The following is a 483,425-nucleotide window of genomic DNA, read 5'->3' on the forward strand; positions in this document are numbered from 1 at the left end:
CACATTCAATTCAGCGTAACACACACTCTCCTCTTTTATCCGAGAAAAAAAAAGTTAATTCCTAAATTATATGGGTCTGGAGTAATCTAAGCTTGAAATGGGGGTGGATGTACAAAAAGCTAATTCTGCTTTTTGTACTACTGAAGGCCTAGAAGTGACATGCACAGCCTGCCTACTACCTCACCAAGACAAGTTTTTTGACATACACACATTTTTTTTTGACATACAATCAGGGAGGCAGAAAAAACATTGCCAGAGGTCTAACCGTCGCTTGATTTGCACCCCCTCACAAGAAAAACCAAAACCTGAACAAATTCAGAAATCACACTCCATGTCATGCTTTTCAATTCCCGAATAAATTTGGGAATGGCAGTAACTGAGTTAATAGGAGCCCATCTCAGCTTACTATGGCCAAAAGTTTAGGCGCAATTATTGTTTTTCTAATCATTACACGTTTGTTTAAAAAATATAAAAAATAGGCAGTTCTTGGCCAACTTCAACATTTCATTTGATCCATGAAACTATTTGAGCGACGATTGGGCCACTATGAGTGACCAAGAAAGACCACAGTCCCTCTCGCTGTGCAATCATGACTACTTGAGAGTCTACCTTGTCTGGCGGCGATCTTAAAAAAGGTGCTGCAACGTGTTGAATTGCCAAGCAGCCGAATTGAGCGGTCGAACGCTAACCCCGCCGACCGAGAAAGGATCTATTTTCTGTGGGCGTCTCCGGGCCAACTTCAAAGTCTGCTTTGAAGTCGCAGGGTGGAGATCCACGTGTCGTGTCGACGCTCTTTTGTTAGCTAATGCGCTATGCCGCAAACAGGGCAGAGGCTGAGAAAAATGCCAGAAAAAGAATCAAAGCCTTGGAGTGAGCTGGATCGCGGCTCAAACGGGCACATGAACGGAAAATACCGTTGACGATCTAAAAAGTGGGTATGGAAAGACGGTTTGCAATTGTCAAGTAGTTTTATTTTTCCCGTTTTGATGAAAATGACATTGAATGACCCTGAGCCTTGAGCATGAAGCATAATTAAGCTTAATGAGAGCCCATCCGCTATTCTGTTTGTCAGCAAAGTCCTGCTGATCCGATTTTGACCCAAACATCAATTGTGCACGCGCAAGCTTTCAATTCCTAATTGGATCTGCCCACCTCAGTGTTTGCAATCAAGAAATATTGAAAAAAAATACATTTATGATTATCTCAGCCCATTTAATTAATGAGCGGGATGTATCACGGCGTAGGATAATCAGCCAGGTTATAGTGATCTTCAAGTCATTCGAATGGCAATAACGAGAAGACATGGCTGCAAGCGTTGACGTAGTGGTCTGATAAAGTTAGCCTCGCTCTTATTTGGATCTTATGGCTGTCTGAATTTTCTCCTGGCGCCAACGGAAGGAGTGACAAAAGCAGAATTTCACACCAGGCAGGATTTGACATTCAGAAAACAAATAAACAGTTGAGCAGTGTCAACCCTAGGCCTTCAGTAGTGCTATGTCTGAATCAATCCACCACTGCGGCTGTAAAAACTGATGAGGTTTACTACAAGTCAACCAGAGGGTACCATGAGCCAGGAAATAAACTGTCCTACCTTTCTTAATGATGCCCATCTTTTCTTGAAAAGTCCGTCTTGAAAATGGCTTTAACAGTAATTCTGCAACCAAATTCATGTTCTTCTCCTCAGCCATTTTGGATTAACAAAACCGCTATTACATCAACACAACTGTATATTTGCTTATGCTACTCGTGTGCTAGATCTGGTCAGTATGCACTTTTCACAAGCGGCTCGTGACAGAAGTAGTTTGTGCAAACTATGATTAGCTACTGACTAGCCAAACATATATCGCAAACTATGATTGACTAGTGACGAACCAATCATAGTTTGCGAAAACTGACATTTAGCATCACCTTCAAGAAGGCGTTGGTACCCCGTTTTTGGTTCCAACTCAAAATCTGATTGGTTAAAGCAACATTTTGATCGACACATTGGATGCGACAGGGCCTGCAGAACTGATTGGGAAGGCGAGATTTCTCACCCTGGTAACAAAATGGTGGCTGAAATGTGATTGTTTAAAGGCTTAAATAAGAAAACACACATCTGGAAGCAGCATAAGAGTTGAAAAGTAATGAAAAGATGCTGAAAGACAATTTGGGATTACAGTAAAGTCTCGTTATATCGATATTCAAGGGAATCCAAAAAAATATCGATATAACCGGGACTATCGATATATCCGACCCTGTTTGCATGTAATTTTCTCCGTGCGTGCATAGAAATAGTATCGATATAACCGGGACTATCGATATATCCGATATCGATATAATGAGACTTTACTGTATTTCATAAGAATTCATGAATAAACTATAATTCACATTAGTTTGTGATTCAGATATTTTTAGGCCAGCAGAGAAAACCACATCTATATAAATCAATATGTATTGTATTGTATTGTAAATCCTCCACATGGAGAAAAACAGCAGCCCCATATGATGATATCAGGGTCAATTATCGTATGGGTGACTGAATATCAAAAAGTAGACTCAACACGGGCTACAGACCCGAATATACGGGTAAGAATAAAAAAAGGAAGATATTGTAACCGGCAGGGTTAATCTCACCCAGGTGTACAAGGTTGCAAGCTTCTAGTCATTGTGAACGTCCTGCGGGAAGTCTACTTCCCGCTGCGCGCTACTATGCTTTTCCGTTGAGCGAGCCCTGCATCAGTCCTCATCAGCTTAGCCTTGTTCCCACTGTGCGTCTCTTTCAATTTTTTTTTTTTTCGCCGAGCGACCAACAAGGACCTGACACAATAGCGCCATTCCATCCGTGATCCCGGGTTGCCATTCAACCGATTGCACTTCGACGTAAAAGCAGCTCTAGTGCACTTTGTAGCTTTTTAACAAATCTGCATTTTCATTTTTTTTTTTGTATTATTGAGAGGTACGGTTGGGAATGTTGAAATGCCAAGGATTCAACTGCAAGAGAGAGACTTTGATGCCAAATGATGTTATTTTGCATTGAAATTGTTTCGATTGTTGGCGCATCAAGTAAAAGCAAATTGTTTGCTAATGTCTTCAATGTTCATCAAGCGCAGAAGTATAATCAGTCTCCTTTGGTGAAAGACTAGAAATGTCACAAAATAATGACTTGTGAAAGGCTTTCATCAGAGCATTTGTTCAAATTTTGACCCTTTTAGCGACAGTGGTCGTTACAGTGGACAGCCTGTCATGTTAGCATCTAACAAGTTATCATTATTGGTCCATGAAATGGTTCAGTTTAAAATGGATCTTGGCAAATTTATTAAAATAGTCAATTTGTTTGATAGTGGATGAATTCAAACCCCAACTGTCAATCAAATACCACTGCTAAGACTTCAAATTTGTATGCTACTTTTTTAAAGCAATATTCTTATGCCCACACACGCCTCTGACTGATATGTGTTAATGTTGCTCAGTTCGGCCGACGAATTACTGTCAAGGAGTTTGAACTCTGTGACACTGCAGATTTCACTCACCATCGCTCTGGATTTTGACGTTGTAATTTCTGCTTCAGTTTTCAGTTAATGAGTACGATGAGGATGGTGTCTGTCGATAAAACAAAAAAAAAGTCAACATGTCTGGCCGTAAACCTCTGCTGTACGTAAATTGTGACTTGAGAGCCAGAGAAATAAAATCCGTCACCTTATTAGCAGCGTATTAACCGAAAATTGATTTTCACCTCAGATAAAATGTCAGAGGAAATTACTTGCGAGCCACAAGAAAAAAACAATTTGTTAGATGTCTCGATACAATATAACAAAACAATTCATGTGTCTTGCTAAATTAAATGGAAGGCTATTTGTAGAAGGTCGTCAAATTCATATATAAATGCCACCATGTCAGTCATTCCTCCACTCCCGACTGATAAATTATCTTGCTGGGTGTAGTTTGGATGTCCTCTACATGGTTGCTTCCTCTAAAATTGAAAATATAATGAAGATAATAGAATCGTAGCTAACATTGAAAAATCGAAATTGTGTTTCCATTCCAGGCCAGAGTTAGTTATATTTACCTTCTATTAGCTCGTGTTTAAAAATGCAGTAGAAATAAGTGAAAACAGATTGAATCTAAAATGTACAGTGATACCTTGGCTTACGATTTTAATTGGTTCCGAGAAAGTGTGGGTAAGGCGAAAAGTGTGTATTCCAAACATTAATTTCCCATAGGAAACCATTAGAATGAGAATAATCCATTCCCAGGTCCCCATAAAACATAATTTTGGTGCTATGTTATTGTAATTGACTGTAATGGATAATAAAGTCGTTTTATTTACCTTTGTATTGGTGGTTGATGGCTTGATGGAATGGAGTGGGAGGAGGTGGGATGGAAAGTCACATTCCATAAGGCCTAGGAAGGAGGATTAGCCGATCTTTCATAGGCTTATGCCCAGGGACAGACTTCTCTTCCTGTGTAATGAAAGTCCGGTTTGCCATCTTTTTCCAAAAAGGCCGCTTTCATCAGCATTAAACACTTGATGAAGAACGTAGCTTTCTTCTTCCACCATCTTGAGGAGTAATTCCTTTTAAGCTTTGGCTGCCCTATCGTCAGAACTGGCTGCCTCACCATGACGAATTACACTATGAATCCCTGTACGACGCTTAAAGTTATCGAACCATCCGTGGCTAGCCTTGAAATTATCAATGGATGCCGAACACATTCTGCATCGCTAGCTTCTGGATAACTAGCAAGGTAGCTTATGGCTAGCTTGCTGCTAGCTTACTCGCAAGTCTTCCGAGGAATGATAGTGGATGCTCCAAATAAGCTAAACGAGAGAGGGAAAGTTGTGTATCTAAGTGTTTTTCATGCTTTCATTTTTGATTTACTTATAATTACCCGTGGATTTTGCTTCAAAGGATAAGCCAATCTCTTGAATTGGATTTCTGGATGGAGTAGCTTTGCCTCAAGATTGCTGGTCTATGCAGCTGCCTTCACACCAATTTTCCCCATCCTCCTCTCGAGCTGAACACCCCCTACCGAAACCTTCATCTTGTGCCACTCTTGGATTAGCATATCAGAAATGTTCCTCGAGGGGGAAAGAAACAAAAGATAAAAATAATAGGATGGAGGGGGCAAAAGTTTGAGGCGTTACATTCACTTTTGATGTGGTTGTCATGGAAACAGCACTCTGTCCGTGGCGGTGGCAGTGGCGGCATTAGGGCGTGACTGACGCATCTCTCAACCAAATGATGGGCCTGAAACCGCTGCTGTCTCACTCGGTGCATGAACATAAGCCGGCACTGCCATAGAAGGCAACAATCGCCCCTCCGGAAGAAGCCCTGAAGAAATCGCCTTTTGAAACTCGGACAATGGTTTTGCAGCTTCCAAGCAATTAATAGGGCCATAATACACCACTTACCGCAGCACTTTGTTGTCCTCTTTATCGCTTCGTGTCGCTGGAAATTGGAATCTCAAGTCATTTTGGTGGCAGCGGTATATTTTAATTCCTGCATATTGCTGAGGGTGAGACCTGGTTAAATTAAACAATAGCTTCTTCCTTAAAATATGTACTATTCTGTGTAGGTCAGAGTACAGCCCATATTGTATCTCCACAAACCTCAGTGAATTGATTAATTGGATTGGTTTGGTTCAACTGACCACACATTCAAGAAAATGCTAGGACACATTCATCCAACAACATAATCCATTGATGCAACTAGGTCATCTAGTCATAGCTTGTTCAAGCTAAAGACCAGTGCTGGCTATACATGTCAGTTAAGAATATTGAAATTAAATAATATCAATGCTATCATTGCAAAACAGAATGTCCTTTGAACTCAGAGGTTTCGTTCCTAGTTTACTTTTTTTCACAATGAACCCTCATTCATCCATCCATCCATTTTGCAGACCGCTTTATCTTCACCAGGGTCACGGGGGTTGCTGGAGCCTAACCCAACCGTCTTCGGTCACTAGGTGGGGGACACCCTGAATTAGTTGCTAGCCAATTGCAGGGCAGTTAGAAGCAAACAACCATTCGCACCCACACTCACGCCAACGGAATGTTTTTGGAATGTGAAACTAGACGACACAGAGCATGCAAAACGCCACACAGGAAAGCCGGACCTAGTCTGTAAATTTCCCAAATGTGGGACTATTAAAGGCTTTCTGATTCTGAACTCACAACCTCTGCACTGTGGAGCCAGCATGCTAACGACTCGACTACCGGGCTGCCCTACCCTTATTCATTCGACACAGTACATTAATAAGTCTTCAGCTCTGAGCCACATTTTAAATGACCATTTTCCAAACTTTATGACCTCTTGTATACTGCGGAAATTAATTATAATGCCCCATTTCATAACTCAGCGTTTTACATGTCTGTACAACGAGCTTTCCCTGACCAGATGTTAGGGTGGCTAATGAATGACATGAAAGAATGCAAAGTCACATCTGGATCAGCCTCTCCGAGGAGTGTTGTTCTCTCTTCGAGCTCGGTGACCTCTGACCCGGGAAGTCTAATTAGGCTGCTCATGTTAAAAAAAATAAAAGTGGGAGAAATGCAGCACCACAATCATGCAGATTAGGAATGTACCCTCAGTGGCTTTTTCGCACAATCAGTCAAGGTCTCCCGCTGTGTCCTACAGTCAAGCACGTGAAATCTGCGGTCTTTGCATCTTTCGACAGTCATCTTTTTTTTTAGACAGTAATCAAAAACTTGAAAGAGAATTTAGACCCAGGCAAAGTATTTCAAGTTCTTCCCAAAATGTTCCCAGAGGTAATCTACTCATGACAGCTCACATCAGCTGGGACCTTCACGAACCTTTGAGTAAAGACTCTGTGGCAATAATAACCAAATTGATTGACATTTTACCGTTGGTAATAATATGCCTACAAGTTAGGCATGGAAATGACTTTATCATCATATAATAACAGTGCTTTAATAGCTGTCAGGATACTGTGTGAAGGATAATATCTTTGTTTTCCATCTTTGAATGCTGACAGAGCCCTATCCCATAATTTAGGGAGAGGGGGGTTATTTGATGTATGATTAATGGCCACAACTGTTGAAATCCCAGTTGTTGTTTTTGTGTATGTCAAAAAACTTGTCTTGGTGAGGTAGTAGGAAGGCTGTGCATGTCACTTCTAGGCCTTCAGTAGTGCTACATTACATTGTGGGACGATTAAAGGCTTTCTGATTCTGATTACTTTTCCCCTGTTTCGCTGCTTACAGACGTGTGTTTTCGTATTTCAGCATTCAACCAATCCCATTTCAGCCATCATTTGTTACCAGGGTCAGAAATCTACCTGGACGCCTTCACAATCAGTTCTGCGGGCCCCGTCGTATTAAATGTGTCGATCAAACAGTTGCTTTAACCAATCAGATTTCGAGTTAGCAACTCAAAACGAGTACCAATGGCTTCTTGAAGGCGCTGGTAAATGTCAGAGTCTTCACAAACTATGATTGGCTAGTCACCAGCCCAGGCGTGTCAAAATCCGGTCCTCGGGGGCCGCCGTCCTACATGTTTTCCAAGTCTCCCTGTTGCAACGTACCTGATTCAGGGGAACACGCTCAATGGACATAGCCGATTCTTATGATCAGATCATTAGCAAGCTCTGCGGAAGTCTGACATGAGCCCATTCCCTTAAATCAGGTGCGTTGCAATAGGGAGACTTGGAAAACATGTAGGATGGCAGCCCTCGAGGACCAGAGTTTGACACCCCTGCACTAGCCAATCATAGTGCCTAGCCAACCCTAGTTTGCGAAAACTGCTTTGATCACAAGCCACTAATGACAAGAACATACTAGCACCCTGTAGCGGTAGCGAGCTACATAAACCAATATATTGCTGTGTTGATTTGTTAACAGTTTTGTCAACCCAAAATGGCTGAAGGAGGAGAAGAAATACATTTGGTTGGAAATTTACTGTTCCAAGACGGACTTTTCAAGAAAAATGGACATCATGAAGAAAGGTCGGTTAGTAATTGTACCCTCTAGTGGACTTGTAGTAAATCAAACCACCCTTGTTTCAGTCTGGATTGATTCAGACATAGCACTACTGAAGGCCTAGCGATTTAAACCAGCGACCGCCACTGCATTTCAGGGGAACAAATTTAATCGCTGACGTTGTAGTGGTTCTCTCGTTCTATCAGTTTGTAGTTTCGAGGGATATTTGTTTCAAAATATCCTGTGTGACATTATGACTTTTTTTTGTCGCAACACCTTAATTAAAAGGCTTCAAAGCACTAAACAAACATTATCACGGCTAGAGTCCTTCGTGTGTTTAAAGCAGACTCCTGGCGGTGCACTTAGAGGCGATCTGTCAGCGGAATAAAGCAGGTTTTGACAGAACACAATGTATCATGGGCTCCTCTGGTCTTTTGTGTGATATTCAAGCGTGTGATGCATGTGTTCCTCACAGTCTGTGACATGATTGTGTGCGAGCTGACTTCAGATAGATAATGATGTCTCTCTGCTTTTCAGTTTTAGCGCACGGCAGAAAGGCTTTTTTTCACCCTCCCCGTTCTCTCCTTGAATGTCTCATTCACACACTGAATTAAAAAAAAAGTATTTTCTTGCTTGCTGTTTTTCTACTTTCTTTTTGAATGGTAGTGTGGGACAATTAGACAAGGCCAAACAGTGTTTTGATGTCTGCGCTCTCTCTCTCTCGCAACGAAACAGGCAATTATGATTGAGATGTACAAAGCGCAACGTGATCACATGTCGATGCGGTTGCGTGTTTGGACACACAAATGCAACCTTTTTGTTTCTTTCCAACCTGACAAAAGATGACAATGTAGGATGTACGTACTTTTCTCACAATGCTTGGAGCCTTTGGGACACCATGTCGCCTTGAAGTATGTTGACGCGTTTTTAGCATTTGGATTGGATTGGATGTACCGTCTCGCGGTGGAGAAATTTACATTTTACAGCAGTAAAGTTATGAAAGGAAGAGGAAAGGAAAGAAAGAAGTAGAATAACAAAATACAGGAGCTGCTGGAAAGGCAGCCACTCTCGCGGCGCCATCTTGAAATCAAAAGAACATAAAAAATTAAATAACAAATATGACAACTCTTGACTTTTGTGATATGGTGGAAACATTTGCAAACTTTGCATTTATAATACTGATATACAATATTATAATAATTATGATGATGATTAATATTATTATTATTTAATGTTAACTCATTCACTGCCATTCCAGAATGTATTCGGGAATTGAAAATGTTTTTTTTTTTTTTCAGTTTTTTTCCATGCTTGGTTGCCGATAAAGCGCTGGCCATGGCCTGTGGCATTTTTTTTCTTTTCCACAAGGGGCCAGAATTCGCCTTTTGTCCATGTTAGCCCTTTGTTACAACTTCAGCTGTTGGTAAAGTGCTATGTTAACCAATATGCATGCATTGCATAGTATGTGGGACAGCCGCGCTCATTTCAAGCTCAGATAACTCCAGACCAATATAACTTGGGAATTAACTCTATTTCTGATGAAAGAAAAGAGTGTAAGGTTTCTCATGCTGAATTGAATGTTTATGTAGTCCTAAAACTCAATATTGTGTGGGTCCTGGAATTTGAGTGACAATGACAAAAATTCTGGCACTGGAGTGGACACATTTTATTCAGAATACAGGAAGCGTGTAGGGTTAATTTTGGGCTTTTCATCCATGTAATTTGGAAAATAAATGGCACATTTCATTGGTGGATGTGTCAAATGTAAGCTTGTCTGGTTGATGGGCATTGAGTTGGGACCTAACAACAGTGCTTGACAGCAAAACCATTTTGAGAGATTTCAATTATCTGTCATTTAGGCTGCGGAACGGAGGCAAGACCTGCTTGAAAGACACATTGAGAGCTTCACCTGGCAGCGAAATGAGAAAGCCAAGATGATTTGCATTCTGTGCCCGGGCTGTTAACTTGTCATCAGGGCAAACGTGACGATGGAGTGAAAATAAACATCTCCATGCTTCACTCTCTCCAGTTGAAATTCAATTTATTTTTTCTTTAAAAACATCCATGATTGCCATGCTCGCCTTTTTGCGCTCTTGTTTTTCGCACAGGACTAACCCAATTTAATTCATTCACTGCCAGACGTGCAAAATGTGTCCATTCCAGTGCTAGGGTTTTAGTCATTTTCACTCAAATTGCAGGACCCACAGAATATTAAGTTTTACAACTACATAAACATTCAATTCAGTGTAAGAAACCTTAGATTGGCTTGTTTAATCAGAAAAAAAGAGTTAATTCCTAAATTATATGGGTCTGGTGTTATCTGAGCTTGAAATGAAGGCAGCTGTCCAAAATACAATGCAATACAGACATATTGGTTTATATAGCGCTTTAACAATAGCTGAAGCTGTAACAAAGCGCTAACATGGACAAAAGGTGAATGCTGCCTCCTTGTGGAAAAGAAAAAAATGCCAGAGGCCATGTCCTGCGCTTTATCAGCACCCAAACAAGAAAAAACAAAACCCTAACAAATTCGGGAATGGTGCTCTACATCATATTTTAAATTCCTGAATAAATTTGTGAAGAAGTAGAAGTCAATGAGTTAATTTATGACTCATTTTCAAAGTGCAATCTTATTGGCAAACATTTAGATCACATTTACATTAAGTTTGTGAATGGAATCTAATGAATACACAAACTTTTTCTGTTGATTATCTACATGCTGAAATAATTACGTATATTGCTTGAATATTGAGAAGGCTTGAAATGGTGTTCCAAATCATGCTACATTTTCGCTAACTTTTACCAAATAGCCCAAATAAACAGTTGATCCTCTGGTTGCGATTAACAAGCAATTTCTCAGAGCTGGGCGTTTTTTTTATTTTTTTTTTTGATACTGCGCTATTCCAGCGATCTGACTGGTCAGCAAAACATACCTCACCACCAAATATCGAGTCAGCTTTTTCCAAGTTAAAGAGAATTCTTTTCTTCCATGAGATAAGCATTTTCTTGACTCCATAGCTAAAGAGCTCGACAACCCACAGCTCCATAGATAAGGCCGATAGGATCTCTGTTCACTCCGAAAGATAGATTGCATGGCTTGTAGACACAGGTCTTAACAATCGTATTAGCCAAGAGTCTCAGTGCTTCTAAGCTGTGAGCGCCCCACTCCACTTTGCAAAAATCCGCCAATAACTGCAATTTATTACTAAAGAACATTGGTTTGTCTCATTGGTATGTTAGGTGGAATTCAAGTCTTAGAAATAAGATACTTGTGTTTGTTCACAAACCCGATTTTAAGTCTCTCCCCCCATCATCCACATGTGTATATATATATATATATATATATACAGTAAAGTCTCGTTATATCGGTATCGGATATATCGATAGTTCCGGTAATATCGATACTATTTCTATGCACGCACGGACAAAATTACATGCAAACAGGGTCGGATATATCGATAGTCCCGGTTATATCGATATTTTTTCGGACTCCCTTGAATATCGATATAACGAGACTTTACTGTATATCACGTTCATCCTGTCTACTTTCTATCTATTTAAACGAGATTCTTTTCTTACAGACAGTGTATTTTAGGTGTTCGATTACCTGACATGTTTCGGCGTATACTTCCGAGTGTCCACTCTGACGAAGGCGAAAGTATACGCCGAAACATGTCAGGTAATCGAACACCTAAAATACACTGTCTGTAAGAAAATAATCTGGTTTAAGGCTTATTTAGTTGAAAATTATATTTTATTGAGACCTGGGAAGGGATTATTCTCATTTTAATGGTTTCCTATGGGAAATTATTTTTCGGGATACACACTTTTCACCTTACACACTGTCTGGGAACCAATTAAGTGCGTAAACCAAGGTTCCACTGTATATGAAATTTTCCCCACAGAAGTTTTTGAGGTGAGATTCAACCGTGGGACCGTTCAACAGTGAGGAAGATCCACTGACACTGCGCTGGAAGTATAACCATAAAATGTCAATTCTGAGTGTTGTTAAAGTAGAAAGTGGCTCTGACGGACATGCACAAATCATCAAAAAGTTATTGGTTCCGACGCGGAGGAACACACATATACACACACACACACACACGCAGTTGATAACATAGCGGCCATTATCATCAAAACGTCTATGATGGTTTCCGAATGAGAGCGCATTTACGCAGCTCATTTATCTTGGGCTGTCCAATCTCTCCGACAGAAGTCGATACGCGCACATTCCCCAAACGACGATAAGGCTTACGGATTTAACTTTGCATTGCTATCATCTCTCAATTCCCCGTCAGCAACTGACTGATTTGGTTTTGTGTCTCTACAAGTGACGTTGCATGCCAAATGCTTCAATTGGTACAACTGTTTAAAAACTTGTTGGGAATGGTGTCAACTTGATGCAGCAAAAATCTACATTTCCAGATTTTTTTAAAAGCTGTCAAGCACTAAATAAAATCCTGACAAATCCACCTTAACTGCACGTTTAAAAGGATCTGATTTCAAAAAATTGCTATATTTTGCCATAAACAACCGGCTGCTTTTGGTCCGAACAATCTTTATGCGCCTCCTTCCATGTCGCCTTTACATTTTTTTTTAAAATTTCCTTTTTCATTTTTTTGGGTCACATGTTTGAAGCCTTATTTGCAAATCCGACATAGTTTCCATGAAATCGTGTCAACCTGAGATGTAAGCGTTATTATGCTCAAGACAATCTGGTTTCTAGGAAATTCTTCTTCTGTGGAACGAGATTGAAATAACCCTGCGTAATTCAAGAAGCCGTACTTATTGCACGTCTGATGTGGTTGGAAAGCAGCTATGTGAATCGATACATTTTCCAGTATTGTGGGTTACAGCAAATGATACTTTAAAGGACAACCGACACCATTTTTTGTTTCCTAAATGACATCAGAAAAGCATTTTATAGCATCTAAAATACCCAAAACAAGCAGGCTGATATTTTTAGTCCAATGCAAAACAATAATAAAAATTAGTTAATGTCCTAAAACTACTTCAAAATGACCTCGGAGATGCCGAGTTTCAGATGGTCCCGCCCCACTGCGGCTGACTGAGCTTCGTTCATATGCACCATGCACTATTTCTTTTTGTATTATAGTGCCCCATGTGGCCAATGATAGAACTACAGATGGAGAAGCTCAATATCTATTGAATTCTGTTCGTGGTTTAATTATTGATAGCCTATTAACTCATTCACTGCTATTCACGATTTTTTGGGGGAATTGAAAATATAACGTAGAATGCTATTCCCGAATTTGTTCGGGTTTTGTTTTTTTTTCACGCTGGAATGCCGATAAAGCGCTGGCTAGACCTTTTGGAAATGTTTTTTCCCCTTCCAAAAGGGGGCAGCATTTCCATTTTTTCCACGTTAGCACTTTGTTCCAGCTTCAATTGCTGTTAAAGCGCTATATAATCATCTAGAAGTGCTTCATGTCACAAAGAGGGTACAGAAAGTGCTGAAAAATGAATGACTCGCTGTGTCTTTATGTTGTCATATTATTTGTTCGTTGTTTTGTTTGTTTTTTATTTTATGTTACTTCCCGGTTGAGTGTACGTTGGCGCATGTGGCTGCCGCTGCTCGCCCGCAGAAAAAATATCCTTTGACTGTAAAATGTCCTTGAGAGTTTTGAAAGGCGCTTATAAATGAAATGTATTATTATTACATAAACCAATATGTGTGTATTGCATTGTATTTTGGACAGCTGCCCCATTTCAATTTCATATAACTCCAGACCAATATAATTTAGGAATTAACTTTTTTTTCAGATGAAAGAAGAAAGTCGAAGGTTTCTTACGCTGAATTGAATGTTTATGTAGTCCTAAAACTCAATATTCTTTAGGTCCTGGAATTCGAATGACAATGACAAAAACCCTGGCACTGGAGTGGACACATTTTTGCACATGTCTGGCAGTGAATGAGTTAAAGTATGTCAGAACTGCCTGCTTGACAAAATAGAGTCCTATTTTATATTGAAGAAAAAAAACAATACAAATATTTTCTGGGGACGAGGAGGTATGCTTGAACAAGGAGGAAAATGAAATCAGTAATCTAAGGTAAATAAACGATTTATGTGTCACTATAAAACACCGGAATAGAGAGCTACAGAAAGATTATTGTGGTAAATGAGAAATATCAGAGCACACCTGATGATCGCTTACAACACAGCGTTTTGTGAATCATTGAACTAGATCATGTCAGATGCTACCAGAATCCTTTAGAATTGTACAATATATTAAAAAAATGTTTTTAAACAAGAGACCAATGGCAGAAATAACATGTATTTGGTACACAAAGTGAATACCAGCCCTAAAAACAAAATAACAGCGTAGACCAGTACAGCTAGTTAGCTAATGGTGTCAATAGCAACTAGCTAGCGTGTTTTTCCCTCAACAGGGAAACCACTTACAATTTTCATAGTTTACAGACACCATTTATCAATCCAAGGCGTCACAGGAAGAGAAATGAAAAGAATTGTTGCTCTTGGAAATCACAATTTTGTGCCTTGGGGCCAAAACAAGCTAATTTGCCATGACTTCCAAATCTATCTTGGCATGTATTTGGCTACCTGAAGAAGCCAGGTAAAAATCTGTGTGGCATCACGCAAACAAACATCCATCAGCACAGACAGCCTGCCAATCTCAGCTCCAGTGTGACACGGGCGTTAATTGGCCTGACATGGGGGACAGGGGGGGATGATGGAGGGGAGAATCTGCTATCTGAGCAGCCGAGCGCTGGGTTGCTGATTGACATGGCTTGGACTCTCGTAAGACCTGACCCAACAAAGCCGAAGCTTATCTACTTCCTTGACAAAGTTCCTGCAGCACGCACCGAGACTCCAGAACGGCGACAAGGAGGTTTGTGCGCATGCATGATTAGACGGCCAATTAAGGATTTGTTTTCCGATACTCTCTCAACGTCACATTTTGCCTTGGGTGGTCTCTGAGGCCGAGCACTTTCAACAACAACAAAAAATCCGCAATGTGAGCAACAACGAGGAAATACTTGTACACTTGATAACTACAGTAAAGTCTCATTATATCGATATCGGTTATATCGATAGTACTGCTTATTACGATACTATTTCTATGAACTCAAGGAGAAAATTACATGCCCGCAGGATCGGATATATCGATAGTCCGGTTATATCGATGTTTTTTCCGACTCCCTAGAATATCGATATAACGAGACTTTACTGTATTTAGTATGTCAAAAATAACTTTGCCAATAACTTTCATAACTTTGCTGCTGTGAAATGTAAATTTCTCCACTGCGAGACTAATAAAGGCAAATCCAGTCGAATCTAATCCAATCCAATAAAATCCAGCGTCACCATATAAGCTTTACTTGAGTATACGTCATTTCTACAGACAACCATTGGCAGATCACCTGCAAAGCCTTCTCTGCTGGCCTAAAAATATCTGAATCACAGACAAATGTTGATTGTATTTTGTCCATGAATTCTTCTGAAATAATTCCAAATTGTCTTTCAGCTTCCTTTCATTACTTTTTGCGCAGCTTCCAGACCCGTGTTTTCATACTTAAGCATTTTAACCAATCACATTTCAGCCATCATTTGTTACCAGTGTCAGAAATCTAAATGGACACCTTCACAATCAGCTCGTCGGGCCCTGTCATATCAAATGTGTTGATCAAACTGTTGCTCTAACCAATCAGATTTCGAGTTGGCAACCAAAAAGGGGTACCAACACCTTCTTGAAGGCGCTGGTCAATGTCAGTTTTGGCAAACTATGATTGGCTAGTCATGAGCCAATAATAGTTTGCGAAAACTGCTTTGTTCACAAGCCACTAGAGACAAAAGCATACTGGCCAGAGCTAGCACACTGTATCAGTTGCGAGCTTCATAAGCAAATATATTGTGTTGATTTAATCGCGGTTTCATCACCCCACATTGGCTGAAGGAGAAGAAGAAATGGATTTGGTTCGAGATTTACTGTTTTAGCCATTTTCAAGACGGACTTATCAAGAAAAAATGGACATTAAGAAAGGTCAACCAGTTATTTCCTGGCTAAGGGTACCCTGGAGTGGATTTCTCGTAAGCCATGCAACACCTTTTTTCAGTCTGGATTGATTCAAACATAGCACTACTGAAGGCCTAGCGTTGAAATCCACGTCTCACCACTGCAGACAACATATGTTGATGTGGACTCGTTAAATCCACTAATGGGTTCAACAAATATAAAGATCCCCGGCACGTGTAAAGCAATTATCACATTTCGAGACTTTTCGTCTTGCCTGCTCCATCGAAGTCTACATTGCGATGTCTAAACATAAATGGAAGATTTCATCCTCACTGCCTATGACAGCTAGCCTGTTCTCCGCTGAACAATGTCGCCATTATAATTTCAGACTCCAGGCTCAAGCTTGTAAACCTTTTAGTTCCTATTTCCTGTGACATTAAACATCTTGTATGCCTGATCTGGGAGACTGGGTTGAAATCGAGCCTAATCCTGCCTGCCAGTTGGACCGGACAAACTGAGAAATGCGACACCAGTCAATCACTGAGAAAGCTAAACCCAATAAGGAATGTTTTGCTTTCATGGCGAGTGTCAATATATTGCGCTGCTAGAAGGGAGCGTCGTATAGCACAAATCGTCCTTATTAGCTGGGTCGGCATATTGTGCAGCTTTGACGAACTCATTCACTGCTATTCACAAATTTATTCGGGAATTAAAAATATGACATACAGCGCCATTCCCGAATTACTGGCAATATTTTTTTCCCTTCCACATGGGGGAAGTATTTCCCTTTCTTCCCCATGTTAACGCTTTGTTCCAGCTTCAACTGTTGTTAACACGCTATATAAACCAATACATGTATGTATTGCATTGTATTTTGGACAGCCGCCCTCATTTCAAGCTCGCTAACTCCAGACTCATTTAATTTTGGAATTAACATTTTTTTTCTGATGAAAGAAGAAAAGTTTTCTTACGCTGCATTGAATGTTTATGTAGTCCTAAACCTCAATATTCTGTGGGTCATGGAATGCGAGCGACAATGACAAAAACCCTGACACTAGAGTGGACATATTTTTGCACATCGTCTGGCAGTGAATGAGTTAAAGAAAATAAATAATGCATTCAAAAAATACGAAAAGCAAAAAAAAAAAAAAATCATGATCTGCACTAAAATCTAGCACGTTAGATCACACCAAGATCACACCATGCACAATAATCGGACATTTCTAGTGTTTTCTTCCATAGAGCAGTAAAGTCTCGTTATATCGATATCGGATATATCGATAGTCCCGGTTATATCGATACTATTTCTATGCACGCACGGAGAAAATTACATGCAAACGGGGTCGGATATATCGATAGTCCCGGTTATATCGATATTTTTTCGGACTCCCTTGAATATCGATATAACGAGACTTTACTGTATTTATTAATGGTGGGTATCGTTTTTGCTTATTTGAATGTTGCTGTGCCGATGACCATTTTGTGTTTGGGAGCCTTTTACGAGCGAGTTGCTTGTTCTGTAGCCACAAAAGGACATAAGTCTTCTTGTGCCGGTCCCAAGCCCGGATTAATACAGAGGGTTGTGTCAGAAAGGGCATCCGACGTAAAAGCTTGGCCAAAACAAACATGCGGATCAAACCTCTAAAGATGGAGGACACTGATTTGCTGTGGCGAGCCCTTGAAGGAAAAAGCCCAAAGGAAAAGAAGAAGACTTATTTATTTATTTATTTAGATACAGTAAAGTCTCGTTATATCGATATTCAAGGGAGTCCGAAAAAATATCGATATAACCGGGACTATCGATATATCCGATATCGATATAACGAGACTTTACTGTACTTGGTATGTTTTTTTTTATCACTCATTCAAATTTAGCACTGTTGTGATTTGGACACAAATAGCCCATAACAAAATACGCTTGCATTTTGAATGTATGGAAATCTCTTGGTAAAACATGATTTGATGAATAAAGTCATCTTAAACTACAATAACTCAAATTGAAACCATGTTGGCTTATCCAACCCCCCACCCCTTGTCTTGTTTTTTCAGAGAAGAGCTCCATGGCAGACAAAACAATTCCAATTCAGATGAGAGAACATCAACGTTAAGATGGCCTCATCTTCACCGCAGTGTAGCATAGCTTATTTCTAGTTGAGCTTTTCCGCCCCCTCCTAACCCAACCCAGTGTCAAAGGTCGCCTGTTAAGTTATGATTGTTGGGACTGCAGAGTATGCAGAGCCGGAGTTTGGGTGCGAGGCATGTCTCACTCACCCTTCAGCTGTCGTAGATCTCCCCCCCCCCCCCTTGAGAGCAGGCCCCTGTTGACTGACAGGTGTTAGTAATGACTGGAGTTCAGAGGTCTCACCAAACGCAGCTGGTTCGCAGCCTCTGGTTCGCAGGTCTCCTTGAGAATTCCAGCGTTGAGCGAAAGCTTTGCTTCTGAACAACTGGTGTTAATTAATATAATCATTTCGGGTGTTTTTTTTTCTTCGTCTGTTTTTACACTTCTAGCGACAGCACTGGCTAATTTTCACATTCTTGGCATTCACTGCCGTGGATGTTTATATCAGTGAACTGGAATCCAATCATTGACCGCAATGGAAAAATTTGTTTGTCAAGTATGGTTTGAAACAAGTGGAAAGAGGGTTTACTCAGCTTGGCTGTGAAATCAGGTTTGTCAATTACAATTGTACATAACCTGTGTCAAAGTCAAGGCCCGGGGGCCAAATGTGGCCCACCATATCATTTTATTCGGCCCGCGAAAGCAAATCAAGCTTGTCAAGTGCCATGATGCCTGCTAAAGTCCGAACCAACATTTCAAATTGTCCCATGTAAACCCCAATACCAGTCATTATTTTTTATTTCAAATTTGAAAACTAGTTATTGATTAATTTGTTGTGTACTCTATATGTAATACAGTGTAGAGAGGATTAAACATACTAATGGCTTTCCCCAAATTCATAACAGCCCCTGGAGAGAAAACTGGAACTACAAAGTGGTACAACTACAAGTTTGATGCCGTTGTAAATCAGAATCAGAATCAGAATCATCTTTATTGCCAAGTATGTAGAACACACAAGGAATTTGTTTCCGGTAGAACACGCTGCACTAGTATCGTCGTCAAAAAAACTGCTAAGTGGCACTATACAGTTCCATTTTGGCTACTGTTGAAGAGTTCAAAGAGTTAATGGCTTGGGGGAAGAAGCTGTTTAAATGGCGACGTACCATCCTTTTGCTTTTGAGTTCAGCACCGCTTTTCAGTTTATCTCATTCAATGCCATTCACAAATTTATTCGGGAATTGAAAATATGACATAGAGCGCCATTGTCGAATTTGTTCGGGTTTTGTTTTGGTGGCGATAAAGCGCTGGCCATGGTCTCTGGCAATGTTTTTCCCTTCCAAAAGGGGGCAGCATTTCCTTTTTCCCATGTTAGCGGTTTGTTCCCTCTTCAGCTGTTGTTAAAGCACTATATAAACCAATAAGTATGTATTGCATTGCAATTATTATTAATTGTTTTGACTTTTGATGGAGTTTTTTCCTCAAAGAAAACAAAGAAACTCCAATTTTAAGCGACAATCTGTACACATTCAGACACATCTTGAAATCTTATCATCAGATGAATTCAACCACTCTTCCGTCCGCCAAGTGCCATTTTTTGGAGCATGCATCCCGCTCACCTACAATACCCAAGTGGGGCACTTCAAAATCAAGCGAGAGAAGCAATCCTACCACTGGAGGAGGAAGGGGGGGCCCTCATTAAGGCGTCGCGCACTCGAGAAAGTGAGCGATCAGCCTGCCGGCGCTCAGTGGCTGACGGCAGCTGCGTTTACTTGCCTTGGCGGTGGCGGCGGCGCTGGTGGAGATGCTAAGCAGAGAAGACAGTAGAAAGTGGAAAATAGGCTTGGGAATGGGATGGAGACTTCCAAAAAGGGAATTGCTTATCATTTGGCATTCCTCAACTCCTTTCATCACTTTTGATCATTCCTCGCATGTGGGAAGGAAAGGGAATAAGGAGGAGGAGTCAGGTTTCTGATGCCGATCTTATTTTCCCCCCATGGAAGCTTAAAAGCAACCTTAGATAGGAGTTTTCATTATACAGTGAGACCTCAACTTACGAACTTAATTGGTTCCCAGACAGAGTGTGTAAGGCGAAAAGTGTGTATCTCAAAAACAAATTTCCCCTAGGAAACCATTAAAATGAGAATAATTCGTTCCCGGGTTTCCATAAAATATAATTTTCAACTAAATAAGCCTTACAACTACACACGACAAACCTTATTCTATGTATAATAAATGTGTTATTGTATTGTAATCAAAGAAATACACTGAATTGTATCATAAAGTCACTTTATTTACATTTGTGATGGTCATTTGTGGCTTGATGTAATGGCGTTGGAGGTCGAAGGTCAGACAGAATTGCTGTTTGGAAAGAGAGGCGCATTACATGAGGACTGTAATTAAAAAAATAAACTGTGCTGTAAAATAAAGTTTTATTTGCCTTTTTGATGGTCGTTGATGGCTTATGGAAGGAGAGTCACCTTCCATAAGGACTGTTGGTAACTTAACCTCTGGTGCTGTTCGGTCGTGTGCTTCCGCCAAAGATCACTCCGCCAGCCGTGGTGGGTGTGTATTATGAAAATAGTGCTTATTATAAGGTTTAATTTTCATAAATTTGACGTTTGTAAGACGAAAAGTTTGTAAGTTAAGGTGTTTGTAAGTTGAGGTCTCACTGTAGTTTGATCTGATTCCTCGGCATTGACCAGTTGGAAAATTGCGCCCTCCTACTTATGAGTATGCCACAACATACCTGCCATCTTATACATTTTGCTCTAATTTTTAATGCTTTTTCATCATTTCAAATAATGCACAGCGTACTACAACTTTTATAGGGGGGGAAAAACAATTAAATCATGAATGGATCTTCCAAAGACCATTTTAACTCAAACCCAGTTCGTCTCAACTGCTGGTAGCCAACGACAACCGCTACTATTGTCACGGCAAACCAGCAAAGTAATCCTCAATTATTTTTTAATCACTGCGTAAGGTCAGATTGAAAAACGATAGCAAACAACCAAAAAACAAAATAACAAATAATGTGCACTTTCTGCATCCTCTTTGTTGAATGAAGCAGTTCTAGATGAAAGAGCAGCGGATCAATGCATCCTTTTCACCAATGGATGTCATGGTGAAATGTGCAGGTCTGATACAAGCTAATTGTTCAAAGCAAACATGAAGCTGTAGCATCCATTGACGAAAAGAAATTGTCTCACATCTCCTGTCCCACGTAAATCTGCTTCAATTCCAAGCCGCGACAGTTCCACATATGTGTCGGCTAATGCTAGTAGCTAATTAGCAAAGATGGCGCCATTAAACAAATGAGTGACCTCATTTTTTTTGGTCGGACAGTCCCGACCGTCTTCTCTGAGCCAGCTAAAATTTAACCGAAAGATAATGACAAAGATAAGATATTTTTGTTTGATGAGATGCAGTTTTAGGTACAGTAAAGTCTCGTTATATCGATATCGGATATATCGATAGTCCCGGTTATATCGATACTATTTCTATGCACGCACGGAGAAAATTACATGCAAACAGGGTCGGATATATCGATAGTCCCGGTTATATCGATATTTTTTCGGACTCCCTTGAATATCGATATAACGAGACTTTACTGTATTTTTTTTCAATGTTTTTTTTGTCACTCAATTTTAGTATTAATGTCTTTTTTTCAGTTTCGTTATCTTATTCTTTTTTTTTTATTATTACACTGGCCTTGTCTCTGGCTGTTGACTTTCAATGCTCAAACACTCGACAAATAGGCACACCGGCGTCGAGAATCAAAACCGGCAATCAGGTGGGAACAAAAGAAGAAAACATTTGATTTAAAATGCACAAAACATTTCCCCAGACCTTTCAGTTAATTGCAACGTCGCTTTGAGTGAATGGAGCGAAGAAAGCAAGAACTAGAAATTAACCATGATTGGTGCCTCTCAAGAAGAAGAAAAAAAATCAGCAATGATCACACAGACGTATTATTTGCCGATTAATACACCCATTCATTTTCCCTTCGTTGTCGAGTTCTTTGACGTAGCTGTCAGCAAGAGAGCAAGAGACAGACAGCATTCAAAAGACTTCAAACGACAACGATACAAGCCACCGTTGTGTCTACCGCAACCGACTTTTCTGAACGTTGGCTCTCTCTCTCTCCCCCGAGAGCCACTTAGTGTGTCCTCTGTGCAGCCCCTTGTGTGATATACTTCACTATATTCACCACCGCGCCGCCCCCCTAGCACTACAACCACAAACTTCACATACGATGATACCTCATCTTTAGCTAGTCTTGGCGATGCCACGGTAGCTGGTGGACTAGTCTTCGGCGGTCGAACAACGCCACTATGGCTGGCGGACTAGTTTTCGTAAACCCCTTTCTTTGAGTGCGGACATGGTTTGTTATCGAGTAGAGTACTTTCGCTATTATGGGACCAAAAAAGATCCTACTACAGCCAAGATGAATCTGAAGTGGACACAAAAGAAAATTACGGTCGAGCAGAAGAAGATAATCGAAAAACACAAACGAGGACGACCATTGCTACGTGGGGCTAATATGTATTTCTTTAATTTAAAACAGATTATTTTTTTACAGACAGTGTATTTTAGATGTTCAATTACCTGACATGTTTTGGCATGTTTCCTGACATGTAATTCTTTAATTACAATCCAATAGCACATTTATTATACATAAAATAAGGTATATTTTGTGTAGTTTTAAGGCGTAATTTGTAGGAAATTATTTTATGGGGACTGGTGAATGGATTCTTTTTATTTTAATGGTTTCTTATGGGAAATAAATGTTTGGAAGAAGAACTTTTCACCTTACACACAGTTTCTGGGAACCAATTAAGTTCGTAAGATGAGGTATCACTGTACCTTCAACACTGGTAGAAGGAAAAGCTCAAATTCGAGTTAGAAAATAAGTGTTAATTCCTAAATTATATTGGTCTGGAGTTATCTGAGCTTGAAATGTGGGTCGCTGTACAAAATATGATACGATACATATTGATTTACATTAAATAGAGCTTTAACTCTTTCACTTCCCTCTGGATGGAATTTTTGCTAACTAATGACGTGGGAGGCCAGATTTGGCCCCTGGGCCTTGGCTTTAACACCCGTCAAACTTTCATTGGGCCTTTTAATGACATATTATCCCCCTCATTCCGCTGAATAACAATCCCCCTCCCCAGATTGAGGGTTTGCATTTCCCTTGTTCATTAGTCAAGTCAGTGATGGGCCGCGTTGAATTCAGGACGTAGCGCCGCTTATTAATCAAGACGTCACGTTTCACATCTCTCTTAACCGATGCCAACGTCTAATCTTTTTCTCAGAAAGACATATTCAACTGGCTCAAATGAGATTTCCAATCTCGATGGAATTTCATCTGATTTAATTGTGACACGTAGCTATCGAAAACCATTTAAAAAAACAGTTTTCAAGCTTTACAGAAAGGCAATATCAGGATTGAAATGAAATAAGACGTCAGCAGCAGCAGTAGCGCTCGCAATGGCACTAACGCCTCAAGGAGTTTTGTTTCTGAAGGTAGAAAAAAAACATTGGGGTTACATGAAGGACACTGGCCACATTCCACACACACACACACACACACACACACACACACACACACAACACACACACTCTCTTGAGTGCCCCACCCATCGGCGAAAACCCCCCGCAGAGTGTAATCCCGCACAGAGCCACTCTCGGCTCTACCCCCGCCATGGATTCCTGTAAAAATCAATGAAATATTTTCCCACCAAAATGAGGAGGAACAATGGCTGAAATCGGCATGTCAAGGTCTTCCTAATGAGGGAGTTGCCTGCAAAAGGGGGCTCCTGCACTTCACGTCTTGCGGAGCAAATGAGACGGGGCAGGAGAAAAGATGGGCAGATTGATAGGCGGCGAAGGTCAAACACTTCCCACTCGACTGCTGCCATTTTGATTTTTTTTTTTATATCAACTTTATAACTTGACCTTGACTGGCAACCAAGGACAGAATTCCTACAAACTTTTGCTTCGGTTATTTTTCGTCCGTGACGTGCATTGATGTGGAAAAACAAACCCGTGTAAAGAAATGTCACATTGAATTATCGATCGGCCATGACTGTACTCTGTGACTGTAAAGTGACCTTGAGAGTTTTGAAAGGTGCTTATAAATGAAATGTAATAATATTATTATTATGACTGGATCTATTAGCTAGCTAGTTAGCTTTATATCTATTTGAGTTACTTCCAGGTTGAGTGAATGCCGGCGCGTGTGGCTGCTGCCACTCACCCACAGAATAAAAAACTTATCCTGTGACTGTAAATGACCTTGAGAGTTTTGAAAAGTGCTTATAAACTTATTTTAACTGGTTATAATTTAAAAAAAACAATAATGCACACTTCAGATGACGTTTCCCACAGAGTGTTGGAAGAAGCAATTCTCACAAAGTTAAAAGCAGCATCCAGCAAACCAAAAATCAGAATAAAACCTTAACCAATCCGCACGCAGTCATACCTAGATTTACATAAATAAGTTTTCTCTGTATTTGACAGTTGTTTACTTTGCATGAACTCATTCACTGCGAGACGATGTGCCACTCCAGTGCCAGGGTTTTTGTCATTTTCACTCAAATTGCTGGACCCACAGAATACTGAGTTTTAGGACTACATAGACATTCAAGAAACCTTAGACTCTCTTCTTTCATCTGAGAAAAAGAGTTAATTCCTAAATTACATGGGGGACAGACTGGGGGACGGATTATTCTCATTTTAATGGTTTCCTATGGGAAATTATTTTTTGGGATACACACTTTTCGCCTTACACTCTGTCTGTGAACCCATTAAGTTCGTAAGTTCTGAGAATGAGCACGAACACGTACGGCCAAACACTCACCCTGAATTCAACAACACGTTGGAAGTTCAGTGAAACTTTTTCAGTCAGGTTATGCCTCTGCACTACAAGGAACATTTAACTCTAGTTTTTTTTTTCTTCCCCCGTGGCTTTAGGTTCACCACGCTCACCCACCGTCCTTTGTTCAGTATTGCCTTTTAAGTTTCCCACTCCCACACTTCTGGCCCGCACTACTCAATGCATTGCTCTTTCTCTCTCTGCCTCACATGCCTTCTCCGCAGGAGATCCCCCGCTGTGCGCCAATCCCATTCTCATAGGTGATTGCTCAGGGAATATTGATTAAGGCAAAGATTTACTGAAGAAAAAGTCACTTTTGAAAACTTGCCGGGGATGTGGAGGGGGTAGAGGATAAGAGGATGGGGTGGCTTGCAGGCACACACTAGCGCATGCTAGCGAACTGATTCTCCCAAGTCTAATTGTTGTGATTAGTGATAAACGCGGCCAATTAAAAATAATGAATCAGGGAAGAATGCTATCAAGAACATTATCACATCAATTGCAACATAGACGTGTTGCTTTTGTAGGGGGGCGGGGCCTTTGCAAGTACAGTGAGACCTCAATTTACGAACTTAATTGACAGACAGAGTGTGTAACGTGAAAAGTGTGTATCGCAAAAAAAAAATTCCCATAGGAAACCATTAAAATGGGAATAATCCGTCCCCGGGTTTCCATAAAATATACTTTTCAACTAATATTCAGTCACTTGTAATGAAAGAAATACACTGCATTGTATCATAAAGTCGCTTTACATTTGTGATGGTCATTTATGGCTTGATGGAATGGCGTTGGAGGTCAAAGGTCAAAGGGAATTGCTGTTTGGAAAAAGAGGCGCATTACATGACGACTGTAATTAAAGAAATGTGCTGTAAAATAAAGTTTTATTTACCTTTTTGATGGTCGTTGATGGCTTATGGAAGGAGAGTCACCTTCTATAAGGACTGTTGGTAACTTAACCTCTGGTGCTGTTCGGTCATGTGCTTCCGCTGAAGATCACTCCGCCAACCGTTGTGGGTATGTATTATGAAAATAGTGCTTATTACAAGGTTTAATTTTCATAAATTTGACGTTTGTAAGGCAAAAGTTTGTAAGTTGAGGTGTTTGTAAGTTGAGGTCTCACTGTACAGTGATACCTTCGCTTATGAACGCTTTAGCTCACAAACTTTTCGCCTTACGAACATTAAATTCGCGAGCATATAATCTTGGCAGACGACTGGTTTTCGGCGGACGAACCAAACCACACGGAGCACCACGGTGGCTGGCTGACTAGTTTTCGTCAACTTCTTTCTTTGAGTGCAGATGAGGTTTGTTATCGAGTGGAGTACTTGCTATTATGGGACTGAAAAAGACCCCACCACAGGCTTGTGTTAAACCGAAGAGGACACAAAATTTAAACAAATGTATTGATTTGGATTAATGAAAAGCAGCTAGCAGGGGACAGTGCGAGTGAGGGTATTATCGCTGTGAAAGCAGTTTTAAGGCTTATTTCATAGAAAATTATGTTTTATGGGTACCTGGGAACGGATTATTCTCATTTTAAGGGCTTCTTATGGGAAATAAATGTTTGGAAGACAAACTTTTCACCTTACACACATTTTCATGGAACCAATTAAGTTTGTAAGCTGAGGTTTCACTGTATAAAAAAAAAACAGATGCGTCGGACCATGAGATGATGGACTTGTTTAGTCAAGGCGTTTATTAGGTGCATTTTAGTACAACAGTTTTCCCGAAAGTTACAGCTTACAAACTCTTGGACGTGTACTTTTGTCACAATTTTACAAGTGTCAGCTAAATAGAAACGGACCAATAAAGGGAGACGTCATACGCATACGATGTACCAGTGCCCATAGAAATGTCTGTACATAATAAGGCTCACACACACACACACACGCGCGCATATATTATTGACCACGCATACTCAAATGTACAAATGTTCACATTTTCATTCACGGTGTACCATAGAATGGCGTGAGACTGCCCTCGGTGACTTAGGTGCCCGTGCTCTTGCCTGTGTTGCGTGTAAAGAGTGTATCAAGCCTCTCTGGCGCCTGAAAGAAAAGATCAAAAAGAGAAAGTTCCATTTTAGGGCATGATACAGTTGGTACCTCAACTCAGACTTGGAAATGACAAGTGTGAAATCGGGAACTGAGAACGGGTCACTTTAACAACTTTTTTTTCAGCATCGCAAAGAAAAAAAGAGCTCTTTTTTCCTATTCGGTGGTGACATCATGAACGCCATTTGGAAGGGGGCTTGGAGAGAGACAGGCCGACCCAGTCTTTGATCGTGACAGAGGCCAACAGAGGGAATGGCGAAAACAGAATTATAGTGTTTGCATAATAAGACTCAACTCATTCACAAGCTCTCGTGACGACAAAAGCAAACAAAACAAACAAACAAACAAACTTAAAAAACTAACTCTTTCTTGGTGTTTCGCATTCAGTGGTGACGTCAGTGGACGACATATGTAAAGGGTGCTGAGGGAGAGGGAGGCCGACCCAGTCTTTGCTTTTACCACCCCAAGTGTCATTTTCAGTTTGATAGTGACAAAGGCAAACAGAGGAAATGGCGAAAACAGAATTAAAGCATTTGCATAATAAGACTCGTTTCATTCACAGGCTCTCGTGACGACAAAAGCAAACAGTTGAGACTGAGCCCAAATGGGGGTGTTAATACAGTCTAATTGAATCCCATTGCAGGTATCTGTGCCAATCTTAAATGGCATTTGGAGACACGCTTTTGGTTTGTAATGACGTACAATGATATTTTGGCTTCCGAACACTTTTCGCCTTACGAACATTAAAATCGCGAGAATAAAATCTTGGCATAGGAACTAGTTTTCAGCGGATGAACACCAAACCACACGCTTGAACGCCACGGTGGCTGGCGGACTAGTTTTCCACATCCTCTTTGAGTGCAGACGTGGTTTGCTATCGAGTAGAATACTTTTGCTATTATGGGACCGAAAAAGACCCCACCACAGGCTAGTGAAAATTACGGTCGAGCAGAAGAAGATCATCAAAAAAACACGAACGAGGTGTGCGTTTGTGTGTCTTAGCGTCCAAGTACCAGTATGCTAAATCGACCATTGCTACATGTGGCTAAGGGTGTTTCTGTGTTGTCTAAGCAACGGTCTCAGGCAATAGAAGAGGTTGAAAAACTTCTGTTGATTTGGATTCACGAAAAGCAGCTAGCAGGGGACAGTGTGAGTGTGAGAGGTATTATCGCCGAAACAGCACTGCAACTGCACTTGGATATCATCAAGAGGCAACTGCATCAACGACGATCACAAAGGTAAATAAAACGACTTCATTATACTGTACAGTTTATTTCTTTAGTTACAATACAATAGCACATGTATTATACATAAAATAAGGTATATTAGGTGTAGTTTTTAAGGCTTAATTAGTAGAAAATTATGTTTTATGGGGACCTGGGAACGGATTATTCTAATTTTAATGGTTTCTTACGGGAAATAAATGTTTGGCAGATGAACTTTTCGCCTTACAGACACTTTCTGGGAACCAATTGAGTTTGTAAGCTGAGGTATCACTGTATTTTGTCACTGTCGAGCAGAAATCCTGTATGACCAAATATGGTACATTTACTACAAATAAAACAGCTGGATTTTGAAGGATGAGCAAATAGATGGATTCTCTTGATCCCATACGAAGGATAAAATAATCCCTTTTCCCACACAATTTTGTGTGTTCTTCTATAAAATAGTTCTTGTCAATTGGAAGAAGCCTTTATCCACCAGACATCATTGGGTAAATGCAGATATTTTTTGGAGGAATGTTTGAATATGTCTATTGAGATCTTCAGTCAAACACAATCCATTCCAGGACGTTGGACGACCTCTGATTATGTTTTGACTTTGACGAAAAAGAATCATTTTGGACTGTTACCCTAAAATAATGACATCCCAACAAACATTGAAATAATGTCGCACAGCAAGTATTCATCAAAAACAAGGCAGACTTTACTCCTGTTATAACATAAAGCTGTTTGAACGTTAACACTGCGATGGAGTACGTAAACACATCCATAGATTATTTTGTTAGATCATTCAAAAACACTGCCAATCCGATTCTGGCAACTGCGATGACTTTGAGTGTCATGTATGCATGACATCAAAAGCCTTTTTGTGCTCATGCAAATGTAAACTCCACTGTTCCGCTGTCAGAATGGCATCGGGCATCTGTTGGCAAACGTCAACCCAGATGCTCACTTTGACTCCATAGAGATGCAAAACTGATTCATTCTTGATTTGGAGCGCAGTTATGCTTTTCAAACTTGATCTGCTCCAGCTGGCACAGTCATGAATGACAGTAAAGCTTTTTTATTTGTTTTGTTTTTGTGTCATGATTTTTTTATTTTTGTCCAGGTCAAAGAAGAGTCAGCTGTTTCTCAATTTAGGTTAAATGCTATCAAGGCTACTGTATTATAGTGAATGAAAGCTAACAAAATAACACAAACTAAAAAAACAAACAAAAAAAAAAACAACAGGGATGAGAATCCGTTCTGTGACTCATTTTAAGCGTCAGTAAGAGATAAATGTTAAAGTACAATACAGTAAAGTCTCGTTATATCGATATTCAAGGGAGTCCGAAAAAATATCGATATAACCGGGACTATCGATATATCCGACCCTGTTTGCATGTAATTTTCTCCGTGTGTGCATAGAAATAGTATCGATATAACCGGGACTATCGATATATCCGATATCGATATAACGAGACTTTACTGTATTTGTTTATGAGTACTCGTACTCGAGTCTTGGTGAGTAGTGGAAAAGTGAATACAATCATATTGGTATTGGATAGAAAACATATTTGTCTTGGAAAGTAATAAAACTAATCAAAAACTAAAGCAGAGCATTTTGGGATAAAAAAAAAATACAAACCTACTTTAACTCATTCACTGCCAGATATGTACAAAAATGTCCACTCGTGTCAGGGTTTTTGTCATTTTCACTCCAATTGCAGGACCCATAGTATATTGAGTTTTAGGACTACATAAACATTTAAGGCAGCGTAAGAAACTGCAGACTCTCTTTTGTCATAAGAAAAAAAGAATTAATTCCTAAATTACCTTATTTATCCGAGTATAACGCACACTCGTGTATAACGCGCAGCCATAATTTTCAATTAAAAATGGTATAAAAATTGGGTTCACTTTTTCTCGGCTCAGACCAAGCATTGTGATAAAAATCATTTATTGACAATGTAAACACTGAATCGAAACTCTGGATATTGGTAATTGTGCAAAACAGCAATGCTTAACTCACATTTCAGTGTGGGCGAAGGAAAGGAAATGAAGCATAGCTAAAGAAATGGTAACCAACAAAAAAACCCAACAACAACAAAAAAAAAGAATACGCGTGATCCGGGTTTTTCCGAGAATTAAAACTGAAGGGTGAGAATAGCCATGGCAACGCTGCCCCCTCCTGGAAGGGATGAAGCATTAACTATATTTGAGATTTTTTTTTCACAGGCCTCGTTTATAACGCGCACCCAAACTTTGAGTTCTTTTTTTAAGGAGAAAAATTTGCGCTTTATACTCGAATAAATACGCTATATCCGTCTGGAGTTATCTGAAGTTGAAATGCGGCGACTGCACTACAGTAAAGTCTCGTTATATCGATATTCAAGGGAGTCCGAAAAAATATCATATACAATCGATATATCCGACCCTGACATATAGTATCGATATAACCGGGACTATCGATATATCCGATATCGATATAACGAGACTTTACTGTACAATACAATACAGACATATTCATTTATATAGCGCCGAAGCTGGAAAAAAAAAGCGCTGACATGGACAAAAGGCAAAAGCTGCCTGATCGTGGAAGGAAAAAAAAAAACATTGCCAGAGGTCTGACCAGCACTCCGCAAGAAAAACCAAAACCCGAAGAAATTCGGGAATGGCGGTCCACGTCATATTTTCAATTAGAGAATAATTTCGGCAATGGCAGTGAATGAGTTAAAAATGAACTTCAAAATAAGTGCATGATAACGATCAATCGGGAAATTAAAAAAAATAAAAGTCGCAAAACATGATTTTTTTGTGAGTCCGGACAAATCAGTCAAAATGCATACAAAAAGCTGTCAGTAACGAATGGGTTAAATGGTGATTGGCTAACACTTACCAGAAATGTAGCGCAGGCAAAAATCAGGTATCACCGTTCTTCCTCACTAGCGGATGGATGGCTGCGCTTCTAACAAGCACAAGGAATAAAAACAGAAAACTGTACAAAAGTAAGTGCTCACCAGCAAGAGTACATCCACATTAAACACCATCTCCCATAAAATGTTTTTTTTTTAAACTCCTACACAGCAATTTTCATATCGCTCTACAATACCAATGCTTCACATTTTTTTTTTCCTCTCATATCCGTTCCGCCAAGGTTGAGTCATTTCCACCTGGAGCTAAAAGATGTCCAATCCACAAAGTCCGTCCATAAAAATGGATGCAGGGCATCTCGGGAAGCTACACATTGCATGTGTCCAACCAGTCTTTTTTGCCTAAAATGCAAGCAGAGAGTCCTGTACATACACAATCATCAGCATCACCTTCAATATGAAGATCTATTATGAAAAGATATAATTATATTTAGCAAGAGATAAACATATTTATATTCTCTGACCGCGGGCTCCCACCCACGAATCTACAGGTAGTGTTAAAGGCAAGACCGGGTCGTCTTGCTGCGCGAGGGAGGGGTTAAAAGATCCAAAAAAAATAACAATAAAATGGAAGCTAAAAGATGACGCGAGCAGTTGAACTGTACATCCCTGTATTCTTCTCTTCCTAATTACTCCTATTGATTACTTTAGTACTCTATCATTGAACTCTGGCCAGGTCAAGGCATCTTCATTGCACAGGAATTTCAAAATAAAACCACAGATCACAAATTGTTTCTATAATAGTCCGGATTAACAGAGGTACAACAAGTAATCCCGAATACTGGCGAGGAATTCCCGCATTTGGTCAAAACCACCACAGTTTTTTTTTTCCCTCCCCTTGTGTGTCAAACGTGGACCCTGAACTGCTCCGTGTGGATTTTTCTAAGCGTGGAAGTGTAGACCCTGGTCTCCTCGTGTGGATCAGATTAAGACAACGGTCTCGACCCTGCCGCGTTTCGACGGATCGGGAGTCATTCGAGGGCCGCCGTTGCTGATCTTGATGGTGGTCCTCTGAATGCTGCCCGCTCCGTTGCACGGCGCCCCCTGTTGTCATGCCATGGCGGTGGGTGACTGGCTCATCTGCACCCTCATGGACTGGATGTTGCTCAGGATCTTCTTTTGGTGTCCGGCTAAGGTCACACCTATTCGCAGCAAGTCCCTGGTGGCAGCAGAGGGTAAAACAAATAAATGAATAAATAAATAAACCAATCAATAAATGAATGAATAAATAAATAAAGAGAAATCTATACATAAACACGTAAACAAATTCATAAATACACCAATAAATAAATACACACATGGAAATCTATACATAAGCACATAAATAAATAAACAAAGAAATAAACAACTAATACATAACAAATAAGCACACAAATCAAAAAATAATAAATACAAAAACACAAACAAACATGTACAAATAAATAAACACACAAATAAATAAATAATACATAATAAACAAATAAATTAATACATAAACACACAAATACATAAATAAGCAAACAGATAAAATAAATGCATAAATACAAAAACAAAGAAATAAACAAATAAACACAAATAAATAAACACATGTATTAAAAAAATACTAAAAATAATACATGATAAATAAACAAACAAATAAATAATTACGCAAACACAAATAAAAAATAAATAAATACAATAACACAAACAAACATGTACAAATAAATAAAGACACACACAAAAAATAATAAAAAATAAATAATACCTAATAAACAAATTAATAAATAAACACACACAAATAAATAAACAAGCAAACCTAAAAAATAAATGCGTAAATACAAAAACACAAAGAAATAAACAATTAAACACACACATTAAAAATACTAAAAATAATACATGATAAATAAACAAAAAAATAAATAACTAAGCAAACACAATACATAAATAAATAAATACATAAATATGTACATAGAAATCTATAAATAAACACATAAATAAATAGACAAATACAATTTAAATAATCCTCAATAAATAATTAAATAGACACACAAATTAATAAATAAATATAAAAACACAAATAAATAAACTAACAAGCAGAAATAAATAAACACATAAATAAATAAATAAATAAATAAACCATGCATAATAAATTGGATTGGATTTGCCTTTATTAGTCTCACAGTGAAGAATGAAGAAACAAATAAATAAACATAAATAAATAAGCAAACAAATAAAAGTCAATAAATAAATACCTAAATACAAAAACACAAAGAAATAAACAAATACATAAATAAATACATAAACACATAAATAAACACACAAATAAATAAATGAACACATAACACAATAAACAAATAAGTAATGAAGCAAATGCAAACTAAATAAATAAATACTAAATAAAGTATACATTTCTTTTGACTGAATCTGTATTCGACGTGTCTTTTTAATGCATTTATAGTTTGTTGAAACAAAGTGACTGACATCTATTTTGCTGCATTTTCGAGTGTCTCATTCAGCATGTTGGCTGGGTGGGTGGGGGGAGGAGGGGGTTAGATTAATGCTAAAAATAGGCGCACTTGACTTGAGTGAGCCCCTCAAGTGTCACATGGGCTTAGAAAACGCTCATCAAACTCACTCTGAGGTCATTTGAGCCACCAGCTGCAGGGACGTGAAGCCCGAGTTGAGGAAGTTGTCTCGGTATTGGCTCATCTTGATGGCACTGAGCCAGTCTTCCACAGAGCTGAAGGTGTTGAAGTCGGGTATGGATCTGTCTAACAGTGGCTGAGAAGGCCTGCAGCGTAACCAAACAAAGAATAGATCTCATGCTATTTATGTTCACGATACACGGTGGGTTTCGATTTTGGGTTGTACCATCCATTCACACTGTTTGGAAACATTTTTTTTTTCTTCTTCTTCACAAGGATTTTCAAATACTATTTTGGCATAGGAGTGGTTAAATACATGTGTTGCTACACCATTTGTGTTCATAAGTCACTAAACACAAAACATTGGTGAGAACATTAGAGGTAATCAGGCCGAACAAAAGAAGTAATCAGATATTAGCTATCAATTAGCTAGGTAGCGAGCTAGCTGTTAGCTGTCCAGCTGGCTGGCTGTCAGGTGTAAGGTGAAAAGTGTGTATCCCAAAAAATAATTTCCTATAGGAAACCATTAAAATGAGAATAAACTGTTACCAGGTCCCCATAAAAGACAATTTTCTACTTTCTAATTTTTTCTAATTTCTATGCTAAACTACCCACAATATACCTTATTTTATGTATACTCAATGTGCTATGGTATTATAATTAAAGAAATAAACTGTACAGTATAATAAAGTGGTTTTATTTACCTTTGTGATGGTCATTGATGGCTTGATGGAATGGAGTGGCGGGTTTCATCAGCATTAAACACTTGATGAGGAACGTAGCCTTCTTTCGCCATCTTGAGGAATGATCCCTTGTAGGTGCTTTCTCTCTGATAATTTTATCTAGTTCCTCGTCAATTGTGTTCTGTTTGATAGCTTTTTGCATCAAGTGTACAGATGGCTTGTGCGGGTTGGTTGTGGAACCTGATTGATGGGATATTTAACCTTGCAGTCTACAATCTGCTTTTGAACTATCAAAGTTGAAACTCTCTCACTGTCGTCTGCCTGTCTTTTTAATATTTAAACCACTCGCCCTCACTGCTGCGTTCCTGACCAATCACGTGGCTTTAACCGAAGACTGGAGGCGGGGAATAGAGGACAAAAACAGTTGGCTGCCATTTTGATGTTCGAAGAACGGGCTCGTTCGCGAACGACACATCACTCATTGAGGCAGCGCCGTGTACGAAAAAAGTTCGTATGCCAAGGTAAAATTTTCATAGATTTAACGTTCGTCAACCAAAAAGTTCATAAGCCAAGGGTTTCGTAAACCAAGGTATCACTGTATTACTCTTATTATTATTAGTTTCAGGGAGTAGTCCACTTTCCCCTTGCAACCTTAGATCAGGGACCTATCAGAGCAGAGGTCTGGCACTTCCACTACTGTCCATTAGGGATATAGATAGCGTTACCAGCACAACTTTAGTTCATTGACGAAGCTTTTCGGATGAGTAGCGAAACAATCAGAAACTAAAGAAGTACAGATGACCACTCCTGTACTACTGAGAGCTCACACAGATGTGTACAGTTGATGCTGATCTATGGCGTCCCCCCAATGCGTATTAAGCTTGTGCAAATCACTACCAGAATTAGAATAATTTTGATCGGCCTTGGTATGTCGAAACAGAAAGGGGAATTTCGCTCCATTCGTAAAGCCTACATTGGTATAATCAATAATAAGCAACTATGATTAGAACAGATGAGTATGTTTAGTGAAGAATGTGGCAAAGTCAACACTGGGAGTGGATTTAAACTAAGGGAGTGAGCAACCAACTCCAGAATCAACAGAGAGAATTAAAAATGCTGGCGGTGCATCACTCGCACGACCATCGCGGAAGAGTCAGGTGTGATGCAAACACCAGCAACGGTTTCATGCGGACGACGTGTGCGCATACATGTAAACAACCGGAAGGCATGATGATGTGGATAACTCCATTTTTTTCAATTCTCTACTCACACCGCGGGGATGTTGGCGACCGCTTTGAGACTGGCCGGGTTACGGATCATCTTATCCAAAGTGCTGACGATGTCTGCGAAGCGAGGCCGGACGTTGCGGTCTTTCTGCCAACAGTCCAGCATGAGTTGGTGCAGTGCGCTGGGGCAGTCCATCGGCGGTGGCAGACGGTAGTCCTGCTCGATGGCGTTAATCACCTACGGGACATGTTGGAGATGGATTGGTTTTATCTGCGTTTATATTGAGGGAATTTATAATGACTTGCAACTAGCATTTATAACTACAGTAAAGTCTCGTTATATCGATATCGGATATATCGATAGTGCCGGTTATATCGATACTATTTCTATGCACGCACGGAGAAAATTACATGCAAACAGGGTCGGATATATCGATAGTCCCGGTTATATCGATATTTTTTCGGACTCCCTTGAATATCGATATAACGAGACTTTACTGTAATTGCACTTTGGCTTGTCCAATCCCGACAACGGTCCTGTTCTGATCTGACATGCACAGTACACTATCTTAGCAATATACTGCAGTTGAGACAAAATATCCTGAAATATGATATTATGGATACATATAAAAAATTGATTAAATGGTATGCAGGCATACTGCAAGTGCACGGGAGCTTGATTTATGATTTTAATTCAATCCAATGCAATTCATTTGTTAAATCTGGTTCAATGGAATTAACTTTTAACTCATTCACTGCAAGATGATGTGCAAAAATGTGTCCACTCCAGTGCCAGGGTTTTTGTCATTGTCACTCAAATTTTAGGACTCACAGAATATTGAGTTTTAGGACTACATAAACATTCAACTTGGCATCAGAAACCTTAATCGGTCTTCTTTCATCAGAATAAAAGTGTTAATTCCTAAATTATATGGCTCTGGAGTTATCTGAGCTTGAAATGGGGGCTGCTGTACAAAATACAATAAAATATATATTGATTTACGCTCCTGATTTGTACACTCTCTCAGAATATACAGCAAAATACTGCAGTTGAGACAAAATATCGCAAAATATGATACTACAGATACATATTGAATATTTATTAAGTATGCATGCATAAGTGCATGGCAGCTTGATTTATGATTTTAATTTAATCCAATGCAATCCATTTGTTAAATCCGGTTCAATGGAATTAACTTTTAACTCATTCACTGCAAGATGATGTGCAAAAATGTGTCCACTCCAGTGCCAGGGTTATTGTCATTGTCACTCAAATTTTAGGACTCACAGAATATTGAGTTTTAGGACTACATAAACACTCAATTTGGCATAAGAAACCTTAATCGATCTTCTTTCATCAGAATAAAAGTGTTAATTCCTAAATTATATGGGTCTGGAGTTATCTGAGCTTGAAATGGGGGCCACTGTACAAAATACAATAAAATACATATTGTTTCATGTAACGCTTTAACTCATTCACTGCCAGATGATGTGCAAAAATGTGTCCACTCCAGTGCCAGGGTTTTTGTCATTTTCACTTAAATTGCAGGACTCACAGAATATTGACTTTTAGGATGACATAAACATTCAAATGAGCATAAGACTGACTGCATAAGACCTTAGACTGTCTTCTTTCATTTGGAAAAAAAAAAGAGTTAATTCCTAAAAATGGATCTGGAGTTATATGAGCTTGAAATGGGGGTGACTGTAGAAAATACAATGCAATACATACATACTGGTTTATTTCGTGCTTTAACAACAGCTGACGTTGGAACAAAGCGCTAACATGGACAAAAGGCAAATGCTGCCCCCTCGTGGAAGGGAAAAAATATTTCCAGAGGCCATGGCCAGCGCTTTATCGGCACCCAAGCATGAAAATTATTATTATTATTATTATTATTATTATTATTATTATATACTTTGCTTTTTAGCGCTTTTTCACAGCTTCAACTGTTGTTAAAGCGCTACATAAATCAATATAATGCATTGTATTTTGTACAGCTGCCCCCATTTCAAGCTCATATAATTCTACACCCATATAACTTAGGAATTCACTCTATTTTTCTGACGAAAAAAGAAAGTCTAAGATTTCTTACACTGAATTAAATGTGCATGTAGTCCGAACACTCAATATTCTGTGGGTCCTGCAATTTGAGTGAAAATGACAAAAACCCTGGCACTGGAGTGGAAACACATTTTTGCACATCATCTGCCAGTGAATGAGCTAATGTTTGCATATTGAGACACCTGCCTACCTTAACCAATGCTGCCTTTATTTAGCGATCACTTTTTTTTACAATTTCTGATTGTGATGATAATGATGAGCACTTACATCCTGATTGGACATGTCCCAGTAGGGCCTCTCTCCAAATGACATCACTTCCCACATGACAATGCCATAACTCCACACGTCGCTGGCGGACGTGAACTTCCTGTAGGCGATGGCCTCCGGCGCGGTCCACCTCACAGGGATTTTTCCGCCCTGAACAAAAGAACAAAAATAAGAGAAACAGCTCACTCCTCACAACTTGTCATTTGCAATATTTTTTTTCAGCGCTCAGATGGATGAAAAGGCTTCTTCAGCCGTCATCTGTACTTCTTTGAAGGTGTCGGACGTTTCGCTTCTCATCCAAGAGGATTCGTCAGTGAACTAAAATTTTGCTGGTAGCTCTGGGCCTATACATAGATATATCCCTACTTTCCAGAGGTGGTGGTGCCAGACCTCTGCTATGATAGGTCCCTGCTCTAAGGTTGGGGAGAACAGAGGACTATTCCCTAACAATACATTATAAAAATGAAAATTAAGATAAAGAGAAATACATTGGGGAGACTAAACAAATGTTCCAAAATAGACTTAATCAACATCGCAGGGATAATACTAGTGAACCTCAATGTGCTGTACATATGCACCTAAAAGCTAGCAACCACGCATTTGACGACAATGAGGTTAAAATCTTAGCGAAAGAAAATAGATGGTTAAAAAGGGGAGTAAAAGAAGCTATTTTTATTAAACAGCAAAACCCTTCACTAAATCGCAATGGTGGTTTGAGCTATAATTTGGATTGTGCTTACAACACACTTCTGAGATCGTTACCATCTAGGCTTAGTTATGCTGATGAGGTGATACCAGAGCAAATGAATAAAAAGGTAAACGCGCCACGTGCGTGGGAGATCGCCATTGGTGTCCAATTCACGGCCTGGGGGCCAAATCTGGGCCACTACATCATTTTATTCGGCCCGCAAAAGCAAATAAACCGTGCAAAATTCCATCTTGCTCGCTAAAGTCCCAACTAAAAATGCAAATTGTCGCAATGCAAACCACAATAACAGTCATTATTTTGAAAACTAGTTATTCATCATTTTTTATGTGCACCCTATATGTAATATAGCTATATAGCGAACTATCTATTCAGTATATAGCTGGCTGGCTATCTAGCTAGGTATCTGTTGGCTAGCTAGCTAGCTTTCTATCTATTTGAGTCACTTCCGGGATGAGTGAACGCTGGCGCATGTGGCTGTCGCTGCTTACCCACAGAAAAACTGTATCCTCTGACTGAAAAGTGACCTTGAGAGTTTCGAAAGCCGCTTAGAAATGAAATGGATTATTATTATGACTGTCATTATGATAATCAGGCCGGTCATAATCAATCAGGAAAGAAGTAATCAGTGTAGCTTCAGGGAATAGTCCTCTATCTAGTCCTCTACCAGCAAAATTTTACTTCGCTGATGAAGCCTCTTGGATGAGAAGCGAACGTCCGACACCTTCAAAGAAGTACAGATGACGGCTGAAGAAACCTTTTCACCGATGGACCACTCCTGTCCGACTGAGATGAGTTTTGTCTCAATGTCTCAAATTTAAGACAGTCTTATTTTTCCTCACGCGCAGTATCTGGTATCAGCGAAGACAATGTAGGTCAAAAACAATGAGGCGAGCATCCAATTTCATTTTTTTTTACCTGTGTTTGAACATATCTCGAGTAGCCTCTAAAGTTGAGTCTTGCCTTGTTTACTTTTTTTTTGTGACAAGTCACAGCTCATCAAAACGCTGACTTAATTGGAGTCCTTTAGACTTTTTCCTTCGTTCACCCTCATCCTGCTTTCCATCCACGCATCAATTGGACATTTAGGAGGGGGCGGGGGGGTAGATTCACCAATCGTTTTAGAAAAGGCTCCCGACAGCGTTTGCCCTTCACGCATCGACCCGATGACGTCTTCCCGCCCGCCGTTTGAATTAAAGGAGATTGGCATGGGCTCCCCCGCTTAATATATCAACTGTGTCTGCTTGTAATTGGACTACCTGAGCCTCCAGTGAAGCCTTGCGCTATTTTTTTTACATTTTTTATTGAAACTGACAGCTGCTTGTCCAATTTCCCCAAATAGGCATGTAGGGGCATTGATAGTTTTTGTGTAAACAGGCAGACTGTCAAGCTGCGTATCTTGAGCCCACCACTGCTTTAATAATGCCAATTAGCCCAATCTGAGAATTCACAGATAAGCCACAGTTGGATACGGACACATAGGAAAAACAAAACGGCCTGAGCGAGGAGGGGGGTGGGGTGGGGGTTGGTTGGGGGGGATGAATGCACACAATGAATAGTAATTTGAAGAATTTCCAGCCACGGTTTGTCATGCTGGTGAGAAAAGTAATCTTCAAATGTGTGATCACGCTGCTTGCTTGAACGTACATTCTTGTCAATGGGAGTGCACAGAGGTGTTGAAAAGGAGAGGGGGGGGGGGTGGCATTTACTGAGGACATTGATTTCTTTGAGGCGTTGACTTTTAAAGGGGTTACACTGTAAACAGAAAGTCACTCGAGGTAAAATATTTCGTTTTCACATATATTCTAAACCACAGGTGTCAAAGGCAAGGCTTGGGGGCCAAATCTGGCCCACCACATCATTTTATTTGGCCCGTGAAATCTAATCACATTTTTGAAATTCCATGATGCTTGATCAAGTCTTAACCTAAATTGGCGTATGTAAACCACAATAACATTATTTACTTATATACATTACATTATATACTTTGCCTTCAAATTTGAAAACTAGTTATTCGTTAATTTGTTGCGCACTCTACATGTGATATGTGGAGGGGATTAAATATTCCTGAATTTCTTTGTTTTGTTTTGTTTTTGCGGGGGTGCTGATAAAGTGCTGGTAAGACCTCTGGCAATGTTTTTTTCCTTCCACCGGGGGCAGCATTTTCCTTTTTTCCATGTTAGCGCTTTGTTACAGCTTCGGCTGTTGTTAAAACGCTATATAAATCAATATGTATGTAAAAAAATGGACTCTTGTACTGTAAATATGTGTTGATGCAATACAGCTACATATATCAATATACATTTTCTTTGATACTTGCACTATGTACAGTTTTTTTTATGAAGCATTTTTGCACATTTATACATCTCAGTTTTCTGAAAAAAAAAAAAAGAAACTCGGAATCCATCTTTTTTTTTTTCAATTTGCAATTCCCGTCCCCTATTTCCTCCACTCCTGCAATTCAGTAATCCATTTCCCAACAATGCACCCTTCAAATGGATTTGAGCACATTTATTTGCCGATGAAGAAAAAACAAACTCCATCAACATCTTTTTAATGAAATCCTGAGAGCAACGATCACTCCTGGATGTTTGGCCCAAAGCAAGCACGGAATGGCAAGATGCTTTTGTAGAGGGGGGGGAGAGTGACAGGAAGATGAAAAATGGAAGAAGAAAAAGGGGGTGAGAAAAAAAAAGAGTCATGGGGGGAGATGTTGGCTTTCTGAGCCACCCGCGGGAATTTCTGGCAAAGGACGGGCGCTAGTCTTTTAACACTTCTATGGTGGAGTCATGCGCAGTTGCAAAATAAAAGCTTTTTGTTGTCATCGTAGACATGCTTGACAGCATGTTGCTATGTGGGCTCGATTCGCCCAAGAATTCTTGAAATATCCTCCTCATGGCTGGCCCGAAGGTGTGTAATACAGGGCGACCCAAAAAGATGCGTACCCATGAAAATGTCAATTGTGGCTTTGATTAAAAAGCTATTTATTGAGGTATTTCAAATGACAACCACACATTGTCACGGTTTGCAAGGTGGTGATGCCGGTTGTGGATCCCAAAATAAGCAGGCAGGAGGGAGCAGCAGATTGTATTTGAGAAATTGTATTAAAATAAAGTCAGCAGGAACTAAATCTAAAACATCAAAAATCATCCAAACAGAAAAATACATAGTATCAAAGAAAACCAAGAGTCTGCCAAGATTAAAGAAACTTGCCAGGTGCAGAAAACACATGCACAGCATACAATGCAATGAATGCACTGCACAATGCAATGACCCGACACCCAATGGTCGTGCCGGGAGTCCTTTTGACTGCCACTGATTGGAACGACCAACACCAGCGCGGCTGCAGGCAGGGCCGACAGCGCCACCCGTTGGTCCCCAACCAGATCATGACACAGATTATTATGTTTATGGAAGACTATTCACCAGAGTTTCAGCTATTTCTGTCAATCTTTAGTCAATGTATGGCTTTCCTAAGATGTGTTCGAAATGTCCACCATTTCGTTGCAAGCAAACCTGTACTCGTCTAACAAAGATGTCAATCACTTTTACACACTCCTATTTGGGGAGGGTGACCCAAAAAGATGCGTCCTAAGCAATGTTTTCTCCCAAAAAAGGAGCGTGTAAAAGTGCTTGACAAATTGGTCACACGAGTTCAGGTTTGCTTGCAACGAAATGGTGGACATTTGGAACACATCTTAGGAAACCCATTAATTGACTAAAAATTGACAGAAAAAAAAAATAATAATAATATAATAATAATAATAATAATAATAATAATAATAATACTATTAAAGCGCTTATAATTTCATTTATAAGCGCTTTTCAAAACTCCCAAGGACACAGGATAAGTTTTTCTGTGGGTGAGCAGCAGCAGCCACACACGCCAGCGTTCACTCAAACCAGTCACAGAAAGCTAACTATCCAGATAATAGATGGCTAATAGCTAGCTTGCTAGCCAGTGAGATATCTAATAGATAGCTCGGTAGAAAGCTCGGTAGAAATAGCTGAAATTATGGTGAATGATCTTCCATAAACTGAATAATGTGTGGTTATAATTTGAAATAAAGAGCTTTTTAATCAAAGCCACAATTGAAATGTTCATGGGTACGCATCTTTTTGGGTCACCCGAACACAAAATGAAGAAGAAAAAAAAGAAGAAAAAAAAACTAGATAAATAATGTGCACTTCACACTGCGCCTCCCCAAGATTAATCTGAGCGAAAATGATTGACAGCCCAATAAACTCTATTATTATACTTGAGAAAATATCTTCCAGATGACCGCTATGCGGTCACACAGTGGAAATATCTATTTGCTTTTATTTCTCAGTAGGCGAAACTCAATTCCTGTTGATGAAAAGTAGACGTTTTTACATTGATTCTTTTTTTTTTTAAACACCCTCAGCCTTCACAGCTCATTATGAGAGGCGGCAAACGTTTTGCCAGGATTAACATTTGTCGTAGAAAATCAGATGGGAACTTGACCTTCCATCCCGAGTAAGTTATTCTGTGTTGATATAACCACATGAAAAGTATACATAACACGTGGACGAATGAATATAAGCTTGAACATGCGGGACTGAAGGATCTTGTCAAATCTTCTCAGATGATTTGACTTGTTTTACAAATTGCACAAGTTGAGAGGCATATAATACATTTCTTGAAGCTTGAAGTATAAACTGAATATTCTGATGTGCTTGAATTAGATCCTATTGGCGTCTCCGTTTTAATACAAGGTGACCAGTCTAATTTGAGCGATTCCGCGTTCATCATAGACCGACCTTGGCCTCATAATTCATTTACAGCACGTTGAAAATAGGCGGAGACGTTCTTGTAAATTTCCAAACTGGAGCACAGTATTAACTCATTTGTGAATTTATTCGGGAATTGAAAATATGACGTAGAACGCCATTCCCAAATTTGTTCGGGTTTTGGTTTTTCATGCTTGGGTGCCGATAAAGCGCTGGCCAGATCTCTGGAAATTGTTTTTTTTCCCTTCCACAAGGGGGCAGCATTTCCCTTTTCCATTTCCATGTTAGATCTTTGTTCAAGCTTCAGCTGTTGTTAAAGTTATGTATGTATGTATTGCACTGTATTTTGGACAGCCGCCCTCATTTCAAGCTCAAATAACGCCAGACCCATATAATTTAGGAATTAACAATTTTTTTCTGATGAAAGTAGAGAGTCTAAAGTTTCTTATGCTGCATTGAATGTTTATGTAGTCCTAAAACTCAATATTCTGAATCAGATCACCTTTATTTGTCCAACAATAGGGACATTCTGTGGATTTTGGAATTCAAGTGACAATGACAAAAACCCTGGCACTGGAGTGGCCAGTGAAAGATTTAATGGACTTGATTTTTTTTGATGACACACGTATTTCATCCCTCCCACCATCCATTTTTTGATCCTCATATGGGTCTCAATGAAGCTGGAGTCTATCCCAGCCGTCTTTGGGCTGGAGGTGGGGGACACCCTGAACCGCTTGCTGCCCAATCGCAGGGCAACACATATTTTAGAACAATTTGATTCTGATTTAAATAATATATGAGAACTGTGATGCAAAATAGCGAGCAGCCAAGTGACAGAAAACAGCAACACATTTCGCAAAGAAGTGGAGCGGAGACGCCAAGAATGTCAATCGGGTTGCGGAGATTTGACGGACGAGAACGTGTGTGACCTCGCCTTTCAACCTCTCTCAGCCTCAATGACACAACTAAACATGGCAACAGGAAAATGCATCAAGGAAGAGCACAGCACAGCACAGTATTCACAAACATACGCAAATATACATTCACTGAGCAACGTTAACGGAATGTGAATGGCGGGTGGGCGTTTTTTCCACATCATCAGCTGAGTCAGTGGAAAGAAAACAGCAAGCAATCAAAAGATTAGGAGGACTTATACATTGCCACCACTTCCAATAAAAAGACTGTGTTGAAAAGTGTGAGTTTTTTTGTTTTTTTTACAGAGGAGCTTAGAACGGATTTTTCTCATTTCCATTCATTGCAGGGGGGAACAATGATTTGAGATACAGCGGTACCTCGGTTTACGAACCCCTTGGCTTACGGAGTTTTCGGTTTACGAACGTTACATTTATGAACATTTTACCTTGGCATACAAACTTTTTTCGTACACTTCTTTTCTTTTTGGCTTTTCCCTTCAAGGGGTCGCCACAGCAAATCAATGTCCTCCATCTTTAGAGGTTTGATCTGCATGTTTGTTTTGGACAAGCTTTTACGTCGGATGCCCTTCCTGACACAACCCTCTTTATTTATCCGGGCTTGGGACCGGCACAAGAAGAATTTGTATTTTTAATGCTTAGAAAATTATAAAGTCGAAAATTACAGTAAAGTCTCATTATATCGATATCGGTTATATCGATAGTACTGCTTATTACGATACTACAGTAAAGTCTCGTTATATCGATATCGGATATATCGATAGTCCCGGTTATATCGATACTATTTCTATGCACGCACGGAGAAAATTACATGCAAACAGGGTCGGATATATCGATAGTCCCGGTTATATCGATATTTTTTCGGACTCCCTTGAATATCGATATAACGAGACTTTACTGTATTTCTATGAACGCAAGGAGAAAATTTACATGCCGCAGGATCGGATATATCGATAGTCCGGTTATATCGATATTTTTTCCGACTCCGGAGAATATCGATATAACGAGACGTTACTGTATGTTCTATGGGGACCTGGGAACGGATTATTCTCATTTTAATGGTTTCCTATAGGAAATTAATTTTTGGGATACACACTTTTCACCTTACACACTGTCTGGGAACCAATTAAGTTCGTAAGCCAAAGTATCACTGTATTCTCATTTCCAGTCATTGCAGGGGGGGGAACAATGATTTGAGAAACAAACATTCGAAAGGATGACTAGTACAAAAGAAATTTATGAGTTGTGTGCTTTGGCACAATCAGTATCGTCTACGGTTTTATGAGCCAAATGCCTCCTGATTTCGGTGAGCATTCTGCAGAGCGCTGAGGGCAAACCCCCTCCTTTGGATGTGAAAACCCTGCAGCATTGCCTCCACGTGAACTCGTGTCCACATTAAACACGCTGACCAGCGGGTTCTCCTCACCATACATCGCAGCGCAGAGCATGCACCGTAATTGCTTTGCCAACAACTTGCAAAGAAGAATCCGAACCGCAGTGTCTGGAAACTGGTGATTAATTTGTCAGGGGAGGAGGTCGACTGCAATGTAAATCACGGCATGTTAGCGCAATTTAATTTTCTCCCCATTCCCTCGGCCTCGTCCGCGGGCGGCAGCCTCGCTCGCTGATTGGTTGGCGACAGGTCATAGCTGAGCAGGTCATGGAGGGAAGAGGAGCGTGGAGAGTTTAATTATGCTCAAGAGCCATGCGGCTGTGAGGTGCAATCCCCCCAACATCCCCTGAAGCATGTTTGCACGTTCACCTTAAACACGTTAGCGGAAGGATGAGGATGAAGAGGACGTCCTATCTGCACAATGTACAGTGACCGTGCAAGAGCCGGGGGCCACCTCAAAGGTTTCTTGAGAACTCAGCACAATGAGAACGATGAAAGGAGGATGAGAGCGGGTTTGAACAAGGAGGTCTACAAATATATTTTTAGATTAATTTTCCAGTCCTCAGTGGGAAAAAGGTTCAAAAGATTTCTTAAAAAAAAAATCTTTATAAATACGAATAAATAAATAAACTTAAAATTATATATATATATATATATATATATATATATATATATATATATATATATATATATATATATATATATATATATATATATATGTATTTTTTTATTTATATTTAATTTATTTATTTATTTTTGTTATTTTCTTAGAAGAAATCTTTTTTGAAGAAATCTCCAGGCGCCGACTCACCGGGCTATTACCTGCATGCTTTTGATCTCAGCTTTTTTGCATGTGTCAAAATACATCAAAAGGTAATCCTAAAATAGCCCCCCTTTATAGCACAAGGTATTAATATTCATATTCGCCCATAATATATACAGAATTACCACCAAAGTACCAATATACTGTATAATCGCGATGGAAAGAATACATCATTTGCATTAACAGTCCCTGAGGCAAATTAAGGAAAGGTACAACTTCTGAAAAGTATTCAGAGAAATTGGTCATCAAAAACAAATGCTTGCTGGAGAGGAATCAATGAAGCCAAAGGTATGTTATAAGAAGCGTTATCACAAAAATGTATTTAAAATACAAACGACAAAAATGTTTTTCCCCTCCAAGTAATCCCAGGTGAGCAAATTCCCCAAGCCTTTTCTTCCGTGCCTACGAACAGCTGAAAAGATTCTTTTGAGATTTTGCCATTTTGATGCCATCAGCATCTTCAAAATCAGTCCCCTTAAAAACTCCTTTGAGCTGGGGAAACAGGGGGGAAAAATGACCCTGAGCCAGGTCAGGTGAGTCCATAAAGTGCAGATGCTCATAGCACCATGAACTGGCGTGTTAGATTGTACTTTGTCTTTGAATACGCAATCATCTGACCCACATTGAAGAGCAAAACGTTTATTTGATTTTGGGTTTGAAACCAGTCCTGGAACTGTTATAGCAGACATCGTACGTCCAACTGCCAGAGATGATTCAATCTCATTTTCCGATACTTCTAGTTTTGGATCTCATTAGACTCTGAGGGTATATCCAATGATGTGGTCAGTGAGTTTCTAAGGTTTGTACAAATCGTGTCATCACCTCTGATTAAATATCGGTCAAGGCAAGCTTGTTGGCACTTAAATCTAAAAGCAGCTTAAATGAGGTCAAAACTGATGAAGAAAACACCTGGTCTTGCACACCATCGCCGACTCTGTATCGCCACACACACCTTTTTACCAAACACGGAGACAGAGTGCGTGCCTGGCATATCCGAATGCGTGTTAGATGAGGTAAAAGGAGAGGCAAGTCGATGACTGCTGATAATTACAGATCGTTGGTGTGGAGGAGTTAATGAGGAGCCAATGCCTCCCATGATGCCCGGGTACTAATGAACGATGAGTAAAAGAGAAAGGCGGGAGGAAGGCGGTCAGGCGGAAGAGATGGGAGCTGTCAGTTGGTGAGGGCGCCATGCCCTTTTTGGTTTCCTTGCACTTTGGGCATGTCAACCGGAGATGAGCCTTCCCAAAGGAGACTTGTCTCCACAGTAATGAAGATGTGACAGAAGGAGAACCAAGGCACTGTGACGATAGAAAGAGGACCCGATGATGATGAAGAGAAGATACGCGAGAAAGGTTGTTCGCTTCTTCAAATGGAAAGCCGTCAGATACACTCAGAACTGATTTGACTGACGTGATGTTAACGGAGGATAATGGAAGCGACGGATGGACCTACCAAAGAGCTGGTGTAACTGGGATCGGAGGTGTCCTCCTGAAGGTAGCGTGACAGACCAAAGTCGGACACTTTACACACTAGGTTGCTGTTCACCAGAATGTTCCGCGCAGCCAAATCCCGGTGCACGTAGTTCATCTCCGAGAGATATTTCATGCCGGCCGAGATTCCACGCATCATTCCCACCAATTGGATGACTGTGAACTGACCGTCGTTCTGCTGCAAAACAAAAAGAGAGACATGGAACCGATTGCGTCACACGGATATCAGAATGACATGGTCGCGCTTGTCCTGATCGTGAAATTCTTTTCCGTTCTTGCGCAAATTTATTTATTCAACAAAAATGGTGCAAGTCTGGATCAGTTCTCTTTTGTGCGCGTGGTTCTGAGCAGCCATGCACCCTGTGTGAATACTCAAAGGCGCTTTGAACATGGCAACAAATACCAGGGTGAAATAAATCGATGGAAACAGGTCGGAAGTGGCGGTTAGCAAAGCCAGCTTCAAAGAGCCCCTTAAAGCCCACCTGAGATCAAAGCGGCACGACGCTGTCAACCGTGAAAAAAACCTAGGTGAGTTGAATTTTGATTATGTTTCTTAATATAAAACAAAGCGTCACAAGTCCAATCATATTTTCAGGGAGTAACGATAGTAATTTGAAAATGGGGTTTTCTGGGGAAGGGGGGAACTGATGCATTAAACAGCATGTTCTGGATCATCTCTTGGTTTCCGACCAATGGAATGTTCCTGGAACACATACCCAGGGAAGGCTTTCAGGGCAGGGTATCTTACCCAGCTGCCCGAGCCACCTCATTTGGCTGCTTTTCAAAATAGAGGTTGGCATAAATACTGTTTTCAGGCTACAATTGAGCGGTACTCTGTGAAATAGATGGTCCAATGCATGTAACGACTCACATGTACACCAAAGATGGAACAAAGTGTCCACAGTCAGAGTCTGTATGAGAAATTCATGTAAGAATCTCCGCTAATTGGGCCTTTGAGGCGCTGGTTTGAACAGATGGAGTTGTGCGGAAAAGTGGGGGCATTACTACCAACGTTGCGAGCCAAATTTGTCAGACAGACATTTTGTTTTCATACGCATGGTGTGGAAGAAATCTCTTTTATGGGAGTCATTCATTTTTTTTTACATGCATTTGGTCTGACTGCGACAGTTCATGAATGATGATCATCAAATTATGACTACCATTTAACAGCTTCCCTTGAAACAGTCGCTCACCCTGAGGAAAGAATCGAGGGCTCCGTTCTCCATAAACTCCGTGACGATCATGACCGGTCGACTTTTTGTGACGACTCCCTCCAGGCGGATGATGTTAGGGTGGTCAAACTGACCCATGATGGAGGCCTCAGATAAGAAGTCACGCCTCTGCTTCTCGACGTAGCCCGCCTTCAGCGTCTTGATGGCGACAAAGATCTCTCGCTTGCTGGGCAGCTTGAGACGACCCTTGTACACTTCCCCAAATTCACCTGAGAAGATGACGTTGATATTATCGCGAAGCAGTTCTTGACTTTCCATCTTCTCTGGTATCTTTAGCAGTCCTATTTTTACCTCAATAAAAGCAATCATGTGGCATTACAAGGCTATACAGACTCTGCGGGTAAAAGAAACATCTCACATCAAAGTAAACCGGAACTGTTTATGCGAGAGAAAACAAAGACACCAGACATAATTACAATCCACTCATGAATGGGTGGCTGGTACTTTGAAATGAAGTATAATGACAAAAGCAGAGGACATGCGGGACAAGACTAATTTCTAATGCAATTACGGTACATCCCATAGTAGCCGGCCTTTGTTCAGGTCAAGTCCACGTGACACCCTGATTGGCTGACTCTGCTCCCCTGACTAATTTGTGTGCGATGAGCGAGATGTAAACATCATGACAAAGACAAAAGAGGCGGAGTGATGATACCTGCGCCAATGACCTCCTCGATTTTAACCGTCGAGACATCAATCTCCTTGGCAAACTCGTGGACGGCTTCGTTGGGGTCTTCGTACGTGAAGGGGTCGATGTAGATCTTCATCCCTGGGGAGCCTGAGAAGTGGGTCGGGCAGCCCAGTGGCGAGGGGCAGTTAGACATGTCGGCTCGCAAAGAGAGTTCTAGAACAACCAAAGGTGTCCAGTGAGAAGAAACCACATCTGTGTTTTTTGTTTTCTCATTTGGTTGATGTGTTTTGCTAATGGCTGATGAATAGGATTGACCCAGAGGTTGTAACTTCGATCACGCGGTGACACATAAGTACTTCCAATCACTGCAAGCTTTTAACGCTATTAATGAGGACGTCTAAACTTGACGTATGAGTCTTCTTAAAATAGTAAAAAGGTTTCTGCAGGATCGAAACAGTTGACATCTGACGCATGAAGGAGGATGGGTGGAAGGTCAAGCAGGCAGTTTGAGTTCCATGTCAAGATAAAAACAAAATGTCAATGAGTGAAGTCTGAGGTTGGAAACGGAAAGACAGACTGTCGTAGAGTGGAACCATTAATGTAGAACACAATTAACAACGGGATGGCGGTCAATTTGGATATGGTTGGATTTTTCTTTCAACCAAATAGATATCAACCCATATTTATTTTGAAATTTGTTCTGTGTCCCTGTTCATTCTCCTTCATCGAGGATCAACAATATATGCCCGCACATACCGTTATATGTTGTGTTCAAATATCCTTTGCTTAAAGGATTAGAACTCAGCGACGGTGCTGTATGCGCTGCCATCTGTCGTGTTTTGTGATGATTGTTAGTGTTATGCTAAACTGACTGATCACAAGCAAAGCTGCGCGGTTGTTGACAGAAGACTTCAACTGGCAGTGACAATTAATAGTTCGAAGAATTGTTGATTGTCTGTCAAAGGCCTTTTGAGATGGCTAACTGAACATGACTTGCTAGATACAGTGATACCTCAGCTTACGAACGCCTTAGCACACAAACTTCTCACCCTACAAACATTAAATTCACAAGAATATAATCTTCGCATACGACGAACCAAACCACATAGCGCCACGTTGGCTGGCGGACTAGTTTTTGGCAGATGAACACCAAACCACCCGGTAGAACAGGACCATGGTGGCTAGCGGACTAGTTTTCCACACCCCCTTTGAGTTTGTTATTGAGTGGATACTTTTGCTTTTTTGGGACCGAAAAAGACCCCACCACAGGCTAGTGTTAAGCTGAAGAGGACACAAAAGAAAATTACAGTCGAGCAGAAAAAGGAGATAATCAAAAAACACGAATGAGGTGTGCGTTTGTGTGACTTAGCGTCCAAGTCCCAGTACGCTAAGTCGACCATTGCTCCGTGTGGCTAATGGTGTTTCTGTGTTGTCTAAGCAATGGTCTCAGGCAATAGAAGAGATTGAAAAACTTCTGTTGATTTGAAGTAACGAAAAGCAGCTAGCAGGGGACAGTGTAAGTGAGGGTATTATCGCCAAGAAAGCAAGGCATCTTTTTGTTTGTTACAACTCCAGCGTTTGTTGGATATTTTCTACTTTTCTGACCTAAGGGATCTTTGACTTCAGAGGTTTTCCTCTGTGAGTAATCAGAATCAGAATCAGAATCAGCATCAGAATCCGAATCAGAATCAGTATGTATAGCACCCAAGGAATTTGTCTCCGGTAGAACACGCTGCACTAGTATCATCATAAAAAAATGCAGAGTAACTAGACAGTTATATTTGGGAGTCTGTCTAGATAGTTAATGGCAACAGGGGAAGAAGCTGTTTAAATGACTGCTGGATTTGGTGCGCATGGATCGGTAGCACCTGCCTGAGGGTTTCTCCGCGCCCTTGTTTTGATTCTTGCAGTTTGCAAGTCACCGGGAGTGGGTAGGACAGTGCCAATTATTTTTTCCCGCTGTCCTAACTGTCCACTGAAGTCGGATTTTGTCCATTTTTGTGGTGGTAAAATGAGATAGCGCCAACGGTGAATACCTTGATGAGTAACAACCCCGGTGCATTGCAGTATCTCAACTCTTTTAGAGCAAGAACCAATTTTGCCTACAGCTTTCTCTCCCCAACAGCTCATAAAGAGATAAAAAAACGCTGCAGTATCAACTTGCGCTAATGCCACCGGGCAATAGGTAAGCTCAGAACTGCTACATTCCCTCCGCGTTGACAAAACGGAGGGGGCCTGGCTGCTGAAAAGAACTTGTAAACACATTCAATATATTCAATCCACTCCGCTCCATGACGGACATAACCGTAAATAAGCTGATGTCAAAACATCATTTCGACAGCGGTGCTTGAAGGCAGACCTCTTTGGCGGTGTAGGAAAAAAAAAAAAAACCTTGGCGGGCATGATTGGAATAAACCCATCTCCATCAAGTCAATTTGTGGCGTTTTTTTTTTCATTTGCATAACGCACGCGGCGATGGAAGGGTCCCAAGAGGTAGCGAGAGGATAAGGTCTGCTCTTGGAAGGATCAAGGCAGCTCACCTCCATCTTCACTTAAAGCTGATTCTGGTTAGGGCTCTAATTGCCTTGAACCATGTCTGTGTGAACCTAATTGCTCATTAGAGATTCCATTCAGATTACATTCAAGGTAATCCATTAGAGAGTTTATAGCTCGGCATTCCATAAAAAAAGGGTTTCGTTTATAGGTGTTGCCAAGCTACTGCAGCACGGCTGGTAAAGACTCGATATATCAACTTGGATGATGGTTCTATTTCCAGAAACATATGGGACCACAATCAAATCAGCAGTCTACCACAAATGCATGCATGTCCTTGTGCACATACATTATTTTCCAGTTCCCATTTCTAACACCACTTTCATCAATTATTTAAAAGCCAACAGTATGTAACTCCCCGCACGGTGTGATCCGGACTCATCTTTTTATGGCCATTTCGGAGAAGAAACAGCTTTCTGCTTTAATATTTCACAAGTCCTTCATCTGGGTGTGCGAAGCAAATGTATCCAAACCGCCGTCCTATTTTTACCCTGCCTTGAAAGCAACAGATCTTTCCACATAAAAATGACTTCAATGGACAGCTCGTCTAAATTAAATGGCTGTATAAAATGGCAAAATAGCAAAAATTACACCCGCTCAGGATTTATTGACTTCACTTTTTAATAATGCATTGAGTTGAAAAGGGCTGTGAATTACTGTTAACTGCAGTGCACTCGAGCATTTTACTTTCACAAAGTGAATTTTGTATAAAAAATGCATGATACAATTAATGGCCTAAACATTCGCACACTTGTACCAATTAACGAGCTCCTCACAATCAGAATTGATGATACTTACCTACATTAGGTTGTGCAGAGGGGCCCAAAATACTTGAAGCACTAACCCAGATTCTTAGCTAGCTGGCAAACACATAGCCATACAGTTAGCTAGCTAAGATAAGTCAGATAATTAAGATAAGTACCTTCAAATCCCATCTCATAACCCACCTATTTAAAATGGCATTTTCTGTGTAACTTTATCTCTTGTTTCTATCTATAATTGTATTATATTTATTATTGTATCTGTTTTTTTCTGTGCTTGTCTGTGACTGTAAAGTGTCCTTGAGAGCTTTGAAATGTGCTTGAAAATAAAATGCATTATTATTATTATTATTATTATTATTATTATTATTATTATTATTATTACTACTGTTATTATGATAAGATAAGTAAGATACGTAGGTAGGATAGCTAAGATAGCTAAGATGGTGTCTGAGGTATGACAGTCAGACACTGGGGACAGAGACTCGGAACCAGAAAGATTGTCCCTACTGCCGGCCGGAAACGTAGTCATCCATGACATACGTCTGGATTCTGCGCCCCTTTGCCAAGCTATTTATTGAGAGTATATGCAAATTAAAGTGATACATGAGTAAAACATAGTTTTCTTGATTATAATACCATTCCTCTGGACCTTCTAAGCACCAACAGCTGTAATCAATAAAATATTGTCTTTTAATTGGTTGTCTTCAAAGAACTAATAAATTTGTAACCTGGCAAATGAGCTCCTTCCTATGAGGGAATTCCAAGGTCAGATCTTCTAGATGAAGGTAACAGTTTAACTAGGCTGTGTCTGTTTCACTCAGATTTACTGTGGCCATCTGCGCCTTGACTGTGGGTCTATTGTTTGGCTGGCCAGCTAAGCACAGGACTTTTAAACATGATAACTTCTTATTCACCAAATAACTAAGATAGCTAAGATAGGAAAACTAGTTAAGATAGCTAAGGTGGCTAGGTAGCTAAGACAGTTAAAATAAGTAAGATTAGTAAAATAAGTAATTTAGCTAAGATAGCTAATATGGCTAGCTAGATAGATAGATAGTTAGATACTGTTGCTAGCTAGATAGCTAGCTCGAAGCAGTGATGTCTTGTTCACCCATTTCATTCCACATTTTGATAATTAGCTGATAAGAGGTGGACATGTGGAGAATCACAATGTAAAATATTCAGACACAGTGTGTCGGCTTCGTACTTAAGACACTGCGGGCGTTTGAGGCCCATCAAGCAAATCAGCTGTTACTCTCCTCGGCCGCGCAAATGCACCCGACTAATCTGAATGATTTGATATCTTTCTTTGATTTTTTTTTTCTAGCCTCATTGCTAAACTTTCGGTCCAAGCAGCAGTTTCCTATTTTGACATGTTAACGAGGCTGATATTGAGGACACATCACGGAACGTATGTGGCAACAGCTGGAAAAGAAGGCTCAATACAAAGCGGGGACATTTTCCAAAATTTCACTCGAAACAATAGCTTTCGCGGCTGCTTTTTATTGTTCGCACTGAATACTGTAATTACTAAACTGTCAGTCCCATCTTAGGGGAGAGTGACAGACAACAATGCATTCTGGGATGGGTGGGGTGCGGGGGAAGGGAGAACTGTATTGTTGAAAACAATTTGAATAGGATCTCTTATCTGTAAACTGACACGTTAGATGATTGACGACTTTGATTCATCTACTTTCTTCATGGAATTTCTGTTTCAGCTTTTTTGGCCCGTGGTACCGATAATGAGTCCTGCCTGGCTGTAGCAGTGAGACAAAGTCTTGAGTTGGAAACACTGCTCCGTCAGGCTCGACAAAGCTCAATCCCCTCGAGTGAGCCCTCGTACTGACAGCGAGGTCGACAGCAGACTATTTATTGGAGCCACAAAACTGTTTGGTGCTTTTCTTTTCTTTTTGGTGTGCGTTTGAAGCTGTGTATATCCTCCAGGCTCCAGCCCAGTCAGAATTAGGGGAGCGCTTGCTACACAACATACTCCTGAGGCTGCTAAAGAAGCATGGCCTGCCACAGGAGGTGCTGCAACATTTCTACACGGCTGTCATCGAATCCATCCTGTGTTCTTCCATCACCGTTTGGTTCGGGGTCGCCACAAAAATGGCCAAAATCCGACTTCAACGGACAGTTAGGACGTCGGAAAATGACTTGTACACTGCAATAATCCAAACTAGGGCGTGGAAAATCCTACTGGACCCTCCGCACCCTGGCCACCACCTTTTCCAGCTACTCCCCTCAGGCAGGTGCTACCGATCCATGCGCACCAAATCCAGCAGACATTTAAACAGCTTCTTCCTCCAAGCCATTAACTCTTTGAACAGTAGCCCAAATGGAACTGTATAGTGCCACTTTGCAATTTTTTGATGATGATTTTAAGTGCAGGGTGTTCTACCGGAAACACATTCCTTGTGTGTTCTACATACATGATGAAAAGGTTTCTTCAGCCGTCATCTGTACTTCTTTGAAGGTGTCGACACCTGGATCACTCCTGTATGACTGAGAGCTTACACAGACGTATTCTACATAGTTGGCAATGAAGATGATTCTGTTCTGTTCTGTACTCACAGCAATAGTAAAACCTTGAGAGATGTCTGTCCACATCATTGCCGCAAAGAACGGAGAATGAATTTTACAACAGTTGGCTGCTTTTTCCCAATGTCTCCCTCATATTTTTTTTCAGTACAATCAATCAGAACGTTGAAATGACAACAAATGAGTCACGTCTATCATATAATGATGCATGACAATGTAGATGAACTACAAAATGCCTTTACTGGACAAACTGGGCGTGAATTCCAGGAACACTGAAAAAAAAAAACGAAAATGTAAAATATGTGGATGGATGAAAAATGAGGAATTGTTTTGAAAAGTGGTGCAATCTTTGTCATGGGAATGCTGAAGTGAAGTAGCTGAATATTGTGGAATTCTAAATGGGAATGTGAATCTGTTTTGTTGATGGTGACATGGGGAATGAATTGAAAAATTCCGGGGTAAAATAAAAAATATATATACCGTATTTCCCGGTGTATAAGGGACACCGGAGTATAAGGCCACATGTAGCAACGGTAGACTTAGCATACTAGTAGTGGTAGTGGCTAAGTCACACAAACGCACACCTCGTTCGTGTTTCTCGATGATCTCCTTCTTCTGCTCGACGGTAATTTTGTTTTGTGTCCTTTTTGGCTGAATACTAGCCTGTGATTGGGTCTTTTTCGGTCCCATAAGAGCAAAAGTATCCTTGATATCAAACCACGTGTGCACTCAAAGAAAGGTGTGATGAAAACTAGTCCGCCAGCCACTGTGGCGCTCCATGTAGTTTGGTTCGTTTGCCGAAAACTAGTTAGTATGCCAAGATTACGTTCTCGCGAATTTAATGTTCGTAAGGCAAAAAGTTCGTAAGCTAAAGCGTAACCTGATGCATCACTGGTTAAGGCAGACCACATTATAAGGCGCTACAGTAGAGCCTGTAATTACGCAATACCTGTTCTACTTGGGGGGAATGCTTAAAGTAGTTGCCAGACCTGTTGTACCTCAATATTCCATCACGTATAAGGCACAGGATAATCTCTTGGAGAAAATCAAGACTTTTGGGTCCGCCTTATACACCGGAAAAGATGATAATACATTGTAAGAAAACTATTAATTGTTGCAAAGAGGCAAATAGAAACCCAGAAGGAGTGAACTTTGTGTTCATATTTAATAATAGAAACAATTGGAAATGTACTCTGAGGAGTGGGATGAGACCCTTGGAGCCAATTAGACACATTTACGATAATAAAGGGTCATATTAGATTTGGTGAAGGGTTATATGGTGGGCTTACCTCGTCCCGTACTATAATGTTGCAGCTTGTCACTGTAGACTGCCTCCTTGGTGTAGGCCCTTTTCCTAACACATTCATAAGGAACAGATAAATGATGAACACATGACAAGAGCTGTAAACAAGAGTACCGCAAATACCGCATCATAAAATACAGTGATACCTTGCTTTACGAACTTAATTGGTTCGTACAGGGTGTGTAAGGAGAAAAGTGTGCATCCCAAAAAATAATTTGGCGTAGGAAACTATTAACATGAGAATAATCCGTTACCAGGTCCCCATAAAACTAATTTTCTACTAAATAAGCCTCACTGCTGCGTTCTTGACCAATCACATGGCTTTAACCGAAGACTGGGGGCGGGGAATAGAGGACAAAACAGTCATCCACCGTTTTCTTGTTAGGAGAACGGGCTAATTTCTGACTGACACATCACTCATTGTGGCAGCTCCGGGTGTATCCCGAAAAATAGTTTGTATGCCAAGGTAAAAGTTTTAGAAATGTAACGTTCGTGAACCGAAAAGAGGTATCACTGTCCAGCCACAATGGAATTATTTGCAGTGCGATGGATAAAGAAGGTCCGTCATGGTAAATTAACATTTGAATTTTAATTAGATCTCGATTAGGGATCACTTTGCTTTTCATGCGATACATCAAAAGAATCTTTTGTGAAGGCTCAAAGTAGAGCGCGGCTCATCAGAAAATGTCACCTTCAAATATCTAAAAGCAAGGGCGCCTTAGCGATGTGGCGGAGTGACCGGCTAATGTCAAATTAAATCAGCTCGACTTCACTAACAAGGCAGAAGTGGCGACAGTTTAACTTCTCTGTGAAACGATGACCGGATGGTGGAATATGCCTACTTGCATTGATGCAATATAACAAGCTCATTTAGGTGATTTTATGTACCGGGTACTTACCAGGGGATTTGATTACCAATGTGACTTCAGGCAAATATGGATTAAATTGAGAAACAAAAAGCTAAACTTGACATTATTGATATTTTAATGCTAAGCGAATCCACATTGTATTATCAGATGGTTGGCGGTGATATGTCATGAGGATGACATTATTTGTGATACATTTAAAGGACAACCGACACCTCCGGACAAGTTGTGTCCATAATTTGTAAAATCACTTCAAATGACTTCTACTGAGCGCATTTTATGAAGATTACACCGCATATAGCTATATTTTACGTTTTAAGACTCGCGCTGAATATTCAGGAAGTCTTGTTTTTGAGTTGATGACGATGCCTGACGTGAGGTCACGTCAAAAACGCCCCTGAGCGAGAAAGCGACACACAATGCATTTTGGGTACATTGTTTGGTCTGAAAACATCGTGTTAATCCGTATTGATGGCGAAATTAGAAGGAAAGACACATAAATAACGTAATGGTGAATCGTTGTATGTCGCACCAACACTACCAATTGCGGTAACACCATAAACGTGGAAACAAATTCTCAGCAGACAAATCTGCCCATTTCCAATGGAGCTTGTCCGCCATCTTGTGCATTTTCTGGGCACTACATTGGAGTTGATACGGAAGGACTTCTTTAATCGATTGCAAACATTTACACTTTCCTCTTCAGAACTATTTGAATCATATTCATAACTGGATGAGTAAGAAGAAAGCATCTTCTCCAAATCTGAAGACATTGTTTTGATTCTAGAGCAAGGCAAGACGTCCTGGCGTGACATCACGAACAAGGGGGCGGGACCTTCTGAAACTTGCCATTTCCGACGTCATTTTGAAGCAGTTTTGGGACACTTTAAGTCATTTTTATTGGTGTTTTGCATTTGACTAAAAATATCAGCCTGCGTGTTTTGGGCATTTTAGATGCTATAAAACGTTTTTCTGATATCAGTTAAAAAACAAAAAAGTGATGTCGGTTGTCCTTTAAGTTGACACGAGCATTCCCCTCCATTTGCTTCAATACTGTAGGGGAACAAAATGGTGCGGGGTAAAAAATAGCATAAACAAAGGAGGACATGTTGGCTCGGATGTTATTATAAAATGGAGGTACAAAAATGTTTTTGCTTGAAGGAAATTGTAGTTACCTGCTACACACGATGGAGATGGCAACCAGTGAAACAATGAAGACTACTCCGGCGGCCGCTGACCCGGCAATTAGAGGAAGTTGCTCCCTCAGCTCTGATTTGAAGTCTTCTAAATTAAAAAAAAATAGTCCTTGTTGACAACATTTCATTATAGAAAACATTTTTTTTTTGTGCTTTCAGCCATTGATATTTGAACACAAATGGCAGGGCAAAACACATTGACAGACAGAATGCTCATCGGGACTATTGAGTTTGAGGACTACATGCACATTAAATTCTGTTTAAAAAACCTTAGACTCTCTTTTTTCATCAGAAAAGAGAAGAAAGAGTTAATTCCTAAGTTAAATGGGACTGGAGTTATATGAGCTTGAAATGGGGGCGGCTGTACAAAAAACAATATGATACATATTGATCTATATAGCGCTTTAACAACACCTGAAGCTGTAACAAAGCGCTAAGATGGACAAAAGGCAAATGGTGCCCCCTCGTGGAAGGGGAAAAACATTGCCAGAGGTCTGGCCAGTGCTTTATCGGAACCCCTTGCAAGAAAAACCAAAACCCGAACAAATTTGGGGAACGCATTTTTAGTTTTATTTATTTATCTATGTTTTTTTTAGTGGCTGCAGACATGCTAAGGTTATTGCTGACAAAACAAATCAAATGGACTGACTTTAGCACACGATTATTGGGAAAAAATGCCTCTTTTGCGCGTACGGAATGTCTGACGGATAAAGAAAACATACAGATGTCTCAGCGGAGAGGCGCCGACTGAAATCCGGCGAGCTTCGGCAGGGCTGAGTGACAAGTTGTGTTTGATAAACTGAGACCGAGTGACACAGAAAGAGAGGCGGCCAGTACAAAAATAAATAAATCAATGAAAGACTGACAAGAAAGCCTTCATCTTTCAATATCGGCGCACCTGTAAAAGAAACAACACTTTGGAATGCTGTTTCATCAGGTTTATGCCAGGTGGCCATTGTCATAACAACCAATGAATTATTTACATTCAAGGACAACCGACGCCTTCAGACAAGTTGTGTCCATAATTTGTAAAATCACTTCAAATAACTTCTACTGAGCGTAAAGATTCCACGACAAATATCTATATTTTACGTTTTAAGACTCACGCTAAATATTCAGGAAGTCTTGTTTTCGAGTTGATGACACGATGCCTGATGTGACGTCACTGAAGGAACGCCCGTGACCGAGAAAGTGACACACAATGCATTTTGGGTACTTTGTTTGGTCGGAAAACTTTGCGTTGATGGCGAAATTAGAAGTAAAACACATAAATAACGCAACGGTGAATCATTGTGTGTTGCACCAAGACTACTATTTGATACTAGTTGACACAAATTCCCAGCAGACAAATCAGCCCATTTCCAACGAAGCTTGGGCGCCATCTTGTGCCTTTTCTGGGACGCTACATTGGAGTCCTGACGGCTCGAATTGATACGGGAGGACTTCTTTAATAGATTGCAAACATTTTTGCTCTCCTCTTCAGAACTATTTGAATCATATTCATAACTGGATGAGTATTGGATTGGATTTGCCTTTATCAGTCTGATTCTACGGCAAGGCAAGACGTCCTGGCGTGACGTCACGAACAAGAGGGCGGGACCTTCTGAAACTGAGCATCTCCGAGGTCATTTTGAAGTAGTTTTGGGACACTATAACTCATTTTTATTGGTGTTTTTCATTTGACTAAAAATATCAGCCTGCGTGTTTTGGGTGTTTTAGATGCTGTAAAACGTTTTTCTGATCTCAGTTAGGAAACAAAAAAATGGTGTCGGTTGTCCTTTAAATGAGCAATAATTGTGATTTTTTTTTCACAATTGTGATTTTTTTTTTGCTTAGTCATATCTAACAGATTAGATTTATTTTCAAACCCACACTGGTGAAGGAAGAAAAAAAGTCAGGGGATAAGATGGAGGCAAACCAGCGTTAATGGCAGCAGGTGGAGCCTACGGGCGCGAGCATCGGCAGCTCGCTGCTGCTAAGTGCTCTGACAAATATCGCGCGGTGGCAGCGCGCCAATAAATGAAAAAAGAACAGCGAGCGTAAAATGTGTGCCTTTGTTTTTTATTTCTTTTTGGGGGAACATTTGTAAACACTTGGAGGGAGACTGAGACTTTAGCCGCTAAGCTTATTGCGTTGCAATAACTTTTTCCTTCACCATCATCACGTTTATAAATGTAATACTTAAAGCCAAATGCTGGAATGAGGATAAAACGCCCAGACGGTTGGGTTTTGTTTTTCTTTTGTGCTACCACATAGCATCCACGCAAAGAAAACTAAAGCTATCTATTCGCTAGGTATTAGCTATCTATTCGCTAGCTATTAGCTATCTATTCGCTAGCTAGCTAGCTTGCTATCTATTTGAGTTACTTCCGGGTTGAGTGAATGCTGGCACGTGTAGCTGCTCACTCACAGGAAAACTTATTCTTTGACTGAAAAGTGACCCTGAGTTTTGAAAGGCGCTTATCACTGAAATGTATTATTATTATTATTATTATTATTATTATTATTATTATTATTATACGGTAATACAATTACACTCTAAATATACTGTATTTTTTTTTTCAACTTTATGTTAGTTCCGGGTTGAGGGAACGCTGGCACGTGTGGCTGCCACTGCTCACCCGTAGAAACAATATTCTGTGACTGTAAAGTGTCCTTTAGAGTTTTGGAAGGCACTTATAAATTAAACATATAATAATAATAATAATAATAATAATAATAATAATTAAATAAATATTAATTATATTAATAATAATATTAAAAAATTATTATTATAAAAATGCCAATATTCAAAGCTGTCACAACACACTATCATAAAGCTATCACGACATCCTAGCATAAAGCTATCATGACACAATAGCATAAATTTATCACGACACACTAGCATAAAGCTATCACAACACACTATCATAAATCTATCACGACACACTAGCTAGCATAAGCCTTTCCGTCACGCTATTTCTCAACACGTTTTCTCACTGGCTTCCTCATGACTACACACACACAGGACACGACAAACAAAGAAGCAGGGGGGTGACTTTGATTTGCGTTAAGCGAAAAATAATAAGCTGCTTGGTTGGTTCAGAGTCCTTTTGTGCTTTTTTTGAACCGTTGTGATCCACCCTGCACTCAAAACACCCTTTTCCATCTTCTGTTACTGACTACTTGTCGCAAGCTTAAAAAAAACTAGCTTGAGGTTAGCAAAAATTCTTTCGTTGACATTGTATTCTACATTTTTTTACACCAACTGATGAACCTGTCACGTCAGGGTGTCGTAGCATGTTCAAAGCTACATATTAGTGATGAAAATGATGCTACAATTGAATAAGCTGTTACGTCAGGGTGTTGTAGCATGTTCAAAGCTACGCATTAGCGCTGTTAATGATGCTAAATTTTGGTTCTGTATGCATATGAAAGGCGGAATCATTGGCAGAAGACAGAAAATAGGAGGTAATTGGGTCAAAAGCTTAAAAATCTAGCTTGATGTGAGCAAAAATTATTTAGTTGACATTGTATTCATCATTTTTTTACACCAAGTGAAGAACCTGTTACCTCAGTGTGTTGTAGCATGTTCAAAGCTACACATTAGGGATGACAATGATGCTAATTTTTGGTTCTGTATGCATATAAAAAGCGGAAATAATGTCAGAATACAGAAAATAGGAGGTAATTGTGTCGGAAGCTTAAAAATCCGAGTTTAATGTTAGCAAAAATTCTTTAGTTGACATTGTATTCCTCATTTTTTACACCAACTGAAGAGGCTGTTACATCAGGGTGTTGTAGCATGTTCAAAGCTACATATTAGCAATGACAATGATGCTAATTTTTGGTTCTGTATGTATATGAAAGGCGGAATTAATGGCATAAGACAGAAAATAGGAGGTAATTGTGTCACGGCAAAGCAAGATCAATGCGGCATTTGAGGCTTTAGCTTTGTGGCTTAGCTATGACACGCTGTTAACCTGCTTTTCCGAATCTTTCATTTGGTGACGGATGCTAACTTTCGACTTGACAATAGCACTTTCATTTCTCATTTCACAACTCATGTCATGGGTTCTTGTAAATCTCCGGCACCTTCCCTCGCTCCTTTTTTCTCTGTTAAAACCCCCACTTGTGCCCCCCCCCCAAAAAAAAAAAACAAAATCTCATTAACTACTAATCACTGCACTCTGACGCTGGAATGATTGGGTGAAAAAAACCAATTAGCTTAGCATTGTGGATCAAGCACAGTTAGCTGCACAAACAAAAGACATTCTGCTTTCGACATTAAGTCCACACACACACACACACACACACACACACACACACACACACACACACGCACACACACACACGCACACACACACACACACACACACACATACCCTTGAAGGGAATTAATTTTGCTGTGGAAACAGAAGTGCAATTGAACACGAGTCTCCACATCAATCTCACCAACTAATAACACTGCAATAACAAATCCCAGTGTTGGTGTGAGAGAGAGTCAGTGGGGGTCGTTCTAGGCTTGTAGGTTCTTACCATCTGTGAGAGTTTGGAAGCACATCTTGCTGCTGTATTTGCCAAAACCAGCAACGGTCCGCGCCCGCACCTGAACCACATACACGGTACCAGAGCGCAGGCCCTCCACACGCACTGTGTTGGTTTGGCTCCGCAGCATGGTGGAGTTGATCTCCGCGTGGTCCTGAAAGCGGGAATGTTCGCACAGGTTAGTGAACAAAACACTACACAAAGAATGGAAAGGTAAAAAAACAAACAATATAAATATACAGTAAAGTCTCGTTATATCGATATCGGATATATCGATAGTCCCGGTTATATCGATATTATTTCTATGCACACACGGAGAAAATTACATGCAAACAGGGTTGGATATATCGATAGTCCCGGTTATATCGATATTTTTTCGGACTCCCTTGAATATCGATATAACGAGACTTTACTGTATATTAAAAAAAACATTAACTCATTCACTGCCAGAAAATGTGCAAAAATTTGTCCACTCCAGTGCCAGGGTTTTTGTCATTGTCACCCGAATTCCAGGACCTACAGAATAATTGAGTTTTAGAACTACATACACATTCAATACAGCGTAAGAAACCTGTAAGAGATAATTCCTAAGTTATATGGGTCTGGAGTTATCTGAGATTGAAATGGGGGGTGACTATCCAAATACAATACAATTCATACATATTGTTTTATATAGAGTTTTAACTCATTCACTGTCAGATAATGTGAAAAAAACGTGTCCGCTCCAGTGCCAGGGTTTTTGTCATTGTCACTTGAATTTCACGACCCACAGAATATTGAGCTTTAGGACTACATAAACATTCAACGCAACTATCAACGTAAGAATAATAATAATGATACATTTTATTTCTAAGCGCCTTTCAAAACTCTCAAGGACACTTTACAGTCACGGAATCAGCAACTGTGGTCCTCACTCCTTATCTGGAGTTATCCAGCCCTCACAAAACATTTGAAACAGGAATGTGTGTGTGTGTGTGTGTGTCTGAATGTGTTGTGTGCATGTGTGTGTCTTTGTGTAATCCCCATTTGACTGGCAGCATGAAAGAGCCCTTCCAAGCTGGTCCGCCCACAAGGGATGCTCCCCCATTGGATGTTTGCCATCTGTCGGGTCACCTGTTTTCCACCCAAAAAAAAAAAAATCAACAGATGGAGGACCGCGGTTTCTGAGAACTGGAGAGTTCGGAGCGAGCTAATTTGACCTCACCGAGCGGTCGCTTTGCACTCCGTTCAGCGCCATAAGGTCCTAGAGACTGTTTGCCTTACTTCGCTTGGGAGGATGTTGTCTGTCACGTTTATGCACATCTGGTCGTGAATGAGTTCATCAATAAATACATAAATAAATATCTAAACAAATAAATAAGTAAGAATGAGTGGCTGTGTCTTTGTGTTGTCATACTATTTGTTTTTTTTTTTGTTCTTTTGACTTCAAGATGGCGCCACGAGACTGGTTGCCTTTCCAGCAGCTCCTGTAATTTGTTTTTCTACTTCTTCCTTTCCTTTCATCACTTTGCTGCTGTGAAACATCAATTTCTAAGTAAGTAAGTAAGTAAGTAAGCAAGTAAGTAAGTAAGTAAGTTAGTTAGTCGCAAATAAATAAATAAATAAATAAATAAATAAATAAATAAACACGAATGATTAAGAATGAGTGACTCACTGTGTCGTTCATATTATTTTTTTGTTCTTTTGATTTCAAGATGGCGCCGCGAGAGTGGCCGCCTTTCAAGCAGCTCCTGTATTTTATTTTTCTACTTCTTCCTTTCCTTTCCTCTTCGTTTCATCACTTTGCTGCTCTGAAATGTCAATTTCTCCACTGCGAGACTAATAAAGGATAATCGAATTCAATCCAATCTTATAAATAAATAAATAAATAAATAAAAAATAAGTGAGCTCGTGTTGAACAACTAATTATCTACTACCTGGCATCTTGGAAACCCATAAAAGGATTGTCAGTGGTCAAATTTGGAGACAATCCATTGGAGTTACTGTGACTCCATTGTTATCTTTTGGCAGAGATGATCCAAGAGTTGCTGTTTTCTTGGCCACAACATTCCAATTTGGTGACTTTGGATGAGCCAATCGTGAGTGCAAAAACTTTCCACTATTTATTTATTATTTTTTTTCAACAAGAAATTATTGTCTACAAACCTGGAACGGCATTGTAATTAACTTGGAGTGTGTGTGCATGTGTGTGTGTGTGTGTGTGTGTGTGCTTTACCAAAATGCCAACCACGCAAAATGGACAGCATGGCCACTTGGCTCAAATACATGCATGGTGGGGTACCATGTGTCCTCCTCACAGGCTCACACATGGACTCACACTCACAATTAGCAAGGGGTAGGGGTAGTGCAGTATTCTGGATGGATCGAGTTGATTTTAACGAATAAATAAATGTATAAAAAGGTCAATGAAACAATAAAATACAGTGAAGCCTTGTTTATGTGTCGTATTTGTTCAAATACTCTCCAGATAGTAGCTGAAAATCTGACTTTGGGATAAATAAATTGTAAATCTCACACATTTGGACCCGTTCAAATTCTACACATTGTAAACATGTTTGTAAACACACGAAGAATTGCAAGTGAAACTGTATGTAATGCGGTCCATGTATGTGTTTCCTATGTTCACCCAAAGAAACAAAGCAGGTGGTGTAACGTCGACCAGTTCTGTGGTCAGTTGCATTTCTGCCTCAAGCCTCTTCAGAGATAAGAAATGGCTGAAAGTTCTCACACGCAGATTGCAGATCGGCTGTATAACAAGCAATGCGGGGGTAATAACATTTAGATTCAGGGTGTGCATGGTTCCTTTGCACCCAAAATAATCCCATTACAATAGAGGACCAAAACAAGCCGGCTGCCATTTTCTTGTTCTCGAATGACACAACACTCATTGTGGCAGCTTTGTGTGTATCCCAAAAAATAGTTTGTATGCCAAGGTAAAATGTTCATAAATTTAACATTCGTAATGCGAAAAGTTCGTAAGCCAAGGGGTTCGTAAACCGAGGCATCACTGTATTTATATCCATTTTGTCATTTGGAATAATAATGAATACTTACTTACTCCCAGTCCACATTACCGCGATAAATGAGGGATTACTGTAATTGTGATTAACTACTCATGATTGGGAAAACAGCTGTATTTTTATTGCACCATTTTTCAACAAACAAGAACATCAAATGATACTTGAAAACATATAAAGGAACATTTTAGAATCAATGCTAAGAATAGAAACATGATTATTCTCCCGATCTGATACCAATCATCACACAAGCCCTTAGCCATGGCTCTCCGCCTTGCCAATGTTTACTGTAGTTTCTTCTCAATGTGACTCCCTTTCATCGGCCCACCAAGTGACTTTAGGCTTCTGCTCTACGCTTGTTATTGAGGGAGCTTAATGAAGACTTAATAACATGTTGGGGGCCCCCCTGGAGGTGGGTTGATGACTGGTTTTATGAGAGAACATGCTTTTATTAGATGTGCAGCAGATTCCACGCTTTAAATGTAAATGTCGCCAATGATCAGGTTCATTTAATTGCGGTGGCCAAAATTGCGATCTCAATTAACTTATTCACTGCCAGACATGTGTAAAAATCTGTCCACTCCAGTGCAAGTGTTTTGTCATTGCCACTCGAATTCCAAGACCCACAAAATATTGATTTTTAGGAGGTGAAAGTAAACAAAATAACGTATTTTCTGGTGTATAAAGGCACAGCGGAGTATAAGGCGCACCCCCAATGAATGCTGCATTCAGAGTAAAAGTCTGCCAAGATGAAACAAACACATGCACAGCATACAATTACATACAATGCATACAATGACCCGACGCCGAATGGTCGTGCCGGGAGTCCTTTTGACTGCCACTGATTGTAACGACCAGCACCTGCGAGGCTGCAGGCAGGGCTGACAGCGCCAACTGTTGGTCGCCAACCAGATCATGATAGTAGAGGCTAGGGTTACCCACTACCTTTTCTACAGGGGGGAATGGAGTTGGTGGCTCCTGACACTATTATTTCACATATAAGGCGCACCTGCGTAAAAAGGTCATCTTTTGAAGAAAATCAAGGCCTTTGGGTGCGCCTTATTCACCGGAAAAAAAACGATAGCTATTTGTAAATGTGGGTAAAACTTCATACGGCTCAGTTTACTTTGTCTATTTTTTGTCTCCTTTAGCAGCAACTTTACGCGGACGACAATACCCTGCAGTCTATTCGCCTGGAGACTGACAACTTAGTAGCGCGGCGGTGTGGGGGGAGTAGTTATGAAGGAAGAAGAAAGAAAAACAGGCAATGCGATTTTTATTTGAAATCTAAAGTCATCACTAGGACACCTTCCATGCCTCTGCTAATGCGCCGCGAGCTAGTGGGGTCGAGTTGGATTTTTTTTTCCTTTGAGGAGCTGATTTATTGTATGAAAGTCTAAAGTGACATTTCAGAGTTGTGGGGATCTACTGAATGTGGTACCACCACACAGGGGAAAACTATTTCTTACTATTAAATGTCACATACAGGAGTGCTGCTAAAATCCACAATGAACTTAATGCTAACTCTCTTAGTTTCTCTTTCTTATGCACACGCACACGCACACACACACACACACGTTTTTGCACATAGTGGGGACGAGGTGAAAAAATACCTTTATGAAACTCATAAAAATTTTATTTTAGTACACACATTTTTTGACCCTGTGCACACTCAGGAATCACTTGCAAATGGCATATTTCTTGTTTTTAATTTTCCAGGATTTTGGCAGCCTTGTGGGGACTTCACAAATCACACACACACACACACACACACACACACACACACACACACACACACACACACACACACACACACACACACACACACACACACGCGGTTATTCAGCTGTAGCCTTAATAGAGGGCCTGACCTCTGCGACGACGAGTTATTTCTCCCCTGCCCAAATTCTCAAGAAAATAAGAGTGCACAAGTTGGCAAGATGGGGGAACAAGTGTAATATTTCATTCTTTTTTTTTTTTTGCCCCACCAACTTTTAATTTGAACTTCCTGAAAGCACTTGCTGCCAACTTGCATCATGTGGCTTGAGAAGGTGAGAGGAGCCTTCGGGCGTATTTGTAATTTGCACCTCAATTTGCATGCCGATTATTTGCAGCGCTTAGCTTGTTTTCCGGGAGTTCCTGGAAGCCATTTAAACAGAATGTACTGACTTCTTTCAGATACCCATGCCAATACTTTGCCATTATATCTCACCATTACTTCTTAATATGGACGTCACCTTACAATGAATTCATTTCACAATCTTTCACAAATGTCCCCCCAAAAAAACAATTCATAACAAGACAGAAAATGATGGAATACGCGGCGAGATGACTTTTCCGCAAGGTTGAGGATTACTTGACTGTGCAAAGCCTGCTGGGACACTCACGCCCAGATTTCAATAAATAAATAACGTTCAGAGCTGACGGATGCATGAAATAGAAGCAGCGTGTAGAAGACTCTTTTTATTAGAGTATATCCTTTTACGATTTCATTATCCGGGAGATTAGTAACTCGGGGGAAAGGGGTGGTGGCAGGCTGCTCGAATTTTGCATGGGTGTGTGTTTATAGATATTGCAAAAATCTTCCCTCTGTAAATACCTCATCGTCAGTAAGAGGCCACATTGAGAATCGAAACAAGGGCGCGGAAAAATCCTAGTGGACCCTCCGCACCCTGCCCACCACCTTTTTCAGCTACCGATCCATGCGCACCAACTCCAGCAGACATTTAAACAGCTTCTTCCCCTGTCACCATTAACTCTCTAACCAGTAACTCAAATACAACTGTATAGTGCTTCTTTACAATTTTTTTTTATGATGCTACTCGTGCAGCGTGTTCTACCGGAGACACATTCCTTGTATGTTCTACATAATTAACAATGAAGATTATTCTGATTCTGATCATCGATATTCACCAGGATGATTTATCAGAACCAGATATCATAATTTATCAGAGCTCCTTCATCTGGCTCGTCTGGAACGTAGCAAGATGCGACAAACACACGTCGACGTAGCTCACCTTAGCAGTTCGGTTCCAGCTCAGACCGTATGTCAAGCATCGAAAACATTTTCAGTGGAGTGTGTTCACCTGAATTATCCCAGCGCAATTAGCCACTCTGTCCTTAGCGATTCCCTAATTTGCGATTACGCCGTGCTCATCTGTTGGCGTGCCGACGTGCTATGCAAATATCAATAGGATTAGCTTTCATTGGTATTCATGAACTAATAAGAGGTGGTATAATTGTTATTTACATGACACTAAGCTGTCTGTAAGATAAGCTTTCTCAAGTCCTTGGCGATTGGAATCCGTTTCATGAACAAAGCTAAACAAGACGGTGACGGATAAAGATATCATAAATATGAGTTACAGATATGGATCCATGAAGCTTGACTAATATTTTTTGTAATATATAATATACACTGTCGTTTATATATTGTATGGATTTCGATCTATGATACCGTAAGCAGAGATGAGCCATGGTTCACCAAATGTCGTAAAAGGCAAAAGTGCATGACCAACATGGCACTGCCTATCGATCCGTTTTAGAGGGACAAACAAGGGGCCCTGAAAGAAGAGAATCCGGAGCCTCTGATCTCTTGCTATCGTTCTATCCAAGGCCTTGGAAAATTACTATCCAGGTCAATATTGAAGCAGCGTAGGCTCCGAGGGGTTGGGCTGGCGACTTAATAAAGCAGACACATTGTGCGAGAGCAGACAGATCGATGCGATTCACCCCTCAGATCCAATGCATTTCCACAGCGAGGGGGAAGGTCGGTGCACCGTGAGCGCAGGTCAACCCATTTGCTTCATCCGAAACGGGAATCCAAGGGGACTGATTACGCAAACACAATGAAAACATTGTCAACCCGGTTAGCCTCCTGGATTTCCGGTTCGGTTTTTGGTATCGTGTGTCAAAACGGATATTTTATTTGACATGCCCCGGCGGTTCAGATTCAAAAGATCGGGCAGATAAAAATAGTGCTAAATATTTAAAACGAAGACTGAGTTTAAGGATAACTCCATTTTGATTATCATACCTATGACTACTGTACCCTATGAAGACTTAAGAATGGAACGACGACTACAACATTGCGATGGAAAGGCAACAGAGCTTTCGGAATGTCGGGACTGAAGTAATTTTCGGTGGACATGGGAAGGTGCATGACTGCTGGGTTCATGACATGTGACCCCCCCATCCCCCCCCCCCCCCCGAATCGAATTCATTCAATCAGTTAAAACGAATCGCTTACCTTCTCATGGTAACGTAGCTCATAGTCCAGAATGATACCGTTGGGTTGTTCTGGCTGCGGCCACGACAATGTGAAGCTATTCATGGTGGAGCTGATCTGATGCATGATGGGAACAATGGAAGGAGCTGTAAGAAAACGCACACACAGACGCATATCTTTGAGTGTCTCGATCAACTTGCATGCGCTCGGCCAACAATCTGATTTTGGACGATATATGACTCTTAAATGTAATTGAACACAACATGATTTAAATCAATAGGAAGTACTGTAGACCTTCTTTTACAAACAATCTCAGATGCAATCAGCCTACTTTAATTGTCCGCTAATCACATGGTCACTATGTTGGGGTTTAGGATTACGCGTCCAAGGCAGCATGCCATTGACATTGGAGCCGCTAAAAAGTGAGGTAGTAACGGAACAATGAACTCACGATCATATCACAAATGAGCATAGCAACAGCCAAGGCAGCAAAGCGATTGCTTCTTAGTCCGTTTGAGAAATTAATTAGCAAGCAAATTCTCAAAATGATACGCTGGTTTGGTTTTTGCGACGACACTGGCTTGTCAGTTGGAATCTTAAGGGTATTGCTTTTCTATATGATAATAATTTAGATGACTCTAGTTCCTCTGTAGTTTTTTTTATATAGTCTTTCATATTTAAGAATAGTTGTTATTGCTCAGAGGACCACCGTTTAGGGTATCAGTTTAGGATGCCTACCTAGATAAGGTACTCTGGGGACAACACAGTGGGAGGAAGCCCTTGGAAAGATGTCGTACACTGAAGCTATGTCCTTGAGGTGGCCTGGGAACATCTTGGGATCTTCCCAGACGATTTGGACAAATTGGCTGAAGGGAGCAAAGTCTGGCTTTTTCGGCTTACTTTGCTGCCTCTACGACTCCATCCAGGATAAGTGAAAGAAAATGTATGGAAGGATGGTGTTAATTTTAGCCCATGACTGTCCCATTTTGCAACCTTTCTTGCTTTTTTTTGGTCAAGCCGCAGACGTACTGTAATCTTAAATGACTTGACTTCATCCAATTGCCTCAATAATCACAGGTAGTCGGCCATTTTCTGTTCCTTCCAAATATTTTGTTCTTTACCCGTACGACTCTTCTTTGAAGCATGAACTCCTCAGCTGGGGCTGTTATGTTGGAACAGGAAGTAGAATTGTGTGCGTTTTCAAAACTTTAAAGTGGAAAGTATATGTCCGACTAGGACAGACGGTAGGTGTTAAGGTTCAATAAAAACCTGCCCAAAGTAACTTGCACAAAGACTTATCATCAACCCAGGGGAAGTTAAGGCCAAAACTTGAGGGTTTGTAACCCCCAACCCCCTTCCCCCCGCTCCCTTTCCAGAAGAGGTGCCATGTGCCAAGGCAGAATGAATTACCCCATCGTTATCTCTCGGGAGACATTCACACGTGTGACATTTACAGATTCGGTGCTTCCTTGTCACCACTGACAGAAGCATCAAGGAAGTTGAATAACCTAGACCCATCTGCGTATGAGGGGATGAAAAAATAATACATTTCCCGGGTGCTGAAAACAAGATTTGTTTTGCATCTATTGGGTGTGTTTTTGTGTGAGTTAGGTGGACTGTCTGGTTTCTAAATGTCACCGACTTGCCAAGAGAGGACTGGGGTCTTGGAGTTTTTCGATCACAAAATATTGAAAGAGAGCTTGGGTCTAATCTTTATGAATAGAGATTAAACATAAACATTCAAATAAATATTTTGAGGACTAAGATTTTTTTTAATCACATCTACGATGTCTTGAGCACCATGAGAGAGCATGACTTGACGCTAATCGAAATGTGTTTTCAAAGCAGCAAAACAAACTTCATCAGCAACCCCAAGTTGGAAACAGACAAGTAGGTTTGATTAAAAAAAACGAAACCGCAGTGGCTCACATTGAGATGAGGAATCGCTTCTCTCCACTGCAGGCATTGAAAAAAAAAAAAACATAAAAATAAGGACTCCATGAGCGCCTGCTCTACATTTTCCTGCCATCATTCACTTGGCTCTTGGCCTGCTCACTGCTGAAGCCCCATCATTTCTCCACCTGGCCTCAACTTGTTCTGTACTCAAAAGCCTGCAAATGGCATCCTGTTTCAATTTAATACCCCTCTTTATCTTGTTCCTGAGTAGTTTCTTTCGCATCTCTTATTTCTATTTGAGTCTTATGGAGCCTCAGTCTCAGGCGTTCTGTAAAAGAACAAACCCTGAAACAAATAAACTGGTTATTCATGTGGCTTCTTTCCCTTCATGCCAAGTTTGATTTGAATTAGATGGCCTATTATTTGGCTTTAATAGTGGTTGAATGTCTCTAAACTGGAGTGATTGATAACGAGTATGTAAACAAACATTGGGTTTCGATTGATCCCGTCGCTGCAAAGCGATTCATTGGCAACCGACTACCCTCGGCTCTACCCTTAATCCCACCCTGGACAGAGAGTGTGAAGATTGAGCGTCACCTCGCAACCTTCTCCGGCAGGCTTCATGCTCCAGTAAGCCGGCCAGGTTAGGTAGCACTCTCTGGGCCACGTTATCAATTTACAGGCACATGCTGGTCCTAACAGAACATATGGGAGGGAGTGTGGGGAAGATGCACACCACATCAAATCCCTGCAGTGGGAAAAGTAGCATTTGGGAATGCATTTCTCGTAAATATTTTTTATATGCATGTGCTCATTCGCAAAAACAAAACAAAACATGATGGGGAAACTAACTGGGCTTACCCGATTGGTTTCGACTGGAACTTTCCCACATGTTGTCAACCACAAACATCAATTTATTGTTTTCACAAGACATCATCTTGAACTCATAAATTGTGTCACAATAGGAGTCCACTCGGGTTCCTTCGGGGAAGAATTCCATTGTAATGTAACCCATATGACAAATTGTTGGACTTCTATGTGTTCTACTTTCTTCTCTCCAAATTTTGCTGCTGTATATTGCACTTTTTCATAATGAGAAATATAGAGGTTTTCTTATCTTAATTCATGAATTTGCTCTTGTAACCAGCATGATGGTTCAGTTCAGTTTGGTCGGGGATGTGTCAAAGGTTCCAACATATTTGACCAATAAACCCAAACTTTCAGAATGCGTCTGTTGGGCTTAACTTTGCAAGGGTGGCGTTTGTCTGAGAAGTGTCACAAGTGAATCGAATCCAGTCACACAAACAAAAATTAACTCATTCACGACCATTCCCAAATTTATTTGGGAAGTGAAAAGCATGACGTGGAGCGCCATTCCTGAATTTGTTCGAGTTTTGTTTTTTTTTCTTGCTGGGGGTGCCGATAAAGTGCTGGTCAGACATCTGACAATGTTTTTCCCTTCCACGAGGAGGTAGCATTTGCAGTTTGTCCAAGTTAGTGTTTTGTTAGTGCTTTGTTACAGCTTCAGCTGTTGTTAAAACGCTATATGAATCAATATGTATATATTGTATTTTGTACAGCACACCATTTCAAGCTCAAATAACTCCAGACCGACATAATTTAGGAATTAACTCTTTTTTTATGATGAAAGAAAATAATCTTGTTTTTTTTACGCTGAGTTGAATGTTTATGCAGTCCTAAAACTCAATATTCTGTAGGTCCTGCAATTTGAGTGAATATGACAAAAACCCTGGCATTGGAGTGGACACATTTTTGCACACGTCCAGCAGTGAATGAGTTCATGTAAAGTAAACAACTGTCAAACACAGAGAAAACTCAAAACTTTTTTGATGTAAATCTGGGTATGACTGCGTGCGGATTGGTTAAGGTTTTATTCTGATTTTTGGTTTGCTGGATGCTGCTTTTAACTTTGTGAGAAGTGCTTCTACCAACACTCTGTGGGAGACATCATCTGAAGTGTGCATTATTGTTTTTTTTAAATTATAACCAGTTAAAATAAGTTTATCGATAAAACTCTCAAGGTCACAGGATACGTTTTTTTTTGTGTGGGTGAGCAGCGGCAGCCAGACGCGCCGGCGTTCACTCAACCCCGAAGTAACTCAAATAGATAGCAATCAAGCTAGCTAGCGAATAGATCGCTAATAGCTAGTGAATAGATAGCTAATAGCCAGCGAATAGATAGCTAATAGCTAGCGAATAGATAATTCATAGCCAGTGAATAGCTAGCTACTAACCAGCGAATATGTCTGTGTAAGCTCTCAGTCGTACAGGAGTGGTCCATCGATGAAAAAGTTTCTTCAGCTGTCATCTGTACTTCTTAGAAGAAGTACAGATAACCAACGAATATATAGCTACTAGCTAGCAAAAAAAAATCGCTATTGGCTAGCGAATAGATACAGAGATTCAATTGAATTTGTTAAAAAAAATGACGTAGAATGAAATGGTCAGTCAGAGAAGGAAAGTCACATTTCACCCAAATTTGGATTTTAAAGTACATATTGTATCTGCAGAAGTGTCCAATTGTAGAAAGAGTTAGCTTTTTTTAATGAAATTTTAAGAATTCAAAAAAATGGTGTTGCTAACTATCTTGTCCTTGTGTCCTATTTGGGGGGGAAAAGAAAAGCCAATATGTCTGGATGAGGTTCAGTTTCACCCTAATGACGCCCCATTGTCGCCCCCAAGTGTGTCCCCCGCTGTCACCCGGGGACAGTGACGCTGACAATGATTGGTGACTGTGTCCCATCCCCACACCCACAACCCTTTTCTCCTCCATTGCTACGGTGCTCTACTTTTATCTGGCCCAACTTGCTGCCCCTGGCTTTTAATACGGAGCTTGGCTCGCCATTAATCAAAGTCAGAGTCTTTCACTGTCTGCCTGTGACAGAGGGAGGCAGAGAGAATTAAATGAGAAGAGTTCAAATGGAGTGAAGAAAGACTGAAATATTTATAGAATTGTCTAAGAAGACCCAGAAAGAGTGGATCATTAATTTCACGGTGTTGCTGTCATTTTATTAGAATTGATATTTTTCAATGAAGCGTCATTACGTCAAACCGTCCTGTAACTGTAAGGCGATACAGATACCGTTCGTCATTGCTGATAAAGGTTTTACTATACTACTGATGGAGAATAAGAAGTTATCATACTTAAATACCCCATGCTTAGCTGGCCAACCAAACAATAGGCCAATAGTCAAGGTGCAGATGGCCACAGTAAATCTGAGTGAAACAGACACAGCCCAGTTAAACTGCCATCTTCATCTAGGAGATCTGGCCTTGGACAGAATTTAGGACTTGAAACTCCCTCACAGGAAGAGCCTATTAGGCAGGTTACAAATGTATCAGTTCATGGAAAAGACAATCAATTAAAATATCTGTTTTATTGCTTACAGCTATTCGTGCTTAGAACTCAAGAGGTGTGGTCTTCTCATCAATAAAAGTATGTTTTACTATTGTATCACTTAAATTTGCATATGCTCTCAATAAATAGCTTGTCAGAGGGCTGCAGAATTTAGCCGTCTGTCATGAATGGCCACGTCTCCTGCCGGCAGTAAAAGACAATCTTTCTGGGTTCGAGTCTTGTCCACAGTGTCCGATCGAACATCTCTGACAACTACACTCCGATACCCCAAGACTGATACTTGCTGTGCAGAAGCTATGTCAGCCATATGGCGCTAAATAATGGCAAATTACGCTCTGCAAAACGGAGGATTCTGGCACTCTACATAATCCGTTCGGGCACTAGCGGCGCCCCCAGGCGGCTGCCCCGCAATCCTTCTGACAAACACGTTTAAGGCCCCCGTCGTTTCCAAAACACTGGTCGACATCAGCAAGCATGTGGTGTACGGAAACAGAGTGCAGATCACTTCCATGCGTCATTTTATTTATTTTTAAAGATTAGCCTTAATGGACACGGTTCGACTTGCTTTTCCAATGGCCGTGGATGGAGTGTTTACATCGTTGGCAGAGAAGCTCTTCAGATACAAGAGCCATAGAAGGGATTACTGTGCCCGAGCTATGCTTGGCATCTTTGGTGAGAAGGATGCTGGCGCACAATGTAGGTCATGGATGATGCAGGGGTTTGTGGAGAGAGAAGTATTGAGTGTGCCCCAAAAAAGAGAAAAGATGCGAATTGTGGACTGTGTAAAGGAGGGAAAATATGCATTGCATTACAGCCTGTGGTGTAAAAATGATGGCATTTTAAGTATTGCTGTAGGTTGAATTCTGTTTCTGTTTTTTTTTTCAGTTTTTACAGACAATACATTTGTCTGGAGCAACTCGCAATTTATGGAGTGTCAGGTCTTTAACTCATTCACTCATTTATTCGGGAATTGAAAAACATGACGTGGAGCGCCTTTCCCGAATTTGTTCGGGTTTGGTTTTTCTTGCAGGGGCTGCCAATAAAGCGCTGGTCAGACCTCTGGGAATGTTTTTCTCTTCTACGAGGGGGTAGCAATAGCCTTTTGTCCATGTTAGCATTTTGTTACAGCTTCGGCTGTTGTTAAAGTGCTATATAAATCAATAGGTATGTATTGCATTGTATTTTGTACAGCCGCACCCATTTCAAGATCAGATAACCCCAGACTCATACTTAGGAGTTAACTAAATTTTTGCCGCAGACCACATTGTAGTAATGGTTTCCTCTTGAGAACCGTTATGAATTTGGGAAAATCATTAGAATGTTTCATCTTCTTCACATATCACATACAGAACACACAACAAATTAATAAATAACTCATTTACAAATCAAAAGAATAATGACTGTTATTGTAGTTTACATGGGACAACTTGCAATTTTGGTTCGGACTTTCGCTAGCGTCAGAGCACTTGACATGCTTGATTTGCTTTCGCGGACCGAATAAAATGATGAGGCTGGCCAGATTTGGCCCCCGGGACTTGACTTTGACACCTGTGCCCTACAGTAATAGCATCAATAAAAATACAGTAAAGTCTCGTTATATCGATATCGGATATATCGATAGTCCCGGTTATATCGATACTATTTCTATGCACGCACGAAGAAAATTACATGCAAACAGGGTCGGATATATCGATAGTCCCGGTTATATCGATATTTTTTCGGACTCCCTTGAATATCGATATAACGAGACTTTACTGTACTTGAATGGTGAGGACTGCTGGTTCAACTTGTCTTTTTTCCTGGCTAACATTGAGGTTTTATAATATTTAGTAAATAGTCCGATCGACTTTAATGCAGAATGTTAACACACCACTTCATTTGAACCTTGTCAGGGAGAGCGGTGAACAGAGTGGTACAGCAGTGAACAGTTTAACAGGATGCCGGAAAGGGTTAAGAAGAATTTGCTTGGCACTTATAGAGAAGGCCGAAATTTTGAAAGAAAAAGAAAAATAGATCGCCTCAGGCAGTCGGAATACAAGTATTTGCCCTTGCAAATTGATCTGGCGACGCATTCATCTGGCAATGCAACAAAACAAAATGGCGTGTTTTGTCGATTTTGTGGAGTTGGTTGTTAATCAACACCTCGGGCGACGGAGTCAAAATTAAGTTCACAACTTGCCAGCAATCAACTAAAGCTGCCGTCGAACCAGTTTGGAGTCGAAACAAGAACAGTGTGATGTCAGTGTAGGGTCAGTCGATTTACAGTACATCCAGGAACACCCTCATAAATACCGAGGTAGAATTTTATTGCTCAATCCAATACAGTAGTTACTTGTTTATCGCAGTGGTTATGTACTTGACCTCCTCGATGGCCAAAACCCACAAAAAATAGTGACCTGCACATTTCATCCATCCATTTTCTGATCCGCTCTACACTCACAAGTGTCACAGGGGATACTGGAAGACCGTTACATCCAACCAGTCTTCGGGTATGACGCAGGGGATACTCTGAACCAGTTTCTAGCCAATCACAGGGCACACAAGGACAATTTGGAGTGTTCAATCAGCCTGCAATGCGTGTTTTTGGAACGCGGGAGGAAAACGGACAACCCGGAGAAAACCCACACAGGCACGGGGATGTTATTTTCACTGTAGTATCTGCATGAATGCCTGTCAGGGCCTGACCTATTGATGAGTGACGTGGGAGTGCTCAAATGTGACTGTAGAGGCTAGCAAACACGTACTGAATGACTCGGCGTCAGTTGTAGCCGTCAACAGATTGTGCCTGAATGTAAACAAACTTAATCGGCATCTGTTTTATTTATTTCTTTATTTTAATCATTTATTCGAAAAAGTGAGCCTCGGCCAACAGGTGGAAGGATTCCGATTTGTTTTTAAATTGTAGTCATCGGTTGAATGAATGAATGTTGATGTTGAACGTGTACGGAGTTGTGTCAGGCAGTTCTTTTTGAAATTTGGGGAATTTTGTGAGATTGTTAAGGGAATTTGCTATACGAATACATTGTATACATCGTTTTATTTACTTTGACCAATAATTATAATAGATTTAATTTATAAGCGCCTTTCAAAACACTCAAGGAAACTTTACAGTAATAGATAGCTAATAACCAGCGAACAGATAGCTAATAGCTAGCGAATAGATAACTAATAGACAATAAATAGTTAGCTACTAGCCAACCCGGAAGTAACTCAAATAGATAGAAAAAGAGCTAGCTAGCCAACTGATAGTTAATAACTAGCTAGCTGGATAGCTGGCCAGCCAGCTATATCACTATATATCAAATACATAGCTAGCTAGCTAGCTGAGCATCTATTGTTCACTTGTTTGGTATTCTAGGGACAGGAAGCCATAAATCCATAACTGTGCTAACCAGTATTAGCATGTAGCCACGCTGAGCAAACAGCTGCTGCTATAAGCAATGAGACTATAACAACAATAGTTGCAAGACATGTTGTGGCTCAATGACTTCACTAATACTAATACTAATACTAATACTAATACTAATACTAATACTAATACTAATACTAATACTACTACCACTACTACTACTAATAATAATATGCAAATACTGTATATAGATAGGTGGATAAATATATGGATGGATGGCTTGATAGCTAGCTCAATAGCTAGCTCGATAGCTAGCTTCCTAGCTAGCTCGATAGCTGGCTCAATAGCTAGCTCGATAGCTGGCTCAATAGCTAGCTTGATAGATCCATAGATCGATGGACAGATGGATATGTTCTTTTTGGTTTGTATTCATATTTACGTTTACTACGTATATTGAGTTTCCCGGCAATGTTAGCTATGGAAAGGTACATTTCCCCCATGTTTCTCTTGCCAAAGTGATTCCATTTTTCTCATTCCGGACAAGAAAAAAAAATGGACATGTGACATGAGCAATTTTAATGGACTGCTATGACATGCGACAGAGCGTGACAGGACAACGTAGCAAAGTGAGTCCCCGGCCAACTTCAACAGCAAATACCTATGTGTTGACATCACTTCATACAACAACTGGGAATCATCTTTCACCTCACTGCAACTCCACGTTACCATGAAAGCCATATATTTGTTCCCTTTCAACTGCATGTTCCAAACCAACAGGAGCATGAAACAGCCCCAGCAGGAAACGAAAGCTAACGTTTTTGACACGTGCACAAACAATGGAAGAAGGTACAGAATGAAAATAGGCTCAAGGTCAATTTGAATGCTCGGATTAAGATAAACGGTTTTCCGGACATCACGACTGAAAATCAAAGCTATCCGTAAACTTATAATCAGATGTCCTATAGCTGGCTTACATAAAAGCGATGACCACAGATGAAGCTACACAACGGGTAAAGGCGAACTATGTAGTTCAATGTGTCGGCCCTGCTAAAATAAATAAATAAATACATACATAAATAAATAAATAAATAAATAAAGGCTGCTTGAAAAGTCACATATGTGAGCGCTCAGTTCAAAACACACGAAAGCATGAAACAAAAAGTTTTTCTGGATCGTTTGGAATTTAGCCGTGTCTGTGGAATTGAGGCCAGTGACAGGACAGTCGGCAGGTTTCGATGACAGCGTTGCGCTTCAAAAAAAAGTCTAATTAAGCAAAAGACCCAAAGAAAACAACAAAGCTTCGTGCAGATGTGAGTCTCAAAGGGAGAAAGAGATAAGAGCATTTCGAAATGTCGTTAGCCTTGTTAAAAAGCTTCAATGCCTTGAATAAAACTGGGAACTGGGACAAGGGCTATCGTTGAGTGGTTGGAAAGAAACCACAAAGGAAAGGAATGATGGCGTCTGTCAAAAAAATTGTGAAAATATCAACTTTCAAATCCTTTCTTTTGATTTGGATGAGGGAGCTTATAGTACTACAACCAGCTAGCATTTTGCTTCAATCTACCAGCTATGTAAAAATCCCTTTGGCACCGCGGTCAGCCGTTTTGAGACACTGAAAAAAACCCAACAAAACCCTGTTTTCAATTCGTCTGTGTTGGCTCTGAGTAATACAGGACTGGTCCATCTGTGAAAATGTTTCTTCAGCCGTCATCTGTACTTCTATAAAGGTGACGCATCCGAAAAGCTTCATCAGCTAACTCAAATTGTGCTGGCAACTCTGGCCCGAAATATATATCCCAAATGGACAGAGATGGTGGTGCCCGACCTCTAGATAGGTCCCTGCTCTAAAGTTGGGGGGAGCAGTGGACTACTCGCTGAAGCTAATCAGATTAGCTCGGTGAAAATATACAGTGATACCATGGCTTACGAACTGAATTGGTTCCCAGACAGAGTGTGTAAGGTGAAAAGTGTGTATCCCAAAAATTAATTTCTCATAGGAAACGCTTAAAATGAGGATAATCCGTTCCCAGGTCCCCATAAAACATATATTTTTTTTACTTTCTAATTTTCTAAGCCTTAAAACCACACAAAATATAATAATACATTTTATTTCAAGCGCCTTTCAAAACACCCAAGGACACTTTACAATAAAAACAATAGAACACAGCACATAACAATAAAACCATAAGTAAAATGATAAATAATAAAATAGCAGAGAGAATTAGACATTGAAAGCAATTTTAAACAAATGGGTTTTGAGATGAGCCTTGAAAATAGGGAGGGAGTCAATATTACGGATGTTGGGTGGGAGTGAATTCCAGAGTTTGGGAGCAGAGCGGCTGAAAGCTCTGCATCCCATCGTGGTGAGACGGGCAGAGGGCACATAGAGGTGAAGGGAGGATGAGGATCTGAGGGACCGAGAGGGAACAGAGATTTGAAGCAGGTCAGAAAGATAGGGAGGAGCAAGGTTATGGATGGCTTTGAAAGTAAACAGAAGTATTTTGAATTCGATACGATGTTTAACCGGTAGCCAGTGGAGTTGCTGGAGTACAGGGGTGATGTGGTGAAAGGAGGGGGTTTTGGTGATGATCCGGGCTGAAGAATTTTGGACGAGTTGGAGTTTATGGAGAAATTTCTGATTGACACCGAAGAGAAGTGCGTTGCAATAATCGATGCGGGAGGTGACAAGACTGTGGATAAGGATAGCAGCGGAGTGAGGGGTGAGCGAGGGACGGAGACGGTTAATATTACGGAGGTGGAAATAAGCAGACCGAGTAATGTTATTAATATGGGAGTGAAAGGAAAGTGAGCTATCGAGGATGACACCCAGACTCTTGACCTGAGGGGAGGGGGACACGGTAGAACTGTCAATGGTGAGGGAGAAACTGTTAGTTTTGTGGAGGGTGGATTTGGTACCGACAAGAAGAAGTTCAGTTTTTTCACTGTTGAGCTTGAGAAAGTTATGGGAAAGCCAGGATTTAATTTCTGAGAGGCAACATGAGAGGGATGAAGGTGGAAGAGAAGCGTCGGGTTTGCTGGAGAGGTAGAGTTGGGTGTCATCCGCGAAGCAGATTCCGATTTGTTTTTAAATTGTAGTCATCGGTTGAATGAATGAATGTTGATGTTGAACGTGTACGGAACAGATAGCTAATTGCTAGTGGATAGATAACTAATAGCCAATAAATAGTTAGCTACTAGCCAACCCGGAAGTAACTCAAATAGATATAAAAAGAGCTAGCTAGCCAACTGATAGTTAATAACTAGCTAGCTGGATAGCTAGCCAGCCAGCTATATCACTATATATCAAATAGCTAGCTAGCTAGATAGCTGACCATCTATTGTTCACTTGTTTGGTATTCTAGGGACAGGAAGCCATAAATCCATAACTGTGCGAACCAGTATTAGCATGTAGCCACGCTGAGCAAACAGCTGCTGGTATAAGCAATGAGACTATAACAACAATAGTTGCAAGACATGTTGTGGCTCAATGACTTCACTAATACTAATACTAATACTAATACTAATACTAATACTAATACTAATACTAATACTAATACTAATACTAATACTACTACCACTACTACTAATAATAATAATATGCAAATACTGTATATAGATAGGTGGATAAATATATGGATGGATGGCTTGATAGCTAGCTCAATAGCTAGCTCGATAGCTAGCTTCCTAGCTAGCTCGATAGCTGGCTCAATAGCTAGCTCGATAGCTGGCTCAATAGCTAGCTTGATAGATCCATAGATAGATGGACAGATGGATATGTTCTTTTTGTTTTGTATTCATAATTACGTATATTGAGTTTCCCGGCAATGTTAGCTATGAAAAGGTACATTTCCCCCATGTTTCTGGTGCCAAAGTGATTCCATTTTTGTCATTCCGGACAAGAAAAAAAAATGGACATGTGACATGAGCAATTTTAATGGACTGCTATGACATGCGACAGAGCGTGACAGGACAACGTAGCAAAGTGAGTCCCCGGCCAACTTCAACAGCAAATACCTATGTGTTGACATCACTTCATACAACAACTGGGAATCATCTTTCACCTCACTGCAACTCCACGTTACCATGAAAGACATATATTTGTGCCCTTTCAACTGCATGTTCCAAGCCAACAGGAGCATGAAACAGCCCCAGCAGGAAACAAAATATTACATTTTTGACACGTGAACAAACAATGGAAGAAGGTACAGAATGAAAATAGGCTGAAGGTCAATTTGAATGCTCGGATTAAGATAAACCGTCAACGTACGGTTTTCCGGACATCACGACTGAAAATCAAAGCTATCCGTAAACTTATAATCAGATGTCCTATAGCTGGCTTACATAAAAGCGATGACCACAGATGAAGCTACACAACGGGTAAAGGCGAACTATGTAGTTCAATGTGTCGGCCCTGCTTAATAAATAAATAAATAAATAAAGGCTGCTTGAAAAGTCACATATGTGAGCGCTCAGTTTAATTCAAAACACACGAAAGCATGAAACAAAAAGTTTTTCTGGATCGTTTGGAATTTAGCCGTGTGGAATTGAGGCCAGTGACAGGACAGTCGGCAGGTTTCGATGACAGCGTTGCGCTTCAAAAAAAAAGTCTAATTAAGCAAAAGACCCAAAGAAAACAACAAAGCTTCGTGCAGATGTGAGTCTCAAAGGGAGAAAGAGATAAGAGCATTTCGAAATGTCGTTAGCCTTGTTAAAAAGCTTCAATGCCTTGAATAAAACTGGGAACTGGGACAAGGGCTATCGTTGAGTGGTTGGAAAGAAACCACAAAGGAAAGGAATGATGGTGTCTGTCAAAAAAATTGTGAAAATATCAACTTTCAAATCCTTTCTTTTGATTTGGATGAGGGAGCTTATAGTACTACAACCAGCTAGCATTTTGCTTCAATCTACCAGCTATGTAAAAATCCCTTTGGCACAGCGGTCAGCCGTTTTGAGACACTGAAAAAAAACCAACAAAACCATGTTTTCAATTCGTCTGTGTTGGCTCTCAGTAATACAGGACTGGTCCATCTGTGAAAATGTTTCTTCAGCCGTCATCTGTACTTCTATAAAGGTGACGCATCCGAAAAGCTTCATCAGCTAACTCAAATTGTGCTGGTAACTCTGGCCCGAAATATATATCCCAAATGGACAGAGATGGTGGTGCCCGACCTCTAGATAGGTCCCTGCTCTAAAGTTGGGGGGAGCAGTGGACTACTCGCTGAAGCTAATCAGATTAGCTCGGTGAAAATATACAGGGATACCTTGGCTTACGAACTTAATTGGTTCCCAGACAGAGTGTGTAAGGTGAAAAGTGTGTATCCCAAAAATTAATTTCTCATAGGAAACGCTTAAAATGAGGATAATCCGTTCCCAGGTCCCCATTAAACATATATTTTTTTTACTTTCTAATTTTCTAAGCCTTAAAACCACACAAAATATACCGTATTTTATGTATAATAAATGTGTTATGGTATTATAATTAAAGAACTAAACTGTACCTTATAATAAAGTCATTTTATTTACCTTTGCGATGGTCGTTGATGGCTTGATGGAATGTAGTGGCCGGTTTAATCAGCATTAAACACTTGACGAGGAACGTAGCCTTCTTCTTTCACCATCTCGAGAAATGAATCCTTGTCGGTGCTTTTTCTGTGATAATCTTACCTTGTTCCTCATCATATGTGTTCTGTTTAGCTGGGTTGATGGCGTTTTGCATCAAGTGTACAGATGGCTTGTGCGGGTTATTTGTGGAGCCTGATTGAAAGGATATTTTAACCTTGCAGTCTACACTCTGCCTTTGAACTATCAAAGTTGAAACTCTCTCACTGTCGTCTGTCTGTCTCTTTAATGTTTAAACCACGTTTAAACCAGTCACGCACACAATCACGTGACTTTAACCGAAGACTGGGGGCGGGGAGGAGAGGAATAAAAACAGTCGGCTGCCATTTTGTTGTTAGAAGAACGGAGTCGTTCGCGAAAGACACATCATTCATTGAGGCAACTCCGTGTACCAAAAATTTTGTATGCCAAGGTAAAGTTCGTATGCCAAGGTAAAATTTTCATACATTAAACGTTTGTAAACGAAACGTTCGTAAACCATGGGGTTTATAAACCGAGGTATCCCTGTACAGTATATTTACCAGCACAACTTTATTTAGCTGACGAAGCTCTTCGGATGAGGAGCGAAAGGTCCGACATCTTCAAAGAAGTACAGCTCACGGCTGAAGAAGCCTTTTCATCCTGTTCTCAATGGAAATTTCTCCCACGCCGTTTTGAAACGACATTTTACCCCCCACACTCGCCCCGCAAGATACAAGGCAGCAAATGTTTACCAAAGACATCCACCACAAAGTCAATGATGTACTACGGCTAACTCGTCCCCATGTTCATCGCTCATCACGTCCGTGTCACTGCAACCACTTACCGGCCTGGTTGGTGGTGATGTCTATCGACACATGCTGAGACGGGTAGGGGCTCTTATTGCTGACGCCGTTGACGGCTTGTATCTCGAAGCTGTAGAGGGTGTGCGCCAGCAGGTTGCTGATGAACACCCTGGTCTCCGTCAGACCCAGTTGACGAGGGACAAATTCCACATTGTCGTCACAGTGGGAGCAGGCGCGCCGATCGGCTTGGCATTTTTTGCACAAGATGTTGTAAACCACGTCGCCTCGGCCTCCTGTCTCCCTCGGAGAATGCCATTCCAGGATTACGGAGGTTTCGTTCACGATGGATATGACATTCCTTGGGCTGGATGGGACACCTGTAGAGACACATGGCATATGTAAGCTAAAAGCTGAACGAAGCCTGGATTTGTAATAATAATAATAATAATAATAATAATAATAATAATAATAATAATAATAATAATAATAATAAATAAGAAGAATATAATAATAATAATAATAATAATAATAATACATTTCATTTCTAAGCGTCTTTCAAAGTGGGTGAGCAGCGGCAGCCGCACGCGCCAGCGTTCACTCAACCCGGAAGTAACTCAAATAAATGGAAAGTTAGCTAGCTAATAGATAGCTAAACAGCTATATACCTAACAGGAAGTAATAATAATAATAATAATAATAATAATAATAATAATAATAATAATAATAATAATAATAATTTTTTTCCTTCAGATACATTAGGAGTATAAATTGCATAAATTTTACTTCATTGATGTAGTAATAATAATAATAATAATATGGAACTGCTTCATGTCATCACAAAGAGGGTACAGCAAGTCCTGAAGAATGAATGTCTCTCTGTGTCTTTGTTTTGTCATATTGTCTCTATGCTGTCATATTATTTGTTATTTAGTTTTTTGTTTTTTTTATTTTGACTTCAAGACGGCGCCGCGAGAGTGGCTGCCTTTCCAGCAGCTCATGTATTTTGTTTTTCTACTTTCATTCCTTTCATCACTTTGCTGCTGTGAAATGTAAATTTCTCCACTGTGAGACTAATAAAGGCATATCCAATCCAATCCAATAATAATAATAATATATTTCATTTTAAGGGGCCCTCTCAAAGCTCTCAAGGACACTTTACAGTCACAGACTTAGTCAGTGTAATGTGTTGTTGGCAACAGCCACTTTTTCCCCCTCTATTTCTTCAGTGCTATTGGAATGCTAATTTATTCCTCTCACACCCAGGGGGGATCATACAGCGAAACGTTTGTGCCTATCAAACATTGGTTATTTAGCAAAATGCAGTGTTGCATGGAGTATTCTTATCCAAGTGGCTCTGGAGATTCACGCTACCATTCACTCCCCAGGAGGGAAAAAAACTCCAAAATTATATTCATGGGAAAATCACAGAACGATAAAACAAAGTGCTTTGCTTGAGCGGCGCATTCAGATTCGGCTGCTTCAAAAACAGACTGGCGTGGAGTACGGTTCTTTAGGATTTCAAATGATGCCATAGAGTCTTGGCTGTGCGTGAGACTCCCTCCAGACTCTGGGTGATATCTTGGCCCTGAGATAGCACGCATGACCATCGACACAGAGCTGCACAGCGCCAAAGCTGCTTAGAGGTTCAGTAAGGGTTCCCCGGAGACCGGATTTGAAAGCGGTTTATACCTTGTGAAGTCTGACCTTTATTTTGAAATAAGTTGAACGAACCTACTTCTAACATACATAGTGGTTGAAGGTATATCAACTACAGTGGCACCTCTACTTACAAAATCAATTAGTTCTGGAAGATATTTCTTCACAGGAAAATGTTGTAAGTAGAGTCACATTTTCCATGTAAATACACTAATCCGTTCCAAGTCCTCCCTAAATTCAGAGATACATCTTTTCTGAAGCTTAAAAATATGTCAAAAAATGTAACATAAACATGCTACAATTGATGAGAATGAGAATAGTGCACAATGTAAAACACAAAGAATAGAGTAAAGCATAAAAATGAGGTTAGTTTAAATTTTAACTGCATCTTTATTGGTTTTTGCCTTCTTTATTTCTCTCCCAGAAATGTTTTCGTCTAGCGCAGTAGTTCTTCATCTTGTTCGAGGCACCAGACCTCAACAGATTCATATGCTCATTCATCGAACCCTTCTTTCAATGACTGTGCCCACTAACTGCTGACTACAGACTAGATTGAGGGGTGGACCTTTGCGGCGGAGAATCCACCAAACCCCTGAGACCGACTCACCGAACCCCAAGGGTCTGATTGAACACAGTTTAAGAAGCACTGGTCTAGCGTTTTGTAAAGAACTGATCCAAGGACGCTTGTTTTGTTGGCTTTTAACAATCATTCGAAAACAGAAGAGTGAACAATCGTCGGACCTGTGAACAATTCATGTTAAACTATCAGAATGCCTCTTGGTTCAAGAGGCAAATGACGAGAGCACTGATATCTAAACATTGTGCGATTGTCATCTGGACCTGGAACCAATTGTGTCCTCGGCTCAGACCGCCCCTGCAATGCAACGTTGGTGACAGGAAGACCACAACCCTATTTGTGTGATTACTACGGTCTGGCTGAAAGGACATCTTCACATACCTCCTGAAATAGATCATAATTGGCTTTTGTATGTGGAAGACTGCAATCGGCCAGATCTTTGAAAAAGTTTCACTCTGCGTTTATGCTATTGACACGGTTACATATGTGTCTGAAAGACACATGGAATTGACATCTGTCCATTTGGTACAGGCACATGACATGAACATGCCTGAGCTAGTGTGTTGTCATGTTCCGTTTCCATCTGCATGATTAATATACCCGTTGGAAACATAACTGTGACTTATGTCATCCATTCCACAGGGCGATACAGACCCTCTCACCCTGTTGTCCTGGATCCAGCTGAACTACATGTGTCGGAATGATGTTGGAAATCAGATGTGACTGCCACTTATCCAGCGATTTGCAGGCCATTAGGACGGTGAGTCCATGGCAGTTTTAATTGGCCGTAGGATTTAATTTGTAGGGAATGTTCCTTGCGGGCTCTCAGCTGGTCTTCATTTGGCCATGTCAGTCACAATTGTTTATGCACAGAGACACACTTCTTTCATTCAAACCAGTATTCCAAGGGAGGGGTATCATCATATCCAGGCGAGCTTTAATTTAATCATTAAATCAGACGGACCAGTGCAACCAGTAAGTTCAGACGCTCCAGGGCAGAGAGTGGGTGTAGTACAGTGGAAATGTTTTTTTTTTCTTTTTTTCGTCCGGGTAATTAGATTATGCGCAAAAGGCAGTTTTTCTCCCCCCATGAAAACGCTGATTTTGCATTTTTGCAACTTGTGGGGTTACTTGCAGACTTGACTTGTCCAGATGTGTTCATGGTTGTTAATCTATTTGCTGACTAGCAAACTTCCCAGGGTGTACTCTGTCTTTCTCCTAATTTCATTAATTTACTCCAGGGTCGAAGCTTTGGTTGCGGATAAATCAGTGGTTCTTATTCTTGTTGGAGTCACCGAACCCCACCAGTTTCATATGTTCATTCACTGAACCCTTCTTTCAATGACTGTGACCACTAACTTCAGACTACAGGCTAGATTGAAGGGTGTACCTCTGCGGTGGAGGATCCATCCAACCCCTGAGACCGACTCAACGAACCCTTAGGGTTCGATCGAACCAAGTTTAAAACCCGTTGGGGTATATCTTAAGATATTATACACAATCGGTAATTGCGTCCATTTTACGTTTGGATTGAAATTATAAATTTCAGGCTGAGTTACTGTGAAAATACAAATCTTCCGGACCTGTGCCACAATAAGAAAAGGGTCTTGCGAGTTCTCTGCAAGATCTGGTGTGTTACAAGCTGTCTTCATGATGGGGAAAAACAGATTTCAAAGACCCCATGTCAAAAATAACCCACTTTTAAATGGTTTGTTTTTGTGTTGCTGAAACAGGCCTGAAAGAGTCACAAAAGGTCTCCACTTGCGGATGGATCCCTATCACTCGCCGGAGTCGCCCGAAAGGAGTGCTGAACATTTTGTGTGGGTTCGTGAGAGCTGAAAATACAGCGTCTGATGAGGAGTAATATTTCGTGGGGGTGTGCGAGACAGAGATGGAGGCGTTGGTGGCCTGCTGACACTCAGCACTTAAGCTCACCAGCCACCACATCATCTTTACCTGTGCAACAGAAAGAGGTTTGGGTTCTGGATATTTTGTTTTTCTTTTTTTGGAAAAGCTGATAGGTACAGATGAGGTAACTTTGCCTCCCGTCTTTTCCTTGTGGGCCCTTCTTTGAAAATCCTTGTATTGCTTTTTTTTTTCTTGTGGCACAGTGCTTGATTTCTGCATCTATTCTCCCTTATGCCCAATCAGTATTAGTTCTAATGTCGGTCTCACCTTAGCGTCCACTCATTTTGTCACACCTCCTATTACTCACATATTGAAGGGGAAAATATAAATTAAAAAAGATCAATCCACAGGCCCACTGAAAATGTTTACTCGATGACACCATTCTCACATTTTCTATTTTCCAAATCGAGGCGTGGGCAGGGAGGATTAAGTCTGACGAGAGCATCCAAGTTAGCTGCGAGGAAGTGGTTGTTGTGTGTGAGACACAAGACTCTTCGGGCTAAACAGCAAAAGATGGCAGACTGGGATGGTGAAGAGATGAGATCCCTTGGCCTGTCCCTAGGGAAGCAGGATGAATGGGAACGTGGGGTGGGGGGGCGATGGCATGAAGCTCCACGCTGACAGAGCCAGACGCCGGACTATCCATCAGTGAGCTAATCAGAGCGATCTGGAGCACACAGGAAGACCAGGTCCTCTGATGCTGTCCTGCAAAAAAAAGCGCAAGAGCGTCTCCTGCCATGGACGGCCTGATTTTCGCTACGCCATTGGTCTTATCAGGTCTGACTGCGATGAGGTGATTCCGACGAGGAGGATCTCAATGCCTCCCCCTGTTGAGACTGAAAAAAGCCGGAGCATCAAGCAAATGATCTCTTTTGTCGTCAGAGAAGCGGTGTAGATGCTGTAGCAAGAGGATCGTTCGACCGAAGTTGGATGAGGAATCGTAGCCATCGTTTTCGTTATCAAAGAGGCAGTTGACATTTTAAAGCATTCATCCCACGAGTCCCTCCTCACCAAATTCACTGAAATGATGACTGATGACTGTGAAATGAGTATTTGATTGTTCTTTTAACTTGGGTTCGTTTTTTATAACAGAACACTATCAAGGAAATGTCTTCTCTTTGAGTTTGGTAACATCAGCTCAACAGTCTAAGCCAGTAGATAGACTACTCCATCCAAGCGCAAAGCAACATTGAAACGAATACCAGATAAAGGTGAAGGAGCAAAGGATTATTGAATCCCTACATTAGCAATCTACGGATGTTAGTTCCTGATGACGAAAAACCAAATATGGTGCAAATTTCGTCTTGCCAGAGCGCATCAGTCCCATGATTTGTTAGCAACGGTCTGGACGTGGGATAAATTCAGTGACACAACCCACCCACCTATTATCCCATCAGGTTGGTTTATGGGCGCACTGGCCATGAATCAACATGTCTACACAAAAGGCAACATCAAGTAACACGACACTGCCTAGCTAATAATAATCTATAAAATCTACCAGAAGAGCAAGTGTGATCTTGGAGTGGCGCCGATTAATGAACAAATAAGACACATTTAAAGTAATTAAATGATTATGTGGACTTGAAAAGAGCAAGAAAAGCCACAGTGAGAAATCCGAACAAATTAGACTGCAATAAACTCCACTTGGGACCTCTTGGAAAGATAGCTCGGCAGAGCTGAGGCCCTTAAGGTACAGGCAGATGGCGTATCCGATGGAGCTACCACTAATTCACCAGAGCGGTGTTGTGTGCCGTGCCAAGGGAGGCCAGACACGATAAGAGAAACTCCAAAGCCTAAAGGTGTGGATGAATTCATTGGGGAGCAGTCAGAATAGCCAAGCAGACAGCTGTGCTGCAGTGGGGCTCCTCCACAGCCTCAAGGCATTTATTTTAAGAGATTTAAAATAGAAAAAAAAGCATGTTTTTATGCCCATTAGATTCACTTGTAGATAGCAATTACAAAAAAATCACATTAGCATTGACTATCATCAAAAATAACTTCAAAATGTTGAAATCGTACAATTAACCTACTGCGAGACGAGAAGCAGAGAGGTAAATACAGTTTTTCCAGTTATCAGAGTGCTCTGCACTGTGTGTGTATGAGTGGCAACAAGGACATCAGGAAGTCTAAGGAGTCCGATTTATTTATTTATTTTTAACTGTAATAAGTCAACAAATGAGACTGTGAGAGGCTTTATCGGATTGCAGACAGACGAGGACGATTTTGCTTCACGACATCTGCCTGAGTCATTAGGACTTGAGGGGGATGATTGCAGACAGATAGAAAAACGAAAAAAAAAACAAAAAAAACTGTGACCTCACTTAACTCAAGCGAGTGCCGAAACCTTGGTGACATATATTTAGTGAATTCAACCGAGATCATTTAGCTCGTCAGTTGAAAGTACTTTGTTTCAACACGACTGGAGGGAGGAAAAAAATAAGAAAAATATGCCTCTCAAATTGTGTAAAATGGAGTTTGACCTGATTACAGGAGGATGGCTAACTTGTGTCACGTGGCTAACAGGTATCACATGGCTAGCTTGTGTCACGCAGGCTAATGTGTGGCACGCGGCTAACTTTTGTCGCTTCAGTTCAATAACAACTGAAAGTATGTGATTCATGTTTTGCTTTTTTGTTAATTTCGGGGGCTTTGATTGGCATTCTTGGAAAAATTATTAAACAGCTAACACGCTTGTGCCCGTTAGCGCTAATTTGACTGCAGTATTTACAACGGAAAGCCGTCACTTTGCGAGCAGTTAGTAGACAAGATACAGGACGGCAAACTTGTGTCATACGGCTAACTTGCGTCACGCGGCTAACCTGTGTCACACGGCTAATTTGTGACACGCAGGCTAACGTGTGGCACGCGGCTAACTTTTGTCGCCTAAGTCCAATAACAACTGAAGGTATGTTATTCATGTTTTGCTTTTTGAAAAATGTTGGCACTTTGAATGACATTCTCGAAATGTTATGAAGCAGGGAAGAGCCTAGTTCCTGTTAGCGCTAATTTGACTGTATTCTTTACACGGAAAGCTGTCACTTTGCTAGCAGTGAGAGGACAAGCTACATGATAGCTAACTTGTGTCACGCAGGCTAAATTGTGGCACGCAGCAAACATTTGTCACATCAGTTCAATAACAACTCAAAGTATGTACACATGTTTTCCTTTTTTTTTAATTTTGGGGGCTTTGATTTGCATTCTTGGCAAATTTATTAAACAGCTAAGAGCCTGTTAGCGCTGATTTGACTTTAGTCGTTAAAACGGAAAGCCGTCACTTTGCTAGCAATGAGAAGACAAGATACAGGACGGCTAACTTGTGTCACACGGCTAACTTATGCCACGCGGCAAACCTGTGTCACACAGCTAACTTGTGTCACACAGGCTAACGTGCGGCACTTTGCTAGCAGTGAGAAGATACAAGTAAGGCATGTATGGCTATGATATGTTTTTCTGTTTAATTAAAAATAAAATAAAAATAAAAATGTTTTGTGATATTTTGATCCTTTGACAGATTATTATATCATTCCATTACGTTGACAAAAAAAAAAAACAGCCTCCTAGAGAGGGAAAAAAAAAATCACGGTTGGAGGATTCACTCGATTTAGGTCAACGGGAGCAACACATCAACTTCCATGACGTTATGTTATATTTATGTTCAAACTAAAGTGCTACGGATGCATACGTGCCGTTACAGGCTGCACACTGTCAGAACGTTTACGTCATGTCGCGTACTCACTGGTGCAGGGTTGGTCTGGCTGATCAGCGTCACCACGGTAGTAACCATTGCGACAGACGCAAATGGTGGCGGCCTCGGCGGTCGAGCGGCTGCTGGGAGGGCACTGAAGACACAAACCGCGACCCTGTGTTGACTTGAAGGTACCCGGTGGGCATGCTGGGAAAAAAAAAAAAAACACACACACACAAACATTAGCCTGAATGAAAATAGACCGAGACATGACAGGAAACCAGATTGAAAGTAAGTGAATTCTGTGGATTGAGTTATGCATAAATCTTGACAGTCCATGTTTTCTGCCACTTACAGTCTCTTATCATTCTCTGAGCATTCCCGAGAGATTTAGAAAAGGAAAAAAAAACATTCTTATGAGTCAGGCTAAATCTGGTATTTTGTTTGAATTTGACAACAATCCGGTCACTTTTGTGGCGAGTAAGTGGAATAAAATATTCAATGTAATTTTCCTGTGAGCACAGAAATGTTTTTTTTATGCTGTCCATTCCGAGAACAGACAAATATAAATTGACAACGCGATGCATGTTTTAAAGCCTGGCCATAGTTTTTTTTCTCTTTAGACAGAAAAAAATCAATAGACTGCACATAAAACACAGAGAAACCAAGCTGACAGCTAGCAGTCATTATTTTTGACTTCAGATTTGAAAACTAGTTATTAATTAATTTGTTATGTGATCTATATGTAATATCAGAAGGGGATAAACAATATAATGGCCCCTGAGAGGAAACCATAACTACAATGTGGCCCTCAACAAAAAATGAATTTGACACCCCTGTTCAAAGATAACCCAGATTTTTTTTATATACAGTAAAGTCTCGTTATATCGGATATATCGATAGTCCCGGTTATATCGATACTATTTCTATGCACGCACGGAGAAAATTACATGCAAACAGGGTCGGATATATCGATAGTCCCGGTTATATCGATATTTTTTCGGACTCCCTTGAATATCGATATAACGAGACTTTACTGTAATTACAGTGATACCTCGGTTTACGAACTCCTTGGATTATGAACCTTTCGGTTTATGAACGTTAAATTTATGAAAATTTTACCTTGGCATACAAACTATTTTTCGGGATACACACGGAGATGCCACAATGAGTGAAGTGACGTTCGCGAACGAGCCCGTTCTCCTAACCAGAAAATGGCAGCCGGCTTGTTTTGGTCCTCTATTCCCAGCTCCCAGTCTTTGGTTAAAGCCACGTGATTGGTCAAGAACGCAGCAGTTAGGGGAGGTTGTTTAAACATTAAAGAGACAGGCAGACGACAGGTGATAAAATGGATAGGAAATAGTGAAATTTGGACTTGTTTCAACTTTGATAGTTCAAAGGCAGAGTGTAGACTGGAAGGTTAAAATATGCAGTCAATCAGGCTGCACAAATAACCCTCACAAGCCATTTGTACACTTGATGCAAAAAGCTATCAACCCAGCTAAACAGAACACAATTGATGAGGAAATAGGTCAAATTATCGCAGAAAAAGTATCTACAAGGGATCATTCCTCAAGATGGTGAAAGAAGAAGGCTACGTTCCTCATTATGTTAATATGTTTAATGCTGATGAAACCGGCCACTCCATTCCATCAAGCCATCAACGACCATCACAAAGGTAAATAAAACCACTTTATTATACAGTACAGTTTATTTCTTTAATTATAATACCATAGCACATTTATTATACATAAAATAAGGTCTATTTTGTGTCGTTTTAAGGCCTAGAAAATTAGAAAGTAGAAAAGTATGTTTTATGGGAACCTAGGAATGGATTATTCTCATCTTAATGGTTTCCTATGGGAAATTAATTTTTGGGATACACACTTTTCGCCTTACACACTCTGTCTGGGAACCAATTAAGTTCGTAAGCCAAGGTATCACTATTTTTTTCAATAGTCAATCGCAAAAAAGAAGGCAAAGTCCAGAAGCCAAAAAAAAATAGCAAAGTGAGGTAGTCACTGTTTCCTAATCAGATTTGTATCGACTTGCAGCAGTGACATTGCTTTGTTTGCACAATGACTATTAGATTATGAGCAGTCTCCCGTGGGACGAGTGTCCGTTCCGGTGGCGGCCCTGTTGTCAGTCAGCCGTGGTGGTTTTAAAGAACGCATTAGGCCTTAACTCTAAAAAGGCCACAGTAGAGGACAAAGATTATTGTGGATGATATGTGCGCGGGAATGGAGCTAATAACCTCATTTGTTTACCTTCGCATCCCAAAAGAATGCAAAGCGGTTGAGGGGGCAAAGCACAGATGGATTTACCGACTGTAATAACGGCGATAAATGTTTCATGCTTAACGCCGCCTTTCTGATGGTGGAGGACGAAAAACCTCCTGAGGGGGATTGTCAAAAAAATAAATAATATGCATCTCACGTCTTGCTGACCTGCTAACCCTCACGTTCCGCGAATTTGCAACATTGATGACTTAACAAATTAAAGCTTTAATAACGCCTACAAGGGGACCCGCCTGCGATGAAAGAAAGGAGCGTCAGCGCAAAGCATTGATACATATCCACGTGGAACGGTCGCGGCATGGAATTGAAGCGGATGATGACATGACAAATTACAGTTTTAATACCGCATACAAGATGACCCGCTAGCTATGAAAGGAAGGAGTGTATGTGGAAGTATCGCGGTTTGGAATTGAAGCGGATGATGACATGACAAATTAAAGTTTTAATACCACATACAAGATGACCCGCTAGCTATGCAAGGAAGGAGTGTATGTGGAACTGTTGCGGTTTGGAATTGAAGTGGATTTACGTCGGACAGGAAATGTTCAACATCTCTTTTTTTTTTTAATGGATGCAACAGGTTCGTCGTGTTTGCTTTCAACATTTAGCTTGTAGCAGGCGTGCACATTTCACCATGATGTCAGTAATCCACTGGTGAAAATGATGTTTTGATTCTCTCCTCTTTCCATCTAGAAAGTGCTTCAGATTGACTGACTGTGTTGTGTGTTTTGTGTTGTTGTTTTGACTTCAAGATGGCGCCGCGAGAGAGGCTGCCTTTATAGCAGCTCCTGTATTTTGTTTTTCTACTTCTTCCTTTCCTTTCCTCTTACTTTCATCCCTTTGCTGCTGTGAAATGTAAATTTTTCCACTGCGATACTAATAAAAGCTAATCCAATCCAACCCAATAACAAATACATAAATAGATAAATAAATAACTACATAAATAAAAATAATTAAGAATGAGTGATTCTCATTGTCTTTGTGTTGTCATATTATTTGTTTTTTTTTGTTCTTTTGACTTCAGGATGGCGCAGAGAGAGTGGCTGCCTTTCCAGCAGGTTCTGTATTTTATTTTTCTACTTCTTACTTTCCTTTCCTCTTCCTTTCATCACTTTTGCTGATGTGATATGTAAATTTCTCCACGACGATACTAATAAATAGCTTTCCAACGTCGGCCATCTTTACATGCAGCCGCCAGACAAACCGGCGGGTGGCCGAATGACTGGCCTGACGTCTCGTCATAAAACGCAGCCTCAAACCCAGTCGCCCCTACCATAAAAAACGCATGCCTATCGACCACGCGAGGACAAGATCCCAACAACTACAAACGGCTTAGGAAACAACCCCAGGAGCCATGAGGCAGATTAAAGCCGCGTTTCACAAGCAGCAAAACAAACTGTAATGCCGCGATTGCACTCTCTGGCTATCTTTGGACCATGAATAAATATGTTGCATTGTATAGCAGCGTTTTTTTTTTTTTTGCAGGGAAGCAATATAAACGGCAGCCTAGTTTCCCTACGTCTGTAATTAGATCAGATTTCACCTGACGTGTCTCCTAATGCAAAGATATTGAGACTGTTAAAACTATGGCAATGCGGGGGAGGGAAAAGAAAAAGAGCTGCCATCGCAATAACTTGAATTAGTATCAGGCATGACGAGTTGATCAAATGCTTTTTGTGAAATTGGAAGAAAACAAATACAGTGATACCTCTAACTTAATTGGTTCCCAGAAAGTGTGTGTCAGGCGAAAAGTTTGTCTGCCAAACATTGATTTCCCATCATAAACCATTAAAAATTAGAATAATCCGTTCCCAGGCCCCCATAAAACATACTTTTCTATGAAATAAGCCTTAAAAGTACATAAAATGTACCTTATTTTATGTATAATAAATATGGTATTGTATTGTAATTAAAGAAATAAACTGTACTATACAATAAAGTCATTTTATTTACCTTTGTGATGGTCATTGATGTAGTTGCCTATTGATGATATCCGAGTTAAGTTGCAGTGCTTTCTCTGCGATAATACCCTCAGTTACACTGTCCTCTGCTAGATGCTTTTCGTTCATCCAAATCAACAGAAGTTTTTCAACCTCTTTTATTGCCTGAGACTGTTGCTTAGACAACACAGAAAAACTCTTAGCCACAAGTAGCAATGGTCGATTTAGCATGCTGGTACTGGGACACTAAGTCACACAAACGCACACCTCGTTCGTGTTTTTTGATGATCTCCTTCTTCTGATCGACCGTAATTTTCTTTTGTGTCTTCTTCGGCTTAACACTACCCTGTGGTGGGGTCGTTTTCGGTGCAAGAGTACTCCATTCAATAACAAACTACGTCTGCACTCATAGGAAGAGGTGTGTGGTTTGATTCATACACCAAAAACTAGTTTGTATGCCAAGATTATATTCTCTCAAATTTAATGTTCGTAAAGCGAAAAGTTCGGGAGCTAAAGCTGTTCGTAAGCTGGGGTATCACTGTAGATGGCGAGACATTGTTTTCTCTGTTTAAGCGTTTCAACATCAGGATTCCAATATGTGTCATACGAGCGAGGCCCCCCCATTTCCTGATTGATACACAACACGTTTCAATTCATTTCATGCCTGATCGCTGATCTGCTTCACAGTCGCGTATTTAAGAGAGAGAATGAGAATGTGATACAGTTTGTTAACAAATCCACTGAGGTTTCTTTTCATTTGAAAGTCATCCACCATTATTTTTGATCGGGTGACTGAATATTTGGAGTCCGAAGAGGCCAAAGAGTTTTTGTTCTGTATGGACTCGTCACTCAGCGGCTGTGTTGGTTTTCAGACACAGGAGGAGGATAGAACATTAGATCAACAAGCAATTAGTCTCCCCTGCGGGAGAATAACCCACAATTGAACTGGCTGCATCCAGAAACACAACATTCCTCTCTTTCAAGTGGTCTCCAAAGACATTACCCCCGCCCCCCACAAAGCCTCAGCACTGTTCTCTCCTCCTTTTCTTTCTCAATTCGCCGCTTCCTCCTCCTTTTTACAGTCCCACCGGCAAGGTATTGTTTTCGGTGCTCTTCCACCTTCCTCCTTTCCTTACTTTTTTTGGGTCGCCAATGATTGACAGGTTTGCTTCACCGTTAGGTCAACCAGACTTTTTTTTTTCTTTACGGCTAGCAAGAGAGTTTGCCTTTTCTGCAGTTTTTCAATGACTTCTCCAGGACATTTTATTTTGAAAACCAAAAAAAAAAAAAATGTTTTGGAGCCACAGACTGCTCAACAAAAATGGTCAGATAAACCATCAGGGCACTGTCCATAAAAGCGAACAATTAAAAAATAAAATAAAATAAAATAAAAACTATTCCTTAAAAAAACAAATACATTTAATAAATAAATAAATAAATACCTAGTAAACAAACACACAAACAAGTACACAGAAAAATAAATAAATGAATAACTGGACATGTAAATACAAATAAATAAATAAACAAATACATAAATACATAAATAAATATGCACATACATAAATACATACCAAATAAACAAATAGACAAATAAACAAACACACAAACAAATACACATAAAATAAATACATTAATAACTGAATAAGTAACTAGCTAACATGCTAGCTGGATAACTAGCTAAACAAACAAACAAATAAATAAATAAATACATAAATAAATAAATAAATACCGTGCAGTACAGCACGGAAGACCAACTGTTGATTTCTCAAATCAAATAAAGCGCTGGTCAGACCTTTAGCAATATTTTTCCCTTCCATGAGGGGCAGCATTTGCCATTTGTCCATGTTAGCGCTTTGTTACAGCTACAGATGTAGTTAAAGCGTTATATAAATCAATATGTATGTATTGTATTTTGTACAGCCATCCCCATTTCAAGCTCAGATAACTCCAGAACCATATTACTTAACATTTTTTTCTGATGAGAGAAGAGAGTCTTAGGTTTCTAACGCTGTACTGAATGTTTATGTAGTGCTAAAACTCAATATTCTGTGGGTCCTGCAATTTGAGTGAAAATGACAAAAACTCGTTGGGCAGTGAATGAGTTAAAATGGCATCTGTTATGTCCCAGCTGGTACCATCCTGGACTTGAGATCCAGGTTGTTTGCATTTCTCCCTCTCCAATGATTCATTGATTGGCCGAGATATGTTCTACATAACAGCATGAGCAATAAATGTCGGGGGGTCTCGCAGCTTGCTTCTATAATAGCCGCCGTGCGAAGCCGAGCGTTAGGTTCCAGAGGTTGGACTGTACCACATTCTCGCCAAGCGTATAATGAAGTGCACACTGCGGGCCATGCATCATACATGGTGGCACAGTGGCACCGTGTCACATTGCCCGCGTGCGTTCGCAATGCGCCGTTGCAAAACGCATACGGGCCATAAGAATTAGAATTAATTGGAGCCGTGGGATTTATAGGTCGAGCGGAATAAGAATTACATTAGGCTGTCATAGAGGAATAAGCGAGCGCATGGAGGATAAAATGAAAAATTGCAGTAGAGAGTCGGGGGGGGCAGCCAGTGAAAAGGATTATGAACAAGATGGCTTCGGAAATGGCTTTCCTACTCAACCCAATCAAGGTGAAAGTACGCGGAGTTTACTCTCGTCTTACTTTTTGGTGTGGCGCGGCTTTAAAAATAAATATATATATATATATATATATATATATATATATATATATATATATATATATATATATATATATATATATATATACAGTAAAGTCTCGTTATATCGATATTCAAGGGAGTCCGAAAAAATATCGATATAACCGGGACTATCGATATATCCGACCCTGTTTGCATGTAATTTTCTCCGTGCGTGCATAGAAATAGTATCGATATAACCGGGACTATCGATATATCCGATATCGATATAACGAGACTTTACTGTATGTATATATATATATATATATATATATATATATATATATATATATATATATATATATATATATATACAGTAAAGTCTCGTTATAAAACTTAATAATTACCTCTTTTTTCTGATGAAAGAAGAAAGTCTCCGATTTCTTAGGCTGCATTGAATGTTTATGCAGTCCTAAAACTCAATATTCTGTGGCTCCTGCAATTGGAGTGAAAATGACAAAAACCCTGGCACATTTTTACACATCAGTGAATGAGTGAATTAAAGTACGATTTTAAATTTTGGAACATGCTATGTCTTAATAAAAGTGCCTAACTCAGAAAGGGGCAAGAGTTGGAAGATAGCGTCACTGACCCCTAAAGTACAACCCTTGCCCCCCCACCTGTTACACTCTTAACCCTGGCTCTCATTTATCACATGGGGTGGACTTTAGAAACTTTGCAGTCACACGTTGACCTTCTTATAGACACATACACACTCATTCGGGTGTGCTTACGATTAGGTTAAGACCCCGGTTGACCCCTAGTTGACTTTTCGTGACTGTGTCACAGGATGTGACAGCTCCACTGCTCGAATCACGGGAGATTTTCCCCATCATTATTTCGCAGATCAAAGAAGGGATGTGGGTCCCATGTTGTCGCAAAGCTGCGGATCTCCTAAAAACAAAAGCCCAACGAACGGTCGTGCCCATTGGTATTCCGTCTTCCCCTTCATCTGTCACTGTTCATTATGCTGCCACGATCCACGATAATGAGATGCTTCTCCAGCCCAGGTGTTCATTTTCTCTTCAAGGTCATTGAATGGCATGATATATTTCTTGAAGACAAAGGCCAGGTTCCAAACAAAGGTTTGTCAGTAAGTATGCAAAAACGCCTGCAGGGTTTTTTTAAGTAGCCGCTTTTCAGGTTGAGGTTAAAAAAAGTAAACAAAACATGTCAAATGAATTGCTAACATAAGTCAAGCGGGTCTAATGAAGGACACTTCATCTTAAACCGAACTAACTTCTCACGAAAGCCATGTGTGTTTTCTTTTTCAAGCATTCAGGGTTCACGGCGGTGACATCGTTTGCCAAGTCTGGTCTATGTCAGTCTCTTTGACCCTCAGTCGTCACCTGCTAATCTCTTACAGAGGAAAGAAGAAAGAAAGCAGGGCTGAGAGATGTTATCAGCAAGAAAAGGATGAGTGAAAGAGCACAGAATGTCCATCTCCTTTTTTTAATGCTCAAGGGTTCCTCCCATAAATCACTCCCCCTGATCATTAATCATCCATCCATTCTGGCGGTGTCACGACCCCATCGTCCACACTCAAACTAGCATCTGCGACGGATTCACACAAACAACCGCTCAGTGCTCGTCACCAAGCTAGATCTCGATTACCCGTCCATCCTCAAAGTTCCCTACTTGTATGTAATATGGCGATATATAAAGTTCCGGAGACAGTGAAGAAACATCGTTAAAATCCTGTGAAAACTCAAAGGTACCGTCCAATTAGGCTTCAGACTGTGCTGAAGTGCCTTTATGGTTTTTCTTGGATAAAAGAGGCGTTATATCACAAGTGTAAGGCGGCAAATGAGAGGAAACAGGTAGGTCACTGGAAATCTTTGATTTTATGGATCTTACGTGACTTTACATTTAGCTATTTATTGCTTCCTTGCTCATTAAAGGACAACCGAAACCATTTTGTTGTTTCCTAACTGACATCAGAAAAAATGTGATTCGTCCAGTTTTAAAGTGAATTGGGGGAGGGTTGAATTGATCATTTTTTGATCATAAATGATTGAATTAGCATCATCTATTAGCCCTTAAAGGACGACCAACACCATTTTTTTGTTTCCTAACTGACATCAGAAAAACGTTTCATAGCATCTAAAATACCCAAAATACGCAGGCTGATATTTTTAGTAAAATGCAAAACACCGATAAAAATGACTTAAAGTATCCCAAAACTGCTTCAAAATGACCTCAGAAATGGCGAGTTTCAGAAGGTCCCGCCCCCTTGTTCGTGACGTGATGCCAAGACGTCTTGCCTTGCTCTAATATCAAAACAATGGCTTCAGATTAGGAGAAGATGCTTTCTTGTTACTCATCCAGTTATGAATATGATTCAAATAGTTCTGAAGAGGAATGTTTGCAATCGATTAAAGAAGTCCTTCCGTATCAATTGGAGGCATCAGGACTCCAATGTAGCGTCCCAGAAAATGCACAAGGTAGCGCACCAGCTCCATTGGAAATGGGCAGATTTGTCTGCTGAGAATTTCTGTCTACTTTTATGGTGTTACCGCAATTGGTAGTGTTGGTGCGACACACAACGATTCACCATCGCATTATTTATGTTTTTTTCCTTCTAATTTCGCCATCAACACGAAGTTTTCAGACCAAACAAAGTACCCAAAATGCATTGTGTGTCGCTTTCTCGGTCAGGGGCGTTCCAGACGTGATATCACCAACTCGAAAACAAGACTTCCTGAATATTCAGCGTGAGTCTCAAAATGTAAAATATAGCTATATGCGGTTGAATCTTTGTAAAATACGCTCAGTAGAAGTCATTTGAAGTGATTTTACAAATTATGGACACAACTTGTCCGAAGGCGTCGGTTGTCCTTTAAGAGAGAACAATATGTTGACTGAAGTCCATGGAGGCCAGTACAGACAGAGAACAATCAGAGACAAGGTCCACGACAGGAAATACAGATTAAATCTTCTAATTTGGCTCAGGATCTCTGCCTACTAATGATCGCACCAAGCAGGTGTCCGTCCGGTGGACACTGAAGACCACCAAAAATTAAGATCTGAATGTGTATGTGTGTGCACATGCACCAAATGAGGACGGCATTCAGCAGACAGCAAACGCCTCATGGGCAGACAGTTGCCATGGTAACCTCACAGCCAGCGTTCTTTTTGTACCACACAATCCCCCTTTTGAAGACGCAAGAGGCAAACGACATGACCAGAAGACTTTGGAAGGATGCCTTTCACCAAAAAGTGCATTCACTAGTTGTGCACCCTGCGTCTTGGTGCGCCCGTAGCGGCAGCATGATAACAATCGAGGGCGGTATATAATCTCTCGGGCTGTACACAGAACTCATCATCACCCGGTGTTGTGATGGTACTATCTCGTCTTGGCACACTGGCTCAGGTCAGTTTTATTAACAGGGGAGATGCAGCAATACAAGGGAGACAGCATATCTTGCATATAAAAGGACAGAAGGTTGGTCAGAGAGTAACCGTTGAAGGAGGAGGAGGGAGAGAGGCAGATTTCCAAGGTGTGATTGGTATTCAGGGACACAACACGGCGACAAACTGGTCCTGGTTGGCAGAAACAACCGCCTTGAATGACAAGTTGTGTCCATAATTTGTAAAATCACTTCAAATGACTTCTACTGAGCGTATTATACAAAGATTCCACAACATATAGCTATATTTTATTTTATAGCTTATAGCTATAGTTTTAACACTTGCGCTGAATATTCAGGAAGTCTTATTTTCGAGTTGGTGACGATTCCTGACGTGACATCACGTCAGGAACGCCCCTGACCGAGAAAGCGACACACAATGCATTTTGGGTACTTTGTTTGGTCTGAAAACTTCATGTTGATCCGTGTTGATGGTGAAATTAGAAGGAAAACATAAATCACGCGATGGTGAATAGTTGTGTGTTGCACCAAGACCACTATTTGATACTAGTTGACACAAATTCCCAGCAGACAAAACAGCCTATTTCCAACAGAGCTTGGGCGCCATCTTGTGCATTTTCTGGGATGCTACATTGGAGTCCTGATGGCTCAAATTGATACGGAAGGACTTCTTTAATCGATTGCAAACATTTATGCTTTCCTCTTCAGAACTATTTGAATCATATTCACAACTGGATGAGTAACAAGAACATCATCGCTAATCGCTAATTCATCGCTAATCGCTAACTCATCGCTAAGCACTAACTCATTCCTAATTGCTAGTTTATCGTTTATCGCTAATCGCTAGATTATCATTCATCACTAATAACTAGCTCATCGCTAATTGCTAAGTCATGCTAATCGCTAGCTCGCCGCTAATCACTCTATTTGTAAAGTGATTCAGTTATTTGTCCAGTTTTAAAGTGATTATGTTATTTTTTCAGTTTGAAAAATGTGACTTTACTGGGCAATGTGATTTTATTCGTGGTTGTGCCCTCATGCAACCCTGTGATTTCATGAAATTTATCAGCCACCTGTACTTATATCTATTTTTGTCATTTGGGCAGAAAGAGGACAATGTCCTCACTTGACTTAGAAAGTAGCTTTGCTGAATCAATGCGGCACTGGAGGATTTTCATTTGACATTTACTTTCAATTTAGACAGGAATTCTGCCAACGTTTTGTCCCTCTTGTTCACTAAACATGAACAAACCATGGCTCATTGTTAAAAACTGTTTGGGAGGAGCTGTGGCAAATCTTAAAAACAGCCAAAACTAACCACATTGAAGACCTGCTAATGAGGCCGGTGAAGGAGAACGTGCGCAACTAAACGTCAGTAGAGAACAATGACACACTCCGGAAAAACAAAAGTCCTTTCACTGTTTACCAACCGTAATTTGATTCCTAATTGAGCGGATGTAATTCGCTGTTTACAGAAAAAAAAATCTGGCAAACATCAACACCCATGGTGGCATCACACAGCTGAGTGCCGTTTATTTCTGCCTCCAGTCATCGAATAGGGTGCTAGTACGGGTCCATAGGAGAGTTTTTTTTTTTCCCATCAGACAACACAACCGCTGTGACGTAGCTTCGACCGTTAATCCACTTGTTAGGGAGCGCACGAGCCGATGCAATCAAGCACAATCCGGTGGGCCGCGGAGTGAGGGAGGTTTGGGCATCTCTCGTGGTTGCTGCAGTTTTACAGGTGTAAAAATACTTGTTTTTCATTAATGGTTTCTTATGGGAAATAAATGTTTCGAAGATGAAATTTTTGCCTTACACACACTTTCTGGGAACCAATTAAATTTGTAAGCTGAGTTATCACCGTACTACATTCGAAACAATTATGGGGCAATTGAAATCATGTCAATCCTTCTGTTGGGTAGATGATGAGAGAATTCATGATGGGATGGTTCAACCATTCTAGTATTTTTAACAGTTCATTTCAGTTCATTTCGGATTATTCTCATTTTAATGGTTTCCTATGGGAAATTAATTTTTGGGATACAAACTTTTTGCCTTACACACACTGTGTGGGAACCAATTAAGTTCGTAAGCCAATGTATCACTGTATGCTTTTTTTTTAACACATGCACAATGTATAGTTCTTGATGAAACATTTTTGCACAGTCCTCTGACATTTCTATTATGCTCAGAATACTTTGATTTTATCTTTTTACCACCCACCCTCTTTCAAATTGCTACTGTAGACTGAAAATTTCTTCATTGTGGGACTATTAAAGGCTTTCTCATTCTGATTGTGATTCCCCAGATATTTTCCTTCAATATTACGGTTGATGTAGTTTGCCCGTCAGCCATTTCGAGTTGTGAACAGTCACCGTAATCATCCACGATTACGCCCGGGAGTGCGTTTTGGTTGCCGTGCACAAAGACAGATGTGTTCATGAAAAATTCCGTTCCATCTCATGACTGAGCAGAGACTGACGCCACTGGTTGGTATGCAACGCACCTGCAACGCAAAGCCATCCAAAGGTTAGCGGAAAGCGCGCCTTATTTATATTCATGTCAGAGTCGACATCACAACGACCTCTTCATAACCTTATCAGAAAGCTCTCTCTCTTTCTGCTCCTCCTCGAGGAAAAACAGAGACGCACCCTAACATTTCGACGGAGTTGCGCGTGTGTTTGTACATCCACGCTTACCCAAGCTGTCCAAATCTGGACAGCGCCGACCTTACTTATCCTGAAGTTTCGGTCAATATGCCTGCAGCGATGACAATGGCAGACACGTTTGTTTTGGAATAAAATAAAATACATAAAATAAAACACATTGGGGACAACTTTCTCCATCATCGTCCTCCCTTGGCGAACAGTTAAGTTGGGAATATTGATGGAGGAAACAGATAAAACAGTTGCCAAACAAAACTAGCCAAAGATTACAGACGTTCCCCAATTTGCGACCGAGATACATACAGAGCGGTCGTTCGTAAAGTGAATTTGTTCGTAAGTTGCTTCAGTGCTATATTTTGTATCGAATGTATGATGACGTCAAACACTGAACGGGTAAGTATAAAACACAGACGCTCTGACAGTCATACGTTAAATTCACACCGACTGTAGTACAACAACCTATCATTGGGTCTTCAGCAATCCATGACTGAATGACGTGCCAGCAGCCGTTACTGTTTGTTATGCATCATGTCCTCCTGAAGCGTAAACTGGGAAGAGGGATTTCCTCCCTGCCCACATACTATACGCAGTCAATCCCAATCGAGCTCGGCTGGAAAAAGGCACACAATACAAAATCTAATTTACAGCATCTCTGTCCAAACAGACCCGCATAAATGTTCGTATGTACCGTTATTTGTAACTTGAATGTTCGTAAGTTGGGGGGCGTCTGTACCATAGTTTTCCGCATATAAGTCCGCGCAGCATTACGGGGTGCAAAGAATAAAAGCTAAAATAGTGGCTGCAGTTGTATTATGCATCCTGTCGATGGAGACACACTCAAGGGAATACAATACAATACAGCTTTAAAATACACCTAAGAAATCACAAAAGTGATCTATCAAAGGCACATGTGCTTTTGAAAATATGGAGTTGCTTTTAGGTTCAAAATTGAGGCTATTCCAACACTTGCAAAACCCAACATCATCACCCTCTGTGAAACTCCAAGCATTACGCATTAGATGTGTCAATTAATCTCCAGTAACAGAGTGGAAAAAGTGATCCAATTCTCTGTCCTCCAAAGTAATTTTTAATCACTTCATTGATTGAATTACATCATCTTTAGCGAGTTGTAGTGTGAATTTGCTCTGCATTCATTTGATTATTTCATCACGAGTTCTTCCCTGCTTTACGGCGCCATGTTTGTCTTTTGTTTTAAAGGCCATGCAAAATTAGATTTAGTAGACGATGCTTTGAGGCTATGAACAGCCTGTGTATGTGTGTTTCTATGTGTGTGTGTGTGTGTCACTGTTAGCACTTCTCATTAAGTGTCATGACATTGTGGACCTTTTGAAAAACATTGACACCTTGTTCAGCTGGGAATTGGTAAGAACAATTTGACATGACGGTGCTTAGACGACGGATTAACTAAACTAATTTATAGATGACATCAAAACAGCTTATATATATATATATATATATATATATATATATATATATATATATATATATATATATATATATATATATATATATATATAGAGAGAGAGAGAGAGAGAGAGAGAGAGAGAGAGAAACAAACTGGCAGACCGATAGAGAGACCTACAGAGAGACCTAGAGATAGGCCTATCGAGCGAGCTAGAGAGAGAGAGGGAGACAGAAGGAGAGCGGCCAAGAGAGCGCCAAGAGAGATACCTAGAAACAGACCGAGAGAGAGACCGAGAGGGCGACCTAGAAAGAGATTTCGAGAGAGACCTAGAGACTTAGAGAGAGGCCTAGGAGGGAGGGAGAGAAAGACAAAGACATACAGACAGACATAGAGAGAGAGCGATAGACTGGCAGACCGAGAGAGAGAGCGGTAGACTGGCAGACCGAGAGAGAAACCTCGACAGAGAGACCTAGAGAGAGAGGGAGACAGAAAGAGAGAGACCAAGAGAGAGACCTAGAAAGAGACCGAGAGAGAGACCTAGAGAGAGACCGAGAGAGCGACCGAGAGAGACTTAGTGAGAGAAAGAGAGATACTTAGAGAGAGAGAGAGAGAGAGAGAGAGAGAGAGAGAGAGAGAGAGAGAGAGAGAGAGAGAGAGAGAGAGAGAGAGAGAGAGAGAGAGAGAGACAGAGAGAGAGACAGACAGACAGACAGACAGACAGACAGACAGACAGACAGACAGACAGACAGACAGAGAGAGAGAGCTACTGTCTGGTCCCCCCAAAAAATAACTTGAAGTCACGAATTTGTAAAATAACCACATTTGCTTACCACGTGCTAACTAGCTATACAGCTCGCAAATGTAGCATGAGTTCGAATCCTCTGGTGTGAAGAATGACCTTATGACATCTCACACTATGTGGCAAGAAGAACAAAAAGTGTCACATGCCAGTCATTGCTGTGATCGCAAAGCATCAGTACGCAGTCACTACCATGTATCACCACAACAACAAAAAAAAATGGACGACAAACAGTCCGTCCATCTGCTCCGAAAGATTGTCATACTTTGTTTATTGTGTGTGAAAGGCTGAAATTCCAAAATGTCTTTTCGGACACTGTTTCTCTCCTTCCTTCTTGTTCACTGTCCCGGAACACGTCAATCCAGTGTGAAAGCAATTGGCTCTCAGATCAAATCAATAGCGGGCGAGGGGCCGCAAGCCAAGGGGAACATCTCTGGCCTGTGCTCAACTGCAATCCATTTGAAACCATTCATTCAATGATGGAAATACAAAGAGGAGACGCACTGGACCGCACAGGTGCGTTAACTTCTTTGGTGTGTTAACGTGTTATATAGCGTCAGAGGTTTGTGTGTTTGGATGTGCGCGCAAGACTGCCTTTGTCTTTGTGTGGAATTTTGTGTGTGTTTGTGTGTGGCTGTGTGTGTTCGCGTGGATGTGTGTGTTTGTGTGTATGTGTGCGTGTGTGTGCGCGAGTGTGAATGTGTATTTATATGTGCGTGCAAGACCGCCTTTGTCTGTGTGGTCCCCGTAATTGATTATCCGAAAAGTGGTCCCCAAAAAAAACATGAAAACACGTATGTGTGTGTGTGTCAGTGTATTTCTGTGTGTGTGCCTGTGTATTTCTACGTGCGTGCAAGACTACTTTTGTCTTTGCATGGAATTGTGTGTGTGTGTGTGTGTGTGTGTGTGCGTGTGTGTGTGTGTATGCGTGCATGTCTATGTATGTATGTATATGTGTGTGTATTTGTATGTGCGTGCAAGACTGCCGTCGTCTTTGCGTGGAATTGTGTGTGTAGGTGTGTGTGTGAATGTGTGTATATGTGTGTGTATTCATGTGTGCATTTGTATTTGCGTGCAAGACTGCCTTTGTCTTTGTGTGGAATTGTGTGTATGCGTGTATGCGTGTGTGTGTAAATATGTGTATGTGTGGATATGTGTGTAAATGTGTTTATGCATGTGTGTGTGTGTGTGTGTGTGTGTGTGTGTGTGTGTGTGTGTGTGTGTGTGTGTGTGTGTGTGTGTGTGTGTGTGCATGAAAAACTGCCTTTGTCTTTGTGTGGAATTGTGTGTATGTGTGCGAGCGTCTGTGTGTGTTCGTTTGTGGGTGCTAGACTGCCTATGCCTTTGTGTGGAATTGTGTGTGTGTATGTGTGTATGTGTGTGTGTGTGCGTGTGGATTTGTGTGTATTTGTATGTACGTGCATGACTGACTGCCTTTGTCTTTGTGTGGAATTGTGTATGTGTATAATGCGTGTGTGCGTAGAAGTGTGTGCGTGCGTGTGTGTGTGTGCGCGCACGTGTTTGTATGTGCATGCAAGGCTGACTTTGTCATTGTGTGAAATTGTATGTGTGTGTGTGTGTTTTGTGTGTGTATAGATGGCATGATTTATTTCCAGGCCATCTGTAGTAAAGCGGGTATGGCATTTAATCTGGGACCTCAGTGACGGTGCCAACGGCGAGGGAAAGAAAAAAAAAATCACTGCTAATCCAATATGTCCTGCCCAGAGTGTGTGTGCTCATATACGCTGTTTGTTTGTGTGTACAGTGCGTACAGAGTGTGTACAGACAGTATCAATGCATGGGCAGGTTTCACGTCGGGGATCAAACGAGATCCGATTACTAAAATGCGTTTTGGAGAATGAATCATTTTCATATTTTTTGTCGATGTTGTCACACTGATATTTGAAAGGCAGAAGTCGCTATTTTTTGTCATGGCAGATGTTTTTCATTGGTGTACAACTGCACTAGTGACATTCCAGAAGCAGATTTAGCGATCAAATAAGGAGAAAAATATTGAAAACATCACTCAATACTATCAAGGAGAGTTGTACGTTATGACAAAACCAACCATATTTAGATTGGATTGGATGTATGTTTATTCGTCTCGCAGTGGAGAAATTTACATTTCACAGCAGCAGCAAAGTTATGAAAAGAAGAAGTAGAAAACCAAATACAGGAGCTGCTGGAAATACAGTAAAGTCTCGTTATAACGATATCGGATATATCGATAGTCCCGGTTATATCGATACTATTTCTATGCACGCACGGGGAAAATTACATGCAAACAGGGTCGGATATATCGATAGTCCCGGTTATATCGATATTTTTTCGGACTCCCTTGAGTATCGATATAACGAGACTTTACTGTATTTAAAGGACATTTTTTTCGTTTCCTAACTGACATCAGAAAATAGTTTTATAGCATCTAAAATACCCAAAACACGCAGGCTGATATTTTTAGTCAAATGCAAAACACCAATAAAAATGACTTAAAGTGTCCCAAAACTACTTCAAAATGACCTCAGAAATGGCACATTTCAGAAGGTCCCGCCCCCTTGTTCGTGATGTCACGCCAGGACATCTTGCCTTGTTCTAGAATCAAAACAATGGCGTCAGATTCGGAGAAGATACTTTCTTGTTACTCATCCAGTTATGAATATGATTCAAATAGTTCTGAAGAGGAAAGCATACATGTTTGGAATCGATTCAAGAAGTCCTTCCGTATCATTTTGAGGTGTCTGGACTCCAATGTAGCTCCCAGAAAATGCAGAAGTTGGCGCACAAGCTCCGTTGTAAATGGGCTGATTTGTCTGCTGGGAATTTGTGTCAACTAGTATCAAATAGTAGTCTTTGTGCAACACACAACGATTCACTATCGCGTCATTTATGTGTTTTCCTTCTAATTTCGCCACCAACACGGATCAACACGATATTTTCAGACCAAACAAAGTACCCAAAATGCATTGTGTGTCGCTTTCTCGGTCAGGGGCGTTCCTGACGTGATGTCACGTCAGGAATCGTCACCAACTCGAAAACAAGACTTCCTGAATATTCAGCGTGAGTCTAAAAAACGTAAAATATAGCTATATGCCGTGGAATCTTTGTAAAATCCGCTCAGTGGAAGTCATTTGACGTGATTTTACAAATTATGGACACAAGTTGTCCGGAGGCGTCGGTTGTCCTTTAACATATTGTGAAATAAATTCTTCAACAGTGATTTATTTTTCTATTTTTTACTACATGCACACATTGTTAGCTTCAAGCGACACACAACCTTACATGCACCCAACATTATTATCCCACAGCTGATAAACTCCGGCAATAAAAATAAAAGCACAGCAGAATTTGCGCCACACACTTCAAGATGGCCATACGGCAGATGAGTGCTTTTTGGGCATGGGAAAAGATCATCACACGCTTTCTTCAGACCTCCTAGACGGAAGCTTTCTGTTGCGCCAGGACCTCATCGTGTCCAGACGGTTACTATTGACAACTTGTCGTATCCTACGGTGAACATTTAGCATCCCGCTAGTTTCTGAGGATGATCCAGAATATTGCATAACTGGTAAAGAAGAAATATTCAATTTTGACAATAAGCTACGCAAACTGTCTCTCTGTATCTCTCGCTACTCATGCTACGTTTTATAGCTGTATGGCTAGTTAGCTAGTGCTAAGCAAATGTGGTCGTTTTACAAAATGTGACTTCAAGTCCTTTTTTGGGGGAACAGACAGTCCTCTGTCTCTCTCTTTCTCTCCCGCTACTCATGCCACCTTTGCTAGTTGTATAGATAGTTAGCTAGTGGGAAGCAAATGTGGACGTTTTACAAAATGTGACTTCAAGTTCGTTTTTGGGGGAACAGACAGTCCTCTCTCTGTCTCGCTACTCATGCTACCTTTGCGAGCTGTATAGCGAGTTAGCTAGTGGTAAGCAAATGTGGTCATTTTACAAAATGTGACTTCAAATTATTTTTGGGGTGAACAGACAGTCCTCTCTCTGTCTCTATCGGTCTCGCGACTCATGTTACCTTCGCTAGCTGTATAGCAAGTTAGCTAGGGCTAAGCAAATGTGGTCGTTTTACAAAATGTGACTTCAAGTTATTTTTGGGGGGAACAGACAGTCCTCTCTCTGTCTCTATCGGTCTCGCGACTCATGCTACCTTCGCTAGCTGTATAGCCAGTTAGCTAGGGCTAAGGTATTTTTTGGGGGGGGCAGACAGTCCTCTCTCTGACTCTCTCTGTCTCTCTCTCTGTCTCTCTCTCGCTACTCATGCTACCTTTGCTAGCTCTATAGCTAGTTAGCTAGTGGTAAGCAAATGTGGTCGTTTTACAAAATGTGACTTCAAGTTATTTTTGGGGGGAACAGACAGTCCTCTGTCTGTCTGTCTGTCTGTCTGTCTCGGTGACTTTGTGTCTCTCCGTCTATGTCTCTGTGGCTTGGTCTCTGTCTCTGTCGGTCTCAGTCTGTCTGTGTTTCTCTCTCTCTCTCTCTCTCTATGCCATACATGTCAAACATTCCCCGTGTCACATTTGTGTACCACAGGGCGTTATGTTATGCACAACATGGTCTCACTGTCCAATCACCTGTCCTCTCAACACAATAAGGCCTTCTCTATGGAGCAATAAGGAAGGAACAGGGGGCTTAGAGGCCAAGGATGTGCCCTTTTGTCCCACTTGGGCCCCTCTCTCAAATGATTTCCACAATTGGGGAGGGGCGGGCGGGGGAGGGGGGGGGGGTCAGGTACAATCCAGTTGAAGAGTTTGTAAAGACGAGGAACCATACGGGCAAGAATGGGAGCCAGCACGGTGGACATGTATGAGAGCCACAAGAGCCAGTAAGAGGGCCCCTAACCCAAAATGCTCACAGAGGCATTTCCTTGTTCTTATTCAAATAGCATTAGTGGGGGTAAAAGTCCCATTGACTGCACAAGATCAATATACATTTGGTTAAGAGTTCTATTGTGCCATTTCGTCTGTGACTGTTCTACTAGTTCCACAAAAGGACTAGAATGAAAACAAATGAGTGGAAAAATAGAATTTATAACTCATTCATTGCCAGACGATGTGCAAAAATGTGTGCACTTCAGTGCCAGGGTTTTTGTAATTTTCATTGAAACTGCAGGACCCTTAGAATATTGAGTTTTAGGGTGATAAACATTCAATGCAGTATAAGAAACCTTAGACTCTCTTCTTTCATTTGAAAAAAAACACGTTTTTGTCAAGCTTATTTGGTTCTAGAGTTATATGAAAGAAAAACCTCCTACATTAAAATCAAAAGCTATTTCATGTTTCATCTGTGTATTCCTATTTCCTTTGTCTTTCTCATATTAGTTAACAACATTATAGTACAGTGATACCTTGGCTTACAAACTTAATTGGTTCCCAGACAGTGTTTAAGGCGAAAACTGCGTATCCCAAAAAATAATTTCCTATAGGAAACCATTAAAATGAGAATAATCCGTTCCCAGGTCCCCATAAAACATACTTTTCTACTTTCTAATTTTCTAAGCCTTAAAACTACACAAAATATACCTTATTTTATGTATAATAAATGTGCTATGGTATTATAATTAAAGAAATAAACTGTACTATACAATAAAGTTGTTTTATTTACCTTTGTGACGGTCGTTGATAGCTTGATGGAATGGATGGCTTTTTGCATAAAGTGTCTCAAGGAGCTCTGGGTTGTACATCTTGCAAGTTGTAATATTGCAACAGCAGCAGATGCAAGCAGACACACTAGAAACATCATCAATAGCTGGTTCCCTTGCTTGTCTTTTCATTTCAAATTGAACTGATGGCCAGTGCGGGTTATTTGTGGAGCCTGATTGATGGGATATTTTAACCTTGGAGTCCACACTCAGCCTTTGATCTATCAAAGTTGAAACGAGTCCAAATGTCACTGTTTTCTATGCATTTTGTTACTGTCTCTCTGGCGTCTGCCTGGCTCTTTAATGTTTAAACCACCTCCACTCACTGCTGCGTTCTTGACCAATCACGTGGCTTTAACCGTTGACTGGGGGCGGGGAATTGAGGACAAAAATAGTCGGCTGCCATTTTGTTGTTAGAACGGGCTCGTTCGCGAATGACACATCACTCATTGTGGCAGCTCCGTGTGTATCCCGAAAAATAGTTTGTATGCCAAGGTAACATTTTCATAAATTTAACATTCGTAAACCGAAGTTTGTCAGCCAAGGGCTTCGTAAACCGAGGTATCACTGGATATAGTTTTACTTCAATTAAGTAATTAATTGACTAACCCAGTTACATTTTGACCCGATCACGAGTAACCGTCTCAAATTACTTTTCCAAAGTAATGCTCCCAACACTGCGGCTTTATGCCTGCTTTTCCCGGTGTTTATACCAAATAGCGTGTCTCCACTCGGAAAACAGGCGAGATGCTATCTTAATGCTGGGCAAGTGAAACTACGAGGCTATAGGCCAGTCGGCATCTGCACAATGGCAAGCTTTCCAAAGAGAATCATATCTGATTATGCAGAGTGCGAATGGAGGCAAAAGCTGACAAACAAATGAATTTTGCTGCGTCGAGAATGTTCTCTGGGGGAAGCTGCATGCACGGCGATACAGCTTTTGTGTCGGAGCCGACACCAAGCATAATAAGACCCTTTGGGGAACCAAGCCAACTGAGCGATAGGGACACAAAAGCGTGCATACTCATGCACTCTGTTTCACTGTATCTCTCTCGCTCCTTTTAAATTGTCATATCTTCTTTGTAAAATGACCTTTAACAATGTTGCCGACAATGTTTGTCCTCGACTTCCAACCACTGTCATGTTCGCCTCTCTCACTATGGGTTTGTAGTCACCATCCTACAAACACTTTCAGAAACCATCCCATTTTTAAACTCATTCAAAGCCATTCCCGAATTGGTTTGGGTTTTGTTTTTTTTTCTTGCGAGGGGTATTGATAAAGCAATGGTCAGACCTCTGCTAATGTTTTTCCCTTCCACAAATGGCCAGCATTTCCGTTTTTGTCCATGTTAGGACTTTGTTACAGCTCCAGCTGTTGTTAAAGCACTATACAAACCAATATGTATGTATTGTATTTCATCTGTGTAAGCTCTTAGTCGTACAGGAGTGGACCATCGATCAGCCGTCATCTGTACTTCTTTGAAGGTGTCGGACGTTTCACTTCTTATCCAAGAGGCTTCGTCAGCGAACTAAAATCTTTTGCTGGTAGTTTTGGCCCTATATACAGTAAAGTCTCGTTATATCGATATTCAAGGGAGTCCGAAAAAATATCGATATAACCGGGACTATTGATATATCCGACCCTGTTTGCATGTAATTTTCTCCGTGCATGCATAGAAATAGTATCGATATAACCGGGACTATCGATATATCCGATATCGATATAACGAGACTTTACTGTATATCCCGACTGTCCAGACGTAGCGGTGCCAGACTTTTCTATGATTGGTCCCTGCTCTCAGGTTGGGGGGAGCAGAGGACTACTCGCTGCGGCTACACTGATTACTTCTGTTGTCCTGAATGATTGCTTCTATTGTCCTGCCCGAGTATGGGGTCTAAGACTGGCCTGATTGCCCCATTTGAGCTGGTATCACCTCATGAGCATAACTAAGCCTATGTTTCCTTAGAGGTCAGTTGTAGGAATGATCCAAATTTAATATAGGGCAAAAACTACCAGCAAAAGATTTTAGTTTGCTGACAAAGCCTCTTGGATAAGAAGCGAAATGTCCGACACCTTCAAATATGTATTGTATTGTATTTTATACAGCTGCCCCCATTTCAAGCTCAGATAACTCCAGACCCATATACCTCGTTCGCGAACGAGCCCTACCTAGTCTGCCAGTGAATGAATTAAAGCTCACTTTTATAAAATTGAAGAGATGTTTTTTGTAATTAATTTCAGTTCTGGAAATGACTTTTCATGTCTAGTGACTGAAAAAAAGAAATGAAGTGTGGTTCATCCGTCTGTAACAGGATTTGCAGTCTATCAAGGCGATTGACTAACATGTTTATTAACAGCGTTAAGATTTCAAGTCCATGCTGTCCGGGATGTCCTTGAAATGGTATCGTGATATTTTATAGACTACTGCAGAGTGTATTTAGTGCAAATACAATTTGTTTCAAATGATTACACAAATGATGTTTATCATTCCTTTTTTTTTTCAAAAATAGTTGACGCAAATGACACAATTTGAGTACAAATGAGTACAATTTGAATGTTTTTCAATACATCTCCCATTCCATTGCCGTTTATGAAATGGGAATCACAGCTTATAATACACTACAATACATATTGATTTATATAGCGCTTTAACAACAACTTTTAAGATGTACCTTAATTGTGAAACGGATTGAAACCTGCCTCTAATGAAAAGTTGAATCTGGACATGCCATGCGTTGGCAAAGAAACAAAGAAACAAAGAAATACAGAAACAAAGAAACAAACAAATAAATAAATGAAATAAATAAATACATCGGTACATCAGTAAATACGTAAATATGTAAATACGCAAATACAGTAAAGTCTCGTTATATCGATATTCAAGGGAGTCCGAAAAAATATCGATATAACCGGGACTATCGATATATCCGACCCTGTTTGCATGTAATTTTCTCCGTGCGTGCATAAAAATAGTATCAATATAACCGGGACTATCGATATATCCGATATCGATATAACGAGACTTTACTGTACATAAATAGACAAATACATAAATAAATAAACACACAAATAAACAAAAAACATCAATAGATAGATAAATAGATAAATAAATGAATAAACAAATAAATGAATCCATGAATAAATGAATAGATACATAGATAGATATGTAAATAAATAAATCGACATATAGATAAATGAACAAATAAATACATCAGTAAATGAGTAAATCAGTAAATAGGTAAATACGTAAATATGTAAATAAGTAAATACGTAAACAGACAAATAAATAAATAAATACACAAACAAAAAAAACATCAATAGATAGATAAATAGATAAATAAATGAATAAAGAAATGAATGAATCCATGAATAAATGAATGGATACATAGATAGATATGTAAATAAATAAATAGATATACAGTAAAGTCTCATTATATCGATGACATGCAAACAGGGTCGGATATATCGATAGTGCCGGTTATATCGATATTTTTTCGGACTCCCTTGAATATCGATATAACGAGACTTTACTGTATAGATAAATGAACAAATAAATACATCAGTACATCAGTAAATCAGTAAATACGGAAATAGACAAATACATAAAAAAACATAAATAGATAAATAAATGAATAAACAAATAAATGAATAAATAGATATTAAAATAAATAAATAAACAAACAGACAAACACAATAAACAAACAAACAAATAAATAAATAAATAAATAAATTTAAACAAATCCCGAGTGTGCTATAGCTATCCTATGCGCAACGCATAATGAATTGAATTTGGATTCAGAAATTGCGATTCAATCTCGTTTATACAGCCTTCATTAAATTCCTGACAGCATGTCACTCAATTCTTCATTTTAATGATATAAGTCGAAGCTTGTTAAAAAAAAACAACAACAACCGGATACATTTTATTGGGATCGGATATGTTGCGCAATTATGCAGAATTCAAATTGAGCCTCGCTTCATTTAAGCCACTCCAAAGTGAGTTTGCCTTTTTGATGTCGGATTTAATTAGCAGAGCCAGGAGGGATCAGATCACATTTTGATTAGCTGTCAGTATCGTATTTGGACATTCAACTTAATTAAGGTTGATCCTGTGGTTCTTTTGGCACAAATTAGAGCTCATGTTGTGAAAAATGAGAACCTGAGTGACAAAAACATTCTTGGGGAAGTCAGGTCTTCTTTTGACAATATTCTCACAGGCACCAATGGAAGAAAAATATCAAATGCTCACACATACGGGAATTATTCAGCCATGACGGACGGCCACGTGACACTCGGGATGGAAGAGATCAATAATTTGTCAACCGAATTGCACTTTGAAAGCCGTCACTCAAACACTACAAACACCTTATCTTACAAACTTTTAGTCTTACAAACGTCAAATTTCTGAAAATTAAACCTTATACTAAGCACTATTTTCATAATACACGCCCACCACGGCTGGCGGAGTGATCTTCGGCGGAAGCACACGACCGACCGAACAGCACTAGAGGTTAAGTTACCAACAGTCCTTATGGAAGGTGACTCACCTCCCAGAAGCCATCAACGACCATCAAAAAGGTAAATAAAACTTTATTTTACAGCACAGTTTATTTCTTTAATTACAGTCCTCATGTAATGCGCCTCTCTTTCCAAACAGCAATTCCCTTTGACCTCCAGCGCCGTTCCATCAAGCCATAAATGATGTAAATAAAGTGACTTTATGATACAATGCAGTGTATTTCTTTCATTACAATACAATAGCACATTTATTATACATAGAATACGGTATGTTGTGTGTAGTTTTAAGGCTTATTTAGTTGAAAAGTATATTTTATGGAAACCCGGGAACGGATTATTCCCATTTTAATGGTTTCCTATGGGAATTTTTTTTTAGATACGCACTTTTCGCCTTACACACTCTGTCTGGGAACCAATTAAGTTCGTAAGTTGAGGTCTCACTGTATCTTCTTCTGGAAGCTACTACATTGAAGCCCCCCCCCCTCCCATTATTGCCTCGGTGAAAACATGCAATTCCACTCACACAATAGCAAAACTCAGATTACGGCGGTCGTCTCACTGATCTGCGGTTGTGTTTGATACAACCCTGCCCAAGTTAGGCAAAGCCGAAACGGTTTTGGGGGAATTTCACGGTGTGGTGAAGCAGATGACAGATGCGTCGTTTTTACAGCGTGCAATGTTAAATGGTGGTCGACTCGCCAAGTAATCAATCGAAATCCAAGCGTGATGTCGTTTGCTTCATTCATTCGCAGACGGGCACCGTCGTGAACATGATGAGGCGATAAAATCAGACATGCAAAGTCCGGATGGAGTTGATTATGTTTGGGTCATGCTTTTTTTTTCTCCTCTGTGTTTTATGACTCTTATTAGAGTTAATGGTGTTTGCTTATTGCTGAACTCTCCACGGCGGCTAAGCAAATTTAGTCTGCCCATCAAATGGAACTGTCATCCGCACCCGCTCGATAAGCATTGAAAGCACACACTTGAAAGCTTCCTGACATTGGAACTGTGAAGAAAAATTGTTATGAACTCATTCGCTGCCATTCCCGAATTTATTTAGGAATTGAAAATATAACGTTGAGCGTCATTCCCAAATTTGTTCGGGTTTAGTTTTTTTTTTCTTTCTTGCAGGGAGTGCCGATAAAGCGCCGGTCAGACCTCTAGCAATGTTTTTTTTCCATTCCACGAGGGAGCAGCATTTGTCTTTTGTCCATGTTAGCGGTTTGGTACAGCTTCAGCTGTTGTTAAAGCGCTATATAAATCAATATATATTATATTGTATTTTGTCCAGCTGCCCCTATTTCAAGCTTGGATAACTATATAATTAACACATTTGCTGCTATTCCCGAATTTATTCAGGAATTGAAAAATATGAGGAGGAGGGCCATTCCCGATTGTTTTCGTTTTTTTTTTCTTTCTTGCGGGTGGTGCCGATAAAGCGCTTGCTAGACTTCTGGCAATGTTTTTTTCCTTCCACCAGGGGGCAGCATTTAACCTTTTTGTCCATGTTAATGTTTCAGCTGTTGTTAAAGCGCTATATAAATCCATAAGTATGTATGATATTGGATTTTGTACAGCTCCCCCATTTCAAGCTCAGATAACTCCAGATCCATACAACTTAGGAATTAACTATTTTTTTCTGATTAAAGAAGAGAGTCTAAGGTTTCTTAAGCTGAATTTAATGTGAATGTAGTCCAAACGCTCAATATTCTGTGGGTCCTGGAATTTGAGTGACAATGACAAAAACCCTGGCACTGGATTGGACACGTTTGCAGATCGTGTGGCAGTCAATGAGTTAATAATTTATTTTCATTCTAGTCCTTGTGTACAACTAGGAGAGAAGTCAGAGACGGAATGGCACAATAGAACTCTTAACCAAATGTATATTGATCTTGTGCTCAATATTCTGTGGGTCCTGAAATTTTAGTGATGATGACAAGAACCCTGGCGCTGGAGTGGACGCATTTTTGCAAATGGTTTGGCATAAAAAAAAAAGTGGGTGTAAATAATATTGTGGGGTGTATTTGGTTAAATCAGGTTAAGTCCTGCACTAAAAGGGAAATGCTGATTTGAATTAAGCGTGTGATTCTATTTAATCTTCGAATTGTGTGAGAGTTTGTGCAGGAAGGTGTTTTTGGAGCACTGGGTCTTCCTCAAAATCCAGCTCAATAGAAATCTACACACAGGAAGTGAAAAGTCACCCTTGTTGAAAGACTTTCCACGATTATAGAGTGCATCTGTGGGAATTTCTTCATCCATTCATCCTAAAAGTCCATTGTTGAGGTCAGAGGTCACCAATATTGGACCTTACAAGAGCGAGCCCGCCTCACAATTGCTCTTGGAGTTCAATGGAGCTTACTTTGTACTTTCTCAAACTGCTCCCATAAAGTTGGAAGCCGAATCGTAAAGTGATGATTTGAAGGCTCTCGTCCAGTGATTTCCAAACTGTCGCACAAAAAAAAAAGAATAATTCATTAAAATAAAGAAATAATAGCGCTAGATTTGGTCTCGCTCCACCAGACCGACTTTCATTGCATTTAGCTCAGCGGATGTGACAAAAAGGGTTATTGGACTGACTATAATTGCAATTCAATTCTAATTAAGACTCTCAATCCGGGAGTTAAACAACACAACGTTGAGGTGCCCGCATTCCTCTCTGCGCTGCTTAGCTCCAAGAACAAAAGGGGCGAAAGACAATTTCCGAGGACTTGAAATGTGACCTCACTGCCATCAAACTAAATAAGCCTTGAAGTCTTACCAGACAACAGAAAGTATTGATGAGGACTGTTAAACAGTTAAAGGACAAGCAACACCATTTTGTTTTAGTTTCCTAACTGACATTAAAAAAACATTTTATAGCATCTAAAATACCCAAAACACGCAGGCTGATATTTTTAGTCAAATGCAAAACACCAATAAAAATGAGTTAAAGTGTTCCAAAACTACTTCAAAATGACTTGAGTTTCAGAAGGTCCCGCCCCCTTGTGTGTGACATCACGCCAGGACGTCTTGCCTTGCTCTAGAATCAAAACAATGGCTTCAGATTCGGAGAAGATGCTTTGTTGTTACTCATCCAGTGATTAATATGATTCAAATAGTTCTGAAGAGGAAAGCATAAATGTTCGCAATCGATTAAAGAAGTCCTCCTGTATGAATTCGAGCCATCAGGACTCCAATGTAGCGTCCCAGAAAAACAAACAGACTGTACTAACTGTTAATGACTTTTATTGTGGTTTACATGGGACAATTTGACATTTTGGTTCGGACTTCAGCAAGCATCATGGAATTTCACAAGTTTGATTTGCTTTTGCGGGCCGAATAAAATGATATGACGGGCCAGATTTGGCCCCCGGGCCTTGACTTTGACACTGGTATGTTAGCCAAACGACATAAGCATTAAGTCATTCCTTGTGTTATGAGTAAAGGATAAACTGATGCGTATTCCATGCGTTATTGACCTTTGGGTAAGTACTTTGCAGCTACCTCTCCCCCCTTTGCATTATTTCATTTTGTCTTTGTTGGATCCTTAATTATACAGTCATAACGTGAAAGCACAACGGCGCCAAGTTGATTGATGGAGGTCACGGATGGACTGAGAGGGTGACGGCGAGCCCCCTCGTCGCAGTGGGCTTTTGTGTTTCACCAATGAGGGCGGCGTGGGCACATTAAGCAGAGTTGCAGCCATCTGCCGAGTGCCAGGGGTCTTTTGTGTCTCGCCGTGTCCCCTATGCCTCGCAACTTTCACACCCGGGGAGGGGTGCTGGAGAGCAAAAGAGGGCATCCGAGGTAAAAAAATGGAGAGAGGAGGGGTAAATTGGAAAGGTAGGGTCAACAAGGAGTTTGGTTGAAAAAGGTTTTGTTCGCATTTATGAGCGCAAACACACACGAGAACAAAAATAATGATAAAAAGTACAGTGATACCTCAGTTTACGAACCCCTTGGCTTACGAACTTTTCAGTTTACGAATATTGATATTACGAATTTATGAAAATGTTACCTTGGCATATAAACTAATTTTTGGGATACACACGGAGCTGCCACAATGAGTGATGCGTCGTTCGCGAACGAGGCCGTTCTCCTCTCCAGCCGACTTGGATTTATCCTCTATTATCCGCCCCCAGTCTTCGGTTAAAGCCACACGATTGGTCAAGAACGCAGCAGTTGGGGGGGGGGGGGTGTTTCAACAAAGAGACAGGCAGACAACAGAGAGAGTGACAAAATAGATAGAAAACCATGACGTTTGCACTCATTTCAACTTTGATAGTTCAAAGGCAGAGTGTAGACTGCAAGGTTAAAATATCCCATCAATCAGGCTTCACAAATAACCCGCGCAAGCCATCTGCTAAACACAACACAATTGATGAGGAACTAGGTAAAATGATCACAGAGAAAGCACCTCCAAGGGATCATTCCCCAAGATGGTGAAAGAAGAAGGCTACGTTCCTCATCAAGTGTTTAATGCTGATGAAACCGGCCACTCCATTCCATCAAGCCATCAACGACCATCACAAAGGTAAATAAAACGACTTTATTACACAGTACAGTTTATTTCTTTAATTATAATACCATAGCACATTTATTATACATAAAATAAGGTCTATTTTGTGTCGTTTTAAGGCTTAGAAAATTAGAAAGTAGAAAAGTATGTTTTATGGGGACCTGGGAACGGATTATTCTCATTTTAATGGTTTCCTATGGGAAATTAATTTTTGGGATACACACTTTCGCCTGACACACTGTCTGGGAAGCATTTAAGTTCGTAAACTAAGGTATCACTGTAAAAAAAAAAGGTATCCCAGCTACCAAATTTGTCTCCTTTAAAGGAAACACAAAGCAAACAGCACCGACGATGAAAATTATACAAACAAAAACAGGAGTGTGTGTCCCTTCACACGGGTGACAATAAGCACTGTATGTGGTGGCTTTTTCTTTTATATTGTAAGAGAGAAAAAAATCTGCAGTATCCCCCCCTCACATCATTAGCAGCTAGCGTCCTTTACTATGGGAGCAGCGCATCTGTGTTTGGGGGACCATTACAGACACTGTTTGGGCCAGCAATTCAAAGACATCTTTGTTTGGGTCACACTCTTTCACCAGTGCTCTCTGCCTTCCCCCTATTCAAACTATTGACAGCCATGGAAACCACAAGTTTTGCCCTCGCCGCTCTTTTTGTACACAAAAAAAAAGCGGCAAATTAACAGAGGGGGGGAAAAACACTCGGCGAGGCGCAGTGCCACGAAGGGGTTTGATGAGGATGAAAATGTCAAGCCTGTGTGCTGTGGCCTTTGCGGTCACTGGAGCTGAACTCCATCGCGGAGGGAATTCCAAAAAAACATTCATTCAAGTGAAGACCTGCCATTTTCTTTTGGTGTGAATATGAGTGGGAATGCTTCAGTCTTCCAACCTAAAACTTGCTGGTTTTCTCTACCCTGCGATTGGCTGGTGACCAGTCCAGGGTGAGTCTTCTCTGGTGGACCCATCACACCAATGAGGACATCCGTGAAAGAAAAAAAGGACAATTAACTCATTCAACGACGTGCAAAAATGTGTCCACTCCAGTGCCAGGTTTTTTTTTGGTCATTTTCACTCAAATTGCAGGACCCAGAGAAAGTTGAGTTTTAGGACTACATAAACATTCAGTTCAGTGTACGAAACCTTAAACTTTCTTCTTTCATCAGAAAAAAAAAAAAATTATTCCTAAGTTATATGGGTCTAAAGTTATCTGATCTTGAAATGGGGGCGGCTGTAGAAAATACAATATAATACAATACATACTGATTTATATAGCGCTGAAGCTGTAACAAAGCGCTAACATGGACAAAAAGTAAAATGATGCCTTCTAGTGGAAGGGAAAAACAATGCTAGAAGTCTGACCAGCGCTCTATCGGCACCCCCCACGCAAGAAAAACCAAAACCCGAACAGATTTGGGAATGGCAGTGAATGAGTTAATTATTTAGGGAAAACAACACCTCACAGAAATATTGAAGCAAATGCCATGCATAGTCCGCCATGATGTCTCTGATCCACTGGTAAAAAGGACGCTTTGATATTATTCTCTCATCTAGAACTGCTTCATGTCACAAAGAGGGTACATCAAGTGCCGAAGAATGAATGACTCTTTGTGTCTTTGTGTTGTCATATGATTTGTTTGTTGCTATTATTACATCTATTACTACTTCTATTACTACTATTATCATTACTAGTATTATTACTATTATTATTACTACTACTACTATTTTTACTACTATTACTATTATTACTGCTATTATTACTGCTATTACTACTACTATTACTACTATTATCATTACTAGTATTATTACTACTACTACTATTATCACTATTATTACTGCTATTATTACTGCTATTATTACTGCTATTACTACTATTATTATTACTAGTATTATTACTACTACTACTATTTTACTACTGCTATTACTACTACTATTACTACTAGTATTATTACTACTACTATTTTACTACTACTATTATTACTATTAATACTATTATTACTGCTATTATTACTGCTATTACTACTACTATTACTACTATTATTATTACTAGTATTATTACTATTATTATTACTACTACTACTATTTTTACTACGATTATTACTATTATTATTGCTATTATTACTGCTATTACTAATACCATTACTACTACCATTACTACTAATATATCTACTATTACTACTACTACTACTATTATTATTACTATTATGACTACAATTACTATTATTATCATTATTATTATTATTATTATTATTATCATCATCATTATTATCATTATTATCATTATTATCATATTTATTATTATTGGCAATTATTGCTGCCTGGTCATCCAAGAACGGGATTGCTCTATTTCTTCTCAAGGTCCCCCCCCCCCCCCATAAATCGTGTTTCCTCTGAGTCGTTCCTTGATTGGGTGGCGTCGAACCCAGAGGATTTGGTTGATTTCTGGGAAGCTCTTGGAGCTCTTGTTTTGTCATTCTTCGCTTGACATGTGATTTGATTTTTCTTTGGGTGTAAGTGCCGTATTTTTTCCTACATCGTACAAGAGAAGAAAGAACAAAATGGAAGCTTTACCCTTCACCATAATAGTAGTTAATTTCTCGGTTAGCATAAGCTCAGGAAGTGTCAGGTAGCAACGTAATTAGGCTTCTTCAAGGTGACTTGCTTGCTGTGTTGGTCGGAACACAGGATGCTTCTGTTCAAAGTCAACTCAGTGAAGTTGACAAGGCCAAATGGGCTGCAATTGCTTCTAATCGTTCAGTGGGATTTTGGAAGCCCCCAACTGCCAGGCTCCTTACAATCAGGAAACACATATTAGGAAGTAATCACAGCCTCGCTCGAGTGGACACGGACAAAGACAAACTTTAACACACTAATCAGGCGCTTGTATAAAAAGATCTTTTCACAGATGATATATCATCATTACACCTATCTTATTTTGTTTTAAAATGCTCAATTTAACGCAGATGACTTGCAAGCCATATATGTCCGTGAAAACCAAACCAGTGGGAAGATATATTTAGATATATTGGGGTTTTCCATTGTTAGGCTAAGGGGGTTAGCAATGTGATAAATGATCTCGAATCACATATTAAAGTAAAAACGCAAGAAGGCAATTGTGAATCTTTTTTTTTTAAGTATACCCACAATGTGTTTCTGTGCGCGAGTGTGCAGGCGTGCTCTTGCCCCCGCCATTAGCTAGCTAGGAGTAAGGTGGGCATCATAAATCGGCACTTAGCCCAGAGGAGCGCGCTTGCTCAATGGGCTGTGAATCTCCCGCTGCCATTTTCAGCCAGCAGAATGTAAAATAAAGTTATTTGAATATTGGTAATATTTACTTGCCGCCATGCCAAAAGCCCACCGAAGCCGAACGGGTTGGAGAGGAAATAATCGTGTATTACCATTGCTCTGTCGGCTTGTCACCGTACTGTGATAGAGAATTGAAAAAGTCAATAAATATAAACCCAGGATATAATATTGGCCTTTTGATGGCTTGCTGGTTGTATGGATCCTGTTATGAAGAAAATGATATTCACAAAAAAAATATCAAGTCTACCGAATGTGATCTCACAATAAAAAATCAATAATAAATAAACACAGACAGACAGACATGCATACATACATATGTAAATACATAAATACATATTGACATAAATATGAATAAATACATTAATTAATCTGAATGAATAAATAAGTAAATAAATAAATAAATAAATACGCCAATAAAAAATATTAAATACATAATTAAACATAAGCTATATAGTGTAAATAAATATGTATTGTATTGTCTAAACTAACAAATAAATACATACATACATACATACATACATACATACATACATACATACTATGTATATATGAATAAATAGCTACATAAATACGAATAAATAAATACACAAATAAATCTGAATAAACTCCTAAATAAATAAATAAATAGGTCAAACAAATACATAATTAAATACATAAGCTATATACAGTAAATCAATATGTATTGTATCAACTAAAACTAATTGTAAATAAATAAATAAATAAATAAATAAATAGAGACAGGCGGGGGTGTGGGTTGTAAAAGGGTCCATAAATATGTTGGCCATACGCTTTGCTTAAGTATGAAATTCAAAATGGCAAAATGGAGTGCACTTCTCAAAGGTTACCGTTCTGCATATTCATTGAAAACAGTTATGTAAGCCCGAAAATATCCTGTAGTGATATACTGGAGACTTTTCCGATGACTCACACTGGATGTAAAAGCCATAAATCAAATGTAGAAATTCATTTTACAAGATGCAATTATTTTATGCATTTTTTTAATGCACGAATGGGCTCAGCTTTAGGCTTTTTTTTCTCTCCATCTTAAAGGACAACCAACGTCTCCGGACAAGTTGTGTCCATAATTACTAATAATACTGATCTCATTTTAAAAAGATTCCACCGCATATAGCTATATTTAACGTTTTAAGACTCGCACTGAATATTCAGGAAGTCTTGTTTTTGAGTTGGTGACGAGTCCGTAAGTGACGTCACTAAAGGACCGCCCTTCACCGTAAAAAAGATGCATTGTAGCGGTCCTTCCATCACGTCAATGTATTTTGCTGTACCTGTTTGGTCTGGGGACCTCCTGTTGCACTCAAAAGCCGCCAGGAGGCCAGAAGATGGCGTCCAAGCGCCATATAAGGAATTTATCAGCCTGTGGAAACGGAGGTGGCCACAGGAGGTCGCCATTTTGTGCCTCTTTTTCGTTGAGACATCTCCCCTCGATGTTGCCTCATACTGGCACTGAATAAATTATTTAATCGATTGCAAATATTTATGCTTTCCACTTCAGAACTATTTGAATCATATTCGTAACTGGATGTTCAACAAGAAAGCATATTCTCCGAATCTGAAGCCATTGTTTTGATTCTGCAGCAATGCAAGACGTCTTGGTGTGACGTCACGAACTGGGGGCGGGACTTTCTAACAATGCCCAATTCGCAGCTCAATTTTTTTTTAAGTAATTTTTATTGGTGTTTTGCATTTGACTAAAAATATCCTACATCGTGTTTTGGGTATTTTAGATGCTATAAAACGTTTTTCTGATGTCAGAGACACCTTACAGGAAAATAATTCTTATACTCCAGTATTCGCACACCGGTTAAACACAACTTACACGCATTTGACACACGAACACAAAATGATTTATTTGGGATATTGTCCCATTCGATTTACCAGGGAAATGATCAAATATTTAGCAGATTGCTTACATGGCCCAAAGGGACAATGTGGCAAAGAAAAGGAGTGGGTGGGTTGCCTAAATTGGTTTGTGTGAGAGCAGCGGGAGCTAGTAATTAGGATGGCACGCTGGTATCATCGTTACTGAGCAACAACAACAACATGGTCTGTCTGCCTGACTCGCAGCAGGACACACACACACACCTATCATGCAGACACCTTGCTACCTGCCACTAATTACAACATATACATTAGCAAAACTGAACTTAGCAACAGGGGCCCAACACACACGCCAGGGACAGTCATGCCTATACTGAATCTTTCTTCTTAATAAAATTAATTAATGCATTAAAAAGTAAAATACACATATTTGTAACATGTTTTTTTCAAAATAGGAACATGGAACTCAGAAAGTTAATTTGGACAATTTGTGTCTCTTTATTTCATACTTGCCAGTTGGAATTGTGCTGCTGTACTGGCTTCACCACTGGGGGCAGTATAACAAAAACATTGATAATAAAATGAAGGAAAAAAAAAGAAAGAAGAATGACAGAATCAATCCATGTGTATCCAATGCGACTATTTAATTCATGAAAAATATAAATCAGCAATAACAGAAAAAAATACAATAAATTGTAAAAAAAATTCAACTTTAGCTGACGTCTAATTGCCCATTTGTCTATCAATCACATACAGATATTTATTTATGTATACATGTATCTATTTAATTATTTATGTATTTATGTATTTATTTATTTATTTATTTATTTATGTATTATGCATGTGTTTATGTATTAATAATAATAATAATAATAATACATTTCATTTATAAGCGCCTTTCAAAACTCTCAAGGACACTTTACAGTCACAGGATATTTTTTCTGCGCGTGAGCAGCGGCAGCCACACGCGCCAGCGTTCATGTATTTATTTATTCATTTGTTTTTATTTTATTTATTTTATGCATTTTATTTGTTTTAGGTATTGATTTATTGTATTTATTTTATTTAATTATTATGTGTTTATTCATTCATGTATTCATGTATTTATGTATTTATTCATTCTACTTATTAAGTTATACATGTATGTATTTATTTCAGGTCCCCTTCATCAAGGATCCCTTTGCACGCTGAGCAGAGGAGAAGAAAAAAAAAAAAGAGAGAGCTCAAAGCAAATGGTTTTTCCCTCCCACATATTCACCAGAATTCCTCATTTCCTTGGTAAGAGAATCAGAAAGAGGACAGAGTAAAACTTAACACAGCAGGGAGTCTACTTGCTGAAGGTGCTTAACGAAGGGCGGCAAGGGGATTGTGGGTATAAGTGAAGAAAAAAACATATAGTGTACAGTTCAGCCATCTTTTTGTAAGATGAATGTTTTCATTTCGGGGCCTTAAGGGGGGGGGGGTATACACTGTATACAGTACACTGCATGAAGTGCTTGTTTGTGCTTGTGGTGTTTACACCATCTCCCCCCCCCCCCCCTGCTGACACAAGCCACAGCAAGCTCTCCGCCCAAATATCTTACTTGCCAATTACTGTGCTTTCATAAAGGTGAGTTGTACAGAGTTGGTAGAAAAAGCCGCGATAAGTGAACCGCTTATGTGTCATGTTCATTTTATGCAATCAAAGCTAAAAAAATGATGATAAAGTCATGACAAATAATTATTTAAGATGCTTTGCATTACTCCTTAGCTTAAAGGACAACTGACGTCTCCGGTTGTGTCCATAATTTGTAAAATGGCTTCAAATGACTTCCACTGAGCGCATTTTACCAAGATTCCACCGCATATAGCTATATTTTAAGACTCGTGCTGAATATTCCGGAAGTCTTGTTTTTGAGTTGGTGACGAGTCATCACGTTACGTCACTGAAGGAATGCCCCTGACCGAAAAAAAAAGACACATTGTAGCAGTCCTTCCATCACGTCAATGTATTTTGCTGTACTTGTATGGTCTGAAAACCTCGTGTTGCACCAAAAAGCCGCCAGAAGAGGGCAACCAAGCTACATGGAAGGAATTTATCAGCCTCTGGAAAAGGGCTGATTAATTCCTCAGAGGAGCTTGGACGCCATTTTCTGCCTCTTTTTGGGTGACACATTTCCCCCCAATGTTGCCTCAAAATGGCACGGAATAAATTCTTTAATCGATTGCAAACATGTATGCTTTCCTCTTCAGAACTATTTGAATCATATTCATAACTGGATGAGTAACAAGAAAGCATCTTCTCCGAATCTGAAGCCATTGTTTTGATTCTCCAGCAAGGCAAGACGGGACCTTCTGAAACTGGCCACTTCCAGGTTCTTTTTCTTTGCAGATTTTGGACACTTTAAGTCATTTTTATTGGTGTTTTGCATTGGACTAAAAATATCATACTGCGTGTTTTGGGTATTTTAGATGCTATAAAACGTTTTTCTGATGTCAGTTAGGAAACAAAAAAGTGATGTCGGTTGTCCCTTTAAGGTTGTTGACTTCATAATAACACACCCCCACTACAAACTTTGACCATAATAATTCATAGATTGATAAATGACCAATTTCTTGCCAGGTCCTGTCATTACCAATTATATATATTTTTGTTCAGTATGTAATATTTATATGTATCTTGTTCAGCCTTCCTATGAGATCTGATTGTAGAAAAAAAAATCGTTCAAATTATTCATCAGTGTAAAAAAAAAAATCGTCCCTAAAATTATGACAAACAAAAAATAATTCATTAACATGCATCTGCAAACATTTCCCGTGTGTATGTTTACTATCGGCATGGCCATACAAACTGATTTGTGTATTTGTGGCATTTTCATATCTGTCTATCGATCATAGCAGATGTGCATCAATCAATGTTATCTGAGCAGCACACGCTCCAGCGGAGCGCCAGAGGCAAGCCAATCTATAATCCACCATTCTATGACGTGCCTTGAGCTACCGGCATCCTCACAGCAGTCTTCGGAAAACTGTTTTCTTTGTTTACATGTATGTAAGTATGTCAGTGTAGGAGCATAGCTACAACATACGCGGATGATGAAAGCAAAGAAACCGCACGGTGTTTTCAGTACAGAATTTACATAAACGTCTTGATTTTAATGACTAATACAAATTGTAGCCGTGAAATTAATACGTGTTTAGAACGAACAGGCTCAATCTACCGGCTAGAGTGAAATCCAAATGTCGTAAATTTAAGAAATTAGTGGCTGTAGTAAATTAACTGTGGATGAGCCAATTGAGAATTATAAACCTTTTTTTCTTCAAATAAATAAATAGGTAAATGAATAAATAAATACACAAATAAATAAATAAATAAAAAGTTAAAAAAAAACAAATGAATACATAATTATTGTATTAAATACAATAATAATAAATAAACAAGTAAAATTATTCAAAGAAAATAAATAAATAATAATAATAATAATACTACATTTAATTTCAAGCGCCTTTCAAAACACCCATATAAAATAAAAAAATAAAATAAATGAATAAATAAATAAATAAATAAATAAAAATTAAAAAAAACAAATGAATACATACATTATTATTTTATTAAATACAATAATAATAAATAAACAAGTAAAATTATTCAAAGAAAATAAATAAATAAATAATACATTTAATTTCATGTGCCTTTCAAAACACCCAAATAAAATAGAAAATAAAATAAAATAAAATAAATCAATAAATCAATGAATCAATAAATCAATAAATCAAAAAATAAACCAATAAATAAATAAATAAATAAATAAATGTTTCTATTTCCAGTACTCACTAAGTGGATTGGACCATTGAAATTTTTGTTGAGCTCATCTCACTATTTTAAAAATGCATTTTAAATACGATTGTTATTGTTGTTGTTGTACCACCATCCAATTACAGCTGTCCATGCTCACAGTGTTACCAGTAAAATGATTGCGATTATATATACATATATATCCCCAAAATAAAATAAATAAATACATACATAAATTTAACATCCGACAATGTGTCTCATGTAACCACGACATCTGCTTCCGGCCATTTGACCAGAGTGAGCAAAATTGTGGCTACCGTGAATGCAAGTGCTGTTAAAATTAACTAGGAAAGCAGATCAGAGTAGAAGAAGAAAACTAGTTGGTCTGATCAACGGCATCTGAGAAAGTATGTTTTTGAATTTCCATCGTACGGTCATGATGACATTTCAAAACAACACATGCAATGGAGGTCGTCATGCAAGTCGATGCAATTGAAAATATGACTTACCTCGACACACGTTGCCGTTGTCCGGTTCGAATCCCGCCTTGCAAGTGCAGCTGCCGATGGGAACCATCCACTCCCCGTCTCCATTACAGTAGAGCTTTATCGGAACGTCCACTTCCTCCGAGTTTGAAATGCAAATCCCCCTGGCAATGACCAGGGAAGTGCTTTCAGCGCCTGTCATCGTCTCCGGAAACATCGCAAAGTTCTCGACCACGCTCGGGCACTTTTTATAAAACACTCTGACGGACAGCAAAGACATGCAGGCGCCGTAATCCTGGAAGGCTAAATAGAAGCCGTTTTTGGAGAGGGGCCCAAAACTACGGACTTCTGTGTTGACCTTCATGAGGCGTCCTCCGAAATCCACTTGTGAGAAGCTCTCATCAGCGGCTATGGTGTCCACCTTGAGGTAGGGCGCCTCCATCCAGAAAGCAGTTCCTTTGGTGGCAATGACGGCGTCTGATTCGTAGTAGTAAAGGTTGAACGTTTCTTTGCAGGAGCCCGGAACGTTTGGGATGGAGCTGCAATCGCGCACGGTGAAGCGGATCTCCACGTAGATGCGCTGTGCTCCTCTGCGATCGATGAAGGTGGTGAGGAGCCAGTTGTTCTGACTGGGCTCAAAGACGTTACACACCTGGTAGGTCCTGATGGTGTTCAGGTTCTCGTCGTAGCCACTCACCTCTTCCCACTGGGGACAAAAAATACACAGCATATTGGGTTACTGTCGTCATGTTTGTGTGTCAGTTTTGAACAATGAAATTTTGAACAGCAAGTGGAAATAGAAATGAGTAAATATATAAGCAAACAAATAAATGAATAAATAAATGAAACAAATACATACAAATAAATAAATAAATAAATAAATAGACACAACTAAATAAACAAACAAATGAACAAATGAACAAACAAATAAATGAATAAATAAATACAACAAATACATAAATCATAACTAATTAAATTAGTACATAAATAAAACGAATACATACATAATAACTAACTAAATAGATAATTACATAAATACATATTTAAATACATAAATACATACATAACTAACTAACTAAATAAATAACGAAATAACGAACTAAATAAATACATAAATAAATAGATACATGTATGAACTCATAAATAAATACAAACTAATGACTAAATAAAACAAATACATAAATAATAAATGAATAGATACATGTAAAACTAATAAATACATGCACTAACAAATAAATAAATAAATAAAATACATAAATAATAACTAAATAACTAAATACACAAATAAATAAATAGATACATGTATAAACTAATAAATAAATAAATAGTTACATGTTTAAACTAATAAGTAAATACATAAACTAATAAATAAAAACAAATACATAATTAATAACTAAATAAATAAATAGATGAATTGATAAATTAATAAACAAATAAATAAATACACAATAATAAATAACTAAATACATAAATACAAAAAATGCAAAATCCTGCAAAATTGTGAATCGTCTGTAATAATAATAATAATAATAATAATAATAATAATAATAATAATACATTTTATTTCTAAGCGCCTTTCGTAATATTGATCAGATAAAAATAATCCACAATACAGCCAAGCCACATAAAATGATACTCTTGTCACAATATCAGATTTTGATAACTCCATCGTAAAACCACCCTAAGGAAAAAAATAATGCATTCCAATGGATGGAGGTAGAGAAAAAAAAGTAACGCTGCTGGGGTGATAAACGAGTTCACAGAATTCTGAGGTGCAAATTAAGACCCCCCCCCCCCCAAACCCCCTTCCAAGTGCTACTCCCTCTGAGCCCCCGCTGCTTTCAAGTCTTTCCCCCTTCCCTTTTCCTCTCACTGTAATGACCATTCATCAGCGTTACAGGAACCTGTCCCTTTCAGCACTGCCTGTTCATTAATATAAGCGGCCCCCGGCCTCCTCTGCAACCCCGAGGAGGGGGTCTTCACCACCTCTCGTCTAGCCAAATGACCACCATCTTTCACCACGGGAGAGGAACCCGAGGCGTCTGCGATAGTGCCCATCTTCATTCTGTCCACAAAGTCATTGTTCCGTGAAATAATGAACGAGACAGATAGTTGCTGTCCTCATTGTGTCAACAGCTATGGATAAAATATTAGTCATCATTTTCCAAAGTGGATTCAAATTTAGCAATGGCATTTCCTCCATTTTTTTTGGAGGGGGATTCCAGTGCTGCTTATCTGGCCGTGTTTGGACTCTGAAATTTTGTTTTTGACTTGTACGAGAATATTTGTATCAAATAACACTGTATACTTGATCAAGGCATTATACAACACAAGTACAGACTTATTCTGCTTGCATATATATCTTATACACACTCAAGGTGTATATTTATGTGTTTTCCTTCTAATTTCGCCATCAACACGGATCAACGCAACGTTTTCAGACCAAACAAAGTACCCAAAATGCATTGTGTGTCGCGTTTCAGACGTGACGTCACGTCAGGCATCGTCATCAACTCGAAAACAAGACTTCCTGAATATTCAGCGTGGAATCATTGTATAATACGCCCAGTTGTAGTCATTTGAAGTGATTTTACAAATTATGGACACAGTTGTCGGGAGGCGTCTGTTGTCCTTTAATGACGAAAACAGAAATGAAAATATCTCCAAATTGTATTTAACAATTTTTGTGTTTCCTGTACAAACTTTCTTGTATGCCGTAAACATTTAAAAATGTGCAAAAAAAATCACACAGAATACAGCGAAATACGGCCGGTTGACAGGTATGGTAAGATATATGTTGTTACGATCAAGTTGGACACCCTGCAGGCAGAATACTTGGATTTTACCATATATGACTGCCAACAATTGTGAGTCATTATGGAAGTTAAAGGACAACCGACACCTCCGAAAGAAATTGTGTCCATAATTTGTAAAATCACTTCAAATGACTTCTACTGAGCGCATTTTACAAAGATTCCACCGCATATAGCTATCTTGTTTTTGAGTTGATGACGATCCTGACGTGACGTCACATTCGGAACGCCCCTGACCGGCAAAGCGAGACCCAATGCATTTTGGGCACGTTTTTTCGTCTGAAAACACCGTGTTGGTCGCAGAATTAGATGGAAAACTACATAAATAACGCGATGGTAAATCGTTGTGTGTCGCACCAAGACTACCTATTGTGGTAAAATGAATAAAGAAGGTATTAAGTTGACACAAATGCCCAGCAGACAAATCAGCCCATTTCCAACGGAGCTTGGGCGCCATCTTGTGCGTTTTCTGGAACGCTACATTGGAGTCCAGATGGCTCAAATTGATACGGAAGGACTTCTTTAATCGATCGCAAACATTTATGCTTTCCACTTCAGAACTACAGTAAAGTCTCGGTATATCGATATCGGATATATCGATAGTCCCGGTTATATCGATACTATTTCTATGCACGCACGAAGAAAATTACATGCAAACAGGGTCGGATATTTGATAGTCCCGGTTATATCGATATTTTTTCGGACTCCCTTGAATATCGATATAACGAGACTTTACTGTATTTGAATCATATTCATAACTGGATGAGTAACAAGAAAGCATCTTCTCCGAATCTTAACTCTCTGAAGCCATTGTTTTGATTCTGGAGCAAGGCAGTGTGTGACCAATAGTGACGTCACGAACAAGGGGGCGGGACTTTGGGAATCTGCCCAGTTGCGAGCTCATTTTGTGGCAGTTTTGGGACACCAAGTCATTTTGATTGATGTTTTGCATTTGACTAAAAATATCAGCCTGCGTGTTTTGGGTATTTTAGATACTAAAAAACGTTTTTTCTGATGTCAGTTAGGGAACAAAAAAATCGTGTTGGTTGTCAAAAAAATGGTGTTGGTTGTTGTTAAGGCTTGTATAAGTAACCTGTATTGGTTTTTTACTGACATTTCATAAAAAAAATTATAACATATATGCTCGGTAAAGATATGTATATGTATAACTGGAAAGAATACTACTAAAATGTTCGGACATAGTGTTGTTTATAACTTGAATGTTTGTAAGTAGGGGAGCATCTGAATACACATAACCGAACCCTGGGTGTCCTTCTACTGTTGAAGATGAGAAGAACGGTCAGGGAGGCTGGCAAAAAGGCCAACAGCAACAGTGAAGGAGGTGTAAGAATGTCGAGCAAACTACCGGCCTTTTAGTTGACCATTCCGTGTGCGGAGACTTTTTATATCCGTTGTATACACAAAGACAGGCCTTGACTCGCCACTCAAATTCAGACAGTTTACATAAAAAACACACAAAAACAGCAATCGGGTCTGTCGTGAGCCTGAGTACCATCGCCTGATCCTCAATGAAGTCACACCACCTTGTGGTTTTCACATTCATCAACGTCAACGCTCGGACATATTGACGTAGAACGGAGTATGATCCCTTTCAGCTTAAAGAGGGGGAAAGGTCTTAACAAGACAACATTAGAGTTGAGACATCGAATCAGAAAGTGTCGTAAAAATGAAATCAATACATATCCTTTGTCATCTCTCGAGCAGTCAAAAACTGATCTCAGAGGAAATCGTTGTTGAAAGTACCACACGGCATCGATTGCCGATATCTGCCAGTTTATGACAAGATGGCTGAGGTTGAATGTTAAAGTTAGGGGTTGTTCATTGTTAATTCTGTCGCCGATCTAGAACTGCTTCATGTAACAAAGAGGGTACAGAAAGTGCCTAAGAATGAGTGACTCTCTGCATCTTTGTGTTGTCATATTATTTGTTATTCAGGTTTTTTTTTGTTCTTTTGACTTTAAGATGGCGCCGTGAGAGTGGCTGCCTTTCCAGCAGTCCCTGTATTGTGTTATTCTACTTCTTTCTTTCCTTTCATAACTTTGCTGCTGTGAAAGGTACATTTCTCCATAGTGAGACTAATAATAATAATAATAATAATAAAAAATACCTTTATAAGCGCCTTTCAAAACTCTCAAGGTCACTTTACAGTCACATGATACGTTTTTCTGTGCGTGATCAGCGGCAGCCACACACGCCAGCGTTCACTCAACCCGGAAGTAACTCAAATAGATAGAAAGTTAACTAGCTAATAGATAGCAACTACACAGCCAGATAGCTATATAGCTAATAGATAGCCAGCTAGATAGCCAGGTAGATTTCTACAAGATAGCAAATCGCTAGCTAGCGAGCTATCAAGATAGCTCTCTAGCTACATAGATAGATAGATAAAAGATAAATAAAAAGCAAGATGGCAACTTTGTGCTTTTCATGTTGCAGTCGATGACCTGAGAGTCAGAGCAGCAGTTATTTATTTTTAAAATAAACATTTAACTACTAACGTGCATGTTTTTTGTGTTGTGTCACATTATTTATTTAGTTATTTTTTGTTGTGTTGACTTCAAGATGGCGCCGCGAGAGAGGCTGCCTTTACAGCAGCTCCTGTATTTTGTTTTTCTACTTCGTTCTTTCCTTTCCTCTTACTTTTATCACTTTGCCATACTGTCAAATGTAAATTTCTTCACAGCGAGACTAATGATAAATCCAATCCAATCACAGTTTTGACTATCACGACTAAAGCTGCTAAAATGTCAAATTCTCATCCATACCGGACCTCAAACTGTTTTGGTGCAAACTGGGCGTTAGTACTTGATCACTTGCTAATGCAAAAATGCAACCTAATTCCCATTTGGCCATACAAGGGAAACAATGGAACACCTTCAGGTGAGATTCCCACTGCCATATTTGTAAAGACCAAGGTCCCTGAAGGACAGTGAATTACAGGTGAACACGTGAAACCAAGGTAGGGGATTTCACAGCCCGCTGAAAGATACTCTTTGTGTTTGCAGCGTTCACCGCTGTCTATCTTGAGGCTTTTCAGAACATGGCAGACTAATTTGGTTGTTTGCGTTTCAACCTTTTTGGGTCATACCCGAGAAGTCATCATAGCACTTTAAGAAAGAGCCATCTTGTTTTGATTGCAAAGATACGCCTCATTGACTTAAGTTTCCTCCCATTGTCATCGTCTTTTCTAAGTGTGCACAACGCTTGCGCAGACAAGCACGCCGCGGCCTGTAAAATATGCAGCGGCATGATTGCTATTATCATTTCTGATCAGCTCAGGTATTAAACCAGGCTTGCTGTCAGCCTGGTTGCATTGGAATGATTATTTTGTAGGGGCAACGGAGGCCTAGTTCCACCGGGCCGAGTGTGATGGATGGAAAGGAAATGGCGGTGTCTTGAAAAATCCCCAGTCCCGCCCGATAGCAGCCACTCCATAATTACAGTCTCACACTTTGATGAGGCTCAAATTGAACTGGGGCCCATCTGTCTGTCGGCGTAAAGGCAGAAGTCATGGAAAACTCGTTTCTAACCACAAAGATCAATACATTCAGGTTTAAAAGACTCTCAGGTCTACTGTTTTACTTTACGAAAGACTCCATCAATTGAAAGTCCGAATGTGTGGGGACCAAGTCAAAAAGAAGTTCACATTGAGTAACATTTTACTTCAAGATGGTGCTGCGAGAGTGGCCGCCTTTACAGCAGCTACTGTATTTGTTTTATTCTACTTCTTCCTTTCCTTTCCTCTTACTTTCATAACTTTGTTTCCACTCATAACTAAACTTTACAAAGACAAATTCCCGCTCCACAGGCAAAACTCGCTATCGATGAATTCATTGGCAAAAATATGTGTAACCAGGTGCTACTTTCCAGAACTCATCGGGTGGGTTTCCAAGCGTGTTGAGAAGTCACTGTCCCATATGAGTGATGGATACCAATTCTGGTCATTCATTCTTTGAGCTAATTTGTAATTGGGACGTTGTCGTATGTCACAGTTTCCGTACTGTTCGTTTGTTCACTTGTAGCCCTCGGGAAATCAATCAAATCATCTTACCACATTGAAATGAATGGAAATAACACTAATGCGTTCCAGCCGCACAAAAAAACAAACAAAAAAAAAAAAAAAAAAAAAAAATCGGGAAATGAAAGATTGTATCTGGAAAAACTTAAAAGTCGGGATCACACACATCTTACAACACTATCGTCGTTATGCAGATAGGAATTGCAGGCACAAAAAAAAAAAATCACTGTTTAACTGGACCTTTATTGCAAGTCGTCTGCGACATTGATATCTTCAAATGGGAAACGGAAGCACGGGAGAAAACAACAACAATAAGCTAAACTAAGCTAAACTAAGTTAAGATAAGATAAGATAAAATAAGATAAGATAAAATAATATAAGAAAGCTAAAATATGATAATCTAAAATAAATTAAAATAAACCAAAATAAACTAAGACAAGATAAACTAAGACGAGACAAGACAAGACAAGACAAGACAAGATAAGATAAGATAAGATAAGATAAGATAAAAAAAGCCTTTAACAGTCCCACAATGGGGAAATTTGCAAAACAGGGCTAAAGGGACTGGGAAAAATATCAAAGTGAGATTAGTTTTTCAAATTTAGACAGACCACCCATCTAGCTGTTTGTAACCTCTACATCCCATTTAGGAACAGACCACAAAGGTTGTGTTAGCAGGTGACGGAATAAGAAAAGAAAAAAAATTGTGTCTATTATCCTACGTGTATAAATGTGTATTTTGCGCAGAGCATGACCCTTGACAACGACATCCTCTAGATCTTGAGGAAGGGGTTGTTTGTATGCCAGTGGATGCATGCGTACAAATAGGTGAACAGCTTTGACCTAGACAAGCTGCGCTAAGAGAAAATGGACAGAAATATAAACGAGTGTTATGAAGTTGAACGTGGAAAGTGGAGAGATAATTCATACAATGTGTTTCATTCATCCCCGGGCTATATTCATCCAAAATATTTTGGACATGTTAATCACGGTGATGAAAATCCCGGTTGGAAAGACGTCAATATTTGAAAGGAGCAAAGTCGAACAATGTGGAACAGAGCGTTGAGTCCTCGTGCCAACGATACGGTGTTGACATTGTACATAGCGGTGGGCGACGCTGCGAAGGCGATTGGAAAATCTGTTCTTTGCACAAATGTTTTGACAAAAAAAAAAAAAAAAAAACAATACAGACATCCAAACATTTCCAGATCCGAGTGCTTTCATTTTCCAAGACTATCTAACAAATTTCATCTCGGTGGCGAGCAGAGACGACTGTGTCGGCGCTCGGGGCAATTTGAAGCGCCTATCTACGGCGCACTCAATAACCGCGAAGGCGAAATGAAAGTGATCTCCCACTGGTGTGACAACGACAGGGTTATATTTGTGTGAGCACGTACAATTTCCTTTTAACTTGAGCGCAACCCCGAAGAGATGAAGATGTAGCAGGGTCTGAAGTTTCGTGTCTTGAACAAAGTACTGTATGGCCGTTTGACAGCGCTGCGTGTCATGTCGCCGAGATGACGACGACGGCTAATATTTCATTCAAAGAACAGCATCATGAAACACTATATCCATTTTTTTTTTCCACAAACACACCTGACTCGAAAGGATGGTAAAAGAATTTCCCTTTCAAATTGCTGATGTGGACTGCAAATTTCGTCATTGTGGGACGAATAGAGGTTTTCTGATTTTGATTCTGATTCTGAATTGACACATGATAATTTAGATCACTCACGTTGCAAATGGGCTCCCGATTTGAATTAAGGCCAGGGCCCAAACCGATTCAATGGCCAGCTGATTTTAAAATACATCACGCCAAAGATAATAACTTTACGAAGGTACTCCCCTAAATGTGCCATTTTTGGGCGGATTTTCGGACTAAAAAAGTTAATCAAATAAAAAAGAAAAATTGTCAGTCATACATTACCTGTTGTTCAAATGATTAAGGGAAACAAAAATATGAAATAAATAAAAAAATCAATATCTTTTTTTTTTTTCAAAACCTGCAAATTAATTGGCTCTCTGGAATTTTGTGCCAAATATTAGCATTAGCCTTAAAAATGCCTTTACAATAAATTGGCCACCTGATAGCAGTGTATCAGATGGCGATGGTTAAAACTCCTTCATAAAATGCAATCTCATATCATATCATATCATATCATATCATATCATATATCATACCATATCTCACATCACATCACATAATTATATTATATTATATTATATTATATTATATTATATTATATTATATTACAGTAAAGTCTTGTTATATCGATATCGGATATATCGATAGTCCCGGTTATATCGATACTATTTCTATGCACGCACGGAGAAAATTACATGCAAACAGGGTCGGATATATCGATAGTCCCGGTTATATCGATATTTTTTCGGACTCCCTTGAAGATCGATATAACGAGACTTTACTGTATATTATATTATATTATATTATATTATATTATATTATATTATATTATCAATTTTCTATTCCGCTTATCCTCAAAAGGATCTCTGGATGGTGACGGCGCTTAACCCAGTCATCTTCAGGCAGAAGGCAGGGACACCCTGAACCGGTTGCCAGCCAATCACATCTAATATGTATTATATTAGATAATGTTATATTATATATTTTGCAAATCATTATTCACCAAGCTACTGCTTGTATAGCGAGTGAAGTTGACCGTCACCAGACGGTGATTGCATCTCCAATTTTTGCTCGTATCGAGAAAAACAAACTCGTGAAATCGCGTCACTTGTATCTCAAGGTGTCTCCCCCATCAAGCTTCTCGATTTCTCCCCGGTTGCAGTATTTTCCACTCATCCTACTCTATATTCCTCCTCTGTGCATTTAAACCGCAGTCTGTCAACGGGATGAATAATTGAGGCGTATGGAGTATGGTCAGCAGATGGCGAGATAGCTGTTACGAAGCCTCTCGGTGGGCTGCAGGAAGTGCACACACCTGTCCAGTTCAAACCCGCAGGAGCTTGGCTGGAACGTTGCAAAAGAGCTGCGAGAGTCCTGCCCCCTCCAGGGCAGGTGCAGGCAAGCATTACCAACCACATGTGGGCCACATGCAAGAGAGCATGAATAATAGGGAACATGCCAAGAATAGCAGATGTGGGGTCTTTTTTTTTCGCACCCCCATCCCACCTGTTCTTCTTCACCTGCTACAAGCGAGAACGTTCCAAAAATGTTATCTTTCCGGTGCACGTTGCCATTTCGCGTTTATTTTCAGCCCCCTCCTCCCGTGTTTATCCTGGGCATGCATCGAACTGCTCACTTTGGCCGTCCGAGGGGCCTTAACAAGCACAACAACTGGCCCCAGTTTGGACACGCCTGAAAGCAACCTCCGCCTCCATCGGAGCAGCCGCTGCCAACCCTTTGACCCCGTTCCCACCCCCAAAGCGCCAACCCCCCAGTCCCAAAAGCCCGACTCGGGCCACGACCCGGTGAGTCACATGAGTTAACCCCGGCTTACGTCCGCTCATACGCACACATGGACGGCTGAGCGTTTGGAGGGCTGCCGCGAGCAAAATTGATCTTCAGCACACTCCCCTACCCTGGTTTTATTTTCTCCTCTCTCCCACTCGTACCACCCCATTTAATTCCACCCCCCCCCCTAATCCCGTCTATCTTTTTCCAGATGAAAGCAATGTTAGCTTTTATTTAAACCATTCGAGGATGGTGTAAAAGAAATGCAGATGACTGACTTGCGTTTTTGGCTTGTTTGCTTGTCAGAAAGCCAAGTTGCTTTTATTTTTCTCGGGTGCTTTGCTTTCACGGAACGGTTGCGCTTTCGTCGAAGGAATTTTCAGAGAGAGTGTGCGACATGAAGATAGAAGAGCTTCAATATGGCTGCGTACAAAATCTCTTTGAAGCAAATAAAAGCTCTGAACATTCAAGTATCTTTTCTCGATTACTAGCCTGTTTCTTGTTAATGCCTACTTAAATTACATTCGGCAGTTTTTTTTTTCTTTTTGGAAAACAAGGGAAAATTGTAATGCCTGGAGCGCTGAAAATGCATTAAACTTTGGCTCTCTCAAGCATATTGAATCTTGCTGTTTTTTTTTTTTTTTCTCTTGCACTGAAAAATAAGTACCATTGAAAATGTGACTCAAAGTGGTGTACTAACAAGAAAGATCACAACAAATTATTGTGTGATTGAAAAGGAGCAAAGCAACAAAAATTACTTCACTCGGACAATATAAATACAAGTAACAGCCGACTTATGACCAACTCGACTTACGACCACCCGTTCTTACGACCACGACCTCCAGACAATCAATTATGTGATGGCACCAGAGGGGGGAAGTTTGCTAGTCATTTAGCCTATGAGTCTCTATTCAACATTTTGAATGGATTTCAATTTATGACCATTTTGACTTACGACCTTGGTCATAAGTCAGATGTTACCTGTATATATATATATATATATATATATATATATATATATATATATATATATATATTTTTTATATATATGTATTTTTTTTTCCCTGATAAATTTAATGGGAATCATTCAAACGCACTGCCATATCTGAAAACTGTCTATGATGCAGTTGTTCTAAAAAACATTTGGCTATTTTGAAGAATTTGTTTGCAGGATGAGGCTCATGAATGAGCAAATCAATTTCCCCTGAACTTTGTGCTACAATGATTTTTTTTACATACAGTCACATTGGCAAAAAGAGGATTCACAAATAAACATAGTGCTAATTTCCACACATTTCTGTGAAACAGGAAGTAACCTGCTAACAAACTTCTATTTTCTTCGTCATAGTATTATTTATCTATTCACTTATCTATTTATTTGTATATTTATTCATTTACTTATTATGTATTAATTAATTAATTTATTTATTTATTATCTATTTTATAATTGATTTTTATCTTTTTTTTTATTTTGGTTCATGCTAGCTTGAAGTTTCTCCGAGAATACTGTGCAGACGGATAATTTTCGTCAGAGCTGGCCATTATCTTAAAAACTAAACTAAACTCAGTGTTAAGAAAGTATATTTACTGGACCAACAATGGAAATATTACATTATGTTGTGGCTGACCCAACACTTAGCAAGGTTAGCACCCGCCATATTTAGCTTATTGTATTCCCTGTTAGCCATACACATTGAAGTTATGTATCTTATATATGTATTAATATCCACTTAAAATATAGAACACATACACAGAAGACAATAATGAGCACTACTTTTAATGGACTGGTCCCTACCCCGTTGAATGGAACAGCTTTCAAAGGAATGATAACCATTTAGCAGCGCGTTGTTCTTCCTAATGTGTAATGTGAGTACTTTTAAGACTTGGGATGATGGGTAACTCTTTTTGTGCGAGTACGTGAGCCTTTACGGCACAGCTTCCCAAGTCAGGTTCAACCAGTAAGCGGGTTATTCCCCTTACAGCAGATCTCTACTCGTCTGAAGTCTTGCAACAAGTGTGCAGCTTAATAACAAGGCTCAACACGGACAAGAGGCTTTGGTCGTCCGTAGGCTGCCTGAACACAACAGTCTTCATCGAAAGATAGGGATAGCGGGATCCATGCGACTCTTTTGGCTTAACAAGCCACCGTAGCCATAGCATCGTGGCGAATATTAGCCCGGAGTGAATTTAATTAGACCGGATGCTTCATCTTTTGTTTAGCCATGGTGCTGCCTGCCAAGATACGTGCGGTTTATCGCATGTATTTGCCAGAGCTGTTTGTTAATTTTGTACAAAGATGTCACACAACCTGTATTCAATAAAATATCATTCACATCCAAAATGATTTTGCAGCTAGAGTAACAGCACAAATGTTACTCAAGGGGAGGTTGTAACACGTCTGTGTTGTACAGCAGTGGTCCATCGATGAAAAGGTTTCTTTAGCCATCATCTGTAATTATTTGAAAGTGTCTGATGTTTCGCTTCTAATCCGCGAAGCTTTGTCAGCGAACTAAAATTTGCTAGTATTTCTGTCCAGAGAACTAACATTTGCTGGTAGCTGTGGCCAGAGCTACCAACAAACTTTAGTTTTCTGACAAAGCTTCTCGGATGAGAAGCGAAACGTCCGACACCTTCAAAGAAGTACAGATGACAGCTGATGAAATCTTTTCATCGAGAGAGATTGTAGCATACTAGTGAAATACTTTACGTCAACATGAATTGGTATGAAAGCTTGGTTAAAAAATAGAACGACTGAGACAAAAATGTGTATTGCTAAGGCAGCGTTTTGAATCAACAAATCAGGTAATATGAAGGAAAATGGACTCCCCAACATTTAACTAGTCCACAGTTTTGTTTAAGAGCCACAAAGGCTTTTTTAATACCCTTGTAAAATGATTCACAAAGACCTAGAGACCAGGAAAATGTGGGAAATAACCATCGGATGCCGTTTTTTGATAATATTCAATCCTCAGCTTGGGTTGTGAAGCATATCAATGCATTATTGAATCAAAGTAGCCGGAACGAGACCTTAACATTTTCTGCCGGTAAATTAGTGTAATCGTGCGATTATACTGCCATGTATTTTCAACACGAAAGAAAAATGACATTTTCCCGAGGACTTGGCACTTGCGACTTAATTCCCACATCTTTCATGTTCCTGAAATGAACAAAGTTGAAAGTAGTTGCCTTAGAGTCTGAAGAAAATCAGATTTTTTCTATCCTTTTTAGCTCAACTCACTTTCACCTTAATACCTCCACTTCCCTGCATAAACGTGCGATTACAGTATCATTACAGTACCCATTTACTGGGGACTTAGGTTCAGTGTTCCGGGTCTTTTTGCGGTCATTAAGTCATTATGAGCCAGGATACGGGAAAATAATACCCATTATACCCTGACTACTACTTTACTCTAAAGTCTTCCCGAGGCCTTTCTTCCGGTCGATTTGCTTGTCAGCTTGTGAATTTGCACGGGGCATTGTTGCGAGATCCTCCATCATATGATCATCGTCCAAAATGAAAAAGTGGGAGGGGAAAAAAACAAAAAGACTCACCCCAGAGTTTGGATACGCGGTCCAGCCCAGTTCAGCAGTGGCCACTCGAGTGTCCATCACAGTTTCTGCAGCAAACAGATAAAAACATAAGGTTGCGATGAGGAGTTAGCAGAAAAGAAGTATTTTGAAATATCATCCGACTGAGATGTACTGCATTCAGACCTCAGCGATCACTTGATAGGATCATTCGTGAACCGAGAACAGACTGATGTTTCACTTCGATTCATTCATCTCGGGAAGACTTCTTGTAGGTTCAAGACCTGCCGCGGAGGTTTTACTGAAGATGTGTGACTGTGCTACACGGGTCATGCCTCGAATGTCAGGGATCCGTTTGAGGAAGGTTTTAGTGCACAGGGGGGGGACTCTGTCACTGGCCTTATTTTAGTTACAGTCTGCCGTCACGACATATAAAGAAGTCAAGAATAACGGATGGATTATTAAACTATTGTTTAAAGGACAACCGACACCATTTTTTTGTTTCCGAACTGACATCAGACAACTGACAACCCAAAACACGCAGGCTGATATTTTTAGTCAAATGCAAAACACCAATAAAAATGACTGAAAGTGTCCCAAAACTACTTCAAAATGACCCCGGAAATTGCGTTTCAGAAGGTCCCGTCCCCTTGTTCGTGACGTCACGCCAGGACGTCTTTGCCTTGCTCTAGAATCAAAACAATGGCTTCAGATTCGGAGAAGATGCTTTCTTGTTACTCATCCAGTTATGAATACGATTCAAATAGTTCTGAAGAGGAAAGCATAAATGTTTGCAATCGATTAAAGACGTCCTCCCGTATCAATTCGAGCCGTCAGGAATCCAATGTAGCGTCCCAGAAAATGCACAAGATGGCGCCCAAGCTCCATTGGAAATGGGCTGATTTGTCTGCTGGGAATTTGTGTCAACTACAATCAAATAGTAGTCTTGGTGCAACATACAATTCACCATCACGTTATTTATTTGTTTTCCTTCTAATTTCGCCATCAACACGGATCAATATGAAGTTTTCAGACCAAACAAAGTACCCAAAATGCATCGTGTGTCGCTTTCTCGGTCAGGGGCGTTCCAGACGTGACGTCACATCAGGCATCATCACCAACTCGAAAACAAGACTTCCTGAATATTCAGTGCGAGTCTTAAAACGTAAAATATAACTATATGCGGTGGAATCTTTGTAAAATACGCTCAGTAGAAGTCATTTGAAGTGATTTTACAAATTATCGACACAACTTGTCCGGTGGCGTTGGTTGTCCTTTAAGGAAATTGGGGGATGGAAGCTGGGCGTGAAAGAAAGTGAAAAGTGGTCTCTGATAGGAATTATCTTGGGCTAATTGGTTTCATGTCTGAAAGCAGCTTCACCGAGTAAGTCGGGATGGAACGTGCTAGTTGCTATCACTTGCTTTTATATTTTTTTAACGCCGCGTATACTTGATATCAGGATGACAGGTTATTTCAAAAGCTCCATTTGGAATTATTTCCATGGCGCTTTGAGGATGGCGTATCTATTTTTTTTTTTTTTTTTTAAGGCGAGATCTGTGAGGGGTACGCTTCCGGGAGTGGAAGAAGGTAAAAAAGATGGGCGCTAAAGGGTTGGAACGTCTTCTTGAAAGCGAGGCTGAGAGTCTGCAGCTTGCAATTCATCTCCCTCATCAACAACACGTGTGGGTGGTGCTAGCCAACTGTTTGCTGTTGCTAAATGGAACGCGTCCAAGTCAGCAACACTCTGATATCATTGCGGATGATTGCCTTGATTTTTTTTCACCTTTATGTCTCCAAAACTAACACATTACATTTGTGAGTTGGTTGTGAAAAGAGCAAAAAAAAGTCAAATATATCCTGTTCCACTTTAAAAAAAAATATTGGACGCTTTAGCACAGAATAGCCTAAGCTAAATTATGAGCCCATAAATGACTTTATAATGGCCAACATGTCCATCACTTTAAATATGTGAGTGAAGGGATCCAGAGGGGATTGTGAATTACTCTTCTTCTTTTTTTAGGGTGTACACAATGCCAAAAGAGCAGACATTAATCAATACTGAGCCAGTAAACGTCTCCTGTGACTTGCAAGACTGATTTATCGACTATGTGTCACAGAGGAAGCGGTTCAAAAGGGAAGCTGCAGTTTATAACTTTTGCTACAGTTTTATACCGGTTAAATTCTCTCTCCTCGGGGTGTCTGTCTTGCGAGTCACAGCAAAAGACATCCTTCCTTTCTTGTTAAACATTAAACCCTTTGATACTCTTCTCAGGCACAGTGAACTGATTTTATTTTCTTTTTTGTTGCTGTTTGGGAATGGGATAGGTCTCTTCCTGTAATTGTGACACACTGAAGACAGTAACAATGCCTGAAAAACCAAAGTGAGTTATCTTTATAAAGCGCACTCCTAATGAATGCTGTATTTTGAAACTTTTTCCATATATAAGGCACACTAGAGTATAAGGCACACCCCCAATGAACGCCATATTTTCCAACTGTTTCCATATATAAGGCGCACCGGAGTATCAGGTAGCTTGCCAATGAATGATGTATTTTCCAACTTTATATATCTATAAGCTATTAGCTGTTAGCATGGTGCCGGTTGTCCTTTAAGATGAGCATCGCCTTCTCTTGTTTCAACAGCCTCAACCCTGCCAGGCCTCGCGGCAGACTTGCCGTCAGCTGGGGAGGTAGAAGCCGCCGAAGCATCACACCGGCTAATGTAGCACAAGCCTGCCAACACGTTCTCAGGGGAAATCACAAGAGATTTAGTCAAATCAAACGGGCTTTTTGCTAAGGCCATCCTCCATTTCCTTTTGGAGGCGAATGGCGGAGGAGGGAAAGCACCGGATGGTTGTTCAAGGTACAGACAAAGGGGTCAAACGCTCATGGAAACGGTCGCTGAACTTTGTCTTGTGACCAAATGTCTTCTTTTGACACCAGGAGGAGAGTAAATGGGGTCTACTAAGTGGTTATTAGCAATGAGGCGGCACTCTTACACCTGACAACTGGCCTTTAAAAAATTGGGACAATGTCCTTCCTTCTGTTAACAAGAGCGCCTTACATGACCCGTCTTGTGGACTGTTAATTATGAGTTGAATTTTCAAAGTCGGGTTTATTTAAAAAAAAAACGTACAAACATTTGAGTGACGACAAAATGGTACATAGTTGTTGTACAACAGTAGGTGTGAATTTATTTTAGGACTGTAAGAGCGTCTGTGTTTTATGCTTCCCTGTTCATTGTTTGACTTAAATATACTGTACATTGCATCAGCAATTTACGACCAAATTCACCTTACGAACGACCACTCAAAATGTATCTCATTCATAAGTTGGGGAGCGTCTGTAGGTCATATGTGTTGAGACAAATCATCCGATGACAGTTACAATCCTATTTACTGTATTTTAAATGAGCCCATCTGTGACGTGCTCCTTTGGCTTGAATAAAGACGCACCCCAGTTTACGAATATTCGAGTTACGAGAAAATGGTACATAGTCGTTGTACTCCAGTCGGTGTGAATTTATTTTCCGACTGTTTGAGCGTCTGTGTTTTATACTTCCCCGTTCAGTGTTTGACTTAAACATACATTCCAGACAAAATATAGCACTGAAAACAACCTATGACCAAATTCACCTTACGAATGACCGCTTGAAACATATCTCTTTCATAAGGTGGGGAGTGTCTGTAGGTCATATAACGCGTTGAAACAATAAATCATCTGACGGTAGCTACAATCCTATTTACTGTGTTTTATGAGTGGATAGGGGCGGTCCGGTAGTCAAGTGGTTAGCACAACACAGTGCAGAGGTCGCCGATTCGCGTCCCGATCCGGCCTCCCAGTGTGGAGTTTGCATGTTCTCCCCGGGCCCGCGTGGGTTTTCTCCGGGTCCTCCGGTTTCATCCCACACTCCAAAAATATGCATGACAGGCAGATACACCACTCCAAATTGTCCCGAGGTGTGAGTCTGATAGTGACTGTTGTACGTCTTTGTGTGCCCTGCGATTGGCTGGCAACCAATTCAGGGTGTCCCCCGCCTCGTGCCTGAAGACAGCCGAGATAGGCTACAGCACCCCCCGTGACCATACTGAGAAATAAGCGGTAGAATGGTTGTTCAATCATGTCTCAAAGCAATTGGATGAACCCATAATGAGTTTGCTGATTTGGCCAATCAGTTAATCCATTTCACACAAAGAAAGTCTCACATTTTCAGTCAGATGTACGAGGAAGTCAAAGTAGCACACATTCGCACACGATTAATGTAACCTAAAAAAACCACGGCCCCTTACGTTTCAAGGGTAGCACCCGATTCCCGCATCTTTGCCATGTCAGCGAGTCACAGTCAATCCAAAACCGCCAGGTGGGGGAAAAAAATTGTTCTGCATGAAAAGTATGAATAAAGAAAGCTGAAGGCTGACTTCACAACCACAAGTCATAAATCTATAGGAAAACAATAGCTTGTAGGTGTCTGACTTGTCGTTTTTTGATGGATTTGAGCAGTTACAAGGCTGTCGCGATGTTGCAGAATATTAGTTTCTACAAATCATGTGACAGATTCGGTTTTCGCTCGTCAAAACAACGGGCCAACGCATGATCAAGACCGGATCCTGGAAACCAATGCACCTAACTTGAGACGGCACAGATATTCCTCATTAGGGACTCTTGATGGATCAATAGCAAATGGCGGTCTGGTTCTACGCAGAGTTGGGACGGGCGGGGGGGCATGATAGAGCGAGGGAGACTGCATTAAACATTGATGGGGACCCTGTGGTAGCAATCGATAAGCCAGTGCTCTCTTTGCACAATTACACGTCAGCAAGCAGCCGCGTGATTCATCACATGATTAAACATGGATAATGTTTGGACCTGAAATCTTCACGGTGGGAGGAAGAGACGGACGCACTGTTCGCACTCTTTGAGCTTCCACGTACGGCTTTTATGGTTTGCAAATGGCCATGGTAACGTGGCTTTGGAATTCAAGCCTTTGTGGCCTCGGATGCATGATTACGCAACTGCCCGGTCGATAGAACATGTGCTGAAAGCGTCTCTCTGAAGGCTCTTCAGTCAATAAGGCGGACAATTCTCCACAGATTTCCCTTCTCATCCCAGAACACATATTTTCCATTGATCTATGCTTTACCACGTACACCCAGATTCGTAGCCCACCTACCCCCATGCCATCCCAGCCCCCCTTTCCCCTCTTCCCAGCATTCAAGGATGTTGCCGCACTTTGCAATTCAATGAGACAATCACATCCAGCTGCTGAACGCTAAGCTTAGAGGACCCTCACTTTGTGATTGGCGCAACAAACTGAAATAAGATCTTTAGGGCCTTGAGGACGAATATTTCAGAAGGGATGTATCCTTTCTTAGATGTGGAGTCAAGATGGGAGAGAGAAAGAAAAACGGTGAAAAACCAGGAGAATTCAACGTGCCTGAAATGAGCACTTAACAGGCGATGAAGCCCCGTGGTGGCTTAGTGTGCTGAGCCGGGCATCTTAATACTAGGCTGAAAACAAAGTGGCCAACATGCATGACTGAAAGCTGCTGCGTCTCCCAAAACTAATCAGCCGACCACTCAAGGGAATTTTCCAAATTAAAAAAAAAAGTGTAAGAGAGAGCGAGTGAGAGAAAGAGCATTTCTGACAGCAATGGCAGAACAAATTATGACAATTAAAAAGGTGATTTAGGCAAATCTTTTTACTTGACCAATTATTTGCTGAGTACTTGTGTTTCAACATAATCAGCAAAATAGAGTGCATTATTTTCCAAATACTTTCAGTCTTGGTCGAAAGAAGTGCCATTCAAATGGCACCATTCAAAATCTGAATGATGCCATTTTCACAATAATAATAATAATACTAATAATAATACATTTAATTTACAAGCACCTTTCAAAATACCCAAGCGCACTTTACAATTAAAAGAACAATAAACACCATGAAAAATAAAACCACAGATAAAATAATACATCATAAAAAAGCTGATTAAACTAAAGTGTGATTGCAATTTTAAACAGATTGGTTTTGAGGTAGGATTTGAAAGTGGGAAGAGAGTCAATATTATGGATGTTTTTCTGAGTCAAAACTTTGAAAAACAGCACAATGAATTGTATATGCACTGTCAAAGTCCACACATCACACCTTGAGAATTAATATCATGCAAAAAAAAGCTACTATCTGGAGATTTTAGCAATGTTAAGAAGCTAATTAATCGACAAAACCACCCAAAATGTGGCGTTTTAGGCCATTAGCATTCCTGCTAATTTCTATCTCTCCAAAAGCTATCTCACCCTAAGAATGAATATCATACAAAAAAAGCTACTCTTTGGCGATCTTAGCCATGTTAAGAAGCTAATTCGCAGACAAAACCACCCAAAATGTACTGTTTTAGGCCATTAGAATTATTGCTATTTTCTACCTCTCCAAAAGCTAGCCGCTCCAAATCCTAGAAAACAAAATGGTTGATGACAGACCATTGAGCAAATGTGTGTGTGGTCATCATTTCTTAAATGACCCTACCCCTAACCCCATTAGCATTCCTGCTAATTTCTACCTCTCCAAAAGCTAGTTACTCCCAATTCAAGAAAACAAAAGGGTTGTTGACAGACCATTCAACTAATGCATGTGTGGTCATCATTTCTTAAAGCCTGCTTGGCGCACCTTAAAACCATTACAAAAACGGATTGGCTCTGAGATTAAACCTTGAGATAAAAGTGGCAGGCACAATTACTGGAGAGGCATGAGCTGTATGCCTGCCCAACTGCTAGCTCAATTGGGACTTAATATTAGCATGAATGCATTAACGTTGCTCTCAGGGTAAAATAGACATTAACATGGCCATGGATGAAGAGTATAATGATAACTCTGTTTACGAACGCTTTAGCTAACGAACTTTTTGCCTTACGAATGTTAAATTCGCGAGAATATAACCTTGGCATACAAACTATTTTTCGGGAAATACACGGAGCGCCACAATGAGCGATGTGTCGTTCGGGAACCAGCCTGTTCTCTGACGTGAACAAACAGAGCTGAGCTGGAAATGGCAGCTGAGTTTTTTTGTTCTCTATTCCCCGCCCCCAGTCTTTGGTTAAAGCTGCACGTGATTGGTCAAGAACTGTGGTAGAGCAGGGAGGAGACACCCGCAGCAGTGATGGGCTGGGGGGGGGGGGGGTTACAGAAACACAGGGCTGCACATGAAAATACATAGGCAGACGACAGAGAGACAGTGAGAAAATGGACACAAAACACAATTTGGACTCGTATCAACTTGATTGACAGTTCAAAGGCAGAGGTTAGACTGCAAGGGTAAAATATCCCATCAATCAGGTTCCACAAATAACCCACACAAGCCATCTGTACAATTTGATAAAGTATATTTTGTGTAGTTTTAAGGCTTATTTAGTAGAAAATTATGTTTTATGGGGACCTGGGAACGGATTATTCTCATTTTAATGGTTTCCTATGGAAAATTAATGTTTGGAATACACACTTTTCGTCTTACACACCAATTACGTTTTCAAGCCAAGGTATCACTGTACATCAATGACGTATATAACTCCACAATATGTCTTACTTTGTATTTATTTTTTTCAGAATTATTTACATCCCTCAAACTGCGTGTGGCTATTTACGCTAGCGTGAGTAAAAAGCTAATTTGCATAGAGTCAGTCGATTTCACTACCAAATATCTGCATATGACTTCATTGAAATACGCATGAATACCATTGCGGCATCCAAGACACATTCTGCTCGGTATCTAACTTAGTCATGCATTTCACCATTCACGCGTGTGATGTGGATTAGACGTGATTTGTTTGTTCTATTTTTAACAGTTAGCATCACGCAAAAGGTATGCGGCGTTCGGTGAATTTGGCCCCGAATTGGAAATGCTGGATTTAAAAATAACAACAACAAAAAAAAAAAGAAATACATATGTTATTTTTAACTCAACATTTTGAAGAGTATACCTAACATGCTTCAAAAGTAAAAGTGCAGCGTCCATATTGTGGCTTCTTTCCAAATACAGCTCTTTATTGTATTAAAGTATCACGGTTGGGAGCTGGTTCCTGGGGAATAAAGGAGGTGATGGTTCTCATTTCTGAGCGGCTGTTTGAAAGAATCTCAGCTTAAGATTTATTTCATTTATTGCGCCACGCTGAGACCATGTCACTCATCCCGATGTCTTAAAATAGAAGATTCGGGACAACAGAAATACATCTGAGAAATATGTTAGCTTTCACATCTCCCTCAAGATATGGCGATGACAACGTGGCTGATTTGAAAATTGAACAGAAAGTAATCTGCCATCCTCCGAGAAAACAAGTGATGTCACATGGATGCAAGTATTGTAACTGCTCGGGGTTAGCTGGCTGTGGCGTTGTGAAAAAAATAATCGTTTTGAACAAGAAGAAAGGCCACTGAACAAAAAAGACAAAAAGCGGGAAGGTGCCGAGAGATCGGTGGCAGATGTTATGAAAATTAATATACAGTGATACTTTGGCTTACAAACTTAATTGGTTCCCAGACAGTGTGGAAGGTGAAAAGTGTGTATCCCAAAAATTAATTTCCCACAGGAAACCATAAAAATCAGGATAATACGTTCCCAGCTCACCATAAAACACAATTTTCTCCTAAATAAGCATTAAAACTACACCAAATATACCTTATTTTATGTATAATAAATGGGCTATGGTATTAGAATTAAAGAAATAAACTACTATATAATAAAGTGGTTTTATTTACCTTTGTGATGGTCGATGGCTTGTTGGAATGGATTGGCCGGTTTCATCAGCATTAAACACTTGATGAGGAACCTAACCTTCTTCTTTCACCATCTTGAGAAATGATCCCTTGGAGGTGCTTTCTCTGCGATAATTTGACCGAGTTCCTCATCAATTGTGTTCTGTTTAGCTGGGTTGATAGCTTTTTGCATCAAGTGTACATATGGCTTGTGCGGGTTATTTGTGGAGCCTGATTGATGGGATATTTTAACCTTCCAGTCTACACTCTGCTTTTGAACTATCAAAGTTAAACGAGTCCAAATGTCACTGTTTTCTATCCATTTTCTCACCATTTCACTTTTGTTTTTTTTTTTTTCACTTTTGTTTTTTGTTTCAAGCTCTGTCATCGCCCTTTTGTGTGTGTGTGTTTTCTCACTCTATGTCGTCTGCCTGTCTCTTTAATGTTTACCCCGCCCCCCACTGCTGCGTTGTTGACCAATCACGTGGCTTTAACCAAAGACGCCATTTTGTTTTTGGGAGAACAGCCTCACTCGCTCTCTGTCTATTACCCTCACCCTAATCAAACTGGAAGTAATTCAAATAGATCGCAAGCTAGCTATCGAATACATAGCAAGCTAGCGAATAGATAGCTAATAACTAGCGAATAGACAGCTATTAGCCACTGAATAGATAGCTAATAGCTAATGAAATGTATTATTATTATGATTATTCTTATGATGATGATGATTATTATTATTATCATCATCATTATTATCAGTATTATCATGATTGAACTGGGTGTTAAATGCTCCATTGCTAGTCAAGCACAGTTGGCCATTATATTATCTTCAAATGTTGTGCTAATATTGTATCAGGAATTGATCTTTCATTCCCATTCCTTGCTAAAGCGCCGTCGTGAATGATGTGTCAGCTTGTGTGACTCAAATCAGCTGTTTGATTCATTTGACATTTGTGTTACACGTCCAGTATTGATAACAATTCATTATTCATTTCGGAGTCGTCAATCACTCGTGCGGCAATTGCAAGCCATCAAAACAGAACACAAGCACGACAAGCGTCTCATCTGCGCGTTTTTCTTTTAGTCCCCTCGCCTGGTCAAGGAAGATGGTAAAGCACCTCATTTGCATTCATTAACATTACATTAGCAGAAGGAGTGATCTTTGGAAAGCAAGCTGCCGGAGAGTGTCATTTTTAATTCATCATATCTTCAACGCCTACCCTTCTGGCACCCCCTTTTACCTTCACTCTTTCCTTCTCCCTCCCTCCCTCACTCGCTCTTTCATTCATCCACCCTTCTCTCCTCTTAATCTCGGTGTCACTTTATTTTACCTTTTCAATGCATGTTTCCTCAATTTCCTTTTATCAAAGACCTTCAGAGTTCAACACCTGATTTTTTTTTTTTTGGTCTTCTTCCTTCCATTATTTTTTCTTATCTAATATAATATGCCATGAACTCATCCACTGTCAGACAAATGCAAAAATGTGTCCAAGACAGTGCCAGGGTTTTTGTCATTGTCAGTCGAATTCCAGGACCAACAGAATATTGAGTTTTAAGCCAGCCAGCTAGATAGCTATATAGCCAATATATAGCTATCTAGCTATCCACAGGTGTCAAAGTCAAGGCCCGCGGGCCAAATCCGGCCCGCCACATCATTTTTTTCGGCCCGCGAAAGCAAATCAAACTTGTTAAATTCCATGATGATTGCTAAAATCTGAGCCAAAATTTCATATTTTTGGATGTCAACCACAATAAAAGTCATTATTCTTCACTTCAGATTTGAAAACGAGTTATTCATTAATTTGCTGTGTGTGCTCTATATGTAATATTTGAAGGAATTTAAACATTCTAATGGGTTCCCCAAATTCATAATGGCCCTCGAGAGGAAACCATAACTACAATGTGGCCCGCGGCAAAAAATGACTTTGACACCCCTGTTATAAGCGCCTTTCAAAACTCTCAAGAACATAGCTAATAGATAGCTAGCTTGATACCTAGCCAGTTAGATAGCTATATCGCTAATAGATAACTAGATAGCTAATAGATAGCAAATAGCTAGCTCGGTAGCCAGCTCGATTTATCTTTCGGATCGTGAAAAGCGGATGAATATTGCATCACCGTGTGTACAATAGAAAAAAAAAACTTCTGATGGTCATCTGTGTAATGTTACGCATGTGAAGTAAATTCCGCACCTTATTGCAGGAAGATGTTGTTTATTTCCCTATCCCCCTTTTGCTATAGAAGAGAACATATACACAGCATGCGTGTGTGTGTTCACATATGGCCATACACATTGTCTGGAACGTGCCACACGTACTGTTTTCGCAAGCAGCTCAAGGCTTGCGCTGCGCCCGAGTGCTAATAAACACGCAATATCCTGCTGGGCAAATGTTAAACGTAACATTGTTATGAGTTGTAGTAGAAACAAGAGAGAAGTTTTTTTTCCCTGTATATATTCAAATAGCTTGCATGCATAATATCACAAATGAACCGGTTTTGAGTTCAGCATTGCTGTCCACGCTTAGCCTATTTACAGTGTTGTTCTGATCATGTGATCTAAATTCGGGGGGCTTGTCACATCATTTTCAGTTATTGTTTGTTCGATTTATTTATTTTATTAAGAGCGACGGTAAGAAATTGCAACAGTCTCTACTGAAAAAGTACGGATTGGCAAATGGTCCCCACACCCCAAGTCGTGATTCAAATGAAGTTTCATGGCTAAGTGCTTGTTCCCGTTCAAGGTAGTGGTCCTAAATGTAACTTTTGCTGAAATGTATAAGCTTTCTGTATATTAAAAAAAAAAAAAAAAAAAAAACACACATTCAAACTATTTCAGTGCAAGAGCAAAGGAGATATAGAACAGCTGATGAATCCGATATTAAACCTCACTGTAAGGAGAGAAGATTCCGGTTTGGCAAACAGAAAATAAATAAATAAATAAATAAATAAATAAATACTGGAGTAAAAATAAATATACCAAATAAATACATAAATAAACACAAACGAATGAATAAAGAGGAAAACAATAAAATACTAAATTAAAAACATAAATAAATAAATACAAAAAAGCAAATGAATGAATAAATGTACAAATAAATAGAAAAACAATAAAATATTAAATCAAAAACAAACACATAAATAAATAAATATTGGATAAATAAATAAATACATACATACAGTAAAGTCTCGTTATATCGATATTCAAGGGAGTCCGAAAAAATATCGATATAACCGGGACTATCGATATATCCGACCCTGTTTGCATGTAATTTTCTCCGTGCGTGCATAGAAATAGTATCGATATAACCGGGACTATCGATATATCCGATATCGATATAACGAGACTTTACTGTACATAAATACTGGAGTAAAAATAAATATACAAAATAAATGCATAAATAAATAAACACAAATGAATGAATAAATGTATAAATAAATAGAAAAACAATACAATATTAAATCAAAAACAAACACATACATAAATAAATGAATAAATAAATAAATAAATAAATAAATAAATAGATAATATGTTTCTAGCTTCCTCCAACCATCACAATTGTCATTACTTCTTGCCGCGTCTGCCTGCTTTCAAGAAACCTGGCAATTTGCTGTTCCAAAATGAGGCAATTACAATTCTTAATAAGGGCGCTCACCTCACAAAATGGCTTTTAGCGAAGAGGGAGACCTCCTCCCATAACATGCTTGGAAGGTTGAGGGGGCGGGACAACAACATTTTGGCTGCCTTCCCAGTCAACCAACCACACCCACCTTGTCTCATTGCAACTGTTGTGCGCACCCACTCGCAGAAATGTGATCGCTTTAATGACACCAAGAAACAAACTCCCCCGTGGATGCCTACAAGTGCATGTATTGATGCGAAACATAATGACTTGGTTACTATTACTTTCGAGCTGAATGTCTGTGTCAAAAAGGAATCTCCTGCTTCCACCAAACTGGAGGAAATGCAACACGATGCTCCGAGGGCCATCGTTAAAGTGGCGTTGGGATTTAGTCTTTCCCTAAAGCAATATATCGCCAGGATGGGAAGTGAATTGACTGAAGTCTTTTTTTTTTAACTCGTACAGTGATACCTCGGTTTACGAACCCCTTGCCTTACAAACTTTTCGGTTTATGAACGTTAAATTTATTCAAATTTTACCTTGGCATACAAACTATTTTTCAGGATACACACGGAGCTGCCACAACGAGTGATGTGTCGTTCCCGAACGAGCCTGTTCTTCTCACAACAAAATGGCAGCCGACTGTTTTTGTCCTCTATTCCCCACCCCCAGTCTCTGCATCCATATCTAGAAGTGAATACAGATGGACTGACACGTCGGAGCAGCTGGGTTTTAAAGGGTGTCGTGCGTGGACATATAGAGATTCTATCCGCACGCTCGTGTGAGCGTCAGCATTTTAGGACTTTGTTTCATGCTTTTATGGAGCGTTTTTTTTTTTTCTCCTGCTTGCGTGTCTGCGTTTGAGGGAACTGTGGTTTTTTTTTGTGTCTTTTCTTGAGTTCATGAATATTGCAAGTGCCTCGGAAGAACAGAATGTGTCGTCACACGTCGAGGTAGAAGAAAAGGAGTGGAGGTTTTGTGTGAGGTTACACAGTTTAAAATCGGGTGTTACTTCCATCCTAAAACGCCTCTCAGGTGATTTTCCCACATGACGCAGTTTCACAAAGAGAGCGATGTAATGTATTTATTTGATCTTTTTTATGTTTTAATAAATATGGTACCGTACTTGCACTTCATTATTATTCACATACTTTTTTTTCATTACATAATTTTCCTCTTTCAATGCTGTCTTCAAAATGTACAGGCACTGCCCTACTTATGAACATTCAAGTTACGAACAATGGTACACACGAACATTTTTGTAGTAACATATGTAGTATTTTCTCCAGTAGTACATGTACGTATCTTTATAGAGCAGATATTTTATTAAATGTTTATTTTTCAGGACTAACGAATACAGGTTACTTATCCAAGTCTTATACATACTTATTTAAATGTTAAACATACTTACATAAGTCTTAAACATACTTTCCATACAAAACACAGCACTGAAGCGACTTATGAACAAATTCAACTTACGAATGACCGTTCGGAACGTATCGCGTTCATAAGTTTTTCCTCTCTTTATGCTGTCTTCAAATTGTACAGGCGCTGCCGTACTTACGAATATTCAAGTTACAAACAACGGTACATACGGACATGTTTGTAGTAATATATGTAGTATTCTCTCCAGTTGTACATTTACATATCTTTATCGAGCATATATTTTATTAAATGTTTATTTTTCAGTACAAACCAATACAGGTTACTTATATAAGCCTGAAACATACTAATATAAGTCTTAAACATACTTTCCATACAAAACACAGCACTGAAGCGACTTATGAACAAATTCAACTTACGAACGACCGTTCGGAACGTATCGCGTTCATAAGTTTTTCCTCTCTTTATGCTGTCTTCAAATTGTACAGGCGCTGCCGTACTTACGAATATTCAAGTTACAAACAACGGTACATACGGACATATTTGTAGTAATATATGTAGTATTCTCTCCAGTTGTACATTTACATATCTTTATCGAGCATATATTTTATTAAATGTTTATTTTTCAGTACAAACCAATACAGGTTACTTATATAAGCCTGAAACATACTAATATAAGTCTTAAACATACTTTCCATACAAAACACAGCACTGAAGCGACTTATGAACAAATTCAACTTACGAACGACCGTTCGGAACGTATCGCGTTCAGAAGTTTTTCCTCTCTTTATGCTGTCTTCAAATTGTACAGGCGCTGCCCTACTTACGAATATTCAAGTTACAAACAACAGTACATACGAACATGTTTGTAGTAAGATATGTAGTATTCCCTCCAGTGGTACATGTACATATCGTTATAGAGCATATATTTTATTAAAGGTTTATTTTCCAGGACAAACGAATACAGGTTATAGGAGAGTGCCTGTATTTATGATTTCTGAAACTTAACATGGATGCTCTTGAATCCCCGTTGTACATTTTTCTCGACAATTACTTTATACGGCAGGGGCAAAACTGCCTCGCTGCTCTCGGATTTTGGGATTTCAATCGCAATTCTGGTGTTCCAATATGGAATTTGTAGGTTTTTTTCTCTCCACGTAATCCAGTTTACTTCATCCTACCCAGGACCTTATTTCAGATAAGGACTAAAGGAAGAAAAAAAAAAGAAGAAAAAAAAGGACGGATAGGACTGAGTCATCGATTTTGCCTGACGTTGGCGCCATCGGCATCGCGGGTTCAGCACCAACGAGATAATGGCCGCCCGTCATCAAATAGGACGTGGAATTGACTGCCCCACCCAATCCAAGGGCGCAGCTAGATTTGCACCCAGTCAGATGAAATAAACTATAGCTCCAATGGACCCATCGTGAAGATACTCGCGCAGGAAAATGGATGGGTGGCTTTAACAGCTTATTTTCTCCCCGAAATGCAATAAACTAATCGAAAAGTAGTTTAGTGGCCGCAAATATCAGCCAGCCGCAGCCATTCTCATTAACACAATGCTGTTAGCCATGTCTGAAACCCAGACAGGGAGAGCTTTAGAGGTGTAATGTCCTGCCCTCCCTTTATTTTATCCCTGCTTGGAAAAGTACAACCTTAACCCCCCCCAAACCACTGGAGCTGAATTTCAATAAAAGTCAAATTATCGCCCTCGCTCGTGGGGACCGGGGCAAAAGGCTTTCAATTCGATGGCACATAGAAGATGGTTTAACAGTCATACGAAGGTGTGAAGAAATCAAGCGAGAGTCTCTGCAGTGAGAGGCCTCAGCCATTTGGAGACTGTTACGAGTGTTATTCAATTTAGCCGTGATGTCCCTTGACCATTGCAGCGAGAGCCATCCAGGTAATTGATGCCTAAGTTTGGGTAGCTCTAGCCACGTGTTCGATACAACTGGGACATAGCTCGGAAAAGCTAAAGTGAAGGTGTGATATCATCATGTAAACGCGAGCGAGATGTTCTGCTAGGCTTCACCAAATAAGTCCAAATGGCTTTAACGGTTTCAAAAAAGGGATCATGAGAAGTGGAATACAATGGTATATACTACTTATAAAGTGAATATGTACTCGAAGACATTGGTTAATGAGGATATTTTGGAAGTCGAGACACGTTTTCCATGTGAATGCTCTAATCCGTTCCGAGTCGCCCAAAATTTAGACATAAATGTTTAACTCATTCACTGCCAAATGATGTGCAAAAATGTGTCACTCCAGTGTCAGGTTTTTGTCATTTTCACTCAAATTGAAGGAGCCACAGAAGATTGAGTTTTAGTATGACATAAACATTCAATTCAGCGTAAGAAACCTTAGACCAGGGGTGTCAAAGTCGTTTTTTTTGCCGCAGACCACATTGTAGTTACGGTTTCCTCTCGAGGCCTGTTATGAATTTGGGGAAACCATTAGAATGTTTCATCCCGTCCACATATTACATACAGAACGCACAACAAATTAATGAATAACTAGTTTTCAAATCTGAAGTCAAGAATAATTACTAATTTACACGCCGAAACATGTCAGGTAATTGAACACCTAAAATACCACTGTCTGTAAGAAAATAATCTGTTGCAAATTAGATAATAAGGAGACATTATGAATTTAACACAAATAATAATGACTGTTATTGTAGTTTACATGGTACAATTTGAAATTTTGGTTCGGACTTTAGCAAGCATCGTGGAATTTCACAAGTTTGATTTGCTTTTGCGGGCCGAATAAAATGATGTGGTGGGCCGGATTTGGCCCCAGGGCCTTGCCTTTGACACCTGTGCCTTAGACTCTCTTCTTTCATCAGAAAAAAACGAGTTAATTCCTAAGTTATATGGGTCTGGAGTTATCTGGGCTTGAAATCGGCCGGCTGTAAAAAATACAATACTATACATAAATATTAATTTATATAGCGCTTTAACAACAGCTGAAGCTGGAACAAAGCGCTAACATGGACAACAGGCAAATGGTGCACCCTTGTGAAAGGTAAAAACATTGCTAGATGTCTGACCAGCACTTTATCGGCACCCCCCGCAATGAAAAACCAAAACCCGAACAAATTCGGGAATGGCGCTCCACGTCCCAATTTTCAATTCCCGTATAAATTCGGGAATGGCAAGCAAATGAGTTAATAAAGTTTCTGGGGGATTCACAATTACGGAAAACGTAGCCAATGAGATGCCAGAATGATGCTTGGTAACAAATATGTTGCGTTTAGGAAACTCAGTGTCGTGACTAGCGAACCATACTGTAGTTTAACCTTTGGTGTCTTGAATTTTCTTTTCATCACAACAGAACAATACTTTCCTATTCAGGCAGTTTGTAACTTCAAAACTTTGTATGAAGAAAAGTTCATAAGTAGAGGTACCAGGATACATCCCAACGGACAGGAGAAAATATAGTCAGGACGACCGCCCAGACTCAAGTCATCGGTGATTGTAGTCGGACTTTTGAACACAGAACTGGCCTTTCACTGTCTGCTAAAAAAAACTGCAGTTCTTTACTCTTCGTGAAAGACAAACATCAAATCGACTACTTTCTGGGCCTTCAGATTTAGAGAAGTCTATATTTTTGTACAGAGGCTTTGTTTTTTGTTTTGTTTTCTTCCTTCAGGGCTTTGCTGGAGTATGTATGATGCATCGAGGGAAGAGAGGTAAAAAAACGAGTCCTCGAGATTTGTGAGATTGTTCTCTGATAAGCATCCATAGATCTAAAAGCAAGGGAATGAAACAGATGGAAGAAAAAAATAGCGTTTTACCTTGGGGAAAAGAAGGTGAGCAAAAGGCCTTTGTGAGTGTAGTTGTTACTCTGCATTGGAAAACAATGAATGATTTCCAGGGAATTGCAAACAAAAGGGCTGATTCTTTCAGCTCCATTGAGAGCTTGGCGTTTGAATTCCCTCCATTTGATGTTCTCGTCTAATTTCAAGCAATGACCTGCCGGCAATTTGCTTTTTTTCGGGCATTTAATCAGTACTTTTAATGTCTACTGTCACTCATCTTGTAATCCGCCGCTTTGAATGCAAGGCCGTTCGCTCGGTGCGACTCTTCCGGGATGGCGAAATGTCAATTCATAAACACATGCGCTACGTTTTGCCATTGCGCATCATGTGGCCTGTTTGGATCTCGTGCCTCACGAAAACCCATGTTGCCTTGTGGCAAAGGCTTTTGGCGGCAAAAGGTCACAATGGTCCAATGATGAAAAGGTTTCTTCAGCCCTTATCTGTACTTCTTTGAATGTGTCGGACGTTTCGCTCCTCATCCGAAAAGCTTCGTCAGCGAACTAGTGTTGTGCCGGTCACTCTAGCTCTATATTTATCCCTAATGTACAGATTTGGCGGTGCCCGAACTCAGCTTTGATAGGTCCCTGCTCTAAATTTGGGGAAGGTAATCTGATTACTTCTTTTGTCGGTCTGATTATGCATCTATGACTGGCCCTGATTGCCCCATTCACTCTGGTATCAACTCATCAGCATGACTAAGCCTACATGGTAACAATCTAATTAGTCTGTTGTAGGCATATCCAAATTAAACCTCAAACCATTATGCATTAGGATTTAGTGAAGGGTTTTGCTGTTTTACAAAAACTGCTATTTTACTCCCCTTACAAACCATCTATTTTCTTTAGCTAAGATTTTAACCTCGCCGACGACAGTGAAGTTCAATTTGGATGTAATCCACTGCTCCCCCCAAACTTTGAGCAGGGACCTATTAAAGCAGAGGTCAGGCACCGCCACTTTTGTCCATTACGGATATATTATAAGGGCAGAGCGACCAGCACAACTTTAGTTCGCTGAGGAAGCTTTTCGGATGAGGAGTGAAACGTCCGACACCTTCAAAGAAGTACAGACGACGGCTGAAGAAACCTTTTCATCGATGGACCACTCCTGTACGACTGAGAGCTCACAAAGACGTAATGGTCCAGTGACATGAGAATAGACATAACCATCGGTTACCCATCCTGTCAAAAACATACTCTGCCTGTTTTTCGGAACGCCCAATTTTTTTTGCGACGCGATTTGGGTGCATCAACGGGTGAACGTATACATGAAAACAAGGTCGCGCTGCCTGTTAAAAATATTCCTGCAAACGGCAAGCGGTGGAAAACACCCATACGTGGCTTTTACTCGTCAGACCTGCCATTTGAGGTGATTGGTTGATGGGCTGTGAGGGAGTCCTTTCCCGGAGACAAGGTGGCATGCTCAACAAAGCACAGCCACTGCCGGCAAGTGCTGGCACTTTGCTTTTAAAACGCACCTGCACTTTCTTCCGCACATGTAAACACGGCGCATCTGTAAAAGCCGCTCCGGGCCGTTAAATAATTTCTCCATTTGGTGTCAATGGGTTAGAAAGGAAGTAGGTGTCTGTCCAGGGCGAATGTGTGGGAGTGTGGGTTTCTAGAGGGGGTGTAAATAGCTCTGGCTGAGAGACAAGAGGTGTGCAGGTGTTTGGACAGAACACCACTTCATGTTGCAGATGAAATATGAAATGGCAGCAGGGATGAAATTCAATTTTAGAGATTGGAGGGTAGGGGGTGCAATACTGTTAGTGGTGGTACAGGTGCCAAAGCGCTAAAACAAACAAGGACAACAGAGTTGTATTTATTTTTTTGCTCCTATCATTTCCCTTGTTGAAGCTTGACAATATAACATTAAATCATCAAGGCGGTTGTTACGTACACTGACTTGTAATAAAGCCTTTGAAAATTGAAGCGCTTGTTAATCTAATATTTATTGTTGTAGTTTGTCATCGTTCAAAACTGTGCTGAGATACAGAATCATTTTCGAACTTGTCATATCGGATGTCTACCGGCCCCGTTGGACCAGCTAGCCTTGTATCGTTAACTGCGTTAGCATTTTCCTTGTGACAGTTTAGATTTTATTTAAACAATTGTGAAGACGACTTGGCTGATCGGATATCTTGTGGTCAATGTTTTTGGGAAAGCCGTTGCAGACCATGATAAAGAGTGAGAGTTTTGAACAGTCGACATGCTAACTACATGCTAACTTACATATTAGCATCTGAAACTTGAAACAGTGCAAGTCAATCAGACAGCCGAGAAAAGTGTTATTGTGCTAGCCGTTTCAATCTTAGGTTAGCTTAAAAAAAATTCTCGGCATCCCTTGACACTTGAGTATGAAATGTAGCTTATTTGCCGGCACACAGGTGATGATTATTGATTTGGAAGTAACTCCACAGTCTGTTTAGCCATACATGTAACCAGTCAAGCTGCTCCTAGCTAGCTGCTAAAGTAGCACAGAGCATCCCTTGACCTTTGAGTATGCTTTAGGTGATGCGCTCAAGTCTAGCAAAGTTTTTTGGGACCGTCTCAGTGTTAGTGCTTCTTTCTTTGAGTAGCTGTCTTGGCGTTGTGTTCTTCCATTTGTAATTTGGATTTCTTTTAGCATTAGGATTAGCTGAAAAAACCCTGCCTTGGAGAACCCTGGCTAAAACTTGTTGAAACACTTTGAAAACAAGTTAAAATTACAATTATTATGTTTTCAAATTGTGTAACTATGACGTACAGATTTTAGAACATTAACTCCACATGCTGTATATAGAGCACGTAATATCTTTGGTTATTAACTCAAACCAATATTTTACATAGCTTGCAGCATAGCACAACAGTAGCAAGAGCAGCTTTAAGACGTTACGGTTAAGTGCTTTCGTCCACACCGAGCAAGCCTAACTCTTGTTTTATGATGTCTTTGTTATCTTCCGTTTTGCCATTATTAAAGTAGATGGCGATTGGGATAACTCCTAGACATTGCGACACCCATTTCCTCGTCCCCTGTGGTACAGTTAGCCCAGGTGTCGTATGACAGCTCGCTCCGCATAATGAGCCCGACAGACCAAAACAAATTCAGGTACATGGCAGAGATGCGTGAAGGAAGAGATAAGGGACCATGGTGCTCTAAGATGTATGGCTATACAGTGAGTGTGGTGGCATGCTGGTTAAACAGTGAAAGTCATGTCATGGATGTGTTCACCTTTGCATCCGTATCACGATAGCCGCCAGTTCTGGATTGACTATTTGAATCATCAGAATCATCTTTATTGCCAAGTACAGTAAAGTCTCGTTATATCGATATTCAAGGGAGTCCGAAAAAATATCGATATAACCGGGACTATCGATATATCCGACCCTGTTTGCATGTAATTTTCTCCGTGCGTGCATAGAAATAGTATCGATATAACCGGGACTATCAATATATCCGATATCGATATAACGAGACTTTACTGCATGTAGAACACACTAGGAATTTGTCTCCAGTAGAACACGCTGTACTAGTATCATCATAAGAAGAATTGAGGCACTATACAGTAAATAATAAAAGAGATAGCCAATGCAGAGATGCATATACATTCTACTGTAGTGGTGTAGTGGTGATATTTTTATAGTTTCTCCTGATGGGTATTTTTCAACTAGCATAACTTTTTCCCCACATTTAAAAATTAACTCATTCATTGTCACACGACGTGCAAAAATGTTTTTTGTCATTTTCACTCAAATTGCAGGACCCACAAAATACAGGTAACATCCGACTTACGACCGAGTTCCGTTCCAAGTCAATGGTAAACACATTTTAGCATATTTCCCCTAAGTCGGCGTGACAGCGAGGAGATGAAGACACGCACGCCCACGGCGAGACAGGAAAATCATGAAGTGGAGTGGCACGTGGACGGCGGTACAAAAGGTGTTTTGGCAGCTGTGCGCAAAGGCACATCAAACATTTATTGGCAAATAGGAGTCGCACGCAAAAGAGGGCGAGACACGCAGACGCGGGCAGTTTGATGACAGACGAGGCATCAAAAAATAATAATAATACAAACCTTCCGGAGATGTCTCACTGAGCTAATTGAATGTGATGATCTAGGCAGCAGCTTCTCATTTATCACCACCAGGACAATCAAGTAAAATGGTGGTTATTTTATTTTAGCTTGCTTTGTTGTTGCTTTTTTTGCTCTTTTTTTATTCCAACACAGCAGGAGGATACTGTGCGCAAACAAAATCACTTTCCACTGATGCAAAGCTTGAAAAACAAAAAAGACTGCTGTATAATCTATATATTTTTTTTGCTATTTGTGCACCTGCTCTTCCTGGACTCAAAAATATAAACAACACTTTGAGGATTTTTTTTTGTTTTGCATATTAGTGATTGACTTGCGGGTTGAGTGAACGCTGGCGCGTGTGGCTACCGCTGCTCACCCGCAGAAAAAATATCATGTGACTGTAAAGTGTCCTTGAGTTTTGAAAGGCGCTTATAAATGAAATGTATTATTATTATTATTATTATTATTATTATTACAATTATTATTAGAATTAATATAATTATTATCATTATCATTAACTCATTCCCTGGGAAACGATGTGCAAAAATGTATCCACTCCAGTGCCAGGGCTTTTGTCATTTTCATTTAAATTGCAGGACTCACATGATACTGTATAGAGTTTTAGGACAACAAACATTTTATTAACTTTTTTTAAACCAAAAATGCATTTTATTTATTATTATAGCTGTAAAAATATAAAATAAAATAAAATAAAATAATAATAATAACAATACATTTCATTTATAAGCCCCTTTCAAATCTTTCATGGTAACTTTACAGTCACAGGATAAGTGTTTTATGTGGGAGAGCAGCGGCAGCCACACGCGCCAGCCAGGAAGTAACTCAAATCGATAGAAAGCTAGCTAGCTAGCTAATAGACACATACATATTGATTTAGATGGCGCTTTAACAACTGCAGAAGCTGAAACAAAGCACTAAAATGGACAAAGGGAAAATGCTGCCCCCTTGTGGAAGGGCAAAAACATTACCAGAGGTCTGACCAGTGATTTATCGGCACCCCCGCAAGAAAAAGAGGGGGGGGTGATGTTGTAACTAGCGATTCACCAGTAGAGATATTTGAACTTGAAACAGACAGATAGCGCAGTGGTAGGCAGACAAGTTGAAATACTCACTCCCCGGGGGGTGACAAACCAAGTTGACCTTCTCTGCCTGAGTCCATTGTTGTAACGCATAACTATACACAAACGACAACACCGAGGGAGGTGGGGTTCTAAATAACAAGCAGGCTGCTGGATCCTTGTGTTTGCATTCCTCGCGTGTCACAAAGCAGGTAGGTATGTAAAGGGTCTGTACGCTGACAGCACGATTGTTATGGCAAACAAAAGCAGATAGCATGACGAGTCAACCTAACCCCCCTCCACCACCCGCCATGTTTACACTGGCAGAGACTATTTGCCTTACATCTCAGAAATGGCATGGAGCAACCTTTATCTTCCCGGAAGATAATAGATTGCCAACACAAAAACTATTTGCCTTTGGTTGGCCCCCTCGTTACATTCTATTACCATCAAACCCACACGTAGCTAGCTGACACACACACACACACACACACACGTTCCTGTTTCAACGCTTTTGTGAATTTAGTCTAACTACAAAACAGTCGTGAGGACCACCCTTTCTGATAAGTTCAGAGAACTTGTGTTACATTTGTACACTAGATGTCTCCCGAACTGCATTTCCCACTTAAACTTCTTTAAAAAAAACAAATCAATTAAAAAAACAAAAATCAATTAAAATGGACTTGAAACTGAAATAACAGCAGGAGTGGGGACTGTGAATGGGTGCATTCAAAGTTCTCACTCCTGCAGTGAATTTGGTTAAAATATTGTTTTACTTTTCTTATGTTTTTGTTTGCACATTTATTCGCTTAGGGTTGGAAAATAGCTTTGCTGCGCTGGAGGCAAGTTAATACTGACTTTTTTCTAGCATGCGGTATGATGGACGTATCATGCTCAATGAAACACACTCTTTCACACACACACTCTTTCACACACACACACACACACACACACACACACACACACACACACACACACACACACACACACACACACACACACACACACACACACACACACACACACACACACATGCACACACACGTTCCTGTTTCAACGCTTTTGTGAATTTAGTCTAACTACAAAACAGTCGTGAGGACCACCCTTTCTGATAAGTTTAGAGAACTTGTGTTACATTTGTACACTAGATGTCTCCCTAACTGCATTTCGCACGTAAACTTCTTTAAAAAAAAAACAAATCAATTAAAAAAACAAAAATCCATTAAAATGGACTTGAAACTGAAATAACAGCAGGAGTGGGGACTGTGAATGGGTGCATTCAAAGTTCTCACTCCTGCAGTGAATTTGGTTAAAATATTGTTTTACTTTTCTTATATTTTTGTTTGCACATTTATTCGCTTAGGGTTGGAAAATAGCTTTGCTGCGCTGGAGGCAAGTTAATACTGACTTTTTTCTAGCATGCGGCATGATGGACGTATCATGCTCAATGAAACACACTCTTTCACACACACACACACACACACACACACACACACACACACACACACACACACACACACACACACACACACACACACACACACACACACACACACACACACACACACACACACACACACACACACACACACACACACACACACACACACACACACACTTCTGTCAACACTCTGCGAGGCAGTGGTGTTTAATTCATCCCAGCCTGTTCTCAGTCACACATGGCCATTGAAGCAGTCGGCGGCAGAGCCTCGCCGCTAGATTAACCTTTGCTCTACACACAGATCTGTTTTTCCGCGAGGCCGACGCTGGGAGGGGGGGGGGCTCGACTGGCAGATAGTAAGTCATTGTCAGAACACTGTCAGCGGCCGGCCGGGGCATTAGTGGCTTTTTTTGAAGAGAGCCACTGTTGACGTGGGCAGGTTGCCAAGAGAGAAGGAAAACAGGCCCGTCGCACCTCGGCGGCACTTAACCTGACCTCTTCTCCCCAGGATGTGGACACAGGGCGGAGGTTTGTGAGCGCCTGACACTCCCTCACCGCCCCCCCCCCCCCCCTTCTCCCTCATGTGCACATGCCGCAAAGAGGTGATGAATCCCAATGAAGGAGAAAGAAAAACATAATTGAATCGTCCCATTTTTTTGTGCGGTTTCCCATCAGTGCACATTGTGTGATCCTGTTTTCCTTGCACAAACTCCGCCCCTTCTACCTACAACCCCTGAGGTCTATGTTACGCTCATCAGAGGAAAAAGGTTGCTTGTCAAACTAGATGTAAGAAAGAAAAAAAAAACATCCACCGGCACTCAACAGGCTCAGTTCAAACACGAATATGTATCGTCCGATGATTCTTTGGGAATTGCAAGGACGAACATTTCCGTCAACTGTTGATGGAGAACAAGGGAAATCAACCCAAGAAAAAGACAAAGACAAAGATACAGTAAAGTCTCGTTATATCGATATTCAAGGGATTCCGAAAAAATATCGATATAACCAGGACTATCAATATATCCGACCCTGTTTGCATGTAATTTTCTCCGTGCGTGCATAGAAATAGTATCGATATAACCGGGACTATCGATATATCCGATATCGATATAACGAGACTTTACTGTATTTATGGAGAATATTTCACACACACACACACACACACACACACACACACACACACACACACACACACACACACACACACACATTCTGATTGTTTTGCTTTTCTACTTTCTTTCATAACTTTGCTGCTGTGAAATGTAAATTTCTCCACTGCGAGACTAATAAAGGCAAATCCAATCCAACATGAATCACTGAGAACCATCAAAAAAAAAAACAACAAAAAAAGATGACATTAAAATTGACAATGAAATAAAATGAAAGCAAGAGAGCTCCTAAAAAAATATGGCTCACAGAAATAACATTTTACATTCATAAAAGTAACTCAAATCATTCAATTTCAAGTTTTTTTGAGTTTTCAATGTTCATTAAAAATACAGTAAAGTCTCGTTATATCGATATTCAAGGGAGTCCGAAAAAATATCGATATAACCGGGATTATCGATATATCCGACCCTGTTTGCATGTAATTTTCTCTGTGCGTGCATAGAAATAGTATCGATATAACCGGGACTATCGATATATCCGATATCAATATAACGAGACTTTACTGTATTCTAGTGTTGACGTGCGGAAGGTCAAACGATCGTTTGGGAACTCCACTTTGGTTAATATTTTTTTATAATCACGGCTTTCATACACAATACGTATTCATATTGCAATTGACAAACACTGCATAAATATAATTGTAAAAAAAAAAATCAAACTAAATCGAAAACAAATAAAATTCATCTGGAGAAAAAGCATCAACACCTAAAAAATAAACATATTAAATGTAGAAATGTATTAACATAATGATAAACGATAAACAATAATCGCTAACCGCAAATCGCAAACCGCTAATCGCTAACCGACACAACTTGTCCGGAGGTGTCGGTTGTCCTTTCAGTCAATATAATTGCCGTGGCTCAGATCTTCAAGAATCCGGATGCTAACTTGTGCTCTAAAAGTGGCTGACATTGCAGGGCAAAAATAAGACATAATAAGATAAATAAATAAATAAATTCATGTTTGACTAAGGTGATGATAAAACATTGGCCTGCTTTGTGTAAGTACACAATAGACAACATTTCCTGCAACGGTCAAGGGCCAATGAACATTCCACTTCCACCCGTCCCTTGATCCACCGCGTTAACACCATGTAATTCACGAGAGAGGAGAAAGATGGAGGAACAAAGTAGGAAGAGCGGTTGCAGAAGCTTTGTACCTCATTGTGCTGCTTGAATAGCACGGAAAGGCAAGATAGCGCTTAACAAAAGTAAAACAGGAAAAGGCTACTGGTGTTCTTTTCAACGGGCCTGATCTGCTCTTGTTCTCTCTGCCCTCCCCCGCCATACGCCCTGACCCGGTGTTACCCTTATAGTCTTTTTATAAGCAGTTGAACTCGCACAGTGATAACTTGGTTTAAGAACTTAATTGGTTCCCAGACAGAGATTGTAAGGTGAAAAGTGTGTATCCCAAAAAAATAATTTCCCATAGGAAACCATTAAAATAAAAATAATCTGTTCCCATGTCCCAATAAAACATAATTGTCTACTTTCTAATTTTCTAAGCCTTAAAACTAGAGAAAATATACAGTAAAGTCTCGTTATATCGATATCGGATATATCGATAGTCCCGGTTATATCGATATTTTTTCGAACTCCCTTGAATATCGATATAACGAGACTTTACTGTACTTTATTTTATGTCTAATAAATGTGATATGGTATAATAAATGAAGAAATAAACTGTGCTGTATAATAAAGTCATTTTATTTATCTTGGTAATGGTCGTTGATGGCTTGATGGAATGGAGTGGCCGGTTTCCTCAGCATTAAACACTTGATGAGGAACGTAACCTTCTTCTTTCACCATTGTGAGGAATGATCCCTTGGAGGTTCTTTCGCTGCGATAATTTTACCTTATTCCTCATCAATTGTGTTCTGTCTAGCTGGGTTGATAGCTTTTTGCATCAAGTGTACAGATGGCTTGTGCGGGTTGTTTGTGGAGCCTGATTGATGGCATATTTTAACCTTGCAGTCTCCACTCTGCCTTTGAACTATCAAAGTTGAAACTCTCTCACTGTCGTCTGCCTGTATCTTTAATGTTTAATACAACCCCCTTCACTGCTGAGTTCTTGACCAATCACGTGGCTTTAATCAAAGACTGGGGGCGGGGAATAGAGGACGAAAACAGTCGGCTGCCATTTTGTTGTTCGAAGAACGGCCTCGTTCGCAAATGACATCACTCATTGAGGCAGCCCCGTGTACGAAAAAAAGTTTGTATGACAAGATAAAGTTCGTATGCCAAGGTAAAATTTTCAGAAATGTAACGTTCGTCAACCAAAAAGTTCATCGGTTCATCAAAAGGAGGATTTAATTTGGCACAAATAATCGCTTATCTGAATTCACTCTTACAAAATTCTACCAATCTTCCGAAAGACGCTGTTTTCACTTCCCTCTTCCATGTTTCTCCTTTTCAATGGTTAATCTCCATCTTTCAAACCAAATAGGAAGAAACAGATTAGAGCCGGGAGGGTGCTGGGGGGTGACGTGAGGGGTGTCTCATGCAAAATTGCAGCCCTGACAATGAACGTCGACTCTGATTATTTCTGATAATACCACACACGTGGGCAGCGGATGTAGTCAGCGCACGGCCGCCGTGCTGCGGGGGTGTCGGATGTGTGCGACTGCTACGCTGCATCACAGTATAATTTAGCGTGACCGCTCCATCAGAGGTTCCTCTAATCCCATTTAAATTAACAATCTGTAACCCACTCACACTCTCTTTTTACACGCCTGCGCCACTGCATTTTTTAAACACCAGAGAACCAAAAAAAAAACATGTTTTCAGAATACAAATTCGTTCAAGGCAAACTAAATCTTTGAATCCCTTACACCCAAATGTTGATTAGCAGATCCTGTCTTCAGTACACACACACACAGATGGAAACAGACACTCCAAAGGTGTCAAAAACCTTTTTTGTTCCGGGTCAATGCAAAATCTCAACATTATTTACAGACGCTCCCCAATTTATGAATATTCGATTTCTGAAAAACGGTACATACGAACATTTTTGCGGTTATGTCAAAAAATGTCTCTATCTCTATTTTTGGTTTTCAAAATCTATCTATATCTATATACAGGTAACATCCGAGTTCCGACCGGGTTCCGTTCCGACAAAACCGTCGTAAATCAAACGGCCGTAAATCGAAAAGCATTCAAAATGGCTGACACGAGGATCACGTCATCATAGCAAATGACGACACGCTGGCATCTCCTACACGACAGGATAGTATACGATGTCAATCTGATGTTTTTAAGCAACATTTTCTATTGAATACTATTATCTACCAAAATGTTGACAGTTCATTCATAAATCAAATAACTTTTAGTGTCATTTTAATCATTTTATATTTCGTATTATCGATCTTTATTAATGTGTCGGACTACACACTCTCTGCTGACCCAAATCCGCACGGCTTCCCGCGCATGCGAGCTTTCCAAAAATGGTTCTCCCTGCTAACGGAGAAGCCAGAAGAGGTCACCTGTCTCAAAGAGGCGGCGTTTGCGTCGCGGCGATCCCACCCGCTCCACCTCGGCGTCAATGGACACCCCTCCCTCCCCCCGATTGTCACATTCGGATTGACAGCTGGGGGCGGGGCCACGCCTCCCCGCATCGAGCACTTCCTTCTTCAGGACAGTGGGTACCAAAACGGGAAGCTGTGAACTTGTATTTGTACTTTGTATTTGTATTATTTTTGTACTTTCATCACTTTGCTGCTGTGAAATGTACATTTCTCCACTGTGAGACTAATAAAGGCATATCCAATCCAATCCAATTACCCTGGACATTCTATATCTTCGTCCAAGACCATTCTCCCCCCCCCCACATCCCATAATCCTTTCGGGATTGTCCCGTTTCTGCAACACCGTGTGCAAGTTGCTTCTCACCATTGTCGGGTTTCCCATTGCCCCCCCCCCCCAAGTACGGGTGGTCATAACTCGCGCCGGTCGTAAATCGGATGTTACCTGTATCTACATCGATCTAAATCTATATCTATCTATATATAGATCTATCTATATCTATATCTTATTTTACACAAAAAAAGCGATAGCAAGATAGCTAGCTAGTTGGCTAGCTAGCAAATAGATAGCTATAATGTCTATTTCCCTTGGCAAGTTCCGTTCAAAGCATCTCTGTAGCTTTTGGAAGTGGCGGATGTGCTGGCACGCCAAATCTGGTCACTTGAATTTACATCCTCGTCTAACTTGCTCCATTTCTCTTCCTCTGATTACACCGCTTCCCTTTCTTCATCTGTTACATTTGAGGTCAGGCCGACAGAGACACATGTACACATCCAGGAATGGATGCCTCATTTTGCCATCGTTAACAACCGCAGGCATGGCGAGCAGCTGACGGAACAATCTGATCAAACATGACAACCCACCAGGGTGCTTTCAATCGACTCTTCGGGTTAAGCGACGATAGCGACGTTAGCATCTCCGCGAATGTAAAAAGAAAGGATACGATATGACTGAACGATGTCAAGGAATGAAAAGATAAAAGAGCAACTCCACATCAACCCGAGGATATTACGGAGTTGTTTTTCGCGCTCATCAGGGTTGTTTGTGAACGTCGGGATAACAGAGTTGTGTCACTTGAATATACATGAGATGGAAATTGTAAAACAAACAAGCTAGCAAATAAACAAGGAAACAAACAAAAAAAAAAAGCGTACACTTGACTTTGCATTGAGATGTGCGGTGTCTATTCAGTCAGAATAATTGCTCGAACGAATCTTTGATTCGTTACTCTGAATGTTGCCCCTGAAGAATTCTGGGGACTTTGTACAACATCTGTGATCAGCAACAGTCGCATTGATGTGCTTGAATTAGCATGAAAAGTCCCACTTACGAACAGCGATGAACTCATATTACTCATATTACATATCACATTTTTCCTGATGAAAGAAGAGAGTCTAAGGTTTCTTACACTGAATTGAATGTTTATGTAGTCCTAAAACTCAATATTCTGTGGATCCTGCAATTAATCGGAATGGAAAAGTTAATTCTTAAATTATATGAGTCTGGAGTTATGTGAGCTTGAAATGGGGGCGGCTGTCCAAAATACAATGCAATACATACATATTGGTTTGTATAGCGCTGAAGCTGTAACAAAGCGCTAACATGGAAAAAAAGGAAATTATGTCCATTTGTGGAAGAGGAAAAACATTGCCAGAGGTCTGGCCAGTGCTTCATCAGCACTCAAGCAAAAAAAAAAAAAAAAAAAAAAAAGAACAAATTCTCTCCACATCATATTTTCAATCCCCAAATAAATTCGCCAATGGCAGTGAATGAGAATTTTGGACAGTCACCCTCATTTCAAGCTCATATAACTCCAGTCCAAATATAATTTAGGAATGTACTCTTTCATTATGATGAAAGAAGAGCATCTGAGACACAGGTGTCAAAGCCAAGGCCACCAAATCCGGCCCGCTACATCATTTTTTTGGTCCCCGAAAGCAAATCAAACTTGTAAAATTCCATGATGCTTACTAAAATCATAACCACATAACCACAACCACATAACCCCATATTTTTGGATGTAAACCACAATAACAGTCATTATTCATGACTTCAGATTCGAAAACTAGTTATTCCTTATTTTTGCGCGCTCTATATGTAATATGTGGAGGGGATTAAACATTCTAATGGTTTTCCTAATTTCATAATGGCCCTCGAGAGGAAACCATACCTACAACGTGGCCCGCTGCAAAAAATGACTTTGACACCCCTGATCTAAGGTTTTTAACGCGGTATTGAATGTTTATGTAGTCCTAAAACTCATTATTCTGTGGGTCCTGGAATTCAAGTGACAATGACAAAAACCTTGGCACTGGAGTGGACACATTTTTGTACATGTCTAGCAATGAATAAGTTAATAAATAATAATAATACATTTCATTTTAAGCGCCTTTCAAAGCTCGCAAGGAAACTTTGCAGTCACAGACAAGCATAGGTACTATATAAATAAATACAATCACAAATAGAATACAATAAATCAAATATAGTTATAACTAGAATCTATAATGACTTATTGATGCTTGTTTGAAATTTTAGTTCGGACTTTAGCAAGTATCATGGAAATTCACAGGTTTGATTTGCTTTTGCGGGCCGGATAAAATGATGCGGCGGACCAGATTTGGCCCCCGGGCCTTGACTTTGACACCAGTGATGTAAAGGAAGGGCCCCAAAAGATTGCAATGTAACCAAATGTTTCTTTTTTCTTCTTCTGGGGGGGGTGTATTTACTTACGCGGCTGGTCTTATGGGGAGGGGGTGAGGGTGCTTTATGAAACGGCGTGAGGTGAGTGGGATGTAAGAGAGAACGGATGTGGAAGCAATGAAGCTCAAACTAAATGGGCCAGCGAAGAAAAAAAATGAGGCAAGGCAGACAGGGGAACTCATTAGCTTCTCTTTAATAAAGCGTTAGCCACTGGGGGAACCTTTCTTTCATCTCGACAGTCTCACACACACACACACACACACACACACACACACACACACACACACACACACACACACACACACACACACACACACACACACACACACACACACACACACACACACACACTGTATATTATACAGTACATGGAATATTATTACATTAAAGTGAGCCACACTATGATGTAAATCTTTCCTCCCCCTTGTTAATGCAATGTATCCAATCCTGTCAATCATTCCAACAAAGCACTAATTGGGGAATGATGATGATTAATGTATGTGCATGTTGAATACAAACCATTTTTTTTTTGTTGCTGAGCAAGTCAAGATGATACAATATGTTACAAAATACGATAAATCTGTTACGGGTGTCGGATTTCGCTTGTTTATTTCTGGGATAATGGAAATGAAAAAAAAATGCATGAACATTACTTGGTCCATCTGGTGGCTGGAAGTTTTGCTAATCATTAATCTTTGGTCAATGCGGGCAAAAAAACAAATATACTTTACAGCAAAACTAATTGCTCATTTTCCAAGCTGACTCCTTTTTGGCTTGTATTGAAAACTAGCTGTGATATACAGTACAAGTCCGCGGAATATCCTACTGGAGCCTCCGCACCCTGCCCACCACCTTTTCCAGCGCACCAAATCCGGCAGACATTTCAACAGCTTCTTCCCCTGTCCCCATTAACTCTCTAAACAGTAACCCAAATCTAAGTGTATAGTACCTTTTTTAATGATGATACTAATGCAGCATGTTCTGGTTTGGTTTGGAATTGAAGCGGATTTATGTGGGACAGGAGATAATAATAACAATAATAATAATAATAATAAGAATAATAATAATAATAATAATGAATTTCATTCATAAGCGCCTTTCAAAACTCGAGGACACTTGACAGTTACAGGATATCTTTTTTTCTTTGGGTGAGCAGCGGCAGCCACACGCGCCAGCGTTCACTCAAACTTGAAGTAACTCAAATAGATAGAAAGCTAACTAGCTATATATATATATATATATATATATATATATATATATACTGTGTGTGTGTGATGTGAGGCAATCTGTTTTCGTCAATGGATGCTACAGCTTCGTGTTTGCTTTCAACACTTAGCTTGTAGCAGACGTGCACATTCAACCATGACATCTCTGATCCACTGGTAAAAAGGAAGCTTATTCCCCCATCGCCATCAACTCTCTAAATGGTAGCCCAAATTTAACTTTATACTCCCTCTTTGCAATTTTTTTTATGATACAGTAAAGTCTCGTTATATCGATATCGGATATATCGATAGTCCTGGTTATATCGATACTATTTCTATGCACGCACGGAGAAAATTACATGCAAACAGGGTCGGATATATCGATAGTCCCGGTTATATCGATATTTTTTCGGACTCCCTTGAATATCGATATAACAAGACTTTACTGTACTAGTGCAGTGTATTCTACTGGAGACAAATTCCTTGTGTGTTCAACATACTTGATCAATAAAGATGATAAGATGACACGCATTACAGATTTTGAAAAAAAAAAATTGCAAAATATCAGACCGCAAAATGGCTGCAAGATGGCCGCAAGATGGTTGCTATACTCCCATTTTCTCACACCTGAGGACATTTTTTTTGCTGTTGTTTCTCAAAAACAGGTGCGCGTGACATCTTTTCCCATACGACACAGCATCCATCAAGTGGATTTTCCATTTCATCATTACCATGCGCACAATCGCTCATTGAATTCTGATACAATTTGAGTTATGGCCAGCAAAACACATTAACATTTAAGACGCATTAGCATAGCTAAAAGGGAACCGGCTTAACACTGATTACAAGTCACCGTGTGCATTTAGATGCAGCTCAGCTTCATTGTCACATTCTGACACACATATACACACACGCACCTCTCACCGCTGAAGCAGTGCAACCCCCTGCTGTGAAGCAGGTGCCGTGATATGGCGCTTCCCGACCACGACGCACGCTGACAGACATGCGTGCGAGCAGACGCAAACACAAGATCACGCATGTAAGTGCATGTCTTCAAAAGCAGAGCCGTGAAGCCGAGGTGACAGGTCTCTCTGGTTTCGAGCCATCTTCAGCAAATGTATCGCTAATTGCTATTCCCCCCACCGACAGAGAGCAGCGTGAAGTCAACACGGGAGCCCAGATGGAACCCAATATGGCGCCAGGGAGCGTATGAGTGGATTATGGGGGAAGAAGTAGTACTGAACGACTTGAAGCTGGGGGTGGAATGATGATTCTAAAATCTGATTTTAACTCATTCACTGCCATTCGCGAATTTATTCGGGAACTGAAAATATATACGCCATTCCGAAGTTGTTCACGTTTTTTTTTTTTTATGCTTGGATGCCGATAAAGCGGTAGCCAGAACTCTGCCAATGTTTTTCCCTTCCAGAAATGGGCATATTTCCTTTTTTACATGTTAGCGCTTTGTTACAGCTTCAGAGCTATCGAAACCAATATGTATGTATTGCATTCAATTTTGGACAGCCGCCTCCATTTCAAGTTCACATAACTCCAGACCCATATAATTTAAGAATTAACTCTTTTTTTCTGATTAATTGCAGGATCCACAGAATATTGACTTTTAGGACTACATAAACATTCCATTCAGCGTAAGAAACATTAGACTCTCTTCTTTCATCAGAAAAAAAGAGTTAATTCCTAAATTATATGGGTCTAGAGTTATCTGAGCTTGAAATGGGGGGTGACTGTACAAAATACAATTATGTATTGATTTATAATAATAATCATAATAATAATAATACTAATAATACATTTCATTTATAAGCGCCTTTCAAAACTCTCAAGGACACTTTACAGTCACAGGATATTTTTTTCTGCGGGTTAGCAGCGGCAGCCAGACGCGCCAGCGTTCACTCAACCCGTAAGTAACTTAAATAGATAGAAATCTAGCTAGCTAGCCAATAGATAGCTATGTAGATATCCATTTAATCATCGGGCGGTTCTACTCACAAGTCATTACTTGACAATGAGCTTAAAGATCAGGAATAACAATTGTTATTTAAACTCCCGCCCATCCAAGAAACTACAAGTTAGCCAATAAACAGAAAGCCTATCTCACAATACTATCTAGCTGGCTACCTAGAAAGCTATCTATTTGCTATCTATTTTCTGTCTATTAGCTATCTGTCTAGCTAGATGGCTATCTGGTGTCTATCTATTAGCTAGCTAGCTAGCTATCTATCTATTTGAGTTATTCCGGGTTGAGTGAACGCTGGCGTGTGTGGCTGCCGCTGCTCACCCACAGAAATAACTGAGCCTGTGACTGTAAATTGACCTTGAGAGTTTTAAAATGTGCTTAGAAATCAAATGTATTATTATTATTATTATTAATGAGACAGCTATTAAAAACAGCAGAAGCTGTAACAAAGCGCTAACATGGACAAAAGGCAAATGCTGCTCCCTTGTGGAAGGAAAAACATTGTCAGAGGTTTGACCAGCGCTTTATCAGTACCCCCCCCCAAAAAAAAAAAAAATCTGGAATGGAGCCTCTACGTCATGCTTTTCAATTCCCGAAGACCATTGAATGCGTTCAGTCATCATAATGAATTCAATAATTAGCAACCCAAGCTAATTTACTCGCTGGTGAAGAAATTAGTGAAAATTTTAAAAAAAATGAAAAAAGGCAAATGACAGTCCTGCGGTTATCCAAGGCGATGACCGCCTAGTTGCGCGCAGGTCATTGCGGGCCGTGTTCAAAGCTAAGCGGCCACAGTTGGCGGACTCCTCATTAGCACTGAATTGTAAGCAGATACGAGTCTGTCCTCCTTTGCTGGCTTTTGTCCTCCCTCAAAGGCATCCTAATCCGCGTCCTCCTTCCTGCCTTGAACGTAATGAAGGGCACATCGTAGAGGGTGCAAGACCGATTTAAAGGACAACCGACGTCACATTTTTGTTTCTTAAAGGAAAACCGACGTCTCCGGACAAGTTGTGTCCATAATTTGTAAAATGGCTTCAAATGACTTCTACTGAGCATATTTTATAAAGATTCCACCGCATGTAGCTTTTTTACGTTTTAAGACTCACTCTGAATATTCAGGAAGTCTTGTTTTTGAGTTGGTGACGAGTCCGTACGTGACGTCACGAAACAACCCCCCCCTGACCGAAAAAAGACACATTGTAGCAGTCCTTCCATCACGTCAATGTATTTTGCTGTACATGTTTGGTCTGAGAACCGTGTTGCACTCAAAAGCTGCCAGAAGAGGGCATCCAAGCTCCATATAAGGAATTTATCAGCCTGTGGGTGCCATTTTGTTTGTTTGTCTTTTTTTTTTGGAGAGTTTCCCCCAATGTTGCCTCACATATAATTCTTTAATCGATTGCAAACATGTATGCTTTCCTCTTCAGAACTATTTGAATCATATTCATAACTGGAAGTGTAGCAAGAAAGCATATTCTCCGAATCTGAAGTCATTGTTTTGATTCACAAGCAATGCATGACGTTTTGGCGTGACGTCACGAACTGGGGGCGGGACTTTCTAAAAATGCGATCTCCACCCCTCCCAAGAAATTGCCTTGTTTATACCCAATCCTGATTTATACTTGTTGGACCTCAAAAAGGGAGACGATCCCCCGCTATGTAATTGGGCGGCATATGTACACACTTGCAGCTGTGACTCTTTTCGAGACACAAATGAGCCCCCACCACCCCAAACCCAACCCCACACCCACACACACACACCCACACACACACACACACACACACACACACACACAAATTGCTGCGGATTTTTGTACAGAGGAAATGAGCAGAGACAGACCGAAGGGCCTGCACCCTGAGGCCTGTGTCATTATTAATGAGTAATTGCCTTCTAAGCCCCACCCCTCCCCCCTCAAACACCCCCAGATCCAGGACATGTGGGCATAATTCACCATTCACCTGGCCATCTCCTCAACAAAAAATATCATCTCTTCATAACTGCGATGGATCGGAAGCAAAAGTGGATCGAGCGTTGTGAAATTATCCCGGTATGTATGGGAATGCGTGAGGCGTAATCGTCGAGTGCCCACTCGCTGCAAAATGCATTGCTTTAGCGCAAGAACTTTTCATTTCTTTCTTTTTTTATTCATTTATTTGAACCTTCATAACACCGTAGCCAATAACCGCCAGGCCTGCTGTCCACTTCTCGAGGCGGATAAGAGGGTGTTCGGTTTTGGAGGTAATTAACTATTGATTTTAAGTCGAGTGATGATGGCGAAATGAGTGCCAGCATTTTGATTTGTTAGCAGTCGCTAGGCTAACACCTAGAAAGTGCAACAGATCTGCCCCCCTCAAAAAAAAAAAAAAAAAACTTTTGTTGCCGACAAAAATAAATGAATAAATACACGATTAAATCAATCAATCAATAAATAAATAATAACGTAAAATAATAAAATAATAAAATAAAATATTAAAACAAAAAACATTATTAAACCATCAAATTATACAATAATAAAATTGTACAATAATAATAATAATAATAATGAAAATAAAATAATAGAAATAAAAATAACAATATCATCAAAATAATAATAATAATTAAAATAATACAATACAGTGCTGACAGGACAGTTAGGTTAGCTAGAAAGAAAATTGATCTTGCACCATCCCATGATACAATCAATCATAAAAATAAATAAACAAATACACAAATAAACAAATAAATACATAAATAATGAAATAAAATAACAAAATAATAAAGTAAAATAATAAGAATAAAGTAAAATAATAAATTAAAATAATAAAATAAAATATTAAAACAAATAAAATTATTAAACCATCAAATTATACAATAATAAAATTACACTAATAATAATAATAATAATAATGAAAATAATAACAATAACAACAAAATAATACAATTAATAATAATTAAAATAGGATAATACAATACAATACAGTGTTGACACGACAGTTAGGTTCGCGCGAAAGAAAATTGATCCTCTTGCACCATTCCATGATACAATCAATCATAAAAATAAATAAACAAATAAATAAATAAATAAATGAAATAAAATAACAAAATAATAAAGTAAAATAATAACATAAAATATTCAAACAAATAAAATTATTAAACTATCAAATTATACAATAATAAAATTGTACACTAATAATAATAATAAATAATAATAATAATAATAATAATAATAATAATAATAAAATGAAATAATAAAAATAAAAATAACAACAACAACAACATAATAATTAAAATAATACAATACAGTGTTGACAGGACAGTTAGGTTAGCTAGAAAGAAAATTGATCTTCTTGCACCATCCCATGATACAATCAATCATAAAAATAAATATATAATAAGATACCTGCAAGTGGCTCTAGAATGAGCAAAATGGAGTTTGTAAAAAAAATAGTCGATAGATAAAAAGAGATAATACAGTTCCAGGAAGGGCGGCTAAATAAAATTGAGTACTTTATACGATATTGATCGCAAGCAGCTTAACGGAGAGCATCCATGGCTCTTAGCATCGAGACACACTTGACGAACAATTAGAAGCAAAATCTGATAAGGACTTCTCCTCGTGACTCTTGACGTGATATGCAGCTTTTCCCGCATAAAATAAAACAGGCTAACTGGTCTACATCTAACAAGATGGGTCATTGTGGCGTCCAATCATTAGCGCTGGTGTTTGCTAGCAAGCGCATTTCCCATTGAATGGAATTGAAGGCATGTACTTTTTTTGTTGTTGTTTTGTGTCTGTTTGCGTTGTGCTCCCGTGGGTTTACCGGGAAACAGATGACTTGCACAGTTTGAGACTATACTCCACCCCCAACACAGTGCCCCTCGCTCCTGTGCAGCAATATGTCTCGGCGGTTGGTGATTGGGTTGATCGGGATTTAGACTCTATACGCACACTCTGAGACAGTTGATAAAGTGGGAGCAAATTGAAGGAAGGCGAGTGAAACCTGATGGCATCGCTACGACCAATTTCGAGACATCGGAAAACCTCAAGTCGGCCAAAAAGTGCTGATTGTATGACTAGTACAGTCAAATATAGGTTTTCGAACGTCTCGGTTCTCAACCATTTCGGTTGTCAACCAAAAATTGTGTTTTTTTTTAATGCCTTGGTTTACAACCGAAAATCATTTTTTTTGACCCGCACCCGAATGCACCACTCCCATCCGCTTCCTTATGTTACTTTCTTGTGTTCATTTGGCAATTTGCATATTCAGCACGGCAGCCAATCAGAAGCCAGTTTCGTGCTTCGGACTATACCGTGACTGTAAAGTGTACTTGAAAGTTTTGAAAGGCGCTTAGAAAGAGGAGTCCACGTGGCTTCTAGCGGTTTGCTTGTAGCTTTTTGCTTTATTGAATAAAACAAACGTTTGATTTGAAATACAGTAAAGTCTTGTTATATCGATATTCAAGGGAGTCCGAAAAATATCGATATAACCGGGACTATCGATATATCCGACCCTGTTTGCGTGTAATTTTCTCCGTGCGTGCATAGAAATGGTATCGATATAACCGGGACTATCGATATATCCGATATCAATATAACGAGACTTTACTGTAAATCTTTTTCTTGAAGAAGTTGTCGGCCACCCGGGCCGAGACGTTTTGAAAGTTGTATGCCCGACGTAAAAGTTGTACGCCCCGGGCCTCCAGGCAGACGTTATTTCAAACACTGCCTATACTGCAGATTATTAATCATTATTATTATTTTGAGGATTTTGCACCATTTCTAGTTATTTGTGCACTCATTTGATTTGACTATTCAACATCTGGGTACTAAATCCCAGCATATGGCCCGTGTATTTGCCAACATTTGAAGACACTGACCCCTGAAAAAGAATCAAACTGTACTGCTTTGATCATAAAGCACTTGAGTAAGCACAGTGCGCCTATACCGCTGTCACGCTCCCTTCTGTCCCTTGAAATGTGCACGCGGTAACCATAAACAGATTGTTAAAAATGAAAATCAATGAAAATGCACGCGCACACACACACACACACACACACACACACACACACACACACACACACACACACACACACACACACACACACACACACACACACACACACACACACACACACACACACACAACTAGCATCCACCATCTGGTCTTTCCAAAGGGGCTCAGATATCTCTTGGGTAAAATGAGCTGGAAGGGGTCCCGTATGTATGTGTGTGTATGCATGCAACGTTTTTTAAAATGGTGCACAAACCACCAGGGTGACTGAGAAGTTACAGTTCACGCCAAATGCTGCAGTATTAAAAAAAAAAAAAGTGAAAAATGATATTGTGATGAAACCAATCTGCACTCATGCCATTAGCGCAAACTCCCTCCACCCGCATAAGAGGGGAGTACCTGTACTTTTACACAACGGGCAACACATTTAGAGAGCGGCAGGTACACAGGAAGCAAGGCAGGGGTCGGCGCAGTAGCTTTGCCACAGTCAGCGAGGCCGCCTGAGTACAGGCGGAACACTGGCGGTCTTTTCACAAGAAGGTTCCCATTACGGATTGAGGCCATGTCGGCTGCCCCTGCTTCACCGTAATAGCAGGCAACTAACTGGACGTGATGCACACAGCGGTACAAAGCGGGAGGAAAATGGAATTCTGCATGAGGTGGTCTCAGCAGAACAAATAAATGTGTCTTTTGAGTGATACCACCTGAATCCAAAAGAGCAGTTCAATGAGATGCTGAACTTCATTTTTTTTAAACAGGTGAAAAAAAGAATGAGTGATTCAATCATTGTTGATTTTATTTCAGTTAATGAGTATGCTAACTAAGAAACCGCTAAACATTTTCTATAAACCATGTGGAAGGAAGTTATGGGCGTTAAAACAAAAAAGCCCCGGCTTCCATGTTTTTTTTGACAGATAATATGCACAAATGTGTCCATTCCCGTGCCAGGGTTTTTGTCATTGTCACTTGAATTCCAGGACCAATAGAATATTAAGTTTTAGGACATTCAGTACAGCATTAGAAACCTTTGACACTCTTCTTTCATCAGAAAAAAAAGGAGTTAATTAATGAATTATATGGGTCTGGAGTTATCTGACTTTGAAATGAAGGTGGCTGTCCAAAATCCAATGCAATACATGCGTATTGGTTTATATAGCGCTTGAACAAGAGGTGAAGCTGGAACAAAGCTCTAACATGAAAAAAAGGGAAATACTGCTCCCTTGTGGAAAAAAAAAAAAACATTGCCAGAGGCCAAAGCCAGCGGCTTATCGGCACCCAAGCATGAAAAAATAAAACCTGAACAAATATGTCATATTTTCAATTCCCAAATAAATGTATGAATCGCAGAGAATGAGTTAACATTCGTAACACATCCCGATTATACCCAAGTTTCCCAAAACGGCAAGAAAGAAATAGTGAATTCCTAATTTCTATGAATCTGGAGTTATCCGAGCTTGAAATGGGGGTGGCTGTACAAAAAAACAAATGCTGCCCCCTGGTGGAAGGGAAAAAACATTGCCAGGGGTCTGACCAGCACTTTATCGGCACCCCCCCCCCCACCCCCAAAACAAAAGCAAAACCCGAACAAATTTGGGAATGGTGCTCCACGTCATATTTTCTATTCCTGAATAAATTCGGGAATGCAGTGAATGAGTAAAAGAACAAACTTAACAAAACGGGTATTGTTAGAAAGGGGATTCCACAGGGATCCCAAATCTGCTCACTTCACCTTTTGCTGATTTGACCTTGTGGGTCATGTGACCATGTTTGTCATGAAATATATCTCATACATAAAACGTTCCGAAAAAACGGATGTACCGGTTGCGGCTCATTAGCTTCGAACTTAGCTTAGCCATTGATCTCGGGTAAGAGGGTTCCCATAATTATACAGTCTTGCTCAATTTATCCTTGTTTGCCCAACACGCATTTGGCCTTTTTTGAAACTCCACGATCCCCGGTGTCCTCCCATCGCCCCTTGTCTGACTTTCCACAGCCAGTCTAGCGTTACACCATACCCCCCCCCCCCTACAAACCTTTGGTTCCAGGCCGTTAAATGGGCAGGTTTATTTAAGCCTAATTGGTTTAAGGCCAAACAGAAACAAGCAAGGGAGAATTACGACCATGTCAGGCGAGAACCACACACCATTGAGTGAGTCTGAGCAGGAGGGAGATATGGGGGTTGTGGAGTTAGGGGGGGGGGGAGAAAAGGGGTTGAAGAAATTGCGGGTGACTGAGTAGGACCAAACACATAAGGGAGAGGCACCAACGAGACCAATACGGAAAATACACCCCTGGAATTAAATTTTTCATCACATTTTTTTCTATAAAAGCCACCCAATAATGATTGTACTGACGCTCCCCAACTTGCCAACGAATTCACCTTACCCGTTTCCGCAGGCTGATTAATTCCTTACATGGAGCTTTGGCGCCCTCTTCTGCCTCTTTTTGGTCCTACACGACGTTTTCAGACCAAAGTACAGCAAAATGCATTGACGTGATGGAAGGACTGCAACAATGTGTCCTTTTTTTCGGTCAGGGGCGTTGCTTCCGTGACGTAACGTACGGACTCATCACCAACTCAAAAACAAGACTTCCGTAATATTCAGTGCGAGTCTTAAAATGTAAAACATAGCTATATGCGGTGGACTCTTTGTAAAATACGCTCAGTAGAAGTCATTTGAAGACATTTTACAAATTATGGACACAACTTTAAGGCTTGTAGAAGTAACCTGTATTGGAAAAATAAACATTTAATAAAATATATGATCTATAAAGATATGTACATGGACAACTGGAGAGAAATGGATCAGGTACCTGAATTCGTCTCGCAGTGGAGAAATGTACATTTCACAGCAGCAAAAATTATGAAAGGAAGAGGACAGGAAAGAAAGAAGTAGAAAGGAGCTGCTAGAAAGGCAGCCACTCTCGCGGTGCCATCTTGAAGTAAAAAAATGTTCGTATGTACCATTGTTTGTAACTCGAATGTCAGTAAGTAAGAGAGGCATCTGTCATCAATATTAATTTACATTCTCAAAGTGAAATTTGAAAAATGTGTGCATGGTAGTTAATTAAAAGTCCAATATATGAGTGGAAGTGATCATATCACGTTTCAATGTTACACCCACATGCAAATGAAGGAACACATGCACACATTAAAAAAAAGGAGAGGAGAAAAAAAAGATGAAAAGAGCAACAGATTTGAGTTCAGATCAGATTTGAACCTGCCTATGGAACAAGCTCATTTCAATTAATGACCCAAAACAGATGAAATAGCTTTCATCCTTGTTACCGGGGTAACCCTGGGACCCCCGTCCCTTCCCATCTGTTTCCCTACCTCACCGTCTTTTCAAGTAGACAACACACAACCCACCCACCCACCCACCCCCCTTTTTTTTTTTTTTTTGCTGAGCCTGCACGGACATAAAAAGCAAAACCGACCCGATGCTTCCTGAACAACATGCAAAGTTGCCCAACGGAGGCACGGAAGCCGCAGTGGACCGAATTACACAGTTGGGATCCGATCAGTATTTGTTTTGCTGCATGATACATTTTAATCTGGACTTCAAAAATGGAAGAGCAAGTGCACGATAAAATTGAAAAGAGATACTGTGGTGGTCAGAGTGTCCCAATGGATGCCGGGGAGGAAATGAAAAACACATTGGAGAGGACACATTAGCTTCTTATGGCAACACTATATGGCTTCCTGCGCAGATAAGAGTGTGCGGGTGTGTGAGAAATAAAAGAGGGTGGCCGAAATACAACCACAGTCGAATGTTACAATAGAGAGCGGCAATGGGGAACATGCGGCCTGTGAGCTTTTTATGGCCATTTCAGAGCATTTCAAAAACCCTAACATAAAAACCTTAAAGGACAACCGACGCCTCCGGACAAGTTGTGTCCATAATTTGTAACATCACTTCAAATGACTTCTACTGAGCGTATTTTAAAAATATTCCACCACATATAGCTATATTTTACGTTTTAAGACTTGCGCTGAATATTCAGGAAGTCTTGTTTTAGAGTTGATGACACGATGCCTGATGTGACGTCACTGAAGGAACGCCCCTGACCAAGAAAGCGACACACAATGCATTTTGGGTACTTTGTTTAGTCTGAAAACGTCGTGTTGATCCGTGTTGATGACGAAATTAGGAAGGAAAAAACATAGATAACGTGATGGTGAATCGTTGTGTTTGCACCAAGACTACTATTTGATACTAGTTGACACAAATTACCAGCAGACGAATCAGCACATTTCCAACGGAGCTTTGGCACCATCTTGTGCATTTTCTGGGTGCCTCATTGGAGTCCAGAGGCCCAAAATGAGACGGAAGGACTTCTTTAATTGATTGCAAACATTTATGCTTTCCTCTTCAGAACTCTTTGAATCATATTCATAACTGGATGAGTAACAAGAAAGCATCTTCTCTGAATCTGAAGCATTGGTTTTATTCTCAAGACGTCCTGGCGTGACGTCACGGACAAGTGGGCGGGACCTTCAGAAACTGAAACTTTCTGAAGTCATTTTGAAAGAGTTTTGGGGCACTTTAAGTCATTTTTATTAGTGTTTTTTAGCATTTGACTAAAAATATCATACTGCATGTTTTGAGTATTTTAGATGCTATAAAATTTTTCGGATGTCAGTTAGGAAACAAAAAAAATGGTGTCAGTCGTCCTTTAAACAAAACTTGAGAGCATCACAAACCACACATCAAAATATGTCCCACATCTTTTGATTGGAGAGACCCACACCCCTAAAATGGATCCCATTTGTCTTCTGTGTTGCATTGATCGAGAGTGAGGGTGCACCTCAAGTAGGTCATAGCCAATCATCAAGCACACATTGATTAACATTACAAGCTAACATTCACAACTATGTACAATTTGGAATGTCATATGAACTAAATATGAATTAGCGAGATCACGCAAATCATACAAAGGATTTAAACTGAATTTTGGGGAAGGTGTGCTATCCACTTGGCCACTGTAGTGTTCTATTCATGAAAAAATGAAATCAAATGAAATTAAAAGGCCCAACTAATCTATTTCATGCATTTTTTCCAACTATTTGAGTATGGATAAGACATTTCAATGAAAGTTTCATCAATGATAAATTGTGGTGCATTCACGTTTTAAAAAAAACATACCAGACATTTTTTAACGGAAAAGCTGGTCATCCCTAGCAGGTGATTTCCCCAAAGAGACAAACAAAACTACAGAGTGGGTAAAACGCAGGTGTTAAAGCACATAAAAATGCATTTCAACCAAACATCTATCATGAAGCAGTAATAATCCACGTGGATGACATCCCAGCATCTCCTTCGTTAAAGTGCAGCAGCGAGCATTAAAAAAAAACATTATCAAAGTGTGCAATAAAAGTGCAGCATCTCCACTGACAGGATTAATGTAAACATCTGTTTCTTTGTTTGTTTTTCCTTACCTTCCATTGCTGAACAGGTGACGAGCATCACGCCAAAGAGCGCAATCAAATCCACTCTCATGGCAAAATGTTGACTCTCCGCAGCTTGTCCACCCAAATTGCCAACAACTCCCGTGGGGTGCGCCTTCGAGGAATCCTTTCTTGAACAACAGCGGGTACTCCAGCAGATAGCCACCGTGTCGGGAGTCACATTTCAAGGCGTTGTAAAATCAAAGTATGTCGGCGTGAACAAGTGTTTCAGGTTGAGCAGCAGCCGGCAGCGAGTGAGGGGAAAGTGGGGTGAGGGACACGCGAGGAGGTGAGCGGAGACCCCACATTGCCTACTCAAAGCGCTGCTCTTGGCTTCTGTAGCCAATCAAAAGCGACGACCGGGAACCCGACGCCCAATCAGAAGTATGGCACCGCCCATCCCGGGGCTGTCAAAATACCAAACTTCTTCGAGCCACTCGAAGGCGTTTCCGTTAAACCAAAAGGAAGTAGCAGCCTCAAGTGGATATTTTTTGCTACTACAACCACTAATCACTTCTCCGAATCTATTTATTAATACTAAAAAGTCTTTAGTCGCACTTCAACACATTACAACCATTTTGTATTTTTATTTATAATCGTTAAAATACCATAACGTTGTAGGCACAAGTTTTTTTTAACTACTAAAAATAGAAGGAATGAAACAGTAGTTGTTGTTAGTTGTATTAAGTTCATCCTGTCTACTTGATATCTAATTTAATTTAATAGCAACACCAGCTGAAAATGGCGCGTCACAACAACATCCGTGACACTCTGACGAAGGCGGAAGTAGACGCCGAAACATGTCAGGTATTTGAACATCGACAATACACTGTCTGTAAGATAAGAATCTGTTTTAAATTGAAACGCTTGGGTTTGTATGCAATACAGTATGTTGATGTGAAGGGAGCTATCAATATAAATTAAGCTCAGGTTATTATTATTATTATTATTATTATTATTATTATTTATTATTATTATTATTATTATTGTTGTGGTGTTGTTGTTGTTGGTAGTAGTAGTAGTAGTGGTGGTGGTAGTAGAAGTAGTAGTAGTAGTAGTAGCAGTAGTACGAGTAATAGTAGTAGTAGTAGTAGTAATTTAACTGGAGTAATTCCCCAGCTAATAAAAAATACGACAATGGAGGCCATCTTTCATGCTTTGACATCCAGTGGTTCTTTACAGGTACAAGACCAGCTTTTTTGAAGGAGGAAAAATGTGCCTTTTGTCTTTTATCCGTGTTGTCAAGCACGCATGAATTGATTTATTTTCCTCTATGTTTATATATTTGCTATCTATTAGTTATCTATCTGGCTATCTATCTATTAGCTATATAGCTGGATAGCTATCTAGCTAGCTTGCTATTTTCGATATAGGTATCTAAGTAGTTATCTAGCTAGCTATCTAACTTGTCTTGTGACTGTAAGGTGACCTAGAGAGTTTTATATGGGGAGTACTAAAAAGATCGGATAATAGGAGTGGCACGTTTTGTGTGGTACAGTCCTGTACAAATGAGTGAATATTGGAACCCAGTGGCCTTGACTGTGTTAAAAATTATTAATTCTGTTGGAGTGTGGGATGATGGAGTAAGGGGGGGAGTACACGGTAGATAGTATTTTATTTTCACTTCACAAGGACTGTATAATGTTTTCACCCACCATTTCCACCTTGTTTTACAGATTTCCAATTATGAAGTCGCCCACTTACTCCAGCATAAATTTCCTATATTCCCAGAATGCTTCTTAATAGCTTTGGTAAATTAAACCGCTCCTCCAAATGATATTAAACAGCCACTGAACATTATTTGCACCTTTTCGCAGCCACCCCTTTTTTTACAGGCAGGCACTGTAGAGATGGTGTATTTAATTGTTTTTATTTTCTCTCCCTGCAGGGACAGAGTGCCAAGGTACCTAGAGATACTTTTTATTTCCCAAAAGTATACCTTCAATATATTTACATTATACAGTGGTACCTCGGTTTACGAACCCCTTGGCTTACGAACTTTTCGGTTTACGAACCTTACATTTATGAAAATTTTACCTTGGCATATTGGAGTGTAGACTGCAAGGTTAAAATATTCCATCAATCAGGCTCCACAAACAACCCGCACAAGCCATCTGTACACTTGATGCAAAAAGCTATGAACCCAGCTAAACAGAACACAATTGATGAGGAACTAGATACAATTATCACAGAGACAGCACCTATAAGCGTTCATTCCTCAAGATGGTGAAAGAAGGTTGCACTACACCAAATTATTTGCACTTTTTTTTCACTTTCCCTCCATCAGTGTATCATGATGATATTGTGTTTTGTGCAACATGACAGATCACAGCTTGGTCTCTTTGTTCTGTTTTTGACATTGGCCCGTGATAGCCATCTGGCCTTATTTTGTCCGAAACCAGTAGTCATCATGACAACCCCGTGTCATCGCCAACAGGAGCAGCGCACAGCAATCTGTTCCTGTTTGCTGTCCACACCCCAGGGGGGCGAAGAGGAAGGAAGAGCACGCAGAAGGTAAGAACAATAACGCCATTTCCGTTCACGCAATCTCATGTAAGACACAGACAGATGTGCGTTCACAATAACATAAATAGTTCAGTTTGTAGCTCACTCAAATATGCACGTACAGTACATAGACTTGGTGAGCTGCTCGGTTTTAATTTCTTCTGGGACGGATTCAGGAAAAAAACGGAAAAAAAAAACAAGGACGTTTATTAAAAATGGGAATTTGTCGACTCCAATGTGATTATATGTTGTATTTGTGTTTATTCACCCCCGGCATCCTTGGGTTTATTACACTCTTGACCTTAAACAGGCAGTCATTCCTCTTCTTCTGCATGACTGCCACTCATTGACCTTTAGTTTGGCGTGTCTTTGAGTTGCAGTCAATGACAGGAAATATAAATGTAGCTGAATAAGTGCCGTTGTGATGTGCCTTAAAGTGTAGCCCAAAATGTTCATTCTAAGATTGTCAGGATTTATAAGGTGGTGATGCTGGACCCCAAAAATGGAGGCAGGAAGAAGGAGCAGGGTGTATTTGACAAATTGTATAAAATAAAGTAGGCAGGAGCAAAATCTCAAACAACAAAGTCATCAGAACAAAAATATCCAAAGTAGCAAACAAACTCATGAGTCAAACATGATAAGACGAAACAAACCTGAGTGAAGCCAAATAATGACCTGAACTTGAATGGTTTTTGCCGGGAGTTCTTTTAACTGCCACTGATTAAAATGAGCAACACTTATTATTATTATTATTATTATTATTATTATTATTATAATATTAATAATAATAATAATAATAATACATTTCATTTCTAAGTGCCTTTCAAAACTCTTAAGGTCACTTTACAGTCACAGGATATTTTTTTCTGTGGGTGAGCAGCGGCAGCCACACGCGCCAGCGTTCATTCAACTGACAAATAAATAGCTAGACAGCCAATAGATAGCTAGCTAGATCGCTACCTAGCGATATTGCTAATAGATAGCTATCTAATGATAATAATAATAATAATAATAATAATAAATTTCATTTATAAGCGTCTTTTTTTCTTTTTTTGTTGTTGAAATATTAGCATTTCCCAGTTCCAATTGTGCCCAAACCACGCAAGAATGCTTTGATACAAGAATGCACTACTGTTCCAAACCTGTTGGGATGCATGCCTTGGTTTTTATTAGGCATTGACTTCATCAATCTTCACAAGACTGGCCACTGGCCATTGACAGTATGAGTAGAGAGCCAAGGATGAATACAGATTTGCTATGGACCCTTGTTACTCAAATAGAAGGTCAGAACTCAGCAGTGCGTCGTGTCTTGCGGTTTTTTTTTGGGTCACAGCTCAAGAGAGGCTCCAGGAAATAAATTCATTACAGTGGATGTGTGGAGCATATTTTAAATATTCCTAACCTAGCATGAGACCGGGCTGTTCAAACATGAACATTCCACCCTCCCTCCCCCATTTGTTTGTAATGGAAAAGATATGTACAAGTGATTGTCCAAGCTGTGGGACATTTAAAATATTGTAAAAAACATAGGCTTATGAATTTTACTTGGCGATCATCATAATCCATCGATTGTGAACTATAAATTTTGTTGGAATGTATTCAGTTTCTGACATTAATAAGTTGATATAGGTAGCTAGATAGCTAGCTTGCTATGTATCTAGCTATAGATGACTATCTATCTAGCTATATATAGCTATCTATCTACAGATAGATAGCAATCTAGCTATGGATAGCTATCTAGCTATAGATAGCTATCTATCTATAGCTAGATAGCTAGCTATCTATAGCTAGTTATCTAGCGAGAGATAGATAGCTATCTTGCTATAGATTGCTATCTATCTAGCTATCTATAGCTATCTAGCTATCGATAGATATCTAGCTATTGATAGCTATCGATAGATATCAATGGCTATCCAGCTATAGATAGCTCCCTAGCTATAAATAGCTCCCTAGCTATAGATAGCTCCTTAGCTATAGATAGCTCCCTAGCTATAGATAGCTACCGAGCTATAGTTAGCTATGGAGCTATCGATAGCTATCGATAGCTATCTAGCTATCGATATCTAGCTACAGATGACTATCGATAGCTATCTAGCTATCGATAGCCATCGAGCTATAGTTAGCCATCTAGCTATAGATAGCCATCTAGCTATAGATAGCCATCTAGCTATAGATAGCCATCTAGCTATAGATAGATGTCTAGCTATAGATAGCTATCTATCTGATGTGACGCCGATAAATACTCCGTCATTCGCTATCATCACACATGAGGTTAATTAGGGGTCTTGTCGCTTCACCAGCAGCACCAATGAATAAATAAAGAAAACATTACCATTAACTGTATGGCCTGGTGCTCTTTTTTTCAATTTAGGCGTGCGCCTCCTTCAAACAAAAGGCTTCGACCATGTCAACATTGTTATCATGAGTGGGCCCACCAGAAAGTTTCATAAAGTACATTTTGGAGGTGGACTCGTTAATGAGGAGAAACAAAGCCAAAGCTGACAGCTCATCACTAGCTGCAGACTCCGAGTGACAGGCCATCCCACTCTGTCATCTCCTTGATGCTTTCACAGGGACACTGTGACAAAAACATTCCTCTTTACTGCTCCCCCAACCGCTACCCCTCCCTGTAAAGCTCACATCGACATTGTGAAGCTTTTGCAGCCTTGAGCATATGTAATACACACGGCTCATATACTGTCGGTCAGATCTATTCTGCCTTTGTCTGCCATTTACTGATGTCCTGTCATAAACGGACAGAGCAGCGTCCAACATTTTGGAAATACAGTGATACCTCTGTTTACGAACCCCTTGGCTTATGAACTTTTCGGTTTACGAACGTTACATTTATGAAAATTTTATCTTGGCCTACGTACTATTTTTCGGGATACACGCGGAGTTGCCACAATGTGTCATTCGCGAACGAGCCCGTTCTCCTAAAAAGAAAATGGTGGCCGACTGTTTTGTCCTCTATTCACCGCCCCCAGTCTTCGGTTAAAGCCATGTGATTGGTCAAGAACACAGCAGTGAGGGGGTGGGGGTTACAGACAGCGAGAGAGTGAGGCCGTTCTCCAAAAAACAAAATGGCGTCTTCGGTTAAAGCCACATGATTGGTCAAGAACGCAGCGTGGGGAGTGGGGGGGGGGGGGGTTAAACATTAAAGAGACAGGCAGACGACAGAGACAGAGTGAGAAAACACACACACACACACACACACACACACAAAAGGGAGACGACAGAGCTTGAAACAAAAAAAAACAAAAGTGAAATGGTGAGAAACTGGATAAAAAACAGTGAAATTTGGACTCGTTTCAACTTTAATAGTTCAAAAGTGTAGACTGGTATGTTAAAATATCCCATCAATCAGGCTCCACAAATAACCCGCACGAGCCATGTGTACACTTGATGCAAAAAGCTATCAACCTAGCTAAACAGAACAATTGATGAGGAACTAGATACATTTATAACAGAGAAACCGATAAGGTATCATTCCTCAAGATGGTGAAAGAAGAAGGCTACGTTCCTCATCAAGTGTTTAATGCTCACTCCATTCCATCAAGCCATCAACGACCATCACAAAGGTAAATAAAATGACTTTAAGTTACAGTACAGTTTATTTCTTTATGATAATACCATAGCACATTTATTACACACAAAAGAAGGTATATTTTGGGTAGTTTTAAGGCTTAGAAAATTAGAAAGTAGAAACATACGTTTTATGAGGACCTGTGAACGGATTATTCTCATTTTAATGGTTTCCTATGTGAAATTATTTTTTGGGATACACACTTTTCACCTGACACACTCTGTCTGGGAACCAATTAAGTTCGTAAGCCAAGGTATTACTGTATTTATGACAAGGATAATGATCTTCATTCAACCACAGGAGCAAAACAAATGGCTGGACCTTCTGATATTAACACTGACCTTTTGTAGGCAACTGCAATCCTGGATCAGCAAATCAATAGGTGATACTTAGAGTGTAATCGGTCCCTTGGACGCTCACACATCCTAAATGTCACAAACACACATTGCCATTACGCACACATAAATAGCAAGTACCATGAATTGCTCTTCAATATTAAAAAAAAAAATATGAAAGAACAACGCGGAACAGGAGTGAATTCACCATGAACTGCTTGACAGCCAACCACAAACACAACAATTCAGGTTCACACCCAGGGACAATTTAAATCACCCATTAAACTGCGCTCATGATTTTGTAATGTGGAAAGAAAGAAGAATACCCAGAGGAACCCACACAAGCATGTTATCTAGCAACACTGAGATGTGAAGAACCGACATAAAATGATAGCACTTGATTCAAATACCTAATAGTTCGTTATAAATTATTTTTGGGGAAAAACGAATCAACGTAATAATTGATAATTTAGACTGCAAATCAATAGGTGGACTCAGAAGTCAATAAAATAAGCAACCATTACAACAAAAAAACGCCTGCAGTTTTTAATGTTGGCTTTTTGTGTGACCACAGCGCCCCCTAGAGCTTATGATTTATAAATGCAGTCCATTTTTTTTTTACAATTTATGGGTGGGCAACTTCAATCAGATGCACGATAAAAATAAACTCAATAAATAAATAGGAGTAAAAAACGAGCAAATAAATAAATGAATAAACCAACTAAATACATACATACATACATAAATAAAATAGCGAAGACAAGTTCATGTTTGTCTTTTTTAAATTTCAAATGTGAATCGAAATAATTCACTGCTGAAAAAAACACTATCAAAATGCCTACACGCGAAACATCCTCTTGTATAAAAATTCCCATTAAAAATGAATTTTATCCTTGTTTTCACACCCAAAAATTAAAGGAAGTAAAAACAAAAAAGTAAAAAACTCCGTATAAGAATTTTATAATTTACGACCAAATGTTTTTTCGGGCATGTCATTCAAATTAATATGCATGTTAACGCACCTGTTTTCAGAAGGAAGTCAGATTGTTTCCGTACACGTCATCTCTTTTCCGCAAACGTCATCTCCGTCAGTCGATGAACACAAACATGAGGCCTGAACTGTATTACTCGATTAATTCCGCTAGATGGCAGTGCAGGCATTTGCAACCCGTGAACACATCAGTGTTGCTTTGATACGGGAGAAGGAGATAATTACGCTTCCTTCCCTCGAACGATATCATTAAAATACATGTATACCGTATTAATTTATTCGGTTCTTGTTTTGAATTACTCTGAATCAAATCAAACATTGAACAGTTTTAAAGACAGTATATGATGCATCAAGATTAAAATTAATACAAACTACTTTTTTAATTGCTGCATTAATTATAATTAATGATCAATAAAGATAAATTACATTATAATCATCTGGCCTATCCGAATATTTTAAAAATCACATATTGGCAATATGTGATTTTTAAAACCAATACGATATTGCCCCTGAAGACCGCCGCTATGAAAGCAACAGCACACACAACCCCCGCAGACACACACCAACACATTTGCATACACACACAGACATACACGTTGAAAATCTTAGAATGTTTATAATTGACCATTTTAGATACAACAGCAAAACAAGACATCTGCATTGTTTTTTTGTTTTTTCCAACCTCTTTACTTCTTCTCTCCACTGATCTCACATTAAAACCGAAAGGTAAATAGAACAAAAAAAAAAGCCAAACATGTCGATGTTTTTCTTCCCTCCAAATGGTGTTTTTTTGCAACGCGTCACTTCAATGAAGGTTGAAGCACAGTTACTGATTGAAGATCAGCTTTAAAGCACAAACCATGCTCTCGTTTAATTCTCATCAATATAGACATCTCTCTAGGCCACTCTAATGTGCATACGCTCATCCTCAAATCAATAAGTCATCTTTGTGCAGACAAACCGACACATGTTGGCCTTCTAAAAAAGTGCAGGTTTTCATAAGAAAAAAAGATGGGCGACTTTGAGTAGAATAAAAAGGCGAAAAGGAGGCAAAGAGAAGCGGGTGAGGAACGTGAGCGCTCACGCTGTGAAATCGCTCGTGTAAAGACTTGAATTGGAATGTCGCCATCATAGCTAGAATCGCCTGTCGTTCAAAATAGACACAAAATGTGTAATTTCACATCGTCATCCTGATTAATCTCAAGTGCTGCTGCTGCTGCAAAAAAACGTATCTTCTTTCATTTTTTTCCTTTAGAAAATGTCTGTTTTGTAATTGATTTAATGTCAAACTTGACCCCATCAAAAGTGACAAAGGCAATCGAAGGCAGAAGTCATTGAACGCCTCAAACACACAAACGATCACGTGTGACAACTTCCCACTTTTCAGAGCTACAATTCAAAAATGTGCTTGTAAAACTCGGACAAAAAAAATCTCGACGTCTTGACATGGATTTGCAGTATTATAGACACATGTGCTATTTTTTTTAATCATTGTCATTGTTTGAAGAAAACAAAACGCGTTTGTTTCGATCACTTCTTTGTTATGACAATGCCTCTTCCGCTTAAAAAATGCATGTGAGGTGCATGTGTGGTTTTGAGCCACTTGGGGGCACCAGCGTCATGTTCCTACACTGAATAATAATAATAATAATAATAATAATAAAGGCATAAAAAAGGCATTTAACAGTATTAAGCCTTTTTTTCTTGATCAATTCTTAAATATTTTGCGACCAGTCCAGGGTGTATCTCGTCTCTGGAGAAGGCCCAAAAAGATATGGGGGACAAATCCGTGAAATTGAGTAATAATAATAATAATAATAATAATAATAATAATAATAATTCTAAGCGCCTTTCAAAACTCTCAAGGTCACTTTACAGTCAAAGGATCAGTTTTCCTGTGAGTGAGCAGCGGCAGCCACATGCGCCAGCGTTCACTCAACACGGAATAACTCAAATAGATAGAAAGTTAGCTAGCTAGCTAGTAGATAACTAATAGATAGCTCGCAAGCTAGTTAGGTAAGTAATCGATAGCAAATAGATAGCAAATATACAGCTAGCTAGGTAGCCAGCCAGATAGCCAGCTAGGTAGCCATCTAGATAGCTAGCTTTATAGCGCCAGCGTTCACTCAACACTGAATATCTCAGATAGAAAGTTAGCTAGCTAGCTAATAGATAACTAATAGATAGCTAGCTAGTTAGGTAATAGATAGCAAATAGATAGCTAGCTAGGTAGCCAGCCAGATAGCCAGCTAGATAGATCAAATGAGCAACATGGTGTCAACAGACCGAGAAGGACATCATCCATGAAAATTGGAAAATTAAGAGTCTCGTTCGACACTGTGGTTAATGATAAGACAGGAATAATACATCTATGAAAAGGTGGTGAAGACCATTTGAGACAGAATGTTAAAAGGTGAAAATAAACAGTCAACATCTACTTGCAAGAAGCATTGTGACAACAAAGAAATAATTCAAGAGAAATACGTTTTTTTTTTTTTTTGTTTGTTTAGGTTTTGTTATTGTGGATCGTCCCCGTGAGCTACTCAGGCAATGGTGCACTGAAAGAAATAAAAACAAAAGAAACATCCATCTTGTGTCTCCCACATTTCAGGATCGCATACCATCAAGACATTAAATGCAGACCCACCGCCCCAATTGGAAATACAGTGATACCTTGGCTTACAAATTTAATTGGTTCCGAGAAAGTGTGTGTGAGGCGAAAAGTGTGTCTTCCAAACACTAATTTCCCACAGGAAACAATTAAAATGAGAATAATCCGTTCCCGTGTCCCCATAAAACATAATAATAATTTTATACTACATAAGCCTTAAAAATACACAAAATAGACCTTATTTTATGTAGAATTAATGTGCTATTGTATTGCAATTAAAGAAATAAACAGTACAGTATAATAAAGTAATTTTATTTAACTTGTCCATTATGATAGGCATACATGTACTCTACTGCCCCCGGGTGGTCATTATCTGGAATAGAAAATGGCTGAATTTCACACAATGACCAAGTCAAATTATTTTGTGAAGAAATGTAGGGAGATGCCCATTTCACAGTAAGATCAGAGCATTGTCATTTAATGGTGAATATAGTTTTGCTCTTTTGAATGTTGCTGTGCCGATGGCCATTTTGTGTTTGGGAGCCTTTTACTGAGCATCTTCATCTTTAAGTTCTTCCACCAAAAATTAGTCCACCAGCCATTGTGGCGCTCCGTGTGTGTCCCGAAAAATAGTTTGTATGCCAAGATTATATTCTCGCGAATTTAACGTTCGTAAGGTGAAAAGTTCGTTAGCTAAAGTGTTCGTAAGCCAAGGTATCACTGTGCACTTGCTTGCATATGTTGTCCATTTGCTGACAAAGTGTTTTGGTGCAAGGGAACTATGTAGAAGATAGTTGAGGAGCTTCATTTGGGGAAAATGACCTATGTTGACGTGACTGGAGGAGTTTCATTTACGCAAAAATAATGCTTCGGCATCATCTCGGCACCAATACAAGACTGTAAAGTGAGTTGAGGAGGTTCTTTGAAAGCCAATACGGTTGTTGATGAAATAACTCTTTCACTGCCAGACTTGCAAAAATGTGTCCACTCCATTGCCAGGGTTTTTGTCATTTTCACCCAAATTTCAGGACCCACAGAATATTGACTTTTAGGACTACATAAACATACGATGCAGCGTAAAAAAAACCTTTGACAGTTTTCTTTCATCAGAAAAAAAGAGTTAAGTCCGAAATTATATGGGTCTGGAATTATCTGAGCTTGAAATGGGGGCGGTTGTGAAGTTATATTGAGCACCAACAGGTCTCGCAACTACTGTCAGCAGCCACCGACTGCACCCCCCTTGTAGAAGAAGTATTGCATAACCCTAACCTCAATTATTTATAATGAGGTGTGTCTTATATTTGGAAAACTTTTGTGAACTTGTGTATTATATTTGGAAAATTATTTCATTCATTGAAGGTGTGCTTTATAGTCCGGTGCGCCTTATATATGGGAACAGGTGAAAGGTTGAAAATACACCATTCAATGGGGGTACGCCTTACACTCCGGTGCACATTATACAGCGGAAAATATGGTATATATTATATTTAGAAAACTTTTTTCATTCATTGAAGGTGCGCTTTATAATCTGGTGAACCTTATATATGGAACAAGTTTGAAAATACACCATTCAATGGGGGTAAACCGTATACTCCGGTATACCTTATATACCGGGAAATATGGTATAAGGCATGAAAAGTTTTTTTTCAGCCGTCATCTGTAATTCTTCGAAGGTGTTGGACGTTTTCCTACTCATCCGACAAGCTTTGTCAGCGCACTAAAATTGTGCTGGTAACTAAATATATCCCTAATGGACAGAGTTGGTGGTGCCAGTCGTCTGCTCTGATAAATCCCTGCTCTAAATTGGAGGAAGCCGTGGATTACTCCCTGAAGTTAATCTGATTACTTCTTTTGTTCTGCTTGATTACTGCTAATGTTCTATTAGAACGTTAAAGGACAACCGACGTTAAAGGACAACCGACGACAAGTTGTGTCCATAATTTGTAAAATGGCTTCAAATGACTTCTACTGAGCGTATTTTACAAAGATTCCACCGCATATAGCTATATTTTACGTTTTAAGACTCGCGCTGAATATTCCGGAAGTCTTGTTTTTGAGTTGGTGACGAGTCCGTACGTGACGTCACTAAAGGAACGCCCCCTGACCGAAAAAAAGACACATTGTAGCAGTCCTTCCATCACGTCAATGTATTTTGCTGTATTGTTTGGTCTGAAAACCTTGTGTTGCACCCAAAAGCCGCCAGAAGAGGGTGTCCAAGCTCCATATAAGGAATTTATCAGCCTGTGGAAACGGAGGTGGCCACAGGAGGTCGCCATTTTGTGCCTCTTTTCTGGTGATCGTTTCTCCCCAATGTTGCCTCAAAATGGCATGGAATAAATTATTTAATCGATTGCAAACATGTATGTTTTCCTCTTCAGAACTATTTGAATCATATTCATAACTGGAGGTGTAACAAGAAAGCATATTCTCTGAATCTGAAGCCATTGTTTTGATTCTCAAGCAATGCAAGACGTCTTGGCGTGATGTCACAAACTGGGGGCGGGACTTTCTGAAAATGCCCAATTCGCAGCTCAATTTTTTTGCAGATTTTGGACACTTTAAGTCATTTTTATTGGTGTTTTGCATTTGAATAAAAATATCATACTGCGTGTTTTGGGTATTTTAGATGCTATAAAACGTTTTTTCTGATGTCAGTTAAGAAACAAAAAAGTCACGTTGGTTGTCCTTTAAGGGGCTGATTAAACCAGTCTGGGGTATATGGTCAGTTTTCCACAAATAAATAAGATCGTCAAATCACTAAGTGCCATAAAAGATTCACTAAAAAAAATGGATTAATGAGAGCGTCTTCCTCTCCTTATGAAGTGTTAGCGTTACACTTTTAGAGACACATTGGTACACTCTGATTACCCCACGCACCAGAAATATTAAAACACGATCAGCTCTAACAGTGTCATATTATAGCAGGAGATGATAGACAAGAGCGCATTTTTTGAATATTTGTAATTCCTTTTTTCCCCTCTCTCTTCTCATCCAAACCCAAAAGAAAGTCCATCCAAGTTCTTAACGCAAAGTGACGTTTTGGCAGAATAACGAACACCCGAACCTCTGGTTTCCTCCCTCACCTTTTTTTCAACCCTCACAAAAGCCCAAACCCAGTCCCAAACCTCAGTCCCAGCTGGCCGCTCTCCTCGCTGGCAATTATCGCAACCGTAGCAGCAAAAGGAGCAGCGAAAGGAGATAAGTGACGACGCTGGGAAGGTTCTGACTGACTGAGGCTTTCACCACCTTCTTGTTTTCGGGAGGGTAAGGGTACACGGGCCGCTGCGTGACGGGGACGACGAGGCGGGGTCCTCGGGAACACGCTTCGTCGGTGCAAATGGCTCCGCTGCCCGAACCGCTGGAATCGTCGCCTACGAAGATAACATGGGAGAATCAGCTAGTTACAACATGGAAACAGCTGTCATCCAGAAAGCACGGCGACTTCACTCGGATATCAAAAGGCAACTATATCAACGACCATCACAAAGGTAAATAAAACGAATTTATTATATACAGTAAAGTGTCATTATATCGATATTCGCGGGAGTCCGAAAAAATATCGATATAACCGGGACTATCGATATATCCGACCCTGCGTGCATGTAATTTTCTCCTTGCGTTCATAGAAATAGTATCGTAATAAGCGGTACTATCGATATAACCGATATCGATATAACGAGACTTTACTGTAGTAGTTTATTTCTTTAATTATAATACAACATCAATAACAACAATAATAATAATAATAATTATTATTATTATTATACATTTCATGTATAAGTGCCTTTCAAAAATCTAAAGTTCACTTTACAGTCACAGGAGAAGTTTTTCCTGCGGGTGAGCAGTGGCAACCACACACGCCAGCGTTCACTCAACCCGGAAGTAACTCAAATATATAGAAAGCTAGCTAGTCAGCCAATCGATAGCCAACAGATACCCAGCTAGATAGCCAGCCAGCTAGATAGCGAATAGCTAGCTAGCCAGCCAGATAGCTAGCTAGCCAGCTAGAGCTAATAGATAACAAATAGCTCGCAAATGCTGTCTGTTAAGCTGCAGTTACACCACCTTGTGTCACATGGACATGTGCCGTGCCGTACTTTTAATATAGATAAGGAAACATAAAAAAACTTCAGAGTAATACAAATGTTATGAAAATGTGACAGCTGGAGCGAAAAATTATTTTAAAAATGGGGGCACTGTTTCTTACTTCTTATATCCACACATATATTGTAAGATTAGTACAGGAAAATGTTCTTGTTTTAAAAAAAAGTAGAACAAATTCAATAATAATAATAATAATTATTATTATTATTATACATTTCACTTATAAGCGCCTTTCAAAACTCTCAAGGTCACTTTACAGTCACAGGATAAGTTTTTCTGTGGGTGAGCAGCGGCAGTCACACGCACCAGCGTTCACTCAACCTGGAATAACTGAAATAGATAGAAAACTAAGTAACTAGCTCACAGATAGCTAATGGCTACTACAGTATTGCATGTAAAATAAGGTATATTTTGTGTAGTTTTAAGGCTCATATAGTAGAAAATTGTGTTTTATGGGGATCCGGAAACGGATTATTCTCATTGTAATGGTTTCCTATGGGAAATTAATGTTTGGAAGACACACTTTTCGCCTTACACACACTTTCTGGGAACCAATTACGTTCATAAGCTGAGGTATCACTGTATACTATTTTCTCAAAATAAAACAGGTTTAAACATGTCTAAAAATGTACACGATGAGGAATATTTGACACGTGTGAATCGACCGCAACAAGCGTGAGGACAAATGCGGTGTTGAATAAGCATATTATGTTCCGATTATTGGTATGTGCAGCGCGGTTGTACACGTCTACGAAATGACTCCATGTACAAACTGAACACGCTGAGTAAAGATTGGATTTGACATCAATCCTGGAGCTTTTCTGACATACCTCCTATAGTCAACCCCTTTACTGCATTTGTCAATTTGACAGGTTTATGATATTTTCTGCCAAAACTTCGAAAGGTTCATGAGGTATAATTTACTTCATCCACAAAGGGATACATTGCGGTCGTCACTGACCAGGCATTTTTCGACTTATTTTCATCCAGGCAGATTTTTTTTAAAGTACAGTGAGACCTCAACTTACAAACACCTTAACTTACACACTTTTCGTCTTACAAACGTCAAATTTATGAAAATTAAACCTTATAATAAGCACCATTTTCATAATACACACCCACCACGGCTGGCGGAGTGATCTTCGGCGGAAGCACACGACCGAACAGCACCAGAGGTTAAGTTATGGAAGGTGACTCTCCTTCCATAAGCAATCAACGACCATCAAAAAGGTAAATAAAACTTTATTTTACAGCACAGTTTATTTCTTTAATTACAGTCGTCATGTAATGCGCCTCTCTTTCCAAACAGCAATTCCCTTTGATCTTCGACCTCCAACGCCATTCCATCAAGCCATAAATGACCATCACAAATGTAAATAAAGTGACTTTATGATACAATTCAGTGTATTTCTTTCATTACAATACAATAACACATTTATTATACATAGAATAAGGTATATTTTGTGTAGTTTTAAGGCTTAGAAAATTAGAAAGTAGAAACATACGTTTTATGAGGACCTGGGAACGGATTATTCTCATTTTAATGGTTTCCTACGTGAAATACATTTTTGAGATACACACTTTTCGCCTTACACACTCTGTCGGGGAACCAATTAAGTTTGTAAGTTGAGGTCTCACTGTATCCTGAGACTGCGGATAACATTGTCAGTTTGCTCCTAAGTGCAGCTTTCGTAGCACTAAGTTGAATGTTGGACGCAGTTTGTACTCACTGGTGTCCTGGAAGTCGACGTCGTTGCCGTTGAGAGCATTTTTCAGGCGGTGCGTCATGATCTTGAGCTGCATTATCTGTTGCCTTATTGCCATGTCAGGCTTGGTGATGTCGATTTCTACTTCGGGGTTGTTGATCTGGCTCGCCAGGCCGTCGCCGATGACTTCCGGGAGGTACCTGGCACATGTGGATGTGTGTTTTTACGGAGCGAATGCGTGGTCGCGGAATACAAAAAAAAAGGCACAAAAGGAGTGTGTTCATGTGTGCTTTTAATGTCATTAACTCACTTGCTGCCATTGATTAATTTATTCGGGAATTTTTTTCGTGCGGGGTGTGCCGATAACGCACTGGTCAAACCTCTAGCGATTTTTCCCTACCACAAGGGGGCAGCATTTGCCTTTTGTCCATGTTAGCGCTTTGTTCCAGCTTCAGCTGTTGTTAAAGTGCTATATAAATCATTATGGTATGTATTGTATTGTATTTTGTATAGCTGCCCCCATTTCAAGCTCACATAACTCCAGATCCATATAACTTGGAATTAACGTTTTTTTCTGATGAAAGAAGAGAATTTAAGGTTTCTACGCTGCATCAAATGTTTATGTAGTCCTAAAACTCAACATTCTGTGGGTCCTGGAATTCGGGTGACACTGACAAAAACCCTGGCACTGGAGTATTAACTATCTAGCTATCTATCTAATCGCAATCTATTAGCCATTTATTAGCTAGGTGGATAGCTTTCAATCTATTAGTTATTCTGGGTTGAGCGAACGCTGGCGCATGTGGCTGCCGCTGCTCACCCACAGAAAAAAACTTATCCTGTGACTGTAAAGTGACCTTGAAAGTTTTGAAAGGCGCTTATAAATGAAATGGATTATTATTATTATTATTATTATTATTATTGTTATTGTTGTTATTATTGTCATTATTATTGTTATTATTATTATTATTATTATTATTATTATGTAAATTTCTCCACTGTGAGACTAATAAAGGCATATCCAATCCAATCCAATCCAATTATTATCATTGTTGTTATTGTTATGGTTATTATTATTATCATTGTTGTTATTGTTGGCATTATTATTATTATTATTATTATTATTATTATTATTATTATTATTATTTTGTTACAATTATTGTTGTTGTTATTATTATTATTATTATTATTATTATTATTATTATTATTATTAGGCTAAAGTGTCTTTAACTCATTGAAAAGTGTGTCACTTTCAATTTGAACAGGTTGAAAGTTTTGCGAAATCTTAAAATGAGTCCATTTCAACAAAAAAGCGACATCATGTCACCGTCCTCTCTTACCTGGCGCGGGTCATTCCGTTCCAGCACCGATCTTCAGCGCCTGTACCCGTCGCAACTCGGTCGCTGCACAACATTCTCGGCAGAGAAATCCAATATGGCTGCATATCCCTCAGTCTCATGGTTACATCAGACACCTGGAGGACAGTAAGGACATTTTTTTTAGGGTTTTACTTTGTCCCCAAATTCCCATCCCGGCGTTCCATTGAAACAAAAGGTCGGCAACAAGTCTCGTCCTCTAAGTGACTAACCGAGTCATGTGCTTTATTCATCCAGCCAAACTGTCATTCCCGTCGAATGACCTCATGAATGGAAAGGTGAAACGAGCATTAAAAGGATTTTATTGTCTGTGCTTAGCAGTTTTTTTGCTCCATAAAACATCCCGTGATATTAAGCTAGACTCTGTCTTCAGAGGGTAATCCGTGTTCATATTTTTTTTTTCAGCTCACCAGACGGCCAAGTCTATTCGCGCTGCTCGCCGACCTCTCCTCGACCGTAACCTCTTCTTTCCTCGGGAATGCGTCCACTTCTGTCGCGCCCGTTGTTTTTTCTCGGAGTGGCCCGCACGCCAGAATGATCTGTGATGAGACGTGGTTAAGAGAAAAAAATAATAATTATGGAATCGATTAAAAGGTTTCTTCAGCCGTCATCTGTACTTCTTTGAAGGTGTCGGCCGTTTCGCTTCTCATGCGAGAAGCTTTGTCAGAAAAATAAAATTTGCTGGTAGCTCTGGCCCTATATACAGTGATACCCCGGCTTACGAATGCTTTAGGTCACGAATTTTTCACCTTACGAAAATTAAATTCATTAGAATATAATGTTGGCATACAAACCAGTGGCTGGCGGACTAGTTTTCCACAATCACTTTCTTTGCCTGCAGACATAGTTTGTTATCAAGTGGAGTACTTTTGGTATTACTGGACCGAAAAAGACCCCCATCACAGGCTAGTGTTAAGCCGAAGAGGACACAAAACAAAATTACGGTCGAGAAGAAGAATGAGATCAACAAAAAAAACAAATGAGGTGTTATGCTAAGTCGACCATTGCTACGTGTGACTAAGGGTGTTTCTGTGTTGTCTAAGCAACGGTCTCAGGCAATAGAAGAGGTTGAAAAACTTTTGTTGATTTGGATTAATGAGAAGCAGCTAGCATAGGACAGTGTGAGTGAGGGTATCATCGCCGAGAAAGCACAGCAGCTTTACTTGGATAGCAACTACATCAACGACCATCAAAAAGGTAAATAAAAAGACTTTATTATACAGTACAGTTTATTTCTTTAATTACAATCCAATATCACATTTATTATACAAAAACTAAGGTATATTTTGTGTAGTTTTAAGGCTTATTTTGTAGAAAATTATGTTTTATGGGGACCTGGGAACGGATTACTCTCATTTTTAATGGTTTCTTATGGGAAATAAATGTTTGGCAGACAAACCTTTTGTCTTACACACACTTTCTGGGAACCAATTAAGTTCATAAGCTGAGGTGTAACTATATATATATATATATGGACCACACCTGTACGACTGAGAGCTTACACAGACATATTAATTATGGAATATATTTTGTGCATTGTCCCTTGTCTGTGTTAGCAATACCAAACCGAAACCAACTTTATTTGTGTGCCTATCAGTGAATAGTCCCAAAAATACCGCAGCACACAAAGCATCCGAGCTACGAATCAAAATAACTGTCCCGTCTTATTTGCATGATCCCATGAGTCCATCAGATGACAGTTAAGAAATAAAAGATCCCCACGGTGGTGATCTAAACGGAGCCCCGAGACGACTGTAAGACTGCAATCAATCTGTCATCCGGTTTGGCCCTCTTTGGTTTCGCCTGTGGCATTTGAACTTTTTGCACATCGCTACAAATTAATAATCCTGTTTTAAGCCTCCAGGCTAGCCTGTCCCCTAAATCCAACTCAACAGAGATTGAACTGTCACTCGAGGAAATATGGTGTTAAAACAGAGGGGTGCTAATGACTTTCAGATACATGAACACACCCGCAACCCCGTATGTCTCTGCGGTTTGCTTTTAGGAAACAAAAACAACATATGTTGTCGTCTTGAAGACGTTAGCTGATGTAACCGGGAAGTTATCGACCGTAAACGGGAGGTCACGCTCATTAATATCAATTTTAGATTGTTCAATCAGCCTTGCCATGCATGTGGGAGGAAACCGGAGTACCCGGGGAAAACCTACGCGGGCCCAGGGAGAACAAGCAAACTCCACACAGGAAGGCGGGATCGGGTCTCGGAGGTCGGCATGCTAACCAATTGACGACCAGGATTGTAAAAAAATGGGTGAGTGAATCTTTTTTACTTGGGTGTACGTCACAACCAGAAGCAAATACCTGGAAATAATAATAATCAAAATAATAATAAACAAAAAAAACTAAAATAATGAGCCTGTCATAAAAGAGAAATAATTTCATTTGATTCTGTATGAGTTTCAATATTGTGCTTTTTTTGCAGAGGATAAAGAATATACACACTTTTTTGTCTCCATCTTGATTTGTGTCCAAATAATATCCAAATGCTTAAAGGACAACCGACGTCTCCGGACAAGTTGTGTCCATAATTTGTAAAATGGCTTCAAATGACTTCTACTGAGCGTCTTTTTATAAGATTCCACCGCATATAGCTATATTTTACGTTTTAAGACTTGCGCTGAATATTTAGGAAGTCTTGTTTTTGAGTTGGTGACGAGTCCGTATGTGAGGTCACTAAAGGAACGCCCCACACCGAAAAAAAGACACATTGTAGCAGTCCTTCCATCACGTCAATGTATTTTGCTGTATTGTTTGGTCTGAAAACCTTGTGTTGCACCCAAAAGCCGCCAGAAGAGGGTGTTCAAGCTCCATATAAGGAATTTATCAGCCTGTGGAAACGGAGGTGGCCACAGGAGGTCGCTATTTTGTGCCTCTTTTTCGTTGAGACATCTCCCCTCAATGTGCCTCAAAATGGCACGGAATAAATTATTTAATCGATTGCAAACATGTATGCTTTCCTCTTCAGAACAATTTGAATCATATCAATCAACATCAACTGGATGTGTAACAAGAAAGCATATTCTCCCAATCTGAAGCCATTGTTTTGATTCTGCAGCAATGCAAGACATATTGGCGTGACGTCACGAACTGGGGGCGGGACTTTCTGAAAATGCCCAATTCGCAGCTTAATTTTTTGCAGATTTTGGACACTTTAAGTCATTTTTATTGGTGTTTTGCATTTGAATAAAAATATCATACTGCTTGTTTTGGGTATTTTAGATGCTATAAAACGTTTTTGTGATGTCAGTTAAGAAACAAAGAAGTGACGTCGGTTGTCCTTTAAAGCCATATAATACAATCAAAGAATGGTATTTGTTAGCCTGGCTATGGCGTTTCCCACTATATGTTAAACCCACTATATGTTTATCCCTGAAAAATGTTCTGACCTTGCTGTTGGTGCCCTCCATATTATCCACCATGGTCATCATGGCGTCCGAGATGCGATAAGGAAGGGAGAGAATCACAACATCCAAACCAGATGGGCCATCGAAACGATCGGACACCTGCATCATCGTTTCTACAAAGACACGCAACATATTTCATGCTTTATCAATTTGTTGACTGCGCTCGAATATACGCGTTTTGTCATCTAACCTGCCAAATGACGCCACTCGGTGTCGAGGTCCGCCTGGTTGGCCAGACAGCCCTTCAAGACGTTGCTGCAGTAGTTGACGCAAGGTCTGGCAGAGGCCATACCTCGGCAGTGTGGACAATAATTCATCCTCATAATCGCTCGCATGCATTCCTGGCTCAGCGGCACCTGGGGAGGACATCAGAAACATTGGAAGAAGTTGCATTTGAGTGTGTGTTTGTGAGTGTGTGTTTGTGTGCGTTTGTGTGCCTTTGTGTGTGTGTGTGTGTTTGTGTGTGTGTTTGTGCGTGTCGGTGTGTGTCTGTGTTTGTGTGTTATGTGTGTTATGTGCGTTTGTGTGCATGTGTTTGTGCGTGTGTTTGCGTGTGTTTGTGTGGGTGTTTGTGCGTGTCGGATTGTGTTTGTGCGTGTTTGTGTGTTATGTGCGTTTGTGTGTGTTTGTGTGTTATGTGCGTTTGTGTGTGTTTGTGTGTTATGTGCGTTTGTGTGCATGTGTTTGTGTGGGTGTTTGTGTGTGTCAGTGTGTGTCTGTGTTTCTGTATTTGTGTATTCATGTATTTATTTGACCATTGTGATTAGATCTTAGTAAAAATCAGATCATAAATGTGATCAGAAAGTGAATGGATAGATAGAGTCATTTTATATTATCTGTCATCCAATATAACTAACATCATTCTCATATGTCAGATCATTCTCATCTCCATTTCACGTCCGGATCCCTTTGGATTATAGATCTTCTCAAAAATTGATATTCATTGCAAATAATCTTCTGCGATAAGCGTTGTGAGAACAACAACATAAAACGCTAACAAATAAGCATAACTTGAAGCATAAAATAGCAACAAACACGTAGCAGTAGAACACAAGTAGTGGGAGATTATCACTTTTGATGACCTTCATAACTTTACAGCGCATTTTCATTTGGCAGTTTCCATGACGACAACTTTGTTGGAAGACTTTTTTTTTTATTGGTTCCACGGGTGATGATAAAGGCGCTGACATTCATACAAGTACGCTCAGGCCCTCACTCGATCCTTTTTTTATCCCGCAAGGCTGCGCCCTCTGGAAAGGGGCCTTCGTGCGTGAAAAAGTGAAACTGGGTTAAGACCAGTAAGCTTTGCTCACAAGGGCGTACAGCTATGCATGCAAAAGCTTCACGAGTGAGTGTGTGAGACGTAAAGAAGCGGGAGAAGGAAACATGCAGCCAGCCCGGTTATACATACAAAGCTTCCCTCTTATGCTGATACGTAGGCCATCTTGATATAAAATATAGATATATACAGTGCTGTACGATCATCCTGAACTCTATTTTTTTGTTATTTCTCATTAGACAAGACCTCACTTCAACCCTTTCTAGTTGTTTGTTTTTGCAATTACGACATTACGTCACTTTATGTACGTCACTTCCTCACTTTACATACGTCACTACCTCACTTTCCATACGACACTACCTCACTTTACATACAGAAATTACATGTATTGTCTGTTGTCAATTGTATGTCTTTTTTAGCCACGTTATAAGTGCCTTGCATGTCTTGCACGCTGGGTCCGAGAGGACATTAATTTCATCTGTGCTGTATGTCATGCATATTAGCATATTTGACAATAAAGCTGACTTTGACTTTGACTTTGACTTTGATACCTCGGTTTACGAACCCCTTGGCTTACAAACTTTTAGGTTTACGAACGTTAAATTTATGAACATTTTATCCTGGCATACGAACTTTTTTCGGGATACACACAGAGCGCCACAATGAGTGATGTGTCGTTCACGAACGAGCCCGTTCTCCGAACAACAAAATGGCAGCCGACTGTTTTTGTCCTCTATTCCCCGCCCCCAGTCTTCGGTTAAAGCCACGTTATTAGTCAAGAACGGAGCAGTCAGGTGGTGAGTGTTACAGACAGAGAGAGACAGAGAGTGAAAAATAGGGGAAAAAAAGCACACTAAGACTATATGATGCAAAGTAAATTTGGGGATATGGTTGAATGAGTGACATAGAAAAGCAATAACCACATTCCCAGGTTTAATCTAGAGTCAGATGAGACATGAGTCATATCCTCACTCAAAAAAAAAAAAAAACTCTTCCCTCACATCCTTGCTTTGCCACTCATTACCCAGGGATGAGTCAGACAAATACTTTTTTTTTCCTCAGAAAGATTGCATAGAAGGGAAAGGAAGATGGGAAAGTTTGTCAGTAACATTGGTGGGGGGTGGGGAGAAAAAAAAAGGATGATGCAGAATGCTTGAGCAGCTATAAAAGTTTGACCATAAAGAATTGGCAGCGGAGTTAAAGGCTTGAAAGTTTGGGGTTTGATGGTATTTCAAGAGGAGACGTTCCTTAATCTGGTTTCCTCACTCATAAATATTCACGATGGGAAATTTGGGATATAGAGGGGGAAAAAGTGTTAATTGGAGATTGACTGTAATTTCCATGAAACACTATGAAGGAGAGGAGCAACTATGGGACAAAGCTAACAATTCCGACATTAGACTCAACTAAAGTATTAAACATATCAATGTTTAATTTGAACATTTACAGCGCTATTGTGCCAGGAGGGTGCAATATAATACATGAGAACGCCAAAATGTGTCCACTCCAATGCCAGGGTTTTTGTCATTTATTTCCAATAGGAAACCATCAAAAATGAGAATACAGTAAAGTCTCGTTATATCGATATTCAAGGGAGTCCGAAAAAATATCGATATAACCGGGACTATCGATATATCCGACCCTGTTTGCATGTAATTTTCTCCGTGCGTGCATAGAAATAGTATCGATATAACCGGGACTATCGATATATCCGATATCGATATAACGAGACTTTATTGTAAATCGTTCCCAGGTCCCCATAAAACATAAGTTTCTACTAAATAAGCCTTAAAACTACACAAAATATACCTTATTTTATGTATAATAAATGTGCTATTGTATTGTAATTAAAGAAAAAACCTTTATGGTATAATAAAGTCATTTTATTGACCTTTGTAATGGTAGTTCAATCAGTGTTTGTCGATGGTAGTTCAGTCAATGGATGACGAACTTCCAGGTTGCCTCTTGATAATATCCGAGTGAGGTTGCCGTGCTTTCTCGGCGATAATACCCTCACTCACAATGTCCCCTGCTAGCTGCTTTTCGTTGATCCAAATCAACAGAAGTTTTTCAACCTCTTCTATTGCCTGAGACCGTTGCGTAGACAACACAGAAACACCCTCAGCCACACGTAGCAATGGTCGACTTAGCATAGTGGTAGTGGGACGCTAAGTCACACAAATGCACACCTCGTTCGTGTTTCTCGATGATCTCCTTCTTCTGCTCGACCGTAATTTTGTTTTGTGTCCCATAATAGCTAAGTACTCCACTCGATAACAAACCACGTCTGCACTCAAAGAGAGGGAGTGTGGAAATCTAGTCCGCCAGCGACCGTGGCGCTGTTCGACCGTGTGGTTTGGTGTTCTTCCGCCGAAAACTAGTCCACCAGCCACCGTGGCGCTCCGTCTGGTTTGGTTCGTTTGCCGAAAACTAGTTTGTATGCCAAAATTATATTCTCACGAATTTAAAGTTCGTAAGCTAAAGCGTTCGTAAACTGAGGTATCACGGTATTAAAAAACAAAAAAAAAACAATTCATAGAGAGTGCATGTTTGGTGAAACGCTGCTTTTTTTCCGTGCCAGTGCAATGCTCGCTGTGCTTGCTTGCCAATTTGGAGGAAGGGTCTACACTACACCATGCTGGGTGTTCCAGCAAAGCAGGGTCTTGGCGCAGGGGGGACCACCGGTGAACATGATTGGGCGCAGGGAGAAAAAATAAGGAGCTTCGTGCACAGAAATAATTTAAGACACCAGCGGTTTTCACCATTCCGATCTGTATTTAATCAGACTCGCCACTCGTATTGTCTGTTTCCACATCACGGGCAGTAGAGTGACAATGCTCTACTTTAGCATGCATCGCTGGGATTATACGTCACCCTCTTCCGAATAGAAAATGGTGCCATGTCAACACGGGGTGAGTGTGAGTGTGCAACATTTAAAGGGGAATGAGAGAAGGCGCTTTGATGTGTGCTAAGTGAAGTCAGCTGGATGTGGTGCAGCACAGCCCGCCCACGGTGAACCGCTGGCCTCCGCCGGTCTACAAAATGGCCAACCGTCATTAACCTACCATTTGCACTTTCATTTTGATGGTCTTTGTTGAAATCACTTTTGTATTAAAAATAGTGTACCCCAGGGATCCCTACTTAGCCCTGTTTTATTTCGCATTCATGACTTTCAAATTATAATTTTCACGTTTGTCAGCATTCACCGTGGCAATGATGGATGTTCACATTCTCCAGTGCACCATCAGCATCATATTGTAATTCTTATTTGATGGTAAATTTAACTCCAGAATGAGAAATACCTTTTTTGACACACATTCTGCTTCTAAACAACCTGTCCTTAGGTACCGTATTTTCTGGTGTATAAGGCGCATCGGAGTAGAAGGCGCACCTTCAATGAATGAAAAAGGTTTTCCAAATACAGTAAAGTCTCGTTATATCGATATTCAAGGGAGTCCGAAAAAATATCGATATAACCGGGACTATCGATATATCCGACCCTGTTTGCATGTAATTTTCTCCGTGCGTGCATAGAAAGAGTATCGATATAACCGGGACTATCGATATATCCGATATCGATATAACGAGACTTTACTGTACAGGTAACGTCCGACTTACGTCGCGTTCCGACCAAACGGTCGTAAGTCAAAATGGTTGTATGTTGAAATACATTCAAAATGTTGAATAGAGACTCGGAGACTAAATGACTCGCAAACCCTGGCGCCATCACACGGTCGATTGCTGTTCGAGAGTGAGATGCTGGCTGGCTGGCCAAAATTGTCGAACACGTTGCCGGCCTGCTAGCGCGTTGCGGTGCCAGGCGTAGAATTAAAATTTTAAAAAAGGGGTCTGGAGGTCGTGGTCATAAGTACGGGTAAGTCGGATGTTACCTGTATATGAATATACAGTAAGTACTCTCTCATAAGGAATTCTGTGAAACGGAAATTCCTTAATCCGGAAAAAAAAAATCTTGTTTAAATTAACTTATTGATCACAAAGACCTACAACAGAAATTCTGATATCCAGAACACGGAATTCCAATCCATGCAAAATTGTGGAATTTCATGCTTGAGATATGGGAAAAAAGTTGTCCGTTCCGCCATTTTTTTTTCCATTGTCAAGTTCAAAGTCAAAGTCAAAGTCAGCTTTATTGTCAAATATGCTAATAGTTAAGTGCTAATAGAAAAGTTGCACCGTGGTTCAAGTTCAACCCCTAGTTTGCGCTTGATCAAACCTACCATATTATCCAGTGTATAAGGCGCACCTTCAATGAATGAAAAAAAAAAAATAAATCCAAATATAATATATACCGTATTTATTCAAGTATAACGCGCACACATGTATAACGCGCACCCCTAATTTTCAATTAAAAATCGGTATAAAATTGTTTTTCACTTTTTCTCTGCTATCATGATATCAATTAAAAGATGAAGAACACTGAAGCGAGACTCTAAATATTGGGAATTGTGCAAAACAGCAATGCTTAACTCACGTTTCAGTGTGGGTGAGGCAAGGAAAGGAAATAAAGCGTATTTATTTAAGTATGTCAAGTATTTGCGCGTAATACTTGAATACGGTACATATACAAGGCAGACCACATTATAAGGTGCTACAATAGATGCTGTTATGCACTTCATCTACAGGAGAGGGGGAAATGGAGTCGGTGGCTACTGAGAGTAGTTGCGAGACCTGTTGTGGCTCAATATTACTTCACATATAAGGTTGCATCTGCATATAAGGGTCATTTATCAAAGAAAATCAAAGCTTTTGGGTGCATCTAATACACTGGAAAATACGGTAACCTGCAGCACGAGCCCATCTAGAGATACACAGTCCTTGCGTTGCCAAACAGTAGCGCCACAAGCAACGCTAATATATCCCCCCCCTCCCCTCACTGTACTTTGGTTCTCAGGCCATCATATATCATCAAATAAAGAGCTGTATAATTCACCGCTGCCGCTGCATCTGTTTTCTTACATGACACGGATAGTCCTCAAGAGGCCAGCACTCTTGACCCCCCCCCCCCCCCCCTAGACCGACTGGAGATATTTTTCACCCATGCATCAATACCGACCTCCCGTTCTAAGAGTCCGAATGATTTCCCCGTCTCACTCGGATCTTATCCATACTCCTTTTCCTTCCTCCATTGCTTATACTATTCCCCGTGGGACATATTAACCCTGCCCCCACGGACCCGGCAGACAATTTTTTATCCAGGGAGTTGACATTAAGTGGTGTTGCGGGGGTTGACTCACTGAGCCGAGGGGCCATATTTCATAAAGCCGCTCGCTCGAACCAACATTGATCTGGAAGAGTAACACCAAATGTATATGAGTGCACATCCTTCTTGCTAATGAGCCATCCTTCGTTTTGAGGGTTGTGTTGCAAAAAGTAGCTTTTGACATGTCCACATATCAATGTTGGAGCTGATGACGTGTCTATAAATAGACACATAGCACATCTATTTGTGTAGGTTATTTCAAGCAAGGATTCCCAGCCTTTTTTTTTTACGACACAGCTCAGTGGGAGTCAGTCAGGGAGATGTACGATCCAGATATTCTAGTAATCTAATATCCTAGTCTGGCAAGGTCCAACAAATTTCCACCTAAACGTTGTCGAGAAACACAGATAATTATAACAATCCATTTCATTTCTAAGCGCCTTTCAAAACTCTCAAGGTCACAGGGTGTGTTTTTCTGTGGGTGAGCAGCGCAGGCAACATGCGCCAGCGTTCACTCAACCCCGAAGTAACTCAAATAGATAGAAAGCTAACTAGCTAGCTAATGGGGGGCTAATAAATAGCTAATAGATAGCCAGATAGCCAACAGCTAGACTGCTTACAGCCAGACAGCTAATAGCTAGCCAGCTAGCTAATGGATAGCTCATAAATAACTAATAGATAGCCAGACAGCCAAGAGCCAGCCAGCTAGACAGCTAATAGCTAGCCAGCTAGCTAATGGATAGCTAATAGATAGCCAAATAGCCAACATGGCCCTTTCCTACGAAATTCCGACTAAATATAGACTCATATATTCAATAAAATCCATTTATCAAGCAACAGGCATACTGTATCTATTTGCCATATACAGATTATATTTTGACCTGAAACTCAAAATAGGATCACTGTTCTGGGCTTTTGTGTGTGTGTGTGTGTGTGTGTGTGTGTGTGTGTGTGTGTGTGTGTGTGTGTGTGTGTGTGTGTGTGTGTGTGCGTGTGTATCTGTGTGAGTGTGAGTGTATGTCAACCAAAAAAAAAAAAAAAGTACAATGATATTTAACCAAATCCGTAACAGGGGTGAGGACTATGAATGCACCTATTCAGAGTCCTCACTCTTACTTTTTTCACAGTTTCAAATCCACTTTTCATTGCTTTGTTTTTTTTTAAGAAGTTGAAGTGGGAAACACAGTTAGTGTTCAAATATAACATTAGTTCTTCTCGAAACTTATCAGAAAGGGTCATGCACACCCCTTATCTGGAGTTACACGGACCTCACAAAGACGTTCAAACAGGATTGTGTGTGTGCCTGTGTGTGTGTTTATGTATGTGTGTATGAGTGCGTGCGTGAATGCATGTGTGTGTATGTGTGTCAAACACATTTTAATTGGAACGAACTGCATCGAACTGAATCTACATCTACGACTATAGTCCAACATTGTGACAGTACCGTTAGCTAAAGATGCTACATCAACTAGGATGTCATAGCAGGTATGGCCTCCTCAAAAAATGTCTTAAAATAATTTTTTATGAGTTTCAAAAATATGAAATTGGGTTCCTACAGGGCAAATCTTTCGCACACCCAGTCCCCACCAAGTCGTAAAAACATTTAGGTGTGTGTATGTTTGTATAACTAGTCTTGTGAGGACCTCTAACATTTTATACCATACGTAGTGAGGACATTTTTGACAAGTAAGGACCTTTAAGCCGGTCCTCACAAGTTTTTCATTCTAAAGGTTTCTGGAGGGTCTATATATGCAACTGTTAAAGTTTCTGAGAGGTCCTTGCAAATTCACCTAAAATTATTTTTTGGTGTGTATTTTCATTTCACTTGGATACACTTTTTACTCACTGTGTGTGTTTATATATATGTATGTGCGTGGTTAATGAGAGGAAAAAGTTCTTACCACAAAAAGTAAAACGATATTTTAACCAAATTCACCACAGGAGTGAGGACTTTGAATGCACCCACTCAGAAACCTCACTCCTGCTGTTATTTCAGTTTCAAGTCCACTTTTTATTTCTTTATTTTTAAAGAAGTTGAAGTGGGAAATGGGTTTACATTTAGTCTTCAAATGTAACAGCTGGTAAATAGTGAAAAGTTGGGTATAATTGGCGGTCAAATGTAATTTTCTAAAAAACATTAGCAAAAGAAAATTGTAAAAAAAAAAATAATAATAATAAATTTCATTTTTAAGCGCCTTTCAAAACTCTCAAGGACACTTTCCCAAACAAATAAACCCCAAATACTCAACCAGCCAAGACTTTTACTGTGTGCACCCTTTTCACTCAAAGATCATTCCTAAATCTGTGTCCGTCCATCTCAGCGATGTGACAAGATAGCGGTTAGACATCATGATTCTTGCACAGGTGTGCCTTAAATTTGTCCACAATCCAAGGCCACTCAATGTGCATTGACTGCCAAATTCCCTGAAATGCCTTCAGAGACCGCTCATGGTAGAGAAATAAACCTTTTTTTATGAATAATTCATGGGTGACAGCTCTGGAGGGTATTCTGCAGTCAGCATGCACATTTCAGACTACTTTTTTTTTGTTTTCATGCTATTTAGACTTTCGAAAGGTTAACCTTATTTTTGCTAACTTCGGAAACTGTAACATTGAGTTTTTGTCAGACTCAGACACAATTGAGGCACGGTCAACATACAACCAATTGAGTGTCAAGGTAATTTACACCAGTGCAGTAATAATGCAACTTGCTAACCAGCTACCGAGCTATGCACCTAAGTAACTCGCTACACCGAACAAATTGCAGGATTGACAACTCTTAACTAACTGTTAACTAGCGACTTAGCTATGTAAACGCAAACTACCAATTAATTCCCTAGCTATAAGATGTAAAAACTCTGCTCAGCTACTAACATTTAACTTTTTTTTGATACTAATTTAACTTATTCACTGCCAGACGATGAGAAAAATGGGTCCACTCCAGTACCAGGGTTTTTGTATTTTCACTCCATTTGCAGGACCCACATAATATTGAGTTTTAGGACTACATGAAAATTCAATGCAGCGCTAGAAACGTTAGACTCTCTTCTTTTATCAGAAAAAAAAGAGTTAACTCCTAAATTATATGAGTCTGGAGTTATCTGTGGTTGAAATGGGGGCAGCTGTCCAAAATACAATGCAATACATACATAATGGTTTCTATAGCTCTAACATGGAAAAAAAGGAAATTCTACTCCCTTGTGGAGTAGAAAAACAATGCTCGAGGCCATGGTCAGCGCTTTATCAGGCCCCAAGCATGAAAAAAACAAAACCCAAAAGAATTCAGGAACGGCGCTGGATGTCATATTTTCAATTCCCGAATAAATTTGTGAATGACAGTGAATGAGTTAATAAGCATTTAGTTTTGCAACACCTGCAAGGTTAGCTCAGCTAATAAAAAGTGCTCACTCGCACAGATTTAAGACCGATTGCTCAACTCAGACATGGTCCTGATCAAGGAAAAGCAGTTAAAAAAGAGGATAAAACAACAAAATGAATGAAATGGGAGAGTTTTGTGGCCCTGTTCAGGTCTCTAGCGAGAGTCTATGGAGCGAATGTGATTGTATTGCGGAGTGATAAAAATGGACGCCGCAACGCATAAATGTACACAGTATCAACTGCAGTAAAGATTTGACATCAGTAAAAGGTTTATAGGGCTTGTAATCATTTTCACCAACAGCAATAAAAAGGTGGGAGGCACGTTCGGAAAAAAAATGGACAAAAACAACGATAGAAGTTTCTATTTTGAATCTGTGAAGGCACAAAGTATTCAGAGTAGATGAAGGCAATGAGGAAATAGAGTACAGTGATACCACAGTATACAAATATAATTGGTTCCCAGAAAGTGTGTGTAAGGCGAAAAGTTCATCTGCCAAATTTATTCCCCATAAGAAACAATTAAAAATGAGAATAATCCGTTCCCATATCCCCATAAAACATAATTTTCAACTAATTAAGCCTTAAAACTACACAAAATATACATATTTTATGTATAATAAATGTGCCATTCCATCAAGCCATCAACGACCATCATAAATGTAAATAAAAGGACTTTATTATACAGTACAGTTTATTTCTTTAATTACAATACAATATTGTAACTAAAGAAATAAATTGTACTGAATAATAAAGTCGTTTTATTTACCTTTGTGATGGTCGTTTATGTAGTCGCCTATTGTTGATATCCAAGTGAAGTTGCCGTGCTTTCTCTGCGATAATACCCTCACTCACAGTGTCCCCTGCTAGCTGCTTTTCCTTAATCCAAATAAACAGAAGTTTTTCAACATCTTCTATTTCCTGAGACCGTTGCTTAGACAACACAGAAACATCCTTAGCCACACGTAGCAATGGTCGACTTAGCATACTGGTACTGAGACGCTAAGTCACACAAACGCACTCCTCGTTCATGTTTTTCGATGATCTACCACCTTCTTCTGCTCGACCGTAATTTTCTTTTGTGTCCTCTTCGGTTTAACACTAGCCTGCGGTGGGGTCTGTTTCGGTCCCATAATTGCAAAACTACTCCACTCGATAGCAAACCACGTCTGTACTCAAAGGGGGTATGGAAAACTAGTCCGCCAGCCACTGTGGCGCTGTGTGGTTTGGTTCGTCCGCCGAAAACTAGTTTGTATGCCAAGATTATATTCTTGTGAATTTAATGTTCGTAAAGCGAATAGTTCGTGAGCTAAAGTGTTCGTAAGCCAAGGTATCACTGTTTTAGTATTATTATTAGTAGTATTTAGGCAAGGATGAAGATATTACCTGAGACACCCGCCGGACGACCTCTCCGCTGACTACCAAACCCTGAACAAAGGACCGGGCAGCCACAAACGTGCGGGTGACCTTCATCTTGAGGTCACCGGGCACCTCTCCGAAAGGATGAAGTGTCTCAAGCTGTTTCGAGACACACTCCAGGTAATCATCCCCTGGAATCAACACAATCAATCAGGGTCACTATAAATAACAGGTGTCAAAGTCAAAGCCCGAGGGCCAAATCTGGCCCATCACATCATTTTATTCGGCCCGTATGTATTTTATTTTGTACAGCCGCCCCCATTTCAAGCTCAGATAACCCCAAACCCATAAACTTGGGAATTAACTTTTTTTTCTGATAAAAGAAGAGACTCTAAAGTTTGAAACGCTGAATTGAATGTTTATGTCCTAAAACGTCATATTCTGTGGGTCCCGCAATTTGAGTGAAAATGATAAACACCCTGTCACTGGAGTGGACACATTTTTGCACATTGTCTGCCAGTGAATGAGCTAATTCTGAAATGAAAACAGCCTAATTCGAGCTTTAACAGGAATTAATTCACTCGTTAGTGACTGCACAAATTCATGTATTGTATTTACCGATGGAATACTGCTTGTTTGCATGGAAGAAAAGTCTCTCCAGAAGCATTGCCCAAAATTCATTGAGAGCTTCTTCCAGGTTGAGGCTGGAGCCACGGTAGTAGTGCCTCAAATCCGTGTAGAGCTCGTTGAACACCGGGGAATTCTGGGAGTAGAAAGACCTCCAGGTGGTCATGAAGGTCTCCTCAAGTGTGGCGGCTGAGTTGTTCAGCAACTCCAGAAAATAACCTGAGAACATACAGGAGGAAAGTTGTATGTTGTAATTATTCAGAAGTATTCTGAGGAAGAAACATGATGTCATACTACGCATATAATACTAGCATTTAATCTTTTTTTTTGTCTGTTCCCATACATGGGAAAATGTGTCCATATGTACTCGGCCTTGGGATATTCACGGCACTTACATAACATGTTAAAATGCTAAACTGTTCCTGGCCCATCTGCATGGGATGATCTAATGTAATCTTATGAAACCGGCCCCTCCATTCCATCAAGCCATAAACGACCATCATAAAGGTAAATAAAACGACTTTATATAGTACAGTTTATTTCTTTAATTATAATACCATAGCACATTTATTATACATAAAACAAGGTCTATTTTGTGTTGTTTTAAGGCTTAGAAAATTATGTTTTATGAGGACCTGGGAACGGATTATTCTCATTTTAATGGTTTCCTATGGGACATTAATTTTTGGGATACACACTTTTCGCCGTACACACTTGTCTGGGACCAATTACGTTCGTAAGGCAAGGTATCACTGTATTATAAAGTATTTATGAGGTTCAAAAGCACTGAAGGGGCGGGAGGATGTAAGGGTGATACCTTGAAATGCCCTATAACCCTGCCAGATCCTCAATCAGCTTCAGGAAATCAGCAAGAGGCATTTCTGCCTTTTATATGAATGCGAGCCAGCCGCCATATGACGGGACTAACCTCCTTGCAGGCAACAGAAGAGAAGCATATGCGTTTGCTCAAATATAAGCGAGCGACTTCAAAAGTGACAGTTTAGCTTTTAATCCCCACTTGAACGGATTCCTGCTGTGTCCTGTCAGGCAATCTGCCTATCGTCATTTTTTTATACAGTATATATGAAATGTACAACAAATTCCCTCAAAATGGCGGTGTTAAGTCTCATAGACGCCCAACCCCAATTGGAATATTTATTACTTAAATTAAAAAAATAAACATATTCCACACCTCAAATTCATTTTCAGTATGTAGAAAGTATAAAAGATAACTATGACCCAAAAGCAAAATAAATAAATAAATAGCCCGCAAGTTAAATAGAATGCTAACGTTAGCATTAGCACATGACTTGTGAGGCAATTGCCAACAAAGTCCCGGGAAGAATTTCATTGGATACAGGTCTATTCCACACCTCAAATTCATATTCACAATCAGTATGGAGAAAGTATAAAAGAAAACTGTGACCCAAAAACAAAAAGAAATGCCAGTGAGTTAAATAGCATGCTAACGCTAACATTAGCACACAATTTGTCATGCATTTGTAAAGTCTTGCCAACAAAGTCCCGGAAATAATTTCATTTGATACATATCTATTCCACACCTCAAATTCATATTCACAATCAGTTTGGAGAAAGTGTAAAACATAATTGTGACCTAGAAACCAAACAAAAATAGCCAGTGAGTAAAATAGCATGCTAACGCTAGCATTAGCACACAACTTGTGAGGCATTCGTAAAGTCTTGCCAACAAAGTCCCGAAAATAATTTCACCTGAAAACCCATGTTTAAACTTGCCTTCATGGTCTAGTTTAATCTGCTATTTTATTATTTATCATTTGATTCATGGTTTTATTGTTTTATGTATTGTTGTTTTTATTGTAGAGTGTCATTGGGTGTTCAGAAAGGCACTTTTAAGTTAAATGTATTATTATTATTATTACAGTAAAGTCTCGTTATATCGATATCGGATATATCGATAGTCCCGGTTATATCGATACTATTTCTATGCACGCACGGAGAAAATTACATGCAAACAGGGTCGGATATATCGATAGTCCCGGTTATATCGATATTTTTTCGGACTCCCTTGAATATCGATATAACGAGACTTTACTGTATTATTATTATTATTTGATACAGGTCTATTCCACACCTCAAATTCATTTTCACAATCACTTTGGAGAAAGTATAAAACATAATTGTGACCCCCAAAAAAAACAATATCCACCAAGTTAAATAGCATGCTAACGCTAGCATTAGCACTCAAACTTGTGAGGTATTTGTAAAGTCTTGCCAACAAAGTGCCGAAAAGACTTTCATTTGATACAGGGAACATTTTTATGTTGAATATTCTTCATGTTAGAAACAGAAAGCGCGTCTTGGTTAAAACGGAAGTAGAATGTCCATGTTATCATCACCCTTGAAAACGAATGAATAATGATTGCCATTAAAATGACACAAAGGGCCTGTCAAAAGTGTGCTCGAATATGTTTTTTATGTGCAGTCGATGACCTTTCCTCATCCTTGTGTTAGTGGCCCGGTACTTTTCCGGGAGGGCTGCCCCCCCCCTCACTCCCCTGCCTCAAAATTCATCAATAGCTTCCACACTTGCTTTCTGCTGTCTCTCGCAGAAGTATATTGATGCTAACGTTAGCATTGGGCTTGTCAAAGTGCCACTGTTTGTTGCTGACGAAGCTTTTTTGGATGAGGAGCGTCCGACACCATCAAAGGTTTCATTGACGGACCACTCCTTTACGACTGAGAACTTACAGACGCAAACCATAGTAGCCTCACACCAATATGTCACTTTGCTGATATAACATCGGAATATCCATTTCCCCAAAAATGAAACGCTGGCTTGGATTCAAACATTTTTGTTCTACACACGGGGCATGTTTTCTCAATACATTCTGCTTTGCGAACATCAAATTATATAGCATTGGTTTTGTTCTTGTCGGGGCCCGATCTAACGCTCTTGACATCGTTTTTCTGGCGATTGGCACTTCCATCTGTGCAAAAGCAGTAAAAGGTAAAATAAACACAGCAGACATAAGCAAACATTGCTGGTCTGGACACATTGAATGCACAGATGACGATTTCGGCGCCATTACACACACAATGTCACCCTCCATCAAGAACAACACTGAAGGACGTTTGCATGGCTTTGGATTCAATGAAAATATCTACATTAAATATTATTATATTAAATATTCATCCGCCATGGCGACTTGTGGATTTATTTCAGTTGAACGTTTCATATCGCGCTCATTGTTTCCATATTTATTTATTTATGTATTTACGATTTTATGTATTTATGTATTAATGTATTTATGTATTAATGTATTTATGTATGTATTAATGTATTTATTTGTGTATGTATTTGTGTATGTGTGTATGTATGTATTTATTTATTTATTTATTTGTGTATTTATGTGTGTATTTTTTACTCTATATCTGTTTATTAATTTATCTATGTATTTATCTATTTATGTATCTGGTTATTAATGTATCTATTTATTTCTGTATTTATTGTTTTATGTATTTATTTCTGTCTTATCTAGCTATCTATTAGCCATCTAGCTAGCTATCTATTAGCTATGTCCTTGAGAGTTTTGAAATGCGCTATAAATACAATGTATTATTATTATTATTATTATTATTATTCGCTATCTATTAGCTAATTAGCTTTCGACCTATTTGAGTTACTTCCGGGTTGAGTGAACTCTGGCGCATTTGGCTGCCACTGCTCACCCATAGAAAAACTTATCCTGTGACTGTGAAGTGACATTGAGACTTTTGAAAGGCAATTATCAATGCATATTATTATTATTATTATTATTATTATTATTATTATTATTATCATTATAAAGCGGTTAGCATATCACATATTGTATCTGTGTATCATTTATCAACAAGATTTCCTGTAGAAGTCTTCCGGTTCCTTCTTCGTGTTGGTACATGCTCCATTTAACACAAACTTTTGCTTCATTTATATTCATTCAGTCCCTCAGCAACGTTCTCCACCACCCATTGTCTTTGTCTTCTCTTCCTCATCTAACACCCCACTGTTTGCTTCAGTCTCCATCATGTCACCCACTTCACTCATCATGCTATGGCATCATGTTATCCATCACGACGAGAGTAATGAGTTTAAGACTAATGAGCCACGGGTATGATTTAGGCGATGGAAATTGTGATTTGCATGAAGATAAACTGTGCTAATCAAGTGCCGCAGGGGCTTTAGGGTAACGTTCAGGTGTGACCTTGAATGTGTGAAGAATGCAGGCGGAGGTATGGCCCGATTGTGGTTAGAAAAAAATTATCCAATCAAAATTGACACGATCAGCTATGGCTCTTTAGTGGACAAGGAATCATCCGGTGGTGACTTGAAATAGGTGTGATCCAGTTTATGAGTTCTCCAAGACACAAGCTGTCATTTATTATTATTATTATGTCCTTGAGAGTTTTGAAAGGCGCTTATAAATGAAATGTATTATTATTATTATTATTATATGTATTTTTATGTCTCCAACAGTTGTGACAGATCTATACAAAAAGCTGAATTGTACTATTATTATTATTATAATATGTATTTTTATGTCTCCAACAGGCGTGACAGATCTGTACAAAAAAGCGGAATTGTACTATTATTATTATTATATGTATTTTTATGTCTCCAACAGTTGTGACAGATCTATACAAAAAACGGAATTGTACTATTATTATTATTTATTATTATTATTATTATATGTATTTTTATGTCTCCAACAGGCGTGACAGATCTGTACAAAAAAGCGGAATTGTACTACTATTATTATTATTATTATTATTATATGTATTTTTATGTATCCAACAGTTGTGACAGATCTATACAAAAAACGGAATTGTACTATTATTATTATTTATTATTATTATTATATGTATTTTTATGTCTCCAACAGACGTGACAGATCTATATAAAAAAGCGGAATTGTACTATTATTATTATCATCATTATTATTATTATTATTATTATTAGAGGTCTTTTTACATCTTCAACAGCTGTGACATATCTATAAAAAACAGCTGAGTTGTACTATTATCATTAATAATATTAATACTATATTATTAATAAATGTACATCCAATAATAATAATAATTATTATTATTATTATTATTATTATTATTATTATTATTATTATTATTACTATTATTATTATAGGTCTTTTTACGTCTCCAACAGATGTGACATCTATAAAAAACAGCTGAATTGTACTATTATCATTAATAATAATAATACTATTAAGAAAGGTACATCCAATAATAATAATAATAATAATAATAATAATAATAATAATAATAATAATTCATAATAACAATAATAATAATAATAATAATAATAATAATAATAATAATAATAATAGGCCATTCATTGAAGGTATGCCTTAAACTGCAAAGGGCCTTATAATGCGGAAAATACGGTGCATACTGTGCGACATGCCTCAAGGTAAGCTGTTAGAATGATCTGTTTGAGAATCCATTTATGAGCAAAAATGTGATTATTGCGTACAATTCAAACCCTATTCAACAATTTTTGGAATTCACTGCAAGAAATTTCAAGCTTAGTATTGAAATGAGAACCCAATAAAGAGTGAATAGGAAGCAGTTTTTTTAAATAGGCCTACATAACTATTATTTCGCCATTTAGTGAATAGGCTTCCCAGGGTAAAAAAACAAAATAAAAATGGCGCCAGACAAGAAAAACAAACTTGAAAAAAAAAAGCATTCCCATTCACAAAGGCATCGCAAAAGGAAACACTAAGATCCATTTTGTGAAAACAGTCATTAGTAACTCGACAGCACCGTCATAAATCTTCCTTTGACGGAGGTCATGAAGTCATTTCATAGTTATCGAAGCATTTAAGAGAGCCGCTTGATTCGTTGAACTTTACTGTAATTATTATTCTTTTCTTTGCGGTATTGTGGGAAATCCATTTGTTTACTTGCACCGCAAACTCCCATTGCGAGTGACGGTGCGGGTGAGCTCTATGACACACAGCATAGTCATGACGCTAGTGCTTACGATGCACTCCAGCTGTCAGATAGGCATTTGACCAGGTTTTGGTCCCGGTTTTTCTCCTCTTTTGGTATTATTGCGAAACTTTAATAACATTAATGTGACCGTAGAACTGAAATAGGTAGAGAACGCTGTTAACCGAGACGTGATTGTCCATGAACCGACAGCGCGGTTTATCATTTCAGATTCAAAGTCGCTGTAATGTGCCGTGATGTGTGATTCGTATCGGCGTTTCGTTGAAGGCTAATGTTTGTCAAAAAGGGAATTTAAAGGACAACCGACACGATTTTTTGTTGTTTCCCAAATGACATCAGAAAAACGTTTTATAGTATCTAAAATACCCAAAACACACAAGCTGATATTTTTAGTCAAATGCAAAAAAAGTCAAAGTCAGCTTTATTGTCAAATATGCTAATATGCATGACATACAGCACAGATGAAATTACTGTCCTCTCGGACTTTACTGACCTCCAATGACTTTAACAAACATAATAAACATGAAAATGCCAATTTGCCGGGACAAAACACAAGTAAAAATGAGTTAAAGTGTCTTGGAACGACTTCAAAATGACCTTGCAGATGCCGAGTTTCAGAAGGTCCCGCCCCCTTGTTCGTGACGTCACGCCAGGACGACTTGCCATGCTATATAATCAAAACAATGGCTTCAGATTTGGAGAAGATGCGTTCTTGTTACTCATTCAGTTATGAATAAGATTCAAATAGTTCTGAAGAGGAAAGCATAAATGTTTGCAATCGAAAAGAAGTCCTTCCGTATCATTTTGAGGCTATATCAAGCTATATGCTGTGGAATCTTCGTAAAATACGCTCAGGAGAAGTCATTTGAAGTGATTTTACAAATTATGGACACAACTTGGCCGGAGGCGTCGGTTGCCCTTGAAATGACAATGGGCAAAATATCGTAAAAACCAGCAAAAGACAGCACTACCAGCAAAAGACTTCAGTTCGCTGACGACGCATCTTGGATAAGAAGCGAAACATCCAATACCTTCAAAGAAGTACAGATGACGGCTGAAGAAACCTTTTCATCGATGGATCCGTCCTGTATGACAGAGCTTACACAGACGTTGTAATTAAAAAATAAATAAAAAAATAATAAAAAAACGGCCACATGAGATGCACCCAGTACAAACTAATAAGATCAACCAGAGTAAATGCAGTTAAACGCTTCTTGAACACCGATGCTAATAGCCAAAGCAAAGCAACCGTAAACAAAAACAACCATCGTAAACACGGCGTTAAATGAATAACTCTGAACATGATTGAATTTGTAAAGGTGAAATCGTTGCTACGTTTCTTATTTTGGATCTCTTCAGATGGTGGAGGTGTCCCTAACGTCGTGCCAAGCAAGAGTACACAAACAAAAAAAAAAAACCTGCCTGCCTTGCAGATGCCAGTAATGTTTCCATTGGGTTTTGTCACCACCTGCTTGGTTTCTCGACTCCGTCTGTTTTGCACACCTGGCTGCCATCCACCATTTTTCTATCCCATCACTCACGGTGTCCTCTTTGACCTTCCTTCTTTGTCCTTTCAATTTAGAAGCCATGGTTTTGTTTAGTTGTTTTTTTAATCAACATTTTCTTGTCCTATCAATTTGCATTCCCATCTGTTTAGCGTAAGGGTCAGTAACCCATGGCTCGGGAGCCATTTATGGCTCTTTTGATAATTGCATCTAGCTTGCCAATAAAACTAAATACATATTCTGGCTTTTACGCTACTCATTTCCTGTTTGGGCTGCAGTTGGCGGAAAGCGCAATTTTGATTGGATGATATTGACCTAGGTTGGCGGAAAGCGCAATTTTGATTGGGTGATACTGGCCGTTCATGTTGAAATAGGTAAACGCCCCCTTTTGAATAAGCCCTTTGAGTAAAAAACATGACGAGTATTATAATTTCAGGTTGAATGGACACAAAGATTCGCCTTTGTGGAGAGAAAAGATTCTGATTCTAATTTGCAATGAAACTATATACCATTGATGAAACAGTCGAATGTCAGTGGCACTGTGACAAGCCCAATGCTAATGTTAGCATCAACATACTTCTACGAGAGACAGCAGAAAGCAAGAGTGGAAGCTAATGAGCCGTGTTAAGGGTAGCTAGCAGTAACTTCCCATATGGACCCGGCAAGTTGACTTTCATTCCGATCGTTTGGCTGGATTTTTACCAATTGTGAGGAATGGAAAACCATTCATGTTAATGGTGAGCTTACAAACTTAATTGGTTCCCAGAAAGTGTGTCAGGCAAAAAAATGTGACTTCCAAACATTAGTTCCCCATAGGAAACCATTAAAATTAGAATAATCCGTTTCCATGTCCCCTTAAAACGTAATTTTCTACTAAATAAGCCTTAAAAGTACACAAAATACAGTAAAGTCTCGTTATATCGATATTCAAGGGAGTCCGAAAAAATATCGATATAACCGGGACTATCGATATATCCGATCCTGTTTGCATGTAATTTTCTCCGTGCGTGCATAGAAATAGTATCGATATAACCGGGACTATCGATATATCCGATATCGATATAACGAGACTTTACTGTATACCTTATTGTATGTATAATAAACATGCTATTGTATTGTAATTAAAAACATAAGCTGTACAGTGTAATAAAGTTGTTTTATTTACCTTTGTGATGTTTGTTGATGTAGTTGCCTCTTGATGATATCCGAGTGAAGTTGCCGTGCTTTCTCAATGATAATACCCTCTCATACTGTCCCCTGCTAGCTACTTTTCGTTATTATATATTATACAGAAGCTTTTCAACCTCTTCTATTGCCCGAGACTGTTGCTTAGACAACACAGAAACACCGTTAGTCACACGTAGCAATGGTCGACTTAGCATACTGGTACTGGGAAGCTAAGTCACACAAACGTACCCCTTGTTCGTGTTTTTTGATGATCTCATTCTTGTGCTCAACCGTAATTTTGTTATGTGTCCGCTTCGGCTGAACACTAGCCTGTGGTGGGGTCTTTTTTGGTACCAAAATAGCAAAAGGATCCACTCGATAGCAAACCACGCATGCCCCGTAGGCAAGAAAGTAGTCCGGAAACCACAGTAGCGCTGTTCGGACGTGTGGTTTGGTGTTCTTCCGCCGAAAACTAGTCCGCCAGCCATTGTGGCGCTCTGTGTGTTTCCTGAAAGCGAGTTCATATGTCAAGACTATATTCTCGCGAATTTAAGGCATAAGGCGAAATGTTCGTTAGCTAAAGCGTTTGTAAGCCGAGGTATCACTGTATTTTAAATACTACATTCTGACATTTTGTTGAAAAATGCCCGCGCGTGCGTGCGTGCGGATTGCTCTCACTGAAAAACATTTCTAAATATTTTACTTTTATGGCTCTCTTTGTCAAAAAGGTTCCCGACCCTTGGTTTAGCGCTTTCCCGTCAACCTCATTCCCTGCGCCTCCTCTTTTAACCCCCCTTTGTTCAATCCCTTGCCTGCATTGTTACGCCGATTTTAAATGTGTCAAGCGTAAAGCCCAACGCAAACTTCAACAACAAAAAAAAGCAAAAAGACCATCTCAACTCAACAGTCCCAGGCAGTCAAATTACAACCTGACAAACAAATAAAAGCCACATCAGCGCGCTCACATATAGAGTGCATATATTTGCGAGACCCAGATCCTCCATGTGTGCATGCTGGTCCTCTAATCTGTGGTCTGGTGGCTTGCTTGGGACCTTTTCCAGAGTCAGTGGACCAAAAAAAGGTCTACGTTGCCTGAGCGGGAGCAGCAACACCCTACACTTAGTCACATGGCGTTAGCTAGTCCACACCCTGCTAAACATAGCCAGATGTGTCAGCACTGCTAGCGTGCTATATTGTCACTGTTGCAGTCATTTGGACACAAGGGGAAGTGGTTGGAAGAAAATGTAACCCCCTCTTCTTGTTGTAAATGTACTTATAAAAACATTTTTTTTTACATGACCAATGAAGGATAGCCACATTCAAAAATGCTAACATCTGGTTATTATTTGAATAAATAGCGTGCCCCAAATGTCACCAAAAATGTCCTTTCTTCTGTTTTGTTTCAAGTATCATTCAGAACGATGTGAAGTCATGAACATTTGACAGCTTAGGCGTAGCGATATGTCATTCCCATTGCCTGTGGTTTGCCGAATAACATGAGCACCAGCTTTGCAAAACTGCCACATGGCAGGAACGTTTTCAGACTGTCGTCGAGCACCAATTTCAGAGGCTTATAGCCGCCATATTGCCACGAAGCTTCAGCCGATTTCAATGGGGATTAAGAACTTTTAATTAAGACATGATTAAAGTATATTTTATATACACTTATACACTGTAGGTTCCAGTGTATAAGGCGCACCCAAAATATTTTTTTTCATGAGGTGACCCTTCGCTTTACACGAAGGTGCGCCTTATATGTGAAGTAAGGTCTTGCAACTAGTGTCAGCAGCCACCGACTCTATTGTAGCGACCAGTGACGTGCAGTCAGTGGAGGCAGGTGAGGCAGTGCCTCACCTGTCATCATGGAAAGCTGTCATGGAAATATCAAATGAAAAAATAAATTAAACAGTTAGATGTATTTAGTGATTTGTACATTAAAGTTCTTGTCCATTTAACTTCACCGTTTTAGGATTTTTTTTCAAAATCGCTGAATTTACCGTTCAAATACTAAGTAGTCACTGGTAGCGACGTATGTGTTGTGCATTATATTCGGAAAACTGTTATATATTTATACAATATATTTGGAAAACTTTTGTCATTCATTGAGGTACGCCTTAAACTCCGGTGTGCCTTATATATGGAAAAAGTTTGAAAATACACAATTCACTGGAGGTGCGCCTCATACTCCGGTGCACCTTATACACCGGGAAATACGGTAATATTGGAAATTGTGTAATATAAACGCTATCGATAAAACGTCCAAAACAAAAGTCTGAGCTCGAATGAAAAACCGGCTGATAATTAGCATATATTTTAGCTGTTAGCATTCTTTACATTTGGTGCGCCTTATACAACGGAAAATATGGTCATTGCAAAGGCGAAACTCTGAAATGCAGATGTCAATTGATAAAGGGGAAACTAGAACACAAATATCCCGAGAGCTATCTATTAGCTAGCTAGCTAGCTTTCTATCTATTGTAATTACTTCCGGGTTGAGTGAACGCTGGGGCGGTTGGCTGCCGCTGCTCACCCACAGAAACACTGATCCTGTGACCGTAAAGTGACCTTGAGAGTTTTTAAAGGCGCTTATAAATGAAATTGTCATGATCTGGTTGGCGACCAACGGGGGGCGCTGTCGGCCCCGCCTGCACCTGCACAGGTGCTGGTCGTCCCGATCAAATTGGCGACCAGCGGGTAGCGACGTCAGCCCTGCCGGCAGCCTCGCAGGTGCTGGTCGTTATAATCAATGACACTTAAAAAGACACCTGGCACGATCATCCGGTGCCGATTCATTGTTTGTTTGCTGCTTGGTTGCAGCATGCATTGTGTACGTGTTTGTTTAACCTTGGCGGACTTTTACACTTGGTTTTCTGTTGCTACTTTGTATTTTTTCCATTCAGATCATTTTGATGTTTTACATTTTGTTCCTGCTGACTTTATTTTAATACAATTTGTCAAACAACCTCCTGCTCCCTCCTGCCTGCTTTTTGGGATCCGAACCCGCCATCACCACCTCGCAAAACCGTGACAGAATGAATCGGCCAACCATCGGATCCCGCAGGTACATCGGACCCGTCTCATTTCCACCCTGTGCCTGGCAATGCTACGTCCACGTTAGCGCAAGCCTCGTCGAGTTTGAATTGCGTCACTCGACGAGCCGCAACGTCCACGTAAACGTCCGGCCGAGACCTCCTTCCAGGTGGCCGTCCAGGGTGACCCTGGGTGACTGGCATTGCACGCCCACGTCCAGCCACGCTGTCGTCGTGCATGACGGATTGAGTCTCATCCACGACGAGCCGTGCAACGTCCGCGTCAATGTCAGTCCGAGACCCCACTCACCGCTGGATCCCGGAGCGGCTCTGGACCCGTCTCGTTCCCCCGGAGCCGGGCAGTTCACGCCCACGTCGGCGTCCGGCCGAGACCTGGTCCCATACGGCCGTACGGGGTGCCATTCTGCGCCTGGCAGTCGACGTCCACGCAGAGCCATGCGCCGTCGCGTGAACGTGCGAGAGGGATCGCACTCACGCCCACGACGATCCGTGCCGCGTCTTCGTCCACCCCGGGCCGAGTCCCGTTCCCATCGGGCCGCCGCCCGTCGTATGCGGGAGAGGCCGCGGTTGCCCTCTCCACCGACCGTTCCCTGGCGAGTGGACCTTTTGGGAGACTGTTGGGACTTCTGGAAGCAGCCCCTTGAAGGGGGGGTACTGTCATGATCTGGTTGGCGACCAACGGGGGGCGCTGTCGGCCCCGCCTGCACCTGCACAGGTGCTGGTCGTCCCGATCAAATTGGCGACCAGCGGGTAGCGACGTCAGCCCTGCCGGCAGCCTCGCAGGTGCTGGTCGTTACAATCAATGACACTTAAAAAGACACCTGGCACGATCATCCGGTGCCGATTCATTGTTTGTTTGCTGCTTGGTTGCAGCATGCATTGTGTACGTGTTTGTTTAACCTTGGCGGACTTTTACACTTGGTTTTCTGTTGCTACTTTGTATTTTTTCCATTCAGATCATTTTGATGTTTTACATTTTGTTCCTGCTGACTTTATTTTAATACAATTTGTCAAACAACCTCCTGCTCCCTCCTGCCTGCTTTTTGGGATCCGAACCCGCCATCACCACCTCGCAAAACCGTGACAGAAATGTACTGTTGTTGTTGTTATTATTATTGATTATTGTGAAGATTATGATGATCATGATGATGATGATGATGATCAGAATCAGGAACAATACTAGGGAGTGTGTGACCGAGGCTGCTATGAATATTATGATGATTAATAATAATAATAATAACAATCGTTATAATTATTTAATTATTATTATTATTATTATTATTATTATTATTAATCATGTTTCATTGACATGGTCCTTTTGTTGCATTTTTGAACTAGCATTCAAATGAACACAGCTATGTCCAAATAACTTCATGATGAAGCAACTAGAGGAAATTCTCTTCATACTTTCTGAAGTAAAATCATCAAATGTTTACAGAACGAAGTCGAGCAACGCCGAATAATATTTAGGTGTCGTCAGTATTGTTTACTGGCTTTTGTTTTGCTAAATGAGGTGTTTGTTCCCCCCAAAAAATCCAAAGGTCAAGAAGCGCTGTATGAAACGCAGTAACTGTGGAATTTTGCGCATGTGTGTATTTTGGCCCTTCAATGGTATTCCTTTGGCACAGCAGTATCGGCAGCCGCAGTGGACAGACGCGGAAAAAGTCAACAAACGCCATTCCGCTACTAATCATGACCATGCCAGAAGGTCAGGAGCCTAATCTGAAAGATATATCGTCAACCCCTTGGCCAGGAGGAGAACTGGTCCAGCTCCAGAGGAGATCTCTGTCATATTAAACACTGGATTGTTTGCAATATGAAATCATGGATGATGCCGACACGAATCCTTCACAGCTTTTTGGAAATCCGTGACGATAACATATTTAATAATAATAATACATTTCATTTATAAGCGCTTTTCAAAACTCTCAAGGTCACATTACAGTCACAGGATATGTTTTTCTGTGGGTGAGCAGCGGGAGCTACATGCTAGCTAATAGATAGTTAATACATAGCTAGCTAGATAGCGAATACATAGTCAGCTGGATAGCCAGCGAGCCAGCTAATAAATAGCAAATAGCTAGCGAGATAGATAGCCAGATAGCTAGCTAGATAGACAGACAACTGGAAAGCTAGATAAATAAAAAGCATTGAAGAATGTAAGCCGTGGCTACGGCTAGCTGTCGTGGTGACAGCACAGAATAAGCCAAGAAAAAGTTACATTTAATGCCACTTGTAATATACTGCTTGGTTTCATATTGTCATGAGTAATTGCTGCTTCTATGTCGGCACAAATGGTGCAGTTTTGGTTGTAATATTGAAATGATTACTTCTGATGTGAATTTGCCCCACTGTTAGTTATGTATGTAACAGTGGGATGGAAAATGGCGAACAGCTCGCTCACAGACACATTTTACGAAATAAATAACTGTGTGCTAATTTCACACTCAATGGGTGGCTAGCCATTCAAGGGAAGCGCTATTTTATTATAAACAATATAAAGTCCATTTTACATTGTGTGTTTCCTTCCAAGTAATCACAATGTCAGATTTTTTTTGTGTGAGCTGAGTTATTATACTTAAAAAGAGGGGTGTTCATTTTGAATGCAGTTAAAAAGATGTTGGCTGCGTTGTGGGTGTGAACATTGCCGACGTGTTTCCCGGCCTTCATAAGAAAAAAAAAAACTATGCTTAAAAGGAACATTTCCACTTGCTATATAGTCAGGTAGTTTGACAGAAGTTAGCTTATTAGCCACATAATGTAGCTAGGTGACTCGATAGTTCCTTAACTCATTCACTGCCATTCCAGAATGTATTCCGGAATTGAAAAGCAAGATGTGGAGCGCCATTCACGAATTTGTTCGGGTTTTGTTTTTTTCTTGCTGGGGGATGCCGATAAAGCGCTGGTCAGACCTCTGGCAATGTTTTTCCCTCCCACGAGGAGTCAACATTTGCCTTTTGTATAGCCGCCCCCATTTGAAGCTCAGATAACTCCGGACACATCCAATTTAGGAATTAACCCTTTTCTTCTGATGAAAGAAGTCCATATTAGCACTTTGTTGTAGATTCAACTGTTGTTAAAGCACTATATAAACCAATATGTATGTATTGCATTGTATTTTAGACAGCGGCCCCCACTTCAATCATAGATAACTTCAGACCCATCTAACTTGGGAATTAACTTTTTTTTCTGATGAAAGAAGAGTCTTGGATTTCTTACGCTGCATTTATGGATTGGATTGGATTGGATATGCCTTTATTAGTCTCACAGTGGAGAAATTTACATTTCACAGCAGCAAAGTGATGAAAGGAATGAAAGTAGAAAAACGAAATGTAGTCCTAAAACTCAATATTTCCGCGGTCCTGCAATTAAATGGCAAAAACTCTGGCACTGGAGTAGACACATTTTTGCACATCATCTGGCAGCGAATGAGATAAGACACAGGTAGCATGTTGTGTTTGCGCCGTTGTGGGTGTGAACACAGCCGACTGACTTCATGGTCAATGAAAGTGCCTCCACCATTGCCTTTTAACCCATCATAGGAGAGGTGGGCACAGTCTTTGACTTGTTTAAGGGGATCCACGTGTGAAAAGTAGGTTTGCAAAAAAATTAGAAGCACACCCTCACTTGTTTTGATGTGACAATGACACGGGATGATTGATGAGCTTTCGTACGCTCGATGTCATCCTAATAAAAACCGGACGATCATTTAATCTTAACCCTGACCACATAACAATAAAGCATCTTCAACCGTGGTCATACATTGGCTTTGTTGTGTTTGTTGACACAGAATTAAGAACCTCACCGTCAAAGGCCTTATACTGTCCTGCGAGGGAGACCTGCAAGGAGCGTCCGGCGTCTTTAAGGAGTCCCTCTACCTCTCTTCGGCTCAGCACGGCTAGGTTGTCCTCCATGTCGCTGGTACAGCAGGTGTAACCCTGAGGACAGATGCGCAGGTGCTCCCCTGGTGGGTTGAGAAAGAGTATAAGGGAGGATGGGAAAGAAGGAGAAAGGGAAGGAGAAAGGCGTGAGTAAATCTGGCTCTGTCATTGATGTCAACTTTCCGCTACTTTATAATCAACCGTCGAGCCAGCAAGGACATGACAGGTTAATCTGCAGTGGCTATGTTGGCAGTGGGCTCACTCGTCACTCGATGACCTGGCAAAGTGCAGACATAACCCTGGCAGCCGACAACTGTACTAAAAATGCTCACAATCAAACAGTGTACGTGAGCGAGTGCAAACACGGGCTGTCAAAGTTTGTCTGTAGGCTTACAAAGTCACGCTGCTTCGTATGTCGGAAGAAAAAGCGTGTCGAACTCCAATTGCACTTCAATGAGGCGAGGCCTTTTTTGACGGATAAAACGTGTGGGTGGCGTTCATTTACATATTAAGCGATGTTGTTCTTGATTTCATATTTCAAGCACATGTTCTCGGTGCTACACATGCACATTCTAATGGGATTGGGATCTCTTTCCTGAGCTACAAGAGCGAAGTTTGGGGCGGTTTAAAAAATGCATATGCATCTAGCTAGCTATCCATCGATCTATGCAACCAACCAAATACCCAAACACCAAAAACCACCCAACCCGCCTACCTCCCTCCCTCCGTCCATCCCTCCCTCCATCCCTACCTAATAATAATAATAATACAGTCTCGTTATATCGATATTGGATATATCGATAGTCCCGGTTATATCGATACTATTTCTATGCACGCACGGAGAAAATTACATGCAAACAGGGTCGGATATATCGATAGTCCCGGTTATATCGATATTTTTTCGGACTCCCTTGGATATCGATATAACGAGACTTTACTGTACATACATACCAGTGTTTGAAATAACATCTGCCCGGAGGCCGGGGGTGTGAATTTTATACTCCTGACGTGTGTACACATCAATTATGTGTCTGCAAAGTTGCCCTAACTATCCCTTAAGTGTCTCATCCGGGCCAAATTTGAATTGTAGCAATTAAAGGCAATTTCAGCACCTTGAAATGCAAAAACCAAAATAGAGTGTAAGGTGACATTGGCACCCTTCTCAACTGGGTATGCTGTGACTCTCACCCACATACCCGCCTGTGGAGAACATTATGGATGTTGGAGAGGTGTCTGTGTGTGTGAGAGAGAGAGAGAGAGAGAGAGAGAGAGAGAGAGAGAGAGAGAGAGAGAGAGAGAGTCTGAGAGAGAGACTCAAAGAGAGAGAGAAAGAGAGAGAGAGAGACGGGGAGAGACAGTAAAGAGTCAGACAGAGAGAGTCAGAGGGAGAGTCAGAGAGAGAAAGAGACTCAGAGAGAAAGAGAGAGTCAGTGTCAGAGAGAGAGAGACAGGGAACGAGAGAGTCAGAGTCAGAGAAAGAGTCTCTGAGAGAAAGAGAGATTAAGTGTCAGCGATAGACAGAGAAAGAGAGGGAGAGAGAAAGTCAGAGAGAGTCAGAGAGAGAGGGAGAGAATCAGAGAACTCGAGAGAGTCAGAGCGACAGAGAGTCAGAGAAAGAGTGAGTCAGAGAGAGTCAGAGTAAGAGAGAGAGTGAGAGAAAAAGTCAGAGTCAGAGTGAAAGAGACAGAGACAAAGACTCAGAGAGGGTCAGAGAGGGTCAGAGAGAGGGTCAGAGAGGGGGTCACAGAGAGAAAGTCCGATATAGAGTCAGCAAGAGAGAGACAGTGACTCACAGAGAGAGAGAGAGAGAGAGAGAGAGAGAGAGAGAGAGAGAGAGACACAGAGAGACAGCGACAGAGAAAGAGACAGTGAGAGAGAGAGAGAGAGAGAGAGAAACATCCTCAGGGAGGATAAATAGTGGAGATGGGATCACAAAGAAGCAGGCTGGAAAACAGCATGAGAAAAACAGGGGAATAAAAAAAGCAAAGAGATTTATGTTGAAATAATATATATTCTGCTTAGAGGTCAGCTACAATCAGTCAGCTCCTTGGGTGCTTCTTTATACGCCTGCACCCTGTGTATGCGTGAATGTGTATGTGTCCTGTAACACTTCCACACAGTCCAACCTGCTCACCGCGTGTCATTTGAAAGGACGTGCAGAAAATATGCACATATACATATACACACACTGGCTGTATTAATGTCAAGTCTCTATAAATAAAACTCAGCATGATTGTTTTCCAGAAAAAAAAAATGTTGCAGGTGCAAACATGAGCAAGGGCATTTATACACACACACATAGACACACAGACACACACACACACACACACACACACACACACACACACACACACACACACAGAGAGATGCAACACAAGCCTGACAGCTAGAAAAAGGTCGGCTGCAACAGAGCATAACAGTTCTAAGAGGCTCATGATACAAACATGGCCGACTCTATAAACCTCACTTTGTTTGTGGCTGTCAGTTTACATCTATTTAGGTGAAAGCATTTCAAACAAAAGGCAGAAGGAACATGCGCACAGAGACCAAACGTGTTTTCTGATTGGACGCATCGAACGTAAGCATAACAAACAGCCGTCTGTAAAAAAAAAAACACTTCCAACTCAAAACACTCTAGAAATTGAATTATAATCACTAATATAAACAAATATTTAATGTGCCCAGCTGAAGTCTCGTGCCAAACGCTAACTGTGACCACGGGTGGAGCTTTCTTTCTTTTCAGACTTGTGTACATGTGCATAGTTATAAAGCATATGGAGGTTGGCTGCATTGTGGGTGTGAACAATGTTGACTTGGTAGTTTGCGTTTACATATCTAGGTCGCTATTTAACAGTTCGTTAAAAGTAGCCAATCCTGGAATTTGGTGTAGCGAGTTAGTTAGGTGCATAGCTCGGTAGCTGGTGAGCAAGTTGGTAACCTAGGTAACTTTTAGCTACCTCAGTAGCTAGGAGTTTGTTATTATTTCTGTAACTGGTTAGCAAGTTGGTAACATAAGTAAATTGTTAGCCAGCTCAGTAGCTAGCAGTTTGTTATTATTTTGGTAACTGGTTTGCAAGTTGGTAACATATGTAACTTGTTAGCTAGCTTAATAGCTAGCAGTTTGTTTTTATTTCAGCATCTGGTTAGCAAGTTTGTAACATGTAACTCTTTAGCTAGCTCAGTTGAGGGCAGTTTGTTATTATTTCGGTAGCTGGTTAGCAAGTTGGTAACATATGTAACTTGTTAGTTAGCTCAGTAGCTAGCAGTTTGTTATTATTTCGGTAGCTGGTTAGCAAGTTGGTAACATACATGTAGGTAACTTGTTAGCTAGCTTAATAGCTAGCAGTTTGTTTATATTTCAGTAGCTGGTTAGCACGTTGGTAACATATGTAACTTGTTAGATAGCAGTTAGTTATTATTTCTGTAACTGGTTAGCAAGTTGGTAACATAAGTAAATTGTTAGCCAGCTCAGTAGCTAGCAGTTTGTTATTATTTTGGTAACTGGTTTGCAAGTTGGTAACATATGTAACTTGTTAGCTAGCTTAATAGCTAGCAGTTTGTTTTTATTTCAGCATCTGGTTAGCAAGTTTGTAACATGTAACTCTTTAGCTAGCTCAGTTGAGGGCAGTTTGTTATTATTTCGGTAGCTGGTTAGCAAGTTGGTAACATATGTAACTTGTTAGTTAGCTCAGTAGCTAGCAGTTTGTTATTATTTCGGTAGCTGGTTAGCAAGTTGGTAACATACATGTAGGTAACTTGTTAGCTAGCTTAATAGCTAGCAGTTTGTTTATATTTCAGTAGCTGGTTAGCACGTTGGTAACATATGTAACTTGTTATATAGCAGTTAGTTATTATTTCTGTAACTGGTTAGCAAGTTGGTAACATAAGTAAATTGTTAGCCAGCTCAGTAGCTAGCAGTTTGTTATTATTTTGGTAACTGGTTTGCAAGTTGGTAACATATGTAACTTGTTAGCTAGCTTAATAGCTAGCAGTTTGTTTTTATTTCAGCATCTGGTTAGCAAGTTTGTAACATGTAACTCTTTAGCTAGCTCAGTAGAAGGCAGTTTGTTATTATTTCGGTAGCTGGTTAGCAAGTTGGTAACATATGTAACTTGTTAGTTAGCTCAGTAGCTAGCAGTTTGTTATTATTTCGGTAGCTGGTTAGCAAGTTGGTCACAGGTAACTTGTAAGGTAGTTTAGTAGCTAGTGGTTTGTTATTATTTCGGTAACTGGTTAGCAAGTTGGTAAAATACGTAACTTGTTAGCTGGCTCGGTTACTACCAGTTTGTTATTATTTCCAATTGTCACCATATTCTGCAATGACTGACCAAGTCAGGTTGTGATTTATTAGCTTACGAGGAGAAATAGAGAGACAGAGAGACTGTCTCTCTGAGAGAAAGGTTGTCAATTGTTTTAATTGGTTGTTTTAAAGCTTTTGTTGAATATGAGACATTTGCGTAATACTTTCACAAGAAAATTAGTGCAGCTGTTTATGATTTTTTGATTTGGTATCTGAAAATGGATCCAGTTTGTCTGAGCAGCAATTGTTATGATGGTACAAGATGAAGTGAACAACATTAAGATGCGGTACTGTTTTGAATTAACATTTCCTTTGGATGTTTGGGCTTTTAACGCCAGATGTGAAGAGACAACCACAAGCTTGCTTTCATTACATATTAGAAATCTGCTTCTCATACATTAGAGATTGGCCTGTTTTTTTTGCCATTTCCTGTCTTTATTGCTTCTAAATCATCCCCGCAGCCTGAATAAACATCATTGCAGGCGTGATGGATGGGCAAAACATGCTCATAACACAAACGCTCGCATCCTGCATACAAATTGGAGGACACCGAACCGCACACGAATAACCAACTCCAAATTCAATGAGCTATTCAAATATATTTAAATCAATAGGGTTGCTGTTCCGCTTTCATCAACCTCCCGCCGTCAGGCCAATCAGCACGGAGGCAGCAAGCCAATCAGTTGCCTCAACAGTACCATGAGTGTGCGCGCGTGATGATTTAATAAAGATTTTTATTTGAAGCCCAGAGCTGCGTCAGGGTACTCTTTTCCTTCTTTCTTTTAACACGCTCAAATGCCAAACGGAGAACAGTTGCTTACCCATCCGCTTATCGGTGTTCAGCAGGGTGGAATGCTCCGATTAGTGGGATGCATACTTGCAGACAACCGACACTATTTTTTTGTTTCCTAACTGACATCAGAAAAATGTTTTATCGCATCAAAAATACCCAAAACACGCAGGCTGATATTTTTAGTCAAATGAAAAACACCAATAAAAATGACTTAAAGTGTCCCAAAACTGCCACAAAATGAGCTCGGAACTGGTGAGATTCAGAAAGTCCCGCCCCCATCTTCGTGACGTCACGCCAGGATACTCCTTCACAAACTGCCTTGCTCCAGAATCAAAAATGTGGCTTCAGAGAGTTCAGATTCGGAGATGCTTTCTTGTTACTCATCCTGTTATGAATACAGTGATTGGTTCCCAGACAGAGTGTGTAAGACGAAAAGTGTGCATCCCAAAAATCAATTTCCCATAGGAAACCATTAAAATGAGAATAATCCGTTTCCAGGTCTTCAAAAAACATTTCAACTAAATAAACCTCCAAACTACACACAATATACATTATTTTAGTTTGCATGCCAAGGTAAAATTGTCATAAATTTAACATCCGTAAACCGAAAAGTTCGTAAGCCAAGGGGTTCGTAAACAGAGGTATGACTGTATGATTCAAATAGTTCTGAAGAGGAAAGCATAAATGTTGGCAATCGATTAAAGAAGTCCTTCCGTATCAATTCGAGCCATCTGGACTCCGTGACATCACTTTGGGCAACGTCATCAACTCGAAAAGAAGACTTCCTGAATATTCAGCGCGAGTCTTAAAACGTAAAATACGTATAGCTATATGTGGTGCAATCTTTGTAAAAATGCCCTCAGTAGAAGTCATTTCAAGTCACTTTACAAATTCTGGATGCAACTTGTCCAGGAGTGTCGGTTGTCCTTTAAGAGATAACAGCATACAAGTCGAAATAAAAGCGGCACAGGAAATGAACAATACCACTTTTCATCTTATGTCGGTGCATAAATTTCCAGTTTTGCGCATACGGTTGGAACGATTTGTCATTTATTGTTTGAAGCGTCTTTGTGTTCATGTCTGAATTGCACTTTGCATGAATTTACGGTTGGTTTAAAGTGCTCTAAAAATACATTTATTTCTGTTGAGTTGTGACCTGCACTACTGCAAGCGGCATGATTTTACAGGTAAGATACCCGGCGCCAAGTTAAGAGGGTTCAAACAGATTTATTTGGACTATGACATTATCATCGCCAATTTAAATATATTTCTACACAATGTTGTTTTGGTGCTATTTATGACGACTATCCTTGGAAGATACAACATTTTCAAGTTATGAAACGCCTCAACTGGAAAATATTGCCTCTTATGACAAAAAAAATCTCAAGACACGAAAGGTAAAGATACAATATGGCGCAGGGGTCAAAGTCAAGACCCGGGGGCCAAATCTGGGCCGCCACGTTATTTTATTTGGCCCGTGAAAGAAAATCAGACTTGTGAAATTTCATGATGCATGCTAAAGACCAAACTAAAATAAGGCACTTTCGATGAAAAGCCTATAGAAGTATGTTAACATCCAATCAGATAGCTAGCTAGCTAGCTACCTTTCTATCTATTTGAGTTTGGTGGGCATCGCAATTGACACAAAATGAAATGTATTATTGTTGTTTTAATATCAACTATCTATTAGCTAGCTAGCTAGCTTCCTATCTATTTGAGTTACTTCCTGGTTGAGTGAACGCTGGCGCTTCTGGTAGCCGCTGCTCACCCACAGAAGAAAACTTATCCTGTGACTGTAAAGTGACCTTGAGAGTTTTGAAAGGTACTTAAAAATTAAATGTATTATTATTACACAATTTCAAATTGTCCCATGTAAACCACATTAAGTCATTATTTTGGACTTCAAATTTGAAAACTAGTTATTCATTAACTCATTCACGGCCAGACGTGCAAAAACATGTCCATTCCAGTGCCAGGGTTTTTGTCATTGTCACTCAAATTCCCGGGCCCCAGGGAATATTGAGCTTTAGGACTACATAAAAATTCAATACAGCAATAGAAACCTTCTTTCACCAGAAAAGTGTTCATTTCTAAATGATATGGTTCTGGAGTTATATGAGCTTGAAATGAGGGCGGCTATAAAAAATACAACACAATGCATACATAACAGTCATTATTTTGGAAAACTAGTTACAGATTTCGGTTTTTTTGACAACGATACTAGTGCAGCGTGTTCTACCGGAAACAAATTCCTTGTGTGTTCTACATACTTGGCAATAAAGATGATTCTGATTCTGATTCTGATACCATAAATAAATAAATACTAGCTAGCTATTAAAAGATAAATTCAATAGTTTGAATGGATTTTGACTTACGACCATTATGACTTACGACCGTTTGGTCGGAACTGAACTTGGTCGTAAGTCAGGTGTTACCTGTATTTGTTAATTTGTTGTTTTTTTTCTGGATGTAATATGTGGAGATGAAACATTCAAATGGCTTCCCTAAATTCATAATAGGAGGAAATGGTAACTACAACGTGGCCTGCGGCAAAAAATGACTTCAACACCCTTGCAATATGGGCTACTGCTCACAGCTCTGACTTTCCTGAACGCAACATACCTATCGCTGCAAGGCCATTATTCATTGTTTAAATCTGTCCCCAAAAACCATAAAATCTTGTATGTCATACAGGGAAGTGACCCGGGCTGCCAGACCCACAAGCTCACAGAAATAGCTTCCTCATGGCAGAGAAGGTCGAGGAAATACAGCATGGGAGTTAAGACATTGGGATCAGCAGACCAGTTGACCTTTTGACCGCTTAATCGAACCAATCACACGTTATTATATCCCATTGGGATACATTAAATTTATGGACAATCCTCGACTGCACCCACTGATGCAGCACTTCTATGTGCAGATCACGGTCAAAATTGGGACTAAAGTCTCATGTGCTGACGTGTAAATCTTAAAGGACAACCGACGTCTCCGGACAAGTTCTGTCCATAATTTGTAAAATGGCTTCAAATGACTTCTAATGAGCGTATTTTACAAAGATTCCACCGCATATAGCTATATTTTACGTTTTAAGACTCGCGCTGAATATTCAGGAAGTCTTGTTTTCGAGTTGGTGACGAGTCCGTACGTGACGTCACTGAAGGAACGCCCCTGACCGAAAAGAAAAAAAAAAACACATTGTCGCAGTCCTTCCATCACGTCAATTTATTTTGCTGTACTTGTTTGGTCTGAAAACCTCATGTTGCACCAAAAAGCCGCCAGAAGAGGGCGACCAAGCTCCATGGAAGGAATTTATCAGCATGTGGAAATTCCCCACAGGAGCTTGGACGCCATTTTCTGCCTCTTTTTGGGTGATACATTTCCCCCCAATGTTGCCTCAAAATGGCACGGAATAAATTCTTTAATTGATTGCAAACATGTATGTTTTCCTCTTCAAAACTATTTGAATAATATTCATAACTGGATGTGTAACAAGAAAGCATAACCTCCGAATCTGAAGCCATTGTTTTGATTCTCCAGCAATGCAAGACGTCTTGGCATGACGTCACGAACTGGGGGCGGGACTTCCTGAAAATGCCCAATTCGCAGCTCAATTTTTTGCAGATTTTGGACACTAAGTCATTTTTATTGGTGTTTTGCATTGGAAATAAAAATATCATACTGCATGTTTTGGGTATTTTAGATGCTATAAAACGTTTTTTCTGATGTCAGTTAGGAAACAAAAAACTGATGTCGGTTGTTCTTTAAGTCTATTTCCAGGACACTGGGAATTAGGGTGACTTTCATCCCGGACTGGTTGCCAACCATTCATGAGTCTCTCACATTCACAGTGAGTGATTCAGTGGAGGGTCGCCAACCATGCATTTGGAACGAAGACACTTACTGCAATTATATAACAAAGGCGGACAACGTTTGACCAGTTACCTAACCAGATGTGAATAGACTGTCTCGATGGTCGATCCCATGAGAAAATGACTTTGACAGTAATGTGTACTTTATTTTTTCACTCAAACTTTAATGGCTCGGATCATTTAATATTATATGACCAAAATGGGCATTAGAGACTGATTCCAGTAGGCTAGGGAGCAGCAGAAGTTACTCTGATGATGTGTCAGCGTCGAATACGACAGATATAAAAAAAAGAGAGAAAATGGAAAATAGTTGTTATCGCTAGAAGCCGCAAGGAATAAAAATAAGCCCACTGGGATTTACCATTAACGTTCATTGGTTTTCTACGTTGAACTTGAAAGTAACTTTAACCATCATGTAATAGGGACTTGGGAGGATAAGCAAAAAAAGAAACACAAACGACGTCTACTGGCATTTGTTTAATTACCCACGGCAATAAATGTAGAACAGATGTTGTGATATCGGAATTCAAAGCAAATGTGACGGTGTCAGTGTTAACGAGGAAATGGATTTGACATGGAAATGTGTCATGTTACACACATTACATGTATGTATAGAACATGTCTGGTGCAAAGACAGGGTGTAGGAACAAGCCTGGGTACATAAAACATCTATCTATCTATCTATCTATCTATCTATCTATCTATCTATCTATCTATCTATCTATCTATCTATCTATCTATCTATCAGTTAGACAGCGAGCTAGATAGCTACACAGCTAAAAAGGTAGAGACTGATTGATATATACACACACATATTTGTGTGTGTTCAAATATTTGACATTATGTTTTGCTTCAGTAAGCTAACGTCCCCCTAATTGAAAAAAAAAATTCAATCAAGTGTGATTCTGCTAGATTCCACCCAGTCGTCACAATTCTATATCAATAACTCACACAATAATATTGAGAATGTGTTTCTTAAAATCTACCTCGGAAGAAAAACAGGGTGATTATTGAGGGCATTTTTCCCCTTTGCTGTATTCTACAATAAGTATGACCTAAAAAGGTCTGAATTTTAATCTAAAGGTTTATCCCTAATGATTGCAAGCCATGGCATTATTACATGCGGTTTGAGAAATCACAATGCACTTTCCCATAGGAAAATCAAAACATGACTGGTCGTTTAAAAATATGCTTTCAACCAGTCTTTCAAAATTGAATGCTTACAAATTATCCTATCAATCAACACCAAACGAACTCTCTACAGACACAAAGAGGCCTGGCTCACACATTTTGACAACCACTTCATTTATTACCTTGTTATGATTGACGGAAACGCAAGAATCAAAAACTTCCACCTGACCTCTACCAACCGTATTCAGCACTTGAACATGGAGGCCCCAATCTGACTCACATCAATCTGATAAAATGAAATAGCTGTCAAGATACTTGATCATTTTCTTCCCAAGGTTAAGCAACGCACCTGAATCTTAAATTCGCAATATTTGTGTTGCTGTGCAAAAAAAGGGGGCTGGCGTTTATGGGTGACAAAACGGATGAAGAAAGGTTATACAGTGATACCTCAGCTTACGATCACTTTAGCGAACGAACTTTACGTCATATGAACGTTAAATTCACGAGAATATAATCTTGTTATAAGAACTCGTTTTCGGAAAAAGAACCAAACTACATCGCGCCACGGTGGCTGGCGGACTAGTTTTCTGCAGATAAACACCAAACCACACGGTCAAACAGCGCCATGGTGGCTGGCGGACGAGTTTTGAGTGCAGATACTGGAGGGCTCCGTATGCAGATGTGGTTTGCTCTCGAGTGGAGTACTTTTGCTATTAAAAAGACACCACCACAGACGAGTGTTAAGCCAAAGAGAACACAAAAGAAAAATTACGGTCGAGCAGAAGAAGGAGATCATCAAAAAACACGAACGAGGTGTGCGTTTGTGTGACTTAGGGTCCTAGTACCAGTATGCTAAGTCGACCATTACTACGTGTGGCTATAGGTGTTTCTATGTTGTTTAATCAACGGTCTAAGGCAATAGAAGAGGTTGAAAAACATCTGTTGATTTGGATTTGGACAAAAAGCAGCTTGCAGGGGACAGCGTGTGAGGGTATTATCGCCAAGAAAGCACGGCAACTTCACTCTGATATCATCAAGACGAAACTACATCAACGACCATCACAAAGGTAAATAAAATGACTTTATTATACAATACAGTTCATTTATTTAATTACAATACAATAGCACATTTATTATACAGAAAATAAGGTATATTTTGTGTAGTTTTTATGGCTTATTTAGCAGAAATTTATGTTTTATGGGGACCTGGGAACGGATTATTTTCATTTTATTGGTTTCTGATGGGAAATAAATGTTTGGCAGACAAAATTTCACTTTACACACATTTTCTGGGAACCAATTACATTCGTACGCTGAGGTATCACTGTACTGTGATTTTTTTTTTTTTTTTTTTTTTTTTTTAGAAACACGCTTGACTGACTGCTCTGATAAGCACGCGGGCATGTCGACTTTTCTTTCTCTCTCAAGTACTTAGTGTGGTTCTCTTGTCCAGTTTTATCACTTGGACACGGCAAGCAAACACACCTTGACGGTGTTTACGAGCGCCCAGCTGCTCTCAATGGTGGAAACCACCTGTCAGACTCACTGAGCATGTCTGATCGCTACGTACGTAAGCAATCCCACTCGATGGCCGTTATTTATTTAGTCCACTGTTGTTTTTATCTCCCCAATTTTAAACATGTTCGCATTGCTGAAAATTCATTTGATGCAAATTTACTGTCTTAGTTCCACCATTCTCCCGAAAGTTGGAGACTTGTTCTAACTTGAGTTTATCCATGTGTCATTTCACTGAATCATGTGTTGAGGTGGAAAAACCACTGCTAAGTCATTTGAAGGGAGGAGGAAAGAAAAAAAATGAGTAAAATGTCAAAGAAAGGGAGCAGCTTTTGAACGGGTTGACCTCATTTCGGAGTTTAGAGGACTGGGCGTGTTTTTTTGCTGCATTTGTGTAAGATGGGTTGTCCACTTGTGAGCTACCGAAACTTTTTTGATGGAAGGCATCAACAGTTGACACACAAGTCCTGTCACGTAGAAGAGAAATTCTCAACTCTCAGCTCAACTGTATTTATCGCAAGTATGTCAAACTCATTTTTTTATATCGATGAAAAGGTTTTTTCAGCCGTCATCTGTACTTCTTTGAAGGTGTCAGACGTTTAGATTCGTATCCAAGATGCTTCTTCAGCGAACTAAAGTCTTGCTGGTAGCTTCCCTACTTCCCAGACGATCGTTTAGACTCTAATATGGTGGTGTGAAGTTAGTTCGTACAACAGAATGCTTAGGCAACATAGGCTTAGTTATGCTGATGAGGTGATGCCAGTGCAAATAGGGCAATCAGGCCAGTCGTCAGTCAGGACAATAGAAGTCATCAGTGGAGCTGCGCGGAGTAGTCCTCTGCTCTCCCTCAACCTGAGAGCAGGGACCAATCATAGCAGAGTCCGGCACTGCCACGTCTGGACAGTAGGGATATATATAGGGCCGAAACTAGCAGCAAGACTTTAGCTCGCTTAACACAATAACAGTCATTATTTTAAATGGTAGTTACAGACGTTTCCCTACTTATGAACATTCCAGTTACGAACAACGGTACATATGAACATTTTTGTAGTAACATATGAAGTATTCTCTCCAGTTGTACATGTGCATATCTTTATAGAGCATATATTTTAATAAATGTTTATTTTTCAGTACAAACTAATACAGGTTACTTATACAAGGCTTAAACATACATTCCATACAAAATATCACACTGAAGCAACTTACGAACGAATTCACCTTACGAACGACTGTTCGGAACGTATCTCGTTCGAAAGTTGGGGATGTGCCAGGGTATATGTCATCTTCACTTCAATTGCAGGACCCACGGAAGATTGAGTTTCATGACTACAAAAACATTCAATGCAGCGTAAGAAACATTACACTTCTTCAATCAGAAAAAAAAGTTTATTTTTAGCTTACTAGAGTGCCCGCCTACTGCCCGACGATAGCTGGGATAGGTTCAAAAACACCCGTAACCCCTTGTGAGGATACGAGGATTTGAAAACGGATGGATGTTGAAGGACCCCTTTTCCAAAGCAATTAACAATTCCGTAATGGCCCATTTAATTAAATCACGGCACAAAAACACATCGTACGGTGATCACGAGTAAACCTCCTTTTTTCCTCACGCAAATAAATGAAGCTTTGTTTTAAAATGGAGACTCTTGCTGCATAATGAAAGTCCTCTGCGCCGTCCTATTATTGAATCCCGTTTGATGTCTCTTTTGCTGTTTTCACAGCAAGAGACTTAAAAGTTAAAACTTCAATCAATCCGAGCTTGAGTCTACATCGCAGTGTTATATATTGGATTTGCTCTGACCAGAGAGAATTTAAAAGCAACTTTCTCTAGTAGCAGAAGAACGTACAGCCAGGTCTTTGGAACTAAGTTTAGTCATCCTTCAACCATCCCGCCGCCGCCTCCTCACAATGCCCCCTGGCCAGGAATCTGGGCTCCTAAGGAAACAGATCCATACACGCCAGAACCTCAATCATCACGCTAGTTTATTGTTTGTGGGCGGGTGTGACAGTGGGGCATTTTATTTTTAAAGTTTTAGATAAATCTAGATGTTTTTGTTTCTTTTTCATGGCACCACACTCATAACTTTGTCACACCCGCTGTTTGATGATTAATTAACAATCCTGTGGGGAGTCACAACACACACGTGGGTATCACGGAGAACGACTGGGATCACATGACCGGATTCAGGTTTTTTTTTCCGGGTAGATACTTTACTTGAACGATGGCGCGTGTGGCTGCCACTGCTCACCTGAAGAAAAAATATTACGTGACTGTAAAGTGTCCTTGAGAGTTTTGCCAGGAAGGTTTACAGAAGTTAGCATGTTAGCCACACAATGTACATAGGTAACGCGATAGTTCCTTAACTCATTCAATGCCATTCCCGAATTTATTCTGGAATTTTAAATACAGTGAAGTCTCGTTATATCGATATTCAAGGGAGTCCGAAAAAATATCGATATAACCGGGACTATCGATATATCCGACCCTGTTTGCATGTAATTTTCTCTGTGCGTGCATAGAAATAGTATCGATATAACCGGGACTATCGATATATCCGATATCGATATAACGAGACTTTACTGTATGACGTAGAGCGCTATTCCCGACTTTATTCGGGTTTAGTTTTTTTGTTGCATGGGGGTGCCGATAAAGCGCTGTTCAGACCTCTGGCACTGTTTTTCCCTCCCATGAGGGGGCAGCATTTGCCTTTTGTACAGCCATATTACTCCAGATCCATATAATTTAGGAATTAACTATATTTTTCTGATAAAAGAAGAGAGTCTAAGGTTTCTTACGCTGCATTGAATATTGATGTAATCCTAAAACTCAATATTCTGTGTGTCCTGGAATTCCAGTGAAAATGACAAGAACCCTGGCACTGGAGTGGATTCATTTTGGCAATGAATGAGTTCATCACCACCACTGAAAAAAAGGGTTGTGCATGATGTCCTTTTGTAATTCTGTAAACACCATTTTCTCAATCTAGGTTCACAACCCAGTGAGTCACATCAAAAGTCAGATCTGAAAACAGTCGTGACACAAAGAAAAGCATCGCAATGCCAAAAACGTCAGCAATGCCAAGCTGTCTTTTCTGAAGTCAGGTTAGGACAGGCTCATACTTTCTCGCCATTCTTCGTCAGTGCAAGTCAGCAGAGTGTGTTGTCAGTACACAAATACGTCAGTGATATACAGACAGACAAAAAGGCAAAATGGCTAACAAAAGAGGCAGTATTTTTCGGGGGGAAAGATAGGGACGAAGACAAAACAAACATCCCAGTTTTGGTCAATCTTAGGAGGATATCATGTCATTGTTCTCTGCGGGTCACCAAGATCGCTCATGTCGCAAACGTCATCTCCGACACTGGCGACAACAGTGTGGGCATTGAGCAGTGACCAGCGAGAAGGCCCAAAAGCACCAGCTTTGTGGAAAAAATAAGAAATCGTTGTGGGAAGTTAGACGGCCTTTCAGGATGTTTGCGGTGCGCCGGAATCATGATGTCAGAATTCCACTGTTACATCAGATAAAAGAAATGTTCGATCTAATTTAGAAAATGAATTGTAAATGTATTCAACAATTCCATTTGACGGATTAGTACCCCATGTCCTTTTGGACTCCTCCAGAGGCGAGATACACCCTGGACTGGTAGCAAAATACTGAAAAAAAAATAGGTTCAAAACTGTTGAATGCCTTTGTGCTGTTCAAAAAGACTCTGCTAGCTTAATGCTAACATTAATGAACATCTGTGGTTCTGGTTGGGGACTTTGATTTTTTCATTCAATTTGACTGATTTGTAGCCGATGTGTTTTTGGGCCTTCTCCAGAGGCGAGATAGACACCTGGACTGATAGCAAAATATTTAAGAATTTAGAAAAAAATAGTTTCAATACTGTTGAATCCCTTTGTGCGTTTCAAAAAGACTCTGCTACCTTAATGCTAACACTAACGAACATCTGTTATGACTGTGGTTCTGGTTGGGGACTTTGATGTTTGAGTAAGTATCTAACTAGCTAGTTACCGAGCTGGCTACCTCGCTAGCTATCTATTAGCTGGCTAGGTAGCTAGCTAGTTGAGCCAAAGATAGTGACTGTGGGCACCAGGTAGCAAGCACCTCCATCCACAACATAACTAGCAAGTTCTAAAAAAAGTGATTGGGCACTTTCAATGTCAACAATGTTAGCTATCTATTAGCTAGATAGCTAGTTTTCTATCTATTTGAGTTACAGTAAAGTCTCGTTATATCGATATCGGTTATATCGATAGTACCGCTTATTACGATACTATTTCTATGACCGCAAGGAGAAAATTACATGCGCGCAGGGTCGGATATATTGATAGTCCCGGTTATATCGATATTTTTCGGACTCCCTAGAATATCGATATAACGAGACTTTACTGTATTTCCAGGTTGAGTGAACGCTGGCGTGTATGGTTGCCGCTGCTCACCCAGAGAAAAACGTATCCTGTGACTGTAAAGTGACCTTGAGAGTTTTGATAGGCGCTTATAAATGAAATGTATGATCATAATTATTAGTCCATTTGACGGATGTGTCCCCCATATCTTTTTTGGGCTTCTCCAGAGGCGAGATACACCCAGGACTGGTCGCAAACTATTTAAGAATTCATCCCACAAAATAGGCTTAATACTGTTGAATGCCTTTGTGCGGTTTATAAAGACCCTGCTATGTCAATGCTAACACTAATGACCATCTGTTATGACTGGGGTTCTCCATTTTGTCTATAAAGGGTTGGGCACGGTCTCTCAGTATTTAAACGCAGCTAAACACGGGTTGCTCAGTGACACGTCAGAACATGAAGCTTCTCATGTCTTTACGCTTCCAGCTTTGCTCTTTGTCGTTTTTGTGTCGAGAACTACTTTTACTTTTCCACTGCGCTATATCTTTGTTGCTGGTAGGCTATTTATATCAAAAACGGAGGCCGTTGTCACCCTTTACTATTTAACTGTTATCTTCAAACAATGAGTGGAACATTCATTTCAGACAACTAGCGTCAAATGCTAGCAGAGCATTTTACACCTTGTATAAATATTAGCCTTTATCCGGCCGTTTGTGGATGAAAAATCTGTTGTTAAGCCTTTTTGTGACACGCCGAAGGGGTTTGCAATCTAACAGCTAGTCCAACTGCCCATACAGGGCAGGCTTTATGGTAGCATTTGGACAGGTCAACGTACCAAATACGCGAAGGAATGTTTCTGTTTTTTTTCGCTCGGTGTGCCTCCATCTAATCCTTCTTTCAATCCCGGCATGAATGAGGCCTTTTCAGAGGTTCTTCTTTGACACAGGCAACGACTCTTACACACACACACACACAAAAAGAAGAAAAATCTGCTCTCCTGAACTAGGAAGTTTTTTTTGCGCTTGTGCCGAGCGTTTTCCTCTGTGTTTACGTATACATTGACTTCAAGACTTTAGATGTTATTTTTTCTTCTGTCATTTGCAAGGTGATTTTATGGTTCCTATCCGCCGCCTTTATCCTAAGATTTTGTTAGACACGCCTGTGCTTTTTCAGATGAAAACAATTCTATTTTAGACTCCTCTCCGTGTCAATGAGACTTTGAATTTTTCTGTCTTTACATGTTTGACTCTTCATTCTTGCCAACCACCCACCTGCAATGAAGCATCTCACTTCCTGATATGGAGTTTGTCATCATTCAAAAAAAAAAAAAACACAAGCCCACCCCTCCTTTTGAATTATTAATATGACTTGTGAAAAGCTTTGTGTCTGTTTCACTGCACTGGATTAGGATTTTTGAGTGCACCCCGCCGGCTTCTTGCTGTGGAAAAGAAATGTAATTATCAGATGTAGCCAGCCGTGTGCTTCTTAATTGAAAGCTAAAATAGCAAATTATCTAGTAAGGTTGGAAATTAAACAGGAGCGTGTTGTATCACAGCTCATCTTTCTAACATAATAAACGGAATGTCCTTTCCGAGGTCGGTGTCCTAGTGCAAAAAGGGGGAAAAAAATGAAAAGTTTCATGAATGGCAAGGATGTGGTAATGGGACCGGGACAAAGCTTTTCGCTCACTGGAAAAAGTCATTAGGAAGTGCTGGCTTGAACTGAAAGCCTCGATGGTTTCTTGTCTCTGAGGGGAGTTAAGGCCTGAGAGAAGCAGGGAGGGAGCGTAAATCGGAGGCCACTGGGAGACGGACGGGCCACCATCTTTGTATTTCTCCCTCGCTATCTAGCTAGATAGATAGCCACCTAACATTTGTTTTAAACAGCTCAAATGTGTCATGAAGCATCTTTGTATTTCTCCCTAGCTAGCTAGTGAGCTAACGAGCTAATTAGCCAGCTACCATTTCTTTCAACAGCTATAAGGTGTCATAAAGCGTGTTTATGTATTTCCCGTAGCTAGCTAGTGAGCTAGCGAGTTAGCTACCTAGCTAGCTAGCCAGCAAACATTTCTTTTAAACAGCTCAAAGGTGTCATGAAGCGTCTTTTTGTATTCCTAGCCAGCTAGCTCGGGAGTACATTATATTTTTACAATAGGAAGCTAAGTTGGCTAGCCAGCGAGTAAAGCAATATTAATTGGCATTAATTTGCGAACATTTCTTTGAAACAGTTCAAAGGTGTCATGAAGTGTCTTTTTATAATCTCCCTAGCTAGCTGGCGAACTAGCTAGCCTGCTAACATATCTTTTAAACAACTCTAAGGTGTCATAAGGCGTCTTATTGTATTTCTACTAGCTAGCTAGCGAGCTAACGAGCTAGCTAGCCTGCTAACATATCTTTTAAACAACTCTAAGGTGTCATGAAGCGTCTTTTTGTATTCCTAGCCAGCTAGCTAGGGAGCACCGTATAAGTTTACAATATGGAGCTAGTTGGCTCGCCAGCTACCAACGCAATTAGTAATTGCCAGCTAACATTTCTTTTAAACAGTTCAAAGGTGTCATAAGGCGTCTTATTGTATTTCTACTAGCTAGCTAACGAGCTAGCCTGCTAACATATCTTTTAAACAACTCTAAGGTGTCATGAAGCGTCTTTTTGTATTCCTAGCCAGCCAGCTAGAGAGTACCATATAAGTTTACAATATGGAGCTAGTTGGCTCGCCAGCTACCAACGCAATATTAGTAATTGCCAGCGAACATTTTTTTTAAACAGCTCAAAGGTGTCATGATGTGTCTTTTTGTATTCCGAGCCAGCTAGCTAGAGAGTACAGTATATATTTACAATATGGCGTTAGTTGGCTAGCCATCTAACAACGCAATATTAATTTTCCCGTTCGTCACTCTAAATTGCCAGTGTAGATCGATGAAAAAAAAAAAAAGAAGAGCACATTTACGTGCTGCAATATGGTGGTTAGAAATGACAGAAGTGAAGTACATAAATATTTAGGCGGATATGCTGAGGAAAAAAAAAAGTCCTTGACATATGGTGATTGAGTCTGCTATCCAATTGGAAGGTCATTCCAAAAGTGGAAGGAAGCCTGGCAACAGGCTAAAACAAGTGTGATAAATCATCTCTCTATTTATTTTGGCAGAGCCTCCCTAAAATTGCCAGTAGATCCTTTTCTCCATTCACTCAGCTCATTCAAAATGTCGTTGCCAATAATGTGACGATATTTGACGCCAAAGTCCTGACGCAGCATCAGCCACAATATTTAAACGCTACTGTACAGTGATACCTTGGCTTACGAACTTAAGTGGTTCACAGACAGAGTGTGTAAGGCGAAAAGTGTCTCTCCCAAAAATTAATTTCCAATAGGAAACCATTAAAATGAGAATAATCCGTTCCCAGGTCCCCATAAAACATAATTTTTTACTTTTTCATTTTCTAAGGCATAAAACTACACAAAATGTAATTTATTTCATGTATAATGAATGTGCTATGGTATTATAATATAAAGAAATAAACTGTACACCTTGGAAGTTGTGATATTGCAACAGCAACAAATGCAAGCAGACAGTAGAAACATCATTATTAGCTGGTTCCCTTCATTTTCTTTTCATTTCAAATTGAACTGATGGCTAGTGCGGGTTATTTGTCAAGCCACATTGATGGGAATTTTAACCTTGCAGTCTACACTCTGCCTTTGATCTATCAAAGTTGAAACGAGCCCAAATTTCACAGTTTTCTATCCATTTTGTCATTCTCTCTGTCATTTGCCTGTCTCTTTAATGTTTAAACCACCTCCCCTCACTGCTGCGTTCTTGACCAATCACGTGGCTTTAACCGACAACTGGGGGTGGGGAATAGAGGACCAAAACAAGCCAGCTGCCATTTTCTTTTAGGAGAACAGGCTCATTCAAGGGCAAATCACTCATTGTGGCAGCTCCGTGTGTATCCCGAAAAATAGTTCGTATGCCAAGGTAAAATTTTCATAAATTTAATGTTCGGAAACCGAAAACTTTGTAAGCCAAGGGGTTCGTAAACCGAGGTATCACTGTAATTTCCCCAGCCGGCAAAGTTAATTTGCTGCCACCTGCCTCCCCCCTCCCAACCCTCCGCCAGCTGTATGGAGGAGTTATAAAAAATGATGTGAAAGATTGTTGGACTTGAATACGTGACTCAAGGCCACCACTCCTCTGACTTCACGTAGCCTGACAAAGCCCATCATTGTGCGCCCGCTTTCCGACCAAATGCCCACCCACACCCAAATGTGCTCACCAGCACTAATCATCAAACAAACAAAAAAACACTGTTAATTAACTTTAGATCTATCAACAAGCATGTAGTCAAGCCAAAGCGGGCGGGTTCGATCATGCCCTACTTTGTGGCGAGATGAAGGAAAAAAAAGGACACCACCACAACTCGCGGTTGTTTTCACAGATTGACATTCGAAGACGAAGAAGGGCGGTGGGTCTACTTTTATCTCAAGCGTGCGCCCTACTGCGTCTGTGCAACAGGTGTGCTGTGTTTATACAAGTTCTGGAGCCTTTGTGTGCAATAAGCTTTCGACAGGCCCTGACTGGGGATATTTCTGTGGGTCTGTCAACTCCCTGAAGTTGCACCAAAACAAAGAAAATGCTACAGTTTTGAAATACTTTGAATACTTGTACTAATATATAATATAATATAACTATAACTAATAATAATACTAATACTTGAAATACGTCAGCTTACGAATTTAGTTGGTTCCCAGAAAGTGTGTGTAAGGCGAAAAGTTCATCTGCCAAGTATTTATTTCCCATAGGAAACCATTAAAAATGAGAATAATCGGTTCCCAGGTCCCCATAAAACCTAATTGTCTACGAAATAAGCCTCAAAACTACACAAAATATACCTTATTTTATGTATAATAAATGTCCTATTAATATTTTTTAATTAAAGAAATAAACTGTACTATATAATAATGTCGTTTTATTTACCTTTGTGATGGTAGTTGTCAATGGGTGACAAACTTCCAGGTTGCCTCTTGATGATATTAAGTTAAGATTATTATATAAATTAACGTGCTTTCTCGCCGATAATATCCTCACTCACAATGTCCCCTGCTTATCAGCGTAGTTTTGTGTTGAGTGCTTTAATTTGTTAAAACTCAAATATTGTACAGTGATACCTCAACTTAATTGGTTCCCAGGAAGTGTGTGTAAGGTGAAAAGTGTGTCTACCAAACATTAATTTCCCATAGGAAACCATTACAAATGAGAATAATCCGTTCCCAGGTCGCCATAAAACATAATTTTCTCCCAAATAAGCCTTAAAACTACACAAAATATACATTATATTATGTATAATAAATGTGCTGTTGTATCGTAATTAAAGAAATAAACTGTAGTGTATAATAAAGTCGTTTTATTTACCTTTGTGTTGGTCATTAATGTAGTTGCCTCTTGATGATATCCGAGTGAAGTCGCCGTGCTTTCTCTGTGATAATACCCTCACTCACAATGTCCCCTGCTAGCTGCTTTTTATTAATCCAAATCAACAGAAGTTTTTCAACCTCTTCTATTGCCGGAGACCGTTGCTTAGACAACACGGAAACAGCCTTAGCCGTACGTAGCAATGGTCGATTTAGCATACTGCTACCGGGACGATAGTCACACAAACCTGCCGGTGGTGGGGTAAAAGTATCATTGATAACAAACCATGTCTGCACTCAAGGAAAGAGGTGATAAAAACTAGTCCGTTAGCCACCATGGCGCTGTTTAAATGTGTGGTTTGGTTTGTTTGTGGAAAACTAGTTCGTCTGCCAAGATTATATTCTCGTGAATGTAATGTTTGTAAAGCAAAAAGTTCGTATACTAAAGTGTTCGTAAACTGACGTATCTCTGTATGTCGAAAGCTTTTTGATAAATATTTTACGAAACTCTCTCTAAGGAGGTTGTAGCAGAAATGACTAATTTATTTTTTAGGCTGATGTAAAATGTAATAAACTGTTTAGATGTCACATTCTCTGGTGTATTCATGATTTGTACCCCTAATATGAGCAATTATTGATCCAACATTTTTAGTGGGTTTGTCATTACTCATGTTTGTTCACTTTGCCCAGCAGGGCTTGCTCCCTATCCCTGGAAAATAGCGAATGTCATTTGAACTAAAGATGGTATTAACATATAAGTGGACTAATTTTGCGCTCATTCTCAAATGAGCCATTTTGGCCCTGTTATTAATGATGAAAGTGTAATATGGGGACCATAAAAATATGTTCACCTAATTACCCGACTGCTCTGCTGGGCTTGTGTTTATCATCTGTGAAACTGCCCTTCCAAACTACAAAAAAAAAAGGCTTTCAGTTCATGATCTCTGGAACTCGTTATGACAAGCAAAAACTATTAAAAAAAATACCTAACAACAACAATAATAATAATAATACCAATAATAATACCAATAATAATAACTAACAATAACTAACAATAATAATAATAATAATAATAATAATAATAATAATAATAATAATAACAATAAAAATAATAACAATAATAACAATCATAATAATATAACAACACTAACACTAACACAATAATAACAACAATAAGACTAACACTAATAATAATAATAATAATAATAATAATAATAATAATAATAATAATAATAATAATAATACCACTACAATGATTAATAAAATAAAATAATAAAATAATAATAAACAATAATAATAATAATAATAGCTAACAATAATAAAAACAATAACTAACAATAATAATAATAACAATAATAACACTAACAACACTAACACTAATAATAATAATAATAATAATAATAATAATAAATTTAATTTACAAGTGCCTTTCAAATCACCCAAATACACTTTACAATTAAAAGAACAATAAACACCAGAACAATAAAACCCTAAATAAAATGATAAATAATCCAAAATAGAGCTTCTCAGGAGTAAAAACTGACCCACATTACATCTAAATATGCCATCACATGAGTATAGAAGTAGAATTCAGTGTTTCCACAGTAACAGCCTGTAAAAAAACAAAAAAACATGGCCCATAATGAGGGTTTTGTTTTTGCAAGTGTTCCGTTTTGTTGTTGTTGTTGTTGTTTTTCCCGGAAGCTCATAACAGATGGCCTTTGCCTAATTTATCACTGCAGGTTACGGCATTACCGCTGAAATGTTTGCACTCATTTTAGTTCGGAAAATATGATGTTGAGCGCCATTCCCGAATGTGTTAATGTTTTGTTTTTTCTTGTTTGGGTGCAGATAAAGCACTGGCTGTGGCCTCTGGATATGTTATTCCCTTCTACATTTCCCTTTTTTCCATATTAGCGCTTTGTTCCAGCTCCAGCTTCATTGTTAAAGTGCTACATAAACCAATACATATGTATTGCATTGTATTTAGGACAGACGCCCTCATATCAAACTCATAACTCCAGACCCTATAACTTAGGAATTAACCCTTTTTTTTACTGATGAAAGAAGGGAGTCTAAGGTTTCTTACGCCCCATCGAATCTTTTTGTAGTCTTGAAACTCAATCTTCTGCAATTGAAGTGAAAATGACAAAAACCCTGGCATCATCTGGCAGTGAATGAGTTAATGAATACAGACGCTCCCCAATATACGAACACGATGTGTTCCGAACAGTCGTTCGTAAGGTGAATTAGTATGTAAGTTGCTTCAGTGCTATATTTTGTATGGAATGTACAGTAAAGTTTCGTTATATCGATATCGGATATATCGATAGTCCCGGTTATATCGATACTATTTCTATGCACGCACAGAGAAAATTACATGCAAACAGGGTCGGATATATCGATAGTCCCGGTTATATCGATATTTTTTCGGACTCCCTTGAATATCGATATAACGAGACTTTACTGTATGTTTAAGGCTTTTATAATTATGTTTAAAGTTTATATAAGCATGTTTAAGGCTTGTATAAGTCACCTGTAATGGTTTGTACTTAAAAATAAACATTTAATAACATGCTGTACAAAGATATGTAAATGTACAAATGGAAGGAATACTATATCTGTTACGACAAAAATGTTCGTTTTAGTCAAATTTTGACTTCCGTTCAAAAACATACAGGGAATAATACAAAAGGCTGTATTTTTTTTACTTCAGGGCCACTGGCAATGTCATCTGCTTTTATTTCCCCACACTGTCCGTCAACTCAGAATGAAGTATTTTTTTAACAATTATGTGAAGTTGAGCCACAATCTATGAAGCGCTACACTGAAGAGGGCAATATTATTTGTTCAATCTGACATCGCCATGGAAACCTCGGTTGGGTATATTCAGAATATTTCATTCCTAAGAAATCAATATTGAGTGAGGAACACAAAAAAAAACTAATCAAATACATTTGTGAATTGTGATTTTGTTTTCATTCATGGGAAAATACGGCGAATGTCGAACAAGAAAAAAAATATATATTTGGCACCAAGGTATAATTGCCAGCTAACATTTCTTTTAAACAGTTCAAAGGTGTCTTGAATCGTCTTTTTGTCTTTCTCCCTAGCTAGATAGCGAGCTGACGACCTAGCTATCCTGCTAACATATCTTTTAAACAGCTCAAAGGGGTCATGAGGTGTCTTTTTGGTATTTCTAGCCAGCTAGTACAGTACATGTTTACAATATGGAGCAAGTTAGCTAGCAGGCGAGCAACGCAATATTACTTTTAAAGCTAACATTTCTTTTAAACAGCTCAAAGGTGTCATGAAGCGTCTTTATGTATTTCTCCCTTGCTAGGTAGCAAGATAGCAAGCTGGCTAGCCAGCTAACAATTCTTTTAAACAGCTCAAAGGTGTCATGAGGTGTCTTTTTGGTATTCTTAGCCAGCTAGTACAGTATATGTTAACAATATGGAGCTAGTTGGCTAGCCCGCTCGCAATTCAATATTAATTACCAGCTAACATTACCTTTAAAAAGCTCAAAGGTGTCATGAGGCGTCTTTTTGTATTTCTGTCGAGCTAGCTGGTGAGCTAGCTAGCCAGCTAACAATTTTTTAAACAGCTCAAAGGTGTCATGAGGTGTCTTTTTGTATTCCTGGCCAGCTAGTAAGTATATGTTTACAATATGGAGTTAGTTGGCTAGCAGACTAGCAACACAATATTAATTGTGTATATGTTTACAATATGGAGTTAGTTGGCTAGCCCACTAGCAACTCAATATTAATTGCCAGCTAACATTACCTTTAATCAGCTCAAAGGTGTCATGAAGCATCTTCTAGCTAGCTAGTGAGCTTGCTAGCCAGCCAACAATTTTTTAAACAGCTCAAAGGTGTCATGAGGTGTATTTTTGGTATTCGGATCCAGCTAGCTAGGGAGTACAGTATATATTTACAATATGGAGCTAGTTGTCTAGCCAGCTAGCCAGCCAAAATGGAACTGTATAGTGCCACTTAGCAGTTTTTTTTTTTTTTTTTGACGACGATACTAGTGCAGCGTGTTCTACCGGAAACAAATTCCTTGTGTGTTCTACATACTTGGCAATAAAGATAAAGATGATTCTGAGCTAGCAACGCAATATTAATTGTCCTATTTTTCACTCTAAATTGCCAGTGTAGACCCATGAAAAAAAAAGAGAAGAGCACAATTCGGTGCTGCAGTAGAGCTTGGGTGTTTTTTGCCGCAGCGTCAGAGAACAACATCAAAGTCTGCTTTGGCCTAGAAATAGAGGAAAACAGAGGAGGAAGGATAGGATACAACAAAGATCATACCCCCGCCACCCCCCTTTGAGAATTACTACTTCAAAAAACTAAAACTAAAACAATACTAAAAACATAACATGAATGAAAGAAAAAGCACCTTCACTCTCGGGACGGGATTTTTTTTAATTTTTATTTTTTTAAGAGTCTTATTGTGGCAGCGTCTTGGCTTTCCTTACAAAAATGCTAATAATCACTGCGGGGATGGTTCGCCAGTTCACCGGGGAAAAATGCGTGCATCCACAAAATCACCTTGTCTGTGACTGAGGCCTTTACAAGTGCTGCGGGCTCTTTGAACTACAAAGGCATACTCTGTTAGAAAAATAAATAAATACACAATAAAAAAACTCATATTCTTTGACAAAATGAGACAAAAAAAACATCTCCAGAAGCACACAAATCGGTGACCTTTTGGATGATCTATTCTTGGAAATAATAATTAAAAAAAAATACTATACAGTGATACCTCAGTTTACGAACGCTTTTAGCTTATGAACTTTTCGCCTTATTAACATTAAATTCGCGAGAATATAATCTTGGCATGCGAACTAGTTTTCGGGAAAACGCACGAAGCGCCACAATGGCTGGCGGACTTGTTTTCGGCGGAAGAACACCAAACAACATGGCCTTTTTTACAGGCCCATTTGAAGCTCTGATAACTCCAGACCCATTTAACTTAGAACATAACTCTTTTTCCAATGAATAATAATAATAATAATAATAATAATAATACATTTCATTTATAAGCGCCTTTCAAAACTCTCACGGTCACTCTCCAGTCACAAGATATTTTTTTTTTCTGTGGGTGAGCAGAGGCAGCCACACGTGCCAGTGTTCACTCAACCCGGAATATGTATGTATGTATTTTGAATTCTATTTATAGTGTTGTGTGCGTGTTTGTGTTGTTTTACGTTTTGCGCCTATAGAATTGCATGGAATGGATTATAAATGTAACCGAGAAGAACATTCACCACTCTAGCAGAAAAAAAAAAACCACTCGAGTCGAAGAACATTCACCTGTCAGGTTGCAATCCCGCCCGGCATGGAGGTTTCGCTATTGTTACCTTTTTTTTTTACAAAAGCACTTTACTGTCTCTCCAACGGGGCAAGCGGATGGTTATTGTGTTTGGCAGCTCAGCGGCTCTTATACGGCTAAATGACACACTGCGGTCGTTCCAAGTGGGGCTCGCTTGCCCTGAGCCTCCCCTACGTTTTTGCAAATAGCCCACCTCCCTCTTGAGAACACAGTGGCTAATGCACAATTGCATTGCTATAAATACCCCCGCTGAACACGTTCGCAGTGGTAGTGTTAGATGTGATTATTATTTTATTTCCACCTACTGCGAGAAGGGTTTTTGTGGTCTACGGATGTCCATCAGCAAACTGGAGCACAGTGAGAAGACTAAAATAAATAAATAAATAAATAAATAAATAAATCACATCTCCAATCTCCACTTGAAAATAAAATGAATGTGATTGCTATTCCTTTTCTAATTTTTCATTAAAGGACAACCGACGTCTCCGGACAAGTCCATAATTTGTAAAATGGCTTCAAATGACTTCTAATGACCGTATTTTACAAAGATTCCAATGCATATAGCTATATTTTACGTTTTAAGACTTGTGCTGAATATTCCGGAAGTCTTGTTTTTGAGTTGGTGACGAGTCCGTACGTGACGTCACTGAAGCAGTCCTTCCATCACGTCACTGCTTGTTTTTTTTTTTTTTATTATTTACATTGCCTGTTAACCATTCAAGAGCATAGCCCACCTTTCGGCACATTTCAACTGGAATAAGCTCCAGTTACTCGCAACCGTACAAGGACAAGCACTAATGAATGTGAAATCAGGCCCAGAGTGATTTGAATCCAAGCAGCATACTTAGCGGCATAAACACAACCATAAACATTCATTGATGTACGGCTTGAGAAACCGGAGCCAAATGCATGAACCACTCGCCATCCTTAACATCAACACAGTGAAAGCCGCTCAGACCATTTATCCCGACTGTCTGAAAACAACAAAAAAATAAATAAACAAAAACAAAACAGATGAGCAGCTGTGCTTTATCAAGGACACAAAAGCCAACACAGATGAGGTGAGCCTGGCAAGGAAACTAAAGAAATGTACAGTGATACCTGAGCTTACGAAGTTAATTGCTTCCCAGAAAGCGTAAGGCGAAAAAGTGTGTCTTCCAAACATTAATTTCCCATAGGAAACCATTAAGAATTAGAATAATCCGTTTCCAGCTCCCCATAAAACATAAGTTTCTACTAAATAAGCCATAACACTACACAAAATATACCTTATAAGGCGTCGGGCATCTATACTCTGCAACAGATCTGACATGTGAACCCATCTACAGCCCCAAAAAAAATCAAACGAAAATAAAAACATTGCAGCATACTTGCCGTCCCCCCATCAATAGCTTTCATGTGCATGTAACGTGAAGTTATTGACCAACATCCACGTCAGATGCAAACACATAGCCTTATTTTATTAAAAATGAGTTAAAGTGTCCCAAAACTACTTCAAAATGACCCCCGAAATGGCGAGTTTCATAAGGTCCCGCCTCCTTTTTCGTGACGTCACCCCAGCACGTCTGGCCTTGCTCTAGAATCAAAACAATGGCTTCAGATTCGGAGAAGATGCTTTCTTGTTACTCATCCAGTTATGAAAATGATTTAAATAGTTCTGAAGAGGAAAGCATAAAAGTTTGCAATCGATTAAAGAAGTCCTCCCGTATAAATTCGAGCCATCAGGACTCCAATATAGCGTCCCAGAAAATGCACAAGATGGCAATGGGCACAAGTTGGAAATGGGCTGATTTGTCTGCTGGGAGTTTGTGTCAACTAGTATCACATAGTAGTCTTGGTGCAACATGCAACGATTCACCATCGCGTTATATGTGTTTTCCTTCTAATTTTGCCATCAACATGGTTCAAGTTTTTACGAAGTTTTCAGACCAAACAAAGTACCCAAAATGCATTATGTGTCACCAACTCAAAAACAAGACTTCCTGCATATTCAGCGCGAGTCAGGGCTACATGCGTTCGCTCAGTATGTGACATCACAACTGTCAGGGCGTCGTCACCAACTCAAAAGAAAAGACTTCCTGCATAAAATGACAAGGGCGAAAAAGTCTTAATCTCACATTCAATCCAACATATACAGAAACAGAAAGTTGGTATTTTGATAAAAATGATAAACTCCTTTCAACCACAAACTGACTCATAATTAAAGTAGCGATTTTACCAACTTCATGCCCTCTCACTCTTTTTTTTAAAGCGGCTGAAAGATAGCAAAAGCAATGAAAGATTTACACCAAAGGCTTTTAGTAAAAACCACATTATGGTTCCAGAGAAGCACGCTCTCACACAAAAAAAAAATTAGCAGATGATACCACAGGCTAAAAATCACTGCGATAAAGTCGTCAGGTGACAGGTGAATGAACACGCACATTGATACTGGGACTTATCAATAACCAGAAATGGATTTCACTACTTAAAATATGCTCTTGGTTGCAGTTGTAGATCAAAAGAGAAAACAAAAACAGTGCACACGCAAGCACGTGCATTTAAATGTCCACACAGTCTAACGGGCAAAGCAAACACATTAAAAAGCACGCAAAGATGCGAGCAGCCATGCGCTAAGCTTAAGTTGAGGGAGTTCATTTGGAAGATGTCAAATATTTATGAGAGAGGACGACTATGCCGGGAAGGAAGATGAGGAAGAAGTAAACGCCAGCACTCCGAGACAAATGAAACCAAGCGGAGCGGTGGAAGTTGTCCTGCCTTCTGACTGAGCGAAGGAGGGACGGATGGTGGAGGTGGGAGGTGGGGGTTGAAATCTAAATATGTCAGTGTCATTTCGAGTTCATTAGCTCGCCACTTGCCATCACCCATGCTAGGGGGAGGGGGGTGCATATAAAAGACGTAACGACTTGTTACACGGGTTTTCGGCATGTAAAATAAAGTAGCTACACAAGGGAATTGACCGTGCATCTGGGAACCTTTGAACATCACTTCATCTTGGTATCATGTCGATACATTCAAGGAGCTCTGAATCAGTCGGCGTCTATCCACCAACATGGCCACCTGTGCCACGATTTAATACTGCTGTTATTTGGTCTAATGACTTTTTGTCACCAAATTGTCAGTTACTGACAGGTACTATAGTCAGATTCTTTCATTTTAAGCAGCTAGCTAAAATAAAACCTCTCATGAGCACCTTGAAGTAGTAATTCAAGCCTTTGTCACATCTGGTCTCGATGACGGTGATGCACTTTACTTTGGAGTCAGACGATCTTCCGTGAAGTGCCTCCAGCTGGTCCAGAATGCTGCTGCTCGCCTCTTGACTGATACTTGTAAGAGGGAGCACATAACTGCTACTATGGCATTGCTTCACTGGCGCCCTATACATTTCAAAGTTGTTTTCAAATATTTAAATGACCTCTCTGAGCTCATCTACCCCCTACACATCTTCCCGGCGCCTCAGGTCTGCTGAAAAAAAAATCTAAACAGATGCTCAGAAGGGATGTAGCTTTTTCCGTTATTGGTCCCACTCTGTGGAATAACCTGCCATGGAACATTCGGCAAGCACCCTCACTGCCCATCTTTAAAACCCGGCTCAAAACTCACTTCTACTCTTCAGAACTGAAGATGTTGAGGTTTTCTGTGGGAGTGACCAGCTTGGATAGGATGAGGAACGAGTATATCAGAGGGACAACTAATACTACAGGTTTTGAAGAAAAACTCAGAGAGGCCAGACTGAGATGGTTAGGACTTGGCCAGGGGAGAGAGAGTGACTATATCAAGAGAAGGATGGTGAGCCTGGAACTGCCAGAGACCAAAGGTCTCAGAGGTGTTTATGGATGATGTCAAAGAGGACATGAAGGTCACTGGTGTGAGACAAGAGGTTGCACAAAACAGGGTTAGGTGAAGGACACATATCTGCTATGGCGACCTCTGAAAGGAACCCCCAAAGGATAAGAAGAAGACTCAAATTGTTTTGACCAGACAAAAAATGCAATTATTTTTGAGGGTTCCAAGAGTTCAGCAAGACAATTTTCCTTTTGCACAACTTTGATTTTTTTATTTTATGGGGAAAAATGTTTCTTATTTTGTGCAAAACTGACCAATAGTTAGAAAAACTGTCAATGACAATACATTTATTTGCGTTTCATGCCGGATCAGCGGAAACTAGATGACGACCGCAACTACTGCAACCACCTATCATGAGGTTTCTTGCTGATCTGGTATAATCACTGCCGACCAGACCAGGATGGATCCACCAGAGAAGAAAGGAAACAGAAAGAAAATGGATGGATGGGTGAAATGAAAAATGAAAGGCATTGGGACTGATGAGACAGCAAAGCAACAAACCAGATGAGACCAACTGCGAGTGTGGAAAAATGAGTGTTGGGTAATGAAAACACATATTTTACCAGAAAAACCGGATAACCATGACAATAATTGCATAAAATTATAAGTCTATGAGTTAATCTTCTTCCAAGACCTTCGCAATAGTCCACCTCTTGCCCACTCTTCCATCATCTACGTCTAAGGTCCTAAAATGTAGCGCTGGTCAAGCCCAAAAAGCAAACCGCGACCGGGAATTTTTGTGAGGCAGACACAAATGATGTCAGCATCAAAGCAAGATCTTCCGATCTAATGACGCAAAAAATGTGCTGAAGACAGCGTGGCGGAGGCAAATTGGCAAGAGAACGGGACACCGAAGGAAAGTGGAAGACATCTTGTCCAAAATATGGCAACTAATGCTTGAGTCATGAGGAGGACTCGTACAGAGGAGAAGCAGTGAGCTAAGGGATTACGATGAAAGTGCACTAAAACGCAGTTAAGTGTCTGTTTGGTTTCCAGCAAGTCAATAAAAACGACACTTGGGTTTTCGACGGAAATACTAAGCAAGTGTGGGAGACTTTGGAAGGGGGTAGGGGGGGGAAGGATTCCCACAGAAAGATCAAGAAAATAATACATTTATTCAAGAATTTTATTCTGTCAAAACATATTGCTTTAATCTTGGGGGGATTTAAAAAGACAGATTGAAATTGATGATGTGATATTGTAAACATTCGCCGTCACATTGCAAAAAAAAATATTCAAAGCTGCTGGGGTCGTTTGGGGAGAATTTCTCACCAAAGAAGAAAACGGCGAAAACAAGTTAAATGATCTATCTATAGATATATCTATATACCTAATACGTATATCTTTTGATAGATCTATATCTAATACATAGCTCTGTAGTTAGCTAGCTCGATAGCTAGCTCGATAGCTAGCTTGATACTGTAGCTCGATAGCTAGCTTAATACTGTAGCTAGCTATATACTGTAGCTAGCTAGATAGATAGCTCGATGCTGTAGCTAGCTATATACTGTAGCTAGATAGATACTGTAGCAAGATAGATGCTGTAGCTATATAGCGAGATAGATAGCTAGATAAATATATATCAATATACCAAATACATATATTTTTCGAATGATCTATCCATCGAATATAGATCTCGATAGCTAGCTAGCTAGTTCGATAGCTAGCTAGCTTATTAGCTAGCTATCTCGATAGATATCTCAATAGCTAGCTTGATAGCTAGCTCGATATTGTAGGTAGCTAGATATTGCACCTAGCTAGTTAGCTCGACAGCTAGATACTGTAGCCAGCTGGATACTGTAGCTAGCAAGACACTGTAGATTGCTCGATACTGTAGCTAGATAGCTAGCTAGCTAGATATCAATATACCTAATACATATATGTTTTGATAGAGCTATCTAAAACATATCTCTATAGATAGGTAGCTAGCTAGTTCGATAGCTATCTAGCTTGATAACTAGTTTGATTGCTAGCTAGCTAAATAGCTAGCCTGATAGCTAGCTCGATAGCTAGCTTAATACTGTAGTTAGCTAGATACTGCAGCAAGTTAGATAGCGTGATAGCTAGATACTGTAGCTAGCTAGATATTTTAAATAGATAGATAGATAGATAGATAGATAGATAGATAGATAGATAGATAGATAGATAGATAGATAGATAGATAGATAGATAGATAGATAGATAGATAGATAGATAGATAGATAGATAGATAGATAGATAGATAGATAATCTACCGACACACAAAGCCTTCTTTTTTCCACTCTATGTTGCAAAATCTTGCTCCTCACGTGACACGAAGAGCATTTCAATTCATTTTAACGCGCAAAATTGATTTCCTTGACAGTTACATGGTCGGCCACACAATAAATTGAATTTGGAAGTCTAAGTGTCCGTCTAAAACTTTGTTCCAGCTCTGTAATAAATGTGCACTGTTAGCACACTGGTGATCCTTCCGATTGCACTGAAGCAAACTGTACTGGGGCGTCGCCCTAGAGGAGCTGTCAGCAGCGGGGAGGGGGGCCCTCGCCGTGTGGGAGTAAGCGTTGCAACTGGAAACATGCAGCTGCTTTGCCAGCGATGATGGAACCTGATGTTGACACCTCAGGGGGGGTGAAAGCGGGAGACAAAGAACATATTCACAACTCCCGCCGCACCTGCCGCGTTGGCCTCACACACAAACCTAATGAATTCCACCTACCGTGAGAATTACAGTGATACCTTGGTTTACAAACTTAATTGGTTCCCAGACAGAGTGTGTAAGGTGAAAAGTGTGTATCACAAAAAAATTAATTTCCCATAGGAAACCATTAAAATGAGAATAATCCGTTCCCAGGACCCCATAAAACACAATTTTGTACTTTGTACTTAATTTTCTAAGCCTTAAGACTACATAAAATATACCTTATTTTATGCATAATAAATGTGCTATTGTATTATAATAAAATAAATTAACTGTACTGTATAATAAAGTGGTTTTATTTACTAATTTAAAACAGATTCTTATTTTACAGACAGTGTATTATAGTCCACGAAGGCGGAAGTAGCTCCTGTGTTTTGCTTTTCTACTTTCATTTATTTCATAACTTTGCTGCTGTGAAATGTATATTTCTCCGCTGCGACACTAATAAAGGCAAATCCAATCCAATCCAATCACGTGGCTTTAACCGACGACTGGGGGCAGGGAATAGAGGACCAAAACAAGCCGGCTGCCATTTTCTTGTTAGGAGAACCGGCTCGTTTGCGAACGACACATCACTCATTGTGGCAGCTCCGTGTGTATCCCGAAAAATAGTTCGTATGCCAAGGTAAAATGTTCATAAATTTAACGTTCGTAAATTGATAAATATGTAAGCCAAGGGGTTCGTAAACCGAGGTATCACTGTATACATATCGATGGGATGCTTTAATAGCAAAGTGTGAGAAAAAAAATTATACAGGGATGTGAGCAGCGATATCTCAATCTTTATTAAATTGGCGCTGTGTGAACCAGACATCAGGAACTGAAGACATTTCACTGATTGGTTCGCCGATCAGATGCCATCTTGCTGTTATCGGGTAGCTATCAGAGGCACGCTCGCTTCAGGATACGGATAAAAGTTGGTGAAGAGAGGAGATAGTGGTGAATATAAAGAGATGGGAAAAAATGATATCAGGAAGCAATCGGTGAAATGCATTCGACATCTGCCTTGTTTTTGATGTCTGGCTCATATCATCACCAGACAATGTCAATGCATTGATGATATTTCCTATCAAATAAATGGATCTGAGCCAGAGACAAATACGGCGCATGTGCAGAGGTTACCGTAGATTTCTTAAGATTACAAATTGTTTCCCCCACGGGGAAGAAAGGAAACAGAAATGATCTGTTTCGTTGTTATCAGATTTTTTTTTTTTTACATGGACATTTTATGGAAATTTTTAGATGCTATAAGACACACATTCGAACTGCAGAATATGAAGACTGTTGGCATCCACTCAGTAGGAAACAAATGATAGTCTGTCTTTGCAAAGGATAAATAATTTATCCCTGCAAGAATGAATGACTCTGTCTGTCTGTCTGTCTTTGTGTTAAAGATAACCAACGTCACCTTAATGTTTTTTAACTGACACCAGAAAAAAAAATCGTTTTATAGCATCTAAAATACCCAAAACACGCAGTATGATATTTTTAGTCAAATGCAAAACACCAATAAAAATGAAAGTGTCCAAAATCTGCAAAAAATTGAGCTGCGAATTGGGCATTTTCAGAAAGTCCCGCCCCCAGTTTGTGACGTCACGCCAAGACGTCTTGCATTGCTTGTGAATCAAAACAATGGCTTCAGATTCGGAGAATATGCTTTCTTGTTACACATCCAGTTATGAATATGATTCAAATAGTTCTGAAGAGGAAAGCATACATGTTTGCAATCGATTAAAGAATACAGTTGTGCCATTTTGAGGCAACATTTGGGGAAAATCTCTCACCCAAAAAAAGAGGCACAAAATGGCGACCTCCTGTGGCCACCTCAGTTTCCACAGGCTGATAAATTCCTTATATGGCGCTTGGATGCCCTCTTCTGGCCTTCTGGCGTGATGGAAGGACTGCTACAATGTGTTTTTTTTCTTTTCGGTCAGGGGCATTCCTTCAGTGACGTCACGTACGGACTCGTCACCAACTCAAAAACAAGACTTCCTGAATATTCAGCGTGAGTCTTAAAACGTAAAATATCGTTATATGCGGTGGAATCTTTGTAAAATATGCTCAGTAGAAGTCATTTGAAGCCATTTTACAAATTATGGACACAACTTGTGTGAAGACGTCGGTTGTCCTTTAATAAATAATAATAATAATAATAAATTTAATTTCAAGCGCCCTTCAGAACACCCAAGGAAACTTTACAATAAAAACAAAGCACAAAACAATAAAAACATAAATAAAATGATAAATATGAAATAGCTGATTGAATTAGACCATTAATGCAATTTTAAACAGATGGGTTTTGAGGTGGGATTTTAAAGTAGTGAGGGAGTCAATATTACAGATGTTGGGTGGAAGTGAATTCCAGAGTTTGGGAGCACAGCCGGTGAAGGCTCTGCACCCCATCGTGGTGAGACGGGCAGAGGGCACATAAAGTTATCATATTATTTGTTATTTAGTTTTTTTTTTTGGGTTCGTTTCACCTCAAAATGGCGCCGCGAGAGTGGCTGCCCGTATTTTGTTTTCTACTTCTTTCTTTCCTTTCCTGTGCCTTTCATTACTGCTACTGTGAAATGTACATTTCTCCACTGTGAGAATAATAAAGGTAAATCAAATCCAAGTACCTTGATTGGGTCTGTCTATATAAATTGCAGCACCATTTGTGTTAAAAAAAAAGTCAACTCATTGTATGTTTGCATTTAGCTAGCGGAGGCTTTGAGGTTGCTTCAGATACACAATGTGTAGTTCTGACATTATCACCAGGGACAATTCTACGTGCTATGGTTGAACAGTGAGTTGAGTTACCTACCGTCGCACAATCCTCGTATCTCAAGTTTGTTCGCACAGGTCAAACATTGGCCATTTGGATTGTATCTAAAAAAACTGTTGAGTCATTCGTACCTCACAATGCCACTGTAAATATTTTGCTACTTCTCATACGGTGACTTTTAGCAAGTTCTTCCTTCGGGTTCATAATAAGGGACTTCACACCGAGTCTCTTGGCCAAAGACATCATCAGTTAGGCTTGGCAAATAATGACTAATACACTGCGTCAAAATTTGCTATCACGTCTTCAGGGAAGATCTCGAAGTCATTTTGCCTTCAGGATAGAAAAAAAGTGCTTTCCGGAATGTCGTGGAAAATAAAGCACTTTTTGGCTTGTTCCAAATACAGTCATACCTCAGCTTACGAATGCTTTAGCTTATGAACTTTTCACCTTACGAACATTAAATTCGCGAGAATATAATCTTGGCATACAAACTACTTTTTGGCAAACTAACCAAACCACACGGAGCGCCACGGTGGCTGGCGGACTAGTTTTCGGCAGAGGAACACCAAAACACACGGTCGAACAGCACCACAGTGGCTGGCAGACCAGTTTTCCACACCCACTTTCTTTGAGTGCAAACGTGGTTTGTTATCGAGTGGAGTGCTTTTGCTCTTATGGGACCGAAAAAGACCCCACCACAGGCTAGTGTTCAGCCGAAGAGGACACAAAACAAAATTATGGTCGAGCAGAACACGAACGAGGTGTACGTTTGTGTGACTTAGGGCCCCAGTACCAGTATGCTAAGTCAACCATTGCTACATGTGGCTAAGGTTGTTTCTGTGTTGTCTAAGCAACGGTCTCATGAAATACAAAAACTTCTGTTGATTTGGCTTAACGAAAAGCAGCTAGCAGGGGACATTGTCAGTGAGCTTATCATCACTGAGAAAGCACGGCAACTTCACTCGGATATCATCAATAGTCAACCTGGAAGTTCGTCAACCATTGACAACTACCATCATAAAGGTAAATAAAACAACTTTATTAAACAGTGCAGTTTATTTATTTAATTACAATACAATAGCACATTTATTATACATAACATAAGGTATATTTTGTGTCGTTTTTAGGCTTATTTAGTAGGAAATTGTGTTTTATGGGCCCCTGGGAACAGATTATTCTCATTTTTAATGGTTTCTTATGGGAAATAAATGTTTGGCAGACGAACTTTTTGCCTTATACACACTTTCTGGGAACCATATAAGTTCGTAAAATGAGTATCATTGTAACCTCATGAAAAAATTTAAGATGCAACAAATTATCAAACAGTGTCATCGATTGTGCGGTTGTCATAGTGACAAACTCGGGCTTCAGTGACCATGAACAGAAAGTTCATTGCACAACTGCGTAGCTTTGAGTTTCTTTGGGGTGTGTCGGCCTGCAGAAGTCACACTGTGTTTTAACACAGCATTGGGGCGGTGAATGTTGGGTCAACAACAGGTCCGTAAGCAGCGGGAATCACCAACCGCACAAGTTGGTGTGACGTTCGGGTCGTAAAACAAAAGCCGACATCACAGTCTATTGAGGCCGAGCAGTACACGAAGGCTAAATTGGGCCGTAGGTTCAAATCCCAGTGAAACTCATTAGGAGTTTCAATTCGGACTAAAGTACCAATGGGTTCCATATGATTTGAAGGAGGAAGGCAGAAATTCTGATCTCATGTGTTGACGAATGTTTTACTGGACAGAGAGAATTGTGAATATAGCTCAGGGGGAACTCCACTCCAAATATCCGCACCCGAGATTCCAGGATGACAATGAGAACTTTGAGGCATACGTCTCAACTCATAAATCACAATACATTTTTAGTTTTCCCCAATTAAGTGGTTACGACTCATGACCGTAAAGCTAGCTATCTATTCGCTATGTCCTTGAGAGGTTTGATCGGCGCTTATAAATACAATGAATTATTATTAGCAGCTATTAGCTAGCTAGTGGAATGTGCTAAGTAGTAGAATGTAAAGCTAGCTAGATATTAGCTATGCCCTTGAGTTTTAATCAACGCTTATAAATACAATTAATTATTATTAGTAGCTATCTATTAGCTAGCGAGTGGAATGTGCTAATTAGTACCGCTGCTCACCCACAGAAAAACGTATCTTGTGACTGGAAAGCGACCTTAAGAGTTTTGAAAGGCGCTTATAAATGAAATGTATTATTATTATTATTATTATTATTATTATTATTATCAAAAGTGTGATGTGATTTTCTCCAGGTCCACGAGAGGGTAGCGTTAGCAAGGAAACAAGGCCTGCAAGAAAACCTTGGTGTCACCATATCGAAATCAGATTGGTCAAAGCAACAGTTTCATCGACACTTATTTGATGCTACAGGGCCTTCAGAATTGATTGTGAGGACCTCCAGGTCGATTTCTAACCCTGGTAACAAATAACGGCTAGAATGTGATTGGTTAAATACTTAAATACGAAAACACACATCTGGTAGCAGTGCATCATGGGAAAAGCAATGAAAGGAAGCTGAAAGACAATTTGGAATTCAATGACAAAATAGAATGAACATCAGTTTGTGAGTCAGATATTTTTTGGCCAGCACAGAAGGCCTCACAGGACCTGACGGTCACATCACTGCATTTCATTAATATCCTGATGGGACAAACTCAAGAGCACTACTCCAAACTACTCAAAACAGTGATAGCCGTATGAATAATAATTCACAGCCAACTACAAATATTTAATTAAATAAATACAAAACATTGGCACTCCCTTATCAACGCATATGCAGCACTTCCTTGATCAGCGTCCCGTTTGAGCCTCTCGACATCAGTCGAGCGGCCATGAGCAGGAGCGGAGAGGGACGCCAAACGACGGCTTTCATGGCACATTTCCTGTGGTGTGGAAGCGTGACAAATGAACAGCAAACATGTGGCGCGCATTTGGAGGCGAAAGAAAGACAGGGCCCGAGACACGGACTCGATGTGGTTATGATTTAGCCTTTGTGTTCTTATTTTTAGCGTAAAATCATCATGCATGTAGACCTTGCATCAACAGTTTTGCTCTCCACAAATGAGTCACTTGAATTATTTGATTATTTTCTATATTTATGTTGTGCATGGGAAAAGCTGGGAATTGGCGACTGTTTGGTCAAACATCGACGCTGATATATAATTCTTTGCTTAAAAATAACACAACTAAAAGAGCATGCAATGGAGGACAGGCCCCCCAAAAAAATTTGGGGGGGAAAAACAGAATTTAATGTCGATTGATTCTGTTTCACCTCAGTCCTGCAGGCTACAACATTGGAAATTAGCTACCGTAAATGAATTTCTAAAAATTACAATGTCCGCCTCTCTCCGACGCTAACTCTCTATCTCTGACTCTCTCTGACTCTCTGTCACTGACACTCTGTCCCTGACACCCTGTCCCTGACTCTCTTTCTGACTCTCTCTGTCTGACTCTCTCTGTCTGACTCTCTCTGTCTGACTCTCTATGACTCTCTCTCTCTGACTCTCCGACACTCTGTCCCTGACACTCTGTCCCTGACACTCTGTCCCTGACTCTCCCTCTCTGACTCTCTATGACTCTCTAACTCTCTCTCTCACTGACTCACTCTGTCCCGACACTCTGACCCCGACACTCTCTCCCCGGCTCTCTCTCTCTCTGACTCTCTCTCTGACTCTCTCTGACTTTGTCTCTCTGACTCTCTCTTTGACTCTCACTCTGACTTTCGGACTGTAACTCTCTGACTCTCTCTGTGACTCTCTCTCAGACTTGCTCTTAGACTCTCTCTTCCCCCATCCCTCTCTTACACTTTCTCTCTCTCTCTATCCCCTCCCTTTCTTACTCTCTCTCTCTTTCTCCCCCCCTTCTCCCTGTCCCACTTTCTCTCTCTGACTCTCTCTCCCCCTCCCTCTTTCTACCACAGTGAAGTCAATGTGCAGCTCCGAGCAGGGGTTCTGAGCAACAATCTCGCACAGCACTTACAGATGACATTTCAGAGTACAGAGCAGCACACTGTCAGCCTCTGGCAACCGGCAATCAACAACAACAAAAATGCAGCACAGGGATGCCCGCACTGGCGCAAAACGTTACCAGCTCCGTCTGCACATGTCTCCAACAGCTCCCCTATGCCTCTTTCCTCTTTTTTTTCTAACGAGAAATCAAGATTTTGACTCTTATCTCATTTAAAGTGCACAACAGAGGAGAAAATTTAAGTTGAGGAGCATTCATCACTGACGAGAAAGATAAGTTGTGGTAATGGTAATTATCCGCCGGGACGAGGTGGAAAAAGAAAAATCAATCATCAGCCTTTTTCAGAAAACAATGACAAGGAAGCCGTGTCCACGACTAATTGCGCTCTACTGAGAAATTGAACAGATCACTCATTTTCATGACCTTTGTTTCTCCATCGCAGATTTATTCCCTCACTTCATTAAACCTTGCTCTAACATAATGATTTAACTCAAATTGATCATGCTTCATAAGATAACATACGTATGATTTCCTCTGTGAATTCAATTAATAGCACATTTATTATACATAAAAAGGTATATTTTTTGTAGTTTTAAGGCTGAGAAAATTATGTTTCATGGGGACCTGGGAACGGATTATTCTCATTTTAATGGTTTCCGATGGGAAATTAATTTTTGGGATACACACTTTACGCCTTACACACTCTGTCTGGGAATCAATTAAATTCGTAAGCCAAGGTATCACTGTATAAAAATACACATAGTTATCAGCATAAAAATTAGTCCAGTACAATCAATCTATCGGCAGGCTTTTTTTTCTTGTCACATTTTTTTTTACAGTGCCGCCAAGGGATATTTTTTGTGTGGTGGCGGTCTGAAGTGAGGTAACACACACGAGCTAGGTGACCTTGAGTGCAGCTTGGGCAAAACATGTGCCTGATCAAGCACCGGTGTCACAGCGGGGGAACATCCTCAGCCAAATGTCAGGGATCAGCCTCAATATTCCGGTGGCTCATAATTGGGAAGCATAAAGTGGAAGCTTTCATGTTTTTAACCAAGGTGTTTAATATGCCAGACTAGAAGCCACTCTAAAGCGGTTATTTATGTGCTCCAGACTAGTGAAGGAGACACAGGGAGGAAAAACAGTCAAAGCTGCTTTTTCTCTGCCTTTGCCACTTGACTATCTCACCTGGACTTCAGTCGAGCTCCATATCATTGATTTAGGGAAAGGAGTTTTTTTTTTCTTTAATGCATTATGGATTACACACATTTGGAGGGAACAAAGGCATGAAGGAAGAGCATGGCCATTCATTATTTCACTACAGTCCTGCCATTAAATTCAAAATCTCAGGTTACTACTTGGTCCTTTTGCACCTTTTGATGTATGGTGACATGAAACGTCTAATTACAAGGCCACCAAAGTCTTCACACTCTTAAAGTTTACAATCTTGTAAAACAAGACTGGACTGTGGTACTTACTGGCTTCTACTGGGTATGTTTTCAAAAGGTCACAAACGAATTTGAGAATTCTAAAATCAGTGTCTGAAACTCATGACAAAAAGTTAGCGGACACCAGGGCAGACAACTCTGAAAAGTTGCCTGCCCGGCCATAAAGTTGCCTGCCCCATTTTTCACAGCTTGAAACACAATAAGACGAGTAAACTAACATAAATGAACGTTCGTTTGGCAATTTGCATATTCGGCACGGTAGCCAATCAGAAGCCTGTTTCGTGCTTCGGACTACACCGTGACTGTAAAGTGTACTTGAAAGTTTTGAAAGGCGCTAAGAAAGAGGAGTCCGCGTGGCTTGTAGCAGTTTGCTTGTAGCAGTTTGCTTGTAGCGGTTTGCTTTATTGAATGAAACAAACGTTTCATTTGAAAGAAGTTGTCGGTCACCCGGGCCGAGATGTTTTGAAAGGTGTACGCCCGACGTAAAAGTTGTACGTCCCAGGCCTCTGGGCGGACGTTATTTCAAACACTGCTAAAAGTGATATTATTTTGAGAATAGGAACCTCAAAATGAGGAATTGTAATTCAAAAGCTACTAGAACGCATTCACAGATTTTAATATTTCGCTGGATGACTGCAAATTAGCCTCAAGATCCCTCGACTAATCTGTTCACGGGACTCCACCCTGACTGCTTGCCAGGCAATCATAAGCAATAATGAAGATGATGAGGCAACCATTCACACACATGAACATCATCACTGAGTGGGAACTGATCTTACACTGTCAGGCACGTAAATCACGACACAAATGGTGTCCAAACTACCACCCGGGGACCATTTGCAGGCACGCAATACTTTTTAAAAAATATTTTGATGACCCTCAATGTTGTTTAAAACGGAAAAAAATAAACGTACTGAGTGTGCACTCACAGCTGACAACGGGGTGCATTAAAGCAACCAAACCAGCGGACTGTCAGAAGAGAATTGTTCTTGAACATACATTATTCATTGGCTTGTCAGTGTCCGGGATACTTTCAAATGACAGCTTTTGAACATACCATACAGCATCACATTTATTTTTTTAGACCCTATAAAATGACTAAAATAACAAACCCTACAGAGTACCTTGGAGCTTCATGATCTGAACATCTATCTCTCCAGAAAGCAACATTTTTATATAGACACACATGCACTGTCTCTGACTCTGCCGTCTTTCCTGTCAGTGCATGTTCTCCATTGTACTTCCCAGACCTCAAACTATGCAACGATACATACATATATACAGTGATACCTCGGCTTACGAACGCTTTAGCTAACGACTTTATCAGAATCAGAATCAGAATCAGAATCATCTTTATTGCCAAGTATGTAGGACACACAAGGAATTTGTTTCCGGTAGAACACGCTGCACTAGTATCGTTGTCAAAAAAACTGCTAAGTGGCACTATACAGTTCCATTTTGGCTACTGTTGAAAGAGTTCAAAGAGTTAATGGCTTGGGGGAAGAAGCTGTTTAAATGTCTGCTGGATTTGGTGCGCATGGATCGGTAGCGCCTGCCTGAGGGGAGTAGCTGGAAAAGGTGGTGGGCAGGGTGCGGAGGGTCCAGTAGGATTTTCCGCGCCCTAGTTTGGATTCTTGCAGTGTGCAAGTCCTCGAGAGTGGGTAGGGCGGTGCCAATGATTTTTTCCGCCGTCCTAACTGTCCGTTGAAGTCGGATTTTTTTTCCGAACATTAAATTTGTGAGAATATAATCTTGGCATACGAACTAGCTTTCGGGAAACACACGGAGCGCCACAATGGCTGGCGGACTAATTTTCGGCAGAAGAACAGCAAACCACACGGCCGAACAGCGCCACCGGGGCTGCCGGACTACTTTTCCACACACCCTTTCTTGAGTTCAGACGTGGTTTGCGATCAAGTGGAGTACTTTTGGCATTAGGGGACCAAAAAAGACCACACGACAGGCTAGTGTTCAGCCGAAGAGGACACAAAACAAAATTACGGTGGAGCAGAAGAAGGAGAGCATCGAGTAAGACAAACGAGGTGTGCGTTTGTGTGACTTAGCGTCCCAGTACCAGTATGCTAAGTCGACCATTGCTACATGTGGCTAAGAGTGTTTATGAGTTGTCCAAGCAACGGTCTCACACATTAGAAGAGTTTGAAAAACTTCTGTTGATTTGGATTAACGAAAAGCAGCTAACAGGGGACAGTGTGTGAGGGTATTATCGCCGAGAAGGCACGGGAACTTCACTCGGATATCATCAAGAGGCAACTACATCAACGATCATCACAAAGGTAAATAAAACAACTTTATTATACTGTACAGTTTATTTCTTTGATTACAATAAAAAAGCACATTTATTATCCATAAAATAAGGGATATTTTGTGTCATTTTAAGGCTTATATAGTAGAAAATTATGTTTTATGGGGACCTGGAAACGGATTATTCTTATTTTTAATGGTTTCCTATGGGAAATGAATGTTTGGAAGACACATTTTTCACCTTCCACACACTTTCTGGGAACCAATTAAGTTAGTAAACTGAGTTATCACTCTATATCTGTGCTTTTGTGTTTGATACATGTGAAAGGCATGCATCAAATTCCAAATGACCCACACGTGCAATCTTCTAAGCACGATACAGCAATGAGTAAAACGGTTCTGTCACAGCTCACACTCAAGTGACCGGCTGCTCATTTATAATAAGCAGCAGCAATTCCCAGTCGCCAGACTGTTGCGTGTGTGCGTGTAGCACCACCACAGAGTCCACAATGAAGCAAACGGTTGTTTCCAAGCATAGCGTCAAAAGTATTTCTGATTAGCTCATTCACTGCCAGGCGAAGTGCAAAAACATGTCCACTCAAGTACCAAGGTTTTTGTCAAATTGCAGGACCCGCACAATATTGAGTTTTAGGACTGAATAAACATTCTATACAGCGTTAGAAACCTTAGACTGTCTTCTTTCATCAGAAAAAAAGTTAATTCCTAAATTATACAAGTCTGGAGTTATCTGACCTCGAAATGGGGGCGGCTGTACAAAATACAATTTAACAAAAGTTAAACAAAGCCCTAACATGTACAAAAGGCAAATTCTGACCCCTCGTGGAAGGGAAAACTCATTACCAGAGGTCTGACCAGTGCTTTATCGGCATCCCCGCAAGAAAAGACAAAACCCGAATAAATTCGGGAATCGCGGTGAAGGAGTTAGCTATGCAAGGGGAAAAAAAATCCTCTTAACGTGTGTGTGCTGAGTGGAGTTAAGCTTCGTTTTGCATCGCCACAAGCAAAAAAAAAATTGTAAACAAACAAAATACATCCTCGGCATGAATTGACCATGGCTGTCAGATCATCACGACGTGTATGTTTAAAGCAATTAAATGGAGAATAAAGACCAATATGATGAAACATGTGTGAGTAAAACTGCAATAGATTGTGACAAGCATACTGAAAGAGAGAACTCGGTTGTTTGAAAACTAATAGGATTGTTTTGCGACTGTTAGAACGTGAATGGAATTATACAAGGATGTCAAACTCTTTTTTTTTGCCGCAAGCCACATTGTAGTTACCTCTCGGGGGCCGTTTAATGAATTTGGGAAAGCCATTAGAATCTTTAATCCCCTCCACATATTACATATAGGGCTAACAATAAATTAATGAATAAATAGTTTTCAGTCAAAAATAATGACTGTTATTGTGGTTTACATGGGACGATTTGACTTTTTGTTGGGACTTAAGCAAGCATCATGGAATTTTACAAGTTTGATTTGCTTTTGCGGGCCTAATAAAATGATGTGGTGGGCCACATTTGCCCCCCGGGCCTTGATTTTGACACCACCGATGAATAGATAATCTACAGTATTTGACTTTAGTATTTCGTATCACAGGTGTCACATGTATACGTCTCCTAGTGTGTGTCAAATTAAAAATGAAATTGAAATGATATTCTACAATAAGTACAATAATTACAAGCCAATTTTGAACAAAAGTACACGAGTGTGTTTGTTTTTGTTTCAGTTTTCGAAGTAATCATCTCGTCAACACGTGGTGCATTCAAGGACCGAGGAAATTGTCGGAAGTGTTCACTTTCAACTCACCAGATATTTCGGACTGGGGGATCCCGTCCATGGAGAAACCTTTGCCGCTATAAAAGTGCCTTATTTCCGAACAACTCCTGGCTTTGCTGCCGCCTTTGTCCCCGCAAACTGTGGCCGTGAGAGAACACAGCACCAAAGCTGCCACGATGAAGGAATCCATCCTGGCAAAATGTCAATTCACTCAGTCAAGTGCAAAAAAGACAATAAAAACAATAAAAAATACAATGATCGAAGGGGGAAAAAAAGAATCCAATTAAGCAAATTTAAAAAAAGATGATCGTCTCAAGGTGCGTTCAATAATCTCCCAGCTGTTGAAGTGGCTGCACACGTCCGGTCCAAAATAAAAAATAAAAAAAGATAAAACCGTGTCACGCCGTGGGCTAAAAACGACTCTCCACTTTGTTGGCTCCTTTTAAGAAGACGAGAGTGACAACGAGGTGTAGAATCAAATAAGTCAGCCAAGTCAGAAATAGTCCAGCGTGGAGCTTGTCGATTACCGCCTGTGTTTGCGCAGCCTCGTGCACGACGCGTCTGAACCGGCAATTAAGGACTAACCGGGAGTGTTGACGAAAAAAAAAAAGAAAACACAAGGAGAGAGAGAGGGAAGGAGGCGTTTCGACGGGGTCTGATCCGAACTGGGGTAGTGCGCACAGTTAACGCTTTTCTCTCTGTGGGATGATTCAAATGCTCTGACGTTCTGTGGGAAGACAAGCTGCAGCACATTGGGTGACTGAATGCAACTGGGCGGACAAAACCCAAATCAAAATAAAATATATCACAAAAAAAACATGCATTGAAGACTAAATTGTCCAAAGTGCGAATGTAGGGTACCAACTCAAGTTAGCTGCAGTAATATTAGTCGTTTTTTTTCACAGAAGATAAAAATATCTGTCTATGAGAAATATATTGCCTGTCAACATGTCACTGTGCTATTTCTGTTTAAATATCAAATATAAAACCACCTCATAGACTTATGTAGATTCTATTTGTTAGCCTATGTCGTTTCCTATTATGACTTAGCAAACAGTCTGAGTCAAAGTTGTTTTTGGATCAAATACAGTGGTGGATCATTAAAGCCCGTAAAGCCTTCTCTGCTGGCCTAAAATATCTGAATGACGAACTGATGTTAATTATATTTTACCCATGAATTCTTATTAAATAATTCCAAATTGTATTTCAACTTCATTTCATTACTTTTACCCTGTTACATTGCTTCCAGACGTGTGTTTTCGTATTTAAGCATTGAACCAATCACATTTCAGCCATCATTTGTTACCAGTGTATACCTGGACACTTTCGCAATCAGTTCTGCGGGCCCTGTCGCATCAAATGTGTCAATCTCAGTGTTGCTCGAACCAATCAGATTTTGAGTTAGCAACGCAAAAGGGGTACCGACGTCTTCTTGAAGGCGCTAGTCAATGTCAGATTTAATGACTAGCCATTCATAGTTTACGAAAACTACTCTGATCACAAGGCGCTAGTGACAAGAATATACTGGCCACAGCTAGCACACCGTATCGGTAGTAAGCTGCATAAGCAAATATATTATATATAATTGCAGTTTTGTCAACCCAAAATGGCCGAAGGAGGAAAAGGAGGAAAATACATAAATGGATTTGGTTGGAGATGTACTGTACCATTTTCAAGACGGACTTTACAAGAATAAATGGACATCATAATGAAAGGTCGCTCAGTTATTTCCTGGCTCATGGTACCCTCTAGTGGACTTGTAGGTAATCACACCACACATTTTTTTAATCTGGGACATAGTACTACTGAAGGCCGATCAATGAAAACCACGGTCTGCCACTGATCAAATATACAACATTTAATTTGCATTGTTTTAAGATCGGTTTGACATCAGATTTCGACTGGGAGTGTCGACGTTGACTTTTTATTTCGTCGCAATGTGAGTGAAGGTCAATCAGGTGTGCGGGGTGCGAGTCACCAACTGTAATTGATCTGCGTTTTCCTGTTAAGTCACGTTTGGCCATGTTGAGCTTTGTGTCAATCATATGGAACAACATACACTGAGAAACAAACTTTCCATCTTTCTTTGAGCTGGTGTCGAAAGTTCCTGAACAAACTGTATTCCAATATACGTACTGTTGTTACAAAGAAGGTGCCATATTATGGGATTTCAGGAGCCTTCATTGCTATTCAAAGAAACATCTGTCACTTTACAGCAGGCCGAGGCTGAGTGCATCTCTAATGGTGCAAGAATGTTTACGACACGTTCTGACATCTTCATTTGGATTCCGCCAGATGTCTCAGGTGAAATCAGGGCGTGGCTCATCACAACCGTCCCCGCCCCCGCATCTCCATCTCGCCAGCAGAACGGGTCAGCGCCAAGCTCTTTTCCTCCCACTGCACGGCCACATCACTCCTCGCCGTTCGATTTAACGGCCGGCGAGTTTCGGCTTGCCTTTCACCTGTCACCTGCTAGTCCTCTGGAGTTTCCCCGACTGTGGATTTTGCTTGACACTGTTCACCTTTTGCTAATATGTTTCATCTTGTGTGCTTATCCTGTGTGCCAACCACCTGTGCTTTCATGTTGGCATCGTACAAAAGCACCAGTCAGTTTCTTCATGACAGGCCGGAGCTATTGTGCCAGGCAGTATGCATCAGCGAACCAGAATTATTTTTTTTAGTATGAGATTTTTGTGAATGTTATGCAGTTAAACAAAAAGGAAAAATAAAACAAGGCAACATTTTAGGCTAGTGGTTAGCTGGTCTGTCTCAAATGTGTGTTTGACTCGAATTTGAATCTTTACTCTGGCCTTCCAGTGTGCTATTTGCATTTTTTTTCACAATGTGCGTGTTTTCTTTGGATAATTTTGACCTCCTCCCATGACCAAAACTATGGACATTAGCTTCATCCATCCATTTTCAGAAGCTTATCCAGCATTGGGTTATCTGAAGTAGGGAATCACAGACTTCCTTCTACCCAGTCTCTTCGTACATTTCTCCCAGCGGTTGATCCTGATGTGTTCCTAGACCAGATGGGATTCTCAGCAGGAAGACATCCCTAAACAGATGCCTCGGCCAACTCATGTGGCCCATTTCGATGCGTTGCAGCAGTAGCTCTAGTCTGAACATCTCCCATATGACCAAGCTACTCAATTTATCGCTGTCAGGTATCCAGAAGGTTCCAAACAGTATCAAACACAAAAAGGTCTACAAATAATGACACTGCACAACAAGGCTGGAATAATGCAAAGAAGATCAAAAAAGTAAAAACAACATGGAGATCAAATCGTGGTTACTCTAAAACACACTGAGGTCCTTAAATTGTCCGGATAATTGTGATGCCAGACAGCTGCGTAGCAGGAAAACCGGGGACCAGCCACCTGCTAGTCACTAACAAAATGTTAGATGCAAGCAATCAAACCATAAATCTACAGACTAATGCAGAGTCTGAATTATTTAACTTGATTCTTCAACCCCCCTGTGGTTTGCCACAAGTTCCATTCTTCCCCCACTTGTGAACAAAATCCCCAAAAGCGGTATTTGAACTCCACTAAAAGAAGCAATCATGGCAAATTCGAACCCTCACTGCGAAAGAATCCATTTTCCACTTTCAATCCCAGCAAAGGTCTGACGTTGATCCTGCAAGGACCAAACAGTCATAATCAGGGAGTCAGATTCTGGAATCTTGTACAGGACTCCCTGAGTGGCACTCTCGATCATTTTCCCCAAATAACTAGTAGAGTGTTTGGGACACTCCATGGTCATGTCAAGGGTGTCGAGCAGATTCTGGCGAGGACAACAAAAGAAATGTGACTTTTTTTCCAGCATCAATTGAAAATGTTGTATCTTACCGGGGAAACTAAAGACTTTGATACACAAGGAGTTGGACTACACCCTCCATGGAACCATCACGCCTCTCAGTGAATCCAGAACCACCATTCCCCATGTCTATGTGATTCTGCATCCCTGAAAAAGTCATCCAGTCATGGGGGCTTGAGACCAAAGACCTTTTCAACCACCTCTTTAGACCCCAGAGATAGAGATCTGCCTTCTCATTGCAAGCAACGTCAGCGGAATGGAGTCCTTCAAGATATTCTCCTACAAACTCACAACGTCCTTAGCGCAGTCCAGTCGTGAGCATCCGTTTCCTCAGTCGTACACAATGTTGATGGTACGCTCCTTATCTCTCCTGTGGGCAAGAATTTCCGTCAAGCCCTCAGCAAGTTGTTATCCGTGGCCCCCAGTGACCTCCTCCCACGCCTGAGTTTTATCCTCGGTGACCACCAAAGCTGAATTACGCTTAGCCTGCTGGTACCCATCAGTTGTCTCCGGAGTCCCACAGGCCCCCCCTCCCCCCAAAAAAGTCCGGGAGGACTCCTTTAGCTTGACAGCATCTCTCACCATCGGTTGTTTGGTTCACTGAAGACTCAATTGCCCACTGGTGTGAACGTGAGTGTGAGAAATTGTTTGTTTGCTTCTAGCCCAAAGGCTGCTGGGATGTGTTCCAACTCACTTGCAACTGTATTGAGCATAAGTGGCATAGAAATTAAATAATTAAACAAGGAAGTAAATAAATAAATAAATAAATAAATAAATAAATAAATAAATAAATTGATGTAGCTACATACATAAATGAATGATGTAGATACATAAATTAAACAATGAATAAATAAACACAATAATAAATAATTACATTAATAAACAAATAAACAAACGCATCCAGTAGATACACAAATGAATGACTGCATGAATAAACAAACAAACAAATAAATAACTAAGTAAATAAATAAATACGTACTTAAATACATAGACACATAAATAAACAAAAAAATACATAGATACTGTACATAAATAAATGAATGAGTAAATAAATAAATAAATAAATAAATAAATAAATAAATATGCAAAGAAATAAACCAATAAATCAATAAAGAAAGAAAATACATAGATAAAATGATACATAAAGGAATGAATAAATAAATATAGATAGATAGATAGATAGATAGATAGATAGATAGATAGATAGATAGATAGATAGATAGATAGATAGATAGATAGATAGATAGATAGATAGATAGATAGATAGATAGATAGATAGATAGATAGATAGATAGATAGATAGATAGATAGATAGATAAATACGCATTTTGGGCATGTCGGCGACTGTGTGAAATGAAAACAGACTCTGTGATGATCTCACGTGTGTGGGAGAGGCTTTTTATGGATTGTCGGTCGACGGACACGCCGGCACGCATTATCGCTCTGACACCTGAAGATGCTCAGTTGTTGCCGAAAATAAGCCTCAAAGCGATGAGGATTTATGTTTCTTTTTTTTTTCCCCCCAACTGCAAAAACACAAATTTGGAAACTGCAATGCTTTGATTAAAATTCATTGCACCAATCATGTTAGTTTATTTTTTTCATGTTTGTATATGTATGCATGCATGTAAAATGGTGTTATATTGGTGCCGTGAGTATGTGTGCACTTGCACATGTGGTCATATTTCAACAGTGGAGAAACTGGTCCTCCACTGTCTGCTATGAAGATCTGTTTAATTAACGCTCAGCAGCGGAGCAACCATGTTTTCGTCTCATTGAAGTTTTATTGAACCTGACCATGAAAGGCTTCCTAATGAGGACCAGGAAGCCAAGAGAAGCTAGGAAGACCAGCGAAAAAAAAAGTGAGCAGTTAACCCAAAGGCGGCAAGGAGAATAAAAAAATGACGTGATGTGTCTGTTGGGAAGCATCAAGTCATGTTGTGTCCTTCTGCTTGTGTGCCAATTACAATATTTCACAACATGACCTACATTTGAAAGTGTTGCAATAACATCTCAGTCACCTTGCGAAATAATTTTAAAAAAAGGTCAAACCTCCAGACTTGCTCAGAATGTTCATGTGAAGGTTGTTGACGTGGTGCGCTGATCTCCTCTTTGTTTGACATTTCTGGAGGTGTGACACAGAACTAAAGAGAAACCTATTGATGAAAAACAAATAAACGGTGAAAAGGACACAAAGTGAACACTTGAAATGATGACTGAGACCAAACAACACTCAAGGTGGGTGAGCACCTGATTGAAAACAAAGTGAATTCACGGTTGCAAATGTTGGCAAAACCTTCTCCGGATTTTCAGCAAGTTTTACTCATTTATTTATTTTGTCACAAGTAAACATGGCCTAGGACTGAAAAGAACAATGTGTTACTGAATTGTGGAGATATCGTTTTACATTTTTCTGGGCAGCGGGAAACCTTGAATGTGTTCCATTTTGAAATTAAGCAAACAGTGATTCGAGAAAAGAAAGGTTTACTTACTGTATATTTTGAATATTAATGAGAGGCCAGGATTTTGGGAGTAGAACATCAACTGAAATAGCATCTATCTATCTATCTATCTATCTATCTATCTATCTATCTATCTATCTATCTATCTATCTATCTATCTATCTATCACGAATATAATGTATCCATCCACCAATCCATCCACCTATCTATCCACCTATATAATGTTTCCATCCACCTATCTCTCCACCTATCCACTGTATCCACCCACCTATCTACTGCATCCATCCACCGATCTACTGCATCCATCCACCTATCCACTGTCTCTATCCACCTATCCACCTATCCACTGTATCTACCTACCCTTCCACCTACCTCCCCATCCACCTACCTATCCTTCCACCTACCTACCCATCTACCTACCGAGCCTTCCACCTACCTACCTATCCATCCACGTACCTACCTACCCATTCATCAACCTACCTACCCATCCATCCACCTACATACCTATCTATCCACCCACCTATCCACCTATCCATCCATCCATCCTTCCATGCATCCATCCATCCATCCATACATCCAGCTAGCTATCGATCGAGCTAGCTACCTAGCTAAGAAGCTAGCTATCAATTGATCTGGATAGCTAGCTAACTCGGTACCTATAAATGAAGGAACGTGTTAACCTTAAAATTCCAAGTCCAAGTTGAGTCATGAATAGTGGCCTACGTTTATGAAGAGGATTTGAATAAGATGAGCACAGAGGGCTAACAACAGACACAAGGATTAACAAAATGGAGTGATAAATGTGTCACAATTGAGAAATCCGAGTTTTGTTGTGTCAAACTCCTGTTTTGAATTACTTTGGGATGGATTGGGAATCAATAGAACCTCCCACTCATGTTTTTCCCCCCCTACACTGCACAGTCATCTTGCAAGGCTTCAAAATAGCACGGCTAGAAAACCACACCCGATTGAACGCATCAAAAACGCTAGAAACAAAAAAAAAAAAACAACATACAATAACAATGTTGCAAAGCGAGACTCACCTATACCAATTTTATTTCAGGAGACTGCATTCTTCACTAGTCTAATCATGATATTCTGATTTATGTATTTTTTCTTGCTAAACCACAAAATTACAAACACACACCCACCGTAAATAATATATCCATGTTTTGCGACAAACATTCACTACACTAGCACTAATTTTAACACTGCAGTCGTAGATAAGTGAATACGACAACGGTGATCTGGGCCGATAATAATAGAAGACGAAAATAAGAGCGAGAGAGATTGGGGAAGTTGGAATGACACCCAAGGGATCAGCGGAACAGTCACAGTCGCACTCATTCATCTCGAGGATACAAGTAAGTAGCACGGCTACGTCTTGACAAATAGAGCGAGTCTGACGGAGAATTGAACATGACATGATGACCAGTCTTGTGTGACTGGCATCATCCAAATAGACGACAGACACGCACAGGTATTCTTTTTCGTGATGGGAATTGATTTGTGAGGAATGAAGCATATTCGACTCAGTGCAGAGGTGTAGGGTTTGATTCTGGCACTGGCTTTCCTGTGGGTTTTCTCCAGGTAGGCCGGTTTGTTCATACCTGTCAACCTGCGAGACACCGTGACTTTACTAAAGGCTCAATTTTTCCTGACTGACTGAGAAAAAAAAAACATACTATGTAAATGTACTATTTCAATGCACAATTTTATGAACAAAATTTCACATGTAAACATGAATACTTTTAACAAGTTACAACTGTCATATTTTACTGTGGGCCACATTATAGTTACGGTTTCCTCTCAGTAGGCCATTATGAATTTGGGGAAGCAGTTATAATGTTTAATCACATATTACACATAGATTTGTGATGTGTGATGTGTTATATGTAATATAATATGTGATTATATTACATATAATCGCATATTACATATAGCGCGCACAACAAATGAATGAAAAACTACATTTCGAATTTGAAGTAAAAAATAATGACTGTAATTTTGGTTTACATGGGACAATTTGAAATTTTGGTTCGGATTTTAGCAAGCATTATGGAAATGTTACGTTTGATTTGCTTTCGCGGGCCGACTAAAATGATGTGGCGGGCCAGATTTGGCCCCCGGGCCTTGACTTTGACACCGGTGTTGTAGAACATTGTGTTGTTTTTTTCTGTGGACAAATTGAATATGTCCACAGCAAAAAAAAAGAATTTGAATTTGTTCTCACGATGTATTATGTTCATAAAAAAAGCTGAACGATATTACGGTGAAAAAAAAACATAGTAAAATGTTTTATTTAACTGATTTCAAAATAAAATTCCACTTGACCGGAACTTTTATTTCTTCGAAACTTTTCACATGATCTTGTTTTCTCAATGGTTGACGAGTAGCGATATTTGTTATAATTAAATTACTGCTAATATTTAATGCCAAAAACGCAATTGAAAATGTCTCAAAAATATATTTAACAATTTTTGCGTTTCCCTTACAAACTTTCTTGTATGCCGTACACATTTAAAAATGTGCAAAAATATTACAGAATACACCAAAATATGGCCGGTTGTCAGTTATTAGTTCCTACTTTCCCCCCAAGCCCACCAAAAAACAGCATGTTAGGTGAATGCAACACTACAAACTGTCTCTAGGTGTGACGGTTAACGCATTTGGTTGTAAAAAAAGCGCCAAAATTCACCTGAGACGACAATCCATGACAGCTTATTAGTGTCCGTCTACAGTTTACGGCGAGCGGAGCTTTGTTGGAAAATGTTTATGACAAGGGAGCACGAATGCGACGACGTTGACTGTGGATTAGACACGTGTCAAGAAGATGAGGTGTGGACTTGGCTGACCCAGTGAGACAGAAGCGCTGATGTGAACTGCCATTTAAAATAGACCAGACAGACAGCTGAGCAGCTGTGACCTCACGTCACCCCCCAACTCTCACTTACACTCGCTGACAGTATGCTTGCCATGCGTACACCACAAAAGTACTCACACTTGGGACTTGAACACCCTGTAAAGTTAAACCAGCAATTTTCTTTCAATTTTTAACTGCAAAAATATAACATGGTTGATGAAAATGTGACAACACAGACTCGTGTAGTAGCTACTAAATTTCGGAGATATAGCATTAGTTTGTTTTATGACCATTTAACGTATCCAAATTTTATTTTGTTTTTATTCAAAATGGGGTCCAGTGATGCACTCAGGTTTTCTAACGCAAACGTGAATAGCTTAGTTTTAACAGCTTGGTTGATTTGTACACCGCCAGCATGCAGTTAGCAAGATAGCTAGCCATGTGCACACCACAAGTGTCAAAAGTACTCACACTTTGGAGTTGAAGACCTTGTAAAGTTAAACCATATATATTTTTTAATGTTTTAACTGTAAAAATATAACATGGTTGATGAAAATGTGACAACACGAAGACTCGTGTAGTAGCTACTAAGGTATAGCAGAGCTACTAAATTTCGGAGGTATAGCATTAGTTTGTTTTCTCACCATTTAGCATATGCAGATTTTATATTATTTTGTTTTTTCTAAATGGGGTCCAGTGATCCACTTGGGTTTTCTAACGCAAACGTGAATAGCTTAGTTTTAACAGCTTGGTTGATTTGTACAACAACAGCATGTGGTTAGCAAGATAGCTAACTATACTTCCACGAGTTAAAAAATATGTGTCTCTGGGTTTAATAAAAGGATTGACTCTTGCATATGTGTGTCTTTGTTTGCGGACGGGAAGCCATTGGCTAAATTGCAAGCAAATGGTTGTACAAAACTGTAAACAATGGTTTAATTTGATTTTTTTTTTTTTTTTTTGAAGCCTAATTATATATAGCTGCCATTCATCTGGATTCACATAATGCACATGTAGCCAGAACATCAAATTGAGTATAGCAATGCAGTATGTGTATTTTGTTACTTACCACTACTGATTTACACTGACACACACAATCACGGGGCATTATGCGTTTCAGCCTGCAACATATTTTACATCCAGTAAACATTAGAGAAAAATATGACAATGTTAATAAAAAACACATTGCTTTAGAATTTTTCATTGTGGGTTCAATTCCATTTCTAGCAAGGACAAAGCACAATATGCTTAGCATGGGTCACTTTTTGCTATCGTGTGCAGACTGCCATGGCTTGAAACAAACCCCAAGGGATCAAATGCAGACTGCATACTCGTGGAAGTCTACAAGTCAGGGACCGGTTGGATGAAATCACTATTGGGGAAGATATTCGGAGAAGCGTGCGGCCACCGTCTACTCAGCCAGGAAAGTGTCATTAGTTATTTGCGTTGATAGGCTGATGATAAAAACAGTGTGGGTGTGATGGAAGCTTAAAGTGCCTCTGTCGCCTGAAGTGGTGCCATCAAATTCTTTTCTTTATACTGATGATGGGAAAAAAAACACCCAACGTGGACTGTTCTAAATCTGCACTCAGCAATAAATGAACCTGAAACTGCAATTCCAGGACATAGGTTTATCTCTAATTTCTTTGGAATTGAAAACCATTTTCCGTATAGGGATGAAAGATAATACAAATACAGTGATACCTCGGTTTACGAATCCCTTGGCTTACGAACTTTTTGGTTTAACATTACATTTATGAAAATTTTACCTTATGAACTTTATTCATACACGGAGCTGCCTCAATGAGTGATGTGTCGTTCGCGAACGAGCCCGTTCTTCCCACAACAAAATGGCAGCCGACTGTTTTTTATCCTCTATTCCCCGCCCCCAGTCTTCGGTTAAAGCCACGTGATTGGTCAAAAACGCAGCAGTGAGGGAGGTGGTTTAAACATTAAAGAGACAGGCAGACGACAGTGAGAGAGTTTCAACTTTGATAGTTCAAAGGCAGAGTCTAGACTGCAAGGTTAAAATATCCCATGAATTAGGCCCGCATAAGCCATCTGTACACTTGATGCAAAAAGCTATCAACTCAGCTAAACAGAACACAATTGATGAGTAACTAGATCCAATTATCACAGAGAAAGCACCTACAAGGGATCATTCCACAAGATGGTGAAAGAAGGTGACGTTCCTCATCAAGTGTTTAATGCTGATGAAACCGGCCACTCCATTCCATCAAGCCACCAACGACCATCACAAAGGCAAATAAAAAAACTTTATTATATAGTACAGTGTATTTCTTTAATTATAATACCATAGCACAATTATTATACATTTAATAAGGTATATTTTGTGTAGTGTTAAGGCTTAGAAAATTACAAAGTAGAAAATTATGTCTTATGGGGACCTGGGAATAGATTTTTCTCATTGTAATGGTTTCCTATGGAAAATAAATTTTTGGGATACACACTTTTCGCCTTACACACTCTGTCTAGGAACCAATTAAGTTCGTAAGCCAAGGTATCACTGTAATTGTATTAACTATTCCCAACAGTATATTCTCTGTAGGGCCTTTGAAATAAATTGCGCTGACCCATGTAGAGTAAGTTAAACTAGATGAATCCTTGAGTGCTTCTGTACAGATTTCAAATTTGTCTCACGGCGCCAGTGAGCCGGTCGACAATCATGTCAGCATTTTCCCATTCACTGATTGGTTATTCAGTGCAGGAGAAGTTCTATGAGCAATGTTGCATATGTTAATCAAATTGATCAAAATCTATAATGGGTAAAAGTATTCTATTTAGATGTGGTACTTTTTTGTCATATTACTTTTGAGAAATATGGATTCTGCACATTCCCAAGTTATACATACTGTAAAAAATGTATTTTATGTTTTATTAATAGTTTCTAAAATTACGATGCGGTGGTGTTAAGAGGTGGATAAAACTGTTTCGGGGAACAGAGAAGACGCAGCTGCCAAACGCACAGCTACTGGTGTTAGGTAACAGCTGAACATTCTTTTCGGCCATAAAAGTGGACACACTATGACTGAATATGTTGGGTCTAAAAAAATCATAATCATAATCATAATAAAGTAAAAAAGGTTCAACACAAAATCAAATGTGAGGCTACATTTAGCAGCTAGCCAATCGTTTTAAATAGGTAGCTGGCTAATAGCTAATATTAGCTGATTAGCATTAATATGTTTAAGATGGGCAAAAATGTGTCCACTCCAGTGCCACTGGCGAAAAGGACGCTTTGATCTTCTCTTCTTTCATCTAGAATTGCTTCATGTACCAAAGAGGGTCCAGAAAGTGCTGAGGTATGAATGACTCTCTGTGTCTGTGTGTTGTCATATTATTTGTTATTCAGTTTTTTTTCTTGTTCTTTTGACTTCAAGATGGCGCCGCGAGAGTGGCTGCCAGTAGCTCCTGTATTGTTTTTCTACTTCTTTCTTTCCTTTCATCTTCCTCTCAAAATTTTGCTGCTGGGAAATGTAAATTTCTTCACAGCGAGACTAATAAAGTTAGCTGTATATTAGCTAGCTGGCCTTCTATTTGAGTTACGTCCGAGTTGAGTGAAGGCCTAGCTAGCTATCTGTTAGCTATCTATTCCTCTCAAAACTTTGTTGCTGTGAAATGTAAATTTCCCCACAGCGACACTAATAAAGGTAGCTGTATATTAGCTAGCTAGCTTTCTATTTGATATATTCCGGGTTGAGTGAACGCTGGCGTGTGTGGCTGCTGCTGCTCACCCACAGAAAAACCGATCCGGTGACTGTAAGGTGACCTTGAGAGTTTTGAAAGGCGCTTACAAATTAAATGTATTATTATTATTTTAAATCCAACCCAATCGAGTCCGATTCAAAGTGGTGCCTGGTACTAGCATAGCATCCCTTTGCTGAAGCACAGGATTTTGTCGAGTTGGCTCATCAAATAAATTAGCAGTAAAAAATAAGAAGACTCAAAGCAATTAAATATGTACATTTATCCACATGCGACAATATATGGTGGAGGGTGATCTGCGGGAGACGAGGAAACAATTAAATACGGGTGAATCGGACAGGATTTGACACATTTTTGACTAGCAAATGGCCACAAAGCTCTTACGTGTCAAGTGTCATTGACTCCATCTTACAAAATGTATTTGCATAGACATAAAATGAAAGACATTCTCTCCATTTTTCCCCTCTATCATAGAGAGTGGAATCACAGAGCAGCAAAAAAAGCCGAAATGTCAGCTCCGGCTTTAATGACGGTATTAGCGTCGATATTGACATCACACGTGCTTCACTTTCCGAACAACAGCGGCGGCAACATCTGCACAAGAATGCAAGCAAGATAGGAGGCATTGTAAAAAAAAAAGGAGAGCAGCTTGCTTGTTCGATCTCTTCTGCGCAGAGACAAATACGGATTTGACTTGTAATCTATTGGATTTGTGAGGAACGTTCGGTATTAGGATGGGCGGGAGGGGGGGCATTGCTGTTATCAGGAAAGAAAAACATTTCTGGCATTAGAACGAGACACACAATGAAGTCATTAAGAAAGGGCCAGTACAACGTCTGACACCATGCTGAATCCGGGAATAGACGAAGCAAACATTTAACTCATTCACTGCCATTGCCGAATTTATTCGGGAATTGAAAATATGACATAGAGCGCCATTTGTTCGGGTTTTAGTTCTTCTTGCGAGGGTGCTGATAAAACACTGCTCAGACCTCTGGCAATGTTTGTTTTCCCTTCCAAGAGGGGGCAGCATTTGCCTTTTATGTTATTCCCTGGTGTTTTCTACTATCATTGTGACTGCTTTATTTTCTGTGTATGATAATAATAATAATAATAATAATAATAATAATAATAATAATAATACAGTAAAGTCTCGTTATATCGATATTGGATATATCGATAGTCCCGGTTATGTCGATACTATTTCTATGCACGCACGGAGAAAATTACATGCAAACAGGGTCGGATATATCGATAGTCCCGGTTATATCGATATTTTTTCGGACTCCCTTGAATATCGATATAACGAGACTTTACTGTAATAATAATAATAATAATAATACATTTCATCTATAAGCGCCTTTCAAAACTAAGTTTTTATGTGGGTGAGAAGCGGCAGCCACACGCGCCAGCGTTCACTGAACCTGGAAGTACCCGGTACCTCAAATAGATAGACAGCTAGCTAGCTACTAGACAGCTAATATTAAAAAAACTAATAATACATTTCATTTTGTGTCAATTGTGATGCCCACCGAACGAACTCAAATAGATAGAAAGCTAGCTAACTAGCTAGCTCATAGATAGCCACTAAACAGCCAGTGTTCACTGAACCTGGAAGTACCCGGTACCTCAAATGGATAGAAAGCTAGCTAGCTATCTACTAGATAACTAATATAAAAAAATAATAATACATTTCATTTTGTGTCAATTGTGATTCCCACCGAACTCAAATAGATAGAAAGCTAGCTAACTAGCTAGCTAATAGATAGCCAATAGATAGACAGCTAGCTATATAACTAATAGTTAGCTCGATAGATAGCCAGCTAAGATAAATAGCCTGCGAGCTAGATAGCCAGCTAGATAGATAGACGAAACACATTTAAAGGGATTAAAAGAAAATAAAAACAAACCACACTAAATCAAACGTGAAATTCCATGATACTCCTAACCAAAATTTTATATTTTTGGATGTAAACCACAATAACAGTCATTATTCTTGACTACATATATGAAAACTAGTTATTCATTAATTTGTTGTGCGCTCTATATGTAATATGTGGAGGGGATTAAACTTTCTAACGTCTTCCCCAAATTCATAATGGCCCTTGAGAGGAAACCATAACTACAATGTGGCCCGCGGCACAAACATGACCTTGACTAATGTTTCTGATATTGAATTCTATGTTTATGGAGTCCTAAAAGTCAATATTTTGTGGGTCCTGGAATTTCAGTGAAAATGACAAAAACCCTGGCACTGGAGTGGACGCATTTTTACACAGTGTCTGGCAGTGAATGAGTTAAAAAGGTATCAGAACATTTTTGGGGTGAAAGTGCACTGCATGGTTCATAACGATTCAATGTTTTTTTTTTTTTTTTCTTTCTAACTTTTTCTCAATAATGTACGCGCATGCCTGGGCAACAACAATGTCTGACTTTTTGTTCCTTGGACATCTAGCGTTCTGGAACTCATGAAATAGTGAAAAGCAACATTGGTGTATCCCGGCCGCATTGGTGATTCGATGACCGTCGGGAAATAAGGGCACGAAAAATGGGAAAAAAATATTTTGGACACGATCCTGCTCATCGTAACAATTTGAACAACATGCGTTTCCATAAGCCAACACACCACAGAAGATGCACGCTAAACAATCATCAAATCAAAGGCCACACCGGCTTGCTTTGCACCTTTTTTTTTTAAACACTGCTTTCTGTTTTTTGCATAGAAATCACAGATGAGCGCAATCCTTTTAAACAGCTCATAAAGCTCCATTAGCCACAAAGAGCTTGAACGCTGAATCCGAGTATTATATTCTGTCAGATCATTCCACCGCCAAAAACGGACTTACTATAAACACAAAGTTGCATGTGCGCGAGGGCGCTCACCTGCGCACAAGTTCACATTCTAATCCGAGCCAAGATACACAATCGTTAAAGGACAACCGACGCCCCCCGGACAAGTTGTGTCCATACTTTGTAAAATCACTTCAAATGACTTCTACTGAGCGTATCTTACAAAGATTCCACCTCATATAGCTCTATTTTACGTTTTAAGACTCATGCTGAATATTTAGGAAGTCTTGTTTTCGATTTGATGACGATGCCTGACGTGACGTCACGTCTGGAACGCCCCTGACTGAGAAAGCGACACGCAATGCATTTTGGGTACTTTGTTTGGTCTGAAAACATCGTGTTGACCCGTGTTGATGGCGAAATTAGAAAACATTAACGCAATGGTGAATCGTTGTGTTGTACCAAGACTACTATTTGATACTAGTTGACACAAATTCCCAGCACACAAATCAGCCCATTTGCAACGGAGCTTGGGCGCCATCTTGTGCATTTTGTGGGCGCGACACTAGAGTCCAGATGCCTCAAAATGAGACGGAAGGACTTCTTTAATCGATTGCAAACATTTATGCTTTCCTCCTCAGAACTATTTGAATCATAGTGATGACAACTGAAGCCACTGTTTTCAGTCTAGAGCAAGGCAAGACCTTTTGGTGTCATGTCACCTACAAGGGGGTGGGACCTTCTGAAACTCGGCATCTCCGAGGTCATTTTGAAGTAGTTTTTGGACACTTTGACTCATTTTAATTGTTTTTTTTTACATTTGACTAAAATATCAGCCTGCGTGTTTTGGGTATTTTAGATGCTATGAAACATTTTTTCTGATGTCAGTTAGGAAACAAAAAAATGGTGTCGGTTGTCCTCCAAAGGAGATCAAATCCATCGTTCCTCGTCGGATGCCTGGAACTGATTTCTCAATCTAGCATGCATTCCGTCACCCTCAAACAGGAAATATGTTTTCAAATGAATTCTCCTTGCAAGAAGATGATGCAGTGGTTTGCGATGGCAAAATGAAAGGTGGACAAAAAAAAAGAAAAAAAGTGAATGCAAATTGGCAAAAGTGTAAGCATCTGGATACAGTCCTCACAAAAATTCCAAAGGATGCGTCTTTAAGAGCGAACGGAAGCGAGTCTCGGCCATTTCAGAGACGGCAAAGCCCAGAGAGGAAGCAGCGGGGGGGATTTTGTGTGTTTACGCGAATCGCTTTTAGCAAACACACACGGCGGAGTTCATCAACAAGACGATCTCGCTGAGTTGAATGGTCGCCTGGAGGTTGTCGTCTTTTCCACTTCCGTCATCCAACAAGATGAAAAGTGATGTGTGTGTTGAATGTTAAAGTCAGTTTTTATTTTTTTATTTTTTTGTCGGTATTAGAATAAAGTCCACTGTGAGCAAAGTGCAGCGAGGAGCAGTGCGAGGCTGCAAGGTCCTGGCCAGCTGTTCGATGGGGAACCACCTATGACTCGCACTGACGGGGGCTTGGCTGGATTCAGTTTTGGAATAATCACTTCGGATCCAACTTCACTGGAGCTCTTTGTGTGTACTGTCGGTAGAAAAAGTGAGGGAAAAAGAAATAGATGATTATTCATTTGGAATGATTTAGATGAGGAATGGGGAAAGTACCAATATCAGTTTTATCAGGTTTCAAAATGCCAAAGAGGCTACCAATATCAAAGATAATCAAACACAATCAAACACAAAGTACAGTAAAGTCTCGTTATATCGATATTCTCGGGAGTCGGAAAAAATATTGATATAACCGGACTATCGATATATCCGATCCAGCGGCATGTAAATTTTCTCCTTGCGTTCATAGAAATTGTATCGCAATAAGCAGTACTATCGATATAACAAGACTTTACTGTATGTCCTACTCGGCAGTTGATGGTGCTATGACGACAGTCTGAGACATTGGTGAATTATGATCTAAATCAAGTCATTTTTTGTGCAGACCTGAGGCGTCGGGAAGGTGTGTAGGGGTGGATGAGCTCGGAGATGAGGCTTAGCAAATTAGAAAGTAGAAAATTATGTTTTATGGGGACCTGGGATCGGATTCTTCTCATTTTAATGGTTTCCTATGGGAAATTATTTTTTGGGATACACACTTTTTGCCTGACACACTGTCTGGGAACCAATTAAGTTCGTAAGCCAAGCTATTGCTGTACTAAGATCTGAAAAATAGCTCTAAAATGTATCGCGATCTAGTAAAGGGATGCCAGAGTAGGAGTGATATGCTCCCTCTTACGAGCATCAGTCAATAGGCGAGCAGCAGCATTTTGAACCAACTGGAGACGCTTCATGGAGGATTGGCTGACTCCAAAGTAAAGCACATTACAGTAATCGAGCCGAGGTGTGACAAAGGCAAGAATTACTGCTTCAAGGTGGTCACGGGAAAGGAGAGGTTTTATTTTCGCCAGCTGCCTAACATGGAAGAAGCTGGATTTAAGAACACCAATTTGTCGGCCATGTTTAAAATCACGGTCCAGTTTAGGACCCGAGTTTGACACTGTTGACTTCAGATAAGAAACTAGTGACAACAGTGTCACTTCTGTCCTCTTTTCATTGAAGTTCAATTCAAGTTTTGAAGCCATTAGAATGTTTGATCCCCTACACATATTACATATAGAATGCACAACAAATGAATGTACAACCAGTTTTGAAATTTGAAGTAAAAAATACTGACTGTTATTGTGTAAGAATTTGACATTTTGGTTGGGACTTTAGCAAGCATCGTGGAATTTCACAAGTTTTATTTGCCTTCGCAGGACGAATAGAATCATGTGGCGGGCCAGATTTGGCCACCGGGTCTTAACTTTGACACCTGTTATCTAAATCATGTTAAATGAAATTTTATATATCAAAAATACAAAGTCCGAAAAGGGTGAATAGCATGTTTTTCTTCCAGTTCTAAGGTTCTAGTATGGAATGGTTGTCTGTTGAAAAGATACGATTGACTGGTTCGTTGACGCATTTTGTGTTAGCATTAAGCTAACGGATTGAAAAGTTGGGTGGTTGTTTCAAATCCTTTGTTTCATTTTCTAATTTTACGGTAAACTATGTCACGCTAATTTATGAGGCATCAAAGGTCGTTATTAGGATCAATGTCGGAGTATATATATATCGTTCTTCTCTGCCAAAATTCACCAATCATACCTTCACAGATCTTGCTTTCAGGCGCTAAAAACAGGAACAGCCTTCCCCCAAAAGGTGTTTCCTGACATCAGCAGCATAGAGTTGAGCTAAGTTCACCAATCCAAATAAAGACTCAACTCCTGACTGATCAATTGCTTGACTTGCAGGTTGTCCCGGTCAATAGCAAAAAACACAGATTCATCACCAACGCCAAACAAGGCTGAGCAAACATTGCATAATCCTTTGAAAGGGGAGGAACGCATAACAAGGAGTGGCGATCCCCAAAGGATTTGGGAGGAAAAACAAGCAGAGAACAGATAAATGATTGCAATGCTTTGTGTCGGGCTTGGGGAGGGTTTGAGGGTCAACAACTGTTTTAAAAGAGTCTAATCTGCCACTGTTGGGAAAATGAGGTCAAGTATTTCATCTGATCCCACTCAAAGCGAATGAGTCACCTCTTACAAGATGGACGCCGTGGTGAAGTCAATTGACTGCGACCTTCCAAGAGCGCGGTTGTGACGTTTTGAAATCCCACCTTGCCAAATGTTATGACTTGATGCTGAGACTACCATGAAGCAACAAATGTCAAGTTGGATATCACACCAAATGTGATTTCGTTTCGCTCCTCATCCGAAGAGTTTCGTCAGTGAACTAAAGTGTTGCTGGTGTGGATTGAGACGTCCGACACCTTCAAAGAAGTGCAGATGACAGCTGAAGAAACCTTTTCCTCAACGAATTCCTTCACCTAAGTGGCTATTAGCTATTTAACTTTTAGCTAGCTACATAGCTAGCTTTCCTTCTATGTGAATTGTGTTCTATGTGAGTTTTGAAAGGCGCTTAGAAATAAGATGCATTTTCTTTATGATTAGTGGTGTTTATGTATTTATTTATTTTTAATCCCAAATGTATATTTAAGGAAAAGAAGAAGCTATCTAGCTGGCTGGATAGCGGATGGCTAGCTAACTAGCAGGCGAATAGCTAGCTTGCTAGCTATTCTCTATCTATTAGCTAGCTATGGTCTAGCTGGCTGGTTATTATAATAATAATAAGGTTCATTTCTAAGCGCCTTTCAAAACTCTCAAGGTCACTTTACAGTCACAGGATCGTTTTTTTCTGCGGTTGAGAAGCGGCAGCCACATGCGCCAGCGTTCACTCAACCCGCAAGTAACTCAAATAGATAGAAAGCTAGCCAGCTAGTAAACAGATAGCAAATAGATAGCCGTATAGCTAATAAACAGCCAGCTACATAGCTAGCTAGCCAGCCAGATAGCTAATAATTTCATTTCTAAGCGCCTTTCAAAACTGTCAAGGTAGCAAATGGATAGCAAATAGATAGCCAGCTAGGTAGCTAGCTAATAGATAGCAAAATTATTGCCAGCTAGGTAGTTAGCTAATAAATAGAAAATGGATAGCAAATATCTGTTCGAGTTACTTCCGGGTTGAGTGAACGCTGGCGCATGTGGCATCCGCTGCTCACCCACAGCAAAACTTATTCTGTGACTGTAAAGTGTCCTTGAGAGTTTTGAAAGGCACTGATAAATGAAATGTATTATTATAAATGTAGATTTTGTTTTTCTTTACCCCACTCCAATATTGTCTCCACACTTCTGCTGTGCATGTACGCTAAGGGCTCGCCCATCTCTAAAGAGAAAGAGGGAATTGTTTCCATTTTACGATTTATTTATTTTTCTACAGGTTGACAATAGACAAAAGGCACCGTTCATCCCAAATCTGATTGCGCTCATTGTTCTCTGCGAAACGGGGCTGCATCTCATCAAGATTGAGAAGAATGGAGTTGAAATATGCAAAAAACAAAGACAAATGCTAAATCACCGCATGTTAACCAGCTGGCTAATTACGGGGACAATTTGTGCCAGATCGAGCAATTACCTCACAGACAATATAATCCTGCCAGCGAGTTAAAGTGTTCAATTTCCTTGTCGCGGGCAAAGCTTTGTCAACCACAACTTGAACTTCAATTGGAAGCATTCAAATTCAGTGATGAGGAGGTGAGCCAATGCTAACGGAATTTTCCCAGACCAAATCCCGTTCACAGCTGTTCAAACTACGAAATGTGCAAATAAGGCCTTTGATGACATTTGCATCAGGTGAGAGTTCACACAGTCGAAATCCAGCGCCCCCATTTCCTCTTTACACCCAGTTCGACACAGCGGCGGTCTGTGGATTTCATCGCTAGGCCTTCAGTAGTGCTAGGTCGGAATCAAGCAAGACTGAAAAACGTGTGGTGTGATTTACTACAAGTCCACTAGAGGCTACCATTAGCCAGGGAATAACTGACCGACCTTTCTTAATGATGTCTATTTTTTCTTGAAAAATCCATCTTGAAAATGGTATTAACGGTAAATCAGCAACCAAATCCATTTCTTCTCCTCCTTCAGCGATTGTGGGTTGACAAAACTGCTATGAAATAAACACAATATATTTGCTTGTGCAACTCATGACTGACACAGTGTGCTAGCTCTGGCCAGTATGCTCTTGTCACTAGTGCCTTGTGATCAGCGCACTTTTCGCAAATTATGATTGGCTAGTGACGAGCAAATTATAGTTTGTGAAAACTCTGACTTTGACCAGCGCCTTCAAGAAGGCATTGGAAACCCTTTTGGGCTGCCAACCCCAAATCCGATTTGTTAAATCAACATTTTCATTGAAATTGATTTTTTTATGCTCCAGGGCCTGCAGAACTGATTGTGAAGGCGTCCAGGTAACGTTTTGACCCTGGTAACAAATGATGTCTAAAATATGATTGGTTAAATGCTTGAATATAAAAATACACGTCTGGAAGGAGCGTAACAGGGGGGAAAGTAATGAAAGCCAGATGAAAGACATTTTAGAATCATGGGCAAAATATAATTCCTCGGAATTCAACAGTAAATAGTTTCAGATTTTTGAAGTATTGCGCAAAAGCAGACCATTTTCAAAGTAAGGCAATTGAAAATATTTGGCTTTACTTTGGAGAATGTTTTCTGACCAACAAAAAAATTCATTACTGGCTGTAAACGATCTAGCTGGCTAGCTGTTGGCTATCTGATATCTATTAACAATTTATTTGACACATTTTAGCTAGCTAGCTAGCTAGCTACTAGCTTTCTAGCTAACTGGCTGTAAACTGTCTAGCTGGCTATCTATGAACTATTTATTTGCTATTCATTAGCTAGCTAGCTAGCTTTCCATCTATTTGAGTTACTTCAGGGTTGAGAAAAACTTATCCTGTGACTGCGAAGTGACCTTGAGAGTTTTGAAAGGCGCTTCGAAATCAAATGGATTATTATTATTATTATTATTAATTTTTTTAGCAATGTGTCCTGTTTTTTTACAAGAAGAAATGACAGTAAAACATGTATGCATCTGCAGATGGAAGGGCTCTCTTTTTTTCAGCGTCTTTATTTGCCATTGGTCAAAAAGCAACAACAGCTGCTTGGACCATGGCCGGTCAAAGCACCGGGGATGAGCTGTACCTCGGCTTGAACCAAAAGAGGAAGTATGGAAAGGGGAAGAAAAAAGGAGCATGACCAGAGGGGTTGAAAGGTGAGTGGGATAGACAACACAAAAATTTATCCCAAAGAATTCCACGTGGGAGGGGCTTGGGAATAATCGTGTGTTAACCCAAAGAGACACCACATTTTTTTTTCTGTGCTCCACCTTTTGGGGGGGGTTTGATCTATCTATTACTGAGGCATTATTTTATGATGGTATGAACGGGTTTGCTCCTAATATCTGTGTGAGTTTGTCTTGAAGGACAACCGACGCCCCCGGATAAGTTGTGTCCATAATTTGTCAAATCACTTCAAATGACTTCTACTGGGCATATTTTACAGAGATTCCACCGCATATAGTCATATTTTACGTTTTAAGACTCGCGCTGAATAAGTCTTGTTTTCGAGTTGATGACACGATGCCTGACGTGACGTCACTGAAGGAACACCCCTGACCGAGAAAGCGACACACGATGCATTTTGGGTACTTTGTTTGGTCTGAAAACTTGTTGATCCGTGTTGATGGCGAAATTAGGAGGAAAACACATAAATAACGCGATGGTGAATCGTGTGTTGCACCAAGACTACTATTTGATACTAGTTGACACAAATCAGCCAATTTCCAACAGAGCTTGGGAGCCATCTTGTGCATTTTCTGCGACGCTACATTGGAGTCCTGAAGACTCGAATTGATACGAGAGGACTTCTTTAATCGATTGCAAACATTTATGCTTTCCTCTTCAGAACTATTTGAATCATATTCAGAACTGGATGAGTAACAAGAAACAAGAAAGCAAATAGATACTCCGAATCTGAAGCCATTGTTTTGATTCTAGAGCAAGGCAAGACGATCTGGCGTGACGTCACGAACAAGGGGGCGGGACCTTCTGAAACTCAGCATCTCTAAGGTCATTTTGAAGTAGTTTTGGGACACTTTAACTCATTTTTATTGGTGTTTTGCATTTGACTGAAAATATCAGCCTGCATGTATTGGGTAATTTAGATGCTATAAAACCTTTTTCTGATGTCAGTTAGGAAACAAAAAATTGTGTCGGTTGTCCTTTAAGACTAAGGTTGAACGAAAGCTAAGGAATGTCACAACCACTCCACAGCTTAGCAAAGCTCAAAAAGTGAACACTCGCAGGCATTGGAACACAAATAGCAGCTTGGGTAAAGGTATTTCTTTTGTGTGCATCGCTGATTCAACAAGTGCTTCTAGACTTGTTTGTCTTGTACTTTTCGGTTCCAACTCGAACTGTATTTTTAAGAGTCCAGGACTCCCCTAAAGGCCAATGCGAGACATTTGGTTGGCAGACTGATACTTTCTTTTTCTTGGAAGATTCATTCCAAAACTTAACAGCATCGTTTCAGATCCATCCTCTCAAGCAACAAGTCAATTTCTGGAGATTTGAGCCAAAGTATTTTCTAGAAGTCCGTGAAACTTGCACACAATGGGGTCAAAGGGGTCATTCATTCTGAAATGCCGTTTTACAAGGTGACACGTTTGACTCACCCATTAATGGATTTTTTGGTGTGACAGGTTCTATCAGCTCCAGACCTCCGTCAATGAAGACAACAAAGATGGAGGTTTGATCAAGATCACATTATGGGAATGCGATGGATGACAATAACTTTGCGCTTCCTCCCTCGTACTCCACACATTCCTCTCTCTCAGATAACCTCCCCCCCCCCCCCCCCCCTTACTGACCTTGACGGTCTTCCCCCTCCAATGAATTTGATGGGAAACGGATGCAAAGGAGTTTGCGCTTCTTGGTCTTCAGCAAGGCCACCTACATAATTATATATTTTTTTTATTCCAATGAACAACCTTTGACGCGGTGTGGCGGCTTCATGAAATTGAGCAAGAACGAGAGGCATGTATGGATGTATGGATATAATTCCTTGCCCCAAATTGAATGGATAGAAAAACGCAAGTACTTTTAACCGAAAAATGAATGAATATCAATTAAAGGGTACTTTGCGTGCCTCCCAAAAAAAGTATGTAGCAGACTTATTTCTATTCTTTGGACTTTATAAGGCAGTGTATCCTATATTTGAAAACAGATTTTTTTAAAAAAAATAATAATAATAATAATAATAATAGTCACAGGAAAATTTTCGCAGTGGGTGAGCAGCGGCAGCAACACGCGCCAGAGTTCACTCAATCTGGACGTACCTCAAATAGCTATAAAGCTAGCCAGCTAGCTACTGGATAGCTAATATTAAAAATAATAATACATTTCATTTTGTGTCAATTGTGATGCCCGCTGAACTTCAATAGATAGAAATCTAGCTAACTAGCTAGCTAATAGATAGCTAATAGTAAAAATAATAACGGTATGTTTCATTTTGTGTCAATTGTGACGCCGACCTAACTCAGATAGAAAGCTAGATAGCTAGTTAATAGATAGCTAATATTAAAAATATTAATAATACATTTCATTTTGTGTCAATTGTGATTCCCACCGAACTTCAATAGATAGAAATCTAGCTAACTAGCTAGCTAATACATAGCTAATAGTAAAAATAATAACGGTATGTTTCATTTTGTGTCAATTGTGACGCCGACCTAACTCAGATAGAAAGCTAGATAGCTAGTTAATAGATAGCTAATATTAAAAATATTAATAATACATTTCATTTTGTGTCAATTGTGATGCCCACCGAACTTCAATAGATAGAAATCTAGCTAACTAGCTAGCTAATACATAGCTAATAGTAAAAATAATAACGGTATGTTTCATTTTGTGTCAATTGTGACGCCGACCTAACTCAGATAGAAAGCTAGATAGCTAGTTAATAGATAGCTAATATTAAAAATATTAATAATACATTTCATTTTGTGTCAATTGTGATGCCCACCGAACTTCAATAGATAGAAATCTAGCTAACTAGCTAGCTAATACATAGCTAATAGTAAAAATAATAACGGTATGTTTCATTTTGTGTCAATTGTGACGCCGACCTAACTCAGATAGAAAGCTAGATAGCTAGTTAATAGATAGCTAATATTAAAAATATTAATAATACATTTCATTTTGTGTCAATTGTGATGCCCACCTAACTCAAATACATAGAAAGCAAGCTAGTAGCTAGCTATCTAGCCATCTTATTGCATGTTAACATACTTCTTTAGGCCTATTATTGAAAGTTCCTTATACTACAAAGCACCTTATAGTGCGAAAAATACAATACTTTTCCAAGGGTGGGTACGTTTGTCTATCTACTAATATACAATGATGACACAAAGCAACTAAAATTACAGGATAGACAAACAAAGAATGTTTTAGACAACAAAGAATGTTTGTCTATCCTTCATCTATGTGCTCATTTTCCAGGTGGTGCCGTATCCAATTTTAACTAATTCTGTTTTATACTAAAAGAAAGAACCAAATATAATTGTCCACTTAAATAAAGTATTTTAATCTCTTGGGATGTTCTATCTGGTCTGCCGGTGGGCCCCTCAAAGAGTAAAAGGGCAGAAAGGGGCCACCGAAGTGGCACGCATCCAAACCAGCAACTTACCTAGCAACTGGCATTGCTGCACAACAACTCCAGAGCAGCGCTCTCATTGTGACGGAATCTGCTCAGTGCCATACCGGACCGTTGGGACACTTTGGCAGGATTTAAGATTCACTCCCTTATGCAAACACAGTAACACATGCAGAAACAAATAGCAAAAGAGGCCTCCCTGGCTCAGAAGACACACTGAGTTCCACAAAGTCAATATAGCGGATTCTTCAAATGGATATCTGCCAAATATTTTGAAGTCACAGAAATGGTCTCGGAACAACCCATTTAGATTGCTCTCCTCCAAACTCTTTCAGGGAAAGTGCATCGCATTCCCCTCCAGACCGCCAATTTCATTGATATGACAAGCGTACACACCTCCCAAAACAGCTCAGATTCATACGCTCAAGTGCTTCGGAGGATGCTAGTTTGTCCTTTTCAGAGAGACGTGCGTGAAGGATACAGCTATAAACTCGCCCTACTTTAGCGCATCTCGATGGCCCATTAGGGTGCCGCCTATTCAGTACTTGGGCGGACGAGCTGGCACTGAGGTGAGAAGGTTGCAAATGGTGCGTAGTTCCCGTGTGACAAGCCTCCAGTGAATTCAGCTGATTTAAGTTATTTCACTTTTGATCTTCAAAGTTTCCAAATCACGAGGGTTGGAGAGTCGGGGGGGGGGGGTTTAAAGTTGTGCTGTGATGTTATAAATCTTTGATTTTTGAGGCTGTGAGTCGGAGACTTTGATGTCATCTCTTGCATAACTGACTTGCGTTTTCAAATTTGAGCAAATCTCAAAGCAAGCTTCCCATTCGATAGGTGACGATGATGAGCCATAGATATAGGTTAATTAACAGAGGTTAATTTCAATAAATTTCAGCGAGCTATTCTATGTTTCACAGTTTCATTTTTATTATCTATCATAAAGGACAACCGACAACATTTTTGTTCTTCCTAACTGACATTAGAAAAACGTATTATAGCATCTAAAATACCCAAAACACGCAGGCTGATATTTTTAGTCAAATGAAAAACACCAATAAAAATGAGTTAAAGTGTCCCAAAACTACTTCAAAATGACATCGGAGATGCAGAGTTTCAGAAGGTCCCGCCCCCTTGTTCGTGATGTCACGCCAGGACGTCTTGCCTTGCTCTAGAATCAAAACAATGGCTTCAGATTCGGAGAAGATGCTTTCTTGTTACTCATCCAGTTATGAATATGATTCAAATAGTTCTGAAGAGGAACGTATAAATGTTTGCAATCGATTCCGTGTCCTTCCGTGTCATTTTGAGGCGTCTGGACTCCAATGTAGTTCCCAGAAAATGCACAAGATGACACCCAAGCTTTGTTGGAAATGGGCTGATTCGTCTGCTGGGAATTTGTGTCATCTAGTATCAAATAGTAGTCTTGGTGCAACACACAACGATTTACCATTGCATTATTTGTGTTTTCCTTCTAATTTCGTCATCAACACGGATCAACACGATGTTTTCAGACAAAACAAAGTACCCAAAATGCATCGTGTGTAGTTTAAAGGCTTAGAAAATTAGAAAGTAGAAAATCATGTTTTATGGGGACCTGGGAACGTATTATTTTCATTTTAATGGTTTCCGATGGGAAATTAATTCTCGGGATACACACTTTTCACCTTACACACTCTGTCTGGGAACCAATTAAGTTCATAAGCCAAGGTTCCACTGTACTTCTACATCAGGGCCATATTTTTATGACGGAGGCTGTGGGTCAGATGAAAATTGATCACAGACCGCATTTGGACCCCGGGCCGGACTTTGGATGTGGCCGCTATAGAGGAACACGGGACCGAATCCTTTGTCACAATCAGGGCTGCAATTCTACTACCTGCTGCAATACATTAATTCACTCACACTTTCTCACCGCCTAATCTTCATCTTCTCCCCCTGGCACCCATAATGCAACTAATGATCGCTCAATCATTCCAGTTGCTTTTCGAGTGTATCACCCGGCACTGCGTCCCTTTTTGTTCTCTGGAAAATACGCTTATTAACATGTATATGAGTGTCAAATGATTACTAAATGCAGGCCTAAAAAAACATACATGTTTAGCTCTCATTAGCATTATCTGACAAGGGGGCTTTAATGACCTTTCAATCATTTAACAAAGTGACTTATGTAGCATTACTTTAATGGAAACATATTAAAGTGACACGTCAATACACGTCAATACAGCAAGTCAATAATAACCTTGGCTCATTACTGCCAGGTTGCATTATGGGACCACCCATGCACCGCTAATGTAAAACTAATGCCAGCGTTCACTTAGACCAATTCAGAGTTACAAAGAAACAAGTTCGCTTGCTTATCTGGATGGAAGACAGTTCAACCTGAAGGGGAATTTCAAGAGTCCTACAGTGTTTCATTCTCACTCATCTTGTCTGTATTTGAGTCTAACAGGCTGAAACAAGGTTCAGATTCATCCCTGATTATCCATCCGCTGTGTTTTTCAATATCAATGGAATGTCAGCTTTTATTTGGTCAGTATTAGGTTACAATGGTAACAAAAGCTTTAATAGAGTTTGAGCTGCACAGAGCAAACTCAAATAGGGTCACTCTTACTTCAGCCTCCCTAGTCCGAAATCCCTGTTGGCAGAAAAAAACGGAATATGGGCATTAAAAACAGATCGCTAACAAAAGTCGGACTATCACTGAGTAGCTGCAGCTGGTGGAGGAAAATATTTCACAGTTAAGAAGTTTAGTTTATGCCTGACAAGTAGCAAAGTGGACTCGGGGTGTAACGTTCAGGGAGGTATGCAGACAATAAAATTCAAGTTCAATCCGCTAAAGTGACTCTGTGTTTATGAGCCTACAAAGCAACCGAACCATCTTCGAAATGTAATAGACTCCATGGAAACCTCCTCTTGTAATGCAATATTCTCGCGAAACGAGCACATTTGTCGGAGCGCTATTTCAGAGCGCAACCTTCCGAGCACCCCTTGTTACTACGTCATAAAATTCCAAGTAACCAATCCAAATCCCAACTCCTTAGTATCAATTTCACAAATGTATCAGGTAGTAACTCTTCACACTTCCTCCAGTTTATTACCAGTTGCCACTGAGGTTGTCGGTATGTCCAGACCCGAGTCCCTAAGGAGTGCTGCGGGGGCTCAATCATAAAGGCTTCACTGACACTGCTTAGAAAGGAAATGATGAGGCTGGCTAATGAGAACCATTATGCTTTGATGACTGTGCACCTAGGGAGCCCTTCCAGCAAAAAAAATCTTTTCTCTCTGCCATAAAACCACAGGGTAGAGTGTGCCAAGCCCTGACAAAAAAAGAACACTGAGAGGTAAGATGGAAGATGATATAAAAACAATGGAAGTGGCTATCTGGGCAAAAAAAAAAAAACGGGATGGAGTAACTACGATAATATAGAGTGGGGACTCCAAACACTCATTCATAAGACCAGAAGGTCTGACAGAATAGAGAGACTTGGACACAAGTCAGAGGCAAGTAAAGTAAATTGCACCACCCAAATCCACCTGCGGACCAGATCATTTCCCTTCCCGCGCAGAGCTGTTGTTTCTTCTTAAAGCTGCTTCTACCCGGGCGCAACAACTGTTCAGGCCCTTAAGCTCGACATGAAAGTCTCAAGGAAATGACAATCATCATGCTAATATCTATATCAGGATACATCCGATACATCTGCTGGCCAGCTGACAGCTAAGCGCACCATTCCAAAGAGTTTGGCTCAATCGGACCTGGAACAAGTAGATCGGGTCCCGCCCATGCTGAATATGCAAGAGCCAAATCCCAATGTCAAGCGTTGGAACTTTACAGTTATCGCTGCTTCAGCTTTGAAAGTTTTTGTTTTTTTAATCAAATGTGTACTTTATGATCACGAGCATTTCTTTGTGCAACTCCCAACTGTTTAGTTGGTCTCCCTTTGTGACTACTGTCAGTCACGTGATTTGCTGTGCCTTGCTAGACCCTCGTTTGTAACACTTCCCATTCAATCTTTACTGACATGTGTAAAAGATGCCAACGCTTTCGCCTCACAAGCTTTAGCCCAGCTGCACACAATGACAAAGAGGCTGTTTCCGTCACGATGTTTCCCCTTCCCAGCTAAGAATGTCCAAAGACTGAAAATGTCAGCGATGCCGTGACAGTCATAATGAGCTAACCAATTGGCAGATGATGTTTATCCGACAGTAAAATGTTCACTTCCTTTATTCGTTTATTTTGGCTTCATGTGGCTTTGACCCTTTTGCAGGTCGGTTTATCCGTGCGTTAATTGTACACAATCATTTTAGCAGTGACGTGCAATCAGTGGAGGCAGGTGAGGCAGTGCCTCACCTGTCATCATGGAAAGCTGTCATGGTAATATTAAATGAAAAAAATAAATTAAACAGTTAGATGTATTTAGTGATTTGTTCTTGTCCATTTAACTTCACCGTTTTAGGATTTTTTTTCAAATCGCTGAATTTTCACATTTACCGTTCAAATACTAAGTAGAGACGAGCGGTGACGTCATTGATGACGTCAGTGCCTCACCAGCCATGAACCTCACCGCACGTCAGTGCATTTTAGTGTCGCCTTATTTGGGCCTGTTTTGGGTCAATCTGAATGCTGGCAGGTACTCTGGAGGTTTTTTCACTTTCAAGGACAGTGGTTACTTCAGTGGACAGGTCATCATGTTATCAGGTCACTTGAAAGCCGCTAGCATCTAATCCAGTGGTTGTTAATCTTGTTCGAGGCACCAAACACCACCAGTTTCTAACTGCATACGAGACTGAAGGGTGGACCGAACCCCTAGAGACCAACTCACCGAACCCCTCGGGTTTGATCGAACCCAGTTTAACAACCATTGATCTAATATCTGCTGTTACATGAAAGTGGGGGCCCTGTGAGTCATTTCACAATGAATACAGGAATGAGCTCGAAGAAATAAATAGTTAAGGCGATCCTGTGTTGGAGCCTATCCCATAATATGACACTAAAATGACTGTGTCGCACATTGATATCGCAGTGCAGGGATATAGGGTTCGATTCCAGCTTCGACCTTCCTGTATAGAGTTGCCATGTTCCCCCAGTGCCTGCGTGGGTTTTCTCCGGGTACTCCAGTTACCTCCCACATTCCAAAAGCATCTATTTAAAAACCCTAACGTGTGCCTAGGTATTTAAGTGTGATCACAGATGGATGTTCGTCTCTCTGTGCCCTGCGATCGGCTGGCAACGGGTTCAGGGTGCCCCCCCAGTCACCCCAACCTCCCTACCCATTGCCCAAATACAGCTGGGATAGGGTCCAACGCACCACAACTCTTGTAAGGAAAAAGTGGATCGGAATATGGATGGATGAAATAAATAGTTGGATCTCTTGGGAAATAGAGAAGAAAAGACACCACAGGGAAGAACCGCAGAAGAGTTGGAAGGGTGAGGAAATCTGCGGTTGGCTTCAGAGCCACTGATTTATTCTCCTGGCTGTGGCCATGACAGCTCTTAATGTGCAGGCCTTGTTTCGTTGGCACATGAAGTACACTAACATGTCTCCAGGCAAGGGTAGCTCGTGAATCATGATTAAGCAGGCAAGGCGTCATGCATTGTGACTGTACATGCAAATTGGGGAAGCGAAAATAATTCATTTTCCCCATTTGGGGCTTTTTTTTTTTTGCATTCACAATATTTATTCAGAAGAGTCGGAATGCAAAGAGGCAAATGTTCATATTTCTGCATGGGTTCACCTTTTTGTTCTTGCACTTGTTTTGATTGCACTTAAACGAAAACTGTTTCAGGGTCTTACTGCACTTCAATAATTTATCTCAGCCTTCTGCTCAGCGTCATGCAAAAAAAAAATCCGTTTTTTTGTCTGAAATCGGCATGTTTATGATGAATAAAGTCATTGATGCATCAGTACAATGGTCATCTCATTTTTCATGAGCACTCATAAGCACACATATTCGGCACGGCAGCAAATCAGAAGCCTGTTTTGTGCAGCAAAACAGGGGATATTTACCATAAATTAAGCAAGGGAGCATTTGTGGTAGGTACTTCCTTAAGTAAAAAAATCCCCCATACTTCACATGTTTTTTTTTTTTTTTTTTTTTTTCAATTAGTCGTCTTATTGTGTGTTTCATGTTGGGAAAAATGAGGCAGGCAACTTTATGGCTGGGCAGGCAACTTTATGGCCTGGTGTCCACTAACTTTTTGTCATGAGTTTCAGACTCTGTCTGTGCTGTAATTAATTGGAATTGAAGTAGATACATTTTGTTTTACTGTAATATTAATGCTCTAATATAGATGCAATATTTGTCGTGAGGCAAAGTTAATAGCAATCTACAGGGGGCCCGGTTGCTGCAGTGACAACTGGAATGTTTTTTTTTTTTTTAAAACAACAACCTTGTTACAGATTCTTGTTTCATTGTTTGAGTCAATAGACACAAACACCATTAGCCCATGAAGAAAAACAGGCTACATGCCATTTAAGATCAAACATAACTGACTATTTGCACACAAAATGTCGCAAAAACAAATGCTTTATATGCAGGAAGTCCAACATGGTGAGATTCAATATTATCCGTCTCGCCAATGAGCCTTCCTGATTTTTTTTCACATCTAAGTGATAAAAGAGACAGCGGGTCTGCTCTCTGTAGATAAGTCATGTTCATTAGTTTGCTAATAAAGTCTCTCATGCCAGAACAATGGGTGGCCATGCCCCCTTTCAACACGGACTCTCGGAGTTTGTCTCGGCAAACAACTACATAGTAAAATGATTCTGCAATTTCTTAAAATAAAATCATTTGAGCGCAAACTCTTTGAGAAGTTGAACAAAAAGTCAAGTGTTAGATTAAAAAAATGAAGAAAGGAACATATGTCACTCTGCTTAATGGACAACCGACATCACTTTTTTGATTCCTAACTGACATCAGAAAACGGTTTATAGCATCTACAATACCCAAAACACACAGTATGACATTTTTAGTCAAATGCAAAACACCAATAAAAATGACTTAAAGTGTCGAAAAAGTACTTCAATTTGAAACCGGAAGTGGCCAGTTTCAGAAGGTCCCGCCCCCTTGATCGTGACGTCACGCCAATACATCTTGCCTTGCTCGAGAATCAAAACAATGGCTTCAGATTCGGAGAATATGCTTTCTTGTTACTCATCCAGTTATGAATATGATTCAAATAGTTCTGAAGAGGAAAGCATACATGTTTGCAATTGATTAACGAATTTATTCTGTGTCATTTTGAGGGGGGAAATGTAGCACTGAATGTGTCATCTGGGGGGGGGGGGGTGTAGCACCGAAAAGAGGCAGAAGAGGGCGACAAAGCTCCGTGGAAAGCTCAGTGGAAACGGGCTGATTAATTCCTCACAATTTTTGTCAGTGAATATCAAATAGATGCTTGGTGCCACACAATGATTCACCATTACGTTATTTATGTGTTTTCCTCCTAATTTCGCCATCAACAAGGATCAACACAAAGTTTTCAGACCAAACAAAGTATTGCAAAATGCATTGAAGTGATGCAAGGTATATCCTTTTTCGCCGAGGGGCGTTACTTCAGTGACGTAGGGTGAGGACTCGTCACCAACTCAAAAACAAGACTTCCGGAATATTCAGCACAAGTCTTAAAACATAAATAGCTATATGCGGTGGAATCATTTGAAGCCATTTTACAAATTATGGACACAAATTGTCCGGAGACATCGGTTGTCCTTTAATTGAATGCTTTGTAAAAAGAGTTGATTATGATCAACTCTTTTTCCGACAGACAATTTCAAAGTTGGTTCAAAATGACTTTTCAGGGGGAGTATAAGCAAGCCTTTATTCGAGTACAAAGCCATGAATCCTCAGAGGTCAGTAACATTTCTCAAATGTCCAATTTTGTTCGGCCTCACCTGTGTTTTGGTTGCTACTTACCATAGAAACTAAGGTGTTGTTTTTATCTCACACAGAGGCATGGATTGATTTTTCACTGATGTGAAGATACCGATGCTACGAAAGGCCAAAATGTTTTATCCACATGGCAACAAGGAGTGAGGGGAGGCGTGAGGGGGGTGCAAAAGGATTTGTTCAGGGCAATGTGGATATTGGCAGTGTAATGACTATTGATTCTTCAGAAGAACCAAATGTGTTAAATGAGATTTGGAATTCAAAGTGACTTATTTGGTGGATAAGTAAGAAAATTAACGATAATAATTGACCCGAATGAGTATTTTTATAATTCTCGTGACTTTTTGTGATGACTTTTCTGCAAATGCGATTCAAATTTTGAGTGACAGGTTCGCTGGTGCGTTTTTGCCTCTGTTGTTGGCATAACAGTTCAGATGAACGCTTCTTTTTCAGAGAAACTGTTTTGTGGATTAGCCTGTCATAGAAACGATGTCAAAGGCTACACAAGCCCGAACAACACCGCAATTTATTCCGTGTTTATTCAAAAGATATAACAGGTTTGCTTGTTGTGTCAAGTTCTGAAGACACTCCCGAGAGGCCCTTTTTTTGTGGCCCCGTGAGAGACGTCAGGGTGTGTTTTTTTTTGTTTTGTTTTTTTAAAGAGAGGTGAGATGTCGGTTCGAATACATACAAACGTGTAGGCTTAGTTATGAATGTTACTCACAGGTTGCATCTTGACCGTCTCCTGAGGCTTGACATCCGTCTTCGTCATCACAATCTGCCACGCTGCCCTCTGTCTCCCCGCTGCCCAGCTCCTCCCAGGCTTCCATCTGGCCCAGATTTGGAAATTTCTCCTGGGTCTCCTGAACAACAACAAAAACAATAAATGAACAAATGAATAAATGAATAAACGAATAAATAAATAAATCCATAAATGCATACTTGAATAAATAAATAAATACATACATACATACATACATACATACATACATACATACATGAATAAAATAATAAAAGAAAGAATGAATGAACACAATAATCAACAAATAAATAAATACATAAATAAATAGAATGAATAATGAATTAAATGAATAAATAAATACATAGATATACACATGAATGAATGAATGAATGAATGAATGAATGAATACATCAATGAATATATGAGAAATAAAGAAATAAATCAATACAAAAATAACGAAATAAATAGGTAAATAGATTGACAATAAATAGAAAAATAAAAAATAAATAAATAAATACAATAATAATAATAATAATAATAATAATAAATAAACATACAAATAAATGAATGAATGAATGAATATGTGAATAACTGAATGAATAAATAAATACATGAATACATGAACGAATGAATGAATGAAGAAAAATAAATAAATAAATAAATACATACATACATAAATAAATACATGAATACACAAATAAATGAATGAATAGACACATGAATAAATAATTAAACAAATAAATAAATAAATAAATAAATACATACATACATAAATACAAAGATAAATAAATAAATACAAAGATACATACAAAAATAAACAAACAACCAAATAAATAAATAAATAAATATTTTTTTTCTTTTGGTCTGAATTGCATGGTATTGTGAAATAGTACGTATGCTGTATAGCATATGTATACATTCACTCCGTGTGCTTCCTTGCAAAATCTAATCATTTTTGGAGTGGGAAATCAATGACTTCCAGTTTTTTTGCTCATTTAGCCAGAGCTCAATCCTTGCTCATCCAATGCTTCAAGTATTTTTTTAAAGCAGAATAAGACATTTAATCTTAATCAGGCTGTGTCGGCTGTAATGAAAAGAGCTGGCAGGGAAAATATTAAGTAGTAGACTTGCCGCCAACAATGTGTCATGAGCAGTGAAGCAATGTTTGAAAAGTAACGACGGAGTGGTTTAACAAGTGGTACAGCACGCTGAGAACTAACACATCAAAGAACGACATGACATTTTTTTGGGTTCGTTTCATTTCAGCTATTCAATAAAATTTGCAGTTGGTAAGTCGGTCAGATAAAAGTGTCCCAAAAATAAGAGCAAAAAACCTTTGATTAAAAAAGAAATGACATGTTAAAGAACATGTATAAGAAAATGACTTTTAATTCATTCCCTGCCATTCACTAATTTATTCGGGGATTAAAAATATGACGTAGAGTGCCATTAGCGAATTAGTTCAGGTTTTGTTTTGTTTTTCTTTCTTCGGTGGCGATAAAGCACTGGCCAGACTTCTGGCAATGTCATTTCCCCTTGGCCAGCCAGCCAGCATCTCACACTCGGACAGCAATTTGCCGCGTAGTGGCACCAGAGTATGCGAGTCATTTCGCCTCGAAGTCTCTATTCAACATTTTGAATGAATTTCAATTTACGACCGTTTGGTCGAAACGGAACTCGGTCGTAAATCGGAGGTTACCTGTATATTGTAATATATTTTGCACATCTGCCCTCATTTCAAGCTCATATAACTCCAGACCCATATAACTTAGGGATTAACTCTTTTTTTTCTTATGAAAGAAGACAGTCAAAGGTTTCATACCCCAAATTGAATGTTTATACCGTCCTAAAACTCAATATTCTGTGGCTTCTGGATTTTGAGTGACAATGACAAAAACCCTGGCATTGGTGTGGATACATTTTTGCAGATGTCTGGGAGTGAATGAGTTAAAGTATTGATTGTGTCAATGCTAACATAGAGAGTAAATCATTTACTTCCGTGAGTGCTTTCTTGATAGGATTGTTAAAATTTGCCCCGTGAATTTGATTGCAATCCTACAAAAAGCGGTCAGACGAACAGCCTCGGATGAAAACATCAGTTTCTATATTTTTTTTTCTCCCAGAGATGAAATAAAACATGATTCATAACAGCCACACGCTATTTCCACTTATCGTTACAGTTGTCTCTCTCCCGCTCTGTCGCCAACTAATGGGACCACCTGCTGGCCCATCTTTCTGACCGACATCATGAAGGTGATCTTTGTTCCATGACTTTACGCCAAATCAGAAGGTCTCTTGACACAACAACAAAGGTATCCTTTTTAGAAGATCGGAGGGTTTGTTTGAGAGTAGAAAAGGCGGACAAGGTTAAGGTGACATGAAATTTTACTCGCCACTATAATAGACAACCGACGCCTCACTTCAAATGACTTTGACTGAGCGTATTTTAGAAAGATTCCACCGCATATAGCTATATTTTACGTTTTAAGACTGCCGCTGAATATTCAGGAAGTCTTGTTTTCGAGTTGGTGACGAACGCCCCTGACCGAGAAAGCGACACACAAAGCATTTTGGGTACTTTGTTTGGTCTGAAAACATCGTGTCGATCCGCGTTGATGGCAAAATTAGAAGGAAAACATCAATAACGCAATGGTGAATCGTTGTGTCTTGCACCAAGACTACTATTTGTTACTAGTTGACACACATTCCCAGCAGACAAATCAGCCCATTTACAACAGAGCTTGGGCGCCATTTTGTGCATTTTCTGGGACGCTACATTGGAGTCCTGACAGCTTGAATTGATCCGGAAGGACTTCTCTAATCGATTGCAAATATTTATGCTTTCCTCTTCAGAACTATTTGAATCATATTCATAACTGGATGAGTAACAAGAAAGCATCTTCTTCGAAACTGAAGACATTGTTTAGATTCTCATTTGGAGTTTGATTAAAATGTATTCTACATTTCTAGTCGGCATCCTATTGGAGAGCTAAATTCAACTCAAACACACTAAAATTGATCACTGATTGAAGACAAAGAATGTTCATATATTTGCAGAAAAACCACTCTAGCGACTTACATAGATAAATCACTTGTTATTTTTTGTTCTCTTTTTACAACAACAGTGAAGGGTACAAAATGAGAAACCAGAAATAAGGTGCATTTGAAAAGGAATATAATTTCTCAAGAGGTTGGCGTCATGCCTCGAGCATTTTCAAATAACGGTAATGAGTCCCACGCCCTTGCCCCCACAAGTCGGTGCAGGCCTGTGCTCTAAACCGTCTGTGACAGTTTATTGGCTATGAACTATGGTAACCATTGCAAGTCATTCATAGGGAAGACTGTGTATGTTTCAAGTACGTATGTGCAAGTTTATCTTGGCTACAGTCTGGCAAAAATAAAAAATTAATAAATTGCTCCGATGGATGAAAAGCTGATTATGTGAGTCCAGGTGTTGAGGGTTGTTGATGGTAGCACGTCATTTATATTACGGCGCTTTGCTGATATAGGGAATAAGTGTGAATTGACTTTGTTGGTTATTGTGTTCTTTGTTATCGAAGGATTAAAAGCTTAAAATATTTATCATCCACAAAGTCATACTGACATGTCATTTTTCATGATCATTATTGATCTTTTTTTAACTTTCGCTAATCCCAAAAGCTTCAACGCTACATCCAGATCCAACTTTAATTTGTTCCTTGACAATGACAAATGCCATTATCCAGGCTTTATATAGATATTTTTTTAATTTAGAAATGTATAACATTATTTGCAGTAAGCTAGCAGACTTGACATTAAACTAGCAGGCTGAGGAAATTAAGCTAACAGGCTAACGGCTATGTGCCTGTTTAAAATACCCAAATGTGGAACTCTCCTAGTTTCATGTTTAGTTTGACAATAAGCCTAAATTGTGAGTGAAATTAAATAATTATGTTTTTTTTTTTTTTACATTTAATGAATTGCTAGTAGCTAATAGTGAAGTGAGTTGAGTTCACTGCCTCCATAGATCGTTTGTATAAATTTGCGTCAACAGGTCACAGAAAAAAAAACACAGCTTGCCATTTTTCAGCTATTTTTTTACTTTCTATCATACGAAAAGTTGCTTCAGCAACTTTAATATTTTCCATGACAATGACAAATGCCATTATTCCATATTTTTATTCAGAAATAACATTATTTGCATGAAGCTAGCATACTTCACATTAAACGAGCAGTTCTAAGAAATTAAGCTAACAGGCTAACGGCTCTGTGCCTGTTTAAAATACCCAACGTGGAACTCTACTAGTTTAATACATTTAGCTTGACAATAATTATCAACTGTGAGTGAAATTTAACAAATGAAGACTGACTTTTAATGAATTGCTTATAGCTCATAGTGAAGTGAGTTGAGTTTACTGCCTCCATAGTGCCTTTGTATCGTAAGTTTGCATCTATGGCTCATAGCATAAATGAATAACTAGTTAGCATTTTAAAAAACTGGCGATCTGGACAGATCACTTGTCTACCATGGAACAACAATATTTTTCCCAAAGCAGCACAAACTAAGGATGCACCATCTGATAATGTATATATGCACTAACTGTCTTTGCACGAATACTATGTGACATTTAGCTTGTAGTAGACGTGCACATTCCATCATGACGTCCCCCATCCATTGCTGAATAGGACGCTATGATCCTCTCCTCTTTCATCTCAAACTGCTTCATGTCACAAAGAGGGTACAGCAAGTGCTGAAGAATGAATTACTCTGTGTCTTTGTGTATTTAGTTTTTTTTTTTAGTTTTTTTTTTTTTTTAACTTCAAGATGGCGCCTCCAGAGTGGCTGCCTTTCCAGCAGCTCCTGTATTATTTCCTGGTTCACACTCAGAACCGATGAGGCGCTCTAAATCAGCCATGACAATGGCTGTCAAGTTGTTTTTTTTCCCTCCTTGCTTTTCCATTTTCTCGCTTTGACACACGTGTGCTGGAGTTTGACAACCGGGCACTCTAATGCCATTTCAAAACCCTGGTCTGCACATTAGATGTAGTATAGTCTGAGCCCTAAAGAGCTTTACAAAGGGCTATTTTGGTTTTTTGGGGGAGAAATTCCTGCTGTACCAGTTATGGATATCATTTGGGGGGGCTAACAAAAGGCTATGCTATTCAGAGAGAAACGGAATCTTGCTCCGTCACTCTCGTCAAATGGCCTCGAGGGCCTGTGTGAAACAGTCCTATTCTTCTAGGGTCCTTTCAAGCGCTAAAGTCCATCTACATGACAAACCGAGTGACTTTGAAGTGGCTTGTGTCATCTCGGCCTTTCTGCCACTCATTGGTGACCTCTTGATCCTCCCCGTGTCTCATTTTTTTCCTTTTTTCCCCCTTTGGAAAGTCATTGCATTTTTTTGTCCATGTCCCTGTTTTATCTTCAATCTGCCTTTTTTTATTTAACTTCAATCTATGCCTTCTTTTAAAGTGGTCTTGAGCGCGACTATGTCCAATTTGTGTGTTTATGAGGATTGGAGGAGAGTTAATTTGACACAAACGAGCTCCATTAAGTACGGCACTCTTGTTACGTGATGTCATTTGACCCACTTTACTCAAGTCTCAACAACAGACGCTTGAAAAGGGCGCACGTCATTGCTGTCAGCGGAACATTTCTGTGTCCCAATCGTGTCAATTTCATATTCATATTATTGGTTTATTTCCATGTCAATCAAATGGGTTTTTTTATGTATTACTGACAAATTTTATTTATTTTATTCTTGTTCTCGCGGGAGTGCCGATAAAGCATTGGTCAGACCACTGGTAATGTTTTTCCTTCCCACGACGGGGCAGCATTTGCCTTTGTTACGGCTTCAGCTGTTGTTAAAGCGCTATATATATATGTCAATATGTATGTATTGTATTGTATTTTGTCCAAATACCCCCATTTCAAGCTCAGATAACTCCAGACCCATATAATTTAGGAATTAACTCTGATGAAAGAAGAGAGTCTAAGTTTCTTACGCTGCATTGAATGTTTATGTAGTCCTAAAACTCAATATTCTGTGGGTCCTGCAATTTGAGTGAAAATGACAAAAACCCTGGCAATGGCACTAGAGTGAACACCTATTTGCACATTGACTGGCAGTGAATGAGTTAGTTTACCTAGTTTACCTGTTGTTCTTTTAAAATTTTATCTGTGGTTTTATTTACGTCCCTGTTTTGTGATTGTGAAGTGTCCTTGAGAGCTTTGAAAGGCGCTTACGAATAAAATGTATTTATTATTATTATTATTATTATTATATGTTAAGGCAATTCGCTATATAAACACATTTTAAACATGTTTTCTATTTCCTTTCACATCGTTTTATTTTCTCTGACTTCCTGTCATCACGTCACATTCTGTCCGCCTTCACATGAGGTCACATCCTGTCCAAGATTAGACAGATGAAATAATATTTTTGTTTTTACTTTCGAGTCCTGCTTCATTAATAATGATTCTAACAATTATTATTATTATTATTAGTAGTAGTAGTAGTAGTAGTAGTATATACAGTAAAGTCTCGTTATATCGATATCGGTTATATCGATAGTACTGCGTATTACGATAGTACGTATTTCTATGAACGCAATGAGAAAATTTACATGCCGTAGGATCGGATATATCGATATTTTTCCGACTCCCGAGAATATCGATATAACGAGACTTTACTGTATTATTAAAAATAATTTCCTTATTAAGTGGAAATAGTTTAGGTACATGCCATTCATACTTTGAGTCAGTCTGTTTGGTGAAGAAAAAAAACTTTGGAGAAGATAATGTAACGGCATACATAAAACCCTGAATTTCACCCCCCACGTGAGATGATCAGTTGGTTAAGCTGGGTGAATATCCGGAGATAATGTCAAGTGACAGCCTGGAGGGAAATTTATGGTGGTGATTATGGCTTTTTTCCAAATAAACAGTGTCATGTAGGAAGGAACTTTCAATGCCTACATTATTTATATGAGCGCTTTGCTGCCATTAACTTACGGTACACATCGCCATGGCAGGGAGATGAGCCCGAGGGTTTCATCCACTTCATCATGCGAACAAAAGATTCACGATCTACGGTATTTAAGGCAGGATGACGGTAACGCAAAACATGTTATTAAAACACCTGGAAACTCTTTCAAAGTTGGAATTAAACCACGGGATGCACACAGGGACATTCGTTTTTTGTTGTTGTTGTTTTTTAACAACGGAAAATGTGATATGCAAATGCTTGATAACTAGCGTGAAGTCATCATCTTACCTGGTTGAAGCTTTCAAGCTTCTCTTTCACTTCAGCGAGGGAGGGGTTCAGACTCCGGACTTTGACTTCTGGATTCTGTCTTTGAGCGTGCAAACCATTTCCGACCACTCTGCCCGTGTAACTGTGGAAGGGAAATAAAGAAGAGTCACATCACCAATCCGTGTTGACGGATAATGAAGAGGATGCTAATGCTAATCTTTTCTCATGTTACAAGGCTTTAATAGATCTCGGTCGACTGGACATGTACATTTCTCCATTATGGGATGAATAAAGGTGTTCTTATTCTTATAACTGCATATTATTTCTTCCGATTAAATGCTCAGCCACTACAGGCCAGAATTTACTGTTGTTACAACAGAGGAATAGCATGATGTAGCGTATTTTCTGGTGTATAAGGCACATCTAAAAGCATTCATTTTCTTCAAAAAATGACCCTGCGCTTTATACGCAGGTGTGCCTTATATGTGAAGTAATATTGAGCCACAACAGTTCTCGCAACTACTGTAAGCAGCCACAACCCCCGCCGCCCCCTGTAGAAGAAGTAGTGCGTAACCCCAGACTCTACCGTAGCACCTTATAATGTGGTGTGCCTTATATATGAAAAAAAAAATATATATATATATATATATTATACAGTAAAGTCTAGTTTTTCGATATTCAAGGGAGTCCGAAAAAATATCGATATAACCGGGACTATCGATATATCCGACCCTGTTTGCATGTAATTTTATCCGTGCGTGCATAGAAATAGTATCGATATAACCGGGACTATCGATATATCCGATATCGATATAACGAGACTTTACTGTATTTGAAAAACTTTTGTCATTCATTGAAGGTGCGCCTTATAGTTCGGTGAGCTTTATATTTGGAAAAAAGTTTGAGAATACTCCATTCATGCGCCTTATACACCGGAAAATATGGTAAGTAAACAAGTGAGTAGTGACATAAAAATCAATATTACAGCATGTAAAACTTCAAAGGGGGGTTTCACAAGTTGAATTTGCTTTCGCGGGCCAAATAAAATGATTCGGCGGGCCAGATTTGGCCCCTAGGCCTTGACTTTGACAACAGTGCCTTACATTAATGCCATTTTTTTTCCTTTTTATTGTGTCCGCAATCAAGAGTTTGACCTTCATTTTTATTTCTAAATTGCTTGTTTATTTTATCCGGCACCGTTGTCTGAAAATGAATGCAAGATTCACACCATGATATGAAACTGTCTTTATTTGGCGATTTAACAGCGCAGGCAATCAAATCAATGGAGACAAGTGATGGCAGAGTGAGGTTGAGAATGATGCGAAGTGATTACGAAGTGCATGAAAAGTGTGTGCATTCTTCTGCGTGTGTTTATGGTTGGGAGGCTGTGCGGAGTACACGCATCAACGTGAATAGGAGCTCAAGCAATCATAAAAGTGCTGAACTTGAGAAAACTCTGGCATGTGATCTAAGCAATGTCCTGATAAGGTCTGCGCTCATTCATTGCTGAACAAGCACTTTTTAAGGGCCTATAAAAATATGCACACAAAAAAAGGGCCAAACCTCGTCTACTTTTTTCTGTTTTTTTTCTTCTGTCACGCATTTCAATTGTGTTGAATTGCAAAAGTGAAAGGCAAAAACAGCTTTGGCCTTGATAGCACTCACCAACAGCAAATTTTCAATAAGATTAAAAAAAAAGTTAATGTTGTCACTTGCCGTCAACTGAACATGACGTAAGAGTACGGTTATTAAAAAACAAGCAGCCATGATTCATGATTCATAGTTGATTGCTTTTTACTGAATCATTTGGATTACTTCACTGAAGTAAGTATGAAAATTGATTGGAAAGCGAGGAACAATTAACTCATTCACGACCATTCACAAATGTATTCAGGAATTGAACATATGTCGTGGAGCGCCATTCCCGAATTTGCTCAGGTTTTGTTTTTTTTTCATGCTTGGGTGCTGATAAAGCACTAGCCGTGGCCTTTGGCAATGTTTTCCCTTCCATGACGGTGCAGCTTTTGCCTTTTGCCCCTTTTAGCACTTTGTCACAGTTTCGGATGTGTGTTAAAGAGCTATATAAATCAATATGTATGTATTGTATTGAATTTTGAACAGCCACCCTCATTTCAAACTCAGATAACTCCAGATCTATATAATTTAGGAATTAACTTTTTTTTCCTGATGCAAGAAGACAGTCTTTCTAACGCTATATTGAATGTTTATGTAGTCCTAAAACTAAATATTTTGTGGGTCCTGCAACTGTAGTGAAAATAACAAAAACCCTGGCACTGGAGTTTCAGCTGTTGTTAAAGAGCTATAAAAATCAATATATATGTATTGTATTGCATTTTGTACAGCCACCCTCATTTCAAGCTTAGATAACTCCAGACCCATATAATTTAGGAATTAACTCTTTTTTTCCTGATGAAAGAAGAGAGTCTCAGGTTTCTCACACTTTTATGTTGTCCTAAAATTCAATAATCTGTGGGTCCTAGAACAAATTTGCCAATTTGTGAAAATGACACAAACCCTGGCACTGGAGCGGACACCTATCTTTGCGACTGCTCGATTTTCTTGTATATGATAGTTGTCCATGTTAAGGGCTTTGTTCCAGCTGTCGTTAAAGCGCTGTATAAAGTTTGTGACGTCACGCCAGGACGTCTTGCCTTGCTCAAGAATCAAAACAATGGCTTCCGATTCGGAGAAGATGCTTTCTTGTTACTCATCCGGTTATGAATATGATCCAAAGAGTTCTGAAGAGGAAAACATAAATGTTGGCAATCGATTAAAGAAGTCCAAAATCATTTTGAGGCGTCTGGACTCCAATGTAGCTCCCAGAAAACGCACAAGATGGCACCCAAGCTCCGTTGGAAATGGGCTGATTTGTCTGCTGGGAATTTGTGTCAACTAGTATCAAATAGTAGTCTTGGTGCAACACACAACGATTCACCATCGCGTGATTTGTGTTTTCCTTCTAATTTCGCCATCAACACGATGTTTTCAGACCAAACAAAGTACTAAAAATGCATTGTGTCGCTTTCTCGGTCAGGGGCGTTCCAGACGTGACGTCACCAACTCAAAAACAGGACTTCCTGAATATGCAGTGTTAGTCTTAAAACGTAAAATATAGCTATATGCGATGGAATCTTTGTAAAATATGCTCAGTAGAAGTCATTTGAAGTTATTTTACAAATTATGGACACAACTTATCCGGAGGCGTCGGTTGTCCTTTTAGGAAATACTGGGAATGTTTCATGAGTGAGCTAAAACGAGGACTCGTAGCTTTCTAGGTTTTCTTTCTTTCTTTCAAAGGAATGACCACGCGTTTGAGGCGCCTCCGGACAGCAGCCAGACAATCATAAGAGCAAAGAATAAAGATTGCTCTTGATCAATTTAGACATGAATGCAAATAGAATGTGCACAGGCCTGCCAATTTCATTTTTGTTTGCTGAAATCATTTCCCTTGTGACATTTTGACACGCGACAACTCATGCGTTCGACGGGGGAGCCGAGCCGAAATAATCGAAATGAATTGGGTCCGCATTTCTTTTTGAAATAAGCGGATATATCTTGATTTTGAAGCCCATATACACCATTCGAATTTGGCATGCTTGTTTTCTTTTCGTTTCTTTTGTGTGTCAAACATAGCCCTGATAGAGAATAGACAGAATAGAAGTACTTATATTTAAAAGTTTCATGCTGTCGTATGCTTAGTTGGCCGAACGCAAGGCCCACAATGGAAGCACAGAAAATCTGGGGTCAATCTGAGTTGAACAAACATCCCTGTTAAACTGTTATTTTCATGTAGGAGATCTGGCCTTGGACTAATTTACGACTTGGTAAACTCCTTCACAGGAAGAGGTCATAAACCAGGTTGCAAATCTATCAGATGATGGAAAGACAATCCATTACTATGTCTATGTTCTGTTGTTTTATGGTTGTTGGTGCTTGGGACGTCCAGGGGTGTGATATTCAAATCAAGAAGACAATGTTTTACTAATGTATCACTTAAATTTCCATATACTTCAGGGTAGAGTGAACGCTGGCGCGAATGGCTGCCGCTGCTCACCCGCACAAAAAAAAAATATGTGACTTAAAAGTGTCCTTGACAGTTTTGAAAGGTTCTTATGAATGAAATGTATTACTATTATTATTACTCTCAATAAATAGCTTGGCAAAGGACTGCAGAAGTTGGGATTCGGTCATGAATGGATACGTCGCCTACCGGCAGTAAAAAAAAAAATCTTTCTGTGTTTGAGCCTTTGTTCACAGTGTCCGAACAAACATCTCTGACAAGCCGCCATTTTTATTCTCTGTGGACTCTTGCCGCCTCGGTTTTGCATGCAACAATAACAATCCCGTTTTAATTGTGATTATTCAGCTTGCTCGTTTATAAGCTTCGCATAAATTGAACCATCATGACCCAACGCATGGTAAATATGCACTTTTGGCAACGGCAAGCAAGCGTTCACTCCACTTGCTTTTCCTTCTGCCCGAAGCGTTCGAGACACCGACACCATGTACGGTGACCTCGGCGCTGAACTGTGGTAACTCACCCAAGGCGATTCAAGCATTTGCGTCAATATGCGCAGAACAAAGCAGCTCTGGATTAAAAAAAAAAAACACTTTTCGAGAATGAGTAAACATGTAAAGTTAAAAAAAGAGCAAGCGTAGCAAAGGAAGAGGTCTCCAGTGGCCTCGGATGAACTTGGGGATCCACTCCTGACTGATCATCGAGCTTCGCCTGCGAGGTTTTATCAACGCCAACCGTCCACGAGGGATTTAATCGTCAACAAGGCCAGTCTGTATTCATTCAATGTGGTCTCTAGAATCATGTCTTCTTATTCTTAAAAGACAACCGACAATTATTTTGTTTCCTAACTGACATCAGAAAAATGTCTTATAGCATCTAAAATACCCAAAACACGCAGGCTGATATTTTTAGTCAAATGCAAAACACCAATAAAAATGACATTATTAATTGATTTCTCTTTATTTCTCTTAATTAAATACTTTTGAAGCTTTAAGAGGCGTAATTCGCAGCTGTCAATTCGCACACTCAAGTGAGGCACTGATCCAAAGGATACTTGGAAATACCACGTCGACTCAGTTGGAACGAGTCTTCAAAAATTCTTTTTGTTCTTCACTTTCGGAGTCGAATCGAGGGAGCCGTTTGAGTTTTGTTGAGGTTACTGGAAGCCTGGCGGCGGCCCTAGCAAAGCTGTTTATATAGAGTGATAAATCAGGCTGAAGCGAGGTCAGAACCGAAGAGGCGCAAAGGCACAGTGGGTTCGGTTGGCAACTGCAAACGTGAACCACGGAAGCTCCCTTTCGCACATACAGTAAAGTCTTGTTATATCGATATTCTCGGGAGTCGGAAAAAATATCGATATAACCGGACTATCGATATATCCGATCCTGCGCGCATGTAATTTTTCTCCTTGTGTTCATAGAAATACAGTAAAGTCTCGTTATATCGATATTCAAGGGAGTCCGAAAAAATATCGATATAACCGGGACTATCGATATATCCGACCCTGTTTGCATGTAATTTTCTCCGTGCGTGCATAGAAATAGTATCGATATAACCGGGACTATCGATATATCCAATATCGATATAACGAGACTTTACTGTAGTATCGTAATAAGCGGTACTATCGATATAACCGATACCGATATAACGAGACTTTACTGTATGTTGTTTTTGAAGCCAATTGAAAGTTGTTTTGATGATCTTGCACTGACTGACTGACTATGGTTGCCTCTCTTTTTTTTTTTTTGCATGACTCATCATTACCTGACTCGCCTGACATTTAGTTGGGGCGCTTTCTGTGATCAGAAATCATTCTAGACGCCGACCAATGGTTATTTTTGGCTTTAGTTACTACACAAACTGAAGGATTATGCAATTTTCCCAAGAGGAGACATTTTTGTGCTGGATCTTTACATCAATGAAGCTTTATTATTAATTTGCCTTTCTTTGTCCTCGAGATCACCCGAGGGAAGACACCTGCACGGAGCAACTTGAATTTGACAGAAGATTTACGGCTGGTTGTGGACGTATGGACCGGATGAAATTACAGACGGCAATGTTAATCTCTTTTGTGTTTTTCCAGTTTTAAAGAGTCAATTTTAGCCAAGGCCGAGCAATGCGCGGTTACGGCTCCAGTGAGGTATGAACGAAGCTGCTTTCAATTTGATGGATCTCATTTCATCTTCTCATCAGTGTTTCTTTTAAAAGGTTGTTAAGGTGATCCAATAAATGTCCATATTATTTGAGTAAATTGGGCCGAAGCTCTGATCACATCTTTCAAAAGGGGAAAATCTACCCCTCCCCCCCAAAAAAAAATCCTGCTGTGCAGACCCATAAAACTCCAGATTCAGATTTCAATGGTAGGAGGCTAATTATAATTCATTACTATGCTGTTGAACCTTCGGTTAAGCCTTGATTGCTGCTAGATCCCATTGTCGTCTGGTGATCCACAGGGTTCTGTTTTGGGTACCCGGTTTTTTTAATCGTTTTTCATCCAGAAGATATATTGGATTTCATTGCACTGCTATTAACATGACTGGAAGATCTACATCCCCCTGAGAATAAAGGACGCTTTGGCGTGAAGGCTAATTTTGTCTAAATCATGGCCCGTGTGGGACTGAATTTCAATTTAAAGAAAACAGAAGGTCGGGTGTTTGATACCAAGCGGTCCTTATACTTCAGACCTAGCTGACATGGGCACCTGAGTACCATACCTAAAGCAACCAGTCTCAAAGTTGGATTTTAACCATTTGAGGTACTGCGGTTAGAACATTGGACGGTTCATCATGTTTTCAGGTTACAGGGTTTCTTGGGGGGGACATTTTAGACCAGGGGCCGGAAATCTATGGCTCGCGAGCCATATATAGCTCTTTTGATGATTGCATCTGGTTCGCAGATAAAAGAAATGATTCTCGCTTTTTCACTGCTCATTTCCTATTAGGGCTGCAGCTGGCTGAGAGAGCAATTTCGATTGGATGCTACTGACCTATCTTGACTGTTGATGTCGAAACAGGTAAACGGCGCCTTTTGAATAAAATGGTGAAAAGAAGAAAAAATGATGAATATTGTACACTTCAGGTTCAATGGACCGAAAGATTCGCCTTTGTGGAGAGAACAGATTCTTCCGTGATTGTAATTAGCAATGAAATCATCGATGAAACAGTCGAATGTCAGTGGCACTTTGACAAGCCCCATGCTAAAGTTAGCATCAATATATTTCGGCGAGACAGCAGAAAGCAAGCATGCAAGCTAATGAGCAGTCATAAGGAATGGGAAAACATTCATATTAATGGTGAGTATTATCACTAAATTATTTTAAATACATTATGATATTTTGTTGAAAAAATATAATAAATCAGCAAAATTTCACTCCACGCACAGCATTTTGTATGCAGCAACGGTTGTTGTTCAGCGTTCTATAAATAAAGTTGAGTGAGACAAAATTGCAGTTATTTCATTGTTCCATTCTATTTACGTACAAAGTATTTGTTGTTTGAACAGCAAAAGCATTGCCGTCTTTTCATTACACCTTTGGCAATTCTTAATTGAATTTGTAGGTGATTATCACGTGGAAGTTCAAGATGTTGGGACTCATTTCAACAAGTAACATTTCATTGTACTAAGTTCATCCTGTCTACTTGATATCTAATTTTAAGCAGATTCTTTACTTACAGACAGTGTAGGTGTTCAAATAGCTGACATGTAGGAAGGCGGAAGTAGTCGCCGAAACATGTCAGCTATTTGAACACCTACACTGTCTGTAAGTAAAGAATCTGCTTTAAATTAAGTACGACGATGTTTGTGGTGTAAAAACAAACATTTTTTGGACCACCATTACAAGTAATTTATCTTGTCAGGTGAGCCCAAGTCCCATCCTGTCGAGGTATGCTCACTAAGCAACCCCGGGGAGCAAAAAAAAGGAGCGCCCATAGGTGAATAAGATCAATAATGATTCACTTATCATGGCGGCAAAGTACACTTAGCCATAATCACGCGCTGAGAAAGCTTGAAGCCCAGAGTTGTTTGGTGTGACAGCTTTCCATCCGTTCATTAGTAATGATCCCACAGGCCGAGCTGTGTCTCCAATATCGAGTGCGGGCTCATCAGGCGGCCATTACTTGCCATCGTAACCAGTCAGCTGTGGGTGAACTTCCTTGTTCCTCAAGGCTAATGAACACACACCGATTTTTCAAACAATTAAGGCGGCCGCTGAGAGCTGCATTCATTTGGTTAAAAGTGACTCACACGTGGCGACAAACTCATCTCGCCCACATCTGAATCACATAGTCAATCAAACACATTCTCCTCGTCTCATCTTCGAAAGCAGATACTGCCATTCAAGGCTATGTGACGCAATACAGAGCTACACACAACATGGTACATTCTTTCATGAAAGGCCATTAAAACCAGAAAATCATTTATTTAATACTTACGGTTGATGTGGAGTCAAGTTTCGACTATTGGTATACATTGCCACACTGCGCCCTTGTGGCCAATAGGGCGCATTGTCCCTCAGATGGTCGAGTGGATTTGCTTATTGTTTTTAAGGTTCACAACTTCAATGAGGACATGGGTGAGAGAGAGAGAGAGAGAGAGAGAGAGAGAGAGAGAGAGAGAGAGAGAGAGAGAGAGAGAGAGAGAGAGAGAGAGAGAGAGAGAGAGAGAGAGAGAGAGAGAGAGAGAGAGAGAGAGAGAGAGAGAGAGAGAGAGAGAGAGAGAGAGTCACCTGTATATAAATATCAATAGGAATATAATTTGCACATACCCTTGCACCATTTTAAATATATAAACAGGCAAACAATGGGACTATAAACTCGTCAAATCGTCCTAGATATTGACAATTGAAAATATCAATCAGGTAGAGTTTACTGAAGTATAACTTTCAGTTATTTCAGATGCGCCGTCACGATGCAATATTGGTTCAATAAGAAAAACAAGCCACTAGGGGGCGGCATTACTCTCCGCACAGAGCCACAAGAGAAGCTATGACAGAATATCATCCAATGCACCTGCAGCACGACGACAACAATCCCCAACATTACGACCACCCTTGAAAAGATAGCTAAAAATAATATGAGAGTTCCATCGCGTTGGTTAGCATTCGGTGTAATATTTCGTGAACCAACATATTGAATATATTCTTGAGCTTGGTTTATCTGGTTCTCTGTTGACATACATTAAAGGCCGTGTGCAGCTCAGGTTTTGGGTGTAGTTGTCGACGTAGCAATGGTAGTTGTTAGATAAATGGAAGGCAGACAACGATAGACAGGGGCAAAGCCAGGACAGTCAACTATGCCCTCGAGTATAGACAGGTGGGTGTGTGGGGGGTCACTATGATCCTCGAGTGTACTCCCACCACCTGTTTGTCTTTCTGGCTGTCTGTCTCTCTATCTGTCATTTCAAATCATGTGTTAGCACGAAGCTAACAAAGCTAAGTCCCGAAGATTGCTTTAAATGCACAACTTGAAGTTTACTTTGACATGAATCTTCAAATGGTTTTAGCAACAAATATCTTGAAAACCCCTTTTCTCCAAAGACATGTTTCCTATCTGCTAAATACTTGTATTTCAATGTTTTTGTCCTCTCATGTCAAAGCACAAAATTGGTCAAAAGACAGCTTGTACAATGAAAAACTTCTCAGTCGGCACCGCCGTTAGTAAACCCAAGAAATTTCAACTTTTGACCTTCCATATCAACATGAATGCAAATTTACTTTGTCATGTAAAATCAAAGCTATATATCATGCTTCTAACCAAGAAATATAATGAGAGAATTTAGGATAAATATATGTACGTAATATAAGATAAATATAAATATGTAACATGAGATAAATATGTTCGTTTTATGAAGGTTAAAACCATTTACAACCACATAAAACCCTTCAAATCCATACAAATTTAAATCAATTGTAAATATCAGATTTTGGATAACAATAATTGTCACGTATAAGCACCTTTCAAAACTCTCAAGGTCACTTTACAGTCAGAGGATATGTTCTTTTGTGGGTGAGCAGCGGCAGCCACACGCGCCAGCGTTTGCTCAACCCGGAAGTAACTCAAACAGATAGAAAGCAAGCTAGCTGGCTCATAGATAGCTAGCCATCTAGATAGTTAATAATTAGCCAGCTGGATAGCTAGCCAGATAGCTAAATGATTCCTGCTTTTGACCCTGTTGGAATGTCCTGGTGTACCTATAAAAGTGTTTCACGAGCGTTCATGTCGGTACACGTTGACGGTAAACACAAAGCAAACTGGCATTTACTGTACATGTCTAGCAGCAGATGGTGAGGCTGCTGAGTGAAGGGGTCAAAGGTCTGTCTCCGTTGGCTGCTATAAAGAGCACAGGCCAGACATACACGGTACATATAAACATAGACAACCAGGTCATATTCATTTAGACGGTTTCATCAGGAACCAGAAGCTTTAGATAACTTCTAAGCATACACACAATAACAGTCAACATTTCATCCTACAATTAGCAAAGTCCAATGCCAGGAGTGAGACAGAATACAAAAAAGTTTACTGTCAAATCTAAATTAAATGTGTTTAAAGCCAATGGCTTTGCCTTATACAGTCGCCTTAGCATAATTAACTTGCTATCTAGTTGCTATTTGTAATTTATTAGCTACAGTGTCTAGCTGGGTAGCTAGCTAGCTATTAGCTATATAACTATATAGCTATCTAGTTAGCCATCTAACTTATCCTGTGAATATACACAAAAAAAATTAAAAAAAATAATAACAATAATATATATATATATATATATATATATATATATATATATATATATATATATATAATAAATTTCTGAACACCCAAGGACACTTTACAATAATAAAACAACAATGCATAAAACAATAAAACCATGAATAAAACAATAAATAAGAAAATAGCAGATTAAACTAGACCATGAAAACATGAGGTGAGATTTGAAAAAAAACAAATAAACACATAACTAAATAAATAAAAATAAGTAAATATGTAAACAAACAAATAAACAAATAAAAACAAGTAAAAAGGTAAAAAAAACAAATAAACAAATAAATAAATAAATAAATAAATAAATATCTGACTCCTCGAGCCAAATCCCATGCCTTAAAATTAATATCTTATAAACCATCACGCCTGAAAAAAAAAAAAAACAATTCACACATGAGACAGAAGGTCTGAATTAGGAAGGGTGACACCCTGAACTGGTTGTCAACCATCCACGCTCACGATTTAGACTCTAAATAATTTGAATTGAACACTCTAAATTTTCGAGTGTTCAATCAGCCTCCCATGCACGTTTTTTGGAATGTGGGAGAAAACCGAAATACCCAGAGAAAATCCACACAACCACGGGGAGATGATGCAACCACCCCGTGCTCTTTGCACCAGAGAACACTCTGTACAGATGCTGACGAACGAGATACGTTCCGACCGGTCGTTCATAAGGTGAATTCGTTCATAACTTGCTTCAGTGTTATATTTTGTGTGGAATGTATGTTTAAGGTTTATATACGTATGTTTAAGGTTTATATAAGTATGTTTAAGGCTTGTAGTCCCCTGTGCTGGTTTGTACTGAAAAATAAACATTTAATAAAATATATGCACTACGTATAAAGATATGTACATGTACAACTGGAGAGAATACTACATAAGTTACTACAAAAATGTTCGTATGTACCGTTGTTCGTAACTCAAATGTTCGTAAGTAGGGGAGCGTCTGTATCAACTGTGAACAAATGTCCATGTGGGGACTTTCCTTTCCAATCCGTCACTATTCCATACAAAGGCCACATTCCCAGGACCATTCCAGAAGGCTTCAGTGAGCTAGCCGTGACACCCAAACCCACGCGGAATTCTAAGAACGTTTTCCCCGCGGTTTCAGGTTACCAATGCAGACAGTGCGCAGATCACAGGAACATTCGCACAAACACCCTCCACCGGGCGTTACTGTATTTTTGTTGTTTGCACAGCGTGAGGTTGTGTTAGCTTTGTCTTGATTCTTCCATAGTTGTCTGTCATTCAAGTAGCTACCATGTCTCTCCCTTCAAACACCCTTGTCCATATTCTCACCCTGATGCAAAATATCACACGGATATTGACGTGCCGTCACACCAATATGCAAACGGAAGACGCCTGCTTTGGGCAATGCTTGATCACAATCAGAATCAGAAAACCTTTATTCGTCCCACAATGGGGACATTTGCAGTCCACACCAGAAAATCAGAAGAGTATTTTGAACAGTCCGATTTCGGAATTTTGCGAAAAATATAAAGACTTATTCATGTTTTTATCCTGATTCTGATCTATGAAACGGTTCAATTTGAAGAACAACCCTGATTTGGAAAATGGAACTGTATAGTGCCACTTAGCAGTTTTTTTTTTTTTGGCGACGATACTAGTGCAGCGTGTTCTACCGGAAACAAATTCCTTGTGTGTTCTACATACTTGGCAATAAAGATGATTCTGATTCTGATTCTGATTCTGATTGTATTGACTTGGTGCGTTTATGATTCACTCCAAAATGAGCTCCTTTTTAAGAGGGTATGACACAATGATATTTTTTATTGTATTTTGTACAGCTGCCCCCATTTTAAACTTCAAAAGTTGTGTTTTTCATTTTAACTCATTCACTGCAATTCCCGAATTTCGGGAATTGAAAATATGACGCGGACGCCTATTCCCGAATTTGTTCCGTTTTTTTTTTTTTTTATGCTTGCGTGCCGATAAAGCTCTGGTCAGACCTCAGGCCATGTTTTTTTTCTTTTCCACAAGGGGGCAGCAATTCTCTTTTTACCATGTTAGCACTTTGTTCCAACTTCAGCTGTTGTTAAAGCGCTATATAAACCAATATGTACCGTATTTATTTGAGTATAGCGCGCACACGTGTATAACGCGCACCCCTAATTTTCAATTAAAAATCTGTATTTTTTTCCGGTCAGACCCAGCAATGTAAGTGACAACACATGCGTCCATGATAATCATGTATTGACAATGTAATGTACATGTATATCAATTAAAATTGAATAACATTAAATCGAAACTCTGGATATTGGCAATTGTGCAAAACCGCACTGCTTAACTCGCGTTTCAGTGTGGGCGAGGCGAGGAAAGGAAATGAAGTGTAGTTAAAGAAATGGTCATCAAAAATAAATAAATAAAGGAATGCGTGTGATCCGGGTCTTTCTGAGAATTGAAACTGAAGGGCACCTTAATAACAGCTGTAGGTATGGAAAATAGCCATGGAAATGCTGCCCCCGCCTGGAAGGGATAAAGCATTAAATACAGATGAGATTTTTTTTCCCCAGGCCTCGTTTATAACACGCACCCAAACTTTCAGTTCTTTTTTAGGTAGAAAGTTTTCCGCGTTGTACTGGAATAAATGCAGTATGTATTGTACTGTATTTTGCACAGCCACCCCCATTTCAAGTTCAGATAACTCCAACCCCGTATAATTAACTATTTTCTGACAAAAGAAAATAGTCTAAGGTTCCTTACGCTGCATTGAATGTTCATGTAATCTGGAAAACTCAATATTCTATGGGTCCTGGAATTTGAGTGACAATGACAAAAACCCTGGCACTGGAGTGGACACATTTTTGCACATGGTCTGGCAGTGAATGAGTTAAACACAATTTTCAAATCTCATCTCAAAACCCACCTATTTAAAATTGCATTTTCTATGTATCTCGTTTCTATTTAGAAGTGTATTTCATTTATTATTGTATCTAAACTTGTCTGTGACTGTAAAGTGTCCTTGGGAGCTTTAAAAGCTATTATTATTGTTATTATTATTAATCAAAATTGTATATAAAATGTAATGGAGTCGGTGAATGTCCTCAGTTTTTCTCTAAAATTGGATTGTGAATGTTTTTAGTGTCCTCTCAATCAATCGTAAAGTTACTAAAAGCTCCTTTACAAGTACAACATGTTTGCCTGTTTCATCCTCCGTTGCACTCAATCAGTAAAGCGGCTTTATTCCTTTTCAGCACTCCCCAGTGAAAATTTATGACCGACCTTGATGGTGTTATACGTTTGTAAAGCGTGCCACCTACTTTAAGGTTTTCTTTTGCAACTTTTTAATGAAACTGGTCACGTGTCTCGTTTCTGCGACGTGCCCAATTTATGGATGGCTTGATGTAATCTCATTAAGTGCCACAATAGGCTTAGTGGAGAGGAAGCACATCCAAGGCATGACATGGCACTCAATGCAGGAAATGATGAGAAACAGGAAGAGGAACGGAAGTATGCGTGAGGACCCGGTGGATGCAATGGGAGGATCGTGAGAGATAATTGATGGACGAGAGAGGAAAAATGAGAGATGTGGGTCAGTTATAGGAGGAAGCTTGAGCAACAGAGGCCTGGCTGTTTGTGTGTGTCATTGTCTTGTGTCTGCATCGTGTGTGTGGAGGTGCTTTGACACACTTTGGGGCTTATCACGCCACTGAATAAAGGACAAAAACCATCAGAATAGCTTATGAGAAGGCCATTGTTTGGTTCCCAGGAACCAAACTTGTCATGCATTGCCGTAACATGACCAAAAACTATACTTGACTTGCGCAAGCACATAAAAATGTATTCCGTTATTAACTCATTCGCTGCCATTCCCGAATTCCCGAAACAGTCCTGTTTCAAAATTTTGCGAAAAAGATAAAGACTGACTTATTGATGTTTTTATTCTGATTTTGATCTATAAAACGGCTCAATTTAAACAACCCTGATTTGTATTGACTTGGTGCATTTATGATTCACTTCAAAATGAGCTCCTTTTAAGAGGGTATGACACAATTACTTTTTTGGTATAGTATTTTGTACAGCCGCCGCATTTCAAGCTCAGATAACTCCAGACCCATATAACTTGGGAATTAACTTTTTTTCTGATGTAAGAAGAGAGTCTAAGGTTTCTTGAATGTTTATGAAGTCCTAAAACTCAATATTGTGTGGGTCCTGCAATTTGAGTGAAAATGACCAACAACCCTGGCACTGGAGTGGACACATTTTTTTTCTGATGAAAGAAGCTGAATTTAATGTTTATGTTGTCCGAAAAATTGTCAGCGTTGTAAATGTGCCATTTCATACTAATATTATCTCTCGATAAATACAACATATATGACAGTGTGAGTCACCGTGCTATTTGAGATGTTACTTTTCACACCCCAAACATTATTTTCTCCACTTCAAGATCAGAAACGGATAGTTTTGGCGAAACAACCCAGATTTTCCTGCAGATGACTCAAGAAAGGAAAACAGCTCGTCTTCTGTGTTTTCATTTGGTACGTTTGGTGCTTATATTGTCACAAAGAATATTCTGTGTCTTGAAGGGTCAGTCCAAATGCTCTAAAACAGCTGGCAAGAAATGTGTGAACACACCACAAAATACACCATCAGGCTAATATTTCCGACAATTTGACTTTAACGGTAAGGCAGTGGAAATAGCAACATTTGGCCTGATTGCCGCGATGTCTGCATTCCCATTCGCACATACGTTGTGTGTGATGTCAGGTAAAATCTACTCAAACCCAAAATCGGTTGCACATCAGTTTCAAATCATTCCATTGATTGTTAATTTGTCAGCAAAGAGCATCTTTAAGTCATTCACTGCCAGGCGATTTGCAAAAATATGTCCACTCCAGTGCCAGGATTTTTATCATTTTTGTCCTTAAAATAGCCCCAAAGAAAAAAAATCGATGGGGCTTAAATCCAGGCTATGGGATGCCCACTCAAAATCAGTCTTGAGACTGATCACTCGGCCTCCGAAGTTCTCTTTCAGCCAATCTCTGGACATGTTTGAGGTGTGAAAACTTGCTCCGTCTTGCTAGAACCAGAACTTGCTCATGAGCGACGGGTAGATAGTCTGGATTTCAATCTTGAAGGTGTTGAGGACCTCCACATACTGCTCCTTGGTGACTGTCACTTCTGCGCCAGATTCTTCGATGAAGACTGATTTTGAGTGGGCACCCCATTGCCCGGACATAAGCCCCCCATATTTTTTTCTTTGACCAATCAAAGAACACAATACGTCTGTGTACGGTCTCAGTCGTAAAGGAGTGGTCCATCGATGAAAAGGTTTCTTCAGCCGTCATCTGTACTTCTTTAAGGTCTTGGACGTTCGCTGACGAAGCATCTTCCATGATAGCATCTTGGATAAAAAGCAAAACGTCCGACGCCTTCAAAGAAGTATAGATGACGGCTGAAGAAACCTTTTCTTCAATCACAGAACATAAGAAAGCCATCAGGAGGAGGAGATGAGATGATAGCCATTACCAATTCAGCCTGTAAAAACGTCATGGACAACTGCACGAGCTAAATGGAGGCCATCTAGAACATATGCAGTAGAACGGAGGAAAAAAAGGCCAAAGACCGAAACCTTGTCATCCTAGAAAGGGGATTGTACCCATATGCGGTTCCTTCTCAAAGTTTCATTTTTTCCTGAGAAGAGGGGATGTCGTTAAGTATTTCCCAATTGTGGTCTTGTAAATCAGAGACACTTTTAATAATAATAATACATTTAATTTACAAGCGCCCTTCTGAACACCCAAGGACACTACAATAAAAACAATACATGAAACAATAAAACCATGAATAAAACAATAAATAATAAAATAGCAGATTAAACTAGACCATGAACGCGAATTTAAACAGGTGGGTTTTGAGGTGAGATTTGAAAGTAGGAAGGGAGTCAAAATTACGGATGTTGGGTGGAAGTGAGTTCCAGAGTTTGGGAGCGGAGCGGCTGAAAGCTCTGCACCCCATCGTGGTGAGAGGGGGAGAGGGCATACACTAATTTTGTGATTAAGAGCAAAATATTTTTTTTATTTTTGTGATTAAGGGCTAAATAAATTTTTGGACTGTTAAAATAGCAGTCCCAGGCATATTATCTCTCAAATAATTTACAGCAGCTGGTGAGGAGTTTTTACCAACTCCCTGCGAAAAAAATAAGAATTAGATTTTCATTCACCTCAATTGGGCAAAATAATTTGAGGTGTATTGGGTTTCCAGTATTGTCATGGAACAACTTCAACTTTGATCCGAAGACAGAGCATTTTCTGCCACAACACACATTCATAGCAAGCCCCTTTTGCTCGGGAGGCAGGTGGGACAATTAGACGACGGACTGATTGGACTGGACAAATGAGGGAAAAATGAGCAGAGCAGAGACTCCAGGGCGAACGGGGGTGTGTGTGCCTGGTGGAACACTCTCCCCCAACCCCTCGCCGCGTCCTTGGAATGAATTCCAGATGTCAAGAATCCAAAACAAATGGATTGTCATAAATGTATAAAAATGCAAGGCATTCAGGAGCTCTTACACCGTCTGTGGTCCATCGTCCACAACCAAGCCAAACATTGGAATCAGGCTGTTTGTGAAATATGGCCATGACTGTGCGCTCATCCATCTTTTCAATAACAATGGAGTGCACACGCAACCATTACTCACCCACACACATTCTTGTAACCTCTGAAATCAGTTTGAATGATTGGAGCGCTTGCCGTAACAGTGAACGCCCGCATAGTTGCATGTCAACGTTTGCTGATATATGTTATTTGGAATCTATACGGTATTGTTCACAAAAAAGGCTCTCACCTTCATTGGTTTTCAGAATCAGAATCAGTATTGCCAAGTATGTAGAACACACAAGGAATTTGTCTCCGGTAGAACATGTTGCACTAGTATCATCATAGGAAAAATTGCAAAGAGGCACAACACAGTTAGATTTGGATTACTGTTTCGAGAGTTAATGGCGACGGGGGAAGAAGATGTTTAAATGTATGATGGATTGTTAGCGCCTGCCTGAGGAGAGTCGCTGGAAAAGGTGGTGGGCAGGGTTCGGAGTGTCCAGTAGGATTTTCCGCACACTATTGCCTCGGCAACTTGTGGATCTTTGGGACTGAAGTTAGTTGAAGTGCTTCATTTAGACCAGTGATGACACAAAAAACGACAAAAATCTCAGTCGGAGAAAGTCTTCCAAAATGTTTAAAAATATTGAAAAACCAGAATGGAAATTGTTCTTACAGAAATAAAAATCTATGAAAATGTAAATCCATGGTGGTCTCGACTGAGAGTAAGTTCTCTTCTTGTTCTGCATTTTGATGCCGTCCTTGAATGTTAAATTTTAGGCAAGATTCTTGTATATATGCATTAAAAATCATGTGATCAAAATTCACACTTTAAGAGATTTTTTTCCACCGACATTAATTGTATCTTGATCTTATTTATATCATAAATGCAAATGTAATCAGGTAATGAGGCGGGGTTTGTTGGCTAGCAACAATAAAAAAATAATTCTCCGGGCGGGATTTTGCAAGTTTCAAACAGCATTACAGTGATACCTCGGCTTACGAACGCTTTAACTAACGAACTTTTCGCCTTACGAACCTTAAATTTGCGAGAATATAATCTTGGCATACAAACTATTTCTCAGGAAACACACGGAGCGCCACAATGAGTCATGTATCGTTTGCGAACGAGCCGGTTCTTTGAGCTCCGAACAAGGGCTTGAAAATGGCAGCCGGCTTTTTTTTTCCCCGCCATTCCCGGCCCCCATTCTTCGGTTAAAGCCGCATGTGATTGGTCAAGATCCGTGGTAGAGGACGGATGAGACAAACGCAGCAGTCAGCGGGGGGAGGGGTTGCAGAAACAGAAACACGCGCACACACACACACGAAAGGGAGACGACAGAGCTTGAAACAAAAAAAAAAACAAAAATGAAAAAAAAGTGAAAAGGTGAGAACATGGATAGAAAACAATGAAATTTGGACTCGTTTCAACTTTATTGATAGTTCAAAGCAAGAGTGTAGACTGCAAGACTAAAATCCCATCAATCAGGGTTCACAACTAACCCGCATAAGCCATTTGTATAATTTGAAGAGAACCTACAAGCAAGGGAACCAGCTATTAATGAAGTTTCTAGTGTGTCTGCCTGCATATGTTGCTGTTGCAATATCACAACTTCAAAGATGTACAAGCCACAGACACTATGCAAAAAGCTATCCATTCCATCAAGCCAGCAACGACCATCATAAAGGTAAATAAAATGACTTTATTATATAGTACAGTTTATTTCTTTAATTACAATACCATAGCACATTATTATACATAAAATAAGGTGTATTGTGGGTAGTTTTAAGGCTTATTTTGTGGAAAATTATGTTTTATTGGGACCTGGGAATTGATTATTCTCATTTTAATAGTTTCCTATGGGAAATTAATGTTTGGAATACACACACTTTCTGGGAACCAATTAACTTCGTAAGCCAAGGTATCACTCTGCATTTTGTTTCCATCTCACCCGATTTCTGTGACGTCACCCGCATCAAGTCTGAGCGTCAACTCCTTCCTAGTTCACATCATTTAATTAAGTAATTTAAAGGCAGAGTGTGTGGAGGGGCGGCCAGGCGCCAGAAGGCTGGGCCTTCTGGACCATTTTGATTTTTTTTACTGTTTGTTACCATGGCTGTACCTTTGATATCGTGGCAAATCACAGATCCCAGAATAAACTACGGAAAACAGTGGAAAGAAGGCAGTTTCTAGAAGGCAGCTTTTTCACAACACCACTATTGCACTTAACTCATTCACTGCCAGACGATGTGCAAAAATGTGCCCACTCCAGTGCTAGGGTTTTGGCCATTGTCACTCAAATTGCAGGACCCACAGAACATTGAGTTTCAGGTCAACATAAACATTCAATGCAGCGTAAGACACATTTAACTCTCGTCTTTCATCAGAAAAAAAGTTATATGGGTCTGGAGTTATCTGAGCTTGAAATGGGGGTGGCTGTACAAAATACAATACAATTCATGGATTTATATAGCGCTTTAACATTATGATTTTAGTGTTATTTTTGCTGTTGTTTAATTGACATTGGGTAAAATTTGTTCTATGATTTTAAGATTGTCGTTTTTGCAGATTTTCCCAATGACTATTGATGCTATCAACGTCATTGCTTTTAACTCATTCACTGTCAGACGATGCGTCCACTCCAGAATATTGAGTTTTAGGACAACAAACATTCAATTCAGTGAAAGAAACCTTAGACACTCATCAGAAAAAAATGTTAATTCCTAAATTATCTGGGTCTGGAGTTATCTGAGCTTAAAAGGGGGACGGCTGTACAAAATACAATACAATACAATACATACACAGCGATTTATATAGCGCTTTAACAATAGCTGAAGCTGTAACAAAGCGCTAACCTGGGCATTGTGGAAGGGAAAAACATTGCCAGAGGTCTGACTCGCGCTTAATCGGAACCCCCTACCCCCACAAGAAAAAAACAAAACAAATTCGGGAACGGTGCTCCACGTCACACTTTTCAATTCCCGATAAAATTCAGAAACGGCAGCGAATATCATATCATAACTCATATCATATCTCCAAGTAGTGTGGTCATTTCGGTTGAGCTTATCTTTCCGGATCGACGGCGCAAATTGTTCACACGTGTGTTCCCGAGATCTCTGAATGCATGCCAGCTCGTACTTTACGTTTGGATGTTTTATGACCGCTCACCGTCCTTCCCCCTCCTGTCATCAGAGGCGGAATAAAGAGGAAGGGAATGTCGATCCACGTTGCCTTTAATGTGCTTTGAGCGTGCCAGCGTGCGCATTTGCGTGGCTTGCACGAGCGCGATGCAATCGCACGAAACAAACGCCCCCTCCAGCTGTTGAGTCGAATATGAACCCAGTGGTGATTGACTGCGTGCGTGTTTATTGTATTTGTGGGGAAAGCCCGACATGTCCTTGGAGACGCAAAGGTCCATTTTAAGCAATGAAGCATACACAGATGATCCAATTAGCCATTTTTCATTCAAACCCTGTCTTTCCGAGGGTCTCATCTGACTTTCCCAAGCACGTTGCGGACAGTCAGCTGGAGCGGCAGCTAAAAAGTCTTTCCCATGCAGCCTCATAGGAAGGTCTTTTGTTCACCAAAAAGCCTTTGAGGGTCCCCATGGCAGGGCTGTGGCCCACTCTTGGGCCTCCACAATAGGTCTTTATGCTGCCAGGTCTCCCCTCTCACCCGTCAACGTGCCATGCCGCCCTCATCAGGGGCACAGTGAGGCACGCGGGGGCATCACAACGTGAATGCTTTTAACGCCCATATTTGGTTCTTTTCCCTCTCACTTTAGCTTCTCACCACAAAGCCGATTTGGTGGGTTTTAGTGTGGTACCAAATATCTCAGTAGGGTTCTTATTCGCCCTAAGATGATTCGACACCACAATAAAATATATGGTTCAAACCCGGGGGGAGTGCGTGATAACCCACCGTTAAATGCGTTAGTGCTGTTGTTGAAAGTGCAAAATGGACATTCAGTCTGTTCTCTGCACAGTCATATGTTCCTATTCATAAAGCCGGCACTGACGCGGTAGCTGCCAACTGTACTTTGGGTGGTCTACTCAATACGCAGTTGGCACATATCATCTGGTTTGCGGAAGAGAAGATGGCTTTGAAAACCACTGAAGTTGGCATAATGGTCTCATATTTATTTTCCAGTCCAAGAATACATCACATTACAATGAGCTACAAAAGATGATTATGTAATAGAATTCAAATTTGAGAGATGTGACGAGTACAACTATTCAGTGCGGTTACTTTTGTTTACTTCTCTTAAGGAAAAAATAATCATCATCATCTATCTATCAATCTAGCTCTTCAGGTAGACCAGACTACCTATCTCCAGATAGACCTGTCTCCCCTTCTCTCCCCATATGTCCCCGTCTCTCTCCATATCTATCTATCTGGATAAATACATGGATAGATGGATAAATGATATTTTTTAATAATCGCACTACTAAATGATAATTTGATGACGTCAAGCTCTGTGTGTACATTTCTGCTCCGTGTATCATTTGGGGATCTTACCTCTCAACCACCTCATCTCCACTCCAGCATGTGGCATCATCCACCACGTTCTCCCCTTCACAAAGCATCTCTGGGAGTGCCGAATAGAAAGACTTGTACCGTTGCAGATACATCAGGAAGTCCCTGAGAAGATGCAAGACTGTGAGTGAGAGTATTTGAGAAATGCACTACCATCTGCATGCATGTGAATTTTAGTGTCTTTCGTGAACAAAGCCACCTGAACTACGATTTGGGAAATGTCCAAGTGAAATTTAGCGCACATCTCTAAAGAGCTCACCTAATAATGAATAATTATTTCTAATCGCTTAATGTTACATTCCGTGTAATTTCTTTAGGGGGGAGTTGAAACCTAGTCGAACATGTCTCGTTCCAGACCTGATCCTTTTGGAAGACCTGTTTGTCTGTAGTGACGTCATGAAATTCACCGCAATCCTTTTAAGCAAACAAAGAGGACAATTAAGACGAGTGATAAAAGGCTCAACTTGTCCGTCAAAGACGACTGTTGCAATTATTGATGCGTCTCCTCAAAAGGGTCAATGGAAAGTGGGGAATTTTATGGCAGTTACATGACCTCACCCACCACCACCCACCTAAATCTCTCTCTATGTGAGCTGGGGTGTATTGCACAGCAACTGTCACCGTCGAAGCCTGACTTTGCCCTCTACTGGTTGCTAAGTGACCTGACAATGGAGCAAAGATGGATGGCGGACAGTCCTCAAAGACCTCACTTGTTTCATTTTAACTTTAGACCCATGAAAGTTTGCCTTTGAAGCCAAGTGGACTTCTTCTTGATTGTTGCCATTTTGCTTTTAATCGAAATGGCTTGTTAACTTCTGAAGAAATAACTTTGATACTGTGGGCTACATAAGGAAGACTTGTACCAATAAGCAGCTATAAAGATATATTTGACATAATACCATGACTGGACTTTGCGCTTGAAAACCCGGTAAAGTATTTTATTAAAAACTGTACAACAATTGAATGATAAAAAAAAGAAAATATTCAAATAAAGTGTTTCATATGAAATTTCAATATAACGACAAATATAGACGTTGCCTCTGTTCTTCAACATGTCCACTGAATGCGGTGGGGTGATGCCTATGCCCAAATACTTCTTACACAGCCTGAACAAAAAAGGTGACATTATCCACTGTAGTGTTTTATTCCTACAGATTATATGTCGGAGCTATGAAGATACAGTAAAGTCTCGTTATATCGATATTCAAGGGAGTCCGAAAAAATATCGATATAACCGGGACTATCGATATATCCGACCCTGTTTGCATGTAATTTTCTCTGTGCGTGCATAGAAATAGTGTTGATATAACCGGGACTATCGATATATCCGATATCGATATAACGAGACTTTACTGTATATGTTGCTCAAGTGGCTGGAATAATAACTATGACAGCTCGGGTGAATGACAACGAGGCACTCTAAAATGAACGCGCCATTATGAAGAAAACAAATTTGATTTATTTCCCCTTCTTCCGCTCTCTGTGACGTGTGCACACACAACTGACAACAAGGCAGTCTATAGTGACCACACCTGCCCATTGTGTCCATTAGGACGCTCCCCACGTTACGAACTACATACGTTCCGAGTGGTCGTTCGTAAGATGATTTTGGTCGTAAGTTGCTTCAGTGCTATATTTTGTATGGAATGTGTGTTGAAGTCAAACACTGAACGGGAAAGTATAAAACACAGACGCTCTAACAGTTGTAAAATAAATTCACACCTACTGTAGTACGACGATATACATCCTTATGTCTTCAGTAAGCCATTACTGAAGCTGCCATTACATTTTGTTATGCATCGCGTCCTCCTGGAGCGTCAACTGGGATTTCCTCCCCGCCCACATACTCTACGCAGCCAACCGAGAGAGCTCAGCCGGAAAATACAAAATCTAACTTCTAGCATCTCTGTCCGAACATTTTACGACATACTGTACCGTTAGTTGTAACTTTAATGTTCGTAAGTTGGGGAGCGTCTGTATACACGCTAACGGTAGACAGAACTAGTAGACAATCTGCCAAAGTTTTGAAGACATTAAAAACCTTAAATGCAAATGTACCCCATCCCAAACCAAATATAAAAAGGTGTATGACAAATTTCCTGGGTGCATGCTTACCTAGAGAGTGTTCTCAGACTATGTTTATTGTTCTTGGAAGGTTTCAGTAGGGGCGAGCTGGGGATTGATGGGAGTTGAAGTCCGGGTGAAATTGATGCAAGCAAGTAGGATGCAAGGGGAAGTAAAAAAAAGGTTGGGTGAGAAACAGAAAACAGAAACAATCATGACACGACATGGTGAGGAGGAAAAAAAGACACCCATGCACATGCGCAAACACAATGACATCCGTTAACCATCCCTTTTGGTCATGTGACGACCTCCTTGAAGCGGATTCCGGGTTGTGACATCTGATTTTACTTAGGGCAAAATGTGCACTGTTCAATTGCGCGTTGGGAATTATTCCTATTTCATCCCAATGAAATGGAACACAAGCCTTGCTACCACACGCTCTGGTCAGGTTTGGAAGCCGACGGAGGAGCTCTGGATTGCGTTGCCGTGAATGATAGTGGCATTGCCAGGTTAAACCTGTCAGTTTGGCTGGCATCAGCGCAGTGATTCATGGTTTAGGACAAGGTCAGGCAGAATGTGTGTGTCTTACTATTTCAATTGAGGCCAGCTGGTGTTAAGATTCGGTGGTATGGCTGTCTGGGTAAACAGGAAATAGTTGGTTTGTTAACTTGGAGCTTACCCACACTGCCCATAGAACCGGCAGAGCGGTGCCAGCTGCTGCGGCCGTGGGAGGGCCGCCTCAAAGGCCAGGTGGAGGGCATGCAAGAGTTTAATGTCGTGGAGGATGAAAAAAGATGGCCGTGTGCTTTCAAACAGTTGTTTCTCGGGGAATGAGAAATGGCGTGTGACATTCCGGTAAAGACAAACAACGCTTCAACTTCTGTGGGGAATAAATCATTGAATGCTGGGACAAACGGTTCTCCATTTCAATGACGGATACACAACGCGTGCAACTTTTATAGGATATAGTACTTCATCCAACTACAAATGGCAGTGGTGGACTGTCAAGGCCTGCAAAGCCTTCTCTGCTGGCCTAAATCTATCTGAATCACGGACTGGTGTTAACTGTGAATTCTTATTAAATCATTCAAAATTGTCTTTCAATTTCTTTTCCTTGATCCACTGGTGAAAAGGACGCTATGATCCTCTCCTCTTTCATCTACAACTGCTTCATACAACAAAGATGGTGGAGAAAGTGCTTAGGACGAAAGGACTGTCTGTGTCTTTTGTGTTGTGTCATATTATTTATTATTGAGTTTTTTTGGGGTTCTTTTGACTTCAAGATGGCGCCGCGAGAATGGCTGCCTTTCCAACAGCTCCGGTATTTTGTTTTTGTACTTTTTCCTTTCCTCTGCCTTCCATAACTTTGCTGCTGTGAAATATCAATTTCTCCACTGTGAGACTAATAAATGCTCATCCAATCCAATCCAAAAATCGTGCTCATTTTTTGTGTTACCTTCTCAAATGGGCCAGCTGCCCCAGCCATTGCTCAGGCAGAGGTTTGAAAGGGGCAGCAGAAGGAAGCGGAGTTGTCGAACTCCCACTGGGGGTTGTGACCTCCGGTCCGTTAGGCTGCATGCCGGTCGGCGCTCGGGTCGTCAGGCCACACACCTTGTCTACCTGTGGGGAAAACAGAAAACACACAGACACACTTGTTAAGCTAAAAAAAACATAGCACGACAGGGGGGTTCGGTTCGAGCTGCTGTGGGTGACTTCCATAAACCAGCTGACACCTGCTCACTTGAGAGCAAGCAACTTGACGCTTAAGGTGAATTCTAGCACCGAGCGATCGTATTCAAAAGGAGTTCAAATGTTGCGCAACATCGGGTCTAAAAAGAGAAACGAAAAGCAGTCAAGAAAGGACTCCGCACGTGCTGACAGTAAAATGTTGAACATTCCACTACCTCAAGGGGATGAATGCGTGTGCAGTTGGCAATGGGGCAAGGATCTCAAGTGGCCTCTCAAAGCTAGGAGCGGGGGAAGGGGCATCAGGGTCAATGAGAATGGAGGGAACGTGTAGCTCCAAACCCAAATCAATGACATCTCATCGTCTTGAAAGCCCCCAATTAACATTATTTAAAGCTACTCGATAAGACAGGAAGAAAGCATCCTGATTCTAACAGTCGTGACGTGGGCGGATGCTGACAGAGAAGTGATCCATTTTAAAAAGTGAGGTAATGCTAAAAAGACTACAGACGCTCCTCAATTTACGAACGGTAGTTCATAAGGTGGATTCGTTCGGAAGTTGCTTCAGTGCTATATTTTGTATGGAATGTATGTTTAAGGCTTGTATAAGTAACCTGTATTGATATGTACTGAAAAATAAACATTTAATAAAATAGATGCTCTATAAAGATATGTACAACTGGAGAGAATACTACATATGTTACTACGAAAACGTTCCTATGTACCGTTGTTCATAACTCAAACGTTCGTAAGTAGGGGAATGTCTGTATTTCGAGAATTGGGGTCAAAACTGAGAAAGTGTACACTAATCAATTCATCTGGTAAGCTTTCAGTCGTACAGGAGTCATCAATCGATGAAAATGTTTCTTCAGCTGGCATCTGTACTTCTTTGAAGGTGTCGGATGTTTCGCTCCTCATCTAAAAAGCTTTGTCAGCTAACTAAAATTTTGCTGGTAGCTCTGACCGTATATGTATGTATATATTCCTAATGTCCAGAGGTCGTTAGGACATAAATATATGTATATATCCCTAATGTCCAGGGGTCATTAAGGTATTAGGGATATATGTAGGGCCAGAGCCACCAGCACATTTTTTGCTCGCTGACGAAACTTTTCGGATGAGAAGCGAAATGTCAGACACCTTCAAAGAAGTACAGATGAGTACTGAAGAAACCTTTTCATCACTAATCAATTCAATAACCACTATGAATTATATGTGGAAATTGCGTATCAGGTAATCTAAGATAGAATACTATGGGGTAATTTGTAAAATTCGATTGATCTTGATGAATTAAGCGTTCGGTTCAGAAACGGGTTCACTTCTTTTCTAAAACCGATGCCTCCTGTTTGCATTTTACTCTCACTTTTGCTTTCCTCATGTGGCTTTATATCGTTCCCTCTCTTTAGGTCGCAAATCCTCTCTCTCAGTAGACACAGGGCACGGGTAAGGTTGTTTTATTGCATTAACCTTAGCTCCCACCGGACTTATAAAACCCTCACATGTGCTGGAACGGCTCCCAGCCATACATGCAAGTGCCACACATGCGAGAGAAAACATTCCACAAATGTACATACGGACACAAAGCATTGTGGCCGCGAGAAAAGATAGAGCGTAGCAACTGTCAGTCAATGTAGCCGAGGGGATCTGCACGTTCACGCTCTTTGCGTGTGTCGCACTGCTTGAGTGCGTCCAAATAATCGGCACATGTAAGAAATATTTCTTTCACTGGAAGGTATATTACAATTTATGACGTGAGCCAAAATAGTTCATTTCAAAACATCAATCTTAGTGCAATAAAACCATAGGTGGGCTAGATCGCCTGAAGAAGTGTTGAAAACAATATTGTAAGAAGTAAGAAGAGACATATTTGGGGTTCCAATTCCGATGAGATATCTCTGCGATTACATTTTGGGTGTTTTGCAATTGTAGTTACAACAAGGGGTAAACAGGTTATCAAGAAGCTAATAATAGAAATACAGAAAAAAAGGCAAAGTTCAATTGTTCCTTCAAAGTTTCAGAATAATATTTCCACATAGACTCATGAGAGAGCCGAATCACACACCACTGGGTGTAAAAATAAGCTAGCACAATGGTAGTGTGTATCCGTAAAAGATAGAGAATATCCAAGCTTTGGCATTTTATACTTAAAGAACAGAATGAACAAACATGCCACAAGAAAATCTATACTATCATCAACACAAGTATAACCGTGATTAGCTAACTTAACGTAGCCAACAGTAGCACTGCTTTATCCCCACATGTAGCGAAAGGTAGAAACAGCCACTTGTGCACTTTCCGTTGCTTTATTGAATTAAATGTCACAAAATCACCACATCATAGACAATTTTACACAACAGACACCAACACGTCGCTGCAAATAAGCCAACGGTTAGCCGGCTAACAAGCTATTGGGTAACTTGTCAACTTCCCCTATGTTAAGAGTATGACCATTTGAGCATTATTTAGCAGTAATATTCAAGGCCCTTGATTTACGACTGAACCGACAAAGCAGGTTGAAATAAAACTGATGGGAGTGACAAAAGTCTGAGACAAACAAGATGAATAGGCAGTCGGGGATTTGTGTCCACTGACTCGGGGACACTGTTTACCTCTCAGAAGTGTTTGTGAGGTTTTGTCTACATTTCTGAGACAAAACGTGATATTTTATATCCTTCCTCTAATCCATATCATTTCTCACCTGTCATAGTGTGACACTTTGCTATTCTTAGAGACAAAAAAATGTAAACATCCTGAAAAAATGTGACTGTCAACAGGAGGTCATCCATGCATTATTTTTACAGCGAAGCGCAGAGAGGCTCTGCTTTTGATGAAGCAGCAGATCAGTCAAAGTCTGAGAAAGCAAAACAAAATACTAATTATTGACACGCCTATCTAAACACGTGACTATAAACAGAATGCACTGCTCTCGTAGGGAAAATAGACAAACTCCCTGTTCTGGGTAAACTTGAGGAACACTGATATGATCCCATAAGTTGTCTCTCATGACTCCATAATCCTAAAGACCAATCGAGCGACAGCTTGAATTACGACCAGGACAAGAACCAAACTATAAATCAATTATCTCTTGACCTGCCGATGGCGTGAGAAGGAAAATCCCATCTGGGTGGACCTTGAACAGGCGCACTGGTATTGGACCACCTGTTTGTCACTGTTATACCTTCACAATTTCAGCTGCTATTTTATGGAACATTCCCTGTCTGATTGCTTGAGGACAGTGACTGATGAAGGGGGAGACTGATGAAAGGCAGCTTGCCAGCGAGGGAGGCGAGTAAGGAAATGTGACGCTCATACTCAGATGCTCATCTCGAACAAGACTTTGCTAATCAACATAGTGTACGATAAATATAGTAGTTCTGATACTTTCATTTCTATCACTATGCCAATGTATCTGCATCTCTTAAGTGCATCATCTTGAGGCAAGTGTGTGTAAGAAGAGCTCAGTGTAAGATAGCTTAGCCCAAGGCCATTTCTCCTCTAGGGGAGTATTGGTTTACGGATAGGAATGGTGGTCTTGCCTTCCTAGTTTATTTATCAAGCGATTACCCAGTAAAGATGGGGGAATTTTGTCACCCCCTTCTCGCACTATGCATGATGACTGAGCTCTTGATTAGCAAGAAGCGATCGCTCACTCTTTTTCCGGTAATGGACATATTCTGGTTCATAGAAATTACCTATTACATGATAACGTCAAAAGTGACACACATCATATACAATAATTTCACAGAGCTGTGATTTATATTTCAAGGTCAAATCTGTTGGAATGGGAATAAACGCTGCCTTCTCTAATATTAGCAGCCCCTGACCTTTGTTAAAACAAACGATCGCTTCTTCACAGTGCTTCGGGAGTTGAATTTAGGCACTATGGAAGTCCATCACAAGATGTATTCCCTCAAGGAAACAAGAATCTTTCAGAGTACAAACCGCAGCTGGTGTTGCAGTTTGCAAGAAATATTTGTACCAAATGTTTTGGGTTTTTCCGACCTCACATTGCAGTTTCATCAACGTTGGATTGAAAGGGTAAAGGAAAATTAAAAATTCAAGTGTTTTTTTTTTTAATACAATTGACTTGTGTTGTACTTGGCTGTATGGAAACACAAAGTCAAAAGTTGAGTGGCGAAAGAAAAAAACGTTATAGACAGGTAACATCAGAGTTACGACCGGGTTCCGTTCCGACAAAAAGGTCATAAGTCAAACGGTCATAAATTGAAAAACATTCAAAATGGCCGACGCGAGGTTTATACGACAGAATAGCACACGATGTCAATCTGTTGTTTTTAAAGAACATCTTCTATTGAATATTATTATATACCAAACTGCTAACAGTTCAATTATAAATCTAATAACTTTTCATGTCTTACCATTTCATATTTCGTATGATCGATTTTTATTACTGTGTCGTTCTGCTGATCCAAATACGCACGGCTTCCCAAGCATATGTGCTGTTGAAAAATCACTCTCCCTGCTAACGGGGAAGCCAGAATAGGTCGCCCAACACACACGCTCGGACTTTGGTGGACGCAGAGGGAAAAAAGTTTCAAAGAGGCGGTGGCGGCATTGGCCGACGCAGCGTTCTCGTCGCGCCGACCCGGCGAGCCCGAGCGCCGACGGCCGACCCGCCTGGGCGGCGTTTGTCGTTTCGCTGATTCGCTGTGGCGGCCCCTGAAGGGAAAAGCCGAAAGGAGAAGAAGTAGAAGCTGACAGAAGCGGTTTCTCTCCGTGTTCCGGCAAATAAACATCCTACTTATTCAATCTAAAAAAGAAGGGCCATCTCAAGTCTTTATTCTACCAAATTCATCGCAAACATGCTGCAGATTTCAACAGCGTTGCTGGACTGCAACCGTAGAAGTTTTTTAAAAAAGGGTCTGGCGGTCGTGGTCGTAAGTACAGGTGGTCGTAACTCGCACAGGTCGTAAATCAGATGTTATCTGTATTTGGTGAACTGACTTGCTCAGAAACTACACTGTAAATATGTCTTCCACTGACAAGGGTACCTTTGATTAAGATAGTAGCAGTATATTATGGAAAGAACGTAACAATGATGGTGAGTTTCCTTCTCTTCCACTTGGCTGTGAAATTTCTTGTGAATTAAGTGGCTGTTAGATTTTAAACCACAAGCAACTTATGATGTTTTTAAAATCGGAGTTGACATTCACTTGAAAAATGATTCTGTTCATGAATTCCTTTGGACGCTGCACCATAGACATCGTCCCGAAAATGAACAAATGTCTTGCTAATTGTGACGGCTTTCCTCCTGGCCTCTCCCAAAAAGCCTTGGACCTGTTTGTATGATTAATGTTCATGACGTCACCATCCATCATTTTCCATTTTCCCTCAAGAGTTTCATGCCATTATATTCCCATTTCTTGTCCAACTCATGCCTTTACTTTTCTCTTTAGTGCGTACTTTGTGATCCATTTCAATCGGGCCGTCGGTCTCCACTCCCAGCCTCTGTTTTTTTTATTTTTCCTTGCATTCAGATGAAGTCATTGCTAATTAAAATGAGACTTCGTCCCTAATATATCACAGGGACAAGTCCTTGAAATCAAAATCACTAAGAGAAACACTTTTCGAACTCCCTCCACTTTGAGGGTTTGTGGCACAGCAAAGAGACTGACCCCACCCAACCTCAAACCAGGGTCGTAAGCGGGGTACAAAACCTACCAAACTTAAACCAGGCTAGCTGAAACCAGCACAACTATGGGCGTTCCTTTGAATAGAGCCAGTCACATTTTCCCCATCTTTAAAGTGCATAATTACGAGAATTGCAAGCACAATATGTGGAATAATATCTCTGTTCCAGCGCAGTTATTCTACACAAGGTGGCCAATAGACAGTGTCGGTAAAATGAGTTCCTTGTGTCTGTGTCTGGGATACGGTGCAGGCGAGGTGGATTGAGGAATGTCTGCGTCCATTTGAAGCTGCCCAGTGAACCAGCAATTACCATTAAAATGCTAACACAGATGAGGTTGGCATCCGTGAAAGTGTCGCAGCTGTAGCCACAGCTGTGCGGCATTACAAGGATTGAAGTAAGTTTAGCAACTGTAGATTTTAAAGGCCTTCCCCAACATCTGGCTTATGGTCACCCAGGTATTCAGTGCCGTTGCTGCTGTTGTGGTCTCTGGAGACACAGGCATGGATTGGCATGGGCTACACAGGCTGGCAAAGCGGGAAAAACCATGATGGTGGTTGGAAAGAGACTGGTTGAAAAAAATCCTTGTGAGAAGGAAAGACTTTATAGGGACAATAAACAGAACAAATATTGCATCATCTCACTGGCATCAGAATGATACACCTGAAACGTTTAGGGCAGTGGTTCCCAACCGTTTTTTTGCCCCATGGACCCGTTTATTCTACGACAATATTTTCAGGGACAGGCCTCTAAGGCCAGATAAATATGATATGACCTGTCTAAAAAGTGTGCGTCTTGTCAAACCATAATAATAAGCATAAATCATGACACAAGGAACGTCCTATTTGGCTAGTAGACTGTCAACACAATGGTAATGTTTCAATTCGCCAGTAACTATCACTGCCAGATGATGTGCCAAATTGTGTCCACTCCAGTGCCAGGGTTTTTGTCATTTCCACTCAAATCGTAGGACTCACAGAATATTGAGTTTTAGGACCACCTAAACATTCAATACAGCGTAAGAAACCTTTGATTTTCTTCTTTCATCAGAAAAAAATAGTTAATTCCTAAGTTATCGGTCTGGAGTTAACGGAGCTTGAAATGGGGGTGGCTGTACAAAATACAAAACACATTGATTCATATAGCGCTTCAACAACAGCTGAAGCTGTAACAAAGCGCTAAAATGGCCAAAATGCAAATGCTGCCCCCTCGTGGAAGGGAAAAAACATTCCCAGAGGTCTGACCAGCGCTAAATCAGCACCCTCCCGCAAGAAAAAACAAAACCCGAACAAAATTCGGGAATGCCAATCCACATCACAGTTTTCAATACCCGAATAAATTTGGGAATGGCAGCAAATGAGTTAAATTAAGATAAACGGCACATACAAAGTGCAGGAAATTGCGGCTCACCATTGAGGCATATAATGCAGAATTCCCAAAGATGGTTATTATTTTTTAATTTATTTTCTGGCTAGTACATAAAGAAGTACTCAGTATTTGCGCTTTTTTTCCGAATGTTTTCATGAAACATAGCTAATATATTCAAACACAATATTTTTGAATTTACGATGAAATACATACCTGCCAAAAAATGTGTATGATTTCTAGCATGAAATGATTACAGCATTTTTGATTGATGGTTCGCAAAGAGAAACAACGTCCTCTGGACCGCCGCCTTATGTTCCGCTCCAAATGTAATGACTCGGCATTAAATCATGCAGGGGATTGCCTGGTTAGGAACCATAAAAAAGACATGAGGGGGTTTCTTTTTTTGTGGGTGCTGGCGGCTACTTTATATTGTCAGCATATTACACTCACCAAGCGTGAAAAGGAAGAGTGGCGTAAAAAAGACGCGCGAAGCTGCCTGAGTGGAGACTGCACCCACTGTCATTAGCTAATGGAGTGCTGAGTAAGTAAGTGAGTCAGTCAGTCAGTCGGCTTGAGGGTTAGACAGAATGCCAATGGCGCATACAACTTATAAAGATGAGTATGGATTGGCCGGGGAGGGAATATTTGGTGTCGGCTACCGCTGCGGTAACTCAAATATCACGTCCGCGGGGATCCAACAGCCATTCAGTGATGTTTGCCCAAAGCAAATAAACACCACGACAGTGTACATTAAATACTGCCAGTTAAGTGAAAGCAAACCAAAGTCAATACATTTTATATGAAGCAGAGGGTTCGGAGTTTCTTCAGGTCAAACCGTGGGGATCCGTAACATTGCAGGCAACTTCTACTTTGCCATTCGTTCCATTACAGACCGCTCCCCAACTTACGAATACGTTTCGAGCGTTCGTTCGCAAGTTGAATTTGGTCGTAAGTTGCTTCAGTGCTATATTTTGTATGGAATGTATGTTGAAGTCAAACACTGAACGGGGAAGTATAAAACAGAGACGCGCTAACAGTCGTAGAATAAATTCACACCTACTGTAGTAGGACATATATCCATGGGTCTTTAGTAATGGCAGGCCAGATTTGGACAATGGGCCTTGACTTTGACACATGTGGTTCACAGCTTCTCGTGACATCAGGTGCATGAAAGGGTTCAAATCAAAGACACTACAAGGTGCTACAGTCAAACTCTAGTCTAGTCCGGCTCCAGACGGGCTTTTATGAACCTCCACTTTGCACGGCAGTTTATTTTCTTGCTGCCATCAGTCTTTGGCTAAATGAAAGCGATCTCATTACAATAGCCAACAGACCAAGGGCAAAATCTAAGAGGTCCAAACAAATGAAGTACAAGAACGTCGCTGTGCTTGACTGGCCAGTTACAAGGAACCAGATCCAGCTGGTGATCATTCATTTTTATGAGAACAATCACACTGTTTTCTTACAACACAGCAGACTTAAAGTCATTCCACGAGTTGTCCGTTAATGATATTCAAGGTTAATTAAAAGTGCGCTGTTTGCCGTCTCCGACAATGACTAACGTCTTTCGATTTCAAACTTCAGGCTCATGTTTTGATCAGAACGGACTATTGAATCATGGGGAAATCCCTCGTTAGCCTGCACTGCTACTGAAACCTATTTGCCTTTTCTCATTCCGACCTATCCATTTAACGCTGCTTCACAGGAGCGACTCCTGAACAGTTTCCCGCAACTACTAATTTCGTTGTGGAAAACCGACCACCCCCATTTGACTCAAATAAAGCCAAGTCCAGTTGGGCCAGGTAGAGTATGTACTATGCATTGGAAAAAGAGGATCTTATGTATATATATTTTTAAACAAGCACAGTTTGACGGCCAGATTAGCAGAGAGGACCACCGAGTACAGGAGCCACAATTTTCGGAAAGTCGCGACGTCTCCACGAGGTTCTCTCAGCGTCTCCTACTAGGGTGAACTCCATCCAACCACAGTCTCCCCTAATATCCATAACCGCTTCCCAAGACAGACATGCTTCATCTCAAAATAAGCATGAATGTGTTATTAACCATTTCACGGTTCTGTTACTCTGCGTAGCTATCAATAACTGTCTTTCAGTCTTTTTCAAGTAGTGTCAAAGTGTGGGGGCGCTTTTGCACGCCTCGAACAAGATTTCTGCAAACCTAAAACCTGGATTTGGGTGCGTGTACAATATTAGTGGTGGTCCGTGTTTTGGGTAACGTATAGTATAGTACAGAGTCTGTGTCTGTGTGTCTGTGCATAGTACAGAGTCCGACTGCAAAAGGTGTTGAGGGATAACATCCCAATCGAAAACCACACAATAATTCATTTAACTTGGTGGCATATTCCGATGCTGCAAAAAAAAAAAAAGTAAATACATGTATTCTACATGCTTAACTTTGCGTGAAAAACGTATACATTACCTAAGTAAACAGTCGGTCAAATTTGGTATTTGCACTTTATTTACTTTGCGTTCAGATGGTCGTGATAATGTGCGTAGTATAATCCGAAATTGGCCGTTAAGTGTGTTTGCCTGGGAGGGAAGTGCACCGAGGTGTAGAGGTGAAGGTGGATAAGTTGACACAGTAGTCGGGCATTGGAGACTTAACAGTTTTCCTTGAAAGGTCCCAGAGGTTTTATTAAAAAAAAAAAAAAAAAAAAAAAAAATCGGAGAAAAAAAGGCCACTGGTTACCGACAACACATGGCAATCGAGCTTCGACAGCAATGTGCGCACATTCAGTCATATTTTTTTAGGCTGCATTAACAACAGATGCTCCCTTGATTTTTTTTTCATTTTAATGAAACGCCACTTTATTTCCCCTCCTCGAGGTCGGCGTCGACCGGAAGTGTTGTGAACACAACAAACAAGTTCAGAAATAAATAGCGTTGACAGTCAAAACATATATTGAGTGTAAATTTGCTAATGACGAAAGACATAAATGGCTTATTCCAAAAAGTGCTCTGTTGTGATTTGTGATGCGAGGATGTGTTTACTTTGCAGATCTGGTTCCTCTAGCCAAGATGTAAAATATATTACTGGAGAGTCCGTGTCGTTTTAGGGAAGAACTGGCAATGTAAATACTACAATTTCAGAGGGACGAGGTGTTAATTATGAGAGCGGAGAAAATGGAAGCCATCGGTGTCCGATTGAGAACACATTCTTTTCTGGCATCAAATCTCAAGGCCGTTTTTCTCTAGATGATTGGGTCTAATTTACACAAACCCTAATTCACGTGAGCAACAAGACAAACAAAACAAATCTTGATTCTCTTTCGATCGTCACTTTATGGTGCAGGTGTCAAAGTCAAGGCCCGGGGGCCAAATCTGGCCAGCCACATCATTATATTCGGACAATGAAAGGAAATCAAATGTGAAATTCCATGATGCTTGCTCATGTCTCAACCGAAATTTGAAATTTTCCTGTACAAACCACAATAACAGTCATTATTCTTCAGATTTGAAAACTAGTTATTAATTTGCTGTGTGCTCTATATGTAATATGTGAAGGGGATTAAACATCCGTAACTACAATGTAGCCCGTGGTAAAAAAATTAGTTTGCCATCCCGAACCACTAGAGGGTGCCTTGAAATAAGGCCTGCGAGAAGGCCTTGGTGTCGCCAACTGGAAATCTGATTGGTAAAAGCAACAGTTGATCAACACGTATTTGATGCTACAAGATCTGCATAGATTCTATGGTAATAATTATTTGTCCGAATAGCCAAGAAATATAATATTGCATTGTTTTGTCTTTTCTTTTAAATGATTCGAACTTATGATGACCTATTATGTTCATGCGTGACTTCAGGAAGATTCAGGTGGTTATACACAACGGATTTGTGCCACACTATGTCTCAGTGTGGACATATCTGTGAAAGATAATACATCTTTCATCAGTCAATGCAATCATGTTGAACTGCAAAACTGTCTTGAACAAGTCAAATGAGACTTGGTGTTAAATCAATGCTCAGTAATACTTGCCAGGGTGTGAGAATCCAAGGAAAATTCTTGAGCAATAACACAATTTTGTCTCCAGAAGAACAGTCTGGCAGTCACTCCCATTGATCTTTTTCGACTTGGAAGAAGTTACAATCCAAGTATGACTGCGATTAATGAACGACATGCATCAGCCCAACAAAGTTCAACACTCCTTTCTATTCCATTAATAGTCATTTTATCAGTCCACAAGCGGACATCTACGAGTTTAGTCTTTTCACCACCTTACTCGTTTGGAAAATCTCCCCACTCGACAACTCCCTTAACCTCAACTCTGTCAGCCGTTCTTTGGAGCTGTCTTTGCGTTTTCTTTTCAGTATAAACAATATTTTTCTGTGAATAATTTCAACACTGTGCAAGCATTAATAGAGCTTGCGGTCCTTTTTGTTGCGTCGGTGGAAATAAAAAAAAAGCCACAAGTAGCCTTCAATCCGCTTCCAATCAATACATGATCCATTGCCAAAGTATAGAAGTCAAACCGAGAGGTTGTCGATCAGTGCGTCTGTAGCGCATATAGCAGTGGTGGGCCGCCATGGCCTGCAAACCTTCTCTGCTGGCCTAAAAATACCTAAATCACAGACTGATGTTCATTCTATTTTATCCATGAATTCTTATTAAATACAGTAAAGTCTCGTTATATCGATATTCAAGGGAGTCCGAAAAAATATCGATATAACCGGGACTATCGATATATCCGACCCTGTTTGCATGTAATTTTCTCCGTGCGTGCATAGAAATAGTATCGATATAACCGGGACTATCGATATATCCGATATCGATATAACGAGACTTTACTGTAATTGCAATTTGTCTTTCAACTTCCTGCCATTGGTTTTTCTGTCTTGTGCTGCTTCCAGATGTGTTTTTTCGTATGTAAGAATTAACCAATCCCATTCCGGCTATTTGTTACCAGGGTCAGAAATCGACCGGGACACTTTCATAATCAGTTCAGCGGATCCTGTCGCCTCAAATTAGCGTCGATTGAACTGTTGCTTTGACCAATCAAATTTCCAGTTGGCGACACCAAAGCCTTCTCGCAGGTGTTATTTCAAGGCTAACAGCGCCCTGTAATGGTTCGGGATGTCAAACTCATTTTTTTTGCCGCGGGCTACATTGTAGTTACAATTTCCCCTCGAAGGCTGTTGTGAATTTGGGGAAACCATTAGAATGCTTAATCCCCTCCACATTTTACATATAGAGCGCACAGCAGATTAATAACTAGTTTTCAAATCTGAAGAATAATGACTGTTATTGTGGTTTGTATGGGAAAATTTCGAATTTTGGTTTAGACATGAGCAAGCATCATGGAATTTCACATACAGTAAAGTCTCGTTATATCGATATCCAAGGGAGTCCGAAAAAATATCGATATAACCGGGACTATCGATATATCCGACCCTGTCTGCATGTAATTTTCTCCGTGCGTGCATAGAAATAGTATCGATATAACCGGGACTATCGATATATCCAATATCGATATAACGAGACTTTACTGTATTTTATTTTCTTTCGCGGACGACACAGAGGACTTCTCGCAGGCCTTATTTCAAGGCTAACAGCATCCTCGAGTGGACTTGGTAGTTGCTGCAGTAAAGGTTGTCTAGTCATAAAATTATTAAGGGTTGGATAGATTCAGACATAGCACTACTGAAGGGCTAGGTGTGAAATGTTTGCCACTGGCGTGTACTCACCGTGGCTGTAATGAGCGGACCGTGAAGCTGTGCGTGGAGCAAGGCCTCGTTCACGTGGCCCCGTACTCCGAGCAATGCGAGTTCCAGGCTATGGTGGCCCACCATGGCGTGGGTTAGCTGTTCCAACAAGTTAGTATACCTCCTCCAAGGCTGATCCAGTTCCGATATACTGGCCAAGCAGCCGCGCATGACATTGAGACAATAACCCACGCAGGGCTTGATGAGTGTTAGTCCTCTGCAATGGGAGCAGTACACCATCTTCACTAGACCCTTAAGACAGTCTTTCGTCAAGCTCACATGTTCGGTGGCATTCAGAACCTCCAGACCTTCCTCGAGGAAAAGGCCCAATTGACGGCCCACGCTCAACGCCTCCGATAGCTCCTTGGCCATGACGGCTGGATGCGGCCCGAAAGGGTTGACGTCCTGCCTAATCATACGTAGGCAATCCGTCATTTCCGTGTCCGCCGCCATGTTGTTCACAACGCCCGGATTGATCAGATGTGTGTAGACGAGGGGGAAGAGGTGATTATAAAAATGGTGGACCGTCATTTCCACGGAGACGTTGACCCCACGGAGATACAGGGAGAGTGAGGAGAAGAGTTTGTTGACGTGGGGCAAAGCTTGACGAGAAAGTGGGGTGTAGGTTCCTTCCAGTAGAGAACTCAGGTGTCCTTGTGAGAAGGAGAGAAGGTACTGGAACATGTCTAGAAAAGAAAGCAAAAAAGAAATAAATACTTGGCCTTTAGAAAGACCATCTTCATACTCTCTCTTGATTATGTCCAAGTGTAAACTGAAATCCAAAACCTCAGCCCCTAAAGACCGAAGCGTGACTTAGATGTAGCGGTTGCAAAATCAGCGCCAACTTTCCTTTTAATATGGTGGGGAGATCATTTTTGTCATTCTGTCAACACCCCAATATGTAAGGAACTTTAAAGACGGTCGGCCACTCCACGGAGGGAGACCAACGTGAGACAGCAATACAGACTAAAAAAGCAGAGTCTTGTCATTTCATTTCAAAGTTGGACACCAGCACTAATAGTCTGAACCTAACAATGACCCTTTGACCCAGAGTATTGTCATTTTCCGGAAAGAGGGCACATTGTTTGTTCAACCGTGAACAAGTTGTCACCAATTAACTTCTTTTCATTCTGAAATGACTACAACCTTAGACACAGTTGAACATTCAGTTTGTTCTCTACTTCTTAATGGGCAGGAATAAAAAAAGGGGGGGGGGTGTATTTAAAAGTCTCAGTATAAAGTCCAATTAAACATCCCTTTGAAGGCCCAATTCATCAAACACGTTCGTCTGTGAAAAAAGGCAAATAAATCTCTTGCCCGTTTAAACGTTTTTGGTGAGAATAGGGTGTCAGTTGGCCCAATTAATCTTTCTTCTCTTGAATCTATTGAAGCGCGTCTTCTTTTAACTTATTCGCTGCCATTCCCGAATTTATTCGGGAATTAAAATATGACGTAAAGCGCCATCCTCGAATTTGTTCAGGTTTTCTTGCAGGGGGGTGCAGATAAAGCACTGTTCAGACCTCTGGCAATGTTTTTTTCCCTGTACGAGGGGGCAGCATTTGCCTTTTGCCCATTTTAGTGCTTTGTTACAGCTTCTGCTGTTGTTAAAGCGCTACAGAAATCAATATGTATGTATTGTATTTTGTACAGCTGCCCCCATTTATTAGCTCAGATAACTCCAGACACATAATATTTAAGAATTACATTTTTTTCTGAAGAAAGAAGAGAGTCTAAGGTTTCTTATGCTGCATTGAAATCTTTATGTCGTCCGAAAACTCTATATTCTGTGGGTCCTGCATTTTGAGTGAGCTTTGAAAGGCGCTTAAAATGAAATGCAGTATTATTATTATAAAAACCCTGGAACTGGAGTGGACACATTTTACCACATCATCTGGCAGTGAATGAGTTAAACATGCTCATGTATACGAACTGTATGTCCAAAAGTGTTTCTCTGTGGAAGCTGTGGATGCTGCAAGCTACACATTCTGGGATGTGATCTCAACTTAAAAGCATGCTTGGACATGAATGAAGAGTAGCAACTGTGTGTGTCAACTGTTATTTCTTCTCAAAGCTTTGCGTAACTTCTTCAGCAAAATATTCAATTGTGATAATTGTATACTACAGATAATAATAATAATAATAATAATAGTAATAATAATAATAATAATAATAATAATAATAACCATAATAAGAATAATAATAACAATAATAAGAATAACAATAATGATAATAACAATAATGACAATAATAATAATAATAATGACAATGACAATAATAATGATAACGACAATAATAATAATGATAACAACATTAATAATAAAAATAATAAAAATAATGATGATAATAATAATAATAATAATAATAATAATAATAATAATAATAATAATAACCATAATAAGAATAATAATAACAATAATAAGAATAACAATAATGATAATAACAATAATGACAATAATGACAATAATAATAATAATGACAATGACAATAATAATGATAACGACAATAATAATAATGATAACAACATTAATAATAAAAATAATAAAAATAATGATGATGATAATAATAATAATAATAATAATAATAATAAATAACACTAATAAATAATAATAATGACAACTATAATAATAAATAATAATTATAATAATTATAATTTCCCTGCTTTGTGAATCTGCATGTACAGCATATCTGTGCATGTTTGTGTGTGTATGTCGCACCGCGCAGACAGAAAGATAACAACGGTCAATCTCAACAGCTGCACTAATATGTCTGACACGTAGGGACTCCCGGCTGGCCAGTAAAGGGCACGTGTAACTCTCCAAAATACAACCGACGTTTATATACGGCTACCACAAAAAAAAAAGATGAAGCGAAGTACTCCCACAATAAACACAGACTCTTGTGAATATCGTCGTGGAATTTGTCAAATCTTGACCAATTTAAGAGATGAAAATGTATTTTGTTTTGAGAAGACCATGTCGTTCAGGGTCATGGCACTTTCTCCAGTGATAGTTTTGGCATGCTGCCTCGTTGGACATTCTTCAACTCAAGCCGGTGTATAAATTACATTGTGGGAGGAGATCTTGCAGTATGATTTGACCTCTTTATGTTTCAGTAGATAGCAAACTCACGTGTCATTACAAAAAAGGGAACATTAGTGACAGCTGCATGGGAAGGAACCACTGCGGGGTAAAACGTACATCGGTTTGGATCCCATATGAAAGCAGTCGACGCTAAAGTTATGGGTCACATCTGTTGCCCGCACTACTCCTCTTCATGCATTTGTTAGGAAATACAAATGGCCTCAGGCTGTTTGATTAAAAAAACAATAAAAAAAACCATTGAAAACAATTTCATTTGACGTAATTCTTGTGCCCCCCCCCCCCCCCCCCCCCCCCCCCCCCCCTCCGCCTCCCCCTCTAAGCAATGCCAACTGCATCTCACTACCAACAGTCCCAATGAAATGAAACTATGAAACCCAACATGCAAGTGGAACAATGAAGGTCTATGTTTGGACTTTGTTAGTGGTGACTGTGCCTCCCCACCCTCTTTATTTGTCTACCATGCAGGACACATGGTAAAGACTTTCTATATGCACCATGGCGTTGCCTGATTTATTGTAAATAACATAAAAGTGTCAAATGCAAATACAGTACAGTGATACCTCAGCTTACAAACGCTTTAGCTCACCAATTTCTGGCCTCACGAACATTAAATATGCGAGCATATAATCTTGGCATACGAACTAGTTTTCGGCGGACAAACCAAACGACACAGTGCCACGGTGACTGGCGGACTAGTTTTCGGTGGATGGACACCAAACCATACGGTTGAACAGCGCCACGGTAGCTGGCGGACTAGCTTTCCACGCCCCCTTTAAGTGCAGACGTGGTTTGCTATTGAGTGGAGTACTTTTGCGATTATGTGACCGAAACAGACCCCACCACAGGCTAGTGTAAAGTCAAAGAGGACACAAAAGAAAATGACGGTCGAGTAGAAGAAGGAGATCATCGAATGAGGTGTGCGTCTATGCGACTTAGCGTCCTAGTACCAGGACGCTAAGTCGACCATTGTCATGTGTGGCTACGGGTGTTTCTGTCTTGTCTAAGCAATGATCTCAGGCAATAGAAGAGGTTGAAAAACATCTCTTGATTTGGATTAACACAAAGAAGCTTAAAAAAAAGCAGATCACCAGATCACTCAAGACAGTTCGGTTTCGGTTCATTTAGGGTCTTTCCGCTTGGAGGAGAGTGTGAGTTGTGTCTGCTTGCTGTCAACCCAGGCCACAAGGCTCCATTGCCACAAGATATCCATACCACAACATCTAGCCACATGCTAAATTTACACACATTGGCCCAAAGTTATCATGTTAGAAAATACAATGTTCTAATGTGACGCTGTCCAGAGTATGTTACACAAAATTGAATTTGATTGAATTTGATTTTATACTGGCGTAAACATATGGTAATTTGAAAGCAACCGCTCGCACCAGCAATCCTTTATTTTAGACAAATCAGAATCAGAAAACCTTTATTACCTTTATTATATTATTTCCCACAATGGGGTAATTTGCAGTCCACAGCAGCAATTTGAAAGGGGACGGTGGGGGGTGAAAGGATAGAAAAACAAGACATTCTAAGCATAGTAAAATAAAAATATCAACTGTCTACTGTAAATACGTCTGTGTAAGCTCTCGGTATACTGTAAATGTGCACAGATGTTTCATAAAAAATGTCCTTTTTTCACATGTGATTATTGAGAATTGCTAAGCTTGACAGGTGGAGTAAAAGAAGCTATTTTCATAAAACAGCAGAATCCTTCACTAAATCGCCATGGTGGGGTGAGGTTCAATTTGGATCGTTCGTACAACAGACTTCTTAGGTAACATGGGCTTAGTTATGCTGATGAGGTGATACTATAGCAAATGGGGCAATCAGGCCAGTCGAAGACCTCATACTCAGGCAGGACAATAGAAATAATCAGTCAGGACAATAGAAGTAATAAGTGTAGCTCCAGCTCACTCCTGAACGACTGAGCTGCAGGGAGTATTCCTCTGCTCCCTCCAACCTGAGAGCAGGAACCAATCATAGCAGAGTCTGGCACCGCCACGTCTGGAGAGTAGGGATATATATATATATATATATGGCCGAAACTACCAGCAAAAACACTTTAGTTCGCTGACGAAGCCTCTTGGATAAGAAGCGAAACGTCCGACACCTTCAAAGAAGTACAGATGACGGCTGAAGAAACCTTTTCATCGATGGACCACTCCTGAACGACTGAGAGCTTACACAGACCAGACGAAAATACCATAGCACATTTATTATACATAAAATAAGGTATATTTTGTGTAGTTTTGAGGCTTATTTAGTAGAAATGTACGTTTTATGGGGACCTGGGAACGGATTATTCTCATTTTAATGGTTTGCTATGGCAGATTAATGCTTGGGAGACACACTTTTCACCTTACACACACTTTCTGGGAACAAATTAAGTTTGTAAACCAAGGTATCACCTTATATCCAAATGACAATTTATGGCTTAGGAAAACTTTCACCAGGCAACTGGGTGACAATTCAAGAGTTTCAATCAAAAAAGGCTCCTTCCCCTTTGACATTCTGTATGGCACTGCTCAACTGTCATTACTGGGGGAGGCTGTCTCCATAATATCAAAGTAAAACATAAAAAAATAAAATGGCAGATGTCTGATTCAAGCCAGAAGTACGTATAGTGTTACCACGCTTTGCAACACAGTGGTCTCTAACTTCTGAGGCATTTCAGTATTGTGAAAGATGAGTGTAAGCATGTGTGAGTTGAACTGAGCAGTATTGTTAGAGCGTGAGGGAGCCACGGCTTCAGTGTGGTTGCCAAAACCCCAGTACAGACATGCGGCACCAGACAGGCCCGCACTGACACTGGGCTCGCACAGCCTGATTATACTGTGTAAAGAATAGCATTCCCTGAAGAGAATGGACTATTTCACCGTCTCCAGCATCTGAATTCATTTCACCAAAATGAATCCTGTCAGTCATCCACTATGCAAGTTTCCATATTGGCTTTCAGATAACGCGCCGGAAGATATAAAATATGTGCCGTGTGACAAAGAGTTAGGTGATAAACTATCTGACCTTCTTCAAATTTGTATTCCCTCTTGTTCCCTCAGATCCTCTTCCCAACATTCGTAACATCGATTCTCTTCCCACCTTCAAGTCCCATCTCAAAACCCACCTAATTAAAATTGCATTTTCTATGTAGCTCTCTCTCTCTCGTTTCTATTTATAATTGTATTTTATTTATTGCATTCTATTTCTGATTGTATTTTATTTATTATAGTACCTATGCTTGTCTGTGACTGTAAAGTGTCCTTGAGAGCTTTGAAAGGTGCTTAAAATGTAATGTATTATTATTATTATTATTATTATCACTGACCAGAGACGAAATTGTGCTTAATATGATTTGGTTTTAAATGTACTAACCATGGCGCAATTACCCATGTGTCCCTTTATTTTATTCCCTATTACTCATTTTTAGTCATTGGGCAAAAAGGAGCAGGCGAGGCTGCTCTTTATTTGAGTGTCTGTTTCAAATTTAAACGTTTCCATGATAGAACTATCATCATTAGTTAGGAAAGCTCTTATTCACAAACTTGGAACCTGAAAAGCAAACTTTCTGAGACGCCGCATTCTTCTGTTGGACTTTGCATGTTCTTTTCAATCTGAATCTTTTTAAAGGCCAAGCAAAACAAAAGTTACATTAAATGGATAAATACCGGTTATATTATTGTTTTTTTATTACATTTACCACAAATGTACATTTTCAAACATGAAACATTCCGCCTTCTGATCACAAGCGACAAGCGTATGGCAGCTAGCCACCTGGCAGCTAGCAGTTAACGGCTAGCTTATGAGTGGCTTACGTGAAGTGTTAACAGAGCAGTCTAAATCTTCAACTCGTATTTCTTCTTGTTAAAACATACAAAAAAAAACACAACAATACTCAGAATCAACAAATCTCCTGATTGAAAGCCCCATAAAGAAAACAAAAGCAGTACTAACAACCACAAAATTTGCTTGAGAGAAGCAACACAGAACAAAACAAGCAATTTATTCCTTGATGCTGGTTAAAAAATGTCTCGGAAAATGCAGCTCTCACTATATGCTGACTTTATGACAATTCAATATAAAATCATAATAGTACATTTTATTCATAAACGCCTTTCAAAGCTCTCAAAGTATGTTATGTATGCACATAACGATTTTACACATGCATGTGTAGTGTATTCCAAATGACCAACAAATAAACCAGACAGTTTAACAATGTGACATATTGCTTCATACGTTAATTATTACAAGTTATATTTATGAATTTAAAGTCAAAAGAAACAACAAATTACACATTTGGTGGCTACTTCATCAGTAATTTGGCGTTTGCAACACAAATAGCAGAAAACAGTGAGACTGGCTGTGAGGCTAACTGTGCACGATATGCTAGCTTGCAATGCATCAACATTGATTTTGACAAAAAAATTGCAATTTGGTGGCGACTTAAATCAGTAATTTGGCTCTTCCAATCCAAATAGCAGAAAAACAGAGAGACTGGCTGTGAAGCTAACTGTGCGTGAGATGCTAGCTTGCAATGCATTAACATTGACGTTGTCAAAATATTGCAATTTGGTGGCTACTTAATCAGTAATTTGCCTCTTCAATCACAAATGGCAGAAAACAGTGAGACTGGCTGTGAAGCTAACTGTGCGCGGGATGTTAGCTTACAAAGCATCAACATTGATTTTGACAAAAAAAATTACCATTTGGTGGCGACTTAATCAGTAATTTGGCTCTTCCGACACAAATAGCAGAAAACAGTGAGACTGGCTGTGAAGCTAACTGTGCGCGATATGATAGCTTGCAAAGCATTAACATTGATTTTGACAAAAAAAAGTACTTTTGGAGAACAAGTTGGATGATTAGTCTATTTCATGTTAAATTGCATTACATTACTATGCCATCTGTAGGCACTGCACAATGAGCAAATGTCAATCAAAGTACAGTGATACCTCGGCTTACGAACTTAATTGGTTCCCAGACAGAGTGTGTAAGGCGAAAAGTGTGTATCCCAAAAATTAATTTCCCATATGAAACCATTAAAATGAGAATAATGGGTTCCCAGGTCCCCATAAAACATAATTTTCTACTTTCTAATTTTCTAAGCCTTAAAACTACACAAAATATACCTTATTTTACATATAATAAATGTGCTATGGTATTATAATTAAAGAAATAAACTGTACTATAATAAAGTCATTTTATTTACCTTTGTGATGGTCGTTGATGGCTTGATGGAATGGAGTGGCCGGTTTCCTCAGCATTAAACACTTGATGAGGAACGTAACCTTCTTCTTTCACCATCTTGAAGAATGATCCCTTGTAGGTGCTTTATCTGTGATAATTTTATCTAGTTCCTCATCAATTGTGTTCTGGTTAGCTGGGTTGATAGCTTTTTGCATCAAGTGTACAGATGGCTTGTGCGGGTTGTTTGTGGAGTCTGATTGATGGGATATTTTAACCTTGCAGTCGACACGCTGCATTTGAACTATCAAAGTTGAAACTTTCTCAATGTTGTCTGCCCGTCCCTTTAATGTTTAAAACACCTCCCCTCACTGCTGCGTTCTTGACCAATCAAGTGGCTTTAACCAAAGACTAGGGGCGGGGAATAGAGGACAAAAACAGTCGGCGGCCATTTTGTTGTTTGAAGAACAGGCTCGTTCGCGAACGACACACCACTCATTGAGTCAGCTCCGTGTGTATCCCGAAAAAAGTTCGTATGCCAAGGTAAAACTTTCATAAATTTAACGTTCGTAAACCGAAAGGTTCGGAAGCCAAGGGGTTCGTAAACCGAGGTATCACTGTAGTCCGAAAATGCTAAATGATACCAAAATTGTGCATTTGTTAGTGTTTGTTCCTATCTGACAACCCTTGTCAATGTTAAATAAACATGTTCGCTGGTCTAGGCCACTTTTATAATGACAACACGTTTAAAATGGAAGGTTGAGTTCAAAGAGATGTTAGACTGTATATCATCGCAAAAGAAGAGCAGGTAGCAAGTGCGGTGTTTTGTTTTTTGTTTTTTTTCTCCGTGAGCTCTCAAACGATGATGTACTTCTAAACCGTCGCCACTCAGTGAGATACAGACATAAAGGAATGATTTGCTTGGTCAGAACGAACTGTTGTATAAATAACGATATCGCCACCGAAATGCTTTTTGCAAACCAGATGTCTGTCATAAAACTAAGACTGACCTGCGAGAGACAGCATGGTGCCACAAGGGAGCCAGACCACCAGAAAATACAAAGAAGAGGGAAAAAATATTAGTAGAAGAAGAAAAAGTACAAGTGAAAATACCGAACAACTTGATGATGGCAAGATTTTTGAACAATCTTTTCTTTTTTTTTTGTCCGACAAAAACGGTCGTAAGTCGAAATCCATTCGAAATGGCCGACGCGAGGTTTATACGACAGGATAGTCAATTATGTCAATCTGTTGTTTGTAAGCAACATTTTCTATTGAATACGATTATATGCCAAACTCTTTACTGTTCATTTATACATTTTATAAATTTAGTGTCGTTTTCATCATTTTATATTTCGAATTATCGATTTTTATTTCTGTATACCTGTACCTGTAATGTATACCAAACTGTTTACTGTACAGTTCATTTATAAATTTTATACTTAACTTTTAGTGTCGGTGCACACGCGTCCTGCTGACAGAAATAGGCAAGGCTTCTCACGCATGCGCGCTGTTGAAAAATCGCTCTCCCTGCTAACAGAGAAGCCAGAAGAGGTCGCCTGACACGCACGCTCGGACTCAGGCAGACGCCAAAGGAAAAAAAAGCAGTGTGTAGTAGTACAGGAGATGTTGCCGAGACGGTATCTGTACTGTATAACTACTGTACTGAGTGTAATCACGCAGTAGATTGCTGTGCGAGAGTGAGCTGCTGGCTGGCCATATTTGTAGTACTTGTTGCTGGATGCTTGCGTGTTGCGGTGCCAGCCGTAGAAAAAAAAAGTGGCAGTCGTGGTCGCAAGTAAGCGCGGTCGTAAGTCGCGTCAGTCGGAGCAAATGTTGTCATCACATGTTTCTTCCATTTTTAAATAAAATCAGTAATGTGCATTGGATAGCACGTGTGTGGCAATGTGGTAATGAATTAGGCGACACCGATCTCATGCCGTGGAGCTGTGCGTCATTCCTGACTTGGCAAACAGCCGCGATTGGTCATCGCTTCGCATCTTCTCAGGAAAAAGCATCTTAATCCTGTCGCCAGCTTTGGTTTCAGACAGGTCACCACACACATATGCAGCATAGTGACATGTGTGTGGATTACACGGCCCTGTTTTAATTAGTAAAGATACAGCACACGGTGAACAATGTCTCACCCAGCAAAAATGCTTCTTAGATTTCAACTGAAAGCTGCGATGTCATGCAATCTCGGTCAGCCGGCAACCTTACAAAAAACAGTTTTACGGTCAACTATTATTAAGACCAAGAATAAATCTGTTAAATCATCATGTTGCGGAGGACATGACGTACAGTCTAACGCAGGAGCATGACTCATGTCTCCTTTGAAAACGGACACATGCAATAAATAAATAAATAAATAAATAAATAAATAAATAAATACTGTATATAAATATATAAATATATAATAACTAAATATCTAAATATATAAATAGATAAATATATAAACATCTAAAAATGTAAACATATAATAATACAAATATACAAATATATAAATATATAAATAAATAATAATAATAATAATAATAATAGAAGCCAGTTCAAGAGGGTGACTTCAAGACCCGGTCCGGCCTCCTTGTCTGGAGTTTGCATGTTATCCCCAAGCCTGCGTGGGTTTTCTCCGGGTCCTCCGGTTTCCTCCCACATTCAAAAAACATGCATGGCAGGCTGATTGAACACTCTAAAATTGTCCCTAGTCTGAGTGTGAGAGTGACTGGTTGTTTGTCTCGGTGTGCCCGGCGATTGGCTAGCAACCAATTCAGGGTGTCCCCCACCTAGTGCTCGAAGACACCTGGGATAGTCTCGAGCAACCCCAGAGACCCTAATGAGGATAAATCTGTCTGGAAAATGGATGAATGGATGGATAAATAAATAAATAACTAAAGATGTTCCCTCAAGACAGGAAGTGAAATTTGTTGGATTATGGCAAGAAGAATCAGCGCGAGAGTAAACTAGACACCGCCACAGATAAACAATTCCATAGATACCAGGAGATATTCAGGGTCAGGGTACACTGCTGTAATGCGACGGGAGGTGCGGATTTGAAGGAGGATCATTGCTATCCGCTCTGGACAGAGAGCGGAAACATGACCGAAAGGCCGACGAATGAGCAGATGAGAGAAGGACGTTGGCAGAAGAGACTGATGAGAAAGCTAGGGGAGGTTAGGGGGGGTGAGCATGTTCAAATTCCCAATACCATGAAGGGGTTATATTCTGAAGGCCAGCATGGGGGCAGAATGCTGACAGACTGATAGACAGCACCCCTGGTCTGAAGAATTTAGGAAGGCCAGGGGTCCACAGTCAGCCCCTCATTTCTCTGTACTTTATCGGTGTATAAATCATGGTGACGCTATTGATACAGTGTTATAGGGCAGCACGTGTCATACGCAATGACCAGTGCAATGTGTCTACAATACGCATATCAGGAATGACAACACACTGGGGGGGATCCGAAAGATCCAATGGCGCTTTAGCCAAGGGCAAGCCTTTGTTCTATCAATGGCACGCCGGAAAGAATTGACACAGGCATTTGCGATAAACAGAGGGGTCGCTAAGGTAAAATTTGCTAGCGTATACACAGAGGCAGAATGGAAATACACTGTATGGAGAATTATGAGGCAAATTGTATTTTTTGAGGATAATTTTATGATTGAACAACTATATTCTCAATCAACACAGAAAAATCATAAGTATCAAAAATGAATATTTTTGGAAGTTGGAGAGCGCGGTATGTGGAAGTGTCACGGCTAGGAATTGAAGCGGATTTACGGGGCCAGGAGATGTCAGACAATCTCTTTTTGTCAATTGATACTACAGCTTATATATTTGCTTTCGACATTTTAGCTTGTGTCAGACGTGCACATTTCACCATGACGTCCCTGATCCACTGGTGAAAAGGATAATCCTCTCCTCTTTCATCTAGAACTGCTTCATACAACAAAGGGGGCAGAAAGTGCTTTGAATGACTGTCTGTGTCTTTTCTGTTGTGTCATATTTGTTATTTAATTTTGTTGTTGTGGTTTTGACTTCAAGATGGCACCGCGAGAGGGTATGCGTTTACACTAAGTCCTGTATTTTGTTTTTCTACTTCTTCCTTTCCTTTCCACTTAATTTCATCACTTTGCTGCTTTGAAATATAAATTTCTCCAATATGAGACGAATAAAAGCTAATCCAATCCAAACCAAGCGGTCGATTATCTGTCAATTGGCCACCAAAAAGAATCATAGAAATTTTATTTACTGGTTTCTACTGATTGCCATATACAATTCCTTGTTTTGGTGTAGGGCAGGGGTGTCAACGTCATTTTTTGCCGCGGGTCAAATTGTAGTTATGGTTTCCTCCCGAGGGCCGATATGAAATTGGGGAAGGCATGAGAATGTTTAATCCCTTCCACATATTACATATAGAGCGCCCAACAAATTAATGAATCACTAGTTTTCAAATCTGAAGTCAAGAATAATGACTGTTATTGTGGTTTACACCCAAAAATATGACATTTTGGTTACGATTTTAGCAAGCATCATGGAATTACACAAGTTTGATTTGCTTTCGCGTGCCGAAAAAATGATGTGGCGGGCCAGATTTGGCCCCCCGAGCCTTGACTTTGACACCTGTGGTCTAAGGAAACCTCAGCCATCCATATTTGACATGAAAAATAATACCAGGGCTTCCTGGTGGCAGAGTAATGTGGTGTCATCATCCTAATAACCCGTAGCTCAGGCAAATTATGTAAAACCCCAAAGAGACAAATCTAAAAGTTGTTCTCCCCCCCCATCTACGCTTTTCTCACGAATTGTACTTACTCCTTTGCAACACAATGGCGCAATGACTGGAGCCTGAGTGACAAAAGGCCCACCATGGGGACTCCTTAATGGCGTGCAAGGAGCCACGGAGGCGAGGAGGAAGACAGTTTGGAAGGAGAAGAGTGTCCGATACGGCCTGTAAAATGCAAACTGAACACACTTGAATGATTGTCGAATGGGCGGGTGACTGACCAAGTGAGCCAGAAGCGAAAAGACGGATGGAAACGAGCCAACTTTGGCTTGAAAAGTCACCATGAGTCGCAATAAAAATCCAAACTCCTCCTTCCCTCAGCAGATTCTTGGTTTGTTCAAGTTCCGACATCGGTTCTCACAAGTTTTTGGCTTCTTATGCAAACGAGTGAAGTTTGCCGTTGGAGCATTCCAACCAGAAGGGAACGATTATGTAGTCACACACGCAAAACTACCGCATATCTCAGCGCTTAACAAATGAGTTTCCTCCTTCCGTGTCAGACAGAACACAGAGAGGAGGGGGTGGATGGTGGGGGGGGCTGTTTGGCGGCTGGATCGTCAATCTGGACCAGTCAACAGCAACGGAGGAGAAATCCCAACAACCAAGGACAAGTAGAGATCCGGTAAGATCCATGTCCAATGGGAGACGTGACCCTAATTGAAGACCAATAAACACCTTGGACTTCAAACTTGCGGTCTTAATGTGATAATTGCCAGATTGTCAGAAATGCGTCTGCTGTGGCCAAAAGAAGAACAAAGTGTCAATTCGCAAGACTGTGTGAGAAAGATCTTTTTTTTTTCCCGGAGAGGAAAGATGTTGGCTCACAATAAAAGTAGCACCCCCCCTTTCCTTCGCAGTTTGAATTGATTTTGGGAATGTCTGCAAAAATTCTCCTTATTAATCTAGGCAATGAAAGTCAAATGAGAGGAACTGAAGAACGATGAAAGGAACTGTGGAGGGGGAAAAAAAGACATTTGCGGGGAGGAAGATGGTAGAAGATTTGCATTTATGCATTTATGGCTTCATTGTGTTTTTTGTGCATGCTTGACAGATACAATGTATCCAGGGTTTTTGTCATTGTCATTCGAATTGCAGGACACATAGAATAATGAGTTTTAGGACAACATAAAAAATTCAATGCAGTGTAAGAAACCTTAAACTCTCTTCTTTCATCAGGAAAAAAAGTTAATTCCTAAATTATGTGGGTTTGGAGTTATATGAGCTTGAAATGAGGGTGGCTGTGTCACGATCTGGTTGGCGACCAATGGGTGGTGCTGTCGGCAGTCAGTTAAAAGGACTTCCATTCGTTGTCGGGTCATTGTATGTGTTTGCTTCACCCTGTCAGATTTTGTTCCTGCTGCCTTTATTTCATACAATTTGTCAATTACACCCTGCTGCTCCCTTCTGCCTGCTGTTTTTTGGATCCACCACCATCACCATCTTGCAAACCGTGACAGGCTGTCCAAAATACAATAAAATACATACATATCGTTTCATATAGCGCTTTAAAAACAGCTGTAGCTGTAACAAAGCGCTAACATGGAAAAAAAGGGAAATGATGCCCTCTCGCGGAAGGGAACAAACATTGACAGAGGTCTTACTGGCACTTTATCTGCACCAAAATAAGAAAAAAAGGCTTAATTCCGAAGTTGTATGAGTCTGGAGTAATATGAGGTGCAAATAATGTCAGCTGTACAAAAGGCAAATGCTGGCCCTCATGGAAGGTTAAAAAAAAAACATTGCCAGATGTCAGACCAGCGCTTTATCGGCACCCCGTGCAAGAAAAACCAAATCCCAAACAAATTCGGGAATGGCGCTTATCGTCACATTTTTCAATTCCCGAAAAAAATCGGGAAATGCAGCGAATCTGTTAAATAGAATTCCACAGTTTGGGTGTGTCATGTTCAATAGTCAGTCAGACAGATACAAAACCTTTCCAATACACTGCAGTAATACTAGTCATTTATTGCAGAGGATAAAGAATATATGCCTATGATTATAGTAACGTCCGTCTACATGGATTCAAACACCATTTTTATTTATTTCCATATATCACATACATGTGTGTGTGGGGGAGTGGGGGTGCCAGTAGTTTTGCTTTGAAAGCTACACACCGAAGCGCTAAACATTTTGTCTGTCTGGATCAGGTTTGTTTCCACCCTTTCTCGTCACCCTGCTTCTGAGGGGGTTGTCACACATCTATATTAGCTGAGAGAAGCAGGTGACAAGAAGAGGTAATTAGTGACGGTTGACGTGCGACTTGATGACTCCACAAGTCTTTTAAGCTGTACCTCGCGCCACCTCATCTACTTCAGCCTCCCCCCATTTTTCCCCACAGCAGGCCCGGAACCCTTTGCAAAGTCATCCCTGTTGTGATGTGTCATGTCCGCTCAGGAGACCATCGAGGCGTAGCCACAACACAAACATGACTGGGACATGAGTGCATTCACCCTGAGATACGCAATGTATTCGTTCGTCTATTAGGTCCATAAACACGTTTCCTCCCCCGCCCATGAGTGATTAAATGAGACGTGTAGGGATGCATTCCGGATATCCTCCCTAATTTGAGCATGAGATCATGGTGCGGCGTTACTGTTCTCCTGTGTCCAAGTATCGGCCTCTAGAGCAATAGCACGGCTGGTCAAAACATCTGCAAAGAAAAATACATGCAGACATTGACATAGAGAGAGCACGCGAGTGGGTGGGAAATGGTGGCGGGACGGGAGGGACAAACGTCCTGGTAAATCAGGTGAGTGATTCATCAATGTTGTCGGGAAAATGTTGCCGAATGCGACTCTGTCGCTTTACCTCTTGCGAACTTAACTGAAGGGCACCTATCGTTTTAAATGTGGGACACTTTTCTTGACAATAGGGAGACATCAAGTCCGAGAGAATCGTTTTTCACTGAAAAGCATCTGTCGACTCCTGTGAGAACAACTTGAGACCTTGGAGGAGTCAGTCTGTCTAGCCAGGGTAGCTAATATAAAGTGTGCATACCTAGCGTCAGATATATGGCCACCGATATACAGTATGACCATTGCCCTACTTCACTAACTGTCATCCAGTCACACAACGGATTGAAAGAACCACAGTACATTTTATCCGCTAAAAGCCTTGAGTGGCTAAACTAGCCCTCACCAGGTCATTGCAGAGCTTACGGTGCTATAAGATGCGCCAGCTACCAGGGTGGTGAATATTAGTGGGTGAAGGACGGGCTCGTCACCTCCTGGTTTGCTCGTGTGTCAGTGTATGAGTCCACACAACAGAGACGCTTTATAAGAGCTGTCAAATCCAGGTCCAGAAAAAAAAGTTTGTCTTTAGCATTAGCATGATCTAACACAACACTGGACATACAATCAGAATCATAATCATCTTTATTGGCCAAGTATGTATAACATACAAGGAATTTGTCTCCGGTATAACATGCTGCACTAGTATCTGTTCTGTTGGCAACCAATGGGTGGCGCTGTTGGCCCCGCCTGCACCTGCACAGGTGTTGGTCGTTCCAATCAGTGGCAGTTAAAAGGACTCCCGGCACGAACATTTGTTGTTGGGTCATTGTATGTTTGCTTCACCCTGTCAGATTTTGTTCCTGCTGGCTTTATTTTAATGCATTTTGTCAAATACACCCTGCTGCTCCCTCCTGCCTGCTTTTTTGGGATCCACCACCATCACCACCTTGCAAACCTTGACAGAATCACCATAAAAAATGCAAATGGGCACTTTTCAGTTAGATTTGGGTTGCTGTTGAAAAAGTTAATGGCGACGGGGGAAGAAGATGTTTAAATGTCTGCTGGATTTGGCTGCCTGAGGGGAGTAGGTGGAAAAGGTGGTGGACAGGGTGCAGAGGGTCCAGTAGGATTTTACGCGGCCTTGTTTTGATTCTTGCAGTGTGCATGTCATTGAGAGTGGGTAGGGTGGTGCCAATTTTTTTCCGCCGTCCTAATTGTCCGTTGAAGTCGGGTCCATTTTTGTGGTGTCCCCGGACCAAACCGACCTTTACAGTGACGATCAATGAAAATGCGTCCAGGTTGTCAGATTATTCCGGTGGTCATTTTGTACTTCAGCTAAACAAGGCAAAGCCCATGATAAAAACTCTAAGCTACCCAGCTCACTCTATGCTTTGTGTTTGACACCTTTCCCTCCATCACCAGAACATGACAGTCAAGTAACTACTTTTCCTAAAAGTCGATGAGGAAGGCATGTTTATTTACATGAAATGGAGAGAGGACACCAGAGGGGCTAGCTAGGGTGTATCTGTGCATGTGTTTCAAGGAAGGACTTCAAAAGAAAAAAAAAGAGCATGTGGTTATTGTTATAGTGGATTTTAAGGAGGAGTTGAAACATAACAACACAGAAACACCCGATCTGTGACGAACTGATATTAAGATTATTGGTTCTGTGTATGGCTGTGTAACAAACGACTGTATTTGAACCAATGGCTACACTTTTGGAATACACTATTGGGGAATAAAAGTCTATAAGATGTGGTGTGCGTTTGTAAGGGTCGTGACATGACCACTCCCACTCATGACAAAGCACAGTAGGGCCTTTTGCATGTCCAAACAACGGCAAGCCAAAGAAAATACACACTCACGCAGATACGCACAGCATTTTTCGTCTAATGGGCACTTTTTTCAATGCCGTTCACACTTCAGCGAGACTCAGGGGGAAAAAAAACTCTTCTTTTAAAGAAAAACCGACGCCTCCGGACAAGTTGTGTCCATAATTTGTAAAATCACTTCAAATGACTTATACTTAGCTTTTTATTTTACAAAGATTTCACTGCATATAGCTATATTTTACGTTTTAAGACTCGCGCTGAATATTCAGGAAGTCTTGTTTTTGAGTTGGTGACAATGCCTACCGTGACGTCACGTCACGTCTGGAACGCCCCTGACGGAGAAAGCGACACACAATGCATTTTGGGTACTTTGTTTGGTCTGAAAACTTCGCGTTGATCCGTTTTGATGGCGAAATTAGAAGGAAAACACATAAATAACGCGATAGCGAATCGTTGTGTGTTGCACCAAGACTACTATTTGATACTAGCTGACACAAATTCAGACAAATCAGCCCATTTCCAAATGTCCCATTTTCTGGGACGCTACATTGCAGTCCAGACGCCTCAAAATGACACGGAAGGACAAAGTACCCAAAATGCATTGTGTGTCACTTTCTCAGTCAGGGGCGTTCCTGACATGACGTCACGTCAGGAATCGTCACGAACTCGAAAACAAGACTTCCTGAATATTCAGCGCGAGTCTGAAAACGTAAACTATAGCTATATGCGGTGGAATCTTAGTAAAATACGCTCAGTAGAAGTCATTTGAAGTTATTTTACAAATTATGGACACAACTCGTCCGGAGCCGTCGGTTCTCCTTTAAGTCAGAATTCTTAGTAAGAATTCTGAGAATAAAGTAAGGATTTTCACTTTAAAGTCAGAATACTGAGAATAAAGTGAGAATCTTGTCAACCTTATTTTTGTTTTCATCAGTGACCCCAATCCTCTTCCGTAGGTATCAGCCAAAATCATATTGCTCTCAGTACATATGTACACGACTCATGTGCTACTTTCCACTTGAATCAGGCAGCACAGAGATTGTCCTTAGAAGGCTTTGCAAGTGGACGACTCGTGAAGTCATCTTTTTCATCCCGATTATACCTTACACCCCCCTGCCCACTATGTATCTATCAATCTCACATTGTTATTTTTTCCATCATCGCCTTTGCCGGCCGTCTGTAGCACTCCATGTACATTCATCCAGATGAGCCCCAGACATGAAGTAAGACGTGAAAGAGCTTAATGATGATGAAAAGGGCCAGAATACCAGAAACACATTTCCTACATTTCTGCATGCATTAATACAGTGTAACCGAGAGGAGGTCCACCTCTGGCGCGGCGGGACCTCCGAGAGAACATGTTTGACGGCACTATCATTCCAATACAGTGAAAAGTATTAATTTCCATGACAGCAGTGTTAGTTTCAACAAATTCCATTGCCTATTTTTCCCATAGTTGTGAGCACGACAAATGGCATCTGCTCAATCATCATGGGGTAAAACATGGCCTGCGTCTAAGCTGCCTATTGTCTTCTCAGAGTAATTGTAAGCTTTCGATAATAGGTACTCTCACTATAACACACATAACTCAGAAATATAAATGCATCTCTCGCGCACTGTGGGATTTCGCTACATATGGGGAGGAAATGCTCAAATTTAGTCCATAACAAAATCTTGCTGTGGTCACTGGGCACAGTGGCCATATAGGCAATGAGGGGAAAAAAAGTTACAATGTGACCAATCTGAAGTATGAACTTTGACAATTTTTCTCACCACATCGTAAAAAGTGTAAATGTTGACACAACCGAGGAACGTCGACTCATCGATGTGTCAAATAATCACTTCAAAGACCGAAAAAAGCATACGGCCAATGTAATCACTTCTCATTTCAAATTGAAAGCTTTCCCCTCCTCCAAACCATTTTAAGTAACAGTTCAGCAAAAGAAAGAGAAATATAAACATGTAATGTAATGCTCAAACATCAAAAGACTTTGAGCAGAACAGCAATCAAACACCAGAAACAAGTACTGAATGTACTTGCTAAATCATGACGAGCTAACCAAACATGTACTTCAAAACCATGTCCACTTAAATCCATCCAGGACAAGCCAAAACTTGATTTGTAGTCTTTTGTACTTACCTTGGAAGGCATCCGAGTGGCGAGCGATCAGGTGCTTTAGCTCATAACTATATAAGTAAATGTTATGGAGGGTTTCTCTCCTCACTGCGAACTGGTAGCTTTCCTCCATCTTGCGGGTGCAGCAGGATGGACCCTGGTGCTTGCAGACCAAAAGATCCACATCTGGGAGAGGAAAGGAAAACAACAACATATGTTACTCGCCACTCGGGCCAGCAGTTTTCGGAAATTAGTAAGTGATTGATGCATGCTCAATTTAGCAGTACTGGACAATCTGGGCCTGCAAGCCCTTCTCTGCTGGCCTAAAAATATCTGAATCACAGACTGATGTTAATTTTGTCCATGAACTCTTACAAAAATAATTGTATTTCAGCTTCCCTTCATTACTTTTCCCCTGTTGCGCTGCTTCCAGATGTGTGTTTACGTATTAAAGCATTTAACCAATCACTTTTCAGTCACCATGTATTACCAGGGTTAGAAATCTAGTGTCTAGAGTGTGTTTGTATAGCGGCCTGAGTATGCACACAGATAAACACAAGAGGCACTATGGGAGGGTGAGAAAGTAGAACAACTATTCAACAACATTTCCTGCTATTAATACTTCCTCTGTCAAATACAGAAACATATTGGTCTTATCTTAATGCTCTGTTGTTGTGAAATGCAATCACAATTGACATTTGACCAATCATTCATTTCTTGTTCTTGACAAGAACACGACGGACACAAAATGTCATCAACGTGGAAATGACTCAGACAATGCCCATAATGGCATGACTCGGAACGACCTGCACAAAGGCAATGACCGAATGATGATCCAATCAACAGCTCTATCGGAGCTATGACATCAACTCCAAACGAGGCCACCCTGTCCTGCCAGCGTCACCTGCTTCACAGTATTATAAACACGACCATGACATCATATCGATTCAAACAGTTTTTCCCGCACTTGTATCTCGTCGCGTGGCCGCTCGATATGATAACTCAAGGGGGGAGGGCTTGGAAGGCAGGTGTTGTAACAAGAGCCTCAAGTATGGCCTTAGGACAGACTGCAAGACCAGTGCCCCAGCGACCAAATCCCTCCGTGAAACACAATAGGGCTGCATTCTCAATCCCTCTTTCCCTTTCTGCCCCCTCTCTCCCATTTGCCTGGCATATCCTGGCGAGGCCTGGGTGTCTCTTAATTATTCGCCGAGGCTCCATTTGTTCCCATCTCAGTGGAGTCAGGCCATAACCAGAACTTCTGCCTCATTCAGACTCATCACGTTCTTAATTGAGACATCCGTATTTTTAACTTTGTGGACTGTAGTTTTTGTTTTCTTGACAATCAATATGCTGATACCACATTATGATATCTCCGTCAAGTAGATCAGTGATCACCAAAATCCGGGCCGTGGACGAGAGTACATAATGTTTATTACTTTTGTTTGATTGATTTCAGAATCAGTGTTATTCATTTTGGAATTTGAAATGTATTGTTTTGAAAAATGACCGGATTGTCTGTATAGAACACAGGTGTGAAAGTCAAGACCCGTAGGCTACATCTGGCCCACCACATCATTTTATTCGGCCCGCGAAAGTAAATCAAAATTGTGAAATTCCATGATGCTTGCTAAAGTCCGAACCAAAATGTCAAATTGTCTCATGTAAACCACAAGAACGGTTAGTATTTTTGCCCTATCATATTATTTTTCAGAATTTATCTCTCACACGCTAAAGGTCGGTCCCTGAAAATATTGTCTAACATTGAACCAGTCCGTGGGGAAAAAAGTTGACGTAGAAGTAGATGACATTGTAACCAATTCCCTGACTGACTAAGAACCCGATGCCAGAACGCAATGAATAAATGTCATGTCATGTGTCTTTCCAGTCATGCCCGTAGTGAGCTCATCGTGCGGAATCTCCTTCTCATTTTCCTCGGTGTTTGCGTATTATCTCTCTGATATGAAATGAATACGTCGGGGAGTGTAACCCAGACTGACTCCAGTGTCCCTTGCGAGTAGCCGGACGGAGTAAATGATACTTAGAAAAGACTTTTGGCTCTGAAAGGCATCACAACCGGTCAGGACTGTCTGGCTGTGTCACAAATATACCTGCTGACGATTTTTTAGGGGGTGGGAAGGTCATTAACGGCCACGCCATGTGTGTTTTGCAGTCATTGAGCAAGCACTGCTGAGTGTTTTGAATCTGCGGAGCGTTTTACATAGCAAACAAGAATTGCAATACTTTCTGGCTGGGAACTAAAATATTCTTCAAACACGGGCCCGGTCAAAGGTCTACCAGTAAGTTCAAGGAGTCACTGCACTCTCCAAAGTTTAGTCTAATGGCGACTGTGCAGCTTTGGCAGGAGTTCCGAAGCAATTCAGTTAGTCAAATTGAAAAAGCAGATCAGGTGTAATTTATCTGGCAGTTTGACAGGGGTAGAGCATCTGATTAAAAGGCCTGAGCAATCAACTGACCAATGGGTTGGATTTCTGCTACGTCTCAAGAGTGAAAGGCTTGTCTTGAGGTAGCGCGTGAAATCAATGTGTGCCATATGGATTACTTAATTTGGGGAAGGGGGGAAAGTGATCTCATCGTTTGCCTTTGCATAACTGCTCAAGTGAGGTCCAACTGCTTAAGGAGCGCATTGTTCCCAAAATGGCACTTTGGACGTAAATTAATCACTGAGCTTGCTTTCCCAGTGGTGATTTCATTGGAGTTATGGCGACAAATCATCTTTGCTTAGTTGTATACTGTAAATGGGATTGGTAAAATAAACAATATTATGACCACTGTGATTTATGAGGAGCCCTAAAGCAGATTGAAAACAAAATCAAATAATTCAAAAAAATTGCCGTATTTCCCAGACTACAAGTGTTGCGCTTAATGTATAACTAGTTCTAACAATAAGGCGTACTGATGCCCCTTCAATGAATGACATACAGTGATACGTCGTCTTACGAATGCTTAAGGTCACAAACTTTTTGCCTTACGAACATTAAATTCCCGAGAATAGGATCTTGGCATTCAAACTAGTTTTGGACAGACGAGCCAAACCACACAGCGCCAACGGTGGCTGGTGGACTAGTTTTCGGCGGATGAACACCAAACCACATGGTCGAACAGCTGTGGCTGTGATGGAACAGTAGTGGCTGGCGGAATAGTTTTCCACACCCCCTTTGAGTGCAGATGTGGTTTGCTATCGAGTGGAGTACTTTTGCTATTATGGGAGCGAAAAAGACCCCACCACAGGCTAGTGTTTAGCCGAAGAGGACCCAAAACAAAATTACGGTCGAGCAGAAGAAAGAGATCATTGAAAAACACGAACGAGGTGTGCGTTTGTGTGACTTAGCATCCCAGTACCATTACGCTAAGTCGATTGCTACGTGTGGCTAAGGGTGTTTCTATGTGTTTAAGCAACGGTGTCAGGCAATAGAAGAGGTGGAAAAACTTCTATTGATTTTGATTAACGTAAAGCAGCTAGCAGGGGACGTATGAGTGATGGTAAATCACCGAGAAAGCACAGCAACTTCACTCGGATATCATCAAGAGGCAACTACATCAATGACCATGACAAAGGTAAATAAAACGAGTTGATTATATAGTACAGTTAATTTCTTTAATTACAATGCAATGGCACATTTATTATACATAAAATAAGGTATATTTTGTGTAGTTTTAAGGCTTATTTCATAGAAAAATATGTTTTAAGGGGACATGAGAACGGATTATTATAATTTTTAATGGTTTCTTATGGGAAATAAATGTTTGGCAGACACACACTTTCTGGGAACCAATTAAGTTTATAAGCCAAGGTATCACTGTATTTTTAAAATGTTTCCATATATAAAACGTAAAACGTACTGGATGATAAAGCGCATGGTCAGATTTTGAAAAAAAAGAAGGCTTTTAAGTGTGCCTTATAGTACAGAAAATACGGTAATTTGTTTAACTTTCGCTTGTATGTCATGTGTGTGTGTGTGTGTCTTTGGGGGGAGCTTCTTTGTACTTAGCGGCCACTGAATTTATTCTGCCTGGCTAAACTGTTCACATAGTTAACCCCGAAAAGTCAATTCCGGAATCCTCATTCCCTTTAATCATCCTCAGGTGACGAATACCGCTGGAGTAATTTAGCATCTTAAAAGCAACAGCTCAGGGGGTCTCGGCTTGTTCAAAACAATCCCTTCAGCGACAGCTCAGTGCCCTTCGATGCACAAGTCACAACTATAATTGCCACGCTTGCTCACCCTGCCATGTGCGATACACCATGTCACATTAGCTGAGTGGGAAACTACTGAGAGGGCATTTTTTTAAGCAATAAAAAAATGATATGCCACCACAGCTTCTTTAATATGGTTAAACGCAGATCAAGAAGGGTTTAAGGTTTCTTGACACTGTTATTTTGATATTTTACATGAGAACCAGAAAAACATTGTCAGAAAACAAGCAATTAAAGGGATTTTTGGCCTCGGGAAACTGGTTCCCTTTTAACTTGTCTGATCCCGGTAAGCATACAGGATATGCATGCTTTTACAGATGGGCGGGGCTTGAGGTGGTCCGTGCCAAAAGTAAACACACCTCAAAGGGGAGTCTTTGGAGCATACCTGCATTTTTTTGGACAAGGTTAAAAGCTGTGGTGTTTGGCTATTCCAGACCTGTCAGGGTCTGGCTGGTGGTACAAAGCGATGGTGAAGACCAAGGGTCAGACAGAGAGCGCTAAGAGGGTGAAGCGCAAGACGGACGAGCCGATAGCTAAGGACGCCATTAGATCTGAGGTGCTGAGACGTTGGCAAAGAAACAAGTAAATGTCAGTTCTTGAAGATGCAGTGAAGGTCCAGAGCCAAATAACTGTACATTTAGCTGTGTGAACACAATCAAACGATACGTTCTTGCAATTGACTGAAATCCAACAATCCAGGGGTGTTAAACTCATTTTCTTGCCACGGGTCACATTGTAATTAGGTTTCCTCTCGGGGGCCATTATAATAATTGTGCTTCCATTCAAAACAGAGGACTCCGGTTCTTTGTACTGATGGTTAAAGGGCAACCGACGTCACTTTTTTGTTTTTTAACTGACATCAGAAAAACGTTTTATAGCATCTAAAATACCCAAAACACGCAGTATGATATTTTTATTCAAATGCAAAACACCAATAAAAATGACTTAAAGTGTCCAAAATCTGCAAAAAAAAATGAGCTGTTTAATTTATAAGCACCTTTCAAAACTCTCAAGGTCACTTTACAGTCACAGGATAAGTTTTCTGTGGGTGAGCAGCGGCAATTATGAATTTGGGGAAGCCATTACAATGTTTCATCTCCTCCACATATTATATACAAAACGCAGAATTAATTAACGAATAAGTAGTTTTCAAATTTGAAGTCAAAAGTAATGACTGTTATTGTGGTTTACATACGACAATTTGAAATTTTGGTTCAGACTTTAGCAAGCATCTTGTAACTTGACCTGCTTGATTTGCTTTTGTGGGCCGAATAAAGTGACGTGGCGGGTCGGACTTGGCCCCCGGGCCTTGGTTTTGACACCAGTGTTTTAAAGATTCCCATGACGAGTTTGACTTACTTAGGGAGCTGGTAAAAACACAAATGCACACCAATTTTTGTCTACGTGGAATAGGATGTATTTGCCTTCTCAGCAATAGCGGCCAAGTTAAAAGCGGATGTAGAATGACAGAATCAACTGCCAATCAAAATGCACGCCGAGCTTAGAGGGCTGGCCAAAAACTTTGATGATGGTCTAACTGGTTAAGGATGTACGATAACACACAACCTCTTCCATTCCCTTGCTTGTAACGCACTGTACTGTCCTTCATTATTCAATGACTGTAAATTTGCAGACAGCAAGAATTAAAAAAATGAAAGAAAAATGCATAAAAACCATGCGCTGACAGTATCTGAACTGCCTGAATGGTTATGTTGAGGCTTTATGACCTAATCTCATGATGTGCTTGGCTGTGTATTACAGCATTGAAGTAGCAAAACACCTAAAAATCAATGCGTAAGCAATTCAAATGAGCGATCGTCTGATTCGGAAATGAATCCGACACAAAAATGTCACGCTGCCACCTTTGAGGTCGTGTAAGGATTTAAACATTCAGTGAATAAACAGAAAATGTACATTCTCCTCGTTCATTTTTTTTTTTCACGAGCATTTCCAGTTAGCATTCATGAGAAATCTGTTTCAGAGCACGGGAATGAAACGCAGCACTGTATCCGGACACAAACGTCACACTGTGAAAGGAGTTGAAGTTTTGCCACTTCAAATTTCAAGCCTTGCTTTTGTTGGCATTTGATCTGTAAAAAGTGACTCGGTGTAGCGCAACAGCATATACACAAACACACATACAAAACGCACGCAGCAAACCTCTCACTCCAACATCCCAGCCGCTGGTCAGAACTTTGAAGGCATGAGCGGAGCTGACCTCAAAACAACCCACTCGAAAGGTGTGTGTAAATAAAACGCCAAAGAAGAAGCCTGAAACATTCACATAAAAAGCAGTGCAGTATTTGATCAGCTGAGAACGCAGTTGGCGATAACAGAAACCTTAGTAGCTTAAAAAAACATAAGCAATTATTGATATGTTTCTTTTGTGCTATCGCGATGAGGGTCAAACAAGGTCATTGGCAGTATAGTGGTTCACATGCACAGCGACAGATCCTTGTGAAATTATCACAATCTGCTGCTCCTAAAGGACTTCACGAACAAACGCGGAGAGGCAACAGTGGACAATACAAGTTGCAAACCACTTGTCTGTGCATGATCAATAGGAATGCCAGGCTGGAATTTGTTAAAGGGGACAAAGATGAGCCATACATATTAGACATAGGAACAAGAACAGGAACAGACACAAGAACAAGAACAACAATTGGAACAAGGACATGAAAATGAATAGGAACAATCACATGAGCAGAAACAGGAACTTGAACAGAAACAAGAATGAGCAGGAACAAGAACAGAAACAAGAACAAGTACAGGAACATGAACGGGAACATGAACATGAACGGGAACAGGAACATGAGCAGAAACAGGAACTTGAACAAAAACAGAAAAGGAACAGGCCCAGGAACAAGAACAGAAACAGGCCCAGGCACAAGAACAGGAACAAGAATGAGCAGGAACAAGAACAGAAACAAGAACATGATCAGGAACAGGAACAAGAACAGGTACATGAACGGGAACATAAAGAAGAACAAAAACAACAATAACGTTAATAATAACAATTGCTAATAAAAACAATGCTAATAACAACACTAATAATAATAATAATAATAATAATAAATAAATAACAATAATAATACTTTTTTAGGCATTTGTCTTCTGTTTTTGGTTATTTTCCCAGCAAACGAACACACCGCTTTGGCATATTTGATTGATTTCAAATTCCCATGGAATTCCGGAAAGCAGCTGCAGTGAGAGCCTGTCAAATTCCCATTTACCCAACAAAAAAATGCGTTACAAATACATTGCACACCGCTTTAGCTTGTCATGCTAAACTCAATCCCGACTGCCAGCATTTCCCCCCAAGTCCAAGATCCTTCTGCCGTCCGTCTGAGAGTACGCTACCCTTTGCTACTGCTTAGAAATGAAACAATCATCCTCTGGTTGCTAACGGTAACAACAAAACAGTCGAACAAACAAATATCATATGGTTCGGTTGCTCGGCTATCCATTGCTACGCTCCAATGTTGAGCTTCATAGCCAGAAAGGGTGGGATGTTTATCCTGCCAGCTTCACTTACAGATGGCATCGGCAACATTTAAAGGGCAAAACTGCTCCACGTCAACATTGATGCAAAGTTGGTAGCCGTCGCCCCCGCGTCAATGCAATATGCGTTCAAAGCGCTGACAACGCTCGCCCCCAGAGTGAAAGTCAGCATAGTTGAACCAAAGCCTGAACTCTCCCCAAAAGTGTTTTGTGCTCAGAATTGATGGTTATTCTCATAAAACGACTGTTCCCTTTTGGTGAAGAAGAAGAAAAAAAAAACACAGACCGCAATGTGAAAAGACAATTTATCTGTCATCTGATAAGGGAAAAATCAGATGCCAACAAGAGACCGTTTCTTTAAGATGCGAAGCCAGATCTAAACTCATTTGTTGGCGAGATGCAACAAAGTCAAACTCCGAAACTTGCTCGATAGTCAAATATTTGAAATCATGTTTATAACCTTGGGATGTGAACATCCCAACGACTGCAGTACATCGGTGTACTTAATGACCCGACTACAGAGTTTTGAGACATAGATCATCAGTCCAATTTTTTTGTCGATTTGCCAGGTTTACTGTCAAACTAAACATAAAACAAAAAGATATGCACGAACACTGGTAGAAAGATAATCGGCAACAATACTCAAAGCATGTTCTTTATTCTTGAAAAAAAATGACAAATTTTCCGAAATGAACTTAATGTACGACTTACATTAATAGCAGACATTGAACTTTGATGACAATTAAAAAATGGCTTTTCTCCCCATTTTGTTGATATTTAAAGTGTGTTTTACGAGGGATGTAAAAGGAGTTTTGATGAAAGTACTTTTATTCGTTCACTGTCATTCACAAATTTATTCTGGAATTGAAAATATGACGTAGAGCGCCATTCCCGAATTAGTTCGGGTTTTGTTTTTGTTTTTTCATGCATGGGTGCCGATTAAGCGCTGGCCGTGGCCTCTGGCAGTTTTTTTTCTTTTCCACAAGGGGGCATCATTTCCCTTTTCTCCATGTTAGTGCTTTGTTCCAGCTTCAGCTTTTGTTAAAGTGCTCTATAAACGAATATGTGCATTGTATTCTGTACAGTCGCCCTCATTTCAAGCTCATATAACTCCAGACCCAAATAATTTAGTAATTAACTATTTTTTTCTGATAAAAGAAGAGACTCAAAGTTAAGGTCCGGGGGCCAAATCCGGCCCACCACATTATTTTTTTCACGGAGCTGCCACAATGAGTGATGTGTCGTTCGCAAACGAGCCTGTTCACCTAAAAGAAAATGGCAGCAGGCTTGTTTTGGTCCTCTATTCCCTGCCCCCAGTCGTCGGTTAAAGCCATGTGATTGGTCAATAACGCAGCAGTCAGCGGAGGTGGTTTAAATATTAAAGATACTGGCAGACGACGGGGAAAGAGTGACAAAATGGATAGAAAACAGTGAAATTTGGACTCGTTTCAACTTTGATAGTTCAAAGGCAGAGTGCAGACTGCAAGGTTAAAATTCTCATCAATCAGGCTCCACAAATAACCCGCACAAGCCATCTTTACACTTGATGCAAAAAGCTATCAACCCAGCTAAACAGAACACAATTGATGAGGAACAAGGTAAAATTGCAAAGGACGCACCTGCAAGGGATCATTCCTCAAGATGGTTAAAGAAGAAGGCTACGTTCCTCATCAAGTGTTTAATGCTGATGAAATCGGCCTCTCCATTCCATCAAGCCATCAACGACCATCATAAAGGTAAATAAAACGACTTTATTATATCGTATGGTTTATTTCTTTAATTATAATACCATGTCACATTTATTATACATAAAATAAGGTATATTTTGTGTAGTTTCAAGGCTTAGAAAATTAGAAAGTACAACATTATGTTTTATGGGTACCTGGGAACGGATTATTCTTATTTTAATGGTTTCCTATGGGAAATTAATTTTTCAGATACACACTTTTTGTCTTACACACTCTGTCTGGGAACCAATTAAGTTCGTTAGCCGAGTTATCACTGTATACCAAATCCAAATCCACGTACACAGAAGTACCTCCTGTATGAACCATAGCTTTTTTTCCGAATGGACATATTTCAACTGATTTTATTTTTTTTAATCAAACTTTTACTGTTAATGTCATGGCACACTGCAGGAGGAGCCCGTGAGAGAGGTGGGCGAGGGAGGAAGGGATTGTCTCACCTGTAACAGGTGTCTCCGGGACTCGATGCAGCGGGCCGACCTGCCTCACCTGGAAGGCAGCCTTCACCTCATGACAGCTGTACGCACCCACCTGGAGCGAGCTCGCCGCCAATAGGAGCGTCAGTAAAATCCCCCAAACTCCGCGGGAGTTCACGCGTGGGCATATTCCTGCACGGGACATTGCCGCATGTCACACCGGACCTGAAAGCCTGCTGGATGGATGGATGCAGCTCCTTCTGGGGGGGGGGGGGGGGGGGGGGGGGGGTGCCCAGTCGCGGATATGCGTTTGTGTAGTCCAGAAAATAAGCGACGAGTTTTTAAACATCTGATCCAGGACTGATTTTTTTTCACATTATTGGTCGGGAGAAGTGTGCTGTCTGCTCCGTGACACGGGAGGAGTGCTGCTGGGTAAGTGTCGGTGTCTCTCCATGCCGAGGTGCGCGCACCCCCCCCCCCCCCCTCCCCAGATCCCCTCCTTCCTTTCTATCCCTCCCCCTTGAACCACCCCCCCCCCCCCCCTATTAAATTCACTCACCCATATTGTGCGCCTAACGTTCATGCACGTACGGGTTCAACAAATGAAGCAACTATTTGAGATGATGTGACACGCAGGTGGGCTTTCTTGTTTATTCACTTTCGATGTCAACACGTCGTCACGAATCACCCATGAGTCAGCTGTTATATTATTTATTCAAGATGCGAGTTTTTGTTTTGTTATCCTTGTTATCTAACGTGGTGTCATTGACGATTCTTGCTCACGTCCGTCAAGTTTTAGGACACAGCGAACAGCGAGTCCGAATGTATTGAGTTTGCTTCCACCTACTGGCGAAACTCGTCAACTGATATTATATTTGAACCACCAATAATAATAATAATACATTTCATCTATAAGCGCCTTTCAAAACCTTCAAGGTCACTTTACAGTACAGGATAGGTTTTTCTGTGAGTGACTAAGGGACCACAAAAATTGTTTGGAAAAAAAGGGGTTAAACCTTCAGTACGTCTGTGTAGGCTCTCAGTCGTACAGGAATGGTCCATCAATGAGACGGTTTCTTCAGCCGTCATCTGTACTTCTTTGAAGGTGTCGGACGTTTCGCTTCTCATCCAACTGGTTTCGTCAGCGAACTATTTTTTTTTTTTTTTTTTGCTGGTAGTTTAGGCCCGACATCTATACCTACTGTCCAGACGTGGCGGTGCCAGACCGTGCTATGATTGGTCCCTGCCACTTCTCTGAAACTTGATGGACATGAGCAAGAATCATTCATAACACCCCGCTAGATAACAAAGAATATAGATGGTTTGAAAGGGGAGTAAAATAAGTTATTTTCGTATAACAGCAGAACCCTTCACTAAATCGCCATGGTGGGGTAAGGTTCAATTTGGATCGCTCATACAACAGACTTCTTAGGCAACATAGGCTTAGTTATGCTGATGAGGTGATACCAGAGCAAATGGGGCAATCAGGTCAGTCGTAGACCCCATACTCAGGCAAGACAATAGAAGTAATCAATCAGGACAATAGAAGTAATCAGTGTAGCCGCAGGGAGTCGTCCTCTGCTCCCCCCAACCTGAGAGCAGGGACCAAACCAAATTATTATTAATTATTATTATTATTATTATTGTTATTATATGGCAGTATATGACCCAGTACACACGATGTATTTGGTATGAGCCACTAGAGGGAGCCAAAGTCTAAGATGACGACACCCAGGATCCTGTCAATCATGGGCCAGTGGTGAAAACAAAGGCAGTTTACATCTCTCATTTCACACCCAAAGAAATTCTGTGCCCATAACATAATTAAAAATGACATTTAAAAGCATTTACAAAAAAAGGTGATATTTAAAAGTATAGTGGCTTACTAAAGTTGCAAACAGAGCAAGAACGGGGTTTATATTTAAGAAATCTTTAACATTTCTTAAGACTATCATTCTATCTATCCATCCACCTATCGTTCCATCCATCCATCCATCCATTTTTATTTCTAGGGAAGGTAGGTAGCTATATTTCCCACGTTTTGGTGATATGGTCCACTGAAACCAAGGTTGATCTTTTTTTCGCCCTAAATCCAGAAGGTCTTTCTTCGTGCACACATAAGACAGACGATTCATCACCTAAAAAGGGCCCGAGGGTGATGGCAGTATCATGCCTCTGGGCTGTTGTTTTAATGTTTTCTTGCTTCTCAATTATTTTCTCAGCTTTAGTTTTGGGAGAGAGAAAAATAACCTGGGCCTCTTCCTGCTCCGATTATACATCTCATGTTTTCAAATACTGTGTGACCTGACTTTAGCCCATCAGTTATAGTCGTCTAAACTGGGGATTTAAAGGGCTTACATAGGGTTAAACCCTCAAGATTGTTCGACTGTTCCAGAGATTACGCTTTTCAGTCTCCCATTTTCACCTCTGCGTTTGGACGGAAGTGCGAAGGGGTGTTGGTCAGAGGCAAGCCTCATCTTGAAGCCTCTGGAGGGCGGAAGTGGTGATGATTTAGTGTCAAGAAGCGTTACGTCTGTGTAAGCTCTCAGTCGTACAGGAGTGGTCCATCGATGAAAAGGTTTCTTCAGCCGTCATCTGTACTTTTTTGAAGGTGTCGGACGTCTTATCCAAGATGCTTCTTCGGCGAACTAAAGTCTTACTGGTAGTATTGGCCCTATATATATATCCCTAATGTCCAGACATGGTGGCGCCGGACACTGCTAAGATAGGTCCCTACTCTCAGGTTCGGGGGAGCAGAGCACCACTCCCTGCAGCCCCATCGATTGTTCCTACATTCCTGACTAACGTGGGGTAATCAGGCCAGTCGTTAGTCCAGTCGTTAGGCCATGTCTGGACATATACATATATATACATATATATACATATATATATATATATATATATATATATATATAGGGGCGATACTACCAGTAAGACTTTAGTTTGCTGAAGAAGCATCTTGGATAAGAAGCGAAACGTCCGACACCTTCAAAAAAGTACAGATGACGGCTGAAGAAACCTTTTCATCGATGTCAAGAAGCGTGATTAACTTGAACATTAACCCACGCTGTATAGATGGTGTTTTCTTGCAGTGTCTGAAATAACGTCTGCCCAGATGCCCGGGGCGTGCGACTTTTACGTCGGACGTACAACTTACAAAATGTCTCAGCCCGAGTGGCTGCCAAATTTTTCACACACACAAAAAAAAAGATTTTTTTAAAAAAAAAACCTTTGCTTTGAACAAAGATTTCGAAAATTACAATCGAGCAGAAGAAGGAGATCATCGAAAAACACGAATGAGATGTGTGTTTGTGTGACTTAGCGTCCCAGTACCACTATGCTAAATCGACCATTGCTACTAAGGGTGTTTCTGTTCGTCATCCATTGACAACTAGCATCACAAACGTAAATAAAATATCTTTTCCTTTCGGCTTATCCCTTCAAGGGGTCGCCACAGCGAATCAGTGTCCTCCTTCTTCAAAGATTTGATTCGCATATTTGTTTTGGCCAGGCTTTTATGTCGGACGCGTATGCCTATCATAATGGACAAAGGTATATAAAATGACTTTATTATACAGTATAGTACAGTTTATTTCTTTAATCACAATTCAATATCACATTTATTATACATAAAATAAGGTATATTTTGTGTAGTTTTAAGGCGTATTCAGTAGAAAAGTATGTTTTATGGGGACCTGGGAACGGAATATTCTCATTTTAATTGTTTCCTATAGGAAATTAATGTTTGGAAGACACACTTTTCGCCTTACACACACTTTCTGGGAACCAATTATGTTCGTAAGCTGGGGTATCACTGTATCTTCAGTTTTGAAATGCTATCAGCTGACATTCGCCTAAATTCTGCCACATATAGCAGGAAGTATTTTTAGAGCACTCCACGCTGTACTTAAGATTCTATTCAACTTGCAAGCAGTTTTGAAACATGGAGTGGTCGTAAGGTGACGGCCATTCATAGTCAGAGAAGGAAGCGTATGCTCCATTTCTCTTTGGCCGAGGATGTGAGTGGTGGAAGTAAGCCAATGCTGCATCTTTCATGAGCGTCTTACATGCTCAGTGCCACAGTGGCACCATCTGTCCAGCCCTCCTCACCTGTTCGGGATATGCAAGAAAGCCTTTCGGGCGCTGTCGAGGGTCACAAATCCACCACCACCATCAACACATAAACACCCCAATGAAGATCATTTAAAGCTCACGCCTGATAAAACATTCAAAAGCTGAGCCTTTGGCGTGTATTCCACTGGCTGTATCGATAGTGATGACTAATTGATTGCTTTAATGGCTTTTATGGGCTTTTCATTAGTCTGTAACAGCAACGGATCGATCGATGCAACATCATGTTAAGCGTCAATGAACTCAACACGTGACAGCCGCTGCAGGGTGCATTAGTCCCGTATAAGAGAATGGACATTATTCGTCAGTGTGTTCTATTAGGTGGTGAAAAAAACAACACAGTATAGCTTGTAGGCATATATAAAAAATAAAGAAATAAATAAACAAACAAACAGATGCAGTGGAACTGCGAATTGATATCACATGTACAAAATATGAAAAGACAACACATTATAGCTTGCAGGCATATAAAAACTAACTAAAATAAAATAAACAAACAGACAAACAAATAAACAAACGGATGCAATGGAACGACTAATCGATACGTTTCCTTGCTAGGCTTTTACCCCTTCCCAAAGAAACTTTTCCAATGACGTTTATTGTTGTTTCACTATTTTTACTTGCTTCCGGGTAAGCTCACGTGACCAGGAAGCACACCTGACCCACGTCAAGTTAAATAATGTCAACAAATAATACCATAGAATCCGGTTACATTTCAAAATAAGTATTTTAGGGTGCGAATTACCCACGAACCGATGCAAGAGTGGGGAGGGGGGGGTTGTCATTGTTCTCGAGAATCATGCATTAATACCAAATGACTAAATTAATTAGTTACAGGTGCTGGCGATCGGCAAGTGAACGAGTTACGGGGTGCGGCATGTCTAAAGAGTTTGCGCACCGCTGACTTCACATGTCCCCTTCAGACAACGTGCTATTATGCAATGTTCGCCGCTCGATAACGCTTCGAAATAGCCTTAGGAGGAGAAACCCCACCTATTTAAAATTGCATTTTCTGTGTAGCTCTCTCTCTCTCTTGTTTCTATTTATAATTCTATGTATTTATTGCATTCTATTTATGATCGCATTTTATTTATTATAGTACGTATGCTTGTCTGTGGCTGTAAAGTGTCCTTGAGAGCTTTGAAAGGCGTTTAAAATGTAATGTATTATTGTTATCATAAGGAGAAGGAGTGTTGTGTTCAATCTGTGTGACCAAGTACAAGTACTCACCTTGCTGTACTGTGCCGTTCTCCCCCCGCACAGGGTCGACCACAAGGAGGGGCTGGGCCAGAGTATAGAAGAAGACTGAGGAACTCTTCTTGAGAAGAAGCGAGAGACGCCTCGCCATTCGAGCCCGAATGTCTTTCGCGTTTGTATTGAACGTGAAATCCCCTGATTGTCCACTAGGTGGTTGATAATTTAGTTGGGAGTCCCACCTGGTGTGATTTCAGAACACACCTGTTTGACAGTCGGGGGTGGAGATTTGTCTTTTCAGTGTTTCGACGTGTCAAAGCAATTAAACTATCCCCAACTTCCGTCTCTGCTCTTTGTCTCAAAATCTCATTGCATAAATTAAATAAATTAACAACAAAATAAAAATGTTTTCTAAAAGTGGGAAGCAATGGTGACACCAGTGGCGGGCCGTCGAGGCTTGCAAAGCCTTCTCTGCTGGCCTAAAAATATATCTGAATCACGGACTGATGTTAATTATATTTTGTCCATGAATTCTGCCAGGGATTTTGTCATAGTCACTCAAATTGCAGAACCCACAGAATATTGAGTTGTAGGACTAAATAAACATTCAATGCAGCATAAGGAACTTTAGACTCTCTTCTTTCAAAAAAGGGAAATGCTGCCCCCTTGTGGAAAAGAAAAAAACATTGCCAGAGGCCCTGGCCAGTGCTTTATCGGCACACAAGCATGAAAAGAAATTCGGGAATGGCACTCTACCTCTTATTTTCAATTCCTGAATAAATCCATGAATCCCAATACAGTCATACCTTAGTTTACGAACTTAATTGGTTTCCAGAAAGTGTGTGTAAGGCGAAAAGTTCGTCTGCCAAACATTTATTTCCCATAAGAAACCATGAAAAATGAGAATAATCCGTTCCTAGGTCTCCATAAAACATAATTTTCGACTAAATAAGCCTTAAAACTACACAAAATATACCTTATTTATGTATAATAAATGTGTGATTGTATGGTAATTAAAGAAATAAACTGTACTGTATTATAAAGTTGTTTTATTTACCTTTGTGATGGTCGTTGAAGTAGTTGCCTCTTGCTGATATCCGAGTGAAGTTGCCATGCTTTCTCGGCGATGATACCCACACTCACACTGTCTCCTGCGAGCTGCTTTGTGTTAATCCAAATCAACAGATGTTTTTCAACCTCTTCTATTGCCTGAGACCGTGCTTAGACAACACAGAAACACCCTTAGCCACACGTAGCAATGGTTGACTTAGCATATTGCTAGTGGGACGCTAAGTCACACAAACGCACACCTCGTTTGTGTTTTTCGATGATCTCCTTCTTCTGCTCGACCATAATTATATGTTGTGTCCTCTTTGGCTTAACACTAGCCTGTGGTGGGGTCTTTTGGGTACCAAAAAAGCAAATGTGTCCACTCGATAACAAACCACGTCTGCACTCAAAAAAAAAAATGGTGACGAAAACTAGTCCGCCAGCCACCGTTGCGCTGTGCGGTTTGGTTCGTCCGCCGAAAACTAGTTCGTATGCTAAAATTATATTCTCGTGAATTTAATGTTCGTAAAGTGAAAAAAATCGTGAGCTAAGGCGTTCGTAAGGTGAGGTATAACTGTATTCTTAATTTCACTTGTAGCATTTAAAGCATCTTTTATCTATGAATAAAATCCATCTTTGAATACAGTTAACCACGCATTCACTAATGTATTCAAGTGCCTTTTAAGCATGTATTGAGTGTGCCAAACTAACATTCATTGACTCCCACTTCACACTGCCTCCCCGTCCCCGAGGGAGTGTCCTCAACTGTGCACAAAACAAAGTGCTGTGGTGCACCTAGCTGGAACACTTTGTATCACCCCGTTCACCCTTCGGGATTCCCTCACAGTGTGTATTCATTGAACTCCTCAGGGCTGGAAATGGGATCCTTTGCACACACATTGGCCATGTGCAGAGCATGCATGCATTATTTGGTCTGCGCAGCGCCGCTGTGCTTTGTGTCTGGCTAATGGACCACGTTGCTTGCAAAAGACGGGGAAAAAGGGGGTGTTTACTTTTTTTTCAGAGCGTTTTACGCCACTCAGATCATAGCAATTGGCTATTTCTGGCATGTCGTCATAGAGACAAACGTTTGAACCCGCGACATTGCTGATGATCTAATTTGGGATTTTGCAATCTTGCAACTGGAACGTTGATTCAACACTGTATTTTTTGTTGTTGTCCCATTTTGCATGTCTAGACATTTCAAACAAATTCGTCTCACTGCTTTTGGGCAAAAAAACTCTGCAGCAGCTTGGGATACATAGTAGAAAAGTGAAGAGGCTGGGGGTGAAGAGAAATGGAGGGAAGGGTTGATGAAAACAACAGATCTCTGCTTAATCCTTTTGTCCACTGTGTTAATCCGTCCGAGCAAACCCCAACCACCCCTACCTCAGACTGTTTACCCCCCCCCCCCCAACCCCCTAGCCCACTTGTGCATCATTTATAGCAGACATTCCCATCACATAATAATAATAATAATAATAAGAAGAAGAATAAGAATAAGAATAAGAAAAATAATAATAAGAATAATAACACATTATATTTCTAAGCGCGTTTCAAAATTCTCAAGGTCAGTTTACAGTCACAGGATCAGTTTTTCTGTGGGTGAGCAGCGGCAGCCACACGCGCCAGCGTTTACTCAACCCGGGAGTAACTCAAATAGATAGAAAGCTAGCTAGCTAGCAAAAGACAGCTAATAGATAGTTAGCTTATATGTTTCCTGACTCAAATAGCTGGCTAGCTAGCTATATAGATAACAGCCAGCCAGCTAGATGGCTAATAGATAGCTAGATAGATAGCTAATAGCTAGCTAGATTATTATAGTACAACATGCTTAGTTTCTTTTTTCTTCTTGAATTGGATCTTTTTTTTTTTCAATTCATTCACTGCCAGACGTGCAAAAATGTGTCCACTTCAGTGCCAGGGTTTTTGTCATTGTCACTCGAATTCCAGTACCCACAGAATATTAAGTTTTAGGACGAATAATCAAATATGTTATACGAACCCCCCCCCCCCCCCACCCCCTCCAACAACACAGCCCCCCCCACCTCGACACACTCCTGCAGCCTCGAGACAATTCAGATTCAACTCTTTGCTTACCCGGTGTGAAAAAGCCTCTCATTTGCATGCCTTACTTTATTTGCATATGCAAAATATATTTTAAGGTTGCGCCGTGCTAACTAAAAAAAAAAATGTATTCCTCATGTCACTTTTGTTCGGGTGTGTTTTTTTTGGTAGCTGCAAATGTAACAAATGCAGTAAGTATTTTTGTGTCTGGGTCTTGTTTATGAGCTGTAAAAGGAGAGGGGTGATGCAGGGGGGGGGGTGACGGGGATGTGGGGGTGAGTGGTGGTTGCCAGGGGAAGAGGAGGTTGAGTCTAATGAGGTCACGCCCTGGCAACCCAGTTGGCTCCTCCTACCGTGCTCCCCATCTCTCCAGTCAGGAGAGGAGGAATAACCCCCCCCCCCCTAGAAAATCCAACCCCCTCCCTTTGCCGGGTAGCGCTCTCCATGGTGCTGAAGACAGAAAAAAAACACATTTGAGCTCCAGTTACAGTTCAGGCAAAACGAACACGGCACTCAAAGAGAGGAAATATAAAACCGAGGAATAAGAGGCGTGCTTATTAAGTGCGCCTAATGTGGAGCGGAAGGCACTCGGCGAGGTGAAATGGTGTGAAGAAGAGACGAAAAAAAAAGGGAGGAGAGCTTCACATTGGTGACGTTGTAACGGGAAGGTGGCTACAGTAAGCCGTGGGCGTGTTCTTGTTTTGATCTATCGCTTTGGGAAGCACGGCGTTTGTCATCTGTTCCGGCTACGGATTTCAAGAGTTCAGACCTGGAACGGGAATTCTCGCCACTTCTCTCTGGATGAGGATACCCGCTCCCCACCTCCTTCGTCATGGTGTGACGCTGCGGGAGATGTCGGGCGTATCACACCGAAGGAATAGATTTCAAATCCACATGTCCAAAAAAATTGAGTGAGTGTCCAGGTTGGATGCGTTAAGCTGTCACATCTGTGTCATACTCGCACCAGCGTTGGATTTGGCGGTTTGCAGCTTCGCCGGATCTCGCCTGCTTTAGCATGTGCTGATGTGCAAAGTAGTAAAGCTGGCATTTTGGGACACAAGGGGCGCAGATCTCCCCATTTCCTGTCTCAAGGGGGGGGATTGAGCGTAAGGCCTCGCAAACCCTAATGGCTCAGTTCCTCATCCCGGGTGGTGGGATCTCCATCTAACCAGTAGACCAATTGGACCATACCATGGATGGATTTCTCTGTGGATTTAAGGGCGATAGTGCACTGCAAAGGTCAAAGTGTGTCCAGGTGGACGTGACACAAGGTCACTGTAAGTATCAATATGACATTAAAACGCATCCAAAAGTTTGCATTTGTCGCCTTTTTCACGCAATGCAAAATGCCACAGATGCATTAGCACGCACGGTTGCATGAACGCGAGCATCCGACGCTTCCTGTCACCCGGCTGATGGACCCCCGCGATCTTTTTTTGGCATTGTGTCTGCAATAATATTCACGCTGGCCTTCTCCTGTCACACGGTTGCCCGGATACGGAAAGCGTGTGCCAGTTTTGATTTGCATCGGCAGCCATAGTGCACATCTGCGTTTGAACTGTCGCGGTCAATGTCAGGAAGGAAAAAAAAAAACAGTGAAATGGAGAGATAGCAACCATGCATCAAGTGAAGGGGGTAGTGGGGTGCACCGTGGCGGCTGAATTGACGGGTTTTACGGTGATGAGCAAATAAGAATGGCATTTTACATTGATGAGTTATGGGAGTACAATCCAACGTGAAAGGTTTGGCTGATGAAAAACCAGCGTGATAAACACGCCGAGTCCGGCGCAAAGTGCTGCTGCAGGCTTACAGAGGATTAAGCAGACAAGCTTAATTCAGCTGTTTGAACCGTGCCTTTCCTAGCGTCGTGTGCTTCGTATGTTGAACTGATGCACTTTTGTCCTTTGGAAATGAGTCACGTTCCTATTTTGTGATGTTTTTTTTCGATATTTCCGTATGCCTGCTCATCAGTGATAAGACATAAAAGGGGATGGAAACAAAAATAAAAAAATACCTCAACATCGTTTGCGCTTTGGTGACCTGGTTTGCACTATAAAATGCCGGCTGCCGCCCTGCCACTCGAAACAATGTGCCATTTCTTAAAACTCATTCACTGCCATTCATGAATGTATTCAAGAATTGAAAAGATGATGTAGAGCGCCATTTTAGAATTTGTTCGGGTTTTGTTTTTTTCTACGCTTGGGTGCCGATAAAGTGCTAGCCATGGACTCTGGCAATGTTTTTTTTCTTTTCCACCAGGGGGCAGATTTTCCTTTTTTTCCATGTTAGCGCTATAAAAAAACAATATACAGGTAACATCCGACTTACGACCAAGTTCAGTTCTGACCAAACGGTCGTAAGTCAAAATGGTCGTGAGTCGAAATCGTGAGTCGAAAAGAAGGCTAAATGACTCGCAAACTCCCCCCCCCCCTGTGGTGCCATCACACAGTCGATTGCTGTGCGAGAGTGAGATGCTGCCGGGCTGGCCAAAATTGTTGTACGTGTTGCTGGCCTGCTAGCGCGTTGCAGTGCCAGGCGTAGAATTACTATTTTAAAAATAGGGTCTGGAGGTCATGGTCGTAAGTATGGGTGGTCGTAAGTCGAGCCGGTCATAAGTCGGATGTTACCTGTCTATGTATTGCATTGTATTTTGGACAGCCACCCTCATTTCAAGCTCATATAACTCCAGACCCATATAATTTAGGAATTAACTCTTTTTGATGAAAGAAAAGAGTCTAAAGTTTGTAACGCTGCATTAAATATTTATGTAGTCCTAAACCTTAATATTCTGTCGGCCCTGGAATTCAATTGACAGCTCTAGCCCTATAATATAATATAGGACCATAGCTACCAGCACAATTTTAGTTCAGTGACGAAGCTTTTCGGATGAGGAGCAAAACATTCGACACCTTCAAAGAAGTACAGATGACGGCTGAAGAAACCTTTTCATGGCCCTATAATATATCTTATAATATAATGTAGGCCCAGAGCTGCCAGCACAATTTTAGTTTGCTGACGAAGCAAACTAAGCTAGCTAGCAAGCTAGGAAGTAAGTATTTTTTTCTGATGAAATAAGAGTGTCTAACGTTTATAACACTGTATTAAATGTTTATGTAGTCCAAAAACTCAATATTCTGTGTGGCCTGGAATTCAAGTGACAATGACAAAAGCCCTGGCACTGGAGTGGACACATTTTTGCACATTATCTGGCAGTGAATGAGTTAAATGTGGAAATGTGTAGCAGCGAGCAGATCAACCCGTCAACCTCATGACCATGCTGGATTTTATTTGGAGACAGACACAGACGGATGCTGTGGTAGAGCAGACAATGGTCGGCCTCCCAATTGGCCCTGCAATCTCCATCTGGCTGCCCTCCAAGTACCCCCCCCCCACCCCCACCCCTCTCACATACTCACACATACACACACACACAAACGCGCAAACATCCATACAGTCATCACTGACCCCCTCCCAATCGGCCTCCCTTGTGCAAATTCAGCGGTTGTCTCACACGTAAACAAACACGAGTCTACGGCTCATCTGAAAACAATGACCCACATAATAAAAGCATGAGCTTGTCTTCTTCACTGAATTCACATTTTGGGGAACATACCCTGGTTCTGCCACAGTCTTGTGTTGCATTTTGGATGCCGAATGGTTGCAAAAAATTGAGATAGAAACTGAGAAGGAGCAAATATGTAGCGATGGTGATTATGGCGATAAAAAAAAAAAAATCACACATGCACAGCCACCGTATGTCGTAAAGCATGTCACTGACGCTGTCAGTGAGAGTCTTTGATAGCGAGAAACGACTCCAGTGCGGGCTATTTTTAGATCGCCCGAAAAAGAAGACGATTGTGCACACATGAAAAAACCACGCACTGCAGTCGAGTAAAAATTAATCCGTGCGGCTGCTCCCCAGCGAATTACATTTTCTCATTAGAGAACACGACCACATTTCTTAACTCATTCACTGCCATTCACTATTTTTTTCGGGAATAGAACATATGACGTAAAGCGCCATTCTCAAATTTGTTCATGCTTTGTTTTTTTTTTTCTTGTTTGGGTGCCGATAAAGTGCTAGGCATGGCCTCTGGCAATGCTTTCTATTTCCACAAGCATTTCCCTTCTTTCCATATTAGCGCTTTGTTCCAGATTCAGCTATTGTTAAAGCACTATATAAAACAATATGTATGTATTGCATTGTATTGTATTGTATTGTATTGTATTGTATTGTATTGTATTGTATTGTATTGTATTGTGTACAGCCGCCCCAATTTCAAGCTCATATAACCCCAGACCCATATAATTTAGGAACGTCTGTGTATGCTCTCAGTCGTACAGGAGTAGTGCATCGATGAAAAGGTTTCTTCAGCTGTCATCTGTACTTCTTTGAAGGTGACGGACATTTCGCTACTCATCCGCAAAGCTTCGTCGGTGAACAAAAATTGTGCTGGTAGTTCTGGCACTATATTATGTTGTGGCGCTAGATTGTATTATATGACAATATAATATAATATTAGGCTGATGAATCTTTTCGGATGATTGAATGTCATCCTAAAACTCAATATTCTGTGGGTGTGACAATGACAAAAACCCTGGCACTGCAGTGGACACATTTTTTTGCACATCGGCAGTGAATGAGTTATCAGACAAAAACCACCAAGCTATAACTTGGTCAGAACGGGTGAGTTTAGTCAGAAATCATGCAAAGTCCCATTTAGAAAAGCAACAACCAAATATGGGCGGTCCCTACCTTTTGATTGACATACTGCTGCAATTGTTTGCGTCGACTGCATGTCTAAATATGTCACATGACCTTGGAGGATGTCGAGATTCTCCAAGGAGACGGTCAGGATGCAAAAGCCCATCAGCAGCGTGAGCCTTCCACAGGCAAAGTGTAAGAAAAGCTATAAATAGCTTCTTTAATAGCTATCTTTGCTTGATTTTGCATTGTGCATGACCTTAAAACAAAATCAAGGTTTAAAAAAAAAAAAAAGATTCGAGGCCATTCATCACATACTTGTTTTTTGTTTCCAGTGGAATCATTTGAAGAATGATGAACTCCAAGGAGGAGGAAACAATCCGCTTCTTCAAGTATGTCGAGGAGAACGGACTGAAAGCCTATAACGGGCTGTTGGCTCACAACCTGGACCACACTAGGAATGAAAAAAATCGGATCTACCTGCAGGAGAAAAACGACAAGAAGAGAAAACAGGAGGAAGCCATCAAGAGGTAGGAAGATATTTGGGACCAGGATAAGAAAAACAAAGGGGGACAACAGCAGATTAAATGGCAACATGGCAAGCACTGTACACGTGTTGGGACACCATTTTTTTGTTTCCTAACTGACATCAGAAAAACGTTTTATTGCATCTAAAATACCCAAAACGGCCAGGCTGATGTTTTTAGTCAAATGTAAAACACCAATAAAAATGAGTTAAATCGTTCCAAAACTACTTCAAAGTGAACCCGAAAATGGTGAGTTTCAGAAGGTCCCGCCCCCTTGTTTGTGACATCACGTCAGGACGTCTTGCCTTGTTCGAGAATTCAAACAATGGCTGCAGATTCGGAGAAGATGCTTTCTTGTTACTCATCCAGTTAAGAATATGATTGAAATAGTTCTGAAGAGGAAAGCATAAATGTTTGCAATCGATTAAAGAAGTACTTACATTTCAATTTAAGCCGTCAGGACTCCATTGTAGCGTCCCATTAAATGCACAAGATGGTGCCCAAGCTCCGTTGGAAATGGGCTGATTTGTCGCTGGAAATTTTTTTCAACTAGTATCAAATAGTCGTCTTGGTGAAACACACAACGATTCGCCATCGTGTTATTTATGTGTTTTCCTTTTAATTTGACCATCAAAAACACGGATCAACACAAAGTTTTCAGAACAAACAAAGTACCCAAATGCATTGTGTCGCTTTCTCAGTCAGGGGCGTTCCTGACGTGACGTCACGTCAGGAATCCACCTACCAAGACTTCCTGAATATTCGGCACCCAAGCGTAGTCTTAAAACGTAAAAATATAGCTATATGCAGTGGAATGTTTGTAAAATACTCTCAGTCGAAGTCATTTGAAGTGATTTTACAAAATATGAACACAACTTGTCCGGAGGCGTCGCTTTAAGATCATTTTTATCAACAAGATGAATGAATGAATTATTGTCTTGCTTGTCAAGAGGTAAAGCGTTGCTGGTTTCACAGCAGGAGAGACGTTGTCAGAAGTGGGCCAAGTGACCGCAGTGTCCCTGTGGTGTAGGCAGTTTGGCACATTTGGAGGATTGCAAGTACAGACTATACCCACCCCGTGATCTATGGAGGATAATTAGTTTTTCACTTTTAGATTTATTTAGGACTTGGATTGAGGTCAGCGCTGCTCCATTTTTCAGGGGAGATCTTTTTAAAAAGAAAGCGAGCGTGTGCCCGTCATGTGAAATGGTTTTAAGTCATATGGGGAGCAGAGGACTATTCCCTGAAGCCAATCTCATTACTTCTTCTGTCCTGACTGGTTATGTCCTATGACTGGCTCTGATTGCCCCATTCGCCCTGGTATCACCTCATCAGCATGACTATCTAGTCTGTTGTACTTCTGTACTTCTTTGAAGGTGACGAAGTCTGTTGTAAGCACCATCTGAATTGAACCTCACACCACCATGGCGATTTAGTGAAGGGTTTTGCTGTTTTATAAAAATAGCTTCTTTTAAGGGGAATAGGTAAGGGAAGTAGCTTCAGGGAATAGTCCTCTGCTGCCCCCAATGTGAGAGCAGGGACCTATCAAAGCAAAGGTCTGGCACAGCCACCTCTGGACATGAGGGATATATATACAGGGCCAAAGCTACCGGCAAAATTTGAGTTCGCTGACGAAGCTTTTAGAATGAGGAGCGTAACATCTGACACTTTCAAAGAAGTACAGATGACGGCTGAAGAAACCTTTTCATCGATGGACCACTCCTGTACGACTGAAAGTCATTGAGGCAGATTAAAGTCCAAATTGTGCAGAAGGTTTAGGAACCACAGTAGTTGCTGTATATGGTGACACTAACACTATGCCTCCAGACATACTTGAAAAAATATGTCTCTGCAACGGACATTTTTGCAAATACATTTTGTTTGGATAATCCCATTTCAAATACTGCACATTTTTTTGTGCTTTACTCATGCTACTGAAAGGGCAAAAATGGTTATTTGATGACAGGACAAGAGGATGCCTACAGAAAGATGAGTTTACCGTCCTCTTACCCTTGCACTGTCTTTCAACTGTTGCTCAATGCTGAAATATTCATACTTTGTCACGCGAGGAAGACTCTAAAAAAATAGATTTTTCATGAGGCACATATGTAGGTCGATTAAAGGACCCCCGCGCATCCACCATGCAAATCCCCCCTGCTTTTTTTTTGGGGGGGGGGGCTGAGAATGAATGAGAGCGAGGACACCAGTGAGCATGCTCACATTTACACATGCAAAAAGAGCTGCTTCTGAGTGCACGCATGTGAGCAAAATAGATACATTATCAGCGTGAAAGAAAAGATAGGCAGTGTGTAGGAGAAAAAATAACAACTTCCAAGAGTAATGAGGAGGGAGCGTGTGTGTGTGTGTGTGTGTGTGTGTGTGTGTGTGTGTGTGTGTGTGTGTGTGTGTGTGTGTGTGTGTGTGTATGTACAGGGTTGAGGGGGGTTGTCGAGGAGTGAGGAAAATGTTCGTGATTAAATGTGAGCACCATTGCGGGGATGTGTTTCTGCCTAGTGACAGCAAGAAGAGCCGACGGCCAATCAGATCAACACGCTTTACCGCCTCCGCCATCCTATATGAATTTTATATATAATCCATTTCATATGCACAGTCATGACAGAAACAAAAACGGTGCATACAAACGCAGGCAGAAATATGGAGGGTGGATTTTTTACTTGTGTTATTGCACCTGTCAGAGGCAATCATAGGGGAAAGAGCCTATTAAAAAATCCACCTGTTGAAAGAAAATTCATGTTATTTGTGTGCAAATATAATTATGAGACACATTTTTATTTGCCTTTCACGCAAAAAAAGACAAGGAACAAAATGAAATCAGGAATGCATGACTTCATTTGAACAAAATTACTTGCCAATCAAACAAGAAATGTTGACGTGAAAAACAAAATAAATAAAAAAATAAATAAAAAACTCTTTTCTTTCAGCTACAAAAATGTGAAATTATTTAAATGGAAATTGCAAAAAGAAAAAAAAAAAGAGAAAGAAAATTGAAAAAAGAAAAAGAGAAAGAAAATTTAAAAAAGAAAAAAGAAGAAAATTAAAAATTAAAAATTAAAAATTAAAAATTAAAAATTAAAAATTTAAAATTTTTTCATTTAAAATTTAAAATTTAAAATTTTAAAAATTTTAAATTTTAAATTTTAAAAATTAAATTTTAAAAATTAAAACTTAAAAATTACACATGAAACATAGGCCGCTGAGAATAAAAAACAATAACTTGAATTAAAAGTTAAAAGAAGCACAACACAAAAATTGTCCGGGTAAGAAGAAATATCTTGGCAGACAAAGAACAAGAACAATTGTAAAGCTGACACATTTATAAAGTTTTCCCAAACAATGATCACATTGTGATTCTTGAAAGCAACATAAGCCCCCCAGGTTCAATATAATACATTTTGATTCATATAGCGCTTTCACAACAGCTGAAGATGTAACAAAGCGCTTAATATGGACAGTGACAGGAAAATAAAGCAGTCACAAAGATAGTAGAAAGCACCAAGGAGTAAAACTAAGATCACGTCTGAAACATGCTCCACTTCATCAATCTGTATCCATGCCAGACAAGCCCATGTGCTGCTTTATTATTGTTTCTATGGATACCGCTGCGTTGCTAGGCAGATTAGAACTCGGACCAAACCCCGCTGTGCGCCTTCTGTGCAACAGCTGGCCGGCAAGGTAGAGTCAGCAAAGTCACACACCCAGAAGTGTAACATGTATCAAAACATGTGAATGCAGCTACATTGGATCTCCAATTCTTTATTTTAAACTTACTTCAACCTGACTAAAAAGATACAGTTATACCTTGGCTTACGAACTTAATTGGTTACCGGACAGACTGTGTAAGGCGAAAAGTGTGTATCACAAAAATTAATTTCCTATAGGAAAACATTAAAATGAGAATAATCCGTTCCCAGGTCCCCATAAAACATAATTTTCTACTTTCTAACGAGTCCAAATTTCATTGTTTTCTATCCATTTCTGACCATTTCACTTTTGTTTATTTTTCACTTTTGTTTCTTTTGTTTCAAGCTCTGTCGTCTCCCTTTCGTGTGTGTGTGTTTTCTCTCTCTGTCGTCTGCCTGTCTCTTTAATGTTTAACCCCCCACCCCCTTCACGGCTTCGTTTTCCAATCACGTGGCTTTAACCGAAGACGCCATTTTGTTTTTGGGAGAACGACCTCACTCTCTGTCTGTAAACCCCACCCCATCACTGCTGCGTTCTTGACCAATCACATGGCTTTAACCAAAGACTAGGGGCGGGGAGTAGGGGACAAAACAGTCGGCCACCATTTTCTTGTTAGGAGAATGGGCTTGTTCGATAACGACTCATTACTTGTGTCAGCTGTGTGTGTATCCCGAAAAATACTTTGTATGCCAAGGTAAAATTTTCATGAATTTAACATTGGTAAACTGAAAAGTTCATAAACCAAGGTATTCGTAAGCCATGGTATCACTGTACGGACAAAACAATAAAATTCAAACATTATAGCTAAATAAAGACATACATTCTAAGATGTTGTTATCTGCATTCATCCTTTTCAAGCACCCTCACGAGCATTACTCCAGTCAGAAATCATTAACGTTCCTTTCAGGCCAATCATGCATTTATTGTGATTGTTTGCACGCCTGTGCAAGGTTTTTATGGGGGTAGTGAGGGGTCACATGGTGTCATTCTGAATGTGATAATGGGAACTCCGTCAGTCCTATCCGGAAGTTAAACTCTAATCAATGCCTTGCCCTGAAAAAGGAGCATTTAACTGATCGTGATGGATGGCACAGCTGTTAACAGTGATGTCGTGTCCATGTGACATGCGTAGAAATGGGGGGGGGGGGGGGTGGAGAGAGAAAGAGAAAGAGATGCCATGATGATTATGTATTGTGTGGAAAGAGTGTTCTTTTTCTGCCCGGAGCATGGACACACGGGTGCAAGGATTTGTTCTGAATGTTTTATCCCTCCAAGTCATGCCTATTTGTGGTTCACTATTCATAAAACCACCCAGACGTTGTTTGTTTGTGTGTGTATGTGTGAAGCCTATCATCAGGCATTTGACAAAAACCTCCCCAAAAACTATCTATGCTCTTTTTTTTGCGGCACCCGAAAATGCACGACTGCCCTTACACTCTGACGAAGGCGGAAGTATATGCCGAAACATGTAAGGTAATTGAACCTAAAACCTAAAAAAAAGCCACTGTCTGTAAGAAAATAATCTGTTGTAAATTACACAGGAAATGAGTACCTGGTGTCCAGAAAAAATCCAGTTGAAGAAAACGGTCTCAACGTATTCCGACTTCAATGGACAATTAGGCCGGTGAAAAAAAATCATTGTCACCGCCCTACGCATTCCTGAGGATTTGCACACTACAAGAATTAAGACAAGAGCATGGAAAATACCTTGTACATTAGCTTTTCCAGCTACTCCCTTCAGGCTACAGATGCATGCACACCAAATCCAGTCGACATTGAAACAGCTTCTTCCCCCATCGCCATGCAATAACTTTCTAAAGCACAGGTGTCAAAGTCAAGGCCCGCGGGCCAAATCTGGCCCACCACATCATTTTTTTCGGCCCCGTGAAAGCAAATCAAACTTGTTAAATTCCATGATGATTGCTAAAATCTGAGCCAAAATTTCATATTTTTGGATGTCAACCACAATAAAAGTCATTATTCTTGACTTCAGATTTGAAAACGAGTTATTCATTAATTTGCTGTGTGCTCTATATGTAATATTTGAAGGGATTTAAACATTCTAATGGGTTCCCCAAATTCATAACGGCCCTTGAGAGGAAACCATAACTACAATGTGGCCCGCGGCAAAAAATGACTTTGACACCTCTGCTCGAAAGAGTAAACCCAAATATAACTACATCGTCCCCCCAATTTTGCACAACCCTGCGGAACAGCATCCCGTTATAATCTTTGTAGCTCCAGCTCTGTACTCACTAGAACCACTGTGTCATTGTCAGATAGTTATTCTTGGGAGGTACTGCTTACACTAAGGAATTCGATTAGATTATCTTAGCCTTGATTAGTGTAGCGTGTTCTACCGGAGACAGATTCTTTGTGTATTCTAGATATTTGGCCAATAAAGACGATTCTGATTTTGATATACTAAAATGTTTGTATGTCAGGGGGAAGCTTAGGTCAATGGAAGCTTGGTAGAATCTTTGAAATGCACAATTGTGTGGTCGCGAAACAAATTAAACTTGTAGTGAAGGCCCCACACCATGTTAAATTGGATGCTTGGATGGCATGTATGTAATTCTAGCAACAATTTTGTTGTCTTTGTTTAGGACGGGGGAGGACATAGCAACAGAAGGCAAGCACTTACGCATGGGCTCCATCAGCATGCCAGACCCACCGGAACGCATGCCCTTGCCCCACCCGCACGCGTTGGCCTGTGGGCAGGGCTTCTCCGTGCGTTCCCAGTCCCTCCACTCCGTGGGTGGCAACAGCGGGGGTGCAGACGAAGAGGTGGGGAGCCCGACCTCCAGGAAACAGCCCCCGCCCAAACCCAGGAGGGACCCAGCCACCAAGCTGAGCATGTCGTCCGAAGCGGTGGACCACAGCCCCGTTTCCGTCTGTCGTGGAGACAGATGTGATGGTGAGTGGCGGTGGCACTTCACACCAAAGTGTGGCGCTATATTTAGCTTCTCTCTGAGGTGCCCTCTTCAACCCTGCTTTCTTCGAGGCGGACATGACATCTAGCGAGCAGGTCAGATTTAACCACAGTGAGATGCAATTTGATTAACCGATGCCTCACATGAATATACTGTCTGAAGAAAAGTACTTTTTAAGTAGCAAAACGACAAAAAAAAAAAAAAAATAAAAGAAAAAATACATCGCTCTTTGAGGACCACCATCATGTCCACATTACAATACAAAAGCCTAAATGCTCATAATAAATAAATAAATTAATTAATTACTTAATTAAAAAAAAATATAAAAAATATAATATATATAAATTGGCTTTTCCATCAAAGTAAAAGTAAAAGATTCGAAAATAAAAAAAAAAAATACTGTAAAATTTAACAATAAATAAAACAGTAAAATAATAATAATAAAATACAATAAAGATGTACAATTTAAAATGTAAAAGGGGGGACCGACTTTGGACACCCCTGAGATAGCCAGTTAGATAGCAAGGTAGATAGCTAGCTAGATAGATAGACAGCTGGATAGCTTCTTCTTCTTCTTTTCCTTTCAGCTTTTCCCCTCAGGGGTCGCCACAGCGAATCAATGTCCTCCATCTATCCCGGTTTTGTGCTTCCTCTTCTCTCACACCAGCTACCTTCATGTCCTCTCTGACCACATCCATAAACCTCCTCTTCGGTCTTCCTCTCGGTCTCCTGCCTGGCAGTTCAAGGCTCAGCAACCTTCTCCCGATATAGTCGCTCTCTCTCCTCTGGACATGTCCAAACCGTCTCAGTCTGGCCTCTCTGACTTTCTCTCCAACGCCTCTAATATGAGTTGTCCCTCTACAGCTGGATAGCTAGATAAATAAAAAGCAAGATAGCAACTTTGTGATTTTCATGTATGGTGAAAAATGGCTCGAACGACCTGACAGTGTGTGTGTGGTTGACATTGTAAAGGACTATTTCAAGCACAGCAACATAAAGGTTCTCACGGAGAAGATTGGGATCAAATGAGCTGAAGAAATCTTTTTCCTGATCAACATTTTACACCAAGCAGTCATGTTTAGACATGAGGCTATGACAGCAAACTAAAACAGGTTGCTGAGGCTCCATTTCAGTCGGGATGCTCGACCGCCAATGTGATGCGAAGGGACTCGCCCAGCCTGATTGAGATTGGTGGGGATGTCCGTGTGTGCGCACAGATCTTCCTGGGCACCACGGCAACCATCCCACAGAAACAAGACCCCACCTTCGCCAGCCAATCTCCGCATCCCTGCGCAGCGCTAACCAATGCGGCTTCAGAGATGCTGCAGTCGGAGGCCGGGGCAGCCAATGAGGGCCGGGCTGCGGGGGTGTTCCTGACTGAGGGAGGGTTGCGTGCACTGTAGCAAGAAGGGGAGGAGCTTAGTCGAGTAGAATTCATTCAGGAGGAGTGAATGACCTAGTTTTGGTTTCCCTCAGGATGGGGATAGAGGGTTTCGGGCAAACACGACAGCGGAAAAGGGGAGGGAAAGGGAAAGGGAGCAATCGAGGGAGAAGGGACAGGAAGGGAGAGATGTCACGAGCGCCGCTGAAACGAATCCAGCACGTGAATCTGTTTGTGCAAGAATGCAGCTGTTGATGACGGACCACAAATACACCTGCGTCCATATTTCAATAAAATCGTACCTCTTCTTCTACATTTCCTTTCGACTTTTCCATTCAAGAGGTAGCCACAGCGAATCAGTGCCCTCCATCTTCAGAGGTTTGATTCGCATGTTTGTTTTGGCCAAGCTTTTGCGTCTAATGACCTTCCTGACACAACCCTCTGTATTTATCTGGGCTTGGGACCGGTACAATAAGACACCGGCTACAGAACAAGCACCGTTATAAAGATGAAGATGCTCAGTAAAAGGCTCCCAAACACAAAATGATCATCAGCACATCAACATTCAAAAAAGCAAAACTATACTCACCATTTGATGACAATGCTCTGATCTTACCGTGAAATTGGCATCTCTTTCCAAACACAAACTGTACATACTGCAAATTTAAAAATAAAAGAAAATAAGCAAAAGCACATTGATATAAAATCGGTTTTTAAACAGACAGATTGTCCTCATTTCTGTGTCTAAATTATGTTCCTTTTTTTATTTGGTGGTGTGTCGTGGGGTTTTACACATGTAAAATACGTTCCCTGACTCAAAACATTCAGATGAGGCAATCAGGAAACAAGCAGTTGTGCACCAGTATTTCATCATCCAAGGCTTACCACATAGGAATTGTTCAATGGGGCAGTCTAATTTGTTCAATTTCCGTATAACAAGCCTCACTTTCAAAATAACAGCAACCTTGGAGTGGATTGCAGATACATCTGAATGAATAGCTTCACTTAGCACAGCTTTGGGATGCCAATCTGTGTAACATTCTTTTCAAGGATCGGCTCAGGAAAAAAAAAGTGTGTGTGTGTCTGTGTGTGTGTGTGTGTGTGTGTGTGTGTGTGTGTGTGTGTGTGTGTGTGTGTGTGTGTGTGTGTGTGTGTGTGTGTGTGTGTGTGTGTGTGTGTGTGTGTGTGTGTGTGCGTGTTAAAGTTAGTTCAACGCTGCCCGCAGCTTTAATTGGCCTTGAAAGCGTTGTGTTCATCTCAGCTATTTCACAATAGTTACAGACTCATGAGAGTTTGCACTTGCAAAGGCGAACTTTTTAGAGGTCATACAGAAGTTAATCTACTTTTACATTGTTTAATTGACATCTACTGGCTTGGCGGGAATAGTATAACACTTGATTTTTTTCCTACCCGAGGAATCTTTGACTCATTCACTGCCAGACGATGTGCAAAAATGTGCCCACTCCAGTGCCAAGGTTTTTGTCATTGTCACTCGAATCTATCTGCTTAAAAACTGATTTTACGATATAATCTACAGGTGTCAATGGCAAGGGCCGGTAGCCAAATCTGGTCCGCCACGTTATTTTATTCAGCCCACTAGACTCAAGTGACTAGGGTAAATCAAACTTGTGAAATTCCATGATGCTCGTAAAAGTCAAAACCAACATTTTTAATTGCACCTATATACCACAATAACAGTCATTATTTTTTACTTCAAATTTGAAAACTTGTTATTGATGAACTCATTCACTGCTAGACGATGTTCAAAAATGTGCCCACTCCAGTTCCAGGGTTTTTGTCATTGTCACTCAAATTTCAGGACCCACAGAATATTGAGTTTTAGGTCTACATAAACATTCAATGCAGCGTAAGAAAACTTAGTCTCTCTTATTTCATCAGAAAAAAAGAGTTAATTCCTAAATTGTATAGATCTGGAGTTATATGAGAGTGAACTGAGGGCAGCTGTCCAAAATACAATGGTTTATATAGCGCTTTAACAACAATTGAGGCTATAACGAAGTGCTAACATGTACAGGAATAAAATGTTGGCCACTTGTGGAACTGAAAAAAATAGCCAGGGGCCACTGTATCGGCACCCAAACCAGAAAGATAACAAAATCCGAACAAATTCGGGAATAGCGCTTTACGTCACATTTTCAATGCCCCAATAAATTTTTGAATGGCAGTGAATGAGTTAAGGCATTGGTTCGGACATCATGGAATTTCACAAGTTTGATTTGCTCTTGCGGACCAAATAAAATCATGTGGCGGACCAGATTTGGCCCCGGGGCCTTGACTTTGACACCTGTGCACTAAATCATAAAATCAATTTTTTTTTTGTCTTCTGGATTGCTTGCTAACCTAAAACATAAATTTAGTAAATGTGTCAGAGAAGTTCTGGTATCGCTCAAGATATATTGAAAATCTGTTTTTCTTAAAAGGGTCTCAAATGAAATGGAGCCTACTTCCTTTGACACAGGGCGACACGAAATACCTGTCCTGATTTCCATCTCACGCTTGAGCATTTGTAAATTTGTGTGCGTGTGAGTGTGTGAGAGATGCTGGTGAGTCATCCAGTGATGGGAAGTATATGCGTGTGTCTGGGCCATCTGCCATCTGAATTATTAAAAGCGAAAAACTTGACAGCTTGAAAATATTCAGCCATGATGGGTTACGGCAACCCTCACCACCACCACCACTATCACCACCACCACCAGACCCCCTGTCAACCGAAGGGTCTTTCTTGATCAAAACATCTCAGTACGTGATCCGCAAAGCCATGTTGAACAACGACTGGATGACGACGGTTCAACCGCATAACGTGCAACACTCTGAGGGAAAGATGACGTGCTCTACTGCAGTAACCGGTCGAGCGAAATGTCATGTAAGCTCACTGCGCCACATCAAGAGAGATTCACACTGCAATGCAACGTCACTGCAATCAAAAAAGAAGCTCTACAGCGTGTGTTGGTGTGTGTGTGTGACCCAGATACGACACTTGCATACCGCATCCGCTGCTATACATGTGACCTACAAACATGCATATGCCTCAACCATTCCCACATACCTGATTCAAGATATTGCTCTTAGCCATGCACACTGGCCTACATTTGACCCACTCAACCACACGTGTTGCGCCGTGTGACCGCTGAATGAATCGCATTCAATGATTCATTGAAAGAAAAGTGGGGGGTAAAAAATACGGTACATATCAAAACTAAATTGAACCCGTTGCTCTTTACAACAAAATGCCATAAGTAGAATGGAAACAGTTAGTTAATCACACTTTATGTTAAAAAAAGAAATTAATCATTTAATAATAATATTTCAACAAAGAAATATCTTTCCAGGGTTTTTGTCATTTTCACTCAAATTCCAGGACCTACAGAATATTAACTTTTAGGACTACATAAACATTCAATACAGTGTAAGAAATCTTAGACTCTCTTCTTTCATCAGAAGAAAAAAGTTAATTCCTAAGTTATATAGGTCTGGAGTTATCTGAGCTTGAAATGGGGGGAGTTGTACAAAATATTGGATGGACATTTATTTGTCTCGCAGTGGAGAAATGTACATTACACAGCAGCAAAGTTATGAAAGGAAGAGGAAAGGAAAGAAAGAAGTAGAAACAAAATACAGGAGCTGCTGGAAAGGCAGCCACTCTCGCGGCGCCATCTTGAAGTCAAAAATATTGATTTATATAGCGCTTTAACAATAGCTGAAGCTGGAACAAAGCGCTAACAAAAGGGAAATGCTGCCCCTTCGTGGAAGGGTAAAAACAATGCCAGAGGTGTGACCAGCGCTTTATCGGCAGTAAACACAAGAAAAACCAAAACAAATTCGGGAATGGCGATTCACGTCATATTTTCAATTCCTGAATAAATTCTGCGATGCCACTTAAAAATGTCATTTTAATTCAACATTGACAAGACCTGTCAAATTTAATTTGGGTTATGCATATTTGGAACAAAGTAATTTATAATCTGATGTAATAATTATCAAAGTCAAGTCATCAGTAGTCTGACATTCTGAAGGTAATTGTGGCAGCTCTGCTTGGAATTCAACGCAACGCTCCAGACACACAGCCACGGAAAACACAAAATATTCTCAAAGTTCTTCTTGGCAAGTGACCTCTCTTAATTGCTTTCGTGGTCTTTGACATCTGCCGTTAAAAAATGGATGTGTATCATCATGGCGTGATTGAGCATCTTTATCTTCCTCCCTCACAGCTCAAGGATGCGGGGAGGACTGCCGACGCGTGCCACCGCCCAAACCCAAGAGGAACCCCAACACCCAACTGAGCGTTTCCTTCGACGAGTCCTACATCAAAACTCACGGAGGCGGAGAAGTGTGCCCTGCCAAAGCGCTACACCGCACCTGCTCCCCGTGCGAGCGCAACGCCTCTCCGCCGCAGAGCGATGACAGTCCCATCGACGACTGCGAGGACGAGCCTGTCTATATCGAGATGGGCGGGATAGATGTCGGGGGGCGAGAACTCTTAAAAAGTGAGGACGATGAGCCGGGGGAGTCCGTGTATGAGGAGATGAAGTACCCGATGCTGGATGATATGGAGTACCGGACCGACCCGGTGGGGTGTCGCTCCGCATGTCCTACCCCAGCACCGTATGACCCGGAGCCTCTGAGTCGATGCTCCACACCAAGAAACATTCCTTTCTGTGACATTCCTGCACCATTTCCCAATTTACTGACGCACAGGCCTCCGCTTTTGGTGTTCCCCCCGGCGCCAGCCCAATGCTCGCCCAACTCGGACGAATCTCCCCTCACCCCGCTCGATGTGACCAAATTGCCAATGATGGATAACCAATCTTACAACAAATCCCCGACCTCCTCTGCCGAGCCTCCCTCCTCGGCGCACATTCGTAGAGAGCTCACGGCCACACCGACCCTCACCGTTTCCGGGCGCTCCTCTGCGCCTCCCCTGCCTTGTAATCTCTACAAATCCTCCACCGCGTCGTCCTATCAACGCAGCCACTCGGCATGCCCGTCCCCAGTCAGTATGGGTCGCTGCCTTACCCCGTTGAGCCTGATGCGAACGCCGCCGTTCGATGCTCCAGTGCCATTTCCAGGAGGTCTGCCAAGGAGTGCCTCGGCCACTCCTCACGGCAAAGGGTCACCGCCCCAAGACGGTGCGGGACGACTTCACGGTTCCATGCAGAATGTGTCGACAGGCCGTTCGCGAACACCCACGAGCCCGCTGGATGAATTGACCAACCTGTTTACCACCGGCAGGAACATGCTCAAGAAAAACGCCAGTGGAAGAAAATCCAAAGAACCCGGAGAGAGTAAGTCATTAGTAACATTATCCCGAAAAATGACCAGAGTTCAAGTTGCCGTTGAAGGCATTACCGTAATTGTCTTCTTCTTTGTGGTGTTCAATGGCGCCTAGAAAAGCAAAGGCCTGGTCTTTCTCTTCTTTATCATAAATGAGCTGTTTAGAAATGGACGAATATGGCAGAAAGTTAAACAACCATACTGTCAAGTATAATGTTTGAGGTTGAAAAATCAGTGATGGGAAAACAAAGCTTCATGAAGCACTCGTGATATTCTTTGGACTCCTCCAGATGATCTTAGATTAAATATGAGTATTAGTCCAAAGGAAATGCCTTAAAAATCCACTGCATCTTGAAACCAAGAGTACCATCTCGAGGAGTCCAAAGTAAAGTACTTCATGAAGCTTCACTTGCCCGTCTCCATAAAAAATGCAATTTTATGCACATTTAGTCATCAGTTAGCATTAATTCTTATTTAAAATGTTCCTAAAATGTCTGTTTGTAACGCAGGGATGTTGTGGAGAAAGGAAATTAGGCAGCTTTATCACTCCTCTCATAGGGGACCGTAGTGTTTGTGGATTCCTGTGCAACCTTCCCTTAGTTTTAATGTAGATGATATGAAGTCTGATACACATCCATTATGAAATCTGAATGGATGTTGTGATTTTTTTAGATTCACTTCAAATGTTTCTAGTGTGTCTGATTGATCCATAGTTCAATCATCCAAACAGCCCACAAATGTATCCTTACGCTGTAACAGTCTTAGCAACTCCAACATAGCAACAGTGGAAGGAGGAGAATTCCAATTCTTATTTGCTGCTTCCCTCCCTCCGTGCAAAGCAGCCAATCGCAGCTCAGGACATGCCGGGTGCGCGATGGAGCAACACGCTCCTGATGTGCAGTGAGCTATGGTCCTCAATTCCAATCTGACACCTCCTCGGAGCATTAAAGATGTTTCACCAATCACTGCGTGGATTTCTTATAGGTGTAGCCAATTAGAACGCTGCTGCAACTTTGAAGGGCATTTATGATGTCTTCATGGTGATAGGAATTGAACTTGAATATGTCTGAAAATAAGAATCAGTGGCATTTGGATCATTTCCTGGAATTAAATACTGTGAGTTCTGCTGCCGTTGTCGAACCCTATACATTAGCACAACAGGCATTTAAAAATATTTTAATTAGGCGCACAACACGTGTGAGCATATATCTGTGTGTGTGTTGGCATCCATCTCAGCACGCACACAAGCACAATCATGATCACGGGGGCTTTATTTTTTCTCTTTCTTCCAAGCATAAAACAGCTAGCTTGACCCAGATACCAACTGGTTAATCGCCATTCGCCACACATACATGCATCCGCTTAGAGATTGCATATATGACACATGCCGGCTTGGTACTATTATGCAAGAAGACCATTTAGAAACTGGAAAGAACCACAGTACTGGCTTTTTGAAGTGCAGTGTGAGCTTTGGTATGTGTTTATGTACACTCATACACACATGGGAATATAATGTGTAGGACTTCAGTTTTGTTGAGGAGCAATTTGAATATATTAAAAAGGGATTTCAGCCAGAAGCATTGATAAGAGTTTTATGGTTAAAATAAGGCCATGTATGTATTGCAGGTGTGGTTTCACATGATTATTACTCAGCAGCTGTTTTGGTTTTTTATATGTAGGTGCTGACCCCTAGAGGACAACTTTGTAATGCAGGGATTTTTCTACAGGAGTCTGCAACGTTATTTGAAATAGGCAGTCCAAAACGACACAAAATATGTGACATTATACAGCAGAGGACAAACGTCATACATTAATCAATACAGGGTTTTGCATGTCCATTTATAATTTTTTTGCACCAATTAAATGAACCTGTGTATCATCCCATACTCATGTCAAATACTCCAATGACTCAACGATTTAAATCGATAATAATTTTTAAGTCTTATTTTTACTTACAGCGGAGTCAAAAAGTAAGTCCCACGGTGAGTCGAAACGTGACGGCAAAGAACGTCACAGCCACAGCAAAGAATCCAAGCGAGACTCCAAAGATCGCCACAGTAAGGACTCGTCTCATCGCAGAGACAGAGACAAAGACAGAGAAAAAGACAGAGACAAAGAAAAGGAGAGATCCAGCAACGTAGAGTCACTGTCTCACCGGCGCAACAGCAAAGAACGAAGCTGTATGGATGCACCACTCGTTCGCAGGGACAGCAGGGACGGCAGGGACAGCAGGGACGGCAGAGACGGCAGAGACCCAGGCTACAGCAGCGTGGAGCCCATTCCAGTGAGGCGGGATGCCAAAGAACGGAGCTGTAGTTCCGTGGAGCCCATTCCGCTGATAAGAAGAGACTCCAAAGATAGAGGGATCAGCAACGGAGACCTGATGCTAAGACGAGACTGTAAGGACAGGGGGATCGGACATGGAATGGAGTCTTTGCTTAAACAAGAAAACGGGAGACCGGGAGACCGGGAAAGACTCTTTGATCAGGCACCGGAGTTGTTACCGAGACAAGACAGTAAGGAGGCTTCCAGAAATGGTATAGACTGCAGACACGACAACCGAGAGAGACCGCCGGATCAGCCGCCGGAGATTTTACCGCGACAGGATAGCAGAGAACGAGTCAGAAATGGATCAGATTCAAAGCATGACAGTAGGGACAAGCCACCGGAGCTTCTACCTCGACAGGAGAGCAAGGACAGATTTAGAACTGGTTCGGAATACAGGCTTGATAGCAAAGACTATCGTCCTGATTTACTACCCAGGCAGGACAGCAAAGAGAGGGCAAGGAACGACATGGAGCACAAACATGAAGGCAGAATTGACCAGCCGCCTGAGATCCTACCCAGACAAGAGACGGCGGCCAGGAGCAGTAACAGTAAGGACAGGGCGGGATACGTCTCAGAATCAAAGCATGACGGGAGAGACAGAAACGTCCACAATGGAGGAGAGCTGCCACCACCTCGCCGGGACAGTAAAGATCTGAGTCGAACTGGCCTGGAAGTCAGGCGTGACAGCAAGGACAGAAGTCTGAACGGTTCTGATCAGCATCAGTATGATGGTAAAATCACTAAGAGCCCGACCGTCATGGAGTACAGGTACGACAGCAAAGAAAGGGCATACAAATCCGATGGAACGCCACGACGAGAAAACAGGACAAATCCCAGTATGGACCTGTCGAAAGCACAAGAGAGGAACGGAAACACGCTGCCGGGTCAGCATTCATCCACCACGACGCCTACTCACCACAGCAGATCAGCCGGCAGCCCCCCGATGACCGGCGCCGCTGGAAATGGTGAGGGTTCATAACAAAAATGATGTCATCCACCTTGACGGGTGGTGTTATTATGGGTACCCTCATTAATCCTACAATTCCGGAAGACGCTTTCTTAACATGACACATTTGTCTATGTCTTTCTAGATATGAAAGTGGCACCGAAATATGCCCGTTCGCCTTCCATGTCCGCTAATCCTTCCCCAATCGGAACGCCACAAAGGAGAGCGGCAGATGCTCATCAGAGCCAGGTAAACTCATGTCATTTTAAATGTGCATTTCAAATCATAAAAAAAACAATAATAATAGATTGGGTGCCAAATTTGCATGTTCTCCTAGTGCCTCTGTGGGTTTTCTCTGGGTAGTCCAGTTTTCTTTCAGAAAAACATTTTTTCAAATATAAAGTAACACAGACGACCCGGTACTTGAGTGGTTAGCACATCAACTTCACAGAGGTCGCCAGTTCGAGTCCCTATCCGGGCTCCCTGTGTGGAGTTTGCATGTACTCCCCAGGCCCGCGTGGGTTTTCACTGAGTCCTCTGTTACTCTCCCACATTCCAAAAACCTGCATGGTCGGTTAATTGAACATTCTAAATACTCGTTAGTTATGAATGTGACAACGGATGGTTGTCTCTGGGAACCCTGCGATTGGCTGGCAATCGATTCAGGGTGTCCCCCGCCTAGTGCCCGAAGACGGGTGGGATAGGCTCCAGTACCTCTTGCGACTTTCGTGAGGGTAAAGCGGTCCGGAAAATGAATGGATGAATGAACCAATGAATGAACTATCACTACAGCAAAAATGCACAAACTATTAAAGGGTTTCGGATCTTCTGATCTGATCTGGATCATGCTAACAAACAAACACATACCAACCTTTAACTTTCATCCATGACAACGGACGGTAATCGTACCTGAAAGATAACTTAAGACCTTCCCATGACTCAGTGTTGTTGTTCTTGCCGCCCTCAGATGCCTCAGATGCCATGGATATGTGGAGACACCACAATGCTGGAGCAGATTGAAAGAAAGCGAACACTCTGCAAAGAAATCCGTTCCAGACAACATCCTCAATTGCAGAAATATCTGGAGAGGCCTCCTCCAGACCACGAGCGAAGTAGTCAGTGCAAGCAAGAGAGCACCTCGGCCCTCCCGCCTTGTGGGAAGAGCAATGGGGCTAAAAAGATCCGTCCACCTCCTTATCCTGCACAGGCAACCGTTTTCTGGGACACTGCCATCTGACTTGATACAAACACAGCTCCCATCTGCCAATCAACTGACAATGATCCCCTTCATTACCCCTTGGGGCACATCCAGACAACCAACTCAAGCGGCGGGAAGGACGATGGTCGCTGATGTCAAGGAACGATGGTGTTACCGTAGCAATATTTCTGCTTGTTCAGGTTGTCATGTTTTCTTATCATCACTGGTGATATTTGATATTTTTCTATTTCATGTGGCTGGATTCTTGTAACATAATTAACTAGTAGAGTCGATATTTGATGAATAGATATTTTCGAAACCAGATGGGAATTGAAGAGCATCCTAAATGATGTACAGCAAGATGTAGATGCCATTTATTAGTTTTTTTTTCTTGGCTACACGGATCTTAAATCTATGAATACATGTTACCGTATTTTTTGTCAACACCAAACACTATTTTCTGTTGTGCTTTAAAAAAACACGAAAATGAATGGCCTATTCGGTTTTGTCTGTCACAATTTGACATTTTCACTGTTGTATTGTCAATTGAGTCCATATTCGAGATGGGTTGAAATAGATTGTTGAGTGTTTTGAAGCATTTAAGGCAAAAACGGAGTGCGCAACTATGGCAGCTATGGGAAGTTAAGCTTCATCCTCATGCGCGGATTTTTTTTTTTTTACGATACAACTCTGATCAGTTCAGAACAATTAGAGACGTGTTATACCATCCATCAAATCTATGAAAAGGTTTGTTCAGCCGTCATCTGTACTTCTTTGAAGGTGGCCATGATTGGTATGACCTCATCAGCTTGACTAAGCCTATGTGGTAACGATCAAAGAAGTCTGTTGTAAGCACGAAATTAAACCTCAAACCACCATGGCGATTTATCGTGCTTACCATACACTTCTTAGATCGTTATCACATAGGCTTGGTCATGCTGATGAGGTGATATCAGAGTGAATGGGGCAATCAGGGCCAGTCATAGGACACAATCGGACAGTAAAAAAGAAGTAATCAGATTATCTTTCAGGAGTAGTCCACTGCTCCTCCCAACCTTAGAGCAGGGACCTATCAAAGCGTGTTACCACCAAAACTTTAGTTCGCTGACGAAGCTTTTCAGATGAGGTGCGAAACGTCCGACGCCTTTAAAGAAGTACAGATGACGGCTGAAGAAACCTTCTCATCCACGGACCACTGCTGTACAACAGCGTTTACACCGACATCCCATCAAATAAAAAAAAGGAGAAAAAAAAGGAAAAAAAAACAACTTTCAGTCATCAGCTAAGAAATTCAGTTAAATGACCATCCCTATGGACATACTTTCAGTTGCTTCAGCTCATTCCAAATATACACTAGAGCCGAACTCAAAATCTTTGAGCGCTTCAGTTTGTGGATTACAGTCCCTTCATTTATGTCTTTTGAAAGGAAAAAAAAAACATTGGTGGAGCGAAGTAGTAGGGAAAGTGTGTTTTTTTTCCCCGGTTGTGAACCAATTCGAGTGTGTTGAAGAGTTAGCGAATTAGAAAAAAAACCTTATTCACAGTATCATTTCCAAAATCAGCCAAAGCCTGTTTTCAGAGAGACACTTTGTGGTTGCACTTTGGATGGGTTGCTCATTATTAAAAAATGGGGTTGGTGGCAATAGCTGGTCCGTCGAATGCCGGCCGGCGCCTTTACTTTTGCCATGCACACTGCAAGTATCAGAATACAGTGTAAATACTTGATGCTCACAACCAGCCTGTACAATCAGCACCTGAGCTTTTAGAACACGTCTTGATTTTAACTACAGATTATAATAGCCATATGCACTTGCGTAAGAAATATCTTTCAATATGATACTTATATACAGTATATATTTTTGGAAAAGGTGACAAGTCGATGAGCATTGCCATGTGCGTTTTATTTGGCAGGGAAGTCAAGACTTCATTCGGGATTGACCGTGTGTGTGACATGCGGTCATTGCCCCTTTTTGCTTGTTCCTGGATAGATTGCGATTGGCTGAAAATAAATATTTTACAGACATCATCAAGGACCTATGTCATGGCAACAGCTCCAAAAAAAGATATATATAAGGACTGGGGTTGCACAAAGGCCTCCAAATCTCGGGGGTTTTAGCCAAGAAACCTGCACTACCCATCATCGTTCCATCACATCCAACCAGACTGGTAAAAACGTTCCTCTTCCCCCTCTGCTCTCTCCCTCTACCTCAGCCTCTTGCTTACATCATCACGATTGGTTCCCCCTTTTTTGCACGTTAAAATGCAATGCCCACATTGCCAAATCGTATGGGTTTGACGGATGAGCTCCGGCCCTCAGAGTGCAAGTGCAGTAACCCCCCCCCCAACCCCCCCATGTGGCGTCAATCAGCGTTGCAGAACACCCCCCCCCCCCCCACACACACACACACACACACACACATACTCCCTTCTGTGTCGTACCGGTGCGTGTGAGTATCCAAGGGATTGAGCTCTGTGTTTGTGTGTGCCTATAGCTACACTGTATGTAAGCTAAATCTAAAAATAAAAATAAAAAACAAAAAACATACAAAAAAAATACAAAAAAGGATTGTTTTAAAATGTTAACCCCCCCCCCCCTCCCCCCGCAACCCTAACATATGGAGGTGGAGTTTGCAAATGTAATAACGATGATGTACAATCTTTTTGTGTGTATAAAATGTGCACTGTGAAAAGGTAGAGAGAGCACCACACTGTCAGACTTCTCTGTCTTATTGCACTGAGTGTTCTCTTGTTTTGCGTATTTCGAAACATGTAAAAAGAAAAAGGAGAAAAAGAAGTTTGGGGAAGGAAAAAAAATACTGTATTCTGATTGTCACTTGGGTTTGGTAAGAGGAGTAAATAAATATGAACTTGAAACCTGCCATGGGGAAAAAAAGACTGCATTGTCTATGCATGTTGGGGATCATTTTTTTGTTTGGTGGTATGTGTTAGCTAGGGCAGGAGTCAGGAACCCATATTTGGCTCTTTTGATGATTGCATCTGGCTCGCCAATAATCCTGAATACATATTCTCACTTTTTCACAGTTCATTTCCTGTTGGGCTGTAATTGGCGGAAAGCGCAATTTTGATTGGATAATACTGGGCGTTTTTGAAACAGGTAAGCACCCCTTTTAAATAAGCCCAATGAGTAAAAAATAACAAGTAATATACTTTACTTTAGGTTGAATAAACCGAAGGATTCGACTTTGTGCAGAGAAAAGGTTCTGATTCTAATTTTAAATGTTTGCAAAGAAACAATACCATCGATGAAACAGTCGAATGTCAGTAGCACTTTGACAAGCCCCATGCTAAGGTTAGCATCAATATACTTCTGCGAGAGACAGTAGAAAGCAAGTGTGGAAGCTAATGAGCCGTGTGCAGGCTAGCTAGCAGTAACTTTGCGTATGGACCCGGCAAGTTGACTTTCATTCCTATCGTTTGGCTGGATTTTTACCAATCATGAGGAACAGAAAACCATTAATGTTAATGGTGAGTATTATCACAAACTTATTTTAAATAATATATTCTGACATTTTGTTGAAAAGTGGCCGTGTGTGCGAGCATGTGTGTGAAAAATCTAAATATTTTATTTATAGTAATAATACATGACATTTATAAGTGCCTTTCAAAACTCTCAAGGATACGTTACAGTCAATGGATATTTTTTCTGCGGGTGAGCAGCGGCAGCCACACGCGCCAGCATTCACTCAACCCGGAAGTAACTCAAATAGATAGAAACCTAGCTAGCTAGCCAATAGATACCTCATAGCTAGCTAGCTAGCTAGCCAGATAAATAGCTATATAGCCATGGCTCTCTTAGTCAAAAAGGTTCCCGACCCCTGTGTTAGGGCAATTCACTATACGAACACATTTTAAACATCTCTTCTATTTCCTTACACAGCGTTTTATTTTCTCGGAGTTCCTGTCATGACGTCACATCCTGTCCGTCTTTACAAAAGCACTCCCCAACAGCTCCTCTTCCTTTTCTCTCTTTTCCCCTCGGATTAAAACATATTTTTGTTTTTACTGTTGATTTCTGCTTCATTAATATTGACCCTAACATTTCAATAACAGTATGCGGTGATATTTTTATCATGTAAGACGTATATGTTTGGGCATCACTCGCCTCGATAGGCAGCAACCACAAAATGTGCCCTCGTGAGGAGCTTAAATGGACAATCTTATTGTTCACATTGTCATTTGTTTTTGTTTTTGTTATTGTTTTTCATTTAGACGTATATATTTTTAAACACAAAAAAACCTGAGCACCAGGAAATCCATAGATGACTTCTTCTACCAATCGGGCCGAATCGCCCAGATTTCCTCTACTGTCCGAAGCAGACTTGACACAAACTAGCCTTGCGTCGCTGCTCCTCGGCAGCTTTGACGGTTCCGGGTTTTTGTTTAATAAATTGATCTATGTGACGTATGGCTGTTAGCCAGAAGCTGTAGAGGTTGGCGAAGTAGTGACATGAACCTCGTGCTCCTTGGCATTCGATAATCGGATGGGTTCGGAAGTCCTTGAGGCAGCTGCCGGGAGACGTCAGAGACTGGCCGCCACCCTCGTCGCCTGCTCCTGTTTGCTGGTGAAACAACAAATAGAAAAGTAGCGAGATGAGGATGATTTTTTGCTTTTTTTTTCTCTTTTGATTTTCAATAAGCCAAAAAAAAATGACAATGAGATGTTATTCTGTTATTTGTTTTTCAGTCGAACACTAAAACAGACCCAATGCCTGATTTGTGATATTTCTCCGCCGTGAGCCAATTTGATGTCTTTTTCAGTCGATAGCAAATAGTAAAATGGACGCCCTTTCAGACAGATATAAAAACAAAGGGATTTTGATGCTTAATTTACATTAATAATAATAATAATAATAATAATAATAATAATAATAATAATAATAATAATAATAATACATTTCATTTATAAGCGCCTTTCAAAACTCAAGGTCACGTTTTTTTTCCTGTAAGTGAGCAGCGGCAGCCACACGTTCCAGCGTTCACTCTACCCAGAAGTAACTAAAATAGATAGCAAGCTAGATAGCAAGCTAGCTAGCACATACTGTATATATACACATAATAAACAGATAACTAAATAGATAACTAGATAAATAAATGAATGAATAAACTTCAGGAACGAATAAAAAAATGAATAAATAAATAAATTTCGAGAATGAACAAATAAAAAAATAAATGGATAGATGAATAAATAAATAAACAAATAAGATAAATTAAATAAAATAAATGAGGCATATGGAACCAAGCCTCCATTGCTAACATAATTTACATTTCTGCATTTTCTGTACCATCAATATGCAATCATGTTAATATCTAACTTTTTTTCATATTTTTCCAATTCCATTGCATCGATTAATCAACTCGTAAAAAAAAAAACAAAAAAATGGTCATTTTGGTCACCGCGTAAACTCCAAAAACGTCTCCCTTACCCGTTCCAAAGCTCATGTCCACAAAGTCGCCAAACACAACGGCGTAATCAGAATTCCGAATTTAGACTATTAGGGGCACATCTAACAGATGACTGTCAAAATTTGAATGATAGCAATCACAGTTTCTTTTGTTTTTGTTTTTTGCTTTTGACTTTTTCATTAATATTATTTTTGACTTTTGATTTTTTTCATGAATATGTAAGAAAATGATATCTGGATGAAGTGTCCATTTTATACGTACAAGGAGAAAGGAGAAGCCCGTCCAAAGGCTCCTCCAGCCAGATGGGCATTGGGGAATGGATGAATCCTGACTGTGAAAAGCCACGGCGGGCATGAGTGTCTCGCACACCACACAGCGACTTATGTGGGATCTGATGTCATGGCCAAAGAGCGGCATCATAGGAATGGCTGCAGTGGTTGATAGCCAGTAGGACTTGTCGTTCCGTGCGGAGTAGTGACAGGCGGCTTTGTTGCAGTACGAGAATGGCATGGTGGAAAAAACTGACAAGCAAGAGCCAGCTTGACCTACAAAAAAAGAATGTTATGTAGTAGACTCACAGTTTAGCCTCCGCAAATGTGAATCTTGAGCAGTTTTACCCACCAAGGTCTTGTGTGTGAGCCTTCTCCTGTCCCTCCAAGTAGGCCAGACTGTAGCCCACCCAAAGCTGGTTAGTGCCATCGGGGCAATGAGGCACTTGAACTGACTGACTGTGAAGAACTAACAGGAACCCTGAGCTTGTTGTCCTCGTATAACCTGGCGCACCTGGGTCACCATGTGCACCTGGGGTGCCTGAGGAGTGGTCAGCGGTGCAGAGTGGACACAATTCAAAACATAGAAAATTGATGCAAAGAAATCAATTGAAAATTCGGACTCCTGGGTGTTTTTTTTCCCATCAAAACCAATACAAGCAGGTCTTTGGCAGCAATTTGCTGGCATCTTCATTATTTTATTTCTAATGATATCAACTCCAATACTCAAAATTCGAATGAATTGTATGAGGTTTGCACTCACCTTGAGGCCCAACAAATCCTAGCTCACCAAAATCTCCTTGATCACCAATAAGACCATCAATACCAGGAGGACCCGGTGGTCCAGCGTTGCCACGAGAACCCGTTGGACCCTTTGGTCCTGGAGCCGAGAAGAGGAGAGAAAATCAAATGGTTCTCAGTTAAACACTGACACACACCATGACCAAATAACTACCTATGTGTATGGATCAGATTGGGTGAGATGCACGGTTAACCCAGGACTGGTTGATTTTCTTGCCTTTTGGTCCGTAACGCCCAGGTGAACCCACAGCGCCAGGCAACCCAACGGGTCCTGGGTAACCCGCCGGTCCTGGCGGCCCATCTGGAGCTCTCCGTATGGGTTCAGAAAGAGAATCACCACGATTGCCCTTTGCACCTTTTCAAGACACGATTATTCCCAGTTAGCAGTGTGTGCCTGTGCATCAGTCATAACATCCACAGGCAGTTTTGGTGAAGCATGTTTCTCTCTCTGAAGAGGCCGAACCAGGTGCTTAGCTTATCTTACAGGAGCTGGATGACTCACCAATGTCTCCAGTTGGGCCGTGCATTCCTTTTCTCCCGCTAGGCCCAGGATCACCTCTCTGTCCTTGAACTCCTTGTAAACCTCTGGAACCAGGAAGGCCTCGCTCACCTGCAAATGTGAATTAAGAATAAGAATACAGTTTTGAATCATAGTCTAATCATGTTTACCCTTTGGTCCTGGAATCCCTTGGTATGATGAAGGTCCTGGATTTCCTGGATAGCCCTTGTTTCCCTTTTGACCTGGAGGCCCAGGAAGGCCAGTTGGCCCTGGATCTCCTTTGTGGAAAAAGAGGCTGCCTTGTTCCCCTTTCGGCCCAGGGGGCCCTAAATAGGAAAAGTAGAACATTAAATAAAAAAGCCATTGCATATGAGGAAGATGTGATCATACCTTGTGGCCCAGGAGCCCCTTCAGATCCTTGATCTCCAACAGGTCCCGGCAAAGGTTTGTCACATTCTCTCCCAGGATATCCAGGTTCACCTGGAGAACCGGGTGGACCTAATGGAAGAATATACAGTAGTGATATGAATTCAACATGTGTATGCAATTATAAGTGACTTATTCTCGTTGACTATTTCAGGTTTGAGGACTAAACCCCATTTATCCCATAATTCCCAAAAGTAAACATCTTAATGTTGCTGCAGTTCTCATTTTTTCTGTTTTCTCGATGAAATTGAGTGTTCTTCATTTCCTACCTGAGTCACCTGGGGCACCCATGAGGCCTTTTATCCCAGGATAAGATAGTCCTGGAGGCCCCGGAAGTCCCCTGGAACCTTTGGCTCCAGGAAAGCCATCTGGTCCTGGACGGCCTGGTACAGTTACTCCTTAAAAAATTAAAAGGAATTGGTTTTATAAGAAATGATTTCACCAAATAAATAAAATATATATAAAGCAATTTTAAACATGTCTTTACCACTTGCTCCTTTCATCCCTTTTGGACCTCTGAGACCATCCAGTCCAGAAAGACCAGGTGGCCCCGGCAGTCCTTATGAAAACATTAATATTATTATTAATATCATTGGTAGTGTAAAAAGTAAAAGTATAAAATCTCAATGATTGATACCTTGAAATACCGAATAAATGATACGTAGCCGTTACGATACACAACATCACTTGTCATTATTTTTTTACAGGAGTTTCAAAAGAATACATCAGTACCTGGGGGTCCAAATGGGCCCGGTGGACCGAGAGGCCCTGCATCCCCATAATCACCTTGAACACCTGGAACCCCTGGATGACCGGTTGGGCCAATCAACCCAGGAAAACCTATCAAGAAAAGATCATAAAGAAGAGACTCCAAAATCTACGACAACACTTAATTTGAAAGTAATTAACAACGAAAGCAGCCTTGGAAAATCACCCGGTCCACCATGTCTTCCTGGTTCACCAGGAGTACCCGGATGTCCAGGTGCGCCTGAATATCCTGTTGGTCCCGGATCACCTGGATCCCCTTGTTCCCCAATCAGTGCTGGATTAAAGAAATTGAAAGATGTTCGTAAACCACATCCAATGGGTTGCTTGCTTACACTATGTAATCCAGAGGCTGCAGAATGGTCTCGCAGTAATTAGCAAGAACTTGAAATGTTGTATTGTGATGGGGGGAAATAAAGAGATGGGATTTAAATTGATCACAAAAAAGATCAACAAACAACTTGTCAATGCTCTTGCTCAATTACTATACTCTCAATTTACCACTGAATCCATTCTCTCCTTTAACTCCTTTTGGTCCTGGGCTTCCAGGTTGTCCAAAAGAGTCTCCGGGTTCACCTAGAAAAGTCATTGATTCAAGTAGTTCAAGAAGCCATATGATAATCCAGAAAATAAAGATTATTGCCCTTGATCACATTTTGTGAAATACATTTTAAGGATATGGTTTTACCTTTGGCACCTGGCAATCCTGCAATCCCTGGATTTCCTGGTTGTCCCGTGGATCCTGCATCTCCCTAAAAGAAATTGTATTTCTATGAATATGTTTTGTTGCACTGCAGCTCTGACAATCACACAATGGTTTGGAACAACCACTATATTTGATTTTCATGCATCCAAATGTAATGTTTTTTACAATGATGACTGACAAAGAGAATCAAGGAACCTAGCATCTCCAACATAATTAACAGGATAAGAGTCATTTCAGATTCATACCGGATCTCCATCATTCCCACGGTATCCCCTGGGTCCTGGAAAACCTTTTAATCCAGGGTGCCCAGGTTCTCCAGGTATCCCATGTCTCCCTGGTACACCAGAATCACCTTTAAATCCCGGTGAACCAAGGAAACTATCTGGTCCCGGATCACCTTGCGCTCCTCTTTGGCCCTTTAATCCTAAAGAAAATAATGAAACGATGAGCTAATCAAAAATTGTTTTGCCATAAAATGAGAAACAATATTTTAATCTATAAATAATTGTGTGAGTGAAAAGTTCAGTTGCCTATTGGTCCTGGTGGACCAGGTTGTCCTCTTCTGCCTGGTGGTCCCGGTTCTCCCTTTTTTAAAGACACAAGTTTTGATTCTCCAGGTAATCCTCTGGGACCACGGATTCCTGAAACCCATATTTGTGGATTATACACATGACAGTCTGGTTTATAAACAACAGTGGCCACTACTGTGGACTTTATTGGAGATCAAGTCTCCAAACCATTAAGCCCGATACAGTCAGCAGCAAGTCGAGTGAAATATTTTAACGTCATAAATACCTTTAATACCAGGATATCCGGATTCTCCCGTGACACCTTGTGGACCATTAAAACCTCTTTCCCCCTGATTGCCTCTTGGACCTGGAGGACCTGGAGGACCTGGTAAGCCTGTGGACCCATCCCTGCCAGGGAATCCCACCTCACCTTAACAGTTAATCAGAATAGCATTACAATTTCAGCAAGAGCAGCAACATAATTTATTCCGTTCTGATTGGAAGGTTTGTTTCCTTCGCATTTTCATTATATGATTTGACATGGCTAACCTTTCTGTCCTGGCCAGCCATTATTACCAAGATCTCCTGGAGGGCCAACAGAGCCTCTTGGCCCTGCGGGGCCTCGTATACCAGGTAGACCAGGGAGACCCGGTGCACCCACAGGGCCAGGACCAGGTAGGCCTGTATCTCCTCTTGCCCCCCGTGGCCCAGGAATGCCTTTAGGGTGTAACATTATGAAGCAATGTTCAGTTTTACATGAAAAAAATCATAACATATCTATAATTGGGAGATACTCTGCTGCCTTCTCACCTGGCACACTTTGCCCACTCTTTCCTGGAGGACCAGGGGGTCCTGGGGATCCTCTAGACTCGCATATTGAGCATTCCTGGCCTTGAGGTCCGGGTGCTCCAGGGTCACCACCAGAGCCTTGCTCTCCTGGTCGACCTGGCCATCCAGGTGGTCCTTGTGCACCTGTGAATGTTTTTAAATGTTTGAGATACTGACTGGGCCAATGTTTGGATTATTTCCTAACCTGGAAAACCTGGGTTTCCTGGATGGCCAGGAATCCCTTTTCTGCCTCTAAGTCCAGGTTGGCCAGGCTGGCCAGGAGGACCAGGCAAAGCATGAAGCACATCTCCAGTGGAACCTTTCCTCCCTGGTGGTCCTGGTAGTCCGGGAGTCCCAGGAGGGCCATCAATGCTTTTTCCATTAACACCAGGGTCGCCTTGATCTCCATTTATACCACGGGGCCCTATTAGAAATAAAAAAATGTTACATAGTTAAAATATCAATAAGCATTTGTCAGCTATTTTAGATTATAAATTCTGACAGATAACCTGGCAGTCCAATGGCCCCGATTCCACCATCATCTCCCGAAATGCCTTTAGGTCCTGGTAGTCCTGGAGCTCCTGAAATTCCATCCCTTCCTGGCTCACCTGGAATCCCTATTAATATTAAAATGAACAATCACATTCAATTGCAATACGAAATAATCATGTCAAGAAGTTTGATAGTTTGGCAGGCTACTGTGCAATGCCTTACCTGGTGAACCAGGCTCTCCCTTGACTCCAGGTGATCCCGTCACATTATCATGACAACATAGTTCAGTGTCACCTAATGACATACAGGAACAAAAGACTTTACAAATGTGCCTACAAATTTTAAAAATTCACAGAGTGAATTAAAAGTATTCGACCTGGTGGGCCCTTTCGCCCAGTAATTCCTGGAAGGCCCGGATACCCCTGGTCTCCTTTTGGACCTTTTGGACCATGAGGGCCAGTGAAACCATGACCTGGGAGCCCCTGAATGCCTGGAAGACCTTTATGACCAACTATACCCTGGTCTCCTTTGGAACCTGGTCTATCTAGATAACTGTCACCCTAAGAAAATTCGTGAAGTAGCAATTTAAAATAAAACTCATCATCTTTCATTATCATGCACCAAAATAATGTTAAGTTATATCTATTTCCAGTATTAAAACATGGTACTTACTGATGGTCCAGGGTCTCCCATCAGCCCAGGAGGACCATCAAGTCCTGGTCTACCCCCTTGTCCTGGAGTACCAGGATAACCAGGGTCTCCTTGGTTTCCCTTTTCACCTTTTAGTCAAAAACATCAGATTTTTTTTTTACAGACTACAAGTGGTTTTCAATAACTTTGGGCCTACTCACCTTTAACTGTTGTAACAAAACCATCACCCTTTTGTCCTTTTACTCCCTTTGAACCCACATATCCTTGTACCCCCTGCAATTCCACACAGAAACAAAACATATAGACTTGGTTGCAGCACTAACAAAGTCAACTAAAAAATGTTAACTATCAGTATGTTTGAGAATTTTGATTTGAACATGCTCCCTTCATCATCATCTTCATCATAGTTATATTTTGTGACACGCAAACGTCACTCAGTGTAAGACAGTTTGGTATCAATGTTTAAATATCGATCACTACTATTATATATACTATACTATATACTATTCATTATCCCAATTGTCCTCACATGAGGCCCTGTGGGACCCTCTTCTCCTTTAATGCCTGGGTTTCCTTTCATTCCTGGAGTTCCCGGTAATCCTGGAGGTCCTGGAAAACCAGGCTGACCTGGGAGACCAGGCACTCCTGGAACCAACCGACATTCACATCTCCCTTCGTAGCCTGCGGGATTCATTGGTAAAATGGGTTAATCAATATACCTGCGGTTCTCTTAATTTTTTTCAAATTGTAAAGACACCTAAAAATGAAAGGAAATATTTTCTCTTTATGCCTGCAAATATTTATTTTTCTATTTGATCATTTAGATGTATTAAATAAATGAGAAAATAAATAAATACCTTTATAGCCACGGATCCCTTTGTTTCCAGGATATCCTGGGGGTCCTCTATCACCAGGGACTCCTGGTTGACCAGGCTCACAAATGTAGTCTATGGAATAAAAAATGTAAGGTACTGTAATGTTACCATATACACATTGATATTGGTTTCAAAGAAGGACATCATACTCACCACCACATCCTGAATAGACCACACACAAAGCACACAGCATTAGATTATGTCATCTTCACAATACAATTTTGGAAACGTGACCTGAAGGTGGTTTAATACCTGGAGAACCAGGAAGCCCGATGACACCTTTAATCCCCCGGATTCCTTTTCTTCCCTTTGGGCCCGGGAGGGGATTTATTAAATCGTTGAATCTCCCTGGCTCTCCTTTAAAGCCCTTGGGACCTGGGGGTCCCCTTGGACCAGGAACAATCTGCCCATCTAAGCAGTAAAAAAGGTTGTATGAAGATAAAGACATACCAATCATGTGTGTTTAATCGCTCCTCCAAATCCCACAGGGGGAAACTGATCTAACAGAAATGTCTAACCTGTATATGTCAGTCCTTTTGGGCCAGGGGGTCCCTGCACGCCCTTTAATCCTGTGTCACCTGGTAATCCAGGATTTCCAGGATAGCCTTTTTCACCTTTTGCTCCTGTGGAGATGATATGTTATGTGTTAAAACCTGATTATGAAAACATTAAAAGTTTGTCATTTGGCAGCACACTTTTTCATTGTTATCAGCCAGACTGTAAAGTATTCCGTAAATTATCATGATGATTGTTATGATGACAGACAGTATTTGTCGTGGATAATTTGAATCTCACCTCTGAGAGGAGACCCTTTCAAATACTGTATGGGCCCAGGGAGACCTGGATCGCCAAGGTAGCCCTGTTAAATAGTGACAAAAGGCAAAGAAATTATGGTACAGTTTATTTTATTTTTTTATTCAATGGCCTTTTACACCACATCAACAGCTTTAACACATAAACCTACAAGTTGCTGAATCAAAGTAAAAAGTAAATTCCAAAGAATACTGACCTTTGGTCCTAGTGTTCCAATGAGACCTGGAAGCCCCCTCTCACCTGGTAAACCCTGAATATCAATATATATAAGTTGACCAATCTTACAGTTCAATCATGATTTTGGTTATATCTGGTTGTACCTCATGTCCCACTGGTCCTGAAGTACCAGGTGACCCCGAAAGCCCCTAAAAGGAGGGACAAAATCTTAAAGTGACAATACTGTTAAATCAGGTCAATTGACCATACGAGATTCAAACACTAAAAGAATACCCCAAGAAATTGGAGCTTTTTTTTTGCTTTGTCAAGTTTCTAAGATCCACATAATACATTAACAATGCTAAAGTAAGGTTAGTAATGCTAATTTCTACGTGTCTGTCTCTGGTGTTTCCTAATAGTGTATTGCCATGGTAAATGACTTGCCCTCAATCCAGGAAAACCAGGAATTCCTTCCTCTCCTTTCATTCCTTGACCAAAGGTGTCTCCTCGACCACCCTTTAAAAAAAATATATATATATATATATATATAAATCAAGTCATTATTACAAAGTCACATTTTTCGGCCTTTGCCAGAAGATTCTAACTCACTTGCTGGCCCTTTGGTCCACATAATCCAGGATGTCCTCTGTCTCCCTGAAATACACCAAAACAAAGCAAGTATTCTTCAAGGATTATTCAAATGAAATAAAATGCTCAACCCGATGAAGAAAATCACGTGGATTCACACATACCTTGTAACCTTTGGGCGGGAGGAAATCTGGGGGAAATTCGATAACTTCTTCTGGTCCTTGCGCACCCGGCAAGCCTTGTTCACCCTGGAACAGTATATGAAAGGAAAGTGATAAAGAGGCCTCCACCATACATACACACACTCCTCAATCGATTTGGGCACCCACATCGTCTCCTTTTGTGCCTGGCTGTGGTCTTCCAGGGTCACCCTGCAGATAGAGAATAGAGAGAACAGAATACGACCAGTCAGACTTTAGTTCGCTGACGAAGCCTCTTGGATAGGAGGCGAAACGTCCGAAACCTTCACTTTTGTACAGATGACGGCTGAAGAAACATTCTCATCAGAGAGAACAGAAGTTATCATATATAAAAGTTTAATGCTGTTGTGTGCTTTGTTGGTTGAACACAAGGCCCATAAAGGAAGCACAGAAAAGCTGGGGTCAATCTGAGGTGAACTGTCATCATCAGGTAGGAGATCTGGCCTTGGGCGGAATTTAGGACTTGGTAACTCCTTCACAGGAAGAGCTCATTAGCCAGGTTATAAATCTATCAGTTCATAGAAAGACAATCCATTAAATGTCTATGGTCTGTTGGTTTATGGATGTTGGTGCTTGTAATATGGGATGTCCAGGGGTGTGGTATTCAAATCAAGAAGACTGTGTTTTACTAATGTATCACTTAATTTTCCATATACAGTAAAGTCTCGTTATATCGATATTCAAGGGAGTCCGAAAAAATATCGATGTAACCGGGACTATCGATATATCCGACCCTGTTTGCATGTAATTTTCTCCGTGCGTGCATAGAAATAGTATCGATATAACCGGGACTATCGATATATCCGATATCGATATAACGAGACTTTACTGTACTCTCATAATAGCTTGGCAGAGGGCTGCAGAGGTTGGGCGTCAGTCATGAATGGCTACGCCCCCTGCTGGCAGTAAAAGACATTCTTCCTGTTTTCAAACCTTTGTTCAAAGTATCCGAACAAATATTTCTGACACACGTACATTTTTGTTTGACCTAATTTGGTTCATGTGGATTATGATTCCATTTTGCAACAGCTATAACATGCAATGACGGTATAGCAAGTTACTCACTGGTTGTCCTCGGATACCCTTATCCCCTCTTGAACCCTGAGTGGGGCGACAATGATATTCATGATGACCGAATAGCATTGGTATATGTGTTGTAGTTATTATGTGTAATACTATATATTTACCGGATTTCCAGGTGGGCCTGGCGCCCCGTTGTGGCCTTTAGGTCCGTTGACTCCTATTGGGCCCTGAATGGATAGAAATGAATGTATGTAAAAAGCACTTCATATTGTATTTTACTATCACACAGGTGAGAGATCATGATGAACAATGGAACCTCCAAAGTCTTGCGTACAATGTGGTCTTTCACATAGCTACTTTATTTTAGATCACATTTTACTGGAAGTAATCTCCATCCTTCACATTTCTCAACTTCAGAGTGTCCATTATACCATCAAAATGTTAAGTAAATAAATGTACAGTTAAACCCTGATCCCCTGGTCGGCCGGGATCGCCCTGAAAGAAGAAAAATACATAAAATAAAATAAATGATGATTCATTGGAATTTAAATAGTCATGACTACCTGATTTTACAAGAAACAAAAGAGGATTCTTACGGGAATTCCAGGAAGATAATCGGTATATAAGGGTTCTCCCTTAAGTCCTTTTGGTCCAGGAAATCCCTAACAAGGAGACAAACTATTATGTCATGCTGTCAATTGCATTTAAAATTTGATTTTTTGTTCAATCATTTAATAAAAAACTGCATTAAACAATGACATTTTGAATGAATGCATTTGAATTGTAAGACTTGCTATTTCGGTATAAGAATACAGTGGATCCCTGCATACTCACGATTCAGCACCAATGGATTTACCCGTTTGCAGTTTTTTCATTATTAGTTTTAATATTAAGTTTTTTACAGACCATTCAGCTCCTTCCACAATAATTAGTGTGTGTGGAATCTCAGTATTCACGGGTCATAATGACTAGGACAAAATTTGTAAATATATTCTTTTTTTTGTTAAACCCCACAAAATCTCAATTGAGCAAGGATTTAATACCATGAAGTATTTTCCAGAAAAATAAATTCGGTCTGCAAAAAACAACAACAACAACAAAATTAGAAAAAATAAAACTAACAGGGAATAAGCTGTTTAAATGTCTGGTGGATTTGGTGCGCATGGATCGGTAGCCCCTGCCTGAGGGGAGTAGCTGGAAAAGGTGGTGGGCAGGGTGCGGAGGGTCCAGTAGGATTTTCCACGCCCTAGTTTGGATTCTTGCAGTGTATTTTAAAACTGTTTCCATATATAAGGCACACCGGACTATAACGCACACCTTCAATGAATGAAAAATGTTTTCCAATTACAGTCAAGTCTCGTTATATCGATATTCTCGGGAGTCGGAAAAAATATCAATATTACCGGACTATCGATATATCCGATCCTGCGGCATGTAAATTTTCTCCTTGCGTTCATAGAAATAGTATCGTAATAAGCAGTACTATCGATATAACTGATATCAATATAACGAGACTTTACTGTATAATATATAAAGATATAAAAATGTTACAAATATAAGGCATAATACATTATAAGGCGCGATAGTAGAGGCTGGGGTTATAAAATAGTTCTTCTATCGGGATGGGGAAGGAGCCTGTGGCTGCTGACAGTACTTGCGAGACCTGTTGTGTCTCAATATTACTTCACATATAAGGCGCAGGGTCATCTTTTCAGGAAAATTAATGCTTTTGGGTGTGCCTAATATACTGGAAAATATGGTAGTTTTAATTTTTCTAATATATTTTTTTACTGGACCACAGTTATTTTTCTGGAAAATACTTAATGGTATTTACTCCATGCTCAATCAAGACTTTGAGGAGTTTAACAAAAAAAAAGAATGTTTTTACAAATTTTGGCCTACTCATTATAACCCGTAAATACTGAGATTCCACACGCACTAATTATTGTGCACAAAGCTGAATGATTCTTTTGCATCCAGCAAAAAAATCTGCAGGGGTTTATAATAAATGGCATTTGCCTATGTCGACCACACGGTGTCAGTAAAGAATTAATGATGACCCAAAGATGTGCTTGCAACTCCCCCATCACCGATTCCTGTAGCGCTTACGTTACAGTAAAGTCTCGTTATATCGATATTAACGGGAGTCTGAAAAAATATCGATGTAACCAGACTATCGATATATCCAATCCTGCGGCATGTAAATTTTCTCCTTGCGTTCATAGAAATAGTATCGTAATAAGCAGTACTATCGATATAACCGTTATCGATACAACGAGACTTTACTGTATTTACAAATATAATGTTCTACTCACAGGTGGCCCATGCAGACCATCTAGACCAGGAATACCGGGGATGCCGGGTTGACCATCAGCCCCCGCACAACCGTCGACTCCAGGCAAACCAGGCTCTCCACTTGCTCCAGGATGACCCTAAAAATATTTTACAGACCCTTCCCTACTTACAAACATTCGAGTTACGAACAACAGTATTGATGAACATTTATGTAGTAACATAAGATTCTCTCCAGTTGAACATGTACATATTGTTATAGAGCATATGTTTTATTAAATGTTTATTTTTTAGTACAAACCAATTCAGGCGACTCAAACATATTCATATAAATCTGAAACATGCTTATGCAAGCCTTCAACATACATTCTATTAAAAACATAGCACTGAAGCAACTTATGAACAAATTTAACTTACGAACGACCGTTTGGAATGTATCTCGTTCGTAAATTGGGGAGCGTCTGTATTAGCTTATGAAAGATTGTAAAAGAAGGGCATTGGGGAGGGGAGGGGGGGTTCCTGAACCAATCATCACTTACCAATAAACCATCATGACCCGAAAAACCTGTAGCGCCAGTGTTGCCCTAAAATATCCAACAACAAAAAAAAATCAGCATTGACACTGTATGACAACTAATTGCTTGAAAAGTTTACCCGAGCTCCTTTAGGGCCTTCTGGTCCTGGCGATCCCTGTGACCCCAGGCGGCCTTTCTGTCCAGGCGGACCCTTACAGCCCAATTGTCCCATTGGCCCACGAGGTCCTTGCTTGCCTGATTTACCTGGCAGTCCCTGCAAAGAAAATGGGTCACCCTGGTCGAATATATTTCACTCATTAACTGCCATTCCCAAATTTATTCAGGAATTGAAAATATGACGTAGAGCGCCATTTTGCCGAATTTGTTCGGGTTTTGTTTTTTCTTGCTTGGTTGGCGATAAAGCGCTGGCCAGAGCTCTGGCAATGTTTTTTTCCCTTCCGCAAGTGGGCAGCAATTGTCTTTTGTACTCCAGACTGATATAAATTGGGAATTAACTCATGTTTTTTTGACGAAAGAAGGGTGTCTAAGGTTTCTTACGCTGTATGGAATGTTTATGTCGTTCCAAAACTCAATATTCTGTGGGTCCTGGAATTTGAGTGAAAATTATTAAAAAAAACCCTGGCACTGGAGTCTAGCTAGCTAGCTATTTACTATCTATTAGCTATATAGCAGGCTACCTGGCTATCTAGCTGGCTATCCATTTGCTATCTAGCTAGCTAGCTTTCTAGCTATTTGAGTTACTTCCTGGTTGAGTGAACGCTGGCGCATGTGGCTGCCACTGCTCACCCACATAAAAACTTATCCTGTGACTGTAAAGTGACTTTAAGAGTTTTGAAAGGCGCTTATAAATGAAATGTATTATTATTATTATTATTATTATTATTATTATTATTATTATTATTATTATTATTATTATTATTATTAGTTTTGCACATTGTCTAGCAGTGATTGAGTTAAAATCAGTTCTACTCTTTGGCATTTGACTCAGTATGATTCAGACTTGATCCTCGTTTTACTCCCTGGTGCCTTCTACTATCTTTGTGTCTGCTTTATTTGTCTGTATACGATAGTTGTCCATGTTAAGCGATTCGTTACAGCTTAAGCTGTTGTTAAAGCGCTATATAAATACCTATTGTATTGTATATTTCGCAACATTGTCCTATTTATTTTATACTGTTTATAATTTCTTCCAGATAAATGCGTTTCATTTTTTTCTGTCCAATATAATACCACTTTCAATATTTGGCCTGTCCAAACAGAGAAGCGCCCCCTCACACAAAACCTCAATCCCCACAAGAGGGCACCAAAGACTATAAGCTTCCCATTTAAAAGAAAACAGCTTTAGTGAATGAAACTACCAATATATTACAGACGCTGATTATGTGATGACTATTCATCTTCCACCGTTTGACATCTTTTACTGACGGATTAACTCTGTCGATAAAACGCTTCGTACCCGTGCGCCTTTTGCAGGTAGGCACTGACATACAGAACAGTTTCTTCCTTCACATGGACCCTCAAGATTCCCCTGCAAAAAGGACAAACAAAAACACATTTTAATCAGAAGCTACTTCAATGAAGAGCGTGGTTGACAGCGTCTGCAAAAATACCTCCAACAGATCAGCGGTTACCAAATGGCCAAATAGGGAACCTGACCTTGATGACAGCCTTATCTTTCTCCAAATAGGGAGTACGGTTCCCACAAAGAAATGTTTTGCCACCAGAGCAAAATATTTGGAGAAGTTTCTATGTGAAAAACTGAAACCGTTCTCACATACAATGTATTCCTTTGGGATCAGGCAGTACATGAGTTTTGCTATTCATTGGATGAATTGAATATTTACTGCAGCGATTGACTCATTCACTGCCATTCACGAATTTATTTGGGAATTTAAAATATGACATAGAGCATCATTCCCGAATTTGTTTGGGTTTTGTTTTTTCTTCTTTGGGTGCCGATGAAGCGCTGGCCATGTGTTTTGTTTTCCACAAGGCTGAAGCTTTTTCCTGTTTTCCATGTTAGCGCTTTGTTCCAGCTTCAGTTGATGTTAAAGCGCTATATAAACCAATATGTATGTATTGCAATGTATTTTGGACAGCTGCCCTTATTTCAAGCTCATATAACTCCAGACCCATATAATTTAGGAATTAACTCTTTTTTTTCTGATGAAAGAAGATAATCTAAGGTTTCTTACAATGCATTGAATGTTTATGTATTCTCGTAGCTGAACCAATTCATCAAATAAAAAGTAACACAACAATATTTATGTGTGATGCAGCACAGTTCACCGCTTCCACATTGCAGGTTGAGAGAACCAAGGGAGTTTCAAATTGATCAAAATACACCCTCCAAAACGGTGAGTGTACATAGTTTTGTAATAAAAATCACAGATAGGGTCCTATGCACTTAAGTTTGTTGTTACCTTGCTAACAAATTTAAAATGTCCTCAGCTAGCATACACTCTCAAAATGATCATTTTCAAAGATATGTTAACATGGCTTTTGTCCAGAATGCACATTTTGAAGCTCTATTCATCAAACACTAACGATGATGAGATTTGCTTTTGAGGTCACTAAATGTCCTAGATAATTGTAAAATTGACTCTTTTCTTTACTTTATGTTACTTCCAGGTTGAGCAAACGCTGGCACGTGTGGCTGCCGCTGCTTACCGCAGAAAAAATATCTTGTGACTGTAAAGTGTCCTTGAGAGTTTTGAAAGGTGCTTATAAATTATTATTATTATTATTATTATTATTATTATTATTATTATTATTATTATTATTATTATTATTATTATTATTATTATTAAACTCAATATTCTGTGGGTCCAGGAATTCAAGTGAAAATGACAAAAACCCTGGCAATGGAGTGGACATATTTGTGCATGTCCGGCAGTGAATTAGTTAAAATAAAATAGCCTCAGGATTACACATTAAAAAAATAAATACATAGAGAACCAGGGGAATTTTGACAGAAATTGCCAGAGAAAGAGAACGATAAAGTATACGTCATTAAAGTTTACGGTATTAATTTGCTTATTTACAATATGTCTTGTCTAACATATTGTAGTAAAGTCGATTGTTGTTTTTAAATGTCTTTTAGTTGTCATGGTGTTCCATAATAAACGCTGTCGTGCAGCTTTCCAAGTGCAGCTGTTCCATTGATGAAGTATGTATTTGCATTTACAGGTAGCAGTTACAGGAGATGAGAACAGGGTCATTCTTACTGCGTCAAGCTGCTGTGCAGCGACGAGCAGGACGAGGATCCACCTGCAAAGATAATATATGCAATTAAAATGAATGCACACTATACTGTATATTTGTTATTAAATCCAAGATAACTGATCATCCTTGAGTTATTTTAAAAAGGCAATATATTTTCTTGAACTGAGGAAACCCATTGGGTCATGTTGGCCACATTTGCCTCACATTGAACACCCACACTTCTGCCACTGTCATATAGAAAAAAAAAAATCTACATTTATTTCATAGCCTTTGGACGGGTGCGGTGGTTAATGCGTTTGAATGGCAACTGGCTCGGGGTGTCAACCGCCTGCAGCCCGGTGTCAGCTGGGATGGACTCTTGCACCGCCCACGACCCTTGTGCGTATCAGCGAATCGGAAAATGAATGAATGTAGTGGTTGAATGAATGAATGAATGAATGAATGAATGAATGAATGAATGAATGAATGGAGTGCATGAATGAATGAATGAATTGTGATGGGTTCATGTGGTTGATGGGATAAATGAATGAATTGGGTAGATGATGGATAAATGAATGAATGAATGAATGAATGAATGAATGAATGAATGAATTGGGCAGATGGATGAACAAACAAACAAACGAACGAACGAACGAACGAATGAATGTATGAATGAATGAATGAATGAATGATCAGGTGTGCGGAAGAATGAATGAATGAACTAATGAATGAATGAATGAATGAATGAATGAATGAATGAATGAATGAATGATCAGGTGTGGGGAAGAATGAATGAATGAATGAACTAATGAACTAATGAATGAATGAATGAATGAATGAACAAACGAACGAATGAATGAATGAATGAATGAATGAATGAATGAATGAATGAATGAATGAATGAATGAATGAATGAATGAAGTAACAAATGAACAAACGGGATAGATGAATGAATTAATGAATTAATGAATGGATGTATGGATGAATAAATGAATGGGTGGATGAATGAATGAATGAATGAATGAATGAATGAATGAATGAATGAATGAATGAATGAATGAATTAACAGATGGATAGCCTTTGAGCAAAGGGCTTTCCAAACAGTTGTCTGTAGAAGAGTCTATTGGCAATTGATACAGACTGTGAAATTACAAGTGTACAGATGTGTTGATCGCCCGCGTAAACAGTAGACAAGTGTGTTTATGATGGTTGCAATACAGTTTAAGGCTGAAGTGTCAAACACAAGGCTCCGAGGTCAGATCCGACCCCCCAGACCATTTTATGTGGCCCACCAACGCAAATTATTTGCATCGACTTCATGCTTCTTGCTGAAATATCAGAATTGCAAATTGACTTCAGTTCTAAAAAGCCCTGTGCTGCCCGGCAGGCGAATTGAACATTCTTAATTCCCTGCAGGTTTGATCTCGAATGTCAATTGTCGTTTGTGTATCTGCGATTCGCTGGCAACAGAAAAAAACTAAGCAAACATGATGCCGATTCCACACTTAAAAACATCATCAAGAGTCTGTGTAAGCTCTCAGTCGTACATGAGTGGTCCATCGATGAAAAGGTTTCTTCAGCCGTCATCTGTTCTTCTATGAAGATGTCAGACGTTTCGCTTCTTATCCAAGATGCTTCTTCAGCGAACTAAAGTCTTGCTGGTAGTTTCGGCCCTATATATATATATATCCCTACTGTCCGGACGTGGCGGTGCCGGACTCTGCTATGATTGGTCCCTGCTCTCAGGTTGGGGGCAGCAGAGGACTACTACCTGTGGCTCCACTGATTACTTCTATTGTCCTGACCGATTACTTCTATTGTTCTGCCTGAGTATGAGGTCTATGACTGGCCTGATTGCGCCATTTGCTCTGTTTTCACCTCATCAGCATAACTAAGCCTATGTTGCCTAAGCAGTCTGTTGTATGAACGATCCAAATTGAACCTCACCCCACCATGGCGGTTAAGTGAAGGATTTTGCTGTTTTAGGAAAATAGCTTCTTCTACTCCCCTTTCAAACCATCTATTTTCTTTCGCTAAGATTTATGGAAGATCATCAAGAGCAGTAACTGACATCCAAAAGTGTGTTTTCACTTCAAATATATTTCAGAAATAAAAATCATTTTTGGAATCAAGGTAGCAATAAATGTAATTCAGTAATTCAGACTCCACATTGTTTATGTGGTCCCAGTCATAGTTTTTTTTTTCTTTCCAAAAATGACATTTCTAAATGACACCAAAAAGTTTGAATAGGAGTACTCACCGGAGTGCACACAATGTATTTGCTGCACAGGAAGTAGTCATGTCTCCCACTATCTGAACAGGTCATTGAACTCAACACATACACCTGTGGCAGATAAAACGGATGAACCAACATAATTAATTGAAACCCTAAAGCTTTCTTCAGTTCAGTAAAATAAATAAAACAGTTATGAATGATCGCTCCTTTCATTTCATTATAGTAGTTTGATCAATAACAAAAAAAATAATCACGCTTACCCGAAATTTAGACAGCTAACGTCATTGTAGACAGAACGATGGCACAACAAGATGCAGTCTAACTGCTGGAAGTTAAAAAAAAGTCTCATCGCAAGATGAGGACGATCATGTCGTTTTTGGGGCTGGGCGTCATGGGCGTACCACCCCTGCTTTCAGGGTCCCTCAATGAAGGAGGGTGAAAAAAATCAATGTCAAAGCAGCGTTTTCGGCAGGTCGCAGTTGCAGCATCACTGCTGACGGCTCCTCGCATGATTTGTTTGAAGAGACAGAGAGAAAAAAAGTCATGGGGGGAAAATGTGTTCTGCTTCCTCTAATCTTGATTGCTGCGGTCATGACGGACATTGTTGCTAAGAAGGTAAGTGCAACATTCCTTTAAAAAACTTTGCTAAAAGTTCGAAACGTTTGTTTGTTCATTCTCCTCGTCTTTGTCAAATGTGTATTTCCCCCGTTGCATAAAATATTACCCCTGACTTTCGGTTGTGTTTGCAACAAATGTTGTTGCCAACATCTTGAGGAGCTTAGTTTGTTTGTGTGACTGTAATCATGCAAAATGCTCTTCGGCAGACCATGTTGATGGGCCTTAGCGTGAGAACTTCTTCTGGGACAGAATGTTGAATTAAACAAAATAGTTATCTGAAATAGCACTTCCCAGCATTTAATGCTCAGGTGACAAACTCAGGATCAGGGGCTAAATCTGGCCTAGCAGATCATTTTTACGAGGCCCGTGAAAGCAAATTATGTGTTCATGTTTTAGTTTAGAAACGTCTTATGGCACCATCACTGTCTTTAAGGAACAAATAAACATTAACTCTGTCACTGCCATTCATGAATTTATTCAGGAATTGAAAATATGACGTAGAGAGCCATTCCCAAATATGTTCGGGTTTTGTTTTTTCATGCTTGGGTGCCGATAAAGCACTGGCCAAGGCCTCTGGAAATATCTTTTCCATTCCACAAGGGGGCAGCATTTCCCTTTTTTTAAACGAATATGTATGTATTGCATTGTATTTTGGACAGCCGCCCTTATTTCAAGCTCATATAACTCCAGACCCATATAATTTAGGAATTAACTATTTTTTTCTCATGAAAGAAGATAATCTAAGATTTATTACACTGCATTGAATGTTTATGTAGTCCTAAAACTCAATATTCTGTGGGTCCTGGAATTTGAGTGGCAATCACAAAAACCCTGGCACGGGAGTGGACATATTTTTACACATTGTCTGGCAGTGAATGAGTTAAACGCTGCTACAAATCCCTGACATACAATTAGTTTGCAATGAACAATTATCCAAAAGGAACAATAGTGAGATATTTAGCAGCACACTTCATTTTTTTTTCGTTAAGCTTGAAGGTAAATTTTGGTTTGTACTTCATTTCAGGCAAAGTGATGTCTGTGGATTTGTCTGTATTTTTTTTACTGTACTTATGAATAACTTCGTTTTGATTTTGACAGTGACGAAGAACACGTCAATGATGTTGATGAGATATTCACATGATATCATTGGGTAACCATGGCAATCGAGGCTACCAATTGCGCCGTTTAATCATTTCAGAAGTAAATAAAATAACCATAGCATTGGCTATACCTTCAACACCTCATGAAATGGTTAAAATATATTAAAATATATATATATTATATATATATATATATATATATATATCGATATATTTCTATATACAGTAAAGTCTCGTTATATCGATATTCAAGGGAGTCTGAAAAAATATCGATATATACCGGGACTATCGATATATCCGACCCTGTTTGCATGTAATTTTCTCCTTGCGTGCATAGAAATAGTATCGATATAACCGGGACTATCGATATATCCGATATCGATATAACGAGACTTTACTATATATATATATATATATATATATATATATATATATATATATATATATATATATATATATATATATATATATATCCAAAAAAACACAGCTTTTTTTCTCCTTGCGTTGCGTTTATTACACTATTTTGATTTTTTTGTTTTCCAATTCGGTACTTTCAAATGATATGAGTGAAGCAAAGCAAAAGTTTTGGTTGAATAAAGGGTACCCAAAAATATTGATTGTAGTTTTCTTTAATAAAGTACATCTGTCTAATTTAAACTCATATGATTTCAGTTTCTTCTACGTTTTTGTTCATCAAGAGCGCGGGTGTCAAAATCAAGGCCCGGGGGCCAAATCTGGCCTGCCACATCATTTTATTCATCCCGCGAAGGCAAATTGAACTTGTGAAATTCCATGATGCCTGCTAAAGTCCGAACCAAAATTTAAAATTGTCCCATATGAACCACAATAACTATTTATTTTTGACTTCAAATTTGAAAACGTCATTTGTTGTGTGTTCTGTATGTAATATGAGGAGCGGATGAAACATTCTAATGGTTTCCCCAGATTTATCACAACCCTCGAGAGGAAACCTTAACTACAATGTGACCTGCGGCAAAAAAATATTTTGACACCCTTGATCGAGAGCCATCACTGCTTTTCGGACAAAATGTGTGAAATTGAATAGCTCTCTGGTGCCACACAAAATCAGGAATCAGTGTTCTGGCTTGTAGTTCCAGTGGCCACATCATAACAATCACACAGTGGCTAGCTAGCTGGTTTCCATAAAGTTGCCATTCTGCATTCTGAAGGTTCCGACTCATTACATTGAGTGTGCCGTGTAATTTGATGGAATAAATGGATCCCATAAATCCCATTCGTCCTTTCCTCCCTCTCTCCTTCCCGACACACAAATACGCGCAGAAACTCTGCCACAGGCTACAAATAAAGTCAATCGGACACATGCAGTAGATCACTGATATGAGTTATGAGGCGTGCAAACGAAGGTGTGACAGTTGTCTGTGCAATGTCTTTCAGTGTGTGTGCAGAGGAAGGTCACCGTGCCACTGCGGAGGAGTTAAAGGCAACAGGGTGAGCAAAGTGTCTCTTGTACGTTTTTAGTATGGGTCGTACATGGTAAGTCACTTGTGTGAAGTAGCACTATGCTAGCAGTTTTTTTTTCATTTCGTCACACACACATGTAAAAAGGAATTACAGTAAAGTCTCGTTATATCGATATTCAAGGGAGTCCGAAAAAATATCGATATAACCGGGACTATCGATATATCCGACCCTGTTTGCATGTAATTTTCTCCGTGCGTGCATCGAAATAGTATCGATATAACCGGGACTATCGATATATCCGATATCAATATAACGAGACTTTACTGTACTTTCTCAACATTCTTTTTTTCATTTCTTATCAAAAACGACCAGGTGGACGTCAAAATAAAGTTCTGAGTTTCAAGCTTTAGACCCGCATTTCAAAAACCACAGGTGTCCTCAAGGGCAAACTGAGACTAAAATCTGAACAGAATGCAAAGAAGACTCATCTAAATCCAATCGTTCCCAGAATTGGTCCTGCAATCTGACAAAAAAAAGATAACAGGGATAAAAATAAAATAAAATAATCATGAAGATAGTTTACTTTCTTGAAATAGTGGCTTCTCAATGTATGCTAATTCATTTTATCTGTAATCTTGTTATGAGAGCCCAAATGGATTATAGTATACATCTGAATTCATGATACAGTACATTTGAATTTGTTATCTTTTTATTTTTAACCAGAGACCAGATTTTTTAGGGATAGAGAATACACAGGATACAAGTTATCATATTTAAAAGTTTCATGCTGTCGCTTAGTTGGCCAAACAGAAGGCCCACAATGGAAGCACAGAAAATATGGGGTCAATCTGAGGTGAACAGACACAGCCTGTTTAACTGTTATATTCACGTACAAGATATGGCCTTGGGCGGAATTTAGGACTTGGTAAACTCCTTCACAGGAAGAGCTCATTAGCCAAGTTACAAATCTGTCAGTTCATGTAAAGACAACCCGTTAAAATGTCTATGTTCTGTTGGTTTACGGATGTTGGTGCTTGTAACATGGGATGTCCAGGGGCGCCGGTCATGAATGGCTACATCCCCTGCCCGCAGTAAAAGACAATATTCCTGCGTTCGAGCCTTTGTTCACAATGTCCGAACAAACATCTGTGACATTTTTTTCGAGAAAATCTCTCATATGGATCCATTTTCTATTGTGTACGTCCTCATTACAAGTGTTGGACAAAAGTCATGGTTGCACTCAGATCTGAAAACAACTTTTGAGTCCCCCAAATCTCCTCCACAGGGCGACAGAGGTCCTCCGGGAGGCCTCGGATCTCCAGGAGCAGAAGGTCGGGACGGTAGCAAAGGCCATGCTGGGCCAAACGGACCAAAGGTACACATCAGACTGGCAAAATAACATCACATTTACTGTAACTCAGTGGCGAGCCGTGGATTTCATCGCTAGGCCTTGAGTAGTGCTATGTCTGAAATCAATCAACAATCTGAAAAGGGTGGTGTGACGTCCACTAGTGTAAATAACTGCCCGACCTTTCTTAATGATGTCCATCTTTTCTTGAAAAGTCCATCTTGAAAATGGCTTTAACAGTAAATCTGCAACCAAATCCATTTCTTCTCCTCCTTCAGCCGTTGTGAGTTGACAAAACCGCTATCAAATCAGCACAACAATATATTTGCTTATGTAGCATACCAAAAATGTAAAAATCCACACTAACAATGTAAAAATCCACATAAATAATATAATCTAACAATGTGCTAGCTCTGACCAGTATGCTCTTGTCACTAGCGGCTAGTGGTACTATGATTGGCTAGTGAGTAGCCAATCATGTGACTAGACAATCATAGCCAGCAAGAAGGCGTTGGAACTCCTTTTGATTTGCCAAATCGAAATCTGATTGGTTGAAGCAACAATTTGATCGACACATTTGACGCGACAGGGCCAGCAGAACTGATTGTGAAAGCGCCCAGGTAGATTTCTGACCCTGGTAACAAATGATGGCTGAAATGTGATTGGTTAGATGCTTAAATGCGAATCAGGATAAAAGTCATGAAAGGAAGCTGAAAAACATGAAATTATTTATAAAACTTCATGGACAAAATATTATTCACATCAGTCCGTGATTCAGATATTCTTAGGCCAGCAGGGAATGCTATGCAGGCCTTGACGGTCCGCCACTGTTGTAACTGTATCTTAAGACCATTGTGGGAATTCCTAATTGTGTTTTGTATTTGTCAGGGTAACATTGGGCCTGACGGTCCTGTAGGCCTCACAGGAGATCCGGTAACAAAATACTACATAGCCAACTGTATGTTTATTGGACATATAGAGATCGAATAAAACACTTAAGTGTATGTTTGTGGTGTGTATTCCAGGGTCTCGAAGGCAAAGAGGGATTTGCAGGCTCGCATGGTTTGCCGGTGCACTTTAACTCTTATTTGTTTACCTCATGCGCTGTTGTGTTTGTCTTCTGATTAATTGTGTGTTTATGCGTGTCTTTATTCACAGGGCATTCCGGGTCTGCAGGGCCCACCTGGGCCACCCGGGGCTCCGGGTTGCAATGGAACAGATGTGAGAAAAGGGTTCTTCGCTCACGTTGTTTTTGTGAAATGCAAAATGAAACTGAAAGTGGTTGACTTTTAGTCGAGTATTTACCAATGAATTTGGTGACGTGCATTATATTTGGGATATTCGGCAGATATCATCTGGATGAACAAAAATGCCTGATAACCTTTTCAATCAGATGAACCTGACTGACATGCTCTCATTTTTGAATCCATATGGAACACTGTTGAGTGTTTTCGGATTATTTATACAACAACGACGCTGAAAAACAACATTTATAAGAATAATAACAATACATTTCATTTCTAAGCGCCTTTCAAAACTCTCAAGGTCACTTTACAGTTACAGGATCATTTTTTTTCTGTGGGTGACCAGCGGCAGCCACACGCGCCAGCGTTCACTCACTTACTCAAATAGATATACAGATATAAAGCTTACTAGCCAGCCAGAAAGCTAGCTAGATAGCCAGCTAGATAGCCAGCGAGCCAGCCATATTGCTAGCTAGCCAGCTAATAACTAATAATACATTTCATTTTTAAGCGCCTTTCAAAACTCTCAAGGTCACTTCACAGTCACAAATAGCAAATAGATAGCAAATAGCTATCTACCTAGCTAATAGAGGGCTAGCTTTTTAATGATTATTATTTGGAGGCTGTCTACTTCTTTGCCTTTCGGTGATTCCACCAGTCTCGCTCTATGTATGTTTAAAGTGAACAAGTGGACATTTCAGGCAGTGGAAGGATTATTCAATTGACAAAAGAACTGGTGTTGCAAAAAATACATGGTTTTTATTTTAGGGAGAAGATGGACTGCCTGGTCTTAATGGTGCCCCTGGACTTGATGGACTGCCGGTAAAATATATTTATACAATCATGATACCACAGATGTTCATGCCTAAATGATTTCTGTTCATGTAAACAGTCACAATACAGAAAATGTAACATTCAAATTTGACATTGAAGTACTTTTTGCCAAATTCTGCTTTCTGTCTTCTTCTAAATTTATATTGTGTAAAACTATAGTGTGCCGCCATCTTATGGCCAAAAACTGTACATGCCAAACTCTCCCCAACCCACAACATAATAATAATAATACAGTAAAGTCTCGTTATATCGATATTCAAGGGAGTCCAAAAAAATATCGATATAACCGGGACTATCGATATATCCGACCCTGTTTGCATGTAATTTTCTCCGTGCGTGCATAGAAATAGTATCGATATAACCGGGACTATCGATATATCCGATATCGATATAACGAGACTTTACTGTATAATTATTATTAATAATAATAATACATTTCATTTAAAGCACCTTTCAAAACACTCAAGGTCACTTTACAGTCACATGATTTTCTGTGGGTGAGCAGCGCCAGCCACACGTGCCACACGTGTTTACTCAACCCGGAAGTAACTCCAATAGATAGATATATAGATAGCCAATTGTGTGCAAAGCATAGATCTCAAAAAGTTCTGATGTGCCATTTTTAAGAATACAAACTTGTGATTATCTATACCAATTTTTGATGTTTGATTCACAGGGTCCTCCAGGTCGCGCTGGACCAAAGGTAATGCATGCCGTGCCAGTTGGAGACTGTTGCTAAACACTTTTGATACAAATATTTACTTACGAAAAGTGTAAAAGTGCCCAGGACTGCCATTTTTAAAAGTTTGTTGACGGGATCCTCCCTGATGTGTTTCAAAAATTAAATAAAATGATAACATGACACGGCACTATTCGGTAAGATTCCCCCGAGCTCCCTGAGCTCATTTTGGAACATGTTCTAGTGGGACCAATAATTTGCTTCAATATTAGATTTTGCTACCATGACTGCAGCTAAATTGCCTCTTCAATCACACCTGAAGGAAGACATGAAAAAAAGAAATACAATCTTCCAAACAGCTGCTGCCACTGTCACAGACAGTACAGGTAACATCCGAGTTACGACCGAGTTCCGTTCCGACAAAACGGTCGTAAGTCAAACGGTCGTCAATCGAAATCCATTCAAAATGGCCGACGTGACGTTTACACGGCAGGATAGTAAACTATGTCAATCTGTTGTTTTTAAGCAATGTTTTCTGTTGAATACTATTATATACCAAACTGTTTACAGTTCATTGATAAATTTTACAACTGTTAGTGTCATTTTTATCATTTTATATTTTGTATTATCAATTTTTATTATTGTATAACTGTAATTGTAATGTATACAAAACTGTTTACTGTACAGTTCATGTATACATTTTATACTTATCTTTTAGTGTAGTTTTTTTTCATTTTACCATAGGAGATGTTGCTGAGACGGTATCTGCAATGTATAACTACTGTATTGAGTGTAGTCACGCATTAGATTGCTGTGCGAGTGTGTGACATGCTGGCTGGCCAAAATTGTAGTACGTGTTGCCGGCTGCTTGCGCGTTGTGGTGCCAGGTGTACAATTTAGAAGGAAAAAAAGGGTCTGGTGGTCGTGGTTGTAAGTACGGGTGGTCGTAACTCGCGCTGGTCGTAACTCGGATGTTACCTGTATGTACTAATAAAATTGTGTGTGTTTTTACGTGCATATATATAAAAAAAACAACTTTTGCACCCCTCCCTCTGCAGGGTGAGTCTGCAGTATCAGTCAATGTAACTGCGGGGCCACTGGGTCTTCCTGGGAAAAAGGGAGAACCGGTAAATATTTTCCTTGTACAAGGGTATATCACTAACACAATTTAAGGTTCCCTACTCTGAACGGATGTATACTATGTCTGGGATGAATATCTTAGGGAGAGGCAGGTTTCCATGGAAAACCTGGACTCCCGGGAGACTCAGGACGACGTGGCCCTGAGGTAAGTAAAATCTAATCAATTAAAAAAGAAAAGTATTGCAAATGTCAATGTATGTTTTTTTTTTCCCTAACAGGGACTTCCAGGCCCGACGGGGATTCCGGGATCAAAGGTAATACCTCGGCCTACGGAGTTAATTGGTTCCCAGAAAGTTTGTGTCAGCCAAAACGTTCATCTGCCAAACATTTATTTCCCATAAGAAACCATTGAAAATGAGAATAATCCGTTCCCAGGTCCCCATAAAACATACTTTTCTACTAAATAAGCCTTAAAACTACACAAAAGATACCTTATTTTGTGTATAATAAATGTGCTATTGTATTGTAATTAAAGAAATAAACAGTCCTGTATAATACAGTTGTTTTATTAGCCTTTGTGATGGTTGTTGATGTCGTTGCCTCTTGATGATACCCGAGTGAAGTTGCCGTGCTTTCTCTGCGATAATACCCTCACTCACACGGTCCCCTGCTAGCTACTTTTTGTTAATTCAAATCAACAGACGTTTTTCAACCTCTTCTAGACACACAGAGCAATGGTCGACTAAGCATACTGGTACTGTGACGCTAAGTCACAAAAACGCACACCTCATTCGAATTTTTCGCTGATCTCCTTCTTCTGCTCGACCGTAATTTTGTTTTGTGCCCTCTTCGGCTTAACACTAGCCTGTGGTGGAGTCTTTTTCGGTCCCATAAAAGCAAAAGTACTCCACTCGATAGCAAACCATGTCTGCACCGAAAGAAAAATGGTGACCAAAACTAGTCCGCCAGCCACCGTGGCGCTGTGTGGTTTGGTTCATTCGCCGAAAACTAGTCCGTATGCCAAGATTATATTCTCGCAAATTAGTGTTCGTAAGGCGAAACGTTCGTGAGCTAAAGCTTTCGTAAGCCGAAGTATCACTGTATTACTAACACTTGCATATTTTTACCCTGACAACTTTTATGAATGAATACTCTAGTTTTTTTTTTCTTTTTAGGGTCAAGGAGGTATAGGTATCCCGGGACCAGCTGGCCCAAAGGTAATTTGTGATCATTATATTATTTATGTGGAATTTTCCTTTGCACAGTCCCTCTCCTCGTTTTTAATAATTGCAGTTTTTAGTGGTCATATCATGATTCACCAGTAGATGGCGACATCCGTAATTACAAGCAACAACATTAAACTTCACAACGTGATGATATTTTTTAACAAGAAAATGTCATTGGTTGGATTTTCCAATAAGAAATATTTTTTGTCTATTTAGGGGAGACAGGGCCCCCCAGGCCCACCTGGATTACCAGGTCGGATTAGGCAGTATTTAACAGAGAGTCTTGTGTTAAAGGTGGGTGAGTAAAAGTCAATGTCACAGTTGATATGAATCCTTACTCCAATGCTGTAAACTACAAAAAATGTAAGTGGTGTTAGCATACTTTTTTAAGGTAATAACTTTAATAATTTGATCTGGTTGTCAGGGTGCGAAAGGAGACCAAGGAGATGCCGGAGAAAAAGGCTGCAAAGGTCCTCAAGTAAGTTTCCTGTGTAACAATGACAAATAGTAGAAGTACTGTACTTGAAGAGCAACAGTTCTCGTCATAGTAGGTCTGGACAACTTTATCAAATAGGATGTTTTTTTTTCAAGTTACGTTTCCTTTTTACTGTCACAATTCTGTTTTTTTTTTCTCTTTTCGTGGTTAACAAACTACTCCTTAAAATTTATATGTTATGTTCATCATTTTTACCATAATAATACATTTCATTTATAAGCGCCTTTCAAAACTCTCAAGGTCACTTTACAGTGTTTTCTGTGGGTGTGCAGCCAAGCGCGCCAGCGTTCACTCAACCCAGAAGTAACTCAAATAGATAGATCAGAAGGTTTCTTCAGCCGTCATCTGTACAAAAGTGAAGGTTTCGGACGTTTCGCCTCCTATCCAAGAGGCTTCGTCAGCGAACTAAAGTCTGACTGGTCATATCGGCCCCATTTATATATCCCTAATGTCCAGACCTGGTGGCGCCGGACACAGCTATGATAGGTCCCTACTCTCAGGTTGGGGGGGGCGCGGGACCCCCCCCTGTGGCCCCACTGATTGTTCCTACATTCCTGACTAACGATTGGCCTATTACCCCCACTCCCCCCGGTATCACCTCATCAGCATAACGACCCTCATCAGCATTGCGAAAGTTGCCTAACCTGTTTTGCCTGAGCAAGCTATTGTATGAACGATCCAAATTGAACCTCACACCACCAGACCGGTTTAATGAAGGATTTTGTTGTTTTATAAGAATCGCCTCTTTTACCCGATTTACGCGATTCTTATAAAACAACAAAATCCTTCATTAAACCGGTCTGGTCCGATACGACCAGTCAGACTTTAGTTCGCTGACGAAGCCTCTTGGATAGGAGGCGAAACGTCCGAAACCTTCACTTTTGTACAGATGACGGCTGAAGAAACCTTCTCATCGATGGACCACTCCTGTACGACTGAGAGCTTACACAGACTCAAATAGATAGATAACTAGCTAATAGATAGCTAGCCAGCCAACTAGAAAGATATACAGCTACACAGCTAGCTAGATAGATAGCTAGCTAGGTAGCCAGCTGGTCAGCTAGATAGCAAATAGACCCTGGGTTTACACACAACTTTTTGTGTCTGAAAAAATTCTCGACAGGGAGACCCTGGAGATGGCTCCTTCACAAAAGGAGCAAAGGGGGATCGAGGCCAAGTGGGTCCAGAAGTAAGTTATGAGAATTTATTCCATAGCACATCTTTTTGATGAGTTTTTCTTCTAACATGCAGTTATTGATCTATTACGCACCTCCGTTTAAAATTATTAAACACCAGAGGGCAGTAATGGGCAGCACTAAAATAAATGGGATTTTAAAGCATGTGTCACATGTCATTCCTCTCAATGAATGGCAGGCAGAAATATTCTCATTTCGAATTGAACGCCTTTGAAAGTCATCACCTTTTGCAAATGTGAACAAGAATGGTACTGGTAAGGCCATGAACCTCCTCCACCGTGGGAGATTCAGTGAATAATGCAACGGCGGTCCTCGTCATCTAATATGTTTGGAGAAAAAAAAAAGAACTGCAATGGGAGAATAATAAATACATGAATGCATGCCTGCGGCGCCGTAGCAACTGTTCCCCTCCGAGCATACACAAGCTACTGATTGAATGCATGAATCCAATGTCCTCACTAGGCTTACCGGTAATTGTCCTTGTAGGGAAAGATGGGGAAGGATGGCGAACCCGGACAAGTAGGATTTATGGTAGGGGTACTGTTTGCACATCGTGGTGGTATTGGGTTGATTATAACGTATCGTTGTGTTTAGGGAAGAACTGGCCCAAGAGGTGATCCTGGTTATCCAGGAACTGCGGGAGGAATGGTCAGTAATCATTTATTGTCCTTATATAATTGGATTTTTTTTAAATGGGTTGCCATGTTTCATTAAAGTCTATGACCCTGTGCCTTGTCTTTTTAGGGTGCAAAGGGTGATCAAGGTCAAACTGGTCCACCTGGGGAAATAAAAGTAATTGTATTGTTGTAATTTATGACACTTTTTTTTCAAGGAGACGTACTATGAAACTGTATTGTCAATTTAAGACGGTTTCTAAATGTTCTCATAAGTATTACGCATATAAGTAGTTAATTCATGTTCAAATGGCTAGTTTTCATATTTTTTGAATGAGAAATAATATTTTTTGAAATATGTGTGTATATAAAAATGTTAAACTTTTCACATCTTTCATGAAAAGGTTTCTTCAGCCTCATCCGGAGAGCTTCATCAGTGAACTAAAGTTGTGCTGGTAACTCTGGCCCTATATATGTCCATAATGGACAGAGGTGGCGGTGCCAGACCTCTCCTCTGATAGGTCTCTGCTTTAATGTTGAGGGGAGCAGTGGACTACTCCCTTGTGCTGATGAGTTGGAGCTAATGGGGCAATCAGAGCCTGGCATAGAACATTAGAGGTAGTGACACAGAACAACAGAAGTAATCAGATGAGCTTCACGGAGTAGTCTCACTTTGCTGCTGTGAAATGTAAATTTCTCCACTGCGTGACTAATAAAGGCAAATCCATCCATTACGGATGTATATAGGGCCAGAGTTACCAGCACAACTTTAGTTCGCTGACAAAGCTCTTCGAATGAGGAGCAAAATGTCCGACACCTTCAAAAGAAGTACAGATGATGTCTGAAGCAACCTTTTCATCGATGGACCACTCCCGTACAACTGAGCGCCTACACAGACATTTTCCCATCAGTATTGTGATCTATAATCTGAACAACTCAATGGATTAAGTAAAGTAAATCAATGAGACAATAGAGGATGCTGAGAAAGATTTTTTTTTCTTTGCAGATAGAGGGACCTGTCAATGTGCTGCTGAAAGGATATATCGGGGAGGTCGGTGATCCAGGTCAACCTGGAACTGCTGGACGCCAAGGTGAAGGACCACATAGTTGTGTACCTGCAAATGGCTAAATTGCTATGAAAACACATAATTTATATTTGTATTTTTTTAGGCCTTGTGGGATTTCCTGGACTTGCCGGGCCACCAGGTGCTGTCCTCAGTCAAGCGAGTTGCAGTGCAAAAGTATTGGGACACCTGATTACAAGAAATGAAAATCCTGAGAAAATAGAGTAGAGCCGCCTTTAGCAGTCACCCTTAAAGGACAACGGACACCTCCGAAGAAGTTGTGTCCTTAATTTGTAAAATCACTTTAAATGACTTCTACCGAGCGTATTTTACAAAGATTCCACTGCACATAGCTATATTTTACGTTTTAAGACTCACACTGAATATTCAGGAAGTCTTGTTTTCGAGTTGGTGACGATTCCTGACGTGACGTCACGTCAGGAACGCCCCTGACCGAGAAAGCAACACACAATGCAATTTTGGGTACTTTGTTTGGTCTGAAAACTTCATGTTGATCCGTGTTGACGGCGAAATTAGACGGAAAACATATAAATAACGCAATGGTGAATCGTTGTGTGTTTCACCAAGACTACCAATTGCGGTAACACCATACAGAAGTTGACACAAATTCCCAGCAGACAAAATAGTCCATTTCCAACGGAGCTTGGGCGCCATCTTGTGCATTTTCTGGGTGCTACACTGGTGTCCAGACGGCTTGAATTGAGACGGAAGAACTTCTTTAATTGATTGCAAACATTTATGCTTTCAGAATCAGAATCAGAATCATCTTTATTGCCAAGTATGTAGAACACACAAGGAAATTGTTTCCGGTAGAACACGCTGCACTAGTATCGTCGTCAAAAAAAACTGCTAAGTGGCACTATACAGTTCCATTTTGGCTACTGTTGAAAGAGTTCAAAGAGTTAATGGCTTGGGGGAAGAAGCTGTTTAAATGTCTGCTGGATTTGGTGCGCATGGATCGGTAGAAATCATCTCCTCCAAATCTGAACTCTCTGAAGCCATTGTTTTGATTCTGGAGCACGGCAAGACGTTCTGGCCTGACGTCACGAACTGGGGGCGAACTGAAAATCCCCACTTCGCAGCTCATTTTGTTGCAGTTTTAGCACACTAACATTTTTATTGGTGTTCTGCATTTGACTAAAAATATCAGCCTGCGTGTTTTGGGTATTTTAGATGCTACAAAACGTTTTTTTTTTTTCTGATGTCAGTTAGGAAACAAAAAAATGGTGTTGGTTGTCCTTTAAGTGGTTGTGAAAAGGCCGTGTTCCAAAACTTTTGCCCACGTTGTGTGCCCATGTGCGGACCAACACCCTCCTAATCACTACCCGCTACATTTTCCATACAGGAGATTCATCTGATCTTCAAGGGCCACGGGGTCCTGATGGGCATCGGGGTCCCAAAGGAAATGCTGGTGAACCAGGCTTTAATTATCCAGGACCCTCTGGTCCTGAAGGGGATTCTGGTGAACAGGGACCTCCAGGAGATCAAGGCCCACCTGGAAATCCTGAAGACAAAGGTATGCAAATATCATTGTGAATGTCCCCACTAAAGTGGAACTGTGTCAGATTCTTCTTTGGGGGAAAAAAAATGTGATGACGTTAACACTATAATTACATTTGCGATTTGTTGCGGCGAATACATAAGTGCACTTTATTTGTAACGTTTAAGTCCAGTCGCTCAACCTATTTTTCAACAAACCTTCTTAATTAGATTTTTTGCTTAACTGTGTGTTTATGGCACTTATGTGAAACAATTATCTCTAATCTCTCTCTCTTTTGTACCATCTGCTAATCAGCCGGAGAGCATTTTACCGTACTAGGAGATAGACATTACTTCCCATAGCATGCATTCAAACTGACATGTTGATTTCATCAAAACTTAATAATAATAATAATAAATGTCATTTCTAAGCGCCTTTCAAAACTCTCAAGGTCACTTTACAGTCACAGAAGTTTTTCTGTGGGTGAGCAGCGGCCTCCACAGCATTCACTCAACCCAGAGGTCACTCAAATAGATAGATAGCTAGCTAGAAAGCTAGTGGCTAGTGGCCAGCTAGGAGATAGCTATTAGATAGCTATGAGATATCTAGCCAAAATAGCTAGCTAGATATCTGATAGATAAATAGATAGCCAGCCAGCCACTTAGACAGCTAATAGATAGCTTAAAAATAGCAGATAGCAAATAGATGGCTCGGTAGCTAGCTAGATAACTGAGATTGAATAGAATTTAAGAGCAAAAATATATGTTTTAGAGTCCATCGTTCCTTTCAGTATCTCACATCCTTTCGTCAAAATAGGAATAGATAAGGATGCGGCAAATGTTGGTGAGCGATTGTAAACAAAATAAAGTTTGGGTTTGGATTCAAGTATCAACATTTTCTAAGAAATGTTGAACATGTTCGAATTTATTCACAAGACAAATTATTAAACATGGAAAAATGTCATTATCAGCAGCAGGTCATTATCTCCATCTTGTTGTTGCTTGTAGATAAAACAATATTCAAAGGACTGCCCGGGATGAAGGGAGTCAGGGGTATGCCTGGGCCAGTAGGTTACGACGGGACACACGGAATGAAAGGTGGGGAAAAGCATTGTTGAATCTCATTTGACCAAAAAGTTTCATCTGTTCAATTGATTTGCTGAAAGGCGCTCATAACTCAAGGCAATTGATGAGGCAGAACAATCATTCAAGTTCACAAGAGCCTGATAAAAGATTTGTAGGGAATTTAATGTTATGTCATAAAACAACTTTGAAAATTATTCCCACGACTACAGGAGAAAAGGGCGGGACCTGCACTGATTGTACAAGAGGGGGAGAACCAGGACCACCAGGTCTACATGGTCCACAAGGATTTCCAGGTTAAAGTCACCAATTATTGCACATCGTAAGGGCATCAAGAACCAAGGCTCAAAGGTCTTGCTGCATATTGTCCGCCATTTTGCCTCAATCAGTCAATGAAATTCTAAGAATCAGTTCATCAATCAATCATTTATTCCGATCCATCTCCAGTCCAGTCCTTGATAGAACGTAATCCTACTATACATCCACCTTTCTCTTCATGGTACTGTGTGTATGTTGCTCAGGATTTAATCAAGGACCAGGAGCTAAAGGTGACCCAGGTTTCCCAGGACCTCAGGGCTTCCCTGGAGATCCGGTAAGAAAAGTTGTATTTGTCTTGTATTTAGTAACTTTTTTAATGTTGCCTCATAATTGTTATTCCTCTGCCAAGGGTCCTATTGGAATACCAGGTGTTTCTGGACTACCTGGACAAAAGGGAGACTCATATTCCGATTTCAGAGCAGGGGTAAAAGGGGAGAAAGGAGACACGGGATATGCTGGAAGACCCGGACAAGATGGTCACCCTGGGTCTCCAGGATTACTAGGTCTCAAAGGTGTCCAAGGCCCTCCAGGGGATTCGGTGAGAACATTTTGACCTGCAAACCGTGCAATAAAAAAATACAAATTAATACAATTCTTCACTCTATATATATTATTGACACTTTAGTTTAGCAGAAATGGAGACAAAGGTTTTCCTGGTCCACCGGGGAATTTGGGCAGGCCAGGACCACAAGGATATCCTGGGACCGTGGGATATGGACCTGTTGGACCTCAAGGAACCAAAGGAAATTTGGGGGTACCCGGCTTCCCTGGGTCGGCTGGAATGCCAGGTTTATAAACATTTTGATTTGAATGCATGAGCTTGAAAGACAGGCAGACATTATTGTAACATATTTTCTCTTGTGGTACCATGGTAGGCCAGAAAGGAGAACCAGGCAGCATTCACACTAATGGTTTACCTGGACCGCCTGGGTTTAAAGGTCAACCAGGATTTTCCGGAAAGAAAGGTAACCTAAAGTTGGTATGCAGTAATTTATTGTATCTGATTAAAGAGTCATTCACGCTGACTAAGACAAACGCATTTCTAGGTGTTCCAGGACTTCCTGGTTTCATAGGCAGCCCAGGCGCCCTCGGACAAAAAGGGAAAAAAGGCGATGAGTTATATCCTGGACGACTAGGGTTCCCAGGAGAGAAAGGTTGGGTATATTGCATGCACCTATATTTCCCACATGTAAAATAGTCATGAGTTGGGCCGCATCAGTACTGAACTACATGTAGTGCATGTGTGTGTTACTGCACATAGGTGACAAGGGGTTGCCAGGTACTCCAGGTCTCCCAAGTATAGGTGTTCCTGGTCTTCCAGGTCAACATGGCCCTCTGGGTCCTCCAGGAATGAAGGTCAATCACAAAAGCAAAATTAAATCAACAGATTTAATTACAAATTTCCCCATTGTGGGACGAATAAAGGTTTTCTGATTCTGATTCTGAGATAGCGAAGATTGTTTTAACACAAGGTGAGGTAAGGATATTTTTTTTTTTTTGTATATCATGTTCAGGGTGATAGTGGTTATGGATTGATGGGGCCTCAGGGTCAATCTGGTCTTCTTGGAAATGATGGAGATCAAGGCTTTGGAGGTGACCCTGGAATTCCTGGGTCACCAGGGATCTTGGGATTCCCAGGAAATCCAGGGTCACCAGGAGATAAAGGTTTGACCAGACCCGTCCACAAAAAAAGTTGGAAATCGAAAACATCACAGCCTCAATTATCTCCTGCTTCCATGTTACGCTCAGGAAATAAAGGGGAAAGTGGACGACCCGGACCTCCTGGTGATAAAGGCTCATGTGATTCTCTTCCTGGACCAGCAGGGCCACCAGGACGAGATGGTTCTCCAGGCCGACCAGGTAGGTGTCCTTCTCCATCAAGTTACTATAAGCAAATGTCCCAGAAGCTGCAGTTTGTTTCTTCATTTAGTTTTTACCTCCCTTGTCCTAGGACCCGATGGGCTGCCAGGTGAAAAGGGCAACAGAGGGTTGCCTGGGTTCGGAAAACGTGGTCATCCAGGTGAGCCTGGTTATCCCGGGCCGACAGTACCAGGTCCTCATGGGCTTACTGGATTAAAAGGAATTAAAGGACAAAATGGACTACCAGGGCAACCAGGTATGCTTATTAAATATTGCCTGGGGCTGTAAGAAATCCACAGGAGTTCCATCTGAAATACCTTTCATTTTCAATCACTTGGGTTTCGTCAGGAATGAGAGGAGATCCTGGACCAAATGGGTTACCAGGATTCGGACCACAAGGATTGCCCGGAGTTATCGGACCACCAGGCCAAATCGGTAAACAAATGAACTTGATTTAACTTGACAAACAGCTTGAGCTGGACTGTTCAGGGCACTTGAAAATGAATTAGGGTCATTGATCGTGACAAACGTTCTCACGGCTACTGAGTTGAATTGAACCCATGTTGCTTATATGGAAGTCAACTATATAATTTACAGTATTGCAGTGTTTCTTCAGAATGGTAATTTGAATTTTTGAATGGATTGCTTACAGGTGATCCTGGTCAACATGGGAAAAAAGGGGCTTGGGGTCCTCAAGGAATGACTGGGGACCCTGGACCTAGAGGTCCACCCGGTGTTCCATCTCCAATACCTATAGAAGTTTTTGGTCCCCCAGGAGAGACTGGTCTGCCAGGTGAATACATTTTTCCAGTGATTTACTGTGTATATTTCTGTAACATTTGATGTTTTAATTCTGTTGAAACTGTACTGTGTCAGGTGACCCGGGACTCGTTGGTCCCAGGGGAGATAAAGGAAGTATTGGAGCAAAAGGACTTAGGGGAAATTCTGGAGCACCAGGGAGGCCTGGAGAAAGAGGTTTGTTTTTTTTTCATATTCAATGCACATAAACCTAACTTTTAAAATGCACCGTGTTCTGTCCAGGTATTCCAGGTGATCCGGGTATTCCGGGATTTTTGAAAGGAAGCCCTGGACCTTCTGGAATTCCAGGAGATCCAGGAAACCAAGGCCATACAGGTCAGTATAAATTGTAAATATAACCTCTCATTTAATGCCTTATCTAGTACATCTAATAGTACAATATGTGTGCATATACAGTATGTTCGATTGTTAATATAATGTAATACATAAATAGGATCAAAGGGATTAAAAGGAGACCAAGGAATCCCTGGAAGTCTTGGCACGACTGGGGCACCAGGTCCAAGAGGTTACAAAGGAGAAAAGGGCGAACCAAACTCTTATGGGTACGGCCCACCTGGGCCAGTCGGACAAAAGGTGAAAAAACAAGACATTAGATTTTTTCTTGAATCAAATACATGTCAATAATATAAATAATCAGTTTTCATTGTCCTAAGGGAGAACCAGGATTAAGCAACATACAAACAATGAAGGGAGAAAAAGGACAGCCTGGTGTTGTTGGATCACAGGGTTTGCCAGGATTTAATGGGCTCAAGGGAGAACCAGGACCCACTGGACAAAATGGTGTTAACCATTGGCAATTTATCATGACATGATATCACCGCCTTGAGTCCTTTACTTGCTAATAATGATCTACCTTGTTTTTCCAAATCCGACTGTTCCAGGTTCACCTGGATATCAAGGATCAAGAGGTTCAGATGGACCTCAGGGAAGTAAAGGACAGCGAGGACCAAACGGACCACCAGGCAAAGTCCATTGAAATGTGCTCAGATATGTATATCTATATTTCATATAATTTTATTATTAAATTCTCTTTTTCTTCAGGTGCCGCAGGTCCCCCGGGTGGTTTTGGTTATCAAGGTCCGAAAGGCAACCAGGGACAGGATGGCATCCCTGGACCACCAGGGGAGAAAGGAGATTCAGGTGAGGAACAGGAAACTGTCAGTGTGCATTCCTCAAACAGTGATTGGAAAATAATAATTGGCATGGCTTAGCAGTGAAGTAGTCATTTTCCAACCCAGAGGTTGGTGGTTTGATACCCAGCCATTCTGACCATATCAAAGTGCCCTTGAGCAACTTGACCTCAGTTGCTCTTGATGCTGCGTCATCAGTCGGTTAATGGGGTAACAGTGGAAAGTGCTTTGAGTGCCCAATGCACAAAAGCGCAATATAAGTGACAGCCAGCCCATTTACTACTTACCATTAAGAAATTGTACTTCCACTATGTTCCATGTCATTAAAGTGAGCATATTCCTCCATGTATACAGTGGTGTTCGAGGGACCACCTGGTCGCCGTGGTGACACAGGTCAGCCAGGTGAGTTTTAGACTTCCCAGATATTTAAATGCTCTTTTTTTTCTCCCACTTGACTCATTCAGTACATATAAGACGAAACTGAGAAAGTTTGACTTGAGTAAGTTAATGGGTAAATGCATGAATATTGAATTCAAAAACTCTTCTTACACTTCTGCAGGTGTTCCTGGGAATCCTGGTTCACCTGGCCCGTGTAGTCCAGGAATCCCTGGATTAAGAGGAGACAAAGGACTTCCCGGTCCAGGTGGTATTGCTGGTCCCAGAGGACGGCCGGGAGGAGACGGAATATGTTTCCTTGGGGCAAAAGGAGACCGTGGGATTCATGGAAGTCTGGGTAGGGCAGGTGAGAACAATTCTTCCCAAATTAAGTGATTTACGCACACAACAATCTTAATAAACTCATCTTTTGTTGGTCGAAGGTTATCCTGGTCCACCTGGACCTCCAGGCCCTCCTGGGCCTGGACTCAAAGGGAACACTGGGGATTCAGGCCTACAGGGAGACCAGGTGACAGTGGTCCATCGGGAGATCCAGGTGTTCCTGGTCCACCTGTATGTTGACTCCTTGAAATTTAACTGAAAACCGACCAGTTTTCATTCTATTAATGTGTATGGCATTTGACTCCTGTGTTGATCAGTAAGGAGTCTTGGTTGTTTTCTTTCTCCAGGGTCCAAGAGGTCACCCTGGAAATCCAGGACCAACAGGTGTTTCTGGTAATCCTGGAAGCAATGGGTACCAGGGTAAGAGTTTTCAATCTGTATCATTCAAAAAGTGTTAAAGAAAACCTAACTGACTTTTTTTTAGGTGACAAGGGAGACCATGGAATTATACCGGGCCCACCTGGGTCACCTGGGTCAAAGGGTTTTCCAGGACGCCCTGGTGAGTGGATTATTTGGAATACATAATTCAGACCATGCATCCCCATTTTCTCTTTTTCCTTTAGGTATCAAAGGTAAAGCAGGCTATGGAAGAGTAATATATGAACCAGGACCCCCAGGCTTACCTGGTTCTCCTGGTAACCAAGGACCTTCTGGGAGCACTGGACCAGCAGGACCAGCAGGACAACCAGGTCAAAAGTTTACCTTCTTTGTAAACCACAGTATGCATTTTACTGTGTAACATAAACAAATATTGTGACTACTGTGACTTATTATATGGTTAATAGGTCTCCCAGGTATCAAAGGAGTCCGTGGTTCCAGCCCGGTGGGACCACCTGGATTTACTGGTCATAAGGGAGATAAAGGAGCATCAGGTTTGCCAGGTATGTTCAGCAATGTATTTGTGACATACTGTATTTTATCTGACTATAAGGAGCACTTAAAATCATTTAATATTCTCAAAAATGAAAGAATGCCTGTAATCCGGAACTCTTTATTTTTGTCGTGATGACCATTGGTGCGGTCTTCAAAGACACCACTCAGGGGTTCACTTTCTGACTTGCGTCGATGTAGCGTGTATTCAGTGGTGGAGTGAGTGTGAATCATGGACTTTTGCTGCACAGTGTGCGGCAATATGATCGCACTTGGATCAATGACATTGATCCCAAGTCCAGTCAAGGGTGTCTTCATCTTTTCATCTAGATCTAGTTTTAGCTGCTATAGGCTAAATGGTTTTTACCTTTCAATTTTCCAGGTCTACCAGGCAACCGTGGAGATCCAGGCAACAAGGGGCAAAGGGGCTTACCAGGTGAAAGTGGATATGGCTATGTGACCAGTTTCCTCATAGCACGACACAGTCAGACTACTTGTGTGCCCAAATGCCCTGAAGGCACCACCCTTATTTACATTGGCTATTCTTTCCTCTTCATTAATGGAAATGAGCGAGCTCATGGTCAGGACCTTGGTAAGTGAACACGTCAAATTCCAGAAGCTTTTTTCAACAATCCGATTGATCCTTATGTGTGAACGTTGTCAACTAAATCTCAGGCACTTCAGGAAGCTGTCTACCTCGATTCTCCCCCATGCCCTTCCTCTTCTGCGATACGGAGACAAATTGCCGTTACGCTTCACGTAACGACTACTCCTACTGGCTGTCCACTGATGCACCGATGCTTCCCTCCATGGTTGCCATGACAGGGGAGCGACTGTCATCCCACATCAGCAGGTGGGACTGGAGCTTTTGGTTTGTGAAACATACTGTACAGCAGTCAAGCAGTGGTAAAAGTGATCATGTGGTAGTAAAAGCTGCTGTATTTCACTTTGCCAATATGGGTTTAAGCACCTGCCTTGTCCGCTAATAAAGGGGCAATAATGTCTGACCGTCTGTCTTTGGGTAGCTGCCCAGGTTTTTCAGTTCTCCTCCACTCTTTGTGTAAAATTTCTGACCTTCTTGATGTTACGTTCTGATTCTTGGTTTTAATCCCATGATGGTGTCACTGAACGGGATAACCGGATTTGAAAATGGATGGATATCCAATATTAGCTCTAATATTTTCCCTGACCTGAAAAACAAACCAAGATGCCAACCTGTCATTAATTTCGTCCTAGGTGCTCAGTGTGTGAAACTACCTCGAACGTCATAGCGATCCACAGTCAGACAACAGCGATACCAGACTGTCCAAGAGACTGGGAGTCTCTCTGGAGTGGCTATTCATTTGTCATGGTGATAATTAATTCCAAGTGGATATTGTCGTATTTGTATGTTCAGTGATCAATGTATCCTTTTGACCCTTAACCAACCAGCAAACAGGTGCTGGTGCTGAAGGCTCTTCCCAGCCACTGGTGTCTCCAGGCTCATGCCTTGAACATTTTCGCCAAGTGCCATTCATAGAGTGTCATGGCAGAGGGACGTGCAACTATTACCCAGATTCCTACAGCTACTGGCTAGCATCCCTCAATTTAGACATGTTCAGGTACATTGGAAGACGGATTCAATTCACATCAACATTTACTGTACATCTTGTCCCTCATGTATGTCCATGCTTCTTTTTTTAACAGTAAACCCATTCCCCAGACAGTGAAAGGGCCTTCCAGAGAAAGCATAATTGGTCGCTGTCGGGTTTGCCGCAAACAGTAGTAACCTGAGAAAAGTGACGGATGTACAGAGATACGTTGGGGCACACTTCACTTCATGACAAATGTTTGGCATCTTTTGCTCTGAGCAAGTATCGTGGATGACCACAAATAAGGACAGAACAATGAACAGTCTTTATATAATACAATAAAATCTTTATTTTGAGTGACACAAACTTGACCAGATGTTTTTTTAAGTTTATTTTCCATTCAGAAGAACGAAGATATCACAAACATGGGCTAAGATGTTAAAAAAATAAAATGATTAAATAATTTGACCATGTGATAATTAAATGATTAAATAATTAGACAATGTGAAAATATAATAATTAAATAAGTTGATAATTAAATACATAATACATAAGTAATAAATACATAAAAATACATACATAAATCAATAAATAATGATTTTTTTGAAAAATGAAAAAAAGCATTGGCCAAATAAATAAATAAATAAATAAAGGGTTTTCTAAAAAATGAAAAAAAGGCATTGGCCAAAATCATTAGCCTTCCGACAATTAATAGTCAACTGCGGCTGCAACGTTCTGAAGTAATATCAGAATCAGAAAGCCATTTAGAGTGCCACAATCGGGAAATTTGCGATCTACATTAAAAATAAAAACAAAGTATTATAAAAATGTCAGAAGACTGAAATTTATAACCGCGCACAAATGTTTCATAAAAAGAACTTTACATAGTGAAATTATAATAAACATGAACAAATATCTGATGAGGGATTAAAACATATATTTAAATGCCAATTTGTCCCAAATTATTTGAATTTCTTGCCTTTTCTTTTTGTTTGTATCCTCAGATTATCATTTTTTTGCCTTTCGCAAGCACCTTTTGTTGATTACTCATGTTTTCCCTGATTCTTGAGACCAGGATTGGGTTCGGTTTGGTGTTTCTGCTACTAAGCTTTTTTGTCATCGCATTCTGTCGGGCTCTGTACTTTTGAGCTCCTAAATATTTTTCGATTTGCTTTAAACCTGGCAGTTATGAAAACAAAAGCAAAAAGGTCAACATCGAATATCCTAATAAACCTCACACTGTTTAACAAACAAAGCATTTATAATGACACCGGTATCACTCTCCAGCAATGAATAGCAGTAACAGCCACAGTAAATAACACGTGGCAGCGCCAAAGCTTACTCAAGAATTTTGATATCATGGAACTCATGACTCATCCATTGCCGCCAATATAAAAGTACATTTCTGTGTTGCTCGCATCTGAGCTTTGAGTCATCAGCATTGTCAATTTTAAAGCTGTTCTTGCAATCACTGCTGCATGTTAAATTGTGCGTGTTTCACCGGAAGCTGATTTTTTCCCCCATGACTTCACAGATATAAAGACAGAGATACCTCAGTTTACGAACTTAATTGGTTCCCAGAAAGTGTGTGTAAGGCAAAAAGTGTGTCTTCCAAACATTAATTCCCCATAGGAAACCATTAAGAATTAGAATAATCTGTTTCCAGGTCCCCATAAAAGATAATTTTCTACTGAATAAGCCTTAACACTACACAAAATATACATTATTTTATGTATAATAAATGCACTATTGTATTGTAATTAAAGAAATCAACTTTACTGTAAAATAGTCATTTTATTTACCTTTGTGATGGTCGTTGATGCAGTTGCCATGCTTTCTCGGCAATAATACCCACATACACTGTCCCCTGCTAGCTGATTTTCGTTAATCCAAATCAACAGTTTTTCACCCTCTTCTATTTCCTGAGACTGTAGCTTCGACAACACAGAAACACCCTTAGCTACGTGTGGCTAAGGGTCAGCTGCACACCATTTTCAACGGGAGAATCCGTAAAGAAAACGTATAGGAGGGCTGGATTTCCCTGTTATCGCCACTGTAACATGATTCTGAAACCTTGACATGAGGAAGAAGCAGCGTTCCATGCGGATGCTCTGCCACCTTGAATTAAAGCCCAAGCCAACACAGGCGATCAGCTCAAAACAGGCAATCAGCCTTCATAACCGGATTATTCTACTCGCCACATTGCGTTTACTAATTGTTTAGGTAGCTTGCTACATCGTTCAAATCGTGTTAGCATCGACGTTTCTTGAGAGGCACATTCCTCTCAAGGACAACATGTTCCATGCTTGACGGGTGTCACAACAGTGACTGGCTTGAGCCCCACGTTGCTGCCGTTTTAATAATACCAGACACGTGGTGTCACGTTCCGAGCGAGAGTGACGGCAGCTGACTCGTCGGAACGAAGTGGAGTGTTTGGGATCCCAAAGCAGGCGACAGAAAAGTACCAACAAAGCAGGATGTTTATTCACAAACAAAAAGAAAACATAGCGAGTAAGAAGGCGGGAGGTGATCCGACCTGCTTACTACGCCAGAAAACAAATGGCACACGAGGGTGCAAAAGTTACGCAATCCCGGAAGATGACAACAGTTTAAGGGTGAATACCTCGGAACGGATATTCTCGCACATCGGAGAAAGAGTCCAGGTACGGTAGAGTGTCGAGGTGAGTCAATCATCCGGCATTGGCGAGGTGACCGCGAACCGAATAACTGCCCCATGTCCGTGATTAGAGAATTGATAGCAGGTGGAGGGCGGCCGGGAGAGGCAGCCCCGATCCCCGCTGTCAACTCGCACGTGACACGTGGATGTGTCTTTTTATTTCTTTTATTGTTAAAACACAGTATGGCAAAAGGGATGGGTTTCGTCTTGTCAATAACATACGACTTGTCCAAGTAGTTCTCAATATGCAAAACATTGTAGATAACAAAACAGAATGAACAACGTGTGATCGTATAGTGGTTATTTACAGAAAAAGAGAATACAACACAAATTCACTGTTATTTACATGATGTCCCTGAACGCATCGCGACGGCGCTATCACGCGGTGCGCTGGATAATGGCGGCACAGTTCGACACGCCAATAACACTCACGGCCAAATGAAACACGACACAAGAAACGAAATACGAAGTACAATAAAAACCGAAATGAAACAATCATTACCTGCAACAATAGTACAATAGTGACAATAGTAGCGATCGGCGACAGCGTTGTTGTTGGCTACCACCAGTTGGCTCAGAACCAAACTGGATTTGAGCCAAAATGTTCAAAATGATTGGCTCAAAATGATTTGAGCCAAAATGTTCTTTATATAAGATTGGTTTACAATTTATTTATTTTTCGTATAAATAGTGTAGTACGACATACATTATTTTAAATGACACAAAAACGTATAAATACAGGGAAAACGTATACGTTGACAGGTAGGCTAATGCACAAAAACAGCTGAGATAGGCTTTCGTACATCCCGATCACATAAAAATACATTTACCAGCATAACTTTAGTTCTCTGACGAAGCTTCTTGGATGAGAAGCGAAACGTCCGACACCTTCAAAGAAGTACAGATGACGGCTGAAGAAACCTTTTCATCAATGGACAACTGTACGACTGAGAGCCTAGACAGACGTAAAAATAAATAAATATGATAAATTCAGAATAGTATAGAACAAAATAATTATCAGGTGTTGCAGTTGCATGAGTGCGTTACCATAAACTTTGTCAAATAGTGACAAGTATGTGTTCGTTTTGACCCCGTTAAGTTAAGCAGAGCAGAAATCTCATTAGAGGTTGTCACTAAAACCGTACAGCATGGAACAAATGATCACATGACCTTTATGGTCTGTGGGCATCACGCACTGTTGTGGGTGCATACGTGTCCCAATTTATGACACCGGTGAGTTTTTTGCCATTAATGTTTGTCCACATTGGCTCTTTTTTTTTTAATCGTATCACACATGGGTTGCTTTTACAGCACTGCTAAATGAGGATCTCCTTATATGGATGTTGACCTCCCAACATCATACCAATATGCAAATAACATCCGTTCGATTTGAGCCCCCTTAAAGTCAGATGAGTGCAAGTCTTCTCCAGAACAGACACGTCAAGGTAAAAATGATGCCTTCCTTTTGCTTTCTGGCACTTTTTTGTTTGTTATTACCTGCTATGGGGAAGCCAGGAAGCCAACTGAGAGACCTGCAACTTGCGGGGGACCTACCATGGTTCATACAGATACAAGACGATCAGGTAAAATGGATTTAAGAATTTAATTACACAAGAATTCACACACATTGAAAAGGTTTATATTTATTTATAATGAACCGTACATGGATGTTTTTTGGGGGAATTTAGGAAAGCACAAGGAGAACATTGAAATTCCAAACCCACTATCTCAGATTGATGAAAAGGTTTCTTCAGCCGTCATCTGTACTTCTTTGAAGTTGTCGGACATTTCGCTCCTCATTCGAAAAGTTTTGTCAGTGAACTAAAGTTGTGCTGGTAGTTCTGTATACATATAGTTTTTTTTTACGACAATACTAGTGCAGCGTGTTTTACCGGAAACAAATTCCTTGTGTGTTCTACATACTTGGCAATAAAGATGATTCTGATTCTGATTGATTCTGATATATACGTGTATATATACATATATATATATATATATATATACAGTATATATATTATATCGATATGTATATATACATGTATATATACATCAATACTATATCTATGCACGCACGGAGAAAATTACATGCAAACAGGGTCGGATATATCGATAGTCCCGTATATCGATATTTTTTCGGACTCCCTTGAATATCGATATAACGAGACTTTACTGTATATATATATATGTGTGTGTGTGTGTACACACAAACAGTATACATGTATACTGTGTGTGTGTATATGTACATATACACACACAGTCTATATATATTGTATATATATTGTATATATTATGTGTACATATGTGTACATATACTATATATATTCTGTATATATATTGTGTATATATACACTATATATATTGATATATAAATACATAACTACATACATAAATAAACTATATACTGATTCCACTGTGACGAACTCTGTTCAACTTTCAGTAGGCCCATATACGGACATCCCAACAGCATATTGTCATATTAAAATAGTGATGCCTTATCTTGATCTTCCAACTCCAAAATCGGATGTGCTGTTAAAGTCAGTTTAGTCGTTCATCTGTGAAATTGGAGCTGAAAATATGACAAACCTTGCATTACTTTCATCTTTCCTGGACCATTCTGCAGGAGCTGTCCGACAAACATAAGGCGATGCAGCTGCTGTATAAACTCTACAAACAGGACAACGGAATAAGCCCGGAGGAAGCTGTCAGGATGACAAAGGTTGAGGAAAATAAGACAGAAGGACGACTGGAGAGGAGAGCAAGGCCTCAAGTTCGAAGAGCAGGATGCAGAATCTTCTTCTGGAAATCCTGGACTGCCTGCTAATCACTTGGCAACATTGTTGCGTGATATTAGTATTTATTTTACCCGAGTCACATTCATCTTGTAGAAAAGTCTCATTTACATGAATTAATGCTCTTTGAGTCGATGCAAATACAATCCAAGAGCTGGTTTGGCTAATCTATTCATATATGTTGTTCAATCAATAGTATGAATATTCATTTGCTCTGTTCAAAATCACTAATAATAAGCATTTTTCTTAATTTGGCTTTGAGTCCCATTATTGTTGTCCAAAATGTGAGCGCAAGCATGCTACGTTCGCTAATAAAACCCATTTTTAATCATCTCCTTTTCGCAGTTTCACTCATTCACTGTCACGTTCTGGTTGGCAACCAACGGGTGGCGCTGTCGGCCCCCGCCTGCTCAGGTGTTGATCATGCCAATCAGTGGCAGTTAAAAGGACTCCCGGCACAGCCATTCGGTGTCGGGTCATTGTATGTGTTTGCTTCACCCTGTCCGATTTTGTTCCTGCTGACTTTAGTACAATTTGTCAAATACACCCAGCTGCTCCCTCCTGCCTGCTTTATTAGGATCCACCACCATCACCACCATGCCAACCGTGACATTCGCTACCATTCACAAATTTGATTCGGGAATTGAAAATATGTCATAGAGCACATTCCCGAATTTCTTCGGGTTTTGTTTTTTCATGCTTGTGTGCTGATAAAGTGCTAGCCGTGGCCTCTGGTGTTGGTTTTTCTTTTCCTCAAGGGAGCAGCATTTCCCTTTTTTCCATGTTAGCACTTTGTTCCAGGTTCCGCTGTTGTTAAAGCGCTATATAAACCAATATGTATGTATTGCATTGTATTTCGGACAGCCACCCTCATTTCAAGCTCATATAACTACAGACCCATATAATTTAGGAATTAACTCTTTTTTTTTCTGATGAAAGAAGATAGGTGCGCCTTATATATGGAAAAAAAAATGAAAATACACAATTCATTGGGGGTGCGCCTTATACGCTGGTGCGCCTTATGCACCGGAAAATACGGTATGTATGGCCCGCTAGTCGAGTGGTTAGCGCATCAACCTCACTCTGCAGGGGTACCGATTTCAATTCCATCTTAGTACTTTGCCATTAATTGGTGTAGTTTCAGTGTGTAAGTACTCATACATACAAAAATCCAGCTTTGCTTACCAATAGGTAAGCAGAGCTGCAGTGTTAGCAAGGATTAGTGTTATCGTCATTTTCTACTAATACGAACGTTTGGCTAAATAGTAACTGTGATGCAGTTGTGTTAACCACCAAACTATGTGTTAGGGTCAGGAAAAGAGGTTGAGCAGCAGTTTGGGAAAGCTTTTGTAAAGACCGGCAGGATGTGATGTCATGACTGGAAGTCTGAGAAAATAAAATGCTGTGTAAGGAAATAAACAGATTAACAGTTTAAAATGTGTTTGTATGGCGAATTGCCTGAACACTATTATTAAAAAAAACAGGTGTGAGGGGAGTTCAATTTTAAAATACAGTATGAAAAAGTAAAGAACAATTTTGGATGTTCTCTCTTCGGCGCAACTGCCCTACATGTGGAAATAAACAAATTAGAATAGACGCTCCCATATTCCACGGCAAAGAACGTCACATCAAAGAAGCAGCAGTTATCTTCAATTGAGCGAAGACCAATTATTTTTAATGACGAGCATGAGGAGGGAACACAGAAACGGGTGGAAGTCCCAAAGGGGGCGGCACAGAGGAAAGCCTGGGTGGGGTGGGGGGGCAAGGAAAGATGGCATTATCGTGGCTTGTGACAAACCCCAAACGCACGGGGGGGGGGCTTGAAAGCTTTCTGTGGTCATATCAAACACGCGACTTGTTGCCCAGTGGCATGCGTCTGTTTTATTTTAGTCATGGAATGGCGAGAAACTTCCATTACAAACTGCTTTACCTCCATACTTACCTGCCAAATCGCTGCACGATGTTTATTTATTTATTTATTTGTTTGTTTGTTTTGTTTGTCAGTTTGTTTATTTGTGTATCTGTCCCTTTATTTATTTCTTTATCTCTCTCATCTCATCTCATTTTCCGTACCGCTTATTCCTCATTAGGGTCGCGGGGGTTGCTGGAGCCTATCTCAGCTGTCTTCGGGCACGAGGCGGGGGACACCCTGAATTGGTTGCCAGCCAATCGCAGGGCACACAAAGACATACAACAGTCACTCTCACATCTGCCTGCCATGCATGTTTTTGGAGTGTGGGAGGAAACCGGAGGACCCGGAGAAAACCCACGCGGGTCCGGGGAGAACATGCAAACTCCACACAGGGAGGCCGGACCGGGACGCGAACCGGCGACCTCTGCACTGTGCAGCCGGTGTGCTAACCACTCGACTACCGGGCCGCCCTTATTTATTTATTTATTTATTTATTTATTTATTTATTTATTTGGTGTGTTCATTTGTGTATGTATTTATATATTTATTTGTTTATTTATGTAATTATTTTTACTCATTTATTTATTTATGTACTCATTTATTATTTCATTTTATTAGTATTTGCAATTATTTATTTATTTAGAATTTTATTTATTATTTATTTATTTCGTTTTTGTTTTTATGATATATTAATTCATTTATGTAGGTATTTATTTATGTCCTTATTTATTTATTTGTTTATTTATTTATGTCATCATTTATTTATTTATTTATTTATGTGGTTGTTTATTGTGTTTGTTCATTTTTGTATGTATTTCTGTATTTATTTGTGTATTTATTCATTTGTTTTAATTTATTTATGTAATTATTTATTTAGTTATTTGTTTGTTGATGTACTTATTTATTTATTTGTTTGATTTTCTTTGTATTTGCATTTATTTATTTATTGAGTTAGTTAGTTAGTTTTAGTTTTTATGATATATTTATTCATTTATGTAGGTATTTATTTATTTATGTCCTCATTTATTTATTTGTTTATTTATTTATGTCGTAATTTATTTATATATATATAGAGAGAGAGAGATATTTATTTATTTATTTATTTATTTATTTATTTATGTGGTTGTTTATTGTGTTTGTTAATTTTTGTATGTATTTATTTTGTATTGTATTTATTTATTTTGTGGCCATTGTTATGATTAGTGACAGCACTCACAATTCGTTTTCATAAAAAATAGACTGTGGTTGACCGTTACCCTTCCTCATTGAAGATGCTAAAGTATATTTCTCTGTCTTTTCTCCGTTCCAGGCAGGTGTTTGGTGAATTCTATTTTGCCGTTTCATCAACTAACGTCAGGCCAACAGTTCTGGCCTTGGATGAGCAAGCACTGCTGGATGAGAACAAAACTTGTTACTGAGCAGCCAATTTCAACTCACACAGCCTAAAGGTTTGTGACGATTTGCACCCATTATTGGATTTAATAATCAACACTTCTGGTTACGATAATGCATTTTATTCACTTTGTTTGTTTTTACAGTATTTGAAAAAATCTTGTTTGTGATCTGCTCCGGTTATGCATTTTATGGGGTATATAGTGGTATCAAATTTGCGTCGTCACGCTGTCATGGAGACTGTGACACAAAACGCACAAATATGGACTGTCACTTTTGCCTTTTCGTTTGTCCCTTCTGCTGGCTGCAGCTGTTATGCAGAGGAGAAGACAATGACACATGCTGAAAGTCAGGGCAGCTTTCGCCCTCCTCCTCCTCGTTCTCTTGGCAGCCCGTATGGAAGGTCTGTTTCCATGACAACGGGAGAATTAAGGCCGAAGGAGCACCGTTCCAAAATGACACGGCGTATTTAAGAGGATAGCGAGGCTGTAAATCACTCCTGGTGAATTGATAGCAAAGGAAAAGGGGATTGGATTTTGGGGGCGATGCGAAAAGTCAGAGACTGATGGATGTCGTCCGACACTCGGATACGTACAACGACTGCCGGTCATTATTTACAGCGAATAAATGATAGAGTGACATTGTTAACATCATCTTTATTCGGAAACAATTGCTAACTTCATTCAGATAGTTTTTTTTCCAATGCATATTTATTTCACACAATTCATCGTGCATATATGGGTGTGTTCCAATGCAGTGAAATCTGCAAACATAAAAGAAGGAATTAAAATCACATACAATGAAAGCCTTTTGCTTTAATCGTTCATTAGTTAACATTTTCTGTTTCACAAAAGCTCTCAATCTGCTGTCAACGATGAGTACATCCAATGACATGCATCACTTTGCGCCTATGTTTGCATCAATATAAACCTCTGTAGAAAATATAATTGTATATATATATATTGTATATATATATATATATATATATATATATATATATATATATATATATATATATATATATATATATATATATATATATATATATATCGTATCGTATGTAAATAATGTATATGTCGTATGTAAAGCAGCAGAAGTGGAATTAACTCATTCACTGCCAGACATATGCAAAAATTACTATTTACAATTGTATTTTATTTATTGTTGTGTCTATGCTTGAAATAAAATTATTATTATTATTATTATTATTATTATTATTATTATTATTATTATTATTATTATTATTAATTATTATTATTATTTAAATGCATCCATTCCAGTTCCAGGGTTTTTGTCATTTTCATTCAAATTGCAGGACGCACAGAATATTGAGTTTTAGGACTATATAAACATTCAATGCAGCATAAGAAACTTTAGACTCTCTTCCTTCATCAGAAAAAATAGTTAATTCATGAGTTATGTGCGTCTGGAGTTATCTGAGCTTGAAATGAGGGTGGCTGTCCAAAATACAATGTAATACATACATATTGGTTTCTATAACGCTTGAACAACAGCTGAAGCTGGAACAAAGCGCTAACATGGAAAAAAATGGAAATTCTGCCCCCTTGTGGAAGGGGAAAACAATGCCAGAGGTCTGACTGGCGCTTTATCGGCAGTCCCTGCAACAAAGAAAAAATATTTGGGAAGGGCGCTCTATGTCATATTTTCAAATCCGGAATAAAATCGGGAATGGCAGTGAATGAGATAATTAATTAATTTATTTATGTGTATTTATTTATTTATTTTTTTGTGTTTTTATACATTTATTCACCTGTGTATTATATTATATTATATATAT

The 483,425-nt window shown here is 40.2% G+C and overlaps 7 protein-coding genes across 13 annotated transcripts; 3 read left to right on the forward strand and 4 right to left on the reverse strand.

The window, feature by feature from the left end:
- Positions 1–26,538: 26,538 nt before the first annotated feature.
- On the reverse strand, positions 26,539–192,232 carry ephb1 (EPH receptor B1). Of its 3 annotated transcripts, none has more exons than XM_089007565.1 (17): positions 191,934–192,232; positions 146,814–146,878; positions 133,001–133,682; positions 93,736–93,891; positions 85,900–86,235; positions 70,873–70,997; positions 63,598–63,760; positions 59,059–59,164; positions 57,004–57,068; positions 49,881–50,069; positions 49,187–49,434; positions 47,956–48,171; positions 37,895–38,044; positions 35,607–35,800; positions 33,644–33,799; positions 31,017–32,209; positions 26,539–26,909 (listed from the first exon to the last, which is right to left on the reverse strand). In XM_089007565.1, the coding sequence occupies exons 1-16, from the start codon at positions 191,992–191,994 to the stop codon at positions 32,101–32,103; spliced, it is 3,021 nt and encodes a 1,006-aa protein (XP_088863691.1). In that variant the 5' UTR covers positions 191,995–192,232; the 3' UTR covers positions 26,539–26,909; positions 31,017–32,100. The 3 variants fall into 3 exon arrangements, with proteins under 3 accessions (XP_088863691.1, XP_088863692.1, XP_088863690.1); XM_089007566.1 differs by having other exon boundaries at positions 49,881–50,003; positions 59,059–59,167; XM_089007564.1 differs by having other exon boundaries at positions 59,059–59,167.
- A 9,670-nt stretch (positions 192,233–201,902) lies between these two features.
- LOC148891229 (glypican-1-like) lies at positions 201,903–286,188 on the reverse strand. The gene is made up of 10 exons (XM_089007998.1): positions 285,560–286,188; positions 239,959–240,117; positions 224,432–224,659; positions 223,841–224,004; positions 212,770–212,935; positions 212,562–212,692; positions 209,567–209,695; positions 209,121–209,254; positions 207,805–207,980; positions 201,903–205,341 (listed from the first exon to the last, which is right to left on the reverse strand). Exons 1-10 carry the CDS (start codon positions 285,717–285,719, stop codon positions 205,130–205,132), a joined length of 1,659 nt encoding a protein of 552 aa, XP_088864124.1. The 5' UTR covers positions 285,720–286,188; the 3' UTR covers positions 201,903–205,129.
- Positions 286,189–298,642: 12,454 nt separating this feature from the next.
- On the reverse strand, positions 298,643–395,514 carry LOC148891230 (glypican-5-like). Of its 3 annotated transcripts, XM_089008571.1 has the most exons (9): positions 395,265–395,514; positions 385,384–385,545; positions 365,597–366,300; positions 352,647–352,810; positions 351,242–351,298; positions 349,109–349,231; positions 327,250–327,370; positions 319,976–320,114; positions 298,643–302,789 (listed from the first exon to the last, which is right to left on the reverse strand). In XM_089008571.1, exons 1-9 carry the CDS (start codon positions 395,443–395,445, stop codon positions 302,617–302,619), a joined length of 1,824 nt encoding a protein of 607 aa, XP_088864697.1. In that variant the 5' UTR covers positions 395,446–395,514; the 3' UTR covers positions 298,643–302,616. The 3 variants fall into 3 exon arrangements, with proteins under 3 accessions (XP_088864697.1, XP_088864699.1, XP_088864698.1); XM_089008573.1 differs by lacking the exon at positions 351,242–351,298; XM_089008572.1 differs by lacking the exons at positions 385,384–385,545; positions 395,265–395,514 and adding an exon at positions 378,709–379,059.
- Positions 395,515–404,148: 8,634 nt separating this feature from the next.
- Positions 404,149–427,886, forward strand: nyap2b (neuronal tyrosine-phosphorylated phosphoinositide-3-kinase adaptor 2b). Its single transcript, XM_089007806.1, has 7 exons — positions 404,149–404,959; positions 408,723–408,917; positions 415,223–415,533; positions 421,160–422,233; positions 424,181–425,515; positions 425,642–425,745; positions 426,464–427,886. The coding sequence occupies exons 2-7, from the start codon at positions 408,739–408,741 to the stop codon at positions 426,731–426,733; spliced, it is 3,273 nt and encodes a 1,090-aa protein (XP_088863932.1). The 5' UTR covers positions 404,149–404,959; positions 408,723–408,738; the 3' UTR covers positions 426,734–427,886.
- Positions 427,887–429,293: 1,407 nt separating this feature from the next.
- Positions 429,294–450,375, reverse strand: LOC148891232 (uncharacterized). Its single transcript, XM_089007808.1, has 48 exons — positions 450,248–450,375; positions 450,012–450,095; positions 447,775–447,817; positions 446,004–446,075; positions 444,666–444,800; positions 444,551–444,595; positions 444,035–444,151; positions 442,316–442,381; positions 442,179–442,214; positions 441,884–441,946; positions 441,762–441,797; positions 440,826–440,867; positions 440,661–440,744; positions 440,518–440,562; positions 440,353–440,424; positions 440,073–440,117; positions 439,949–440,002; positions 439,735–439,798; positions 439,458–439,562; positions 439,192–439,350; positions 439,093–439,101; positions 438,922–439,011; positions 438,594–438,745; positions 438,265–438,337; positions 438,086–438,192; positions 437,790–437,973; positions 437,636–437,707; positions 437,431–437,538; positions 437,127–437,345; positions 436,904–437,065; positions 436,643–436,810; positions 436,380–436,523; positions 436,115–436,225; positions 435,830–436,008; positions 435,567–435,630; positions 435,380–435,454; positions 435,048–435,155; positions 434,846–434,953; positions 434,601–434,672; positions 434,383–434,511; positions 434,078–434,185; positions 433,858–434,013; positions 433,691–433,798; positions 433,406–433,543; positions 433,151–433,267; positions 432,740–432,928; positions 432,380–432,663; positions 429,294–431,274 (listed from the first exon to the last, which is right to left on the reverse strand). Exons 2-48 carry the CDS (start codon positions 450,050–450,052, stop codon positions 431,017–431,019), a joined length of 5,016 nt encoding a protein of 1,671 aa, XP_088863934.1. The 5' UTR covers positions 450,053–450,095; positions 450,248–450,375; the 3' UTR covers positions 429,294–431,016.
- Positions 450,376–450,472: 97 nt separating this feature from the next.
- LOC148891233 (uncharacterized) lies at positions 450,473–473,213 on the forward strand. The gene is given in 53 exon segments (XM_089007809.1): positions 450,473–450,602; positions 453,122–453,175; positions 454,434–454,523; positions 455,385–455,429; positions 455,522–455,566; positions 455,655–455,717; positions 456,509–456,562; positions 457,251–457,277; positions 458,312–458,380; positions 458,476–458,538; positions 458,612–458,647; positions 459,509–459,550; positions 459,776–459,853; positions 459,984–460,037; positions 461,179–461,244; positions 461,738–461,782; positions 461,846–461,899; positions 461,996–462,049; positions 462,878–462,956; positions 463,036–463,071; positions 464,296–464,466; positions 465,438–465,527; positions 465,725–465,808; positions 466,034–466,104; positions 466,180–466,368; positions 466,456–466,618; positions 466,706–466,795; positions 466,877–466,984; positions 467,092–467,186; positions 467,345–467,495; positions 467,580–467,690; positions 467,782–467,946; positions 468,039–468,125; positions 468,343–468,483; positions 468,567–468,665; positions 468,732–468,824; positions 468,943–469,082; positions 469,163–469,289; positions 469,391–469,471; positions 469,551–469,649; positions 469,994–470,041; positions 470,199–470,381; positions 470,458–470,523; positions 470,526–470,587; positions 470,704–470,776; positions 470,841–470,915; positions 470,980–471,105; positions 471,202–471,297; positions 471,669–471,878; positions 471,962–472,139; positions 472,523–472,637; positions 472,718–472,887; positions 472,973–473,213. Coding segments are annotated over 53 exon segments (4,962 nt in total). The 5' UTR covers positions 450,473–450,530; the 3' UTR covers positions 473,052–473,213.
- A 2,036-nt stretch (positions 473,214–475,249) lies between these two features.
- On the forward strand, positions 475,250–478,656 carry LOC148891234 (uncharacterized). 3 transcript variants are annotated; one of them, XR_016116464.1, is made up of 2 exons: positions 475,250–475,538; positions 478,155–478,286. XR_016116464.1 is itself a non-coding variant. In XM_089008551.1 (2 exons), exons 1-2 carry the CDS (start codon positions 476,944–476,946, stop codon positions 478,353–478,355), a joined length of 375 nt encoding a protein of 124 aa, XP_088864677.1. In that variant the 5' UTR covers positions 476,648–476,943; the 3' UTR covers positions 478,356–478,656. The 3 variants fall into 3 exon arrangements, 1 of the variants encoding a protein (XP_088864677.1); XR_016116465.1 differs by having other exon boundaries at positions 475,250–475,520; positions 478,155–478,281; XM_089008551.1 differs by lacking the exon at positions 475,250–475,538 and adding an exon at positions 476,648–477,117 and having other exon boundaries at positions 478,155–478,656.
- Positions 478,657–483,425: the final 4,769 nt, after the last annotated feature.

The sequence above is a fragment of the Hippocampus bargibanti genome, linkage group LG11, assembly GCF_051943395.1.
Source record: "Hippocampus bargibanti isolate YZ-2025 linkage group LG11, ASM5194339v1, whole genome shotgun sequence".
In the NCBI taxonomy this organism is placed as follows: Eukaryota; Metazoa; Chordata; class Actinopteri; order Syngnathiformes; family Syngnathidae; genus Hippocampus; species Hippocampus bargibanti.

Coding starts and splice junctions, on each gene's coding strand:
- ephb1 (XM_089007564.1), bottom strand. CDS start 191,994: ATGAGAGTGGATTTGATTGCGCTCTTTGGCGTGATGCTCGTCACCTGT. Junction 49,435..49,880: donor CGAGGAGGTCATTGGCGCAG/GTATCATCACTC, acceptor TCATCTTCTCAG/GTGAATTTGGGGAAGTGTAC. Junction 35,801..37,894: donor GGGACATGTCCAATCAGGAT/GTAAGTGCTCAT, acceptor CATGTCCCGTAG/GTGATTAACGCCATCGAGCA.
- LOC148891229 (XM_089007998.1), bottom strand. CDS start 285,719: ATGGATTCCTTCATCGTGGCAGCTTTGGTGCTGTGTTCTCTCACGGCC. Junction 209,696..212,561: donor TGGAGGGCACCAACAGCAAG/GTCAGAACATTT, acceptor GTCTCATCACAG/ATCATTCTGGCGTGCGGGCC. Junction 205,342..207,804: donor CGTCGACTTCCAGGACACCA/GTGAGTACAAAC, acceptor TTATCTTCGTAG/GCGACGATTCCAGCGGTTCG.
- LOC148891230 (XM_089008571.1), bottom strand. CDS start 395,445: ATGTCCCGTGCAGGAATATGCCCACGCGTGAACTCCCGCGGAGTTTGG. Junction 366,301..385,383: donor CCACTCGGATGCCTTCCAAG/GTAAGTACAAAA, acceptor TTTCTTTTCTAG/ACATGTTCCAGTACCTTCTC. Junction 349,232..351,241: donor AGTCTGAGAACACTCTCTAG/GTAAGCATGCAC, acceptor GCATCTTCTCAG/GGACTTCCTGATGTATCTGC.
- nyap2b (XM_089007806.1), top strand. CDS start 408,739: ATGATGAACTCCAAGGAGGAGGAAACAATCCGCTTCTTCAAGTATGTC. Junction 422,234..424,180: donor ATCCAAAGAACCCGGAGAGA/GTAAGTCATTAG, acceptor TTTTACTTACAG/CGGAGTCAAAAAGTAAGTCC. Junction 425,516..425,641: donor GACCGGCGCCGCTGGAAATG/GTGAGGGTTCAT, acceptor ATGTCTTTCTAG/ATATGAAAGTGGCACCGAAA.
- LOC148891232 (XM_089007808.1), bottom strand. CDS start 450,052: ATGACTACTTCCTGTGCAGCAAATACATTGTGTGCACTCCG. Junction 440,868..441,761: donor AGGGTATCCGAGGACAACCA/GTGAGTAACTTG, acceptor CTCTATCTGCAG/GGTGACCCTGGAAGACCACA. Junction 437,974..438,085: donor TGGGAGACCCTGGACCATCA/GTAAGTACCATG, acceptor GAATTTTCTTAG/GGTGACAGTTATCTAGATAG.
- LOC148891234 (XM_089008551.1), top strand. CDS start 476,944: ATGAGTGCAAGTCTTCTCCAGAACAGACACGTCAAGGTAAAAATGATG. Junction 477,118..478,154: donor TACAGATACAAGACGATCAG/GTAAAATGGATT, acceptor ACCATTCTGCAG/GAGCTGTCCGACAAACATAA.